Source organism: Amblyraja radiata, chromosome X, assembly GCF_010909765.2.
Source record: "Amblyraja radiata isolate CabotCenter1 chromosome X, sAmbRad1.1.pri, whole genome shotgun sequence".
Taxonomy (NCBI): Eukaryota; Metazoa; Chordata; class Chondrichthyes; order Rajiformes; family Rajidae; genus Amblyraja; species Amblyraja radiata.
In genome coordinates, this window is record NC_045999.1 from 13,908,924 (window position 1) to 14,485,639 (window position 576,716).

The 576,716-nt window shown below is 45.8% G+C and overlaps 2 protein-coding genes, 2 long non-coding RNA genes and 1 pseudogene across 9 annotated transcripts in view; 3 read left to right on the top strand and 2 right to left on the bottom strand.

Annotated features, from left to right (window-relative positions):
* The first annotated feature begins 35,513 nt into the window (after positions 1-35,513).
* On the top strand, positions 35,514-35,627 carry LOC116968369 (annotated as a pseudogene).
* A 53,681-nt stretch (positions 35,628-89,308) lies between these two features.
* vps13c (vacuolar protein sorting 13 homolog C) lies at positions 89,309-384,037 on the bottom strand. 3 transcript variants are annotated; one of them, XM_033014960.1, is made up of 85 exons: positions 383,896-384,037; positions 376,062-376,105; positions 371,093-371,135; positions 352,733-352,828; positions 350,740-350,841; positions 347,721-347,783; positions 343,967-344,026; positions 340,496-340,605; positions 340,260-340,319; positions 332,718-332,777; positions 330,721-330,801; positions 328,963-329,020; positions 327,967-328,094; positions 324,776-324,882; positions 323,491-323,662; positions 319,797-319,859; positions 318,952-319,081; positions 317,095-317,189; positions 314,176-314,318; positions 311,895-312,087; positions 310,203-310,317; positions 309,937-310,073; positions 305,666-305,795; positions 301,893-302,010; positions 298,265-298,400; positions 296,129-296,207; positions 293,299-293,450; positions 288,891-289,044; positions 287,462-287,532; positions 286,202-286,261; positions 276,718-276,883; positions 274,635-274,742; positions 272,461-272,564; positions 267,918-268,085; positions 263,111-263,415; positions 260,703-260,850; positions 259,980-260,091; positions 258,183-258,325; positions 254,737-254,893; positions 251,201-251,280; positions 250,728-250,787; positions 247,598-247,754; positions 244,591-244,704; positions 242,923-243,026; positions 240,859-241,026; positions 232,957-233,261; positions 231,023-231,170; positions 229,105-229,252; positions 216,681-216,814; positions 214,697-214,866; positions 213,965-214,197; positions 212,028-212,260; positions 210,340-210,432; positions 209,675-210,040; positions 205,662-205,751; positions 204,257-204,412; positions 199,970-200,234; positions 197,500-197,660; positions 196,526-196,647; positions 193,857-194,154; positions 190,182-190,565; positions 186,523-186,627; positions 183,114-183,278; positions 179,964-180,092; positions 168,169-168,302; positions 163,391-163,517; positions 159,040-159,275; positions 146,747-146,891; positions 144,857-144,991; positions 142,669-142,750; positions 142,369-142,438; positions 141,373-141,481; positions 138,942-139,055; positions 136,908-137,047; positions 125,415-125,496; positions 123,794-123,907; positions 123,631-123,706; positions 122,784-122,947; positions 118,293-118,338; positions 112,341-112,464; positions 109,366-109,480; positions 96,839-96,930; positions 92,769-92,889; positions 91,349-91,438; positions 89,309-89,703 (listed from the first exon to the last, which is right to left on the bottom strand). In XM_033014960.1, the coding sequence occupies exons 1-85, from the start codon at positions 383,993-383,995 to the stop codon at positions 89,614-89,616; spliced, it is 11,265 nt and encodes a 3,754-aa protein (XP_032870851.1). In that variant the 5' UTR covers positions 383,996-384,037; the 3' UTR covers positions 89,309-89,613. The 3 variants fall into 3 exon arrangements, with proteins under 3 accessions (XP_032870851.1, XP_032870852.1, XP_032870853.1); XM_033014961.1 differs by lacking the exons at positions 343,967-344,026; positions 347,721-347,783; XM_033014962.1 differs by lacking the exons at positions 89,309-89,703; positions 91,349-91,438; positions 92,769-92,889; positions 96,839-96,930 and adding an exon at positions 103,628-104,020.
* Positions 384,038-456,011: 71,974 nt separating this feature from the next.
* Positions 456,012-473,515, top strand: LOC116968244. The gene is made up of 3 exons (XR_004410430.1): positions 456,012-456,126; positions 461,597-461,599; positions 473,498-473,515. It is a non-coding gene; the product is annotated as an uncharacterized LOC116968244 (long non-coding RNA).
* Positions 473,516-479,308: 5,793 nt separating this feature from the next.
* tln2 (talin 2) overlaps positions 479,309-576,716 on the top strand; it is a 310,927-nt gene continuing 213,519 nt past the window's right edge. The window contains exons 1-2 of one of the 4 annotated variants that reach the window (XM_033014900.1): positions 479,309-479,431; positions 558,150-558,194. The gene's annotated coding sequence lies outside the window, so the exon portion shown is untranslated. Of the gene's footprint in view, positions 479,588-499,529; positions 499,806-558,149; positions 558,195-576,716 lie in introns of those variants that run through there. The other 3 variants (XM_033014898.1, XM_033014899.1, XM_033014901.1) reach the window with 3 other exon arrangements.
* Positions 567,883-576,716, bottom strand: part of LOC116968224 — a 10,610-nt gene continuing 1,776 nt past the window's right edge. The window contains exon 3 of the long non-coding RNA XR_004410426.1: positions 567,883-567,893. This is a non-coding gene — a long non-coding RNA (uncharacterized LOC116968224). The remainder of the gene's footprint in view (positions 567,894-576,716) is intronic.

Consider the following 576,716-nt stretch of genomic DNA (forward strand, 5'->3'; position numbering starts at 1 on the left):
TTCAGACCTTGCGGTCTGATCGAAATGTTGTTGCCTTGCAGTCCTACATATAGTAAAAATAAACACAAAAACACACAATAAACACAAATTAACATCCACCACAGTGAGTTGAATACTCCTCACTGTGATGGAAGGCAAAAGTCTTAAGTCTTTGTCTCTTCCCTTCTTAGACAATAGACAATAGGTGCAGGAGTAGGCCATTTGGTCCTTCGAGCCAGCACCGCCATTCAATGTGATCATGGCTGATCATCCCCAATCAGTACCCCGTTCCTGCCTTCTCCCCATATCCCCTGACTCCGCTATTTTTAAGAGCCCTATCTAGCTCTCTCTTGAGCCTTATTTTGGAGCAATTTTTGCATCAAAATTATGAACAATATTTCAGAAATAATTATGATTTAGTCAAGTAATGAGCGGTTGGAATGGGACGAATGGGGTCATTGTTGTATACAAATTTTTTAAATCAAGAATTGATGCTGTCCTTGGTTTAATAATCAGATTGTACTGTAAAATGTTAAGTAAAATGTTATAAAGGAGCATGCAAAGACTGCAAATAAAATACTGTAAGTATTTGAAGTAAATAAAACCTTTTTTTAGAAAATGTTTGGTGTGTTGATTTGATTGCCTGTTACTGTTCGACTGTGTTAGTTTGTGCACATTCAAAATATGATGCAAAATGAAAGTCGCTATTTTTCAGTATTGTTATCAAGGAAAATAAAGCAGTTCCAATTGTTTGATATTATTTATATGGAGGAGAAAATATAATTGCTCTAAAACCTACCTTAATTTTACAATCTCACTAAAGATAATCCCCCTTTCCCTCTCCCCCTCCTCCTTTCCCTTCCCTCTCCCTCCACCTCTCTCTCCCCATCCCTCTCTCCACCCCCCTTCCCCTCTCTCTCTCTCTCCCCTCCCCTCCCCTCCCTCTCTCTCCCCCTCTGACTCAACCCCCCCCCTTTCCCCCTCTCACATCCCCCCTCTCTCTCTCCCCCTCCCTCTCTCTCTTTCCCCCTCCCTCTCACCCTCCCCTCCCTCTTTCTTCCCCCTGTCTCAACCCCCCCTTTCCCCCTCTCTCATGCCCCCCCTCTCTCTCCCTCCCCCTCTCTCTCCCTCCCAGGCAGCGAGGCTCCGACTCCGTGCCCCAGACAATGCAGCCCCCTCCTGGCCCGGAGAAACGGGCACTCCCTACTTCTTCTTCTTCTATGTAGTTTTTTTTTGGCGGTTGGCAAACAACTTTTTAGTGCATTACCGCCACCAACTGGTATGGAGTGTGGATCAAATAACATTATAACTTATATACTAATAACCTATATCTTTCCAAACAAATTGGTTACCCTGAGAAAAAGCATTAGGATTTGATAGCACTTATATGAATTCTTTTGTAAAATATCTATTAAATCAAATTGTACTTTTTCTTTTCTGAATCGTTCACTCATTTGTCTTCTTTCTTCCTCATACCTCTCACAATGTATAATGACATGCTCTATTGTCTCTTCTTGCCCACAGTATTCACATCTGCCTGTATTATGCTTGCCTATTATAAAAAGTGTACTGTTCAGACCAGTGTGTCCAAATCTGATTCTTGACATTACTGTCTCCTCTTTTCTGTTTTTTCCTGCACATCTCATTTCTCCCACTTTCCTCTGGACTCTGTAGAACCACCGTCCTTTCCGCTCTTCCTCCCATTGCTTTTGCCATCTTTCCTTCAGTCTTTGCTGAACGACAGATGGCACAATAGGCTAAGTGTTCGGCTGGCAACCGGAAGGTAGCTGGTTCGAATCCCGCTTGGAGTGCATACTGTCGTTGTGTCCTTGGGCAAGACACTTCACCCACCTTTGCCTGTGTGTGTCCTTGGGCAAGACACTTCACCCACCTTTGCCTGTCTGTATGGAAGTAATTGTGTGAAGCACTTTGGGGTCAATGCAAGTTGACTAAAAATGTGCTATATAAATAAAGACATTATTATTATTATTATTATTTGCTTAATAATGTCTTTGATTTCAGTTTTACCTATGTTAATACTTAAATCAATCTTACTTCTTTTTGTTACCTCTTTTGCTAAACGGGCACTCCCGCAATCCAATATTCCACTACTTACCTGGAGTAGACACGAGGCATCGAGGTGATTGTGTGAAGTGCAAATGGAGATCTGAACCCGCCCGGGCCCACTGTGCACGCGCGGAGAGACAGCATCATTTTGCGTTGCTACTGCGTCACCGGCTTCCCCCAACTGCGCAGGCGCGTATGGTCGCAATTTTTTCCCCAAAACTTCCAGCAGGCCGGAACCAGAATTTCGGGTAATTTCCGTCAAAGTGGAATTGCTGATAGCGCTCCAATTTTTATTTCTCTGGATTTTTTTTACTCTGGGAAAAAAACTTCCACCTTGGCTGGAGGCCCCCTAGATTTTGAGGCCCTAGTCTTCAAGCTATGAAGCCCAGAGGTAAATCCGGCCCTGCAGAGGTCCCCCTGGATCTCGAGGCCCTAAGCTTAAGCTTGTGCAACTTATACGTAAATCCGGCCCTGGTGTGTGTGTGTGTGTGTGTGTGTGTTAGTGTGTGTGTGTGTGTGTGTGTTAGTGTGTGTGTGTGTTAGTGTGTGTGTGTGTGTGTGTGTGTGTGTGTGTGTGTGTGTGTGTGTGTGTGTGTGTGTGTGTGTGTGTGTGTGTGTGTGTGTGTGTGTGTGTGTGTATTGGTGTGTGTGAATGTGTGCCGGGGCCTTATGAGTATTGGGGTGTGTTTATGTGTTGATCGTGTGTTGTGTGTGTAACAACTGATCTCGTGAGCTTCCCTGTCCTGGCCAGCATCAGGCTGGTCTGTCCATGACGTGACGTTTCCGATATACGACTATCATGGGGTAGCAGCGAGATTTAACAGACTGGCTTGGGATGCAGTGTGGGCCAGGGTAAACGTTGGCTGCCCGGTGCTCATTAGTCACGTTTCATGTTACATGGAGACGCCTTGTAACCGGGTGCCATGGTGGCTCAGTGGTAGAGTTGCTGCCTCACAGCAACAGAGACCCAGGCTCGATCCTGACTACGGGTGCTGTCTGTATGGAGTTACACGTTCTCCCCTAGTTGACCTTCATGGGTTTTCCCCGAGATCTTCGATTTCCTCCCACACTCCAAAGATGTATAGGTTAGTAGGTTAATTAGCTTGGTATAATAGTAAACTGTCCCTAGTGTGTGCAGGATAATGTTAATATGCGGGGATCGCTGGTCGGCACAGACTCGCTGTGCTGAAAGGCCTGTATCTCTAAACAAAACTCAACTAAACTAAATTAAACTAAACTAAACTAAACTACATCTTAAACATCTGGCTTTACTGAAATCACATTGCCCTGATTATCGTTTTGTTCAGGATGCTGACCTGATATACATTCAGTCTAAGCTGAAGTTTACAACACTTGAAACTGAACCACTTCATCAGTTCATATATCATAGGAGCAGAATTAGGCCATTCGGCCCATCAAGTCTACTCTGCCATTCAATCATGGCTGATCTATCTCTCCCTACTAACCCCATTCTCTTGCCTTCTCCCCATAACCGCAGACACCCGTACTAATCAAGTATCTATCAACCTCCACCTCACAATACTTATTGACTTGGCCTCCATAGACGTCTGTGGCAATGAATTCCACAGATTCACCATCCTCTGACCAAACAAATTCCTCCTTTAAAGATACGTCCTTTTATTCTGAGGCTGTGCCCTCTGGTCCGAGACTCTCCTAGTGGAAACATCCTCACCATTTCCTCCTGCCTGCTCTGTTTGATAAGATCTTAAATAATCTTCCACCTCAGTATCATATTCCTGCACTAACCCCATGACTCATTTAGAATCATAGTCACAGAGTGATACAGCATGGAAACAGGCCCTTCGGCCCAACTTGCCCACACCGGCCAACATGTCCCAGCTACACTAGTGCCAACTGGTGTCCATATTCCTCTAAACCTGTCCTATCCATGTACCAGTCTGGCTTCTTAAACGTTGCGATAGTCCCTGCCTTAACTACCTCCTCTGGCAGCTTGTTCCATACACCCACCACCCTTTGTGTGAAAATGTTACCCCTCATAGTCCTATTAAATCTTTTCCCCTTCACCTAGAACCTATGTCCTCTGGTCCTCGATTCCCCAACTCTGGGCATGAGATTCAATTTCCAAAATTCTATTCATCTCTGCTCTGAATATCCTCAGCGATTGGGTTCCTCCTTAGTTCAAAGTTCCAAGCATTCCCGATTCGCCCCCCCCCCCCCCTCACCCTCACCCCCATACCCACCCCTCCCCCTTCTCTGCACATGGGTAAATAACCAGACAGATTCTGGAGTGGCGCTGACAGGAGAGACATGGTGAAAGATAACAATGAGACATTGAGAGATGTCGGGCGAAGCTCTCAGTCCCAGCAGCGTTGACCTCAAGGCAATCAATACACACTTCAAAGCTGCCCTGGAAATATTCCTGGTTGTAAGTGCCGCGATGATGGCTAATGAAATCCCAGTGATTCACGGAGCAAGTATGATCAAACTGTAAAGGAGTCAGGTAAACGGGTAAATGAGTCAAGGAGACCGCATTTAGAATATTGTGTTCAGTTCTGGGCACCACGTTATAGGGAAGATATTGTCAAGCTTGAAAGGGTTCGGAGAAGATTTACCAGGATTTTGCCAGGACTAGAGGTTCTGAACTATAAGGAAACATAGAAACATAGAAAATAGGTGCAGGAGTAGGCCATTCGGCCTTTCGAGCCTGCACCGCCATTCAATATGATCATGGCTGATCATCCAACTCAGTATCCTGTACCTGCCTTCTCTCCATACCCCCTGATCCCTTTAGCCACAAGGGCCACATCTAACTCCCTCTTAAATATAGCCCATGAACTGTGGCCTCAACTACCTTCTGTGGCAGATAGTTCCAGAGATTCACCACTCTCTGTGTGAAAAAAAAAGGGAGAGGTTGAGTAGGCTGGGTCTCTATTCCTTGGAGCGCAGGAGGATGAGGGGAGATCTTATAGAAGTGTATAAGATCATGAGAGGATGCACAGAATCTGTAGATGCACAGAATCTCTTGCCCAGAGGAGGGGAATCGAGGATCAGAGGACATAGGTTCAAGGTGAAGAGGAAAAGATTTAATAGGAATCTGAGGGGAAGTATATTCACACAAAGATTCAGATTCAGATTCAGATTCAACTTTATTGTCATTGTCAGTACAGAGACAACGAAATGCAGTTAGCATCTCCTTAGTAGAGCGACATAAATATGAGCAATAAATAAAACTATTTACGTGCATACAGTCATAGTATTTGTTTCCTTGTGGGCGGAGTGTCCGGGGAGGGGGGGGGGTGGTGATTGGCAATCACCGAGGTACATTGTTGAGTAGTGTAACTGCCGCAGGGAAGCAGCTGTTCCTGGACCTGCTGGTTCGGCAACGGAGAGACCTGTAGCGCCTCCCGGATGGTAGGAGGGTAAACAGTCCATGGTTGGGGTGAGAGCAGTCCTTGGCGATGCTGAGCGCCCTTCGCAGACAACGCTTGCTTTGGACAGACTCAAAGGAGGGGAGTGAGGAACCGGTGATGCGTTGGGCAATTTTCACCACCCTCTGCAGTGCTTTCCTGTCGGAGACAGAGCAGTTGCCATACCATACCTGTGATACAGTTGGTAAGGATGCTCTCGATGGTGCAGCGGTAGAAGTTCACCAGAATCTGAGGAGACAGATGGACCTTCTTCAGTCTCCTCAGGAAGAAGAGACGCTGGTGAGCCTTCTTGACCAGAGTTGAGGTATTGTGGGTCCAAGAGAGGTCATTGGAGATGTTGACCCCCAGGAACCTGAAGCTGGAAACACGTTCCACCTCCGTCCCGTTAATGTGGATGGGGGTGTGTGTGCCGCCCCTAGACTTCCTGAAGTCTACAATGAGCTCCTTGGTCTTCTTGGAGTTAAGGGCCAGGTTGTTGTCAGCGCACCATGCTGCTAAGTGCTGGACCTCCTCCCTGTAGGCCGACTCATCGTTGTTGCTGATGAGGCCAATCACCGTTGTATCATCTGCATACTTGATGATGGTGTTAGTACCATGTACAGGTGTGCAGTCGTAGGTGAAGAGGGAGTAGAGGAGGGGCTCAGCACACAGCCCTGTGGAACGCCGGTGTTCAGGGTGAGGGTTGAAGAGGTGTGCTTGTCTAACCTAACAGACTGGGTGGGGTCTGTTGGTTAGAAAGTCCAGTATCCAGTTGCAGAGGGAGGAGTCAATGCCCAGGTTACCGAGTTTGGTGATCAGTTTTGATGGTATAATGGTGTTGAATGCTGAGCTGTAATCGATGAACAGCATTCTTACATAAGTGCCTCTGTTGTCGAGGTGGGAGAGGGCGGAGTGAAGTGCCGTTGAGATGGCATCCTCTGTACTCCTGTTCTTGCGGTAGGCAAACTGATAGGGATCCAATGTGGGGGGTAGGCAGCCTTTGAGGTGTGCCAGGACCAGCCTCTCGAAGCACTTGGTGATGATGGGAGTAAGTGCAACTGGGCGGAAGTCGTTGAGGCTTGCCGCAGTGGAGTGTTTTGGCCCCGGCACGATGGAGGTGGTTTTAAGGCACGTGGGCACAACTGCTTGGGCAAGTGACAGGTTGAAGATGTCAGTCCTGATGTCTGTCAGCTGCGCAGCACAGGCCCTGAGCACGCGCCCGGGGATGCCGTCAGGGCCAGCAGCCTTACGTGCATTAATCCTACTCAGTGCCACGTACACGTCGTAGGGGGTGAGTGTGAGGGGTTGGTGATCAGCAGGGAGCACAGCCTTGATGGCCATCTCTAGATTGTCCCTGTCGAAGCGGCCATAGAAGTGGTTAAGCTCCTCAAGGAAGGAGGCGTCGCTGGATGTGGGGGTGGTGTTGGAGGGTCTGTAGTCCGTAATGGCCTGGATGCCTTGCCACATGCGTCGGGGGTCGTTGTTGTTGTTGAGGTGCTCCTCAATCATGAGCTTATGGCAGTGCTTGGCCTTCTTGATGCCCCTCTTCAGGTTAGCCCTGGATGGACTGTAGGCTCGAGCATCGCCTGACCTGAAAGCGGTGTCCCGTGCTTTCAGCAGTAGCCTGACCTCGCTGTTCATCCATGGCTTCTGATTCGGGAATATGGTCACCCGTTTGAGGGAGGTGACACTATTGATGGTGGAGTTTATAAAGTCCAGACAGAGGATGTATAGGAATCAATGTCCGTGTGGGAGTCAAGGGTGGCCTGGTGTATGGAACAAGCTGCCAGAGGAAGTAGTTGAGGCATGGACTATCCAAATGTTTAAGAAACAGTTAGACAAGTACATGGATAGGATAGGTTTGGAGAGGATATGGACCAAGCGCAGGTAGGTGGGACTAGTGTGGCTGGGAAATGTTGGCCGGTGCGGGCAAGTTGGGCCGAAGGGCCTGATTCCGCGCTGTTTCACTCTGTGACTATGAGTCCGCGGGCTGCCAAGACATCGGGGATTTTGCCAGCTCTGGGTATGTTGCCATGTTTCCACAAACCTGGCACAGCTTGACTGGGACTCCACGTACAACACTTCAAAGGACATGTGAAGGATATTGTGCTTGACGCTGCAAAGCAGTACGTAACTTAGAACGTTTGAAGAAAAGGAAACAGTGTTAGAAGTCATAGTTACACAGCTTGGAAACTAGCCCTTCCCTACAGCCCAACTTGTCCATGCCCCAGACATGCTGGAGTAACTCAGCGGGTCAGGCAGCATCTCTGGAGAGAAGGAATGGGTGACGTTTTGGGTCAAGACCCTTCTTCAGACAATCTAAGCTAATTCCATTTGCCTGTGGGTGGCCCATTTCCCTCCGGTCCCTTCCTATCCATGTACCTGCCAAATATCTTCTAAATGCTCAACGCAATGATTCAATGATACGTTATTGTCACCTGTACCTAGATACAGTGAAATGTTTTGTTTTTCATACAACCCGTAAGATCATACAGCAGACCTCATCTAGACCATCCGTACACAAGAGTCATGTCTTGGTGCCGACAAAGTTACAAAAGTTCACCAAACAGTCCTGTCTACTGCCCACCCCCATCGGACCCCCTTCCTCTAGGCACCATCCCCACCCCGTCAGGCCCCACTTCATTTTCAGCGGCCCCTCCTCGCTCTTTAGCTCTTCAGACCCTTCACGTCACTTATTCCTTCTCTCCAGAGATGCTATCTGTCCCGCTGAGTTACTCCAGCTTTTTGTGTCTATCTTCGGTTTAGACCAGCACCTGCAGTTCCTTCCTACATATTCCACCTATTACTTTCCAGGCTCTGTCCTGCCCCCTCCTTTCTTTCTCCCAGCTTTCTTTCCCTTACCCCCTACTCCCCAATGCACCCTCAACTATCAGTCTGAAGACAGGTCCCACCTATCCAAGTTCTCCAGAGATACTGCCTGACCCGCTGAGTTACTCCAGCATTTTGTGTCAACCTCTTCTTGTGTCTGGGTTGATGGTCCTTTCCCCAGCACACAGTTCATGAACAAGGCCATGGCCATCGACTCTGCAGAGGGTCATCGCCAACATACGACTCCTCCTGAGGATGTCTGAGGAAAGTTTTTTTGCTGCTCAGTTTTGGTTATAGAGATATGGCGCGGAAACAGACCCTTCGGCACACCGAGTCCGCAGCAACCAGCGATCCCCACTAAAGGGGCTGCCCCATTGCGGCGACCTAATTGGCGAGTTTAGAAGAGTTTAGGAGAGTTTGAACAAATGTCATGTAAACCTCCTTCGACCTCCCTTCGACTATGATGAAGACTATCTACGACTACCTTCGACTACCCTCGATTACCTCCGAATAACATGCCGACCTATTACGACCTACTTCGACTAAACCTACGAGTAAAAAAAGTATTAATTTTTTCCATGGCGACCTTTTTTTACTCGCGGGTATTTTTCAGCATGTTGAGACCTAGCTGGGGCCTCGAGTTCGCGGGGACTACTCTTGAGCATGAAGGAGAGTTACAAAGACCTGCTAGGACCTCGTGTCAACCATGCTGCGAGTATGAGTCGAGGGCAAAGTCTTCTGAACTGGTGGATTAGGTCCCCGCAGTGGGACAGCCCCTTAACTCTATCCTACACACACTAGGGACAATTTTACATTTATACAAAGCCAATTAATCTACAAACCTGTACCTCTTTGGAGAGTGGGTGAAAACTGGAGATCTCGGAGAAAACCCACGCGGTGACAAGGAGCTGGATTTTGAAATATTTTAAACTTATCGGCGACAGTTGACTTGATGCCAATGAGCGTAGCGTGACTTCTCCTGACGTTGGTGATGTCGTAGGTTGTCGCCAGGATGACGTAGGTTGTCGCCGGCACTGACTTCGGTGAATTCCATTGGCGACTACCTACGTCAACCGGCGACTGGTACCAGCGACTGAATTGTCGTACCTTGGCGTAGCTTGTCGCGGGTGGACATAGGTTGCCGTAGGTTGGCATAGGTGGACGTCCTAATGGTTGCTGGTTGTCGGTAGCTTGCCGTAGCTTGACGTCGACTAGGTGATAGTTGTTGTAGACATTGTTGTAGACATTGTCATGGGGGGGTCCAGTCACCGGTTTTTCGGCGACCTGCTATGACTGTGACAGTCGCCGGCAGTCGCCGAAAACATGGCCTAAGTGGGACAAGCCCATATGTAACATGAGCAGAGCTTGGCAGAGTGCTGGCAGTGATTACCTCTCGGGAAACTGCTGCTTGTTCCTCGGCTCCAGCCCAAGACCATCTAGGCATGTGAGATATCTTCACTCACTGGCCACCTGTGACTAATGTTGTACCGTTAGTTCAGAAGGGCAGCAAGAACAAGCCAGGGAAGTACAGGCCAGTCAGCCTGACATAAGTGGTGGGAATGTTGTGGGAGCGGGTTCATTGAGACAGCATCTACTCGCATTGTGTAGGCACGGACTGACTAAGAACACACAGAGCGGCTTTGTGTGAGGGAAATCATATCTCACAAATCTGATAGAGCCTTTTGAAGCGATCAGCAGGAGGAGTGATGAGGGCAGGGCAGTGGAGGTTGTCTATATGAACTGGATCAAGATCTTTGACAAGGTCTCGCATGGTAGGCTAGTCTGGAACGTTAGATTATATGGACCTCAAGGTAACCTAGACAGCTGTGTGGCTTGGTGGCCCAGCGGTAGAGTTGCTGCCTTCCAGAGACCCGGATTCGATCCTGACCATGGGTGCTGTCTGTATGGAGTTTGTACGTTTTCCCTGTGACCGCGTGGGTTTTCTCCGGGTGCTCTGGTTTCTTCCCACATTCCAAAGATGTGCAGGTTTGTAGGTTAATCGGGTTCTGTAAGTTGTAAAATTGTCCCAGGTGTGTAAGGATCGTGATAGTGATAGCTACTAGGCGTAGACTGGTGGGCCGAAGGGCCCTGTATCTCTAAACTAAAACTAGAAAACTAATTGAATTCAAAAGTGGTTTGGAGGCTGGAATGGAATGGAAGGGTAGTTGTGATGGTTGTTGCTCTGATTGAAGGCCAGGTGCACGTGGAGTGCCGCAGGGGTCAGTGCTGGGCCCACTGCTGGTGATTTGGATGACAATGCAGCTAACCTCGTTAGTAAATTTGCCAATGATACCCAGATCGGTGGTATCTAACTTCACAACAGGATCTGGATCAGTTGGGAAAATGGGCCAAGGAACGGCAAATGGAATTGTGATGCCAAAACAGTGAGGGGTGGCACTTTGGAATGTCAGAACAGAGCTGGATTTACACAGTGAATGGCAGAGCCCTAGAGAGTACTGCAGATTAGAAAAATTAGAGCACGTGGGCCAACCGGACTTTGGACTTTGAATAATGGCACCAAACATGGCAGCGCCCGCACGTGTAAATATGCAAAAAGAATTTCACCGTGCAGTTGCCTACATGACCAATACAATACGATACGATAGAACTTTTAATAAAGTTAAATAAAGTCTTCCAGGAGGGACATTGATCTGCCAACAGTCATAAAACACAAAATACATGAAAAATGAAATTAAAGTGACAAGTGGAAAGGATTGGGGATGTGTAAAGATTGTATGTGTGGGGGGAGGGGGGGGGGGGGGGAATAAAGCACCATTGAACCATTGGAGGTATAGGTACAATGAGTCAGATGGAGAAAGTGATGAAGAAGACAATTGAATGAATGAATGATAGTTTATAATCACATACGACATGTCACAATGATATTCTTTATTTTGCATTCACAAGTAAAGAGTCGTTCTTTCAAGAGAGAGCAAGACAGGGCTCTTGAAGATAGCAGAGTCGGGATATTGGGAGAAGGCATGAACGGGGTACTGATTGTGGATGATCAGCCATGATCACATTGAATGGCGGTGCTGGCTCGAAGGGCCGAATGGCCTACTCCTGCACCTATTGTTTATTGTCACATGAAGGGCCCTGACAAAGTTACAAAGTAATCCATTTGTGCCCAGTGGTCCCTCCTTGTTCTCTTGTTGCACCCCCCCCCCCCCACACCGGTTCCCCCTTAGTTCCCGGTGGGGGGTCCTTATCCAAACTTCGACTCCCTCCGCCGGCCTGTCCTCGATCTCCCGCCCGTCCTCGACTGCCACAGGGTCTTCTATTGGCGGCCCCTCGGAGCTCACTGGAAGCTTCCCAATGCGCCACCACCACGCTCACCGAGAACATTTGGCGCCTTTGCCTCGATTGGGAAAGGTATTGAGTACAAGACAGAGTTCAAGCCTCGATGGAGAGCAGAACATTGGCCTGGATAGAGTGGGTGTGGAGAGGATGTTTCCACTAGTGGGAGAGTCTGTGACGAGAGGTCATAGCCTCAGAATTAAAGGACGTTCTTTTAGGAAGTTGAGGGGTAATTTCTTTAGTCAGAGGCTGGTGAATCTGCGGAATTCTTTGCCACAGACGGCTATGGAGGCCAAGTCAGTGGATATATTTAAGGCAGAGATGGATAGTTTCTTGATTGGTACAGGTGTCAGAGGTTATGGGGAGAAGACAGGAGGATGGGGTTAGGAGGGAGAGATAGATCAGCCATGATTGAATGGCGGAGTAGACCTGATGGGCCGAATGGCCTAATTCTACTCCTATCACATGATCTTATGATCTTATGAAGTACTAACTTCAAGTAACCCTTGCTTTCCCCCTCTCTCCATCCCTCCCCCCTTCCCAGTTCTCCGACCAGTCTGACTGTCCCTGATCACATTTTATCTCAGTTTTCTTTGTTGTTACCTTCTCCTAGCTAACAATGATCTATTCTACAATTTCCTTGATCTCCACCCCCTTTGATGTCTCGTTCCCACACCTTGCACTTCCTTATCTCTGTATCTCCCCCTCCCTTGACTCTCAGTCTGGAGAAGGGTCTCGACCCAAAACGTCACCCATTCCTTCTCTCCAAAGATGCCGCTTGTCTCGCTGAGTAGACTTTTTTCTGTACAGCTTAGAAGGTTGCGAGGTGACCTTATTGTACAAGATCATGAGAAGCATGGATGAAGTGAATGTTCACAGGATCGAGGATTCTAACACTTGACAGCATACGTTTAAGAGGGGAGAGATTTAAGATTTACGTTTTGGAGTATGAAAAAAGTTTATTTTGAAATGTTGTATTGAGTTTTGGTCATCCCTGCTGCAGGAAATTTGCCATTAGGCTGTAAAGAGTGCAGAGGGGATTTGCGAGGATGTTGCCAGGACTCGGGAGAGGTGACACATAATGCCGGAGTAACTCAGCGGGACAGGCAGCATCTCTGGAGAGAAGGAATGGGCGACATTTCGAGTCGAGACCCTTGGTCAGACTCGGGGGGGGGGGGGGGTGGAGGTTGGGCAGGCTAGTGCAGGAGGAGGATGGGTGATCTTATACAGGTGTTTGAAATCATGAGGGGCTTACATAGGGTGGATGATAGGGGATTGGAGGTGAGAGGGGAAAGATTTAATAGGAACCCGAGGGGCAACTATTTCACACACAGGGTGGTGGGTAAATAGAATAGACAATAGACAATAGGTGCAGGAGTAGGCCATTAGACCCTTCGAGCCAGCACTCCGAGGGGGAGAATGAGCTGCCAGAGCAGATAGTTGAGGCAGGTACAATATTTAGAAGCCATTTGGACAGGTACATGTGTGGAATGGTTTAGAGGGATAGGAGCCAAACATCCACAGGTGGGACTAGCTTGGATGCAGTACCTTGGTTAACATGGACACGATGGGCTGAAGGGCCTGTATTCATGCTGTATGACTATGAGCAGAGCATTGATAGTACCCAAGTCTCTGGAATAATTGGACATATAATAAATTGACCACATAATTGATTGTTAATGATAATGTATCGTTTGGGAGTCGACATTAAAACCTGTTCAAGGACTAATGTCATTTAATTACTAATGGTACTCTGGACCGAGCTGGGTTCCATTTGTTTGTCCCTGCATATCTTCAATCACACAGTCCTAAACAGTGCCCATCTTACTTGTTCTACATGCCGATCTAGCAAGGGAATAGGTTGGAACAGAATGTTTCACATTGAAGGAGTTAGCATTTACATACAGCTGGAAGGAAAGGTATAGAGGAACGCACGCAACACTGGTCATGAGGAGCGGTGTGAGGTCAAGTCAACGTTATTTGTCACATACACATGCAAGATGTACAGTGAAATGAAAGTGGCAATGCCTGCAGGATTGTGAAAAAACAACAGAACAGAACAGAACCAGTATTTACGTTAAGAAAATAGAAGACGCAACAGTATTTACGCCCTGGTGAGATCAGAGTTTACAGTCCTGATGGCCTGTGGGAAGAAACTCCGTCTCAGCCTGTCTGTTATTGCTGTGTGACAGCAGAGGCGCTTGCCTGACCGCAGCAGGTGGCCAGCACATGGGCATTCACAGCAGTAGTGGCTCCCTCTGCTTCCCTCTCCACCATCTGCAATCAGGAGGAATGTCCAGGTATCCAGAAAAAGAGGGATGGGGGGGAGGGGGGAGGTGGGGGAGGGGGGAGGGGGGAAGGTGGGGGAGGGGGGAAGGTGGGGGAGGGGGGAAGGTGGGGGAGGGGGGAGGGGAGAAGAGGGAATATATTGAATGCTTTTGTAACTTTGTAGACTCCTTTTACATGGCGTTTTTTGCATAAGTACTGTATGCAAACAAAGAATCTCACTTTACCAAGTACACGTGACAATAAAAGGATCAATCAATCGATCGATCGATCAATCAATCAATCAATCGATCGATCAAATAAACACTTAGCTCTCTTCGGTCCAGAGCTATAGAGTATTGAGTGGACCTTTGGCCCATCATGTCCATACTGACCTTTTTTGCCCACCTAGATCCACATTCCTCTCCTTCTGTGTATTCTCCTGTTTATAAATGCCTTTCTAAATATTGTTTAAGTGTAGTGATGGTATCTATTGGATGGGGCCAAGGAAAGAGCGTTCACGTCGCGGCCCTGTTTCAACCAATCTTTCCACCACCACGCACAAGAAGCACAAGAAGCGCAAGACAGACACCATTGGACAGATGCCGAGAAGTGTGTTCAGCTCTGGCTGAAGAACTTCTAATCTTGTGTGTGGACTCGATAAGAAGAAGAAGATCTATTGGATAGGAAGGGTTTAGAGGAGTGCGAGGCAAGTGCTGGCAAATGGGCAGCATGGTCAGCATGGACAAGGTGGGCTGAAGGGCCTGCTTCCAGACAGTATAAGTCTATGACTCTACCTAATTCTACCACCTCCACTGCCAGTGAGTTCAGACCAGTCTCTTTTTGAAACAATTTCCCCTCAAATCCTCTTTAAAGCTTCTTTCCCTCACCTTAAACTGGAAACATAACATTTAAACTTGCTGGTTTTTTATGCCTCTTGCTTGGGATAAAGATTTGGACAGTCAATGCCTCTTAAACATTGACCTACCTGTCACCCCTCAGCCACCAGCACTTCAGGGAAAACAAGACCATGTATCCGATTTCTCCCCATAACTAAAGTCCTTCAATCCAGGCAACATCCTGGAGAAACTCCTCTTTAACGCAATCACATGGTTCCTACAGATTCTTCTTTTGTTCTTTATTCAGAAGGTGGTGTATCTGTGACATTCTTTGCCACAGATGACGGTGGAGGCCATCAATGGATATTTTTAAGGCAGATATAGATTGTACTTTGATTAGTACGGGTGTCAGGGGTTATGGGGAGAAGGCAGGAGAATGGGGTTAGGAGGGAGAGATAGATCAGCCATGATTGAATGGTGGAGTAGACTTGATGGGCCGAATGGCCTAATTCTGCTCCTGGAACTTATGAACCAGAGTGGGGAACCAGAACTGCTCTCAATACTGCAAGTGAGGCCAAACCAGTGCTTTATGAAGTTGCACAGATGATGTTGTCCCAACTTTTATATTCTGTGCAAAACACAAAGTGCTGGAGGAACTCAGCGGGTCAGGCAGCATGTGCGGAAGCAATGGGCCAGTAACGCTTCAGATGCTGGGTGAGGGCATGATGGTAAGACGGAGAGGTGGAGCTGAGACAAAGGAATTTAGTATAGTTTAGAGATACAGCGCGGAAACAGGGCCTTCAGCCCACCGAGTCCGAACAAACCAGCGAGTCACACACTAGGGACAATTGTTTACACATACACAAAGCCAATGAACCTACATACCTGTACGTCTTTGGAATATGCTGAGAGAATGGAGCAGCTGGGCTTGTGCACTCTGGAGTTTAGAAGGATGAGAGGATATCTCATTGAAACATATAAGATTGTTAAGGGCTTGGACACACTAGAGGCAGGAAACATGTTCCCGATGTTGGGGGGAGTCCAGAACTTGGGGCCACAGTCTAAGAATAAGGAGTAAGCCATTTAGAACGGAGACGAGGAAACACTTTTTCTCACAGAGAGTGGTGAGTTTGTGGAATTCTCTGCCTCAGAGGGCGGTGGAGGCAGGTTCTCTGGATGCTTTCACGAGAGAGCTAGATAGTGCTCTTAAAAATAGCGGAGTCAGGGGATATGGGGAGAAGGCAGGAACGGGGTACTGATTAGGGATGATCAGCGATGATCACATTGAATGGCGGTGCTGGCTCGAAGGGTCGAATGGCCTACTGCTGCACCTATTGCCTATTGTCTATTGTCTATTGAGTGTGGGAGGAAACCAAACATCTTGGAGAAAACCCACGCAGTCACGGGGAGAACGTGCAAACTCCGTACAGACAGCACCCGTAGTCGGGATCAAACCCAGGTCTCTGGTGTTGCGAGCGCTGTAAGGCAGCAACTCTACCGCTGTGCCACCGTGTCGCCCTGCGTTTTTCTGATTGGAAGTCTGTGACTAATCATAGAATCATCGAGTCAGAGTGATACAGTGTGGAAACAGGCCCTTTGGCCCAACTTGCCCACATAGTTATATTCTGTGTCCTGACCTACAAAGGCAGGTATGCCATAATACTTCTTCACCACACCAACAATTTCAGAGAACTATGGACTTGAGCGCTTAGTTCCACCGTTCATCTGCATTCATCAGTGATCTACCATTTAGTCTCTGTCCTACCCTTATTTGACATCCAAGAAAGCCTTGCCAGAATTAAATTCCATCTGCCCAACTTTCCCGTGACCTGCATCCTTTGACTTGTCACTTTAGCCAACCTTCCTCTCTATTTACAACACTACCAACATTTGTGTCATCTGAAAACTTATTCATCATTACCTCCACTTTCACATCCAGAGGAGTTAATAAATATCACCAACAACCAAGATCTCAGTATGGATTTGTGTTACACCAACATTTAAGAAGCAGCTAGACAGGCACATGGATAGGACAGGTTTGGAGGTATATGGACCAAATGCGGGCAGATGGTACTAGGATAAACACACAAAGCTGGAGTAACTCAGCAGTAACTCAGCGGGACAGGCAGCATCTCTGGAGAGAAGGAATGGGTGACATTTTATAAAAGTGGATAAGTCTCCAGGTCCTGACAGGATATTCCCTAGGACATTGAGGGAAGTTAGTGTAGAAATAGCAGGGGCTATGACAGAAATATTTCAAAAGTCATTAGAAACGGGAATAGTGCCCGAGGATTGGCGTACTGCGCATGTTGTTCCATTGTTTAAAAATGGTTCTAAGAGTAAACCTAGCAATTATAGACCTGTTAGTTTGACTTCAGTGGTGGGCAAATTAATGGAAAAGATACTTAGAGATAATATATATAAGCATCTGGATAAACAGGGTCTGATTAGGAACAGTCAACATGGATTTGTGCCTGGAAGGTCATGTTTGACTAATCTTCTTGAATTTTTTGAAGAGGTTACTAGGGAAATTGATGAGGGTAAAGCAGTGGATGTTGTCTATATGAACTTTAGTAAGGCCTTTGACAAGGTTCCTCATGGAAGGTTGGTTAAGAAGGTTCAATTGTTGGGTATAAATGCAGGAGTAGCAAGATGGATTCAACAGTGGCTGAATGGGAGACGTCAGAGAGTAATGGTGGATGGCTGTTTTTCAGGTTGGAGGCAGGTGACTAGTGGGGTGCCTCAGGGATCTGTGTTGGATCCACTGTTGTTTGTCATGTACATCTGGATGAAGGTGTGGTAAATTGGATTAGTAAGTATGCAGATGATACTAAGATAGGTGGTGTTGTGGATAATTAAATAGATTTCCAAAGTCTACAGAGAGATTTAGGCCATTTGGAAGAATGGGCTGAAAGATGGCAGATGGAGTTTAATGCTGATAAGTGTGAGGTGCTACATCTTGGCAGGACAAATCAAAATAGGACGTACATGGTAAATGGTAGCGAATTGAGGAATGCAGTTGAACAGAGGGATCTAGGAATAACTGTGCATAGTTCCCTGAAGGTGGAATCTCATGTAGATAGGGTGGTAAAGAAAGCTTTTGGTATGCTAGCCTTTATAAATCACAGCATTGAGTATAGAAGTTGGGATGCAATGTTAAAATTGTACAAGGCATTGGTGAGACCAATTCTGGAGTATGGTGTACAATTTTGGTTGCCCAATTATAGGAAGGATGTCAACAAAACAGAGAGAGTACAGAGGAGATTTACTAGAATGTTGCCAGGCTTTCAGGAACTAAGTTATAGAGAAAGGTTGAATAAGTTAGGTCTTTATTCTCTGGAGCGCAGAAGGTTAAGGGGGGACTTGATAGAGGTCTTTAAAATGATGAGAGGGATAGACAGAGTTGATGTGGACAAGCTTTTCCCATTGAGAGTAGGGAAGATTCAAACAAGAGGACATGACTTCAGAATTAAGGGACAGAAGTTTAGGGGTAACATGAGGGGGAACTTCTTTACTCAGAGAGTGGTAGCTGTGTGGAATGAGCTTCCAGTGGAAGTGGTGGAGGCAGGTTCGATTTTATCATTTAAAAATAAATTGGATAGGCATATGGATGGGAAAGGAATGGAGGGTTATGGTCTGAGTGCAGGTAGATGGGACTAGGGGAAAATAATTGTTCGTCACGGACTTGTAGGGCCGAAACGGCCTGTTTCCGTGCTGTAATTGTTATATGGTTATATGGTTATATATGGTTTTGAGTTGAGAACCTTCTCTGAAGAAGAGTTACTCCAGCTTTTTGTGTCTATCCTCGGTTTAAACCAGCATCTGCAGTTCCTTCCTACACAGGAGGGACTAGTGTAGCTGGGACATGTTGGCCAGTATGGGCAAGTTGGGCCGAAGGGTCTGTTTCCACACTGTATCAGTCTATGACTCTATGACTCGAGTCGCAGCATAACAGACCAGCACTCCTCCACCACTACCCTCTGCCTACGATCGCCAAGACAATTTTAGATCCAATTAGCCAGCTCACCTTGGTTCCCTTGTGCCTCGACCTTCTAGACCATCCTACCTTGCGGGACCTTGTCAAACGCCTTACTAAACCTGACTTAGGTGGGAGAAGCAGAGATGTCTTAAAATATAACAATCCCCAGGGCAGAATATCAGTCACTCTCCGAATTCCATCATTACTTTCATGTTTTTGTAATATTGGGTTTGGGGCCTCATTGAAAGGAAGATCTCCCCTTGTCCTTCAGTCATCTCATTTACATAAGTGAAAATCTGCTAATTAGTGTATCATAATTGGATAGCAAATTGGACTGTGGCAGCTCGTCGAAGAGGAAGAGAAATTCTGATGAATAACTGCAAATATTTCACGGTAGATGCCTGGTGAAGAGTCATGTTTAACACCTCTGTTTCACAGTGATAAATGATTCTGTGTTTATACTTTAATATTCATGTTGGTGAAATATCTCAGTGCAGCCAATTCTAGCAATGAACAACACCAAAGGGTGGCATGCTGGAGCAGCTGCCTCACGGCACCAGAGACCCAGGTTCCATCCTGACCTCGTGTGCTGTCTGTGTGGAGTTTGCACGTTCTCTCTGTGTCTGCGTGGGTTTGTAAAGATGTGCGGGTTTGTAGGATAATTGGCCTCTATTAATTGCCCCTTGTGTGCAGGGAGTGGATGTGAAAGTGTGGCAACATAGAACCAGTGTGAATGGGTGATCGATGGTCGGTGTGGACTCGGTGGGCTGAAGGGCCTGTATCCATGCTGTATCTCTAAACTAAATCAAACAGGATACATAAACACTTCCTGGCATACACTGAAACCTTCCCCCAGACACTTGTTTCCTTAGAAACCACAATGTTTGGTAATGTGCCGAAGATGCATAAAAACAGAGTGTTATTGTCATCCAAGTTCAAGTTCAAGTTCAAGTTCAAGTTAGTTTATTGTCATGTGTCCCTGTATAGGACAATGAAATTCTTGCTTTGCTTAAGCACACAGAAAATAGTAGGCATTTACTACAAAACAGATAAATGTGTCCATATACCATGATATAAATATATACACACATGAATAAATAAACTGATAGTGCAAATTACAGAAAGTGGTTGGTAATAATCAGAGTTTTGTCCGAGCCAGGTTTAATAGCCTGATGGCTGAGGGGAAGTAACTATTCCTGAACCTGGTTGTTGCAGTCTTCAGGCTCCTGTACCTTCTACCTGAAGGTAGCAGGGAGATGAGTGTGTGGCCAGGATGGTGTGGGTCTTTCATGATACTGCCAGCCTTTTTGAGGCAGCGACTGCGATAGATCCCCTCGATGGAAGGAAGGTCAGAGCCGATGATGGACTGGGCAGTGTTTACTACTTTTTGTAGTCTTTTCCTTTCCAGGGCGCTCAAATTGCCGAACCAAGCCACGATGCAACCGGTCAGCATGCTCTCGACTGTGCACCTGTAGAAGTTAGAGAGAGTCTTCCTTGACAATCCGACTCTCCGTAATCTTCTCAGGAAGTAGAGGCGCTGATGTGCTTTTTTGATGATTGCATTAGTGTTCTCGGACCAGGAAAGATCTTCAGAGATGTGCACGCCCAGGAATTTGAAGCTCTTGACCCTTTCAACCATCGACCCGTTGATATAAATGGGGCTGTGGGTCCCCCTCCTACTCCTTCCAAAGTCCACAATCAGTTCCTTGGTTTTGCTGGTGTTGAGGGCCAGGTTATTGCGCTGGCACCATATGGACAGTTGCTCGATCTCTCTTCTGTACTCTGACTCATCCCCATCAGTGATACGCCCCACAATAGTGGTGTCGTCAGCGAACTTGATGATGGAGTTCGCACTGTGGTTCGCTACGCAGTCATGGGTATAGAGTGAGTACAGCAGGGGGCTGAGCACGCAGCCTTGAGGTGCTCCCGTGCTGATTGTTATTGAGGCTGACACATTTCCACCAATACGAACAGACTGTGGTCTGTGGACGAGGAAGTCGAGGATCCAGTTGCAGAGGGATGCGCAGAGACCCAGTTCTGCGAGTTTGGTAACCAGTTTGGAGGGGATGATTGTGTTAAATGCCGAGCTGTAATCAATGAATAACAGCCTGACATATGAGTTTTTGTTGTCCAAGTGGTCCAGTGCGGAGTGGAGGGCCAGCGAGATCGCATCCACCGTTGATCTGTTGTGGCGGTACGCGAACTGCAGTGGGTCCAGGTTTTTGTCGATGTAGGAGTTGATTTGCTCCATGATCAACCTCTCAAAGCACTTCATCACCACCGGCGTTAGTGCCACTGGTCGATAGTCATTGAGGCATGTCACCTTACTCTTCTTGGGCACCGGTATAATTGATGCCCTTTTAAAGCAGGTGGGGACCTCAGAGCTCAGAAGTGAGAGGTTGAAAATGTCCGTAAAAACTCCCGCCAGTTGGTCCGCACAGGTTTTTAGAACACGACCGGGTATACCATCAGGACCAGGTGCTTTTCGGGGGTTCACCCCTCTGAAGGATTTCCTGACATCGGCCTCTGTGACTGAGACTGAAATGCCATCGCAGCGAATGGGGGATCGGGCAGGCACATCAGTATTCTCCCTGTCAAAGCGTGCGTAGTGTACATCCACAGTTCTGGTGTTAATACTTAGATTTTACAATGATTGTAAATATATTTATATTCACCATTTTCCAATGTTGTGCATGGAAGAGTCCTTACACTTTCTTGCACTGCATTACAGGATGCATCACAGCACGGTTTGGGAACAGCTCCATCCAAGACCGCAAGAAACTGCAGCAAATTGTGGACGCAGCCCAGACCATCACACAAACCAACCTCCCTTCCATTGACTCCATTTAAACCTCATGCTGCCTTGGCAAGGCCAGCAGCAAGATAGACCACTCCTTCTAAATGCAATGGGCTGACGTGTAGTATGCAACGAAACGGAACGTGGGCCTTTTTTTCATCCATTTCAGTAACCCGACCCGCCTCGCAGTGTAATCAACGTTGCGGGGGAACAGTTTGTGTTAATAAATTATAATTCTGAAAATGAGGAGAAGATTTTTACCAAAGAACTGTTATTTTTACGAGGATGTTTCCGTAACCGGCCTCCGTCTCCGCACTAGTATCTTTGCTCCGCTACGGGATCTTTGGTGCGGAGACGGAAGCCGGTTACGGAAATGGGGCCGAAAATTACCCACGAATCTGCCCATGACCGTACTACGTCTTTTTCGTCGAGTGGTCTATCTTGCTCGCTATAGGATCTTTGGCCAGCAGCATAATCAAGGACAAGTCGCACCCTGGCCACTCCCTCTTCTCCCCTCTCCCATCAGGCAAATAGTACAGAAGTGTGAAAACACACACCTCCAGATTCAGGGACATTCTTCCCAGCTGTTATCAGGCAACTGAATCATCAGTTCCTCCAGTAGTTTGCATTTTTCTCCAGATTTCAGCATCTGCATCTTTGCATCTGTGCGATACCAGTCTGTTTTCACATATGCAAGGACTTAGAATAGGTATGTTGCAAAGCGTACCTGAAGCATCGTTGAAAATCTGCCGCTGCGGGTGTGCGCGATTTTGGCGCCGTTTAGAGGGGGCGGGTTTAAAACGCGATTTTCTCTAGGCTGTTCAAATCGAAGATGTTCAGCCTAGTTAATTATTAACGAAAAATCGCTGAAAGACCCCGTCGCAAAAGCTATTATTAGTTTTAAAGGCCTCGTATAATAGTTATAGTAGTTTAAAAATCAATCTCTAAACCCGCGACCACCAGCAACCGCAGGGTCTCATAAAGCAAACCATAGAAGGTAAGTTGTATATTTTTACATTAAAAAGGGCTTCTAAAGATCCCTTTATACAAAGTTTAATATTGCGAGAAGCTCATTTTGGGCCCATTATATCCCGCAGTATTTTTCTCAGCATTTGGGGCACAAATCTAGCGCAATGTGAACGTTCTAAACCAGCGCGTTCCACAGGGACCCACTGGAAAGCTGATTTAAATGGGCATTTATTTACAGCAATTGAACACTAAATTCCTTCCATTTGGCCTATAAATTAATGTAAATGAGATTTAAAAATCATGTTTTATTGTGAATTATTTGTGAATATTATTTGGACATTTAGGCTATTTAAAAATGTTAATCATTTATTAAGAAATGGATAGATGTTTAGATCTAGTAATTGGTCTGAAATTAGCTACAATTAGGTAACTAACTAATTATATGCTTTAATTCCAGGTCATCCAAGTAAGATTATTTTATATTTGTTTCAGAATGCTTCAATCTATGATAACTGAAAATTTCATTCAGTTCTCTTAATTTTTAAGAAAGCTATGGGCTTTTGACTGTTCACGATCACAACTTTTTTGTTATGTCCATAGAAAATCAATAGGGAACAAGATGCTCATTTCCCAGTATGAAAATGGCCATAACTTTTTAAATACTTGAGATATGAAAGTGAATTAGGTGTCAAATTAAACTTATGTTTATGCTTTATCTGATGGGATAAATTGCAGACTTGATTTTTAAAATCTCAAAATTTTGTAACATTGCTACTTAGAAGTGCTGGAGTAACTCAACGGGACAGGCAGCATCTCTGGAGAGAAGGAATGGGTGGCGTTTCAGGTCGAGACCTTTCTTTGGCACAACAGAGCAACAAGAAGCCGCAATATCTTTTAAATATTTATTCCAGTGGATTAGTTTAGTGGCTTGTGTGCAGCTTTCTATTGCTGCCATTAAACGGACGCGCACTTGTCTGCTCACCGTGTGGTTACAAGTGTGCCTGGGGCGTGAATGAAATTAGTGTTTCCTTCTGTTGTCCCCAGTTATCGCCTCCACGGGCAACGGGATTGATGTTGTGTCAGCTTGTACAACCCTGAACATCATGAAACCCGTGCTCTGAAAGTCTCACGTGAAGAATTGCGTTTCTCCGCCCCGACACTTCCCTGTGAGAGTGAGGTTGAAATGCCCTTGTCAGGATCAGGACAATGTCTCCCCAGCCTGGCATGATATGAGATTGGCTATGAAAGCTACTTGTTAGCAGAAGCATTGTAAACATGTCTATGTTGGCATTGACCTACACAATTGGATTAACAATCTCTTTATAAAACTGTCAGGAAAAATGATTTCCTTCCCCCTAGTATCTCCTGATATATTCCACTCTTGCTGTTAAATGTTGTAGTTAGTTTAGTTTAAAGATGCAGCATCAAACATGCCCTATGTGTCGGAAAGAACTGCAGATGCTGGTTTAAATCGAAGAGAGACACAAAATGCCAGAGTAACTCAGCGGGACAGGCAGCATCTCTGGAAAGAAGAAATGGGTGATGTTTTGGTTCTTCAGACTTCAGACATACCCTTACATTAGTTTAGTTTAATTTATGATCACGTGTACCGTGTTTGAATGAGGTCCCCCCCTCATCCTTCTAAACTCCAGGGAGTCCAGGCCAAGCACCGTCAAACGCTCATCATACGTTAAGGCACGCTACCTTCCTTTACTTCAGCACCAGTTTGAATGCTTCAGCTGATGCAAGTATCACTTCTATTTGTGTTGAGATATATATTCCAGACAATTCAAGGCAGTTTAAACACCACACCGGGCATTAGAGCTTCACACATGGTTGTAGTATTCACACTGTGTTTTTGATTTTCTGTTTTTGGATTGAATTCTGTTTTTAATTTGTGTCATTGTGATGTCTTTAATTACTTGTTTTACTCCGATTATATGTTTTTATTCCGATTACTATGTAAGGTGTCCTTGAGATGTATGAAAGGCGCCCATTAAATAAAATTCATTATTATTATTATTAGTATGAGATTGATATTAATTAATACACATAAACTCATGGATTCTCAGAAACGTATGTTTAGATGGGTTTGACCTGACATCTTTCCACAGATATTGTTTAGTTTAAAGCGAAGATGGATACAAAAAGCTGGAGTAACTCATCGGGACAGGCAGCATCTCTGGAGAGAAGGAATGGGCAACATTTCGGGTTGAGACAGAAATAGGCCCTTCGGCCCACCGAGTCCTCACTGACCAGCGATCTCTTTCCGCACATTAACAATATCCTACACACACTAAGTAAGTAAGTAAGTAAGTTTATTGGCCAAGTATTCACATACAAGGAATTTGCCTTGGTGCTCCGCTCACAAGTAACAACATGACATACAGTGACAGTTACGAATGACTCAGAAAACACTAAACATTAATAATAATAAAACATTAATGATAAAACACCATTGATCAAGCATGTGAACCAACAAAATACCAGATCAAAGGGAGGCTACAGGTTTTTGGCTGTTGAGTAGAGCAACTACTCGTGGATAAAAACTGTTTTTATGTCTGGCTGTGGCAGCTTTGCCTTCCAGAGGGAAGTGATTCAAAGAGTTTGTGGCCAGGGTGAGAGGGGTCAGAGATGATCTTGCCCGCTCGCTTCCTGGCCCTTGCAGTGTACAGTTCGTCAATGGAGGGAAGGTTGCACTAGGGACAATTTACATTTATACCGAGCCAATTAACCTACAAACTGCGAAGAAGGGTCTCGGCCTGAAAAGTCACCCATTTCTTCTCTCCAGAGATGCTGCCTGTCCCACTGAGTCACTCCAGCTTTTTGTGTCTATCTTCAGTTTAAACCAGCATCTGCAGTTCCTTCCTACACAACTGACAAACCTGTACGTCTTTGGAGTGTGGGAGGAAACCGAAGATCTCGGAGAAAATCCACGCGGTCACGGGGAGAACGTACACACTCCGTACAGACAGCACCCCTGGTCGGGATCGAACCCGGATCTCTGGCGCTGCAAGCGCTGTAAGGCAGCAACTCTACCGCTGCGCCACCGTGCCGCCGTATACTTTCCCCTTACATTCTACCTCCCCAAGGACAACACCTCACAATTGCTCAGATTAAACTCATAGAAACATAGACTACAGATGCAGGAGTAGGCCATTCAGCCCTTCGAGCCAGCACCGCCATTCAATACGATCATGGCTGATCATCCAGAATCAGTACCCAGTTCCTGCTTTCACCTCATCTACCTTGATTCCGTTAGCCCTCAGAGCGATATCTAACTCTCTCTTGAAAACATCCAGTGAATTGGCCTCCACTGCCTTCTGTGGCAGAGAATTGCACAGATTCACAACTCTCTGGGTGAAAACGGTTTTTCTCATCTCAGTCCTAAATGCCCTACCCCTTTATACTCATCTGCCATATCTCCACCCGTTTCTGTAACTGATCTAAATCCTGTTGTACCCTTTGACAGACTTTCTCACTGTTCACAACTCCACCAATGTTGGTGCCATCTGCAAGACTTACTAACCAACCCATCCACATATATATATATGACCAAGTTCTTTACATATATAATCTCAAACAACAGCGGTGATGGGGGAAGGATAGAGTGGGATTCAGAGGTTCAATGGCCCCTTTATTATCACCTCTCTCAAGGTACAGTGAGATACGTTGTTTTGCATGCAGTTTATAGCCAAACATAATTACAATGTGAAAGAGCCCATTGAGTATATATGCAAGAGTCGCCATGTATTGGCGCCATTCACTGTGGCAACTGCAGTTGGCCAGAAAGGCCCGTAATGCCGTCTCACAAACCGCAGCAGCCTAAGTTGACCTTCGCTCGCAGGGTCTACCTGCGCCATGCAGTTCACCGGGACTTTGAACAGTCGGGATGGGGGTGGCTAGGGTGGAGTGGTTGTGTGGGCAGCAGAGAGCAGTTGGAGGGATTGCCCACTACTGTGATGTGATCAGGGTGAGCAGAGATTTGAGGGGGGGAGGGGGAAGGCAAGTTACTAAACAGCGATTGTACAAGTTGTACTGAGATGGGATATGCTCAGGCAAATTGGTGGGAAGGATTAAGGATTGATAATCAGATTCAGATTCAATTTTAATTGTCATTGTCAGTGTACAGTACAGAGACAACGAAATGCAATAGACAATAGACAATAGACCAAAGGTGCAGGAGTAGGCCATTCGGCCATTTGGCCATTCGAGCCATTTACTGTGATCATGGCTGATCATCCACAATCAGTACCCCGTTCCTGCCTTCTCCCCATATCCCCTGACTCCGCTATCTTTAAGAGTTCTATCTAACTCTCTCTTGAAAGCATCCAGAGAATTGGCCTCCACTGCATTCTGAGGCAGAGAATTCCACAGATTCACAACTCTGGGTGAAAAGGTTTTCCCTCATCTCTGTTGTAAATGATCAAGAAAGCAGGTTGCGGCTACATTGTCTTCCAGTCTTTAGACGAGGCTCTAGATTTCAGAGATATAGTGCAGAAACAGGTCCTTCGGCCCACCGAATCCGCACCAACCAGCCAACTGTGCCACTGTGCCGCACTTCACTCTAAATTCACTCTAAACTCCCTTCATTCCCTTGCTCTAATTTGTGGCCGGCTCTTTGCATCCGACTGACCATCTTCCACTCAACTAATAACCTTAATAATTTTCATTTGATAATTAAACTCGGTCAATTAACTTTTTTAACCAACTGCATAGAACATAGTTAAGGGGGTACTTGATAAATGTCTTTAAAATGATGAGAGGGATAGACAGAGTTGACATGGATAAGCTTTTTCCATTGAGAGTAGGGAAGATTCAAACAAGAGGACATTAAGGGACAAAAGTTTAGGGGCAACATGAGGGGGAACTGCTTTACTCAGAGAGTGGTAGCTGTGTGGAACGAGCTTCCAGTGGAAGTGGTGGAGGCAGGTTCGATTTTATCATTTAAAAATAAATTGGATAGGTATATGGATGGGTAAGGAATGAAGGTTATGGTCTGAGTGCAGGTAGATGGGACTAGGGGAGAGTCAGTGTTCGGCCAAATATGATTCCAAGTTAAACTGCTCTCCTCTGTCCCCACATCCCAATCAAAGGGAAAGCAGGAATGGGGATGGAGAAACAGAGAGGACCAGCCAGCAGATGTGGAGCCACCACTGTGGCCTGAGGAGTTCCTGTTGTACTGCAGCATACAATGTTACAGAAAGCCAGAATGAAGAACATGCAGTTTCTGTGGGAGAGGTTGGACAAGCTTCCATTGTTTTCTCTGGAACATCAGAGACTGAGGGAAGACCTGTATACAAGAAGCACACCCAGTCAAAGATTAGAAGGCATAGCTTTAAATTCATGTTCATATCTCGGAGCCGATTATGCCATTCGGCCCATCAAATCTACTCCGCCATTCAATCATGGCTGATCTATCTCTCCCTCAACTCCATTCTCCTGCCTTCTCCCCATAACCCCAGACACCCGTACTAATCAAGAATCTATCAATCTCTGCCATCAAAATACATATTGATGACCTCCACAGCCTTCTGTGGCAATGAATTCCACAGATTCACCACCCTCTGACTAAAGAAGTTCCACCTCATCTCCTTCCTAAAGGAACGTCCTTTTATTCTGAGATGCTGTGGCATCTGGTCCTTGACTCTCCCACTAGTGGAAACATCCTCTCCACATCCACTCTATCCAGGCCTTTATAAAGTGAAAGAGGCAAAGTTTAAATAGAATAGAATAGAATAGAATAGAATAGAATAGAATGCTATTTATTGTCATTCAAACCTGGGTTTGAACAAAATTCCATTTCTCCAGTTTTTTATATTACAAACACAATCCAAGACCCACACTTAACACAGTTTACATAAACATCCATCACAGTGAGTCTCCAACATCTCCTCACTGTGATGGAAGGCAAAGTCTTTATCTCTTCCCTTTGTTCCTTCTCCCGCGGTCCAACAGTCCAACTGCAGTGTCGAGGCGAACTGGGTCTCCGATGTTAAAGCCCCCGGCGGGCGATGGTAAGTCCTGAGGCCGTTTAAGCCACGCCGGGTGATGTTAGGCCCCGGCTCCATGTCCTTAAACCCGCGATTCCAGCGGGAGAAGTCGCCGTTGTGGAGCTCGGAAAAGCGGTCTCCCACCAGGGACCTGCGAGCTCCCGATGTTCCCGTCCACCAGGTCTGCGGCCGGTGCCTCCGAACTCCAAAAGTCGGGTCGCAGCCGCGCGCCACCACAGCTCTTCCCGCTCCGAAGTTGGCCAGCTCCGCGATGTCAGTTCCGCAGGCTCTGCAACTGGAGCCCCCAGGTTAGTCCCGGCCGGAGGTCACCGCCGGCTCCACGATGTTGGGCCCAACAACATCCGAGACCCGACAGGGAATAGTCGGGTCCCCGCACAGGGAAGAGATTAGCGGTTTCCCCCACAGCCCCCCCCCACCACCCCCCACATATACACAGCTAAAAAATAAAATAAAAACTGACTCAAAGATACATTTAACAAGACAAAAAATAAAAAAAGACAGACGTCTGTAGTCGAGCCGTTGCCGTTAGGCGCCGCCACTCCCATACGAGATATGTAGGGCAAGTGTTTTTACACAGAGGGTGGTGGGTGGTGGGTGGTGGGTGCCTGGAACGCCAGGGGTGATGGGGGAGGCAGATATGATAGTGGTGTTTTAGAGGCTTTTGGATGGGCCCATGGGTATGGAGCGAATGGAGGCATCTGGATCTTGTACAGGCAGAGGGGATCATTTCAGTACAGACATTGTGGGCCGAGGGGCCTGTTCTTTTCATTGTTCTGTGTAGTTGGTTATTTGACAATGTTTAATGATCAAGTGATTTAAATCTTATTAAAACACATCACTAATTCATCATAAAAGTGGAGTCTAATTTCACCACATTTTGTTTCTCATTTGAAAGTTTTGAATTATGTGCTGACAACTCCATGACATTCCCAAATAACCTAGAAATAGAGACTCTGAGTTCCATGACACCATTATTATTCTCAGAGGAGAAAGCCACAGGTTTTGGGATGATTAATGCCTAGTGAATGATAAAGGCGAAGCAGGAGAATGCAGTGGAGTGACTGAACATCAGGGCGTTCCCTACCAGATCCCCGATACAGAGCTCACTGTCTTCACAATCCAACTGCAGGCTGTCTACAATGAAATAAAAGGTCTACCTGCAGTTTCCTCCTGCATTCAAAACCAACGTGGGCTGAAGTGTTGGGATTTGGGATTTCTCCAATCTGGTTGAGATCATGCCTCAAGGGACGCCATTCCTATCACCAGCTGCCTCGGCAAGGCCAGCAGCATAATCAAGGATGAGTCGCACCCCGGTCACTCCCTCTTCCCCCCTCTCCCATCGGGCAAAAGAGGTACAGAAGTGTGAAAACGCACATCTCCACATACAGGGACTGTTTTTACCGAGCAGTGCTGAACTACTATTTATCTTATTGGAGACCCTCGGGCTATCTTTGATCGGACTTTACCGGCTTTATCTTGCACGAAATAATTTGTGTTGTGGGAAACAAGCCCTTTGGCCAACTGAGTCCACACCAACCAGCGATCCCCGCACACTAACGCTATCCTACACACACTAGGGACAATTTGCAATTGACAAAAGCCAATTAACCTACAAAGCTGAATGTCTTTGGAGTGTGGGAGGAAACCAGAGCACCAGATAAAACCCACGCAGGTCACGGGGGGAACGTACAAACTCTGTACGGACATCACCCGTGGTCAGGATCGAACCCTGGTCTCTGGCGCTGTGAGGCAGCAACTCTACCGCTGCGCCACCGTGCCGCCCAGGGCTGATGAGGCTGAGTCTACACTCTCCAGAGCATGATACATTAATGTCCCAAAACATCATCTGCCGACTCACATACATGGGAAACAATGAAGTGGACGAGTTCGAATCTGCTTCATTCCTGAACTTTCACCTCCAGTTTTGTTCATAGTTTGGATTGATGAATGATAGAAGCTTGTGAGAGACAACATCTCTAATGGTGATAGCTGCGACTGGAATGTCTCGTTTATTATTTCATCTTCACTTATTGCCCAGTCCATGATAAAATCCTCCTTTTCATGGAAAGAGTGATACAGCGTGAAAACAGGCCCTTCGGCCCAACATGTCCCAGCTACACTAGTCCCACCTGCCTGCATTTGGTCCATATCCCTCCAAACCTGTCCTATCCATGTACCTGTCTAACTGTTTCTTAAACATTGGGATTGTCCCAGCCTCAACCACTACCTCTGGCAGCTTGTTCCATACACACACCACCCTGGTTATCCATGTGTAAGGAAGAACTGCAGATGCGGGTTTAAATCGAAAATGGACACAAAGTACTGGAGTAACTCAGCGGGACAGGCAGCATCTCTGGAGAGAAGGAATGGGTGACGTTTGGGGACGAGACCGGGTCAGTCTGAAGAAGGGTCTCGACTTGAAACGTCACCCAATCCTTCTCTCCAGAGATGCTGCCTGTCCCGTTGAGTTACTCCAGCACTTTGTGTCTACCCTGGTAATCCATGTAGGTCAAACGCTGGCTAAATGCGGCTGTAAGCAGAAGGCAGTCAGCTTGCAGTGTGGGCCAGGCCACCATGGAGAGCAGTGGGCTGGGAGCACACGGACTCTGTGCTGTCCTCGGGCAGTGTGGAGTTGGCCAGGCCTCCCTTTGACCAGCACGGTCGGCCAGTTGGTCGTTGATCTCGGTTCCATCGCGATCCCGCGGGGGGGGCAGGGGAGGGTCGACCGTGCGTGGACAGGCCGAGTTAATGCCCAGTCACACCGCGCGCAACACGCCAGCTTCACAGTACAACTGCTCCAATTGTTACCTCTCGAAATAAAGACCAAGCCTGGCGGGAAGGAGGGAAACAAGGGAACAGAATTTGGAGCAAAACTCAGCCATTTAGTTGATTTATTGAGAGAGAGTCTGCAGCCAGTAATGTATCATTTTGTCCATAATTGTATGAGAAGGAAATAAACTGGTGATAATCATCCTGCAATCATGCAGTCGAGGGAACGCACAATGTATGAGCTTTTAATGTGCCACTGTCTGACTGGAAATTAATCTTGACAATAATCAGCCCATGTTGCTGGGGATGGAAGCTCTAACCTCAACAACACCCCGATCCAGCAGATGCTGCAGTGTATTCATGATGAAAGGATTGGCCTGGAGGAGGGTGAGGAAGGTGACCACCACCCCCCCAACACCTATCCCCTCTCCGCCATTTCCCCATACCCACCTCCCCGCTCCTGCATCCCCTACCATCCCCCCACACCCATTCCCCGACCCCCACCCACCCCCCCTCCCCCAACACCCATTCCTGCCTCCCACAACCCCCTATCACTCCACTCTCACCCCCCTCCCACTCACCCACCTCCCCCTCCAAATCACGCACCCATTCCCCTCTCCCGTCCACCACCCCCTCTCCCATCCATCACTCACCCACATCCACCACCCATCCCACCCCCCCATCCACCCATATCCTCCAGCCCCTGCAATCACCACCACCACCACCATCCCCCCAGCCTTCCCCTGAACCCCACCTCGCCACCCACCTCCCCCACCCACCCCCCATCACCCCACGCATCAGCCCCTCCCAAACCCCACACACGCCCCCCCCCCACCCACCACCCCGCCACTCTCTTCCCAAACACCGCACCCATTTCTCCTCCCCCCACCCATCAGCCTGCAACCCCATCCCAATCCCAGCACCACCTCCCACCACCCCATCACACCCCTCCTGCACCCTCTCCCCTCCCATTCCCCCACCCATCACCCCACTCCCAATCCAACACCCATTCCCACCTTCCCATCTGCCCCTGACTCTCAGTCTGAAGAAAGGTCTTAACCTGAAACGCCACCTATTCCTTAACTCGAGATACTGTGTGACCCAGCGAGTTACTCCATCTTTTTGTCTCTATCTTTGTTTAAAACCTGCATCTCCAGTTCCTTCCTGCGCTTCACACCTGACCCCCCCCCATCACCTCCAACACATCCTTCCTACCACCACCCCCTCCCATCACCCACTCCGATCACTCCCCTCCCTGTCCCTCACACCCATTCCCCCTCCCCATCAGCCCACCCCCAACACCCAAACCCTCATTCCCCCTTCCACCGCCCCTCATACCACCCACACCCACCACCCACGCCCTCCCTTCACCAGGCACCAAGCACCTCATGTTGAAGAAGGCACATTGAAGATGTCAAAGGTGGAAAGAGCAATTAACAGAGAAAATTAAAAAATATATGAGATTAATGAAAAAATAACAATACAAGTTGTAATGAAAACTCGGAGGTTTATCTAGCTTCCTAAGAAAGATACACTAATTACTAATGCTGCCACATCAGTGAAAATCTTAGCCTTAGAACAGCCTGGGAATCTCATTTTTTCCATTTTCAATTACTCCAAAGACGTACGGGTTTGTAGGTTAATTGGCTTGGTGTATGTGTAAATTGTCCCTAGTGTGTGTAGGATAGTGTTAATGTGCGGACTTGGTGTGAAGGGCCTGTATCTCTAAACTAAACTCAACTCAACTAATTGACCCAAATTTCAGCACCTTTCCAAGGAGAGCGTTTCAGATTCCCACGTCTTCCTTTGTTTGTGTTCAGCTTTGAACCCAAGATAACTCTGGCACTGTGTGGTTGGAGGAGATGGGAGTGATGCAATACAAGAGGACTGGCCACGTGCGTGGCACGATGGAGCAACGTTTATGTGAGAGGAACCCGGCGCACAAGGAGGAAACCCACAGGGAGAACATGCAAACTCCACACAGGCAGCATCCAAGGGCAGGATTGAACCCAGGTCTCTGGCACTATGAGGCGGCGGTTCTACCAGCCGCCCTGTCTCTGCAAGACGTTCCTCCCCACATTAGTCTGAGTTTCTCCGTTTGCAAAACTTGTGTGTTAGCTGCAGCTCAGAGGGTAGAGATTCTGAAGCACCAGGGTATGTTTCACTAAGGATAGCCAGTGTTTTACTGAGGAAGTGCTGCAAATGTCCAAGCGCTATCTCCGTTGAGATGTTAAATAGAAGCTGCTATGGTCCAGCTGAAGGTAAAAGCATCAGTTGGAAATAGAACATATGTTTTCCAAAGACAATAGTAGGCCATTCAACCCTTCAAGCCAACACCACCATTCAATATGATCATGGCTGATCATCCAGAATCAGTACCCCGTTCCTGCTTTCTCCCCATATCCCTTGATTCCATTAGCCCTAACAGCTAAATCTAACTCTCTTTTGAAAACATCCAAGGATTTGGCCTCCACTGTCTTCTGTGGCAGAGAATTCCACAGATTCACAACTCACTACTTGAAAACGTTTTTCCTCATCTCAGTCCTAAATGGCCTACCCCTTATTCTTAAACTGTGACCCCAAGTTCTGGACACCCCAACATCGGGAACATGTTTCCTGCATCTACCCTGTCCAATCCTTGAAGAATTTTACTTCGGATGCACGTGAGTGACTACGTGAAGAACCCGTCCAGCACGCATGCGCCACATTGCGTTCACGCAGATGCAACAGCGACGAACGGGAGTACAGGCGCTCCCGCTACAAGCCTGAAGGAACGGACCGTTAGGTAAGTACTTACCCACAGGTTCGAATTCACTACTTTGCTCCTCTTTGTTGCTCCAGGGAAACTGGAAACAGCAAAGCAGAACAGAGGGAAGCGGCCCCCGTTCGACTCCAGGGAAGGAGCGTTCCATCAGTGGAGAGGGGAGAGGCAGCACCAGGACCGCACACGTTGCGGTCCACAGTCAGGGTAATGAACCGATGCCCAGTCCACTAACAGCTGTCTGACCAACAGCAGCGGACTAGAGGGAAACTCTAAAACCGGCCGGTAACCCCTGCATACTCCCGACAAGGAGACTCACCGCCCGAGTACCGCAGAAATGCCGCCCGAAAATGGCAGGCAGCCTCTAGAGCAAAGTCAGCAACCAAACCTCGGGCTGGAGACAGACACGGAAGATGGAACCGGCACTTCAAACTACAGCCCGAGAGCAAGTAAGTGTCTGTTCTCCAAGCCTAGAGTAAGGTCATGGAGCTAAAAACTCCAGCAAGACTTGCCTCAGGAGCAGGGGCAAGTCCGCCAAGGGAGCTAACACTCCCACTCCAGTGCACTAACAGCACTGGCCATCTCCCTTGTCGAGGGATTGATGGGAACCAGGGCTGGGCTGGTCATGAAGAGGGGTCACTGGCTGAACAACATCGGGGGTATGCTTGAGGTACAGGATCAGGAAGAGCTGCTGGGTGTGGCTGCTATGTGGCTCCACCACTAGCGAGATGGCTTTTCAGTCTTAACTGACGGCCAGCTTACTACCTGTTCTTTTCAAGAAACCTCTCCAAGACAGGTAGTCATGAGGCGTTGGATTTCATCACGCCTCCCCTAAATTGCATTTACTCAAAGTGCCCACCATTATTGGGGGGTACAATGAGCATAGCTTTTTAAAACCCAAATATCTTAAATTGCATTTGATACCCCTGACGTCGGCTAACATTTTTGCATGCTCATTCCAGAGGGGCAGCGTAGTATGGCAAAACACCTGACCCTACTGTTCACAGTATGCTCCATAGCTTCTCGAAGGAAGTTATAAAACCTGCCCTCAACCTAAAAAATTCACAACCGACCTCACAACCACAGATCCTGCTATCTGGCTAAGTTACCAAACCAAGCCTAAGAAACTGTACGAAGTATCCAAAATATTCGGCATCAAGAGGGCAGGGCCTGGAATGAGCACCACACAAAACCAGACAGCAGTACCTCCAAGCGTCCACCAGTGGGCGTCTACTTAATAGTACTGGCGAAAGATCGGGGCCCGCATGCCAACCCCCGTAAGCCCTTTCAGGCCAGGGTCCAGAGCGGGCCCCATGGAAAATGCGCCACCCCCCAACAACACCATCCCTACAGACAAGGAACCAGAAACCGAAGAAATGAACACACCATTAAACAACAGTGAAGGCAGATGAGTATGGTTCCTACCATCACATAAAAGGTGAAGGGTTTGTACTAACAGGGGGGGGGAAATCACACCTGGGTTGGGAACATGAAGAACTATCACACTTGGTAGTTATATACCAAAAGTATTCAAGGATAAAAATTGAATTACGAAACCCATCACTTCTCGGCCTTTTGGCTAAGATCATGTGTAGTATCTGTTCTTATCAGGTTAATATCTGATACGTCCCTTATCTAGGGACCATATATTACCAGTTCAGCATGCACCCCAAAGGGGTCTACCCTCCCACTAAAAAAGAACACGAGGGACTAGCTAACTGGAGAAGATATACAAGGGGTCATAAAGAAGCCTAATATGAACCTTTGGTACCAACAAACCCAAGATGGTGAATGTCGCACCATCATTGATATACAAGGGGTCATAAGAAGCCTAATATGAACCTTTGGTACCAACAAACCCAAAGATGGTGAATGTCGCACCATCATTGACTTTACCACTTGAGTATTTTCACCAGGTTACACACTTATGGAAAACTGTAACTGCTAACCATGGATTTCCTAGGATACTTTATGGTAGACATCAACTTAAAAGATGCATACTATTCAGTACCCATTCATAAAATTTCGGAGATACCAATTTACCTGGATGGGGTAACTATGGCAGTATAAATTATTGACAATGGCTAATATGAGCCAAAACTGTTTCCAGATATTCAAACCAGCCCTGACACTATTAAGGAACATATCGTCATGGCATGTCTCTATGATACTAACGACAGACAAATCCATGGAAATAGCTAAATCAGCAGCATTAGCTACTATAACTTATTTATCCTGAGCCTGTCATACAATCCAGATACATCTACGTTGACACCATCCACAACTATGGACTATCTGGTATTCAATTAACGCTATCCACTTGTCTATAACATTGCCATAAGGAGAGTCAGCGTATGGCACAACCTGTAACAATTAATGGTAACAATCAACCAACCATTCAACAAGTGGCTAGAGTAATTGGGAGTTAGTAGCAGCATTACCAGCTACTTAACTTGAACCTTTCCATTAGAGCTAAGGTGCTAGTGTTTAAACTAAATACCCATACCCAGAACATGGTGGCAAATGGACTAATCTGGAGTCGTCATCACTATAGACACTGGGCATAAAACCTAGTTGGAAATATTGAGTACGTTCTATTGGTAAAAGCATATTGTTCAGTAGTGCACCATTTTGCATATTCGTTTATAAATTAACAACATCACAGTGGTGGCATACACCAACCACATGGGCAGAATAAATCGATATCATGTGACAATTTATTTAACAATTGTCGTCAAACATATTCGACCATCAGCAAACTTACCTACCAGGTGAGCTAAATACTGTAAACAGACATATTAAACCAAAGTATTTGCTGAAATTACAAAGCAATACGGAACCAGATATCGATTTCCTTGTATTTCAATTGAATCACCACGTACTGATGTATGTCGCATGGAACCAAACTTTGAGGCAGCGGCAATGAATACATTCCCGCTGAACTAGGGGGGGGGGGGGGGAATCTAATCTCTATGTTCTCCCCCCTTTTTTCCTACCTCATCAGTCAGGTACTATGGCCTCATCAGTCGGGTACTACGCAAACCCACAGTCATGGTTCCCAGTGGTCCTCGACATGGTCATCAAAACCCTAATGATTTCCCAATAGCCCAGACTTATCAACTCACCCAGTTTCAGGCATAAGCCACTCATGCCACGATAAATTAAACTACTGCGTTGCAGATTTGAAAAGACCATTACTGGGCCTGGGTTGCAGAATTGGGAAGACCACTGCTGGGCCTGGATTGTCAAATAGCACTATCGACACGATGACAGCATCCCATCGCATATCCACTAGGGAACATACTTGGCGAACATCAAGAAGTGGGAAGATACTATTCAAATACAGGAACTACATATTCAACTACAACAAAACCTGTACTGGTGATCAAATTCAGGAGAGGCATATTCAACTCTAATCCCCCAGACCTAGGTACACCCAAATCTGGGATGCCAGTGTGGTCCTGACGTACCTTAGGGGATTGTCACCAGCCAGGTCCCTCACCCTGGAACAGCCCACCCTGAAGACGGTCATGCTGATGGCCTTGTCTCTGCATAAAGAGTCCAGTTCCTCCATCTACTACGATTGGACAATATGGTTATAACACCAGACCGTGTCACATTTACAATTCAGGAGCAGGTCAAACAGAGCAGACCAGGAATATCAGGTCTAGTCATGGAATTCCGGGCATACCCACCTGAACCACGGTTATGTGTCATGACCCACTTGTTGAACTACATCGACACAATAAGTAATCCTCGAGGGAGAGAAAAAGCCTTATGGGTCAGCCACAAGAAACCTCCTGGTCGGGTGACAAGCCAAACTATCTCAAGTGGCTCAAGCAGGTACTGGGAGTTGCTGGAGTACGTACTAACGTGTATAAATCTTACTCCACCAGGGCAGCATCCACATCAGTGACTAAGAGGATGGACGTGCCTATGGACCACATCCTGGCTACAGCGGGGTGGTCTAGGGAGTATACGTTCCAAACTTTTATAACAAGCCGCTGGCAGAACCTATATTGTTTGCAGAAAAAGTATTAGAATCTGCAAAAAATATATAATTTAAGCCCGGGGGAGCATTTTGGTCTTGTTATTGTTAATAACACCATTATTGTTTTACAAACAGATTCATGGTTGATTACGATAACATACTTCCTCCCTCGAATTACTTTGGCAGCAAGTGAAGTATGAACTGTTACACGGTTTGAAATCACAGAGCTTTAAAATCTTCACGTAGTCACTCACGTGACTCCGAAGTAAAATAGTAAGATTAAACGAGAACTTACCAGTTTGAAGTTTGATCTGTATTTTATGAGGAGTTACGATGAGGGATTACGTACCCTCCGCTCCCACCCTCAATAATAGAGATCAAACTGGTATTTAAGCTCTCCTTTTCTTTACTATATTTATTTCAATTACTGTGTGTGTCTGTGATTCCACACCGCTGCTTTGAAGTATGTCGCGCATGCGTGCTGGACGGGTTCTTCACGTAATCCCTCATCGTAACTCCTCATAAAATACAGATCAAACTTCAAACTGGTAAGTTCTCATTTAATCTTACTATTTTATATGTTTCTTTAAGATACCCTCTCATCCTTTTAAATTCCAGTTAATATAAGCCTAGTTAACCCATTCTAACATCACATGTCAGTCCCGCCATCCCGGGAATTAACCTGGTGAACCTACACTGCACTCCCTCAATAGCAAGAATGTCCTTCCTCTAACTAGGAGACTAAAACTGCACACAATCCTCCAGGTGCGGTCTCACCATGCCCCTGTACAACTGCAGTAGGACCTCCTTACTCCAATAATCAAATCCTCTCGCTAAAGTATAAGGTATAAAGTATCCTTTATTGTCATTCAAACTTGTTAATTTGAATGGAATTACGTACCTTGAAGTCATGACAGAAAATAAAATAACAGAATGCACAATGAACACAGTTTAATATCCACCACAGTGAGTCTACCAGGCACCTCCTCACTGTGAGGGAAGGCTAAAGTCTTAAAGTCCTTGTCTCTTCCTTCCTTGTTCTCCCTCTGCGTTGAGGTGATCAAGGCTTCCGAAGTTGTGACCCCGCCGGGTGATGGTAAGTCCCGCGGCCGAATCCGAGCTCCGCGAACGGGCCGGTTCAAACTCCGCAGCCCGGGTCCGACGAAGCTTCCACCTTCCAGTCCAGCGGACGAAGCTGTTGCCGCGGGAGCTCCGGAGAATCGGTCACCAACCTGGGACCTAGAGCTCCCGATGTTGTCATCCACTGGGCCCGCGGCCGAAGCCTCCGAGGCCCTGAAGTCGGGCCGTCCCCGCAGCGCCACCACAGCCCCGAAGTCGGCCAGCCTCGCGATGGTGAGTCCTGGCTCTGCCTCCGGAGCCTCGAGGTCAGTCCCAGTTAGAGGCTGCCTGCTCCGCGATTAGGCCTCAGCGCAGACGGAGACGGACACGGCCAACATGCCAAATTGCCAAATACTGAACGCACGTCTACTCCACGGTGAGTCCCCTCGATGCCGCTGTGAAGTGACTGCTGCCCAATTGTTTGCCTCGCCTTTTTAAAAAGTTTGTATTCCCAGCATGAATTTTGGTTGTCGGGTGGCTGCTGCCCAATTGTTTGCCTCGCCTTTTTAAAAAGTTTGTGTTCACAAAATGAATTTTGGTTGTCAGGTGGCTGCTGCCCAATTGTTTGCCTCGCCTTTTTTAAAAAGGGTCCCAACGGGTCCCACTTAGTCTAGTAATTGAATAATTTTTTGATTAAAAAAACTCATGCCATTTGCTTTCTTCACTGCCTGCTGTACCTGCATGCTTACTTTCAGTGACGGATGTACTGATGTTTTCACAAGTGATCAAGGATATACTTTATCTTGAGACCTATTTCACCAAACTCGTTATCCTACTGCTGCTTATAAATGGGTTACAACACGCTTATTTGTTACTATTGGGCTATTTTGGGTTTATTTGGCATGCTTGACTTCCTTGGAAAAGGTATTGTGTACAAAGGTTGGGACATGATGCTGCTGCTGAGACAACACTACATAAGTTCATAAGTGATAGGAGCAGAATTAGGCCATTCGGCCCATCAGTCCACTTTGCCATTCAATCATGGCTGATCTACGAAAAGTAAATCATGTCTGACGAATCTTATAGAATTTTTCGAGGATGTAACTAGTAGCGTGGATAGGGGAGAACCAGTGGATGTGGTGTATCTAGACTTCCAGAAGGCTTTCGACAAGGTCCCACATAAGAGATTAGTATACAAACTTAAAGCACACGGCATTGGGGGTTCAGTATTGATGTGAATAGAGAACTGGCTGGCAAACAGGAAGCAAAGAGTAGGAGTAAACGGGTCCTTTTCACAATGGCGGGCAGTGACTAGTGGGGTACCGCAAGGCTCAGTGCTGGGACCCCACCTATTTACAATATATATTAATGACCTGGATGAGGGAATTGAAGGCAATATCTCCAAGTTTGCGGATGACACTAAACTGGGGGGCAGTGTTAGCTGTGAGGAGGATGCTAGGAGACTGCAAGGTGACTTGGATAGGCTGGGTGAGTGGGCAAATGTTTGGCAGATGCAGTATAATGTGGATAAATGTGAGGTTATCCATTTTGGTGGCAAAAACAGGAAAGCAGACTATAATCTAAATGGTGGCCGATTAGGAAAAGGGGAGATGCAGCGAGACCTGGGTGTCATGGTACACCAGTCATTGAAAGTAGGCATGCAGGTGCAGCAGGCAGTGAAGAATGTTAGCTTTCATAGCAAAAGGATTTGAGTATAGGAGCAGGGAGGTTCTACTGCAGTTGTACAGGGTCTTGGTGAGACCACACCTGGAGTATTGCGTACAGTTTTGGTCTCCAAATCTGAGGAAGGACATTATTGCCATAGAGGGAGTACAGAGAAGGTTCACCAGACTGATTCCTGGGATGTCAGGACTGTCTTATGAAGAAAAACTGGATAGACTTGGTTTATACTCTCTAGAATTTAGGAGATTGAGAGGGGATCTTATAGAAACTTACAAAATTCTTAAGGGGTTGGACAGGCTAGATGCAGGAAGATTGTTCCCGATGTTGGGGAAGTCCAGGACAAGGGGTCACAGCTTAAGGATAAGGGGTAAATCCTTTAAAACCGAGATGAGAAAAACTTTTTTCACACAGAGAGTGGTGAATCTCTGGAATTCTCTGCCAAAGAGGGTAGTTGAGGCCAGTTCATTGGCTATATTTAAGAGGGAGTTAGATGTGGCCCGTGTGGCTAAGGGGATCAGAGGGTATGGAGAGAAGGCAGGTACGGGATACTGAGTTGGATGATCAGCCATGATCATATTGAATGGCGGTGCTGGCTCGAAGGGCCGAATGGCCTACTCCTGCACCTAATTTCTATGTTTCTATGTTTCTATGTTTCTATCTGTCCCTCACAACCTAATTCTCCTGCCTTCTCCCCATAACCCCAGACACCGGTACTAATCATGAATCTGTCATTATCCACCTCCACACGGTGTCTTGGCCTCCACACCTGTCTGTGGCAATGAATTCCATAGATTCACCATCCTCTGAGTAAAGAAATTCCTCCTCATCTCCTTTCTACAGGTACGTCCTTTTATTCTGAGGCTGTGCCCTCTGGTCTGAGACTCTCCCACTAGTGGAAACATCCTCTCCATGTTCACTCGATCCAGGCCTTTCACTGTTTGCTACACTTGGAGTACTGTGTGTAGGTCTGCTTGCCCAGCCACAGGAAGGCCGGTTAAGTTGGAAAGGGTGTGGAAGAGATTCACCAGGATGTTTTGTGGGCTTGAGATACAGGGAGAGGTTGGATAGGCTGGGACTTTTCCTTTGGAGCATAGGAGTCTAAGGGGTGACTTTATGTGGAGTTTAGAGGCACAGCATAGAAACAGGCCCGTCAGCACCGAGCCAACAATCGATCATCTGCAGGCACTAATTCAATGTTATCCCACTTTCCTATCCACTCCCTGCACACTAGGGGCAATTTACAGAGGACCAATTAACCTATGTCGTTGGAGTGTGGGAGAAAACCAGAGCACCAGAAGGAAACCCATGCGGTCACAGGGAGAACGTGCAAACTCCACACAGACAGCACCCTTGGTCAGGATCAAATCTGGGTCTCTACCTGCACCACTGTGCTGCCTTATCAAGTTGTACATGAACAGGGTGTCTCACAGTCTTTTTCCCAGGGTTGAAGATCCTAAAAACAGCGTGCACAGGCTTAAGGTGAGAGGGGAGAGATTTTAGAGGGATCTCAAGGGTAACATTTTCACTCAGAGGGTAGTCTGTATCTGGAATGAGCTGCCAGAGGAAGCTGTAGAAGAGATTACCATTATGGCTTTAAAAGACATTTGGACAGATATATGGATCGAAAGGGTTTGGAAGGTTATGGACCCAAATGCAGACAAGTGGGACAGTCCAGTATGTCAACTAGATTAGAATGAATAAGAAGGGCCGAAGGGCCTGGTACCCTGTGGTATATGTCTGTGACACTATCTGCTCCATTGGCGGTAAAGCTGTGGATAATCCCAGAGGCAGGATAGTTGTCCAAGTAATGGCGCAGTTGCAGAGAAACATCCAACTGATCGTGATAGGGGAGCGTGGCCAAAAACGCTGTCTTTACCCGACCCAACTCATGGCTCGATAAGATGCCATACGATAGAGCTTTATTCATCCCCGGAGGGAAATTGGTCTGCTAACACAACATAACACACAACAAGGTACACGAAAACCTGAAGTTAAAATTAAATTAAAAGTGAAAAGAAAAAGCAAAAGACAAGCGACTGTTGTCTAGCTGCCGTGTGCACAGCACCTTCTCCAGAACCAACGAACAAACAAACAAAGGAACGCAGGCTTATCCCCTGGGAAAAGGATTCAAAACTAGAGTGTGTTCCCCTCTCCCACACCGGGTCCCCCTTTGTTCCCTGCTGCCGAGGCCCCACCACTGCTGAGGCTCCACCAGCGCCAAGGCCCCTCCACCACCGAGGCTCCACCACCACCGAGGCTCCACCAGCGCCAAGGCTCCACTTGCCCAGTACACGTGCCCCAATCAAACATTGTTCCCTCAGGGTTTAACACCCTTCCTGGCCTCCGCACCACAACTTCCTTGAACCAAGTTGGAGCAGCTGTAGAGTTGCTGCCTTACAGCGCCAGAGACCCGGGTTCGATCCTGACTACGGGTGCTGTCTGTACGGAGTTTACATGTTCTCCCCAAGATCGTGGGTTTTCTCCAAGATCTTCGATTTCCTCCCACACTCCAAAGACGTGCAGGTTTGTAGGTTAATTGGCTTGGTATAAATGTAAATTGTCCCTAATGTGTGTAGGATAGTGCTAGTGTGCGGGGATCGCTGGTCAGTTCCGAAGGGACCTGTTTCCACGCTGTATCTCTAAACTAAACTAAACACTCCCAGCCCTGTAGCCCATTCTGTCTATGCTCTGATTCGAGACTTGTGTCACTGGCCTGCTCCACTAATGTTACCAAGGCAACCGTCTCTCCATCTGTCTGCTATGCAACCTCTGGATTCTTCCCCTAACTCCATCAGCTTCTCCTCCACTGCATTTCCAGTTAAGTCCTTCTGATAGACCCAACTTTCAGTCAATGGCTTCTTGGTTCTGTTTTCATGTAGGTGGGTTACACACTCCCAAGCAATTGGGAATGGTGTCCATCTACCCGTTGGCACAGTACTGTGTCCAGCTGTGACATGGGCACTTAAAGGTACTTGAAGCTTAGGACGTTGTGCTTTGTGGTTAGTAAAATAGATATGAAATCCCTGCCGCACTCCCCTCCTGTGTGCTGGAGTGACGCTGGGCTCCAGCTTTGGGAGTTGGGTGAGAGATTGACGTACGGAGGAGAATCTCTGCACACATTACAGATTCTTCACAGCACGGACATTGACGGGACCCGCAAGCAACCGCTAAGAGCGAGGTGGGCCGTCGGAGAGCATTGGGGATAGTGGGGGGGCATCAGAGAGAGTGGTGGGCTGTTGGAGAGAGAGGGGGTCATCAGAGATTAAGGAGAACCGTCTACATGCAGCGGCAATCAGTAGATAGGACAGTTCAGTGAACCTTTTGTAACATTGTGGACACGCGTACTGCCTAGGTTAGGTCAGCTGTATGATTTTACCTGGTTGTATGTAAGACAAAGCATTTCACTGTACCTAGGCACAGGTGACCATAAAGTAACATTGTGGGCAAGTTGGGCATAAGGGCCTGTTCCCGTGCTTTATGACTCCAATATTGTCAAGCTTGAAAGGATTCAGAGATGATTTCTGAGGATGTTGCCAGGACTAGAGGGTGTGAGCTATAGGGAGAGGTTGAGTAGACTGGGTCTCTATTCCATGGAGCGCAGGAGGATGAGGGGAGATCTTAGAGAGGTGTACAAAATCATGAGCGGAATAGATCGGGTAGATGCACAGAGTCTCTTGCCCAGAGTAGAGGAATCGAGGACCAGAGAACACAGGTTCAAGGTTAAGGGGAAAAGATTTAATAGGAATCTGAGGGGTAACTTTTTCACACAAAGGGTGGTGGGTGTATGGAACAAGCTGCCAGAGGAGGTAGTTGAGGCAGGGACTATCCAAATATTTAAGAAACAGTTAGACAGGTAAATGGATAGGTAAGGTTTGGAGGGATATGGGCCAAGCGCAGGCAGGTGGGACATGTTGGCTGGTGTGGGCAAGTTGGGCCGAAGGGCCTGTTTCCACAGTGTATCACTATATGACTCTAAGTGTAGCTGTTGCATGCGGTGTGTCGAGGGTTAAGGTGTGTGAGGGGTATATTGAATGCAGCAGCTTGTGTTTCAGGTGAAGTTTCTCCCTGTGCTCTGTGCTGTGGGAGTGATGAATGTGGAACAGAGCGGATCGCACCAACACGCCAGGCCGGCCGCTTGGACCCTCCCAGCCGCCTGCCACTGACCGCAGCGCCACGCTCCAGGGCAGTGCCAGGCTGGCACGGGCACACTGACCACCAGGTGTACTATCCACCCACTGCCACCCCCTCCCTCCTGCCCACTGCGGCTGCCCCAGGCTGCTGGCGTGGAGCGGGGCGGAGAGGTCGGGGGGCAGATGGTGGGGGAGGGAGCGGGCAGCAGGCAAAGATGCCCACACCAGCAAGGGGCATGACTGTCAATGGCTTAATGCTTCAATGGTACTTCATTGTCACATTACATCAGTTCAATTAAATTCCTTTCTTGCATTCAGTTCAGTAAAAATCTGAAGAGTTCTGAAGAAGAGTTCCGACCTGAAACGTCACCTATCCTTATTAAAGTCATAGAATGATACAGCATGGAAACAGGCCCTTCGGCCCAACTTTCTCACACCGGCCAACATGTCCCATCTATACTAGTCCCACCTGCCTGCGTTTGCCCCATATCCCTCCAAACCTGTCCTATCCATGTACCTGTCCAACTGTTTCTTAAATGTCAGGATAGTCCCAGCCTCAACTACCTCCTCTGGCAGCTTGTTCCATACACCCACCACCCTTTGTGTGCAAAAGATTTTTTCCAGAGATGCTGCCTGGTTGGCTGGTTTACTCCAGCACATTGCACCTATCTTTGGTATAAACCGGCATCTGCAGTTCTTTTATTTCTAGTAAAACATCTGAGTATGCGTGAGGTGCAGTCACACTTGAGTATGAGTGTGGGAGAATTACACTGAATCAGTACACAAAAGTTGCCACGTTTCCACCGCCACTTGGTACCCCTCATTTATAAAGTTGCTAAAAATGTCGAGTCTTCACCTGCCGTTGTCCTGGTGGTGGCAGTGGGTGGAAGTTGCAGGGTCTGGTGAGGTCCTCCACTGCAGCTCCATGCTGCTGCAGTCCGCATCCCTGCCTACCGACCATCGCCTGGGAGGTCCCGATGCAACGTCCAGCATGGTCCTGCCTCTTGTCTGACTAGATTCACCCAGAGAGTTGTAAATAGACAATAGACAATAGGTGCAGGAGTAGGCCATTCGGCCCTTCCAGCCAGCACCACCATTCACTGTGGTCATAGCTGATCATCCACAATCAGTACCCCGTTCCTGACTTCTCACCATATCCCCTGACTCCGCTATTTTTAAGAGCCCTCTCTAACTCTTGAAACCATCCAGAGAATTGGCCTCCACTGCCTTCTGAGGCAGAGAATTCCACAGATTCACAACTCTCCGGGTTGTGTTTCCTCAAAATGTGTTTCCTCATCTCCGTTCTAAATGGCCTCCCCTTATTCTTAAACGGTGCCCCCTGGTTCTGGACTCCCCGAACATTGGGAACATGAACTAATCAAAAGGCCCTGTTTCCATGCTATATCACTCTATGACTATAACTATAATTCTATCCTCCCTCTCCTTGTAGCTGAAACCCTCTAACCCAGGCAGCAGCATTGTGGTAAACCTCTGCACCTTAGCCCAACTTGTCCGCACCGGCCAACATGTCCCATGGATTATTTTCTCCGAAACATTGGAGGTTGAGGGGAGACTAGATAGAAGTATATAAAATTAACGAGGCATGGGACAGTGAGAGAAGTCCAATTGCATCACATCTACTGATTCTCCCTTATCCATTTTACAAGTTAAAGAAACAGTTAGACAGGTACATGGATAGGACAGGTTTGGAGGGATATGGACCAAACGCAGGCAGGTGGGACTAATGTAGCTGGGACATGTTGGCCGGAGTGGGCAAGTTGGGCCGAAGGGCCTGTTTCCATGGTGTATGACTCTATTGAACATGGAACAGTACAGCAAGGAGCGGGCCTTTCGGTCCACAATGTTTGTGCCAAACATGATGCCAAGTTAAACTGGCCTCATCTGCCTGTACATGATCCATGTCCCTTAATTCCCTACATTTCCATGTGCTTATCGACAAGCCTCTTAAATGGCACTATTGTATCGGTCGCCATTATTATTTCAGGACCCCGTTACTCCTTATGTAAAAAACCTGCCGCCCTTATCTCCCTCAAATGTCCCCCCTCTCACTGTATAGTTACGCCCGCTAGTGTTGGATATTTCCACCCTGGGGAAAAGTTTCTGACGTTCGTGCGTTGTTCCATTCAATGTTCCATGTAAACTCGTAGAGTGGAGAAGTGAGAAGCAGTAAATGTGATGCAATCACACTTCTGTCTTACTGTATCTTAGCTTCGATCGCCCCGACTGTGGATGGTTCGACCGCCCCGACCATGGGAGAAAAAGAGGGAAGAAGTTAATAATAATAATAATAATGGATGGGATTTATATAGCGCCTTTCTAATACTCAAGGCGCTTTACATCGCATTATTCATTCACTCCTCAGTCACACTCGGTGGTGGTAAGCTACTTCTGTAGCCACAGCTGCCCTGGGGCAGACTGACGGAAGCGTGGCTGCCAATCTGCGCCTACGGCCCCTCCGACCACCACCAATCACTCACACACATTCACACACAGGCAAAGGTGGGTGAAGTGTCTTGCCCAAGGACACAACGACAGTATCTATCACGTTGCGCTGTGGAGGATGTTTATGTTGATTTTTATGTAGTCGTGTGTCTTGCTGCTTTTTTGGTATGACTGCATGGCAAATCAAATTGCTTGTATGTTTTTCCGTACTTGGCTAGTAAAATAATTACAATACAATACAATTATAATACAATAAAATCTGCACCTCTCGTGATTTTATATACTATCAAAGTCTCTCCTCGACCTCCAGCATTTCAGAGAAAACAATCCAAGTCTATCCAACATCTCTTTGGAGCTGAAACACTCTAACCCAGGCAGCATTCTGGTAAACCTCCTCTGCACCTTAAACAGTGTGGGTAGTCAGATTAGTGGATGGTCCATATTGTATTGGGTTAGGTCAGGTGGCAGTTTAGTTTATTGTCACGTGTACCGAAGTTTTGTTGCGTGCTATCCAGTTGGCAGAAAGACAATACATGATTACAAATTTCAGTGCATCGATACATGATAAGGGAATAACGTTTAGTGCAAGGTAAAGCTACCAAAGTCCAATCAAGTATAGTCCGAGGGTCACCAATGAGGTAGATAGTAGTTCAGCACTGCTCTCTGGTTGTGGTAGGATGATTCAGTTGCCTGATAACAGCTGGGAAGAAACTGTCCCTGAATCTGGAGGTGCGAGTTTTCACACTTCTATACCTTCTGCCTGATGGGAGAGGGGAGAAGAAGGAGTGTCCAGGGTGCAACTCATCCTTGATTATGCTGCTGGCCCTGCCGAGGCAACATATACGTTGAGTTAATGGAAGGGAGGTTGGTTTGTGTGATGGTCTAGGCTGCGTGCACAATTCGTGCAGTCTTGGATGGAGCCGTTCTGATGCAGAGTATAGAAGGGGGCTGAGAGTGCCTCCTTGTGGGGCACCAGTGATGGGGATTATAATGGAGGATATTATGTTGCCTCTCCTCATTGAGATATGTTGCAGTGTATGACTCAGGAAGTCAATGATCCAGTTCCAGGGGTTGGGAGCTGGTTTGGTTTGAATTATGGTGTTGAAAACAGAGCTGCAATCAATAAATAGGAGTCATAGTTATAGAGTCATTGAGCCTTACAACATGAGGCAGGCCCTTCAGCCCAACTTGTCCATGCTGGACATGAAGCCCCATCTACACTAGTCCCACCTGCTCACCTTTGGCCCATGTCTCTCTGAACCTTTCTTATCCATGTAGCTTTCCAAATGTATTTTAAATGTTATAGTACCAGCCTCAACTGCCTCCTCCGGAAGCTCGTTCCATACACCCACCTCAGATTCCAATTAAATCTTTCCCCCTTCACCTTAAACCCATGTCCCCCGGATTCTGATTCCCCTACTCTGAGCAAGAGACCGTGCATTCAACCTATCTATACATTATCATGTACACCTCTATAAGATCAACCAGCATCATCCTGCACTCCAAGGAATAAAGTCCTAGCCTGCCCAATCGCTCCCTATAGCTCAGGCCCTCAAGTCCTGGCAACATCCTTGTAAATCTTCTCTTCCAGCTGAGCAACATCCTTCCTATAGCAGGGTGACCAGAGGTAAAGTTACTACTCCAAATGCTGCCTCACACACGTCTTGTGCAACAGAAACATAACATCCCAACCTGTGTACTCAATAGACTGATGAATGCCGATGTCCCCAAAGCCTTGTTGACCACCCTATCTGCATGTGACATCACTTTCAGTGAGCTACATAAATGCTCTCCTAGATCCCTCTGCTCTACAACACTCCCCAGAGCCCTGACATTCACTGTGAAGGTCCTGTCCTGGTTTGACTATCCCAGGATCTCAACCCGAAACGTCACCCATTCCTTCTCTCCAGGGATGCTGACCGTCCCGCTGAGTTACTCCAGCATTTTGTGTCTAACTTTGGTGTCTTTTGAAACCAGCATCTGCAGTTCCTTCCAACACACCTCATACTTATCTGCATTAAACTCCATCGACCATTCCTCAGCCCACTTGCCCAACTGACCAGGATCATAGAAACATAGACAATAGGTGCAGGAAGAGGCCATTTAGCCCTTTGAGCCAGCATCGCCATTCATTGTGATCATGGCTGATCATCCCCAATCAGTAACCCGTGCCTGCCTTCTCCCCATACCCCTTGATTCCATAGGCCCTAGAGCTCTTGGCCTCCACTGCCTTCCTGTGGAAGAGAATTCCACAAATTCACAACTCTCTGGGTGAAAAGGTTTTATTTCATCTCAGTTTTAAATGGCCTCCCCTTTATTCTTAGACTGTGGCCACTGGTTCTGGACTCGCCCAACATTGGGAACATTTTTCCTGCATCTAGCTTGTCCAGTCCTTTTATAATGCTATGCTGCTGTCATTTTTGATGACCACTTTAACTATATATGATACCAACCACCTTAGTGCCATCAGCAAACTTACTAATCATGCCATCTATATTCTCATCCAAATCGTTGATGTAAACCACAAACAGTAATGGGCCCAGCACTGATCCCTGAGGCACACCACTAGTCACAGGCCTCCAGTCTGAGAAACAACCTTCCACCATCTTTGCTTCCTTCCATGAAGCCAATTCTCTATCCAGTCAGCTATCTCTCCCTGCATCCCATGTGATCTAACTTCCGGAACAGCCAACCATGTGGAACGTTATCAAAGCCTTGCTGAAGACCAGCATGCTGAGCACCAGGTAGTGCAGTGGTAGAGTTACTGCCTTACAGCACCAGTGACCAAGGTTCGATCCCGGCTACGGGTGCTGTATGTATGGAGTTTGTACGTTCTTCCCGTGACCTGTGTGGGGTTTCTCCGGGTGCTTTGGTTTCCTCCTGCACTACAAAGACATACAGGTTTGTAGGTCCACTGTCCGGTAAAATATATAAATTGTCCCTAGCTTGTGTAGGATGGTGTTAGTGTGCGGGGATCGCTGGTCGGCACGGACATATAGAGAACGTCTACAGCATTTTAACCCAGATGTTCCAGGGTGTGGTGTGGAGCCAGGGTGATGGTGTCTGCTGTGAACATTCTGCATTGCAATCCTATACTGTATGTTAACCTGCCCTCATTGCCCTGGCCCCGCTCCTTCTTCTGGCAATATTTCATCTTTACTTTTTGCATTTAATGCAAACTCTAATTTCCTTCATAAGCCACGGTTGAGTTCACTTTCCTGATTTAATTTCCTGCCAGATGGGTCTGAATAATAATTGGTGCTCATGAGCATAGTCTCATTTCAAGACTTTGTTCAATGTGATTTAAAATGAGGCTATGCAATAAGGAGCCATAATTATAGACGGGCCCTTCGGCCCACCATGTCCATGCTGTCCATACTAATCCCATTTATCTGCATCAGTAGAGTGTCCTTTCATGCCTTGCCTGTTTAAGTGTCCTGTCCTTTCTGGAGGAACAGCTAGCCAGCGCTTGCCAGCTGAATTATATTCCATTTTAGGGCAGCACGGTGGTGCAGCGGTAGAGTTGCTGTTTGCAGCGCTTACAGCGCCAGAGGCACGGGTTCGATCCTGGCTAATGGGTGCTTGTCTGTATGGAGTTTGTACGTTCTCCCCGTGACCTGCGTGGGTTTTCTCCGAGAACTTCAGTTTCCTCCCACACCCCAAAGACGTACAGGTGTGTAGGTTAATTGTTTAAGAAGGAACTGCAGATGCTGGAAAATCGAAGGTAGACAAAAATGCTGGAGAAACTCAGCAGGTGTAGGAGTCTGAAGAAGGGTTTCGGCCCGAAACGTTGCCTATTTCCTTTGCTCCATAGATGCTGCTGCACCCGCTGAGTTTCTCCAGCACTTTTGTCTACCTGTAGGTTAATTGTGTTGGCATAAATGTAAATTGTCCCTAGAGTGTAGTAGTGTTAATGTGCGGGGATCGTTGGTCTATGCGGACTCACTGGTCCTACTAATGTTGTCCTACTGCAGTTGTACAGGGCCCTGGTGTGACCACGCCTGGAGTATTATGTGCAGTATAGTATATTATATGGAGTATATATATAGTATGTCCCCTAATTTGAGGAAGGACATTCTTGCTATTGAGGGAGTGCAGCGTAGGTTCACCAGTTAATTCCCGGGATGGTGGGACTGACATATGATGAAAGAATGGATCGACTGGCCTTATATTCACTGGAATTTAGAAGGATGAGCGGGCATCTTATAGAAACATACACATTTCTTGAGCAATTGGACAAGCTAGATGCAGTGAAAACATTCCCGATGGTGGGGGAGTCCAGAACCAGGAGTCACAGTTTAACACTAAGGGGTAGGCCAGTTAGAACAGAGATGAGGAAAAACTTTTTCACCCAAGAGTTGTGAATCTGTGGAATTCTCTGCCACAGAAGGCCGTGGAGGCCGATTCACTAGATGTTTTCAAGAGAGAGTTAGATTTTGCTCTTCAGGCTAACGGAATCAAGGGATATGGGGAGAAAGGAGGAACGGGGTACTGATTCTGGATGATCAGCCATGATCATAGTAAATGGTGGTGCTGGCTGGAAGGGCCGAATGACCTACTCCTGTACCTATTTTCTGTGCTATGTTTCCACATCCTTCCTGTAATGGGGTGACCACACATTATTGAACAGGTTGCCACATGATTCACATGGTGCAGCTGTAAGAGAGGTTTAGCAGCAACTAATAACATTCACCTGACTAGTGGCATTGTAGCACCAAGCAAACTAAACTGGTGAGACTTTATGTGTAGGAAGGAACTGCAGATGCTGGTACAAACCACAGATCGACACAAAAAAACTGGAGTAACTCAGCGGGACAGGCAGCATCTCTTGAGAAAAGGAACAGGTGAAGTTTTGGGTCGAGACCCTTCTTGAGACTGAGAGTCAGGGGAGAGGGAAACGAGAGATATAGACGTTGATGTAGAGAGATATAGAACAGCATGGTGGCGCAGCGGTAGAGTTGCTGCCTTACAGAACTTGCAGCGCCGCGGACCCGGATCAATCCCGACTACGGGTGCTGTCTGTACGGAGTTTGTACGTTCTCCCCGTGACCTGCGTGGGTTTTCTTCGAGATCTTCGGTTTACTCCCACACTCCAAAGACGTACAGGCTTGTAGGCTAACTGGCTTGGTATAAATGTAAATTGTTCCATGTGGGAGGGAGCCGGAGCGTCGATAGGAAACTTGCGCAGTAACAGGGAGAACGTGCAAACTCCACACTTTGGCCCATATCCTTCTAAACCTGTCCTATCCATGTACCTGTCCAAATGCATTTCAAATGTTGTTTTAGTACCTGCCTCAACTATCTCCTCTCGCAACACGTTCCATACACACAACACCCTCTGTGGGGAAAAAGTTGCTCCTTAGCTGATCCTGAACTCTGATCAGCTGGTCTTTCACCTTTTAGACTTTAGAGATTTTAGAGACACAGCTCTGAAGCAGGCCCTTCGGCCCATCGACTCCACCCTGAGATTCTTGATCCCTTTCCTGCAGCTCCCTGTAGGTGTAATCGACCCCTCCTGCCCCTATACTCCAGCCAGTCTCACATGAATCACAACCCAGTTCTCCTACACATTCATCTTTCTAATCCTCATTATCCAACTTGCCAAGTTGAATGTGATATGTGTAAGAAAGAACTGCAGATGCTGGTTAAAATCGAAGGTAAACACAAAATGCTGGAGTAACTCACCGGGTAAGGCAGCATCTCTGGAGGGAAGGAATGGGCGACGTTTCGGGTCGAGTCTGAAGAAGGGTCTTGACCCGAAAAGTCACCTATTCCTTCTCTCCAGAGATGCTGCCTCACCCGCTGAGTTACTCCTGCATTTTGTGTCCACCTGGCTCAGGTAATAATTGTGATTCTGCTTTTCAATTTTGTCCTCAGCTCCTCATAATCCCTCAGCAGAAGCTCCTTCCTAGTGTGCCTGGGTCGTGGGCCGAGCATCGAAAAAGTGTCTAGAATTTAACGCTTGTGACCCATGTCTGGTATCTACTTGAAATCTGGCACAGATTTAGATAAAATATAACTAACTCGGCAGTGGCAAAAGTTGCACACTAATCAATTAAGATAATTAGAAAATGTATTAGAAAATAACACAGCCCTCTTGTGCTCAATAATAGTAAACTTAATATTACTCAATGGGGAGCTGGATTCCGTGTTGTGGGCTATTTCTGGCTCAGGGAGAGAGGGAAAGATGGGAAGAGGGGAAGAGGAAGGGAGAGGGAGGGAGAGGGAGAAGAGGGAGGGGGGAGAGGGAGGGGGGAGAGGGAGAGGGAGAGGAGAGAGGAGAGAGGAGAGAGGAGAGAGAGAGAGAGAGAGAGAGCAGCCAGCCTTCCACCAATAGCAACCCGCCAACCACCACCTCCACCGGTTGCGCCTGTGCCGAAGGACACCGTGGCTGGCGGGCGGAACGGCAGAAGGCGCTGAGGTGGCGGCCGGTTCTGTTGTCCGTTCCCGGCAGCCACTCGCAGCCACCCGAGCTACTTCCCTCCTCGGCCACAATGTGGTGGCTCCGCGCCCGGAGCGCGGCGGCAGCGGTGAGTGAGTGAGTTGCTGGCATGATCCCCGATCCCCTCCTTCTCAACGCTCCTGCCCTCCCCGTAACTTTACCCCTGGCGGCCCAGTCAAGTTTGCTACTTTGTGCAGCCAGACTCCCCACACGCTGTGGAAAGGAACTCTCCACCAACTCGTTGGAAAGTTTCTTCTGCATGTTGGTGAAGTACGACCAAAATGTGTTTTATTCTTTGATGTGGGATTGGCACGTTTCTTGATTGTCATCAACCAGAAATGCCCAGCAGATCGTTAAAAATTGAGTTAATAAAAAAAAAAATTTTACTTCTTGTTCCAGACTCAACAGCTAATGGAAGTTTATACACTCAGTAACACTTAATTTGATTTATTTGAATAAATGATCTAATAAAAAGCAAAAGTAGACTGTATATAATCATTTATTTTCCCAATCTTTTGGTTTAGATTTCATAAGTGGGTATGTCATAAATGGTTAGTTCACAAACAGAAACAGTGCGTTTTTATTTGTTTATATCAGTACATGCGATGTACGAAAGAAAACACGACAATCTCACAATAATAATCACGTCTTTGGAGTGTGAGAGGAAACCTGAACACCCGGAGAAGACTCACGCTTGGTGGAGTACAATTAGCAACAATGGTGCTGGTGGGAATAGTTGCGAACGTCCATGGTGTTAATATTGCCAAAAAATTGGAGAATATTGTTACTTCAGTACAGTTGGGTTTTACTCAAAGTTGAACCCTTTCAACTTTATGCATGCTCAGTAATCTGTAGTTCTTGCAAAAACTAGATGACAACTTTGCTGAAAGTTGACAGTAATTATCAATCATACTGTCATGGTTTATTAAGGTGTACGATAATCATATGAGGTTATTTGTGTAATTGTTTTGACAGGTAAAACTTGCACGAACCTTCCTCTCAGCCATGATCCCAGCGTGCTCGCTGCCTAGCTGGCCTGAAACAAAGCGCGTGATTGATCAATAGGCGTCCGACTCAAAACTCCGATGTCAAACGTGCTTTGATTGGACAATTACTACTCGGAAAATTTGAGGTTTTTTCCATATTTTAAAAATATGTTCAGGTTTTTTTCTTGACGAGTTTCAGATATGATGTCTGTAATATATTTACAGTGCCCAGGTGGACCACCACACCTGGACCCTCCCTCACCTGGGAAACATTTACAACTCTCTGCTGTTTCTTGTGGTCTTGGGCAGAGCTGTTCCCAAACCCAGCTGTGGTGCCATCCAACAGTAGTAGGAAGGAACTGCAGATGCTGGTTTACACCGAAGATAGACACAAAATGCAGGAGTAAATCAGCGGGCCAGACAGCATCTCTGGAGACAAGGAATAGGTGACATTTTGCTCTAGTTAGTGAGAGATTGAAGTAGGGGTTTTAAAAATATATATAACCGAATATAATTTATTCGCCTATTTACAATAATATGTACAATACTAAATTATTCAAAACAAACCCACCGCCACAATGCAAGCAAAACAAATATACTAAATAAACTGTTATACAACTATGTCACCATCTTTGTCAAGGCTACATTCCACCCCCCGTGGTGCCCAGCGGTCTCGGAAAAGAAGGAGAGGCATTGGTTGTCCTTCTTGGAATTCGCAACAATGTGATTGATCCACCAACAAATTTTTGGCAATATTAACGGCAAGGAAGTTCTCAACTATTCCCACTTCAGCACCTTTGTCGCTAATTGGGGCACGTGTTCCACCAAGCGTGGGTTTTCTCCGGGTGCTCCGGTTTTCTCCCACGCTCCAAAGACGTGCTGGTTTGTAAGTTAATTGACTTCTGTAAATTGTCCCCAGTGTTGAGATAGAACAGCTGCACGGGTGATTGTTGGTTGGTGTGGACTCGGTGGGCCGAGTGGCCTGTTTCCGCTGTATCTCTAAACTAAAGTAAGACTTCAGCAGAAAATCCAAATACATCACCCCCTCCCCTCCGTCCCCCCTCCCCCCTCCCCTCCCCCCCCTTCTCTATTCCTTCAGCCACATCCTCAAAGATCGGCAAGAGATAGGACAAATATAATTTTTTCTTCATAGCTCACAAATTGGCCGCACAGTGGCGCAGCGGTAGAGTTGCTGCCTTACAGCGCTTAAAGCGCCAGAGATCCGGGTTCGATCCTGACTACGGGTGCTGTCTGTACGGAGTTTGTACGTTCTCCCCGTGACTGAGTGTGTTTTCACTGAGAACTTGGTGTCCTCCCACACTCCAAAGACGTACAGGTTTGTAGGTTAACTGGCTTGGTATAAATGTAAAAATTGTCCCAAGTGTAGGTTAGTCTTTTTCTTCTTCTTTTGTTTGAGGCAGCAGGGTGATGCCATCTGGTTTAACATCCGTAGGTGCCCGCCCGAGCTGCGGCGCTGCGGCTGCCGCTGTTTGTTGTCGTTTGCCTGACTGAGGTCAGTTGCCAGGGCTCACCATGGGGAGGTCAACAACATGAGACCCTAGGTTAGTGTTAATGTGCGGGGATCGCTGGTCGGTGCGGACTCGGTGGGCCGAAGGGCCTGTTTCCGCGTGATATCTCTAAACAAAACTAAACTAAGATCCACCCTGACCCATCTCAGTTCCAGGACTCTTTCAAAGCCTCTCTGCTGTTGCACCCTTCATCATGGAGTCCTGCATTTCCCTCCAGGGACCATTCATTCAGACATCTATATGAACAATGTGTTCACGTTTGCCCTTCCCCAGCCACACGTCCATCCACAGCACACAGTCTGAATCTGCAGGACCATGGAACTGCCACCATGCATCATTACAGCATCCACTATCCCCCCCCCCCGCCCCCCCCTCCCCACACTGCCCTTTCTGTCCTGAGCCTCCTCCATTGTCAGAGTGAGGCCACACACAAACTGGAGGAACAGCACCTCATATTTCACCTGGGCAGCTTACAACTCATCGGTATGAATACTGATTTCTCCTTGCACCCCCTCTCTCTCTGTCCCTGCCCCACCCTAGTCGTTGTACTAGTTTCAATGTCGGCCTATGTTGGTTATATATGGCCTGGTGAGTTTCATTGTCTGTAACTGGTTATCAACTAGCCCACAGCTAGCAATGGCCTGTTTCATTCATTTGTTCCATATCTCTCTACATCACCGTCTTTATCTCTTGTTTCCCTTTCCCCTCAGTCTGAAGAAGAGTCTTGAGCTGAAATATCACCCATTCCTTTTTCCCAGAGATGCTGCCTGTCCCGTTGAGTTACTCCAGCTTTTTGTGTCTATCTTTGGTTTAAACCAGCATCTGCAGTTCCTTCCTACATATTTTGTCAACTATCTAAAGCCTGGTCTTTCAAACCCTGGGAAGTGGATCATCATCTGCTTGGGATAGACACAAAATACTAGAGTAGCTCAGCGGGACAGGCAGCATCTCTGGTGAGAAGGAATGGGTGACGTTTCGGGTCGAGACCATCGAGGGAAAAGCAAACATGAGATATAGACATATCTTCAGACTATTTATCCAACGATTGAATTTGCTCCAAGCTCACCAATTACTCCAGTGCTATTTTTCAAATAATGTTCAATTTGTTTGGAGAGTTTGGAGGAATATGGACCAAACGCGGGCAGGTGGGACTCGTGTAGATGGCAATATTGGCCAGTGTGGGCAAGTTGGGCCGAAATGTTTCACTCTATTACTCTAATCCCTTCAGTTCTTCGTTGTCATGGAACAATACTGCACAGGATGCTTTGGCCCACAATGTCCATGCCAGACATGATGCCAACTTAAACTGATCTCCAAGCTGCCTGCAACTGATCCATATTCCTACGCCTCACAGCTCCAGAGACCTGGGTTTGATCCTGACTACGGGTGCTGCCTGTACGTAGTTTGTCCGTTCACCCCGTGACCTGCGTGGGTTTTCTCTGGGAGCTCCGGTTTCCTCCCACACTCGAAAGACGTACAGGTTTGTAGGTTAATTGGCTTTGGCATAAATGTAAATTGTCCTTAGTGTGTAGAAACATAGAAACATAGAAAATAGGTGCAGGAGTAGGCCATTCGGCCCTTCGAGCCTGCACCGCCATTCAATATGATCATGGCTGATCATCCAACTCAGTATCCTGTACCTGCTTTCTCTCCATACCCTCTGATCCCTTTAGCCACAAGGACCACATCTACCTCCCTCTTAAATATAGCCAATGAACTGGCCTCAACGACATTCTGTGGCAGAGAATTCCACAGATTCACCACTCTCTGTGTAAAAAACGTTTTTCTCATCTTAGTCCTAAAAGATTTCCCCTTTATCCTTAAACTGTGACCCCTTGTTCTGGACTTCCCCAACATTGGGAACAATCTTCCTGCATCTAGCCTGTCCAACCCCTTAAGAATTTTGTAAGTTTCTATAAGATCCCCCCTCAATCTTCTAAATTCTAGCGAGTACAAGCTGAGTCTATCCAGTCTTTCTTCATATGAAAGTCCTGACATCCCAGGAATCAGTCTGGTGAACCTTCTCTGTACTCCCTCTATGGCAAGAATGTCCTTCCTCAGATTAGGAGACCAAAACTGTACGCAATACTCCAGGTGTGGTCTCACCAAGACCCTGTACAACTGCAGTAGAACCTCCCTGCTCCTATACTCAAATCCTTTTGCTATGAATGCTAACATACCATTCACTTTCTTCACTGCCTGCTGCACCTGCATGCCTACTTTCAATGACTGGTGTACCATGACACCCAGGTCTCGTTGCATCTCCCTTTTCCTAATCGGCCACCATTTAGATAATAGTCTACTTTCCTGTTTTTGCCACCAAAGTGGATAACCTCACATTTATCCACATTATACTGCATCTGCCATGCATTTGCCCACTCACCCAGCCTATCCAAGTCATCTTGCAGCATCCTAGCATCCTCCTCACAGCTAACACTGCCCCCCAGCTTCGTGTCATCCGCAAACTTGGAGATGTTGCATTCAATTCCCTTGTCCAAATCATGAATATATATTGTAAATAGCTGGGGTCCCAGCACTGAGCCTTGCAGTACCCCACTAGTCACTGCCTGCCATTCTGAAAAGGACCCGTTAACTCCTACTCTTTGTTTCCTGTCTGCCAGCCAGTTCTCTATCCACATCAATACTGAACCCCCAATACCGTGTGCCTTAAGTTTGTATACTAATCTCTAATGTGGGACCTTGTCGAAAGCCTTCTGAAAGTCCAGATATAACACATCCACTGGTTCTCCCTTATCCACTCCACTAGTTGCATCCTCGAAAAATTCTATAAGATTCGTCAGACATGATTTACCCTTCATAAATCCATGCTGACTTTGTCCAATGATTTCACCACTTTCCAAATGTGCTGCTATCCCATCTTTAATAACTGACTCTAGCAGTTTCCCCACTACCGATGTTAGACTAACTGGTCTGTAATTCCCCGTTTTCTCTCTCCCTCCCTTTTTAAAAAGTGGTGTTACATTAGCTACCCTCCAATCCTCAGGAACTACTCCAGAATCTAAAGAGTTTTGAAAAATTATCACTAATGCATCCACTATTTCTGGGGTTACTTCCTTAAGTACTCTGGGATGCAGCCTATCTGGCCCTGGGGATTTATTGGCCTTTAATCCATTCAATTTACCTAACACCACTTCCCGGCTAACCTGGATTTCACTCAGTTCCTCCATCTCATTTGACCCCCGGTCCCCTGCTATTTCTGGCAGATTAATTAAGTCTTCCTTAGTGAAGACAGAACAAAAGTAGTTACTCAATTGGTCTGCCATGTCCTTGTTCCCCATGATCAATTCACCTGTTTCTGACTGCAAGGGACCTACATTTGTTTTAATCAATCTTTTTCTCTTCACATATCTATAAAAACTTTTGCAGTCAGTTTTTATGTTCACTGCCAGTTTTCTTTCATAATCTATTTTCCCTTTCCTAATTAAGCCCTTTGTCCTCCTCTGCTGGACTCTGAATTTCTCCCTGTCCTCTGGTAGGCTGCTTTTTCTGGCTAATTTGTATGCTTCATCTTTTGTTTTGATACTATCCCTGATTTCCCTTGTTATCCACGGATGCACTACCTTCCCTGATTTATTCTTTTGCCGAACTGGGATGAATATTTGTTGTAGTTCATCCATGCAACCTTTAAATGCCTTCCATTGCATATCCACCGTCAACTCTTTAAGAATTAATTGCCAGTCTATCTTGGCCAATTCACGTCTCATACCCTCAAAGTTACCTTTCTTTAAGTTCAGAACGCTTGTTTCTGAATTAATTATGTCACTCTCCATCCTAATGAAGAACTCAACCATATTATGGTCACTCCCCAAGGGGCCAAGCACAACAAGACTGCTAACAAACCGTTCCTCATTACTCAATACCCAGTCTAGAATAGCCTGCTCTCTCGTTGGTTCCGCTACATGTTGGTTTAGAAAACTATCCCGCATACATTCCAAGAAATCCTCTTCCTCAGCACCCCTGCCAATTTGATTCACCCAATCTATATGTAGATTGAAGTCACCCATTATAACTGTTTTACCTTTGTTGCACGCATTTCTAATTTCCTGTTTGATGCCATCCCCAACTTCACTACTACTGTTAGGTGGCCTGTACACAACTACGACTAGCGTTTTCTGCCCCTTGGTGTTTCGCAGCTCTACCCATATTGATTCCACATCCTCCAAACTAATGTCCTTCCTTTCTATTGCATTAATCTCCTCTCTAACCAGCAACGCTACCCCACCTCCTTTTCCTTTCTATCTATCCCGTCTGAATATTGAATATCCCTGGATGTTCAGCTCCCAGCCTTGGTCACCCTGGAGCCATGTCTCCGTGATCCCAACTATATCATAGTCATTAATAGCTATCTGCACATTCAACTCATCCACCTTATAACGAATGCTCCTTGCATTGAGACACAAAGCCTTCAGGCTTGTTTTTACAACACTCTTACCCCTTATACAATTCTGTTGAAAAATGGCCCTTTTTGATTTTTGCCCTGGATTTGTCTGCCTGCCACTTTTACTTTTCACCTTGCTACCTATTGCTTCTACCCTCATTTTACACCCCTCTGTCTCTCTGCTCACACATTTAAGAAACCCACCACCTCTTATTCTCTATTTATTATCTTTTTCTTCTTTCCCCCCTACATGTTGGGTCTGAGTGCTTCCCTTCTCTGCCTCCTGCCTCACACACTGTCTACTAGCTTTCTCCATTTGAGTCCCTCCCCCCAACCGTTCTAGTTTAAAGTCTCCCCAGTAGCCTTTGCAAATCTCCCCGCCAGGATATTGGTCCCCCTCAAGTTCAAGTGCAACCCGTCCTTTCTGTACAGGTCACACCTTCCCCAAAAGAGGTCCCAATGATCCAGAAACTTGAATCCCTGCCCTCTCTACCAGTCCTTCAGCCACGCATTTATCCTCCACCTCGCCCCATTCCTACTCTCACTGTCGCGTGGCACAGGCAGTAATCCTGAGATTGTTACCTTTGCGGTCCTTTTCCTTAACTCTCTTCCTAACTCCCTAAATTCTCCTTTCAGGACCTCTTCTCTTTTTCTGCCTATGTCATTGGTACCTATATGTACCACGACCTCGGGCTCCTCTCCCTCCCATTTCAGGATATCTTGGACACGTTCCGACACATCCCAGACCCTGGCACCAGGGAGGCAAACTACCATCCGGGTCTCCTGACTGCATCCACAGAATCGCCTATCTGACCCCCTAACTATAGAGTCCCCTATTACTAATGCCCTCCTCTTCTTTTCCTTACCTTTCTGAGCAACAGGACCGGTCTCTGTACCGGAAGCCCGGCCACTGTTGCTACCCCCAGGTAGGCTGTCCCCCCCCAACAGTATTCATACAGGAGTACTTATTGCCAAGGTGTACAGCCACCGGGGTACTCTCTAGTCCCAGCCTCTGCCCCTTGCCCCTCCTAACCGTGACACACTTGTCTGTCTCCCGTGGTCTTGGAGTGACCACCTCTCTGTAACTCCTCTCTATGACCTCCTCACTCTCCCTGACCAGACAGAGGTCATCGAGCTGCTGCTCCAGGTTCCTGATACGGTCCCTTAGGAGCCCCATCTCGACGCACCTGGCGCAGATGTGGACGTCTGGAGGGCCATCCGACACCATGACTTCCCACATCTGACATCCAGAACAGTAAACGGCCCTGGCCCTCATATCCCCCCTTACCCAGGATACAATACAAAGTACAATACAATACAATACAAAGTGCTGGAAGAAATCAGCAGGGATCTGACTCCCAATCAGCTGCTTCCTCTAGTCCGCTTCCACCAATCAGCGGCTTCCTCAAGCCCACTTGTTTTGAACTGTGAAATTCGAGTGTAATGTTACAGATTTGGGTCCAACCGCAGCAACGGTTCCTGGGCCTCTGTGGAAACAAGCCCCGCGAACGAGTATTATACTCACTGCCCGGACACCGCTCCTCCCTCACCAATGGTTCCTGGGCCTGTAGTGTAAGTGTGCGGGGATCGCTGGTCGGTGAGGACTCGGTGATCTGAAGGGTCTGTTTCCATGCTATATCTCTAAACTAAACTAGATTAAACCAAACTAAAACCTCTTTTTTATTTATTTATTTATTTATTTATTTTTTATTAGAAGCAATTGTACACGGATAAATCGCTCGGCATCTACAACTATACAATTATTCTGACTAAAACTTCTGACTGCCCATGTACACCTTCCTTGCTAGTCCACACCCAGGTTTCTTCTAATCATCCTTCATCGGTTCCTGCTGTCTGCTCATATTCTCAGACCCACCACTATCTCATAACGTTTTAGGTCTCTTCACTTGATTTAGCATTAGCTTCAGCCACAGGTGAATTACATATCTCCTTCTGTATTTTTGTGCCACAAAGATGCAGCACAGTTTGGGAACAGCTCCATCCAGGACTGCAGGAAATTGCAACGAATTGTGGACGCAGCCCAGACCATCACACAAACTAACCTCCCTTTCATTGACTCCATCTACACCTCACGTTGCCTCGGCAAGGCCAGCAGCATAATCAAGTTCCAGTCTTACCCCCTCTTTTCCCCTCTCCCATCGGGCAAGAGGTACAGAAGTGTGAAAACACACAGATTCAGCGTCAGTTTCTTCCCAGCTGTTACCAGGCAACTGAACCGTCTGCTCACCAACTAGAGAGTGGTCCTGACCTCCCATCTATCTCATAGGAGACCTTTAGACCAGCTTTGATCCGACTTTATAGACAATAGACAATAGACAATAGGTGCAGGAGTAGGCCTTTCGGCCCTTCGAGCCAGCACTGCCATTCAATGTGATCATGGCTGATCATCCCCAATCAGTACCCTGTTCCTGCCTTCTCCCCATATCCCCTGACTCCGCTATCTTTAAGAGCCCTGTCTAGCTCTCTCTTGAAAGTATCCAGAGAACCGGCCTCCACTGAGGCAGAGAATTCCACAGACTCACAACTCTCTGTGAGAAAAAGTGTTTCCTCGTCTCCGTTCTAAATGACTTACCCCTTATTCTTAAACTGTGGCCCCTGGTTCTGGACTCCCCCAACATCGGCAACATGTTTCCTGCCTCTAGCGTGTCCAAGCCCTTAGTAATCTTATATGTTATCTTGCACTAAATATTGATGAATGATGAATGATCACGTGACAAGTCACAGTGATGCTCTTTGTTTTGCATAACCAAGGTATACAAAGAGTCGCCACATAAAGGTCGCTCACAATGTGTACAAAGTATTCCGTATTTTTTAAACATTCCATTCGTGTTCCCCCCAAGTTCTCGGCAGTTCCATCCCACGCTGGATCCTCCTATGTTCTCAGCGCTGAAACCAACCTCTGCCACCACGAGGCCCATCGTTTACCATCTGCGCCATCCTAGCCCTCATCGACCCGACCGCCAGCCCGACCCCCTCGACGATCACCACCGGTTCCACTCCTGACGCTTCCACGGTGCTGACACAGAGTCCGGCCGTTGGGATCCGCCGCCCGGCTTCACTGCGGTCTGCTTTATCTATGTCCTTTTATACAGAAACATAGAAAATAAGTGCAGGAATATGATCAAGGCAGATCATTCAAAATCAGTACCCCGTTCCTGCTTTTTCTCCATATCCCTTGATTCCGTTAGCCCGAAGAGCTAAATCTAACTCTCTCTTGAAAACATCCAGTGAATCGGCCTCCACTGCCTTCTGTGGCAGAGAATTCCACAGATTCACAACTCTCTGGGTAAAAAGGTTTTTCCTCACCTCAGTCCTAAATGGCCGACCCCTTATTCTTAAACTGTGACCCCTGGTTCTGGACTCCCCTAACATCGGGGACATCTTTCCTCTATTTTTTAATCTGTGTGTTGGTAGTTTGGTCCTAATCATATATATCTTTATAATCCTTATGTTGTAGGATGGAACTGTAGATGCTGGTTTAAACCGAAGATAGACACAAAATGCTGGAGTACCTCAGCGGGATAGGCAGCATCTCTGGAGAGAAGGAAAAGGTAGCGTTTCGCGTTGAGACCAAGGCTGCTAGGCAAGGAGATTATTAAACATGATCTAAAATACCCTTTTCCCTCACTGGTCTTCATTCTGAAGAAGGTTCTCAACCCAAAAGGTCATACATTCCTTCTCTCCAACGATGCTGCTTGGCCTGCTGAGTTACTCCAGCATTTTAGTCTATATAAAATCTTTAACTGGATAGCACGCAAACAAAAGCTTTTCACTGTACATCAGCACACACGACAATAATAAACCAAACTATTCTTCCAACATTAGCAAATTTGCAGATGACACAAAGCTGGGTGGCAGTGTGAACTGTGAGGAGGATGCTATGCGAATGCAGGGTGACTTGGACAGGTTGGGGGAGTGAGCAGATGCGTGGCAGATGAAGTTTAATGCGGATAAATGTGATGTTATCCACTTTGACAGCAAAGCCAGGAAGGCAGATTACTATCTAAATGCCGTCAAGTTGGGAAAAGGGGAAGTATAACGAGATCTGGCTGTCCTTATACATCAGTCTATGAAAGTGAGCATGCAGGTACAGCAGGCAGTGAAGAAAGCGAATGGCATGTTGGCCTTTATAACAAGAGGAATTGAATATAGGAGCAAATAGGTCCTTCTGCAGTTGTACAGGGCCCTAGTGAGACCACACCTGGAGTATTGTGTGCAGTTTTGGTCCCCTAATTTGAGGAAGGACATTCTTGCTATTGAGGGAGTGCAGCGTAGGTTTACAAGATTAATTCCCGGGATGGCAGGACTGTGATATGCTGAGAGAATGGAGCAGCTGGGCTTGTACACTCTGGAGTTTAGAAGGATGAGAGGGTATCTCATTGAAACTTATAAGATTGTTAAGGGCTTGGACACGCTAGAGGCAGGAAACATGTTCCTGATGTTGGGGGAGTCCAGAACCAGGGGCCACAGTTTAAGAATAAGGGGTAAGCCATTTAGAATGGAGACGAGGAAACACTTTTTCTCACAGAGATTAGATTAGATAGATTAGATATAATTTATTGCCACACAGCCAGGCTGGTGGAAATTTGGGTTGTCAGCAGCGATACAATAATAAAGAACACACAACCACAATAAAACTGTAACACAAACATCCACCACAGCATTCATCACTGTGGTGGAAGGCACAAAATTTGGCCAGTCCTCCTCCATTTCCCCCCCGTGGTCAGGACCAGAGTCCAGAGTCAGTCCAGGATCGGCTCTTCCTCACCGGAGACCGCGGCTTTAAGTTGTTGTAGGCCGCAGGCCGGCGGTCAAGATTTAAAGTCCCTGCCGCAGCCAGAAGCACCGTAGACTGCAGGGCCGGCGGTCGAAGCTCCCCTCCAGGGGTGATGGTAAGTCCATGCCGGACCCGCGGTAGAAGTCGGCCGCGGGCCGGCAGTGATGGCTTCTTCTTCCCCCGGGTAGACGCCGCACCAGCTGGAGCTCTGCAGACCGCGACTTCAGGCTGCGACTTCAGGCTGCCGGCTGCCCCGGGCCAGCGAAACGGAGCTCTCCCCTCCAGCGAGGGCTCACCCGCTCCACGCCGAGAGTCCACGCTGCGCCCGCCGCTGAAGCCCCGGGCGCGTCTCCGGGAAAGGCCGCGCCGATCCTTGATGTTAGGCCACGGGGGAGGCGACCTGGAAAAACTCGCCTCTCCGTGGAGGAGGCGACCGAAGCGGTTTCCCCCTTACCCCCCCACACCACCCCCCACATAAAACACACAAAGAAACATTAAATACACACTTTAAAACATACTAAAAAAATAAAGAAAGGTTGAAAAACTGACGAGCTGCTTGACATGGCTGCTGCCAGAGCAGCGCCCCCTACTGAGTGGTGAGTCTGTGGAATTCTCTGCCTCAGAGGGCGGTGGAGGCAGGTCCTCTGGATGCTTTCAAGAGAGAGTTAGATAGGGCTCTTAAAAATAGCGGAGTCAGGGGATACAGGGAGAAGGCAGGAACGGGGTACTGATTGGGGGTGATCAGCCATGATCACATTGAATGGCGGTGCTGGCTCGAAGGGCCAAATGGCCTACTCCTGCACCTATTGTCTATTGACTATTGTCTATTAACCTATGCTATATTTCTTTAAATGCTCTTTAAATTGCCCGTGTGCCTGTTCACTGCTTTAGTTTATTTAGTTTGGAGATACAGCGCGGAAACAGGCCCTTCGGCCCACCGGGTCCGTGCACAACCAGCGATCCCCGCATATTAACACTATCCTACACACACTAGGGATAATTTACACATACACCAAGCCAATTAACCTCCAAACCTGGAGGGTTTTGGAGTGTGGGAGGAAACCGAAGATCTCGGTGAAAACCCATGTGGTCACAGGGAGAAGGTACAAACTCCATACAGACTGCATCTGTAGTCGGGATCGACCCAGGGTCTCTGGCGCAGCAAGCGCTGTAAGGCAGCAACTCTACCACTGTGCCACCGTGTCGCCCAGGGAGTTTTCTCAATCAACTCCCCTCCCACACCTTCATAGTTGCTTTTGTTCAGGTCCAAGACCCCAGTTTTGTATTGAACTTTCAAACTCAGCGTAAACATTTATTATATTCTGATCACTTTCCCCAAACTGCTGCTTGACAAGGAGATTATCAATCAAACTCCATAATAATAACCTCTTCCCTCGATGGTCTGTCAACATATTGATCTAGAAATACATCTTGAACATATTCTCTCCATATATCTTCCACCTCTTTCACTGACCCACTTGATATGTAGGTCAGTGCCCCCATCATTCTTCAGGTTGCGGATGATGGGAATAGTGCCATTGACATCCCGATTCAGAATGAAGGGGCGGTGATCAGCAGATAATCACTGGCTGATTCGTCAAGCATCCTGTTGGAAAATCGTTAGAATTGGTTATTGAGGCAGTAATGACAGATAAGATAGACACAAAACGCTTGAGTAACTCAGCGGGACAGGCAGCGTCTTCAGAGGAAGGAATAGCATCTGCAGTTCCTTCCTCCACAGCAATGACAGCTAATTTGCTAACCACACAAGGATAATACTCGGAGTATTGAGTATAGAAGTTGGGAGGTCATGTTGCAGTTGTATAAAATGTTGGTCAGGCCGCATTTAGAGTATTGTGTTCAGTTCTCGGCAAGATGTTGTCGAGCTGGAGAGGGTACAGGACAGATTTACGAGGATGTTGCCAGGACTAGAGGGTTTGAGCTTTAGGGAGAGGATGAGTAGGCTGGGTCTCTATTCCTTGGAGCGCAGGTGAATGAGGGGTGTTGCCCAGAGTGGGGAAATCACACACTGGTGCAGAAACACACACACACACACTGGTGCAGACACACACACACACTGGTGCAGACACACACACACACACACACACACTGGTGCACAAACACACACACACACACACACACACACACACACACACACACACACACACACACACACTGGTGCACAAACACACACACACACACACACACACACACACACACACTGGTGCAGAGACACACACACCCACACTGGTGCAGACACACACACACACACACACACTGGTGCACAAACACACACACACACACACACTGGTGCAGAGACACACACACACACACTGGTGCACAAACACACACACACACACTGGTGCACAAACACACACACACACACACTGGTGCACGAACACACACACACACACACTGGTGCACGAACACACACACACACTGGTGCAGAGACACACACACACACACTGGTGCATGAACACACACACACACACACTGGTACACAAACACACACACACACACTGGTGCAGAGACACACACACTGGTGCAGACACACACACACACACACACACTGGTGCACAAACATACACACACACACTGGTGCACGAACACATACACTGGTGCACAGACACATTATACTGCATCTCCCATGCTTCTGCCCACTAACCCAACCTATCCAAGTCACCCCGCAGCCTCCTAGCTTCCACCTCGCAGCTCACACTGCCACCCAACTTAGAGATGTTACATTCAATTCCCATGTCTAAATCGTTAATATATATTGTAAACAACTGGAGTCCCAGCACCGAGCCTTGCGGCACCCCACTAGTCACTGCCTGCCATTTTGAAGCGGACCCGTTAATTCCTACTTTTTGCTTCCTGTCTTCCAACCAGTTCTCTATCCATGTAAATACCCTATCCACAATACCATGTGCTCTAATTGTGCCCACTAATCTCTTGCGTGGGACCTTGCCAAAAGGCTTTTTGAAAGTCCAGACACACCACATCCATGTACACCACATCCAGATACACCACATCCAGATACACCACATCAGATACACCACATCCATGTACACCACATCCATGTACACCACACCCAGATACACCACATCCAGATACACCACATCCAGATACACCACATCCAGATACACCACATCCTGATACACCACATCCATGTACACCGCATCCATGTACACCGCATCCATGTACACCACATCCAGGTACACCACATCCAGATACACCACATCCAGATACACCACATCCAGATACACCACATCCAGATACACCACATCCAGATACACCACATCCAGATACACCACATCCAGATACACCACATCCTGATACACCGCATCCATGTACACCGCATCCATGTACACCGCATCCATGTACACCACATCCAGATACACCACATCCAGATACACCACATCCAGACACACCACATCCAGACACACCACATCCAGGTACACCACATCCAGATACACCACATCCAGATACACCACATCCAGATACACCACATCCAGATACACCACATCCAGGTACACCACATCCAGGTACACCACATCCAGGTACACCACATCCAGATACACCACATCCAGATACACCACATCCAGATACACCACATCCAGATACACCACATCCAGGTACACCACATCCAGGTACACCACATCCAGGTACACCACATCCATGTACACCACATCCAGTTACACCACATCCAGATACACCACATCCAGATACATCACATCCAGATACACCACATCCAGATACACCACATCCAGGTCACCACATCCATGTACACCACATCCAGATACACCACATCCAGATACACCACATCCAGATACACCACATCCAGGTACACCACATCCAGGTACACCACATCCATGTACACCACATCCAGATACACCACATCCAGATACATCACATCCAGATACACCACATCCAGATTCACCACATCCAGATACACCACATCCATGTACACCACATCCAGATACACCACATCCAGATTCACCACATCCAGATACACCAAGATGTCAAGCATGATTTCCCATCATAAATCCAAACTGACTTTGACTAATCCCATCACTGCTATAACATCTTTAACAATTGACTCGAGCAGCTTCCCCACTACCGATGTAAGGCTAATTGGTCTATAATTCCCCAAGAGTTGGTCTTGGCATCATGTTCAGCACAGACATTGTGGGCCGAAGGGCCTGTTCCTGTGCTGCATTATTCTGTTCTAAAGGGGTCGGCACAGTGCCACAGCGGTATAATTCCTGCCTCACAGCACCAGAGGCCCAGGTTCAATCCTGACTATGGGTGCTGTCTGCACGGAACTTGTACGTTCTCACCATGAACACGTGGGTTTTCTCCGGGTGCTCCGGTTTCCTCCCGCACTATAAATACGTGCAGGTTTGTAGGTTGTGTAGGAAGGAACTGTAGATGCTGGTTTAAACTGAAGATCGACGTAACAGCTGGAGTAACTCAGGGGGACAGGCAGCATCTCTGGAGAAAAGGAATAGGTGACATTTCGGATCGAGACCTATCTTCAGTCTCTGAAGAAGGATCTCAACCTAAAACGTCACTATTCCTTCTCTCCAGAGATGCTGCCTGACCTGGTGAGTTACTCCAGCTTTTTGTGTCTATCGCTGGTTTGTAGGTTAATTGGCCTCTGTAAATTGTCCCTAGTGTGCAGGATAGAACTGGTGAGCTCTGGTTGGCTTGGGCTTGGTGGCCCCAAGGGCCTGTTTCCACACTGCATCTCTGGAGTCTAAAGTTGTGTGTACTTTGCCCAAGGCAGCAGCATTAAATCCTCCACTCCTGAACATCTCAAGGACATACTGCAGAAAGGACAAGATAATGAGGGGACAGTCACAGCGACGACAGACACTGTGGCTTCCCGTGAGCTGTGGTACCTCAGCTAAAGAGGCAACTGTAACCTGAACACAGGACTAATTACAAAGGGTGATGGGTGTATGGAACAAGCTGCCAGAGGTGGTAGTTGAGGCTGGGACTATCCCAACGTTTAAGAAACAGTTAGACAGGTATATGGATAGGACAGGTTTGGTGGGATATGGACCAAGCACAGGCTGGTGGGATAGGGGAGCTGGGGCATGTTGGCCGGTGTGGGCAAGTTGGGCCGAAGGGCCTGTTTCCACACAGTATCATTCTATGACTCTCTGGTCACAGTGTTCTTTGACACAAGAGCAGCAGGTAGAGTGATCTCATCGCCATGTGCCGCGGCCCATGGCCACACGCCGACCCTGACCTTCAACGCTTCCTCCCGCGCCCGAGTCACACCTTCACCTGTGTCCAGTGGTTGACGCACTGCTGCTGTCGCAGTGGAAACCAGGGCCCAAAACAAAAAACAGCAGCATTCTGGTACAGCGGGTAGAGCTGCTGCCTCACAGTGCCAGAGACCCGGGTTCCATCCTTGACCTTGGGCGTTGTCTGTGTGGAGTTTGCACGTTCTCCCTGTGACCGCATGTGTTCCTCTGGGTGCTCCGGTTTCCTCCCACATCCCAAGGGGAGTGGGTTTGTAGGTTAATAGTCCTCTGTAGATTTTCCCTAGTGTGTAGTGGATGTGAAAGTCGGATAACTTAGAACTAGTGTGAACGGGTGATTTATGGTCAGCATGGACTCGATGGGCCGAAGGGCCTGTTTCCTTGTTGTTTCTCTATACCAAACTAATTAATAAGCAGCATACCTTTAGACTTTAGAGATGCAGCGCGGAGACAGGCCCTTCGGTCCACGGGGTCCGTGCTAACCCCGTACACTAGCACTATCCTACACTCCAGGGACAATTTACCTGTCTTTACCAAAGGCAATTAATCTACAAACCTGAACGTCTTTGGAATGTGGGAGGAAACAGGAGCACCCGGGGAAAACCCACGCTGTCACAGGGAGAATGTGCAAACTCCGTACAGACAGCACCCATCGTCAGGATCGAACCTGGGTCTCTGGCGCTATGGGGCAGCAACTCTACCGCTGCGCCACCGTGCCACCCTAAATACATTTGTCCTAGCGTGTAGGGAGGGGATGTGAAAGTGGGATAACTGATTGATGGGCGGCATGGACCCAGTGGGCCGAAGGGCCTGTTTCCATGCTGTATCTCTAAGCTAAACAAATTAATAATAGCATACGGTCGGTCACGGTGGCACAGCGGTAGAGTTGCTGCATTACAGCCAATGCAGCGTCGGAGACCCGGGTTCGATCCCGACTACGGGTGCTGTCTGTACGGAGTTTGTACGTTCTCCCCGTGACCGCGTGGATTTTCTCCAAGATCTTCGGTTTCCTCCCACACTCCAAAGACGTACAGGTTTGTAGGTTAATTGGCTTGGTTAATGTAAAAATTGGCCCTAGTGAGTGTAGGATAGTGTTAATGTGCGGGGATCGCTGGTCGGTGAGGACCCGGTGGGCCGAAGGGCCTGTTTCCGTGCTGTATCTCTAAACTAAACTAAACTAAACATATCTCTTCCACTAATCTCCAGGTTGGGAGACTCTACACTTGACCGTCTGATATTTCCGTGCTGTGTTTATAATCTCTAAACTAAAAGGAACTTTGGTTTGTCTGGAAGACAGACACACAATGCTGGAGTAACTCAGCGGGACAGGGAGCATCTCTGGAGAGAAGAAATGGCTGTCATTTCGGGTGGAGACCCTTCTTCTGGTTTCTCCAGCACTCACCGAGTTCTCAGTAGCCTGTGTCTGATTGCCCCAGCCAGCCCTGTGCTCACCCTCTCTGCCCACCCCCCTCCTCCCCATCAGGGTAACAGACCCAATCCCACCTCCAGCAAATGCCCGGGTCAAACCCCCTGGTCTCCCCATCATCAGGCACCTGACCTTAGCCCCAACAACTACAGACAGGATTGCTGAGAGAGTTCAACGGGTCAGGCAGCCTCCTTTCATTGTTCTTTCATTCATTGTTCTTTATCTCTCCGCATCACCGTCTATATCTCTCATTTCCCTTATCCCTAAACAGTCTGAAGAAGGGTCTCAACCCAAAACGTCACCCATTCCTTCTCTCCAGAGATGCTGCCTGTCCCGCTGAGTTACTCCAGCATTTAGTGTCTATCAGCGGCACTTCTGGTCACACTGCGGCTGCTCCTGCCACTGATGCACTACAGGTCTGCAGCAGTCGTTGCATTCTTGTGCAGGTTCCGTTGTTGTGGTTTCTCGAGTGAACACCATTCCCTCAGCTGCTCTGCTTTGGACATCACAGTTCTGTCTGTTCTCCATCGAAGACAGACACAGAATGCTGGAGTAACTCAAGGGATCAGGCAACATCCCTGGAGACAAGGAATAGGAATAGGAAAAGGAATAGACCTGGAGTATTGTGTGCAGTTATGGTCCCCTAATTTGAGGAAGGACATCCTTGCTATTGAAGGAGTGCAGCGTAGGTTTACAAGGTTAATTCCTGGGATGGCGGGACTGTCATATGCTGAGAGAATGGAGCAGCTGGGCTTGTACACTCTGGAGTTTAGGATGAGAGGGAATCTCATTGAAACATATAAGATTGTTAAGGGCTTGGACACACTAGAGGCAGGAAACATGTTCCTGATGTTGGGGGAGTCCAGAACCAGGGGCCATAGTTTAAGAATAAGGAGTAAGCCATTTAGAACGGAGAAGAGGAAACACTTTTTCTCACAGAGTGGTGAGTCTATGGAATTCTCTGCCTCAGAGGGCGGTGGAGGCAGGTTCTCTGAATGCTTTCAAGAGAGAGCTAGATAGGGCTCTTAAAAATAGCGGAGTCAGGGGATATGGGGAAAATGCAGGAACAGGGTACTGATTGTGGATGATCAGCCATGATCACATTGAATGGCGGTGCTGGCTCGAAGGGCCGAATGTCCTACTCCTGCACCTTTTCTCTATTGTGACATTTTGGATTGAGACCATGAAAGGGAAGGGCAGTAGTTATGATATATGTGGACTCTAGTGTAAGACCTTTGACAGGGCCCCATACGGGAGACTGGTGAAGAAGGTTTAGGACCAGGGCAAGTTGGTAAATTGGGTCCAAATTTGGCTTGGGTGCCCTGGATTTAGAGGATGATGATAGAGGGGTGTTGTTGTTTAATTTAGTTTAGAGATACAGCACGGAAACAGGCCCTTCGGCCCACCGAGTCCGTACCGACCAGCGATCCCCACACACTAACACTATGCGACACACACAAGACACAATTTACACTTATACCAAGCCAAATAACCTACAAACGTGTACCTGGAGTGTTGGAGGAAACCTGGAGGTCTCAGAGAAAGCCCACGCAGGTCATGGGGAGAACGTACAAACACCATACAGACAGCACCCGTACTTGGAATAGAACCCGGGTCAGTGGTGCCGTGAGGCTGCAACTCTACCGCTGCGCCACCGTGCGCCCATCAGTGTTGTTCCACAGGGATTAGTGGTGGGTCCCTTGTCGCAGACGTGAATTACTTGGACATGGATGAAGGATCCACAGCAAGTACACGGTGACAGGAAGATCGGTGGATTGGTGCCGGATGTCCAATTAGTCCAGTTAGTCTAATGAGCAGTGTGGCTGCCCACAACGTATGTCCAATTAGGAGAGAGGTTGCGAGATATTGGTTTGGGTGAAATGGGCTGCGAAATGGCAGATAAATGTGATGTGATGATTGCCTTTCCAGAGAGTGAATCCAAGCCAAATAACTGGTCCCTGTGGAGCCCCTAGTAGTATCCTCAGCACCAGTGTAGATCAGCTGGCAGAGGATGGACACAATATAGATACAGCATGCTGGAGTAACTCAGCACGGCTCTGGGGAGAAAGGATGGGTGACGTTACAGGTCAGGACCCTTCTTCAGACAGACAGTAGGAGAGGGGGAGTGGGGAGGGGTTTATTGAAGAGCTGGAGGTGAGAAAAGATCAGGACCGCTGGCCACAAGAGGTATTCACAGATATCTTTGACCTCTCACTGCTCCACTGTGAGGGTCCCACCTGCTTCATTAAGACCACTATCATCCCAGTGCCACAGAGAAGTAAGACAGCATCTCTGAATGACGAGTGGCTCTGACGTCCACCATCGAGACGTGCGTTCAGCAGCTGGTGATGGTCCACATTAACTCCAGCCTCCCAGCCTGCTGTCACCCACTGCAAGTTGCCCACCACCACAACAGGTCCACAGCAGACACCATCTTCCTGGCCCTAAATGTATTCCTGAAACACCTAGTCCATAAAGTCTCCTTCATCAGAGTACAGACAGCACCTGTAGTCAGGATTGAGCCTGTGTCTCTGGCGCTGCAAGCACGGTAAGGCAGGAACTGAAGGCCGGCAGTCTGAAGCCGTGGTCTGCAGAACTCCAGCTGGTGCGGCATCTACAGCCCGGGATCTCACGTTGGGGACCCGGGGGAAGAAGCTTCCACCGCCAGCCCGTGGCCGTCTTCTACCGCGGGTGCGGCATGGACTTACCATCTCCCCTGGAGGGGAGCTTCGACCGCCGGCCCTGCAGACTGCGGTGCTTCCGGCTGCGGCACGGCAGGTACTTTAAAACTTTGACCGCCGGCCTGCGGCCTACACCAGCCTGAAGCCGCGGTCTCTGGTTGGGAACAGCCGATCCTGGACTCACCTTGACTTTGACTTTGTCCCTTACCATCTGGACGCCCGCAGCAACGGCTGTGGAGGGTGGTGGTCCCGACCACGGGGGAAAATGGAGGAGGACTGGCCAAGCTCTGTGCCTTCCACCACAGTGATGAATGCTGTGGTGGATGTTTGTGTAAATTTTTTATTGTGGTTGTGTTCTTTATTATTGTACCGCTGCTGGCATCCCAAATACCACCGACCTTGGTTGTGTGGCAATAAATTATTTCAAATTATTTCAACTCTACCGCTGATCCACGTGCCACCATATTTACAAACCTACCACAATAATGAATTCCAACGTTCCATTTGCTTTGTTCCTTTGCTCCACTATTGGCCTCTCTCACCCGACTGTCAATTCATCTCCTGTCCTTCCCTTTTCCCTGCATCCTAAGGTCATTGAGCTGAAACATTGACTCTGTTTCTCTCTCTACAGTTGCTGACTGACCAGCTGAGTGCTTCCAACATCTGGAGTTTGATTTGGCGATTATAAGATTATCTATATAACTGGAAGTCTACAATTCTTTTTGCTTCTTCACGGTTCCGTTTCTACCTTCTCCACTCTCAGTGTTGGAGACAAGGAGCCTTGTCCTTATCCAGTAGAGAGGTTGTGATCTCCAGATCCCTGCGTGATACTTCACGGCTCGGTGATTTATCATCCAGGACTTCATTGTCAGGTTTGCAGCCCAGGCGTGGCAGAGCTCCCTGTTCTGTGACTTATCACCTCAGCCATTAATCTCAGAGCGGAACTCTGTCAAATACTGTATTCTTCCTGTCACCTACAATCACAATACACAGTGCCGCAGCGGTATAGTTGCTGCCTTACAGTGCTTGAAGCTCCGGGGACCTGGGTTCGATCCCGACCACGGGTGCTGTCGGTACGGAGTTTGGACGTTCTCCCCGTGATCGCGTGGGCTTTCCCCGAGATCTTCCGTTTCCTCCCACACTCCAAAGCCATACAGGTACATGAGGTAATTGGCCTGGTATAAGTGTAAATTGTCCCTAGTGTGTGTAGGATAGTGTTAATGTGCGGGGATCGCTGGTCGGTGCGGACCCAGTGGACACAAGGGCCTGTTTCCGCGTGGTATCTCTAAACTAAACTAAATACTTCCCCACATGGAGAGTTAACTCAAGAGTGAACGCTACACACTCACAACTTGATGTGATCTCAGCCAGTTGTGAAGGTTTCCGTCATTTCAGCGTTTTAGAGGTTGTTGTGGATTAATCTAGAGTGCGTTTAGTTTAGTTTGTAGATACAGCATGGAAACAGGCCCACCCAGTCGACACCGCCCACCGATCACCCATTCACACTAGTTCTATGTTATCCCTAGTTTCCACTAGTGGGAGAGTCTAGGAAATTTACAGAAGCCAATTGTGGGAGAAAAACTCAATATCCTTCTTTTAATTGATTGGAATTGAACAAGGTAACGAAAGGGTGTTTTGGATGTGACAATTGGCAGCTCTCGCTTGACCAGGTGCATTTTAAAAATCAAGTCTGCAATTTATCCCATCAGATAAAGCATAAAAAGAAGTTTAATTTGACACCTAATTCACTTTCAAATCCTCAGTATTAATTAAGTTATGGCCATTTTTATATTGTGAAATTAACATCTTGTTCCCTCTTGCTTTTCAATTGACTTAACTCAAAAGCTGTGATCGAGGACAGTCAAATGGCCATAACTTTCTTAAAAATTAAGAGAACTGAATTAAATTTTCAGTTATTATAGATTGAAGCATTCTGAAACAAATATGAAACAATCTTACTTGGATGACCTGAAATTAAAGCATATAATTAGTTAGTTACATAATTGTAGCTAATTACAAAATTCAATTACTAGATCTAAACATCTATCCATTTCTTAAGAAAATGTTAACATTTTTAAATAGCCTAAGTGTCCAAATAACATTCACAAAGAATTCACAATATAACATGATTTTTAAATCTAATTGTCATGAATATATAGGTCAAATGGAAGGAATTTAATGTTTAATTCCCGTAAATTAATGGCCATTTTAATCATCTTGCGAGTGGGTTTTTGTGGAACGTGATCGATTGGAAAGTTGCGGTTGCAGTGAATTTGAACCCCATATCGGCAGCAAAAACACTGCCGGTTCGTATGGGGCCAAAATCACATTTTCGCCAATGAAATTTGGATTAAAGTCATTCTAAGAAGCAAGTTTATATGTAAAATAGGCGACTTACCTTATGTTTTGTCCCCTACGTGAGATTCGTCCCGTTGCAGGCGTTGACAGCGTTAGAGGTGGCTTTTTATTTTACTCCAGGGATTAAATTGTCCCGTGATTTAAAAAAACAACTTCCGAGAACGGAAGTCGGAACGATTTTTCTGCAGCAGCTGAACAGCCTGAGAAAGTTCGCCTCCGACAGGCAGGAGAAAACGGCATTTTATTCCCGCCACCCCCCTAAAAGGAGCTAAAGTCGCGCACACGGCCAGTGGCAGAACTGCAGCGCCGCTGAAGGTGAGTATTGTAACATCGCTAATTGAATGGCGGTGCTGGCTTGAAGGGCCGAATGGCCTACTCCTTCACCTATTTTCTATGTTTCTATGTAGGTGTCAGAGGTTATGGAGAGAAAGCAGGGAGGGATAGATCAGCCATGATTGAATGGTGTAACCTGATGGGCCGAATGGCCTAATTCTGCTCCTGTCATATGTTATGACCTTCCTTGTCCTTTTCCTTCTCTGATCTCACCTCTCTCCTTCCCCTTCCCTTCTTTCCCCTTCCTGTTATTTCCCTCACTCCTTTTCCCCTTTCCCTCTCCCTCTCTCCTAACTCCTCCCTCCTCTCTCCTCCCTCTCTCTCCCGTCTCGTTCCTCCTCTCTCCTCTCTTACTATCAGTGTCAGTGAGCTGATAATGTGAGCTGTGCAGAGTCCCCATGTCCTCACTAGTGCAGCAACACCGGAGTGACAATGGTTGGTGCCATTGATGAGTTACTGCAGGTGCTGCCTGTGTTCCTCCACAGTAAAGGGCAATGATTGCACTGTACATCCCGTGTGTAACCCACAGAGCTGTCAGCCTCCCCAGCGGCTCCCGTCAATGGTTAATTAATGCAGCGACTCCTGCATTCTGCTGCATTACCACACTACACCCGCGCTGGGCTTTATAACTCCGACAGGGAAATACGGGATCGATCAGTCCAACAGGTAATACAGGTAAATGGGAGGATGGGAGACAGGAGGAGGACAGGTCAGTATTGGGGGCTAGTATTCAAATGATGGATCGAATGGACTGATTCATGCAGGACAATGGTACAACAAGATACCACAGCAGCACCTCATATTTCACAACCCAGCGGTATGAATGTTGACCTCTCTAACTTCAATTAACCCTTGCATCACCTCTCTCTCCCTCTCTCCCCCATCCTAGTTCTCTGACGACTTACACTGTCCTCCTGATAACATTTTACTTATTGCATGCCTCACCCCCCCCCCCCCTCCCCGAACAATGATCCATTCTACACTATCGTTGAACTTTGTCCCCCTCTCACACCTCACCATTCCGTATCTCTATGTTTCTCACTCCCCTGGATCTCACTGTAGAAGGGTCTCAATCCGAAACGTCACCCATTCCTTCTCTCCAGAGACGCTGCCTGTTCCCGTTGAGTTACTCCAGCATTTTGTGTCTATCTTTGGTGTAAACCAACATCTGCAGTTCCTTCTACACACAACAGGTGGCTCCACCTTTTCTTGATCATTCTTGGTGCCCTTGATTTGTTATTTTAAACCTGTCATTCTTTTGTTCTTTGTACCTTTTTATATCTCTTTGTTTTCCTCCCCCCCCCCCGACTCTCAGTCTGAAGAAGGGTCACGACTCGAAATGTCACCCATTCCTTTTCTCCAGAGATGCTGCCTCACCCGCTGAGTTACTCCAGCATTTTGTGTCTATCTTTGGCAGTAACTTCGATTGTAACTTCGATTGGCTTTCAGACTGTGTTTAAACTGTAATCCTGTTCTCTTTACGAAGACTTTGGCCTCAGTTACAAACCACTCCGCACAGTCACACAGCACAGAAACAGGCCCTTCGGCCCATCTTGTCCATGCCGACCAAGATGCTCCAACTAAGCTAGCCTCATGTGCCTGTGTTTGGTACATATCCCTCTAAACATTTTCTATTCATGTACCTTTCAAAATGTATTTTAACTGTTGTTATTGAACCTGCCTCAACTATCTCCTCTGACAGCTTGTTCCGTACATCCACCAGCGTCTGTGTGGATGCTGTTCCTCAGGTTCCTATTAAATCATTCCCCTCTCAAAAACAACGTGAATATCGTAGTGTGGTCTTTAACTTTAGAATTTAGAGATGCCTTTGGCCCATGATGTCCGGCCGACCAGCGATCACCCGCACACTAGCACTATTCTACACACTAGGAACAATTTACAATGTTGCCAATTAACCTACAAACCTTTGGGATGTGGGAGGCAACCAGAGCACTCTGTGAAAAACCCACGTGGTCATGGGGAGAACGTACAAACTCCGCACAGGCAGCATCCGTAGTCAGGATCAAAAACGGGTCTCTGGCGCTGTAAGGCAGCAACTCTACCGCTGCGCCACCGTGCCAACCTAACCTCCCCAATATTGACTGGGACTTAGACGTGGCAGAATCTTTAAGAGGGCTTCCTGAATTTGCGATCGAGAAGGAGGTGGTGTCGGGGCTCTTGATGGGCATCAACGTGGACAGATCCCCAGGTCCTGGTGGGGTCCAGCCCATCCCAGGTTATCAAGAGAAGCAAGAGAGAAGATTGCCGACGAACTTTGCAACACCTCTATCCAGAGGCAAGGTCCTAGACGGCTGGAGAGTCGCTAATGTTCTTCCTTTGTGGTGATAATCCGGGGAATATTAGGCCAGTGAGCCACATGTCATTGGTAGGACAGATATTGGAAAGGATTTTGAAGGGAATGGGCTAATTAGGGATCATCAGCATGGGTTTGTACAGCATGATCGATGAGGGTAAGGTGGCGGATGTTGGCTTCATAGACTTTTATAACCATTTGATGAAGTCCCCCATGGTAGACTGATCCACAGGCTTAAAAGTGGCAAAAACAGGAAAGCAGACTATTATCTAAATGGTGGCCGACTAGGAAAAGGGGAGATGCAGCGAGACCTGGGTGTCATGGTACACCAGTCATTGAAAGTGGGCATGCAGGTGCAGCAGGCAGTGAAGAAAGCGAATGGTATGTTAGCTTTCATAGCAAAAGGATTTGAGTATAGGAGCAGGGATGTTCTCCTGCAGTTGTACAGGGTCTTGGTGAGACCACACCTGGAGTATTGCGTACAGTTTTGGTCTCCAAATCTGAGGAAGGACATTATTGCCATAGAGGGAGTGCAGAGAATGTTCACCAGACTGATTCCTGGGATGTCAGGACTGTCTTATGAAGAAAGACTGGATAGACTTGGTTTGTACTCTCTAGAATTTAGGAGATTGAGAGGGGATCTTATAGAAACTTACAAAATTCTTAAGGGGTTGGACAGGCTAGATGCAGGAAGATTGCTCCCGATGTTGGGGAAGTCCAGGACAAGGGGTCACAGCTTAAGGATAAGGGGGAAATCCTTTAAAACCGAGATGAGAAGAACTTTTTTCACACAGAGAGTGGTGAATCTCTGGAACTCCCTGCCACAGAGGGTAGTCGAGGCCAGTTCATTGGCTATATTTAAGAGGGAGTTAGATGTGGCCCTTGTGGCTAAGGGGATCAGAGGGTATGGAGAGAAGGCAGGTACGGGATACTGAGTTGGATGATCAGCCATGATCATATTGAATGGCGGTGCAGGCTCGAAGGGCCGAATGGCCTACTCCTGCACCTAATTTCTATGTTTCTATGTTTCTAAAATGCAAACGATTCATATTGAATTGCCCCTGGTCATTGAATTCTCAATTGTCCACTTACTGAATGACCAGGGGCCCAATCGCATGCCTTCGTCTTTTTTATTCTTTGTGTTTTTAGTTTGCTGTAAAATGTATGTTTTCGTTTTTTGTATTTGTGTGTGGGGGGGTGGGGGGGGGGGGTATGGGGGTGGTTGGGAGGTGGGGGGAGGGTGTGGGGGTGCAGGAAACTTTTTGTATCTCTTTCCTCGATAGAGATGCAACATTTTCCGTGTCGTATCTCCGCCCGCACTGCGGTCTAACATCGTGGAGTTGGCGGCTTCGTGTCTGGGACTTCTAGAGCTCCAAAACCGCGGAGCCTGCGGACTTTAACACCATGAAGCTCGCGGTCCCTAGTCAGGGACCGATTTTGGGAATTCCAAGCCACAGGAGCTTAGACCGCCCCAACGTAGGAGCTCGATCGCCAGCTGCGGGTGGTTCGACTCCCTCGACCGCGGGAGGAAAGGAGGAAAGAAGATAAGACTTTATTGCCTCCATCCCAGTGGGGAATGTGGAGCAGCCGCTGTGGTGGATGTTTATGTCAAATGTTTATGTAATTGTGTGTCTTGTTGCTTTTTTGGTATGACTGTATGGCAAATCAAATTCCTCGTAAATTGCAAAACGTACTTGGCTAATAAATTATGATTATGATAGAAGGCAGAGGTTTGTGGTAAAAGGGCATTATTTTGGCTGGAGTTTAGTTTAGTTTAGTTTAGAGATACAGCGTGGAAACAGGCCCTTCGGCCCACCGAGTTTGTGCCAACCAGCGATCCCAGTGCAATTGTCCTCCGCACACTTGGGTCAATTTACAATTATACCAAACCAATTAGCCGACAAACTTGGGGTGTGGAAGGAAACCAGAGATCCTGGAGAAAACACATGCCGAATGTACAAACTTTGTACGGACAGCACCTGTAGTCAGGATGGAACCCGGGTCTCTGGCGCTGTAAAGCAGCAACTCTACCGCTGCGCCACCGTGCTGCCCGAATTGTGTGGTGATCTATGCTGGAACCGTTACTGCTTGTGTAAGTGTCAATGGGTTAGATAGTAAGTTTGCAGACAAGACCAAGATTGCTAGAGACACATTTCCACCAATACAAACACTGTGGTCTGTGAATGAGGAAGTCGAGGATCCAATTGCAGAGGGATGAGCAGAGACCCAGTTCTGCGAGTTTGGTAACCAGCTTGGAGGGGATGATTGTGTTAAATTTGTGGCAAGATTGCTAGAGTCACGGACTGTGAGGAAGGCTGTTAAAGTATACAGCGGGATATGTATCAGCTGCAGAATTGGACAGAGAAATGGCAGCTGGAGCAAGTGTGAGGTGTTGCACTTTGGAAGGTGGAATGCAAGGGGCAATTACAGGGATGGTGGCAAGACTCTTAATATCATTGTTGTGCAGAGGAATCTTGGGGTTCAAATCCTGAAAGGGACACCACAATTAGATGGAAGGGTAAAGAAGGCATATGGTATTGATCGGCCCATTGTGTATAAGAGTCAGGAAGTCAAGATACAACTTCAAAACTCTTTGCTTAGGTCGTATCTGGAGTCTTATGGTCAGTTCTGGTCACTCCATTATAGGAAGGGTGAGGGTTTGGAGGTCTATCGGAATGACGACGATAGACACAAAATGCAGCATCTCTGGAGAGAAGGAATGGGTGACTTTTCTGGAGACTCTGAAGAAGGGTTTTGACCTGAAATGTCACCCATTCCATCTCTCTAGAGATGCTGTCTATCCCGCTGAGTTACTCCAGCATTTTGTGTCTATCTTCAGTGTGAACCAGCATCTGCAGTTCCTTCCTGCATCCACTGGATTAGAGACCATTAACTAAAAGGAGAGTTTAAGAAGGAACTGCAGATGCTGGAAAATCGAAGGTAGGGAAACCCTAAGGGTTTCGGCATGAAACGTTGCCTATTTCCTTCGCTCCATAGATGCTGCTGCACCCGCTGAGTTTCTCCAGCACTTTTGTCTAGCTAAAAGGAGAGACTGGACAAACATAAAAACATAGAAAATAGGTGCAGGAAGAGGCCATTCGGCCCTTCGAGCCAGCACCGCCATTCATTGTGATCATGACTGATCATCCCCTATCAATAACCCGTGCCTGCCTTCTCCCCATATACTTTGACTCCACTAGCCCCTAGAGCTCTATCTAACTCTCTCTTAAATCCATCCAGTGACTTGGCCTCCACTGCCCTCTGTGGCAGGGAATTCCATAAATTCACAACTCTCTGGGTGAAAAAGTTTTTTCTCACCTCAGTCTTAAATGACCTCCCCTCTAATCCAAGACTGTGGCCCCTGGTTCTGGACTCCCCCCACATTGGGAACATTTTTCCTGCATCAAGCTTGTCCAGTCCTTTTATAATTTTATATGTTTCTATAAGAAACCCCCTCATCCTTCTAAACGCCAGTGAATACAAGCCTAGTCTTTTCAATCTTTCCTCATATGACAGTCCCGCCATCCCAGGGATCAATCTCGTGAACCTACGCTGCACTGCCTCAATCACAAGGATGCTGAGGTGAGAAAAAACTTGGATAGTTTTCTCTGGAACACCAGAGGTTGATGGGTGACCTGATAGACGTTTATATCATCCAAAATCAGTACCCCTCTCTTGCATTCTCCCCATATCCCTTGTTTCCGTTAGCCCTTAGAGCTAAATCTAACACTTGGGCAGCCAGGAAACTATCGCAGTGGATATAATTCCGACTTCTATAAAGACATTTGGACAGATGTATCGATAGGAAGGGTGTCAGGGGGAATGGGGCAAAAGCAGGAGAATGGGGTTGAGAGGGAAAGATAGATCAGCCATGATTGAATGGTGGAGTAGACTTGATGGGCCGAATGGCCCAATTCAGCTCCTAGAATTTATGAATTTATGAATAGTTGAGAGGGATTGAAGGCAAATGCAGGCAAATGGGTCACAAATGCCCACTTGGTCAGCATGAACAGATTGGGCCGAAGGTCCTGTTTCCATGCTGTACAGCTTTTATTTAGTTTAGTTTAGAGATACAGCGTGGAAACGGCCCTTTCGGCCCACTGGGTCCAGGCCGACCAGCGATCCCCGCACACTAACACTATCCTATAGGGTATAAAAATAACCCACTAGGGACAATTTTTACATTTATACCAAGCCAATTAATCTACAAACTTGCACGTCTTTGGAGTGTGGGGGGGAAACCGAAGATGTCAAGAGAAAATCCACGTAGGTTACGGGGAGAACGTACAAACTGCGTACAGACAGCACCCGTAGTCGGGATCGAACCCGGGTCTCTGGCGCTGCATACGCTGTCAGGCAGCAACTCTACCGCTGCGCCACCGTGCCGCCCGCTCTATGAGTTTATAACTTCCTAGGAGTTTCGCTCTTTCAGAGGGAACTTGTTCAGTATCGTGTCCTCTGGCTTTGAGCCTATTGTAACACATAGGGCCGGAGTGCCCCCTCATGGTGGGCAGCGTTATTACAACTGCGGTGTTGGTGCTCGCCCCTGTACAATGGGAACCCTGCGATTGAGAAAAGCCAGGGTGTAGTGAGGGGGAACGGATCTGAACCCTGTCAGCTCACCCAGCACAACACAGACAAACTGAAGCAATGGACCAATTAATCCAAGACCCCATCACACGGTTTTTGAAGAAATTCAGCTCCACTTTCCAAAACGGCACAAATCTGTCAAACATTTCATCACATACAGCTTTTTGAAGGACAGAAATGAAACATTGTCGTTATATTCTTTCCTCTAAATCCCAGAATTATTGAATAATGTTACGAATAGTATCAATTCAATAAATAATTAGTCATATCATCATGCAGCATGGAAACAGGCCATTCGGCCCACGAGTCCCATACTGACCTACGATTTACATTAATCCCAGCCCATGACACAGGGTCTTCAATGTACTTGCCGATTGAAGTTCTCATCTACACAGTTCCTAAACTCTGTCCGTGACGATGGGTCGGCACAGTGGTGCAGCGGTAGAGTTGCTGCCTTACAGCGGCAGAGACCAGGGTTCGATCCTGACTACAGGTGCTGTCTGTACGGAGTTTGTACGTTCTCCCTGTGACCGCGTGGGTTTTCTCCGGCAGCTCCGGTTTTCTCCCATACGTGCAGGATAGACAATAGACAATAGGTGCAGGAGTAGGCCATTCGGCCCTTCGAGCCAGCACCGCCATTCAATGTGATCATGGCTGATCATCCCCAATCGATACCTTGCTCCTGCCTTCTCCTCATATCCCCTGACTCTGCGATCTTTAAGAGCCGTATCTAATGGGAGCTGAACGCCTCAACTCGGAAGGCCCGAACGCCGCCGGCTACGGGACTCAAGACCGTCGAGGCCCCCGACCAAGGAAGAACAATAAGGGAAGGACTTGACCTTTATTTTCACCTTCCATTACAGTGAGGAATGTGGAGGGGTCACTGTGATGGATGTTTATGTTCAAATGTGTTTTTTCAGTCTGATTCTTTTTATAATTGTATGACTGACCTGGCCAGTGAATTTCACTATACCAATTGATGTATGTGACAATAAATGAACCTTATGAACCTTAACTCTCTCTTGAAAGCATCCAGAGAATTGACTTCCACTGCCTTCTGAGGCAGAGAATTCCACAGATTCTCAACTCTCTGGGTGAAAACGTTTTTCCTCTTCTCTCTTCTAAATGGCCTACCCCTAATTCTTAAACTGTGGCCCCTGGTTCTGGACTCCCCCAACATCGGGAACATGTTTCCTGTGTCTAGCGTGTCCAAACCCTTAATAAACTTGACTTGATTTTATATGTTTCAATAAGATCCCCTCTCAACCTTCTAAATTCTAGAGTATATAAACTGAGCCACTCCATTCTCTCAGTCAATAGACAATAGACAATAGGTGCAGGAGTAGGCCATTCGGCCCTTCGCGCCAGCACCGCCATTCAATGCGATCATGGCTGATCATCCCCAATCAGTACCCCGTTTCTGCCATCCCGACTCCGCTATTTTTAAGAGCCCTATCTAGCTCTTTCTTGAAAGCATCCAGAGAACCTGCCTCCACAGAGAATTCCACAGACTCACCACTCTCTGTGAGAAAAGGTGTTTCCTCGTCTCCGTTCTAAATAGCTTACTCCTTATTCTTAGACTGGGGCCCCTGGTTCTGGCCTCCCCTAAGGGTCCCTGTAGTTGACCCTTTCTAATTCTATACACCTCCAGGGTGAATAGACCCAGCAAATGGAAATATTTAAAGACACTGAAATATGTGTCTTCTGCTGCTTTTAGTGTTGCCTTCAGCTGGATGGAGACTGACAACTAATCCCATTTCCCTGCTCTCTCCCTACAGTCCAGTAGCAATCCCAAACTAATCTTGATCAGCTGGGCAAGTGGGCTAAGGAATGGTTATAGTCTTAGTGATAGTGTGGAAACAGGCCCTTCGAAACCCAACTAACCCACGCCGACCAACATGCCCCATCTACACTAGTCCCACCTGCCAGCGTTTGGCCCATATCCATCTAAACCTGTCATATCCATGTACCTGTCTAAATGTTTCTTAAACTTTGTGATAGTCCCTGCCTCAACTACCTCCTCCAGCAGCGTGTTCTATGAACCCACTGAGGGGTAACTATGTAAATAGTTACCCCTCAGGCTCCTATTAAATCTTTCCCCCCCCTCACCTTAAACCTTAGGTTCTCAACTCACGAGGCAGTTGAGGCAGGTATTATAACAACATATAAGAGGCATTTGAACAGCTAATGGACAGGAAAGGTTCAGAGGGATGTGGGCCAAACACATGCAGATGGGGCATCTTGGTTGGCATGAGCAAGTTGGGCTGAGTGGCCTGTATCAGTGCTGTATGACTCTAATCCCATTGCACCACTCTGCCTCAAAGACCTTTTTCAGCTCCAACAATCCAAATGCCAGGATCTTTCCTATATTCCTGCATTATTCCCTTCCCAAACGTGTATCAATCTCCACTAAAGACAGACACAAAAAGCTGGAGTAACTCCATAGTCTACGCTAACTCCACAGCCAATTAGACAGGGCAAACTGATTATTCTCAATGATTTTCTCAATCCTAAATTAATCCGTGCATCACTCCCTCTTCAAAGCTCCTGGCAATCTAAAGGCAATGTTGGTGGACCCCACCATCAATGTTTGGGGGCTCACCAGAGACTAGAAACCTAGCTGGACTAACAGGTCAAGTGGCAATCCCAAAGTAGCCCCATTACCCTGCTCCTTGCACAGATGGGTGTATCCATCAGCTGACAGCTCCATCCGCCACCACGGCTGAACATAAGGGTGAAGCATTCACATCCTCCTTCAGACGGAGGTGCTGAGTCAATGAGCTGTCTTGGCTTCCTCTTGAGATCTTCATCACACAGAAGCCAGTCTGCAGTCAATTGAGATCACTCCTTAAGCCATCGGCAAATTGTGTCTATAAGTCCAGGTAACATCTCAGATGTATCGCAACGTTTAAGAAACATTTGGACAGGTTCATGTATAGCAGAGGTTTGGAAGGATATGGGCCAAACGCAGGCAGGTGGGACTAGTGTAGCTGGGTCATGTTGGCCGATGTAGGCAAGTTGGCCAAAGTTGTCCATGACTCTATTTACTCTGCAGAACAAGCTGCACTCTGGCCAGGCTTTTCCCTAGTTACAATCTGACGATCTGGGGAATTGCCCGGGTACATCCTGCTCATAAAGAGCGACTTTATGCAGCAACGTATTTTCATGATTGTTTTCCATTGGTTGAGTCCAGCAACAATCCCAGTGTTCAACATCACCCAGCACAACATAGCTCAACTTGACAGGTAGTCAACCTGAAGAAGGGTCTCAACCCGAAACGTCACCCATTCCTTCTCTCCAGAGATGCTGCCTGTCCCGCTGAGCTACTCCAGCTTTTCGTCTCTGTCTGGTTGAAACCCGCATCTGCAGTTCCTTCCTACTCAACATGATAGGTCTTCCATTAACTATCTGAAATAGTCATTGCTTCCAGCAATAGTCACCCCCCTACAGGCTGCAGCCAGCCACTGGGTCTCCTGGGCAAGTCCCTGCTCTGTGGCTTCACCTTGTGCAAATACCAGGAACCTGCGCAGTGCCTCCATGCCACGCACGCCCGGATTTGGTCCTTCCTCATCACCGAGTCTGAGCCCTGGACACCTCCCCTGGGGGCCATCTTCCCCAGGGTTGCAGCTGTCCAAGGCAGCACACCACCACCTTCTCATGGGCAATAAAGGCCCACCATGACAGCGTGGCTGAGATCCCCAACAAAATAAATCAGTTAAAAAAAAATGGTCCTGTTCTTTCCACAATGTGCATCATTGCTAAACCAACTGGACTGGCCAACCCGCTTGCTCTGGACTAAATGTTCAAGAAGGAACTGCAGATGCTGGCAAATCGAAGGTAGACAAAAATGCTGGAGAAACTCAGCGGGTGCGGCAGCATCTATGGAGCGAAGGAAATAGGCAACGTTTCGGGCCGAAACGTTGCCTATTTCCTTCGCTCCATAGATGCTGCCGCACCCGCTGAGTTTCTCCAGCATTTTTATCTACCTTTGCTCTCGACTAACCCCACCAGCAAGCTTCCACCCCAGATCCCAAACTAATTCCAAATTAGTTGGAAATTCAGATCTTGAAACTGGAAATATAGGTTAATTGGCTTGGTGTGAATGTAAATTGTCCCTAGTGTGTTTAGAATAGTGTTAATGTGCCGTGATGTGTTGTGTTGTTGCTCATGGGGTCCAATCACTGGAGTAGTTTAGTTTATTTTAGTTTAGAGATACAGCGCAGAAACAGGCCCTTTGGCCGACCGAGTCCGCGCCGACTAGAGATCCCCGCACACTAACACTATCCTACACACACCAGGGACAATTTTACCAAGCCAATTAGCCTACAAACCTGTACGTCTTTGGAGTGTGGGAGGAAAGCGGAGCACCCGGAGGTCACAGGGAGAAAGTGCAAACTCTGTACAGACAGCACCCATAGTCAGGATTGAACCCGGGTCTCTGGCGCTGTGAGGCAGCAACTCTACCGCTGTGCCACGGTAGAGATAGAGGTAGCTGATTGGTAGTTCAACAAGGCTACTCAATGAGTAATTAAGTCGAGCAAAGAAATGGGAATAGATATTGCTTCACACTGCAGATATAAGATGGTAAGGATTGGACAATAGACAATAGGTGCAGGAGTAGGCCATTCGGCCCTTCAAGCCAGCACCGCCATTCAATCTTTAATTGAGACAACCAATCTGAAGTGTCAAAAATCCAAGTGTTAAAAATGTTTGAAAAATTGTATATATTTCAAAGACATTGCAAGGATTCTCAGTAGCAATGGTCATGCAGTGTAGGTTTGACAGATATTTTTCATCCTATTTTGATTATGAGCTTGATCGGAATGGTTTCATTTTTTAACTAGAAGCTCAGTTAACGGCTAGTTTTTGTGCTACTTGAGTTAAAAAATAAGGACAGAATCCAGGAAACCAGGTTTATTTTGTTTGCAACATATTATTCAATTTCTTTTCCAACAGGTATACAGAATAATTTTGTTAGTGCAAAATTAGCATAACATTATTACCTCAGCTGAACAATTTGAGATACATAATACACATTGATTTTGATACTAACCCGTATTTCTGGGTATGGAATAGGCAGCACTCATACTTTAGACACATTGCATTTCATTCGAGTAAGAAAATATAATTGCAGTGCAAATGAGAATATCTTATAGAAGTACAGGGTGTTGTTTAGGTGCGAGGCGGAGGCAGTGTGGAAGGGGTCAGGGTTTGGAGAACCGCAGGGATTTCATCTTCACCAGCCTCTGCTGCCGGCTTGTGGTCCGAGCTTCCTCCAAGGCATCCAGCATCCTCTGAAAGAGAGCACACACATACTCACACTGCAGACTGGTCTGGACAGGCGAACCGCAGAAGCACAAGCATCAACTTCATAAAACTTACCGATTCACGCCAAGATCACTGAAGCTTAATGGTAATAAACCACATCGATATGAATGCTGGAGAAAGTCAGCCGGTGAGGCAGCATCTATGGAACGAAGGAATAGGTGACGTTTCGGGTCGAGACCCGGAAATATCTATGGAGCGAAGGAATAGGTGACGTTTCGGGTCGAGACCCTTCCGGGTCTTGACCCGAAACGTCACCTATTCCTTCGCTCCATAGATGCTGCCTCACCCGCTGAGTTTCTCCAGCATTTTTATCTACCTTCGATTTTTCCAGCATCTGCAGTTCCTCCTTAAACATCAATATAAATGCTCTGCACGTAAGCTGCTAACCTTGCAACATATATTTTCAGAAACATGAGGTTTCAAATTGTACACTTCCCAAACAAACTCCAGCTCCGCTGGTTCCCCCTGTAAATATTGTGACACATTTCGTCAGCTTTTCTGTTTGTTTGCCAAAGTTAACCATACTTTTCCATTTTGTATTCCACCCGCCATTTCTCACCCATTCACTCAGCTTGTCCATACTCCCTCAAGGCCTCTCTACACCCCTGCTCCAAACCTACAATCCCGCCTAGTTTAGCTTCATCGGCAAACGCAGATATATTTGTTCCCTTCAGCCAAAATGCTGATGTACACCATGACTAACCTGGCCCAAGACCAATCCTTGGACTACCCTGGTTGGCACCCTGACAATGGCACTTGCCCTCTCACTCCGTGTCTAAACGACCTTGAAGCCCCTTTTCATGTTTCTCACATCTCACAAACCTTTAGTCCTAGGGCGGTGAATCTGTGGAGTTCATTGCCACTGACGGCTGTGGAGGCCAAGTCAATTGGTATTTTTAAAGCAGAGATTGACATATTTTTGATTAGTACAGGTGTCAAGGGTTATAGGGAGAAGGCAGGAGAATGGGCGTGCGAGGGAGGGATAGATCAGGTATGATTGAATGCCAGAGTAGACTTGATGGGCCAAATGGGCTAATTCTGCTCCTCGAACTAATGAACCTATCTGGTTTTGCATAATTAACAGAAATATTACATTCACTTCCTCGATCTTGAACTTTCCTTATGACACTGGAAGAGGCCCGTCGGTCCATTGAGTTAATTGGCTGCGGTGAAATTGTAAATTGTCCCTAGTGCGTGTAGGATAGTGTTAGTGTGTGGGGATCGCTGGTCATCGTGGACTCGGTGGGTCAAAGGGCCTGTTTCTGCGCTGTATCTCTAAACTAAACTAAATTTTGACCATCAGCATAAACTATCACTTCAGCATAATCATATGACCCTTGTTCTCCCTGGGGTGATGGGTTAACCCACGCCCCCCTTCACTCCAGGGAAGCCAAGCCCAGCCTATTGAATCAGGATCGAACCCGGGTCTCAATATGACCCAATCTACGAAGGCAAGCATGACGTATACTTTATTCACCACCCTATCATCCTGTATACAAGTTGGAGACATTGAACATGACTGATGTCTACAATGACAAATTAAGAAAGAAATCTTCCAAGAGCAAGCTGCATGAGCTTCAACTGTTGACCCCGTTCAATGAGAACATTTACCTTTGCCACAACATCATTCTGGAGGGTCATTTTTTTCACTAAACCTTCAGTCTCACTTCTTGGGCTTGTAAAACCGATCAATGACTGATCCTGGAAAAGAACCAAACACATCGTTGCCATTGTTAAGAGTTGTTTCATTTTTGTACATTTCTCCTGACAAGCTAAGTAATATTCCCCATCCCATGTTTAAATTGTCTAACTACAAGACTGAGCTGAGGTAGTGGATGGACAGGCAATGTAGAGAAAGCTGGTCACTCCGCCCAGATTTAAAAATCATTTAAATGATGGTAAGTAACTATGGCGACACAGTGGCGCAGGTGTTAGAGCTGCTGCCTCACAGTGCCAGAGACCCGGGTTCAATCCTCACCTGTATGTGGAGTTTCCCTGTGACTGCCTGTTTCCTCCGGCTGCTCCAGTTTCCTTCCACATCCCAAAAATGTGCGGGTGTGTAGGGTAGTTGCCCTCTGTAATTGCCCCCACTGTGTAGTGAGTGAATGCAAAAGTAGGAAAACACAGAACTAGTGTGAACGGGTGATCGATGGTCAGCGTGGACTTGATGGGCCGAAGGGCCTGCTTCCATGCTGAATGACTCTATAACTGGAGCTTGAGTTCAGGGACCAACCACTGGGTCTCAGGAAGTGTTATGCACCTTTAGTTTCAGTTTTAGAGATACAGTACGGACACAGGCCCTTCGGCCCACCAGGCCCATGCCAACCAGCGATCTCCTTACAGTAACACTATCCTACGCACTAGGGACAATTTACAATTTTAACAAGCCAAATTAACGTACAAACTTGTATGTTTTTAGAGTGTTGGAGGAAACAGGAGCACTCGGGGTAAACCCACGCGGTCACAGGGAGAACGTACAAACTCCGTACGGACAGCACCCACAGTCAGGATTGAACCCGGGTGTCTGGCGCTGTTAGGCAGTAACTCTACCACGGTGCCACCCTTGTTAGGAGGTGCAAGGGAACAGGTGGGACCTTCACTAACCCCCAGCCTTCTCATGCTGGAAATGCACAGACCCTGCAGTTTTCCACAATCCCTACCGCACAAAGTTTAATGCTTCAGATTTGGTAATCAAAGTAGGGGAATGGAGGACCAGAGGACATAGGTTCATGGTGAAGGGGAAAAGATTTAATAGGAATCTGAGGGGTAACTTTTTCACACAAACGGTGGTGAGTGTATGGAACAAGTTGCCAGAGGAGGTAGTTGAGGCTGGGACTATCCCAACGTTTAAGAAACAGTTATACAGGTACATGGATAGGACAGGTTTGGAGGGATATGGGTGGGACTAGTGTAGCTGGGACATGTTGGCTGAAGTGGGCAAGTTTGGCAAAGGGCCTGTTTGCACACTGTATCACTCTATGACACTATTAAAGCCATGCCAGGTGCAGTTGCAGCATTCTACACAATGTACCTTGACATACAAGCTCAGCACACTCCCGTCCAACGTTGGAGGCCGGATAAATTCATCATACGAGTAATTCCAATCACTACACGGATTGCACAGGATCTCATCACATATGTAGATCACTCTCCTGAAAGAAAGCATTTCAAAACAAGAGAATGCAAGTCAATATTTGTATGGAAGTAAGTCAGTGAATGAAACAGGTTTCCATTCACACACACTGGACAACCATATAGTGTTAATCTGAAGTGTGGGATGTCGGGACTGTCATATGCTGAGGGAATGGAGCGGCTGGGCTTGTACACTCTGGAGTTTAGAAGGATGAGAGGGAATCTTATTAAAACATATAAGATTATTAAGGGTTTGGACATGCTAGAGGCAGGAAACATGTCCCCGATGTTGGGGGAGTCCAGAACCAGGGGCCACAGTTTAAGGGTTTAGGCCCGAAACGTTGCCTATTTCCTTTGCTCCATAGGTGCTGCCGCACCCGCTGAGTTTCTCCAGCATTTATGTCTAGCCACAGTTTAAGAATAAGGGGTAAGCCGTTTAGAACAGAGACGAGGAAACACCTTTTCACACAGAGAGTTGTGAGTCTGTGGCATTCTCTGCCTCGGTGGAGGCCCGTTCTCTGGATGCTTTCAAGACAGAGCTCTTAAAGATTGCTGAGTCAGGGGATACGAGGAGAAGGCAGGAACGGGGTACTGATTGGGGATGATCAGCCATGATCACACCGAATGGCCTACTCCTGCACCTATTGTCTATTGTGTTTTTTTTTTTTACAAAAATCTATTTATTCAATTAACAATAATATTTACAATGCAAAGTGAAAACATACCCACCACTAAATACAAAAATGACCAAATATTCTTCATACTAAATATCTATATTACAATGCTGATCCAGGATGCAGTCAACCCCCCCGCAGTACATGGAAATCCCCCCTGGTGCCCGTGGTCACTGTGTGATCCATTTCGAGGGACACCCTGGCACGGACATAACCCCGGATAATGGTGCCGGCAGTCTACTTGGGCAAAGACCCCTTCTGCCTGGTCCCGTTGTTGAACTGACCTACACACACCAAGGTCAAACTTTCACAACTCTGGAAGGATACAGCTATTTTTCTGATTTAAGAGAATCATACATTTTAAATAATAATCTAACTAAATATTTGAGGTTTAATTTAATTTAGGATTTAATCACAAATTTGGGGAAGGGGGGGAGGGGCGGTGATTTTCCAGCTAACACCACGCAGATTAAAATAAATCAACACCAGTACATATTTCCATATAAATAGATTAGATTAGATTTTTACTTTATTAATCCCCTTATTCAGGGGAAATTCTGATGTCCATGCAGCACACTAATAAAATACAACACAGTATTCAAAGAAATTCAACACCAAAACATCCCCCCACAGTGATTCCCACTGTGGGGGAAGGCACAAAGTCCAGTCCCCATCCCTTTGTCCACCCATAGTCGGGCCTATTGAGGCCTCCACAGTCGCCGCCACGGCGCCCGATGTTCTCGCCGGGTGATGGTACTCCGGCGTCGGGAGAACCCTCAGCAGCTTGGGGTGCCAGGAACGGCCGCCTTCCCACCGGAGCCTGCGGCTTCAAGCCAACAGACCACGCCAGACGGAGCTCCGCATAAGGTGGTGAAGGAAGCATCACCATCACTGGTCAGGCATTGAGTACAGGAGTTTAGACTTTCGAGATAGTGCGTGGAAACGGGCCCTTTGGCCCATCGTGTCCGCACCGACCAGCGATCAACTCGTACACTAGTTATATCCTACACATTTGGGACAATTTACAATTTGCAGAAGCCAAATAACTTGCGTCTTTGGAGTGTGGGAGGAAGCTGGAGCACCTTAAGAAAACCCACATGGTCACGGGTAGAACGTATAAAACTCCGTACAGACAGCACTCGTAGTCACGAATGAATCCGGGTCTCTGGCACTGTAAGGCAGCAACTCTACCGCTGTACCACTATTATAGATGAGATGCCACTAATTTCATCTGTTTGCAACGTGATCCATATCCCATTCAATGCATATCCTTGTGCCTATCTACGCAGCACCACTCCTAGCACCATGTTCCAGATGCCCACCACTCTCTGTGTAAAAATCTTGCCCCGTACATCTCTAGCAAACGTTGCCCCTCTCACCTTAAAGCTGGGGTCAAGGAAAGACCAATCACATTGCCGCCCTGTTTCCACCACTTTGCACAAGAAGCCGAGGAGTGTGTTCTGCTCTGGCTGAACTATTTCTAATCTTGTGATGTGGACTTGATAAGAAGACCTTAAAGCTATGGCCTCTGGTCTTTGACATTTCTGCCTTGGGGAAAAAAGATTCTGACTGTCCACCCCATCTATGCTGCACATAATTGTATATATTTCTATCAGGTCACCCTGCATACTCTGGTGCTCTAGAGAAAACAATTCAAGTTTGTTCAACCTCTCCTTGTAGCTAATCCCGGCAGCATTCTGGTAAACATCTCCAAAGCCTCCATATCCTTCCTTACAAAATTCTTAAGGGGTTGGACAGGCTAGATGCAGGAAGATTGATCCCGATGTTGGGGAAGTCCAGGACAAGGGGTCACAGCTTAAGGATAAGGGGGAAATCCTTTAAAACCGAGATGAGAAGAACTTTTTTCACACAGAGAGTGGTGAATCTCTGGAACTCTCTGCCACAGAGGGTAGTCGAGGCCAGTTAATTGGCTATATTTAAGAGGGAGTTAGATGTGGCCCTTGTGGCTAAGGGGATCAGAGGGTATGGAGAGAAGGCAGGTACGGGATACTGAGTTGGATGATCAGCCATGATCATATTGAATGGCGGTGCAGGCTCGAAGGGCCGAATGGCCTACTCCTGCACCTAATTTCTATGTTTCTATGTTTCCTGTAATAGGGCGACCAGAACTGCACACAACACTCTAAGTGACGTCTAAGATGTCATGAAGATGGGGTAGTTTGGTCGGCATTGACAAGTTGGGCTGAATGGCCCGTTTCAGTGCTGCACGACTCTGTGAAATCTTCCCTAGATTTGTAGCACACGCCTGTGAACCAGGATTGACAAGATTGAAGATGGACATAAATGAAGGAAGGGTGATGATCCAGAGAGGACAATGAACCTTAATGTCCAAAAGCTGCTTTTAGCCACAAAGATGAGTACCAATCTCCCTGGTTTCTTCACATTCGACAATCCTCCTTATCATCTTCACCATCACCTACTCCCAAATCATAAACCAGCCCTCATACTAGAAGCTTACGATTAGGTTAGTGAGTTCACAATCCCACATGAAGGTTGTAGATGAAGCCACAAGAAACCCCACTGTAATCTCAGAAAAACCTGGGAATAGCATAGACATAATGGGCCAGACAGCTTCCTGTAGGGTGGCATGGTGATGCAGTGGTAGAGTTGCTGCCTTACAGCCAGAGGTTCGATCCTGACTACAGGTGCTGTCTGGAGAGTTTCTCCCGGTGAGCGCGTAGGTTTTCCCCGGGTGCTCCGGTTTCCTCCCACACTCCAAATACGTACAGGTTTGTACATTAATTTGGCTTTGCTAAAGAAATGTGTAAATTGTCCCTAGTGTGTGTATGCGGTTCGCTGGTCATCGCGGACTCAGTGGGCCGAAGGGATCTGTTTCCGCTCTGTATCTCGAAAAGAAACTAAGTGAAAGAAAAAAAACCGATGAAGGAGATTTTTGAGCCCTTCAATATTGATCACAGCTGACCACCCAACTTAATAGTCCGTTCTTGCTTCTCCCAATAACCCTCCACTACTTGGGCATTCAGAGATAGAGTCATAGTCATACAGCGTGGAAACAGGCCCTTCACCCCAATTTGCCCACACTGGCCAACATGCCCCATCTACACTAGTCCCACCTACCTGCACTTGGCCCATATCCCTCTAAGCCTGTCCTATCCACGTGCCTAAATGTTTCTAAAACATCCACCTCCTTCATGAATATAGTTAATGACTTGCCCCCTAGTCTTGTAACTACAACTGTTTGTTTGAGATTCTCGGCATGTGACATATTGCATTATTGAACTGATTAAGCGTTGTCTCTTGGTGTCCAGCGTACCTGTTTGTGATGAGCAGATTCGTTTTTTTCTTCCCATACAATGGACAATGAAAACGATAGCGTTCCCCTTCATATTTTTGAATGTCCAACCTCTGTAACAAAGTTCAAGTAATTTTCTTCAGTGACAATGCAGAAAAGGCCAGAATTTAAATAGATTACACACATCTTAGTTTGTGACACGTGCAGGCCGCAGCTTCCGTTGGCATGGTTACTACCCAGCTTCAGCTGTTACGGGCAACTAGAGGAACATGCACGAGTTGAATGTTGGGACGGTGCGGTGTAACAAACCATCAAAGCCAAGTAACTGTGATGCAGGCTCCACCCCCACCAGTTCCCACGGCCACCAACATGAGGTTTAGTCAGGCAATGAGTGTAGAATGAGAAGAGATGTGGAAATAATGTCCATCAGAAGCATCACAAATTGGTTTTGTACAACATCTATTAACCAGCTCACAATGTAACAGCCAGACCTATGATGAATGCATGCAAATTAACTATTTGAACAAACACGTTTCTCTGTCACTCCAAGCCGTCCAAACCAATACAAGTTTCAAGGTGTTTCATTAACGGTTGGCCTCATCAAAGAATCAATTATTTTACGCAAACTTAAAAGTCGATGTAACTTTGAGGAAGAAATCATGCTGATAAAACCGTTGTAGTATTTTGTCAACCGCCATATATACACTGGGAGGAAACAACACTGAAAGAAACCCTTGGAAACATAGACTACAGATGCAGGACTAGGCCATTCGGTCCTTCGAGCCAGCACCGCCATTCAATATGATCATGGCTAATCATCCAAAATCAGTACCTCGTTCCTGCTTTCTTCCCATATCCCTTGATTCCGTTAGCCCTAAGAGCTAAACCTAGCTCTCTCTTGAAAACATTCAGTTTGGCCTCCACTGCCTTCTGTGGCAGAGAATTCCACAGATTCACAACTCTCTGGGTGAATTTTGTTTCCTCATCTCAGTCCTAAATGGCCTACCTCTTATTCTTAAACGGTGACCCCAGGTTCTGGACTCCCCCAGCATCGGGAACATTTTTCCTGCATTTAGCCTGTTCAATCCCTTAAGAATTTAGAAATCATGTAGCGCATTCCAAATATATTGAGCCCAAAGAATTATATTTGCAATGGGTCACTGTTGTAATGTGGAGATTGAACAACTAATTTACACACAGCAGTGTCTCACTCCTAGCTGAATTATCCAACATTTATTATAATTGCAGGTCCATCATCGATTTTCTGGCAGCCTTGGTTCCACAACATTATGTTATCTGGTCCTTCCATGTGCCAGGGCATTGTCTAATTCACCTCTATCCCAGTATGGAACTGTCACACTACAATGCTGACAACAATATTGTCTTCACTGCCAGGGTGAAGAGTCCTTCATTTCCCTCATTGCCAGGGGCATTGAGTGTAAGAGTAAGGATACAAAGGATACAAGGATATAAAGGATATTTATTATCACATACACCAATTGGTGAAGTGAAATTTGACTTGCCATTGCAGCACACGAATAAAGATTTTAACCATAAACATAAAAACATCCCCCCACAATGGTTCCCACTGTGAGGGAAGGCAGCAAAGTCATGAAGCAGCTTTATAAGACTTTGGTTAAGCCATATTTGGAGTATTGTGTGCAGTTCTGATCGCACCATTACAGGAAGCATGTTTGAGGCTTTGGAAAATGCAAAGAGGAGGTTTACCAGAATGATGCCTGGATTAGAGCTTCAGCTGCAAGGCAAAGTTGGACAAACTTGGATTGTTTTTTCTGGAACATCGGAGGTTAAGGGGAGACTTGAGTGGAGTATTTGAAATGATGGGAGGCATAGATAGGGTAGACAGTCAGAATCTTTTCCCCAGTATGGAAATGTCCAACACTAGGGGGCGTAGTTATAAGATGAGAGAGGGAAGGTTTACTGGAAATGTGCGGGGCAATTTTTTAAATACAAAGTGGTGGGGGCCTGGAACTCATTGTCAGGGGCGGTGGTGGAGGCAGATATGATAGTGGCGTTTAGAATGCTTTCAGATAGGTACAAGGGAGTGCGAGGGATATGGATCATGTACAGGCAGATGAGATCAGTTTAACCGCAACATGTTTGGCACAAACATTGTGGGCCGAAAGGCCTGTTCATGTGCTGTACTGCTTTATGTTTTATTTTCTACTATATTCTGCACTCTGAATCTTCCTAAGATAGACACAAAATGCTGGAGTAACTCGGCGGGACAGGCAGCATCTCAGGAGAGAAGGAATGGGTGATGTTTTGGGTCGAGACCCTTCTTCAGATTGATGTCAGGGAAGGGGCGGCGGGGGGGGGGGGGGGAGAGGAGATAGTGGTCTGTTTCTTCCTCTTTGGTTTGTCTACTTTATTTAGATTGTTTTATCTATGGTATTAACTGATCTGATTGAATAACGCAAAGCAAAGCTATCTCTTTATTATGATACACCCGACAATAATAAACCTCAACTTTTGTACATTCACCCTATCTATTCTCATAAATTTAGACACCTCTATAAGAACACCTCTTAACTTCCTACGCTCCAAGAAATAAAGTCTTAGCCCGCCAAACTTTTTCCCTATAGCTCTGCGCTCTTTCAAACTTGATAACGTTCTTCCTATAACATGGCGACCAAAGCTGAACACGGTACTCCAAATGTGGCCTCAACAATGTCTTGTCCAAAAACGCCGCAGCGAGACTCCTGACGGGCACCCGAAAAAGGGACCACATCTTCACCCCGATCCTGGCCTCTCTCCACTGGCTCCCTGTGCGGTTCCGTATACATTTCAAGACCCTCCTCTATGTCTACAAAGCCCTCAATGGGCTTGACCCCTCCTACATTAAAAGTCTTCTCACCCACCACTCCATGTCCTGGTCCCTCAGATCGGCCAACATGGGGCTGCTGAATATCCCGCGGTCTAGGCATAAGCTTAGGGGCGACCGCGCCTTTGTGGTTGCAGCTCCTAGACTGTGGAACAGCATCCCCCTTCCCATCAGAACTGCCCTCGACTCCTTTAAGTCAAGACTAAAATCTTATCTATACTCCCAAGCCTTTCCTGACGTCCACTGAGCGAGGGTTATATGTATATATGTATGTAGTTTGTTTGTTTATACTATTCTTATAACAAATGTAAAGCACTTTGGCCAACGAGAGTTGTTTTTTTAAATGTGCTATATAAATAAATGTGACTTGACTTGTACAACTGTAAAGTCCCAATGTCTATTCTCAATACCCTGACTATAGAGGGCCAATGTAAATAAAGCTGTCGTCCACACCCCATCTCCCTGTGGCGCTACTCCCAGAATAAAATGTCCCTGCATTCCAAGACACTTCCTACAGCCCAACTGTGAAGGTCCTGCCCTGGTTTGAATTCTCACTTTTCGTGTTTCTCAGAATCCTCTCCAGTAGCTCACCTACCACAGACTTCAGGCTCACTGGTCTATAGTTCCCAGATTTTTCTTTGCACCCCTTCTTAGAGGCAAAGCGACAGTCACTCGGTAAATTTCCGGCACCTCATCCGTGTCCAACGATGATTTACATATCTCAGGTAGGGCTCTCTAGCTTCCTACATCATCCTTAGATATATCTGATCGGGACCGGGAGATTTATACCAACTGTCCTAAAAACAATGAGATTAACCGTCCCAGGTTCCCAAGCCATTGTTTTTCTTCATGGTAAAAACAGAGGCAACATGCTCCTTGAGGACCTTGCCCATCTCCTTCCGCTCCATATGGATGACTGCTCTGGTTTTTGACATGCCCTATTCTCTCTCTAGTTACCCAAATTCCCTTAATTCCGAGAGTGGTGAGTCTGTTGAATTCTCTGCCTCAGAGAGCAGTGGAGGCAGGTTCTCTGGATGCTTTCAAGAGAGAGCTAGATAGGGCTCTTAAAGATAGCGGAGTCAAGGGATATGGGGAGAAGGCAGGAACGGGTACTGATTGGGGATGATCAGCCATGATCACATTGAATGGCAGTGCTGGCTCGAAGGGCCGAATGGCCTACTCCTACACCTATTGTCTATAATTACATAACATTTGGAGTTGATTCCTTAATTTTAATTGGATTCTCCTTAATTTTATCTCCGCCCCCTTTATGTTCTCCAGATTTCCTTCTTATGTATGCTCCTCAGTCTCCTAGATTCTTCCAGGGATACACTTGTTCCCATCTGCCCATATTTGGCTCTTGCTTCAGTATTCTTGACTAAGCCAGAATTCTCACATCATCCAGGCTTCCCACATGCCTTGCCCTTCACACTAGCAATGCCACTCAAACCTAGCATACGATTGCAAATCCAGTTTAGACTTTAGAGATACAGCGTAGAAACAGGCCTTTCGGCCCACTGAGTCCGTGCCGACCTGCGATCACCCCGTACACACTAACTTCCTACACACACTAGAGACAATATATAATTTTACCAAAATGAATTGACCTAGAAATCTGTATGTCTTTGGAGTGTGGGAGGAAACTGGAGCACCCGGGAAAACCCCCCGCGGTCACAGGGAGAACGTACAAACTCCGTACAGACAGCATCTGTCATCAGGATGGAACCTGGGTCTCTGGCGCTGTGAGGCAGCAACTCTACCGCTGCACCACCATGCTGCCCCTTACACTGCTCAATGTGCCATTGATTCACTCAGATGGACAAATTTAAATACAATTTACAACAATTTTAATGTTGTTTAAACATTTCTGAATATTCAGAATTTGTAATATAACCATGAGATTTGAAGAGATACGCAAGGGCAGACTGGCATACGTCTACATGGCCTTTAAGGCATTTGACAATGTCCAGCATAGTAGGCTAGTCTGGAATATTAGATTGCAAGGGATCCAGGGTGTGCTAGCCAAGTAAAAATAGAAACATAGAAAATAGGTGCAGGAGTAGGCCATTCAGCCCTTCGAGCCTGCACCGCCATTCAATATGATCATGGCTGATCATCCAAAATCAGTACACCATTCCTGCTTTCTCCCCATATCCCTTGATTCCATTAGTCCTAAGAGCTATATCTAACTCTCTCTTGAAAGCATCCAGTGAATTGGCTTCCACTGCCCTCTGTGGAAGAGAATTCCACAGATTCACAACTCTCTGATGAAAACGTTTTTCCTCATCTCAGCCCCTTATTCTTACACTATGACCACTGGTTCTGGACTCCCCCAACATCGGGAACATTTTTCCTGCATCTAGCCTGTCCAATCCCTTAAGAATTTTATATGTCTCTATAAGATCCTCTCTCATCCTTCTAAATTCCAGTGAATATAAGCCCAGTCGACCCATACGTTCATCATATGTCAGTCCTTCCATCCCTGGAATTAACCTGGTGAACCCACGCTGCACTCCCTCAATAGCAAGATTGTCCTTCCTCAAATTAGGAGACCAAAACTGCACACAGTACTCCAGGTGTGGTCTCACCAGGGCCCTGTACAGGACCTCCTTGCTCCTATACTCAACTCCTCTTGCAATGAAGGCCAACATGCCATTCGCTTTCTTCACTGCCTGCTGTACCTGCATGATTACTTTCAGTGACTGATGTACAAGGACCCCCAAGATACACAACTGGCTAGGTGGAAGGGATTAGAGGACGATATTGAAGACTGTTTTCCAGGTTGAAAGCGTGTGAGCGGCAGTGTTCCACATGTGTCGGTGCTGGGTCCACTGCTGCAGTTCAGTGTGCTGCTCTGGCCACCACACCATAGGGAAGATGTCATAGGTGAAATAATGTGGAAACAGGCCCTTCGGCCCAACGCCCACACGGACCAACATGTCCCAGCTACACGAGGCCCACCTGCCCACATTTGGCCCATGTCCCTCCAAACCTGTCCTATCCATGTAATGTATCGATGTGATGGTGCTGGAGTGGGTGCAGACGAGATTGACCAGGATGTGCCTGGGATGGAGTGTTTCAATTACCAGGAGACCAGGTCTGTTTGCCCTGGAGTGAAGTAGGTTCAGAGGGGACATCACTGAGGAGCATAAAATTAGGAGGGGTATAGGTAGGGTAAAGTGCAGGAAACTTTTCCCTTTGAAGTAAATAAACCCAGAGGACATAGATTAAGTGTCAAAGAAGGAGTATTTAGAAGGGATCTGAGGGGTTCTCCAGAAAGTAGTGATGATCTGAAACATATTTCTGGAGGGAGTGGTGGTGCAGAGTTACTGAGAGGATTTAAGAAGTGTTTAGACCAGCACTTGAACTGCCTTGGCATTGAAGTCAGACAAAAGTGCTGGAGAAACTCAGGGGGTGCAGCAGCATCTATGGAGCGAAGGAAATGGGCAACGTGTCGGGTCGAAACCCTTCTTCAAACTGATGCGGGGTGGAAGGGGGTGGAGGGGGGGGCGGGGAGAAGAAAGGAGAAAGGAAGAGGAGCCCGAGGGCTGAGGGAAAGCTGAGAAGGGGAGGAGACAGCAAGGGCTACCGGAAATTGGAGAAGTCAATGTTTATGCCGTTAGGGTGCAGACTGCCGAAGCAGCATACGAGGTGCTGCTCCTCCAATTTCCGGTGGTGCTCACATGGAGGAGGCCCAGGACGGAAAGGTGAATTGAAGTCTACAGGTCAAGAGGTGGAAGATAGGATTAACACGGATGCATGCCACTGGTCGATGTGGACATGGTGAACCAAGTAGCCTGCTTCCATGCTGTGCGATACTGTGGTTCAATTGGCTAACAATCATTGCAGGGTGTTCTGGTGACGCTATCGGCCCTTCTGCTTCAGTGCAAGGCAACAAAACAACGATATCCCACCACAAATCAAACTGAGATTGAATACAATAAACGGAAAATATAAAACCATAATTAAAATACAACCCATATTTATTTTAAATCTCGGTGGGGGTCATTATTCATACAATAGAAGAGGGAATAAATAATCACAGTAAATATAGAAAATGAAAAGCCAAGTGTCATGAGCAGAATTCTTGGTGTTTCAGGATATATTTCCTCATGGTCATGAAACATTCACAATCGGTATGTTTATTGATGAGACTACAGATTCATTTGTAATGTGGTTTATCCAAAGTACAGGATGATTCAAGATGGAATGTGGTACTGCAATGTAGCATGGGTCCAATAAATATATATATTACAAATCTCATTGTATTTACATTTGTTACTGAGACACAAAAATAAACAGGTTAAAAGAAAGAGTAAAGAGTCAGAACAGAATTTGAAATCTTAATCCACATCTTGCTGCATGTTTAAAGAGAGAAAGAAAAAAGTTAGAATATTGCCGTATTAATAAGCAACGAGTCAAATGCTTTTTCATTTAACGATTTTGGACATTACTAAAATAAACAAAAAATTTAAGCAGAAGAGAAAGCTGGACAAAATCACAGTTTGGGGAGGAGATGTAGTTTAGTAGAGGAGGCACAAAGAAACATTGACCATAACACATCAGCCTTCTATCTATTCTCAAGCTTGCTGGAGGCAGCATTTTAGCAATAGAACATTTAAGTATAAGTTTACTATTGTCACGTGTACCGAGGTGTTTCTCGAGTGTACGTGTTTGATGTGTCTTGTGTTTTATGACGGCTGGCAGACCAATTTCCCTCCTGGTAAATAAAGTTCTATCATATCGTATCATATACAGGCACTCCCCGACTTACATAAACTCACACTTATATAAACAATTCACAATAGGGGGTCCTGTTTCCACAATGACCTGTGTTATTGCCAGGGGAGGATGGCCAGGACTTCACGGATATAAAAACATTGCCCGGGCTCGCTGCTCCTGCAGTTTCAGCCACTGTTGGTGCAACACTGGGAAGGTGAGTGAGACCGAGGGAGGTGGTGTAGAGCAACTCCTGGCTGAGATGCCGACATCTCCCACAAGGGGCACCAGTGAGCCCTTCACGGCTGCTGTTGCGGCTCACGTTGTAGCCCCAGGGGGCAGCACTTTCTTCAGGGCGTCGCCACCAACCCCTCGGTCACCCTGGGGCTCCCTCCCCTCTCACCAGCTGCCACTTGCTCCACCGCTCACACCTCCACCACCATCTGATTCTCCCCGCAGTCGCCGACAGCATCCCACCTTGACTCCAGGGAGGAGCTTGTGGTGGAGGGGGAGCAGGGGCGGACAAAGAGACAGCTGACATGAACAAATGGCAGCTGGTGAGAGGAGAAGGAACCTCACATGGTGTCAGTGTCCTGAAGGAAGCAGGGGCTACAATGTGAGCCGCAACAAGAGTCGTGTCAACTGGATGATGTGGTAGCTGGTGAAGAAGGACACGTTTGTGTAGACCAGCACCATTGTGCCTAGTTTTAAGATGAAACAACACAAAGTGCTGGAGTAACTCAGCGGACTGAATCAGTCTGAAGAAGGGTCCCCACCCGAAAGCTCATCTACCTATGTTCTCCTGAGATGCTGCCTGACCTGCTCAGTTACTCCAGTACTTTGTGTCATTTGTGTTTTAATCAGCATCTGCAGTCTTTGTTTCCAACTAGTTTTGAGGTGATAGGCACAAAAAGCTGGAGTAACTCAGCGGGACAGGCAACATTTCTGGAGCGAAGGAATGGGTGACTTTTCGGGTGGAGACCAGTCCTGCTGAGTTACTCCAGCAGTTTGTGTCTTTCTTTGATTTAAACCAACATCTGCAGTTCTTTCCTGCTAGTTTTGAGGCGATTCAGACTTGTGTAAAATCTGACTTCTGTAAGGGTTTACAGAACATAGCCCTTACGTAAATCGGAGTGTCCATAGTGAAAATCTTTGCTTTGCATGCTAACCAAACAGATCAGATATACCATACATGTTTAAGAAGGAACTGCAGATGCTGGACAATCGAAGGTAGACAAAAATGCTGGAGAAACTCAGTGGATTTATCATACATGTGTGCTTGGAACAATGATAAACCACGGATGTGACATGGACATAAAATATAATTTGACAAGGTACAATGCAAAGGGACCCATAAAATGATGAAAACCGCGAGAGATGAAAGGCTGTAGGTTTGAATGCTCAAAGCTTGCCTCATAGAAATGAGAACGTCAAGTGACAATAGAGAGCAGTTTCCGTTTTACAGATGGCCACGTGAAAGTGTCCACAGAGAGATGAGGTGTGGGGAGAGTGCCACTTTGGGGACCGTGACTGTGGTAGCAACCCCAATTGATGAAAGGAGCAAAAGCCCACTGTAGAGAAGGAAGATTGGGAACCATACCAGGGGAAATCATACTGTGAAGATACGTGCACGGTGGTACCTGCATCTACTATAGCTTTACCAGGCATCATGCACTCCCTTCACATGTGGTGCAATAACAAGGCCACATCTACACGAATATACAAAACACAGTGGTGCATCACTCAACAAAACATAGTGCGGTGGTGTGGGCTCCCTTGGTGTGGTAGCTGCCTGAGACAATGCGACGTGGGCAGTACGTGTTAGTGAGCCTGTTTCTAAGGAGCGACAGTCATACTCCACACCACCGTAAAGCTCTCAAACACATGGACGTTGATAAACGTGCCACAAGGGCGTCATATACTGGAGAAAACCCCACAAGTGTTCTCCCAGTGGAGAGGAAGCACGTGGGTGTTAGGTGGCGAGAGAATGGGGTGAGATACAGGAAACTCTGTAGTAAGGCATCAGTTTGAAGAAGGGTCTCGACCCAAAACGTCACCCATTCCTTCTCTCCAGAGATGCAGCCTGTCCCGCTGAGTTACTCCAGCATTTTGTGTCCATCTTTGGTTTAAACAAGCATCTGCAGTTTCTTCACACATGTTCTTAATACCTCCCTTAGTAAACTATGTCGACAAACCACATCTCCCAGTCCCCAGCAGCATGTTTTTTCCCCCTTCTCCACCTGCTTTTCACCCACCACTCTCTTGCTCTGGGCCCTCATCCACCCCCCACCCCCTCCCTATATGCCATTCTACCCATTAACCCTCCCTCTGGTCTACATTTTACTCCCAACTTTCCTTCCCTATCAGATTCCAGCATTTACCTCCTGGTCCTCTCCACCTGCAGCCTTAGTTACCATCTGCCCCTTCTTTCCCCCCACCTGGCTCATCTGCCTATCACCCCCTCCTCCCCTGGTTCCATCTATCACACGCTCTTGATCTACCCCTTTCCGTCAAATCTTTCTTACAGCCTACCTCCGCTTCACTCCATCTGTCTGCAAAATATTGCTTTTCCATTTCATTCCTTGTTGCCCGACCCACTGAGTTCCTCTTTTTGTCCAAACTACACCTTCTGAAGGACATGGATGATAGTGAGATCAGGGATGGGTCTGATGATATGGAGGAGGAGGTGTTGGGTCTCTTGAAGAACTTGAAGGTAGACAGGTGCCCAGAGATCTACCCCAGGATATTGTGGCAGGAGAGTGTTGACAGAGATCTTTGTATTCTCCTTAGCCACAGAGGAGATCTCAAGAGAATAGCCAACATAGTTCCTCTGTATAAGAAGGGCAACAAAGACAAAACCAAGACATTATCGGCTAGTGAGCCCCACATCAGTGATCGGGGAATTATTGGAGAAGTTTCTTAGGAACATAATTTACTTGCACTTGGAAACGCATTGAATCAGCATGGCTTTGTGTGAGGAAGGCCATGCTTGACAAACTTAAGTTGAGTTTTCGAGGAGGTAACAAAGATGTTTGAGGAGGGCACGGCAGAGCACGTTGTCCATATGGACTTGAGTAAAGCATTTGACAAGGTCCTTCATGGTAGGCTGATCCAGGAGATTATGTCAAACGGGATCCAAGGTGAGCTGGTAAATTGGACACAAACTAGGCTTGATCATAGTAGACAGAGGGCAGCGGAGAAAGGGTGTGACTCTGAATGCAGGTCTGTGACCAGTAGTTTCCACAAGTGTTGGGACTTCTTGTTTACTTCTAAATGATTTCAATGAAAGCATCAGGAAGTTTGCGACCATGAGAAAGATTAGTAGTTTTGCAGATAGTACACAAAGTTGTAGACAGTAGAATAGCGATCAGTGGAAAATATGGGTGTAGAAATGGCAGATGGAATGTAATCCATCCAGCTGTTAATGTGGTGGATTTTGAGAAATCAAATGTAAGGGGAAAGTGGATGTATATATAGATTCTTAACAGCACTTATGAACAGAGGGATCTTGGGTGGAAGCCCATAACTCCCTATATGCAGCAGCACAAGTAGATCAAGCTTTGAAGAAGGCGTATGCAATGCCTGCCTTCATAGGTTGGGGTATTAAATATAAGAGTCAGAAGACATGTTGCAGCTTTATAGGATGTTGGTTAGGCCACATTTGGAATATTGTCTGCATTCTGGTTCCAATGACAGGAAGGGCGGAGGCTTTGGAGAGGGTGCAGAAGAGGTTTACCAGGAGGTTTCCTGCATTGGAGATTATTAGCTATAACTTTGATTGTGTTTGCTCAGGCTACTGAAGGGTAACTTGATAGAACTATGAAAAAATATATAAGAGGCCCTGGTTAGGATAGACAGTCAACTTATTTTTCTAATGATGGAACTGTCAGAAGGCATAGTTTTAAGGTGGGAGAGGAAAGTTTAAAGGAGATTTTCAAAGTAAGTTGTTTTTTCAAACAGCGGGTGCCTGGAATACGCTGCCATGTTAAGTGGCAGAAGCAGATATGACAGCAACATTTCAGCAGCATTTAGATACCCTTATGAACAGGCAGGGAATAAAGGGATATAAACCATGTACGAGCAGGCAGATGAGCAGCTTCACTTAGAATCATGGTTGGTGCAGTAGTGGTGGCTCAAAGGGTCTGCTCCCTGTTACGTTGCAATGACCACGATGGGAATGATAAGATTCAGAAGATAACATTAGACTGAGAGCACGTGATCAGCAAACAAAACTTATAAACACACGAGGACGACAGGGCTAACATGAATAACTGTGCAAGCAGAACATCAGAACCGGAACAGTATTTGAGTGAAAAGCTGTAGATAAATTGACTGAAAGTTGCGCTACAGCCTGTTTTGTAGAAATGCAACCCTGCTGTGGTGCGTGCGTGCGTGTGTATCTGTGCGTGTGTAGTGTGCAAGTGTGTGTGCGCGTGTGTTTGTGCGTGTGCATGCGTCCGCGTGTGTAGTGCGTGTGCGCGCGTGTGCATGCGTCCGCGTGTGTGGGCGTGTGTGTGTCAACCGGACAGCTGAACATAGGGTGATGCAGCTGAGGAAATGTGAGGTGCTGATTACTGGCGGTCCTTGTGAGGTGAGGGCCATGGCCACCCATTCCACAGCAACATGACAGCAGGAGGAACACAGGAAAGTCAGTCATTCAACCTCTCAGGCACAAATTGGCCCGCCTCGGGGCGGGGGGGGGGGGGGGGTCTGGGTCCGAGTCAGGGATGGATGGGGGGAGAGTGGGGTAGTGGGGGGGGGGATGGAAGGGAACAGGTACAGCTCGGAGTGGGAGGGTGCAGCTCAGAAAGGGGGGTGGCTGGGAACAAACAATATATTTAAAATCCTCGCTGACATTATGTTTCACCAACTCCATTCTAAAAGACTCGAGTGGATGTTGAAGTGTTTTGTTGTGAATTCAAGTGTCTGCTGTCATTTATCTATTTAATTTTTCTGGTTTTGATTGTTCAGCAGCATAACGTACCTCAAACAGGTGACATCCCTCCGACTCTCTTCGATTGTACGGTCTGATAATCCCATCGTCACGAATGCATCGCGGTGGCCTCAGTTTACTTACATCTTCAGTCGATTCTGCCACCCTGTTGAATTTAATTGAATGAAATCTAAAGAGACAGCACAAAAACAGCTCCTTCCACCCACCAAGTCCACACCGACCATCAATCACCTGTTCACACTAGTTCTACGTTATCCCACCTTCCTACACACCAAGGACAATTTATAGAAGCCAATTAATCTACAAACACGCACGTCTTTGGGATGTGGGAGGAAATCGGAGCATCCGGAGGAAACCCACGCGTCACAGGGAGAACATGCAAATTCCACACAGACAGCACCTGAGTTTAGGATTGAACCCGTGTCTCTGGCACTGAGGCAGCAGCTCTACCTGCTGCGCCACCGTGCTGCCCCACACACATTGAAATAATGCATCAAAATAAATGGGTACCTTTAACTACTTATCCAGCCTATGACATATTCACTGAACTTACGAGTCACTGCAGAGCAGGAGGAAGCAAATATATTTTCAAGACATCACGTCTGAGTATTTTCAGTAGATGGTTATTCATTAGAATTTAAAGCATCCTCTGTCCTACTTTAAATTGTACAGGAAGGAACTGCAGATGCTGGTTCACACGGAAGATAGACACAAAATGCTGGAGTAACTCAGCGGGACAGGCAGCATCTCTAGAGAGAAGGAATAGTCTGAAGAAGGGTCTCGACCTGAAACGTCACCCATTCCTTCTCTCCAGAGATGCTGCCTGTCCCACGGAGTTACTCCATAATTTAATTTGTGATCGGCGTGAATGCACATTGGGTGATAACAATCATGTTTTAATGGACAACAGGGTCATTGTAAAACAATGTTGTACTTAAAATAAATAATCTCATTAAAATGTCAAGGATTATATATTCTATTATGATCATCTTTAAAGATGGTCCCTGGAGAACATTAACAACAATTAAACATAAGGGATTTCCTTAAGGGAGAGTCAATGGGGAGCAGGAAACTACAGGCCAGTTGCCTTCACGTCTGTCATAATGAACATGAGAAAAGCTAGTAGAACATGCAAAATATGTGGACAAATTCAAAGAAAAAATCAACTTCAGCCAATTAATTTATTGGACCTCTTTTCATGTTTAGTTTAGAGATACAGCGCGGGAATAGGCCCTTAGGTGCATCGAGTCCTCACTGACCAGAGATTCCTGCACACTAACACTATCCTACACACACTAGGGACAAGTTACGCATACACAAAGCCAATTAACCTGCACGTCTTTGGAGTGTGGGAGGAAAATGAGGATCTCGGAGAAAACCCACGCAGATCACAGGGAGAATGTACAAACTCCATTCAGACAGCACTCGTCGTCAGGATCGAACCTGGGTCTCCGGCACTGTAAGGCAGCACCACCGTTCCACGCTGAAAATGTGCTGTGGTGAGGAGCAGACGGTGGTTGCTCTACATTGGATAATTGATATGGGGCTGCGTCAAAACTTGTGGAAAGTAAAAGCTCACAGTGCAGGAAGTTGCATATTGGCGTATGGTGAAGTTTAGCTTGCTAACAGGAAACATAGTAGGTGTAAACAGGGTAGACACAGAATGCTGGAGCAGCTCCGCTGGTGAGGCAGCATCTCTGGAGAGAAGGAATGGGTGACGTTTCAGGTCGAGACCCTTCTTCAGGCTGATGTCAGGGGAGGGGGCGGGACAAAGATAGAATGTAGGCAGAGACAGTAAGACAGGTGGGAGAAGTGGGAAGGGGGAGGGGATGGAGAGAGAAAGTAAGGGCTATCTGAACTTAGAAAAGTCAATGTTCATATTGATGGGGTGTAAACTAGCCAAGCAAAATATGAGGTGCTGTTCCTCCAATTTGCACTGGGCCTAACTCTGACAATGGAGGAGGCCCAGGGCAGAAAGGTCAGATTGGGAATGGGAGGGGAGTTGAAGTGCTGAGCCACCGGGAGATCAGGTAGGTTAAGTCACCCATGAATGGAAGATGTGCTTAAAGGTTACGATGATAAAGGAAACGGGCTGTTTGTTGGGTGAAAATGAGAAGCTGGTGCGACTTGGGTGGGGGAGGGATAGAGAGAGAGGGAATGCCAGGGCTACCTGAAGTTAGGACCTGAAGTGGGAACAGAGTTGGTCTCCTTACTTAAGGAGCCTTGAAAACACTTGAAAGAGGTTTACTGGACTAATACCGAGACTGTCTGAAGAAGGGTGTCGACCCGAAACCTCATCTATTCCCTTGCTCCACAGATGCTGTCTGACCCGCTGAATTATTCCAGGCTTTTGTGTCTATCTCGGTTTAAACCAACATCTGCAGTTCCTTCCTGCACACAATATGGAATATGGGGGGGGGGGGGGGGGGGTTGACTTATGATGAGAGGTGAACAAGCCAGGCTTGCAACCACTGGAGCTTGGATACAGAGAGGGGACTTGGTTGTAACACAAGGTCTTCAAGGGACTTGGCAGGTTGTACGTGGAGTGGATATTTCCCCTTGTGAAAGAATCGAGAACAAAGTAACGGGTGACTGATTGGACACAGAAATAATGCAGAAAATTCTCTCGGATGGTCACGGGTTTTCAGAACATTCTTCCCAAAAGGGCGGGAGAGGAGTGTCTTTGAATACTTTTAAGGCAGGGGTATGAAACATTCTTGATAATGGGGAAAAAGGATTTGGGGGCAGGCAGGAATGCTGTGCAAGGCTCGAGGGTGTAGGAAGGAACTGCAGGTGCTGGTTTATATTGATGATAGACAAAACGCTGGAGTAACTCAGCGGGACAGGCAGCATCTCTGGATAGAAGAAATGGTTGATGTTTCGGGTCGAGACCCTTCTTCAGACCTGTGGGAATGTTGGAGGGAATGACGTTAGGGGCCAGCCGGCCAAGTCCTGCTCAGAACACGTATAGTTTGGATAAATTGCGATGGAGCAGCAAGTCTTACTTTTTGATTCCCTGGAATGTGCTGCTTGCCATGTCAATGATGCCGCCGGTAGGCCTCGCCACCACTCCCACCAGACCTTTTCCCACGCCTTTAAAGAAACCAGCTGCACCTTCCTTCTTCGCACCTGTCGGGGAAATTGTAACACATTGATTGCTCACACACAAACGTCTTTTTTTTTTAACCAGATTATCGTGCTCTGCAGCTGAACTTTTATTACCAGATAATAAAAGCTGGTACGATGGCGCAGAGTGCAAAGATATCAATGTTATACACAGCCAAATACAGCCTGGATGGTTTCCAAACAGGAAACACATTATATCGAGCAAGGTTCACACATTCTCCACACTGATTGTGACCAGCATAAGGGGTGCTGCTGTTCACCACGTCAAGGAATGATGTTTAACCCCTCAAGGGGCTGTCTTTGGTGGTATGAACGCAATGTCCAGAAGGAAGAGGTAATAAGGACAAGTCCTCCATTGTGGACTTTACAACGAGACTGGCAAAACCGAATTTGCCGACTAGGCTTGTATTCACTGGAATTTAGAAGGATGAGAGGATATCTTATTGAACCTTATAAAATGATTAAGGGATGGGACAGGCTAGATGCAGGAAAAATGTTCCCGATGTTGGGGGAGACCAGAACCAGGGGACACAGTTTAAGAATAAGGGGTAGGCCATTTAGGACCGAGTTGAGGAAAAACTTTTTCACCCGGAGAGTTGTGAATCTGTGGAATTTCTTGCCACAGAAGGCCAATTCATTGGATGTTTTCAAGAGATATAGCTCTTAGGGCTAATGGAATCAAGGGATATGGGGAGAAAGCAGGAATGGGGTACTGATTCTGAATGATTAGCCATGATCATATTGACTGGCGGTGCTGGCTCGAAGGGCCGAATGGCCTACTCCTGCACCCATTTTCTATGTTTCCATGAATCAACAGCAATAGAGTGATGAACAGATTACTAGATTGCACTCACAACTATTGTTGAAGTCAGCATGCTGGGGTACCAATTATAAAATATGGCACTTTAGACCTGCTCTGTACAATGAGGGTCTTTGGGGAAGAGTGATCATAATATGATGAATTTTGTATATAAACATTGAAAATGATTTGTTTAATTACAAAACCAATGCCTTTAAAAAATTGCAAATGACCAAGTATGAGCCTTGGAAACTAGTTTGAGAACAAAGACATTGACACTGGAAAGAAATATACCCCAGTAACAAGAACTAACTGAAGAAGGATGTATAAATAGGTAAAAAGAAAAGATCAGCTAAGGTTAACAGGAGTACTTAACATTAACAGGAAGTAACTGCAGATGATGGTTTAAACCGAAGATAGACACAAAAATGTTGGAGTAACTCAGCGGGACAGGCAACATCTCTGGAGAGAAGGAATGGGTGACGTTTCGGGTCGAGACCCAACTTCAGACTGGGACTGACAGACAGGGAAAAGTACAGAAAGGAATAATGAAATGGTAGATTTTATTAACTGAAGAAACAAGAATACTTCCCAGAAATGGTGGTCAACAGGCCTACATTAAATAAGGATTTGAAAGAACTTAATTAGTAAAAAAGCAGCATTGGGAAAATTAATTGGATTGAAAGCTGATAAATCCACAGGCTCCATGACTTGCATCTACACTGAGTATGATAGCAAGTTATGATGCCAAATAATGTCTGAAGAAGCATCTCGACTCACAACGTCACTCTTCCATAAACTAACGGACATGAACATTGACCCCTGCATCTGTCACTGGATCTACAGCTTCCTTTGGAACAGACAACAGAGGGTGAAGATACATAACACCATATCTCACCCCCTGCACCTCAGCACAGGAGCCCCTCAGGGCTGCGTCTTGTCACCCTGGTTATTCTCACTCTACACAAACCAATTCACATCCCAGCATAGTTCAGTTGAAATTTATAAATACGCAGATGACACAACCATCATAGGTCTCATCTCGAACAATAATGAAACAGAATACCGCACTCAAACACACAAAGCAGTCACTTGGTGCACAGATAATAACCTCTTACTCAACACATCAAAAACACACAAACTCATAATTGATCTCAGACGTAAGGCACAACCCAAGACCCCCCTACTCATCTGAGGCGAACCCATATCCACCACTGACTCATTCAAATTTCTTGGCACTCACATAAGCAATAACCTCAAATGGAAAATCAATTCAAATCACATCTACAAAAAAGCCAACCAAAGACTCTTCTTCCTCCGCCAGCTCAAGAAGTTTAGAGTAAGGAAACACCTCCTAATCCGATTCTACACAGCCATCATCCAAAGCATGCTCACTTCATCAATTACAGTCTGGTTCAGCAGTTTAGACACTCACTCCCGTAATAAATTACAGCGCATAGTTAACAAAGCATCCAAAATCATCAGCACTCCCCTTCCATCAATAGAATCACTCCATCACAAACGGTCCGTGTCAAGGGTGAAGAAAATCATCTCTGATCCCTCCCACCCAGCTCACCACATCTTCCACCTGCTGCCATCAGGAAGGCGCTACAGCTCACTGCCCGCCAAGACATCTCGATTTAAAAACAGTTCTTACCCACACGCAATCCGAATTCTGAACACACTATGATAACAGCACATATCCTCCCCATGCATGTACTGTATATTGTATGATGTTGTGTTTTATGTTATGTTTGACGGGAATCAGCCTACCTTGTAACATCCTGTACTGAACCTGAATTCCACCAGCTTGACTGTGTGGTCATTAAATAATCTAATCTAATCTAATCTAATCTAATCTAATTCCATTTCTCCAGAGATACTGCCTGTCCCGCTGAGTTACTCCAGCTTTTTGTGTCAATCGCCAAGTTAACCTAAGCTCCTCCTGCTGCACGTGATCCACACTCTCCATTCCATGCACATGTTTAGATTAAAGCAGCATTGAATTAGGCCCTTCAGCCCATCAGGTCCATGCCAACTATCCTTTTTTATGAAGACAATGATAGAAAATTGGGTTGCTTTTAAATGGCAAGGTTTTGAAAGGTGTTGACAGACTAGAGGATCGCGACTGTCCGTACGTATGAAGCATTCCATGACAACAGGTAGAAATAAGGAAGGAAACAGAACCTTGTTGCAAAAGGATTTGAGTAAAGATATCTTCCTGCTATTACGAAAGACCTGGGTGAAACTGCACATGGAGTACAGTCACGTCTCCCCCCGGGAAGGTTTTACATGAAACAAAGGGAGTGCTGGGATCTATGGGATATGGGGAGAAGGCAGGCACGGGTTATTGATTGGGGACGATCAGTCATGATCACAATGAATGGCGGTGCTGGCTCGAAGGGCCGAATGGCCTCCTCCTGCACCTATTTTCTATGTTTCTATGTTTTCTATGTTTCTATGCTGCAAAGATGAACCAGATTCATTTCCAGCAGAATGAGAAGATACGCTCCAGAATTTAAAAGGGACGGGTCATTTAGGATTCAAATGAAAATAAATTTGGAGGGCAGCAAATCCTTGGAACTCCCCCCACAAGGGCTGGAAAGATTCAGTTGCTGAGTTCATTCATTCAGACATTTTGGGATATTAAGGGAATCAAGGAATCTGGGATTATTACAGGAAAGTAATGCTGATCTTAGACCAGCTGCGATCTCTACATGGCAGAGCAAATGTGATGTATTAATGGTCTCGTGCTCCCACCTCATTTCATATTGATCAGGGTGATTTAGAGTCATCGATCATGCAAGCAGTAAAGTAAGCTTCAGCACAACGTCCATGCCATCCATTAAGCAGCCATCTCTGTGGATCCCATTTGGACAGGGACATAGATAGAAAAGATTTAGAGGGATATGGGCCAAACGCGGGAAGGTGGGACTAGTGTAGATCGGGCATCTTGGTCGGCATGGGCAAGTTGTACCAAATGGGCTGTATCACGATGAGTTGAATTGTACTACGACCTCCCTCTTTTATATCTTATGAAAGGAAATAATCTGTACTCTTTTCCACCCTTCATCCAACTGATCTGCATTACGAATCTTTGGATTGTAACACCACGGTTCCACTGTCCCTCAATTCTCCGATGGACCAAACTATCCGTTATGTATGTTTTACCCTGAGATAGTCCTCTCAAAATGTGCACATAAAGATTAAAGTCCTATCTTCATTGCTCTACCCAATTTACCTACAGATCAAAATCACCCTCAGCCCAACACTTCAGACTTTAGAGATACAGTGTGGAAACAGGCCCTTCAGCCCATCGAGTCCAGGCCGACCAGCGATCACCCCGTACACCAGCATTATCTTACATACTAGAGACAACTTAAAATTTACAGAAGCCAATTAACCTACAAACCTGTACATCTTTGCAGTGTGGGAAGAAACTCGTGGTTACAGGGAGCACATACAAACTCCGTAGACAGCATCCAGAGTCAGGATTGAACCCGAGTCTCTGGCGCTAAAAGGTGGCGCAACTCTACCGCTGCGCCACCGTGCTGCCCCTAAGAAAAGACTACCCTCCATTCTACCAGCATCACCAATTCTCATATCATCTGCAAACTCGCTGATGGTATCACCTCCGTTCATATCCAATCTTTAATGTGTGTAAAAAGCACTCAGGGCACCAGCACTGCCCCCTGTGCCACATCACGAGTCAAGCGCTTCCTGTCCAACTGAAGTTCATGTAGTCTACATCAATTTCATTGTCTTCAGAAAGCATTATCACCTTTTCAAAAACAACATACAAATTGGTCAGACATGATCTCGCATCTTTGTGGATTAATCCTTACTTTTCCATATGGAAGGTCTGAGTGTTCCTCAGAATTTTCTCAAAATCCTGACAGATGATGGCAAGCATGCCTTCTCTACCACCCTTCTCTTGCCACTTTTCAGTGATCTGGGGATTGCACCCCACGATCTCCATGAAGATCATACTTTGATACTTTCCTCTTAGATTTGACCTCATAAAATGCAGCACCGCACACCAACGTGCAGTAAACTCCATGTACCATCTGCAAACTTACAAATCAGGCCACCAACATTTCCAGAAGAATCATTAACGCGTTACAAATAATACATACAGGAGAGAACCTGCCCCTTCAGTCCACATGCTTTGGGATTTCCTTAACATGGTTCACCAATGAAACTTGGTGTTCCCTCTTTTCCCTCTGTGGTTCTGGTTCAGATACCTCACTGGTACTCTGGTTCCGATACACCTTCACGGCCTTCCCAGTGGCAGTTTTCTTATCCTGCCCAACAGCGGAGGTTGGTATAAAGAATGACTAGGTAGTTGAGGCAAGTACTAAGATCATGTCATAGGAGTAGAATTAGGCCATTTGGCCCATCAAGTCTACTACGCCATTCAATCATGGCTGATCTATCTCTCCCTCCTAACCCCATTCTCCTGCCTTCTCCCCATAACCCCTGACACCCGTACAAATCTACATAACAATCAACTATAACAGCATTTAAAAGACATTTGGCCAGGTTATTGGATAGGAAACGTTTAGAGGGATATGGGCCAAATGCAGGCAAGTGGGACTAGTGTAGATGGGGGATCTGGGTTGGCATGGGCAAGTTGGGCCGAAGGGCCTGTTTCTGTGCTGTTTGACAATATTTTATATAATTTATTAAAACCTTGATATCCCATGTCATCCCAGGTTCCTTATGGGAACACATTGAGCCCAGAAATTATTTTCCCGTTGAATGCCTCCTTGGTGGGGTGTACAATGACCTATTGGTCTATTTTCGCCAGGTCATATACTACAATAAGACTTCTCCCAAGTCAGGCATTAGCATTAACTCTTTCAACAACCCCCCTGATACATGAAAGTTCTTTCCAGAGTAGCCGGCAGTAACCGTGGTCATGCTACTCAATATATTAAATAGTGAGGAGCTCTTTAACAAGAGTTAACAATTTATCATAATATTGTTCAAAATAATCTATTTGCCACAATTCCAATGGGAACAAACATACCTTCGAATGGCTTGGTGATGATTCCTGTAAATCCTCCCAATACACCCTGAAAGAAAAATATTCATAAATTATTGTTTGACGCGATTAAATCCGCCAATTGAGCCAGTACGGAACTGGGTCATTTTAGCTTCTTTGAGCATTGAGAAAAAAAGTATAAAGTGTCAATACAAGAGGGAAGACACTAGAAAAAAATCTGAGGGAGAGGATTAATGATCATTTGGAAAGGCAGGGACTAACCTGAGATGGCTTGACACAAAATGCTGGAGTAACTCAGCTGGTCAGGCAGCATCTCTGGAGAAAAGGAATGGATGGCATATCGGGTCGAGACTGTCTTCAGACTGCTTTGTCAAAGGCAGAGACTATCTGTTCAATTTGATTGAATTCTTTGAAGAGGTATTAGACAATAGACAATAGGTGCAGGAGTCGGCCATTCGGCCCTTCGAGCCAGCACCGCCATTCAATGTGATCATGGCTGATCAACCCCAATCAGTACCCCGTTTATGCCTTCTCCCATAACCCCTGACTCCGCTATTTTTAAGATCCCTATCTAGCTCTCTCTTGAAAGCATCCAGAGAACCTGCCTCCACCACCCTCTGAGGCAGAGAATTCCACACTCACCACTCTCTGTGAGAAAAAGTGTTTCCTCGTCTCCGTTCTAAATGGCTTACTCCTTATTCTTAAACTGTGGCCCCTGGTTCTGGACTCCCCCAACATCGGGAATATGTTTCCTGCCTCTAGCATGTCCAAGCCCTTAACAATCTATATTTTTCAATGAGATGCCCTCTCATCCTTCTAAACTCCAGAGTGTACAAGCCTAGCTGCTCCATTCTCTCAGCATATGACAGTCCCGCCATCCTGGGAATTAACCTTGTAAACCTACGCTGTACTCCCTCAATAGCAAGAATGTCCTTCCTCAAATTAGGGGACCAAAACTGCACACAATACTCCAGGTTTGGTCTCACTAGGGCTCTGTACAACTGCAGAAGGACCTCTTTGCTCCTATATTCGATTCCTCTTGTTATAAAGGGCAACATGCCATTCGCTTTCTTCACTGCCTGCTGTACCTGCATGCTTACTTTCATAGACTGATGTACAAGGACCCCCAGATCCTGTTGTACTGGCCCTTTTCCCAATTTGACGCCATTTAGATAGTAATCTGCCTTCCTGTTTTTGCTACCAAAGTGGATAACCTCACATTTATCCGCATTAAACTTTATCTGCCATGCATCTGCCCACTCCCCCAACCTGTCCAAGTCACCCTGCATTCTCATAGCATCCTCCTCACAGTTCACACTGCCACCCAGCTTTGTGTCATCTGCAAATTTGCTAATGTTACTTTGAATCCCTTCATCCAAATCATTGATGTATATTGTAAATAGCTGCGGTCCCAGCACCGAGCCTTTCGGTACCCCACTAGTCACCGCCTGCCATTCTGAAAGGGACCCATTAATCCCTACTCTTTGTTTCCTGTTTGCCAACCACTTCTCTATCCATGTCAGCACTCTACCCCCAATACCATGTGCCCTAATTTTGCCCACTAATCTCCTATGTGGGACCTTATCAAATGCTTTCTGAAAGTCCAGGTACACTACATTCACTGGCTCTCGCTTGTCCATTTTCCTAGTTACATCTTCAAAAAATTGGTGAGGGCAGGGCAGTTATGTGGACTTTAGTGAGGTCTTTGACAAAGTTCCACATGGAAGACTAGTTGAAAAGATTAGGCACAAGGGATCCAGGCAAGTTATTAAACTGGATCTAAAGCCGACTTGTCAATAGGAGTTAGAGGATAATTGGTCAGGCTGTTTTTGTGACTCGCTGTGTCCCACAAGGATCGTTGGTGGGACTCTTGCTCTGTGTAAAGTACGTGAATGACCTGTGTAGGAAGGAACTGCAGATGCTGGTTTAAACTGAAGATAGACATAAAGTGCAGGAGTAACTCAGGAGAGAAGGAATGGTTGATGTTTTGGGTCGCGACCGTTCTTCGGCAAAACCAAGGAATTGATTGTGGACTTTGGAAAGGTTAGGATGGGGACCCATAGTCCCATTTATATCAACGGGTCGATGGTGGAGAGGGTCAAGAGCTTCTAATTCCTGGGCGTGCATATCTCTGAAGATCTCTCCTGGTCCGAGAACACTGATGCAATTATAAAGAAAGTACATCAGCGCCTCTACTTCCTGAGAAGATTACGGAGAGTCGGTATGTCAAGGAGGACTCTCTCGAACTTCTACAGGTGCACAGTAGAGAGCATGCTGACCGGTTGCATCGTGGCTTGGTTCAGCAACTTGAGCACCCAGGAGCAGAAAAGACTGCAAAAAGTTGCAAACACTGCCCAGTCCATCATCGGCTCTGACCTCCCGACCATCGAGGGGATCTATCGCAGTCACTGCCTCAAAAAGGCTGCCTGCATCATCAAGGATCCACACCATCCTGGCCACTCGCTCATCTCCCCGTTGCCTTCAGGTAGAAGGTACAGGAGCCTGAAATCTGCAACATCCAGGTTCAGGAATAGCTCCTTCCCCACAGCCATCAGACTATTAAACTCCTCAAACAAAACTCTGAACATTAATAGCCCATTGCACTTTATCTGTTTATTTACGTGTGTATATATATATTCATTGGTATATGGTCACACTGATCTGTTCTGTATTTATTTATGCCTGCTATATTCTGTGGTGCTGATGCAAAGCAAGAATTTCATTGTCCTATCTGGGACACATGACAATAAACTCTCTTTACTCTTGAATTTAATGAAGCAATGCATCCTCTGCCGGGCAACTGTTATGTCCTTGCCACATTCTTTCTCTCCACTAGGCGGCGGCTGTAGATAGTCTCACTGGCAAATATCGTGTTTGTGATTGGTACTGTACAGGGTTTATTTGTGTACAGGGGGCCTTGCATTACATGGTGGGGCAGTTGGGACAAGCGGAGGGTCTTCCTACAAAAATGGCGATTATAATGATTTTCAATAATGTGAAGCTGCATCATCTATTAGTTTAATTTAGTTCAGAGAAGAAGCGTGGAAACAGGCTCTTCGGACCACCATGTCCGCACCGACCAGCGATCCCCGCACATTAACACTACCTTACATACACTAGGGACAATTTTACATTTATACCAAGGCAATTAACCTACAAACCTGCACGTCTTTGGAGTGTGGGAGAAAACCAAAGATCTTGAAGAAAACCCACTTAGGTCACGGGGAGAATGTACATACTACGTACTGACAGCACCTGTAGTCAGGATCGAACCTGGGTCTCTGGCGCTGTGAGGCAGTAACTCTACCACTGTGCCACCCTGCCCATTACATGAAGGCCCTGATTGAAGAATTGTATTTCCTAAATTGTATTTTTACACATATATTCTATGAGAGCAAATAGCAGATTCAGATGTGTGCACCTCCAGAGTGCAATGAAATTTCTTGTGCGTGTGAAGCTCATAGTGTAACAGTATGCATGATGATAGATACAATAAATGCACACCAGTGAGACTGGTCTGGTCAGTCATGAGTGTCACAATGGCCATCACTCTCTACACCTTGTCAGTTCAAAACAGCATTGCATGTCAGGGCACATACGGATTCATAGCAAGGACAAGCAACAAAAGCAATTACAATGATAGTCAGCAAGAAAGACTTCATAGTTTGGTTGATAGTGGTTACAATATCACTACAGTTTTGTAGATGCAGTAACCTTCCAGCACGGTGGCTCAGCGGTAGAGTTGCTGTATTACAGCACCAGAGACCCTGGTTCTGAAGAAGGGTTGAAGAAGGGTTTTGGCCCGAAACATTGTCTATTTCCTTGGCTACTTAGATGCTGCTGCACCCGCTGAGTTTCTCCAGCACTTCTGTCTACCTTTGATTTTCCAGCATCTGCAGTTCCTTCTTAAACACCCTGGTTCGATCCTGACTACAGGTGCTGTCTGTACGTACTATGTACATTCTCCCCATGACCACGATTCCCCGGGTGCTCTGGTTTCCTCCCACACTTCAAAGACGTACAGGTTTGTAGATTAATTGGCTTTGGTAAGGATTGTAAATTGTTCCTAGTGTGTAGCATATAGTTTTAGTGTGCGGGGATCGCTGGTCGGTGCAGACTCGGTGGGCAGAAGGGCCTGTTTCTGTGCTGCATCTCTAAACTAAAGTAAACTAAATTAATTAGAAATCAAAGGGTCTGGGTGGGATGCGATGGAGGTTTTTTAAATATGAGGTGAGGTGGCTGTGAAGTTGAGAACCAGCAGCCATGGTCTAAAGATGTAGACATTTCAATTTATGCTGCGTCGATTATTAACTGTAAACTGGAGAAGAATAGAAGTTGACCACAGTGTACTCGGGACAGGCAGGAGATGGTGCAAGGATTCAGAGTTTCCCCGAATGCCACAACTGGACCAAAGACCTAGACCATCTCCACTGCTGTTCCTAATGTTTGTAATTAACAGTCCATAAAGTTCCCCCCTTCAGGTAGTTTTCTTTTAATATTAGGAACTTGACTTACCCGTATCAGGCCTTTTCCCCCTTTGGCCAAACTGTCTCCAAAGTCCTTGGGTTGGCGGTTCATTTCTTCCCTCCGCTTCTGCTGATACTCTTTATCCATTGTGATAGCAGCCAAACCTTTGCCAACTGAGCCGGTGATTCTCGACACCACACCAGCTGCACCACCTGGAGATAAGATCATTGTTATTCTGCATCAGTGTTGGGGCTGTACACAAGTTTCAAATCCGTGAATGACCGATTCTGAAACTATCCGAAAAATATGGACTTTATAGTGTAGGAAGGAACTGCAGATGCTGGTTTACACCGAAGATAGACCCAAACTGCTGGAGTAACTCAGTGAGACAGACAGCATCTCTATGAGCTCTTTAATGAGAGCTAATAATTTAAAGACATAAAGTGCTGGAGTAACTCAGGAGAGAAGGAATGGGTGACGTTTCGGGTCAAGAACCTTCTTAAGACCAATTCCTTCTCTCCAGAGATGCTGCTTGTCCTGCTTGTGTGTCTATTTACATTAATGAGCTGGATGTAGATCAGAGATGCAAGATCAGTAACTGTGAACGACAAGATAGGCAGGGTTGTTAATTGTATGGAATATCATATGGAATATATGGAATTGTATGGAATATCGTCATTTTAGGCTGCAGGGATGCTGGAGTAACTCAGTGGGACAGGCAGCTTCTCTGGATAGAAGGAATGGGTGACATTTCGGGGCAAGACCCATATTCAGACTAAGTGTCAGGGGAGACACATAGAGATATGGAAGGGTAATGGTGTATAATGGACTTATAGTCATCAGCTTTGCAGTGCATCTAAACCAAAGACTGAGTCAATGGAAAGCTGGTACCTACCGACTGTGTGCCCCAGCAAGCTCCTCACTCCGATCACAAAACCCTCAGCAAATTCCTCTGGTCCCTGAACCGCTCCCTGGAATGAGCACAGTCGCCAATGTATCATGAGCATTAAAACATGGAGAAACTTTCAAAATGTTGGATAACAATTTCACTGCCTTACCTGGAAAGGTTCATAAAAGAATGCTTCAACTCCTTCAGAAAGACCTCTGATGAGGCCAAACGGGTTTCCAAGAACATCCAGCCCCAAAACAAGCACGTACATTTGCTTGAGAAACTGTGAGGAAGCGGGAGAGGGTTTGGTTAGTGATTGTTGCCCAGGCTTAAGGCCGGAGCACTGTGAGAGACAAGGCTGTTTCACACACAGCCCGACTGCCTCTCAATTCCAGTGACCCAGTCTAAATCCTGGCCTCTGGTGCTGTCTGTGTGGCATTTCTACCTTTAGTTTAGTTGACTTTTGAGATACAGCGAGGAAACAGGCCCTTCAGCCCACCGAGTCCGTGCTAGCCCGACCAGCAATCACCTAAACACTAGTTCTATGCTACACTAGGGAAAGAGCTCTACTGCCAGTCACGGACAGTTAGTATAATCTTGGTGCCATCTACCTTCACATGGATGGATTAGAGGAACCCACTGGTTAGTATGCGGTTTGACAGGAAGCGCAACAGTTTTCTCTCACACTTATACAATACAATACAATACAATACAATTCAATTTATTGTCATTTGGACCCCTTGAGGTCCAAACGAAATGCCGTTTCTGCAGCCATACATTACAAACAAATAGACACAAGACACAACATAATTTACATAAACATCCATCACATCGCTGTGATGGAAGGCCAAAAAAACTTCTCTCTCCACTGCACTCTCCCCCCCGATGTCAGAGTCAAAGTCAAAGCCCCCGGCGGGCGATGGCGAATTGTCCCGTGGCCATTAAAGCCACGCCGGGTGATGCAAGGTCGCGCACCGGGTCTTGATGTTAGAGCCCCCGGCGTGCGCTCGCAGAGACCCGCCGCCATTCCAAGCCGCGCGGGGCGGTGCTGTAAGGCCCCGCTCCAGGTGCTCTTCAACCCCGCAACTCGGGCGGGAGAAGTCGCCGCTGCGGAAGCCCCGAAAAGCGGTCTCCCCCCGGGGACCCGCGGGCTCCCGGTGTTACCGTCCGCCAAACCCGCAGTTGCAGCCACCGAATCTCCGGGGGTCGGGTCGCAGCAGCGTCCACCACAGCTCCACCCGCTCTGGACTCGGCCAGCTCCGCGACGGTGAGGTGAGTAGTCGGCACCACAGCCCCCGGTCTTCCTGTTGGAGGCCGCTCCTCGTTGCAGCCCCAACGACAACGGAGACCCGACAAAGAAAAGGTCGGGTCTCCCGTGCAGGGAGAGATTTAAAAGTTACCCCCAACCCCCCCACACCACCCCCACCCCCCCACACACATACCCCAACAAAAATAACAAAAACTACATAAAAACATAGACATAAAATAATAAAAACGCAGACGGACTGCAGAGGCCGCTGCTGACGAGAGTCGCGCCGCCTACCGGATATACTCAGAGAGTCATACAGCACGGAAACAGGCTCTTCGGCCCAACTCATCCATGATGTCCCATCAAAGCTAGTCCCATTTACTTGCGTTTGGCCTAACGTTAACCAAGAGCATTGACTCACAGCAGGCATGAGGGGAAAGCATCAGGAATGCCAGCATCTGTGGCCATTTATCCATCAGCTAAGTGATCATTCTCAGAGTTGAAGTAAACTGCAGGACAATTGGAGAGAGAAAGTACTTACTTGTTCTCCATAATGTCTCCCAGCTGCCAACATCAACTGGTCTCTCCTGTAGAATTGACATTTAGTTTCGAAGAAGGCAAGCCTGGAACCCAAGAAACTCACTTTCATTTCTTTGAAAATGGCAACAGCAAATGCTTAAGGATACTCATTCATGAATGTAGTACAGTTTTGTACTATGTTGGGTTTTTTATTCATTAGACATCTTTTTTGTTTGTTTATCATATTATCTATTGAGTACGGTGTCCTCTCTCCATCTAGAGTGTGGTCCTGATCTCCCATATATCTCAGTGGAGATCTTTTAACTATCTTTATTCAGACTTTATCTTGCACTAAATGCTGTACCCTTTATCACTGATCTGTACAATGTGGATGGCTTAATTGTAATCATGTATAATATTCTCTTTGACAGGATAATACGCAACAAAAGCTTTTCACTGTACCTTGACACACATGACAACAATAAACTAAACATGCAAGCCTGGCCACACTCTTGGCTACCATTGGGATGAAGGTACAAGAGTTTGAGACCTATTGCCTCCTGGCTCCAGAACAGCATCTTCTCATCAACAACCAGGCACTTGAATCTTAACTACAGCCCAACCACCGTCTCAGCCTCAACTGGCTCCTATTCTCCTCAAATCCTTATCCATGCCATTGGTTCCTTCAGATTTCAATACTCCAACATTCTCTGGTCCTTACTCTACATTTACAGAAGATAAAAAAGAAAGCAACTGCAGAAAAACTGAAATAAAAACAAAAACTTTACCAGACACCTAGCAGATTGGGTGACATTAATGGGAAGTCAATTCAGAAGTCCCTAATTGTGAATCTCACACTTATCTCACCCCAAGAAAGATAAATCAAAGATTTAGCTGAAACCTGAAAGCAATAGTCCATTTATTCCAGTGGTCCATGTGATTGAGCACTTTGGGCTCAATGATCAAAAAAAATAAATCACCTTTCATCCTTTAAATTGCAGTTTAAAACCCTTCATGGATGAGACCAGTCACTCTTATTACAGTGTGAGAAGGATCTGCAGATGCTGGTTTAAACCGAAGGTAGACACAAAATGTTGGAATAACTCAGCGGGACAGGCAGCATCTCTGGAGAGAAGGAATGGGTGACGTTTTGGGTCGAGATCCTTCTTTGAACTGGTTAGGGATAAGGGAAACGAGAGATATAGACGGTGATGTGGAGAGATATAGAATAGTGAATGAAAAATATGCAAAAAAGTAACGATGAGAAAGGAAACAGGCCATTGTTAGCTGTTTGTTGGCTGAAAACGAGAAGCTGGTGCGACTTGGGTGGGGGAGGGATGGAGAGAGAGGGAATGCCGGGGCTACCTGACGTAGGGAAATCAATATTCATACCACTGGGCTGTATGATGCCCAAGCGAAATATGAGATGCTGCTCCTCCAATTTGCGTTTAGCCTCACTCTGACAATGGAGGAGACCGAGGACAGAAAGGTCTGTGTGGGAATGGGAAGGAGAATTAAAGTGTCCAGCAACCGGGAGATCAGGTTGGTTCACGCGGTGTTCCGCGAAACGATAGCCCAGTCTTATACATCGTCCACATCTTTTTGTTTTTGTTTATTTTATTAGAAGTTAATACAGTACAAAACAGTACAGTGGAACCTAATTTTAGGTGCCAACTATGTCATACCGTAATCCATTCTATGTACAACCTCTACTTTTATGTTTTGAGAAGGAAGTAAGCAAGACAAGAAAAAGAAAACAATAGAAAGGGGAAAAAGAGGAAAAATAGATGGTAGAGAATAGAAAAACGTGAAGTGTGTATATAAAAAAAAGAAAAAGTAGAAAGTAGAAATAGGAGAGAAGGCCCCTTAAAAGAAAAAATTTCAAATCTTTATTCGGAGATGTAGATCTATCTGAACTGAAATCAGCAATCTTTACAGTACCGCTGCATCACATGATTCCAAAAAGTCAATGAAAGGAGACCAACTCCTTAAGAATTGGTCATATTTATCAATTAGTCGGAGTCTCATTTCTTCAAGGCGTGCTATGTCCATCATATTCCTAATCCACATTTTAACAGTTGGTATGGTTGTATTTTTCCAAAATTTAAGTATCAATTTCTTTCCAATTATTAACCCATAATTTAAAAAAATGTTTTGGTCTTTATTTAAATTGATATCTTCTACTATTATTCCAAATATAATCCATTCCGTTTTAGGTTCTATTGTGGACTTAAAAAGCTTTGTAAATATATCAAATATATCGCTCCAAAATTTATTCAACTTTGTACATCCTACAAATGAATGTGTTATATTAGCGTTTTGGAACAAACATTTATCGCATCTGGGAGAGACGTTTGGGTAAAATTTCTTCAACCTCGTTTTTGAATGTAATAATTTGAATTGAATTAAATTATGTCTTGCATTAATAGAACAATTATGTGTGTTCATCAGATACTTTTCCCATCTATCCTTCGAGATCTTTATCATTAGCTCATGTTCCCAATCTTCTCTTAGTGCTTCTGTTGAGGGTAATTCTCTATTTAATATATTATTATAAAAGTATGATATTAGTTTTTGTGAATCAGCCTTAATATTCATTGCTTCTTCTAAAGGGTCTAAAAATATAGTTTGAAATCTATGTATATATTTCTTCATAAAGTCACATATCTGTATATATTTAAAATATTGATTATCCTTCAGTTTAAATTTTAATTTTAACTGTTGAAATGATAAGTTTGCCCAATTCATACATATCCCCTACTTTCCTAATCCCCAGTCTATCCCATTGTTGATGTTTTGTGGATGAGAGATGGTTTGAATGCGGGATTGTTCACTAGTGGGGTTAGTACTGATAGATTATTTAATTTCAAGGATACTTTTATTTGTTTCCAAATTCTTATTGTATTGTGAATAATTGGGTTCTTCTTATATATTATACTATTCAATTTTATCGGTGAGAGCAGGATCGTTCCTATATCGTGCGGATAGCACTCCTCTTTCTCCATTCTTATCCACTCCAACTGCTGAGTGGAACTATCCAACCAGTACATTATGTTCTTAATATGCACTGCCCAGTAGTAATACATAAAGTTAGGTAATGATAAACCCCCAACTTCTTTAGGTTTACACAAATGCTTTCGTTGAATTCTGTGTGCTCTGTAATCCCATATAAAATTAGTGATAGTAGAATCTAGTTTTTTGAAAAAGTATTTTGGAATATATATTGGGATCGCTTGAAACAAATATATTAATTGTGGTAAGAAAGTCATTTTTATAGCGTTAATTCTACCTATCAATGAGAGCGGGAGCGTTTTCCAACATTTAATCATATCATTCAGTTTATTTAATAGTGGCATAAAATTGGCACTAAATAATGATTTGTGTCTTCTCGTAATTTGAATACCCAGATACTTGAATTTTTCTGTTGCAATTTTGAAAGGGAATTTTAGTAAGTGTCTCGAATCCTGTGATTTTAAAGACATAATTTCGCTTTCATTCCAATTTATTCTATATCCTGAAAAAGAGCCGAATTCCTCAATTAATGTTAATAATGTGGGTATACTCGTTTGTGTATTAGTAATATATAAAAGGATATCATCAGCGTATAATGAAATTTTATTCTTTGAGTCCTTAGTGTTATATCCGTGAATATTCAGGTGATTTCTAATCCTTTCGGCCAGCGGTTCTATCATAAGGGCAAATAGCAATGATGATAAGGCACAACCATGCCTATTACCCCTTGATAAGTAAAATTTTGGAGATAGCATATTGTTAGTTAATATTCTTGCCATAGGTCTATCGTAAAGTAGTTTAACCCATCTGATAAAATTCTCTCCCGTATTAAATTTTTGGAGTACCTTGTATAAATACTGCTATTCTACCTGATCAAATGCCTTCTCTGCATCCAGCGTAACAACTGAAATATCTTCATCGTCCTCATTGTGAGAGTACATTATATTGAAAAGCCTTCTCAAATTATTAAATGATTGTCTTTTGGGTATAAATCCCGTTTGATCCGTATTTATTAAATTGTTAATATAATTATTTAGTCTTCTAGCTAGAATCTTTGCTAAAATTTTCTGATCCGTATTTAGAAGTGAAATAGCTCTATAAGAACCCAGTTCATCTAATTCTTTATCTTTTTTTGGTATAAGCGTTATTGTTGCTTCTGCTAGGGTTTCTGGTAGTTTATTTTCGGTATAAGCCTGCATGTATAAATTGAATAATCTTGGTACAATTGACTCCTGAAATATTTTATAAAATTCATTACTAAAACCATCTGGTCCTGGGGTCTTCCCATTTTTCAGTGAGCTTATTATTTGTTTTATTTCTTCACTAATAATCCGTGCTCCTAATTGCTCTTGTTCTAAACTATCCAATTTTGGGAGGGAAATCAATATTCATACCGCTGGGCTGTATGATGCCCAAGCGAAATATGAGATGCTGCTCCTCCAATTTGCGTTTAGCCTCACTCTGACAATGGAGGAGACCGAGGACAGAAAGGTCTGTGTGGGAATGGGAAGGAGAATTAAAGTGTCCAGCAACCGGGAGATCTGGTTGGTTCACGCGGTGTTCCACGAAACGATAGCCCAGTCTTATACATCGCCCAGCCGATGTATAAGAGTCAATATCTTGAACAACAGATACAATAGAGCCGTTTTTTGCATATCTTTCATTCATTGTTCTTTATCTCTCCACATCACCGTCTATATCTCTCGTTTCCCTTATCCCTAACCAAACTGAAGAAGGGTCTTGACTCGAAACGTCAACCATTCCTTCTCTCCAGAGATGCTGCCTGTCCCGCTGAGTTACTCTTATTACTGTCTCTCCTTAAACTTCCACCTCTTTTGTTTAATATTTCTTGACTGATTTTTATTTCTATCCCTGAAGAAATGAAACGTGGTGCTCATTTTCTTTACTTCTGTATTATCCTGTTGACCATATTGCTGCTTTTATCTTGTACAACTCTTCCATTTGTTCTTCTACCTCGTTAAAATTCAAATGTGGCTGTTCACTCCTCCATAATTAGAAACATAGAAAATAGGTGCCATTCGGCCCTTCGAACCCGCACCACCATTCAATATGATCATGGTTGATCATCCAACTCAGTATCCTGTACCTGCCTTCTCTCCATACCCCCTGGTCCCTTTAGCCACATGGGCCACATCTAACTCCCTCTTAAATATAGCCAATGAACTGGCCTCAACTACTTTCTGTGGCAGAGAATTCCAGAGATTCACCACTCTCCGTGTGGATTTTTTTTCTCATCTCGGTCCTAAAAGACTTCCCCCTTATCCATAAACTGTGACCCCTTGTTCTGGACTTCTCCAACATCAGGAATAATCTTCTTGCGTCTAGCCTGTCCAACCCCTTAAGAATTTTGTAAGTTTTTATAAGATCCCCCCTCAATCTTCTAAATTCCAGCGAGTACAAGCCATGTCTATCCAGTCTTTCTTCATATGAAAGTCCTGCCATCCCAGGGATCAGTCTGGTGAACCTTCTCTGTACTCCCTCTATGGCAGGAATGTCTTTCCTCAGATTAGGAGACCAAAACTGTATGCAATACTCCAGGTGTGTTCTCACCAAAGCCCTGTACAAGTGCAATAGAACCTCCCTACTCCTATACTCAAATTATTTCGCTATGAATGCTAACATACCATTCGCTTTCTTCACGGCCTGCTGCACCTGCATGCCTACTTTATTTTTATTTTTTTTAAATATTTGATTTATTAGAAGTGAGTACAATGCATTGGTACAAAAACAATGTTAACATATTACATTCTCTGTACAACTTCCCTTTTTTTTTTTTTTATAGAGAGAAGTGAGAAAGGAGAGAAGAAAAAGAGGTTGTGAAAAGTGAAGAATAGATTAGTGAGTGTGGGTGAAAAACCAATAAAGAAAAAGTGAAAGAGAAGGAATAAGTGAAGAAGGAAAGCAGGAGGGAGATTATTCCATTGCCACAGTGAGATGTTTTTTTTAATATTCTAAATCATCTTTCACCCATACCTGAAACTGTTGGTTTTCATGATACTATGTCACCACATGAATCCAAGAAATCAATAAATGGGAGGTACACAAAAATGCTGGAGAAACTCAGCGGGTGCAGCAGCATCTATGGAGCGAAGGAAATAGGCGACGTTTCGGGCCGAAACCCTTCTTCAGACTGATGGGAGGTGGGGGGGAGAAGGAAGGAAAAAGGGAGGAGGAGGAACCCGAGGGCGGGGGGGATGGGAGGAGACAGCTCGAGGGTTAAGGAAGGGGAGGAGACAGCAAGGGCTAGCAAAACTGGGAGAATTCAACGTTCATGCCATCCGGACGCAAGCAACCCAGGCGGAATATGAGGTGCTGTTCCTCCAATTTCCGGTGTTGCTCACTCTGGCAATGGAGGCGACCCAGGACAGAGAGGTCGAATTGGGAATGGGAGGGTCAATAAATGGGGACCAACTCCTTAAGAATAGGTCTTGTTTGTCTATTAGGAGGAGTCTCATTTCTTCCAAATGTGCTGTGTCTAGCATATTACTGATCCACATTTTAAATGTTGGTATATTAAAATTTTTCCAAAATGTAAGTATAAGTTTTTTTTGCTGTTATTAACCCATAATTGAAAAATGAGTTTTGGTGTGTATTTAGTTTGTTCCCATCTCCACTTACTCCAAATATAATCATTTCAGTGTTAGGTTCCATTTTTGTCTTAAATAGCTTTGAGAATATATCAAATATATCACACCAAAATTTATAAAGTTTTGAACAAGAGACAAATGAGTGCGTAATATTGGCATTTTGAGAAAGACATTTATCACAAATGGGAGAAATATTTGGATAAAATGTATTCAACCTAGTTTTGGAATAATATAATCTATGTAATATTTTAAATTGAATTACGTTATGTCTAACATTGATCGAACATTTATGTATATGTATCAAATATTTTTCCCATGTTTCTTTTGAGATTTTTTATCATTAATTATTTTTCCCAGTCTTCTCCAATTGCCTCTGTTGATGGTAATTCTATATTTAAAATACTGTTATACAAATATGATATTAATTTTGTTGACTCTGCATTGATATTCATTACTTCTTCCAGTGGGTCTAAAATTATACTTTGGAATCTTGGTATATATTTCTTCATAAAGTCACATAACTGTAGGTATTTAAAATATTGATTGTTATCCAATTTAAATTTTGATTTTAGTTGTTGAAATGATAATAAATTTCCCAATTCATACAAATCACCTACCTTTTTAATTCCCACTTTTTCCCCATTGTTTATATGTTTTATCCATACCAGATGGTTTAAATACTGGGTTATTCACTATTGGTGTTAACGCTGATAAATTTCTTAATTTTAAAGTTAATTTTATTTGTTTCCAGATTCGTATTGTATTTTATATAATTGGATTCTTCTTATATAACATACTATTCAGCTTTATTGGAGAAAAAATGATCGCTCCTAGATCGTAGGGGGCCCAATCCTCTTTCTCCATTCTTATCCATTCCAACTGATGAGCAGAACTGTCCAACCAATAAATTATATATTTAATATGTACTGCCCAATAATAGTATAGAAAATTAGGTAGTGCAAACCCCCCCACCTCTTTGGGTTTGCACAAGTGATTTATTTTAATTCTATGTGCTTTATAATCCCAAATAAAATTAAAAATATTCGAGTCTAATTTAAAATAAAAGTGTTTTGGTATATATATCGGTATAGATTGGAATAAATATATTATTTGTGGTAGCGCTATCATTTTTATAGCGTTTATTTTGCCGATTAGTGACAGTGGGAGCGTTCTCCAAAATTTAATGAGTGAATCAAATGTATTTAATAATGGTATAAAATTAGCATTAAATAATGATTTATATCTTCTAGTAACTTGAATACCCAAATACTTAAATTTTTCCGTTGCGATTTTAAATGGAAATTTTAGTAGGTGATTCGCTTTCTAGAGTTTTAATGACATAGTTTCACTTTTATTCCAATTTATTCTATAACCGGAGAAAGAGCCAAATTTCTCTATTAGATTTAATAAATTCGGGATGCTCGTTTGGGAGTTTGTAATATATAAAAGTATATCATCTGCATATAGTGATATTTTATTAATAGTATCCTTAGTATTATATCCCTGAATATCCGGATGCCTTCTTATCCTTTCAGCAAGCGGCTCTATCATAAGTGCAAATAGCAGGGGTGATAAAACACAGCCCTGCCTATTGCCACTCGATAATTGAAATTTTGAAGATAATATATTATTAGTTAGTATTCTTGCCATTGGTTTATCATATAGTAATTTAACCCATCTGATAAAATTCTCTACCATATTAAATTTTTGGAGTACTTTGTATAAATACTGCCATTCTACCTGATCAAATACTTTCTCTGCATCCAGAGATATAACTGACAAGTCTTCCTTTTCCGTTTTGTATGAATACATTATATTAAAAAGGCGTCTCAAATTGTTAGATGATTGTCTTTTAGGTATAAACCCCGTTTGGTCCGGATTTATCAATTTATTAATATATTTACTCAATCTTCTTGCTAAAGTTCTTGCTAAAATTTTCTGATCTGTATTTAGGAGTGATATGGCTCTATATGAGCCCGGTTCTTCTAAGTCCTTATCTTTTTTAGGTATTAACGTAATTGTGGATTCGACTAACGTTTCTGGTAATTTATTTTCGGTAAAGGCATATTTATATAACTTAAATAACCGTGGTACCATTAACTCCTGGAAACCTTTATAGAATTCATTATTAAAACCATCTGGTCCTGGCGTTTTCCCATTTTTCAGCTCTTTTATTGTTTCACTTATTTCTTCCCTTGTGATCTGTGCTCCTAATTCTTCTTGTTCCAAAATATCCAATTTTGGCAGATTACAATTATCTAAAAAATCTACAATTATATTGTCTTCTATTTTAGTTTTAGACGTATACAAGTTTTGATAAAATTGGGCAAACCTTTTATTAATATCCTGGGGTAACATTAATAGTTCCTCATTCTCTGATTTGATTTTAGTAATCGTCTTTTCCTTCTCCTGTTTCTTCAATTGTCTAGCCAGAAGTTTATGTGGTTTATCACCAAATTCAAACTGTGCCTGTTTTGTGATCTGAAATAATCTTATTACTCTTGCCGATAATATTCGATTAAGTTTAAATTTCAATAATAATAGATAATAGTCTACTTTCCTGTTCTTGCCACCAAAGTGGATAACCTCACATTTATCCACATTATACTGCATCTGCCATGCATTTGCCCACTCACCTAACCTATCCAAGTCAACTTGCAGCCTCCTAGCATCCTCCTCACAGCTAACACTGCCCCCCAGCTTCGTGTCATCCGCAAACTTGGAGATGTTGCATTCAATTCCCTCGTCCAAATCATTAATATATATTGTAAATAGCTGGGGTCCCAGCACTGAGCCTTGCGGTACCCCACTAGTCACTGCCTGCCATTCTGAAAAGGACCCGTTTACTCCTACTCTTTGCTTCCTGTCTGCCAGCCAGTTCTCTATTCACATCAATACTGAACCCCCAATACCGTGTGCTTTACGTTTGCATACTAATCTCTTATGTGGGACCTTGTCGAAAGCCTTCTGAAAGTCCAGATGTAACACATCCACTGGTTCTCCCTTATCCACTCTACTAGTTACATCCTCGAAAAATTCTATAAGATTCGTCAGACATGATTTACCTTTCATAAATCCATGCTGACTTTGTCCAATGATTTCACCACTTTCCAAATGTGCTGCTATCCCATCTTTAATAACTGACTCTAGCATTTTCCCCACTACCGAAGTTAGACTAACTGGTCTGTAATTCCCCGTTTTCTCTCTCCCTCCCTTTTTAAAAAGTGGGGTTACATTAGCCACCCTCCAATCCTCAGGAACTACTCCAGAATCTAAAGAATTTTGAAAAATTATCACTAATGCATCAACTATTTCTGGAACACTCTGGGATGCAGCCTATCTGGCCCTGGGGATTTATCGGCCTTTAATCCATTCAATTTACCTAACACCACTTCCCGACTAACCTGGATTTCACTCAGTTCCTCCATCTCATTTGACCCCTGGTCCCCTGCTATTTCCGGCAGATTATTTATGTCTTCCTTAGTGAAGACAGAACCAAAGTCTGTCAATTGGTCTGCCATGTCCTTGTTCCCCATGATCAATTCACCAGTTTCTGACTGCAAGGGACCTACATTTGTTTTAACTAATCTTTTTTCTCTTCACATATCTATAAAAGCTTTGAAGTCAGTTTTTATGTTCCCTGCTAGTTTTCTTTCATAATCTATTTTCCCTTTCCTAATTAAGCCCTTTGTCCTCCTCTGCTGGACTCTGAATTTCTCCCAGTCCTCTGATAGGCTGCTTTTTCTGGCTAATTTGTATGCTTCATCTTTTGTTTTGATACTATCCCTGATTTCCCTTGTTATCCACGAATGCACTATCTTCCTTGATTTATTCTTTTGCCAAACTGGGATGAACAATTGTTGTAGTTCATCCATGCGATCATTAAATGCCTTCCATTGCATATCCACCGTCAACCCTTTAAGAGTCAATTGCCAGTCTATCTTGGCTAATTCACGTCTCATACCCTCAAAGTTACCTTTCTTTAAGTTCAGAACCCTTGTTTCTGAATTAATTATGTCACTCTCCATCCTAATGAAGAACTCAACCATATTATGGTCACTCTTGCCTAAGGGGGCACGTACAACAAGACTGCTAACTAACCCTTCCTCATTACTCAATACCCAGTCTAGAATAGCCTGCTCTCTCATTGGTTCCTCTACATGTTGATTTAGATAACTATCCCGCATACATTCCAAGAAATCCTCTTCCTCAGCACCCCTGCCAATTTGATTCACCCAATCTATATGTAGATTGAAGTCACCCATTATAACTGTTTTACCTTTGTTGCACGCATTTCTAATTTCCTGTTTGATGCCATCCCCAACTTCACTACTACTGTTAGGTGGCCTGTACACAACACCCACTAGCGTTTTCTGCCCCTTAGTGTTTCGCAGCTCTACCCATATCGATTCCACATCCTCCAAGCTAATGTCCTTCCTTTCTATTGCGTTAATCTCCTCTCTAACAAGCAATGCTACCCCACCTCCTTTTCCTTTCTGTCTATCCCTCCTGAATATTGAATATCCCTGGATGTTCAGCTCCCAGACTTGGTCACCCTGGAGCCATGTCTCCGTGATCCCAACTATATCATATTCATTAATAACTATCTGCACATTCAACTCATCCACCTAATTACGAATGCTCCTTGCATTGAGACACAAAGCCTTCAGGCTTGTTTTTACAACACTCTTACCCCTTATACAATTATGTTGAAAATTGCATGTTTACCGCAGAGAAATTAATTTCTCATCAGCACGTACATTTCTGCAATATTATAAAAGTATTAAAATAAATACAGTTAGGCTCATCAGACAGCTATCCACCCCCCAACTGCAGCACTGAAACATATTGTGGGACAAAATACCCCAAACGTTAAGACAGCTTGTGCTGCTTACTTAAAGATCAGGTCATCAACGTCTGTTAATGTTGCTCCAATGCTCGTGAGCAAAACATGGATCGTCTGGAGTCGCATTGCTTCCTGCTTTGTACCTCGTGACTCCTCGCCTCCCGAGTCCAAAGACAAGCTTAGATGCAACTGATAGAAAAGAACAGAATGACTACAATCAATTTGCGACAAATAGAATCCAGAATAGGAATATGCTTTTGATATGTAGAAAGGTGGAGGTGACATTTTTATGGAAACACAATACTTCTCAGATTCAAATGCAGAAACAAGGATAGACACAAAATGGTAGAGTAACCCTGTGTCCTTTTGTGTAAACCAGCATCTGCAGTTCCGTGTCTCTACTAGATTAATCAAGAGCCAGGGGATATAGGTTTCAGGCGAGAGGTGAAATATTTAATAGAAGTGGTGGGTACATGTAATGAGCTGCCAGAGCAAGTAGCTAAGGCAGGTACTATAACAACATTTAGTTTGGTTGGGTCCTGTACACTGGCGAGACCAAACATAGACTTGGCGACTGTTTCGCTGGACACTTGTGCTCAGTCTGCCTCCGGGATCTCCTGGTTGCCAACAATTTCAACCCCTTCCCATTCTGACCTTTCTGTCCTGGTTGCCAACAATTTCAACCCCTTCCCATTCTGACCTTTCTGTCCTGGTTGAGCCAGATTGAGGTCACACACAAATTGGTGGAACAGCACCTCATATTTCACTTGGATTGCTTATAACCCAGCAGCATGAACATTGAATTCTGCAATTTTAAGTAATGGCCACTCCCCTCCCCCCTCCCCCCACCCTAGTCATTTTACCAGTTCCACTGCTCTCCATATTGTATCCCTCTTGAGATCACACCTTGAGATCATACCTAGCCAACAATGGGCCTATCAGGGCACCACCTTGCCGGAGGTAATTTGTGTCCAGCTCTGGTTGGTCTTGGACTTTTCTCGCCTCCTTCTATTCACCCCCCCCCAGGAAGCGTCCCAACCCATAACATCACCCATCCTTTTTTTCCGGAGATGCTGCCTGACCAACTGAGTTACTCCAGCACTTTGTGTCTATCTTTGGTCTAATCCAGCATCTGCAGTTCCTTGTTTCTACAATTGGTTTAGTTTAGTTTATCCAAAAATACATTTGGATAGAAGCATGGATAGGAAAGGTTTACATGGATATAGGCCAAACACGGGCAGGTGGGGAATCTTGGCTGACATGGGCATGTTGGGTCATGCTATATAACTCTATTAATTTATTCAACAGCAATTTTCATTACACCAGTGACTGAGCTTTAGTTAGCAATGTGGAAATTGTACCCTGGCCAAGTATAACATTGCCTCCAATTTTCCTGTCTTTCGAAGTAATGAATAAAAAATCATCAGTGGCAACTGTTCAATTTTCTAATATTTAGGCAAAGCCTTCAGTGCTAGAGCAAACTTGGATAAAGAACAAAACTTCAGCTGAGAAATTTAATATTTATATGCAAGAGGGAAAACAAATCAAAGCTGTGTTATCACAATTAACACAGTTATGCAAAAAGAGAAACAAATATGAATGAGATTAATACTAGCATATTATTAATACAATCTATCTGAGAGGCACAGCGGCGCAGCAGTAGAGATACTGCCTTACAGCGCCAGAGACCCGGGTTTGATACCGACTACTGATGCTGTCTGTATGGAGTTTGTACCTTCTCCCCGTGACCTGCGTGGGTTTTCTCTGAGAGCTTCAGTTTCCTCCCACACTCTAAAGACGTACAAGTTTGCAGGTTAATTGGTTTGGTACAAATGAAAATTGTCCCTAGTGTGTGTAGGATTATATTGTGTAGGGATCGCTGGTCGGTGAGGACATGATGGGCTGAAGGGCCTGTTTCCACACTTCTTCTCTGAACTAACAGATGATGCAGTTTCACATTATTGGTCAATGCAGACACGGTGGGCCGAAGGGCCTGTTTCGGCGCTGTATCTCTAAACTAAACATAGATGCTGTAAACAAACTTTAATTCTGTATCAAATCGACAAAGAGTCAATCCCTTTACCTTGATTGGTGAGATGTGGAAATACTCAAAGAAACTCAGGCTCGAGGCATCAGTTATAGATGTTTCTATCAATTCCGCCTTTATCGATTCCATATCTTGGTCTATCAAACTAGTCTACAAAAGAAACCAGAAACAACAAAATAATCTTATCATTTCCTGGTGCAATACAATTATTGTGCAAGGAAGCAATTAAAATATTAAGCAATGGCCACACTACATTAGTGCTACTATAACTGTTTCATCCAAAGGATAGTTTTCACCTCTAAAGTGTCCTTCTCCTTTATTTCTCCTTCCCATTCCCACAGACCTTTCTGTCCTCAGTCTCCTCCATTGTCAAGAGTGAGGCTAAACGCAAATTTGAGGAACAGCATCTTATATTTCGCTTGGGCAGCTTACAGCCCAGTGGTATGAATATTGATTTCTCTCACTTCAGGTAGCCCCGGCATTCCCTCTCTCTCTATCCCTCCCCCTCCCAAGTCGCACCAGCTTCTCATTTTCACCCAACAAACAGCTTACATTGACCTGTTTCCTTTATCATCATTACTTTTGTATATCTTTCATTCATTGTTCTTTATCTCTCCACATCACCGTCTATATCTCTCGTTTCCCTTATCCCTAACCAGTCCGAAGAAGGGTCTCAAACCGAAACATAACCCATTCCTTCTCTCCAGAGATGCTGCCTGTCCCGCTGAGTTGAGATTTGAACGCTTTGGCTTGAAGAAGGGTCTCAGTCTGAAACAGGGTCTTGATCAGAAATGTCACCAATTCATGCTCTCCACATATGCTCCCTGACTTGCTGAGTTACTCCAGCACTTTGAGTCCCTTTGTGCATTAACCAGTATCTGCAGTTCTTTGTTTCTACATCCAAAATCCTCCATTATCTGCATAACCATCTGCATATCCACATGTCCCTTAAATGCCACTACTGTATCTCCCTCCACCACCACTCCTGGCAGCAAGTTCCTGGCACTCACCACCCGCTGTGTTGAAAAACTTGCCCAGAACATCTCCTTTAACCTTTTCCCCTCTCACCTTAAAGTTATAAAATATGTAACTGTCTGAGTTTCTATGGTATTGTACAGAGAATGCCAAGAATGCCAACACGTCCTTTGAGGGAGGGCTATATGTATGTATTTATGTATGTACTTAATCTATGAACCACTGTTGTATAATGTTAGTACCTCCACCAATGTAAAGCACTTTGGTCAATGAGAGTTGTTTATTAAATGTGCTATAGAAATAAAAGTGACTTGACTTGCCGAATGCCAAGGAATACTTAATTTGCATGTGAAATGAGTTTAAACGAGTATGGATATGTTTCAATGACAATACTCCTTCTTCTTCTGTCGTGTGTCTTTTAGACCTGCAGCTCCGTTGAGGCGAGCCAGGCCAACGTGTCATCGTCCAGGTCAATCAGACCTCGTTCACCATTCGGTGGCCGGTGTTTGGGGCAACTGGTGACGATGTGCTCCACTGTCTGTGTTGGGTCCCCACACTCACAGGAGGCGCTGTCCTCGAGGCCCCACCTCTTCATCGCTACTCCATAGCGTCTGATGCCTGTCCTCAAACGGTTGAGGGTTGTCCATTGCTTTTGGGGCAGGTCCTGGCCATGGACGTCCATGGGGTTATTGATGTACTGGTGTAGCCTAGATGGTTCCGCTGACTTCCACTGGTCTCTCCATCTCGTCTTGACCCAGGCGGCCTTAGAAGCGCCAGCCGGTGTTGTGCAGAGCAGCTCTTGGGCTTGCGTGGCAAAGCGGCGCCGTGACTCGAGGTGCACTCTTCGTGGTGTCTCTGTGACGATCAGATGGAGGAGGTATGATTCACAATATTCCCATTGATCCTAGATACAAAATCCTAGCATCTTGGCTCTCAAGTCAGGCTGGTATACAATGTTGGGATTCCTACAAAAATGTGGCTGCACACTGTACTCATTGCACTCTTAATGCCCTCGTAATAATGAACTAAATGTGTTTTGGTTCACATCTCACAACAACAACTGCTCGACGAACGCTGTCACAAACAACAAAGCACTCTCCTTTCCATGCAGACTTCACTCACCACCTAAAGGCTAAAGAATAGCCCTGAGACTCCTGTAATCCATCAAGTCCTGGCATGCATCTTGGTTAACCTACATTTCCCAAAAAGCTGGTCACGGCAATAATTTTCTTTACCCCTACTAACTAAAATAATGACCACATCAAGAGATTCAGGTGGAGTCAGTGAGCTTTAGGAAGCCAAATAAGTTGTGTTCATAGGTATTGGCAACACCTTTCACCCACTTAAGTTGCGCTAAATGATAGAACGGGCAATTTTAGCAAGAGGAAAACCCTAAAAATGAAACAGCTGTTTAATGCAGCAGTGCCGCGACGATTGTGAGTAAATGTGAACGCAGCAACGTTACCAAGAATAATCCTTGTGCTGAACTTACCTTCTGGGTTCCCACCAGGTCTGAAGCTGGAGTAAACAGTGTAATCAGTGCGTTGAGAAATCCCTGGTCAATCTTCACCGCCATTTCCTGAATCAAGACCATGAAGTATCTGAAAGGGAAATGAAGTCAACGATGTTGTGTAAAAAAAGCTTGGTAATAAAGATCCAGATACTTTGCAAAATGTCTACTTCAGGAATAGAATAAGTGCACATCACAATGTCTTGACTGTCCAACTTGTACGGGTTTTGTTTTAATTGAGATCTCAATGTGACACAAAGGTGTAATAGATGACCTTAAGTTTAGTTTTGAGATACAGCGCGGAAACAGGCCCTTCGGCCCACCGTGTCCGCACAGACCAGCGATCCCCACATTAACACTGCCCTACACACACTGGAGACAATTTTACATTTATACCAAGCCAATTAACCTACAAACCTGCACGTCTTTGGAGTGTGGGAGGAAACCGAAGATCTTGGTGAAAATCCACGCAGGTCACAGGGAGAACGTACAAACTCCGTACAGACAGCACCTGTAGTCAGGATCGAACCCGGGTCTCTGGCGCTGAGAGGCAGCAACTCTACCGCTGTGCCACCTCGCACTAAATGCTATTCCCTTATCATGTATCGACACACTGTAAATGGCTCGATTGTAATCATGTATTGTCTTTCTGCAACAAAAGCTTTTCACTGTACCTTGGTACACGTGACAATAAACTAAACTGGAACTAATCTGAACTGGAAAAGTGTTTGGGCGATCTGAAGGAAAGCGGGGATTGTGTAGCAAGTCTAAATTGAACTATGGGGCCTAATGACTTGCAGTAAAATTCAATAAGTCCCTGTGTAAAGTTACTTGGCCAGCTCTTCGTAGCGTCTGGCCCCATTAACAGTAAACAGGACAATCTGTATCCAGATCCCCAGACTACGTGGATTATTTAATGTTTAAAAACTGCATCAGTAGATTGAACAACTCCACCAGGAGTATAGACATTTTACTCACTTGAACTGTGTCACTTGACTGTGTTCATTAAATCTTGTGATGATACTTATGTCAACAAATGGTTTTGGTTCTAAAGAGAGCAAATATAAAATATAAAGATTTATAATGTTATTTATAGATAAACACACTGACTGACAATGCTGGAGTAATTCAGTGGGACAGGCAGCATCTCTGGAGAAAAGGAATGGGTTACGTTTCAGGTCGAGACTCTTCTTCTGACTGAGTTACTCCAGCATTTTGTGTCTATCTTTGATTTAAACCAGCATCTGCAGTTCTTTCCAACACACTGACTGAGCTCACCTGAATCCAATGCGATAGACTTAGGAGGGAGCACAGGATAGAATGCTGTTGGAAATATCGCTCCGGCCAGCTGATTATCAATCTGTCACAGAAAAACAAGTTAAATAGTCTGAAAGTAATTTATTCTGCCATTACAGAAATATAACGAGAATTCTGGGGGTAATCATGTCAAATTGTTCTGACGAAGGAGAAACATTTTCTCTTTCAAAGATGCTGTCTGACCTGCTTTTTCCAACATTTCTACTTCTGATTTCTAACATCTGCAGATTATTTTTATTTTTACCGATTGTTGAGAGTTTATTACTCATGGACTCTACATAAATATTTTAATATCTCAAAGATCAAAAATGGCATGACAACCTCAAACTGATGCATAACATTTCACCATTTTCAGGAAGTAATTAAAATATATTTACATTGCATTTTTAAAATGAACCGTGAACAATTTAAGTCTGAAGAAGAGTTCCATGGAAACATAGAAAATAGGTGCAGGAGTAGGCCATTCGGCCCTTCGAGCCTGCACCACAATTCAATATGATCATGGCTGATCATCCAACTCAGTATCCTGTACCTGCCTTCTCTCCATACCTCCTGATCCCTTTAGCCACAAGGGCCACATCTAACTCCCTCTTAAATATAGTCAATGAACTGGCCTTAACTGTCTTCTGTGGCAGAGAATTCCACAGATTCACCACTCTCTGTGTAAAAAATGTTTTTTCTCATCTCGGTCCTAAAAGACTTCCCTCTTATCCTTACTCTGTGACCCCTTGTTCTGGACTTCCCCAACATCGGGAATAATCTTCTTGCATCTAGCCTGCCCAACCCCTTAAGAATTTTGTAAGTTTCTGTAAGATCCCCCCTCAATCTTCTAAATTCTAGCGAGTACAAGCCGAGTCTATCCAGTCGTTCTTCATATGAAAGTCCTGCCATCCCAGGAATTAGTCTGGTGAACCTTCTCTGTACTCCCTCTATAGCAAGAATGTCTTTCCTCAGATTAGGAGACCAAAACTGTACGCAATACTCCAGGTGTGGTCTCACCAAGACCCTGTACAACTGTAGTAGAACCTCCCTGCTCTTATACTCAAATCCCTTCCGACCCAAATCGACACCCATCCTTTTTCTCCTGAGATGCTGCCTGACCCACTGAGTTACTCCAGCACTTTATGTCTATCTTTGGTATAAACCAGCACCTGCAGTTCCTTCCTACACACTTGGACAAAATAAAGAAGTTTATATTCATTTGAAGGAAAAGTACTGCCCATACTGTCACGTTGAATAGAGAATCTATTTTAATGATAATGACTAGGATACAGATTAGACAATATATATTACATTATGACTTAAAGCCACAACTTTTGTCAGGGAGGAAATTGTGCATCTTTGTGTTGGAATTACTGGGCAGTGAGAAAACAGCAGTAGATTGTAAAAATACTAATGTATTGTTTAAAAGAAAACCCACACAAAGTGTTGAAGTAATTCAGCAGGTCAGGCAGCATCTCTGGAAAACATGGATAGACGATGTTTCACATTGGGACCCTTCAGCAAACTCTCAGAAGGGTCCTGACCCGAAACGTCACCCGTTCCTTTTCTCCAGAGATGCTGCCTGATCCGTTGAGTTACTCCAGCACTGTGTGGCTTTTTTTGTAAACCAGCATTTGTGGTTCCTTGTTTCTACTAGTTGTCCAAAATGCCAGAGGACCTTACTTAGAGGAGAGTCAGCATGTGGAATACGGAGGTCCATTTTTCTTATCAGAATCTTGCGAAAAATACTGAATCAAATAATCAGTAACAAACTTGATTATCTGAACAAAATTCTCACCAAAAGAAATCTACATGACTTTAGACAAGGACCAATCTGGTAAAATATTCCATCTCCACCTTAGTTGTCAAGTGTCTTAACTCCTCAAACTGTAATTGACCAACTAGTGAGCTGCCCTAAATCCCAAAGGCAAACCAACCTTCACAAAGCAATAGTCCAACACAGAGACAGGCCCTTCAGCCAAACAGAGACAGGCCCTTCAGCCCAACTTGCCCATGCTGACCAAGATGCCCAATCTAAACTAGTCCCATTAGCCAATGTTTTCCCCATATCCCTCTAAATCTTTGCTATCCATGCACCTGTCCAAAACTCTGTAACACTGCCAGAAGGACTTGATGAATCACTGAACATACAAGCTCCCTCGTTTACCTGTAACCAGTATAATTGGGCACGCAGGCTCCTGTGGTGAGCAGACTGTTTGTATTCAATGTGAATTCCAGATAAAAAGTTACGTCGGATGCTCATTGGCTGCGGCAGCCGTGTCTCCATCCTGTGAAAATCAGCCTAAAGTGAAAAACAAACCACGGGATAATTTGTCATCATAGCAGAAATAGCAGCGCATTAGTAAACATACACCGTGAGAGATACATGGCTGTTAGTCAAATGTAAATGGGTCTACATGTAGTTCTGCTACAACAGTTATTGGATATAACAAGAGTGATGAATTTGGGAATACTATTTGCATTACATGGGTTGTTTTGGTTGGAATACGTTTTCGATCCGGAACTAGTGAACCACTTAATATTTCCTTTGGAGATTGCCACGCAGAAAAAATGGTGTCTTGGATTTAAATAGTACAGGTCCACCACCGATTTAGTGGCACCTCCTTTATCCCAGACAAAATTCCAAGAGTGCACTTGAATTCCCCCCCTGGATGTCCCAACAAAAATGGTGCACCTAGGCCGGGTGAGGTAGCTGATCGCGACCTCATTGGGACTTCCGCGACCGATCGGCGGGTCGAATTTGCCCCCTGCGGACGGGGCTCAGGAACTCCGGAATTCCAGCTTGGCTGAAGCCGACAGATCCGTTCCCATTGCCGTGTTGCACAGTCGATTTTGTGGGCCGCTATATTGGCTCCCCAAGGCAATGACCACTGTTGGTCCGGCAAAAAGGATAATCCAGCAATGATACACACAAAACGTTAGAGTAACTCAGCGGGGCAGGCAGCATCTCTGATGAGAAGGAAAGGATGACGTTTCAGGTCGAGACCCTTCTTCAGTTAGGGAAAAGGGAACCCTTCTTCAGTTAGGGAAAAGAGATATAGACGATGATATAAAGAGATAAAGAGCAAGGCTCTGGGACCAAGAGTGGCAGAAAATTGGCGGTGGACTTGTCTAGGGGAACAAATCTATTTCCATATAACTCCCTGCAGTGATCAGACCTTGGGTGGCCACTGAAATTGACAAGCGATCGCTTCCATTGACACTGGTGCAAGGATATTCTATTAAACATACGTAACATGCAGAATTAGGTAAAGCTATAATAGAAATACTATTGTTCATGATTACCAAGAAGAGAAGGTTGCAGCTGCATGACCAATTTATACTGTAGTTTTCTTTAAAATCTGCACACTAATATCTCAGAATTTGGACAAGTTGGAAGCAGAAAGTGAGGAAAAGAAAGACATTTATTTTCATTATCCAACTGAGCATATTTAGAAAGTCCATCAGGTGGTTCATTTAGCTTGTTTGCCAATTTATATAATCACTGTAAATTGTACTGATCTACAGTGAAAATGCACAACATAAATGATCAGAAAATGTCATGTTTTTTTCGGAAAAAGTTACTATAAAATAAGTAATCTTCCAAAAGCTGTTGACCTGTCAGATGAGGGTGGCTGAATCAATGGAGAAGAGGGGAAGCCTATTTTGTTTTATCACCTTTACTATTTTACATATCTTTCATTCACTTGTTCTATATCTCTCTACATCACTGTCTATATCTCTTGTTTCCCTTTCCCCTGACTCTCAGTCTGAAGAAGGTTCTCGACCCGAAACATCACCTATTCCTTTTCTCCAGACATGTTGTCTGACCTGCTGAGTTACTCCAGCTTTTTGTGTCTATCTTTGAGGGGAAGAGAACAATGTTTGACAAGGCTTATTAAATGAAAGCCCATAAAGGAAGAAGGAAATTCATGAGGCAACCTGTTAACGTTTGAAGATTGGAACAATTCCAGGAACAGAGTCAAGAACTTCTACTATTGTGAGCTGGCACATTCATTGGAGCCCAGCTTCAACAAGACAAGAACTCTTATGTTACCTCCAAGTTGCAGTCCAACTTTATCCAGTGATCGACGGTCTTTGTAGTCAGGTGTTTCTGGTAGGCCTGCTCCAAAAGGTTGATGTGCTTTTGACTAAAGGGCTTCCAGCGTTGCTTGCGTTTCATTTCCCAGACAACACCAGAGCTAAAGTTAGAATGAAAGGCTGATTAAAAAATAAAATATTGATAAAAAGTTACGGGCAGCACAGTGGCACAGCGGAATAGTTACAGCCTTACAGCACTTGCAGTGCCAGAGACCCTGGTTCCACATGACCGTGTGGGTTTTCTCCAAGATCTTCGGTTTCCTCCCACTCTCCAAAGATGTACAAGTTTGCAGGTTAATTGACTTAGTATAAATGTAAATTGTCCCTGGTGTGTGTAGGATAATATTAATGTGCGAGAAATCGCTGGTCGGTACAGACTCAGTAGGCCGAAAAGCCATGCCCGTACTGTATCTCGAAACTAAACTAAACTTAACTATTTGTCTAAAACAAGTGTTGAGAGATGTACTAAAAAAAGTCAGAAATAGTCTCTTTATTACCCCAATCCTACCTATACACTTTTCAATGTTTTAATTCTCTCTCTATCCAAACACAAGCTTTTCTTAGAACCATTTATAGAGGTCACTTCATTAAATTACCTCAACACGCTCATCTTCAGCAAGCACACTCAGCTTCACTTTTCATTTTTTTAATTTCCTAACATTTTTTACATTTGTATTCTGAATTAATTGAATGTTTAGTTTAGAGATACAGCACAGAAACAGGAGCTTCAGCCCACTGAGTCTGCGCAGAACAGCGATCCCCGTACAGTAACACTATCCTACGCACACAGTAGGGACAATTAACAACTTTACTGAAGCCAATTAACTTACAAACCTGTACGTCTTTGGAGTGTGGGAGAAAACGGAGCACCCGGAGGAAACCCATTCGGTCACAGGGAGAGCATACAAACACTGTAAAGACAGCCCCCGTACTCAAGATCGAACCTGGGTCTCTGGCGTTGTAAGGCAGCAACTCTACCGCTGTGCCACTGTGCCATACTGCTATGAAGAATTTTAGAAGTACATAGTTCTCTCAACTTTCTCAGAAGTTGTAACAAGCTTGCAAGGTTGAGAACTGCACTCAGGACAGCATTGCTGCTCACGGTTTCGGGGAACCATGCTGGATTGGGTACTGTCTGAAGAAGGGTTTCGGCCCGAAACGTTGCCTATTTCCTTCGCTCCATAGATGCTGCTGCACCCGCTGAGTTTCTCCAGTTTTTTTGTGTACCCTGGATTGGGTACTGTTGGAGTCTGCATATTAAATGATGGTATGCTCCAGATGCCTCCAATTTCCACAAGGTAAAATGACAACTATAAACTATTTTAGTGTAACATTGTGGCAAAAAGATTTAAAGGGGAAATAAATATGAATGAGTCAGTACTGGGGATGAGCAGACAGAGAGTACAACTAACCCACTATGATACAGCATGGGTCTGATGGTGTCAGTGTTGTGACGAGTATTAAATGCAGTAGGGATCTGATCAAGCCTGACAGCCTCAAGCATGTTCCTAGTTCTGTCCAGCATTGGAATCCACATTTATACCTAACCAACTTCTGGCTTTTAAAACAAACTGTCCCAGCTTGTGATTCCTCACTTGAATTGAGTTTAGTTTATTGTCATGTGTACCGAGGTACAGTGAAAATCTTTTGCTGCGTGCACTTGCTCTGAAGATAAAGCATTTATCAACCTCACCGTTCCTGCTCATCATTCACTTTCTTCCTTCAATTATTCACCAGCTAATTTTTTCAATAAAATGACTGGTTCTTTTTTTACAACAAAAGGAATGATTTTAAACACTTTCTGATTTTCAACCGCATGTTTCCACAAAAGTTTAGTTAAAATTTGCGTACCCATTTCCTTTAAAACCTGATTTGTCTGTTCAATCTTTTCATGATCATCCACTTGTATTAGTTTATTTTGAGGTGTTGTTTTATGCTGCGTGTTTTATGCTTTGCTCTTTTATAAAGAAGCTGAAGTCAATTGGGAGATAATGACCTGCTGCTTCATTAGCTGGTAGAAGCAGACCATGTTTTTTAGAGACGGATCATCGTTAGGTTATGTGTGTTGTGTACTGTTATCAGTGATTGTACTTGTTTTTTCACTGATCTTTTGAACCAACTTTTGCTTACCAATTTATTCAATCTTCCCACACACCAAATATTTTGTATGCTTTGAAAATTGTCAGTATATATTTTTAGTACGTCAGCTCCAACTACTTACTCTCGATTCTATCGCATTTTGTTTTTGATTTATTTCAACTCGTGTTTAACTCTGAGCTTAACAATGATGCTCACAGTGGCACAGCCAGTGGATCTGCTGCCTTGCAGCTCCAACCACCCAGGTTTCATTTGCACATTTTCCCTGTAACCACATTGGTTTCTTCAGGGTATCTGGCTTCTTGCCACGGCCTAAAGGCTCGAATGCTGGGAAGTTACTAGGTGACTGTAAATTGTCCCTAGTGGCAGGCAAATTATAGAATCGGCAGGAGTTGGTGAGAATGTGGGGAGGATTAAAAAGGGATTAGTGTAAAATTAGTTTAAATGATTAGTTGATTAATGGTGCAGACAGTAAACTGAAGTACCCATTTCCATGCTATGTCTCTCTAGTACTAATGTTCAGAAAAACAGCCCGCATAACAATCATGTCTAAGGAATGCTCTTTCTGCACACAAGATTAAGTTATAATCTTGCTTGTTATATCACACAGCTTCTGAAAGGTTTTACTAAACAGCTGGTATTCTGATCCCCTCAAAAATATTGCATGCTATTAAAACCAAACGCTTGATGAGGTTTCACCAGAATGCCGCCTGTCTTAGAGATATTAAAATTAAAGAGAGTTTAGCCAAACTTGGATTGTTTTCTCAGGACCATTAAAGTTAAGGGGAAACTCAAGTGAAGAATATAACATTATGAGAGGCAGATAGGGAAGACAGTCAGAACCTATTTCCCAGGGCGGAAATGTCAAAGAGCAGAGGGCATAAGCTTTAAGGTGGGGGGAACATAGTTTAAGGGAGATATGCAGGGCAATTGCCTTTTATATGCAGATAGTGGTGGATGCCTGGAACGCGCTGCCAGGGCTGTTGGTAGAAGATACAACAGCAACGTTAAAGAGGGTTTTAGATAGGCACATGAATATGCAGGGAATGGAGGGATTTGGATTTTGTACAGATAGATGAGATGGTCTTGGCATCATGTTCAGCATAGACATTGTGGGCTGAATGGCCTGTTCTTGTGCTGTACTGTTCCAAGTCCTATGTATGTAATTGTACAGCTCCGTTTTACCACCTGGTGGAGCAGTTTGACACAGTGCCTTCTGTGGAGAAAACATTCTCCATCACAGAGAGCACACAATTCAAACTACATATGGATCACGTGCAGGCAGAGCAGTTAGTTTATCCTGGTACCATGTTCAGCCAGACATTGGGGGCCAAGTGGGCCTGTCCCTGTGTTGCTCTTTGTTATAATTCAACAATAAAAAATATAAGCACAGGCAGCATCTCTGGAGAGAAGGAATGGGTGACATTTCGGGTCGAGTCTGTCTGAAGACATCTCAGTCTGAAGAAGGGACGCAGCCCGAAACGTCACCCATTTCTTCTATCCAGAGATGCTGCTTGTCCCGCTGAGTTACTCCAACATTTTGTGTCTGTCTTTGGTGTAAACTAGCATCCAGGATTCAGTAGGAAGGTAAGGCAAAGGCTCAGATCCAATCCAGACCGCAATGTATCTACTCAGAACATTATATACTTCCAGTCATAAAATCAAAACCTAGAATCACAATTCTCAACACTTGACACGAATTTCTCCATTCAAAAATTTATGTTATTCCTTTTTGCTAGTTATTATAGTTATCTGTCACTGAAATTGCTTCATTAAGTTCAGTTCAGTTACTAAACTTGAGTTATGGAGTGAAATTTTGTAAATCGAAGAGATTAGGGAAATGCACACTAAGTTTTTTTGTATTCATGGGGGGTGTGGAATCAATGATGATGTATAATTTTGATGCAATGTATCAATTGGGCAGATGGGTAGGCAGTCCATCTAGGAGAGGGAAAACTCTGATTTAAAACCTTCACTGCCTTGTGACCATATCCAGTCATGGAAAATGCTCCAGGAGTAAACCTCAAGAAAATCCAGTCGGAGCTCCTAAGGCAGTTCATCGTTGTCTACATCCTTGCTCTGGCAGCTCCTGTGACGGCGCTGGTGCCAAACTGTAACGGCCCTGCTGTTCCTTTGGATCAATCAGCGACGTGGAGAGGGGGGACGTGCTGCATGGGCAACAAGCCTGTCCTCTATATGACAATGCCCAGGCTTACAACCGCCCAGGATGCATCACCCATGGTCAGTCATGACGGAGAGGGGCCTACTATTAATGTGAAGTGCGCTATTCATTACTGTGAAGAATAGATTTAAGGGCCTGTCCCACGAGCATGCAACTCCATGCGGCAAGCATGACCTAAGCAACTCCATGCGGCAAGCGCGACCTAACCAGAAGCGGGGGCCGCGCTGAGGTCGAGTGAGTGACATGAAGTGCGAGCGAAGTCCACTGGAAGTTCGCGCGTGACGTACGGCGTCGAGGCGGCTGCGGAATTTTTGAACGGTCAGTTTTTCGGAGCCCCGCGCAATGTCGGGACCAGCTCCGCACAACTCCATACAGCACCGGCGATCGAAGTGGGACCGGCCCCGCGAGGCCGTATGGCTCTAGCGACCACGTTAGGTAGCGCTTGCCACATGGAGTCGCATGCTCGTGGGACAGGCCCTTAAGAAAGACAAGTATCCCAGAGAATTATGGGCAATGTAGCATAAATCTGTAAATTCAATGCTCCCAATAGAGAAATTATGACATTAAAATGGCTTCAATTAACATTTTAGACATAGTATTGTAAATTGTCAATGCCGCAAATCAACAACACTACAGTAATGTTGCAATACTATTTACAACTACGATAGGTGCAACTTCTCAATATCACATTGAGGTGATTAAAGGGGAAATGCCATACCAAACTGTGGAATGTTTACCAGCACAAGGGAAATAGAATTGATCCACATCTCCTTATTCTATATCTGATGGAGTGGTTTTCGACAAAGCATCTTATATGTATCTCAAATAATGCAATGATAGGTTTGCGATTCACTGTAAATCACAACTATGACTAATTGTAATCGTTCATTTAATAAACACCCACTAGATGGCGGATGTGCAGGAGTGGACGCCGTCTGTGTATGGCAGCCTGCCCGCAGTCCGTCTCTGCACCTTTTTTTTATTTTAAGTCCTGTTAAAAAATGTTAGTGGAGGTCTTTTATGTGGTGGGTGGGGGTGGGGAAAGGGGAAACTTTATTTCTTAGTCCCCTACCTGGTCGGAGAGGCAGCATCCCTCCGAGCTGCTTCTTCGCCTCGTCCTCGCAGCCTACCAACGAGAATGGAGCGGTGTTTCCTGTCGGGACCGGCCGGGACTACAGCTTCGGCGGCGGCGCAGCGCTGGGATACCAACACGGAGCGGGCGGTGCCTTACCGGGTCGCCGTGCGGTAAGCTCCGGAGCGCTGTGGCCGCCGACTCCCAACAGCTGTGGCTGCGGGCGTCCGGCCGCGGGCGGCGCTGGATTTGGAGGGCTGCGGAGCCTGGGATCGGGTTTGCCGGGGTCGGAACTCCGACCGGCGCGGCCTGAGGACTACGGGTGACCCGGTCTCCGGGGAGGAGGCAGCCGCTCCAGACTTTCCAAGCCGCTGAGGAATGTTTCACCCGACGCCCGAGTTCCATCTTCACGGCAAGAGGGCCCTGAAAATTATCGGACTGGCTGCAAGGCCACAAATGGGCCCCGACCTCGGGTGTTTCAGAGGAAGAGGACTTAACTTTCTGGTGCCTTTCCCCACAGTGGAAATTTTTGATTCTGCTGTGGGGGGACGTTTGTGTTGAACTCTATAATGTGTCCATTTTCTTTATTCTTTTAACCTTTTTCTATGGTTTGTATGGAAACTTATTATCTATTTTATGTAAAGCACTTTGGTGTCAATGCGAGTTGACTTAAAACGTGCTATATAAATAAAACTTACTTACTTACTTACTTACGTGTTGAAGTTAAAAAATAATTAAACATGTATCAAACAAATTAACAACCTTTTCTCCTCTCCAATGCAAGCTCATCTTGAATCAAAGATAAATGTTTGCATAGTTGTACAGTGGCGCAGCGGTAGAGTTGCTGCCTTACAGCGCCAGAGACCCGGTTCGATACTGTCTGTATGGAGTTTGCACATTTTCCCTGAGGCCTACGTGGGTTTACACCGGGATCTCCGGTTTCCTCCCACACTCCAAAGACGTACAATTTTGCAGGCTAATTGGCTTGGTATAATTGTAAATTGTCTCTAGTGCGTGTTAGTGTGCGTGGACTCGTTGGGCCGAAGGGCCTGTTTCCGCACTGTATCTCTAAACTAAGCATCATTACAACAGCAATAAGCAAATCTGTGAGGATTGTTCTATGTGATGCATTGGAACAGAGTCCCCTCATTCTCAAATCAGTGCCACGTTACAGATTCTATGAGCCAGAGCTCAGGGCTATGATTTTTCATCAAAACTGAGGATGTGAAAATGGTAGCTCAGCATCAAAGCCTTGGGCAGAGACCAGAGCAGAAGCATGGTATTGGTTTCCTGCTGTCATGAGTACCTAGGTATAGTGAAGAACTTTGTTCTGCATGCTGTCCAGCCAAGTCATAGCACACGCAAACACAATCCAGCCATACAGAATATAGTGTCACAGCAATAGGTCCACATCCCTCCCCATTGACAAACCTCCCCATGTCAAACTTGCTCTGAATGAACTGCAGTCCGCTATCACCAACCTCAAGCCAAAACACCCTGGAGCCTTGGCCATTGTAGCCAGGGACTTCAAACAAGCCAACCTCAAGGGTTTAGTTTAGTTTAGTTTAGTTTGGAGATACAGCACGGAAACAGGTCCTTCGGCCCACCGAGTCCACGCCGATCAGGGATCCCCGCCTTTAACACCATCCTACACACACTAAGGACAATTTTTACATTTACCAAGCCAATTTACCTACATACCTGTACGTCTTTGGAGTGTGGGAGGAAACTGAATATCTCGGAGAAACCCATGCGGTCACGGGGAGAATGTATGAACTCCGTACAGACAGCATCCGAAGTCGGGATCGAACCCGGGTCTCCAGCACTGCATGCGCTGTAAGGCAGCGACTCTACCGCTGCGCCACTGTGCCGCCCTAGGGTGTACTATCAAAGTACTAACAGTATGTCAACAAGTCAAGAATCCAGTTGCTGATCACCAGGTCCTGATGTTTGCAGAGTTTGAATAAAAACATAAAATAAATTTAAAATTGTGAATAATTTAGCTTAGTTTAGGGATACAGCATTGAAACAGGCCCTTCGGCCCACCGAGTCCGCACTGACTATTCAACACATATACAATAATTCTGTGTTTTTGCATCATATCCTACACACATGGGGTAATATATAGAAGATAATTAACCTACAAACCTGCACTTCTTTGGAAAGTGGGAGGAAACCGGAAAAATGCAGAGAAAATCAACGCAGTCACGGGGAGAACGTACAAACTCCACACAGACAGCACCCATAGTGAGGATCGAAGCTGGGTCGCTGGCACTGTGAGGTAGCAACTCTACCGCTGTGCCACCATGCCATCCCAATTTGTTTTACCAAATACAGTAATTCCTGAACTTTCAAACACATTTTAAAACCTGTCACCGCTCACTTAACAATTGCAGATTAGAAATCCATTACATGATGTGTTTTAGACACAAATTATACTTTGAATTGCACATTGGAAATATTGTACGAATGCCGTGACAATCTTTTCTTGTACAACTATGTAATTTTGCAGAATGATGGTATGTTGCTCACAGGCACTGAACTTCGGCATCATTTGCTTTATCAAATACTAGAGGGCACATAATTACAGTGAGAGGGGCAAAGTTTAAAGAAGATGTGTGGGACATAAAGAGTGGTGGGTGACTGGAACATGTTGCCTGCCTGCCTGCTGCTTGAGGCAGATACAATAGGGGTATTTAAGAGGCTTTTCGATAGGCATATGGATATGCAGGGGATGGACGGATATGGGTTATGCACAGGTAGATAAGAGGTCATGACCGGCACAGACATTGTGGGCTGAAGGGCCTGTTCTTGTGCTGTACTGTGCTACATCCTATGTATGCAATTGTGCAGCTCAGTATCTGCCACCTGGTGGAGCCGTTTAACACAGTGCCTTCTGTGGAGAAAAAATGCAAATTCTCAGAAACAATCCCAATTCTTCATCACAGGCTGCGCACAACCTGTACCTCAATTTATCCACATGCTTGTGAAAGCAGATGAATGTAGATCAGAGGCATTTTAAATGATTCCAAGCGATCTGAAGCTCTGCTGCGCAACAAGCACTCTATATTTCATTGCAGTGGTTGCCATGCAGAATTAAATGCTTTTTCTGGGAACAGCCCATACTATGCAGCAAATGATAACTGCATCAGTAACACAATCGATTCTCCATCTCAAGTATTCTGAGGCTTTGCTGACACAAACTCCAAGATTATAACTTCATTGTTTTAGAGTTTAGAAGACCAGCAGCAGAGACTCGGCCTCAGTCTACAATACTTTTTCAGAGGAATTGTAAGCTATTGCCGAGGTAGAAAAATATAAATATCCGTGAACAATGAAAAGGAACAGAAGAATAAAGTTGGTGGCCATTGACAAGCGGAGATGGGGCGGTGATACTAACATTCACCTTAAGCTTCTCAAACAGTGCACCCAAAATGCAGCAACATGCAGGTGACATACACCCTCATATAGGTAGACCCAAACGTTCTAGAGGACCACCTATAATTCTTAAGTTCATAAGTTCAAGGAGCAGAGTTAGGTAATTCGCCCCATCAAGTCTACTCTGCCATTCAATCATGGCTGATCTATCTTTCCCTCTCAACCCCATTCTCCTGCCTTCTCCCCATGACCCCCGACACCCGTACTAATCAAGAATCTGTCAAACTCCACCTTAAAATTTTTTATTGACTTGGCCTCCACAGCCGTCTTTGGCAATGAATTCCACAGATTCACCACCATGTGACTAAAGAAATCCCTCCTCATCTCTTTTCTAAATGTACATCCTTTAATTCTGAGGCTACGACCTCTGTACCTAGACTCTCCTACTAGTGGAAATCTCCTATCCACATTCACTCTATCCAGTTTTTCACTATTCGGTAAGTTTCAATGAGGTCCCCCCTTTCATATTGAATTCTCTCTACTAAAGCACTAAACGCAATATTGTTTGATGCACACTGCTACAATTTTCATCTATTCAGGTTCTGCTTCACTTTTACAAACCATGCATTTACTTTGAATCATCCCCATTGACTGCTCACTGAAACTTGACCGCTTGCTGGCTGTCTCAATGCCCTCCAGCAGGTTAGAAATTATCCTCTTTCAGTCCTAAGCAGAGATAAATGTTCACACAAGTGTGGATGATACACCCAAGCTATGAACGCATGCTGCAGTTGTAGGTCATTCATATGGCATTCCAACAAGGCTCGGCTTTTACCAAGAAACACTAACCTCCAGTCAGCGGGTTTCTCTTCTTCATTTAGTTCATCCATTCTTAATCTTTATGTGCCCAGATACAGTGGAAAGATTTCAAGTGAAAAAGGAAATGCATCTATTCACGATTCTGCGTCGCAATGAAAGGACATTTCTGCATGCAAGTCTCATCTTCTGACGGTGTTGCCATTGAGATATACACTAGCATTTGTAACTGTTAGTTCACAATCTGATGTAGTGTGAACTCATTCCCACATGCAACGACCTTGTCGGCCAGCTGTAGGTCGGCCAGAGCTACACTTTAATGCGGGCTGTATTTTCACATATTGTACTTTGATTATCATACAATTGGTGGAAGAGAAACAGTATTATAGGCACAAGAAGCTGGAGTAACTCAGCGGGACAGGCAGCATCTCTGGAGAGAAGGGATGGCTGACGTTTCCGGTCACCCATCCCTTCTCTCCAGAGATGCTGCCTGTCCCGCTGAGTTACTCCAGCTTTTTGTGCCTATCTTCGGTTTAAACCAGCATCTGCAGTTCCTTCCTACGCAGAGATAGTATTATCATTGTTTCGGCATTACTATAGAAGAATGACATGCACTTTAACAAGAGTATGCAACATTCAGAGTAAGGTCACAACCACCAGTCTTCAAGACATGAGTGTATTCACACAACTCCGATCCACCTTTGCCGCCCAGCGATCAGCTTTCCTGAGGCTTCAGAAAGCCGACTACCCATTGACAAACATGCAAAACACTCTCGGTCAGAACTGCCAATTTCTTTCAAATAACTTCCTAACCTGCTTCATAGAGTCAGGGAATCTTCTGGGATCAAGTTGGGTACCGGTCCTAGTCATCTCTATTAACCACAAAATCGTCAGATTAGAGTTTCAACGTTTAACTTCTGAACGGAACCCATCATGCCCATTTTGTCAGCTAAAACTGAGTTGATAGCACATGACAGGGTAACAAATGTGGGATGATAGAAAACACCAGGCAACATATTACAATGATGCCAGGATAGATGGGACATTGTGTGGGACTACTTCACTTCCAAATGTGCAAACTCAATAGAAGGTATGAAATATGTAAGATGCCAAAGTACAAGGGCCAGACAAACTGAATGTTGCGATTTAAATTACATGGTGGCCTAAATAATTGTGTTTGAAGGAACATGCAAATTGTGTGCACCAAAAACAGTGTTGAAAGCTGAAGGGGAAAGGGACTTTAGATTCAGAGTTGCCACCAAAGTTAAGATAGCCAAAGCCAAAATATACACAACCAGACTTTAAATGAAGGATGAGTAGCACAATGTGACTTGGTTTCAGCATCAAAAAGGCAAGTTTTTCACCCAGAGGGTTGTGAATCTGTGGAATTCTCTGCCACAGGTGGCCAATTCACGGGATATATTCAACACAGAGTTAGATATAGCTCTTACGGCTAACGGAGTCAAGGGACATGGGGAGAAAACAGGAACGGGGTACTGATTTTGGATGATCAGCCATGATCATATTGAATGGCGGTGCAGGCTCGAAGAACCGAATGGCCTACTCCTGCACCTTTTTTCTATGATTCTATGTTTAGGAGTGATAAAAATAAACTTTTGGAAGAGAGTTGTTAAAGAATATGGAATAATTTCAGAAACACAGATTACGCCTGACGTGCGCACTTATGAATGTAACGGGGAGCGGGTGATTTGGGTTTGCCAGCTGCTGTGGGACTGTAGACATTTTCTATGGTAGAGAGGAAGGACAGTGGGGGTAATGGGCAAATGAGAAGGCAGCGGCAGAGGTGGGGAGGGAAGAATGATCGGATCTGGGGAGGGTAACAGTGTCTGGGAGTATTGTGGGAAGAAGAATATGTATGACAGGACCAGGGTAGTCTGCTCAGGTGGTCTCCAATTTTCGGTAACTTTCACCCTGTTTCTTTCTCTTTCCTCTTATTTAGCCCGATCCTCTCACACACACACACAAACCTTTCTTCTGTCAATACTCCCTATCCTCCAGTACCCTGTTTTACTCCCCTCCTACTTTGGCTGCCCATCCCCTACCAAATGGAAGCAGAACCTTCAGACTACCATGTCCATGCTAACCACCAAGCACACACTGTTAAGGCAATCCTTCCCCAACTCATTGTATTTTCAATGCATTTTTTAAATTTATTCTCCACAGATTCTACCATTCCCCCAAATATTAGGCGCCATGTACAGTAACCTAGCAACCCACACATCTTTAAGATGCGGGAGGAAACTGGAGCACTAATGAGAATATACATGCAGTCACAGGGAGAACGAGCAAACTCCACACAGACAGCACCAGAGGTCAGGATTGAACCGTATCACTGGAGCATTGCCTGTTTCTCCACTAGCTGCACCAACAAGGTCAAGTGTTTCCAACATTTTCTGTTTTTATTCCTTCATTTAAAACCGATTAATTTGCCGTGCATTTTATAATTATTATATACAAAGTGACTTTTACTTAAAATACTAATTTCAAATGACTGGATGAGTTTAATCTTTCAAGCCGTGTCAATGGAGAGGTATTGATCAGGTGTCCTTGAGACCCTTGAAAGGCGCCCATAAATAAAATTTATTATTATTGATCACTCAAGATCATCCTTGCTGGCCATTTCTTTAAAATTCATGCAAGTAATTTGCTGAAACCATTCTTGTACAGAAAATGCAAAACTAACCTGGTGATTCCTATGTAAGCAATTTCCTGCTTGCTTTCGTTGTTAACAAGCGATAAGCCAAGGCTGTGAAGGGAAACAGTAACTCCCTTTTCAAACTGTTTCAAGTCCTCGGCCTGCCGCGCTTTGGAAACAATGGCCAGGTCTTCAGTGAAGAGCAGCACGCGTTGTCGCCCATCAAGGAAGGAAACCCAGTGAATCTGATTGTTCTGATTCCAGAGAAATTGCCCAAACTGATCCTGTAAAGTATCAACAATTCTATCAATGAACAGAGAATGTCCTTAAAGTTCAAGATTTTATATATTATGCTGAACAAAAGATACTGTATTTGCTATAGAGGCTCTATAATGTGCTGATAAAATGTATAGGGAAGAACTGCAGATGCTGGTTTAAATCGAAGGGAGACACAAAATGCTCAAGTTACTCTAACTCAGCGGGCCAGGCAGCATCTCAGGGGAGAAGAACTGGGTGACGTTTCGGGTCATTACTTCTATAAGGTGCTGGTCAGGCCGCATTTGGAATATTGTGAGCAATTTTGGGCACCATATTTGAGGAAGGATGTGCTGGCTCTGGAGAGGGTCCAGAGGAGGTTTACAAGAATGATCCCAGGAATGAGTGGGTTAACATATGATGAGCGTTTGTCGGCACTGGGCCTGTACTCGCTGGAGTTTAGAAGAGTGAGGGGGGACCTCATTGAAACATACAGAATAATTAAAGGCTTGGATAGAGTGGATGTGGAGAGGATGTTTCCACTAGTGGGAGGGTCCAGCATTAAAGGACGTTCTTTTAGGAAGGAGATGAGGAGGAATTTCTTTAGTCAGAGGGTGGTGAATACAGTGCATTCAGAAAGTATTCAGACCCCTTCACTTTTCCCACATTTTGTTACGTTACAGCCTTATTCTAAAATGGATTTAATTATTTTTTTTTTATCAGCAATCTACACACAATAGCCCACAATAAAAAAGTGAAAACAGGTGTTTAGAAAATTTTGCAAAATAATTAAAAATAAATAACTGAAATATCACATTTACGTAAGTATTCAGACCCTTTACTCAGTACTTTATTGAGGCACCTTTGGCAGTGATTACAACCTCATGTCTTCTTGGGTATCACGCTACAAGCTTGGCACACCTGTATTTGGGTAATTTATCCCATTCTTCTCTGCAGATCCTCTCAAGCTCTGTCAGGTTGGATGGGGAGTGTCGATGCACAGCTATTTTCAGATCCCTCCAGAGATGTTCGATCGGGTTCAAGTCCGGGCTCTGGCCGGGCCACTTACGGACATTCACAGACTTGTCACAAAGCCACTCTTGCGTTGTCTTGGACGTGAGCTTTAGGTCGTTGTCCTGTTGGAAGGTGAACGTCTGCCCCAGTCCGAGGTCCTGAACGCTCTGGAGCAGGTTTTCATCAAGGATCTCTCTATACTTTGGTCCGTTCATCTTTACCTCGATCCTGACTGGTCTCCCACCGCTGAAAAACATCCCTACAGCATGATGCTGCCACCACAATGTTTCACCGTAGATATGGTATTGGCCAGGTGATGAGCGGTGCCTGGTTTCCTCCAGACGTGACACTTGGCATTCTGGCCAAAGAGTTCAATCTTGGTTTCATCAGGCCAGGGAATCTTGTTTAGGTGCCTTTTGGCAAACTCCAAACGGGCTGTCATGTGCCTTTAACTGAGGAGTGGCTTCTGTCTGGCCACTCTACAATAAAGGCCTGATTGGTGGAGTGCTGCAGATATAGTTGTCCTTCTGGAAGTTTCTCCATCTCCACAGAGGAACTCTGGAGCTCTGTCAGAGTGACCATCGGATTCTTGGTCACCTCCCTGAATATGTTAGTAAGTCTCTATCCTAAGGCCCTTCTCCCCCGATTGCTCAGTTTGGCCAGGCTCTATGAAGAGTCCTAGTGGTTTCAAAGTTCTATTTAAGAATGACGGAGGCCACTGTGCTCTTCGAGACCTGCAATGCTCCAAAAAATGTTTTCCCCAGATCTGTGTCTCAACACAATCCTGTCTCGGAGTTCTCCAGACAATTCCTTCGTCTTCATGGCTTGATTTGTGCTCTGACATGCACTGTCAACTGTGGGACCTTATATAGACAGGTGTGTGCCTTTCCAAATCATGTACAATCAATTTAATTTACCACTTGTAGACTCCTATCAAGTTGTAGAAACATCTCAAGGATAATCAATGGAAACACGATGCACCAAAGCTCAATTTTGAGAGTCACAGCAAAGGGTCTGAATACTTACGTAAATGTGATATTTCAGTTATTTATTTTTAATTATTTTGCAATAATTACTAAACACCTGTATTCGCTTTTATATTATGAGGTATTGTGCGTAGATCGATGATAAAAAAAAATGACTGTAACCAATTTTAGAATAAGGCTGTAATGTAACAAAATGTGGAAAAGTGAAGGGGTCTGAATACTTTCTCAATGCACTGTATGTGGAATTATTTGCCACGGAAGGCTGTCGAAGAGGTCAAGCAGTGTATGTTTTTAAGGCAGAGATTTGTAGATTCTTAATGAGTACGGGTGTTAGAGGTTCTGAGGAGAAGGCAGGAGAATGGGGTTAGGAGGGAGAGGATAGATCAGCCATGATTGAATGACGGTAGATTTGCTGGGCCAAATGACCTAATTTTTCTCCTATCATTTATGACCCTGTGATATTTAAACTAAGAACAAAAGTTCTGTCAAAGATCTTTGACTTCAAAAAGTCTATTTGACTCAATACTCTATTTAGAAACAAGAAACTTATGACAAGTGACTTCCTTCCTGCTTTGTATCAGGTAGTATTTAGTAACAGAGCAAGGTAGATGTAGAGGTCAGAGAATTGTGGGATGTAGTTAATGGTTTGGTGCTATTTCAACCATGGTCTTTGAAAACAGGCAGAGCCCAAGCATCCGATGACAAGTATCTGATGATTCTCTCCAATTTCCAGGCATGATTGGAAAACCACTCAAGCTCTTGACAATCACTTAGTGCCAGAATCCTTACTCATTTATTCATTCTCAAAAGTGACAAGACTGGCAAGATTGACATTTGTTACTCATCTTTAGTTCCGCTGAAAGGAGGTGACAGACGACCTCTTGAACCACTCCTGTGCAATAGCTACTGGCCTGATGCAGGAGTATTACTTGGTAGGCTATTACAGAGGAGTCATGAGTTAACCTTGTTTGTGTGGGACTTGGGTCACAGACTGGCCAGGCTGGGGCATCAGGCTTCCCTTTCTAAGAATCTATGCACACCAGTTAGGTTATCAAATTACAAAATAATAGCTTTACGACTGATTTTATTTCACTTTCAGATGTGTCCTTTTTATGTTAAAGCATTTTAGGAACTGAAGCTCCAGCTGATAGTTAATCTGCACTTTATCTGTGTCTATGTTATGGGATTCATCATCTTCACAGGCTTCATGAAGATCAAGTGTGAAGGAAAGAACTGCAGATGCTTGATGTGAGTCAACTTGATCTGGATTAAAATAGACACAAAAAGCTAGTTACTCAGCAGGTCAGGTAATATCTCTAGAGAAAAAGTCTGAAGAAGGGTCTCGACCTGAAACGTCACCTATTCCTTTTCTCCAGAGATGCTGTCTGACCTGCTGAGTAACTCCAGCTTTTTGTATCTATTTTCATTAAGACCAAGTTGACTCACTTCAAGCAAGGCTATTGAAGGAGTGGGAAGTTGGTGCTAGCGAGCGAGTACAGGTGTATTCAGTTTTGTCCATTTTCATTAAGGGATGGTCAAATGTGCTCATTTGGCAAAATTAATCCAAGTCCCAATTGATGTTCTCTTAGCATGGCAGCAAGTGGGAATGCTCTCATCACTCTAAAATTCTGGTCACAAATGAACAGCTAGCCTTCACTAAAGGTGGCACAATAGTGAAGTTGGTATTGCTGCTGTCTCACAGCTCCCGAGACATGTTTTTGAACCTGACCTCACTTTCCCACCCTTTGTGGAGTTTGCATGTTCTCTCCATGACCACGTGGGTTTCCTTTGGGTGCTCCGGTTTCCTCCCACATTCCAAAGACGTGCGGGTTTGTAGGTTAGTTGGCCCTTGTAAACAACGCCTAGTGTGTAATGTGGATATAACAGAGCACTAGAGTCAATGAGTGCACTCGGTGGGCTGAATGGCCTATTGCTCGTTACGAAACACTGGTCATTTATATTGGTGGATGTCACATAAAGAAAGCTTTGGCCAGTGGGCTAATCCAGAGAACTAAGAGGCAGCTGAATATTTCAATCCAATCACAGAAAAAAAGCATCAATGCAATAATGTGGCGCAAATGTTAGTAGGTTTATCAACGGGGACTTTGGTCTGGTACTCATTGTTACACTTAATACCAACAGACCTTGAACAGGTCAAGTTCTCCGGTTTTCCATGCACAGCCCCAGTCAAGCTTCCTGATGCCAGCAGGGTCGCTCCATGCAAACAGCCGGGCTTCTCCTGGATCAAGTATTGTCTCTTCCTGTGCTTCACTGCGGAAGAGAAAGAATTCAATGGACCATTAGAATAATCATCATTTAAATGTCTAGTCAGCAGAAGGTAGAATAACATCTCGATTGCCTCAGGAGGCTGAGGAATTCAGCATATCTCCAATGACTCTTACAAACTTCTACAGATGCACCATAGAAAAAATACTGTTCGGTTACATCACAGCTTGGTTTGGGAACAGCTCTGCCCAAGACCACAAGGAATTGACCAGACTTCCTACTACTGACTCCAACTACACTTCACGTTTCCTCAGAAAAGTAGCCAACTTAATCAAAGATCTTCCCAACCCTGGTCATGCTTTCTTCTCCTTGCAGTCGATAACGAAGATTAAACGTATACACCACCAGACAAAAAAACAGCTTCTTCCCTTCTGTGTCAGGCTTCTGAATGGTCTTTCCATGACTTATGCTACTGTCCAATTCACCTCCGCACTACTGCAGACATTGCAGCAGTTGCACTACAAGGTACTCTGTATCTTAGACACAAAATGCTGGAGTAACTCAATGGGTCGGGCAGCATCTCTGGAGAGAAGGAATGGGTGACGTTTCGGGTCGAGATCCTTCTTCAGCCCACAAGTAAAAATTCTGCTTTGGGTCAAGGTCAACTTCAGAAGGTACATTAGACAGGAACTTGCTAAAATTGAATAGAAATGTGATGACAAGAGTTTAGGGCATGTATGTTCCTGTTGGAGTGAAGGGCAAGGCAAGTGGGTGTAAGAAAGCTAGGATGACGAGAGAAATTGAGGCTCTGGTCAGGGAAAAGAAGAAGGCATGAGATAGGTACAGGAGCTAGGATCGTGTATCCCTGCAGGGGTTTCTGGAACTGAGATGCATACTTAAGGTGGAAATCAGAAGGGCACAAATGGGGCAGGTAGCTCTGGCAGACAGTATCAATTTGCCCCTCGGCCACCAAAGCAGTGATCTCTGGCCTCCCCTTTATTCTAAGACTGTGACCCCTGGTTCTGGACTCGCCCAACATTGGGAAAAATGTTTCCTGCATCTAGCTTGTCCAGTCCTTTTTTAATTTTATATGTTTCTCTAAGATCCCCGCTCATCCTTCTAAACTCCAGTGAATACAAGCCTAGTCTTTTCAATCTTTCCTCATATGACAGTCCCGCCACCCCAGGGATCAATCTACGCTGCACTGCCTCAATCACAAGCATGTCCTTCCTCAAATTAGGAGACCAAAACTGTATACAATACTCCAGATGTGGTCTTACAACTGCAGAAGAACCTCTCTACTCTTATACTGAAATCCTCTTGTTATGAAGGCCAACATTCCATTAGCTTTCTTCACTGCCTGCTGTACCTGCACGCCAACATTCAGTGACCGGTGTACAAGGACACCCAGGTCTCGCTGTACCTCCCCCTTACCTAACCTAACCCCATTGAGATAATAATCTGCCCCCTTTATTGCCACCAAAGTGGATAACCTCACATTTATCTATATTATACTGCATCTGCCATGCATCTGCCCACTCACTCAACCTGTCCAGGTCACCCTGCAACCTCCTAACATCCTCTTCACAGTTCACACTGCCACACAGCTTTGTGTCATCCGCAAACTTACTAGTGTTGCTCCTAATTCCATCTTTCAAATCATTAATATATATGGTAAACAGTTGCGGCCCCAACACCGAGCCTTGCGGCACTCCACTCGCCACTGCCTGCCATTCTGAAAAGGATCCGTTCACTCCTACTCTTTGCTTCCTGTCTGCCAACCAATTTTCTATCCACGTCAACACCCTACTCCCAATACCATGTGCTCTAATTTTAGTCACCAGTCTTCCGTGCGGGACCTTATCAAAGGCTTTCTGAAAGTCTAGATACACTACATCCACTGGCACCCCTTCATCCATTTTACTTGTCACATCCTCAAAAAATTCCAGAAGATTAGTCAAGCATGATTTCCCTTTCATAAATCCATGCTGACTTGGACTAATCCTTTTACTGCTATCCAAATTCCCCATTATTACCTCTTTAATAATCGACACCAGCATCTTTCCCACCACTGAAGTCAGGCTAACTGGTCTGTAATTCCCCGTTTTCTCTCTCGCTCCTTTCATGAAAAGTGGAATAACATTAGCTATCCTCCAATCCACAGGAACTGATCCTGAATCTATTGAACATTGCAAAATGATCACCAATGCATCCACTATTTCTAGAGCCACCTCCCTGAGGACCCTGGGATGCAGCCCATCCGGCCCAGGGGATTTATCATCCTTCAGTCCCATTAGCCTACCCAATACTATTTCTCGCCTAATGAACATTTATTTCAGCTCCTCTACCCACTTAGATCCTCTGTCCTCCAGTACAATGGACCAGTGAGCCTAACATCTGTGGTAAGCAAGTTATTGGAGAGAATTCCGAGGGAAAAGATATATATGCATTTGGATGGTTGGGCTGATTAGGGAGAGTTAACATGGTTTTGCACATCGGAGATCGTGTCTTATTAAGTTGATTTGAGTTTTTTGAGGAAGTAACCACAAAGGTTGATGAGGCCAAAGCCCTCGAGATTGTCTATATGGACAGTTGAAAAACACCCGAAGGAGCTTGCCCATGCTGACCAATGGGCCCCATCTACACCAGTCCCACCTGCCCACGTTTGGCCCATATTCTTCTAAACCTTTTCTATCTGTGAAGGTGTACAAAGCCCCATGAGATGAGACTATCTGCCACATTTGCTATCCAAGTTAAATTCAGTCAATTTATAATTTGATCGCTTCGATGTGAGAACTATTTTGAACGTGAACATTAAATTTAAAATGGAATTAGGCAAACAGTTCAGCCATGGTGAGTGGTTCATTTACATAAAGTAATTTGTTTTTTTAAATTATAAAAGTTCATCCACTTCTCAATTACTGAGTGCAAGTTGTTGCTTGTTGAAGACTAAAATCTGTGTTAAATTATGATCTAATGAATGCGATACCAGAAGTGAAGCAAATATTCACTCTGTTCCTTTATGTCAATGGTAGTAATCAGAAGCATCTACTGTTTGGAGCAGAGCAGGTTCGTGAGAAAACTAGTTTGTGAGGAAAGAAAAATCCTGCGATGCAAAACTTAACAAACTGAGAAAGCTAAAGCCAACTTCAAGTAACCGTTGCTTTCCCTCTCTCTCCATCCCTCTTCCTTCCCAGTTCTCCGACCAGTCTTACTGTCTCTGACGTAGACAAAAATGCTGGAGAAACTCAGCGGTGAGACAGCATCTATGGAACGAAGGAAATAGGCAACGTTTCGAGCTGAAACCCTTCTTCAGACTGATGTGAAGGTGGCGGGGGGAAGGAAGAAGAAAGGAAGAGGTGGAGCCAGTGGGCTGAGGGAGAGCTGAGAAGGGGAGGAGATAGTAAGGACTACCTGAAATTAGAGAAGTCAATGTTCTGGGGTGCAAACTGCCTAAGCGAAATATGAGGTGCTGCTCCTCCAATTTACGGTGGTCCTCACTCTAGCCACGGAGGAGGCCCAGGACAGAAAGGTTGGATTCGGAATGGGCAGTTGAAGTGCTGAGCCACCGGGAGATCAGGTTGGTTATTGCAAACCGAGCGGAGGTGTTCGGCGAAGCGATCGCCAAGCCTACGCTTGGTCTCACCAATGTAGAGCAGCTGACATCTAGAGCAGCGGATGCAATAGATGAGGTTGGAGGAGGTGCAGGTGAACCTCTGCCGCAACTGCAAAGACTGCTTGGGTTCTTGAATGGAGTCGAGGGTGAAGGTAAAGCGACAAGTGTAGCATCTTTTGCGGTTGCAACGGAAAGTACCAGGGGAGGGGGTAGTACGGGTGGGAAGGGACGAATTGACCAGGGAGTTACGGAGGGAGCAGTCTCTGCAGAAAACAGACAGGGTAGGAGATGGGAAGATGTGGCAAGTGGTGGGGTCACGTTGGAGGAAGGATTATTTGTTGTACGTGATGGCTGGTAGGGTGGGAGGTGAGGACAAGGGGGACTCTGCCATTACGAGTGTGATAATTGTTATATGGTTATTATATGGTTATGTGAGGATGGGGAGAGAGAGCAGAGTCACAGGGTATAGAAGAGACCCTGGTGAGAGCCTCATCTATGGTAGAAGAGACCCTTTTTCAGAGGAGTGGGCGGGACAGAGATAAAATGTAGTTGGAGACAGTACGACTGGTTGGAGAACTGGGAAGGGGAGGGGATGGAGAGAGAGGGAAAGCAAGGGCTATTTGGAGAAGTCAACGTTCATACCGCTGGGGTGTAAGCTGCCCAAGCAAAATATGAGGTGCTGTTCCTCCAATTTGCACTAGGCCTCACTCTGACAATGGGGAGACCCAGGATAGAAAGGTCAGTGTGGGAATGGGAGGGGAGATTAAAGTGCTGAGCAACCGGGAGATCAGGTAGGTTTTGGTGGACTGAGCGGAGGTGTTCAGCGAAACGTTCGCCAAGCCTGCGCTTGGTCTCGCCAATATATATGAGTCCACACCTGGAACAGCAGAGACAGTAGATGAAGTTGGAGGAGGTGCAAGTGAACCTCTGCCTTACCTGGAAAGAGTTCTTGGACAGGGGGGAGGTATAGGGACAGGTGTTGCATCTCCTGTGGTTGCAGGGTAAAGTACCTGGGGAGGGGGTGGTTTGGGTGGGAAGGGACGACAAGGTTGGCAGAAGTGTTGTGCAGATTTTACAGACCTTTGCTTGAAGCGAAACTTCAGCGCTGCCGTATGATTAATGACGAGGGCGGGGGCCGATCCATCGTAGTAGTCTGTGAAGGTGATCACTGCGGCATGGTCTGCAACATTCACATCCACTATAACTCCACCGCACTGACAAAACAAAAGCTGCATCAGATCCACTGCAAGCACTGTCCTTTACTTCCAAAATAACTGCAAAACATCCGTCATAAATTTGTAGCAAGAAACTGCAGATGCTGGTTTAAACCGAAGATAGACACAAAAAGCTGGAGTAACTCAGCGGGTCAGGCAGCATCTCTGGAGAAAAAGAATCGGTGATCTTTGAGGTTGAGATCCTTCTCCAGACATAAATTTGTACCTAATCTGACCAGTCTCGACCCGAAACGTCACCCATTGCTTCTCTCCAGAGATGCTGCCTGAACCGCTGATTTACTCCAGTATTTTGTGTCTATCTTAAATTTGTACTTATTTTGTGATCAAAGTTAGTTACTGTATGTAGATTGGCATCACATCTGTGACTCCGTATGCTGATGTCTTGCGTTTCGTATACCCTCCCGAAGTCGGTCCCGCGTCACGTCCCCACTGCCGCCTATTGTTCCCACTGCGGTCTCCCTGCGGCATTTGGCGTTTAGCTCGCCTATCTCGTCACCCTCCCTGCCTGTCGGGCCGCTGGTCGTTTCCCCGTTTCCCTCCCCGGTTTCTTCTCCAATGAAAGGAGGTGAGGCGGACTCGTACCGCACACGAGCCGGAAGGGTTTGCAGGCCACCCGTTAGATATGGCGATTTTGTGTAATTCTGCAAATGTATTATTAACATCCCACCTATATTGCTTAGCCACCGCTGCTTCTTTTGTTTCTACAATGAAGGATATAGATTGGCTATTTCATACTAGCCAATTATAGTGTTTGTTAAGGGCCTGTCCTACTGTACGAGGTAATTTAAGAGTTCTCCCGAGTCTTCCCCTGATTCGAACTCGGAGAATGTCCGTAGCGGGTCTGTAGGAGTTTGTGGATGTCCCGTAGCTGCTCGTACGAGTAAAAAGCAACAATTTTTTTCATCACGAGTATTTATTTACTCGTGGACATTTTTCACAGTGTTGAAAAAACGTCACGAGTTTACCGGGACATCCACAAACTCCTACGGACCCGCTACAGACATTCTCCCAGTTCCAATCAGGGGAAAACTCGGGAGAACTCTTGATTTACCTCCTAGAGTGGGACAGCCCTTTAGTAGTGACTCCGCCTACTATGTACTTCATATTATCAAGAGCCTGCTTAAGCTACTTAGAATGAATAGCAGCTCGGAGATGTGATGACTGCAGATCCTTGCTGTGTTGTATCTTGATGTGTGTTCGAGTCGACGCATTACACTGTACATTAAATATTGATGGAAATCTAGTCGTATTTAAAATGATGAAAGTGATACTTTTAAAAATCTGTATCACACACAACAGAGAGGGAGAGTGAGAGGATTTTTTGTGGAAACATGGTATTTACATATTTTATTCCTATACCTGCACACTAAATTCAGTAAGAAAATCACAATTCAATTCAATTTCATTAATCCTGTTACGTGGGAGGCAGGATTCCCGTTTCTAAGCAATTCATTGGGATACATGTACCTTAATTTCTGCAGCTATACCACTAATCTGTGGAGATTATGTTTGGAGAATATGGTTACTCTTCGATTGTATGTTGAACATAATGACAATCACGATATCAAACTATAAAGAATACTAGACTAAGTGGGACCCGTTGGGTCCCAGCATCACACATGAGGGCTGGTCATCCAATGCAATATTCCACCTCTCCACCAATTCTAATATTGGTGGCCAGTTGGGGGGGGGGGGGGGGGGGGCTTTCTGGAGCGCTAGTATGGGTGTTGTGGGCTGAAGGGACTGGTTTCCAGAGGGCTAGTATGCAAATTGTGCGCCAAATGGATTCTTGGGCTGGCGTCTCAGTCAATCAAGCCTGTTTCACTCACTCACGGCTGGTGGGCTGGTAGTTGACTCACGGCTAATCCTTGAAATTCTATTTCAAGCAGGGTATAAGGCCACCAAATTCAAGTGCAGTTTCTTACCACTTCTAGCAGGGTGCAAGGCCACCAAATTCAAGTGCAGTTTCATACCATTTGAAGTAGGGTACAAAGCCACTAAAGACAGCGAGTCGTGACCTCTCCCTCCTCCATCTTGCAGAGACTGAGCCACACCCACATTTCCGGGTTTTATAACCCCACCCCCCCCACCGGAAAAGGTGTGGCTTTCATGGAGTGATCGACAGGAGAGAGATTCTCAACATTTAAAAAAAAACTAATAACACTTTTATTTTTCATTGATGGGAAGAATTCTCTGCACCTGCTCAGCGGAGGGGGACCGAGTAAGATGGCCAAAAATCACAGCCGTAAGTGGTAGCGTTTTATCTAAAATCAATATACAGTGCAAACAGGAAGTGCATTTACAGTAGTGCCTTTTAACTTCAAGCCAAAGCACCCAAGCCGCCATTTGCAGTAAGTAGTGCCTTTCAACGTCATGCCACCATTTGCAGTAAGTGGTGCCTTTTAACTTCAAGCCAATGCACCCAAGCCACCATTTGCAGTAAGTAATGCCTTTTAACTTCAAGCCATTGCATCCAAGCCACCATTTGCAGTAAGTAGTGGCTTTCAACTTCAAACCACACCCAAGCCACACCCAAGCCACCATTAGCAGTAAGAGGTGCCTTTCAACTTCAAGTCAAAGCTCCCAAGCCACCATTTGCAGTTAGTGCCTTTCAACTTCAAGCCAAAGCAACCAAGCCACCATTTGCAGTAATAGTGCCTTTCAACTTCAAACCAAAGCTCCCAAGCCACCACTTGTAGTAAGTAGTGCCTTTCAACTTCATGCCACCATTTGCAGTGCCTTTCAACTTAATGCCAAGGCACCCAAGCTACAATTTGCAGTAAGTAGTGCCTTTCAACTTAAAGCCAAAGCACCCAAGCCACCATTTGCAGTAAGTAGTGCCTTTCAACTTCATGCCACCATTTGCAGTAAGTGGTGCCTTTCAACATCAAGCCAATGCACCCACGCCCCCCATTTGCAGTAAGTAGTGCCTTTCGACTTCAAGCCACACCGCCATCATTTGCAGGAAGTAGTGCCTTTCAACTTCAAGTCAAAGCTCCCAAGCCACCATTTGCAGTAATAGTGCCTTTCAACTTCAAGTCAAAGCTCCCAAGCCACCATTTGCAGTAAGTAGTGCCTTTCAACTTCAAGCCAAAGCAACCAATCCACCATTTGCAGTAAGTAGTGCCTTTCAACTTCATGCCACCATTTGCAGTAAGTGGTGTCTTTCAACTTCAAGCCACACCCAAGCCACAACCAAGCCACCATTTGCAGTAAGTAGTGCCTTTCAACTTCAAGCCAAAGCTCCCAAGCCACCATTTGCAGTAAGTAGTGCCTTTCAACTTCATGCCACCATTTGCAGTAAGTGGTGTCTTTCAACTTCAAGCCACACCCAAGCCATCATTTGCAGTAAGTAGTGCCTTTCAACTTCAAGCCAAAGCAACCAAGCCACCATTTGCAGTAAGTAGTGCCTTTCAACCAAGCCAAAGCAACCAAGCCACCATTTGCAGTAAGTAGTCTTTCAACTTAAAGCAAAGCTCCCAAGCCACCATTTGCAGTAAGTAGTGCCTTTCAACTTCATGCCACCATTTGCAATAAGTAGTGCCTTTCAATTTCAAGACACACCCAAGCCAATCCAACCAGGGGGGGTGCGCTGCTTTCTGGAGCGCTAGTATGAACCATTTTAGAACCAATAGACATTTTTTTGCAAGCTTTAGAACCAATAGAGACACTTTTTGCAAGCTTTAGAACCAATAGACATTTTTTGCAAGCTTTAGAACCAATAGACATTTTTTTGCAAGCTTGAGAACCAATACATTTTTTTGCAAGCTTTAGAACCAATACATTTTTTTGCAAGCTTTAGAACCAATAGTCATTTTATTGCAAGCTTTAGAACCAATAGACATTTTTTGCAAGCTTTAGAACCAATAGACATTTTTTTGCAAGCTTTAGAACCAATAGACATTTTTTTTGCAAGCTTTAGAACCAATAGACATTGTTTTGCAAGCATTAGAACTAATAGACATTTTTTGCAAGCTTTAGAAGCAATAGACACTTTTTGAAAGCTTTAGAAGCAATAGAGACACTTTTTGCAAGCTTTAGAACCAATAGAGACACTTTTTGCAAGCTTTAGAACCAATAGACATTTTTTGCAAGCTTTAGAACCAATAGACATTTTTTTGCAAGCTTTAGAACCAATAGACATTTTTTTGCAATCTTTAGAACCATAGAAACATAGAAATTAGGTGCAGGAGTAGGCCATTCGGCCCTTCGAGCCTGCACCGCCATTCAATATGATCATGGCTGATCATCCAACTCAGTATCCCGTACCTGCCTTCTCTCCATACCCTCTGATCCCCTTAGCCACAAGGGCCACATCTAACTCCCTCTTAAATATAGCCAATGAACTGGCCTCGACTACCCTCTGTGGCAGGGAGTTCCAGAGATTCACCACTCTCTGTGTGAAAACATTTCTTCTCATCTCGGTTTTAAAGGATTTCCCCCTTATCCTTAAGCTGTGACCCCTTGTCCTGGACTTCCCCAACATCGGGAGGAATCTTCCTGCATCTAGCCTGTCCAACCCCTTAAGAATTTTGTAAGTTTCTATAAGATCCCCTCTCAATCTCCTAAATTCTAGAGAGTATAAACTAAGTCTATCCAGTCTTTCTTCATAAGACAGTCCTGACATCCCAGGAATCAGTCTGGTGAACCTTCTCTGCACTCCCTCTATGGCAATAATGTCCTTCCTCAGATTTGGAGACCAAAACTGTACGCAATACTCCAGGTGTGGTCTCACCAAGACCCTGTACAACTGCAGTAGAACCTCGCTGCTCCTATACTCAAATCCTTTTGCTATGAAAGCTAACATACCATTCGCTTTTTTCACTGCCTGCTGCACCTGCATGCCCACTTTCAATGACTGGTGTACCATGACACCCAGGTCTCGCTGCATCTCCCCTTTTCCTAGTCGGCCACCATTTAGATAATAGTCTGCTTTCCTGTTTTTGCCACCAAAATGGATAACCTCACATTTATCCACATTATACTGCATCTGCCAAACATTTGCCCACTCACCCAGCCTATCCAAGTCACCTTGCAGTCTCCTAGCATCCTCCTCACAGCTAACACTGCCCCCCAGCTTAGTGTCATCCGCAAACTTGGAGATATTGCCTTCAATTCCCTCATCCAGATCATTAATATATATTGTAAATAGCTGGGGTCCCAGCACTGAGCCTTGCGGTACCCCACTAGTCACTGCCTGCCATTGTGAAAAGGACCCGTTTACTCCTACTCTTTGCTTCCTGTTTGCCAGCCAGTTCTCTATCCACATCAATACTGAACCCCCAATGCCATGTGCTTTAAGTTTGTAAACTAATCTCTTATGTGGGACCTTGTCGAAAGCCTTCTGGAAGTCCAGATACACCACATCCACTGGTTCTCCCCTATCCACGCTACTAGTTACATCCTCGAAAAATTCTATAAGATTCGTCAGACATGATTTACCTTTTGTAAATCCATGCTGACTTTGTCCAATGATTTCACCACTTTCCAAATGTGCTGCTATCCCATCTTTAATAACTGACTCTAGCAGTTTCCCCACTACCGATGTTAGACTAACTGGTCTGTAATTCCCCGTTTTCTCTCTCCCTGCCTTCTTAAAAAGTGGGGTTACGTTTGTTACCCGCCAATCCTCAGGAACTACTCCAGAATCTAAAGAGTTTTGAAAGATTATTACTAATGCATCCACTATTTCTGGAGCTACTTCCTTAAGTACTCTGGGATGCAGCCTATCTGGCCCTGGGGATTTATCGGCCTTTAATCCATTTAATTTACCCAACACCACTTCCCGGCTAACCTGGATTTCACTCAATTCCTCCAACTCCTTTGACCCGCGGTCCCCTGCTATTTCCGGCAGATTATTTATGTCTTCCTTAGTGAAGACGGAACCAAAGTAGTTATTCAATTGGTCCGCCATATCCTTGTTCCCCATGATCAACTCACCTGTTTCTGACTGCAAGGGACCTACATTTGTTTTAACTAATCTCTTTCTTTTCACATATCTATAAAAACTTTTGCAGTCAGTTTTTATGTTCCCTGCCAGTTTTCTTTCATAATCTATTTTTCCTTTCCTAATTAAGCCCTTTGTCCTCCTCTGCTGGTCTCTGAATTTCTCCCAGTCCTCCGGTATGCTGCTTTTTCTGGCTAATTTGTACGCATCATCCTTCGCTTTGATACTATCCCTGATTTCCCTTGTTATCCACGGATGCATTCTTTTGCCAAACTGGGATGAACAATTTTTGTAGTTCATCCATGCAGTCTTTAAATGTCTTCCATTGCATATCTACCGTCAACCCTTTTAGAATTAATTGCCAGTCAATCTTGGCCAATTCACGTCTCATACTCTCAAAGTTACCTTTTTTTAAGTTCAGAACCATTGTTTCTGAATTAACAATGTCACTCTCCATCCTAATGAAGAATTCAACCATATTATGGTCACTCTTGCCCAAGGGGGCACGTACAACAAGACTGCTAACTAACCCTTCCTCATTACTCAATACCCAGTCTAAAATAGCCTGCTCTCTCGTTGGTTCCTCTACATGTTGATTTAGATAACTATCCCGCATACATTCCAAAAAATCCTCTTCCTCAGCACCCCTGCCAATTTGATTCACCCAATCTATATGTAGATTGAAGTCACCCATTATAACGGTTTTGCCTTTGTCGCACGCATTTCTAATTTCCTGTTTGATACCATCTCCAACTTCACTACTACTGTTAGGTGGCCTGTACACAACACCCACCAGCGTTTTCTGCCCCTTGGTGTTTCGCAGCTCTACCCATACCGATTCCACATCCTGCAAACTAATGTCCTTCCTTTCCATTGCGTTAATCTCCTCTCTAACCAGCAACGCTACCCCACCTCCTTTTCCTTTCTCTCTATCCCTCCTGAATATTGAATATCCCTGGATGTTCAGCTCCCAGCCTTGGTCACCCTGGAGCCATGTCTCCGTGATCCCAACTATATCATAGTCATTAATAGCTATCTGCACATTCAACTCATCCACCTTATTACGAATGCTCCTTGCATTGAGACACAAAGCCTTCAGGCTTGTTTTTACAACACTCTTACCCCTTATACAATTTTGTTGAAAAGTGGCCCTTTTTGATTTTTGCCCTGGATTTTCCGGCCTGCCACTTTTACTTTTCACCTTGCTACCTATTGCTTCTACCCTCATTTTACACCCCTCTGTCTCTACGCTCACACATTTAAGAAACTCTTTCCCTTTAACTCCATCCTCCACTAGCCCATTCGACACCCCACCCCCCTTATTCAGTTTAAAACCACCCGTGTAGCAGTGGCAAACCTGCCTGCCAGAATGACAGATGGCAAACCTGCCTGCCAGGGACGACAGATGGCACAATGGGCTAAGTGTTCGGCTGGCAACCGGAAGGTAGCTGGTTCGAATCCCGCTTGGAGTGCATACTGTCGTTGTGTCCTTGGGCAAGACACTTCACCCACCTTTGCCTGTGTGTGTCCTTGGGCAAGACACTTCACCCACCTTTGCCTGTGTGTGTGGATGTAATTATGTGAAGCACTTTGGGGTCAATGCAAGTTGACTAAAAATGTGCTAAATAAAGAAATTTAATTAAAAAAATTTTTTTAAATTTAAAATGCTGGTCCCACACCTGTTAAGATGCAATCCGTCCCTTTTGTACAGTTCCCCCTTACCCCAAAACAGATCCCAGTGATCTAAGAATCTAAATCCCTGCCCCGTGCAATAGACATTTTTTTGCAAGCTTTAGAACCAATAGACATTTTTTTGCAAGCTTTAGAACCAATAGACATTTTTTTGCAAGCTTTAGAACCAATAGACATTTTTTGCAAGCTTTAGAACCAATAGACATTTTTTGCAAGCTTTAGAACCAATAGACATTGTTTTGCAAGCTTTAGAACCAATAGAGACACTTTTTGCTAGCTTTAGAACCAATAAACATTTTTTGCAAGCTTTAGAACCAATGGACATTTTTTTGCAAGCTTTAGAACCAATAGACATTTTTTGCAAGCTTTAGAACCAATAGAGACACTTTTTGCAAGCTTTAGAACCAATAGACACATTCTGCAAGCATTTTAGAACCACTAAGGGCACTTACATTTGAGTTGACATGTGTTCAGTGTTATTCACAGCTCAGAGAAACGTGACCCTCTGCCTTCCTCCATCTTGAAGAGACTGTGTGGCACACCACTTACTGGTTTTATAGTCCCTCCCCTCTGCCGCCAGCGGGGGCAGCAGAGAGAATGGGGAACTTTGTAAAAAACATTAATATCTCTGTCATTTTTAATCAACGGGAAAAATCCTCGACACACATGCGGCGGAGGGGGGCTCTGAGCAAGCTGGCCAAAAATGACGGCCGTAGGTGGCGGCGTTCTCTCGGAAATCGCAGCACAGATGGCCAAAACCGGTCAAGAACAGACTTTTAGTAATATAGACAATACTGTGACATTGATATAAAGTAGCAAAAAGTGCCTCCAAGATCCTCTGCTTTTATTCCAATATTGTATGAAAGCAGAAGATTTTGGAGCCACCTTTTGCATTGTAAGTTTAGCTCTTGTAGTCTTGCCGCCATCAGGCTCTTAGGCTGGCAGAGTAGTGCAGCTAATGGAGCTCACAGCTCCAATTCAGGTGCAGTCCTGATCTCAGGTGGCGCCTGTGTGGACTTCACACATTCTCCCACTGAGTATAAAGGGCCTGTCCCACTTTCCCGAGTTACTCACGAATTCTCCCGAGTTTTTGCCTTGATTCAAACTCGGAGAATGTAGAAGGCCGTAGGAGTCCGTAGATATATCGTCCTTTCAACTCGGCAGAGGACTCGGGAAAGTGGGACAGGCCTTTTGTTTTCCCCAGTGCTCCACTTTCCTCCCACATCCCAAAGGATGTGTGGGTTGATCGTTACACTGGGAACGTTAAGATGCTCTTGGAGTGTAATGAGTGCACTAGTATTGGGGTTATCAATTGATTGAATAGTGTTTATTATGTATTATCCACATCCACGTGTGTGTATTGTGTTACTGGCCTGTTATGCTGCTGCGTAGGAATGCCATGGTTCCTTTGTCGGTACATAGGACAGTTAAACACTTCACTCTCTCTTTACCGTTGAGTGCTTGCAGTGGCGGTTTCACAAAAACTTCTTCTTGTAAAAGAACGTTGTCTGACTACATATATATGTCCCAATCATGCTCGTGGTCATGGTACAAAACTGTTCCATCCCATGGCCAAATGTCTGCGCCAGAATCCTCCAGCCAGCAACACGCCCCAGAATACGTATAAAATCCCACCCACATTAACACAGGCAGATAATAACTGAAGGTAACTAGACATGACCATAATAAACTTACTTAAGCTTAATGGCTCCAACAGTGCTGGAATCTGGGGATTAATAAAGCTGCACACACTGGAAATCTACAATGAAAATAGAAAACACTGGACTAACGAGATGCAGCCTGCTCTGCCCAGTATTCCAGTATTTTCTATGTTTATGATAGGACCTGGGAATTTGATGAGAATGAAATTGCATCAATGTAAGTGAAGGAGTCAAAGGGCTGTTTCCTGTGCTATGTGACCATGCGCTGTTACACATGGTAAGTCTATTCAATGCACAGTAACACTCCCACACTTTTTCATTTCACTATCCACAACCTCCAGCGTCCAGCAGGCACCTGCTGCTCTTCTGACTAGCCTGCCTTTCTGTAGCATCATCGTCATACAACACATGGCACTGGGCAGCACGGAAGCGCAGCGGTAGAGCTACTTCCTTACAGCGCCAGAGACCCAGGTTCGATCCTGACTACGGGTGCTGTTTGTACAGAGTTTGTTCGTTCTCCCCGTATCCTGAGTGGGTTTTCTCCGGAATCTTCGATTTCCTCCCACACTTCAAAGACGTACAGGTTTGTAGGTTAATTGGCTTGGTATAAATGTATAAAAATGTAAAAATTGTCCCAAGTGTGTGTAGGGTAGTGTTAATGTGCAATGATCGCTGGTCTAAGCAAACTCGGTGGGCCGAAGGGCCTACTTCTGCACTGTGTCTTTATACTAAACTAAACATGACCATCTATACTGATCTTTTGGTGCATTGTGCCCATCTTTCAGGACTGCAGGACCTGAGCTGTAGGGATAGGTTGGGCAGGCTAGAACTTTATTACTTGGCTGAGGAGTGACCTTATAGAGGTGTAAAAAAATTGTGAGGGGAACTGATAGGGTGAATGAACAGAGTTGATTCCATAGGGTAGGTGAATCAAGAACTGGAGGACCCAAGTTTAATAAAACATTTAAAAAAAAAATTAATAGGAACCAGGGGACAACTTTTTCCACACAGGCACGCAGCCACAGGTAGGCAAATGCAACAAGCTGCGAAAGGAAATAGTTGAAGCAGGTATAATAAATGTCATCAGGAGATTCATTCTAGATTGGTAGGGATGAGGTCATGTCTGTTTAATATTTGTTTTTTTGTTCATAGAAACATAGAAAATAGGTGCAGGAGGAGGCCATTCGGCCCTTTGAGCCAGCACTGCCATTCATTGTGATCATGGCTGATCGTCCCCTATCAATAACCTGTGCCTGCCTTCTCCCCATATCCCTTGACTCCACTAGCCCCTAGAGCTCTATCATCCATCCAGTGACTTGGCCTCCACTGCCCTCTGTGGCAGGGAATTCCATAAATTCACAACTCTCTGTGTGAAAAAGATTTTTCTCACCTCAGTTCACCAGAAGATGTTGTGTCCTTTTGAGCTTGAGGCTGAACTCAGTTACCAGTGCTGCCACTCAGCTCTATGTGATGATGAACATTAAAGTCCCTCATCCAGGCTGCTACAACCTGTAAGGGGCACAGTCTGGATGGGGGACTTCAAAATGGAGCGACTTTGCCTTGTTCTTGTCAGATAGTCTGTGAGGTATTAGTCCTTTTGTACTGTAACGCTGCAGTCATGGAACAACTGAGCCGTTTCAGAAGCATTTAAGAGTTAACCACGAAGAAACTGGATCTACATATAATCCAGATTGGGTAAAGATGGTAAATCTCTATTCCTGAGGGACATTAGTGAACTGGGGGACTTCACACAACAATCCACCACTTTCATGTACAGCATTACTGTGACTGTATTTTATTTTTTATTCCAAATCATTAACTGAATTTAATGTGTAGGAAAGAACCGCAGATGCTGGTTTAGACCGGAAACAAACACAAAAAGCTGGAGTAACTCAGCTGGTCCAACAGCATCTCGGGAGAAAAGGAATAGGTGATGTTGTGGGTCAAGACCCTTCTTCAGACCTTCTTCAGTCTGACCTGCTGAGTTACTCCAGCTTTTGGTGTCTATTTTCAAATGAATGTAAAGACTACACCCCGCGTGCACACCTCTGGACAGTTACCACTCTGGTAATTTTGACCAATACATATAACATATAACATATAACAATTACAGCACGGAAACAGGCCATCTCGACCCTTCTAGTCCGTGCCGAACACATAATCTCCCCTAGTCCCATATACCTGCGCTCAGACCATAACCCTCCATTCCTTTCCCATCCATATATACCAGCACTGTATCCACATTTTTACTTTTGGTTCCAAATGACCAAGCTCTAACTTCTGTCAACATCAACGAGACTATCAACATCAACATCAACCACATCCAATGCACAAACTTACCACATAGCCAAGCTTCAGCAATGTGCCATTGTCTTGCTTGTTGTAGAAGATCGATTTTGATGACAGTTCAGAGCCAACTACTCTGACATGAAGCTTGTTTGAAATGGCTTCAGGCCAGAAAGGAAGACACTGCAACAAAATGAAGGAAATGTTAGTGTTGGATTGGAAAGGACACTAAGCATCATGGACTGATTAGTATTAAATCTGCAATTTTAAAATATCAACTTCAAACAGGTATCATGTGGAACATAAATTACTCCATGTCAAACATAACTAAATATTATTTTTATTTATCATAAATAGCTAAAATATTAACTTAAACATTCAGGTCAATTCAATTAGAATATGAGGGTTTTTTCTTTTCTTTTTCTTTATTTCTTTTTTGTATGGCTTTGTAAATATTTGATTAGTGTATAAATAAGTATGTAGAGTGGGGGGGGGACAGCTGGATTTGGCCATGGGCACTAAATGCCACATGTCTGAGTTTGCTGATGATGGACACAAGAGGTGGAGCACTGGTGTGAAGGAGGATGTTTATTTACTGAAGGGAATGGTGCTGGAGGTCGGGCAATGTCACTCCATTGCTAAATAAATGGAATAAGGATAAGAACAAGATCACACCAGTCAGGGTAACCTCAGCAATGGAAGATAGATATTGGAATCCGAAACAAAAACACAAATGCTGGAAGAACTCAAACAGTCAAACAACTAAGAAATAAGTTAACGTTTCAAGGCAAAGATTATTTATCAGAACTCAGAAATAAAGCAAGTTGGACTCAGTTACAGAAGAGGTACAAGGTGAGGCTGGGAACAGTATCTCAGGAGAAGACTGGATGGAGATCTTAGATAAACATCTCAAATGGCGATGGTCTGAGCATGAGGATAGTGGGAGGTGTTGGTGGAAGACTGATAGGCCTGTGCCACTTAAGGGCCTGACCCACTAGGGCGTCATTTACGCGACATCATTCACGCGTCACGATGCAAGCATGGCGACGTAGGCAGTGATACGCGGCCCCCCAGGATTTTGGGATTCACAAAATGTTCGCGCGCCACATGCGTGACGTGCAAATGAAGCCCAAGTGAGATAGGCCCTTTAGGCGACTGTCAATAGAGAGAGAGAGAGCGAGAGAGAGAGACACACACACACACACACCTTCCTTCACCAGCCCGTTATGCAGGCAGAGGGACAGGACGAGCAGAACCTTCGACCTCCTGGCGACCCACCTATGGCACGAGAATTCTCGCTACTCTCCATGACGGCTTCATTCTGGTCGCCGCTAATTTTTCAACATGTTGAAAAATTTGCGACGACCTTAATGAGGCCGCGACTAGTTCGTAGAATGCAGGAACTCCTCACGACCATGAAGGCGACTGCCCGACAACCACCTGCGAACATGTGGCGACTGCATAGTCTCCTGCAGTTGCCTAGAGAGTCGCCTAAGTGGGACAGGCCCATGAGGATCAGAGGGGGAGAGAATTAAGAATTCCATGAGGGAAAGTTTTTAATGAACATAGCTTGCAGCTGGGATATTGAATTCACTGCCTACAGCTGCGATTGAGGCAGAGCCCACTGGGGCCTTCACGAGCAAGTGGCAAAACAAGACTGCAGAGGTGGGACTGCACCTTGGAACTAGCGATTATTCTGACAGAAAGCCTGCAGAGGCAACGGCCCAAGCAATTTCCTTCCCTGCTCTGACCATTCTGTGGTTCTACAAAAGAGGATTGAAGAAGATCTCAGAGCTATAGGGAGAGGTTGAGTAGGCTGGGACTCTATTCCTTGGAGCACAGGAGGATGAGGGGTGATCTTATGGAGGTGTACAAGATCATGAGAGGAATAGATCGGATAGAAGCACAGAATCTCTTGACCAGAGTAGAGGAATCGTGGACGAGAGGACATAGGTTTAAGGAGAAGGGGAAAAGATTCAATAGGAATCTGAGGGGTAACTTTTTCTCACAAAGGGTGCTTGATGTATAGAACAAACTGCCAGAGGAGGTTGTTGAGGCAGGGGCTATCCCTGATACAGACTCTGAAAATGCAACTAAAGAGTACCAACTTGTTGAAAACACAATACCTAACACAGAGAACTAAAGTATTGTTCTTAAGCTTCCAATTCATAGAAGGTGCCTGCATACCAAAGAATATACTGTCCACCCATGCACAACCCATCCCACGGGATTGAACAGTTACTGTGTTACAGACATTTATAAGACGAATTGGTCTTTGTCAGAGAGTACACAGACATAATTCAACATAACTATACCGCTACAGTATTGTAATGAATGGCATCAAAAGCACAAGCTTGACAGGAAAGATCAATTATTAAAAATGGTGAGAGAGAGAGAAGTAGTTGTGACATTCTTTGAAATATGGATGTACATCCATCAGGCGTTTGAGTTGAATAAGACGAGGGTGCTCGTTCATATAGCTGGGTATGCATGAGTTGGGTGATTTCAACCTGGGAACGGCGTGTCATGATTTGCTATTATGTATAATCCAGACATTTATAACGTATAGCAATGTAAAAGTTTGAACTGACATGAGAAATTTCCATTTTACTTCTTCATTTGGGACATATGAAGGCAGCTTGAAGCCAATTGCAACAAGTCTCCTACAGCTGGCATTTGGGTAAGTCCAGTTAGAATTGTATAATATTTATGCGATATCTAGGCTGGGCATTTGTAACCCAACCTGTACCTTAACCATCCTAACACCAACTAGAGAATGGTCCTGACCTACCATCTACCTCAATGGAGACCCTCTGACTATCTTTAATCAGACTATATTAGACTTTATCTTGCACTAAATGTTATTCCCTTTATCTTGTATCTGTACATGTGGACGGCTCAATTGTAATCATGTATAGTCTTTTCACTGACTGGATAGCATGTGACAATAAACTAAACTATACTGATCGAAATTAAATATCCCGTCAAAGTTAAATGCTTGGAAAATATGTCATAAAATAATTCTACACAGATATATATCAGCTATGATAAGACTAGGGAAAAGTATGGACAGATTGTCTTTGACCTGCTTTCCCACTACAATGTCCTGGATATCGCTTGCATTGGGATTTTGTTAATACAGGAGATGGCATTGTTAAAACTTCTGTCACAATCAGACTTGAAAACTGAAATCCCATACTGTACCTCAGCTGATGAAATATAAATCCATTTCCCACTTTTTGACAAGTTACTAGATTGCTCTTCTCCAACCTCCAGCTCGTAGGAAGATTTATTGACCAAAGTGTAGAATGGAGTCAAGGTGACAACTTTTGTCATGTTGAAACTGCTCACTTTAATGGCTACTCCAACCTGCGATTTAGAGAAAAAGTTAATACCGAGTCAAGTTTATATATCTTAAACTATCAAGTAGTGACTACGGAATGAATTACTCTTCCCAAACATGAAATCTAACTGGATAATTCAGATTTCCAAAATGTCAGAATTCTAGGATCTCATGTACGTTAAGGCCATGTACAGTATAATAATACAAAAGCCAAGTACTTCAAGTGTCACCAAGAAGCAGCAACACATTCAGGCTGAAAAGGGAAATATTTGCAGCATATTTCTTCACAGGGAACATGTAACTGGAAGTATTCTGTATTTGAAGAATCATGGAACTGCAGATGCAGGTTTATAATATTAATAGTGCTGGAATAACTCCACCGATTAGTGCTGGAGTAACTCAGTGGGTCAGGCAGCATCTCTGGAGAACATGGATAGGTGATGTTTCGGGTCCGGACTCCAAAACGTCACCTGTCCATGTCATCCAGAGATGCTGCCTAACCTGCTGTATCTTGTGGAGGTGTACAAAAACATGAGAGGAATAGATCAGGTAGATGCACAGAATCTCTTGCCCAAAGTTGGGGATTCGAGAAACAGAGGACACAGGTTTAAAGTGAGGGGGGAAAGATTTAATAGGAACCCGAGTGGTAACTTTTCCACACAAAGGTGGTGGGTGTACGGAACAAGATGCCGGAGGAGGTAGTTAAGGCAGGGACTATCGCAATGTTTAACAAATATTTAGACAGGAACATGGCTAGGACGAGGTTTAGATGGATATGTGCCAAATGCAGGCAGGTGGGACAAGTATAGATGGGACATGTTAGTCAGTGTGGGCAAGGGGCCGAAGGGCCTGTTTCTATGCTGTAAGTATAGAATGACACTGTGTCTTTTTCTGTACGAGTGGCTTGACCAAGGTCTTTGACAAGTTCCTTCATGGTAGTCTGGTCTAGAAGGTTAGATTACATAGGATCCAAAGCAAGTACACAATAAGATAAGCAATTAGCAGTGATTGGAGGTAGAGGGTGATGTTCAGGAATTGGATGCCTGTGACCACAGGAGTTGATTATCAACGATATTAGTTTACTGGATACAAAGGTAAATCTGTAAGTTTGTGGATGACATTGATGAAGAAGGTTGTCTAAAGTTACAACAGGATCAAAGTCAACTGTGAAACCAAACCAAGTTCAAAGTGAAGCTTTGTGGATCGTTGAACCAGGACACAACCTACAGTTGCCTTGGTAAGTGTTGTAGTACAGAGATGTTGAGGACGAGCAAGAGTGGTGAGGGTAGTGCATGGCACTGAGTAAAGGTGAGAGCACACCTGCAGTGTAAGTTGCCATGCTCGTGGAAAGTTGCGACTAAGCTGGAAAGGATGCACAAAGGATTTACACGGATGTTACTGGGACTGGATGTTCTGAGTTACAAAGAGAGACTGGGCCTGTTTTTCTTGGAGTGAAGGATGCTGATGGGTGAACTTAGAGATTTACAAAACCATGAGGGGCACAGAAGCTGAATGGTCAGTCGTTTTTACCCACAGGGCAATGTAGTCAACTAGAAAGCATCGAGTTGTGAGAGGGGGATAAATTTAAAGGGAATCTAAAAAAAAGAGGGTGGCGGGTATATGGAATGCCTTGCCAGTGTTCGAGGCAGGGATAATTACAGCATTTTAAAGACATTTGGACACGTACATGGGAGGGAGAGGTTTAGAAGGCAGGCAAATGGCACTAGTTTAGTTGATCCCCTTGGTCGGCATGAAGGGCTGGGCTGAAGGGCTTACATTTGTGCTGTACAAGTCTCTTGCTCCATGATGGAACTAAATAGAGCACGCAGTCTTTACAACAAATCAATCAAGCGAAAAATGGAGAAATACAAACTATAACTTATATAGAAATACAACTATAATATTTGTTAACTCCACAGATAACCAGTTTGGCTTTAAAGCTAAACATGGCACTGACTTATGCATATATGCCCTAAAGGAGATTGTAAACAAATATAGAGGCAAAAACTCTTCAATCCTTATGTGCTTTATTGATGCTTCCAAAGCCTTTGACCGTGTTAATCACAGAAAGATGTTTGGTAAAATGAGTCAAAGAGGGGTGCCTGAATACATTGTTAGAATTCTGGCCTACTGGTATGCCCATCAGACTATGCAAATAAAATGGGGCAATAGGGTCTCAGCCCCATTTAGGGTTAGCAATGGTGTTAGACAAGGGGGAATTTTGTCCCCAGTCCTTTTTAATCTATATATTGATGATCTGTCTAAACAATTGAAAGCCTGTAACACTGGGTGCATGATTGGTAATATTTTAGTGAACCATATTATGAATGCAGATGATCTTGTGGTCTTTAGTCCATCTAGCGCTGGTCTCCAGCAGCTCCTTACTATATGTTCTGTGTATGGTGTGGAACATGATATTAAATATAATGCTAGTAAGAGTGCTGTTATGATCCGTAGAACCAAAGAGGATAAATGTCTAAAATATCCTGATTTTAAATTGTCTGACAATAATCTTAGTGTCTGTAATAAGGTAAAATATCTAGGGCATATTATTACAGAACAAATGACAGATGAGGATATTTATAGGCAACGACGCATGCTGTATGTACAGGCGAATATTCTCTTGCGTAAATTTGGTGCGTGTGCAGATGTGGTGAAGATGTCGCTATTTAGAGCATACTGCACACCACTCTACATTGCGCACCTGTGGTCAAACTATGGAAAGACAAGTATGCAGAGACTAAAGGTGGCATATAACAATGCCATGAGAACACTGCTAAGGCAACCTAGATGGTGTAGTGCCAGTGATATGTTTGTGGTTGCAGGAGTCAGTACTTTAGAAGCTATCCTAAGACATCACATGTATAAATTCATTTGCAGGATAAATGACTCTAAAAATGTGCTTATTGTGGCCTTGTCAAACATAAGGGTTAGCACTACACGCTACGAATCCCAGCTGTGGAGACGCTGGTATCGTTGTCGGACATTGATCATCTTTTAATCTGGATTTTTAACTTATGTATTGTGTTTTTAAAAATATATAAATTATGATGTTTTTATGTGATATACCAAGATTTTATATGTATTTTATGATATTTAATATGCAATGCATTTTTAATGTAATGTTGCCCTTTGTCTGGACCTTGAGCGTAATAAAGTTTATTATTATAATAACTTGGTATTGACACTGCAAATCTATTTTAACCGTACACTCGTGCAGAACCGGCAATCTAAATGAATTCAAACTACAATGTGACTCTCAACACTCACCAGATATTCCTTATTCTTTGCAGGACACTTCACACATCCATAACTTCCCACAGTGTCTAATGAAAAACCATTAGACCAGCTACTGGTGGATACGCAGAGCTGAATCTGTTAGTGAAAAGAAAGATGCATTTTACCAACCCCTCAATAAATAACTCGGATGTATTTTCAGAATTGAACGGTTATTACATGGTCCAACTCCAAGGAAGTTTAATCCAAATTCTCACCAACCTCATATGCTTTATTTACTATCATTTACAATCTGATATGCAGCGCAGTAGATAATAGGGCACAATATTCTGACTGTAAATTAATATGTTCATGATTTCTGATGAACGAGATGGGGAAATAGGCGATACAAAATTGAAGAGAGTTTTGATCACTAATAAAAAAATAGTTGGTTTTTACATCACAGGGTAAAATATTGTGATTTTTGCTTGAAGGTATTTGATAAATTTTAATTAAAATATGTTGAAAACATCTATAATCTTCAATCTTTTAATTAATTTCTGGGATCAGGCATTGTTGGCAAAGCCACCTTTTATTGACAATCCTTAAATGCCTCTTTGAACATAGGTCAGCATGCTCAATTTGTTGTGGCTTAATATGTCAGTGTATTTCATATTTATCATTTGGCCATCAGTCCAGAAAAGACTTAATAGGAATCTGAGAGGTAACTGTTTTTACACAAAGGGTGGTGGGAAACAAGCTGCTTGAAGAGGTAGTTGAGGCTGGGACTATCCCAACGTTTAAGAAACAGTTAGACAGGTACATGGATATGACAGATTTGGAGGGATATGGACCAAATGCTGGCAGGAGGGACTAGTGTAAATGGGACATGTTGGCCTGTGTGGTCCAGTGGGGCCTGTTTTCACACTGTATCACTCCTATGACTAAGATGGGGAAAAGATGGCGAAAATAATTTATTTCCGTTCTCCCTTTTCATGCCTCATTGCTAATGTGCCCTGGTCCTCAGCGTCCACACTTGGTTCAGTGTGAGAGAACTTGCAAGGCATGACTATACAGATTCAGTACAAATCCTTCAACGCTGATCATATTTACCCCAGTATTTTGACATCAAGATGGGGAGTAAATCCACTACTAACTGGGGTCAAAAGATCTTTAACGTTCTGACGGCTAACATGGTTTAAGGACCTTCAGTGAAGCTTGGGTGCAAGTAGGGAAGGATGTCGTGAAGATTTGTTCCCAGAGAAGACAAGCAGAAATTTGATAGCAGCTTACAAGATTTTGGCTATCTTAACTAGACTCAAGGAAGAGGCGGTTGCCATTGATGGGTTGTTCAAGGAACAAGAGTGGTGGATTTCTAGGGGGAAATGCAATTCTAGGGGGAATTGTGAGGAAAATAACACATACCCGGAATGCAGTTGTGATCTGAAATTTCTTGTGCGTAGGGGCGAATGGAACAGAATGTGACAGGGCAATAGAATAAATGACAAGGCCTTTGGTGAATGTGAGCCATCACAATCCTTCAACAACTGTCTGATTCTATTCCAGCCTGGATTCACCCAGCCAGTCAGTCACTTGTGAGCTGATTCACAGGATCTCCTAATGCACAGTCAGAGTGAAATTGAAAGCAAAAGCAGAAACAGAATACAGAAAGCATGACAGAAGAAAGGTGTTGTACTTAGGAAAGTCAAAAACAAATGAAGAAGGGAAAGAGGAATGACACATCTGGTACATCCAGTGGAGCTGCTGCCTCACAGCATCAGTGACTACTAGGTGCATGGGTTTTCTCTGGGTGCTCCGGTTTCCTCCCGCACTCCAAAGACATACAGGTTTATAGGTTAATTGGCTTCGGTAAAATTGTAAATTGTCCCTTGTTTAAGAAGGATCTGCAGATGCTGGAAAATCGAAGGTAGACAAAAGTGCTGGAGAAACTCAAGGGGTGCAGCAGCTCCATAGATGCTGCTGCAACCGCTGAGTTTCTCCAGCACTTTTGTCTACTGTAAATTGTCCCTAGCGTGTGTAAAAAAAAAAATGTTAATGTGCGGGGATCGCTGGTCGGCGCAGACTCGGTGGGCCGAAGGGCCTGTATCTCTAAACTAAACTAAACTGGAGGCCAAGGTGTGTGGAGTTTGCATGTTCTCCACTGGGAACCTGGTTCCAGTTTCCTCCCACAGTCGAAGGACGTGCAGGTTGGTGTGTGCATTGGTTGCTAAAAATTGCCCTTAGTGTGAGTGGAGATCCTGGGCGGAGTTGATGAGAATGTGGGGAGACTAAAATAACTTTATACTAGTGTAGGATCCGTGTAAATGTGTGTTTGAGTGTGGACTTGGTGGGCCAAAGAGCCTGTTTCTGCTGTGTATCTCACTATGACTCCATAATTTAGAGAACAGAGGAACAGCTGGCTCACAGCCCATTAAAACCAATGTTCAACTGTGACCTTGGATGCTCTCGATATGGAGTTTGCATGTCCTCCCTATGAGCCCCAGTTTCCCCCCACAACTCCAAGGTGTGTGGGTAGGTAGGTTAGTTAGCCACTGTAAACTGCCCCAGTATGTTGGTGAGGGGATATCAAAGGATGGTTGGTGGGAATGTGTAAATGGGTGCTGGATGGTCAACGTGCGTTCAGTGGGCCATAATCTTATTTCCATGCTGTGAGACTTGACACTAGTCATGACTTCAATGGCTGCCCAATGCACACTTTGGGTGCAATGATGCACAGTTTCCTCAAACGTATGAATATATTCATGCTTTAGTCTTATAGTGTAACTTCCTGCATGTAAACGGTTGTCCAAAATCAGTAATTTCAGAAACCCATAACACATCATTCAATTACTGTGTCATTTTGCAGGATATCTTGCATGAACAGCAAGGGTGGGGTGGAAGATTGCAACCTTCACGTGGTCCACCCTGTTTCAACGAATGCAATCAACCTGGTGTGCACAATCAAATAAGATCAAATAGAACAAGTTGTCATACAACTTTAGGCTGTGCACGCCATACGCAAGAAGAAGAAGCAAGGGTATTTCTCGATCCTGACAGAGGTTTGTTACGAAGATAGACATTAAATGCTGGAGTACCTCTGCAGGACAAGTGGCATCTCTGGAGAGAAGGAATGGCTGACGTTTCGGGTTGAGACCCTTCTTCAGACTGAGAGTCAGGGGAGGGGGAGACACAGAGATAAGGAAATGTAAGGTGTGAGAACGAGACATCAAAAGGGGTGAAGCTCAAGGAAAATGTAGAATAGAACATTGTTAGCTCGGAGAAATTAACAACAAAGCAAACTGAGATAAAATGTTATCAGGGACAGTCGGACTGGTCGGAGAACTGAGAAGGGGGCAGGGATGGAGAGAGAGGGAAAGCAAGGGCTACATGAAGTTAGAGAAGTGAAATATTCAGACTACTGGGGTGTAAGCTGCCCAAGCGAACCTGCTGTCCTAATAACAAGTTCCTATTGCTGTTCTTTAAACCATCTTCCATTAACTATGTATGTGATAGGGAGAGTATTGTCAGACCTTGGTGGCTAATTCTGCATTTACACAAAATTGAGAAGACATGTAAAACAGTGAAGATGCTCCCTTAATAAAGCTCATGTTCAAATGCTTTTCTCCGTGCCTTTATACCGTTGCTTTTTAAGAAATGTCAAATTGAATATATTGTTTCCATGAAATTAACTGACCAACAGGAATTGTACATGCCTTATTTTTGCTGAAAATATTTTTTCGCTTGAAGGAAAACAGGATGACGTCGCTGAAGTCTGCAGGGTGCTTCACGTGTACGTCTTCTGCCCGATATTGCAGAACTCTTGAGGTCTTGTTAATGATCCAGTATGGGCTGTAAACAGACAGAACTAGCAGGCCACGAACTTTCCCGACGTGGATAAGCAAGTCGATGCTCATGCCAACTTCGGCAGTGAAGCAGACGGGGAAAAACTCGGGCAGTGCAGCTTCAATTTTAACCCGGCTGGTCCAGTTTCTGCCCTGATATTTAACGAGGCCCAGTTCCATGATTTCTCCTTGGATTCTGCAGCGTAGTACATCCGCTGAACAACCCTCGGCTAGTTGGTAGGATTCCGCTGTCCCCTGCAACGAGAAAAGATGGGTGAGTGGAAGTTCAAAACGCTTCAGAAAAAATGAAGGCAGTTGCCATTGCATCTTGGAAGAAAGCCAGGAGAATGTTTAAGGGGGTGTAAGAGTTTCATAACTGAGATGTGGATATTTTCAAGTATGGCAAAATTAATTAAAATGGATGTGGATTCCGTAGCATTATGAGCATGAGACAAGGAGCTCTGAAACAAATTAGTTCAGAAAAAAGACGTAGATCCTTCAAGCCTGTTATAATCATAACTGATTAACTATCTTCCGTGTCATATCAGAAACATTGAAATCACCAATGTCAAGTAATACATCCCTCCACTCACATTTTCCCCATCCCCATCTCAGACTTACTCCACCCATCTGCCACGTGCCCCTGAACCTCAGCAATAGTCACTTAACACGCGTCAGGCTTTGTCCCACTCCCACCCCTTTTCCAGCATTCTCTCCCCATGTCCATCAGTCCTTCAGGCTTGTCAGGGTCCCTGGACAGAGTCGATGGAGGAGGAATAGCGTCAGGTGTTGCATCTTCTGTGGTTGCAGGAGAATCCTCTGGAATTTTTTGAGAATGTAACTAGGAAAATGGACATGGGAGAGCCAGTAGATGTAGTGTACCTGGACTTTCAGAAAGCCTTTGATATGGTCCCACATAGGAGATTAGTGGGCAAAATTAGAGCACATGGTATTGGGGGTAGGGTGCTGACATGGATAGAAAATTGGTTGGCAGACAGGAAACAAAGTGTAGTGATTAACGGGTCCCTTTCAGGCAGGCAGTGACTAGTGGGGTACCGCAAGGCTCGATGCTGGGATCGCAGCTATTTACAATATACATTAATGATTTAGATGAAGAGATTAAAAGTAACATTAGCAAATTTGCAGATGACACATAGTTGGATGGCAGTGTGAACTGTGAGGAGGATGCTATGAGAATGCAGGGTGACTTGGACAGGTTGGAAGATGCAGTTTAATGTGGATAAATGTGAGGTTATCCACTTTGGTCGCAAGAACAGGAAGGCAGATTATTATCTGAATGGTGTCAAGTTAGGAAAAGGGGAAGTACAACAAGATCTGGGTGTCCTTGTTCATCAGTCACTGAAAGTAAGCATGCAGGTACAGCAGGTAGTGAAGAAAGCTAATGGCATGTTGGCCTTCATAACAAGAAGAGTTGAGTATCAGAGCAAAGAGATCCTTCTGCAGTTGTACAGGGCTCTAGTGAGAGCGCACCTGGAGTATTGTGTGCAGTTTTGGTCTCCAAATTTGAGGAAGGGAGTGCAGCTATTGAGGGAGTGCAGCGTAGGTTCACAAGGTTAATTCCCAGGATGGCGTGACTGTCAGGAATTTAGAAGAATGAGAGGATATCTTATTGAAACATATAAGATTATTAAGGGATTGGATACGTTAGAGGCAGGAAACATGTTCCCGATGTTGGGGGAGTCCAGAACCAGGGGCCACAATTTAAGAATAAGGGGTAGGCCATTTAGAATGGAGACAAGGAAAACCTTTTTCACCCAGCGAGTTGTGAATCTGTGGAATTCTCTGCAGTGGAGGCCAATTCTCTGGATGCTTTCAAGAGAGAGTTAGATAGAGCTCTTAAAGTTAGGGGAGTCAAGGGATATGGGGGAAGGCAGGAACGGGGTACTGATTGTGGATGATCATCCATGATCACCGTTAATGGCGGTGCTGGCTCAGAGGGCCGAATTGTCTATTGAAGGTACCTGAGGAGGGGGTGGTTTGGTTGCGAAGGGATGAGTTAACCAGGGAGTTGCGGAGGGAACGGTCTCTGTGGAAGGCGGAAAGGGGTGGAGATGGGAAAATGTGGCTAGTGGTGGGATCACGTTGGAGGTGGCAGAAATTTCGGAGGATTAAGTGTTGTATGTGATGGCTGAAGGGTGGAAGGTAAGGACCAGGGGGATTGTCTCTTCTGCGACTAGGGGGAGGGGGAGCAAGGGCGGAACTGTAGGGTACCGGGGATACACGAGTGAGGGCCTCATCTGTGATGGGAGAGGTGAACCCCTGTTCCCTAAAGAATGATGTTCTTGAATGGAACACCTCATCTTGGGCGCAGATGCGGCGTAGACGGAGGATGTGGGAGTAATGGATAGTTTTTGCAGGAAGTAGGGTGGGAAGAAGTGTAGTCGAGATAGTTGTGGGAACCTCATCTACTGTATCCGTTGTTGAAGATGTGGACTCTTATACATCGGCGAGACCAAATACAGACTAGCGGTCGTTTCGCCGAACACCTTCGCTCAGCCCGTGTGAACCAACCTGATCTCACGGTTGCTGGACACTAATTCTCCTTCCCATTCCTGCACAGACCATTCTGTCCTCAGTCTGCTCCATTGTCAGAGTGAGGCTAAACACCATTTGGAGGAACAGCATCTCATATATCCCATCGTTTAAGAGACAGTTAGACAGGTTTGGAGGATTATGGACCAAGCGCAGGCAGGTGGGACTAGTGTAGCTGGGACATTGTTGGCTGGTGTGGGCAAGATGGGCTGAAGGGCCTGTTTCCACACTGTGTCACTGTGTCACTCTATGACCTGAATTGTTTGCTCTGGAACATCGGAATGGCATAGATAGCCAAAATTGTGAGGGACATCAATGATACACAGTCAGAACCTTATTCCCCAGGGTGGAAATGTCCAACACCAGACGGCAGAGCTATAAGGTGAGATGAGAAAAGTTTAAAGGATATGTGCGGGGTAATTTTTTTTTTTTTGGCACTGGGGCCCTGGAACTCATTGGAACTGGAGGCTGATACAATAGTGGTGTTTAAGAGGCTTTTAGATAGACACATGGAAGTGCAGGGAATAGAGGGGATATGGATTATGTGCAGGCAGACAAGATCAGTTCAGCTGGGTATCATGTTCGGCACAAACATTGTGGGCTGAATGGCCTGTTCCTGTGCCTTGCTGTTCCACAATTCACAGTGAAATTATGTTAGTAAGAAGACAAATAACTGAAAGCTTTTACATTCCATGAAGTTTAGTTTAGTTTAGAGTAGCAGCACGGAAACAGGCCCTCCGGCCCACCAAATCCGTGCCAACCAGCAATCCCCACACACTAACACTATCGTACACACACTAGGGACAATTTACAATTAACTCACAAGCCTGTACGTATTTGGAGTATGGGAGGAAACTGGAGGACCGGGAGGATCCCACGCTGTCACAGGGAGAACGTACAAACTCCATACGGACAGCACCTGTAATCAGGATCAAACCCGGCTCTCTTGGGCTGTAAGGCAGCAACTCTACCGCTGCACCACCATGCACTAACCTCCAACATGTAGGTGAGACGATATGGTAGAAGGTTGCGAATGAGAACTGTGGGGCGGAGATGAATGATATAGGCTGGGTCCCACTCATCTTCACCAAGGTTACTGATGAAGTTCAGCTCATCTGGAATGGCAATGGTGTTTATTATGAGCGGTAAATAGCCCGTGTCAGTGGAAGAACATTGTAGGATACACTGAATCTCTGTGCTCCTGTGAATTTCTTCCTTCCATGTGATGTACGTTGTTGATGCTTTGTAGTTATTCTCCAGCTCTCCTGCTGGCTTTAAAAACAAGTGGTCTCTAAAACAGAAGACAACATTTAATACTTCATACAATGAACCAGAGGTTGTCAACCTTACACTTTATTCCTACATAAAGAGAAACAAATATTTCTACTTCCTTCTACCCAGAGTAGAGGATCCAAGAACCAAAGGGCATGGGTTTAAGGTGAGAGGGGAGAGATTTCATAGGAATCTGAGAGACAACCTTTTCACACAGAGGGTGGTGGGAATATGTAACGAGCTGCCAGAGGAGGTAGTTGAGGCAGGTACAATAACAACATTTAAAAGCCATTTGGACAGGTACGTGGATAGGAAAGGGTTACAGGGATAAGGACTGAAAGTGGGCAGGTGGGACTAGTGTTGATGGGGCATCTTGGTCGGCATGGGCAAGATGAGCCGAAGGGCCTGTTTTAGTGCTGACAGACTCTAAGACTAAACAAGCTACAGATCCTTTGCATTGCCTGGGTATTGGATATGAAAAAGTTATGCAATAAACGCAAACTAATCTCTCTCACTTTGCTGTTTGCTTGCAAGCTTGTTAAGCTACATAGCAAAGTCATTTGATTGCAAAGTTGCTTCTTCAGATGGGAAGAAAACACAGATACGCATGCATCAAGGAGCATTAAATCTTGGAAAATCAGGCAGGATGGAAAGCTAGCCATTAAAGAAAGCTACTTTTTTACCCTGTCCCTGCACCACAAATTACACTCATAGCGAGAAATCAGTTATATTCATGATTCTAACACAAAGTGCTGTGGGAACTCAAGCGGGTCAGGTAGCATCAATAGAATGAGTGGGCAATCAATGTTTTAGGCTGGGACCCTTCGTCGGATCTGTCCAGTCCCTCCACAGATGCTGCCTGACCCATTTAAGGTCCTCCAGCACCTGACGTTCTGCTCAAGATTCCTGCTTCTGTAATCGCTTGCATTTCCATGTTGCCGACTTTCCCAACACAAGGTTCGAACCCGACTACGGGGGCTGTCTGTACGGAGTTTGTACGTTCTCCCTGTGACTGGTGTGGGTTTTCTCCGAGATCTTCTGTTTCTCCCCACACTCCAAAGACGTACAGGTTTGTAGCTTAATTGGCTTGGTATATGTAAAAATTGTCCCTAGTGCGTGTAGGATAGTGTTAATAATCGTGTTAATATGCGGGGATCGCTGGTCGGCGCGGTCCCTGTGGGCCGTAGGGCCTGTTTCCACGCTGTATCTCTAAACTAAACTAAACTCATCCGTCTTCTCCACCTCGTGTAGGAGAGAAAGGGTCTCAACCCGAAACGTCACCCATTCCTTCTCTCCAGAGATCTTGCCTGTCCTGCTGACTTACTCATTTTGTTGTCCACCTCTTCTCCACCTTGTTCCCTGTCCCCCTCCCTTGTGCTCATCTAACTCCCACTGCCTCCCTCTCGCACCCATTCCTGTACCTTCCCTTTTTGTTCATCCCCCATCCCTCTTTACTGGAATACCCTATTTTCCTTTTCTCCCCCCTATTCACCTCCTCCCCCTCGCCCTCCACCCACTATCCTGTCCTGCTGCTTCACACCATTCCCCCTCTTTTTTCTTTATCTGGAACCTTTCTATCTCCATTTCATCCCAAGCCCTTGTTAATATCTGCATCCTTCTGCCACCTATCATCCACATTTCACTTGCTAGCTTTTGCCCCATCCGTTGCCCTGACCTATTTTTCTCAGCTTTCTCCCTTCTACTACATCAGTCTGAACAAGGTTCCCAACCCAAAGTGTAGTCTGTTTATTTCCCTCCACAAATGCTGCCTGACCCACCGAGTTCCTCCAACATTTTGTTTTTTTGCTCAGGATTGCAGCATCTGCAGTCTTGTGCTTCCATTAGCTACTGATCATTGACAAGTAACAGATCCAGATGATGGTCTCTCTCGGGAATGGCTACCCACCCAGCCTGGTGAACTTGCACTGATAAAATAATTTAGAAAATAAATCGAATGATGAAGTTGATTGTTGACACATATGCATAAAATTGAGTCAATCATGGATCCAACTGCGTTGATTGTGGTGATTCCAATGGAACCATCCCCTCTCCTGTCCTGATTGGTGCTCCTGCCTGATCAGTGTATGAAGGAACTGCAGATGCTGGTTTACACCGAAGATAGACAGAAAAATGCTGGAGCAACTCAGCTGGACAGGCAGCAGCCCTAGAGAGAAGGAATGGGTGATGTTTCTGGTCGAGACCCTTCTTCACACTATTCTCCAAATTTAGCCCGAAGAAAGGTCTCGATCCAAAACGTCACCCATTTCTTCTCTCCAGAGATGCTGCCTGTCCCGCTGAGTTACTACAGCACTTTCTGTCTCTCCCCTATCTGATACAGTTGGTTCACCTCCTTACTCCAACATATACAAATCCTTTAATAAATCCCTTACCTGTACGAGTCTAAAGGCACATGGAACTCCTCTTCCGGACTGGCCACACCAATCTGCTCCAGTGACTGCCTAGACGGAACTAATTTATAGACTATAAAGGAGATGGAGAAGTGGTTCTTTATCTATGATAAATAAAACAGAGCATTTCATTATTTACACCAGTCTCTGACTTGACTACATCTTTAAGCAAAGTGCTGGAGTAATTGAGTGGGTCAGACAGTTAAGCAGTATCTTTGGGAAGTTCCGTGAGCGGTACAGCTGAGTTGGGCCTGTTTCCATGCTGTCTCACTTTACAGATCAAGACAGCAAACATTTAGAATCGCCGACTCTTCCCTGGTCCCAGCTTCCTAAAATGCAACTGGTTCTCATGTTGCATCAAATTCACCTCACCGTGTGGACAGTAATCTCAAATAAACTAACTCACTGGTTAGTAAGGCATTGAAGACAATACTAGCAGTGTAATTGATATGGAGAGCTAAAGTGAACAACAATGAAGAAATGTGTAGGAAGGAACTGCAGATGCTGGTTTAAACTGAAGTTAGACACAAAATGTTGGAGTAACTCAACGGGTCAGGCAGCAGCTCTGGAGAAAAGGAATATGTGATGTTTTGGGTCGAAACCCAACTTCAGACTAGACACAAAATGTTGGAGTAACTCAACGGGTCAGGCAGCAGCTTTGGAGAAAAGGAATATGTGATGTTTTGGGTCGAAACCCAACTTCAGACTGAGAGTCAGGGAAAGGGGAAACGAGAGGTATGGACAGTACTAAGGACAAATGAATGGAAGATATGCAAAAAGTAACGATGATCAAATAAAGATGGAGCTATTGGTGGCTGTGGGGTCGATGATAACGAGTTATACAGACAGAACGAGACTGAAACTAGTAGGGTGACTAAGATGGGGGAGGGACGGAGAGAGAGGGGATGCAAGGGTTACTTGAAGTTAGAGAAATCAATGAAGAAAAGCTCTATTACCTGGAGAGGGGATCGGATGACAATTCTTTTATCACCTTCCACGGCATCTATCTGGACCACAAGTGATACTGAATGCTCACTGTTGGGACAATGTACATTGTACAGACGCCGCCCCGGCATCGCCATCGGGATGTCTGCCACTTCTGTGTAATTACATGGCACTGCGGAAATAAAGTTGAGTTTTTGTTTAGTTTATTGTCACGTGTGTACAGTGAGGTACAGTGAAAAGCTTTTGTTGCATGCTAACCAGTCAGCAGAAAGACAATACTTGATTACAATCGAGTCATATACAGCGTACAGATACATAAGGGAATAACGTTTAGTGCAAGGTAAGGCCAGCAAAGTCCAAACAAGGATAGTCCGAGGGTCACCAAAGCGGTAGATAGTAGTTCAGGACTGCTCTCTGGTTGTGGTAGGAAGATAAACCAAATACAATGGTAGCACTTTTCAGAAAAACATCTTGACATTTTACTTAGCATTTGCACAAGTTAATGCAGAATTATCATCAGTTCTTGGGTCTCCGGCGCTGCAATGCAGCAACTCTACCGCTGCGCCACCGTTAATTACAACAAATCTGGCAAACAGTACCAAATAGAAACATAGAAAATAGGTGCAGGTGTAGGCATTCGGCCCTTCAAGCCCACATCGCCATGGCTGATCATCCAAAATCAGTACCCCGTTCCTGCTTTCTCTCCATATCCCTTGATATATCTAACTCTCTCTTGAATACACCCAGTGAATTGGCCTCAACTGCCTTCTGTGGCAGAGAATTCCACAGATTCACAATTCTCAGGGTGGAAAATAGAATTAAATTAAATAGTATGAAATTCTCCATATTGGCAGGAAAGCAAGTACATTGTCTAAATGGGAGAGATTACAGAGCTGCGAGATGGAGGCATCTTGGCGTTCCATCACAGGGTGCAGGCCTGCAGTGTAGCACTCATTGGGAAATTCTAACAAAACATGACCGCTCATTGTGAGAAGAGTTGCATACTAATAAAGCAAGGTTATATTCAGTAAACGCCAATGATGAGATCACATCTGGAATACATTATTTGCCTCCATATTTAACGATGTTAATACACTGGAAGCAGTTAATGGACTGATTCTGGAATGGGCGGGTTATTTGTTGTAATCTTTACAGACTGTACTTGTATCCGCTGGGGTACAGAAGAGTGAGAAGTTGTGTAGGAAGGAGCTGCAGATGCTGGTTTACATTGAAGATTGACACAAAATGCTGGAGTAACTAAGCAAGACTGGCAGCACCTATGGATAGCAGCTATGGATGATGTTTCAGGTCAAGACCCTTCTTCAGACTGAGGGTGAGAAGTTCGGGATTTAAACGCAAGATTCTGGAGGGGTGCCGACAGGGTTGATGGAAATGATTCTTCTTCTGTTGGGAGAAACGAGTAGTTGACAACACTTGAAAACTATTTTTCAAATAAATGTTTGAAATTATAGAAAGTTCAAAAAGAATTGCTCAAAAACAAAGGCCTCCATTCTGCTCATCATAAACAGGCTGACCTTGGCGTTCATTTTCTTCTAGAAGCTATTTAGGAATGCTTTTCTGTAACGTATGACCATTCAGTGATATAATGCATTGGTGAGAACATGATTGATCTCATTAAATAAAGGATGTGCATGTTGGAATTAGTCACAAGAGGCTGGCTCCACCGCTACCTTGATTGGATGGGATATCAGGCAAGGAAAAGTTGGACAGATCAGGCCTGTATATCTTTTTTTTTAGTTTAGAGATACAACGCGGCAACAGGCCCTTCAGCCCACCGAGACCAAGCCGACCAGCGATCCCCGCACTGTTGGAGTTCCAAAGAATGAGAGCGGAACTTGATTGATCCCGAGGGATCTTAATCGACCAAATGTGAAGTAATTTCTCTTGTAGGAGGAGCAAGAACCTTTAAAACATTTTTAAATAACTATATTTTTTAATATATAAGAACTGTTTTTGTCTGGTTGAAAGGCACAGCTAGGAAACAGGCCCTTCGGCCCACCGAGTCCATGCCGACAATGCCAACCATTGATCACCTGCATTGTATCCCACTTTCGTGTCCACCACCAACATGCATCAAGGAATATGGGGAAAAAGCAGGAATGGGGTACTGATTTTGGATGATCAGCCATGATCATTTTGAATGGCTCGAAGGGCCGAATGGCCTACCCCTGCACCTATTTTCTATGTTTATATACCAGGGACAATTTACAGAAGCCCATCTACAAACCTGCACATCATTGGGATGTGGGAGTGAACCAGAGCACCCGGAGAAAACCAACGCGGTCAAAGGGAGAATGTGCAGACTGCACTTGAGGTCAGGATCAATCCCGGGTCTCTAGCGCGGTGAGGCAGCAGCTCTACCAGCCTGTGTCTTAAATGGTGTAAACGGTTTGAGAGGCCATACTGACCTTTACCAATCCCAATTTGAGTGCGTTTACGTACTCTCAATGTCCAACTTACCCACTGTCACAGTATACAGGTTGCTCTCCTGCTTCTGTAACACAGAAAGCTTCCCTTCAGCTTTGGGTTGCACCAATGCATAGTCCAGTTCCAGTACGTGCCCGACATCCAGACGATGCAGTTTCTGATCGGTGGTGGAACCAACAACATGTAGATTTGAGGAGTGATGCAAATCAAGAGCAATGCCCAGGGCATTTTTGAAGGTGTATGGAACCTGATCCTTCACTAGATAGTTAGACGTTGAATCTGTTCCTGCCGAAAATGCCTGCGGATAAGTCACAGATTTCATGCAAACATTTATCAAAGGCCAGAGAGAAATATTCTTTCCCAGCTTCATTCTCTGGGTTCCGTCCACGTTCTTGCCCCACAACAGATACTGACCAGATCACCAGAGATACATCTTATCCCCATGGTTTTACCTGAGCACAGATATTCCTCTTCCTCACCCTCTCTACAGCTTCACACATCTTTCTCTCTTTTTCGGTTCAGACCGAGAGTCTCCAACCTGAAACATTAACTCTGCTTCTCTTCCCACAGATGCCACCTGACCTACTGATCATTTCCAGCTTTATCTGTTCTTGCCCGCAGCAAGTTTACCACTGAACAATAAAATCAACATGTCCATAATGCTACACTGATTTCTGCTACTTAAACAGCAGCCAACAGATTGAACACATCTTTTAATTGCTGTTGTGCACTATAATAGCTGCAAAACACAACACAATCAAATACATGTGGAGGAAAGAACTGCAGAGGCTGGTTTAAATCGAAGGTAGACACAAAATGCCGGAGTAACTCAGCGGGTCAGGCAGCATCAAATAAATGCGGCTAAGGTGCTGTTGAAGCGTTAGAATCCGGGACGACTGCGGCATACTGTATTCTACATCTGACCCAGCACTGTCTCACAAAATAAGTTGAAATTTCAATTCAAAATCTATTCAAAATCTTTTGTCTATATATAAGTAAAATCTCATAGAAACATAAAAACTAGGTGCAGAAGTATGCCACTTGGCCCTTCGAGCCAGCACCATCATACAATATGATCATGGCTGATCATCCAAAATCAGTACCCCGTTCCGGCTTTCTTCCCATATCCCTTGATTCCGTTAGCCCTAAGAGCTATGTCTAACTCTGTCTTGAAAACATCCAGTGAATTGTCCTCCACTGCCTTCTGTGGCAGAGAATTCCACAGATTCACAACTCTCTGGGTGAAAAGGTTTTTCCTCATCTCAGTCCTACCCCTTATTATTAAACTGTGACCGCTGGTTCTGGACACCCCCAACACCGGGAACATTTTTCCTGCATCTACCCTGTCCAATCCTTTAAGAATTTTATATGTTTCTATAAGATCCTCTCTCATCATTCTAAATTCCAGTGAATACAAGCCCAGTCAACCCATTATTTCATCATATGTCAGTCCCGCCATCCCAGGAATTACCTGGTGAACCTAAGCTGCACTCCCTCAATAGCAATAATGTCTTTCCTCAAATTAGGAGACCAAAATTGCACACAATACTCCAAGTGTGGTTTCACCAGGGCTGTGTACAAGTTCAATAGGACCTCCTTGCTCCTAAACTCAAATCCTCTCGCAATGAAGGCCAACATGCCATTAGCTTTCTTCACTGCCTGCTGTATCTGCATGCTTACTTTCAGTGATCTATTTACAAGCACACCCAGGTCTCGTTGCACCTCCCCTTCCCCTAATCTGACGCCATTCAAATAATAATCTGCCTTCCTGTATTTACCACCAAAGTGGATAACTTCACATTTATCCACATTATACTGCATCTGCCAAGTTCTGCCCACTCACCCAACCAATCCAAGTCACCCTGCAGCCTCAATGCATCCTCCTCACAGCTCACACTGCCACCCAACTTTGTGTCATCTGCAAACTTAGAGATGTTATATTTAATTCCCTCGTCTAAATCGTTAATATATATTGTAAACAACTGTGATCCCAGCACCAAGCCGTGCGGCACCCCACTTGTCACTGCCTGCCATTCTGAAAAGGACCCTTTAATTCCTACTCTTTGCTTCCTGTCTACCCATGTCAATACCCTAACCCCAAAACCCTGTGCTCTTATTTTGCACACTAATCTCTTGTGTGGGACCTTGCCAAAAGGCTTTTTGAAATTCCAGATACACCACATCCACTGGCTCAAATTCCATCCTCAACATCTATCCTCAAAAAATTCCAAAAAAGATTAGTCAAGCATGATTTCCCCTTCATAAATCCATGCTGACTTTGACTGATCCCATCACTGCTTTCCAAATGCACTGCAAAAACATATAACATCTTTAATAATCAACTCAAGCATCTTCCCCACTACTGATGTAAGGCTAACTGGTCTATATTTCCCATTGTTTAAGAAACAATTAGACAGGTACATGGGTAGGACAGGTTTGGAGGGATATGAACCAAGCGCAGGCAAGTGGGACTAATGTAGCTGGGACATTGTTGGCCGGTGTGGGCGAGTTGGGCCGAAGGGTCTGTTTCCGCACTGCATCACTCTATGACTAACCAAATAACTCGTTTAACTGTTCTGCCATTTCATTGTTTCCCATTATAAATTATAATCATAGAGTCATATGGCATTGAAAAAGACCCTTCAACCCAACTTGCCCATGCTGACCAAGATGCCCGATCTACACAAGTCCCTCCTGCCTGGGTTTGGCCCCTATCTCTTTAAGCCTTTTCTATCCATGCACCTGTCATACAGTCATAGAGTGATACAGTGCGGAAACAGGGTCTTCGGCCCAACTCGCCCACACCGGCCAACAATGTCCCAGTTACACTAGTCCCACTTGCCTGCGCTTGGTCTATATCCTTCCAAACCTGTCCTATCCATGACCATGTCTAATTGTTTCTTAAACGATGGGATAGTCCCAGCCTCAACTACCTCCTCTGGCAGCTTGTTCCATACACCCACCTTTGCATGAAAAAGTTGCCCCTCAAATTCCTATTAAATCTTTTCCCCTTCACCTTGAACCTATGTCCTCTGGTCCTCGATTCCCCTACACTAGGCAAAAGACTGTGCATCTACCTGATCTATTCCTCTCATGATTTTGTATATAAGATCTCCCCTCATCCTCCTACGCTCCATGGAATAGAGACCCAGCCTATTGAACCTCTCCCTATAGCTCACACCCTCTAGTCCTGGCAACAACCTTGTAAATCATTTCTGAACCCTTTCAAGTTTGACAATATCTTTCTTATAACATGGTGCCTAGAGCTGAACACAATATTCTAAATACGGTCTCACCAAAGTCTTATACAACTGCAACATAACCTCCCATCTTCTATACTCAATACTGTGAGTGATGATGGCCAAAGTGCCAAAAACCTTTTTGACCACCTTATCTATCTGCGACTCAATCGACAATAGGTGCAGGAGTAGGCCATTCGGCCCTTCGAGCCAGCACCGCCATTCATGGCTAATCATCCTTGTTGACTCAATCTTCAAGGAACCATGCACCTGTACTCCTAGATCCGTCTGCTCTACAACACTGCCCAGAGGCCTACCGTTCACTGTGTAGGTCCTGCCCTTGTTCGACGTCTCAAAATGCAACACCCCACACTTTTCTCTATTAAATTCCATCAACCATTGCCCACCTGGCCAATCGATCCAGATCCTGCTGCAATCTTTCACAACCATCTTCACTATCTGCAAAACCACTAACTTTTGTATCATCAGCAAACTTGCTAATTTTGCCGTCGGTTCTCATCCAAATCATTGATGTAGTTGACAAACAGTAACGGGCCCTGCACCGAACCCTGAGGCACACCACTAGTCATAGGCCTCCAATCTGAGAAGCAACCTTCCACCATCACCCTCTGCTTCCTTCCATGGAGCCAATTTGCTATCCATTCAGCTATCTCTCCTTGGATCTCATGCAATCTAACCTTCCAGAACAGCCTACCACACAAAACCTTGTTGAACGCCTTATGAAGTTCATGTACACAACATCTACAGCTCTGCCCTCTTCAACCTTTTTAGTCACGTCTTCAAAAAAGTAAATCAGATTTGTGAGACACGACCTCCCACGTACAAAAGCATGCTGGCTATCCCTAATCAGCCCTTGACCATCCAAACGCAACTGCAGTTCCTTGTGTCTCTCTATATTGATATTGTGGATCATATTGTGAAGCGGGATACTTTTTTTAGACTCCACTATGTACAAACATTGAGAGATGCAAACTTTCTCGAGTTTGATTTGTTACAGCTAAACAGTGTTCCAATGCTAAAAAACACATATAATAGTTGTGTTTTAACCACATTATTTCACCTTGGCCAAGATGTTCATAACGTTCATGCTGCATTTGGACACTGTGATATTCAGCACGTCCTTTGAAGAAATGGTAATGGTAGTCTGTGGATCAGGGATGGGAAGGAAGTCGTCACCCGGAATGAGAGCTTTGTCTGCTCTCGTGTTGGTCTTCATCTAACCAGGAAACAGAAATAGACACAAATAATCCAATAAAATACATGAAGTTTGGAATTATACTTTAAGAAAAAGTCATCCCAAAGTTTACTTATAAAACCAGGAAGTAGGCATGGTGGCGCAGCGCTAGAGTTGCGGGTTCGATCCTGACGACGGATATTGTCTGTATGGTGTTGGTATGTTCTCCCCGTGGCCTGCGTAGGTTTTCCCCGTGAGCTTTATTTTACCTCCCACACTCCAAAGACGTACAGGTTTGTAGGTTAATTGGCTTGGTAAAATTGTAAATTGTCCCTTGTGTGTTAATGTGCGGGGATCGCTGGTCGGCGCATACTCGGTGGGCCGAAGGGGCCTGTTTCCGCGCTGTATCTCTAAACTAAACTAAAAATTTGAATCAATGCATCCTACAATGCATCAGCTGTCTCCCTCAGTAATAACTCAGCTCTGATTAATTTAAAATTAAATCCATTATAATCTAAACTTTGAGGTACCGAGATTCTTGGTTATAAACTGGCATAAAAACTTAAATCTGAAGGATCAGAGCAATAAATTCAATTTAAAAAATACCAGAAGAGAAAAAGGTAAGTCGATGTACTTGTGGGAGTTTCAATAAAACAAAACAGTGGTGCTTTTAAACAGGACAGAAATAGTATGAAATAAACATACTGGAAAAAATATACGGTAGACAAAAGTGCAGGAGAAACTCAACGGGTGCAGCAGCACCTATGGAGCGAAGGAAATAGGTAACATTTCGTGTCGAAACCCTTCTTCAGACTGATATACCACTGGATTAGGTTGTGCTGCCCACATTAATAAGATGTGCCCATAATAAAATGCCCCACAATGATCACGTACATTTCTGACTAACTTCAACGTCAGCACATCATAATTTAGGGTTTTTTAGGTTCTATTTCAAGCTTTCAAACTTTCTCAGCCTTTCAAACCTGTCTTGTTAAAATGACATACAAGGTACTGTGCATTAGGTTGACAAGATACTAGTTTGTGCAACAAAGCTTATCCTGATGAAATGGTATGGACATTATCGCCGCCATACAATCTAAAGATCCTCTGCCTGCGTTCGTTTGTTTGTTCATTTGTTCTGGTGAAGGTGCTGTGCTCACGGCAGCCAGACAACAGTCGCCTGTCTTTTTTTTTTCAGGTTTTCGTGTACCTTGTTGTGTGTTGTGTGTAATGTTGTGTTGGCAGACCACTTTCCCTCTGGGGTGAATAAAGTTCTATCGTATCGTATTACCTGCAGATTCAGACTCCATCTTTGCTCTCCTGGGACCACTTGCTCCAGGAGTGGCTCCCACACCGCATTCAGTTCATTATAATAAAGGACCTTTGGATGAAGCAGATTCATTTTATTTCAGAAGCGCACCAAATACACATCGTCTTTCCAGAAATACTCTCTGTACTAGATATATTCTAGATTAAAACAGTTCAAAACAAAAATGTGGTTATATGTATACCTCAATATGTCACTAAGAAGGCTTACAACCAAGGAAACATTTTGAAGAGTAGTTATGTTATAACACAGACAATTGAGCTGATGTATGTTGCCTGTTTTGGTATTGTTAACGATAAATACTGTCCTAAATAGGTGGGAAGAACCCTCCCCTTTTTAAATTTAAGGTTGTGAGATCATATATATTCACCTAAAAGGGCAGGTGTGACATCCTGCCAGTCTGGCACTAGAACCAAAATTGTGCTCAGGTCTTTCAAATGCTTGAGTTGACCCAGCTGACCTTGCAACATGCTCACAAACACCTGGGAAATGGTGTCTAGAGTAGGTGAACACTTCCTCAGAGAAATCTTGCAATAGATTGATAAGAATGATACACTCTATCAAACTCCTCCATCTTCTCTCAACAACTTCCAACAATGATGCCAGTCTCACTGGTCTGTAGTTTCCAGAATTATCCGTCACCCCTTTTGAATCAGGGAACAATATTAGTTGTCCGAGAAGCCAGTTTTCGGCCATTCAATTCACCGTATCAATTAACTGGGCACTTTAAATTGCCCTAATGAAACGTAGAAAATAGGTGCAGGAGGAGGCCATTCGGCCCTTCGAGCCAGCACTGCCATTGTGATGGTGAATGGTAGAATCTGGGGTATCTGGAGAGATGGGAATTTAGGAAGAATAAAATATGTTAGGGGCTGGATTAATATCAATGTGGGCCAATGGGCTTATTTTTGTGTTGCATTTCACAGGGACTTTCGATCCTTTTTCATATTTTTTGATGTTATTTCCAATGTCAACCCTCCACCTGCCCAAGTTATCTTAAATCTCAACACCGAAGCATTAGCAAACCTTCTACACTAGCTTAAGAGTCGGAGTAATGGGACGTTCAGCCCATCATGTCCATGCTCACCTTTATGCCCATCTACACTCATTGCTTTTGCCTGCACTCTGATCATATACTTCTCTGCTTTGCTTTTTTTTTTTAAACTTCCTGTATAAATGCCTTTTAAATGTAATAATGGTACCCAATTCCACCATCCCCTATGGCAGATGGAAAGAGCGTCCATACTTTCAAGAAACAAACAGCCCAATGAACGCAACGGGCCAGGCAGCATTTGGGGAGGGAAATGGACACGAGACATTTTGGGTCAGGGACCGTCTTCAGATTGATGGAGAGAACTGGTAGAGGGAGCTGAGGGGATGGGGTGGGGCAAGAACTGGGACATAGGTAGATCCAGGTGAGATGGGGCTGATTGGCAGACGACTCGGTTGGGGTTGAGAAGGGAGGAGATAATAACCAAGTATGGAGGTGAAAAGTGGAGAAGACAAAAGGGCGCAAATGGTGGAATCTGATGAGGAAGTCATGGAGTGAAACGTAGACCAACAGGAGAAGGGGAGATGGGTCAAGAAATGGGGGATGCAAGGTAGTAATGGGAGGGTGATGTGTGGGTGGAGGGGGTAGAAAAGGTGAAAGGAACTGGGTGACAGAGGCAGGGAGAGCAGAAAGAAAGATGTGCACAGGGGGTTGGGGGTGGGGGTGGTGGGGGAGGAGGGGGGGGGGGGGGGGAAGGATGGGTCGAGAGAAGGATTAGGTTATCTGAAATTGGAGAATTCAGTGATTGTGTTGAGTTGTAGTCCACACAACCAGAATACGAGATGGTATTTTTTCAGGGGTCTCACTCTGGCAGTGGAAGGTGCCGAGGACAAACATGTCAACATGGGAACAGGAAGGTGGCAAGCAACCAAGCTCTCCAGTTGGTACAGGCAAACAGAGTGCATGTGTTTGGGGAAACGGTCCCAGGTCTACACTGGTCTCACCAATGTAGAGGAAGCAACATCGACAGCACCAAATGAAATAGACAATTTTGCAAGAGCTGCATGTAAATCTCTTTCACATGGAAGTGCTGTTGGAGAGACACTAAAAGCTGGAGCAACTCAGCGGGACAGGCAGCATCTCTGAAGAAAAGGAATGGGTAATGTTTCGGGTCGAGACCCTTCTTCAGACTGGTTAAGGATAAGGGAAACGAGAGATATAGACGATGATGTAGAGAGATAAAGAACAATGAATGAAAGATATGCAAAAAAGTAATGAAGATAAAGGAAACAGGCCATTGTTAACTGTTGGAGATTCTTGAATGGGTGTGGCAGAGAAGGTGTAGGGACAGATGTTCACCTCCTGCTGTTGTGGGAGGTGGTGTCTGGGGAGAGGGAGGGGTGAGTGAACCAAGGAGTTACGGAGAAAGCAGAATCTGCAGCAACAGAAAGGGGTGAGGATGGGAAGATGTGACTGCTGGTGGGATCATATAGATGCTGGTGGAAACAATGGAGAATGATGTGGTGGATGCACAGGCTGGTGGGGTGAAGGATAAAGACCAGGGGAACTACATCCATGTTCTGTTTGGGAGGTCAGCTCAGATGTCTTAAATTCAAATCCTCTACCTGGAGAACAGGTGCAGCGGTGAGAGAAAACTAAGCAAGGGATGGCATCCTTGCAAGAGACAGGTTGGTAGGTGTAGTTAAGGTTGTTGTGGAAGTTACTGGGTTGGTGATAGCTTCTATCCTTCACGAGTTCCAATATTGGCCTTGAATATACTCAACAGAAGATTCCATTACAACCTTTGGCAGATAATTCCTTGATTCGTTACATTCTGGGTGAAAAAATACATTGCATCTTTGCATTGAAAGGCTGATCCTTAATATTCATGTCATAGGAGCAGAATTAGGCCATTTGGCCCATCAAGTCTACTCTGCCATTCAATCATGACTAATCTATCTTTCCTCTCAACTCCATTCTCCTGCCTTCTCCCCATAACCCTTGACACACTTATTAATCAAGAACCTATTAATCTCCGCCTTAAAAATACCCATTATGCTGGCCTCCACAGCTGTCTGTGGCAATGAATTCCACAGATTCACTACCATCTGACGGAAACAAATCTTCCTCATCTCCTTTCTAAAGGTTCGTCCTTTTATTCTGAGTCTGTGCTCTCTGGACCTGGACTCTATGTTGTGTTGTGTCAAGAGTTTATTTTGTGCCGTGACTCTATGTAATGTTGTGACTCTAATCCCTAGTTGCAACCATTCCAGACACAAAGAATCTTCCACCTATCTGCCAAGCACTCTATGTGTAATTGTAAAACATACGACTGGCTGGTTACACAGCCATGCAACAAGGGTGCTATTTCACGGCAGATGACAACGACTATACAGTCATCATTTTCTCATCTTCTAGCACTAGACATTAGTCTTGTCAGATGCAAGAAAAGACCGCTTTGAAAAATGCAAAAAGCATGGTCCTTCCTCATATTTATCCTTAACTAATATCACAGAACTAAACGATCAAATCATTTGCTAATTTTCATAAATTGGCTTCTTCATTTCCATCATTATGAAGATTACTACACGTTGGCTGCACATCGCATCACACTAAAGAAACTTTCTATAGGTTTCACTTTATTTGGATTAAAATATATATTGCAGTGCTAAGCACGATATCAAGTATCTAGTAAAGCTGGGCCAGTAAAAAAACATTAATAATATCAATACATTGTGTATCCCAATCAAAGATAAAACAAGTTACCTCAAGGATAGACACAAAATGCTGGAGTAACTCAGCGGGTCAGGCAGCGTATCTGGAGGAAAGGACTAGGTGACGTTTCGGGTCGTGACCCTTCTTCAGTCATCGTCAACAAATGTCATCTTTCCTCCAGAGATGCTGCCTGACCCGCTGAGTTACCCCAGCATTTTGTGTCTATCTTTGGTGTAAACCAGCATCTGTAGTTGCTTCCCACACAAGTTACCTCAAGGGTCATGTTTGAATCAATACTGATGAGTGATGTCCAGTTTTCGACTCGTCCTGAAAACGTTGACTCGGTCAAAAGCAAAGGGATGGTGCTGTGGCCGAGGCCACATTCGAGTGTTACTTTTATTAGTGGAACAATAATCTTGAACGACTCGCCGATCCTTTGATGATTTTCACCAAAGTAATTCTCTGTGGCTTCATCGGCGTCGTCAACTCCCAGGAACCAGTAGTTGCAGTTGTGGACGTCTTTCACAGCCCAGAGGTCCGTGTCCTTGCACACTGGCAGCACACCTTCATTCTCTTGCACTTTAGGCCTCATCACAGACATGATTGTCATAACAGTGTTTAGAATGATAGGAGATACCTTAAAATAAAATAAAATAAAATAAAACTCTCCAGTAATAACAATCATTCACTGGTTTAAGATTAGATGCAAGGCGATATATTAGAAAAAGTATAATTATACTGAAGATCAAAAATAACAGAGTTTAACTATCATATCGGGAGAAATTAAAGATACTGATACTGGCAGAATTCAGTTGTAGTACGAAAAGACAGCAATTTTGTACACTTACCCCATCCAAATATTATTACATTTATTTCTGAATTAGTGACAAAATAAAAGAACACAGCACAGTATGCAAAAGAAAGCAACCTTCTCACCTTTAAGTTTATCGGTTCTACTTTAAGACTGATATCTTGTGGCCCTGAAGTGGGCTCAACGAAGTCCAAGAACAAGGAACAAGGCTGCAACACCTGGAATGCACAACACCACACAGTCACAACACAGGAGCAAATGCTGAAACGTGATCAAAACACAAGGTGCTGGAGTAGCTCCAGCAACCTCGTCATCCCATCCTCGTCCTGAGCTATTATTGTGGTTAACCAAGTGTTGTCAACTATTTTGGGCGACACAGCGTTAGAATTGCTGCCTTACAGCGGCAGATACCCAGGTTCAATCCTGACTATGGGTGCTGTCTGTACGGAGTTTGTATGTTCTCTCTGTGTCCTGCGTGGGTTTTCTCCGGGATCTCCTGATTCCTCCCACACTCCAAAGATGTACAGGTTTGTAGACTAATTAGCTCCGATAAAAATGAAAATGGTTCCTAGTGTGTGCAGGATAGTGTTAGTAGAGGTGAAAGATTGCAACCTTCACGTGGTCCGACCTGTTTCGACGAATGCAATCAACCTGGCGTGCACAATCAAATAAGATCAAATAGAACAAGTTGTCCTACAACTTTAGGCTGTGCACGCCATACGCAAGAAGAAGAAGATAGTGTTAGTATGCGAGGATTGCTGTTTGGCACGGTATCGGTGGGCTGGGGGGCCTGCTTCCGTGTTGTATCTCTAATCTAAACTAAACTAAAGATCAGCTGGTCATACAACAAGAGGGGAGAGAATGGACAGACAGCTTTTTTTGTCAGGGCCCATCTTCAAACTGATATGAGTAAAGGAAAGAAAGCTGGAAAATAAAGATGGGCTGCGGCAACGCCTGGCAAGTGATAGATAGATAGATGGATACAGGCAAGGGGGCATTGATTGGCAGATGGGTGGAATAAAGTGACAAAGGCAAGAGATGAAGAACAGACAAAAGGATGTCGGATAAGGAAAGAAGAGGAGAAGCGAATTGTAAAGCCGGAGGGAGGAATGTGGGTGGAAGGGGACAGGGGAAGATAAAAAGAGGGACTCGGAGATGGGAGATGTGTATAAAGGAGGGGAAGGATGTGTTGTAATTCTACCCAACTCCATCACATCCTCTGGCAGCATGCCTGAGACAACAACCATGTCTGTGCAGAAAAACCTCCCATCAATTCTCCCTTCAAACCCTCTTCTCTTATCCTAAAGCCAGGACCTGAATCATGGGGAAAAGTTGTAGAGCAAGTACTCCACATAGTTTTGTGCAGCCTTTAAAGATCAGACCTCAGCCTCATTCACTCCAGGGAAAACAGCACTAGCCAAGCCTACCCAACCTTCCCCTTCAGTTCAGGCAATTCCTCCAAACTCTCACCAGTGCACACACATCCTTCTTACATTGGTGGCAAAGTGGTGCAGCCTGAAAGCACCGGGTTCGATCCTGACTATGGGCGCTGTTTATGTGGAGTTTGCACATTCTCCCTGTGACTACGTGGGCTTTCTCCGGGTTCCTTGCACACTCCAAACATGTGCATTTGTTGGTTAATTGCCCCGAGTATGTAGGATACAGAAGTGGGATAACATAGAACTAGCGTACGGCGTGGACTCGGTGTGGTGAAAGGACTGTTTCTGCGCTGTATCTCTAAACTCTCATTGTGGTGACCAGAATTGCTTACAGTACAAGTACAGTAATTACTTTACAAAAACCTTGTTTGTACCGTTGTTATATTTGTCCCTCTCTTCGCCTGGAGGAATGGACAGGCCAGAATCTTTAGGTCGCTGACCAATGCAATCATTCTTCGACATTGTTTTTCATGGATTAACGAGAAGTCACACAGGAGAGAAACAACAAGCGCAGGGGCGTCAGCTTTCGACAGGTTTGCCACAAACACAACCTCAGGGTTCATCATCATTGCTTTAATGTTCATCCTTCGATTTGGAGAGTCCACAGCTAGAACAAGATAATAAACGTTAAGGTGCATGGCATCAATGCAAGGTTCCCAAAAGATGAGCAAGACCTATGTGCAAATTCTTAGTGCAATAATATTATAATCTGAAGAAGGGTTCTGACCTGAAACATAACCTATTCCTTTTCCCCAGATGCTGCCTGACCTGCTGAATTGTTCCAGCACTTTGTGTCTACCTTCAATATTATACTTCAGTCTGTTGACTGAACTTTTATATTGCAAATTAAAAGATTCTATTTAGCTCTGTGTAACATACTCAATGAGCAATCAGGGACATATAAACCTATCCCATGTAAAAGATTTGTTACGGAACATAACAGAAAATTAAGTATCAAAATAGTTGTGCAACATTTACTCTAGTAACAGCATTCTGAAAAAGATAGATTTGGATGATAAATTAACCTGAAGTGATGGTGTTATTCTACTGCCTGAACAACAGAGGGTGGTGAATCTGTGGAATTCATTGCCACAGACGGCTGTGGAGGCCAAGTCAATGGATATTTTACCGTGGAGATTGATAGGTTCCTGATGAGTATGGGTGTCAGAGGTTATGGGGAGAAGGCGGGAGAATGGGGTTGAGAGGGAGAGATAGATCAGCCATGATTCAATACGGAGTAGACTTGATGGGCCGAATGGCTTAATTCTGCTCCTATCACATAAACAGAAGATTAATGCACAAGAACAGAATGATGTTACATCCTTCATTTAATTTAAGTATAATGTGAACAAGGAGTTAAATACTAAGTGAAGTTTGTTAAATGTGAAGTGGCTGTCCCAATAATATTTCTGAACTGCTCCAAGCTTCTAGCCCCACGTCATTCCTTTCAGTCGCTGTCTCACAGCATCAGAGAGGCAGTGGCGCTCCATGCTGGGATTCTGAAGAAAGTAATTAACCTTTATTAAATATTGAAAATAATTTCTATCAAAGGTTAATGATAAAATTAATTCCCCCAGAAGTTGAATTCCATTGATAGACACAAAATGCTGAAGTAATTCAGCGGGGAGACAGCATCTCTGGAGAGAAGGAATGGCTGACGTTTTGGGTCAAAACCCTTCTTCAGGCTGATCTCTTCAGAGGGTCTTGACCCAAAACATCACCCATTCCTTCTCTCCAGAGATGCTGCCTGTCCCGCTGAGTTACTCCAGCATTTTGTGTCTATCTTTGTTGTAATCCTAAACAGCTGAGTTACATAATAGGGTTATAGATATGGGTATCACTGTTCTCCTAACATATACACAAGAGAAACTGTCCAGCATGTTATGTCAAATGTGTAGGAAGGAACTGCAGATGCTGGTTTACATCGAAGATAGACTCAAAAGGCTGGAGTAACTCAGCGGGACAGGCAGCATCTCTGGAGAGAAGGAATGGGTGACGTTTCGGGTCGAGACTGCTCTTCACTCCGAGTGAAGATGGGTCTTAACCCGAAACGTTATCCATTCCTTCTGTCCAGAGATGCTGCTCGTTCCGCTGGAGCTGCCCGTTCCGCTGGAGCTGCCCGTTCCGCTGGAGCTGCCCGTTCCGCTGGAGCTGCCCGTTCCGCTGGAGCTGCCCGTTCCGCCGAGCTACTCCAGCAATTTGGTTCTGTTATGTCAAATGTGGTACAAGTTTACAGAGAACCATTTTTTGGAAATGTGTTCAGGGAAGGTAAAATGATTTGTACTTGGGACATGTAGAAAGTTATTCTCACCAGTGCTGGGATGAGACTTTCCCGTCTGCTTTGGATGCAACTGGACGGATTTATCATTTGTCTTTTCAGGAATAGCTTTGATGAAGAAATCTGCAACGTCCACGAGGAACTCCACGCTGGCACATATGTATAAATGCTCCAGTAGAGCCACGATCGAGGTCTCGTCCTCCAGCTGACTGTATTGCAACTCAATCATCACAGTTTCCCCAGAGCCTTGCTTTTTCTCAATCATTCTGTAGGGAAGTATGCCAATAATTTATACACAATCCACGTCACAGTAAAATATTATTAATGCTACACATAACTACTAGAGTTTAGTTTAGATATGCAGCATCGTAACAAGCCCGTCAGCCCACCGATTCGGCAACAACCACCCATCACCACACATGTTCCATGTTCTCTCATCCACTCTCTGCACACTAGGGGCAATTTACAGAGACCAATTCACCTACAGACCCGCATGTCTTTGGGATGTGGGAGGAAACCAGAGCACGCAGAGGAAACCCACACAGGCGCAGAGAGAATGGGCAAACTCCACACAGATAGCACCCTGTCACGATCGAACCGGAGTCTCAGGCAGCAGCTCCACCAGCTGCACCAGTCCACTACCCCTAAATCGTCTGAGGTTAGTGACCTCAGCAAATCGACCGTGAGTACTGATGCAGATAAGAGGGTGAGAGAGTGCCAAAAGTGAACCATGAGAAGAGAATAAAACACACAATTGATTCTGACCTCTGGGTAACCTTCTCAACCCCTCGTCTTAGATCATCCAGTGTACATGTAGTAAGCTTCATATCAAACATCAACGAGCCGTCGGAGATCATCTTCCCTGAGGCCGTGGTGAGATGCAACCTGAACTCGCCCAGGGGTGAACTTCCCTGGCGTTGCACCGATCCAGTGGCCTTCGTTGGGCAAAACAATAGTGACAAAGCCATTCAGTGCTCAGAATATCCAACTCAATTAAACAAACACATCACACCAAATCAGTAATAGTGTGCATAAATGGCAGAGTGCAAGTCTCAATCTACACAAAGGTGCTAGTTATACAAAAATGGCAGCCAGCTAGAGATATTGGAATCCCTTTATCATCGTTGCTTTTTTACATATCTTTCATTAATTTGTTCTATATCTCTCTACATCACCGTCTATATCTCTCGTTTCTCTTTCCCCTGATTCTCAGTCTAAAGAAGGGTCTCGACCCGAAACATCACCTATTCCTTTTTTCCAGAGATGTCGTCTGACCCGCTGAGTTACTCCAGCACTTTGTGTCTATCTTTGGAGTCCTCACTTTGTTATTCCGCCCAAGGACATCGTGGGTGAATGTGTCACTTGGAGGATAAGGGGGGTTGGAGGAATAAGGGTGGGCAGCAAGAAAGATGGGGGCAAAGGGGTGGCAGAGCTAGTCTGGGTATGGGCAAAGATGGCATTGGGGTGTTGGGGAAGACACAGATCAGGAGACAAAGAAAGGGAAGGCCTGGATAGAGTGGATATGGAGAGGATGTTTCCACTAGTGAGAGAGTCTAGGACCAGAGGTCATAACCTCAGAATAAAAGGATGTACCTTTAGAAAGGAGATGAGAAGGAATTTCTTTAGTCAGAGGGTGGTGAATCTGTGGAATTCCTTGCCACAGATGACAGTGGAGGCGGTCAATGGATATGTTTAAGGCAGAGATTGACAGATTTTTGATTAGTACGGGTGTCAGGGGTTAAGGGAAGGCAGGAGAATGGGATTGAGAGGGAAAGATAGATCAGCCATGATTGAATGGTTGAGTGGAGACTTCTTCGGTCGAAGGTCCTTATTCTGCTCCAAGAACATGAGATGCTGTTACGTTGTCTAAAGAAAATGTCACTGAAACAGTCTGATAAAGGAATCTGAAGAAGGGTCTTGACCCGTAACGTCACCTACTACTTTCTCCAGAGCTGCTGTCCGATCCGCTGTTACTCCAGCTTTTTGTCTCTATCTTAAAGGTAAGTGCAGTCTTTCTGAGCAGGAATCGGCTGATGCAAAGATGAGCTGACTAAACTAGCTCAGTAAAACATCACGCTATATAGTCTTCGCACAATTACAATGTTCAAAAGCATTTGGACAGGAATGGCATCGAAGATACGATTGAAGCAGGCAAATGGGATTATGTAGATACATCAGCATGGATGTTGGGTTGAAAGGGCTCAATTCTGTGATTCTCGGGACACATTCCTATGTAGGGGAAGGGGAAGGAGGCGACTTCTGTGAAAACCTAATGCCATGTGATATTGAAAGCTTGATAAAGACAATAAAGGAAGCCTAGAGATACTATACACACCAAAAACCCTATTGCAGGGAAGTCAATGCAAACATCACACATGCATTGCGATTGAGGCCCTTCAGGAGTATATACTGAAATTCTCTGCCACAGAAGGCAGTGGAGGCCAATTCACTGGATGTTTTCAAGAGAGAGTTAGAAATAGCTCTTAGGACTCAATGGAATCAAGGGATATGGGAAGAAAGCAGGAACGGGGTACTGATTTTGGATGATCAGCCATGATCATAATAAATGGCGGTGCTGGCTCGAAGGGCCGAATGGCCTACTCCTGCATCTTTTTTCTAGGTGTCTATACGGTGTAAAGGAAGTCTTCATTTACCCAGTTTCAAAACACCAATGCTTGCCCCCCAGAATTAGCTGTGTAGCTTTGAACAATTTGGGATGTAAAACAAAACCTTCAAAAATGGGTCCTACCTGTTTGAGATCTTCAGTGTACAGCATGATGGACAGGGATTCAAACTTGAAATCAAACTTCAAGGTTTCAAAGGGCTGAGGTTTAGCTGCTGATTCTGCACGGCACACCTCACCCCTGGTCCCGTGTGGGGGCTCTACAAACAACAGGGAAAACCATCATCACAATGCATTTGACAAATCTGCATCAAAATAAACTAAACTAAACTAACTTTGCAGTTTAGTTTAGTTTTGTTTAGAGATACAGTGTGGAAACAGGCCCTTCGGCCCACCGAGTCAGCGCTGACCAGCAATCCCCGCATATTAACATTAGTCGACACACCCCAGGGACAATTTTGATATTTACAAAGCCAATTTACCTACGTACTTGTACGTGGTATGAAAGCAACGATCTTGGAGAAAACCCACGCAGGTCACGGGAGAACATACATACTCCGTACAGACAGCACCCATAGATGGGATCAAACCTGGGTCTCTGGCCCTGCAAGCGCTGCAAGGCAGCAACTCTACCGCTATGCACCATTTAAGGTAAAAAACAATCCTCATTAAGGATAGCACAATTACCATTGCTCTTACACGTGATATTATTTTTTGATGATAATACAATAACACTTTCCGCAAAAAGTGGCCTAACACAGGTAGTTCTGCTATAAAACATGACTTCATGGTGCGAATAGGATATAACGCAATTAATGAAATAGTGATTTCTATTTGTTTTAAGCAAGCATAATTACTGGAGTAACTCAGCGGCTCGGACAGCATCTCTGCAGAGAAGGAATGGGTGATGTTTTGTGTCAAGACCCTTCTTCAGTCTCGACCCGATACATCACCCATTCCTTCTCTCCAGAGATGCTGCCTGCCCTGCTGAGTTACTCCAACATTTTGTGTCTACCTTCGATTTAAAATTTAAACCAGCATCTGCAGTTCTTTCCTACACAAGCATCTATATAATTAAAATTCTGATCTTGACCACTTCCTGTTTGCACTGCATATTGATTTTAGAAAACACGCTACCACTTACGGCTGTGATTTTGGCCATCTTACTCAGAGTCCCCCTCCGCTGAGCAGGACAAGAGGATTTTTCCCATCGATGAAAAATAAAAGACTTATTAATGTTTAAAAAATATTGAGATTCTCTCTCCTGTCAATCACGCCATGACGACTACGCCCCTTCTGGTGGGAGGGGGGAGGGACTATAAAACCCGGAAGTGTGGAGGTGCCTCAGTTCTCTGCAAGATGGGGTAGCGACAGGTCACGACTCTCAATCTGAGCTGTGAATAACACTGAACACATGTCTACTAAACTGTGAGTGGTTTTACTGACCTGCCAGTGCCCTTAATGTGGTTTGAAAACACAAAAGTGTTTTATGGTTTGAAAATGCAGGGACAGGCAACATCTCTGGAGAGAAGGAATGGATGACGTTTCGCATTGAGACCCTTCTTCAGACATTTTCTCCTGAAGGTGGTCATTGGAATTGACAAGAACCACTTCTACTGACAATTATACAATTTTACTTCGGAGTCACGTGAGTGATTCCGTGAAGAACCCGCTCAGCACGCATGCGCGGCATTACGTTCAGCAGAGCAACAGCGGCACAGCGGGAGTCAGGCGCTCCCGCTACGGATGTGAAAGAACGGACCGTCAGGTAAGCTGAGGTCAGGTTTTTCTTTCACAGGGAGCCTTCTGCTTTCCGGCAGAGAAGAAAGGCTCTAGAACAAACCTGTCCCCCGCTCGACTCCACGGAGGAGCGTTCCATCTAGGGGGGGGGCAGCAACAGAACAGACCTGTCCCCCGCTCGACTCCACGGAGGAGCATTCCATCTGGGGGTGGGCAGCAACAAGGCGGTAGGACCGCTTACCGGGCGGTCCGCTATCTCGGCACCGTGCCGAGCCCAGCCCGCTAGCGCCTGAGCAGCGGGCTGGAAGTAACGCCACAGAAGAGGCGTCCGGCCGGTGGCTCCGACTTGTCGGACGGGACGTCTTTCCACCCGCACGGGGGGAAAGACAGCCACCTGAACAGACCTGCCCCCGCTCGACTCCACGGAGTAGCGTTCCATCTGGCGGGGGCAGCAACAAGGCGGTAGGACCGCTTACCGGGCGGTCCGCTATACCCTGACACCGCGTCCGAGCCGAGCCCCGCTAGCGCCTGTGCAGCGGGCTGGATGTAAAGCCACAGAAGAGGCATCCGGCCGGTGGCTCCGACTTGTCGGACGGGGACGTCTCTCCACCCAGGCGGGGGAGAGACAGCCGCCTGAGTCGCATGGAGCGGCTCTTGGAGCAGGAGCTCCAGCGAGGTGCACCCCAGGAGGGGCGCTCTCGCAGAGGGAGGTCAGGCACTCCCTCCACAGTGCCTTGTGCACTGTCCATTGCTTCCTCCTTTCCAGAAGATAGCTTTGGTGACCAGGACTGAAGATCTCGGGAGTATGCAAGGGGTGCAGGAACAGGAAGAGCTGCTAGGTGTGGTGGACAGCTACGTGGCAACCCCACGTGCAGGAGGCCGTTAAAAGCCTGACGTCAGCCATCACATCGTTTTCCTCGTTCCGTGTACAAATACGGAGATGACCACAACCTTCGTAAACAAGTCATAAGACCTGCCATAAAAATCCTACATTTGCGGGGTTGTGCATACCCCAGCCACTGAGCCAGACCCACTGCTCTTTGGCAAAAACCTCATAAAGCATATGAAGGACATGAAAGAGGTTTTACAAAACTTTCGGCTCATGAGGGCAGGGCCGGGACGAGCAAACCAAAAACAGTAATTCCTACGCAGCAGCACCCCATCGCGTCCATCAGTCAACGTCTACCATATGGGACTGATGAAAGCTTGGGGTCCGCATTCTATCACCGAAAGTCTTCTTTAGACCAGGGCCCAGAGCGGACCCCATGGAAAATGTGCCACCCCCCCAACGTCACCGCCACGTCAGACAACGTGCAACACTCGTTGGACCGGCAGGATACAGAAGAATACCCATAACCATGGAGGTAGGTGGGTCTGGTTCCTACCAGTATATAGAGTAATACTAACACATGGGAGTCTATACAATACAATACAATACAATTCAATTTATTGTCATTTGGACCCCTTGAGGTCCAAACGAAATGCCGTTTCTGCAGCCATACATTACAAACAAATAGACCCAAGACACAACATAATTTACATAAACATCCATCACATTGCTGTGATGGAAGGCCAAAAAAACTTCTCTCTCCACTGCACTTTCCCCCCCGATGTCAGAGTCAAAGTCAAAGCCCCCGGCGGGCGATGGCGAATTGTCCCGTGGCCATTATTGCCACGCCGGGTGATGCAAGGTCGCACACCGGGTTCTAGATGTTAGAGCCCCCGGCGCGCGCTCGCAGAGACCCGCCGCCATTCCAAGCCGCGCGGGGCGGTGCTGTAAGGCCCCGCTCCAGGAGCTCTTCAACCCCGCAACTCGGGCGGGAGAAGCCGCCGCTGCGGAAGCCCCGAAAAGCGGTCTCCCCAGCAGGGACCCGCGGGCTCCCGGTGTTGCCGTCCGCCAGACCCGCAGTTGCAGCCTCCGAAACTCCGGGGGTCGGGTGGTAGCAGCGCTCCACCACAGCTCCACCCGCTCGGACTCGGCCAACTCCGCGACGGTGAGGTGAGTATTCGGCAGCTCCACAACTGGAGCCCCAGGTCATTCCTGTTGGAGGCCGCTCCACGTTGCAGCCCCAACGACAACGGAGACCCGACAAAGAAAAGGTCGGGTCTCCCGTGCAGGGGAAAGATTTTAAAGATACCCCCTCCCCCCCCCACACACATACCCCAACAAAAAAAATAACAAAAACTACATAAAAACGAGACCAAAAAAAAAAAAAAACACAGACGGACTACAGACAATAGTCGCGCCGCCCACCAGAACAGATACAAATACATTCATACTAGAAAAATTGCCACCAGGTCAACATTCACCCCAGTGGGTATTTTCCCCTCTCCGTTAAAGAAACGAGAGGGACAAGCTGAACTGGTGAGACTAATTACAAAGGGTATCATGGGAAAACCTGAACCCTTGCAATTCGTATTAAATATATTCGCTAAACCCAAAAAAGATGGTGGATGTCGCATCATCATTGACTTAACTTCACTAAATATGTTTGTTAAGTACATACATTTCAAAATGGAACCGGTTGTTACTGTCAAACAACTAAATTCCAAAGGATACTTCATGGTAAGCATTCATCTTAAGATGTTTACTATTTAGTACCATTCACAAGGATCATCGCAGATACCTGAAATTTACCTGGATGGGGCAGCTATAGCAGTCTAAAGCGTTACCCAATTGGATCACATCAGCCCAAGATTGTTCACGAAGACACTAAAACCAGCTCTGACAATATTCAGAAGGCAAAAACATATTGTCATGGCATATCTTGATGATATCTTAAATGGTAGGCAAGACCATGGAATTGACTATGTTAGCTGTATCAGCTACCAAACACTTATTCGAAACCCTGGGATTGTCTTACAACCAGATAAATCTATGTTGAAGCCATCCACTATCATGGACTACTTGGGCTTCACAATTAATTCAGTCTACGTGACTGTAACATTGCCAAGAGAACGTTTGGCATAGTTTCAGCCTATTATCATCACTAACCCTACGTCAGTTATCCAAACAGATGCCAGTGCTCAAGGCTGGGGAGCAACTAACTCTATATCCAGCACAAGTAGTAGATGGACTAACCCAGAGTCATCGTTACCACTTACACTGGGCATTAATTATCTAGAGATGTTGGGTGACTTTTATGGTTTAAAAGCATATGCATAAATATGCATCACTTGCATGTACGGTTACAAATAGATAATACTACGGTGGTGGCCTACATTAACCATATGGGCGGCATAAAATCGATATCATGCGACAAATTGGTCAACACAATTTGGCAAGGTGTGTCCAAAGACATATTTGGCTATCAGCAACTTACCTGCCAGGTAAGCTAAATACAGTGGCAGACACCAGGTCACGTAAATTTAATAACAACATCGAATGTATGTTAAAACCCAAAAAAAAAAAAAAAAAAAGTTATCAAGCAATATCTTCTTCTATGCATTTCCTCCCTTCTGCCTCATCAGTCGGGGACTACGCACAATTCAAATGGACTCTGCTTCAGGTATTTTGATAGTACCCGACTGGCCGACATGGTTCCCAATACTCCATGACATGGTTGTTGAAGCTCCGATGGTATTCCCCAGTGACCCAGAGTTATTAACACCCAATGTCGGGAGCAAGCCACCCGTCCCATGGAAAAAAAAAAAAAAAAAAAAATCAAACTCCTGGGTTGCAGATTCTGCACAAACCACTTCTGGGACTGGGATTATCATAACAAACCGTCGACACCATGTCAGCATCCCTCCGAACATCCACTAAAAAACAGCACTTGTCCAGCATCAAAAAATGGGAGAAGTACTGCTTGGATACAGGGACCACCTACTCAACCGCTACAGTTACCAACGTACTGGAATTCCTGGCGAACCTTCACCACGATGAAGGACTCAGCTACAGTGCCATCAACACAGCTAGAAGTGCCCTGTCTGTCTATTTAAAACAAGCTCCAGGACAACAGGCCATGGGGTCCCACCCGCTGGTGGTCAAACTAATGAAGGGTATTTACAACTCTAACCCCCCTAGACCAAGGTACACCCATACATGGGATGTCAGTATGGTCCTGACATACCTCAGAGGATGGCCACCAGCCAGATCCCTCAACCTGGAACAATCTATGCTCAAAAACACTCATGTTGATGGCACTTGTATCTGCACAGAGGGTCCAGTCACTACACCTATTGCGACTGGACAGCATGCTCACAGCTCCAGACCAGATCTCGTTATCCAGAGACTGATCAAACAGTGCAGACCAGGAACACCTAATCCAGTCGTGGAATTCCGGGCTTACCCGCCAGAACCACGGTTATGTGCCATGACCCACCTACATAGACACAACCAAAATATTCGAGGGAGATGAAAAGCCTTGTGGGTCAGTCATAAAAAACCTTATGGTGGGTGACGAGCCAAACCATTGCGAGATGGCTCAAGCAGGTGCTAAAAACTGCTGGGATAAACACTAACATGTACAAATTTTATTCCACCAGGGCAGCATCCACGTCGACGGCTAAAAGAAAGGACGTGCTTATAGACCACATCCTGGCTACAGCAGGACGGTGGGGGGAAATACCGTTCAGAAATTCTATAATAAGCCGTTGGCAAAACCTGTTTTGTTTGCAGAAAAGATTTTATAGACTGCAAATATTTAATTTAAGCCCAGGAGAGCAATTTAATTTCTTTATTGTTATTGTTAAAAAATACCATTGTGTTTTTCTACAAACAGATTCATTGGTTGATTACAATAACACACTTCCTCCCTCAAGGACTTCGGCAGTGCGTGAAATAATACCTGTTACACGGTTTGAAATCACAGAGCTTTGAAGTCTTCACGGAATCACTCACGTGACTCCGAAGTAAAATAGTAAGATTAAACGAGAACTTACCAGTTTGAAGTTTGATCTGTATTTTATGAGGAGTTACGATGAGGGATTACGTGCCCTCCGCTCCCACCCTCAATAATATGGGTCAAACTGATAAACTGATGTCTCCTTGTCTTTACTATGTTTACTTCAATAACTGTGTCTATCTGTGATTCCACACCGCTGCTTTGAAGTATGCCGCGCATGCGTGCTGAGCGGGTTCTTCACGTAATCCCTCATCGTAACTCCTCATAAAATACAGATCAAACTTCAAACTGGTAAGTTCTCGTTTAATCTTACTATTATACTCTATGTAACAATGTAACATGCAGCCTTTAGTATTTTTAGTTTGCAGTAGCAAAAATAAACACTGCTTTTGAAAAGACCATTTTTGAAAATCTTCTCGCAGATCACATTATTTTGAATCTGTGACTCTCTTGCACCTGTTCCTGTTTGTCATTGATACAATTGTTTTTACAACATGATTATCTATAACATGACGTTTCTCCCCCTGAACGCAAGGGTTTTCTCCGAGATCTTCGGTTTGTAGGTCAATTGGCTTGGTACAGGTGTAAATTGTCCTTCGTGGGTGTAGGATAGTGTCAATGTACGGGGATCGCTGGTTGGCATGGACTCAGTGGGCCGAAGGGCAGTATCTCTAAACTAAACAAAACGGAATCTATTATCCAGCTTAACATTTGGGCTGCTGAATGGGGAGTTTGTATAGTGGGGTCGAGGGTGACATAGGTTTCAGCAGTGACCTCACCGACACTTGCAGTAGGGTGAACTTGTGTGATGTGTTTTATTTACAGTGGTAAAGAAGTTCAGGACCACATGGTCCTCGCTGTCAGAGCACACGTGCGATAGCGCTGGCGATCGCAGACTTGTCCCGCAACTCAGTCTGGTTTTGAAAGAGGAGATGCGGCAATCGTAGGCGTCTCCCTATAGTTCACCCTTGCCTCGAGCAGGCGTTGGCAGTCTCAGGCTTATCCTGGCAGCTCAGCTTTGGGGTTTGAAGAGGCGACACTGGCGTTCTCTGGATTATCCTGTCGGCTCAGTCTTTGGGTGCAGTCCCTCATTGTCCGTGGGCAGGAGGAGGCACTGGTGCCTCAAGTTTGCCCTGGTCTTTCAGTCCTAACCTCAGAAGGGGAGCAGGCTGTCTAGGGCTTCTTCCCAGCAGCCCAGCCTTGGCAACACAGTGGTGCGGGTGGTCTCGTGTTTGTTCCAGTGGCTCAGTCTTCCCTGAACCTGTGACAGGGGAACATAACTAGCAGGGAGGCGCCACCTCTCTCTTCCTTCCTCTCTCTCTCAAGCATCTTCTCTCACTCCCTTTGTCTGGAATGCCTGGGTTTTATAGGGAGTAAGCGGACAGGTTCAGGTGGACAAACCAATATTGGCTAATTGGACCCAGCCATTACCAATGATGGTGGGGATTTTCCCAGCCTGTCAGCCAGTGAAAGGGATCAGAGTGGCATCCACAGGAGGGAGCTCTGTCACAGTATCAATATTCGAGTTACAAATTGAAGCCCAGTTGAACAAGTGAAGTCAGAGACACAACAAACTGCAGATGCTGGAACATGGAGCACAAAAGCCCAGATGAAGGGTCTTGACTCGAAATGTCGACTGTCCATTTCTCTCCACAGATGCTGATTAATCTCCTCCGCAATCTTGTTTTTTACGAGCCGGATCTTTGCATCTGCAGTTTCTTCTCTCTCCTGTCACTATTTGAATTTCAAATGGTTGTGTGAAAGTGCAATGATAGCAGAATAAAAGGCAACGCTTCCTGGACAACCGTTACAAGATAATTCTATTGACAGAGTGATAGACATTGAAGTACATTGTCTTGTTGATGTTTAGCTGCAACTACCTGATGTGCTATCACATAACCACCAACTAAAAGCAAAAACTACAACAAGACTACTCAGGAATATGATCCACAAATACTTTGCCTCGGGCAAGATTCTCAGTTCCAAAATTACTACTACGTGGAACTGAGGCTATAATAAAATACTGTTGGGGGAAATGTACTTTTCCCTTGGATACCAATTATCCCATCTGTTCGGCGTAGGACGGAACTGCAGATGCTGGTTTATACCGAAACAAAATGTTATGTGTTTTATTTGCAGTGGTAAAGAAGTCCAGGACCACATGGTCCTTGTTGTCACAAAATGCTGAAGTGGCTCAGCGGGTCAGGCAGCTGAGTCAAAGAAGGAAAAGAATAGGTATTGTTTCGGGTCGGAACAACTTCTTCAGACGTGAAACATTACCTATTCCTTTCGTCTAGAGATGCTGCTTGGTCCACTCCAGCATTTTGTGCCTACCTTTTTAATTCAGATCCCTGCTCAACTCAGTATTGCAATGAGCCTTAACAAGGCGCAAGAACCATCACTAATAGTTGTTGGCCTTAATCTCACAACTCAGTGCTTTTCCCAGTCAGATTTATGTTGCTTTCACCGTAGTTGAGGATATAAACATTCTACATAAAAGAAAGAGTGTATTCTAAAGACACTGTCCCACTTTCACGACCTAATTCATGACCTTTTTTACTCGTGGACATTTTTCATCAGGCTAGAAAAACGCCCCGACCTACTTGATGCCACGAGTACCTACGACTAGCATCGCGGCCTGCTATGACCTACCTACGACCTCGTGATGACCATGCTACGAGTATGAGTCAAGGGCAAACTCGGCAGAGGTCGTGAATTAGGTTGTGAAAGTGGGACAGGCCCTTTATGTACTTCGACATACAAATATAGGAAATTTACACATCCTTCAACAGAAATTGGTTAAATGTACTTTCTGTTTACATATTTCTTTTCATAGTGCATGTTTTTATTGGTAATTTGAGTTAAGCCAATAATTTGAACCTAATTATATAATTCATGGATTAATTATATATTTAAGTAAAATTTTATTTCATTTGCAAGGAGTGTCATAAAGTCCGATTAAACAAAAATAAAAGCAAACATGACGAGTGGCAGCATGTAATCTGAGCAGCACCATGTATTGCTGCAACAAATGCTTTGAGATTTTCCTTCATGTTTATCTGCCAGTGATATTTCAGCACTGATCCCTGAGACATCCCACTAGTCACAGGCCTCTAGTCTGAAATACACCCTTCCACCACCACCACCTGCTTCCTTCCATGAAGCCAGGGCTCTATTCAGTTAGCTATGTCTCCCGGGATCCCATGCGTTCTAACCTTCCAGAGCAGCCTACCATGCAGAACTGTAGGAAATGCCTTGCTGAAGTCCATATAGACATTGTCTGCGGCTTTGCCCGCATAAACCTTTTTGGTTAACACTTCAAAAAACTCAGAGGACGTGGTCTCCCAGATACATAAACACGCGAGGCTGGCCGTCTTCGAGCTGTGGCGGCGTTCGGGTGCTCCAGTGGCAGCGGCACGACTCGGTGCTCCGGTGAGGGCAGCCCGGCGCGGGGCTGGGACGGTGCTGGCTGAGGGCGGCCCGGCGCGGGGCTGAGACGCTCCAGTGGTAGCGGCACGACTCGAGGCTGGGACGGCGCTCCCGTGAGGGTGGCCCGGCGTTCCGGTAGCTGAGGCGGCCCGGCGCGGGGCTGGGACGGCGTTCCGGTAGCTGAGGCGGCCCGGCGCGGGGCTGGGACGGCACTCCGGTAGCTGAGGCGGCCCGGCGCGGGGCTGGGACGGCACTCCGGTAGCTGAGGCGGCCCGGCGCGGGGCTGGGACGGCGTTCCGGTAGCTGAGGCGGCCCGGCACTCCGGTAGCTGAGGCGGCCCGGCGCGGGGCTGGGACGGCGTTCCGGTAGCTGAGGCGGCCCGGCGCGGGGCTGGGACGGCGCTCCGGTAGCTGAGGCGCCATTCTGGCGGCGACGACCTGAATCCGGGGCTTGGCCGCGGGCCAGTAGGCGACATCGTCGGGAGCTCGCAGGTCACAGGCTGGTGCCTGTTTTCCGGAGCTCCCGCGGCAACAGCTGCGTCCGCTGGACTGGAGGGCGGCAGCTTCGACCACCCCGGGCCGCGGAGCTTGAACCGGCCCGTTCGCGGAGCTCGGTGAGCCACGGGACAGACTTACCATCGCCCGCTGGGGTATCGCCTCAGCGCAGAGGGAGAAGAGAAGAGACAGTAACCCTAAGATTTTTGCCTCCATCAGAGGCATTTGAGGAGGTGCCTGGTGAACTCACTGTGGTGGATGTTAATTTGTGTTTATTGTGTGTTTTGTTGTTTATTATTATATATATGGCTGCAGGCAACGACATTTCGTTCAGACCGAAAGGTCTGAATGACAAATAAAGGATCTAATCTAATCTAATACTGCATATCCCTTTTCAACCCCCTGCCTATCCAAATGTATATACATCTTAGAATTCTCTCTAATCGCACCAGGAGAAAACCCATGCAGTGACTGGGAGAACGTGCAAACTCTACACAGACAGCAGCTGAGGTTAGCATCGAACCCAGGTGTCTGGCGTTGTGACTCAGCAACTCTACCTGTTGCGCCACTGTGCCGTCCTCTCTCCATAATTGAAGTCTTCCAGTCCAGACAATATCCTCCTCACTCTCTCCAGCACAACAACTTTCTCCCTTCAAGTTTGCAGATGGTACAAAGCTGGGTGGCAGTGTGAGCTGCGAGGGGGATGCTATGAGGCAGCAAGGCGACTTGGATAGGTTAGGTGAGTGGGCAGATGCATAGCAGATGCAGTATAATGTGGATAAATGTGAGGTTATCCACTTTGTTGGCAAGAACAAGAAGGCAGATTATTACCTGAATGATGTGCTTGTACATCAGTCACTGAATGTAGGCATGGCAGGTACAACAGGCAGTGAAGAAAGCAAATGGCATGTTGGCCTTCATAATGAAAGGAGTTGAGTATAGGAGCAAAAAGGTCCTTCTGCATGTACAGGGGCCTGGTGAAACCACACCTGGAGTATTGTGTGCAGTTTTAGTCTCTTAATTTGAGGAAGGACATTCTTGCTATTGAGCGAGTGCAGCATAGTTTCTCCAAGTTAATTCCCGGGATGGCGGGACTGACATATGATGAAAGAACGGATCGAATGGGCTAATATTCACTGGAATTTAGTAGGTTGGGAGGGGATCTTATAGAAACATATAAAACACTTAATGGATGCAAGAAAAATGTTCCCCATGTTGGGGGAGTCCAAAACCAGGGGTCACAGCTTAAGATTAAGGGGTAGGCCAATTAGGACAGATGAGGAAAAACGTTTTCACCCAGAGAGTTGTGAATCTGTGGAATTCTCTGCCACAGAAGACAGTGGAGGCCAATTCACTGGATGTTTTCAAGAGAGAGTTAGATTTTGCTCTTAGGGCTAATGGAATCAAGGGATATGGGGAGAAATTAGGAATGGGGTACTGATTCTGGATGATCAGCCATGATCATATTGAATGTCGGTGCTGGCTCGAAGGGCCGAATGGCCTACTCCTGCAGCTATTTTCTATGTTTCTATGTTCTACAACACTGTCTGCGGCATCTTAAGACAACAAATGATGCACCGTGACGTATCTTGATGCAGGCACTGTCGCCGGTTGACGTATGATGACGCAGGTTGTCGCTAAAGGAATTAGCCGAGGTCATGAATTTGCGACATCGTACGTCACTGGGCGTCATCCTGACGACAACCTACGACAGCACCTTAGAAGACACGCAACATCAAGCCCAGTGTCGTGGAAACATTTTGAACATTTCAAAATCCAGCGGCAGCAAGAAAAATGTTGCGACACTTGAGGAGACACCGCGCGCCAATACAGGCGTCACCCCGCGACCATGTGGCGACAGCCTTTTTTCAGGCCGAAAATGTTGCCCAAGTGGGACAGGCCCTTAAGCATTTGTTCTGTTTGGGACAGCTGACAATAAAACACTCCTGACCCTTGAAATTAATTCAGATAGATAATACGATAACACGCATATAAAATAAAATTGATTTAAGGGAAAGAATCTTCAAAGTTATTAAATACCTTCACACAGGTTGGCTGGAGAGACTATTTTTCCCTCTGGTATTTTGTTCAAGCCTTCTTTTGCAGCACTCTGATCATTAGTGGCTTCACCAAGGTTTTCCAGTGGGATTCTCAGCAAGAGAGCCAAATCATCCTGACTCACTGTCATCTGCAGTAACAAAAATACATCTAAGAATCAACTGGTTCATCTTGACTTTCATTGTGTTTTGGGTTACTTAACATCACTTAACTATCAACTACAAAGTAGTCTCCAGCAAACGTCAGGGTAGTACAAGCTAACTGGAACACAACCATCCAAAGATAAGATGGTGGGAGGGGAGAGGAAGGGGAGGAGAAACAAAGGGAGGGGAATGTTTAGTTTAGCTTAGTTTAGTTTGGAGTTACAGCGCGGAAATAGGCCCTTCAGCCCACCGAGTCCGCACTGACCAGCGATCCCCGCACATTAACACTATCCTATGATGTTTCAAGTCGGGATCCATTCCTTCTCTCCAGAGATGCTGTCCGTCCAGCTGAGTTACTCCAGCATTTTGTGTCTACCTTCGATTTTAACCAGCATCTGCTGTTCTTTCCTACACAGGGACAATTTACACTTTTACAATTTATTTAGCCAATTAACCTACTAACCTGCACATCTTTGGAGTGTGGGAGGAAACTAAAGTTCTCTGAGAAAATCCAGGCAGTTCAGGGGGAGAACGTGCAGCTCCGTACAGACAAGCACCCATAGCCAGGATCAAATTTGGATCTCTGGCGCTGTAAGCGCAGTAGGGCAGCAACTGTACCGCCGTGCCACTCTGTTGCCCTGACCGTTGACACATGATGATCAGGATGTGCTGAGAAGCAGCAACATACATGGCCAGGAATCTGTAGTCCTGTATGAGCAATGTCTGGTGATAGCTCATGCTCGTCTGCACACTTTAAGTGCTGCCAGTCACTCTGCTTACATCACTCAGGCACGTGTCGCAGGCTGACGCCTGTCTGGTCGTGAGCAGTGGCCCAAAGAGTCGTACCTTTTTCTGGTCGCCACTGGATTTTCAACATTTTGAACATTTTCGGCAACCTACTGCGACTATGACGGGTGCCGGCAAGTCACTGAAGAAAATTGCATAGGTGGGACAGGCCCTTCAGATTCCCTCTAAATCTCTTACCCCTAACCCTAACCTACAACCTCCAGTTTTATCTAAATCTGACAATGGGAATATATTCCTATATCAACCCCACCAACTCCCCTCACGATTTTATATCTCTCTACAGGGGAATCAAGCAGAGTAGAGCTGAAGCCAAGATCAGATACTGTTGAACAGTGCAGTTGGCACAAGGGGCCACAGGAACTTGTCCTGCTCATCTCCTTGCACTCTTGAAATGCAAGTCATTATTGCTGATGACAAAATTAGAACCAACCAATCTTAGTTAACCTGCAGGGTGGCACGAGGGTGCAGCAGTAGAGTTGTTGCCTTAGAGCACAGTTCGATCATGACTATGTGTGCTGACTGCACAGAGTTTGTACGTTTCCCTGTGACCATGTGGGTTTTCTCCGGGTGCACCGGTTTCCTCCCACACCCCAAAGGCATACAGGTTTGTAGGTGAATTTGGTTCGGTAAAATTGTAAATTGTCCCTAGTGTGTGTAGGATAGTGCTAGTATACTACACCGCGTACACTGTATAGTGTGCTAAATTACTGGTCGGCATGGTCTCGGGTGGGCCAAAGGGCCTTTTTCAGCACCGTATCTCTCAAATCTAAAGTCTGCATTATATAGCTCTACTTACGCAGTTAATTTTATGCATCACACGCAGTTAATTATTCTCCTTGCATTCAACTATCCTTCAATATAAAAAGCCAGAAAACATCAGCATATCATTCTGTATTTAACAGGTACTGAACTTGTTTTTCTTATTTGAAGACTTGTAAAAAAATACTTACACTCATAGCTTTTAGATCTCCATGAATTTCTATGCCGGGGATTTGGTGATACCACGCGACAGCTAAGTTTCGTTTTATTGTCAAGAGCAAGTTCACTGGCTGCAGGATCTGAAAATCAGGCTGCACCAAGTCGTTCTGCAAAATAGTTCTGTCATTCAGGAACAAAACACAGGAATCAAAAAAGGAGAACACAATTGGTAAATCACTCATAAACTGTAATAAAGCACAGCAAAAACTAGCACAATCACAATTGAAAAAAACAAAGAGAATTTTAGTGCTTTTTTAATAACATTTTCAGAAAGAAATTGTGTCTTGTTTAGTCCACATCCAACTAAACCTTTGCTATCCATATACCTGCCCAAATGCCACTTCTGACTTACTCTCTACTGAATTATAGAACCACTCTACCATCATCCCAGGCTCTGCCCTCATCTACACCAAAAGAAACCAATAAAATCTCTAAATTCCAGTGAATACAACCTAACCTCCCGGTGACTCAGCACTTCAACTCCCCCTCCCATCCCGTATCTGACCTCTCTGTCCTGGGTCTCCTCCATGGCCAGAGTGAGCAACACTGGAATTTGGAGAAACAGCACATCATTGGGTAGTCTGTCCTAGTAACATAAACATTGAATTCTCCCAATTCCATTAGCCCTTGCTGTCTCCTCCCCTTTCGAGCTCTCCCTCAGCCCTCGGGCTCCTCCTCCTCCTTTTTCCTTTCTTCTCCCCGCCCCCCCTCCACCCACCATCAATCTGAAGAAGGGTTTCGCCCCGAAACTTTGCCTATTTCCTTCGCTCCATAGATGCTGCTGCACCCGCTGAGTTTCTCCAGCAATTTTGTCTACCTCCAATAAAATCAGCTACCCTTATCCATGATTTAGTAAGTGGTTTAATTCTTCTATCAAAATATTTTTCACTGCCCACCCTTACTGTCAGTGGGAACACCGTCGCTGAGAGCAGTAAAAGGGAAGACACAAGGTAGACAAAACTTGGCGTAGAAAATTATCCAACTGTGAACCACTTACTAACCTACCAACCTTACGGCGATCAACAGTGTATCGTGCCATTTAACAAAATCTATGGACGGGACTTTAGGATGCACCATATTTGTCTGACAAGGCTTGTTGCCCTTGTCCTTGAGGCAGTGGGGATGAGTTGCCTTCTTTGAGCACTGTGGTGCTTCTGCTGAAGATACTTGCACCATGTTATTGGGTGGAACGCTCCATGTGCTCAATCCACCTCCCAGAACCAACCGCCCCAAAAGGAATGCAACTAATCCCCCTCTATCCAAGGACTTGCTGAAGAAGGAAACAATGTCCCATTGCTGTGAAGAGGTCTGAAGACATTAGGCCGCAGCAAAATTCAAACTAGACTTAAGGAGGAGAAGCACATGATGGATGCATGACAGTTTACACCAATGAAAAATTGTTCTATGACAACTATAATGTTTAACTTTGTGCATGCATTGGGAAATTATTTTACTTGATGGCACTGCTGTCATGTTGATATGGCAGAGCACACCTTTAACTCCCTTTTTAACTCGTACGTTCATGTTCAGAAGTTATAGGAGCAGAATTTGGCCATCAAGTCTACTCCGCCATTCAATCATGGCTGATCTATCTCTCCCTCCTAACCCCATTCTCCCGCCTTCTCCCCATAACCTCCGACACTTATAGAAATTAAGAATCTGTCAATCTCCGCTTTATTGTCTTGGACTCTGCAGCCTTGTGTGGCAATGAATAAGTGCATCATCAGTGCCTGAAACTCTTTGTTGTGATATTTGGAGTAAACAGATTACACCGGGTTATGAAGGAAGGGTTAAATGTACAGGGCAGAAGCTGGCCATTTGACCCAGGCGGTCTTGAATGTACAAGGAGGAATGAGGCACGGTAAGAAGCAGGCCATAAAGTTAAACTATTGCAAACGTGTTGTACCTTGAGAGCTTGAGGTGCGTGAGCTGGATCTCCATGACGTCCACCACCGGTGGCAGTGTGCAATCTTCAACAGAAATCATGGTGAATTTATTCCGTATGGTAATCAAACCCAGATCTGCCACCACAGCGTTGAGAGACATGGAGGACTCGGGGATGATGATAACTGGGGCTTTCAGGTTAATGTCCATTGCCAGTCGGAAGCTCTTCTGAGCAAAGTCCTTCACGCTGCAGGCTGCTTTCTCAGCAGCTTGTGCCGTAGCCGCACTGAAGGCAACCTCTGCTGCTTGGAAGGCGTCAAAGAAGTTCTGTTGAACAAAACAGTTGGAAATAATAAGCATCACAGAAATCTCTTCGCTGGTAGATAATCAGATAAAAATGTAAATAAGAGGAAGATCATGCAATCACACATTGAATTCACATCAACTTTGTTTAGTTTAGTAATACGGCATGGAAACAGGCCTTTCGGCCCACCGTGTCCACGCTGACCTGTGGTCCCCACACGCTAACACTATCCTACTACACACACTAGGGACAATTTACAATTTTTCCAGTCCAATTATTCTATAGACCTGAACGTCTTAGGAACGGGTTGGAAACCAGAAATCCCGGAGAAAACCCACGCGGTCATGGGGAGAACGTACAAACACTACTGTTGTGCCACACTGTCATCGAGCCTGTCATCTTCCTTGGCCCACTACAGTTCACCTACTGCCACAACAGGTCCATGGACCATGCATCGCTCTAGCCCTACACTCATCCCTAGAACACATGGATAAGAGAGACACCTCCATCAACCGCCTATCACAGACTACAGCTCTGCCTTTAATACCATTATACCATCCAAGCTTATCACCAAACTCACGGGACTTGGTGTCAGCACTCATCTCCGCAACTAGGTCCTCCTTAAAGATACATAACTATATAACAAACAATTACAGCACGGAAACAGGCCATCTCGGCCCTACAAGTCCGCGCCGAACAATTTTTTTTCCCTTAGTCCCACCTGCCTGCACTCATACCATAACCCTCCATTCCCTTCTCATCCATATGCCTATCCAATTTATTCTTAAATGATACCAACGAACCTGCCGCCACCACTTCCACTGGAAGCTCATTCCACACCGCTACCACTCTCTGAGTAAAGAAGTTCCCCCTCATGTTACCCCTAAACTTCTGTCCCTTAATTCTGAAATCATGTCCTCTTGGTTGAATCTTCCCTATTCTCAAAGGGAAAAGCTTGATCACATCAACTCTGTCTATCCCTCTCATCATTTTAAAGACCTCTATCAAGTCCCCCCTTAACCTTCTGCGCTCCAGAGAATAAAGACCTAACTTATTCAACCTATCTCTGTAACTTAGTTGTTGAAACCCAGGCAACATTCTAGTAAATCTCCTCTGTACTCTCTCTATTTTGTTGACATCCTTCCTATAATTGGGCGACCAAAGTTGTACACCATACTCCAGATTTGGTCTCACCAATGCCTTGTACAATTTTAACATTACATCCCAGCTTCTATACTCAATGCTCTGATTTATAAAGGCTAGCATACCAAAAGCTTTCTTTACCACCCTATCTATATGAGATTCCACCTTCAAGGAACTATGCACGGTTATTCCCAGATCCCTCTGTTCAACTGTATTCTTCAATTCCCTACCATTTATCATGTACGTCCTATTTTGATTTGTCCTGCCAAGGTGTAACACCTCACATTTATCAGCATTAAACTCCATCTGCCATCTTTCAGCCCATTTTTCCAAATGGCCTAAATCACTCTGTAGACTTTGGAAATCCTCTTCATTATCCACAACACCCCCTATCTTGGTATCATCTGCATACTTACTAATCCAATTTACCACCCCTTCATCCAGATCATTGATGTACATGACAAACAACAAAGGACCCAACACAGATCCCTGAGGCACCCCACTAGTCACCTGCCTCCAACCCGACAAACAGCCATCCACCATTACCCTCTGGCTTCTCCCATTCAGCCACTGCTGAATCCATCTTGCTATTCCTGCATTTATACCCAACAGTTTAACCTTCTTAACCAACCTTCCATGAGGAACCTTGTCAAAGGCCTTACTAAAGTCCATATAGACAACATCCACTGCTTTACCCTCGTCAATTTCCCTAGTAACCTCTTCAAAAAATTCAAGAAGATTAGTCAAACATGACCTTCCAGGCACAAATCCATGTTGACTGTTCCTAATCAGACCCTGTTTATCCAGATGCTTATATATATATTATCTTTAAGTATCTTTTCCATTAATTTGCCCACCACTGAAGTCAAACTAACAGGTCTATAATTGCTAGGTTTACTCTTAGAACCCTTTTTAAACAATGGAACAACATGCGCAGTACGCCAATCCTCGGGGACTATTCCCGTTTCTAATGACATTTGAAATATTTCTGTTATAGCCCCGGCTATTTCTACACTAACTTCCCTCAATGTCCCAGGGAACATCCTGTCAGGACCTGGAGACTTATCCACTTTTATATTTTTCAAAAGTGTCAGTACTTCTTTTACTTTGAAACTCATAGTATCCATAACTACTCTACTCGTTTCCCTTACCTCACATAATTCAATATCCTTCTCTTTGGTGAATACCGAAGAAAAGAAATTGTTCAATATCTCCCCCATCTCTTTTGGCTCTGCAGATAGCTGCCCACTCTGTTTCTCCAATGGACCAATTTTATCCCTCGTTATCCTTTTGCTATTAATATAGCTGTAGAAACCCTTTGGATTTACTTTCACCTTACTTGCCAAAGCAACCTCATATCTTCTTTTAGCTTTTCTAATTTCTTTCTTAAGATTCTTTTTACATTCCTTATACTCCACACGCACCTCATTTACTTCATGTAATTCAAGTAATTGTGTGAAGCACTTTGGGGTCAATGCAAGTTGACTAAAAATGTGCTATATAAATAAAGACATTATTATTATTATAATTATTGTAGATCTCCCTCTTTTTCCGAACAAGATGTCCAATTTCCCTTGAAAACCAGGGCTCTTTCCAATTTTTACTGTTTCCTTTCAACCGAACAGGAACATAAAGATTCTGTACTCTTAAAATTTCCCCTTTAAATGTCCACCATTTCTCTTCTACATCTTTCCCATAAAACAAAATGTCCCAGTCCACTCCTTTTAAATCATCTCGCATCTCATCAAAGTTAGCCTTTCTCCAATCAAAAATCTCAACCCTAGGTCCAGTTCTGACCTTCTCCATAATTATATTGAAACTAATGGTATTGTGATCACTGGACCCGAAGTGCTCCCCAACGCATACCTCCGCCACCTGTCCCGTCTCATTTCCTAACAGGAGGTCCAGCACTGCCCCTCCTCTAGTAGGTACCTCTATGTATTGCTGCAAAAAACTATCCTGCACACATTTTACAAACTCCAAACCATCCAGCCCATTTACAGAATGTGTTTCCCAGTCTATGTGTGGAAAGTTGAAATCTCCCACAATCACTACCTTGTGCTTACTACTAATATCTGCTATCTCCTTACATATTTGCTCTTCCAATTCTCGTTCCCCATTTGGCGGTCTATAATACACCCCTATAAGTGTTGCTACACCTTTCCCACTTCTCAGTTCCACCCAAATAGCCTCCCTAGATGAGCCCTCCAATCTATCCTGCCAAAGCACTGCTGTAATATCTTCCCTGACTAGCAATGCAACACCACCACCTCTTGCCCCTCCAATTCTATCACACCTGAAGCAACGAAATCCTGGAATATTTAGTTTCCAATCACAGCCCTCCTGCAACCATGTTTCACTGATCGCCAAAACATCATACTTCCAGGTGTCTATCCAGACTCTAAGCTCATCCACCTTTCTTACAATGCCCCTAGCATTAAAATATGCACATTTAAGAAACCCCCCGTCTCTTCTTCTCTGTTTATTTCCTTTTTTTTCTTTCTCCTCTTGTGTCCGAGTGCTTCCCTTTTCTGCTTCCTGCCTCCCATTCTGTCTACTAGCTTTCTCTATTTGAGTCCCTCGCCCCAACCATTCTAGTTTAAAGTCTCCCCAGTGACCTTTGCAAATTTCCCCGCCAGGATGTTGGTCCCCCTCGGGTTCAAGTGCAACCCATCCTTTCTGTACAGGTCCCACCTTCCCCAAAAGAAGTCCCAATGATCCAGAAACTTGAATCCCTGCCCTCTGCACCAGTCTTTCAGCCACGCATTTATCCTCCACCTCGCTCCATTCCTACTCTCACTGTCGCGTGGTACAGGCAGTAATCCTGAGATTGTTACCTTTTTGGTCCTTTTCCTTAACTCTCCTCCCAACACCCTAAATCCTCCCTTCAAGACCTCTTCACTTTTTTTACCTATGTCATTTGTACCAATATGTACCACGACCTCAGGCTCCTCTCCCTCTGATTTCAGGATATCTTGGATGCGTTGAGACACGTCCGAGACCTTGGCACCAGGGAGGCAGACCACCATCCTGGTCTCCCGACTGCGTCCACAGAAACGCCTATCCGACCCCCTAACAATAGAGTCCCTAATTACTATTACATAAAACATAGAAAATAGGTGCAGGAGTAGGCCATTCGGGCCTTCGATACCGCTAGCCCTAAGAGCTCTATCTTAAGGTCCTGTCCCACTTAGGCGATTTTTTTCAGTGACTACAGGCACCTAGGCTGTCACCTCATGCTCGCGGGGTGACGCCAGTGTGGTCGTGAGTCGTCTCCTCAAGTCGCCTAAAGAGTCGTAACGTTTTTCTGGTCGCCTCTGGATTTTGAAATGTTCAAAACGTTTCGGCGACTGTGGGCTTGACGTAGCTTGTCTTCTCCTGTAGTAGGTACTGTCGTAGTTGTCGCCAGGTGACCTTGGTTGTTGCCAGTGCTGACCGGTGAATTCCATTGGCGACTACCTACGTCAACCTACGTCAACCGGCGACAGGTGCCGGTGACTGAATTGTCTTCAGTTGTCACCGACAAGGTCATTGCTTGTAGTAGCTTGTCGCGGGTGGACGTAGGTTGACTTTCGTTGTCGTCGGTTGTCGCCTGTGTGGTCGTAAGTTGTCGTGGATGTGGTCGTAGGTGGACGTCCTAATGGGTCGGCAGTTGTCGGTAGCTTGACGTCGACAAGGTGGTAGGTTGTCTTAGACGTTGTCGTAGGAGGGGTTTAGTCGCCGCTTTGTCGGCGACCTGCTACGACTGACATTCGCCGGTAGACGCCGAAAAAAATCGCCTAAGTGGGACAGGCCCTCAACTCTCTTTTGAATGCATCCAGTGAATTGGCCTCCACTGCCTTCTGAGGCAGAGAATTCCACAAATTCACAACTCTCTGGGTGAAAATGTTTTTCTCTTCTCAGTTCTAGATGGCCTACCCCTTATTATTAAACTGTGGCCCCTGGGTCTGTACTCCACCAACATTGGGATCATGTTTCCTGCATCTAGCGTGTACAATCCCTTAATAATTGTATCCAGTACATATCTATAAGATCCCCTCTCATCCTAAATTCCAGTGAATACAAGCCCAGTCGTTCCACTCTTTCATAGAAACATAGAAAATAGGTGCAGGAGTAGGCCATTCGGCCCTTCGAGCCTGCACCGCCATTCAATATGATCATGGCTGATCATCCAACTCAGTATCCTGTACCTGCCTTCTCTCCATACTCCCTGATCCCTTTAGCCACAAGGGCCACATCTAACTCCCTCTTAAATATAGCCAATGAACTGGCCTCAACTACCTTCTGTGGCAGAGAATTCCAGAGATTCACCTTTCAATGTCTTTCATTGATTTTTTCAAGTATTTTTAAATCAACAATGTACATTCATATAATACCACTAACTGTGTGTTCCTGTACCTTGCATGGTAATAGAGCCGAGAAAAACTTGACATCTGATCGAAAGCAATGGAATGTGTAGATTCCATTCCAAATGAACTGCAGATGCTGGTTTACACCGAAAAAAGACACAAAGTGCTAGAGTAACTCAGCGGGACAGGCAGCATCTCTGGAGAAAAGGAATTGGCGACCCTTCATCAGACAGTTGAAAGGGTCTCGGCTCGAAGCGTGACTGGAATGGAATGAGTGGCATTAAGGGGTTGTGTTGAAGCAAGTGAGGGAGACACACTTAGGGAAGTAGTTCCCGAGGGAAGGCACGGCTGCCAATGGTGGAAATTAATGAGATGAGGGAAGCAAATGTCGGAATTTGGAAAATACTTGGAGAGCTCCCAGCCAGAAGCAAGTCCCAGATAATGAGGGGCAAAGCAATTGGTGGCATTGGGAACATGAGAACAAAATATGGAAATTGGAAAAATGGCTGTATCAGACAACAATGCAGATAAGCTGGGACAAAGGTGATGAAGATAAAGGCAGCAGCATCTGGATATGCTCACATTGGGACTGAAGATGGAGAACGAGGAGCAACTCAAAAAGCATTTAAATTGTGAGGTTAGGAGGCAACAAGTAGGTTCTAGCTACAAATGTGCAGAGACCAGGGCAGAAATGGGTGATATTTTAGAAGTGTTTGAATGGAGAGTTGATGGGGACAATAGCTTGACTTAGGGTCAAAGAAGTCTCCCAGATTGTGAACAGTCGTGGGCAAGGAATAGGCATCTTAGTCAACAACAATTTTAAAGAAATTGTCACTCTTGGTAGACTGGAGGACAGACAATCAGTCAGAAAAAACAAAGGCTGCTGAAGGTAGAAACCGGTGGTCGTCAGGGTAGAGGTTGTTGTGGCTGGTATATAATCAATATACATTTTATTATATACAGAAGATAGACACAAAAAGCTGGAGTAACTCAGTGGGACAGGTAACAGCTCCTGAAAAGAAGGAATGGGTGACTTTTCGGGTCGAGACCATACGGAGAATTGGTGGATCAGAAGTTATCTAATGGCTGATATGGCAATCAACTTGAACTTGAACTTCTGGATTTTGGCACGGCAAATGAAAGCATGGAAATTGTAGCTGAGAAGATAATTGTTTTGCATAAACCACAAACAACATTTACAACTTTAGGAATCACTGGAACGAAGGAGCTGATCATGGACTTTAGGATGGCAACTAACGAAAAAACGAAGGAGCTGATCATGGACTTTAGGAGGGCACATCATCCGAGGACGTACACTCCATTGAGGATAAATGGGGATCCTGTGGATAGGGTGAACTGTTTTAAATATCTGGGAGTCCACATCGAGGATATGACATGGGCATCACACGCCTCAGCACTCGTGAGTAAGGCAAGGCAGCGCCTTTACCACCTCAGGCAATTGAGGAAATTTAGAGTGTCTCCGAGGATCCTCCAGTGCTTCTACGCAGCAGCGGTGGAAAGCATCTTGTCCGGGAACATTACCATCTGGTTTGGGAATTGCTCTGCCAAGGACAAGAAGGCTCTGCAGGGAGTAGTGCGTTCGGCCGAACGCACTATGGGAACTTCACTTGCCCCCCTGCAGGAACTATACATCAGGAGGTGCAACTCCAGAGCCAACAATATCATGAGAGACCCCTTCCACCCCTGCAACGGACTGTTCCAGCTGCTACGGTCAGGCAAACGCCTCCGTTGCCATGCGGTGAGAACGGAGAGGTTGAGAAGGAGTTTCTTCCCAGAGGCCATTCGGACTGTAAACGCCTATCTCACCAGGGACTAACTCTACTGAACGTTTTTCCTTCCATTATTTATTATGTAAAAGAATATGTGTGTTATGATTGTGTTTATAGTTTGTTTGGTTGTTTGGTTGTTTGTCTTTTGCACAAAAGTCCGCGAGCATTGCCACTTTCATTTCACTGCACATCTCGTATGTGTATGTGACAAATAAACTTGACTTGACTTGACTTGTAATGTATACTATCAATTTATTAATATACATAATCTTGAAATTTGCACTGAATCACAGTTCTCAAAATGATTCATATTAAATATGTGTAAACTTTACACTTACCATTAATGACATAAAGAACTTGTGCAGGTACACCATCTGGATGCAGCCCAATTGTAAAGCGATTTCACCGTCCACATTTAACATATCCAGATAAGCCTCTCCTTCTGTAGCATTACTGCACAAAGCCATCTTGAAGCTGAAGACTTCATCACCAATGATGGACACAATCTGAAAGTATGTGACGGACATTTTTTAATCTGCTTGAAATCATATTGGACTCTTTCAAAATAACAAATTATCCAGCCCCCCCCCCACCCCCACATCAGTCTGAAGAAGGGTCTCGACCCGAAGCGTCACCTATCCTTTTCAAACAATTAACAAGCTACTCAACAGTGTCACATGAACCTATCAATCCCAGTGTGCAGCTGTGTTAGCAGGCAATCTGTTGGATCAATGATCACTGAATCTAGCACATTTAATTTAGTTTTGTTTAGAGATACAGCACGGAAGCAGGTGCTTTGGCCCACAGAGTCAGCGCCCCGCACACCAGCACTGTCCAACATACGGAGGACAATTTACCATCTTTACCAAAACCAATTAACCTACAAAACTGTAGATTTTTATGGGAAGAATGGGAGTATGGGTGGAAGACAGAGCTCCCAGAGAAAACCCACACAGTCATGGGGAGAACGTACAAACACTGTACAGATAGTACCCGTAGTCAGGATCGAACCAGGGTCTCAGGCGGTGCAAGGCAGCAACTCTACCACTGTGCCACCGTGCCGCCCTTATATCCAGGCTCATGGCTGGCTCATATCCAGATGTGCTGGCCAACATCCCACACTCTCCTGGGCCTCCTGTGGAAGGACTGTATCTTGCACAAACTCTTCCAGGTGGGGCGCCCAGCAAAGTTCAGTATAGTATCAGATACTATGGGCTCATACAGCCTCATCTAAGGTCCAAACCCCTGCTAGTTATGACAGGAGGCAATACTGCAGAGGGAACTCCATTTCCCTGACAAAGCAGGGACTGCAGTTCAGAGATATTCAGAACAATTTACAGCAAATGTAATGGTTTATATAGAAATAGATTTTTTTAAAGTTGAAACACATCAAAACACAATCTGATAAAGTTGGAAAAAAAGATTACGTGAACTTTTCAAGTGAACCTTTGTAACTTTGTCAGCACCAAAATGTGGCGACTCTTGTATACTGCCTAGGTGGGGTCTGTTACATGATTTTACCGGGTTGTATGCAAAACAAAGTATTTTACTGTACCGGGACATGTTACAGTAAAGTGTCATTGAATTAACTGAATCACTGATTCTATCCTAGATCCTCACCATCGGACTCCTCAAGCGCCAGTGTGGCGTATGCACCACAACATGTACTGGCAGTAGTGGATTCACACAAGTTCCTGAATTACTTGTGTAAAAGCAGCGGAACATGATTGACCCAGCAGTTTGGCTCATTATCTACGAGGATAAACAGCTCAAACAGAGGCTTCACCCGTGCTATTTCACAGTAAAGCTGGGATTTCTTTAAAGTTGGCCTGAATGAAAACTTCAACTGGAGGCACAACTAAAACCGTGAGCTGCTTATTGCACAGATCAAAAAGGAGCATTTAGGTTTTAGTTTAGAACGAAGATAGATACAAAAAGCTGGAGTAACTCAACGGGTCACAATATCTCTGGAGAAAAGGAATAGGTGACGTTTCAGGCCGAGAACGTTCTTCAGACTTTTAGTTTAGTTTAGTTTAGAGATACAGCGTGGAAACAGGCCCTTCGACCACACCGACCCTGCAATCCCTGCACATTAACACTATCCTACACAGACTAGGGACAATATTACATTTACACAAAGCCAATTAACCTACAAACCAGCACGTCTTTGGAGAATGGGAGGAAACAGAAAAATGTACAAACTCCTTCCAGATGGCACATGTGGTCAGGATCAAACTCGGGTCTCTGGCTCTGTAAGGCAGGCAGTAGCTCTAACGCTACGCCATTGTGCCGCCAGGTCTGCGCATTATTCCTACTTGCATGAAGCCTGTAGCAAGCTAGAATGGAATAACAACGCCTAAACAACACTGAATGATTCTTGCAGATGATGAAGAACAACTCACCTTTTTATGCAGAGTCTTTGGGCCAACATCCGTCACGACAACGTCTTTCAGTCGGGCAAAAACTTCCATCCGTTGAGACTGCATGGTGATGGATGCATCCATACCTGCAACATTTTGTTAGAGAATCAGAGATAATCATTAATTTCATGAATTATGAAATGATGTGATAAACCTTTTGACCACCAAATCTGGCTCCACAATGAGCAATGAATTGCCCACCCTTGCCATCAAACTCCACCAGTTGTTCACTTGCCAGAAACTTCAGCAATCACTATCCATTCTGGACATTTGTTTGGTTCAAGCTCAGAACCTACAGAACCACTGTAAGGTAATCCTTTATCCAACGCGATTGCCCAAGAAGATCTCTCTTCCTCTGCACATTTTCTAAGTATAATGTCATTTATGCATTACCTCAGACAAGTTGATAAATCATCACTTCCACTTGTTTAATGTGTACGTCCTTTGCTGTTTTGGTCTGTGCAGTAATCTTTTTTTTTTTTAATCGATCATTTATCTCTGATACCACTGTTTGAAAATCCATTAATCTTTATAGTCTATACAAAATAGCAAATCGTTTTTTTTAAACCAAAGAATTTCTGAAATAACAATAATTCCCAGCAGAGCCACTGAAGGCTCCAACAGGTCAGAACAATTCTCTGAGATTCACAGTCCACTTTGGCTGAATGTTGTGCAAAAAGAGCAGTTTAAAGTTGCTGAGTCTAAATAGGACAGAAAGTTTGGGGGTGGGGGGTTGGTAATCAGTGGCTTTGACAAACAACAGGTCATGCTGTTTATTGTTCCATTATTCAACAATAGTATTTCAACTAGGGTGGTAGAGCATGGAAACAGGCCCTACTGCCCAACTTGTCCATGTGCACCAAGATACCTCACTCAAGCTAATCCCATTTGTCCCCGTTTGGACCACATTTCCTATACGGAGCTGAAAGTTCCTTGTTCTGCGAGCTCAATAAAATCATGGTCCTTGTTTCAGTATAGTAATTGATCTAATTATCAGCAGCATAAAATGTTTACAACTATCGGCTTTTACATCTTGCCTTTCGAGATATATGACAAATCATATCAAAAAAGCATTTGATGACATGGATATTTATGCATGTTTAGAGTATTTAGAGGAGGGTGCATGTGAGGTGGGTGGAAATGAATGCAGAAAAATTGTGTCTTTTGGAGGGACTGTGCACCGATGTTTGGAATAATTTTCCAGATCCCTACTTACTTAACGTCCCAAAATGTTACAATAAACATTTGATCAGTCTTCTGCCCTGGCCATACAGCAATAATGATGTGTGGATTTCAATGGCACCAAGAAGCCAATCCCTCATCATGTACCTATACGCTGTAAATGGCTTGATTGTAATCATTCTGCTGACTCAATAGCATGCAACAAAAGCTTTTCATAATACCTCGGGACACGTGACAATAAACTAAATATCTAATCTGCACATATAATGTCTCAGGGAAAAACAATATAAATCACCTTTCTTTATACAGTACTTGGCCTTGGAATCCAAAGCTTAACCTGGGTTTAAAAAAAAGACACAAAGTGCTGGAGTCACTCAGCAGGTCAGTAAGGCAGCATCCAGGGAGAAGGTGGATAGTGACGTTTCGGGTCAGGACCCTTCTTCAGACTTTTAACTTGGCTTTGTTTACCTTGTATTTTGACATCAGCAATGCTGGTCTTGTCATCACAGACAAATATGTTCAATGCCCCCAGCTCAGCAGAAAGTTTCAAGTCAAAGGTATCAAATGATGCATCTGTCGGCACTGGATTGAAAAGTACAGTTTGATTAATAATTTGACGGAACAATTAAGAACCATGGCTATAAATAACATTATAAACTTTGTTTGCATTAAATCAGACAGTTGGTTCCCACAACTACTTCTGTGACTGTACTTTGACAAAAATGCCAATGTTTGTGAGTGTGTGAAGATAAGACTTACAAGAATGCTTCCAAAAAGGAGGGTTCTTCATGCAACTGAAGACTACCTAACAAGCCACTGCCATGACGGTGGATGAAGCAGAGAAAACCAATCATTTAAAATAAATTGATTAGTAAGGGTGTCAGGGGTTATGGGAAGAAGGCAGGAGAATGCGGGTGAGAGAGAAAGATAGATCACCCATGATTGAATGGCTGATTAGACGATGGGCCCAAAGGCCCAATTCTGCTCCTAGAACTTATGAACTTATGAAAATAAACTTGTTTTGCCTGGCGCACTATAAAATTATGGTGACATCTATAAACTGTGCAGATCATCAACAGAAAAATGGCAAACCTTGAGTTCACCACCATGTGCAGCCCAGATAACTGAGGGAATTATTTATAAACAAGCAGGTTCTCTGCCAAATGTCAGCATGGTGGCACAGCGGTAGAGTTGCTGCCGCACAGCGCCAGAGACCCGGGTTTGATCCAACTATGGGTGCTGTCTGTACAGAGTTTGCATGTTCTCCCTGTGACCGCATGGGTTTTCTCCGGGTGCCCCGGTTTCCTCCCACACTCCACAGACGTGTGGTTTGTAGGTTAAGTGGCTTCTATGAATTGCCCTGCGGGTATAGGATGGGAAATTGAGATAACATAGAACAAGTGTATGGGTGATCATTATTTGGCACAGACTCAGAGTGCTGAAGGGCCCCTTTCCACGCTGTATTTCTCAAGTAGAAAAATAGGAGACACATGCTTATAGATCACATTGTCACAGCTCAGACAAACACACGGCCCTGGGAGCATGCCCCTTGCCTGCAGTGACTCGAGTTGCTAGTGATGAAAGGCGCCCGACAAATAAAAAAATATTTTCCTTCAAAACATTTATTTGAAAATATATAAAACCTCACGTAACTCAAGCTGTAATAATAAGTACAGCTTTGATCTCAATCTCGCCATAGTTGTTCATCAATTTATCAGTTGGATGCTGACAGAGGGGAAAATTCCCAGACATATTGTGCCTCCAGATGAAGCACATTAGATAAATATAATGTACATGTCGCTAATATTTTATCCTAATAGTAATTTATATGCTACATCTTAAAGGTAAGCACAGGAAATAATGAAATGGCAAGGAAGAGTGTTACTGCTTGTAGGATGGAATTTTGTACTATACCCGTACCCGATATCTGACTTTACTCAGAGAGGCACAGACACAAAATAAAACAGCTCATAGATCAGTGGTGAGTTATCGAACAAGTTGGCTTATTAAAGGCATTATCAATGTACATCGGAAAACAGTGTGAACAAGCCCAAACTGCTTCCGCAAGCTATGGTAACCACAGCATTTTATATCCTCATGACACAATGGTAACTTGTGGAGTTGAAATAAATCATTAGTCAACGTCTCTGTAACCTTCCATCTTTGTCTTTCCCCAAAGTTAAATTTAACCTTATGTTTCTTGGTGCTTTGAAAATCTCGCTCCTATATATCTATCAAATAGATACCATAAATGTCAATTCCCTGTAAGGAGAATTGATTCTACTCGTTAAATGTGGTCCCCTAGTTCGTTAAGCTTTGGGAGACTAAGCTGTGCCTATTAAACATAGTGACAAAGGGCAGCTGTAATCTCAACAGATAAGAACCTAGACAGAACTGCAAAGGACTATTCTCCCCCCTACGGATAACAAAGCCTGCTTTTTGACAGACTGTTTCATCTTTAGTTATTCTGACTACATTCTTGGTCAATATTCCCATCACGCTTCCCCAGTACGCAGGCACGGAAATCGCTATCAAAATATGGAGTGGACCGGGGGACACAATTTCTTGGCACTCACACACACACGCACGAGGCTTTGGAGGCTCAATCCAGCGCTAAATGCAGCTCAACTCTGCCTGTCTCGCCGGGTTAACCTACAGCCCTGCCTGGACTGACGGGACACCAGCGCTGCTTCTCCATGCTGACTGTAAACCTGGGATATATTTCCCGCAAGTCCAGGCAGGGCTGTAGGTTAACCTGGCGGGACAGGCAGAGTTGAGCTGGGTTTAGCGCTGCTTGTCTACGCTGGCAGTGGGCCTGGGGGCACAGCTCCCGTCTGACTCCCGACGTCTCTGGCCACCCCCGGGCGTGGGGGGGGGGCACTCGGGTGGGAACGGGACAGCGCCGGAGAGCCGGGATTGATCCTGCCTGCGGATGAGGCGCAGGTCTGTGCCGAGTGTTTTGGCACGTCTCCCTCCTCCAATCATCGCGCTGAATTATCATGTCCCGCCCCCATTGCCTGCTGACCGACGTATTTCTCGTCCAATCAGTGCCCTCGCTCAGTAGTCCCACCCCCACTGTCTCACGGAAAGCAGAGATTTCACCGATTTTTAAAATCCGGATTACACAAAATGGGGGGGGGGGGGGGGGACTGTCCCCCACCTCTCAAAATAGGGGGGGACGTGTCCCACCTGGCCCCCCGGGATTTCCGCCCCTGCCAGTACGTGAGCTCTAGGGTGAACCAAATTCTAATTCACCTATCTTCCTTATAATTCTCTAAATTCCCGACAACACTGCACACAGCACAATTCAACTCAAGGGAAGATCTGGGACATGTGTGATGAGCAAAACTGAAGAAATCTTCCTCTCAGCAATTCAAGATTTGCTTTTACCAATGCAAGAGATAAACTGGATCATTATTATCACAAACATCTTTCAATTGAGGCTGTAATTAGCTTTTCCTTCTTAGTAATCTACCTGCTTTTGTCGAAGTCTCCTTTGCATGACCTCCGGCACTGATCTTGGCTTCAGGATCTTTTTCAACACTTTTTGATGGGAACACAGCGGCCATGAAGTTCAAGGTTGAAAGCAAGGCTTGTGAATGCAGAATCAGGTCAAGAGAAGAGAAAGCAATCTAATGTCAAAACAAAAGGTTCATTGTTTTTGGATAATCCCACTCAACGCACGACGTTATTACGGTACATTTGAGGAATGAAATTAAGAAAGCACAGTTACTTATAAAAGAAAGTCAGGCTAACATAAGCAAAGTAAATGACACATATTTGCAATAAACATTCTCCATATTTAGCACGAGCTTACAAATGACCATGAGGCCAGGAAAATGAATGCTATGTGAAGTTTGTACGTTCTCCCCATGACTGCGTGGGTTTTCTTCGAGATCTTTGGTTTCCTCCCACACTCCAGACGCACAAGTTTGTAGGTTAATTGGCTTGGTGTAGGTGTAAATTGACCCTCGGCTGTGTAGGATAGTGTTAAAGTGCGGGGATCGCTGGTCGGTGGGGACACGGTGGGCCAAAGGGCCTGTTTCCATGCTGTCTCGCTAAACTAAACTAAATTAAACAGGCCCTTCAGCACACATTGCCCATGCCAACCAAGATACCTCATCTACACTAGTTCCACCTAGGCTTGTTTAGGCCAAACCCTCTGAACCTTTGCTATCCATGTGTCTGTCCAAAAGTCTTTTAAATTGTATCTGCCTCAATTACCTCCTCTGGCAGCTTGTTCCATACACCCACCACCCTCTTTTCCCTCTCATCTTAAACCTACAGTATGTTCCCTGGTTCTTCACCCCTACTCTAGGTAAAAGACTCTGTGCATTCGCTATATCTACCTCCTCATACTCTTGTGCTGCAAGGAATAAAGTCCTAGCTTACAACATTTCTCCCTTTAGCTCATACCCTCAAGTCCTGGCAACATCTTTGTCAATCTTTCCTGCACTCTTGCCCGCTTAACATTGTTCCTATAGCAAATATGCAGCCTCACTAACATCTTGTACAACTGACACATAGCACCCCAACTTCTACACTCAGCACCATGACTGATGAAGGTCAATGTACCGAGAGCCTTCTTGACCATGTATGTGTCTGTGTCTACATATACATCTATCTTCTATCTTCTATCTATCTATCTATCTATCTATCTATCTATCTATCTATCTATCTATCTATCTATCTATCTATCTATCTATCTATCTATCTATCTATCTATCTATCTATCTATCTATTATTATATAAAACTCTGTGGCTGTCACCTGCCGTCCGGCTGCCTTTCTGCCTTTCGATTCGTTCCATCGTGTGATGTCACAATGCCCAATACTCGCAGATGTCCAATCGGAATGGATCCATTTACATGTACGGCTGCCGGCTGCATTTCTTCCTTTGATTCCTTGCCACGCCGAATCCAGACGCACAATCGCCGAGATCTTTTCCATTTCGGTAGAGATTTCACTTTTCTTTCTAAGTATCCGCTCCTCATTACATTTCGTCGTCTTTAAGTACACCTTTTTAAATCAAATCCTTCTCCCCCCACCCCCCAATATTTCAAAAATAAACAGGCTTCTCACCCATAGAAGCAGCCATTTCGGTAGACATTTCACTTTTCATTCCAACTATCCACTCCTCATTAGATTTCGTTATGTTTATGTCCACATTTTTCATTAAATCCTTCTCCCCCCCCCCCCCCCCCACTCACTCATTTTGTCGCCCCCTGCTGGCCAGCGACCATAACGGCTGCTGGCGCCCGCATCTCGCCTCAAAGACGCCATTTAAAACCAGCCGCACTGCTCATTCCTGAGCCGCTTGAGTTGGAGGACCACGTCTCCCGTGGGGGCTACGGGTAGGGAACGGCTGCGTTGGGGGAGCAGACCCAACGGGTCTGCCCTTGGTCTAGTATATTTATATAAAAGAGGGTTGCGGTGGAAGGGTGTGATTCTGGCTGGAGGCCAGTGTTGTTTGCAGGGTTCTGTGCCGAGACCAGTTTTTGATAATATATATTAACCACTTGGACATAAATGTAGATGAGTTGGTTAGTAAATGTTCAGACAATACCAACATTGGTGGAGTTGGGTACAGTAAGGACTGTCAAAGTATATAGGCAGATATAGATCAGCTACAGAAATGGAAGAGAAATGGCAGATGTAGTTTTATCCAAATGTGAGGGGAAAACATACAGTTAGACTCTTAACAGCTTGTTATGCAGAGGAATCTTGAACTGCAAGTCCATAGCACCCCAAAAGTAGCAACACAATGAAATATAATGGTAACAAAGGCATATGATATGCTTGCCATCAATTAGAAGGGGCATTGAGCATTAGAGTTAGGGAGTAATGACGTAGCTTTATAAAATCTCTGGTTCAGCCATGTTTGGAGTGTTGTGTGCAGTTCTGGTCGTTCATTACAGGAAAGATACAGAGGCTTTGAAGAGTGGTTCACCAGAAATAAAGAAAAGACAGAGAGTGTGAATAAATATTATGGAGCCGTCTGTACAGTTGACATCAGTAAAGCATCCTGATAATGAGACATAGTCTAGGGTCTTAAAGGAACTGGTAACAGAGATAACGTTGTAATCTAGCAAAATCCCCTCAATTCCAAAGGTTCCAGAGGATGGAAAAAATGCAAATGTAAAACCACTCTTAATGAAAACAATAAGCAGGAATCCAGAGGCTTGTTAGCCGAACATTCTCCTCCAAAATGCTGGAATCCATTCCGGACCAGGCAATAACAGAACAATTGGGACTCAATTGTGACTCTCAAAACAAAATTGAGGATAGTATTAAATCCACAGAATGGGCATATAAAAGGATATACAAAAGGTCACACATAGGATACAGAAAACAGTGTGGTGTCCATGACAGCATGGAGATGAAGACGGTCTAGATAACTTTACTTTTGATACCAATAGTTAGCGAGAAAGAAGAGAAAGCGCTGGAATCACAAGATGCATAACACAGTAATATTTCAGAATTTGAAAATAAAAATGCTGGAAAAATCCAGTTTATCATCGAGTGTCGATGAAGACAAGAGTCACGATTGAGGTAAAGGGGTAAACATTTATTCCATTATGAATATACAGTGAGTATTTTACTTACTGTCATCTTTTGCTCAGTACTATCAAAAGTACTTTTGAAATGTGGTCCACTTCTATCCGCCTGCAATCAAAAAGATAATTGATCATAAAGTTATAATCTTAAAATAGAAATCTCAAGAATAAACAGTTAGAGCTGCAAATCGGTCCCACTCCCTTGTTTAGTTTAGTTTTAGCGTTGTTAACTGATACAGCATGGATAGAGGCTCTTTCGGCCCACCAAGTCTGTACAGACCAGCGATTACCTGTTCACTAGTTCTATCCTACATACTAGGGCAATTTTTACATTTACTAAGCCAATTAACTTACAAACCTGTACTTCTGTGTAGTGTGGGAGGAAACCGAAGATCTTGGAGAAAACCCACGCGTTCACGGGGAGAATGTACAAACTACGTACAGACAGCACCCATAGGCGGGATCGAACCCGGGTCTCCGGCGCTGCATGTATGAAAATGATTATAAAGCATAAAACCTTACCTTGATGTACTGCACTTTGAGAAGGTCTGCTCCAGGTTTGTCTGACGAACTGATCAACTTGAGTGGTTTATTATTTGAATCTGTAACAAAATCAATAGTAGCAGGCATTACTTTGAGAATATATGGCTACATTTCAAATGTGAATGCACTTTTAAATGACAAGAAAAGCAAATTTATTGAGTATCTCATAACATGGTTAAAAACATGACAAGGGAGGCACGGTGGCACAGCGGTAGAGTTGCTGCCTTACAGCGCTTGCTGCGCCGGAGACCCGGTTTCAATCCTGACTACGGGTGTTGTCTGTATGGAGTTTGTACGTTCTCCCCATGACCACTCCAAAGATGCACAGGTTTGTAAATTAATTGGCGTAGGTTTGTATACCAGGTATTAGTGTAAATTGTCCCTAATGTGTGTAGGCTTGTGTTAATGCGCGGTGATCGCTGGTCGGAGCGGACTCGGTGGGCCGAAGAGCCTGTTTCCGCACTGTATCTCTAAACAAAACTAAAAGCTCTTTTTTAATAGTCCAACATTTTTTAACAACTGCACATCAAAGGAGCATTGAAATTTCAATGCATAGGCAAGGCATTGAATGAGACAGACTTAACATTGGCAAGTGGGATTAGAGTAGCTAGACAAAAAGGTCGGCATGGACTTGGTGTACAATTTCATGACTATGGCTTATGGACCTAGGGGTCATCGACTAATGTTTCTTTATTTCTTCAGCAACAGTTAGTTAAGCTAGCTAAGACATCACATGCATAATACTATGTTCGCTGAGAATGAGAGATATAGCATGGAAACAGGTCATTCAGCCCAGGAGTTTGCACCAACCGGTGATCACCCCACACACTAGCACTATCGTACACACTAGAGACAAATTACAATTTACAGAAGCCAATTAACCTACAAATCTTTACGTCTTTGGAGTGTGGGTGAAAACCCAAGCACCTGGAGAAAACCCCGCGGTCACATGGAGAACGTGAAAACTCCATACAGACAGCACCCGTAGTCAGAATCAAACCTTGGTTTCTGGCACTGAAAGGCTGAGGCTCTACCGCTGCGCCACTGTACTGCCCTGGGGCAGCGTGTTAGAATGGAGAAGCTGGGGAGAATGGTGCAGCCAAACAAGGAGCCAGAGCTTCAACTACATCCAACAGGAAAAGATAAGAGAGTTTCCAGAATCCCGGCAGCCTGTCAACATAAGGAGTAGATGTGGCAAATTCCCAGCATTGCCCCCGACTCTCCGTGCCAGCCAGGACACAGCCTTGAGCCGCACAGCTCAGTGCCCAGCAGATACACAGCTTGGTCCAGCCAGGCCCACCAACATCAGCCCTCACAGGCACCCTCTCCACATCAACCTGGGGGAGGGTTTACTGCTGGGCAAGCACCAGACAACAGGGATAAGCACCAGGTTCATGGGACAACAGTGGGAAAGGCGGGGATTTGAGCCAGGACCTTAACACAGCAGCACATTACCCCGAGTACAAACCCTTTTCCCAAAGTACAAGGGACTGAACATCTGTCTGTGAGCAAGAGCACAATAATAGAAACATAGAACATAGGAGTAGGCCATTCGGCCCATCGAGCCAGCACCGCCATTAATATGATCATGGCTGATCATCCAGAATCAGTACCCCATTCCTGCTTTCTCCCCATATCCCTTGTTGCATTAGATAGGGTAAATGCACAAAGTCTCCTTTCCAGGGTTGTGGTAACCAAGAACTGTAAGCTCTAGGTTTACAGTGAGAGGGGAAATATTTAATGGGATTATGAGGGGGAAACTAGGGTGATACATATATGGGGCGAGCTGCCAGGGGAAGTAGTTGAGTCAGGCACAATAGCAACATATAAAAGACATTTGAACAGGTAACCATATAACATATAACAATTACAGCACGGAAACAGGCCATCTCGGTCCTCAAGTCCGTGCCGAACAACTTTTTTCCCTTAGTCCCACCTGCCTGCACTCATACCATAACCCTCCATTCCCTTCTCATCCATATGCCTATCCAATTTATTTTTAAATGATACTTGGACAAAATGGTTCAGAGGGATAAGGGTCAAACATGGATACGTGGGTGCACCATAGATTGGGAAACCAGTTGGGATGGATGAGTTCGGCAGAAGGGCGGTCACGGTGGCACAGCAGTAGAGTTGCTGCCTTACAGCGAATGCAGCGCCGGAGACCCGGGTTCAATCCCACTACGGGAGCCACCTGTACTCAACCTGGAAAGTTCACAGCTTCATATACAAAACAATTCCACACAAAATGTAATATTTATAATGAACCAAAAATTATGACACGTTGTTCAATTATGGCGCAAAGTAAACAGGCCTTTGAGCCAAGGTTTACAGTGGAGTTGGTTATTCCGCAGTCTAAAAAAATCATGTCAACTGGGCATCAGCACTACTGCAGGTTCAATTCAAAATGAGGATAATTGGATATACTTGTGCTAATGTACCTGAATTAATATGGGGTGGTGAACATAAACTGGTAGCAACATAAAATTGTATCACATTTAATACACGGTCGATTGAACTACAATACCAGTAAAATTAATTCACAGCCAGAAGATAATAGAAAGCAATAGATTTAATAGTCATGAATATCTTAGTGAATTCAGGGGTGGAAAAAATTGTTTGAGCGTGAATATGGAATGATTAAGATGAATATCACATGGATTTAAGAGTAAAGGAGAGAACTCTGGATATTAAAGGAATCCAGGCATATAGGGGTATTGGTGGAAAATGGCAGTGAGGAAGAGGATTAGACATTACCTTGACACAGTAGACTTTTGAGGCCGGCTGACCTACGCTTGCGTCAAAATCTCGTTTATGCTGATTATGCTAAAGGCTTTCAGAAAATATTACAGACTATAGGGAACTGTTATTAAAGAAAAGCCAATGAACCTCGTTTGATTATATAATGTAGCGGTGGGTGAAGCAAAGTTGCATGTATGCAAGCTGGGGAAATATTAACATCAGAAGCAACCTGCATACTGCTGACACTGGTGCAAGCTTAGAGCAAGGCCAATTGGTACTTGAAGAGGAATAAGGTTCATAAGATCACGTGATAGGAGCAGAATTATGCCATTCGGCCCATCAAGTCTACTTCGTCATTCAATCATCTTTCCCTCTCAACCCCATTCTCCTGCCTTCTCCCCATAACCCAACACCTGTCCTAATCAAGAATCTATCAATCTCTGCCTTAAAACTATCCTTTGACTTGGCCTCCACAGCCATCTGTGGTAATGAATTCCATAGATTCACCACCCCCTGACTAAAAAAAATCATCCTCATCTCCTTCCTAATTGTACGTCCTTTTATTGTGAGCCTACTGCCTCTGGTCCTGGACTCTCCCACTGGTGGAAACATCCTCTCCACATCCACTCTACCCAAGCCTTTCACTATTCGATATTGGTGATTCAAAATGGCCGAATGGTAAGATGCCAAGGTTAACATATCAAATCGTCTTGACTTATGCAAGACCAGTGCCCTTTTCTTTTTCTTTTGATCTTGTTAGAAATTTATCTTACCTAAAAATTCACAGCAGTTCAAACCAATTTTCTTCAAGTAAGCTGTTGCACTCAAATCATGGTTTCTCATTTTGGTTTCTGTTCCCAACTGAACCACATGAAACACGAGAAATGGATTCTTTGCCTTGTTCATTATTTTTCTTAATTCTACTGTGACCTGAAATAACAGCAGAATATAATTATTTGTCTCAACAGTAACAATCTTAATGTTTTAAATGACCTCCCCAACAACTCCCTCTAACATCTACAGATGCGGCATAGAAAGTATGTTATCAGGAAGCATAATGGGCCTGTCCCATTTAGGCGACTTTTTAGGCGACCGCAGGAGTCTATGCAGTCGCCACATGGTCGCCACATGTTCGCGGGTGGTTGCCGGGGAGCTGCCTTCATGGCCGTGAGGAGTCGGAACTAGTCGCGGCCTCATTATGGTTATTGCTAATTATTCAACATGTTGAAAAATTAGCGGCAACTAGAATGAAGCCGCCATGGAAAGTAGCGAGAATTCTTGTGCCATAGGTGGGTCGCCAGGAGGTCCTAGTGGGTCGCCTGGAGGTCGAAGGTTCTCGTGGGTTCTTGTTGGTTGTAGCCGGTGATGACCGGAGAATTTCATTGGCTCATTGGGAAAAAAAACGTAAGCAGTAGTTTTCAGAACCAAGGATAACCGTCCGGTAATGTTAAATGTCCGCCGAACTTCACAGCCTTGTATCTCTGACTTCTTAAAAGTTGTCTCCACTCCTTCTCCCCCCTCTTTTAAAGGACTTAACGTATACTGTGCTTTAGCTGTTTTAATTACAGCGCCAACCTTCCTGTTCATCACGGTGTGTATCTGTATCACGTTGGCTTTGCACTGTGTAAATTTCAGACAGCGCTCCCCCCCACTTGCCCTGTCCCCCGTGTGTGTGTCCGTGTGTGTGTGTGTGTGTGTGTGTGTGTGTGTGTGTGTGTGTGTGTGTGTGTGTGTGTGTGTGTGTGTGTGTGTGTGTGTGTGTGTGTGTATGTGTGTGTGTGTATGTGTGTGTTCCTCTTTGGCAGTCGCCATTCCAGTCGACTGAAAAATTGCCTAAGTGGGACAGGCCCATAACTGTACGGTTTGAGTCTGAAGAAGGGTCTCGGCCTGAAACGTCACCCATTCCTTTTCTCTAGAAATGCTGCCTGTCTTGCTGAGTTACTCCAGCATTTTGTGTCTACCTTTATTTTGATAACAGCTCCATCCAAGACCGCAAGAAATTGCAGAGAATTGTGGGTGCAGCCCAGACCATCACACACCTCCCTTCCACTGACTCCTTTTATTCCGCCTTGGCAAGGCCACCAGTGTAATCGAAGATGGGTCTTACCCCAGTCACTCCTTCTTCTCCACTCTCCCATGGGGCAAAATGTATAGAAGTGTGAAAAGGCACACCTCCAGATTCAGGGCCAGTTTCATCCCAGCTGTTATCAGGCAACTGAACCATTTTATCAGCAACTAGAGAACGGTTCTGAGCTACTATTAGTCATTGGAGACAATCGGACCATCTTTAATCGGACTTTACTGAACTTTATCTTGCACTAATAGTTATTCACTTTATTATGTAATCTGAACGCTGCGGATGGCTCGATTATAATCATGTATAGTCTTTCTCTGACTGGTTAGCACACAACTAAAGCTTTACACTGTACCTCAGTACACGTTACAATAAACTAAATTAAATCTATATTAACATTCTACAGTAGTGTTGTGTCTGATTAATAAGTGGAGTTAAATCAATAGTTGGTTCTAATTAGAAAATTACTCTTTATAGACCATGTTCTACTTTTCCCACTATGGGATTACACTGTGACAGTACCAATCAATGAAAAGTCTTGTTGGGTCGAGATATTACTGATAATGTCAATAAGGGCAGTAAATCACAACTAAATTATTTGTTTAAATGAGGTAAAAGGTTCAAAATGAAGCTTAATACATGTGTCTAACGTTATAAAATTGATGAGGAATGCTAATGTTTCACATGGAACCTTCACTGGATACTTAAATCCTGGACATCCTTTCACCAAGCTACCATGGCAACTGCCCATTGTAGTACATAGTTGTGCAACGTTGGGTTTCCACAGTGTGCAGTGTTGCTGAAGGTACAATCTTTATCCCAATGCCATGTTGTTTTGGATAGATGTTTTGTATAGTTTAGTTTAAAGATACAGCATGGAAACAGGCCCTTCGGCCCACTGAGTCTATGCCGACTAGTGATCCCAGTACACTATCACTACCCTACACACACTGGGGACAATTTACATTTTCACCAAGCCAGACACAAAATGCTGGAGTAACTCAGCGGGTCAGGCAGCATCTCTGGAGACAAGGATTGGGTGGAGACTGAAGAAGGGTCTCAACCCGAAACGTCACCCATTCCTTCCCTCCAGAGATGCTGCCTGACCCGCTGAGTTACTCCAGCATTTTGTGTGTACCTTCGATTTAAACCAGCATCTGCAGTTCTTTCCTACACATTTATACCAAGCCAATTCACCTACAAACCTTTGGATGTTCAAAGCCTGAGTGTAATTCCAAAGAAAAACAAATTTGCTTGATGTCTTGGTCAACGTCTCATCAAATAGACTCCTCAGGCAAGCATCTCAATACCTGCTTGTGCTATCTTGCTATGGTTGAATTTGCCTGCAGCTATAAGAGCTCACCATAAAATGACACAAGTGTTTTACAGTAAACAAAATTAATTTTGAAGTCTTGTCACTGTTGCAGGGAGTGACTTCAACAAATTTAACAGTGCTCCAAAAAGCTAATGAGATCATCTGTGCTACGGGTACTTGAGATTAAATAATGGCCAGGACATCATCAAACGTCTTCTCCTCTTCAACTGCCAAAATTCATCCAAGTGGGTTTACAGACCTCAACTTAAATGTCAGAGAAAAGATGGCCCCTGCAACAGTGCCACATCCATTGCCTACTGCATTGGGGAGTGGGTATAGTGTTCAATTCTCTGGAATGATTGCACACATGATCAAAGCTAACATCGGTAAACATTCTAATCAACACTTCCCACTCTCCCAGCAAGCTTGCTCCAAATCATATTGTTGTTTCTGCTATAGTTTCACCTATTGTGAATGTTGTCAAGATGATTCATATTTCCTCCCCACTATTCTCACTGCAGTATAGGAATGAAAATGTAATTAAGAATTTAGAACTACTGACTACACAAGCAATTTTATACAAATTACTCCACTAATTGTTGCTGTTGATCCTTTATAATTCGGCCACTGAGAGTTCTGCTTGACAATTATTTCCCCCAGTTGCTCTTGGCTCAAAATACACATCCGGCAAAATGCCCTCTCTTCCCCCAGCTCCAAGTAGAACAACTTCTCACTTTGAAAAACATTGGGCAGAGTTGCAGCGAATAGGCTCAACTTTGTGAAGCTTCTTTTAAAAGTTCTAACTTTAAAATTCAGAGACCACAACTCACCTCTTTGATTTCAAAGTTCAGTTGGACATTGATAACGTCTGCTGCACCTCCTTTTATTATTTCCTTGAGTTGATCCGCTGCGGAGCTCCCACTTCCCACAATCTTTTCCAATTTGGTTGTCTCATTGGCATCTTTGTCTTTTTCTGTTGAAGCACCAATGCACAATCCATAGCAATACCAATATTACAGTCCATCTTATGAATACAACAAAGATACAACAATGGAGGACACAAAGTGCTGGAGTAACTCAGTGGGTCAGGCAGCATTTCTGGAGAATACAAATAGGCGACTTTTCGGGTCAGACAGTCCCGATCGGAAAGTCACCTCTCCATGTTCTCCAGCACTTTGTGCAGTTCCTTGTTTCTACATCTAAATATACAACTATGGTTTATTCACCAACACAAATGTTCATCAAGTTTGTAATTAAAACGTTTGATTTCCTTGCTCAGATGTCCAAAGCCACAATTGTCTCTCACATCAACTGAGGTTGCCGATTAAGACTGACTTGGACAAATATATTTTCTGAAAGAAAGCAATGGAATCCTCCAAAAAACTATAACTGTTAAATTGTAAATTAGTTGCATAAAACGTGGAAATTAATTGAATATTTTTTTTAAATATAGATCCGTGCCTGTAATTTACTGGACTTTAGGGTTAAACAGAGCCAAAATAGTTCTGAATAAGCAATAGACAATAGGTGCAGGAGTAGGCCATTCGGCCCTTCGAGCCATTTAATGTGATCATGGCTGATCATCCCCAATCAGTACCCCGTTCCTGCATTCTCCTCGTATACCCTGACTCCGCTATTTTTAAGTGCCCTATCTAGTTCTCTCTTGAAAGCATCCAGAGAACCTGCCTCCACCGCCCTCTGAGGCAGAGAATTCCACAGACTCACCACTCTCTGTGAGAAAAACAGTTTCCTCGTCTCCGTTCTAAATGACTTACTCCTTATTCTTAAACTGTGGCCCCTGGTTCTGGACTCCCCCAACATCGGGAACATGTTTCCTGCCTCTAGCGTGTCCAAACCCTTAACAATCATATATGTTTCAATGAGATTCCCTCTCATCCTTCTAAACTCCAGAGTGTACAAGCCCAGCTGCTCCATTCTCTCAGCATATGACAGTCCCGCCATCCCTGGAATTAACCTTATAAACCTACACTGCACTCCCTCAATAGCAAGAATGTCCTTCCTCAAATTAGGGGACCAAAATTGCACACAATACTCCAGGTGTGGTCTCACTAGGGCTCTGTACAACTGCAGAAGGACCTCTTTGCTCCTATATTCGATTCCTCTTGTTACAAAGGCCAACTTGCCATTTGCTTTCTTCACTGCCTGCTGTACCTGCATGCTTACTTTCATAGACTGATGAACAAGGACTCCCAGATCCCGTTGTACTTCCCCTTTTCCCAACTTGATGCCATTTAGATAGTAATCTGCCTTCCTGTTTTTGCTACCAAAGGTGATAACCTCACATTTATCCGCATGAATTAGTTAAGTTACTAAGACGTACATAATTCTTCAATTAGGAATGGTTAAACTGTAAATATAATCTGCTTTGGACGTACATTGTTAAACAGGAAGGTACTGATTTTGGATGATCAGCCATGATCATATTGAATGGCAGTGCTGGCTCGAACAGCCTGATCAGGACACATCATACTGTTCAGGTGGAGCACTAAACAGATGTGGATCATTATTATTGTTTGTGCTTCACTGGTTTTAATTCAGATGGCAAAAGGTTCAGGGTTTCATAAGCAAGTGAATGCATAAACAATATTATGCTAATATTTGATTACGTTTTCCTTCATCCTTCAATGCTTTTGCTGAACTTGTATTTTTGCTGCCTTCTCCGAGGTTTTGCTCAACGACCTTCATCACAACAGTTAGATCTTCCTCACTGAGAACAACCTGAAAGAGAACAACAGCAAGTTGAACTACAGGCTTCCAAAGGAAAGGATGTTTCAGAAATCAAACAACTTGCTCAGAATGATTTGCAACAATAACTCCACTTGTGACGAATGCTCAGATTGTTTCATCTTTCTCTCCGCATACGGAAGGAAAAGTGTGATGGGGAGAACAGGTCCTCACTAAGCGGGTCTGATTTTACGATAAATTGTCATCCGTGAAATGATATCTCCAGATTGCGAGTCTGAAGAAGGGTCCCAACCCGATAGGTCGTCTGTCCATTTCCTTCCACAGATGCTGCCTGTTGAGTTCCCTCAGCTTGCTTGCTTGTTACCAAAGATCATAGAGCGGAGCATCAAAATGCCACATCATTAGCTTGCATTAACCTCGTCAGTGCCACCCCCGAGTATACTCGGGTTATGGCCATTAGTGAACAAACAACTTGGCAGTGAACAGGTTAACAAACGTTGCTATACACATCACAGGTACACTGAAATATCAAGACTGCCATTTGGAATGACACCATTCAAAGCACTGCTGCCTGTCTCCGACCTCACGCGGAAACCTTTGGGATGAAAATCATGAAAATATTCACAGAACATGCTGTCACTCACATTAATGGTCTTCAAATCGCCCTTGATTTCCACACTTGGGATGTTGTGATACCAGTCTGCTGCCAAATTCCTTTGTACAATGAGCTGCAGGTTGATGGGCTGCAGAATCTCAATGTCGGCCTGAGCTGGACTGGTCTGCAGCACGGTCCTGACACATAAATTCCCATCAATAACAAAGTTCTGTATGCAATTACGCCACTTTTAACAAGTTCATTGCCTTTCACATCATTAATAATATCTTAATTTAACGTCCAGAATGAATGATCTACCATGCGACAGGTTGAAGATGGCTGGTCCAGTGGTGTCATCGGGCAACCTGACATCTGCCCAGTCATCAGCCACGCCGGCCCCTCACTACACCAAGCTGCTGGGGCAGGGCAATCTACTGAGCTTTGTTAGCTATCTCCTGCAAGGGTGTAAGGGGTTATGCAGTAAGGGTGCCATGGATTATGGGACAAATGCAGGAGAATCGGGCTGAGAAGGCACGATAGATGAGCCATGATTGAATGGCGGAGTAGACTTGATGGGGTGAATGGCCCAATTCTGCTCCGACAACATGACTTTTGTCAGCAATCCAGACTCTGGCAAATTCCTTCGCAAACCTGTGTTGCCGTGTGGGGGAAGGCATCCAGACTTGGGTGTGGAGACTTCCAGCTGAGTGGAGCCTCTGCATCAGTCTTGGGCTTGGGCACTGGGGACAGGGTGGTTGATGCCAACTTGCACACTACAAATGGCAGAATAGCAGTCAAGTCAACATCGCCCCCCCTACTTAGCAGCAAACATCGGTGAAGAATGTTTCACAATAATATCCTCTAGTGTTATAGCCTTATATATCTTGGCTCAGACGATCAAAAACCCACACATACCATTTATCATACATTATTTCCAAATTATATTTTGGCACCGCTGTAGATTATTTACTAAATTTGCCTAATAATGTGCAGCATTCCCTTTCTAAAGAGTGCAGAGAAGATTTACAAGGATTTGCCAGGACCCGAGTGCTTGAGTTATAGGGAGAGGTTGAGCAGGGTAGGACTTTATTGCTAGGAGTGTAGGAAAGAACTGCAGATGCTGGTTTAAATCGAAGGTGGACATGAAATGCTGGAGTGACTCAGCGGGACAGGCAGCAACTCTGGAGAGAATGAATGGGTGACGTTTCGGGTCGAGACCCTTCTTCAGACCCAAAACGTTACCCATTCCTTCTCTCTAGAGATGCTGCCTGTCCCCGTTGACCCCTCTTTAAGTTATTGTTTACAGCTGCGGATCTGTGGTTATTTGGTCCTGATCATTGCAGACAATTGGTGATAGATCCATAGAAACATAGAAAATAGGTGCAGGAGGAGACCATTTGGCCCTTCGAGCATGCATCGCCATTCATTGTGATCATAGCTGATCATCCACAATCAGTAACCCGTGCATACCTTCTCTCCATATCCTTTGATTCTGTTAGCCCATAGAGCTCTATCTAACTCCCTTTTAAATTCATTAAAAGTTAAGTCATTCTAAGTTAGTCATTCCCCCACTACAAAGGGTGGCATGGTGGTGCAGCAGTACAGTTGCTGCCTTGCAGCGCCAGGGACCCGGGTTTGATTGTGACTATGGGTGCTATCTGGACGGAATTTGTACATTCTCCCAGTGACCGTTTGGGTTTGCTCAGTTTCCCCCCACACTCCAAAGACGTACAGCTTTGTCAGCTAATTAGTTTGGTGTAAATATAAATTGTCCTTAGTGTGTGTGGGATACTGTTAATGTGCGGGGATTGCTGGTCGGTGCGGACTCGGTGAGCCGAAGGGCCTGTTTCCACACTGTATCTCTAAACCAAACCACATTACAGCTGAACTGTGTACTGCTGCCGTGTAAGCTTACAGAGACTTGCTTACGATTGACAGCAAGAAACCCTGGATAATTATTTCTCTTGCCTTCGGCATGAGAGGCAGGAGAAAACCAACTGCTGGTATTTTATAGAACCCATATCCCTCTTCCCCACAGCTCTTCTGGTTGGAATGAATGTCCCAGCTCACCCTTCCCGAATAGGTCCGTCAAGAAGCAATTCACTGCTGTAAAATGCCTGCACTCTCAGCAAGAAAACTAATCACAAACAACTTGTGCTAACACTAACACGACCATCATCTGGCTGGTCTTTACAGTCTGACCACCCTTCTCGTGGATCATGATTCATTTGCAGCCAAACTCTAAAGTAGAGTGGCAAAAATTCTACATTCTGCAAAAATTCAACTGCATTTTATAAAATCAGCACCACACAACCATGCATATAAGAAAATACTTGTGTATAAACATGCCTAGCAACAGCAAGCCATTCCTATAGAGACTGAAATATATTTAAAGAAAACTTGACCTCAAACCATTTAAGACAATTTGAGGTGCAAGGTATAAATGTTAAAATTAACCTTGAGAGTTTCAGCTGCGTCAAATTTACATCCATGACGTCCAGGACAGGCGGTACAGAGAACTGTTCGCCTGGGATCAGCGTGAATCTATTCCGAACAGTAATCAATCCCAAATCTGCCACCAAGGCATTCATGGAGATGGAGGATTCAGGGATGATGATGACTGGGGCTTTCAGATTGATGTCCATTGCCAATCGAACACTCTTCTGGGCAAAATCCTTCACGCTGGAGGCTGCTTTCTCAGCTGCCTGCGCTGTGGCTGCACTTAGTGCTTCCTTCGCTGTTTGGAAGTTGTCAAAGAAGTTCTATGGTAAAGACATCAAAAGTTAGCATGTCCACATTCAAATCACTCCCTCATTTCCAGATGAACATTACAAAGATTTTTCATACAATTTGAGTTATGGCATTTTGAATCTTACATTAAGTAAGTAAGTAATTTTCAGGTCTGTGGATCCACAAAGTTCTGAAGAAGGGTTTAGACCAGAAACACTACCTATTTATTTTCTCCAGAGATGCTGTCTGACCCGCTGAGTTACTCCACCATTTTGTGTCTATCTTTAGTGTACTTTAGCTTATTTTTGTCACGTGTACCAAAGCACAGTGAAAATATTTTGTTTGCGTGCTATGCAGTCAAAGAGTTTGGGTTTGAGTTTGGTTTACTGTCACGTGTACCGAGGTACAGTGAAAAGTGTAGTCAATAGAAGGGAGGTTGGTTTGTGTGATGGTCTGATTACAATCACGTCATCTACAATGAACAGATACATTCTGCATGGACACTGAGGGCTGAAGGGCCTGTTCCTGTGCAACTCACCAGGCGCAATGGAACAGTGGATGAAATGGAGCAAATGGATGAAAAATGTCCATCTGTGTAGCGGATCAAAAGAAAATCCCAACTGAAAATGTAAACTTCCAATCGAACGAACATCAATTAATGCAATAAATTCGTGCAGAAATGTTTACATATTGTGTTTGAAAATTTCCACCTGAATACGATGAGCCCTTCTTTCCAATTTATTCAAATTGAATAATTATTATCTTGGCCTTAAAACTGGAAAAAGCCAGATCTAAGCACCCACAAAATAACATTGAAAAAAGCCAATAGCCTTCAATGTGTATTTATTTTATTTTTTATTTATTTTATTCTTTATTTCAAACAGAATAAAAGAATAAAAAGCAAGTGTGAAACAGCATACAAAAAACAAAACAAGAATATTTATAAAGTGTCATAAACAATATCTATAAATAAATGAAATTGTATGTGTCCGGAAAGGAGCAGGAAGAAGCCAACGCTTATTAATTCCCACCCCTTATTCAACTGCTTATAATTCTTATACAAATTTAGCAGCTATATGTACACCATATGTATACCAGCAGCTATATGTACACCAAATTATTTACATTTATACACTAATCAAATATTTACAAAGCCATACAAAAAAGAGAGAAAAAAATAATGTTGTTAACAACATCATTATTTATTGAGTGATGCAAAACAAAACTTCAACTTAGAAAACCATTTCAACCTTTAACTTATCGCTAGCAGAGACGGTTGTGATTTTTACAATAATAATTCCGGCAAATATTAAACCAGATTGATTACATTCGTTTTACAGACAACTTGTCAGATAATTAAAAAGCAAAAAAAAATGCAGCCATTTGACCACTCTACAGTCGGGCTGCGTCTGCAGAGAGAGAAACCAAATTAATATTCAAGGCCAGCGATCTCTCTTAAGAGTTAGGAGTTTCCGGAGTCCTGCTGAAAGGATGCAGACTCAAGACAGTGCTCTCTCTGTAGATGCACCAAATGTCAGTAAACCTGTCAGATTTTTCATATTTTTAAAAACAAAATATCAGAAGAATTCCCTTTGAATCAAAAATGACCCGAGGATCTTTCACATGAAACTCAATAAGCAGAAAAGCATTACTTTGCAGTTTGATCCAAAATGGGATCAGACAAAGCAGCGCAGTCAATGCACGAAGTGTCTTGAATACAGTCACAGTCTCAATTTCATGCTCCATTTCTGGAATGAGGCTAATACACAGCTGGCCCATTTGAATCACTTGAATTACCATTAGATCAATGTCATACCAAGCCATATAGACAATATAATCAGTACTTTTACAGATAATAAAGGTTGAACAAGTTGGGTTTTTATTCGTTGGAGCGCAGAAGGTTAAGGGGGGACTTGATAGAGGTCTTTAAAATTATGAGAGGGATAAACAGAGTTGACGTGGATAAGCTTTTTCCATTGAGATTCAAACAAGAGGACATGATTTGAGAATTAAGGGACAGAAGTGTAGGGGTAAAATGAGGGGGAACTTATTTGCTGGACTTTTATTATATGGACTTTAGTAAGGTCTTTGACAAGGTTCCTCATGGAAGGTTGGTTAAGAAGGTTCAATTGTTGGGTATAAATGCAGGAGTAGCAAGATGGATTCAACAGTGGCTGAATGGGAAATGCCAGAGTAATGGTGGATGGCTGTTTGTCAGGTTGGTGGCCGGTGACTAGTGGGGTGCCTCAGGGATCTGTGTTGGGTCCACTGTTGTTAGTCATGTACATCAATGATCTGGATGATGGTGTGGTAAATTGGATTAGTAAGTATGCAGATGATACTAAGATAGGTGGTGTTGTGGATAATAAAGTAGATTTCCAAAGTCTACAGAGAGATTTAGGCCATTTGGAAGAATGGGCTGAAAGATGGCAGATGGAGTTTAATGCTGATAAGTGTGAGGTGCTACATCTTGGCAGGACAAATCAAAATAGGACGTGCATGGTAAATGGTAGCGAATTGAGGAATGCAGTTGAACAGAGGGATATAGGAATAACTGTGCATAGTTCCCTGAAGGTGGAATCTCATGTAGATAGGGTGGTAAAGAAAGCTTTTGGTATGCTAGCCTTTATAAATCAGAGCATTGTGTATAGATGTTGGGATGTAATGTTAAAATTGTACAAGGCATTGGTGAAACCAATTCTGGAGTATGGTGTACAATTTTGGTCGCCCAATTATAGGAAGGATGTCAACAAAATAGAGAGAGTACAGAGGAGATTTACTAGAATGTTGCCTGGGTTTCAGCAACTAAGTTACAGGGAAAGGTTGAATAAGTTAGGTCTTTATTCTTTGGAGCGCAGAAGGTTAAGGGGGGGACTTGATAGAGGTCTTTAAAATGATGAGAGGGATAGACAGAGTTGACATGGACAAGCTTTTCCCATTGAGAGTAGGGAAGATTCAAACAAGAGGACATGACTTCAGAATTAAGGGACAGAAGTTTAGGGGTAACATGAGAGGGAACTTCTTTACTCAGAGAGTGGTAGCTGTGTGGAATGAGCTTCCAGTGGAAGTGGTGGAGGCAGGTTCGATTTTATCATTTAAAAATAAATTGGATAGGTATATGGATGGGAAAGGAATGGAGGGTTATGGTCTGAGTGCATGTAGATGGGACATGGGGAAAATAAGTGTTCGGCATGGACGTGTAGGGCCGAGATGGCCTGTTTCCGTGCTGTAATTGTTATATGGTTATAATGATCAATAGTGATCAAAGTCTATAGCATTAAAACTCTATTCATGCTTTTCCCTATTAAGCTTACAGCATCAAATTATCGATCCACTTGAATGCATGACCAAAGATTAGACTAGTATATATTTAAGGCTGTGGTAGACAAAAATGCTGGAGAAACTCAGCGGGTGCGGCAGCATCTATGGAGCGAAGGAAATAGGCAACGTTTTGGGCCGAAACCCTTCTTCAGACTGATGTGAGGGTGGGGGTGTTGGGAAGAAGAAAGGAAAAGGAGGAGCCAGGGGGCTAGAGAGAGAGCTGAGAAGGGGAGGAGTCAGTAAGGGCTACCTGAAATTAGAGAAATCAATGTTCATACCGCTGGGGTACAACTGCCCAAGCGAAATATGAGGTGCTGCTACTCCAATTTCCGGTGGTCCTCACTCTGGCCATGGAGGAGGCCCAGGACAGAAAGGTCGGATTCGGAATGGGGGGGGGGAGTTGAAGTGATGTGCCACCAGGAGATCAGGTTGGTTATTGCGAACCGAGCGGAGGTGTTCGGCGAAGCGATGGCCAAGCCTACGCTTGGTCTCACCGATGTAGATAAGCTGATATCTAGAGCAGCGGATGCAATAGATGAGGTTGGAGGAGGTGCAGGTGAACCTCTGTCGCACCTGGAAAGATTGCTTGGGTCCTTGAATGGATTCAAGGGGGGAGGTAAAGCGACAAGTGTAGCATTTCTGTAGCCTTAAAGGCTAATGGGGAATCAAAATTATCATTAAATAAAATTGAAGTAGTAAAAAAGGGATGTGTAGGAAGAAACTGCAGGTGGTGGTTTACAGGGCCTACAGACACAAAATGCAGGAATAACTCAGTGGGTCAGGCAGCATCTCTGAAGAAAAGCAATAGGTAACGTCACCTATTCCTTTCCTCCAGAGATGCTGCCTGACCCACTTAGGAAAAAAGGGATATTGGACATTCAGATTTTTTCTGTAGAAATATTGAAGAGACAGTAAAGTAAGTTGATGTGAGGAGAAAAATCATGTTCAATAAATTTTAAGTTTTTTTTTTTAAATGGAAGACATTTAATAAAATGTACCCACTAATTTTCAAGCAATCGGCAGTTTTAATCATAGGTTAGGGGTTCTCTGTACCTGAAAGATGTGGAGGCTCAGTCAGACTTACTTCAAAGCACAAATGAATAAGATTAAACGATATCAAGACAATCAGGAAATGTGCGAATCGGTGTTGAATGGAAGGTGACATGTATCACCTATTATTGCATCAATTTCTTTTAAAATAGATTAGACTTACCAGTAATGACATGAGGAACTTTTGTAGATAGATAATCTGAATGCAACCAACTCGTAAAGTGATTTTTCCATCCACTTTTGACATATCTGCATAGTTCCCATCATCAATCGCATTTGGATAGAGGGTTACATTGAAGCTGAACACTTCATTTCCAACAATGGAAACAGCCTGGAAATATCGGAGGTACAGCAGTTGATTAAAAACACTGGCAATCCAAATTAAATACTAAATAACAAATATGCATCACTCCCAAGACTGCAAGTTGCCTTGTCACCATCTCTGAACCAAGTGTGGGAGCAGTATATCTTGGGATGGAATGTCAAAATAGGACCAGATTGTTAGCACTATCAACCAGATCTTGCTTATTATGGCAGTAATGCAAATCCATTTCTTATTCCCGTTTACTTTAACCACCTGATTATCCAATTGTCATTTTTTCTTGGCCAATGCCACCCATATAAATTCTGCCCTCTCCTCCTATGCTTGCTTTAGCATAGACAACTTCAAGTGCAAGGATTTTCAGAATAGGCCACAACCAGAGAAAGAAGAAGGGTTTCGGCCCGAAACATCACCTATTCCTTCGCTCCACAGATGCTGCCTCACCCGCTGAGTTTCTCCTGCATTTTGTCTACCGTCCTCTATGCATTGTTACTCTGAGGAAGCCAAGTTTATAGTGATTGGATGGCCTGAGGGTGATCTTACCTATTATAACTTGGAAAACTAGAAGGTGTTGTTGAACACAGGGTGACAGCTAGTCGCCCTCATGGCGTTCATGTTCTTGTTGAGGTACCAGAAGTAGTCTTTCATTCGCCCAGCAAACACTTCACAGCTCATTAAGTGAAGTATGCTCCCTGATCAACTCTTTAGGATCTACAGCCATGACTTTACCACTGATATTTCTGTCTGATATACTTCCACTAATTCCTTCCCCTGCATTTCCACCATTGGAGTAACATCAGTATGAAGGAACATGGTGAATCATAGTATAGTGATTCATAGTGAGCGTAGAGGTTGGGAGAGCATGTTACAGTTTGAATCAAGGATCAGAGGACATAGGTTTAAGGTGAAGGGGAAAAGATTTAACAGCAATCTGAGGGGTAACTTTATCATGCAGAGGGTGGTGTGTGTATGGACCAAGGTGCAAGAGCAGGCAGTTGAGGCTGGGACTATCCCAACATTTAAGAAACGGTTAGACAGGTACATGGATAAGACAGGTTGGAGGGATATGGGCCAAGCGCAGGCAGGTGGGACTAGTGTAGATGGGACATGTTGGCCGGTGTGGGCAGGTTGGGCCGAAGATACTGTTTCCACTGTGACTCAAAGAAGTAAATGCTCTTTTCTCAGGGCAGTTTGCGGCAGCCAATTAAGGGAGTCTTCCAATGGCAACGAGATTCAGATAAAAACAATACTAAAGTAGGTGGTATTGTGGGTACTTAGATGGTGATTAAAAAATACACCTGAATCTTTGAGCTGAGTTTTAATGGAGTTTCATGCAGGGTTAGTGCAAGGTGTTGCAGTCTAGGAAGCAAACCAGGGCAGGACCTTCACAATAAATGGCAGGGCTCTGGACAGTGTTGCAGAGCAGAGGGATCTAGGAGTGCAGGGACATAGTTCACTGAAAGTGGCATCACAAATAGATAGGGTGGTCAAGAAGGCATCGGCACATCGGCCTTGATCAGACAGGGCATTGAGTGAGAACTCTTAAGTTGGGTATTGAGATGGAATTGTAACATAACAGTTGCAGTTACAATTGGTGAGGCCACTTTCAGAATATTGTGTTCAGTTTTAGTCACCCTGTTGTCGGAAAGATGCAGTTGGAAAGGATGCAGGAAGATTTACAAGGATGTTGCGAGGACTTTATGGTCTAAACTGTAGGGGGAGGGTTGAGCAGGCTAGGAATTTATGCTGTGGAGTGCAGGAAGATGAGGGGCGATCTTGTAGAGGTGTATAAGATCATGTGTGGAATATACAGGGTAGATGCACAGTCATTTACCCAGAGTAGGGAAAATCAAGAACCCGAGGACATAGATTTTAAGGTGCGATGGGAAAATTTTAATGGGAAACGGAGTGGCAACATTTTTACAGAGGCTGGTGGGTGTATGGAGCAAGCTGCCAGAGCAGGTAGCAGGACTTGGGTTCAATTCTGACCTCAGGTGCTGTTTGCATGGAGTGTGCACGTTCTCCCTATAACCACATAGGTTTCCTCTCTGTGCTCCGCTTAGACTATAAGGACATATGATGTCAGCGCAGAATTAGGCCATTCGGCCCATCAAGTCTGCTTTAGTTTAGAGATACAGCTCGGAAACAGGCCCTTCGGCCCACCGGGTCCGCGCCGACCAGCGATCCCCGCACAATCACACTTTCCCACTAGGGACAATTTTACATTTACTAAGCCAATTAACCTACAAAGCTGTATGTCTCTGGAGTGTGGGAGGAAACCGAAGGTCTTGGAAAAAACCCATGCAGGTCACGGGGAGAACGTACTAACTCCGTACAGACAGCACCCATAGTCGGAATCGATCCAAGGTCTCCGGCGCTGCATTCGCTGTAAGGCAGCAACTCTACCGCTGCGCCATCATGACTCAACTACCTCCTCGCTTGTTCCATACACCTACCACCCTTTGTGTGAAAAAGTTACCCCTCACATTACTGTTAAATCTTTTGCCCTTCACCTTAAACCTATGTCCTCTAGTCCTTGATTCAATCTGTAACATGCCCTCCCAACTTCTATACTATGAATCACTATGTTCCTTCATACTGATGTTACTCCAAGGGTGGAATTGCAGGGGAGAGAATTAGTGGAAGTATATCAGACAGAAATATCAGTGGTAAAGTAGTGGTTGTAGATCCTCAAGAGCTGATCAGGGAACATGTTTCACCCACCATTTGATCGTGAATGGTGATATATTTTTCCCTCTCAACCCCATACTTCAGCCTTCTCTCCAGAACCTTAGATGTCTTTACTAATCACTTTGAAAACACCCAATGACTTGGTCTCCACATCCATCTGCGGCAATGAATTCCACAGATTCACCCCCTCATCGCTATTCTAAATGTACATTCTTTTATCCTGTGCCCTCTGGTCCTAGATTCTCCCACTACTGGAGACATCCTCTCCACATCCACTCTATCTGGGTCTTTCATGATCAGTAGGTTTCAATGACATCCTCCCGCATTCCCTTCCACGTTCAAAAGACATGTTCAATGCAGGTGCAATCACATGCAGGTAATTAGCTACTGTAGATTACACCAAATGTGTAGGAGTGTGGTAGGATTTGGATGGAGTTGATGATGAAGTGGAAAGAGGAAAGCAAGTTGAATTGAAGTAGGATGAGCGTAAATGGGTGGCTGATAAGTGTTAATAGATTCAAGATTCAAGAGAGTTTATTGTCATGTGTCCAATGAAATTCTTGCTTTGCTTCAGCACAACAGAATATATTAGGCATAAATAAATACAGAACAGATCAGTGTGTCCATATAGAATTGAATATATATATACACACATAAATAATCAGATAAAGTGCAATGGGCTATTAATGTTCAGAGTTTTGTTTGAGTTGAGTTTAATAGCCTGATGGCTGTGGGAAAGTAGCTATTTCTGAACCTGGATGTTGCAGATTTCAGGCTCCTGTACCTTCTACCTGAAGGCAGCGGGGAGGTGAGTGAGTGGCCAGGATGGTGTGGATCCTTGATGATGCTGGCAGCCTTTTTGAGGCAGCGACTGCGATAGATCCCCTCGATGGTAGGGAGGTCAGAGCCGATGATGGACTGGGCAGTGTTTACAACTTTTTGTAGTCTTTTCAACTCCTGGGCGCTCAAGTTGCCGAACCAAGCCACGATGCAACTGGTCAGCATGCTCTCTACTGTGCACCTATAGAAGTTCGAGAGAGTTCTCCTTGACATACCGACTCCGTAATCTTCTCAGGAAGTAGAAGCGCTGATGTGCTTTCTTTATAATTGAATCAGTGTTTTCGGACCAGGAGAGATCTTCAGAGATATGCATGCCCAGGAATTTGAAGCTCTTGACCCTCTCCACCATTGACCCATTGATATAAACAGGACTATGGGTCCCCGTCCTACCCTTTCCGAAGTCCACAATAAATTCCTTGGTTTTGCTGGTGATGAGAGCCAGGTTATTGTGTTGGCACCATTTGGTCAAACAGTCGATCTCACTTCTATACTCTGACTCATCTCCATCAGTGATAGGTGGTCAGATATGATGAGCTGAAGGCCTGTTTGCCTGCTGTATTTCTCAATATCTCAATAACTTATTTGACACTTACCTCCATTGCCATCACTCCTCCTCAATAACTTTATGATAGTTACAATAAAATATCACTCAGTTTGTCACGTTATTGGGAGAGATTGTTAATCTGTGAACGGAACAGCTTCTACTCCTTCTGCCGTGCCATGCAAGTTAATAAACACTTCATGATGGCAAGTGCATTATACAAAATATATTCTTGATATATTCTTGACAGAGGTTGGAGCAGACCAAGACATGAATTCAGATACCCACAGGAAATGTCATCAATAAAATTACCTTTTTATGTCGAGTCTTTGAGTCGACATCTGTGACAATAATATCTCGAAGTCTGGCAAAGACTTGTGTCTCCTTTGAGCGCACTGAAATGGATGCATCCAAACCTGTAGAGTTACAGAAATAATTCAGTAATTACTATATTAACACACTTATAAGTGGCTGAATGGGAGACGCCAGAGAGTAATGGTGGATGGCTGTTTGTCAGGATGGAGGCAGGTGACTAGTGGGGTGCCTCAGGGATCTGTGTTGGGTCCACTGTTGTTTGTCATGTACATCAATGATCTGGATGAAGGTGTGGTAAATTGGATTAGTAAGTATGCAGATGATACTAAGATAGGTGGTGTTGTGGATAATTAAGTAGATTTCCAAAGTCTACAGAGAGGTTTAGGCCATTTGGAAGAATGGGCTGAAAGATGGCAGATGGAGTTTAATGCTGATAAGTGTGAGGTACTACATCTTGGCAGGACAAATCAAAATAGGACGTACATGGTAAATGGGAGCGAATTGAGGAATGCAGTTGAACAGAGGGATCTAGGAATAACTGTGCATAGTTCCCTGAAGGTGGAATCTCATGTAGATAGGGTGGTAAAGAAAGCTTTTGGTATGCTAGCCTTTATAAATCAGAGCATTGAGTATAGAAGTTGGGATGTAATGTTAAAATTGTACAAGGCATTGGTGAGACCAATACTGGAGTATGGTATACAATTTTGGTCGCCCAATTATAGGAAGGATGTCAACAAAATAGAGAGAGTACAGAGGAGATTTACTAGAATGTTGCCTGGGTTTCAGCAACTAAGTTACAGAGAAAGGTTGAATAAGTTAGGTCTTTATTCTCTGGAGCGCAGAAGGTTAAGGGGGGGACTTGATAGAGGTCTTTAAAATGATGAGAGGGATAGACAGAGTTGACGTGGACAAGCTTTTCCCATTGAGAGTAGGGAAGATTCAAACAAGAGGACATGACTTCAGAATTAAGGGACAGAAGTTTAGGGGTAACATGAGGGGGAACTTCTTTACTCAGAGAGTGGTAGCCGTGTGGAATGAGCTTCCAGTGGAAGTGGTGGAGGCAGGTTCGATTTTATTATTTAAAAATAAATTGGATAGGTATATGGATGGGAAAGGAATGGAGGGTTATGGTCTGAGTGCAGGTAGATGGGACTAGGGAAAAATAATTGTTCGGCACGGACTTGTAGGGCCGAGATGGCCTGTTTCCGTGCTGTAATTGTTATATGGTTATATGTTATATAAGCGAGATCGGTATTCCGACTGGGCATGCCTAGGTCATAGGTCACTAGCTATAAACAGTCTCGGAAATGGTGGTGCTGCGTTGTGTGCAGACTTGCGTTTTGTCCGTGGTCGGGGTTGACTCTCAGTCGCTGCGGGTGCTGTTGAGTTGCTGCTGGGCCATCCCTGTACCCTACCCGTCCCCTCTCCGGTGTCCCGTCCCTGTCCGGAGGTGTCCGGGGTGGCCCTCGGCTGGCGGGGCAGGGCGGCCCCAGACTTGCAGCCGCTGGCTCCAGCTCGGCACTGCCTGTCCCGCGGCCCAGTCTCGCGCCGGGCCGGAGGAGGCTGAGCCCAGGCTCGGGCGCAGGCGAGGCTGGGGCCCTCGCTCCTCCTCAGGGTTGTGGATGAAGTGGCAGCGGGTACCGAAGGGGCAGAAGCCGGTGGTGTGCAAGGTACGGCTTGTACTTGGGGTGGTGGCTGAAGGAAGGCTGCTCGGCCAGGCCGTGGTAGAACTGGCACTAGGCGCCGTGGCGCCCCATCTGTTCGTTCGTCTGGAGTTCATCTGGCGGGTTCGTCTGGAGCTGGAGCGGGTTTGGGCCGGAATTGGCACTTCTTCTCCACGCTGGCTGTGGACCTGGGGCCGCTGGTGTCGTTGGTCTGGGCTGTCGGTTGGCCCAGCGGGAGAGGCGGGGGTGAGCTGGAGTTGGCGCTTCTTCTCCGCGCTGGCTGTGGGCCAGGGGGCTGGTGTCCCGTCAGTCTGGACGTCTCCAGCCGTCCCCTGGCAGGATTGGGACGCTTGAGTGGGGGGGGGGGGGGATCTTCATAGGTGTTGCAGGCCCACAATATTTCTAGAATTTTGGTTTAAATTCATATTTTTCAAGAAACTAGAAAAAGTTGAGTACCAAAGAGATGGACAAATCACACAGCATGCTTCCTTTCAACAGGCATCTTACCTTGTACTCTGATGTCTGCAATATTGCGCCTCTCATCACACACAGCAATATTAAATGCATCCATCATGGCTAACAGCTTGAAATCAACTTCCTTTGAGCTTTTCAAAACTGATTAAAAAAAAAGAATTTAGGGTATACAGATGATTACAATATTCCGATGTTTTAATAGCTGCATCTAAAATATACAAGATCATAAAATATATTTCTTTTTGAAAGAAAAGAATTGTTCTATTGTTTACAGACATTTAACTCTAGATTCGGTAGTAGGCAAAATATAAAACCACACAGATAAAGGCATCAAAATAAGTATTCACTGAAGGGACCAATTATTGTTGGCTCCCTCGTAAATACGATATTCTACTGACGATTTTAATTTGCATCAAGACCATTTCGGGAGGGGAGGTACGATCACTCTGGTTGCCTGACAGGGTACGTTAGATCCCAAGACAGAAAGCATCTTGGACAGGAACAAGATTCCTGTGTGAACAAGGGTCTCGACCCCAAACATTGTTTATTCATGTTCTCCAGAGATGCTGCCTGACCCGCTGAGCACTGTGAGTCTTTCGCTCAAGATTCCTGATGTTTCTCCATGGATGTTTCTCCATGCAAACAAATAACTTTTGGGAAAATAAAAGGGTTGTGGAAGTATAATCCACAATAGATTCAGACACAAGCTCCTTTGTCCGAGAAGAGCTTTGGATGTAACTGGTAATTCTTTGAAGTAAGCATAATCAATTAATCAATCACAATAAGGGGTTGGACAGGCTAGATGCAGGAAGATTGCTCCCGATGTTGGGGAAGTCCAGGACAAGGGGTCACAGCTTAAGGATAAGGGGGAAATCCTTTAAAACCGAGATGAGAAGAACTTTTTTCACACAGAGAGTGGTGAATCTCTGGAACTCCCTGCCACAGAGGGTAGTCGAGGCCAGTTCATTGGCTATATTTAAGAGGGAGTTAGATGTGGCCCTTGTGGCTAAGGGGATCAGAGGGTATGGAGAGAAGGCAGGTACGGGATACTGAGTTGGATGATCAGCCATGATCATATTGAATGGCGGTGCAGGCTCGAAGGGCCGAATGGCCTACTCCTGCACCTAATTTCTATGTTTCTATGTTTAATAATACTTTATTAGCCAATTATGTTTTGCAACATACAAGGAATTTCATTTGCCAAGTCAGTCATACAAATAAAAAGCAACGGAACACACAAAATACATTTGAACATAAACATCCACCACAGTGACTCCTCCACATTCCTCACTGTGAAGGAAGGCGAAAAAAAGTTCAATTCTCTTTCCTTCTTTGCTCTCCCGCGGTCGGGGGCCTCGAGCCCTCCGTTGACGGGACAATCTTGACTCCCGTAGCCGGCGGCGTTTGGGCCCTCCGCATCAGGGCGATCAGCTCCTGCATCGGGGGGGGATGTCAGCTCCCCCGCACTGTCGATCGGACCCCGCGTCGGGGCTGGTTGACTTCTCTGTGTCATTGGAGCTCCCGACTAGCCTCTCCCGAGACTACGAGCTCCCGATGTAATGTCCCTGGCAAGGGATCAACTCCGATGTTAAGTCCACACCCCGCAGCGGGGTTCAAGTCAGTCCAAGGAGGCCTCCAGCTCCATCGATGGTAGGCCGCAGAGCGACCGGAGTTCCAATCCGGAAAATAATCGCATCTCCGGTAAGGTAAGCAACTGAAAAAAAGTTTCCCCCACCCCCCACATAAAACAAACCGGAGAACATTTACACAGACTTTTAACACACACTAAAAATAAATAAAAGACGAAAAAACTGACAAGCTGTGAGCGGAGCTGCCAATCGTTCGGTGCCCCTGGTGGTCATCAGACAGACTACTTTTAAAGAGAAGATTTATACAAAATTAGTTCATTCTTAATAATCTGTATATGGGTCTGCAACTTTATTTTCTAGGTTCAGCTCTTCACACAGATTGTTGGGCACCTCAGTTAGCTGAAGACCATACACAAAATGCTAACCACATAAACACATCTGCCCCTCAAAAAGACGCTAACATTAATCCTGATCAGTGGATGATCAATATCAATTCACGATTATCAGGCTCCGAAAATGCCCTGTACCTTTTTTTGCAGCATCTCCTTTTTCCAGCCCCTGATCCTGTAACTTTGTTTCATGGTCCTTCTCAGTAGAGGCTGTGCTTCCAGATGGAATAGCTGTTGTCAGGAAATTGATGGTGGAAAGCAAAGCTTTTGCATGCAACAGGAAATTCAGTGAAGAAACTGCAACCTGGAAATTAAAACAAAAATATGCTGTGTTGCCTCCTTTATCAAATTCCTTTTGTAATTCTTGAACTATTATTCTCGCACTTCAAATATATTCCAGACAATCATTCAAATGAAATTAAAACCATTCCAGTAGAGAATATCTGTTGGATTCTTCTGTTACATTCTTCAGCCTATGGTAAAGTTTATTTCAGTGATAGAGCATGGGAACAGGCCCTTCAGCCCACCAAATTCTCACTGACCATTGATCACCGGTTCATGCTAGTTTTATGTTATTCCACTTTCGCATTAGGGACAATTTGCAGAGGCCAATTAACCTACAAATTCACACACTTTAGTATGTGGGAAGAAACCGGAGTAGCTGGAGGAAACCAAATGGTCACAGGGAGAAAGTGCAAACTCCACAGACAGCACCCAAGGTCTCAATCAAACCCGAGTCTCTGGAGCTGTGAGGCAGCAGTTCTACCATCTGCGCCACCATGCCTTCCCTGTGCAGGAAATGGAATAGACACGATGAGAGATTACCTGAAGAAGGGCCGTCCGTCTGTGTGCGCGTCAATCTTCAAAGCAGCGGTGTAAAATCACAGATAAAAAAGAAGACATGAGAATAGTAAGATTGTGAAGAAACTAGAACTTCCATATGACCTTGATAATATGAGGGAGGGAGCGGTGGGCACGTAATCGCTCATCGTAACTCCTCATAAAATCAAGATCAACCTTCAAACTGGTAAGTTCTCGTTTAATCTTACTATTTTACTTCGGCGTCACGTGAGTTAATACGTGAAGATTTCAAAGCTCTGTGATTTCACGCCGGTTACGAATCCAGGCGTTACACACTGAATGGATTGACCATGGATGCGTGTAGTCCTTAAAGCATTCAGACATAACGTAGTTAAGTAATGACACTGATGCTTTAAAGTGAAAATATATATATTTTTAAATAGTAACCCCTCCCATCCTGGGGGGAAACTATGAAACAGAACTTTAAACGGTACGTGCAAACACCCCCGGTCCGGTTATAGGTTTGTTGTAAAACCGGTGGAACATTCGTTCATTTGCCCATCCTGCAGCCGCTAGGATGTCATCGAGGGGCACGTCCATAGCTCTTGCTGCCGACGTAGATGCAGCCCTGGTGGAGTGAGATTTAAAAATGTCAATGTTCACTCCCGCTTTCGCCATTACATCCTTTAACCATCTGGAGATGGTTTGAGTCGATACCTTATGGTGAGGTATTTTGTGACTGATCAGGACCGATTGCTCAGAGCCTCTGAGGTCCCTCGTGACTCTTAGGTAATGATGTAAGTGTGTTACCACACACAACCGTGGGTCCTCGGGATATGCCAAGAACTCTATCTTGATCCCTGGCACTCCTGTCCTGCTCTGTTTTATCAAGTCCTTGATGACAAAAGTTATATTGTTGACATTGGTGGTCATGTAGTCAAGTCGCAACTTGTGCAGAGTCTGGACTCTTTGTGCTGTTACCAGCGCCATCAGCATGACCACCTTCAGGGTGAGTTTTGATAAGGGTAAGGACATAGCTGGTGCCCATCGTCGAAGTAGAGTAAGCACCACGCTCACATCCCAGATGTCCGTGTACCTTATCCTTAGTGGTGTAGAATTGAATATACCCTTCATAAATCTGGTTATCTATCGACCCGTGCCCTGCCTCCAGCATTAAATAGGAGGATAGCGCGCTTATGGCACTATTTATTGCACTAGAGCCTAATTTATGATCATAGTACAGGGTGGATAGGAACTCTAGTATATCCGTGATCCGAGCTGTATCATATGAAATGTTGGCGGCCTTGCAGAACATTTCCCACTTCTTTATGTGAGAGACGTACTGTTTTTGAGTACTGTCCCTCCAGGCCGCTGTTATCACATCCACAGTCCGTTCGGACAGTCCGAGCCCCTGATATGGCCTTCTCAGAATCTGCAAACCAATAAATTGATTTGGTCATGTAGTGGATGGTTGCTCCCCGTCACTGGGTGCACTAGTAAGTCCCTGCTCTTGGGTACAGCCATTAATGGCTGGGTTATTATTCCCAAGATTCTCGGGAACCAGGCTTGTGTAGGCCAATCTGGCACTACCAATATGCCTGTGGCTTTGTCTTGCTTGATTTTTGGCAAGCATCGGCTGATGAGGCAAAATGGAGGAAATGCATACATGAAAATTCCTCCCCAATTGAGGGAGAAAGCATCTACTGCCACTGCCCCTGGGTCCGGCTCCCAGGACACATATTTGGGTAACTGATGGTTTAATCTGGATGCAAACAGATCAATATCTGGGATGCCATATCGTGTGGTTATTTCGTTAAAAACTGCACGATTCAACATCCATTCCGTGCTGTCATTAAATATCCGTGACCTGGCATCTGCCACCGTGTTGTATCTACCTGGTAGATAGACAGCTGTGACCCAAATATCCCTCTCGATACACCAGTGCCAGATAAGATTTGTCAATCTGTCACAAGATACAGATTTAACACCACCCATGTGATTGACATATGCCATCGCTGTAGTGTTATCCACCTGAAGTTGAACATGCACATGTTGCATGGTGCTGCAAAAAGCCTTGAGCCCATAGCGTGCCCCCAACAATTCTAGGTAATTGATCCCATGTTGTTGAAGAATTGCAGACTCCTGCTCATTCCATCTACCCCCGCAGCTGATGACTGTGTCAGTTGCTCCCCATCCTAAACCGCTTGCACCGGTTTGTAGGACCACCGATGGGGTAACCAGCAAGATTTCCCTTGAGTTATGACATATATTCGTCATCCACCATTGTAATTCAACAATGGCCTCAGCTGGCAATCGCATTGATGTGCCGTATTGACCAGCGTGGAATCTGAGTGCTCGTTCCTTTGCTCGTTGTAAATTTTGATAATGCAAAGGCCCGTAGCGTACTGCTGGAAATGCAGCCACTAATTTGCCAATCACACTCACTGTTTGCCTGATAGATGGCTTATATTTGACTATAAGGTTATTGCAGGCTTTTGTTAGATCTAGTTGTTTGCCCCTGGGCAAAGTCACTAACATGTGAACTGTGTTAATTGTGAACCCTAGATAATCAATAGCCTTGGTAGGTGTCAGTTTTGATTTAACTGGATGGATGAGGAAACCAAGTCTTTCAAACATGGTTTTTGTTGCTATAACTGATGATTCTGCCAATTCTTTGGTGACCCCAAATATGAAAATGTCTTCCAAATATGCCATGACTATGTGATTCTGGAATCGCAGTAAACCCAGAATAGGTTTCAGTAGTTTTGTGAATAGTCTGGGGGCTGAAGTCAGCCCATTTGGCAGTGCCTTGTATTGACAGTACTGACCCATCCAGTTAAATTTCAAATATCTCCTGTGCTCTTTGTGAATAGACACCAAATAGTATGCATCTTTAAGGTTGATGCATGCCATATAACCATTTTTGGAAACCAACTGCATTGCTGTTCCAAAGTTATCCAATTTGAAGTGTTTATATTGCACATGTGTATTGAGTTCCGTAAGATCTAGTATGATACGACACCCTCCATCTTTTTTCTCTTTTGAGAAAATATTGGATATAAATTGGTGAGGTTCTGGATGTGACTTCTCAATGACATTTTTGTCAGATAATGTTTGAATTTCTGCTTGTATATCCAAAGTTTCTTGTTGTGAGAAAACATATGTGCGATTTGGTGAATATTGTGTGGGTGGTAATGAATCCAAATTGAACTCAATTTTGAACCATTGTCTACCGTGCAGTATAAACGGATCCGTTGTGACCCAACACCATTCATTCAAGAAATATTTCAACCTTCCCCCCACTGGTACGTGAGGCCTACCTAAGGTGTTCCCCAAGGAACTAGGTTGACTTACCTCCGATGTTACTGGCGGTATGGCGCTGGTTTCCGCTCGTGAGGCTTGGAGGGTTGAGCTGGTGGTTGCCCTTTGCACATTCTCGCTGTGGGCCGGCTGGGGCCTACCCCTAAAAAAGACCTTGATGCCTCTTGTGTAGGTTTTCCACCAGTGCCGGGGCCCCTAGGCGTGTATCGCCTGGAGCTATAAGGGTGCATCCTTTGCGATTAACCTTTTTGTGTGGTCTGGCCTTTAGTTATAAGGTGGACGATCTTTGCCTCATCGTCCAGATCCCGTACCTGCCTTGGCAGATCTTCGCTAAATAGAAATTTGGCTGGCTGGACATTGCTGGCCTTACATAGCACAGCAAAGTTTGAATTAATTGCCGGTCTTATTGCGTTTTTACGCAGGCAATTAATTTCAAAATGGGCATTACAGAGTAATGCCATGATGTCTTGGTCTCTGTCGCTGAGTAGTCCTCCATCTACTCTTCTTGCGAATAACGTGATGCCAGAAGCCACTAATTTGAGGACTCTCTGGAGTTTCATCTCCTGTGTTCTGACTCCTGGTCCAATCTGTCCCCAGGTGGCGTGGTTCACAGCTTGAACGTTGAGGGAGGCACAGTTTGCAGGAGGGGGGTACCTGTTCATGGTTTCCTCCATGGCCAGTTCTTTCAACTGGTGAGCTGCCACGTAATTTATGTTACTGGCCAGGTCTTCGTCCAGGGGTGCACCCAATGGCGTCGTTATAGCAAACCTGGATGATTGTAGCGGTACTCCCGCTCCGCGTCCCTGGGAATGCTCCCCCGCTGTGCTCCCGTATTCAGAGTCAGGGTACTGTTGTCCATAATGTACTTCCACCTTCTCCGGGGAAGACATATTGCTGCCCCATGTATGAGGCTGCTGGCACGGCCTCCTGTGGAGACCCGTGCTGATACTGCTCCCTCCTACGGAGCAGATCATTGTGGAGCAACTTCTCCATGAGTTGCTCCATATGGGAAATTCGCCCACGGAGGCTTTCCGATGATGGAGGGTATCCCTCCTCCCCTGACTCATCTGAGTCAATGGGTCTGGCAGACTTGTGTGTGACCTTGCGTCCTGCCACGGTGCTTTGCTCATGCACCAGGTCTGCTCCTGCCGGCTCTGCTGCCGGCGGCAATGTCGGTGAAACAGACAGTCGCCCGCTACCCGGATTACCACCGTCTTCGGTAGCCGACTTCCCCGCAGACCGTCTCTTCACCTTCGACATGCTGGGTCCACTCCTGAAAATACAAATATTTTCTGAACCCGCAAAAGACCGCAGAGTAGTTTTAAAAACTTACCTGATGTTTTTTAAACCTAACCGCTGGGAGGACGCAGCGCCCCTGCCAGTCGGACGTTGCGCGTAGCTTTCAGACGTAATGATGCGCACGCAGACGGACGGCCCTTCTTCACGTAGTCACTCACGTGACTCCGAAGTAAAATGAAGTCTGGAGCCTTGCAAATCTGCCATGGTAACTATTATTACACCTTCCATCTGTAATAGTGGACTGGTGCCAACATTGTAGCTGCACTGTAACAGCTTTGTGAGAGCCACATCTAGCTTCAGAGCCTAAAGCTTCTGGCACTCAAGACAAATGTTGTCTGTGATCACACAGCTTCAGCATTATATGGTCGGCTCCACCAGTATTGAAAACAATACTGGAGCTGGTCTTGGAGCTTTCTACTACAGATAGCTGTTTAAATTTGCTATCACCATGCATGACATGAATATAACTGATCATTCGTTGTGAGTTTGCTGAGTTCAGTTAAAGTCCATACTAATCACAAACAAAGCTGTAAAAAAAAGTTTGGATTGTTGTAAAAACCTCTAGTTCACTGATATTCCTCACAGATGGAAGTCTCCCATCCTTCAGAAGCCAGTCTGGTTTCGATGTAGCTCCAGACCCACCACTTGTGCTAATTCCTCTGAAATGCTTACCAGTAGAACACGGTAGTTAAAAAAGGCCATATCCAAAAATTACAGCTGAAGGAATCTCCCCTCAAAAAATTGTAAAATCTTCAATCATTAATGCACAATCTATGTCATCCAAGTCTGGAAGGAGGTGCTGTAATTGGACATCTTCAAGAAAGGAGACAAGTCCTACTGTGGTGAGCACAGAGAGATCTTCCTGCTATCTGAAACAGGGCAACTAATCACGAGAATCCTCCTCATCTACCCCCTACTGGTGGATAAAGAGCTGATCTCCAACTGGGAGCATGGATTCCATCTATCAAGGCATATTGACCAGGACTTTCACAACCAGGACCTTTACAACATTATATCTCTAATAAAATATGCAAGAAGCAGCATCATCACAATACATCACCTTCTTTGACTTCACTGAAGGCTTTAACACCATTAATCACAACACTCTTCTCAATTTCAGCTTCCCACAGAAACTAGTCTCCATCTGCTCCATGACAGCACGCAGGCTGATACTGGGGAGTCTACAACAGAACCCGTCTCTGTGAAGAAGGGTCTCGACCCGAAACATCACCCATTCCTCTCCAGAGATACTGCCTGAGTTACTCCAGCGTTTTGTGTCTCTCTTCCGTGTAAACCAGCATCTGCAGTTCCTTCCTACACAGTCTCTGACCCAATGCGGGCCGACAGATGGCACAATGGGCTAAGTGTTTGGCTGGCAACCGGAAGGTAGCTGGTTCGAATCCCGCTTGGAGTGCATACTGTCGTTGTGTCCTTGGGCAAGACACTTCACCCACCTTTGGCCTGTGTGTGTCCTTGGGCAAGACACTTCACCCACCTTTGCCTGTGTGTGTGAATGTAATTATGTGAAGCACTTTGGGGTCAATGCAAGTTGACTAAAAATGTGCTATATAAATAAAGAAATTTAAATTTAATTTAATGCTTTTCTCAAACTTGCTGGCTGCAATGTTGCACTTCACCGCCAACTAAATCCACCATTCACAGGATGTTACCAGGACTGGAGGGCTTGAGTTATAAAGGGAGACATGGAGGAGACCATCTTGGTCAATGATGGGGCAACCAACTCCGTCTTCATAAGTGAGCCAACAAGTTTCTCTTCCCAACAGCATTTGACATAAAAAGCACTGATTCTCGAGCTGATGGAATGCAGGTAGTGCTCATCAAGAGATTTGCCTATTTATGATTTGTCACTATCCTACAGCCAACTTCTGATGGGTGACCAACATGATACAATGATTAATACGCTGCAGAACAACAGTAGGAAGTGTGCACAGCCTTTGAGACAGAGTGAGGACTTTGAAGATTACACACTATCACACCATCTTCCCCTTTGGCTGATTTTCCCTAATGGGGGAACTAAATAAAATAAGGGATCTTTGTGAATGAGTACCACTAGGCATGATTCTTTAACAACTGCTGTTTGTGAAACAACTTTTTCCTACTTTGGCTGAGGAAGTTCACCATGTCCCCAACAACTCTCACCAACTTCTATAGATGCGCCGTAGAATGCATTTTATCCGCATGCATCACAGCATGGTTTGGGAACAGCTGCATCCAAGACCGCAAGAAATTGCAGAAAATTGTGGACGCAGCCCAGACCATCAGCCAAACCAACCTCCTTTTCAATGACTCCATTTACACGTCATGCTGCCTCAGCAAGGCCAGCAGGGCCGGATTTACCTATAAACTAGACAAGCTTAAGCTTAGGGCCTCGAGGTCTAGGAGGGCCTCCGGCCAAGGCATGACACCTACCATTCAACTCTGGGCAGGCCCCCCTCTCTATCTCTCTCTCACCATCTCCCCCCCGCTATCCGTGTCCGGGCCGCCGGGCTCCGCTCGCTCCTCATCCGCCGGCACGGCAGGCCGCCCTGCGCATGCGCGTTGCTGCGGCCAGCACATCATCGGCCGCCCTGCGCATGCGCGTTGCTGCGGCCAGCACATCATCGGCCGCCCTGCGCATGCGCACTGCAACGGCAACTGGTCGGCGCTGGGCACTTTCTCCCTCGCTTTGAATTGTGGGAGATTTGACCGCCATGGCTGTCCAGTCGCTGCCTCGCCGCCAGCGCTGAAAACCAACGCGGAGCGGGCCTCACAAGTGGAACAGCTTAGGGCCTCTCTTCATCTAAATCCGGCCCTGAAGGCCAGCAGCATTATCAAGAACGAGTTGCACCCTGGCCACTCCCTCTTCTTCCCTCTCCAGTCCTAGCTTCTGCAGCTTATTCCACAAGAGCCTACATCCACAGCTGGTTTCATAGCATCCAGCAGTTACTCCAGCATTTTGTGTCTATCTTCTGTGTTAAGCAGCATCTGCCATTCCTTCCTACACATTCTCTTATGATGGGGGAAAGGGAGGGGTGGTCAGGAGAGAAAATCAAACGAAACACACCAGGCTGGAGCTCACTAAATATAAAGCAGGGGCTTTCAAAAACTGAGCTCATGCTACAAAGACACTCTACATACAAATTAATTAATTCCCTGTCCATTTATACTGTGCCAAGCAGCACACAATTACAAAACATGAAACTGAATTTTGAACAACTTAATTTACAAATTGAAACTAGTTGATTTTAGGAAATAGGGAACAAAAGGGCGCACCAAATGATAGCATTTAAAAAAAACAGTACAAAATTCTTAAATCATCTTTAATATATCCCATTGTCATACGATTCTTCAGTAGATTCAAAGGACATATATCATCAAAAAATTGTTTCATCCTGAATTCAGCATTGATGTACTTTTCTAACGGGTACTTTAGTTTTTAGTTTAGTTTAGAGATACAGTGCGGAAACAGGCCCTATGACTCACTGAGTCCGCACAGACCAGCGATCCCTGCAAATTAACACTATCCTACACACTCTAGGGACAATTTTTACATTTACCAAGCCAATTTACCTACAAACGTGTACATCTTTGGAGTGTGAGAGGAAGCCGAAGATCTCAGAGAAAGCCCACGCAGATCATGGAGTGAGCGTACAAACTCCGTACAGACAGCACCCATAGTCGGGATCAAACCCGGGTCCCCGGCGCTGCAAGCTCAGCAACTCTACCGCTGTACCACCGTGCCGCCTCTCATGTTCTTTTTTTTAGAAAACACAATAAAAACCTGCAACAACCAGGTTCAGGAATAGCTACTTCCCCACAGCCATCAGGCTATTAAACCTGACTTGGACAAAACTCTGATTATTAATAAACCATTTTCTGTTATTTGCACTTTATCAGTTTATTTATTCATGTGTGTATATATTTATATCATGGTATATGGACAGACTTATCTGTTTTGTAGTAAATGCCTACTATGTTCTGTGTGCTGAAGCAAAGCAAGAATTTCATTGTCCTATACAGGGACACATGACAATAAACTCACTTGAACTTGAACTTGAAAATTGCTTACCAATGCCAACTTAATGTTCTTCATTCAGCGACTGAAATATCTTCCAGATGCTTGCAAGTTAACTTCAAACTCTTTTGAAGTTACTTTGGAAACAGTTGAAAGTGTTGGCATGTGAAGATCATAAAGACTTACCGTGAGCGTCTGTTCAGTGGTGTCCTTATTCTTTTTAAAATGTGGGCTATTTTTATCAATCTGCAACAATACATTTTGATTATTTAGCTTTACTTCATGTCAGATATAAATTATCAGCAAATTCTGTTTAACGATATGATACAACTTTATTCATCCCGAGGGAGATTGGATTGCCAACAGTCCTAACACACAAGTACACGAAAACTTGAAATTAAAATTTAATTAAAAGTGAAAAAGTGAAAATGGAAAAAAAAGAAAAAGACTTTTGTCTGGCTGCCGTGTGCACAGCGCCTTAACCAGAACCAACGAACAAACAAACAAACGCAGGCTTATCCCCTGGGCAGAGGGTTCTAAAACTAGAGTGCCCCCCCCCACACCAGGTCCCCCTTCGTTCTCCCACCATCTCTCAAGGCAGTGCCCCTACTACAATGGTCCTCCATTGTTCATTACGGCAGCCCCCCCACGCCGGGTCCCAATTGTCTTCCCCTCCCTGCCTCCCCCCTCACCTCACACTCATCGACCGCTGATCGCGCGTTATTAACATTGCTAAGACCTGCAGTTATCGCCCAATCACCAACAAAAATGAACTTAATTACAATTACGTTATTTCAAAGAGAAGCAAAAGATCAGCTGTCTTGGTCTGGACAGTTACAAATGAACTTTAAGGCTGGTAAGTATGAGGTGGTATGAAGAACAAGTACTTTGTGAGAATATTAAAGGTAGGACACATGCAATGACACACAGCTGGACAAACTTGGATTGTTTTCTCTGGAATGCCAGAGGTTGAAGGGAGACCTGATAGAAGAATATAAAATTAGATAGTAGTCAGAACCTTTTTTTCCCCAGAGTGGAACTGTCAAAGACTATAAACTGTACCACATACAGTTCTGGTTGCCACATTATAGAAAGGATGTGTTTGCATGGAGGCGGACAGAGGAGATTCACCGCAATGTTGCCTGGGAGGGATAATTTCAGCTACGAGGAGATCAGACTAATATGGTTTGTATTCCTTGATGTGAAGGTGTCTAAGGAGAGACCTAACTGAAATGTAGGAAATTCCGAGTGGCAACAAACTGATCCCATGACAAAAGAGTCTGAAAAAGGAAGGATCTGTTTATCAGCTGTACGACTCCATAACTTCTGGTTTAGTGGCCAAAATCAACGTCGCTAATTGCTTCGACAATATCTAAAAATACTTGCAAGTGAATGAGACCTCTAATTTATCCCAAAGATACATTTAATGGAAGATTATTAACCAACCTTAATGTATTCCACTTTCAGAAGATCCGAACCAATGGGATCTACGCAACTGATCAAATGAAGCTTCTGATCTGAGGAACACAAACCCATCACGTACAACTTTAATGTGTCCTCCTTTAATAGACCACAATTTAAAATATTACAATAAGGTAAAGGCAATCGAGAAATCTCAACGCAAGATAATTCCACTGCGTCTTAGGTAAAATTAAAAATTACAGTAGTTCTTAATAAGCCAATTTTCAAAAAATTATTACAGATGCAACATGGAAACCGGCATTTCAGTCCATCAAGATCATGACCATAGATCAATCGTTCACACTAGTTTGATGTTATGCCATGTTCCCGTCCACTCCCTACACATCAGAGGCAATGTACAGAGGCAATTGACCGACAAACTTGCACGTCTTTGGGACGTGGGAAGAAACCAGGGCACCAAGGAGATGGTCACCAATCCCTCTCACTGCACTTGTGGCGTGACCACCTCACTAAATATACTATTTGCAACATATCCCACATCCTCACTGCTCCATAGCATATTCAGTCACAACTCCAACTGTTTTACAGTTTGCCCGGACATTTAGCGGGACAAGCTAAATCACCAAAGATATGGGCAGTGTAGTAAGGAACTACAGACGTTGGTCTAAACCGAAGATAGACACAAAAAGCTGGAGTAACTCAGTGGGTCCGGCAGCATCTCTGGAGAAAAGGAGTGGGTGACTTTTCGGGTTGAGACACTTCTTCAGACTGAGAGTCAGGGGAAAGGGAAACAAGAGATATAGACGGTGATGTAGAGAGATATAGAACAAATTAATGAAAGATATGCAAAAAAATAACAATAATAAAGGAAACAGGCCATTATTAGCTGTGGTCTAGGTGAGAACAAGTACAGACAAAGACTCAACAAGGTGACTTTGAAGCTGGTATGACTTGGATGGAGGAGGGATGGAGAGAGAGGGAATGGAAGTTGGAGAAATCAATATTCATACCACTGGGTGGTAATCTGGGTTGTAAGATATTGGATATATCCCTGATGTCGCACTTCCTGCATGAGCAACATACAACTACCATAGTCTTTATCCCACTCAAAGACAAAAAAAAAGAGGTAGAGAAAAGATAGAGCAAAGGGAAAACATGACACAGTCTTCAAAGGGCACTTTGTGAAATGGATGAACGCTTTCTTTATTCCTCAATGTTTTGTCCTCTGGCAGTGCAGTTCTGATGCACGAGTCAAAATAAAAAGAGGGCGATATGACAGTCAGAATTTCTTTCCCCTTGATCTTCAACATAAAGCCAGACCACAATCTTCATTTAGAACCAAACCTTGACAATCAATTAAGACAAAAATAGAAATCAGCAACGTGAATAATTGATACCTATGGTTAGTGCTAGCATGACCATTTACAAATATTTTAAGAGGCTAAGTACTTACCAGGAACTTCACAGTAATCACAATTGATTTTTTTCAGATATGATGTGGACGTTAAGTCAAATGTTCTCATGTTCACTTCTGTACCCAGCTGCGACACGCTGAAAACAAGCAGGGGCTTCTCCTGGTTGTCTTGCCGTGAAAGTTCAATGACAACCTAGCAACAAGATACCAAAGGAGTGCCCATTACTGAATGTCTGTAACACAAATCACTCACTCGCTAACTCAGGTGCACTCTTCTCAGAGTATCTTGAGCAACACATGGAGATCGCAAAGTTAAGTCATTTAAAATCAAAGAACCGCAAATGCTGGAGATCTGAAATAAAAGCAAAAAGCATTCAAGGTACTCAGCAGGTTCAGATAGCGTCTTATAACAGAAAGAGTTCACATTTCAGGACCATGACATTTCATCAGAGGTTGAAAAGCAAGAAAACAAACTGTGTCCTGCATCTCGGTGTTGAATTGATTCGAGTTATAAAAACAGCACGGAAACAAACCCTTCTGCCCACTGAGGCCACACCAACCAGCAATCACCCATTCACACCAGTTCGGTGTTATGTGCAACTTAAAGAGTCCAATTCATGAAATACATGAAACATGAAATTAAAGTGACGAGTGGAAAGGCTTGGGGGATGGGCAAAGATTGGGAAGGGGGAGGGGAGTCAGTCTCAGTCTCAGTCTACCCCACTACAGAAGTGGGGTGGGGAGATGTAAAGTTTGATAGCCACAGGGAACCCACATATTTTTGGATGTGGGAGCTAACTCACTGAGGAAACCCATGAGATAACATGTAAACTCCATGCAGACAGCACCCAAGGTCAGGATCGAACCCAGATCTCTAGAGCTGTGAGGCGGTAACTTTACCCACTGCACGGCCCTGCATGTTCCAGTGTGGCCTTTTGGTTTGATTTTTCCATCTTCTCTAACTGCACTGATTCACCTACCAACCTGCTGGCATTGAAATCTAGACAACCTCGTCCTTGTTCCTGCACAGACCCTCTGTCTTTGTTCCTCCAATACTCTCCCTCTCAGCAGCACATCTGTTTTCTCACTTTACATGTTCAGGTAAGGCTTTGCTGACCTGAAACATTAACTGCCTGACCTGCCAATTCTTATAATAATTTTATGTTTTAATTTGCAAAGTTATTGCCATAATTTTAGTTCAGTTTATTGTTACGTGTACAGAGGTACAGTGAAAAGGTTTCCGTGCTGTAATTGTTATATGGTTATATGGTTTTGTTGCGTGCTAACCAGTTCACAGAAAGCCTGTACATCAAATGGCCATGATTCTCACGCACAAGGCTATGGTCAGGTTCTTTCAATATTAGTACTTTTGTTACAACCTACAAGCCTGGCAGTCAACAACACAATAAGATAAGACTTAATGTAGAGAAATCAAACTGTCACTGATAAGATCCTAATATGGATTAGAGTGTTTCAAAACAGGGAGAGTTTTCATTTTAGTATTAGATATACAGTACAGAATATACATACCCTTTGGCCCACTGAGTCCACACCGACCAGCAATCCCGCACATTAGCACTATCCTATACACACAAGGGACAACTGACATTTATACCAATCCAATTAATCTACAAATGTGCAGGAAGGAACTGCAGATGCTGGTTATCACCAAAGATAGACACAAAATGCTGGAGTAACTCAGTGGGACGGGTAACATCTCTGGATAGAAGGAATGGGAGACGCTTCGGGTCGAGAACCTTCTTCAGATAGAATTAACCTCCAAATCTGTACGTCTTTAGAGTGTGGGAGGAAACTAAAGATCTCGGAGAAAAACCCCGCAGTCACGGGGAGAATGTACAAACTCCATACAAACAGCATCGGTAGTAGGGATTGAACCCAGGCCTCTGGCACTGTGAGGCAGCAACTCATTGTGTGCAGGTTTGGTCTCTTAATTTGAGGAAAGACATTCTTGCTATTGAGGGAGTGCAGCGTGGGTTCACCAGGTTAATTCCCGGGATGACGGGGCTGACATACGATGAACAAACAGATCGATTGGACTTGTATTTAGAAGGATGAGAGGGTATCTTATAGAAATATATAATATTATTAAGGGATTGGAGAGGCTAGATGCATGACAAATGTTCCCGATGTTGGGGGAGTCCAGAACCAAGGGTCACAGTTTAGGAATAAGGGGTAGGCCATTTCACCGTCAGAGTTGTCAATCTGTCGAATTCTCTGCCATAGAAGGCAGTGGAGAGCAATTCACTGGATATCTTCTGGAGAGAGTTAGATATAACTCTCAGGGCTAATGGAATCAAGGGATATGGAGAGAAAGCGGGAACGGGGTACTGATTTTGGATAATCAACCATGATCATATTGAATGGCGGTGCTGGCTCAAAGGGCCGAATGGCCTACTCCTGCACCTATTTTTGATGTTTCTATGTTTCTAACTCTACCGCTGCGCCACCGTGCGATATTGGATACATTTGGATAGTTTTCTCTGGAATGTCGGTGGCTGAGGGGAGACGATAAAAGTATGTAATATTAAGAGAGACAATGATAGGGTAAGAAAGCCAGAACCTTTTTCCCTGGGTGGAAATGTCTAATACTAGAGGGCATAGCAATAAAGTGAGAGGGGGAAAGTTTAATGGAGCTGTGTGGGGAAAGTTTTATTTACACAGAGAGTGGTGGGGGTCTGGAACACTTTGTCGGGGTGGTAGTTGAGGAAGATATGATAGTGGCATTTAAGAGCCTATTTAATAGGCACATGGAAGTACAGGGATATGGATCATATACAGGCAGATGAGATCAGTTTAACCAGGCATAATGCATGCCGCAAACATTGTGGGCTGAAGGGCCCCTTCCTCTGCTGTACTGTTCTAAAGATAGACACAAAAAGCTGGAGTAACTCAGCGTGACAGGCAGCATCTCTGGAGAGAAGGAATGGGTGACATTTCGGGTCAAGACCCTTCTTCAGACTGGTTAGGGTTAAGGGAAACGAGAGATATACTATAGACGGTGATATGGAGAAATATAGAACAATGAATGAAAGATATACAAAAAAGGAAACAGGCCATTGTAAGCTGTTTGCAGGGTGAAAATGAGAAGATGGTGCAACATGGGTGGGGGAGGGATAGAGAGAGTGCCAGAGCTACCTGAAGTGAGAGAAATCAATATTCATACCACTGGGCTGTAAGCTGCCCAAGCAAAATATGAGATGCTGTTCCTCCACTTTGCGTTTAGCCTCACTGTGACAATGGAGGAGACCGAGGACAGAAAGGTCAGTGTGGGAATAAGAAGGAGAATTAAAGTGTCCAGCAACTGGTCGCCCAGTCTGTGTTTGGTCGCGGAATTTCCGCCACCTCCAACGGGATCCCACCACTAGCCACATTTTCCCATCTCCACCCCTTTCAACTTTCCGCAGAGACCGTTCCCTCCGCAACTCCCTGGTTAACTCATCCCTTCCCACACAATCCACCCCCACCCCAGGTACCTTCCCCAGTAACCAGAAAAGATGCAACACCTGTCGCTACACCTCCTCCCTCGACTCTGTCCAGGGACCCCGACAGTCCTTTCAGGTTAGGCAGAGGTTCACTTGCACCTCCTCCAACCTCATCTACTGTATCCGGTGTTCAAGATGTGGACTCTTATACATCGGCGAGTCCAAATGCAGACTAGGCGGTCGTTTCGCAGAACACCTTCGCTCAGCCCGCGTGAACCAACCTGATCTCCCGGTTGCTGGACACTTTAATTCTCCTTCCTATTCCCACACAGACCTTTCTGTCCTCTGTCTCCCCCATTGTCAGTGAGGCTAAACGCAAATTGGAGGAACAGCATCTCATATTTTGCTTGGGCAGTTTACAGCCCAGTGGTATGAATATTGATTCCTCTCACTTCAGCCCATTCAGTCCAGCATTCCCTCTCTCTCTATCTCTCCCCCACCCAAGGTAAACTAGTTTCTCATTTTCACCCAACAAACAGCTTACAATGGCCTATTTCCTTCATCATCGTTACTTTTTTGCATATCTTTCATTCATTGTTCTTTATCTCTTCACATCAACGTCTATATCTCTCGTTTACCTTATCCCTAACCAGTCTGAAGAAGGGGCTCGACCCGAAACATCACCCATTCCTTCTCTCCAGAGATGCTGCCTGTCCCGCTGAGTTACTCCAGCTTTTTGTGTCTATCTTTGGTTTAAACCGGCATCTGTGGTTCCTTCTTACACAGTCTGTTCTATGTTCTATATGGGATTAGCATGGATGGACAAAAAGGCTGGCAATGTCAGGGTGGTCGAATGGCCTGTGGCTGTGCTGTACAAATCTAAGACTCAGACAAAACCAGTCCAAACTCTAAATCCATCATAATGAAAAAATACATGTTTTCCAAAAGGAGAATTATTGATAAAGAATACAAACCAATAGGGAACATATTAAAATTATTTCTACCTCCTTAACTTCAAACTTCAGCTGGAGATCTGTGAGCTCCTCGCTTGAAGTTTCGTTGTCTTCTTGCTGGGCTTCATCAGCCACTGCAGCTGGACTTGGCACGACAGCCCCTTCCCTTGCATCACTGAATTCCTCTTCAGATCCAAGTGAACCTAAGGAATACCAAGTCAACAGGATACTGCAAATGTATTGAACTGGCTTCCTTTCGTTGACATTATACAGCGTGTATTATTGATGCTGTCTCAAATTTGGCAAAATACAAAATACAAATACATGGCACATACAATTGCCTGCTGCAGGGATAGAACCGGCAAAGCACTCGCTGGATCTATTCCTGTACCCCAACCAATATTAAGTCAAGTCAATCGGCGGGCCAGGACCCTCCCAGCAAACCGGCCCAACTTGCCCACCACAGATCGATGATGGAGGAGGTTTCGTCTGCTGCAGAACGATAATGGAGGCCTGGTATGGGGAGAAGGCAGGAACGGGGGTACTGATTGGAGATGATCAGCCATGATCACATTGAATGGAGTTGCTGGCCCGAAGGGCTGAGTAGCCTACTCCTGCACCAATTGTCTATTGTCTATTGGTAGGCCAGGCTCAAACACCGCTCTCTAAATCAGCCCCAGAAACAGGAAAAGATCAGTGCCAGTGAGGGGGCTGGGATCTTCCACCGTGACTGCACCTCACACCCACTTCTCTACATTTCATCAAGGAGGCCAAGCTGAGGAACAGCAAGCCCACAGCTGAGCAGGGCTCCACCATGTGGGAAAACCCACGTGCTTTAATCATTTTGCTTTTAATTACACATTGTTGTTTGAGTAACATTGAATTGTATGCATTTTCATTCATTTTTTAAGTAATCTTTGAACAGTGTTTCTGTTAAGCAGGCACCCAAGCTCAGTTAAAGATTCCTCCGTAGCCTTTAACAGACAAGCTATCAAAGTTTGTCAGGGCAGTTGGGGAATGGGGTTCCAGCAAGTTATTTTATGAATTGTTCATCTCATGTTTGTCATTCTCGCAGGAAGAACAGAATATTAAAGTCCAGTCCAAGAGAACTTCCTCAATCTTTTATGCTCAGAGATGCAAATATGCATCACTGAAGGGCAAAGATTGCAAATACTTAGTGGAGTAATCAGCGGATAACTTAGTTGGACCAATGGGCCTGTTTCCACACTGTATGACTCTAATGAACATCGCACAGCAATATGTTAAAGAAGGAACTGCCGATGCTGGAAAATCGAAGGTAGACAAAAATGCTGGAGAAATTCAGCATGTGTGGCAGCATCTATGGACAGTCTGAAGAAAGGTTTCGACCCGAAACGTTGCCTATTTCCTTCGCTCCATAGATGCTGCCTCACCCGCTGAGTTTCTCCAGCATTTTTGTCTACCATTGCACAGCAATACTTTCTTTCATGCACCAATATGTGTTTGCTTCAATTTGACTGGAGCGATGTATAATACTCTTATCTTAACCCGAAAACACACAAAAAATCTAAATTTCCAATTTTCACAAGCTTTTCACTGTACCTTGGAAAGACTTTCACTGTACCTCTGTACATGTGACTATAACTAAACGTTAACAATCCTGTGCATAAGTGGAATTAAAAGTGATCTCCAGTCTGTACTGTAAAGCTTTGCGATATTCATGTAGTTCTAATTAATGCTGAGTGAAATAGCTTCTGCAGCTTGTGCCACAAGAGCCTAGATACACAGCTGGTTTCATAGCATTAGTCTGAAGAAGGGTCTCGACCCGAAACATCACCCATTCCTTCTATCCAGAGATGCTGCATGTCACACAGTGTTACTCCAGCATTTTGTGACTATCTTTGGTTTAAACTAACATCTGCAGTTCCTTCCTACAATACTTATCAGTGTCATAACTTTGCATTTAGATGTACAAGATCCTGTTTTACAACATTCTTCACCCTTGACAGTCACAGTAATGCAGCATAGAAACACTCTTTGGCCCAACTAGTCCATGCCCCATCTAACAAGTCACATTTACCCACATTTGCCTCATTTAGAGAAGGCAGGAATGGGGTACTGATTGGGGATGATCAGCCATGATCAAATTGAATGGTGGTGCTGGCCAAATGGGATTCCAGCAAGTTAGGGCCAAATGGCCTACTCCTGCACCTGTTGACTATTGTCTATTTCTCTCTGAACCTTTCCTATCCATGCACCAGTCTAACTGCCTCAATTACCTTCTCTGGCAAAATGTGCGGGAAGGAACTACAGATGCTGGTGAACACCGAACATAGACACAAAATGCCGGAGTAACTCGGCAGGTTAGGCATCATCTCTGGAGAAAAGGAATAGGTGAGTCAGACAGTCTAGGAAGAGGGAAAATAGAGGTATGGAAAGGTACAGTACAGATCAGAGCCCACAATGGTCCATTGTTGCCTGTGGGGGAGGTGATAACGAAGGGATAAATGCCGGTTGAGTCCGAACCGGGAGGTCTGGAACGGGATTTGGAATCGTCGAGGCAGAAGATGGAGCTGCAGGTAAGCCCCGAGAAAACAACACCTGGCTGTGGTAGCGTTTAAACGTGGCTGTAGGGCCGGACAGCAGGAGGAATCACAGAGAGGAGCTTGTTCCTCAGACCCACCACCGTCTCAGTACTCCTTTCCAGTTTTACCACCTAATAATGCAAGGTACTGTGAGAATCAAACTAATTTTACTGCTTTTGTGCTTCGATCAAGAAGGTACTTAAATCAAAAATTTAGATTTGAAGGATGCATTGCATTACTTAAAAAAACCAAAGCAAATTACATCGGTTATACAGTGATAAAGGGATATTGGGTCAAAACAGATGCGAGATACTTACTTGATTCTTCCAATGATGCTGATGAACCAATTACTACGAGACGTGGGTCAAACACCTCTACTGGTCTTACACGTACCATCTACCAGACAGAAAGAATATTGGATTTACTTCAACACTTTGTGTCTTTCTTAGGTATAAACCAGCATCTGCAGTTCCTTCCTATACAGCTTTTCACTGTACCTCAGTACACGTGACAATAAACTAAACTTCGCAGGTCAGGTGGCATCTCTCAAGGAGAGGTGACGTTTCTTTAGTCAGCCTGAAGAACCCGAAACGTCACCTATTCCTTTTCTCCAGAGATGCTGCCTACCCGCTGAGTTAGTCCAGTACTTCGTATCTATCTTCAGTAAAAAAAATGACGTTTGGATATGGGTATCGATTGAAATGCAGTTGCATCGATGACCACCTGCTGGCCAAATGCAACAAAGATCCAACATTCAATCCATTTCAGTTCCTATTAAATCACTCTCAATTCCTCATTGTTTGCCTTCATGGAGGCTGATTCCCTTATATCACTTCATTCATAGTGAATATCAACCAGTATTCATTAGATTTAAAGAACATTTTTAAAAAGTTGACTTTTTTTTTAATGCTCATCAATTCAGTGCATTGTCAAAATGCAAAGAATGCATAAATGGTAAAATGTGTTCAGAAATCAAGACACTGTAGAATTAAAACAGTAACAACTGAAGATACTCAGCAAGTCAGGCAGCATCCATGGAGATAGAAAAATAGTTACTATTAATGTAAAATGAATTATTTGAAGAGAATTATCTGAAATTTATTCTGAAAATTATCTGAAATAATGATTTTTAAGACAAATAGGAAATGCTATTAACCCAGAGTATCAAATTACACAAATGCCACTTTTAAGTTTTCAGTCGAACATGAATGCTATTGTATCAGTCTGTTTATCATGACATACATCTTAAGCGTATCATTAATGCAGGAGCTGGGGGGGGGAGGGGGGGGGGGGGGGGTGGGGCCTAGTTGAATAAGATCTCTGAGGTGCTTCATGATCAAGATGCAAGGGGCATAAACCACGCACCACATTGTGGTGCACGGAAACATTGAGTTAATCTTTAAAATGGAATGAATCAATTATTTTTCCTATCAGCAGTACTGTGGCAATGACAACATGCCAACACGTGGAATTTTGAAGCTTCAACGTTACTTGGTCTCAATTTAAGACAAGTCTTGACACCAGTCTAATGTCAGGTATTTCAAGTTCAAGTGAGTTTATTGTCATGTGTCCCTGTATAGGACAATGAAATTCTTGCTTTGCTTCAGCACACAGAACATAGTAGGCATTTACTACAAAACAGATAAGTGTGTCCATATACCATAATATAAATATATACACACATGAATAAATAAACTGATAAAGTGTAAATAACAGATAATGGGTTATTAATAATCAGAGTTTTGCCCGAGCCGAGTTTAATAGCCTGTTGGCTGTGGGGAAGTAGCTATTCCTGAACCAAACCAGTTCATGGTTCCCATACAAATTGCTCACATACTGAACATTTGCCCTGAGGGATCGTATCACAAGCATTTCCACTGGCTCACCCTGCGCCACTGATGGATTGTTAACAATGCCATACAAATATATATAAGTGCCTGCAACCTGAAACATTAGCTCTGCTTCTTTCTGCAAATGTGCCTGGACCTGGTGAGAATTGCCAGCACTTTCTGCTTTCAATGTAAAGGAGAAATATTTATCCTTGGTAACTATTGGGATTGCGCAATGAGCAAAACTGCGATCAGCGTGCCAATGGTGGAACGGTGGCACAGCAGTAGAGAAGTTGTCTTACAGCGTTTGAGACCCAGGTTCGATCCTGACTATGGGTGCTGTGCGTATGGAGCTTGTACGTTCTCTCTGTGACTATGTGGGTTTTCTCCAACATCAGGGATCACTGGTCGGTGCGGACTCGGTTGACCGAAGGACCTGTTTCTGCGTTGTATCTCTAAACTAAACTAAACTAAATTGCCAGCAGACAAGAAAAGCTTCCCTCAGCGATCTGCAGAACTCCATTGAAGAGTCATGCCATTTGAAGTGTACATTTTCCAACACCATAACATGGTGAGTATCAGAGAGAATGCAGTACATTGGATAGTATCAGGCATCACACTGACCTTCGGCCTGACAGGCGAGCTGGTGGATGACAACGTTGGAGGAAGGGGAATACTATCAGCAAGTTGACAAACACTTCGCAGTTTTTGATCAGACATTTTGATGTGGAGCAAAGGGAGTTCCCCCGATACTTTAAACCTGAAAAATAATCACTTCAGTGAAACAATCCGCGACATTCAAAATCACCATTACTATCATTGATTGGACATTCTGTAATATACAACAGTACAGCACAGGAACAGACCCTTCAGCCCACAACGTCTGTGCCGAACACGGCCACGATAATCTAATCTGCTCAACCTGCATATGATCAATATCCCTCCATTCCCTGCATATCCATGTGCCAACTAAAAGCCTCGTAAACTGCATACCACCCCGGTAGTGCATTCCAGCCACCCAGTAATTAACAACTTGCACCGCCACATATCTTTTGAACTTTGTCCCGCTCACCTTAAAGCTATGCCCTCTAGTCTTGACATTTTCACAGTGGGAATAAAGGTTCTGACCGTCTAACTTATCTATGCCTCTCATAACATCTGTATACCTCCTATAACACCAGAATTAAGAGCGGCACAATTGTGCAGTGGTAGGGTTGCTGCCTAACAGTGCCATATATCTGGGTTTGATCCTGACTATACAGAGTTCGTACGTTTTCCCTGCGACCAAGTGGGTTTTCTCCGGGTGCTCCAGTTTCCTTCTACACTCCAAAGACGTACAGGTCTGTAGGTTAAGGTTAATTTGGCTTCGGTAAAATTGTAAATTGTCCCTAGTATGTAGGATAGTGCTAGTGTACGGGGATCGCTGGTTGGCACTGACTGGGTAGGCCGAAGGGCCTGTTTCCACGCTGTATCTCTAAAGTCTAAATTATTTAATCAGCGGAATTCAAATTCCAGTGGAATTGGAACTCATTTTCAGAACAGTCACCCACACATCTGCCCTACTTCACCCTCCACCTCCAGCACTCCCTCGGCATTGCACCAGAGCTTCCGTCTACATTACACAGTGTAACTTAAACCCAGCGTGCCCCGCACACTAACACTATCCTACACACACTAGGGACAATTCACAATTATGCCAAGCCAATTAACCAACAAACCTGTACGTCTTTGGAGTTTGGGAGGAAACCTGAGCTCCCGGAGAAAACCCACATAGGTCACAGAGAGAACGTACAAACTCCATACAAACAAGCACCAATAATCAGGATTTAACCCGGGTCTCTGGCGCTGTAAGGCAGCAACTCTACCGCTGAGCCACCGTGCCGTCCTAGATTAGTGTTCTGAATTAGTGTTAGCGACTACTTATAGCGAATGCTCATTCCCTGACAATTGCAAATCAGTGTGATTATTCTTGCATAAATGAGATTTAAGTATTTTCATCTACCAAATATGATTTTATTTCATTTGTAAAATAATATTAAAGATACAAAGTAAGATCAGGTCAAATTTGGGCAGCTGCCATTTGGCATCATGGGCAATTGGCAATTTCACAAGAGGGCCCTGAAGCTGCTCCACATGTATGTTGGAGACACTGAAACAGAAACTATTAAACATGCAAGAATGTGGACCTTGCTTTGCTGAAATTCAATATTCGCCAAAAGGACATTAAAATCAGCTGTATAATCCTCCTGATGTACTAGTGGCCAGAGGATCAGGGGTGAGGAGGATCTGAAGAAAATCCACAGTAGGCAGGAAATGGTGTTGGGTAGACTGATGGGACTGAAGGCTGATAAATCCCCAGGGCCTGATGGTCTGCACCCCAGGGTAGTAAAGGAAGTATCTCTAGAAATCGTGGACGCATTGATGATCATTTTCCAATGTTCTTTAGATTCAGGATCAGTTCCTGTGGATTGGAGGGTAGCAAATGTTATCCCACTTTTTAAGAAAGGCGGGAAAACGGGGAATTATAGACCAGTTAGCCTGACATAGGTGGTACACAAAATTGCTGGGGAAACTCAGCGGGTGCAGCAGCATCTATGGAGCGAAGGAAATAGGCGACGTTTCGGGCCGAAACCCTTCTTCAGACAGCCTGACATAGGTGGTGGGGAAGTTGCTGGAGTCAATCATAAAAGATGAAAATCGGCATATTTGGTCAGCAGTAACCGGATCGGTCCGAATCAGCATGGATTTACGAAGGGGAAATCATGCTTGACTAATCTTCTGGAATTTTTTGAGAATGTAACTAGGCAAATGGACAAGGGAGAGCCAGTGGATGTAGTGTACCTGGACTTTCAGAAATCATTTGAGAAGGTCCCACATAGGAGATTAGTGGGCAAAATTATGGCACATGGTATTGGGAGTAGAGTGCTGACATGGATAGAAAATTGGTTGGCAGACAGGAAACAAAGAGAAGGGATTAACGGGTCCCTTTCAGAATGGCACGCAGTGACTAGTGGGGTGCCGCAAGGCTCGGTGCTGGGACCGCAACTATTTACAATATATATTAATGATTTAGATGAAGGGATTATGTAACATTAGCAAATTTGTAGATGACACAAAGCTGGTGGCAGTGTGAACTGTGAGGAGGATGCTATGAGAATGCAGGGTGGCTTGGACAGGTTGGGTGAGTGGGCAGATGCATGGCAGATGCAGTTTAATGCGGATAAACGTGAGGTTATCCACTTTAGTAGCAAAAACAGGAAGGAAGATTAGTATCTAAATGGTGTCAAGTTGGGAAAAGGGAAAGTACAACGGGATCTGTGGATCCTTGTTCATTGGTCAATGAAAGTAAGCATGTAGGTACAGCGGGCAGTGAAGAAAGCGAGTTGGCCTTCAAAACAAGAGGAGTTGAGTATAGGAGCAAAGAGGTCCTTCTGCAATTGTACAGGGCCCTAGTGAGACCACACCTGGAGTATTGTGTGCAGTTTTTGTCTCCAAATTTGAGGAAGGACATTTTTGTTATTGAGGGAGTGCAGCGTAAGTTCACAAGGTTAATTCCCGGGATGGCGGGACTGTCATATGCTGAGAGAATGGAGCAGCTGGGCTTGTATACTCTGGAATTTAGGATGAGAGGGGATCTTATTGAAACATATAAGATTATTAAGGGTTTGGGCACACTAGAGGCAGGAAACATGTTCCAGATGTTGGGGTAGTCTAGAACCAGGGGCCACAGTTTAAGAATAAGGGGTAAGCCATTTAGAACGGAGATGAGGAAACACTTTTTCATACAGAGAGTTGTGAGTCTGTGGAATTCTCTGCCTCAGAAGGCAGTGGAGGCCAGTTACCCGGATACTTTCAAGAGAGAGCTAGATAGGACTCTTAAAGATAGCATGGTCAGGGGATTTGGGGAGAAGGCAGGAACGGCGTACTGATTGGGGATGATCAACCATGATCAAATTGAATGGCGGTGCTGGCTCGAAGGGCCGAATGGCCTACTGCTGCACCTATTGTCTACTATCTATAACAAACATTAAATAGATACAAAGTGCTGGAGTTACTCAGCAGGCCAGGCAGCCTCTGGAGAAAAAAAGATGGGTGACGTTTTGGGCTGGTCTGAAGAAGGGTCGATCCAAAACATCACCCATTCTTTTTCTCCACAGATGCTGCCTGAGCCGTTGAATTACTCCAGCACTTTGTGTCCAACGGGTATAAACCAGCATCTGCTGTTCCTTTCTGCACTGTATAGCAAACATACTTGGGTATTCTGCTGTCTTTCTCCACGATGGCTCTGGAAAGCTGCATCTTGACATCCAGGGGTTGCAGTATGTGCTGAGAGGAGGAGTACTGCTTGCGGGCAGACTTCCAATCTTGACCTGAACAAGTTGAATTGATTTTTTTGTTAATACTAACATTTGAAATTACAATTGCTTTTGAAAATCCCATTAAATTCCCTCTAGCCACATTATCAATAAACTTTGATTGCCTATTTCTACATCAAAAGATGACATTTCAAAAGTACGTCACTGGTTGTCACAAGATCGAGGTTGCATCACGTGATCAACGTTGTGCAACCAGTTATTTTTATTTTCCAAATGAAAACACAAAGAGATCCAAATCTGATTGCTATGCATCACTGTGTAGCTTCTACAGCAACCAATTATCATAAAATCTATTCAAATCTTCAAATAAAAGCCATTCACTGCAGACTAGATTATGCCTGATTGATGTCCGCAGATTATTGATTAGCAGTATTGTGTGTCTTGTTCATTTAGCAGCCAGGTTTATGGCTATTTCCAGGGGTGATTGATCCTGGCACCAGTTACTGGTTCTGCCTCACAGCTCCAGCAACCCATGTTTAATTCAAGCCTCTGATGCAATCTGGGGAGTTTCCATATTCTCCATCTCCATAGATTCCTGCCAGGAGCTCCAGTTTCCTCCCACGTCTCAAAATCATGCAGACGGGTAAATGAATCGGCCACTATAAATGACCCCAAGCATAGCTGGATGGCAGGGGAGTTGGGGGCAATGTTGATGGGCAGTTAAGGGATGACATGGATGACAAAAGAGATGACAGGGAGATACGTGGTAGAGTGGAAAATAAGCTGTGAGAGCGGGAAAAGGCCATTGTCCTTGGACTCCGAAGGCGTAGAAGGATACAGTCATAAACTAAACGCCGTTTGCATCAAATTCCCGTTATTCCCGTTATCCTGTATTTATACACCATGGATGCCTCGAATGTAATCGTGTATTGTCTTTCCGCTGACTGGTTAGCACGCAACAAAAGCCTTTCACTGTACCTCGGCACATGTGACAATAAACTAAACTTAACTCATAATCAAGCAAATGGGTTCAGTGTAGGTGGGCAACATTGTCAGTGTCGACCTGGTGGGTTGAAGGGCCTGGATCTGTGCTGTTTAATTCTGACTGAATATCATATGAAAGTACCAAGATAATTCACACTAAGTATTGCCTCACTAATGGTCATGTTATCTAACCTCCCCTGCTAAATGAGAATTATTTCAAAATCTGATCACAAATTGGAGCAATAGATAGCTGGAAATAAGAGATTACACAGATTCCAAACTGTAACATATCTTAGGCCAGGGATAAATACAATCCAAATTCTCAATAAATAAATGTTTCATGCAATGATGATTATTGTGGTGTTTTCTTCGTAAAACATGCTGAGACTAAACTCTATTCTGGCACTATGCTGAAGAGTACAACAATTGAGAATATTATGCATTACAAATCTGAGTGGAAAAATCACTGCATATTGGCATCCAAATACCACACATCAGTGAACATTTTCCACATGATTGCGTTCATTTCTCCCAGTTGCTCTGGCTTCTTCCCAGATCCCAAGGCCATGCTGGTTGGTAGGTTAATCGGTCGTGTAAAGTTTGAGACCACGTAAGGCCCTGTTGTGACTAGCACAAAGAAAACACGTCCGACATCTTGTAAGTAAGATTTAATCTGAACAACCCACGGAAACTTCTCGAAGGTCACCTGACCTCAATCACGAGACACAGGCATTTATATTAAAGGGGCACTGACATTTATATTACATATACCCCCTTTACTATAATTACAATTCTCCCCCTTCCCTTAAATTACCTTACATCTCCCCCTTCAACGTTGGTCAAAACTAATAACTTGAACCTTTAATCAATTTAATGTGGATAAAGTACCACAAATAACACTCTTCATACTACAAAACTATAAAATAATTACACAACAATTTTACATAACAAGTCGAGTTGGGGGTTTTGACAATCGCCCACTTCTTCTGCTAGTGCATGTAGATGTGAGGTGGGATCTGGGAGGGAATGGGAAGGGGGAGTTGATGGGAATTTATGAGATGGCAGTGCAGGCTCCATGGGCCAAAGCGTGTATTTATGTGCTATACAACTCTGCATCCGAGGAAACAATTTCTGAATTTCAAAACAATTTAACTCCAAGAATGGACTCCAGGAAGTGGAATACTTATTTTTGACACTCAGTGCTACTGCTACAGCTCAACTTATTCTGCATTAAAATCCCTCATTCACTGCATGCCAGCACCTCTTGTCTTGCTTCAGGAAAGATAGGCCGAAGCAACCCATTCTGCACACTTTAAAATGCTGGGGTAGGAGTAACCAGTACTACAGGAACGGATGGATTGTACCTGAACTAGAGTTGCTGCCTTATAGTGCCAGAGACCCAAGTTTGATTCTGACTACGAGTATGTACGGAGTTTGCACGTTCTCCCTGTGACTGCATGGGTTTTCTCTGGGTGCTCAGGTTTCCTCCCACACTCCAGACATGCAGGTTTGTGGGTTAATTGGATAAAACTGCATTGATTTCAATGCAAGAGGCTTGATGGATAAGGCACATGAACTGAGGGCATGGATAAGTACATGGAACTGGGATATTATAACTATTGCAGAAATGTGGCTCACGAAGAGACAGGAAAGGCAGCTCAATGATCCAGGTTCATATGCTACAGGAGGGATGGGTGAAGTAAAGAGAGGCGAAGGAGTTGTCTTTTTGGTCAGGAAAAACATCATGGCGGTAATAATAATAATAATACATTTTATTTATGGGCGCTTTTCAAGAGTCTCAAGGACACCTAAGAGAAAGGATATTCGTGGGGATCGTCCAGAGAGGTTATATGAGTGGAACTGAGAAATAAGAATGGGGGTGATCACATTGATGTGATTATACTAAAGGCCCCCCAATCGTCAGAGTTAATTAGGGGAAATAGGAGATCAATAGTGTTGCAAAAGTGTAACGAGTTGCTGGTGGAATTAGTGAGGCAGATATAATTATAACATTTAAAAGACAATTGGACAGGTCCATGGATAGAAAACATTTGGAGGGATATGGGCCAGGCACAATCATGTGGGGCTAACTCATTGAAGGGCAACTTTATCGGCATGTATAAGTTCTGAACAACTCTTGACAAATCTCAGGAAAGCAATGTATTAATACAAATTATCAGCCTTTCTCCTGACTCCATGACTGTTAAAGACATGTTTATATCGTTCCTCTCACAGCACGAGGAAATCCCAAAATGCTTTACAACCAATAAAATACTTATTGAAGTGCAGTGATACAGGAAACACCACAGCTAAATTGTTACAGGACATTCTGCAACATAACAAGTATATTAGCTGAACAATAAATATTGCCTAGAACACAGGGGACAGCTCAAGCACTTCTCCCAAACAATATCTTGGGATCTTAAATATTCACTGAAATGCGGCTCCGTTGAACATCACATCGGAAGGACTCCCATTCTGCACTCTTCAGTGCTGCATGTGGACCTTCAACTGGGTTTAGTACTAACGTCTCTGGGAGATTTCAAACCATGAGCTTGTGACACAGAGGGCTGAATACGACCACTGTATCAGAGCTGTGCTATCTTTCAGCAGTCTCTGACCAGTTTAAACTACTTGACTATGCACAGACAGTGAAGGACTCAAAGTGGGGATATAAACTCTAAGGAAAGGCTCACCAATTTAAAATACAATTTAAAATATATACCTGGTTCACTGAACAAAAGTTGAACACTTCTGAGCTCCACGACAAACTCTTCATAGGCTCGTTGCAGGATTTCCTCCAAGGATAAGTTTGGAGATGTAGCTTTCAGATCATTGTGGTCAATACTGTTTAACTGACAAGATACATTTATTATTTGTACATGCTTTGTTATTCACATGCAACAAGATAGCTCAAAATTCCCAAAGATCACGGTCCAAGCTTTCAGTGCTAAGTACAAAACAGCAATGATAGACCCAAAGTACCAGAGTAATGGGCCTGTCCCACTTACGCAACATTTTCGGCGACTGCCGGCACCTGTCATAGGTCGTTGCAGGTCGCCGAAAATTTTCAATATGTTGAAAATCCAGCGGCGACCAGAACAAGGAACAACTCTTTGAGCGACTACTAACAACCATAGAGGCTTCACTCCGCGACATGTCACCAGGGTGTCGCCTGTATGGTCGTGAGTCATCTCCGCAGTCGCCCAAAGAGTCGTAGCGTCTTTCTGGTCACCGCTGGATTTTTAACATGTTGAACATTTTCGGTCTATGACCTATGACGGGTACCGACAGTAGTGGGACAGGCTCATTACTCAGCGACATCGGATCGTCTGAAGACGGATCACAACCCAAAACGTCACCTATCCTTTTTCTCCAGTATTGCTACCTGACCCGCTGAGTTTCTCTTGCACTTTTGTCTATCTTTCCTATAAACCTGCATTTCTTTGTTTGTACAAAACAGCTGATTGGAATTTCTGGTCAACAATTTGGCTCAAACTCAAACTTCTGAACAACACTTGCCAAACCTCAGAAAATAATTTCTGTAGACCATCAAGATCTGCCAATATTCCCCCCATTCTTGGCATATCCATGTACTTATTCAAAAGTTTCTTACTTGACACTATTATATCTGTCTCCACACCACCTCTGACACCGTGTTCCTTCTATGTAATAAACTTACCCCGCACGTCCCTTTAAACTTTGCCACTCTCATCTTAAAACTATGTCCTCTAGTATTTGATATTTCTATCCTGGGAAATAGATTCTGACTGTCTGCCTCATAATAATATGCCTCTCATAATTGTAAATACCTCTGTCACGTCTCCCCTCAACCTCCGACATTCTCGAGAAAACAATCCAAGTTCGCCCAACCTCTCCCTGTAGCTAATACAGGTAATCATTCTGGCAAACCTCCTCTGCGCCCTTTCCAAAGCCTCCATATCCTTCTAATAATGGGGAGCTGAGAAATGCATGCAATACTCCAAATGTCTTATACAGCTGCATCATGACTTCCTCACAAATAATGAAGGCAAGCATACCATATGTCTTCCCAATCTATCTACTTGTGTTGCCAAACCTCTGGTTTATGAAATACATAAACAAGTTAGCAAAAACATTCGTGGGTCGATTGGTAAGTTTGCAGATAACACAAAAATTGGTGGAGTTGTGGATAGTATGGAAGGTTATGAAAGGATTCAGCAGCATGGAGATTAATTGGGGATGTGGGCAGGACAATCTGATGGAGTCTAATCTGAACAAGTGTAAAGAGTTGAACTTTGGAAGGACAAATGCAAGGGGAAAACACACAGTTAATAGCAAGACCCTTGGAAGCTTTGAAGCAAGGATGGATCCTGGGGTACGTCAATAGACAATAGACATTGATTCCCGAGTGGCAATACAAGACGATGACACAAAGTGCTGGAGTAACTCAGTTGGTCAGGCAGCATCCTGGAGAACATGGGGAGGTGACGTTTCAGGTCGAGACTCTTCTTCAGATTTTAGTCTCAAATTAGATTACTTTTACTGACGGAGGACATCTGGTATGGTGGAATAATGGAGGAGCCACATATTTTTTATTCATGCAAGGTATGTGGGTTTCTCAGTATGAGCCAGCATTTAATTGCCTATCCCTAATTGTCCTTGAGGTGGTGGGGAAGCAGCCTTTATGAACCACTGCATTCCTTACACATGTGGCTACTCCCACAATGCTGTAATGGAGAGTTCCAGGATTTTGACCCAGTAATGGTGAAGAGGATAATTTCTATGTCAGGGTACTGTGTGACTTAAGCTTCCAGGAAATGGTGGTGTTCCCGTGCTTTTACCCTCCATGTCCTGGTTACGCTGGTAAGTTTGGAAAGTGCAATCTAGGGAATCTTGGCGAGTTCCAGCAGGGCATCTTCCATCTGATACAAACTGTTGCTACTGTGTGGCGGTGGAGTGAGTGAATGTCTATCAAATGGGTTGCTGTATATCAAGCTTCTTGAATGTTGTTGAAACTGCACTCATTCAGGGCGGCACAGTGAGCAACAATAGAGTTGCTGCATTACAGCGCCAGAGACCCGGGTTCCATCCTGACTACGGGTGCTATGTTGTACGTTCTCCCTGAGACCACATGTGTTTTCTCTGGGTGCTCCAGTTTCCTCTCACATTCCAGGTTTGTAGATTATTTGGCTTTGGTTAAAATTGTACATTGTTCTGTGTATAGGATAGTGCAAGTATATGGGGTGATCGATGGTTGGCACAGACTCTGTGGGCCAATGGGCCTGGTTCCATGCTGTATCTGTAAAGTCTAAAGGTGTGCAAAGAGTATTCCATCAAATTCCTAACTTGAGCCTTGTACAGGCTTTGGGGAGTTCCAACGCAAGTTACTTACTGCAGATTTCCTATCCTCTGATCTGCTCTTGCAGTCAGACTGTGCATAAGGCTACGCCAGATCAGTGTCTGGTCAATGATAATGCCCAGGATAGTGATAGCGTTCATTGATGGGGATGCCATTGAAGGTCACGGGGTAATAGCTGGATTTTCTTTTGTTGAATATCGTCATTGCCAGGAACTTTTGTGACCATTCCTTCTCTTAGAGATGCTGCCTGTCCCGCTGAGTTACTCCAGTTGCTCACCGTCTATCAGCCCAGCCATCTGTCCACATTTTGAAGTGGGCTGCTTCATGACCCGATGAGTTATATATGGTGCTGAGCATCTCTACTTCTGACCTTACAATTGAAGGAAGGTTATTGATGGAACAGACGTAAATGGTTGGGTCTTGGACAATACCCGGAATAACTCCAAAGGGATGTCCTGGGACTGAGATGATTGACCCAACCTCCATGACCATCTTCCTTTGTATTAGGTATGATTCTAACCAGCAAAGGATTTCCCTCCTGATTCCCCCTGACGTGTGTTTTTGGAACCAAACACTTGGAAACTGAGAATACCAGGCAGCAAGGCACATTGTACGTACAGAGTTAAACACAATCAAACAATAAGCCAGAGAAATTTGCCGCACACGAGGTAGTTTTTCAGCTCACTGTTTCCATGTTAGCTAAAGTACTCAGTCTTTAGCTCTGTCACTTAGTAGCTCTGTCTCTCTGTCTCTAGCCTTGTGGGGAATCGCACATTAAATGTAATGATAGTTTCTGCTCCACTCCTCTTCTGAACGGCATTTCCACTCTAGCTGATGCTACTACTTTAAAACTATATGGCCAATCACTGCCCCTTCCTGTTCACTTTTCAAGACATCTACTTTTATTTACTTCTCATATGTCTCACATCAATACCCCTTGTTTCAATAAAGATACCTTAACCTATCCAAGGTAGACTATCCAAGCTTTTATTGTGATCAACGGTCTATAGTATTGACGATAAACAATTCAATGTGCTAGTTTAGTTTAGTTTAGAGATACAGCACGGAAACAAGCCCTTTGGCGGACGGAGCCCACGCCGACCAGCGTTCCCCTCATATTAACACTATCCTACACACACTAGGGACAATTCTACATTTATACCAAGCCAATTAACCTACAAACCTGTACAACTTTGGAGTGTGGGAGGAATCCAAGGATCTCGGAGGAAACCAACACAGGGCACGGGGAGAACGCACAGAGTCTGTACCGACAAGTACCTGTAGTCATGAATGAACACGGGGCTCTGGAGCTGTAATGCCCCTGTCCCACGAAACCTGAACAGAAACCTCTGGAGACTTTGCGCCCCACCCAAGGTTTCCGTGCGGTTCCCGGAGGTTGCAGGTGGTTGCCAGAGGTTGCAGGTAGTGGAAGCAGGTAGGGAGACTGACAAAACCTCCGGGAACCGCACGGAAACCTTGGGTGGGGCGCAAATTCTCCAGAGGTTTCCGTTCAGGTTTCCTAAATGGGACAGGGGCATAAGGCAGCAGCTCTACCGCAACGCCACAATGCCACCCCAGTTCTAGGAACAGTTTCAAGGAGCCATATGACCTAATTCTACTCCAATGATTTATGGTTTTCCCTGCAATGAACTTACCTGTAAACTTCCAAAGTCCAAAATCAATAAGTTTGACGTTGGATTGTAGAAACCCGTCTGGGGAACCACAAGATAGGACGGTTTAAAATTGATTTGGATATCAAAAGTTTTGCGAGTTTCAATAATGTATGACAGGCCTAGGAAAATAATTTTCAGCAAACAGTAATTATTAAAACAGAGAATGGGTGCATTTTGTACTTAAAAATTCAATCACATTAGGGTGTGGTTTAATTTTGTTTATATGTAAATACATTTAGGCCATTTACCTGTTGCAGTCTTTTCTTTGAATTCTTCCAATTTTAGCAAAGTAGCTGAAGTTAGTTGTTCAAGATCGAGTCCTCTGTTCGTCTGAAAAAACTCCACCAAACTGTTTATTGTTCGCTGCAAAAAGTGATGAGATTAATCTCAGTAATGTATTAATCTTACATATTAATGTATTCATTTATTCATCTTAATGTACTAACCTAAATTGACGGGACTCGCATTGGGCAAAATAAACTAACAGGTTTAAGGTGGGAGAGAAACCTATAAATGGGATCAGAGGGGTGATTTTTTCACACAGCAGGTAGAGTGTATGTGGAACAAGCTGCCAGAGGAGGTACAATGACAACGTTTAAAAGATATTCCGTCAGGCAAGTGGACAGGAAATGTTTAAAGGAACATGGCAGGTTAATGAGATTAGCATTAATGGGCATCTTTGTGCTGTATAACTATAAATATATAAATCAATGAATTAAAAACTGAAGGATGAGAAAATGTCATTTGATCAATCGATGCTCACCAGCTGAACTCTGAGCATACTTACTCTTCAATTCTATTGTACTTTGTTATCTACAGGGTAAAATATTTATCCTTTAATCATACTTAATTTATTTTCACGTTTCTAAAGAGGCACACATTCGCTAACCTAACAAATTGTCAGGGTTCACCTTGCCTTTGGCATTTAACACTTTAACTTTGTGAAGTTCTCTCCTAATCCTTGCTGAAGGAACAATAGTTTGAAGCCAATCTAATATTGTTTCCAACTCATCTCTAATATCTGGGATCATTCCCGTTGCTGCTCTCCAGACATCTGTAATGTTGTGTCTTTCAAAATGTGATAATTAAAGTAAATATCTTTTCTGGGTATGATTTAGAAAACACCAGTGTAATGACGCGTACACTGTTCTGTTCATGTCTTGTAAAACGTTTTTATTTAAAAAGTTATTTTTCCAATTGGACATAATGTCTTTTTTACTGCCAGGTTTCTTCACACAAGTTATTGCGATGTGGTTAGCAACACAACCATAAACGCAATGGAATAGCAAAGGCATGGATAAAAGATTCTAACAGATTAGTTTTAGTTTTTAGTTTTAGTTTTAGAGAAAACTGGCCCTTCGGCCCACCGAGTCCGGGCCGACCAGCGATCCCCGCACATTAACACTATCCAACACACTAGGGACAATTTTACACTTATATTAATTAACCTACAAACCTACGTCTTTGGAGTGTGGGAGGAAATCGAAGATCTCGAGGAAACCCCACGCAGGTCATGGGGAGAACGTACAAACTTCGTACAGACAATACCCGTAGTCAGGGTCGAACTCAGGTCTCTGGCGCTGCAAGTGCTGTAAGGCAGCAACTCTACCACTGAGCCACGGTGCTGCCATATGAGTTGCAATCAAGTTGCAATCTATGTTGTTATCTCAGACTCAGGTAATGGGAGACTCTGGGGTGACGTTAGTATATTTCGGAACAGAATTAGTTATCAAGGATACTTGCTTTTTTTATTTATTACTGAACTGCAGAGGCACAAAAGGAAATTATTTGGCTCATGAGCTCACATCTGCTCTCCATTATTTTCCAACAAAGACAGCACTTCAGGCATGTCTAATTTCCTGAAACATTTTACATTGAATGTAAGAAAGACACTTCACCAGAAAAAATTACCCAAAACATGCGATAGGATCAACACTTACGGCATCATAAATAAGCTCCACAGGTTGAGACTGAACATTTAACAGCTGATCTGCATTGCTTCCTTCTGGGTTCATCTCAAAGCAGACATTGAGCAAAGAGGACTCTGTGCCACCAAGAGAAGCCAAGAGAGATGGAACTATACCCTGTTGTTTCAGGCCAGTGACATACCAGTGATGCAGTCTGGCCTCCACTCTGCAAACACAAAAAGGCAATGCAAAAGCTTTTTTTCTGTCAAGCTTGTAACAACCCGTTCACTCAGAAACTTTACAATTCCCAATTTTGCTACTCTTCATAAGTTCATAAGTTCTTGGAGCAGAGTCTGTTCTCACCTTCTCCATCATGGTCTGGTTTGGCTCAGCCACCAAGCACGACACCTGGAGGCTGCAGCGAATCGTCCGATCAGCAGAGAAGGTTATTGGCTGCAACCTTCCCTCCAATGATGAACTGGAAGGGCCAGGAAGTGAGCGGGCAAGATCATCTCTGACCCCTCTCACCCTGGCCACAAACTCTTTAAATCACTTCCCTCTGGAAGGCGACTCCGGATTGTCAAAGCTGCCACAGCCAGACATGAAAACTGTTTTTATCCACGAGTAGTTGCTTTACTCAACAGCCAGAAAACCTGTAGCCTCCCTTTGATCTGGTATTTTGTTGGTTCACATGCTTGATCAATGGTGTTTTATCATTAATGTTTCATTATTATTAATGTTTAGTGTTTTCTGATTCGTAACTGTCACTGTATGTCATGTTGTTACTTGTGGGCGGAGCACCAAGGCAAATTCCTTGTATGTGAATTCTTGGCCAATAAACCTACATACTTACTTACATTAGGCCATTCGGCCCATCAAATCTATTCTGCCATTTAATCATGGCTGATCTATCTTTCCCTCTCAGCCCCATTCTCCTGCCTTCTCCCCATAACCCCTGACACCCGTACTAATCAAGTATCTGTCAATATCCGCCTTAAAAATATCGATTGACGGCCTCCACAGCCATCTGTGGCAATTAATTCCACAGATTAACCAACCTTTAACTAAAGAAATTCCTCCTCATCTCCTTTCTAAAGGGGTGCCCTTTTATTCTGAGGCTGTGGCCTCTGGTCCTAGACTGGTCAGCAGTCTGACCAGTGCCTTATAAAGCCTCAGCATTACATCCCTCATTCTTCTGGCAACTAGCCAGGAGACTGCAGCAAAAGACCTTTTCTTGCCCTATTCTCAAAGCTTGCCCTCGGTCCTTGTCTCTTCAGTCGGGGGAAACAACCTCTCTGCATCGAGCTGATTAAGCCCTTTAAAGATTTTTTAAGATTCAATAAAGATTTTCACTCATATTAAATGCTGGAGAATACATTCTCGCTCTTTCTCCATGTGGCAAACCCACCAACCCTGGAACCAGTCTCGTGGACTGTGGCCGTTTCTCCTCTATGGCAAGTGCATTCCTTCTCAGGCAAGGAGGCAAAAATATTCCAGATACGGTCTCACCAAAGCCTGATACAATTGTAATAAGACTTCCTTACTGCTGTATTCAAGCTCTCTCGTTATAATGAACCATTTACCCTCCTAATCACCAGCCATACTTTCATATTGACCTTCAGTGACATGTATACAAGTACATCTAGGGACCTTATAACACTATCCAAATACTCACCATTCCCCCGCGCTGTACCATGTCCATATCTCCCTGAAGCATCATTATATCCTCCTCTGAACTCTCAATAAAATTACAGCTGAATCATGTGCCCAATTTGTGGTACTGATATTTCAGTAAAGTTGTTGGAAATCCAAATAACCTTCAATTGAAGTATGTCGTGACATCATTTCACCAGTTCAGGAAATAAGGATCCAAATCCTCAATGAAATAGCAAAGATCCACATTAACCAAACGCAGTTTGCTATTGCTACTTCAATAACCATGCAGGCCTGGATAAAGTGGATGTGGAGAAGATGTCAGTCTCGGACCAATAAAGGGCCTTTAGATTGGAGATGAGAAGGAATCCGAGGGTGGTGAATCTGTGGAATTAATTGCCACAGAAGGCTGTGGAGGCCAAGTCAATGGATATTTTTGCAGTGGATTTGATAGGTTCTTGATTAGTATGAATGATAGGGTCATGGGGAGAAGGCAGGAGAATGGGGTTGAGATGGAAAGATAGATTAGCCATGATTGAATGGCGGAATAGACTTGATGAGCCGGATGGCCTTATTCTGCTCCAATGACTTACGAACGAACATTCATGCTTAACTTTCTGTCTATTCCATCTAAAATGGGGGGAAAAAAACAAGCTCTTACTTGAGACCCTGGGCTCCAGGACGTTGGAATACACTCGTACTTAGATCAATGATTTGCACGTTGACTATTTCTGGCACATTTGGTTCCTCTCGGATGGTGATGGAGGTAGTGACCAACTTGAAACTCATTACATGTGCAACGTACTGCAAGATAGTCATGACAAGATGTAAGCACACTTCAAATTCAAAATCACTATTTCCACGAAGAGTAAAGCAATAAAGATCCATAACACAAAAGACAGAAAGCTATCTGACTAAAATACATGGACCAATTTCAAATAAAGGCTCTCTGCACAACTGTAGATCAAAATGGTGTCAATAAAGTAAACTCCCCATCCCCCCAGCACATCTACCACAAAATGGTCGTGTTTATACATTTTGCCCCTGTTACCAATAATTATTTGTTTTGTTTGTAGGTTAACATTTCTTATTTGTTGATGATAATTAACAGTTTGCAAACCATCGGGTTATCAGCAACACATTGAAGGGTCTTTAAAATGGGACTACTGTAGCATCCAGAAATTAGAAAAGATATTCAACATTAATCCTTGTATCTCTTTTCAATGATTCAATTCAATGATTCAACAAATGATACTTTTTTCAATGATTCAAAGATTATCTTTTAAAAAGATAAAAGCCACCAATCTCAGAATCCATTTAGGTTTAGCTCATTCACATTGTTAAATACAACACATCTCCAAATTTCCCAATAAATAAAACCCAAATATAATGTCAAAATTATTTATATCACAATTCTTCTCAGTGATGCTATTTGGGAAGATTACAGCGAGAAATCAAGAATGGGTTAAAAATGATTTGCCAGCTCTACCTGCAGAACTCTGACCCATATCGCCAAGTAGATAGAGTAGTAAAGAACTGGTATGCTTCATTGTGCAGGGCATTGATTATAAGAGTCAGAAAGTTATGTTGCAGGTTTATGGGACTTTGGTTAGGCCGCATTTGGAGTATTACATGCAGTTCTGGTCGCCCCATTGCAGGAATGTTATGGAGGCTTTGGAGAGGGTGCAAACGAGGTGTTCTAGAATGATGCCTGGATTCAAGGATATTAGCTGTAAGGAGAAATTGGACAAACTTGAATTGTTTTCTCTGGAGTGTCGGAGGCTGAGGGGAGACCTTTTAGTTTAGTTTAGTTTAGAGATAGAGACCCTTCGGCCCATTGGGTCCGCTCCGGCCAGCGATCCCCGCACATTTACACCATCCTACACCCACTAGGGACAATATTTACATTTAACCAAGCCAATTAACCTACAAACCTGTACCACTTTGGAGTGTGGGAAGAAACCGAAGATCTCGGAAAAACCCCCAATCTGGTCACGGGGAGAACATACAAACTCCGTACAGACAGAACCGGGGTCTCCGGCGCTGCATTCACAGTAAGGCAGCAGCTCTACCACTGCGCCACTGTGACCTGATAGAAGTATATAAAATTATGAGAAGCATAGATAGGGTGGACACTAAACTTGTCCGCAGGGTGGAAATATCTAACATTAGAGGGCATAACTATAAAGGAGAGAGAGGGAAAGTTTAATGGAAATGTGTGGAGCAAACCTTTTGGTTAAACATAAGGCCTGGGTTACACTGGGGGCCTGGTACGCATTGCTAGGGGTGGTGGTGGAAGCAGATACGATATTGGCATTTAGGGTTCCTGTGCTGTACTGTTTGTTCGATGCTCCATGTTCATGTTTTAGATTGTTTTTACGGGGAATTGGCTGCAAGTAAAATGTAAAACCCAATTCTTTCCTGTTTTTTAATTTTCTTTGTTCTTATTTATCATGAAGATGGAATGACTGTTTCTGGTATAGAATTTGCTGAAGAGCTGCTAAATATACTTAAGTAGATTAGAGAACTAGAGATGCCAGGATTCATTTGAATCAGTTCCACTTTCTACATGAAACAAGAGTCAACTTTGAAGATTCCCTAATGTGTTGCAGATAGCTCAATGAATTTTCAACTCTAAGAAACTTATTGTGAACATTATGGGAATTCAAGATATGAATCGATTTTATAAATGTCCTTTCTTTAACCAAAGGCCCATCAAAGTTTGTTAGCTTTCCAATGGCACCGAATGATTTAACTAATAGGAAACTATAGGAAACTGCACACACCAATTAAAAACAATAATTCTAGGAAATTCAATGAGGAAAAATGATATTCCCCACGACAGGAAACATAGGAAAATAAATTTGAAACATGGAACAAATTTAGTTGCAAAAATTCAAATTTCGTAGATTGGAAGTTGCAGGATTCAAAGTACTTTCATTCATCAATTATAAATAGTTTCAATTTTAAACACCACAATTTCACATCCCAAAGAGGGAAATACACTCACAGGGCTCAAGAGTCAGACTCCCTGCAGCCCCTTCTTCTTTCCTTGAAGTGTGAAATCAGGAACTGAGCTCTCTCTTACTCAAAGCTTCCTTGCATAAAATGTCCAGCCAACAGTGGCCTTTTATATGCTGAAGAGAAAACTGAAGGGGACTAGCCCCCAAAACAAGCATAAGCTAAAGATGGCTGCAATACAAGCCTGGCACAGCATCACCAGAGAAGACACCCAGCAACTGGCAATGTCCACGAATCACAGACTTCAAGCAGTCATTGCAAGCAAAGGATATACAACAAAATACTAAACATGACCATTTTCATTGACTTTCATGGACATTGCTGTGTCCAAAACATTATGGTGCCCTGAAATTGGGGGGCTATGTATAAACACAGCTGTAATTTCTACATGGTGAAACCAAAATGTGTAAAAATGGCCTTTATCCAATCTGACAATGTGCACTTTAACCACATGATTTTTTCTATTACAAATCTCAAATTGTGGAGTACAGAGACAAATAAATAATGATGGGTCTTTGTCCCAAACATTATGGAGGGAACTGTATGTCAAAAGACGCACCTCTTTGGGTAAGATCAAGTTGTGGGAACTCTCACTGTATCCAATGGCAGTGTACAGCTTGGTCTTTTCTTCAGTCGTCAAGAGATCATTAATACCTAGTTATGGTCAATCAACAACAGATATTAGCAAATACCAAGCCAATCTAACTATATTTATCAAAGTTCGAACAAAAAAAACATACAAAGTAAACACCTGCTTACAAGCAATGGAGTGTATAGTGGCCGTTTGGCTTGTTTTGTGTGTCAATGATTATGGCACGTGAGTTTAAATATTAGACTGCCCGTTATATTGTGGGTGGGATTTATGACGTATTTTAGGGCGTGTTTGGAGCTAAGTTTCTTGTGCAGAAGCTTAGTTTTTAGTTTAGTTTGGAACGAGCATGGGGAAGGTTTACCCTTTGACCTTGCGAAGTGTAACGGAGACACGAGGAGTTTTCTAATGTTTAATGCAATAAGCTGGTGTTCGATGAAGATTATAGTGTACGAGTCGGAAGAAGTTTGGATGTACCTTATTGTTTTTCATCAACAATAAAGAATTTATTAATCAAAGGACTGTGTTTTGAAGATTTATCTGTGAAGAAGCTCTGAAGGTCCCCGACGGAGAGCTTGCATGCGTACAAAGACATTCCCCTTAACCATGTAGTCCACTTAACGGCTAGAGGGAGTCATTGAACGATATAAACATCTGCCGCTACAGAGTGAAACCCATTATTTGGCCTGCAAGTGTACAGAATCGTCAGCGTATTGAAAGCAGGTAACATTGAGTATACAGCAACCTGCAGTTATAAAGTAACTACAAAGCAATCTCAAAGTTGCCCCTCAGAAAGAAGTCAGGCACTAATTGGAAGACACAAGGACACATGATATGAAGATAGATGTGAAAAGATTTACTTTGAGGATAGAAAGTTGGATAGGTAAGAACTTGAGCAAATTCCAGGGCTAGCCACAAGAGAGCAAAGGATATGGGGGGGAAACAAGCTAAATCTGAAGAATTATCCCTAAAACACAGTTGAGCCACTAAATGTTCTTTCACACATTTTTCTGGGTTGCACAGGACATGTTACCAGGAACAAAAGCACAAATGGAATCAGTGCTACAGGGGGTCGGTGTACTATGCAGCAGAGGTGTGGTACCTGGTCAGAATGCCATGCAGCAGAGAGGCAAATTATCTCGTCAGTATACCATGCAGCAGACAGGTGTGTTACCTGGTCCGTATATTACGCTGCAGAGAGGTGTGTTACCTGGTCAGTATACAATGCAGCAGAGGTGTGTGTTACTTGGTCAGTACACTACGCTACAGAGAGGTGTGTGTTATCAGGTCAGTATACTATGCTGCAGAGACGTGTGTGTTACCTGCTCAGTATATTACACTATAGAAAGGTGTGTTACGTGGTCAGTATACTACACGACAGAGAGGTGTGTTACCTGGTCAGTATATTACGCTACAGAGACGTGTGTGTTACCTGCTACTTGCAGAGCAGTTGCAATGTGGACCTTGCATGGAGCTTGCCTCTTAGCCAGATCATTCAATCTCTCTCGATCCATCCTATTACAAGCATTATGTGTGCTCTCTCCAAATCAAAATCTTTCATTATCCGATTTGTATTAGTTAGTCTAAATCACCTGAACTTTAGCTCCATCTCCACCGTTGCTACTGCTCATTAAAATACTAATTGGTGCACAAGAAATAGAACATTATGTCCATAAACACTTGTTTTCAGACTTTCTCGTACAATGTCACTGAGGAAGTTGAAACTTGTTTTCAATCTGCGCAGGCTTTACCATCTCTGAAAGGTCACAAAGATCACATTAGCTAGGTTCACAGTGAAGACAAACACAATGGTAGTGTTTCACTAACTTTCTGGTACAGATTTATCTTCATCTTCATCCTTCTTGGATTCTTTTTTTCCCCAGAGGCTACTGAACCAGCCTCCACTCTGCTTCTCTTTTCCCTTCTTGCCCAGCATCTTGTGTCCTGATCTGATCACCTGAGAGCAAAATAGCACGAATGAGTTAATGTTGACCTGGTACCTTGTTTAGCTAACAGGGTGCATTTCCAGGGAATAGGCTGCCAAAGCAAATTGTACTAAAAAGGAATGGGGTTAGGAGGGAGAGATAGATCAGCCATGATTGAATGGCGGAGTAGGCTTAATGGGCCGAATGGCCTAATTCGTCTCCTTTCACTTATGGAATAATTACAGATGCATTACTGACAATGTTTCTGTGCTGGTAGACTGGCTACTCCGGCCCTTCCTGTTGCCCATATTGTGTGTAAGTTGGGCAGAAGCTGTGTAACCAAACAAACAGAGAGCGAGACAGCAGCAGTAAAACAGATTGATGAAAAACTAGACTCTGGGCAGTCTATGACACACAGAGCCGGCTCTAGCAGTCTTCAACAACAGCCCAAACTCATCTAGCCACCAAGGGTGTGGCCGTGGGCATAATATCACAGGGTTGAACATCCAGTGCTCCACACATCCACCCACACAAAGAGCCTTCACCTAAGCTGCGGGCTGATTCAAAGATGGGGAAGCATCAGGTTTCTAGCGCAGAATCGGATGACTTTTAAAAGAACAGGGGATACCCACCTGTGGAACACCCAGCATGAAGGACCAAGTGCTACAATGAAACAGTCTATGGAATAGCACTATGATGGATACCAATGCACAGAGTAGTTTCATTAGGATTCATGTTCAGAATTACCTCAACATGTGCCTGTTGTCTTGCTAATGTTATGTTGAAAATGTCTAGAGACTTCTCCAGGACCTGAAAAAAATTCAACAAATTAATAACTTCTGGAAAGTAATTAAAAGAATGTCAACTTTTCCGAGACTCTTCCCCTGCACCCTACACCTTCCTTCCCATCCCCTTTACAGCTGTGCAGAAAATGCTCAACCCATTTGAAAATTCACTTTTAGTTGCCTTTTCTTTCGTTACATAGAATGATCGGGCATCAAAATGAGACAGACCCAGAACATGCAATATTTCTGGCTGTAATAGAATATTTAATGTTGAACTTGGATACCATTATGGAATAAAGGATTATTTTAATAATGCGATGAACTTTACTCAATAAACATCAACATATAGAAGAGTCATTTTATTGTCAACTTGTTTAAGGTAACATGCTATTGAATTTTCCTGACATCAAGATATTTAAACTGAAAAAGAGGGAGACAACTGAACAGACCTGGAGAGAATAAAACAGAGTCCAAACCGATTGTAGATGGGTTTAATCTATTAATTTACGGTGAGTGTTTAAATACGGTGCCAAAACACTGACAAATGGCTACCTTGATACTTTACAAAAACAAGATGGAACATGGCATGTGAGCCACAGTCCAGTCAACTTAAAGACCAGTCAAGGTCACAGAGTCATCGTCATTGAGTCATACAGCAAGGAAACAGGCCCATGCCGACCAAGATGCCCCATCTAAGCTAGTCCCATCTGCCCACGTTTGGCCCATATCCTTTATACTTTAGAGATACAGCACTCATAGTCAGGATCGAACCCAGGACCCTTGTGCTGTAAGGCAGCAACTCTACCATTTGGACACTGTGCCATCCCTAAACCTTTCCTATCGATGGACCTGTCCAAGCATCTTTTAAATGCTGTTATAGCACCTGCCTCAAATACCTCCTTTGTTTCATATACCCGGTGAAAATGTTGTCCCTCAGGTTCCTATTAAATCTTTCACTCATTTTAAACCTACGATTTCCAGTTTTTGATTCCTCAACCCTGGGAAAACGACTGTACATTCACCCTATTAATTCCCCTCATGATTTTATACACCTCTATAAGATCATCCCTCAACCTCCTGTCCTCCTAGGAATAAAGGTCCAGCCGGCCCAACCCCACTGACCACAACTGAACACAGTCCTCTAAACGTGGCCTCACCAACGACTTGTATAACTGTAATATAACGTCCCAACTGTCATGCTCAATACTTTTACTGATGAAGGCAAATGCACTAATAGCCTTCTTCACCACCCCATCTACCAGTGACACTGAAAGAGCTAATAGTCAAATCTAATAGTCAAATCTAAAATGGAGTCGTTCTTCTGCAAAAGCATGGACTAGTAGAACAAAAGAATGGCTCGGTGCCAAGTCTGAATGACTTTGTAAATTATATGAAACACAACATGGAGGACAGGTTGTCTTTTCAATAAAGACATTAAGATGGCAGCCTGCAGTAATAACATGTGCTTCTTCAAGGCCATAAAGAAGCCAAGATTGAAAAAAATAGCTGACGCCCCAGAGATAAGCAGTAACTTGTTATTGGATGAGCTCGATTTGGACCCAGCTTTCCTATATTGTGAAAGGCTACAGAATCTTTCAGTCATGCCATATTCAGACTTGGTAGGAGTGTTTTACTGATATCAAATGTATAATTGTGTTAACTGTCCTTTGTTCTGTGAGTGGGAGCACGAGAAGCACTGAGCAATGTTTGTGCTCATTGTAATCTCGCCACTTCCGTCTGACGAATCAATTCAAGATTTCCATGGTCTACCTTCAACGTTTGTTGCTATCTGCTTCTTAAGAAACAAACTTTCACAACACCACTATCAGGCTACTATGTACCTCCTCTCCTTCATTGGAAAAATACTACAATATCAACTGAAAAGAGCAGAAACTAAAACTGCAATCACCAACATGAAAGGGGAATTCTTGTTTGACCAATCTCACTAAATTCTTTAACTCTGAATGTATTTCAGCCGAATGGATAGCTGGTTAACTGCATCGGGAACTGTAAGTAAGACAGTTAAAATACAGTTAGACAGGTACATGGATAGGACAGGTTTGGTGGGATATGGACCAAGCGCAGGCAAGTGGGACTAGTGTAGCTGGAACATTTTGACTGGTGTGGACAAGTTAGGCTGAATGGCCTGTTTCCACACTGTATCACTGTACGAGTCCATGACACGTTGGCCAAAAAGGCCTTTTTTTGTGCTGTATGAATCAACAATCTCAGATTGCGATGAAGATGTCTTCAAGATCCTCCCTGTGCCAGGTTTGCCACCTTTTATCCCATTCAGTTGCTCCTGCTATCCACTCCTCCCCCTTCTCTGCAACATAAAACAGTCTGTATTTCTTGGTTCGGATGGGTTGTCATTAACCTGAAACAATAACTCTGTTTCTGCCTCCACAGACGCTGCCGGACTACTGAGTATTTCCATCATTTAATTTTTATATTCACTGCTGATCTTCTCGACAACATATGTGACAATGCTGTGCAATGTACGTAATGCCAGCCACAAAAAAATACATAAAGATACAAGGAACTGCAGATGTTGGTTTACGGACACTTACACAATGTGCTGGAACAACTCAGCTGGCCAGGCATGTTTTGAGAACATGGAAAGGAGACCAATTTTTGTCTGCAGAAGGGTCCCGACCCAAAACGTCACCAATCACTGTTTCAGTTTCAGTTTAGTTTATTGTTGCATGCACTGAGGTACAGTGAAAGGCTTTTATTGCGTGCTACCCAGTCAGCGAAAAGACAATACATAATTACAATTGAGCCATTTACAGTGTATAGATACATGATAAGGGAATAACGTTTAGTGCAAGGTCAAGCCAGTATGGTCCGATCAAAGATAGTCCGAGGATCACCAGTGAGATTGTAGTTCAGGACTGCTTTCTGGATGTGATAGGATGATTCAGTTGCCTGACAACAGCTGGGAAGAAATTATCCCTGAATCTGGAGGTGTGCGCTTTCACACTTCAATGCCTTTTGCCCAATGGGAGAGGGGAGAAGAGGGAGCGGTCATGGTGCGGCTCGTCCTTAATTATGCTGCTGGTCTTGCCGAGGCAGCGTGAGGTATAAATGGAGTCAGTTGGTTTGTTTAATGGTCTGCGCTGTGTCCACAATACGCTGTTCTCCAAAGATGATTCCTCCAGCACTGTGTGTGGTGTTTCACATAAAATACATGCTCAACCCAGTAGCAGATAAACTTACTATTTAGACATTCAACTTACAAATCATGAGCGATTTCCAATTAGTGTTGAACATTGAAACATTAGATTGTTAAGGGCTTGGACACACTAGAGGCAGGAAACATGTTCCGATGTTAGGGGAGTCCAGAACCAGGGGCCACAGTTTAAGAATAAGGATTAAGCCATTTAGAACAGGGATAAGGTGAGTCTTTTTCTCACAGAGAGTGTGAGTCTGTGGAATTCTCTGCCTCAGAGGGCGGTGGATGCAGGTTCTCTGGATGCTTTCAAGAGAAAGCTAGATAGGGCTCTTAAAAATAGCAGAGTCAGGGGTTATGGGGAGAAGGCAGGAACGGGGTGCACATTGAATGGCGGTGCTGGCTCGAAGGGCCAAATGGCCTGCTCCTGCACCTACTGTCTATTGTGTTTTATTACCTCCAACTATTTAAAAAATCACTTTACCTGAAGTTGTTTTAATAATTCCTCAGAAGGTTTAGTTTGTGTCAACTTATTCTTATAAGCCACTTTGTAAGCCTTCAGATTCTGCCTGTGACGTTTGATGTGGTCCCAGGACCACATACGGTATTTTCTCCGAAGATGAACTTCCAAAATTCCTGTGACCACATACTTCCACCTGAAGTAGAGAAAGTTAATTATTTTATGGCAAGAAAGGTTTCACAATGATGAAAGTAAAAGTCCAGGAAAAAAATCATTGACACACAACTGGTGGAATCCAAGGGAGTAGAGAGAGAGATACAAAGTGCTGGAGTAACTCTCCTGGATCAGGCAGCATCTCCGGAGAATATGGATAGGTGACGTTTCATGTTGGCACCCTTTTTCAGACTGATTGTGTGGGTGGGGGGGGGGGGGGGAGACTGGTAGAGAGGAGGGACAGGACAAAAAAGGACACAAAGTGGGGAGAGCAGGAAGAAAAAGTCTGAATGGTCTAAACCAGAAACATCAGCCATTCCTTTTCTCGAATGATACTGCTTGTCCCGCTGAGTTACTCCAGCAAACTCTCCATCCCCTCCCCAGTTCCCCACCAGTCTTACTGTCTCTGACTACATTCTATCTCTGTACTGCTCACTCCCCTGACATCAGTCTGAAAAAGGGTCTCGACCCGAGACGTTACTCATTCCTTCTCTCCAGAGATGCTGCCTGTCCCGCTGAGTTACTCCAGCATTTTGTGTCTACCAAAAGACACAAAGTCTTGGAGTTAACTCCACCATGCCATGTCCGGCATGGTGGCGCAGCGGTAGAGTTGCTGCTTTACAGTGCTTGCAGCACCGGAGACCCGGGTTCGATCCCGACCACGGGTGCTGTCTGTACGGAGTTTGTAAGTTCTCCTCGTGACCGTGTGGGTTTTCTTCGAGATCTTCGGTTAGCCCCCCACACTCCAAACACATACAGGTTTGTAGGTTAATTGGTTCAGTACAACTGTAAATTGTCCCTAGTGTAAGGTAATGTTAATGTATGGGGTTCACTGGTGGGCTGAAGGTCCTGTTTCTGAGCTGATCTCTAAACTAAAACTAAACTAAACTCAGTGGATCAGGTAGCATCTCTGGAGAGCATGGCTAGGTGACATTTTGGGTCAGGGCGCTTCTTTAGATTCCAGGACAAAGCCAGCAAGTGATAGGTGGATACAGGAGAGGGGGTCTGTGAAGAGCAGAAAAAACAAGCCAAAAGGAAGAAAAATGGCTGACAAACTAAAAAGCTTTCAGAAACCAACACAGTTCAAATGACTTACCATGTACCAGCATTAGTGTGAAGCGGTACGATTGGTTTGTATTTTCTATACGGGGCATTTCTGACCATGTAGTTCACGGATTCCAATAGATCAATAATACTCAGATACTGGAAACAAATACAATTGTTAGTTCACAAATCATCACTTCAATTGTTCACATACATGTCGAACTGCAGCACAAATTTTATTTTCCACACTTTAACTATTTTCCACACGCCACAAATCAATATTCAAATTGAACTTCCCGATCATTTCCAGATGAGCTGATTAAAAGAACGTTGGTTACTGATTGCTAGAAGGTTGTTAATAAATCCATTTCCATCACACACAAGGTAAACATCAGATAGGCAGGTCATTTAGACCAACAGTTCATGAAACTGTTTATGAGCCATATGGGAACATCCGCCTCCCACACTATCCATGAGAGGAATAGGTCAGGTAAATGCCTGAGGTTTTTTTAAATCTGGAATAGGGGAATCAAGAACCAGAGGACATAGGTTTAAGGTGAAGGTGGGAGGGGTGGGGGGAGATTTAATAGAAACACAATGGCCATTTTTTTACACAAAGGGCGTTCGGTATATGGAACGAGTTGCCAGATGAGGTAGTTAAGGCTGATACTATCAAAACGTTTAAAAAACATTTGGACAAGTGCGTGGATAGGATAGGTTTAGAAGGATATGGATCAAACGCAGGCAGGTGGGACTCGTGTAGATGGGGAATGTTGGTCGGTATGGGCAAGTTGAGCTGAAGGGCCTATTTTCATGCTATATGACTATGACAGCTCAACAATAACTAAATGATAAGTTCATCAAACATCACGGTTATCCAGAACAATCAGTAAACCATTTAAAACACTGACGTTAAAGGAAAGCATCAGGCAAAAATGGAATGAAGGAGGTTATCGGCTTAGAACCCCACACACATTGGGTTGAGCTGAGGGGTGTGGCAGTTGAACTATATCAGAGCAATTTCCTTTAAATGATACACACACGCCTGGACTCATGGATAGAGCTGCCAGCGATGGAGGTGGAGGCAGATGCAAGTGGCATTGAAGAAGCTTTTGCATAGGCACGTGGATATGCGGCGAATGGAGGAACATGAATCACGTGTAGGTTGAGGAGATTTGTTGGCATCAAGTTCGGCACAAATATTGTGGGTGAAGGGTTTGTTCCTGTGCTAAGTTGGCCACACTGCCCAATGTGCCAAGTCTATCTTTGTATGAACACTATGCAGCTAATAGTGGCATGTTCACAGGCATCCCCTGAACCAAAAGGACCACGTCCATGGATGTTAATGGACTGAAGCGATGCAAGGTGCCCAGGATACAGCACCATGCTCTAGCTGGAGTACCACTGGCAATTTACAACAACATCACTTGCACGAGATAAATCCCAAATATAAGACTGAGCAAAGGGAGAGCGGTCAGTGAGGAGGTTAGGCCGGCGGTCGAGGTCAAGTGAGAGGTCAGCGGGCAAGGTCGAGAGTGGCGCCAGTGGTCGAGGGCAGGCAACGTAGGTGCCGGAGGTCAGATGCGCCACTGTGAACAAAGAAGTCGCCCTTTATATGGCGACTCTTTGCATGGTTCGGGAATGCACGGTGACTTGGCCCTTTGTGACTATAAAGTATCATTCATTAATAAAGTATCATTCATTCATAGTCATTCATTCATTCATTCATTCATGAATGTGGTCGGCCAAAGAGCTCATTCCAGTGTTGTTCAACACTAAGGACTCTCTTTACTTCCCAACGGATATAGGATTGGAAGTGGGGATTAGCAATTGTGGGACAAAGAAAAGTCAATCCAAAATAACACAAATTTTAGGAGCCCACTCCCCATCCTGGATAAATAGACCGATGTTTGCAGCTTTAATAGTAGCAGTTGAAATTATTACATTCAATTTTTATCATAGTTCCTTGGTTTGTTTCATTTTGTATAAAAAAAAATGTTTTACCTTTTATCCGGAGTTCCGGAAACCGAAAAGCTCGAAAACCGGACATTTTTTCCAGGATGTCGTCTGCACACCAAAGCTCGCGTTTGGCGCCAAACTTGACCCGAAACGACCCACGGTCAACCCAGGTCTGTACTACTGTAGCGGCTGCCTCCTCCCCGGAGACCGGGGAGACACTTAAACATCTGTAAATCATTGCTTAAATGTTAGTCAGTTAGTTTGGAGGGCTTTTATGTGAGGGGGGGGGGGGGGTGAAGGGGGAAACTTTAATTCTTAGTCCCCTATCTGGTCGGAGAGGTGGGGAGCAGGCAATGCCTTACCGGGTCGCCGTGCAGTAAGCTCCGGAGCGCTGTGGCCGCCGACTCCCAACATCGCGGATCTGGGGCTGCGGGCGTCCGGCCGCGGGCGTCGCCGGTTGTAGCTCCGAACCCGGCAACTCTACCCCTGGCTGCGCGGCGCTCCAAATCCAGCGCGGCCCGCGGCCGGACGCCCGCAGCCCCAGCTCCGCGATGTTGGGAGTCGGCGGCCACAGCGCTCCAGAGCTTACTGCACGGCGACCCGGTAAGGCATTGCCCGCTCCCCGCTGGTATTCCAGCGCTGCGGCCGCCGACTCCCAACATCGCGGAGCGGGGGCTGTGGGCGTCCGGCCGCGGGCGGCGCTGGATTTGGAGCGCCGCGCAGCCAGGGGTAGAGTTCGCCGGGGTCGGAGCTCCAACCGGCGACGCCCGCGGCCGGACGCCCGCAGCCCCAGCTCCGCGATGTTGGGAGTCGGCGGCCACAGTGCTCCGGAGCGTACTGCACGGCGACCCGGTAAGGCATTGCCCGCTCCCCGCCTCTCCGACCAGGTAGGGGACTAAGAATTAAAGTTTCCCCCTTCACCCCCCCACCACATAAAATTCCTCCAAACTAACTGACTAACATTTAAGCAATGATTTACAATGATTCCCCGGTCTCCGGGGAGGAGGCAGCCGCTCCAGACTTTTCAAGCCTCCCGCGCTACCTACCTAATCTACGCTAAAAATCTTCCATACCGAAATCCGAAAAATTCCGAAATCCGAGAAATGTCTGGTCCCAAGGCTTTCGGATAAAAGGTTGTGTACCTGTACCAGAAAAACTACAATATCGAACATCCAACCTTAAATATAATTTTCACCAGTCTTTAAACATAAACTAGTAAATCTTTAATAAAGTTCTGGATGCTTTAATCATTAAGCAGAATGAGGACGTTGAATACGATCCTACCTGTGGCTTAGTCATCTCTATGTCTATGCTCTGCACTTCCATGTCCAGGTTTATTTTCGGCGAGTTCGATACAGCTTCAGCAGAAGGATTGATGCAAAGTTTGGCCGATGCTGATATTGGTCTGAAAACTGAATGGTGAATTACATTAAATATCCTGCATCATAAAGCTACACAGTCTATCTCCTGTGATGGAGACGGTGAGATCGACTGGAATTTAATCAAATGATGCGCAGTAGGCAGAGTGATGATGATGGTAGCTCATACGTTGCAAATGCTGAGGCTCTGGAGGGTACTGAGGAACAGAGAGAACTGTGGGCAAGCTCAATGAAGGTGGCAGCTTATGGTGGTTAAGACTGCACACGCTATCTGCCTTCATTAATTAGGGCACAGAATAAAATACAAAGAACGTTATAGATGAAATATTGATTCGGCCACAGTTAGAATATTGCGTGCAGCTCTGGTGATCACGCTACAAATAGGAGGTGATTGCATTGGAAAGGGTGCAGAGAGATTCACTGAGATATCACCTGGGATGAAGCATGGGACTGTTTCCCTTGTAGTGGAGGAGGCTGAAGGGGAACCTGTTCGAGGGTTGCAAAATTGAGGAGCATTAAGAGGATAGATCTTTGCATTGGAACATTCAATCATATGGAATCGGTTTTTAACCTATTTTGAGATGATATGTATGGCCCTCCCCTCAGTATTTCTGCTACTATTTTTCCCAGGTGCATGGACAGGTAACGTTTAGTGGAACAAGTGTCAAATGCGGGCAGAGTACTGGCTTAGATTGGGCACCTTGGTCAGCATGGACAAGTTGGGCCGAAGGATCTGTTTACATGCTATATGACTATGACTGGGATTTTCTATGAGTGGAAACAACAGTGGAAACAAACATTTTAAATAACAGACATCCAGTCTCAATAGAAAGAGTATCTCTTGGCATCTTTCATTACAAAAATAATAAAATCATTTGTCAGTAACAGTTTCAATACTTACTATATTGATGATTTTTGGGTTCATGAGCACCTGAAGCTATCCCCCCTTTCAGCTGCACCTGTCAAATTCAAGAGTGCAAACCATGAGACAAGGCAACAATACACTTCTTACAAACAATGTATTCTCCCAATAAACCCAGATTAACTGAGCTGGCTACGCCTTTAGATGTATTCTGGTAAAATGTCAGTGCTCTTGGACACTGGACCAGGCCTCCTTGTGTCAAATCCATGCGGTAACTGCAATGCTTCCTTATCCTGCATTGAATTAAATCACATACAAGCATCTTCCTATTGCAAAATGAAGTGCACAGCCTGCAACACAGGACAATCCAAAAGGCAATGGCCTTGAATATCACAAGGCAATTGTAGACAAAGAACTTGACACTAATGCCGTGTGGAGCATAATGGGTGGGAGGTGGGTGCTCATCGAGAACAAGGTGGAAGGTGAACAAGGTAGACACACTTCCATCTGGAAGGACAAACCAGAAGTACCCATCTTTATGGGGTTGCTTTGCTATCCAAATGAATAATCTGGCATATTGATGACTCTCCTTGTGAGCTTCAGAGCCTTCTAATAACATAGAACACAGCAGAGGAACATGCCCTTCATCCACAATGTCTGTTCTGAACATGATGCTAAGACCAACTCTTATCTGCCCGTATATAATGCATATCCCTCCATTCCCTGCATATCCATATGCCGACCCAAAAGTCTCTTAAATGCCCCATCTGCCCCATATCTGCCCCACCACCACCCCAGCAGCGGGTTCCAGGCACTCACCAAACTTTATGTGTAAAAAAAACCTGCCCCGCACATCTTCCTAAAACTTTGCCCCACTCACCTTCAAAGCCCTGCCCTCTAGTATTAATATTTCCATTTTGGGAAAAGGTTCTGACTGTCTACCCTATCTACAGTACCCTCCATAATGTTTGGGACAAAGACCCATCATTTATTTCTATCAGGTTTTCCCACAACATCTTGAGAAAACAAGCCAATTCTGTCCAATTCTTCCTGTAGCTGATCCAGGCATCATTCTGGTAAGTCTCCTCTATGCCCCCTACAAAGCCTCCTCATCCTTCCTGTAATGGGGCGACCAGAACTGCATGCAATACTCCAAATGCAGCTTAATCAAAGTCCTATTCAAAGCAATATTCTTGTTATTGAGGGAGTGCAGAGTAGGTTCACAAGGTTAATTCCTGGGATGGCGGGACGTGTCTTATGTTGATAGATTGGAGGGGCTGTGCTTGTATACTCTGGAATTTAGAAGGATGAGAGGGTATCTTATTGAAACATATAAGATTATTAAGGGTTTGGACACGCTAGAGGCAAGAAACGTGTTCCCAATGTTGGGGGAGTCCAGAACCAGGGGCTATAGTTTAAGAATAAGTGGTAAGCCAGTTAGAACGGAGATGAGGAAAAACTTTTTCACCCAGAGAGTTGTGAGTGTGTGGAATTCTCTGCCTCAGACGACGGTGGAGGCTGGTTCTCTGGATGCTTTCAAGAGAGAGTTAGATAGAGCTCTTAGAGATAGCGGAGTTAAGGGATATGGAGAGAAGGCAGGAATGGGGTAGATTGTGCTTGATCAGCCATGATCATATTGAATGGCGGTGCTGGCTCAAAGGGCCAAATGGCCTACTCCTGCACCTATTGTCTATTGTCTCTAATACCCCACCCCCAACCATCTATTCCACCATCTTCATCATTAACCATCTTCCACAACATTATAGGTACTGTATAAAGTTTTACAGAAAAACGTACCAAGATTTGTTCTCTTGAGTCTTGGCAACATAACAGACTGTTCACATTCCAGTAGGCAGAAAGGCAATCTAAGCGGACAAGCTGGAGGAAGGGGAAAAAACACCAGGAAAATGAGTTTTGAATTTATAATCTAAAGAACAAATTGACTATTTCACAAAATCGCTATTTCAAATATTTGAAACCACACAAAAAAACAAATAATCTGTATTCTGCCAATATCACTGACCTGACAAGTTAACTTAGTTCCTGTTGGTCTGCTGAATGTTTCCACACTTCTGGTTATATTTTTGATTTAGTCTTAGTGTGATAGGAGTGATACAGTGTGGAAACAGGCCCTTTAGTGCAACTTGCCCACACCAGCCAACATGTCCCAGCTCCACTACACATTTGGTCCATATCCCACCAAACCTGTATCAATGAACCCATCTAAATGTTTCTTAAACGTCGGGATAGTCCCAGCCTCAACTACCTTCTCTGGCAGCTCGTTCCATACACCCATCACCCTTTGAGTGAACAAGTTACTCCTCAAATTCCTATTAAATCTTTTCTTCTTCACCTTGAACTTATGTCCTCTGGTCCTCGATTCACCTACTCTAAGCAAAAGACTGTGAATCTACCTGATCTGTTCCTCTCATGATTTTATACACTGCTATAAGGTCACCCCTCATCCTCTTGTGCTCCAAGGAACAGAGCCCCAGCCTACTCAACCTCTCCCTAAGGCTACAAAAAGTTGTAAACACTGCCCAGTCCATCATCGGCTCTGACCTCCCTACCATGGAGGGGATCTATCGCAGGCGCTGCCTCAAAAAGGCTGCCAGGATCATCAAGAACCCAAACCATCCTGGCCACACACTCATCTCTCCATTGCCATCAGGTAGAAGGTACAGGAGCCTGAGATCCGCAACATTCAGGTTCAGGAATAGCTACTTCCCCACAGCCCTCAGACTATTAAACACAACTTCAAACAAACTATGAACTATAACAGCCTATTGCACTTTATCTATGTATTTATGTGTGTATATATATATTCTATGGCATATGGTCACACTGATCTGATCTGATCTGTATTTATGCCTAAAATATTCTGTCGTGCTGCAGCAAGCAAGAATTTCATTGTCCTATCTGGGACACATACATACAATACAATTCAATTTATTGTCATTTGGACCCCTTGAGGTCCAAACGAAATGCCGTTTCTGCAGCCATACATTACAAACAAATAGACCCAAGACACAACATAATTTACATAAACATCCATCACATTGCTGTGATGGAAGGCCAAAAAAACTTTTCTCTCCACTCTCCACAATAAACTCTCTTGACTCTTGACTTGACTATTATTTTTATACTATAAATTTTTGAATTAATGTGTGCATACATTTTGTGTGCATGTCCTGAAATGTTTCATTTGTATAGCAGTGACTATCATGAGTCAATGCTCGTCAGTAATTCACCCAACAATGGAAACATATTACTCTCACAACACCTTTGGCAATTTTGAGCTGTCTAAATACTCTATACCACGGAGAAAAATCAGACAACCTACTCAATAAAGTGTCACATCTTATGACGACACTCTAAGCAACTTTACGATGGTCTTTACTTAGCTTTTGCAATCTTTTTAAAAGTTGGCGGTAAGGTTAACAAACAACTTTGGACTAAAAATGAAACGCATGCACGTTCAGCATCATAGCCTTACATCTTATAGTATACAAACAAAAATCCCATTTGTGTGTTTTTTTTCCTCTTAAAAAAAACCCATCTCTACAGTCTACACAACAGTCTGAAAAAGGGTCTCGACCCGAAACGTCACCCAGCCCTTCTCTCCAGAGATGCTGCCTGTCCTGCTGAGTTACTTCAGCCTTTGTGTCTCTCTGGAGAACATGGACAGGTGGCGTTCCAGATCGGGACCCTTTCTTTTATGTTATACCTCAAGTGCACAGGAGTCCCAAAATTAGAGTGGAGCATCAGGCTTATGACTAATGATGATCAAGTACCTTATAGATGATTTTTGCATTGTCACTCAGTATGCATGGGGTCCAGCATTCATCTGCTGTCTGGAAACATAAACAGTTGATAAGTCAGATAATTATTTTTCAAAATGTCTATATCTTTGTCAAAAGTTATTTTTGAATTCACAGCATTTTATATGCAATTGAGCCTTAAGCATTAGGTAACATACTAATGTGGGACAACATATACATTAAGCATCAGGTTTCCATTCCAGTTACATTGTTAGTCTTGACCCAAGATCATGTTTTGAGGAAGGAAGATTTAATTTTGTGATTGTCTGAATATACACAAGTTTCAGATTCTAACATTTTCAAAGAAATATTTTATTTTATTTCTGAGGTAAATCCAGAGTATCTCAGCACAATTACAACTGAACATTGAAAAATTGATAAAGAAGCCAGATTCTTTCAACTATTTAGTTAATCAAAAAATGCTGACTATTGGACGGTCGAATTCCTGGAGTGTTACTTTAGCATCATGATATCATGGTACACAACACAAAGGCTAATATTTTGCCAGGATTCTGAATCCAGATTCTAATGAGTGAGCAAGAAAGCAAGACATGCTTGTACAAACTTGGCAATACATCCAAGTGGTACACCTCCATTTATATATGGACATTAAACGTGATGCATTAGTTTCGCTTAAATACCTGAGTTCAGGACACATCCTTCCTCAGGGAGTGCCACAGCACTTTATTTCAGTGTCATATCAAGTTCCAACACTTCTGTGTCATACTGCTACACTTCCTGAGCCATCATTACTTGCTTACTCTGGCCTCCAACACCACCCCAATCCAGTTACATTTGTGTCAACAGCCAACAAGCAATGCCCTTTGTATCGACAATTAAATGTGTACAGCTCTGCCTTTAATACTATTACACCATCCAAGCTTATCACCAAACTCGAGGGACTTGGTGTCAGCATTCAACTTTGCAACTGGATCCACAACTTCCTGATCAACAGACCCCAATCAGAGGATGGGGGACAAACCATCCTCCATAATAATCCTCAACACGGGTACTTGTCAATAATGTGTTTCACAGCCCCCTTCTTTACTCCTTGTACACCCATGACTGTGCAGCCACGTACAAATCTAACTCCATTTTCAAATTTGCCAACGACACCACCATTGTGGGCCGGATATCAAATAATGACGAGACGGAGTACAGGAAGGAGATCGAGAACCTCGTGTCCTTGTGTCGAGACAACAACTCAATGTCAGCAAGACAAAGGAGATAGTGATCGACTTCAGGAAGTGAAGTGGTTCTCACACCCCAGTTTGCATTGACGGTGCCGAAGTGGAGATGGTTGAAAGCTTCAAATTCCTTGGTGTCAATATCACCAACAATTTCTCTTGGATCACCCACATTGAAGCAAGGACTAATAAACCACACCAACACCTTGACTTCCTTTGAAGGCTTAGGAAGTTTTGCATGTCCCCTACAACTCTCACCATCTTCTACAGATGCACCATAGAAAGCATTTTACCCGGATGTGGTTTGGAGTCAGCTCCATCCGAGACTGCAAAAAATCACAGCGAATTGTGGACGCAGACCTTCACACAAAGAACCTCCCTTCCATTGACTCCATTTCTACCTCACGCTGCCTCGGCAAGGCCAGCAACATAATCAAGGATGAGTCGCACCCTGGTCACTCCCTCTTCTCCCCTCTCCCGTTAGGCAAAAAGGTATAGAAGTGTGAAAACGCACACCTCCAGATTCAAGGAATTTCCCAGCTGTTATCAGGCAACTGAATCATCCTACCACAACCAGCGAGCAGTGTTGAACTACTACCTATCTTTTGGTGACCCTCGGATTATCCTTGATCAGACTTTGTTGGCTTTACCTTGCACTGAATGTTATTCCTTTATCATGTATCTATACACTGTAAATGGATCGATTGAAACCATTGAGACCACACCTGGAGTATTGCGTACAGTTTTGGTCTCCTAATCTGAGGAAAGACATTCTTGCCATAGAGGGAGTACAGAGAAGGTTCACAAGACTGATTCCTGGGATGTCAGGACTTTCATATGAAGAAAGACTGGATAGACTCGGTTTGTACTCGCTAGAATTTAGAAGATTGAGGGGGGATCTTATAGAAACTTACAAAATTCTTAAGGGATTGGACAGGCTAGATGCAGGAAGATTGTTCCCGATGTTGGGGAAGTCCAGAACAAGGGGTCACAGTTTAAGGATAAGGGGGAAATCTTTTAGGACCGAGATGAGGAAAACTTTTTTCACACAGAGAGTGGTGAATCTCTGGAATTCTCTCCCGCAGAAGGTAGTTGAGGCCAGTTTATTGGCTATATTTAAGAGGGAGTTAATGTGGCCCTTGTGGCAAAAGGGATCAGGGGGTATGGAGAGAAGGCAGTTACAGGATACTGAGTTGGATGATCAGCCATGATCATATTGAATGGCGGTGCAGGCTCGAAGGGCCGAATGGCCTACCCCTGCACCTATTTTCTATGTTTCTATGTTGTCTTTCTGCTGACTGGTTAGCACGCAACAAAAGCTTTTCACTGTACTTCGGTACACGTGACAATAAACTAAACTAAACTGAAACCTCGTTATAACGGACCATGCCGGGGGGCAAACATTATGTTTGTTATTGCAGATTGTTCACTATAACTAAGCAAGGTTGTCTGTCCCCCCCCCATTGAGCACTGCCTGGGCACCGGGTCGGAATCCTGGAGCCCCGTTACTGAGACTTCAGTGGGATATCCCTCACCCTATGCATTGCAGTGGCCTCAGAAGGCTACCCACCACCACTTGTCCAGCGCAAGAGGGGGACAGCAATAACCGCTGCCCTTGCTGTTGATTCCTGCATTTAGAGATTGAGAGCAAAATGGGAAGTCTGGGTCATTGGCGAGGTGGCATGGTGGTGTGAGGAAACCCTGTTCCGCTCTAAATGAGAGACCAACCTCCCACACGGAGTTTAGGATGAAAGGACTGCGACCTTAAACGTTAACGCTTTCTCCTTCCAAAGACACTGCCTAACCTGCCGAGTGTACAAACTTATTTTTAACAGCAAAAAATGCATTTTGTTACTGCAAGCTAAAAATACTAAAGGCTATTTGTTACATTGTTTAATGGAGTTAATTGCCAATCGAAGCAATTGCTTGTCAATTTCAATGGGTGCCTCAGCGAACTAGCAGCCTGTGTTCTTAAAGAGATAGCAGTGTTTGAATTCTGACACTCCATTCACTGTAACCAAAATCTGTTATAAAGCGGTCTGTAATAAGAAGAGACTGTAATTCAAATTAATAGAAATGAAAATTTAAAATATAAAATTCAAGAACAATCACATCCTCTCAGCACCTTGCATTTCTATGAAGCATATTTTTCATGCTATTTGAAATAAAACCAAAAGGACAAACTAACCCAGAAACATGGTGAAATTCCCAATCCTCAAATAATGCACATCAACAAAGTTCACATTACCAATGTAACAAAATTAAATAACTCGCGTGCATGCATGCAGGCGCATCTGTTAACGGAGTATCATGTGTGTAAAAAACGTTGCCAGTGGCTTAGTTTCCACCAATTGTTCCATTTTTTTTTTTTTTAAAATAAGCTGGACAGGCTTAAGTCAGGTTTCAGTTCGCCATGAATGTTTGCATTTGAAGTCAACACAAAGACTACCCTTTGCACTTATATTCAAGAATACCCCACAGCTTGTTCTTTCCAAGGCGTACATCCTTCTAGTTTATACAAAGAATGGTTCATATTCATTTTCACCAACTGTTATGCGAGAATTCTTTACGCAACTCCAAAGTGAGCATGTCAGCATTGTACAGATTAGTGATACAAGGCATTAAGTCATCTGGAGGAGTGGGTCATTAGATATCACAGATTTATTCCTAACCAATAATCAAAATAAAGGGTGGGTCGAAAACGTTTGTTATATAATTCATGCCGACCAACAACGTAGAGACAGTTTTTTTGATGAGACACTAAACTGATCACCTAAATGGTATTTAAGGTCATAAGTAATAGGAGTAGAATTAGGCCCATCAAGTCTACTCCGCCATTCAATCATGGCTGATCTATCTCTCCCTCCTAACCCCATTCTCCTGCCATATCCCCAATAACTCCGACACCTGTACTAATCAAGACTCAATCTCTCTGCCTTAAATATGTCCACAGTCTTCTGTGGTAAAGAATTCCACAGATCCACCACCCTAAAGAAATTTCTCATCTCCTTGAAGAACGACCTTGAATTCTGAGGCTATGACCTCTAGTTCCAGACTCTCCCACCAGTGGAAACATCCTTTCCACATCCACTCTATCCAAGCGTTTCATTATTTGGTCCGGTTCAATTGAGTCATAGAATGATACAATGTGGAAACAGGCCCTTCGGCCCAACTCGCCCACAACAATGTCCCAGCTACACTCGTCCCACCTGCCTGCGCTTGGTCCATAACCCTCAAAACCTGTCCTTTCCATGTACCTGTCCAACTGTTTCTTAAACGATGGGATAGTCCCAGCCTCAATTACCTCCTCTGGCAGTTTGTTCCATACACCCACCTCCCTCTGTGTGAAAAAGTTACCCCTCGGATTCCTATTAAATCTTTTCCCCTTCACCTTGAACCTATGTCCTCTGGACCTCGATTCCCCTACTCTGGGTTAAAGACTCTGTGCATCTACCCGATCTATTCCTCTCGTGATTTTGTACATCTCCATAAGATCTCCCCTCATCCTCCTACGCTCCATGGAATAGAGACCCAGCCTACTCAACCTCTCCCTATAGCTCATACCCTCTAGTCCTGGCAACATCCTCGTAAATCTTTCTGAACTCTTTCAAGCTTGACAATATCTTTCCTATAACATGGTGCCCAGAACTGAACACAATATTCTAAATGCGGTCTCACCAATGTCTTATACAACTGCATAACTATGCAGTTGTATAAGACATTGGCATATACAACTGTTTAGAAGAATGAGGTCCCCCCTCATTCTTCTAAACTCCATCAAGTACAGGCCCAGTGCCGACAAACGCTCATCATAGGTTAACCTAGAGAATTTCAACATTTTATTTGTGCAATAAACAATAAATGAACATTTTCCATTCATTGACACACGATATGGTACGATGGAACTTTATTTATCCCAGGAGGGAAATTGATCTGCTAACAGTCATAAGACACAAGATACATGAAACATGACAACACAAGCACTAGATTTATTTTCTACTCTCCAAATCACATTCAAATCTTCAGAGGCATAAACTTCAATAAAGGATGACCTAATACAGAGCTTGACATTCTATTTCACGGCTGTGTCAGTGGTTATTTACCATGAGGTTCAGTCTGGAATAAAAGCTAAAGTTTTGAATTAATTTTGCTGGTTCATATGCAACGCACAATAAATAAGGAGCTGGAAGTTTTGCACATACCAATAAAATGGATTACAAATAAATGCAATTATGATTAAATGAGGATAAGACGGATTTTTCAAATAAGACCTTAAACAAAGGTGATTTCCTCCTGCCTTAAAACTGACTTAAAACAATTCTTTATGGCGCTTGTTACCAAAGTATACTTCTTCCTTCCTCCTATATTCCACCAATTTACAGCACAGAAGGATATGGTCCTAATGCAGGCAAATGGGGTTATAGATACACAAGAATATTGGCAAGAACATAATTAGCTGAAGGCCACGTTTCTGTTCTATCTGACTCCATGACTCCATTCTTCACACGACCTGCAGGGTCTTAATTATCAGGGTATGTTCTACTTTCCTTTATGCCCACACATCTAACAACACTCTGAAATAACATTCCTCTTCATTCTCCATTTCTTTGACATGGTCTGCCACACAAAGTTTTCATTCTACACTTTATCTGTCCTATTACATTTTAAATTGAACACGGCAACATCCAAATCTAGCTCTTCTGACTGTTGCTATTTCAATAATATATTCCAAATTGGGAGCACTATCATTTTTATCCATATGTAAATACTGATTATTTGAAACTTACAGCAGTGCATAATTATGTCAAGAAATTATTTTCATATAATTTTCCAGCACTATTCATTCCAGAGTGTTTCTGGATTATCTGCTTTTGAATGACAAACAGAGGCCATGGTCTCCGAGGAGTCCAATGGTACTTGAATGGTCCCCCTAGGCTACTGAAGGACCTCGAAAGTCAGCTATGGGAACTGATCTGCTGGCACCGGGCGCAGGGGGCAAATTCGATCTGCAAGGAAGTCCTGATGAGGTCAAGATCGCCCGCCTCACCGTCACATTTTCGGGGGGACTTCCGGGGGAATTTCAAGAGAACTCTCATTATTATGTCTGGATTAAAGGAGGTGGCGGACCATCAGATGCCGTAAAATCGATAATAGACCTGCATTTACTGTCGCCATTACATCATGAAACTTAAAACCTTTCATCCATTGAATTGTGTCATAGAGTGTTACAGTGTGGAAACAGGCCCGTCGGCCCTACTTGCCCACACCGGCCAATATGTCCCAGCTGCACTTGTCCCTCCTGCCAGCATTTGGTCCATATCCCTCAAAACCTGTCCTATCCATGTACCAGTCTAACACTTTCTTAAATGTTGGGATAGTCCCAGCCTCAACGACCTCCTCTGGCAGCTTGTTCCATACACCCACCACCCTTTGTGTAAAAAAGTTACCCCTCAGATTCCTATTAAATCTTTTCCCCTTCACCTTATAACTATGTCCTCTGGTCGTCCATTCACCTACGTTGGGCAAGAGCAGGTTATACGCAGGTGATAACTACAGGTGATTTTAAGCACCTCAATAAGATCACCCCTCCTGGAATACCCAGCCTGCTGAACCTCTCCCTATAGCTCACACCCTCTTGCACTGGTAGCATCCTTGTAAATCTTCTCTGTACCCTTTCCAACTTGACATCTTTCCTATAACACAGTGCCCATAACTGAACACAATAATCTAAATACCGCCTGACCAACGTCTTATACAACTGCGACATGACCTCCCAACTTCAATAATCTGACTGATGTGCCAAACGCCGTTTTGACCACCCTATGTACCTGCAAGGAAGGTGTCCTTACATTCGTCTCTGCTGTGAAGGGAAAATCTACATTCTTTACTCTTTTCGGCTTATTAAACATTCATGATTTTGACTATTCTGATCAAGAGTAAATAACAGCATCCTTTAGAAGTGGCTGGAAAGGGAGACTTCCATTCAAATGTATTTCCCCCACAGCCAATAGAGGTAATTCAAACTTCTCTATGGAGGATAGTACAACAATCTACCATAGCTACCGAAATGTCAGGAGAAATAGGTGAGTACATGTGCAAGCACACACGCATCCACACAATGAACAACAGATCTACATCAGCTAGCATGTCAGGAGAAATTGGTGTGTGTAGATGCGCACGCATGTGCACACGCAAACGCGCGCACACACACACATACACAACGTGGACAAAAGGAATAATTTCCCAAACACATACTGCTTTTACAATAATGTTTGCATGAACCAAGCTTAGCTTTAAAACGGAGAGAGCTTTGCGTATTTGGGATTACCTGTAAACTAAGTTCTGCCAATGTAACACCAACAGAAATAGGGCTCGAGGCATCTGTAATCTGAAAAATTAAGAACACACCAAAATCAACAACTTTCCCTTTCCCAATAAATGATTGGGCATTCAAGTAATAATGTAACAGATTACAAACCTAAAATTTGTATTTTCAATGTTTGAACGACAAACTAGTAAAATTCTAAAAGATAAACTTCCAAGCAAATATACATGTCTACTTACAGCATCTTCATATCTTATATGAATGCTCGTTATTTTGATTTGCAGGTTTTTAATAACCTGTGTTGCAAGTTTTTCTCCAAAGGTATCTTTTTTCTCTTCCTTTTCTTTGCCTTAGAAATAAATAAATAAAAATAAAGACACTCTTATTCAGAAATTCTACTTTTAGAGTCTCAGAATTTTTGAGTAAATTATTCAGGTGATGGGGATATCCTGAGACATTGCTTTAGATATTCACATTTTGTATATCAGGTAGCTGTCAAATCAGTGTGTTTGGCACTGTCACATCCCCATGTTGTGGGCAGAAATGGTACCTGTTTTACCAACTCAAATTCTAATGCATATGCCTGAAGTGCACCAACTCGCACCCCTCCCCGAAAAATGCGGGTGCATGCTGTGAGGGAAAGGAACAATGCAGATCTTGCACCTTATGTGCTTTGAGCACTGCGCAATACCCACCTCCAATGCAGAATGGAGCTGCTGCATTCTTTCGTGACCAATGGACCAGGCACCTCACCCAAGCAATTTCACTATACAGCCACTGAACCAACCCTGTTATACTCCTGCTATCATTCATCATTAGAAACAGGACCTGATAATAAAACTTGTTAAAATGTCTTCACTTTTATTACTGATTAAACTTAGTTTTAACTAAACCGTGTCTCTTTTTCATGGCTCTATGTTTGAGCCCACATCACCTTGAAAAGTGATGTAATTTGGCAGCAGATTCTTCAGTACGTTGATGTACCAATATAACATCAAAAACATGAAAGATTGTTTTGCTGTTGTACACTATCCAAATACCACATAATACTTCTGAAACGAAACACTTGCTATTACTAACATAAATAACGGAGAAGTCCATTGTATCTTTCAATCGTATTGAACTGGCTTTAATTGATCCTTAATTGACCTCAAACCTTTAGAATAAATTCAGTGCAAGGAACTCTCCTCGCGATTATTGGCAAACTTGTCCGTTCTTTTAAAGAGATAAACAATGCATAAATAAATGTAGGGCACGTAAAGCTAATTCCAAAGACCTGCAGGTTAATTGGCTTCTGTAAATTGTCCCTAGTGCGTCCCTAGAGAACAGGTGATCAGGTCGGCGCAGACTTGGTTGGCCGAAGGACCTGTTTCCACGCTGTATCTCTGAACTTTAAGGTGCTTAATAGAAATGCTTAATATCATATGCTACTTACTAAATGGAATTAAATTGAATTCACTTGAGAGTAGATCATCTTAATCAACTCAAAGCAGGTTAAAACTCTTTTTTTTTGTTTATTCGGGTCCTATTATTCAAGGTAATATTGCAATGGATATTCATTATTCAGGCCCAAAAGGCTTATTGCTGTCTGCAGTTTTCTAGTACAGCAGCAGAAATTGCCCATTGCTCAAAAAACTAATTGCTAATTAAGTTAGGTGTCTGAGCAGTACACTGTGCTTATCATCCTGACATCAAGAGAAACAATACTGATGATGATATCCTAAGAGGATGACCCGCTTGTTCCAAAAACTGATAAATGCGAATCATTGAGTCCACAGTAACCTTATCCAGATTGTGGTTGGACACACATTAACTTTGTTGAGACAGGCTATCCACTTGGCCTTAGCAATGTAGCACATGTAAATGATGTCAACTAGTAGAAAAAGCAGTATAAATGTTTGATGACAGTGAGGGAGGGGCAGCACTTACAGAGAAAAGATGCAGAATCCACTCCTCAGTCAGTGTGTTCTTGATTTGTTCACCTACTAGATTTTGCTACAATTTTCTAATATTGTAAGCATTGTACTTGTGTTTTGGAAATCCTTCGTAAAATATAACCTCTGTAGAAATTACTCTTGAGAATTAAATGTCCTTCATTGTTTAAATATAACTGTCTTTAAACTGCTTCGTAAGTCGGAAATATCTCCTCCTTTGTGGGAGAGGGGGACCCACCACTCAAAATAGTTATCATTGACAGCTAAACCCATTCAGAGAAGGAACTAAATAGAAATAAATTAATCTTTGAAAAATTGGTTGTTACAGCATAATCTCGCCAGAGTGAGGGAACTTACAAAGATAAGGCTTAAAGTTTAGTTTAGTTTAGAGATAAAGCGTGGAAACGCTTGTTCTATCCTACACCCCAGGGACTATTTGCAGAAGCCAATTAACCTACAAACCCGCACGTCTTTGAAATGTGGGAGGAAACCAGAGCTCCCATAGAAAACCAACGCAGTCATAGGGAGAACGTGCAAACTCCATACAGACAGCACCCACAGTCATGATCTCTGGCATTGTAAGGCAGCAACTGTACCACTGCGCCATCCTGTCACTGATGACTTGACTTAAGCTTTGGACTCTAGAAGGGAAACACTCAATATCGTCACATTAGGTCAAACAATCATGGCCCAAAATCAACAATCCTTTCACAGGAAAGCATTTGAAAGATTAAACACACAAAATTAAAACGGAAGGTTTAATATGGGCAGCAAAGTGGCGCAGTAGGGCTGCTGACATCCTGAAATGAGATCCTGGCATGTGGAAATTGCAATCATGACTTGGTGAACTAGATGCCAATCCAACGGATTTCTCAGTTGTCAGCCAGCAATTGAATTTACTGTAGAAAGTGACAATTTGGCAATGGGGATAAATATGTTTGACAATAATAAGTTCAATACTATGTGTACTCCTCTCTCCTTCCCTTCTGCAATCCAAGAAAACGGTCTGCAACAGAGACTGATCACATCTTCAACATGGTTACACTTTGACAAAGAAATCTCTGGAGTAAGGTATGTCACTCATTTCAATCACCAATCACTGAATTGTCCCTAAAATATCCACTGAAGTCATATTAGTCCCAACTTCAAGTGTGTCCTGGTTCACCCAAGGTTTCACAATTCTACTTCATTCACCCCATCTCTTCTCCAATAATTAGTCATTATCCAGTTCCCTTCTCTATTTCAAAAAAAATGTATTGTACTCATAAAACAACAAATATTTTTTCCTCCAGTTCTTCATTTAGTTCATTGACTCATTTAGTCCATGCCTACTCACAGAGTAACCCATTCAATCCAACTCCCCACTTATATCCCTGTAACCTATTCCTTCACACATACCCATTAACTCCCCCCAACTCCCCAGGTCTCCGACCATCCACTATACAGTAGATTAATTTTGTGGCCAAATAACCTATTAAACAGGTTTGGGAAGCGGAAGGAAACTAGAGGAAACCATCGCGATCAGAAGAGAATAAGCAAATTACACATAAAGGCCAGAATCGAACGCAGGTTGTCGGAGCTCAAAGTAGCAGCGCTACTTGCCGAGCCACTGACAACACTTGCCGTGCTACCATTCTCTTACAAAAAAAAGCAAACTACATTATATTTACTACACCTACCAAATATTACATAAATGACAGCACGCCAGCAATTCCCACTAAGAGCTAAATACAGCAAGCAGGATATTTAAGGAGCAACATTAAAATTCTCACATACCTTTGGAACGTCCTTTTGCTGATTTCTTAAAATACTTTTTGGACTTTTTATGTTTGCGTCCTTTTTAATGCAAGCAAGCAAAATGTATAGGAAAGAGGAGATAGAGATGTTAGTAAGAGCAGTGACCTGACCGTTGACACAGGAGTGTTAGAAAATACGCGCAAGCAAAATGTGATGTATTGAGAAAAGGCAAAAAAGTGCCAAAGTACACCCATTGAAACCCCATTCAATCACGGGGAGAACATACAAACTCCATACAGACAGCAAACGTAGTCAAGATCGAACCTGGGCCTCTGGCGCTGTATGGCAGCAACTCTACCGCTGTGCCACTATGCTGTCAGTTGATACGACAATTGCTTTACCTAAGACCACAAGAAACTACAGTGACAAACCATCAGGCAAACCAGCCTCCAACCCCCAAACCCTAACGACACTTCACACTGCCAAGAGAAAGCAGACAACTTAATCAAGGACCGATCACATCTCTATCTCCTCCCACACTCCCTCTTCTCCCCTGTCCCATCATACAGAAAATACAGACTCTTGTTATCAACCTCGTGAACGAACCTATCATTTGCTGAGGATGCATTAGCAATCCCCCATTCTAGCTCATTGCAGCCCTTCCACTTTATATCTTCACTTTCTCTGTATCTGTAACACTGTATTTTGCATTGTTTCATTCATCATTTTGCACTATTAATTGTACTTGTGGTTTAAATGTACCCGTGTCTGGTATGATTTGCCTGGGTAGTACAAAAATAATGTTTTTCCACAGTGTCTCAGTAATGTGTAAAACAAAAATGATACCAATAGAAGCTCGAAAACAAAGTATTGGAGAAAACGAGCATTGAGTGTAAATGCATTCTATTAGGAGAGTGGAAAGTAGAGTTGCACAAAACCAAGTGGCAATGAAAGCTAAAGTAGTCATTTAGGAATCTTAATACCTGCAGTTTGTCATACTTGGTTTGTCATAAAATATTAAATTAGAACTCAACCCATTTTCCACAACATTCAACAACATTGGATGGTCAAACATTTACAGCAGTTTAATTTCAAGCTTATTACTAAATTTTCAGGAAATCCATGACAATTATGAAGATCAGAGTACAAATGAATAATAATGTCTCCACATTTGTCAACTCGGGCCACTCGCCTACTGCTTGTGACAAGTTGCCATTATCTACTCGACCACACGTAGCCACAGCACTTCAGTAGTAACAGTAGTAGTGAAGTTGGAGATGGTATTAAACAGGAAATTAGAAATGTGTGCGACAAAGGCAAAACAGTTATAATGGGTGACTTCAATCTACATATAGATTGGGTGAATCAAATTGGCAGGGGTGCTGAGGAAGAGGATTTCTTGGAATGTATGCGGGATAGTTATCTAAATCAACATGTCAAGGAACCAACGAGAGAGCAGACTATTTTAGACTGGGTATTGAGTAATGAGGAAGGGTTAGTTAGCAGTCTTGTTGTACGTGCCCCCTTGGGCAAGAGTGACCATAATATGGTTGAGTTCTTCATCAGGATGGAGAATGACATTGTTAATTCAGAAACAATCGTACTGAACTTAAAGAAAGGTAACTTTGAGGGTATGAGACGTGAAATGGCCAAGATTGACTGGCAATTAGTTCAAATTGATTGATGGTGGATATGCAATGGAAGATATTTAAAGACTGCATGGATGAACTGCAAAAATTGTTCATCCCAGTTTGGCAAAAGAATAAATCAGGGAAGGTAGTGCATCCGTGGATAACAAGGGAAATCAGGGTAAGTATCAAAGCGAAGGATGATGCGTACAAATTAGCCAGAAAAAGCAGCATACCAGAGGACTGAGAGAAATTCAGAGACCAGCAGAGGAGAACAAAGGGCTTAATTAGGAAAGGAAAATAGATTATGAAAGAAAACTGGCAGGGAACATAAAAACTGACTGCAAAAGTTTTATAGATATGTGAAAAGAAAGAGATTAGTTAAAACAAATGTAGGTCCCTTGCAGTCAGAAACAGGTGAGTTGATCATGGGGAACAAGGATATGGCGGACCAATTGAATAACTACTTTGGTTCCGTCTTCACTAAGGAAGACATAAATAATCTGCCGGAAATAGCAGGGGACCGCGGGTCAAAGGAGTTGGAGGAATTGAGTGAAATCCAGGTTAGTCGGGAAGTGGTGTTGGGTAAATTGAATGGATTAAAGGCCGATAAATCCCCAGGGCCAGATAGGCTGCATCCCAGAGTACTTAAGGAAGTAGCTCCAGAAATAGTGGATGCATTAGTAATAATCTTTCAAAACTCTTTAGATTCTGGAGTAGTTCCTGAGGATTGGCGGGTAGAAAACATAACCCCACTTTTTAAGAAGGGAGGGAGAGAGAAAACGGGGAATTACAGACCAGTTAGTCTAACATCGGTAGTGGGGAAACTGCTAGAGTCAGTTATTAAAGATGGGATAGCAGCACATTTGGAAAGTGGTGAAATCATTGGACAAAGTCAGCATGGATTTACGAAAGGTAAATCATGTCTGACGAATCTTATAGAATTTTTCGAGGATGTAACTAGTAGCGTGGATTGGGGAGAACCAGTGGATGTGGTGTATCTGGACTTCCAGAAGGCTTTCGACAAGGTCCCACATAAGAGATTAGTATACAAACTTAAAGCACACGGCATTGGGCGTTCAGTATTGATGTGGATAGAGAACTGGCTGGCAAACAGGAAGCAAAGAGTAGGAGTAAACGGGTCCTTTTCACAATGGCGGGCAGTGACTAGTGGGGTACCGCAAGGCTCAATGCTGGGACCCCAGCTATTTACAATATATATTAATGATCTGGATGAGGGAATTGAAAGCAATATCTCCAAGTTTGCAGATGACACTAAGCTGGGGGGCAGTGTTAGCTGTGAGGAGGATGCTAGGAGACTGCAAGGTGACTTGGATAGGCTGGGTGAGTGGGCAAATTTTTGGCAGATGCAGTATAATGTGGATAAATGTGAGGTTATCCATTTTGGTGGCAAAAACAGGAAAGCAGACTATTATCTAAATGGTGGCCGATTAGGAAAAGGGGAGATGCAGCGAGACCTGGGTGTCATGGTACACCAGTCATTGAAAAGTAGGCATGCAGGTGCAGCAGGCAGTGAAGAAAGCGAATGGTATGTTAGCTTTCATAGCAAAAGGATTTGAGTATAGGAGCAGGGAGGTTCTACTGCAGTTTTACAGGGTCTTGGTGAGACCACACCTGGAGTATTGCGTACAGTTTTGGTCTCCAAATCTGAGGAAGGACATTATTGCCATAGAGAGAGTGCAGAGAAGGTTCACCAGACTGATTCCTGGGATGTCAGGACTGTCTTATGAAGAAAGACTGGATAGACTTGGTTTATACTCTCTAGAATTTAGGAGATTGAGAGGGGATCTTATAGAAACTTACAAAATTCTTAAGGGGTTGGACAGGCTAGATGCAGGAAGATTGTTCCCGATGTTGGGGAAGTCCAGGACAAGGGGTCACAGCTTCAGGACAAGGGGTCACAGCTTAAGGATAAGGGGGAAATCCCACATTTGGCTAATCAGTGTTTTATACAATTACCGAAATTAGCTTCTTTTTTAAATTAGGAATTAACCCTCAAAGGCTTCTCTTGACAAAAAAGTTAATAATAGAGCAAAGTTTTTGAATATTTGTTGATTATGCATTTGAAGAATTAAGAGCACACGGACTTGCAAATATGTATCCTTTTTTCTTGTTAGAACAAAGTAATGCACTGAAACACCTACCAGGTTTGGTATCCTTACAAACGTAGTTTTCCAGGGAAAACAAGAACTCTCCAGAAGCCGCACCTTCATCCAGGATGCAGCGATAACAATAAACAATAGGGAGACAGTATTTACAGTTGAGCACAATGTGAAGACATATTAACCAGATTTTCAAGTTTCGATAGTCAACATCGTTACACTTTGAAGCAGCATGCAGCTCCAATATTTAAAAACAACATTTTCAGGAGAGAAATCTTCCAGTGGTCTTGCTGCAAACTGTCATACAAACCAAAGATTGAATTAGTTTCTTGCTGATACCTCTATTTGACCTGTGGAGGGTTATATAGTTGGATCAGGGGTGGACCAACTTTGTTGATTCAGCACCGATGGCCAGGCAATCTGGATCACAGTCAGGATCACTGGTGACCATGACCTCGAACCAGTTGTAAGCAAAAGGAGGGCCAAGGAGAAACGGAAGAACATAATAGTGACACTGTGCAAGAGTAACATCTTGACAAGCCAGTGTACCTCCTCTATCAGAAACAGTTCATGATAATTAAGAACAAAGGAAATGTGAAAAAAAGTTTGTTTTCTATTACTTACAGTTATAAATTCCCTTTAAAAATAAAAAAAATGGTTAATAAATCATCTTGAAGTTAAGGTATTATATTAACCGTGCAAAGGGTAGCAATTCGGTATTATTCGATGACATTTCATGCTGCCATTAACCCCACCAAAATAACAAACCAAGAAGGGGCTTCTCTCCATCTTAGAACCATCCGCAAATCAATAACTGCTTTAAATTAAAGAGCAGGATTTATTCAAAGATCAAAAATTAGCCTAACCTACGAATACTTTATACTTCTGAATTCAAATTAATTGCACCCTTGGACAATTTGATTCGATGTTTACAGTGCCTCTGAGTTTACGGAGTAGCCTCTGAGCTACTCCGGCACTGTGTCTTCTTGCATTTTAAATAATTCTTTCATCATGTTTTTGGAATGCTAAGATTTTTTTTAGATACCGTAGCTCCGATTACTTAGATTTTGCTCAATAACAGTGCCGTAGGGATCTGGTCGGAGAATCCCAAAATGCTGGATTTGTTTGGAAATGCAGAAGTTGTGAACATAGTGCTTCCATTCTTTAATGACCAAGAGTTCATTCTTATCGAGGTGAACGGTCTTGCAGCAGAAGATGGAAACTGCAATGATGAGTTGGCTTGTTTATGGGTCAATGAGAAGGGACATCTCCTGCCATCAAGCCTCCTTGTTTTAGAGAATAAAGCATCAGGAGCTTGTTTAGACTCCAAAGCTTCTAATAGAATTACCACGGGAGACATTGCAAAAAGGCGTGAAATATGGAATCTAAGCAATTTTACATTAAAAGAGTAATTCATGATCACTGCAATATCCTTGCCAAACATTCAGCTTGTTATGTAGAAGGTCAGATCTATTTTATAATTTTGCAGTTATTACTGATTGTACAATATCACAGGTTTTTTGACTCATGTGATCAGTGTCAAGTGCCCACTCTCTCTTGAATGTTAATTCCCTCTGGTCCAGATGAGCAGGAGAGGAGGGTGAAAAGACACTGATGGCAGAAGGAATGGGAAGCGTGTGGAGAGGTAGCGCAGGCAGTCCCGGGTCAGGTCTCAGCAGATTGGGAAAAAATGGAAGTTGGGTGGAGTGCAGGTTTTGAGAAGTTCACCTGCCATGCCAGCAGTTGATGGAACTCTCTCCAAGTGATGTTTCAGGATTGTGGTTTTCACCCAAGCGATTGTGACAGAGACTGAACCAGCAACCATACCTCCAGGATATCCGTTCTACAGATGCAGGTCAGGCAGCATCACTAAATGACATAAATAGGCACATCTGAAGAAAGATTTCGACCTGAAAAGTCGCCAATTCCTTCTCTCCATAGATGTTGCCTCACCAGCTGAGTTTCTCCAGCATTTTGTGTCTACCTTCGATTTACCACATCTGCAGTACAACCCGAAACAATGCCTGTACATGTCCTATGAGATGATGTCTGACCCGCCGAGTTACTCCAGCACTTTATGACCGTTTTGTAAACTAGATTCTGCAGATCCCTTTGTCTCCGTCAGTATTACATGCTGCCCTACTCATTCCCTGACCGTCACGTGATGGCTGGTGACCAGGGAAGAACAGTACAGCTGGTTCTCAACTGAGACTGCGAGAAATATGGTGCAGAATGGTTTTTAAAAGTACAAACATTTAATGTGATTTCTCTCCCCCGAAACAAATGTGTGAAACATAGAAAATAGGTGCAGGAGGAGGGCATTTGGCCCTTTGAGAAAATAGAGCAAATTTGAGACATTAATAAAAATCAATACTCCTTCCTCGATTTTATCTTTTATTTTGCAATTCAGCCACAATTTGTAACCCCCATGATTTCTCAATTCAAGTAGGCCCTTAATGATGCATGTTTCTTGGCGAGCAGATATTAAATAAATTCTCACAGGAACAATGACTCCTCCATTCACAATCTTAACATCTAACTAGGTCAAATGAAAGTGTGGAAAAAGCGCTGCTCAAACCTATCCTCCAATTCAATGCACTGTTTGGTACACATGGCTCATCTCAATCCCCTTGGTTACAACATGGTGATTTATTTTCCTAATTACTGACATACAGTCTGAAAACACTGACTTGTCATGATTAGTTGGTTTTGAATTGCACGCTTAATAGAAGACAACCCCATTCTGCAGACAAAAGATGGACACAAAATGCTGCAGTAATTCAGCAGTTCAGGTAGCATCTCTGCAGAAAAGGAATAGGAGTTGTTTTGGGTCGAGACCCTTCTCCAGGTATGCTGCCTGACCCTCTGAGTTACTCCAGCATTTTATGTCTATATTCGGTGTGAACCAGTATCTGCAGTTTCTTCCTACACATGATTCAATTCCATCTCCTGCTGTTCTATCTGTCTGAATTAAAATCCAGAAGCTATAATAGAAGGGTCAAAATTACATTCATGTATGGAAAGAAAAATAGAAAAAACTGGAACATTTTGCCAAACACACCTTTTCGTGCTGCTTTTTCCAAGGCTTCTTCAATTCGCTGAAGCTCTTTCTGCTTATTTTCCTGCAATTGTTTTTCTTCCTTTTCTGCATCATATTGGATACCTTGAAGAACAAAAACAGAATGAGATTTCCAAGCATATGTTTCCTTCATCTTAATGGAAAAAAAGTAAAATTCAGTTACACAAAGTGCTGGAGTAACTCAGCGGGTCAGGCAGCATCTCTGGAGGACATGGATCGGCGATGTTTCTGGTCAGAATCCTACTTCAGACTGCAGTCAGATGAAGGGTCTCTATCCCAAATGTCGCCTATCCATGTCCTCCAGAGATCCTGTCTAACTCTGAGTTACTTCAGTACTGTTTTTTTTGTTGTAAATCAGTATCTGCAGTTCCTTGTGTCTCCAAGCCAAGTAATGTAAATACTAGTCTGAAATGGGGTCCCAACTCAAAACGTCACATATCCATCTGAACTAGAGATGTTAGACACAGTGCTGGAGTCAATCAGATGGTTACTCAGGGAAAAAGGATGGGAGATGTTTCCCTGGTAGGGGAGGGTCCCTTCTTCAGACTCCCAGAGATACAGAGCTGCTGAGGGGTGGGAGATTGCAACCTTCACGTGGTCCACCCTGTTTCGACTAATGCAATCAACCCGGTGTGCACAATCAAATAAGATCAAATAGAACAAGTTGTCCGACAACTTTAGGCTGTGCACGCCATACGCAAGAAGAAGAAGAGCTGCTGACTGATCCACAGAGTTACTTCAGCACTTTGTGTCTTGTGTTTTTGCACAGGTACAGTTACTATTTGCCAAATTCAAAAGCCCTAACCCCACTCTGTACCAGTAAAAACACAAAATGCTGGAACTTCTCTGGTCTGGCAATGTGTGGAGTGAGTGGGGAAGGGAGCATAAGAGCAAAGATGGTGGAGAAGATGGGGCATGTGCTCAAGGTGGAAAGAGTGTGAGAATTGGCAGTAAACAATCCGCCCACTCAATATACAAGTAATAATTTCTCAAACAAAATGGGAAGGGAAAAAATTGGCGCATTAAGTTTCACATATGAGTCTCGCATTGATGTAGGCTACATAACTGGTGTAGTAACTACTGGTTCAGTAAAAAATGTCAAATCTGACTATGGGTCTCCCTGCCATCGGCCACAAGGATAGTTATTCTCCACAACCAATGTTTCCCAGAGACTGAAGAACCTTTCCCCAATCACTGTAAATGAAACTCGAAAGAAAAAAAACACAGATGCTGAAAATCTAAAATAAATCAAAATGATAGAAACATTCGGCAGGTTGTAATAAAATGTATCAAACCCGAAACATTAACGGCCCTTCAGCCCACATCTGTGCCAAACATAATGGCAACTGCCTGCACATGATCCCTACGCATCCATTCCCAACGTATCCATGTGCCTCTAAAAGCTTCTGAAACACCACTATCATAATTAGTTTAGTTTAGAGATGGAAACAGACCCTTCAGTCCACAGTCCATGCTGACCATCGATCACCTGTCCACACCAGTTCTAATTTATCCCACATTCTCATCCACTCCCTGCACACTAGGGGCAATTTACAGAAGCCAATTAACTTATAAACCCTCACATATTTTAGATGTAGGAGGAAACCGATCATGCTTGAGGAAACCCATAGAGAACGTGCAAACTCCACACAGGCAGCATATGAGAACAGGATCAAACCCGGGTCTCTGACGCTGTGCAGCAGCGGTTCTACCAGCTGCACCCTGTGCCGCCCTTATTAACCCCGCTATCAGTGTGGATTCCATCTATCCAGAAGCACAGTCAATATGATCTTCAATGTGTGACAACACCAACACAAATTGCTGAGAAATATCCCACCCATTCAACCTCACCAAATGCTTTGACTCCATCGACACCTCCCTCAAATTAGGCTACCCACAGTTTGAATACTGTATATTACATAACCATTAACAACATTTCAACTCTATAAATAAAGGAACATTCAACGTTACTTACTTCCCTCTGGAACAGCCAGAAGGTGCAAACCATCCAACGTGGCCACCACAGCTTCACTGTACAGGTTCTTCCATGGAATCTTCAAAATAAGCTTGTCTGTAAGTGAAAAGAACAATAGTTACTCAGAGAGAGAAACAAAACTACACAAACAAAACAGTTGGCCTAGTCATTTACTAATTAAGGCTTCAAGTAATTATGGTAATCGTGCAATTAAAAGTAAGTACAAGTTCATCATAATTTTAAGTTTTCTCTCACACACATTCCTGTACACATCCTGCACAATAAACAGCATGTGTACAAAGGGGCTGCAGATGCTGGTTTATACCGAAGAAAGATACAAAGTGCTGGAGTAACTCAGCGGGTCAGGCAGCATCTCTGGAGGAAAAGGATGGATGATGTTTCAGGTCAGAAGATTATCAACCAAATGTGGATAAATGGGAGGTTATCCACTTTGGTGGCAAGAACGGATAGGCAGATTATTATCTGAATGTTAGAAAAAGGTTAGGAAAAGGGTAAGTACCACGAGACCTGGGTGTCCTTGTACATCGGTCACTGAAAATAAGCATGCAGGTACAGCAGGCAGTGAAGAAAGCTGAAGGCAAGTTGGCCTTAATAACGAGAGGAGTTGAGTATAAAAGCAAGGAGGTTCTTCTGCAGTTGTACAGGGCCCTGGTGAGACCACTCCTGGAGTATTGTGTGTAGTTTTGGTCTCCTAATTTGAGGAAGGACATTGAGGGAGTGCTGCGTAGGTTCATCAGGTTAATTCCGGGGATGGCGGGAATGACATATGAAGAAAGAATGGAGCATAGGTTCATGAGGTTAATTCACGAGGATAATTAATATGATGAAAGAATGAAGCGACTGGGCTTGTGTTCACTGGAATTTAGAAGGATGAGAAGGGATCTTATAGAAACATATACAATTATTAAGGGATTGGACACGCTAGATGCAGGAAACATGATCCCGATGTTGGGGGAGTCTAGGGGCGCAACAAAGTACATTGTTCCATGAAAGTGGCGACACAGGTAGGCAGGATGATGATTATGGTTTGGCATGCTCATGTTAATATAAATGTTGAATACAAGCTTTTCACTGTACACGTGATAATAAACTAAACTGAACTGAAGAGTTGGGACATCATGTTACAACTATACCAGATGTTGGTGAGACCACATTTGGAATACTGTGCACAGTTATAGAGTCATGAAGTCAGACAGTCATACAGCTAGAAACAGACCCTTCAACCGAATCTGCCCATGACGACCAACATGCTCCATCTACACTAGTCCCACCTTCCTGCATTTGGCTTATATCCTTCTAAACCTATCCTGTCCATGTACCTGTCCAAATATCTTTTAAACATTGTGATAGTACCTGCCTCAACTACCTCCTCTGGCAGCTCATTCCATACACCCATCATCCTTTGTGTAAACAATGTTTCACCTCAGGTTATGATTAAATCTTTCCCCCCTCACCTTAAACCCATGTCTTCTGGTTCTCAATAACTCCTATTTTAGGTAAATGATTGTGCATTATCCTATCTATTCCTCTCATACACATCTATAAGATCACCCCTCATCCTCTTGCTTTCCAAGGAATAAAGTCCTAGCCTGTCCAACCTCTCCCTATAGCTCAGGCCCTCTAGTCCTGACAGCATCACTTGTAAATCTTCTCTGCACCATTTCCAGCTTGACAACATTTTTCCTGTAACAGATTGACCAAAACTGAACACAATATTCCAAATGTGCCCTCACCAATGTCTTGTACAACTGTAATATATCCTCCCAACTTCTATACTTAATAGTCTGACAGATGTGCAAAAAGCCTTCTTGACCACCCTATCTACTTGTGACACCACTTTCAAGGAACTATGTACCTCCACTCATAGATCCCTCTGTTCTACAACACTCCCAAGAGCCCTGCCATTCACTGTGAAAATCCTGCCTTGGTTTAATTTCCCAAAATGCAACACCCTGCACTTATCTGTATTAAACTCCATTAACCATTCCTCAGGCCAACTGCCTAACTGATCAAGATGCTGCTGTAATTTTTGACAACCACTGTCTATGATACCTCCCACTTTCGTGTCATCTGTAAACGTCATTGCTATAAACCACAAACAGCAAAGGGGCCCAGCACCGATCCCTGAGGCACACCACTAGTCACAGGCCTCCAGTCTGAGAAACAACCTTCCACCAACACCTTCTGCTTCCTTCCATGAAGCCAATTCTCTACCCAGTAAGCTTGCTCTCCCTGGATTCCATGCAATATAACCTCCCAGAACAGCCTACCATGCAGAACCTTATCAAATGACTTGCTGAAGTATATGCACGTCTACAGACAACCTTTGCAGTTATCTCCCCATAAAACTCAATCAGATTCATGAGACAACCTCCCATGTACAAAGCCATGCCAACTCTCCCTAATCAGCCCGTCTATCCAAATGCGCATATATCTTATCCCTCAGAAAACTCACCAGTAACTTGCCTACCACAGATGTTAGGCTTATTGGTCTCTAGTTCCCAGGCTTTTCCTTCTAAAATAGAGGCTCAACATTAGCCACCCTCCAGTCTTCTGATTCTCTACCTTCCCACAGTGTCTTCAGATATATCGGATCCAGCCTGGGAGATTTATCCACCTTCACCTTTGCACATCCCCAATCCTGGACTTTCCACTTGTCCCTTTAATTTCAAGTTTCATGTATCTTGTTGTGTTTTATGACTGTTGGCAGACCAATTTCCCTCCTGGGATAAATAAAGTTCTATAAATAACGTATTGTATTGTATACGCTTTAAATCATTCATCGCCTCCTCTACTGTAACACTGACTGTCCTCAAGACATCTCCATTAACTGTCCCAAACTCCCCAGTCTTCACATCTTTTTCCACAGTAAACACAATGAAAAACTCCTTAAGGACCTTGCCATCTACTTCGTCATCACACAGAAATATCTGCTTTGGTTTCTAATTGGCCATATTCTTTCACGACTCACCCTCTTTCCCCTAACGTGTATAAAATCTCCTTGGACTTCCCTTAATATCATCTGCCAGAGCTAATTCTTGCCCACTTTTTGTCTTTCTGACTTTCTCCTTTAGCATCCTCCTCAGTTCCAGGAACTCCTCCAGGGAAACACTTGATCCCAGCTGCTTTTGCCTGACCAGAGCTTCACTTCCTCTCATCATCCAAGCCTCCTTACTCCCACCTGCATCGTCCTTCACTTTAACAGGAACATGCATGCCCTGAACTCGATACCACACTTTTAAAAATATCTCACTTACCGGATGTTCCTTTGCAGGGAAACAACTTGCTCTAATCAACGAGCAAGATCCTGTTTAACACCATCAAAGTTACATTTGCCCCAATTCAGAATTTTAATTTGTGAGCCTGCCCTGTCTTTATCCATAACCGTTTGAAAGCTAATAGAACAGTTCACTCACCATCATTTCAGTTACTTGCCCTTCCCAATTTCCTAAGAATAGATCTATTTTTCCTCTCTCCCATGTAGGGCCCTTCATTTGAGGAGTCTGAGGAATCGTTCCTGTACAAATTTCACAATTTCCACCCCACCCAAGCCTTTGGCATTATGACGGTCCCAGTGTATATTAGGGAAGGTTAAAATCCCCCACTATTACTACTAGGCCTTGCAGCTGCCTGCAATCTCCTGGCACATTTGCTCCTCCAATTCTCACTGACTATTTGGGGACACTCCCAAAAAGGTGACCGTGCCCTTTTTATTTCCCAGCTCTACCCATATAGCCTCACTGGGTGAACCATCAGTAATGTTATGTGTGACATTCTCCTTAATCAATTAGGCAATATCCCATCCTCTTTTACCCCCTCCTCTATCTCTCCTGTAACACATGTACCCAGGAACATTAAACACCCATCCTGCCCCTCTCTTAACCAGGTTTCCCATGGCTACAACATCCCAGTCGCACGTACATCCATGCCCCGGTCACCATATGTGATCCAGGATGTGATTCAGCTGGGGTGCAGAAGAAATTCATGAGGATGCTGCCAGAACTGGAGGGCTTGAGGGCTTAAGGAAAGATTGGATAAGCTAGGACTATTTTCACTGAAGCATAGGTGGCTTAGTACAATACGCGTAGAATTATATAAAGTGATGAGGGCATATAGAAGGAGAATGGGCTTGGTCTTTATGCCCAGGAAGGGATCTGAAACTAGATGGCATAGGTTTAAGGTGAGAGGGGCAAGATTTAACGGCGACCCGACAAGCTGTTTTTTTCTCCCACATGGGTATATGGAACGAGTTGTTACAAGAACTGTCACTGGTGGGTACAATTATAAAATACTAGACCAAGTGCTCCCCAACACACCCGTTCCCTACCCGTAACCCCCACAGGAGGTGTGGTCCTCCAACTCAAGCCGTTCCCGAACATAGGATTCCAGCACACCCCTGCCTCCCTCAGCAGAAGGCTTTAAAAAAAATTCAAATTGCACTTGCACTGCTTGTTGCAATAGCAATTCACCCTCCCCCTCCTGTGAGGTAAAAAGTTCAGAATGTTCCTGGGTCGCAACATTGTATCGCAGTGTGTTGGAAGCTGGCAGGAATGATTTTAACAGTAAAAATCTTGTGAAAGTTGGCATTTTTAAAGCTTTAATCGCAAATCGCAAAAAGTGTTTGTTTGGAGGTCTAATCTTTTTTATGTGGGGGTGGGGGGAAGGGGGAAACTCTTTTTCTCAGTCCCTCCCTGGTCAGAGATGCGACTTTTCTCCGACCCATATCTTCGCCCTTTCCTCGCAGCCTACCAACGGGACTGGAGCGGCGTTTCCTGGCGGGATCGGCCAGGACTTCAGCTTTAGCACAGTGCTGAAGCACCATCACGGAGCGGGCAATTCCTTACCCGGGTCGCCGTGCGGTGGGCTCCGGAGTCTGAGACCACCGACTCCAACATTGCAGAGCTGCGGTCTGTGGAGCGTCCAGCTGCGGGGCGGCGTTGTGTTTAAACACCGCGGAGCCTGGGATCTCTCGCCAAGATCGCCAGTGCTGCAGCTCCGACCAGCGCGGCCCGTGGATTTCGGGAGCCGCGGTCTCCGGGGAGGAAGCGGCCGTTCCAGACACTCCAAGCCGCTGAGATGATTCTGCCGATGCCGGAGTTCCATCAGCCAGCGAGAGGGCCTGAAGCATCAGGCTGCCGTAGTGGCGAGTGTGGCGGCCTCAAAAGGCCCGACCATGGGTGAACAGGGGATAGGACTGGACTTTGCTGCCTTTCTTCAAAGTGGGAACCATTATGGGGGAATGTTTTTATGTTTATTGTTAAATTCTTTAATGTTGTGTCTTATTTTTATTGGTGTGCTGCAAATGGCAAGTCAAATTTCACTACACCAATTGGTGTACGTGATAATAAATGTCCTTTGTATCCTTGTATCCTTTGAAATAACTTAAAATATAGGTTCAAATCAGTGAAGCTGATTACTGCTAGCCGAGTTGTGACGTCATCAGTTGAAGCTGGTCTATTTAAATACAAAGTCTTTTGACCTTTTTAAAGTTTAAACTTTAATCAGTAATAAGTCGAGAAATAAAGCATAAAATGTTCAGTGAAGGTGATCACTGCCAGCCGAGCCATTGTGACGTCATCAGTTGAAGCTGGTCGTTTAAATTCAAAGTCTTTTGACCTTTTTAAAGTTTAATCAATGTCGAGAAATAAAGCATGAAATAAAGCATAAAATGTTCAGTGAAGGTGGTCTCTGCCTAGAGGGGAAAAATGTCAATCAGAATATGTAAAAATGTAGTCGTTACCGCATCGTGTTTTTGCGAAGATGTAAAGACAACCACATATACACACACATACACAAGATCAGACTTTTAATAAGTATATGATATGATGATGATACCAGGCAAGTGGGTCATTTCAAGCAGGCAGCAACATGAATGAATAGAAGCAAGGAATTGCAGACGCAGGTTTACACAAAAGGACACAAAGTGCTGGAGTAACTCAGTAGGTCAGGCACCATCTCTGGTGCACATGGATAAGTGATGTTACGGGTGGAGACCCTTCTTCAGGCTGATTACAGGGTGAGGGAGAGGGGGGATGGAAACTGGAAGACTCTCTCTTCCAACTTTCTTCCCCCCCCCCCCCAATACAATCAGTCTGAAGAAGGGTCCTGACCTATCCATGTCTTTTTCTCCTTCAAGATGAACTAATTAAGTTCAAGGAATTGTTTCTATGCTGTACAACTCCAGTGCATTAACCATAAACCTTTTGCACTGTAACACCAGTAATTTAGCCTCCCAGCAATAGGGTGATTAATGGGTTGCTGAAACAAAATATCAAAGCTGGTGGAACTCACTACTGTTGCAGGTGGAACTCACTACTGTTGCAGGTGGAACTCACTACTGTAGCAGGTGGAACTCACCGCGGCTCGAGAGACTCGAGAGACTAACAGAGACTAACAGAGGCAAAGAGGTTTGCCACGCACTGCAAGGGAGCAGTGGACCAGACAGGAAGAGCGGAAGGAATTACCACTAGACAGCCAAACCAGTAGGTAATTTACGGCTGGGGTGAGTACTTTCCCATTTATAGGAGGTAGGATTATATAAATAAGGGGTGTATCAATACAGTAGGGGATTCTTAAATAGGACCAGTTAATTACTTATATAAGATGGGCGGTCAGGAGATGTGCCAATACTGCGAGATGTGGGAATTTGTCGACACCATTGATGTAGAAGATCCCTACAGCTGCAGTAAGTGTTTGAGGCTAGAGGAACTCCAGCTCCGCATTGATGAGCTGGAGACCCAATTTCATACGCTGCGGTACATCAGGGAGGGGGAGTATTACCTGGATGTTTTGTGCCAGGGGATGGTCACACCGACCAGTTTAACTAATTCAGTAGGCAGTGAGCAAGGAAAGGAAGGTGTGGCCATAAGCGAGGCAGGTAGGGGGAACCAGGAGGAGATGCGGCAGGAGCCACAGCCCTTGCCCCTGACGAGCATGACCGAGGCTCTTACTCAATGTAAGGACGGGATCAGGGCCTGTGGGAGGGATGAGCAACCTGGCTGCAGCACCGTGGATCAGGAGGCCATTCAAGAGGGGGGAGTTAGAAGAAATGCCGTAGTGATAGGGGATAGTATTATTCGGGGGGTAGATAAGGTTCTCTGCGGCCAGCAGAACATGTCCCGAAGGCTGTGTTGCCTACCCGGTGCTAGGGTTAAGGATATCTCTGCGATGCTGGAGAGAAATTTGCAGTGGGAGGGGGAGGATCCAGTGGTCGTGGTCCATGTGGGGACCAATGACATAGGAAGGACGAGGAAGGAGGATCTGCTGAAGGAGTTTGAGCAGTTAGGGAATAAATTAAAAAGCAGAACCTCGAGGGTACTGATCTCCGGATTGCTACCTGAGCCACGGGCCAAATCGGCGAGGGTACGTAAAATTAGAAAGCTAAATGCGTGGCTCAAAGACTGGTGTGGGAATAATGGGTTTGGTTTCTTGGGCCACTGGCACCAGTACTGGGACAGGGGGGATCTGTTCTGTAAGGACGGACTTCACCTGAACGGTGCTGGGACTGGGGTCCTGGCAAATCATATAACTAGGGCAGTAGAGAGGTCTTTAAACTAAGTAGCGGGGGGGAGGTATCAAGGGGGGTAATAACGGCAGGGGTAGAGGAAATAGAGCAGGGTATCAGTGGGGAAGCGGAAAGTCAAAATGTGACAGGAGACAGAATGTGTGAAGATAAAGCTCTAGATGTAAAAGGGGCAAAAATGGAAAGGAAGGGTAGTAAAAATCATCTGAAAGTGCTTTATCTAAATGCACGGAGTATTCGTAATAAGATAAATGAATTAACGGTGCAATTAAGTATATATAGTTATGATATCGTGGCCATTACGGAGACATGGCTGCAAGGGGATCAGGACTGGGAGTTAAATATAGAGGGGTACTCGACAATTAGGAAAGATAGACAGGAAAGAAAGGGAGGAGGGGTGGCCCTTTTAATAAGGGAGGGAATAACGGCAATAGAGAGGAAGGATATTGCGTTGAAGGATCAGGATAGTGAAACAGCTTGGGTACAGATAGAGAATAATAAGGGGAAAAAAACACTAGTGGGTGTAATTTATAGACCTCCAAATAGCTGTGACGCTGCTAGTCAGAACATAAATCTGCAAATAGTTGACGCATGTAAAAAGGGAACTGCTGTAATCATGGGGGACTTCAATTTTCATATTAATTGGGCAAACCAAACTGGGCAGGGTAGACTAGAGGAAGAGTTTATAGAATGTATTAGAGACGGGTTCCTAGAACAGTATGTCACAGAACCGACAAGGGGGGAGGCAATCTTGGATCTGGTCCTGTGTAATGAAGCAGGATTAATTAAAAATGTCATAGTTAGGGACTCGTTGGGAACAAGTGACCACAATATGGTCGAATTCCATATTCAAATAGAAGGGGAGCAGGTTGAAACTCAGGCTAGGGTGCTTAGTCTAAATAAGGGGGATTATGAAGGTATGAGGACTGAGCTGATCAAAGTTGACTGGGATAGCAGACTCAAGAATAAGACGGTACATGAGCAGTGGTGTACGTTTAAGGGTATACTGTATAACCTTCAAGAAAAATTTATTCCTATGAAGAAAAAAAGGGGTAAGGGTAAGAACAGTCAGCCATGGCTCAGTAAAACTATAAAGGATAGTATTCGGCTGAAGGCAAGGGCATATAAGGTAGCCAGAGATAGTGGGAGGGTAGAGGATTGGGAAGCATTTAAAGGTCAGCAAAAAATAACTAAGAGATTAATTAAGACGGGGAAAATAGACTATGAAAGGAATTTAGCGAACAACATAAAAACTAATAGTAAGAGTTTTTATAGCTATATAAAAAGAAAAAGGGTGGCTAAGGTGAACGTTAGTCCATTGGAGGGTGAGACTGGAGAGTTGTTGGTGGGGAACATGGAAATGGCAAAGGCATTAAACGAGTATTTTGTATCAGTCTTCACCATAGAAGACACAACAAATATTCCAACGCTGGATAAACAGGGGGCGGTAGGAATGGAGGAGCTAAATACTATTAAGATCACCAAGGAGGTGGTATTAGGGAAATTAATGAGACTGAAGGAGGATAAATCCCCTGGGCCTGATGGATTACATCCAAGGGTCTTGAGGGAGATAGCGGTGGGGATTGTGGATGCATTGGTGATAATTTTCCAAAACTCCCTGGAGGCAGGAACGGTCCCAGTGGATTGGAAAATGGCCAATGTAACACCTATATTTAAAAAAGGAAGTAAACAGAAGGCGGGTAACTATAGACCGGTTAGTCTAACATCGGTGGTGGGTAAAATGTTAGAGACAATTATTAAAGAAACACTAACGGGGCACTTGGATAAACATGACTTCATCGGACAGAACCAGCATGGTTTTGTGAAGGGGAAGTCCTGTTTAACGAATCTGCTCGAATTCTTTGAGGAAGTAACAACCCGGGTGGATAAAGGGGAACCGGTGGATGTGGTATACTTGGACTTCCAAAAGGCTTTTGACAAGGTGCCACATAAGAGACTATTGCTAAAAATAAAAAATTATGGGATTGGGGGTAATATATTAGCATGGGTAGAGGATTGGCTAACAAATAGGAAGCAGAGAGTGGGGATAAATGGTTCATACTCGGGATGGCAACCGGTAACTAGCGGGGTTCCGCAAGGGTCGGTGCTGGGACCCCAGTTGTTCACAATTTATATAAATGATTTGGAGGAGGGAACCAAGTGTAATATATCAAAATTTGCGGACGATACAAAAATGGGAGGAAAAGTAGGGGATGAGGAGGATAGGAAGAGTCTGCAAAAGGATATAGATAAGCTAGGTGAGTGGGCAACAACTTTGGGGAAAAAAATGATAGGGCAAGTTATTTTCTAAATGAGGAGGAGCTGCGTTGTAATGCAACGCAAAGGGATCTAGGGGTATTAGTACATGAATCACTAAAAGTTAGTATGCAGGTGCAGCAAGCAATCAGGAAGGCCAATGGAGTTTTGGCCTTTATTGCTAGGGGGATTGAGTATAAAAACACGGAGGTCTTGCTGCAGCTGTACACAGTATTAGTGAGACCACATTTGGAATACTGTGTACAGTTCTGGGGTCCATACTTAAGAAAGGATGTACTAGCCCTGGAGGCAGTGCAGCGAAGGTTTACAAGATTAATTCCTGCAATGAGGGGATTGACATATGAGGAAAGGTTAAGTAGGCTGGAACTCTACTCTTTGGAGTTTAGAAGAATGAGAGGCGATCTCATTGAAACATATAAGATCGTGAGGGGCCTTGATCGGGTGGATGCACCGAGGATGTTCCCAATGATCGGGGAAACTAGAACTAGGGGACATAGTTGCAGAATAAGGGGGGGCTCTTTTAAAACTGAGATGAGGAAGAACTTCTTCACCCAGAGGGTGGTTAATTTATGGAATTCACTGCCCCAGGGAGCAGTGGAAGCAGAAACTTTAAATATATTTAAGACTAAAATAGATGGTTTTTTAGCTGCCAAGGGGATAAGGGGCTACGGGGAGAGGGCAGGGATATGGACCTAGGTATGGTTAGTATAGTAAGACCTGAGTGATCTCCTGGACAAGTGTCGATCGCCTGGATTGGGGTCGGAGAGGAATTTCCCGGATTTTTTTCCCGAATTGGACCTGGGTTTTTATCCGGTTTTTTGCCTCCCCCAGGAGATCACGAGGTTCTTGGGGTGGAGAGGGGTGATAGCGGTATAAAGGGGAGGGTAGTGTCTTGTGTTCTGTGTCTCTTGTCTACTGTTTGTGGGTAAGTGGGTCTGTTTAGTGTTCAGCCATGAGCGAATGGCGGTGCGGGCTCGACGGACCTGGTGGTCTACTCTCGCACCTACTTTCTATGTTTCTATGTTTCTAGTAGCACTGATTAAAAGACAGTGACAATGTAATATTTTCATTTTTTTTAAATCAATGTGCGTAATGTAATTATTAATCCTCCCATTATATTTACTATACAACAAACCATTATCAATGGTAAAGTAGCATCAATGTGAATTTGAACAAGATGCAAATGTAATTATCGTTATCCAGGAGGTGGAACTTTAGAATTTCAAGCATTGATTGAGTTCACAATGGCAGTGATTCTGCACATTTGTCAGAAAAGCTAAAACTATTCCACCTTGCTTCATACTCTTTGAAAAAGTTCAACTATTTATCAAATGGAGATGTTGGGTGCAATGGGCAAATCGAAGAGAGAATTCTGAAAACAGGCAGGGAATGAAGAGGGAAGAGCACTTTCCCTTGAGGGAATGAAGAGGGAAAGTGCCCTCCCCGGGCACTTTCCCTTGCAACCGCAAGAGATGTTACACCTGTCCCTTTACCTCCCCCCTCGACTCCATTCAAGGACCCAAGCAGTCGTTCCAGGTGCAACAGAGGTTCACCTGCATCTCCTCCAACCTCATTTATTGCATCCGCTGCTCTAGATGTCAGCTGCTCTACATCGGTGAGACCAAGTGTAGGCTTGGCAATCGTTTCGCCGAACACCTCCGCTCAGTCCGCATTAACCAACCTGACCTCCGGGTGGCTCAGTACTTCAACTCCCCCTCCCATTCCGAATCCGACCTCTCTGTCCTGGGCCTCCTCCATGGCCAGAGTGAGCACCACCGGAAATTGGAGGAACAGCATCTCATATTCCGCTTGGGTAGTCTGCACCCTAGTGGCATGAACATTGAATTCTCCCATTTCTGGTAGCCCTTGCTGTCTCCTCCCCTTCTCAGCTTTCCCTCAGCCCTCGGGCTCCTCCACTTCCTTTTTCCTTTCTTCTCCCCGCCCCCCACACCCTCCAACAGTCTGAAGAAGGGTTTCGACCCGAAACGTTGCCTATTTCCTTCGCTCCATAGATGCTGCTGCACCCGCTGAGTTTCTGCAGCATTTCTGTCTTCCATGGAAGGTTGCTCCTCAGACTGGAGTCCTGTTACTAGTGGTGTGCCTCAGGGTTCAGTGCTGGGCCCGTTACTGTTTGTCATCTACATCAATGATTTGGATGAGAACATACAGGGCAAGATTAGCAAGTTTGCTGATGATACAAAAGTTAGTGGTTTTGCAGATAGTGAAGATGGTTGTGAACGATTGCAGCAGGATCTGGATCAATTGGCCAGATGGGCTAAGGAATGGTTGATCTAATTTAATACAGAAAAGTGTGAGGAGTGGCAATTTGGGACGTTGAACAAGGGCAGGACCTACACAGTAAATGATAGGCCTCTGGGTAGTGTTGTAGAGCAGAGGGATCTAGGAGTACAGGTGAATGGTTCTTTGAAGGTCGAGTCGCAGGTAGATAAGGTGGTCAAACAGGCTTTTGGCATTTTGGCCTTCATCAGTCAGAGTATTGAGTATAGAACTTGAAGTCATGTTGCAGTTGTATAAGACGTTGGTGAGACCGCATTTAGAATATTGTGTTCCGTTCTGGACACCATGTTTTAGGAAAGATATTGTCAAGTTTCGTGTTTGTTTTCTCGGTCTGCACAAAACTTGAGAGCCTTTAATTTACAACAGAATGACCTTAGACCAGTGGCTCTCACCTCCCTGGTCATGAAGGCCATGGAGAGGATCATCAAGGAGCACATCACCAAGGCAACTGGCTCGATGATGGATCCATTGCAGTTTGTTTACCAGGCTGGTAGGGGTGTTGATGACGCAAAAATATTCATCTTAAACACCATCCATAAGCATCTGGAAATCCTCAAGACCATAGCCAGACTTTCGTTTGCAGACTTCTCATCAGCATTCAACACCAGGCAGCCACATATTTTGGCTGAGAAGTTCATCACCCGCTTCCACCTCAACCACCAACTCACTCTGTGGATTATAGACTTCCTCACCAACAGATCACAGAGGGTGTTGGTGAACCACACCTTGTCCGACATCCTCTTCACCTTCACTGACTCTCCACAAGGCTGTGTCCTCTCCGCACTTCTCTTCATTCTCTACACTGATGACTGCAGATCCACCCAGCCAAACTGCCACTTTGTAAAATTTGCTGATGACATAGTCCTCCTGTCTCTGCTTCCCAGCCATACACAACATCACAGCTCAGCCCTGCAGGACTTTATAGTATGGTGTGAAAAGTCTTGTCTTGAGCTAAATATAAGCAAAACCAAGGACATCATTGTGACCTTTTCCCCCCAACAAAGACAGATGGCTGAGGCAGCCACCACTATCATCCAGCAGGAGCCAGTGGAGAAAGTGGAGGTATACAAATACCTGGGAACAGCCTTCGACAACCTGCTAAGGTTTTCCTCTAACACAGAGGAAATCCTTAAAAAGTGCCATCAGAGACAGTACCTACTCAGGAAGCTGAAGTCATTTGGGATTAACAAAGACATTCTCACCACATTCTACTACGCATTCATTGAAAATGTAATAACCTTCTCTTTCACTAGCTGGTTCCACTCCATCACCCTGCAAAACAGAAACCGCCTGTTGAATGTGGTCAAGGTCTGCTCAAATATCATTGAGCAGCCCGTCCGAACTCTCACTGCCCTAAGTGACCAACAGTCTGTAAAGTTAACACGCAGGATTCTTCAAGACCCCTCTCACATCCTGTTTCCTGAGTCTGTTACTTTTCACTTTATATGTTTGGTGGAAATAATAAAGGAGTAGAATATTTTCTAAATGGGAAGATGATTCTGAAATTGGAGGTGCAAAGAGACAGGGGAGTGCTGATTTAGGGTTCCCAAATGGGTAATTCAGTAGGAAGGAAGGCAAACGATGTTAGGAGTATGTGTAGGAAGGAACTGCAGATAGACACAAAATGCTGGAGTAACTCAGAGGGACAGGCAGCATCTCTGGAGAGAAGGAATGGGTGACGTTTCAGGTTGAGACCCTTCTTCAGACTGGGGCTGAAGACTAAACAGTATTTGGAATTTTATCATGTTCTGTTCATTACTACTTAGAGGCTTAGCTAAAAATCACTTATTAATTCCACCACATTGCATGCGACGGAACGAAAATAGCCTGAACACATGGCTTAAATAAGAACTCTAAAAACAAAAGAATGCAGATACCAGTATCAGAAAAACAAGTGCAGGATATATTCATCAATTCAGGCAGCAACAATGAAGAGAGAACCCCAACCGATGCTACAGGTCAATAATCTTTCAACAATTCCAGAGAAGGTATTGATGTTCCCATGATATTGTAACTAGAGTTCCCTTCAAGCACACAACAGAAGCAGAGAGGATGATAAATTGCTGTTACGATATCCGCCTGAACATCTGAATGCATTTGATGATGCAGAAATTGTAGATTGGGGAGCTAATCAAATCTGGTTCACTGTTGCCGTTGATCCAGGGGAGCGGAAAGTACTCCATTATCACATTGTCAAGTTTACAAGGGAATGAAGATTTGAAGACTGGGAAAAGAAACTTTGTAACTACAAAATATTTTCCTGCACTTATTTAGTGCCTGCTGTAAAACTGGTAAATTAGAGTGAAAGAGGAACAACAGAATACATACACACTGGTTAAGAGTCTCCGTATAATGTAATGACCAAGGCTAGATGATATCATAGTCATGTGGGTGTTGCATGTTGCATGAAAATACTGGATACAAAACAAACTGCCTCAAGGGCGAAGATCAGAATAGGAACAAGGAACAGGCCCTTCAGCCCACAATGTTTGTGTCGACCACGCCAATCTGACAAATCCCATTTGTCTACACATGGTCCATATCCCTCCATTCCCTGCCTGTTCCTCTGTTTCTCTAAACGTCTCTTAAACATTACTTTCAAACATACTTGCACCACTTCCCCAGACATTGCACGCCAGTCATCTACCATTCTGAGCAACAACAAAAAATGCCTTGTAAATCTCCTTTAAACTTTCCCTCTCTCACCTTAAAGCTTATGTCCATTTCCAATCTAGGTAAAAGACTGACTATCGACCTTATCTATGTCTCTCATAATTTTATATACTTCTATCAGGTCTCCCCTCAGCCTCCAATGCGGCACGGTGTCGCAACAGCAGCGTTGCTGCCTTACAGCGAATGCAGCGCCGGAGACCTGGGTTCGATCCCGACTACGGGTGCTATCTGTACAGAGTTAGCACGTTCTCCCCGTGACCAGCGTGGGTTTCCCCGAGATCTTTCATGTGGTCATCTAACTACTTAAATATGGTGAGTTTCTATCTTCACCACCCCGTGGCCACTACATTCCAAATTTCACCCACTCTGTGAGTGAAAACATCCTTTCTCAAGCATAGATCCACCACTGATTTTCCAACAACAGATGGTCCTTTAATCTGCCTCCTTTAATCCGGACAAAATCACAAGAGCACACTTGAAATCTCCCCGGAAGTCCCCCTGAAAATGCGGTGCCTGGGCTGGGTAAGGCGGCTAATGTTGACCTCATCGGACTTCTGCAGCCGATCAGCTGGTCGAATTTGCCTCCCGCGAACGGAGTTCTGAAACTCCCGCCCGACTGGAGCCGGCAGAACCGTTCTCATAGCCGACTTCCGAAGCTGACTCTGCGGACCTTGGCCGCCTAGGCGGACCATTCTGGTACCGTTGGGCTCCTGTCAGAGACTGTGACCTCTGTTGGTCCAGCAAAACGGATAATCTAGAACCAAGGATGCCGGAAAATCGGTGGTGGAGTAGTACCTTTACAATCTCGTACCCCTTATATTAAACCGCTCCATCTGCTTATGAGCACTCTCATATGGGGAAAAACTTCTCAACATCTACCTATCCATGCCCCTCAATTTACTGTCCTGTCCCATCTTATATTTGTCCTTTACTAAAACAATGATAATCTCTGACATAAAAGCCTAACTAGAGGTGCTTTCACATAAAAAAAAATTCTCGTCCTTTCATTAAAGCTAAATGCACAATTGCTAACTCTTCACCCCACTCACCCAGTTTGTTGGACTTGCAAAACACTGTCTAAGAATTTTCTGAGTGCACTCAAAGAATTGTGCTTTCATGCCGACTATATTCCAGTTGGTTGTCAAGGTAACTGAAATGTCTCCTCATTGCTCCCCCAGCACTTTTAATACCATTACACCATCCAAGCACATCACCAAACTCAGGGGAATTGGTGTCAGCACTCATCTCTGAAACTGGATCCTCGACTTCCTGACTGACTAACAGACTCTAATCAGTGAGGATAGGGGACAAACTATCCTCTACGATAATCCTCAACACTGGTGCTCCCTTCTTTACTCCTTGTACACCCACGACTGTGCAGCCATGTACAAATCTAATTCCATTTTCAAATTCACAGACGACACCACCATTGTGGGCCGGATATCAAATAATGATGAGACGGAGTACAGGAAGGAGATCGAGAACCTTGTGTCGAGACAACAACCTTTCTCTCAATGTCAGCAAGACAAAGGAGATAGTGATCGACTTCTGGAAGCGTAGTGGTACTCATACCCCAGTTTGCATTGACAGCGCCGAAGCAGAGATGGTTGAAAGCTTCAAGTTCCTAGGTGTCAATATCACCAACAACTTCTCCTGGATCACCCATATGGAAGCAACGACCAAGAAAGCACGCCAACGCCTCGACTTCCTTAGAAGGCTTCGGAGGTTCGGCATATCCCCTACACCTCTCACCAACTTCTACAAATGCATCATAGAAAGCATTTTGTCAGGATGCATCACAGCTTGGTTTGGGAACAGCTCCATCCAAGATTGCAAGAAATTACAGCGAATCGTGGACGCAGCCCAGACCATCACACAAACCATCCTCCTATTGACTCCATCTACACCTCACGCTGCCTCGGCAAGACCAGCAGCATAATCAAGGACAAGTCGCACCCTGGCTGCTCCCTCTTCTCCCCTCTCCCTTCGGGCAAATGGTATTGAAGTGTGAAAACGCACACCTCCAGTTTTAGGGACAGTTTCTTATCAGCTGTTATCAGGCAACTGAATCATCCTACCACAACCAGAGAGCAGTGCTGAACTTTGGTGATCCTCGGACTATCCTTGATCTAACTTTGCTGGCTTTACCTTCTACTAAATGTTATTCCCTTATCATGGATCTATGCACTGTAAATGGTTCGATTGTAATCATGTATTGTCGATACACGTGGCAATTACGTGACACGCTAAACTGAAACTGAAACTGTCAGAAATTTGCTGTTTCATTTGTAGTTACATGATTGTCACATGTAGTAGTTACATGACTGTCAATCCATAGAATCTCAGTTGATCATCCTTCCACAACATCATCCTTTCTCGTCACTGGTTATCTTTCTTAAACCAATATTGTGACCATACCCCATTGCCACACACCGCCCTTTCCATCCTGCATTTAAATACTTAAATCAGGAACCTTAACGTGGGGATTTCTCTCCAACAGAAAGTAGTTGAAGCCAAAATATTAAATATTTTCAAGAGATATTAATATATACTTAGGTCTCGAGGAATTAAGGAATATGGGAAGAAAGGTGGAACAGGATAATGAATTTGGATGAGTTATGATCATACTGAATCAGCAAAGATAGTTTGAAGCGCCAAATGGCTGACTCTTTTAATCCTATGTTCTATATTTTCATGTTAGTATACTTATAAAACACACGTGGATTTTCATTATCTTGCCTGCCAATGATATTTCATCTTTTGTAAGGCTTCTTATATTTTATGGTTTAACACAACAGATGGAGATTGCCCAGGTAGACACAAAAAGCTGGAGTAACTTAGCTGGTTAGGCAGAATCTCTGGAGAGAAGGAATGGGTGACGTTTTGGGTCAAGACCCTTCTTCAGACTGATGCTATCCCACAATAGTGATAAACAGTGAACATGCCAAACATGCACACTTTTAGTTTTAAGTATTTTCTATTTTAGTCTAAGAAAGCATTCCTTTTGATTGATTGATTGAAAGATGCAATATGGAAACAGGCCCTTCTGCCTACTGATTCCACGCTGAACAACGATCACCCATTCACACTAGCTGCATGTTATCTCACTTTTGCATCCATCACTACACATTAGGGGCAATTTATAGAGGTGAAAACCCTCCCTCTTTTGATACGAGAAGAAACCAGAGGAACTACACGATTTCACAGTGGGAACGTGCAAACTCCACATCGACAGCAACCAAGGTCAGTGTCAAACCCGGGTATCTGGCACCGCTACCAGCTGCACCACAGTGCCGCCCTCTAATTTTGTGCAGTTACATCAAAAACATAAGCTGCAATGCCATCCAGGTACAGTAAAATCAATCTGAAATTTATTTCACACACAACAAAGAAAGTTATACTGTGTTGACATTAGTTGAGCAAACATTGGGCAGTGGCCACTTATTCTCTGTATTCATATTCCACCCTTACTATGCAAAATACTAATAATGTGATTACCATTGCCAACTGAAAAGTCATGCTCAGAGGAATGCAAAACTGTACAATATATGAAACTGTACTTTACATACCTATTTGTCCTGCCTTGATTTTGAAAGGTACATCAAAATCACTCTGTTTGGGAAGAAAAAAGGAGGAAATAAAACAGTAATTTTAGTACAATTAAATGCACTATAGTTTAAAGTTACAATGCAGAAACAGGCCCTTCGGCCCACCAAGTCTGTGCTGACCAGTGATCCCGTACACTGGTACTATCCTACACACTAAGGACATGTTATAATTTCACTGAAGCTAATTAACCTACAAATCTGTATGCCTTTGTGGAGTCTATGGGGAAATCGGAGCACCAGGAGAAAACCCACGCAGGTCAAGAGGAGAACGTACAAACTCCATACAGAACGCACCCGTAGTCAGGATCGAATCTGGGTCTCTGGCGCAGTAAGGCAGCAACTCCACTGCTGCGCCATCGTGCATCAATAAAAATTTGAATCCAATGCATAAAAGTGGCTTAGAGAACATTCCAGAACCTGCAAAAGCCTCACCCTCCCTAACTTGAGCTATGCATACTCAATTATAAACCCTTTTTCTGAACAATAGAATAACTATAGTGCAGGAGGCAGCCATTCAGCTCATTGGCTGCAATGCTCCACCCCAGAGCAATTCACTCGTTTCAACATTTCCCCTTACTCTTTGCCTTGCAAGTTCTTTACGATATTATCATCCTATTTCTTGATTAGTACAGGTGTCAGAGGTTATGGGGAGGAGGCAGAAGAATGGGGTTAGGAGAGAGAGATAGATCAGCCATGATTGAATGGCGGTGTAGACTTGATGGGCCAAATGGCCTAATACTCCTAATCCTTATGACCTTAATTTCATCGAAGGACACACTGGAACCTGCCTCCAGCACATTTGTAAGACTTGCACTCCAGGTTCCGATAGTGGTGTGTGAAAAAGCTTATTCTCATATCACTTCTAATTCCCTTTCCCTTTATTTGAATCTGTGACCGCCAGTCCTTGACCCCTTCACCAAACTAGAAAACACTCAGTATAATGACATTTATTTAATATATTTCCTGACATACTCATATACCTTCATCCACATTTGTGTTGGTAATCTGTCTGGTTGTACACGCCTACATTTCTAGTGTCCATCCATGTTTCTCCAGCTTAGAAACATAGAAAATAGGTGGAGTAGGCCATTCGACCCCTCGAGCCAGCACTGCCATTCAATATGATCATGACTGATCATCCAAAATCAGTACCCCGTTCCAGCTTTTTCCCAATATTCCTTGGTCCCTTAGTCCTAAGAGCTAAATCTCTCTCTCTCAGCTTAAAGTCCTTTCACCCATTTGGTCCTGGAATCCACTCCCCAAGCCCCACCACTTCCCCTCAGAACTCTACTTTGACCAAGCTATTGATCTTCATATGCAACATATCCTGCAATAAAATTGGAACAATTTGCGGAGCCATTGATTCTACGTTACATCAGACAGCAGAGAAACAGGTGCTTTGGCACAACTCGCCCATGATCTCCACCCTCAGATCCCCTCTAAATCCTTCCCCTCTCACTTTAAACCTATCCCTCTGGTTTTAGACTCCCATTCCCTGAAAAAAGGATTGTGACAATCCATCTTATCTATCCCCTTCATGGTTTTAAAAACTAAAGATCACCTCACAACTTATTTTAGTCCAGTGAAAACAGTCCCAGTCTGTCCAGCTTCTCCTTATAGTTCAAGCCCTCCAGTCCCAGCAATATCCCTGTGAATCTTTTCTGCCTGCACTGGCTTAATCACACTTCCTATAGTGTGGCAACCAGACCTGCACACAACAGTCCATGTGCAGACCCACTGACGTCTTGTACAGCTGTAACATGGCTTCCAAACTAGAAAACAGATATTCCCCACAGATGTCTGAACAACCCTCCCACAAGCTAGCACGTAACCCTGACCTTTCAACCCATCTTGTTGCAAACATTGGACTATTACTCTCGAACTGCAAAGCTACAATGCTGCAAAACTGTATTCTGCGCTCTTTGCTTTGCTCAACCTGTTGTACTTTGTGGCTTCTGTAGTTGTATATAGAATGATCTGATTTTATTGGATAGCATGCAAACAAAAGCTTTTAATTGTGCCTTGGTGCCCATGACAATAATAAACCATTTGAGTTATGGCCTGAGTAAGCACGGCTTCAACTGATATAATTTAATAACATCTATTTATGGAGCACCTTGAATGAAGAAAGATGCTACCAAGCAATTCCAGGAACAGTGTGATCAAAGTGCACAAGAAAAAAATTGGTTTGATCATCAAAAGAGGCAGATCTTTGAAGGCATTTTAAAGACTGAAAAGAGGTCAATTAATATTAGTAGGGAACTGCCTAGGGCCATGGAAATCAATATGCTCATCGGAACACTTAACGCACAGCTATAAAATAGACCAGTCCTAGAAGTGCAAAGACAAAGGGTTATAGGGCCACATTGGATATCTGTGAATGGGTGGGATTAGAAAACAAACAGTGAGAAATGTAAACTCATGGCATTGCTTAACCAAGGGCCAATTGTCGTGCATTCAGGTGATGAAATGTGATCAGAGATAGACGAAAGGCAGAGTTTTGCAACCCTCAAGCTCACCCAGAAAAAAACAAGGATGTTCTGCCAGAAATGCATTGGTTTTGGACAAGGGCAGCATGGTGGCGGCGCAGTGATAGAGTTGCTGCCTACAGCGGGAGAGACCCGGGTTCGATCCTGACTAGGGATGCTTGTTTGTATGGAGTTTACATGTTCTCCCCGTGACCTGTGTGGGTTTTCCCTGGGGAGCGGATTCTTCCCATACTCCAAAGACGTGCAGGTTTGTACGTTAATTGGATTGGTAAAATTGTAAATAGTCCATAGTATGTGTGTGTGTGTGTGTCTGTAGGTTAATGTTAATGTGCAGGGATCGCTAGCTGACGTGGACTTGGTGGGCCGAAGGGCCTGTTTCCGTGCTGTATCTCTACACTAAACTAAATAACAGAAGTATGGGCTATCTGTGACAGAAGCAGGCAGGCGATGATAGAGACAAAAATTGTAGATAAAATTGACTGAAGGTCATCTCAGGGTCAGATATACCTAACCATCAGGAAGAGCAAAGAATATAACATTGACTTGGGTCTTTCTGATACAGTGCCCTCCATAATTTTTGGGACAAAGATCCATCATTTATTTATTTGCCTCTGTACATCACAATTTGAGATTTGTATTGGAAAAAAATCTGGTGGTTAAAGTGCACATTGTCAGATTTTATTAAAGGCCATTTTTATACCTATTGGTTTCACCATGTAGAAACCAATAGGTATACAGCTGTGTTTATACATGGTCCCTCCATTTCAGGGCACCATAATGTTTGGGACACATGGCTTCACAGGTGTCTGTAATTGCTCAGGTGTGTTTAATTGCCTCCTTAATGCAGGTATAAGAGAGCTCTCAGCACCTAGTCTTTCCTCCAGTCTTTCCATCACATTTGGAAACTTTTATTGCTGTTTATCAACATGAGGACCAAAGTTGTGCCAATGAAAGTCAAATAAGCCATTATGAGACTGAGAAACAAGAATAAAACTGTTAGAGACATCAGCCAAACCTTAGGCTTACCAAAATCAACTGTTTGGACCATTGTTAAGAAGAAAGAGAGCACTGGTGAGCTTACTAATCGCAAAGGGACTGGCAGGCCAAGGAAGACCTCCACAGCTGATGACAGAAGAATTCTCTCTATAATAAAGAAAAATCCCCAAACACCTGTCCGACACATCAGAAACACTCTTTAGGAGTCAGGAGTGGATTTGTCAATGACCACTGTCCGCAGAAGACTTCAAGAAATACAGAGGATACACTGCAAGATGCAAACCACTGGTTAGCCGCAAAAATAGGATGACCAGGTTAGTTTGCCAGGAAGTACTTAAAAGAACAACCACAGTTCTGGAAAAAAGTCTTGTGGACAGATGAGACGAAGATTAACTTATATCAGAGTGATGGCAAGAGCAAAGTATGGAGAAGATCCAACTGCCCAAGATCTAAAGCATACCACCTCATCTGTGAAACATGATGGTGGGGGTGTTATGGCCTGGACATGTATGGCTGCTGAAGGTACTGGCTCACTTATCTTCATTGATAATATAACTGCTGATGGTGGTAGCACAATGAATTCTGAAGTGTATAGACGCATCCTATCTGCTCAAGGTCAAACAAATGCCTCAAAACTCATTGGCCGGCGGTTCATTCTGCAGCAAGACAATGATCCCAAACATACTGCTAAAGCAACAAAGGAGTTTTTCAAAGCTAAAAAATGGTCAATTCTTGAGTGGCCAAGTCAATCACTCGATCTGAACCCAATTGAGCATGCCTTTTATATGCTGAAGAGAAAACTGAAGGGGACTGACCCCCAAAACAAGCATAAGCTAAAGATGGCTGCAATACAGGCCTGGCAGATCATCACCAGAGAAGACACCCAGCAACTGGTGATGTCCATGAATCGTAGACTTCAAGCAGTCATTGTATGCAAAGGATATGCAACAAAATACTAAATATGACTACTTTCAATTACATGACATTGATGTGGCCAAAACATTATGGTGCCCTGAAATGGGAAACCACTGCTGTAATTTCTATATGGTGAAACCAAAATGTGTAAAAATGGCTTTTAATAAAATCTGACAATGTGCACTTTAACCACATGTGATTTTTCTATTACAAATCTCAAATTGTGGAGTACAGAGACAAATAAATAAATAATAGGTCTTTGTCCTAAACATTATGGAGGACACTGCAATTGTCTATCATAGATAGATATGCATCAATTCACAAAGCAATATTTGAATTAAGGCTGAATTTAGGCATCTAACAACCCCTCTAAGAATGAACACAAGACAATGCGCACACTGACTATACATTCTGTACAATAAAAAATTTAAAGCAGCACAAACCCTCCTGATGAGGGAATCCCTCGACCTATTTGGGGGTTGAAGCAGAATCAAAATGATATAAAGGTTAATACTACATTCAACACTTACCAGTGCATTTTCTTTGATTCTCAGATTTTCAAGCACCACGTTTCCTGTAACCAAATCATTAGAAAGGTTTCACATACTGTACAATTGTATCAGCTAAATCAAGCAATTCTCTCCCTTATTTACAGAAATTAAGACAAATACATTGCGACAGGACAGATAATGTCCATGTTTAAAAGACCCTAGATGTGCTCGTGTACATATCACAGAAGACCAACATGCAGGTATAGCAAGCAATTTGTCTGAAGAAGCGTGTCGACCTAAAACGTCACCCATTCCTTCTCCAGAGATGCTGCCTGACCCGCTTAGTTACTCCACCTTTTTGTGTCTATCCGGTTTAAACCAGCATCTGCAGTTCCTTCCTACACAATTAGCAACACACATTCAGGTTGAAACTCTCCAGTTCGCCATCCTTGGGATCAGACCAGTGCCAGACCTCAAAAAAGCAGGAGCACAGAAATTGCCCTCAGTAATTTTCCTCTGAGCAGAGGAACCATTATTTTAAGGACAGACTACCCTTGGGCCTCGTAAGGGTTCTGTGAACTGTCTGTACCCAAAGGTTTTTTTAAGTTGTTAATACTGCAGGGCTGCCAACATTGGGTGAGAGTTGAGAGTGAGAAATTGCGAGGGAAGGTGTGGGAGGGGGTGCTCCCCCTCCCATAGTAGGCTCCGGAGGCGGCACTCACCCGGTCCGCTCCTGGCTCCGGGCCGGGGTTCAAACTCCATGAGGTCTGGACAGAGCGGTCGACAGACATAGAGCCGCCGGAGGTGAGGGTGGGAGGTGTGTGCCGTGCCTCAGGGAGAAAGGGGGAGGGGGGTTGGTGCTGGTAGTTTGATAGCCCTGCTTTAAACCAATCCCCTCTAGTGCTTGAATCACATATCCTGGGGAAAAGACTATGCATTCACCTGATATCCCCCTCATGGTTTTTACTCACCTCTAAAACAATTTTTGCTTTATTTTGAACTTTCAGCACCCGCAGATATTTGAGCCTGAGAAATTTTGTGATCAGCGTGAGAGCATGAGAATTTTGTGAAATGCGTGAGTCTCACGCTCAATGCGTGAGAGTTCGCAGTCCTGCTAATAATGCAAACATTTTTTGCAAGTTCCAATTGTTTGGACACAAATCACTTATTACTGCTTTATAACAGTTAAGTTACTTTAAGACCATTTCAGAAATGATGGCACTCAACAAACAATCAACTAACAAATTAAAGCAAACTAAAAAGAAATAACATGTTCCCTTTCCTGACTCGACCTCATAAGTACTTTAACGCTGTTAACAGAGCAAAGGGATATTAATCTCAAGAATCAAAATGGGGAAAGTGGGGGCAATTTTGCTTAAATGGTAATTCTAAGCCCATTCAGATCTTCATAGAGTCAGAGTTATACAACATGTACGTGGCTGGCCCAATTTGTCCATAATGATAAAGTTGGCATTCTGCGTGCCCAGGGACTGGCTGCCGTTCCCAGATCAGCTCTCGCGTCCCAGGGACTGGCTGCAGTTCTCAGGTCGGCTCGCCTGCCCCGACCCTGCGAAAACGAATTGAAAAAAAACGTGGTTTTTCGGGTTACGGGCCAGATTCAGCCCGTGTGCCGTAGGTTGCGGAACCCTGTCCTAGATGTTTGGCCTCATTGTGGTCCTCCCCATGTTTTACAACCGATTCACCTGGTTAGTTTTATCTCTGGCTGCTTCATGTTGTCGGCGGCTGCACATCCAACCAAGAAAGAAGAGAAGAGAAGAGATGCGACGTCACTCACAGCCGCCAACTGACACGCTTCCCCAGACTGCGCAGATCGTTGTGATATGGCGCAAAAAGACAAACTGTGCAGGGACTGAAGACAGCGTGAGAATTCTGTCACCAGCATGAGAATTGGCTAAAATGCGTGACTCTCACGCTCAAAGCGTGAGAGTTGGCAGCCCTGTCTAAGGCTAGGATGTGACAACAGACACCCAGGGAGACACATACACAAAGGAAGACACACACACACACAGGGAGACAGACACACACACACACAGGGAGACAGACACACACACACAGGGAGACAGACACACACACACACAGGGAGACACACACGCACACACACAGGGAGCCAGACACACATACACAGGGAGACACACACACACACACACACACAGGGAGACACACACACACACAGGGAGACAGACAGACACACACACACACACAGGGAGACACACACCTTTCCTTCCCCCCCCTCCATCCTCCCCCTCCCTCCCTCTTTCCTCCCCTTCCTCCCTCTTTCCTCCCCCCCATCCCTCCCTCTTTCCTCCCCCCCATCCCTCCCTTTCCTCCCCCCCATCCCTCCCTTTCCTCCCCTCCCTCTTTTTCCTCCCCTCCCTCTCTTTCCTCACCCTCCCTCTTTTTCCTCACGCTTCCTCTTTCTCCCCTTTCTCCTTCCCTTCCTTCAATCCCTTACTACATTCCCTCCCCCTGTCTCTCTTTGCCTCCATCCCTCCCTTTTTTTCTTTCTCTCTCTTTCTCCCCTCCCTCTCTTTCCCCGGCCGCCCAATGCGAGTCTGGCGGGCAGGGTGTAGCGTGGATTGGCGGCGCTGGCGCTGCCGTGTGAGTTGATGGGCAGGAGGGAGGGAGCGAGGTTGCCGCGGTAGCCGGAAGCGCAACGCTCACAGACGGCGCACAAAAGCGCTGACACCCGCTGCCTGGGACTGACGCACTTCCCCAATTCGTGTAGATCGCTGTCATGCGGCGCAAAGAGACAAACTGTGCAGCAAAGATCCTATAGCTCCGCTATAGGATCTTTGCTGTGCAGGGACTGAAGACAGCCTGTCAGCGTGAGAATTCTGTCTTCAGCGTGAGGGCGTGAGAATTGGCTGAAATGCGTGAGTGTCACGCTCAAAGCGTGAGAGTTGGCAGCCCTGATACTGTCAGCTGAGTTAGGAAAGTTGCACTGGTGAGTTATGTCTGAAACTAAGCCTTAGTGAGACCACACCTTGGACTTGGAGTTTGTGCACTTTAATTCTCTTTACAAAGAAACAATATTTGCACAGAGGGAATGCAGGAAAGGTTTAATTGATAAGGTTTAGGCGTGGCAAATTGGCAGTATAAACATTTGTGTAAACTAGGCTTGTATTCTCTTGAAGGTGGACACAAAATGCTGGAGTAACTCAGCGGGCGAGGCAGCATCTCTGGAGAGAAGGAATGGGCGACGTTTCGGCTCGAGACCCTTCTTCAGACTGTTCTGTTGACTTTAGTTGAGAGATCCAGCATGGAAACATGGCCTTCAGTACACAGAGTCCACACCAACCATCAACACTAGTTCTATGGTATCCCTTTTTTTTCCACCCACTCCCCACACACCTGGAACACTTTACAGCAGCAAATTAGAAGAATGCCAGAAGTGCTATGAAATATTAAAATTATTATGGGGCTAAACAGGCAAGACGAAAAGAGGGTGTTTTCCTTGAGTGCGGAGCATGGAAACGAGGTTCACAGTCTCACATCAGGACATGCACATTAGCGCAGCAGTAGAGCTGCTGCCGTACAGCGCCAGACATCTGTGCTTACTTACACCTGTGCAAAGTCTGCACTGTCTCCCTGTGACCACGTGGGTTTTCTCCATGTGTTCGTTTTCCACCCACATCCCAAAGGCGTGCAGGTTTGTACATTAAGTGGCCTCTGCAAAGTACCCTGAGTGTGTGGGATGCGAAAGTGGGATAACATAGAATTAGTGTACAGGTGATCGATGGTTTCTGTGGACTTGGTGTGCCGAAGGGCCTGTTTCCTAAACTATATTGCTAAACTAAACTGAGAGATGAGTAGAAATAAGCTTACAGAGAGGGTGGCACATTTGTGGAATTCTCCACCCAGGAGGCCTGAGAAGACCCAGTTCATTAAAAAAAAATGCCAACAGGGAATAAGAGTAGGAATCGGATTTGACTATTTGTGCCGCCATTTGGCTGATTCCGCCTCAGTGACATTGTCCTGCACGAACTACATACCCTTTGATTTCCTTTAGCTTTTGTTTAAACTTTAGAGATACAGCATGGAAACAGGCCCTTTGGCTCAATCCATCCTGATCATCGATCACTGTTCCTACTAGTTCTATGTTATCCCACTTTCTCATCCACTCCTTACACAAAAGTGGCAATTACAGACACCAATTAACTTACAAACCCCCACATCTTTGGGATGTGAGAAGAAACCGGAGAACACGGAAGAAACCCTCACGGTCACAGGGAAAAGAGGCAAACTCTACACCGACAGCAGGAGAGGCCAGGATCGAACCTGGATCTCTGGCGCTGTGAGGCAGCAACTAATACAAGCTGCGCCACTGTGCCACCCTTAATTTTAGGATATTAATAAAAGTTGGTGCAGGAAAATGGTACTGACAAATGGCAGTGCATTAGTTTAGCAGAAATAGAAATGGATTAGTGTGAGAGAGTGTTTAGCAGGGAATCAGTGGGCCAAAGGGCCTGGTTCCATCCTGTGTGACTCTATGAACATAAGAGCAGGAATGCGCTTCTGCCATTATACTGGGCCTGGATCATCGTGTGTTGTTATAATTTCTATTGTGGGGTACAGCATGCCACCGATCCATTCCTGGGATGGGAGTGTGGGGAGGAACTGCAGATGCTGTTTTTTAATGTACAAAAATGCTGGAGTAACTCAGCGGGTCAGGCAGCATCTCTGGAGGAAATTAATATGTGACGTTCTGCATCTTTTTCACACTATTCCTGTTCTCCAGAGATGCTGCCTTTGAGAAGGGTTGAAGGTCTAGATATTGAGGATATCCAGGAAGCGTGGCATCAGGATAAGTGGTCAGGCATCAGGATAAGTGGTCAGGCGTTTAAAACTGAAAGGAGGAGAAATGTCTTTACTCAGACGATTGCACATTTTGTATTTTATATCCCAGTCAAAGTTGGGATCAACAGACTTTTCAACACACTAAATGAATCAAGAAAGGGGGACTTAAAGTATCATTGAACATGGTGGAGGGTGGAGGTGATATCATGACTTTATTGAATACAAATCGGTGCGGGTTTGAAGGGACGATAACATTTGTATTATCTGTAGTTCAGAAGAGATCCTGTATATAGTGCACCATATTTAACCCATTTCCTGTATCATGTTTTAAAAATCTTCACTGCAATAAATTTCAGTAGAATATTCTCAATCAGACCATTTAATAGACGACTGTATGTGAATGTCAACAAGTAAATTTCACAATGGACCAACTGGTGTCTGAGATGTAAAATAAGCTTATAAACTGAAACACAGAATTTAACAGAAGTTATTCATTCCCCATTTCCGTTTGTATTTTTGTACCTCAAAGCTTCATCTCAACATCTTTAGGTTAATAGCTGCAGTTCTTAAACCACAATCTGCTTTGCATCATGTGCAAACCTCATACTCACCCCTCGCCCCACTCCCTCCCCAGCCCGAACTCTGCACCCGCCAACTTGACTCAGACCCACCCCCAACCCCAGCACCACTGCCCCAGCCTCCTTCCCCCCTACTCACCCCTTTCCTCCAACCCTCGCCACCCACCCCCCCCCCCCCCCCACTTCTCCTCCCTGCTGGCCCCTCCATGGCCCTATTACCCTTCCTCCTACCTCTCTACACCCTTCCTACCATTCATACCATCCTCTACCCTTCCAACATCCTTCCCCTTTCCTCTCCCACCTCAATCCCCTTCTCCTCCTACCTCCATCGCCCCTCCCACCACTCTCCCTTCCCCCATTCTACCTTCCTTCCTCCCCCACTCCTTCCCCTCCTCCTCGTCCTATCTGCCCCCCAGCACCCTACCTCCCCCCCTCCTACCATCCACCCCTCTCCCACCATTCTCCCTAAATCCTCCTACCACCCTCCTCCCCTCCCTATAATCCTCATCTCCACCACCCTTCCCTCTCCTACCACCCTCCACCTACCTCCCCACAACTCCTACCTACCTCTCCTCCAACCCCTCCCTCTTACCTCTCTCCTCTGCTCCCAGCCTCCCCCCTCCTGTCACCCCTCCCCCTTCCTGTCACCCCCTCGTGTACTGTCACTCTCCTGTCACCCCCTCCCCCCTCCTGTCACCTCCCTCCTGTCACCCTCCTGTCACCCCTCCCCCTCCTGTCACCCTCCCCCCCTCCTGTCACCCCCTCCCCCCTCCTGTCACCCTCCCCCCCTCCTGTCACCCCTCCCCCTCCTGTCACCCTCCCCCCCTCCTGTCACCCCCTCCCCCCTCCTGTCACCCTCCCCCCCTCCTGTCCCCCCCTCCCCCCTCCTGTCACCCTCCCCCCTCCTGTCACCCTCCCCCCCTCCTGTCACCCCCTCCCCCCTCCTGTCACCCCCTCCTCCTTCCTGTCACCCTCCCCCCCTCCTGTCACCCCTCCCCCTCCTGTCACCCTCCCCCCCTCCTGTCACCCTCTCCCCCCTCCTGTCCCCCTCCCCCCTCCTGTCACCCCTCCCTTCCCCTCCTTCACCCCCTCCTCCCTCCTTTCACCCTCCCCCCCTCCTGTCACAACCCCATCCTCCCTCCTTCACCCTCCCCCCCTCCTGTCACCCCTCCCCCTCCTGTCACCCTCCCCCCCTCCTGTCACCCTCCCCCCTCCTGTCACCCTCTCCCCCCTCCTGTCACCCCCTCCTCCCTCCTGTCACCCCTCCCCCCTCCTGTCACCTCCTCCCCCTCCTGTCACCCTCCCCCCTCCTGTCACCCTCCCCCCCCTCCTGTCACCTCCTCCCCCTCCTGTCACCCTCCCCCCCCTCCTGTCACCCTCCCCCTCCTGTCACCCTCCCCCCCTCCTGTTCACCTCTCCCCCCCTCCTGTCACCTCCCCCCCTCCTGTCACCCTCCTCCCCCCCTCCTTCCCCCTTCCCCCTCTCTGTCCCCCCTCCTCCCTCCTGTCACCCCTCCCCCTCCTGTCACCTCCTCCTCCCCCTCCCCCCCCCCCCCCCCCCCCCCTGTCACCCCCCCCCCCCCCCTCCCCCTCCCCCCCCTCCTGTCCCCCCTTCCCCCCCCCCTCCTGTCACCCTCTCCCCCCTCCTGTCACCCCCCCCCCTCCTGTCACCCTCTCCCCCCTCCCTGTCACCCTCCCCCCCTCCTGTCACCCTCCCCCCCTCCTGTCCCCCCCTTCCCTCCCCCCTCCTGTCCCCTCTCCCCCCCCCCCCGCCTTTCCACCCCCTCCCCCTCCTGTCCCCCCCTCCCCCTCCTTTCACCCCGCCCCCTCCCCCCTCCTTTCACCCCTCCCCCCCTCCTTTCACCCTCCCCCCTCCTTTCACCCTCTCCCCCCTCCTTTCACCCTCTCCCCCTCCTGTCCCCCCTCCCCCCCTCCTTTCACCCTCTCCCCCTTCCTTCCCTCCCCGGTCCTCCCCCTCCTTTCCCCCTCCCCCCCTCACTTTCACCCTCCCCCCTCCTTTCACCACCCCTCCCCCCCCCCTTTCACCCTCGCCCCCTCCCTTTCCCCTCCCCCACCTCCCTTTCATCCCTCCTCCCCTCCTTTCCACCCTCCCCACCCTCCTGTCACCCACTCTTCCCCACCCCCACCCCTCCTGTCACCCCTCCCCACCCCTGTCACCTCCCCCCCCCCCTGTCCCCTCCCCCCCTTCCTGTCACCCCCTCCCCCCCCCCTGTCACCCTCCCCCCCCCCTGTCACCCCTCCCCCCTAATGTCACCTCCCCCCCCCCTCCCCCATCTCTCACTACGCCGTTCGGCCCAGTCGGACAGTTGGAGCCGGGATGCCGGGGCCGGGGAGGAGGTGAGGCCGGGGGTTGGGTTGGGGGCAGAGTGAATGTGGGTGAGGAGGGTGGTGAGTGTGTGTGTGGGTGAGCTGGGGGCAGTGTGTGTGAGGAGGGGGTGGGGGGGGGCGCGGTGTTACCTCCCCAGATGCTGAGCTTGAGCTGCGACTTGTCCAGATTCTCCACATAATCCCCCAGGAAGCGGTTGAGCAGCTCGGCCACCAGCGACTCAAACACCATCGCTCCCGCCGCCTCTGCGCGCTCCCGTCACCGTGCGCGCTCCCGAGACCGCTCAGCGCTCACGACCCTGCGCGCGCCCCCGAGACCGCCCAGCGCTCACGTCGCTGTGCGCGCTCCCGTCACCGTGCGCGCTCCCGAGACCGCTCAGCGCTCACGACACTGCGCGCGCCCCCGAGCCAGTCCCGCGCTTCCAGGCGCGCCCCCGCTGCCTTGTCTACATTGCAAGCTGTCAAGGAAAGTGTCTGAGATTCAGCCCCCAGTAACAACTCTTACTGCCTCCAACTCTTATCAATTACCCAGGATTATAAAACAGCAGGGATGAAACATAGATTATAGAAGCAGGACTAGGCCATTCGGCCCTTCGAGCCAGCACCGCCATTCAATACGATCATGGCTGATCATCCAGAATCAGTACCTCGTTCCTGCTTTCTCCTAGACCTAAGAGCTATATCTAACTCTCTCTTGAAAACATCCAGTAAATTGGCCTCCACTGCCTTCTGTGGCAGAGAATTCCACAGATTCACAACTCTCTGGGTGAAAACGTTTTTCTTCATCTCCATCCTAAATGTCCTACCTCTAATAAGTGAATTCGGTATTCCAAAAAACGCAGGGAATCATGAGATTTGTCAACGGTCATCTCTATTCTACTAAAAGTCTTCCCTTTGTTCTCAACATCCTAAATGTCTGTGTGAGCCAGCTTTCTTTTAATCTCCTTAATTTATATCTTCTTCCAAACGCTAGGCCACAGCCTTCCCATTTTCACACATTTTACTCACATTTTTTCGCTTGACGGGACAGACAGCTTCCCGTCGCATTCCAACCTATATTTCCGAAGTTTCTTAAGTTTTACTCGTTTATTTCAAAGAATTAACTGCTTCTCAGTGGGAGACTCTTGCAGTGACATTGATGATGTCGCAGTGACATTGATGATGTCACAGTGCCATCTCACTGACATACAATCACAATGGATCTCATTTACAAATGACATCACAGTGGGACAGGGGTGGGAGATTGCAACCTTCACGTGATCCCACCAATGCAATCCCCCCTCTCTACTCCCCTCACCTCCCTCTTTACTCCCCTCCCCTCCCTCTCCCTCGCTACCCCCTCACCCTCCCTCTCTACCCCCTCCCTCTCCCTCTCTACTGTAATGTATTCATGCATATTCATGTATATTCTAATGAGTTGGTGTTGTATATAGGTAGGGAATGTTGGGTAATAAATAAGTTGGTTCAGGTCATATCTACAAGATAGGAACTATTTTGTTTCCATTGGCGACTTTGTATCAGAACCAACCAACGTGACGTGTGGAGTCCCGCAAGGTTCGATCTTAGGGCCCTCTTTATTCAACATCTACATGCTCCCACTAGGGCAAATCATGCGAAATAATAATATTGACCACCAGTGCTATGCCGATGACACTCAAATCTATGTAGCGCTATCACCAAATGACTATCGCCCCATAGATCTGCTGTGCCAGTGCATTGAGCAAGTCAAAGACTGGATGTGCCAAAATGTCCTCCAACTAAATAAGGACAAAACGGAGATAATTGTTTTTGGTGCTAAAAAAGAAAGGCTTAAAGTAAGCCAACACCTTCACTCTCTGTCCCTCAAAACTTCAAACAAAGCCAGAAATCTTGGGGTTATTATGGATTCAGATTTACATTTCGTCAGTCACATCAAATCAGTAACAATATCGGCCTACTATCACCTCAAAAATGTAGCAAGATTAATAATAATAATAATAAATTTTATTTGCGGGCGCCTTTCAAAGTCTCAAGGACACCTTACAGAAATTAACAAGAGAGAAAAAACATATAGTCGGAGTAAAATAAATAATAAGGACATCACCAATACACAAATTAAAGACAGAAATCGCTCCAAAGACAAAAAATCAAAAACACAGTGTGAAGAGAGAGGAGCGGCAGCTAAACCGGGCCAGCGTACACTCTCCCTTCCGACAGCCATCTTGGACACAGACTAACATATTCACTTACACACAAAAAATCATCCCCCCACAATGGTTACCACTCTGGGGGAAGGCACAATGTCCAGTCCCCATCCCCAGTTCTCCCAAAGCCAGGCCTATTGAGGCCTCCGCTATTGCCTCTATGGAGGCTCGATGTTCCTGGCCGTTCTGGCCGGGTGGTGTTGCCCCGGCGTCGGGAGAGTCCTCTCAGCGGCTGGGCCACCTGGAACGGCCGCTTCCTAACTGGGGACCGCGGCTTCCGAAGCCGACAAGGCCGCGCCAGTTTGGAGCTCCCAGGCTCCCGAAGTTAGAGTCGGCGCCGCCCGCTCCGCTCCGCAGACCCGCAGCCCGGAGGTGTTGATCTCGGCGGTCACAGCTCACCGGAGCTCCAGTGCGTCGATCCAGCGCGGCAACCCAGGCAAGGCATCGCCCGCTCCGCTCCGCGATAGCGCTCCAGCACTGTGCCGCCACCGAAGCCGAGGTGCTGGGCGGTCCCCGCCAGGAAACGGCGCTCCACGCCCGCTGGTAGGCCACGAGGACAGGTCAACGGGGCAGCCCAGAGAAAAAGCTGCCTCACCGACCAGGTATGGACCTAGAAATATTGTTACCCCCTACCCCCCACATTAAAAAGTCTATCTCTCCCACAAACAAGGCACAGGACTCACTAAAACTGCAAAAAAAAGTGAATTAAACGGACGGCTGCTGGTTAGCAGCCGTTCCCCAAGATGGCTCCTCCTCAAGAGGACTCATGTCAGCTCAAGACTTAGAAAAACTTGTACATGCATTTATTACTAGTAGGCTAGATTATTGTAACGGTCTCCTTGCAGGTCTTCCGGAAAAAACTGTCAGGCAGCTACAGCTTGTTCAGAACGCTGTTGCTAGAGTTCTAACAAAGACCAAAACATTTGAACACATTACACCAATTCTTAAATCCTTACATTGGCTCCCTGTATGTCAGAGAATTGATTTCAAAATCCTGCTGCTCACCTATAAATCACTACATGGTTTAGGGCCAAAGTATATCACTGACATGCTTCCACTATATAAGCCTTCTAAGATCTTCTGAGACCAATCTGTTAGTGATTCCCAGAGTAAATACAAAACATGGGAAAGCAGGATTTAGTTACTATGCAACAAATAGCTGGAATAAACTTACTGAAGATTTAAGACTTGCCTCAACTTTGACCACTTTTAAAACAAGACTGAAAACTTTTATGTTTACTTTAGCTTTCAGCTAAATCTTAACTACATTGCACTTTTAACTTAGGCACTTTTTATAATGCATTTTTAACTTTGCTTTTATTTTCTTTTAATTCTTCTATTTTATTTCATTTTATTATTTCAGTTTATTGTATGACATGTTTTTATGTGAAGCACTTTGAGTCTGCCTCGTGTATGAAATATACTATATAAATAAAGTTGCCTTACCTTGCCTAAATCTCTCTCGTGATCCAGGCAGCCTGCATGTAAGTTGTTATTCGTTCTGCTGTCCGGAATATAACAACATTGGCGACGAGGATGGGATAGAGTTTGTGAACTCATCCTTTAAATACATTGCAGGACTGTTTTGCAACACGCAGTATTGTTTAACAGTTTAAACAGTAAATACGGAGTTGTGTTATAGTTGTTTGTGAGCTGGACTCGAGAGGCCGCAGATCCTCCTATGCAGGGGACTGTAGTTTAAAACATCAGCTGTACAAGTCGGCGAGTTTGTCAGGCTATCTCTATGTTGTGTCTACGTGGCAAGATGTCGTCCGTCGGATTGTTACACATTTTAGACTGAGTTTTTTGTTGTTGAATTCTTTAAGCTGAATAGTCTTTGTACAGCTAAGTTTTAGGTGAATTGTTGCACCAGAACAGCCAGGAATTTGGGGTTTTTGAACGGACCTTTTATTTTTTTTAAAAGAGAACGACACGATGGCAGCTTCCACGGGATACATTGGAAACCTTGGCACTTTTGACAAGGGTAGAGAGCCGTTCAGCTCCTATATGGAGAGAGTGAACATGTTTTTTTCACGGCAAACAATATATTGGAGATTAGTGGTGAAGGAGAGATAGTGACTGAAACAAATAAGGCCGTTTGCGAACACATGAAAGCGATTCTGCTCACAGAGATCGGTCTTGAAGTGTACGGCACACTCGTGAATCTTCTTGCACCCATAAAGGCACAGACGTGCCATTCAATGACATTATAAAGAAGTCAACCCAAAGCCTCGGGAAATTGTAGAAAGCTATAAATTTGGCACTAGAAACCAGAAGCAGAATGGGACAATCAATGAGTACATTGTTGCCTTGAAAAACTGTGCACTGTAACTTTGGAACTATCTCGGACGAGCACTACGCAACAGATTTGTTTGTGGTCTAGTGGATGAACGAATTCAGTCCAAACTCATGAACACTCCAGATCTTACATTCGAGAAAGCATGCAAGATTGCTACCACAATGGAGATGGCATCAAAGAATGCTCACGAATTTCGCCCACCACGAACTGCAGTGGCCGTTTACAGTCACAAGGCAGTTCCTATGGCCAAACCAAGAGGCGCTAAACCAAAAAGTATGGTGGGGAGCCGAGTCCAGCCAGTTGTTATCGTTGCGACGGTAATTAATCACTCATCCCAGTTTTGTCAGTTCAAAATGGCCAAGTGCTATAACTGCCAGAAGAAATGCCAAATCGCCTCAGCATGTCGGGCCAAGCTTAAAACAGGAAACCAACAACCTGCGGGAAACAAGCGACAACACCAGAGAGGAGATCACAACTTGGAGGTGAACCCAGATGGAAATGAACTTGGGTTGTACACCATTTATGCAACCAACGTCGATAAGCCTACAATCAGCAAGGCACGGACTTTCAAACTAAACTATTGATAAATGAACAGCTAATCGATATGTGTATTAACACGGCAGCAGATTATTCGGTCATGAGCAGAGACCTGTACGAAACAAAGTTCCCACAGATACCATTGTTTGAGAGTAAGGTCAAGCTGAGAACATGTTTTGGAGATATGTGAACAAATGAACTGTAAAGTTCAGCATAATGGTCAGTCAGTAACATTGCCCATCATAGTAGCCAACTACAGAAATAAACCAACCCTCCTTGGAAAGGATTGGCTGAGTAGAATAGAATTAGACTGGAAGAACATTTTCAGCGTCAATTTGTCCAGATCACGTCTTGAAAACGTCATAAGCAAACATGCAAACATTTTTGCTGACAGTTACACGGGAATAACAGGGTACTCTGCACACATTCGACTTAAGCAAGATGTGAGGCCTATGTATTGTCGACCAAGACCTGTACCATATGCACTAAAGCAACAAGTGGAGGTAGAACTTGACAGATTAGAGCGTAATGGAGTACTCGTGAAGACAGACCAGAGTAACTGGGCAACGCCAGTTGTGGCCGTACCCAAGGCCGACAAAACTGTTCGACTATGTGGTGACTACAAAGTCACAATCAACCAAGCCGTTGATGACGAACAATATCCGTTACTAACCTCGCAAGATCTGTACGCAGAACTTGGCGGTGCAAGAGTCTTCACTAAACTGGATTTGTCTCGCGCTTATTCCCAACTCAATGTCGATAAGGATAGTCAGCAGTACTTGACTATCAACACATATAAGGGCTTGTATTAATATACAAAGCTGCCCTATGGTGTGAAATCCTCCCAGAAAATGTTCCAGTCTGTCATGGACAAAATGTTACAAGGCATTCCGCACTGTGTGTGCAGCCAGGATGACCTACCGATATTCACAGAGGTCATGGTAGAACATCTGGAAATCCTCGAGCAAGTTCTCACACGACCGAACTGCCACAATGTCAAACTGCGTCAAGGTAAATGTGCATTTGCGCAGTGAGAGGTGGTCTACCTTGGACTCAAAGTAGACGCCAACGGACTTCGCCATTTGAAGGCGATAGTTGAAGCAATAGTGAATGCTCCAAAACCCAACAATGTGTCAGAGCTACGATCATTCCTTGGGATGGTGCAGTTCTATACACGATTCCTTCCAGATTTAGCAACTGTGCTAAAGCCATTACACCATCTGATACAAAAAGATGTGAAATGGATGTGGGGAAAGGAACAGCAACATGCATATGACATCTGCAAGGAAAACTTGACAAGTGACAAACTTCTTGTTGACTACGATACGACACGCGAGATGAAACTTGCTTGTGATGCTTCAAGTTATGGTGTAGGTGCAGTGATCTCCCACGTAATGAATGACAGACAGGAAAAGCCTATTCCCTTTGCATCCTGCACCCTGTCACCGAGTGAACGCAACTATGCACAGATAGAAGCACTCAGCATCGTGTTCGGAATCAAGAAATTCCATCAGTTTCTTCTCGGCAGACCATTCACCCTAGTGACTGATCACAAGCCACTACTAGTGATACTTGGTCCCAAGTCAGCTATACCTTCCATGGCAACATCAAGGGTGCAGCGCTGGGCAATTTTGCAGTCCCAGTATGACTACAGGGTACATATAGAAGTTCCAATTGCAACGCAGTTGCAGATGTGTTGTCCTGGTTGCCCCATGAGAACTCTGACGTGGGAAGTGAGAACTCAATATACACACTGCAAGTTGTAGATGAAGACTTTCCAGTGACTGCAACAGAAATTGCAGCAGAAACAGAGAAAGACACTGTGCTGAAGTGGGTCTATGAACAGATATTGAACGGTTGGACTGAAATCGATAGTGGATTGAACAGTTCTGAACTCAGAGCTGAAGCCTTTCCATAATCGACGCCATGAATTATCATGTAAGCAGGGATGCATTAAGTTCATCCAATTTGCGCTGGGCCTCACTCTGACAATGGAGGTGGCCCAGGACAGAAAGGTCAGATTAGGAATGGGAGGGGGAGTTAAAGTGCTGGGCCACCAGGAGATCATGTAGGTTAAGGTGGACTGAGCGGAGGTGTTCAGCGAAATGATCGCCGAGCCTGCCGATGTAGCGCAGTTGACACCTGGAACAGCGGATTCAGTAGATGAGATTGGAGGAGGAGCAGGTGAACCTCTGCCTCACCTGGAAAGACTGTCCTTGTTACGAATAGGGGGAGGGGGAGTAATGCTGCGGATGTAGAGGAGACCCAAGTGAGAGCCTCATCTATAATGGAAGAGGGGAACCCCCGTTCCCTAAAGAATGAGTACATGTCCGATCGGCAGTATGAAACACCTCATCCTGGGTGCAGATGCGGTGTAGAAGGTGGAATTGGGAGTAGGGTGGGAAGAAGTGTAGTCATGATAGCTATTGGAGTCAATAGGTTTGTAGTGGATGTCGGTCAGTATCTACTACAAACTGACCAACATCTACCACAAACCCACTGACTCCCAGAAGAGAAGAGGTCCTTCTGCAGTTGTACAGGGCACTAGTGAGACCACATCTGGAGTATTGTGTGCAGTTTTGGTCTCCAAATTTGAGGAAGGACTTTCTTGCTATTGAGAGAGTGCAGCATAGGTTTACAAGCTTAATTCCCGGGATGGCTGGACTGTCATATGGTGAGAGAATGGAGCAGCTGGGCTTGTACACTCTGGAGTTTAGAAGGATGAGAGGGTTCTTATTGAAGCATAGAAGATTATTAAGGGATTGGACACGCTAGATGCAGGAAACATGTTCCCGATGTTGGGGGGGGTCCAGAACCAGGGGCCACAGTTTAAGAATAAGGGGTAAGCCATTTAGAACGGAGATGAGGAAAAACTTTTTCACACAGAGGGTTGTGAATCTGTGGAATTCTCTGCCTCAGAAGGCAATGGAGGCCAATTCTCTGTATGCTTTCAAGAGAGAGTTGGAAAGCTCTTAAAGATAGTGGGGGATATGGGGAATAGGCTGGAACGGGGTGTTGAGTGTGGATGATCGGCCATGATCACATGATCTACTCCTGCACCTATTATCTATTGTCTACTGTATCCGCTGTTCCATAGAAACATAGAAAATAGGTACAGGAGTAGGCCATTTGGCCCCTCGAGCCTGCACTGCCATTCAATATGATCATGGCTGATCATCCAACTCAGTATCTTCTCTCCATACCCCCTGATCCCTTTAGCCTCAAGGGCCACATCTAACTCCCTCTTAAATATAGCCAATGAACTGCCTCAACTACATTCTGTGGCAGAGAATTCCAGAGATTCACCACTCTCTGTGTAAAAAATGTTTTTCTCATCTAGGTCCTAAAAGACTTCCCCCTTATCCTTAAACTGTGACCCCTTGTTCTGGACTTCCCCAACATCGGGAATAATCTTCCTACATCTAGCCTGTCCAACCCTCTAAGAATTTTGTAAATTTCTATAAGATCCCCCCTCAATCTTCTAAATTCTAGCGACTACAAGCCGAGTCTATCCAGTATTTCTTCATATGAAAGTCCTGACATCCCAGGAATCAGTCTGGTGAACCTTCTCTGTACTCCCTCTATGGCAAGATTGTCTTTCGTCAGATTAGGAGACCAAAACTGTACGCAATACTCCAGGTGTGGTCTCACCAAGACCCTGTACAACTGCAGTAGAACCTCCCTGCTCCTATACTCAAATCCTTTTGCTATGAATGCTAACATACCATTCGCTTTTTTCACTGCCTGCTGCACCTGCATGCCCACTTTCAATGACTGGTGTACCATGACACCCAGGTCTCGTTGCATCTCCCCTTTTCCTAATCGGCCACCATTCAGGTAATAGTCTACTTTCCTGCCTACTATCCACTAAAGTGGATAACCTCACATTTATCCACATTATACTGCATCTGCCATGCATTTGCCCACTCACCCAGCCTATACAAGTCATCTTGCAGCCTCCTAGCATCCTCCTCACAGCTTACACTCCCCCCCAGCTTCGTGTCGTCCGCAAACTTAGAGATGTTGCATTCAATTCCCTCGTCCAAATCATTAATATATATTGTAAATAGCTGGGGTCCCAGCACTGAGCCTTGCGGTACCCCACTAGTCACTGCCTGCCATTCTGAAAAGGACCCGTTTACTCCTACTCTTGGCTTCCTGTCTGCCAGCCAGTTCTCTATCCACATCAATACTAAACCCCCAATACCGTGTGCTTTAAGTTTATATACTAATCACTTATGTGGGACCTTGTCGAAAGCCTTCTGAAAGTCCAGATATAACACATCCACTGCGTCTTCCTTATCCACTCTACTAGTTACATCCTCGTAAAATTCTATAAAATTCATCAGACATGATTTACCTTTCATAAATCCATGCTGACTTTGTCCAATGATTTCACCACTTTCCAAATGTGCTGCTTTCCCATCTTTAATAACTGACTCTTAGCAGTTTCTCCACTACCGATGTTAGACGAACTGGTCTGTAATTCCCCATTTTCTCTCTCCGTCCCTTTTTAAAAAGTGGGGTTACATTAGCTACCCTCCAATCCTCAGGAACTACTCCAGAATCTAAAGAGTTTTGAAAAATTATCACTAATGCATCCACTATTTCTGGGGCTACTTCCTTAAGTACTCTGGGATGCAGCCTATCTGGCCCTGGGGATTTATCGGCCTTTAATCCATTCAATTTACCTAACACCACTTCCCGGCTAACGTAGATTTCACTCAGTTCTTCCATCTCATTTGACCCCCGGTCCCCTGCTATTTCCGGCAGATTAATTAAGTCTTCCTTAGTGAAGACAGAACCAAAGTAGTTATTCAATTGGTCTGCCATGTCCTTGTTCCCCATGATCAATTCACCTGTTTCTGACTGCAAGGGACCTACATTTGTTTTAACTAATCTTTTTCTCTTCACATATCTATAACAACTTTTGCAGTCAGTTTTTATGTTCCCTGCCAGTTTTCTTTCATAATCTATTTTTCCTTTCCTAATTAAACCCTTTGTCCTCCTCTGCTGGACTCTGAATTTCTCCCTGTCCTCTGTTAGGCTGCTTTTTCTGGCTAATTTGTATGCTTCATCTTTTGTTTTGATACTATCCCTGATTTCCCTTGTTATCCACGGATGCACTACCTTCCCTGATTTATTATTTTGCCTAACTGGGATGAACAATTGTTGTAGTTCATCCATGCAGCCTTTAAATGCCTTCCATTGCATATCCACCGTCAACCCTTTAAGAATCAATTGCCAGTCTATCTTGGCCAATTCACATCTCATACCCTCAAAGTTACCTTTCTTTAAGTTCAGAACCCTTGTTTCTGAATTAAATATGTCACTCTCCATCCTAATGAAGAACTCAACCATATTATGGTCACTCTTGCCCAAGGGGCCACGCACAACAAGACTGCTAACTAACCCTTCCTCATTACTCAATACCCAGTCTAGAATATCCTGCTCGCTCGTTGGTTCCTCTACATGTTGGTTTAGAAAACTATCCCGCATACATTCTAAGATATCCTCTTCCTCAGCACCACTGCCAATTTGATTCACCCAATGTAGATTGAAGTCACCCATTATAACTGTTTTACCTTTGTTGCACGCATTTCTAATTTCCTGTTTGATGCCATCCCCAACTCCACTACTACTGTTAGGTGGCCTGTACACAACTCCCACTAGCGTTTTCTGCCCCTTAGTGTTTTGCAGCTCTACCCATATCGATTCCACATCCTCAAAGCTAATGTCCTTTCTTTCTATTGCGTTAATCTCCTCTCTAACCAGCGTTAATCTCCTCGCTACCCCACCTCCTTTTCCTTTCTGTCTATCCCTCCTGAATATTGAATATCCTTGGATGTTCAACTCCCAGCCTTGGTCACCCTGGAGCCATGTCTCCGTGATCCCAACTATATCATAGTCCAGGTGTCAACATCTCTACATCGGCGAGACCAAGTGCAGGCTCGGCGATTTTTCGCTGAACACCTCTGCTCAGTCCGTCTTACCTAGTTGATCTCCTGGTGCCCCAACACGTCAACTCCCCCTCCCATTCCCAATCCGACCTTTCTGTCCTGGGCCTCATATTTCGCTTGGGTAGTTTACACCCCAGCAGTATGAACATTGACTTCTGTAACTGCAGGTGGCCCTTGCTTTCTCTCTCCATCCCCTCCCCCTTCCCAGTTCTCCCACCAGCCTTACAGTCTCCGCCTACATTATTTATTTGTCCCGCCCCTGACATCAGTCTGAAGAAGGGTCTCATCCCGAAACATCACCTATTCCTTCCCTCCATAGTTGCTGCCTCACCTGCTTAGCATTTTGTGTCTACCTTTGATTTTATGCATCATCTGCAGTTCTTTCACTCTATCCAGGCCTTTCACTATTTTTTCAAAGTTAGTAAGTTTCAAGGAGGTCCCCCCTCATTCCTCTAAACTCCGGCAACTGCAGGCCCAGTGCCGTCAAACGCTGTTTATGTTAACACAATCATTCCTGAGATGATTCTTGTGAACCTCCTCTGGACCCTCTCCAGTGCCAGCTAATCCTTCCTCAGATATGGGACGCAAAACTGCTCACAATACTCCATACGAGGTCTGACCAGTGCCTTATAAAGCCTTGGCATTACATCCCTGTTTTTATATTCTAGTCCTCTCGAAATAAATGCTAGCTTTTTAAATAATGTTTTTTAAATAACAATGGTGTATCAAACAGAGAATAGGAGGATGATTAATAAATAGTTATGTCTGGTTTCTGATCTGATGCAACTTCTTAGGTAATATCAAAACCAAACTCCTTATCGCAGCTAACAGCAACATCAGCATGTCGTCTGATTACATGATGTTTGCACAATTATTTAACCCTCAACTGACTGAGCCAGAAATCCCTTTGTGTATTTTGGCAGCAAGGTGAATAAATAGTATGTAGTTTTAACTTTCCCAACATAGACTGGGAATGCCACAGTGCCAAAGGATTAGACAGGTTGGAATTTGTCAAATCTGTTCAGGCCAGTTTCCTCAGGCAATATGTAGAGGGCCCTACATGGGAGAGAATAAAACTTAATCTACTCTTACGAAATTGGGAAGGGCAAGTGACTGAAGTGTCCGTGTGTGATCCTTTTGGGATCAGCGACCATTGTTTTATTAGCTTTTAAATAGTTATGGATAAAGGCAGGGCGGGCCTGCAAGTTAAACACTGAATTGGGGCACGGTCAGGTTCAAGTTCAAGTTCAAGTGAGTTTATTGTCACGTGTCCCTGTATAGGACAATGAAATTCTTGCTTTGCTTAAGCACACAGAAAATAGTAGGCATTTACTACAAAACAGATAACTGTGTCCATATACCATGATATAAGTATATACACACATGAATAAATAAACTGGTAAAGTGCAAATAACAGAAAGTGGTTATTAATAATCAGAGTTTTGTCCGAGCCAGGTTTAATAGCCTGATGGCTGTGGGGAAGTAGCTATTCCTGAACCTGGTTGTTGCAGTCTTCAGGCTCCTGTACCTTCTACCTGAAGGTAGCAGGGAGATGAGTGTGTGGCCAGGATGGTGTGGGTCTTTGATGATGCTGCCAGCCTTTTTGAGGCAGCGACTGCGATAAATCCCCTCGATGGAAGGAAGGTCAGAGCCGATGATGGACTGGGCAGTGTTTACTACTTTTTGTAGTCTTTTCCTCTCCAGGGCGCTCAAATTGCCGAACCAAGCCACGATGCAACCGGTCAGCATGCTCTCGACTGTGCACCTGTAGAAGTTAGAGAGAGTCTTCCTTGACAATCCGACTCTCCGTAATCTTTTCAGGAAGTAGTGGCGCTGATGAGCTTTTTTGATAATTGCGTTAGTGTTCTCGGACCAGGAAAGATCTTCAGAGATGTGCACGCCCAGGAATTTGAAGTTCTTGACCCTTTCAACCATCGACCTGCTGATATAAATGGGGCTGTGGGTCCCCCTCCTACTCCTTCCAAAGTCCACAATCAGTTCCTTGGTTTTGCTTGTGTTAAGGGCCAGGTTATTGCGCTGGCACCATATGGACAGTTGCTCGATCTCTCTTCTGTATTCTGACTCATCCCCATCAGTGATATGCCCCACAATAGTGGTGTCATCAGCGAACTTGATGATGGAGTTCGCACTGTGGTTCGCTACGCAGTCATGGGTATAGAGTGAGTACAGCAGGGGGCTGAGCACGCAGCCTTGAGGTGCTCCCGTGCTGATTGTTATTGAGGCTGACACATTTCCACCAATACGAACAGACTGTGGTCTGTGGATGAGGAAGTCGAGGATCCAATTGCAGAGGGATGCGCAGAGACCCAGTTCTGCGAGTTTGGTAACCAGTTTGGAGGGGATGATTGTGTTAAATGCCGAGCTGTAATCAATGAATAACAGCCTGACATATGAGTTTTTGTTGTCCAAGTGGTCCAGTGCGGAGTGGAGGGCCAGCGAGATCGCATCCACCGTTGATCTGTTGTGGTGGTATGCGAACTGCAGTGGGTCCAGGTTTTTGTCGAGGTAGGAGTTGATTTGCTCCATGATCAACCTCTCAAAGCACTTCATCACCACCGGCGTTAGTGCCACAGGTCGATAGTCATTGAGGCAGGTCACCTTACTCTTCTTGGGCACCGGTATAATTGATGCCCTTTTAAAGCAGGTGGGGACCTCAGAACTCAGAAGTGAGAGGTTGAAAATGTCCGTAAAAACTCCCGCCAATTGGTCCGCACAGGTTTTTAGAACACGACCGGGTATACCATCAGGACCAGGTGCTTTTCGGGGGTTCACTCCTCTGAAGGATTTCCTGACATCGGCCTCTGTGACTGAGACTGAAATGCCATCACAGCGAATGGGGGATCGGGAAGGCACATCAGTATTCTCCCTGTCAAAGCGTGCGTAAAACGCATTGAGCTCATCAGGGAGTGATGTTACACCGGCATTCGAGCTGCCTCCTGGTTTTGCTTTGTAGGAGGTGATTGCATTCAGGTCCTGCCACAGCTGCCGAACATCTGTCTCGTCCTCCAGTTTGGAGCAGAAGTCCCTTTTGGCCTTTTTGATGGCCTTACCAAGGTCGTATCTGGTCTTCATGTAGGCCACTGTATCATTGGAGGTGAATGCCCTGTGTCTGGACTTCAGGAGAGTGCGGATCTCAAAGTTCATCCAAGGTTTCGGATTGGGAAACACTCGGAAGGTTTTTGTAGGGATGCAGTCCTCCACACATTTCTTTATGAAGTCTGTAACGACTGTGGCTTATTCGTTCAAGTCCGTTGCCGAGTCCTTGAACATTGCCCAGTCTACAGACTCCAAACAGTCCTGGAGTTGTTCTTCTGCCCCCCCCCCCCCCCCCCCCCCCCCCCCCCCCCCCGACCAGCTCTGTACTGTCCTCACTTCTGGGGGTGCGCTCTTTAATTGCTGCCTGAGGGCAGGAAGAAGCAGCACCGCGGTATGGTCGGATTTACCGAAGTGAGGGCGAGGGATAGAACGATAGGCATTCTTGATGGTGGTGTAGCAGTGGTCGAGGGTGTTAGGTCCTCTGGTGCAGCAGGAGACATGTTGGTGGAAGTTGGGGAGTGATTTCTTGAGGTTCGCCTTATTGAAGTCCCCAGCAATGGTGGTAAATGCCTCGGGGTAAGACGTCTGGTGTTTGTTGACCACGGCGTGCAGCTCCTCCAGTGCCAGATGGACGTCTGCCTGGGGTGGGATGTAGACCGCGGTCAGGATAACGGAGGTGAATTCTCTCAGGAGGTAGAAGGGACGGCACTTCACCGCCAGATGTTCAAGGTGTGGAGAGCAGGAGTTGGACAGGACTGCCATGTCGGAACACCACGCAGAGTTGATCATGAGGCAGACGCCCCCTCCTCTCCCTTTCCCAGATGCCAGGGTACGGTCCATGCGGTGGATGGAGAACCCTTCAGGCTGGACCGCTGAGTCTGGGGAGCTGGGGGTGAGCTATGTCTCTGTGAAACAGAACACAGAGCATTCCCTCAGCTCTCTTTGATAAAGCAGTCTTGCCCTTAAGTCCTCCACTTTGTTTTCAAGGGACTGTACATTAGCCAGTAGGATAGTAGGGAGAGGGGGCCGAAGGCCCCTGCGCTTCATTCTGACCTGAAGTCCTGCCCGACGGCCACGTTTCCGGACACAATGGAGGCTTCCCCTTTGTTTCCAGGTACTGTACTTGCTGTACCTGCTGTTTCTGCAGCAGGTATTTTGATGGTATTAGACAGGTAACTTGCTAAATGTTGTTTGCAGCCTAAGCCTGCTTTGTCCAGAAAGCAGGACTTATACAAGTTTGCTGAGGAGAGTTCAGGGCATGCTTGAGTGAAGGGCAAGGCAGGTGGGAGTAAGGAAGCCTGGAGGATGAGAGAAATTGAGGCACTGGTCAGGAAAAAGAAGGAGGCATGGGACAGAGATAGGCAGGTGGGATCAAGTGTGTATGTAGGAACTGTAAATGTTGGTTTAAACCAAAGATAGACACTAAATGCTGGAGTAACTCAGCAGGACAGGCAGCAACTCTGGTGAGAAGGAATGGGTAGATGTTTCAGGTCGAGACCCTTCTCCAGACTGATGTCAGGGGGGAGGGAGATAGATAAGGAAGTGTGAAGGTGTGAAACAGGGCAAAGGGAATGTAGATCAAGGAAAATGTAGAATAGATTATTGTTACCTGGGAGAAGGTAACAACAATACAATACAATACAATTCAATTTATTGTCATTTGGACCCCTTGAGGTCCAAACGAAATGTCGTTTCTGCAGCCATACATTACAAACAAATAGACCCAAGACACAACATAATTTACATAAACATCCATCACATTGCTGTGATGGAAGGCCAAAAAAACTTATCTCTCCACTGCACTCTCCCCCCCGATGTCAGAGTCAAAGTCAAAGCAAACAGAGATAAAGTGTAGGTGAAGCTTCAACCTTTCCCTATAGCTCACACCCGCTAGTCCTGGCAACATCCTCGTAAATCTTCTCTGAACCCTTTCAAGCTTGACAATATCTTTCCTATAACATGGTGCCCAGAACTGAACACAATATTCTAAATGCAGTCTCACCAATGTCTTATACAACTGCAACATGACCTCCCAACATCTATACTCAATACTCTGACTGATGAAGGCCAAAATGCCAAAAGCCTTTTTGACCACCTTACTTTTGTATCATCTAACTTTTGTATCATCAACAAACTTGCCAATCTTGCCCTGTATGTTCTCATCCAAATCATTGATGTCTATGAAAAACAGTAATGGGCCCAGCACCGAACCCTGAGGCACACCACTAGTCACAGGCCTCCAGCCTGAGAAGCAACCTTCCACCATCACCCTCTGCTTCTTTCCATGGAGCCAATTTTCTATCCATTCAGCTATCTCCCCATGGATCCCGTGCGATCTAACCTTCCAGAGCAGCCTACCATGCGGAACAACCTACAAACCTGTACGTCTTCGGAGGGTGGAAGGAAACCGAGGATCTCAGAGAAAATCCACGCGGTCATGGGGAGAACGTGCAAACACCGTACAGATAGCACCCGTAGTCAGGATCGAACCCAGGTCTCTAGCGCTGTAAAGCAGCAACTCTACCGCTGCGCCACCCTGCCGCCCACGTGGGATATTGTGTCTTACGATTCTGATTGAGTTTTTTGAAAAAGTAACCAAAACCAATGATGAGGGTAAAGCCGTAAACATTGTCTATAAGCAACGCCTTTGTCAAGGGTTCCGAATGGTAGGCGGCACTGGAAGGTTAGATTGCGTGGGATCTAGAGAGAGCCAGCCGGCTGGATTGAGAAATGGTTTTATGGAAGGAAGCAGAGGGTGATGGTGGAAGGTTGCTATTCGGGCTGGAGGTCTGTGACTAGTGTGCGTAGAGGTGTGCCTGGAGCTGGAGGTCTGTGACTAGTGTGCGTAGAGGTGTGCCTGGAGCTGGAGGTCTGTGACTAGTGTGCGTAGAGGTGTGCCTGGAGCTGGAGGTCTGTGACTAGTGTGCGTAGAGGTGTGCCTGGAGCTGGAGGTCTGTGACTAGTGTGCGTAGAGGTGTGCCTGGAGCTGGAGGTCTGTGACTAGTGTGCGTAGAGGTGTGCCTGGAGCTGGAGGTCTGTGACTAGTGTGCGTAGAGGTGTGCCTGGAGCTGGAGGTCTGTGACTAGTGTGCGTAGAGGTGTGCCTGGAGCTGGAGGTCTGTGACTAGTGTGCGTAGAGGTGTGCCTGGAGCTGGAGGTCTGTGACTAGTGTGCGTAGAGGTGTGCCTGGAGCTGGAGGTCTGTGACTAGTGTGCGTAGAGGTGTGCCTCAGGGATTGGTGCTGGGCCCATTGTTGTTTGTGGCTTATATCAATGATTTGGATGAGAAAAGGACAGGAGAGCGCAGGATAGGTTTGCTGGGATATGGGCCAAACGTGGGCAGGGGGGACTAGTCTAGCTGGGACATGTTGGCTGGTGTGGGCAAGTTGGGGTGAAGGGCATGTTTCAATGCTGTAACACTCTATGAATGTCGACGGCATGAGTAGTAAGTTTACATGTGATACTGAAGTGGGTGGTTCAATGGTTCTTTATTCTTTACCTAGGTACAGTGAAATATTGTTGCATACAGCTCAGTATATTATGACTATACATAAATACAATCCCCGATTAAGTGCAAAGCCCACTGAGACCATATACAAGAGTCGCCAGGTTATGATGCCATTTTGAAAGTCCAAGCTGCAGCTGACCATAAAGGCTCGTTGCAGTCGTCGCCTCGATCTGGATTGTCCATCTCCTCGCCCGGCCACCTTCAAACGGCGGGCCCTGGGTGTGACTCCTGCAGCCGAACTTGTGGGCGCAGAAGGTAAGACCCTGGTTCTTCTTACCGGCCCTTTGATCTTGTATATGCCATTGCCAATTCCCTCTCGGTCTTTGGGGATGAGCAGGGGCCGGGCTCAGTGGCTTCCCTCTTCTGGCAAGTTTCCTCATTCAGTGGTAAGAGAGACAGACCTGCTGGTATCCTAGAGAGCAAAGATGCTCATCAAAAATACAGCAGGATCTTCATCAGTTGGGCAAGTGGCTGATGGTTAATGGGGCTTAATGCAGATAAGTGCAAAAGGTGCTGCATTTTAGGAAGTCAACACAGGGCCTTCACGGTGAATGGCTGGGCTCTGGGGAGTATTGCAGAGCAGAGGGATCAAGTAGTGCAGGTATGTAGTTTCGTGCTGAATCTCTAAACTAAATGAGTCCCCACCCGAAACGTCGCTCATCCATTCCCTCCACAGATGCTGCCTGACCCGCTGAGTTCCTCCAGCACTTCATGTTTGGTTCAGCCACATTATTATGGTGGCGTCAAGAGAAGGTCAGAGATTGGGTATCCTACAGTGGGCAACTCATCTCCTGGCTTCACTAAATAATCCACACAGTGTAGTCAGGAGTGTAGGTGATGGAGTACTCTCAGCTGGCTGCGATGAGTGATGCTCCAAAAACAGGCAACAAACACAACACCATCTATGCTGAATCTCTCGGAGACTCCGTGACTGTGGCCATCAATGACAGAGCAGCCCGTTTCACGAACACCACCGCCCACCAACGGCTCACACCTGCTGCGGTGTGGACTATCTACAAGATATACTGCAGTTACTCACCCAGCCTAGACACATATAGCTGGAGTTACTCAGCGGGTCACCCAGCGGGATATTCACATAAAAGTTACTGGACTTGGACATGTGTGATGATATCACCAACTACAGATTCTGATTCAAGTCACGCACCATCCTGATCTGCAAACATCTCCTCAGTCCCTCATCGTCACTGGGCAAGTCCTGGCGCTCCTCCCCAGAACTAAATGACATAGACCCAGTGTGGACGGGTGCTCGAGGGTCAGCCTGGACTCAGTGAGCTGAAGATCCAGTTTCCATGCTGCATCTTTCAATCAATCATTCATAAATAGAGAATTATTTATTTCTCTATAAATAATTAATATTATTATTTATAGAGAAATAAATAATTGTCTATAAATAATAGAGAATATATATTATTTATAAACCTACTGACTCTCACAGCTATCTAGACTACACTTCTTCCCACCCTGATTCCTGCAAAGACTATCCCCTCATCTCAATTCCTTCGTCTACTCCACATCTGTGCCTAAGATGAGATGTTCCATACCAGGACATCCGAGATGTCCTCATTCTTTAGAGAGTCCATCAAAGGAGGCTCTCACCAGGGTCTCCTCGATACCCCACAACTCCGCTCTGGCACCCGCTCCCCCTAGACGCAAAGTCCCCCTAGTCCTCACCTTTCACCCCATTTGCCGTCGCATACAGCACATTATCCTCTGACATTTTCGCTACCTCCAACGGGTTCCCACCACTAGCCACATCTTCCCATCTCCACCCCTCCCCTCTGCAACTCCCTGCTTAACTTATCTCTTCCCACCCAAAAAACATCACCCATTCCTTCTACCCATAAATACTGCCTGTCCCGCTGAGTTACTCCACCATTTTGTGTCTGCCTTCAATGTAAACCAGAGATTTATGCCGTGAAGTCAAAAATTGCCTTATCTGAAAATTTCATGCGTTATTTCTTGAGTTATTCAAAATATTCAAGAGTCTGAAATAACCTTGAAATTAAAACCGAGCGACTCTGCCTGATGACGTCACAACGGCTCTGCGTGCTGCGTCTGCGCTGCGATGACGTCCCTCCCCGCGAGCTGCCCGCCCCACTCCCCCTCTCCTCCTCCTCTTCCCCTCCTCCTCTCTCCCCCTCATCCCTGCCCACCTCTCCCCCCTCCTCCTCTCCCCTCCCCCTCTCTCCCCCTTCCTCTCTCTCCCTCCCTCTCTGCCCCTCTCTCTCCCCCCTCTCTCCCCTCTCTCCCCCCTCCCTCTCCCCTCTCTCTCTCCCTCCCTCTCCGCCCCTCTCTCTCCCTCCCTCCCCTCTCTCCCCCCTCTTCCCTCCTACCCCAATCCCCTCCCCATTCTCCCCCTCCCCTCTCCCCCCCTTCACCTCTCTCCCCATCCACCCTTCATCCCCTCCCCCCCTCTCTCCCCTCTCTCCCTCCCTCCCCCTCCCCTCTCTCCCCCCCCTCTCCCCCCTCAACCACCCTCCCCCTCCCTTTCTCCCCTCCCTTCCCCCCCTCTCCCTTTCCCCTCTGTCTCCCCCTCCCTCCCTCTCCCCCCTCCCTTCCCCCTCTCTCTCCCCTCTCTCTGCCGCCCTCCCCCTCCCTTTCCCACCTTCCCCCCACTCCCCCCTCCCTCTCCCCCCCCCCCCCCCCCCCTTCCAAAGCTGAAAGTAAAATAAGGAAAGGCAGTAAATGATGGCTGTGGGAATGTGTTGTGGAAGTGGGCGAGGGGGTGTCCATTACTTGGAGGTCTGGGGCCTTGGTCCTCCTGCCAGCCCAGCCCTGGCCCCAGGTCCACAGCACTGACCTGCATTGGGCCGCCCCCTTGTGGAGGTACCAGTGTGTTGCTAGTGATGCTCAGCCCAGGTGGGCAGCAAGCCACTGTTGACTATGGTGCAGCTGGCTCTAGTTGGGAACAACTGGGTTGACTGTTCACATTTACTGTGCCATAGGGGCCATGCCAGGATAGGTTGCTCCAAAGAGGAGCTCCGAGCCATATCCAGAGCACTGGAACATGAGTGATGGGAGTCATTCAGCCTGACATTGACCATTGGGCCCATTGTGTCCACCATGTCCAACCCTCAGGAAGCCATCAACACTGTCAGAGTCTCGATCTGTAATGAGACTCAAGGACCTGAATCATTAACCATCAGCAGTTGGTTTGTTTTACTTGCGCAAGGGGGGATGTGTCTCAGTCAAAGACACCTCCAACGTTAGTTGCCACAACAGGATATTTATGCACAAAGACAACCATTGATGATGTTCAGTGCGTTAATCCTCAGGTCCGCAAGTAATACACAAAGAAGATGACTTTTGATGGCCTTGACGTAAGATGATGACGAGTAGATCAATGTGTTCATCACATTGCAGCGTTTGCATCAATCGCCCAGGTCCTACAATATTGTGTCAAGTATCCAATTACATTAAAGGGCCTGTCCCACTTGGTGAATTTTTCAGCAACTGCCGGCATCATTGAGTGATGTATCAGGTCACCGGAAACTTTGCGGTGTGATGCGGCGTGATGACGTATTGACGTGCGGTGTTTTTCCAAGTGTCGCAACATTTTTTTTGACGCCGCTGGATTTTGAAATGTTGAAAATCTTTTGGCGACACTGATATAACGCCGACAGTCGCCGAAAAAATCGCCAAGTGGGTGGGACAGGCACTTAAAGGTTTTACTTCTATAACCCTAATTTGAGGAAGGACATCCTTGTGATTGAGGCAGTGCAGCGTAGGTTCACGAGATTGGTCCCTGGGATGGCGGGACTGTCATATGAGGAAAGATTGAAAAGACTAGGCTTGTATTCACTGGAGTTTAGAAGGATGAGGGGGATCTTATAGAAACATATAAAATTATAAAAGGACTGGACAAGCTAGATGCAGGAAAAGAATCCCCTATGTGGGGCGAGTCCGGAACCAGGGGCCACTGTCTTGGAATAAAGAGGAGGTCATTTAAGACTGTGAGAAAAAACCTTTTTCACCCAGAGAGTTGTGAATTTATGGAATTCCCTGCCACAGAGGGCAGTGGAGGCCAAGTCACTGGATGGATTTAAGAGAGAATTAGATAGAGCTCTAGGGGCTAGTGGAGTCAAGGGATATGGGGAGAAGGCAGGCACGGGTTATTAATAGGGGATGATCAGCCATGATCATATTGAATGGCGGTGCAGGATCGAAGGGCCGAATGGCCTCCTCCTGCACCCATTTTCTATGTTTCTAACCCCAACCCCATTAACTACACTTGGTCCACAATCTTCTATCTCCGGCCAACTCAAGTGCACGTTTGGACACTTTTTAAATATTGTAAAATCACACACTCAGACAGTGTATCGCATTCTCTAAACACCCTCCGGGTGGAAAACTATTTTGTTCTATCCTCTCGAAACCTCTTACTCCTTATCGTAAGCCCATGCCCTCTGGTTACAGACACCTTTGCTGCAGGGGGAAGTCTACTTCTCACCACCTTACCTTTGCCTCTCATAATTGTGCCCATCTCTCTCAGTTCCCCCTTCAGTTTCCTTCGCCCCGAGGAAATCCCAGCCAATCTGGTCTCTCTTCATAGTCGAGACTCCCCATGCCACTGGTGAATCTCTGCACCCTCTCCAGAACAGTCTTGCTCTTTCTTTACCATGGTCACCAAGTTATAGCTGTGGCCTGATTAATGTCTTCTCAATTTGTACCGTTCCCCCCACCCCTGGTTTTATAGTATTTGCCCCAGTTAATTAAGGTAGATGTAGAAAAGAACTGCAGATGCTGGTTTATGCCGAAGACAGATACAAAGTGCTGGAGTAGCTCTGCGGGTCAGGCAGCATCTCTGCAGAAAAAGCATGAGTGACGTTTCAGGTCAGGACCTTTCTTCAGACTAAAAGTAGAGGAGGGGGAACTGGATGCAGGAAAAGACCAGTGTTCCATGTGCCTTGTTCACCCTCCCTGTCGAGTGTGCTGCTGCCTTCAAGATGTGCTCCAGAAGCATTGGCAAAATGACAGGCTGACAAGGGCCTTGACAGGGGTGGGCAGTGCAGTGAATATTGCAGCTGGCACATTTGGCAGCTGAGGTAGTGCCAATGTCAAACGTGGATAGTTTTCGGAGGCTGAGGGGAGACCGGATAGAATCATATAAAGTTACAAAAGATTAAAGGATATGCGTGGAACAAGTGTATTTGTAAACATAGGATGGTGGGTGCCTGGAACGCGCTGCCAGGAGTGGTGGTGGAGGTAGATATGACAGTAGCATTCAAGAGGGTTTTAGATGGGCAGATGTATATGGATGGATGTGGATCACTTGCAGTCAGAGGAGGAGATTAGTTTGTGTAGGAAGGAACTGCAGATGCTGGTTTAAACTGAAGATAGACACAAGAAGCTGGAATAACTCAGCGGGACAGGCAGCATCTCTGGAGTGAAGGAATGGGTGACGATTTGGATCGAGACCCTTCTTCAGACTGGACTCGTTTTCTTGGCATCATGTTCGGCACAGATGTTGTGGGCTGAAGGGCCTGTTGATGTGTTGTGCTGTTCCATGTTCTAATGATGGAGTGATTTAAGTATCACAACGTTTAGGAAACATTTAGACAGGTACATGGATTGGACAAGTTTAGAGGGATCTCGCCCAAACGCAGGCAGGTGGGACTAGTGTAGCTGGGACATGTTGGCCGGTGTGGGAAAGTTGGGCTGAAGGGCCTGTTTCCACACTGTATCACTCTATGACATGGGAGAAGCTGGCAGAAGAGATGCGTTTCAGGAGGTGGGTGGCACAGTTTGGATGAGCTTGCGGGTGGACTCGTGTTTCTGACACAGCTGCGTAACGCTGTTGAGGGGCTGTCCCACTGTGGGGACATAATGTGCGAGTTTAGAAGAGTTTAGAAGAGTTTAAAAAAGTGTCATGGTCGTGTTGTATCGCCGAAGTAGAACACCTCCTACCACCTCCTTCGACTATGTAGAGAACCTCCTACGACCATGTAGAAGACCTCCTTCGATGTCCTTCGACCTCTATCGGCTATGTTGAAGACGAGCTTCGACTAGCTTTGAGAAAATTGGACACCGAATAGTGGAGAGTGAAGACGACCTCCTTCGACTACCATTGATTACCCTTGATTACCTTCGATTACCTACGAATAACATGCCGACCTACGACGACCTACTTCGACTAAACCTACGAGTAAAAAAAATATCGATTTTTTCCATGGCGACCTTTTTTTACTCGCGGGCATTTTTCAACATGTTGAAAAATACGCCTTGACCAAACTGAGGCCTCGAGTATGCGGGGACTACTCTCGAGCATGAAGGAGAGTTACATAGACCTCCTAGGACCTCGTGTCGACCATGCTGCGAGTATGAGTCGAAGGCAAACTTCTGAACTTGCAGATTAGGTCCCTGCTATGGGACAGCCCCTTTACTCCCTATGTTTAAGCCTGAGTCCTCTCGCCACTCAGCCCAGTCCCCTGCATTGCAGCGCCACTGTGTGTCTGTCCACGGGATCGCGGGCCAGACACACGGAGAGATGGGCAACTGCACAGGGTTTCCATCCTGCACTCAAATTCACTTGGACCATCTCTAACATCTCCCTATCGTTTCTAGATCTCACCGTCTTCATCATGGGAGACAGACGTCTATTACAAACCCACTGACTCCCATGGTTATCTAGACTACAATTCTTCCCACCCAGCTTCCTGTAAAGACTCCATCCCCAACTCCCAATTCCTCCGCCTACGCCGCATCTGCGCCCTGGATGAGGTGTTCCATACCAGGTCATCGGAGACCTTTCTGTCCTGGGCCTCCTCCATTGTCAGAGTGAGGCCCAGCACAAATTGGAGGAACAGCACCTCATATTTTGCTTGGGCCGCTCACACCCCAGCGGTATGAACATTGACTTCTCTAACTTCAAATAGCCCTTGCTTTCCCTCTCTCTCCATCCCCTCCCCCTTCCCAGTTCTCCCACCTGTCTTACTGTCTCCAACTATATTGTATCTCTGTCCCACACACTCCCCTGACATCAGTCTGAAGAAGCGCCTCGACCCGAAACGTCACTCATTCCTTCTCTCCAGAGATGCTGCCTGTCCCGCTGAGTTACTCCAGCATTTTGTGTCTACCCCGAGGAGAAGGGCCATCAGGAACACCACAGAAGCAGCGGAGAAGGCCTCGAGATGGCTCTGGATCAGGAGAGGAGGTCCATGGGGAGGAGCGAATGCCACCTGAACACAAGTCGTGGTCTGATCAACCACGGCTGGGTCGCCTGGGTGAGGGTGTCTGATGTTGTAAGACCCGAAACACCCAATGACCCCAGGTTACATCACTGATGATGTGTTCAGGAGCATCTATCGATGTATTTGTATCAATACTTGAATACAAGTCAGACTCATTTACAATAGGCAAAGGGAAATATACAGAGTGCAGAATATAGTTCTCAGCATTATAATGCAACAGTTCCATAGACAATGTCCAATGTCCGCAATGGGGGAATCTGACAGTGCCCTAGCTTATGGAAGGACCGTTCAGAAACCTGATAACAAAGGGGAAGAGGCTATTCAATTTCACTCTGAGCAAGTCCTGCAATGCATTTGTGGCTTTCCTGCTCAGAAGAATGTGTCCTTTGGAGAACATGATGCCTCTCACAAAGGTTGGGTGTGGGAAGGGCAGAGGGATGGTTTGTGAACGGACTGAGGAAGGCAGAGATTAATGGAGAAACAAGTCATTCTCGATAACAAGGGAGTGAGAAGAAGATGGAAGCGTGGATCCAATATGTCCAAAGAGGACAGAGTTTATCACAAAGTAAACTCAAGTTCAAGTTCAGATCTATTGTCACATGTACCAATTGTAACATCTAGTGTTAAATTATACTCCCTCTTTAATTATTACAAGATATATTGCTCAGTTTGCAGAGACATTCCTTGAAGCACAGTCCCTGTCGATGGCAAACAGCACCTGCCACGAGCCATTCTGTTGAAAGGGTGGAGGTGACAGTGATATCTATCGAACATACAGGAGATGCTCCCAATCTACTCATCCAAGCTCCTGCTGAATACCTTTTGTCATTTGTCTTTCCACAATTGAACACTTTTCCCCTGAGGTCCACTCTTATCCTTATCCATAACTATCTGAAACCTCAGGGTGGCACTGATGCAGCTAGTACTCACAGCAGCAGAAACATGGGTTCCATCCTGATCTCCTGAAAGAAGGGGAGGGGGTGAAATGCTGGAAGCGAGAAAAAGAGCTGGATGGTATTTTCTCACCTCCAGCTCTTCACCTTCCCCCACACCCCTACTCTCAGTCTGAAGAAGAGTCCTGGCCTGAAACGTCACCCATCCTTTTTCTCCAGAGATGTTCCTGACCCGCTGAGTTATTCCAGCTCTTTGTGTCTATTTTCTGTACTGTTCTATGTTCGATAATAAGAATCTTTATGAGGGAGGGATATCTAGAACAGGAGGATGTAGATTTAAAATGAGCGGGGAGACAGTTATGGAGACTTGTTGGGTAAACGTTTCACATGAGTGATGGTTATTTGGATTGAGCTGCCACAGTTCAGTTCAGTTTCACTTTAGTTTATTGTCACGTGTACCGAGGTACAGTGAAAGGCTTTTGTTGCGTGCTAACCAGTCGGCAGAAAGACAATACATGATTACAATCGAGCCAGTATGTACATACATGATAAGGGAATAACGTTTAGTGCAAGGTAAAGCCAACAAAGTCCGATCAAAGATAGTCCAAGGGTCACCAAAGAGGTAGATGGTAGTTCAGCACTGCTCTCTGGTTGTGGTAGGATGATTCAGTGGCCTGATAACAGCTGGGAAGAAACTGTCCCTGAATCTGGAGGTGTGTGTTTTCACACTCCTGTATCTTTTCCCCGATGGGAGAGGGGAGAAGTGTGAGTGGATGCGGTGGAAGAAGATGTACTTAGAATGTTTGAATGACATCCTCTGCTTCCTTCCATCAAGCCAATTCTCTATCCAGTTGGCTATCTCTCCCTGGATCCCATACATCTAACCTTCCAGAGGACCCTACCATGTGGAACCTTATCAAAGGCCTTGCTGAAGTCCATAAAAAGACAATGTCTACGGCCTTGCCCTCATCAACCATTTTGATTACTTCTTCAGAATTGAGAGATACAATCCTCCACATATAAAGCTATACTCATTGTCCCTAATGTCAAACTACATGGGCTGGTTCCCCTTACAAACCAATCATATATATCAATTACATCAAAGTATTATTGACAGTTCCCCAACCCAATTACAAAGAGTCTCAAACAATGTTTCTACAGAAGCTTCTGGAAGGAAGTCAGCTTAACTAAATAATGCAGATTCTCGGCTAGTTTCATCGGTCACTGCACGTGAGTATGATGCAATCGCTATTTGTGATCATGCACCATTGAAACTATCAATCAAACTACCTGATTCCAAGTTTAGTGCAAAACAATGGCGATTTAATACTACTTTGCTTCAAGATTTAAATTTTGTTAATTTTATTAAAGATCAGATTGCTTCCTTCTTCTCAACAAACTCTACTGAATAAATATCCAGTAGTGTAGTCTGGGATGCTTTTAAGGCATATATTCGTGGACACATTATTTCATACTCCGCGGGATTAAAAATAAAATAAAAATGAAATACGTATATTGGCTGATGAGATTAAAGAAATTGGTAAAAAATATTCAAAAGCTCCTAGTCTAGAGCTCTATAAGAATAGAGTTGAACTTCAACTGAGACATGACTTGTTATTAGTATCACCTATTGAGAATCAGCTACTTAAAACCAAAAGTCAGTTTTATATAAATGTAATGGTGATAAATCTGGCAAATTACTGGCCAATCAGTTGAAAGTGGTGTCACCTAAACGTCAGATTATTAAAGTGAGTAAACGGGATGGTACATTGATAGTAGACCATGATGAAATTAATAAATCCTTCCAGGAATTTTATACCTCCATATACCAATCAGAATTTCCTACAGATCCCAAGATAATGCATGAGTTTTTAAAGAAATTGAACTTGCCAAATTTACCAAATGAGTCTCTGTTGTTAGATGAACCCATCACGGAGGAAGAAATACAGAAAGCAATCCTTCCGATGAATTCTGGTAAAGCTCCCGGTTTAGATGGGTTTACAATGAAATTTTAAAAGTATTTTTCAAGTTTAGTGTCTCCCTGGCTATGCAAGGTTTTTAAAGAAGCCTTTTTAATGAATATATCACCACAATCCTTTTATGAAGCATCTATTTCTTTAATTCTTAGAAAAGATAAAGACCCTACTGAAGTGACATCATATAGACCTATATCACTGTTTAATGTAGATTCAAAAATTCTTTCAAAAATATTAGCTATGAGATTGGAAAATATTTTACCGCAAATTATTTCTGAAGATCAGACAGGTTTTAATAAAAATTACTACTCATACTTTAATGTTAGGAGACTAATGAATATTGTACATACAGCGTCAAATAAAACTCCAGAATGTGTCATTCCGCTTGATGCTGAGAAGGCATTTGATAGAGTAGGATGGGAATACTTATTCAATACTTGAAAAATTTAAGATTGGTCCAAAATGTATCTCTTGGATCAAGCTGATATATCATATTCCTCAAGCTTCTGAATTTACCAATAATCAGAGATCCCCTTTTTTCAGGCTCTTTCGAGGTACTAGACAGGGCTGTCCTTTAAGTCCTTTATTGTTTGATATCGCTTTGGAACCTCTGGCTACCGCTATTAGGGAATCCCCTAATATTTTTGGTATTGTCCGTGAGAATAAGACACATAAGCTATCTCTCTATGCAGATGATCTGTTATTATTTATCTCTAACCTGGAAAAATCTATTCCTGCAATAATAGCACTACTTAATCAATGTAGTAGTTTTTCTGGTTATAAACTAAATCTTAGTAAGAGTGAGCTTTTTCCATTAAACAATCAAATTTCGAATTATGGACAGTTTCCATTTAGATTGACTACCGACTGTTCTACTTATTTAGGCATTAAGATTACCAAGAAACATAAGGATCTATTTAAAGCCAATTTTACGCCCCTAATTGACCACATCACACAACAGTTTACTAAATGGTCACCAATGTCCTTATCTCTAATCGGCCGAATCAATGCTATTAAAATGTTTATCCTACCTAAATGTTTGTATTTATTTCAGACGATACCAATTTTTATTGCAAATCTTTCTTTGATGTTATTGACTCAAAAATGTCTTCATATTTATGGCAGAATAAAAATCCCAGACTAAGTTAAAATTTTTTACAGAAATCAAAAAAAGATGGTGGTTTGGCACTGCCGAACCTTAGATTTGACTATTGGGCATTTAATGCTCGCTATTTATTGTTTTGGACAGAAGATTTAGAAGATACCCAATGCCCAGGATGGATAAATCTTGAACGTGATTCTATGCAAGGGCTATCATTGGCTTCTATTCTAGGGGCCTCGTTACCCTTTACAATTACGAGATTGAATAAATATACGATTAACCCAATAATAAGACATACATTCCGAATATGGTTTCAATTTCATACGTTTTTTAGATTGAATGATTTTATCTTATCGAGTCCTATCATATCTAATTTTTTCTTCCAACCATCTAGTACTGATCAAACCTTTCTGTTATGGAAGAGGAAGGGATTAGCAGCTTTTCGTGACTTGTTTTTGGATGGTTGTTTTATGTCTTTTGAACAACTCTCCAATAAATATAATTTACCTAATTCACATTTCTTTAGATATTTACAAATTAGACATTTTCTGAAGGCTACTCTACCCTCTTTTCCGTTACCATATCAAACCGAAATCTTGGAAAAAATTTACATTTGAACCCTTATCAGAAAGGTTTAATGACGACTATTTATGAGTTGATTTTGAAATTACAAATAGATACATTGGATAAAATTAAGAATGACTGGGAAAGAGAACTTCAAATTTCTCTACCTATAGAGAAATGGGAGAGGATTCTTCAATTAGTTAATACCTCTTCAATGTGTGCAAGACACACTTTGATACAATTCAAGGTGGTTCACAGAGCTCATATGTCAAAAGATAAGTTAGCTCATTTTTATGGTCATATAAATCCTATCTGTGACAGATGTAACACTTCAGTGGCCTCACTGACCCATATGTTTTGGTCTTGCCCAAATTTGGAAAAATATTGGAAAGAAATGTTTGACACTATTTCTGTAGCTTTAGGTATTGATTTACAACCTCATCCTATTACTGCAATTGTTGGGCTACCAATGTTAGATTTTACTTATTTGTCCCGTTCTGCCCATCTATTTTATTTAAATGGAAAGACTCTAATCCTCCTACCACACTTCATTGGTATTCTGAAACAATATCATTTTTTAATTTAGAAAAAATTAGGAGTGACATTGTCGAACCCTTGGTTAAACTTGATAGGACTTGGGGAAGCTTTATTCAACATTTTCACATGATATAAATTGTCCCCTCCCGAACCGTTTTAATAATTATTTTACCTTTATACGGTGGAACGGACTTGATGACGAACAGGGACTTAAATTGTTGAAATTCTTTGTAGCCCAGATTTTGTTTTGCTTTTTTTTAGTTTAGGGGGTTTTGTTTTTCTCTTTTTTTTCTTTTTATCTTTTTGTTTTTATATATATATACAAGTTCTCTTTTAAACACTTAACTATATTTACATAGCGACCAGGAGGTCTATACCCAATGTGTATTTTGACACTGGACTCGTACTTAGGTTAAGTCTAAGGATAAGGACCCCCAGATCCCGTTGTACTTCCCCTTTTCCCAAAATATCCAAATATCCGAATTATCCGAAATGTCCTCGTTGCCAATGTCACATCCTGGCCGCAGATGTGAACATTGTAGGTATGTTGCAAAGACTACCTGAAGCGTCGTTGAAAATCTGTCGCTGCGGGTGTGAGCGATTTTGGCGCCGTTTAGAGGGGGCGGGTTTAAAACGCGATTTTCTCTAAGCTGTTCCAATCGAAAATGTTCAGCCTAGTTAATTATTAACGAAAAATCGCTGAAAGACCCCGTCGCAAAAGCTATTATTAGGTTTAAAGGCCTTGAAAAATAGTTATAGTAGTTTAAAAATCAATCTCTAAACCCGCGACCGCCAGCAACCGCAGGGTCTCATAAAGCAAACCACAGAAGGTATGCTGTATATTTTTACATTAAAAAGGGCTTCTAAAGATCCCTTTATACAAAGTTTAATATTGCGAGTAGCTCATTTTGGGCCCATTATATCCCGCAGTATTTTTCTCGGCATTTGGGGGCACAAATCTACCGCAATGTGAACGTTCTAAACCAGCGCGTTCCACGGGGACCCACTGGAAAGCTGATTTAAATGGACATTTATTTACAGCAATTAAACACTAAATTCCTTCCATTTGGCCTATAAATTAATGTAAATGAGATTTAAAAATCATGTTTTATTGTGAATTATTTGTGAATATTATTTGGACATTTAGGCTATTTAAAAATGTTAATCATTTATTAAGAAATGGATAGATGTTTAGATCTAGTAATTTAAGTCTGAAATTAGTTACAATTAGGTAACTAACTAATTATATGCTTTAATTTCAGGTCATCCAAGTAAGATTATTTTATATTTGTTTCAGAATGCTTCAATCTATGATAACTGGAATTTTCATTCAGTTCTCTTAATTTTTAAGAAAGTTATGGGCTTTTGACTGTTCACGATCACAGCTTTTTTGTTATGTCCATAGAAAATCAATAGGGAACAAGATGCTCATTTCCCAGTATGAAAATGGTCATAACTTTTTAAATACTTGAGATATGAAAGTGAATTAGGTGTCAAATTAAACTTATTTTTATGCTTTATCTGATGGGATAAATTAGAGACTTGATTTTTAAAATCTCAAAATTTTGTAACATTGCTAAACATTGTTCCCCATGTTTATTAACTCACAGTCACAGCTTCCATCTTGGCTTACACAGCCCCACCCGATCTGATGTCCAACTCATCTGATACAGGGGTCATCTTATTTACATATCATCATCATGACATCGTCATGACAGGGATGTGACGGAAGGAGTTTGTGATGGAGGGTGGTTTGATGCTGGGGTGTGGGGGAGGGGAGAGGGAGGTTGGTATGATGCTTGGGGGGGGGGGGGGAGGCTGTGAGAGCAGACAGTGAGAGAGAGGTCTGTCCTCGTGTCCCTCCTGTCAAGGTCAGGCTCTCATCTTTGCCAGGGCAGCCTCCATCACCTCTTCCTGACCGACGTGTCCCATCAATCTCACCCTCTCTTCAATGTACTGTTCCTCCTCCCCTGAGCACAAGGAGGTGAGCATCATCACAACCCTGAACTCTGCCCCACCTCTCCTCTCACCCACTGTATATATCCCCCATTCCTGCCCCCCCCCCCCCCTCACCAGTTGCCCCTGCTCCTCTCTATTAATATGATACCATACGATAGAACTTTATTCTATCGACAATTAGGAAAGATAGACAGGAAAGAAAGGGAGGAGGGGTGGCCCTTTTAATAAGGGAGGGAATAACGGCAATAGAGAGGAAGGATATTGCGTTGAAGGATCAGGATAGTGAAACAGCTTGGGTACAGATAGAGAATAATAAGGGGAAAAAAACACTAGTGGGTGTAATTTATAGACCTCCAAATAGCTGTGACGCTGTTAGTCAGAACATAAATCTGCAAATAGTTGACGCATGTAAAAAGGGAACTGCTGTAATCATGGGGGACTTCAATTTTCATATTAATTGGGCAAACCAAACTGGGCAGGGTAGACTAGAGGAAGAGTTTATAGAATGTATTAGAGACGGGTTCCTAGAACAGTATGTCACAGAACCGACAAGGGGGGAGGCAATCTTGGATCTGGTCCTGTGTAATGAAGCAGGATTAATTAAAAATGTCATAGTTAGGGACTCGTTGGGAACAAGTGACCACAATATGGTCGAATTCCATATTCAAATAGAAGGGGAGCAGGTTGAAACTCAGGCTAGGGTGCTTAGTCTAAATAAGGGGGATTATGAAGGTATGAGGACTGAGCTGATCAAAGTTGACTGGGATAGCAGACTCAAGAATAAGACGGTACATGAGCAGTGGTGTACGTTTAAGGGTATACTGTATAACCTTCAAGAAAAATTTATTCCTATGAAGAAAAAAAGGGGTAAGGGTAAGAACAGTCAGCCATGGCTCAGTAAAACTATAAAGGATAGTATTCGGCTGAAGGCAAGGGCATATAAGGTAGCCAGAGATAGTGGGAGGGTAGAGGATTGGGAAGCATTTAAAGGTCAGCAAAAAATAACTAAGAGATTAATTAAGACGGGGAAAATAGACTATGAAAGGAATTTAGCGAACAACATAAAAACTAATAGTAAGAGTTTTTATAGCTATATAAAAAGAAAAAGGGTGGCTAAGGTGAACGTTGGTCCATTGGAGGGTGAGACTGGAGAGTTGTTGGTGGGGAACATGGAAATGGCAAAGGCATTAAACGAGTATTTTGTATCAGTCTTCACCATAGAAGACACAAAAAATATTCCAACGCTGGATAAACAGGGGGCGGTAGGAATGGAGGAGCTAAATACTATTAAGATCACCAAGGAGGTGGTATTAGGGAAATTAATGAGACTGAAGGAGGATAAATCCCCTGGGCCTGATGGATTACATCCAAGGGTCTTGAGGGAGATAGCGGTGGGGATTGTGGATGCATTGGTGATAATTTTCCAAAACTCCCTGGAGGCAGGAACGGTCCCAGTGGATTGGAAAATGGCCAATGTAACACCTATATTTAAAAAAGGAAGTAAACAGAAGGCGGGTAACTATAGACCGGTTAGTCTAACATCGGTGGTGGGTAAAATGTTAGAGACAATTATTAAAGAAACACTAACGGGGCACTTGGATAAACATGACTTCATCGGACAGAACCAGCATGGTTTTGTGAAGGGGAAGTCCTGTTTAACGAATCTGCTCGAATTCTTTGAGGAAGTAACAACCCGGGTGGATAAAGGGGAACCGGTGGATGTGGTATACTTGGACTTCCAAAAGGCTTTTGACAAGGTGCCACATAAGAGACTATTGCTAAAAATAAAAAATTATGGGATTGGGGGTAATATATTAGCATGGGTAGAGGATTGGCTAACAAATAGGAAGCAGAGAGTGGGGATAAATGGTTCATACTCGGGATGGCAACCGGTAACTAGCGGGGTTCCGCAAGGGTCGGTGCTGGGACCCCAGTTGTTCACAATTTATATAAATGATTTGGAGGAGGGAACCAAGTGTAATATATCAAAATTTGCGGACGATACAAAAATGGGAGGAAAAGTAGGGGATGAGGAGGATAGGAAGAGTCTGCAAAAGGATATAGATAAGCTAGGTGAGTGGGCAACAACTTGGCAGATGAAATTTAATACTAATAAATGTGAAGTCATTCACTTTGGGAAAAAAAATGATAGGGCAAGTTATTTTCTAAATGAGGAGGAGCTGCGTTGTAATGCAACGCAAAGGGATCTAGGGGTATTAGTACATGAATCACTAAAAGTTAGTATGCAGGTGCAGCAAGCAATCAGGAAGGCCAATGGAGTTTAGGCCTTTATTGCTAGGGGGATTGAGTATAAAAACACGGAGGTCTTGCTGCAGCTGTACACAGTATTAGTGAGACCACATTTGGAATACTGTGTACAGTTCTGGGGTCCATACTTAAGAAAGGATGTACTAGCCCTGGAGGCAGTGCAGCGAAGATTTACAAGATTAATTCCTGCAATGAGGGGATTGACATATGAGGAAAGGTTAAGTAGGCTGGAACTCTACTCTTTGGAGTTTAGAAGAATGAGAGGCGATCTCATTGAAACATATAAGATCGTGAGGGGCCTTGATCGGGTGGATGCACCGAGGATGTTCCCAATGATCGGGGAAACTAGAACTAGAGGACATAGTTGCAGAATAAGGGGGGGCTCTTTTAAAACGGAGATGAGGAAGAACTTCTTCACCCAGAGGGTGGTTAATTTATGGAATTCACTGCCCCAGGGAGCAGTGGAAGCAGAAACTTTAAATATATTTAAGACTAAAATAGATGGTTTTTTAGCTGCCAAGGGGATAAGGGGCTACGGGGAGAGGGCAGGGATATGGACCTAGGTATGGTTAGTATAGTAAGACCTGAGTGATCTCCTGGACAAGTGTCGATCGCCTGGATTGGGGTCGGAGAGGAATTTCCCGGATTTTTTCCCCGAATTGGACCTGGGTTTTTATCCGTTTTTTTGCCTCCCCCGGGAGATCACGAGGTTCTTGGGGTGGAGAGGGGTGATAGCGGTATAAAGGGGAGGGTAGTGTCTTGTGTTCTGTGTCTTGTGTCTACTGTTTGTGGGTAAGTGCGTCTGTTTAGTGTTCAGCCATGAGCGAATGGCGGTGCGGGCTCGACGGACCTGGTGGTCTACTCTCGCACCTACTTTCTATGTTTCTATGTTTCTATTCATCGCCGGAGGGAAGTTGGTCTGCCAACAGACACAACACACAAGGTTGTGTCGGGCCGAGCCACCTCGAACCATCGATTGTCGAGCTCGAGCGTGCGTGGACCTGGCATGATCTGGGAGGACCAATCAACGGCGACTGGGTGTTCAGCTGGCGGGTGTAACGGATGACGGAGCTCATCTTCACTTCACAGTTAACGCACACATCTTGCCCTATTGTACTAATTGGAGAGCTGTATCGTTTAAATATTAAACTGAGTGGTTACACAGCATGTGAACCACTTCAATGTACACGGAAACTTGAAATTAAAATTAAATTAAAAGTGAAAAAGAAAAAAGAAAAAGACTAACGACTGTTGTGTGGGTGCCGTGTTGACAAGCGCCGTCACCGGAACCAACGAACAAACAAATACACAAACGCAGGCTTATCCCTGGGCAGAGGGTTCTAAACTAGAGTGCCCCCCCCTCCCACTTTGTTCTCCCACCGTCCCTCATGCCGGGTCCCCATTTGTCTTCCCCACCCCCCCCCCCTCACGCTCATTGACCGCTGATCGCGGGTCGATCGTGAGGCCCCACCACCGTTGAGGCTCCCGCTGCAAAGTGAGGGGGCATAAACTCTCTCTCTCATAGCAAATGTAAGTGTGTGTGAGAGAGAGAGAGAGAGAGAGAGAGATGCAGAGGGGGTGAATGAAGCAGACAGAGAGTGATGCAGAATAACGAGTCAGAGAACCGAGAGGGGATAGGAAGAGCTTCTTCTTGAGTATTGCGTGCACAGCCTAAAGTTGTAAGACAACTAGTTTGATCTTCTGCTTGTGCACGCCAGGTTGATTGCATTCATCAAAACAAGGTGGACCACGTGAAGGTTGCAATCTCCCAGTGATTGAAAGGAACAGTGATAGAAAGGGGGAGATAGAGAAAGTGAGAGAGACTGACATAAAGGAGAGATAGAGAGAGAAAGAGAGAAAGAGAGAGAGAGAGAGAGAGACCTAAAGGGGAGAGAGTGAAAGAGTGGGCGTGTGTGAGAGAGAGTGAGAGAAAAGGGTGAGATAGGGAGACGGAGACTGACAGATAGAGAGAGAGACAGAGAGAGAGAGAGAGAGAGAGAGAGAGAGAGAGACCAGGAGCGAGAGATAGGAATAGATTTGTTTATAATCATTTTTAGTTAAAGGTGTCTTCTTTCTACCATTTTACCTCTCTCCCTCTCTGTTTGGGAGGTTGAATGGAAGGGGAAAGTACACATTATTCACAGCATTGATGTGCAGAGGCATCTCGGGGTCCAAGTCCACACCTCCCAGACATTGGCAACACAAGTAAGGGTGGTAAAGAAGGAATATGGTTTGCTTGCCTTCATTCTGAGGAGCATTGAATATAAGAGTCAGGAAGACATGATGCAGCTCTGTAAGACTTTGTTTCGGCTGAATTTGGAGTATTGTGTGCAGCTCTGGTCACCCCATTACAGGGAAGATGTGGATGATTTGGAACGGGTGCAGAGGAGGTTTACCAGGATGCGGCCTGGATCAGAGAGTTTCAGTTACAGGGAGAGGTTGGATAAACTTGGATTGTTTTCATAAAGTCTAGGAGTAGAATTAGGCCATTCGGCCTATCAAGTCTACTCTGACATTCAATCATGGCAGATCTATCTTTCCCTCTTAACCCCTTTCTCCTCCCTTCTCCCCATAGCCCTTGACATCCATAGACTAATTAAGAATCTATCTATGCCTTAAAAATATCCATTGACTTGGCCTCCACAAACGTCAGTGGCAATAAATTCCAGGAGGTCACCACGCTCTGACTAATGAAATTCCTGCTCATCTTCTTCCTGAAGGAACGTCCTTTAATTCTGAGGCTATGACCTCTGATCCTAGACTCTCCCACTAGTGGAAACATCCTCTCCACATCCACTCTATCCAAGCCTTTTATTATTCGGTAAGTTTCAATGAGGTACCCCCTCGTCCTTCTAAATTCCAGCGAGTAGAGGCCCAGTGCCGCCAAACGCTCATCATATGTTAACCCACTCATTCCTGGGATCGTTCTTGTAAATCTCCTCTGGACCCTCTCCATATGGGGCCCAAAAGTGCTCACAAAACTCCAAGTGCGGTCTGACCAGTGCCTTATCGAGCGTTAGCATTACATCCCTGTTTTTATATTCTAGTCCTCTTGAAATAAATGGTACCATTGTGTTTGCCTTCTTACTACCAATTCAACTTGCAGATTAACTTTTTGGAAATCCTGCACCAGCATTCCCAGGTCCCTTTGCACCTCTGGAACGTCAGTGATTGAGCTGAGACTTGATCGAAGGAAATAAAATGATGAAAGCCATAGACAGGGTGGACAGTCAGAACCTTTTTCGCAGGGTCAACATGTCCAACACTAGAGGGCATAGCTAGAAGGCACAGAGGAACAGTTAATGGAGATGTTCAGGCCAGATCTTTACACAGAGAGTAATGGGGGCTGGAACGCATGGCCAGCGCTGGTGATGGAGGCAGATACGATAGTGGCGTTTAAGAGGCTTTTAGATAGGTACATGGAAGTGCAGGGAATGGAGGGATATGGATCATGTACAGGCTGATGAGATCAGTTTAATATGGCATCATGTTCAGCACAGAATTGAACCTTCTGAACCTTCTGAATGTTATAGTCGGCAGGGCAGTACTCTGCATATCGCCGACTTGGACAATTTTACATTTTTTTATCAAGCCAATTAACCAAGCCAATTAACCTATAAACCTGCACGTCTTTGGAGTGTGGGAGGAAACCGGAGATCTCGGAGAAAACCCACGCAGGTCACAGGGAGAATGTACAAACTCCGTATAGACAGAACCCACAGTCAGGATTGAACCCGGGTCTCTGGCACTGGAAGGCATCAACTCTACCACTACACCCCTGGGCTGCCCACCATAGCATGCATATTTATCTCATTTGGCCCTTCTATAATGTTAGTTTTGGTTTTAGAGATATCGCGCGGAAACTGGCCCTACGACCCAACGAGCCCGTGCCGACCAGCGATCCCCGTACAGTCGCACTATCTTACACGGGGGACAATTTACAATTTTTACCGAAGGCAATTAGCCTTCAAACCTGTACGTCTTTGGAGTGTGGGAGGAAATCGGAGCACCCGGAGAAAACCCACGCAGGTCACGGGGAGAACATACAAATTCCGTACAGACATCACCCGTAGTCAGGATGGAACCCGGGTCTCTGGCGCTGTGAGGGACTTTGCCAGAACTGGTTATTAGTGAACTTTTACAAACTCTTGTCATGCTCCTGAAACAATAAGTCTATGTTGTCCCCACATATGTTGTCCTACAAAACATCAGGGGACCCTGAGATAGCAGAACATCTCATTGAATCACTATCTTCAGCTCGGCAAAGGAAATGGGAGGAGACAGTAGCAGAGCTAAACTTCACCCACTCTAGCAGAAAATGCTGGAGCCTCATCCGCCGCCTAGGAGCTGCACAGAAACCCCCTACCCAAAGCCGACCTTCTGTCACACCCAACCAGGTTGCATCCCACCTACTGAATATTGCAAAAGCACCCCAAGACAAGTCCACCAGAAGAGCTGTCGCAACAGAGCTAAGGACGCTTCGACGAACACCTGGAAAGGAAAGAAACCCTGAGCCCTTCGAGGTGGCTGAACTGGAGAAGGTCCTGCAGGGCCTGAAATGTGGAAAGGCAGCAGGTTATGATAACATCTCTCCAGAGTTCATGAAACACCTGGGCCCCCGAGCTCTAACCTGGCTGACCCAACTCTACACTAGGGCCATACAGACTAACTCCATCCCAAAGATATGGCGGACAGCAAAAGTCATTGCTATACCAAAACCTGGCAAAGACGAAAAACTACCAGCAAGCTACCGCCCAATCTCTCTACTCTGCGTCCCACTCAAAATCTTAGAACGCCTTATACTACAACGTATATCTCCAGGAGTAGAAGAGATCCTCAGTGTGGATCAGGCAGGTTTCCGCAAGGACCGCAGCACAGGAGAACAAGTTCTGGCCCTAACCACCTGCATTGAAAACGGCTTTGAGAACAAACTGAAGACCGGGGCAGTGTTCCTTGATCTCACCGCAGCCTATGACACTGTGTGGCACAAAGGCCTCCACCTAAAACTCACCAAAGCACTCCCTGCCTGGGCATCAGAAACCATCAAATCTCTGCTCTCCAACCGCAGGTTCAGAGTTCACCTTGGACAGAACAAGAGTGCATGGAGAATACAGAAGAATGGGCTCCCGCAAGGGTCAGTTTTAGCCCCAACCTTGTTCAACCTTTACACAAATGACCTACCCACCACCAAATCCCGCAAATTCATCTATGCAGATGACATCTGTTTGGCCTTCCAAGCACCAGATTTTGGTACATTGGAACAGGTGCTCAATGAAGACCTTGCTAAACTGGACGAGTACTGCAAAACCTGGCGCCTAAAACCAAGCCCAGCAAAAACGGTCTCCAGTGTGTTCCACCTCCATAATGCAGAAGGCACAAGAGAACCAAACATCTATCTGAGCAGGACCAAACTGAAGTATGCCCCCACTACAACCTACCTCGGAGTGACCCTTGACAGGACCCTATCCTTCAAGGAACATCTCAAAAGAACAGCAGCTAAGGTGAAGTCCAGAAACAATCTCCTCAGTAAGCTTGCTGGCTCAAAGTGGGGGGCAGCAGCCCCCACACTGCGCATTTCAGCACTAGCCCTTGCATTTTCTTCAGCCGAATATTGTGCCCCTGTTTGGTCCAGGTCATCCCACACACACCATGTGGATACCCAATTGAACTCAACAATGAGGATCATCACAGGAACAATCCGCTCAACACCACTCCCCTGGCTCCCTGTCCTATCCAACATAGCCCCTCCACACATCCGGCGAGTAGTCCTCACTCAAAGGATGCTCCAAAAGACCAAAAACTCCCCTCATCTGCCAATTCACATGGACATCTTCAACCCACCCACTGCTCGACTTCCATCTAGACGACCAATTTGGAAGAACCCACCACCAGCTGATTTCACCATCCAATCAGCTTGGAAAAGGGAATGGGAGTCCAAGGACGTCCCAAATAAACATCTGGTGTCAGACCCCACCCTACCGGTCCCTGGCACCAATCTCCCAAGGAAGCAGTGGACGACGCTGAATAGATTCAGGACTGGACATGGCCCCTGCTTGGCCAGCCTTCACAAATGGGGCAGCAGTCCAACCCCATGGTGTGCTTGTGGAGAGCAGCAAACAATGCAACACATCATTGAAGCATGCCCTCAACAAAGACTCAAAGGAGGACTTGTCACCCTTCATACAGCAGATCAAGAGGCAACTGCTTGGCTAAAGGTCTTTGCATTCGCTAAATAAATATGTTGTCTGGCCTGCTGGGTATTTCCAGCATCATTAGTTTCTGTAACATCTTGAACTTTTTGATTTGCCTCATAAAAATAAACAGAACCTTTTTAGGGAAATGTTTATTTCAGTATTGCCACGTATTGGGACCAAAGCCACCTTATCGAACTGGAAAAGTCACTCTGACCTTTGCGAATACATTCCACTTTAAACACCACAAGTCCGGGCTGAAGCCACACAGCAAGGCAGAGGCAACTCACCACCTCTGCTAGACAAAAGTGCTGGAGAAACTCAGCAGGGTGCGGCAGCATCTATGGAGCGAAGGAAATAGGCAACGTTTCGGGACGAAACCCAAAGGGTTTCGGGCCGAAACGTTGCCTATTTCCTTCGCTCCATAGATGCTGCTGCACCCGCTGAGTTTCTCCAGCACTTTTGTCTACCTTCGATTTTCCAGCATCTGCAGTTCCTTCTTAAACACTCACTACCTCTGCTTCCCTACAGTGTATTCCAGCTCGAAGCATTGCTTTTCCTGAATCAGTCTGTAAAAAGGTCCCATCCTTCACTTGTTCTTGATTAGTACGGGTGTCAGGGGTTATGGGGAGAAGCCAGCAGAATGGGGAAAGGTAGATCAGCCATGATTGAATGGTAGAGCAGACTTGAAGGGCTGAATGGCCTAATTCAGTTCCTATCACGTCTGACCTATTCCTTCCCTCCAGAGATGCTGCCCGGCCCGCTGAATTACGCCAGCATTTTGTGCCTATAATCATTTGAGTCGGTGGGTTTGAGAGAAGGTCTGAGCTTTCATGTAACGATGCTTAAAGGAGCAAGATCTCTCAGGCTGGCCCACAAGAAATCATTAGAGGCATTTATCTCTGCAGAAGGATCCGAGAGTCAAGAATGTTTGTTTGTCATATGTCCCAGATAGAACAATGACATTCTTGCAGCAGCACAACAGAATATGTAAACATAGTACTCTGTAAATAATTTAATAGAGAGAAAATAAAGTTAAATGCATATATATATATATATATATATATATATATACATACTCACAAATACACAAATATATATAGATCATATATATAGATATATAAATTAATAAATGGATATATATACACACATTAATAATAAAGAGTAAGCCATTTAGAACGGAGACGAGGAAACACTTTTTCTCCCAGAGAGCGGTGAGTCTGTGGAATTCTCTGGCTCAGAGGACGGTGGAGGCCAGTTCTCTGGATGCTTTCAAGAGAGAGCTAGACAGGGCTCTTAAAAATAGCGGAGTCAGGGGATATGGGGAGAAGGCAGGAACGGGGTACTGATTGTGGATGATCAGCCATGATCACATTGAATGGCCGTGCTAGCTCGAAGGGCCGAATGGCCTACTCCTGCACCTATTGTCTATTGTCTATTGTCACACAACAACCCGAAACCTATCCATGTCCTCCAGAGATGCTGCCTGACCTGCTGAATTACTCCAGCACTTTGTGTTACACACAAGGTTCCAGCATCTGCAGTTCCCTGAGTCTACAAAGAGAGGTTTATCGGGTTGTAGCCTTGTGTTGAATCATTGAAGCTGGAGGTGGACTGACTTCTTTACATTGGAGCAGTGAAATCCCACTGCATATCCCCCCAAAGGCCAGCAGAGGTCTCTGCTCGTGGAGGAAGGAACTACAGATGCTGGTTCAGACTGAAGAAGGGTCTCGAGCCGAAATGTCACCCATTCCTTCTCTCCAGAGATGCTGCCTGTCCCGCTGAGTTTCTCCAGCATTATGTGTCTACCAGAAGTCTCTTATCCATAAGTCCCACACTGCAGGGCAGTGCCAGCCCCGAACACCAGCTGACAGGGTCTGAACATATGAATTGCCCCAGGAGAGGAGGAAAGAACGAAACAAAGACTTCCTCAAAACCACTCCCATTTAAGGCACAATGAGCCAAAGGCCTTTCCAGCCATTTTTTAATTTAGTTTACAGATACAGCGCGGAGACAGGCCCTTCAGCCCACCGAGTCCGTGCCGACCGGTGATCCCTGCACACTAACACTATCCTACACACACTAGGGACAATTTACAATTTTACCAAGCCAATTAACATACAATACAATACAATACAATACAATACCATTTATTGTCATTTGAGCCTCAGTGAGGCTCAAACGAAATTCTGTTTCCACAGCCATACAAACAAAGACAATTCCCTACAGACATACACACAATTTAATTCACACAAACATCCATCACAGTGAACCCACTGTGATGGAAGGCAAAGTCTTTTCTCTCCCCTGTTCTCCATGTCTCTCCCGATATCCAAGCCCCAGGCGGGCGATGATAAGTCCCACGGCCATTTTAGGCCGTGCCGGGTGATTTACGGCCCCGCTCCCGGTCTAAAAGTCACAAAGTTGGAGCCCCCGGCGGGCGCTGTAATGTCCCACGGCCATGAAGCCGTGCCGGGCGATGTACAGCCCCACTCCGGGTCGTTCCAACCCCGCGACACGGGCTGGAGAAGTCGCGTTGCGGGAGCTCCGGGAAGCGGTCTCTCCCACCGGACCCGCGAGCTCCCGATGTCCCAGTCCACCGGACCTGTGGCTGCAGCTGGAGCCTCCGAGCCCCAGGAGTCGAGTCGCAGCAGCGAGTCACCACCGCTCCCCACGCTCCGAGGCCAGCCAGCCCCACGATGGTGAGTAGTCCGCAGCCCCGCAGTCTCCCGAGCCCCCGGGTCGTTCAGGTTGGAGGCCGCTCCACGGTGCTAGGCCCCAACGACAACGGAGACCCGACAGGGAAAAGGTCGGGTCTCCCGGACAGGGAAGAGATTTTAAACAGTTTCCCCCGTCCGCCCCCCACATATACACATTTAAAACCAGTATTAAAAAAACACCAACACTACATTTAACTAGACAAAAATTTTTTAAAAAGACAGACAGGCTGTGGGGGCCGCTGCAACGGGTGAGTCGCGCCGCCAACAGCGCACGTACAAACCTGCACGTCTTTGGAGTGTGGGAGGTAACCGGAGCACCCGGAGGAAACCCACACGGTCACGGGGAGAACGTGCAAACTCCGTACCGACAGCTCCGGTAGTCGGGATTGTACCCGGGTCTCTGGCGCTGTACGGCAGAAACCCTAGCGCTGTGCCACTGCGCTACTGTACCAGCGAGGTACAGTACATGGGAGATTTCATACAGGGATACAGCATGGAAACAGGGCCTTTAGGCAACTCCACCGACCCTTTCACGCTAGTTCTATGTTATCCCACTGTTGAATCCACTCCCTACACACTAGGAGACAATTTACAGAGGCCAGTCAACCTATAACTCTGCACGTCTTTGGGATGTGGGAGGAAACCGAGCATCACGGGGAGGGTATGCAAACTCCACACAGACAGCAGCGGAGGTGAGGATGGATCCCGGGACTCTGGCACTGTGAGGCAGCAGCTCTACCCACTGTTGAGATTCAGCAACTTATTTGGAGTGTCAGTCACTGCCAGGCAGTCAGTGGGAGATTTGTGTAAAGCCAGCTGGCTGGAATGCTGAATGAGTTTAGTTCTCAGGCAGGCAGGAGTTGCCAGACCAGAGTGTGCAGTAATACTGACAGCAGAACCCCTGCTTCCACGGGGGAGGAGATCTGAGCCAAAAGGATTAATAATAGCACTGAACATGAACGGTTCCATGTCCCAAGTGGGCACAATAGCTTGTTGACTGAAAATTAAACCTTGACTTTCACTCTCAACAACTCATTGCAGGAAGAGGCCTGGATCTGGCTGATTGGAATAGGGAGCCGTTCTGCCTTGGTTGAACAAAGGCGAGTGAGATTAGATCGCAATCTCCTCGAGTCAGCCAGCCCTGGCCTCCAGAGCTGTGACTGGCACTCCAAATAAGTTGCTGAATCTCCACAGAGCTGAGTCAAACTCAACGATGCAGGAATGAGGCAGAGGGCCATCACGAGGGGCGGGGAGAGGGTGGTAGAGAGGGGAGGTGCCCAGAATGAGGAAAGTGGAAAGAATGAAGATTCACTCACTTCATCAATATGAAGAACAGGTTCTCAATGAACCAGCTGTATTCAAGAACATAACAGAGTCAACACAAATTGTCATATATCCATTTAGAACGGAGATGAAGAAACACTTTTTCTCACAGAGAGTGATGAGTCTGTGGAATTCTCTGCCTCAGAGGGCGGTGGAGGCAGGTTCTCTGGATGCTTTCAAGAGAGAGCTAGATAGGGCTCTTAAAAATAGCGGAGTCAGGGGATATGGGGAGAAGGCAGGAACGGGGTACTGATTGGGGATGATCAGTCATGATCACATTGAATGGCGGTGCTGGCTCGAAGGGCCGAATGGCCTACTGCTGCACGTATTGTCTATATCCCAAACAGAACTGTGAAATTCTTACTTGAGGCAGCACAACAGATATGTAAATATAGTACACTGTAAACAATATAACAGATTAAAAAAAAGTTCAGTGTATATGTGTGTGTGAGTGTAGGAAGGAACTGCAGATGCTGGTTTAAACCGAAGATAGGCACAAATGCTGGAGTAACTCAGCGGGTCAGGTAGCATCTCTGGAGAGAAGGAATGGGTGATGTTTCGGGTCAAGTCCCTTCTTCAGACTGAAGTCAGGGGAGAGGGAGATACAGATATAAGGAAGTGAAAGGTGTGAAAACAAGACAAAGGGGATGAAGATCAAGGATAATGTAGAATAAATCTTTGTGTGCTTGGAGAAGGTAACAACGAAGCAAACAGAGATAAAATGTAAGCAAGGACAGTCAGACTAGTCTGAGAACTGGGAAGGGGGAGGGGATGGAGAAAGAAGGAAAGCAAGGGTTACTTAAATTTAGAGAAGTCAATGTTCATACCACTGGGGTGTAAGCTGCCCAAGCGAAATAGGTGAAGCAATTCCTCCAATTTGAGTTTGGTCTCACTCTGACAATGGAGGTGGCCTAAGGCAGAAAGGTCAGTGTGGGAATGGGACGGGGAGTTTAACTGCTGAGCAACCGGGAGATCAGATAGGTTTAGGTGGGGGTGGCGTGGGCCCAACGGGGGTCAGCGAGGGTGGCGTGGACCCAGCAGAGGTCAGCGGGGATGGCGTGGGCCCAGCGGGGGTGGCATGAGCCCAGCGAGGGTGGCATGAGCCCAGCGGGGGTGGCATGAGCCCTGTGGGGGTGGCGTGGGCCCAGTGGGGTTGGCATTAGCCCAGCGGGGGTGGCATGAGCCCAGCGGGGGTCAGCAGGGGTGGTGTGGGGGGAAGATGGCTTGGGCCCCCGTGGCGGGGGGAGACGAGGGGAGCGGGCTCCGCCGCAGCAGCGTCTGGTGTTGGGGTTACAGCCATTGGGTTCAGATTCAGCCACTCTTGCCCGGCGATGCGAGAACAGAGAACTGGCCGTATCCAAATTGGAAACGTCGATTTTTTTTGATTTTTTTTTTGGCGATTTGTTTCTTAGGGGGAAAAAAAGGGGGGTGCTGTCGCACCCAATGCACCCCCCCTTTGGACGGCCATGAGTAGATGAGGTTGGAGGAGGTGCAAGTGAACCTCAGTCTCACCTGGAAAGACTGTTTGGGTCCTTGGATGTAGTGGAGAGGGGAGGTAAAGGGACAGGTGTTGCATCTCCTGCAGTAGGGTGGTTTGGGTGGGAAGGGACGAGTCGACCAGGGAGTTGTGGAGGGAACGGTCTCTGCGGAAAGCAGAAAGGGGTGGAGATGGGAAGATGTGGCCAGTAGCGGGGATCCTGTTGGAGGTGGTGAAAATGTTGGAGGATTTTATGCTGAATGGGGTGGAATTTGGGGACAAGGGGGATTTTGTCAATGTTACGAATGGGGAGAGGGGGAGCAAGAGCGGAGTTGCGGGATATCGAGGAGACCCTAGTGAGAGCCTGATCTATAATGGAAGAGGGGAACCCCCGTTTCCTAAAGAATGAGGACATCTCCGATGACCTGGAATGGAAAACCTCATCCTGGGGACAGATGTGGAGTAGATGGAGGAATTGGGAGTATTGAATGTAGTCTTTACAGGAAGCAGGGTGGGAAGAGGTGGTCTAGATAGCTATGGGAGTCAGTGGGTTTGTAATAGATGCCGGTCTATAGTCTGTCTCCTGTGATGGAGACGGTGAGATCTAGAATGTCGGAGATGGTCCAAGTGAATTTGAGTGCAGGATGGAAATTAGTGGTGAAGTTGATGAAGTCAGTGAGTTCTGCACGGGTAGCACCAATGCAGTCAACAATGTAGCAGAGGTAGTGTTTGGGGATAGGGCCAGTGTATGCCTGGAACAGGGATTGTTCGACGTACCCTACAAAGAGACAGGCATAGCTGGGGCTCATGTGAGTGCCCATAGCTACGCCTTGGATTTGTAGGAAGTGGGAGAGGTCGAAGGAGAAGTTGTTGAGGGTAAGGACCAACTCTGCTAGGCGGAGGAGAGTATTGGCTCGTCGAGGAAGAAACGGAGGGTTTTAAGACCTTCCTGGTAGATGGAACAGAGAAATTGTAAGGGTAAAAAGACCCTCATGGGAGTTCCCTACAGGCCCCCAAACAGTAGCCACGGGGACCAACCACCCGACTTCTAAAGGGCCCCGGCCTCCTGGGAGAGACTGCCATCCTGGGAGCGTTTATAGAGTTTCTGTACGTATATATACTGAACTGTTCTTGTGTTTATTATATTGCTTACAGATTGCAATCATTTGTTTGGGAAATGGAGAGATTGTTTAACCTGTCACAAGGTTAAACATTATTCTGCCAAGGTTATCTCAGAGAACTTCAGTTTCCTCCCACACTCCAAAGAGGTACATATGTGTAGAAGGAACTGCAGATATATATATCGTGTTTCCCCGCGTCCAAGACGCTATTTTTTACTCTAAAATAAGGCCCGAAAATTTACCTGCGTCTTGGAGGCCGAAGATTAGGTTGTTAGCCAAGAAAGATAAACTTGGAGTGGAGTTGACCGAGCAATGCCACTCTCATAGCGACTGCTCTGTGGAACCTGATGACACGCCTTTGACCCTGGAACTGTGTGAAGTGGAAAGTGGCTGTAAAAGGACAGCGCCACTGGGGGGGGGAGGGGAGAGTTCCTTTCCACAGCGTGTGTGGAGTCTGGCCCGGGTCAGCACGGCCTGGGCAGCACAAAGCAGTAAACATGGCCGGGCCACCAGGGGTAAAGTTACGGGGAGGGCAGGAGTGTTGAGAAGGTGGGGGTCTGGGATCATGCCAGCAACTCACTCACTCACCGCTGCCGCGGCGCTCTGGGGGCGGAGCCACCGCATTGTGGCAGGGGAGGGAAGTAGCTCGGGTGGCTGCGAGCGATCGCCGGGACCGGACAGCGGAACCGGCCGCTACCTCAGGGCCTTCTGCCGGCCGGCACGCCAGCCAGCCATGGTGTCCTTCGGCACAGGCGCAACCGGTGGAGGTGGTGGTTGGCGGGTAGCTATTGGCGGAAAGCTGGCTGCGCTCTCTCTCTCTCTCTCTCTCTCTCCCTCCCCCTCTCTCTCTCTCTCTCTCTCTCCCCGTTACATGATCTCCCTGAGCCAGGAAGTCCCCGTCCCTCAGACCTGAACCACACAGTGCATTGCGGAACAGGCGAAGATGGAGGCTCCCCAGTCCCCATTGCCCCCTTGAAGGAGTTTCACATCTTCCTTTCCACTGACTAAACCAAACCCTTGATCCCGACAGCCGTTCTTCAAAATTTAGCAACTCAAAATGAGGGTGTGTCTTTGAAGCAGGTGTGTTTTCATTGCCGGGAAATACTGTAGTCTGTGTAGTTCAGAATGTGTAGGAAGGAACTGCTGATGCTGGTTTTAAACCGAATATCGACACAAAATGCTGGAGTAACTCAGTGGGACAGGCTGAAGAAGGGTCTTAAACCAAAACATCATCCATTCATTCTCCCCAGAGATGCTGCCTGTCCTGCTGAGTTACTCCAGCTTGTTGTGTCTATCTTAGGTAGACAAAAGTGCTGGAGAAACTCAGCGGGTGCAGCAGCATCTATGGAGCGAAGGAAATAGGCAACGTTTCAGGATGAAACGTTGCCTATTTCCTTCGCTCCATAGATGCTGCTGCACCCGCTGAGTTTCTCCAGCACTTTTGTCTACCTTCGATTTTCCAGCATCTGCAGTTCCTTCTTAAACACTGTGTCTATCTTATTTAGTTCATAGTATATTTGGCGGTTGTAGTGTTTAATAGCCTGATGGCTGTAGTGAAGAAGCTGTTCCTGAACCTGGACGTTACAGTTTTCAGGCTCCTGTACCTTTTTCCTGATGGCAGGAGTTAAATGATTACATGGCCAGGGTGGTGTAGGTCACTGATGATGTTGGCTGCCTTTTGGAGGCAACGACTCCTGTAGATCCCTTCGATGGTGGGGAGGTTGGTACCTGTGATGGACTGGGCAGTGTCACCACTTTTTGCAGTGTGGGAGGAAAGTGGAGACTCGGTGTTTGGACTTGGTGGGGGGAGCGCTGTGCCTTTAAACTAAACTATGCCCCCTAGTCTTTACAGAGGTGAACTGGTGGAGTTCACTTCTGAATGCACAAGTTTGATTGCTGTTTCTAATCCCCTCGTGAATGAAACCCTTTATCCCTGCTCACCACAAGGCATGGACAACACTCAGTCATTCATTATCAAGTAACATCTGCTTCATAAAAATACATGACTTTGATCATATTTAGTTTACTTATCTGTCAAGAACATAACAGAAGGTTCTTGACTGCCTCTCATCCAAGCAAGTAGGAAGTATTTCTCCATGTGTCTCTCCTCCTCTATCCATGGTATTTATTTAGCTGCCAGGTCTGCGCCACCACTTGACACAGCCCCCCATCCACCAATCTAAAGTTTAGCGTAGTTTAGAGATACAGCATGGAAGCAGGCCCTTCGGCCTACTGAGTCCGTGCCGACCATCGATCACCCATTCACGCTGGCTCTCAGTTATCCCACTTTCTCATCCACATCCTACATGCTGGAGGCAATTTACAGAGGGCCAATTGACCTACAAACCTGTATGTCTTTGGGATGTGGGAGGAAACCGGAGCAGCCGAAGGAAACCCACACGGTCACAGGGAGAACGTGCAAACTCCACATTACTTGCTCCACTCGGTGTAGTCCTTCATGGCGATGAGGACTTGCTTCCAGTCAGCTCTGTGGGCCGCAGGGCAAGCGATGAGGCCTAGTGGTGCCTGTAGATTCCACCTGTGGTTGGGCTGCTAATGCTTGGTTTGCTGAGCTGGGTTATTTGGTGGGTTATCCATCTGTACCTGCTGTTGGGATGTATTGTTGCTGGGTGCCCCTGCTCTGTTTTAAGGAGTTTAATTTAGTTTGAAACAGGCCCTTCGGCCCACCGAGCCCATCCACTAGTTCTATCCTACACAATTCACCAAAGCCAATTAACCTACAAACTGCATTTCTTCGGAATGTGGGAGGAAATCGGAGCACCTGGAGAAAACCCATGCATTCACAGGGAGAATGTACAAATTCTGTACAGACAGCAGCCGTAGTCAGGATCGAACCCGTGTCTCTGGCGCTGTGTGGCAGCAGCTCAGCCGCCCTGTTGTAATTGTGAATCAGAGACTCCCATGGGTTGATGGGGATGTTACATTTTTCTCAATGAGATTTTGAAAACATCCAGAAAGCATTTTTCTTTGTCTTCCAGATAACCCCGGGACATGTCGGAGCTTGGAGTATAGAGTGCCCACTATCTACGAAGTCTACCGCAGTTTCCTACCGAGGCACCAACACTCTGACACTTCCCCCCAAACCTGCCAGCTCCAGCAACAAGCAAGACTAGTGGGAGAGTCTAGGACCAGAGGGCACAGCCTCAGAATAAAAGAACTTACATTTAGAAAAGAGATGTGAAAGAATTTATTTAGTCAGAGGATGGTGAATCTGTGGAATTCATTGCCTGTGGAGGTCAAATCAATGGATATTTTTAAGGCAGAGCTTAACAAATTCTTGATTAGTACGGGTGTCAGGGGTTATGGGGAGAAGGCAGGAGAATGGGGTTGAGAGGGAAAGATAGATCAGCCATGAATGAATGGCGGAGTAGACTGGATGGGCTGAATGGCCTAATTCAGCTCCTAGAACAGATGAACCGGTCGACAGACGCGTGGATGCACCACCACCCGCTGGTTCCCCATCGAGTCACACATGTCTGCGTTTTGGAAATATGATGGGCCAGCCTTCACCTTCACTGGCCGTAACCCTGGAACTCACTGCCCTACAGTTCTAGGGGGCTCGACAGGGCCAAGAGCAGAAGCCTCTCCTCAAACACTGATGTCAAATGAATGTCAGCCTTGCCACCAACACCCACATCCACAGAAAGAAAGTCATAAATCGGACAAATGCATTGTTTCAATAATTTGGAAGCAGAAATAGTCAGGGACTGGATATGATTAATGGTGGGAAACTTACAACAACTGGTGTTATATTCACTGGCTTCAGGAAGGATGACGTTCAGCACTTTGATTGAATTATGAAAGAGACTGAGAGGGTAACTAATGACTGACCTATAATTTCCACTGGTTACTGAATCATTAATGAAGACAGGCAGACGTATATCGCCCATGAGGGAGTATTGAATTCTCTAAGTTTAGAGTATGGAATGCATTCAAAGAGCAGATAAACACAATCAGTCACAGTGCTTGAGTGGGAAAATAATTTGTGCAAGAAATATTTCAAAGGGTAGAGGAAAAGAACATGAACAACATCTATGATGAATATTATGCTCAGCATGGATATGGTGGGCCGAAGGGCCTGTTCCTGTGCTGTACTTTTGTATGTGTAGGAAGGAACTGCAGATGCTGCCTTATACTGAAGTGTAACACAGTGGGTCAGGCAGCATCCCTGGAGAAAAGGAGTAGATGACATTTCTGGTCATAGAAACATAGAAACATAGCAAGTAGGTGCAGGAGGAGATTCATTGTGATCATGGCTGATCGTCCCCTATCAATAATCCGTGCCTGCCTTCTCCCCATATCCCTTCTCCACATATCCCTTTGTCAGTGTGAAGAAGGGCCTCAACCCGAAACATAACCTCTTCCTTCTCTCCAGAGATGCTGCCTGACCCGCTGAGTTACTCCAGCTTTTGTGTCTGTACCTTTCTAAGTTCTAAATTAAGGGCTAAAAATGTGTGCTCGCTACTGAAGCAAAGCCAGTAGAAGAGATGGGCTGAATGGTCTCAGTGAAGAACTCCATCAGCCTAGAAGATCAGACAGCAACACATCCACTGCTCCACACAACAACTCTGCATTTCAGCCTGTTTTATTATCTATGATGTGTGGGAAGGAACTGCAGATCCTGGTATAAAACGGAGATAGACAAAAAAAAGCTGGAGTAACTCAGTGGGGCAGGCAGCACCTCTGGAGAGAAGGAATGGGTGATGTTTAGTTGTTGGGATAGTCCCTGCCTCAACTACCTCCTCTGGCAGCTCGTTCCATACACCCACCAACCTTTGTGTAAACAGATTAAGTCTTTCCCTCTCCACTTAAACCTGTGTTGTCTGGTTTTTGATTGGGCATTTACCCCATCTAATCTCCTAATGGCCTTATACAGCTCTGTAAGGTCACCCCCCCTCCTATCTTCCTGCATTCCAAAGAATAAAATCCTGGCCTGCTCATCCTCTCCCGATAAATAGTTCAGGCCCTCAAGTCCAAGCAACATCCTCGTAAATCTTCTCTGCACCTTTTCCATCTTGACAACATCTTTCTTATAACACAGTATGAGGCCTCACCAATATCCTGTACAACAGGAACATCACTCCCACCTTCAATGCTCCATACTCTGACTGATGAGTGACTCCAACACTCAAGTGTTGCTGAAGATTCCAGTATCTGCAGTTCCATGTGTCTCCAGCCCTCATATGCTCTTCAATTTAATTCAATTCCCCCACCAATTCCAGCAACTTCTTTAATCCAGCAGAATTATCAGCGCACTAGAAATTCCTCCTGGATGTCCCCCTAAAAATGTGGCGCCCAGACTGGGTGAGGCGGCCTATCTCGACCTCATCGGGACTTGCACGTCGATCGGGGGTCGAATTTGCTGACTGCGGCCGATGCTGTGGAACTCCGGCCCAGCCACAACCGGCAGATCCTTTCCCACAGACGACGTCCAAGGCTATTACTGCCCCTCGGCGGGCCAAAGCTGAATGTTCCAGTGCCGTTGCGCTGAAGAAGGGTCTCGACCCGAAACGTTGCCTATTTCCTTCGTTCCATAGATGCTGCCTCACCTGCTGAGTTTCTCCAGCATTTTTGTCTACCTTTGATTTTCAAGCATCTGCAGTTCCTTCTTAAATAGGCTGCTCTGGAAGGTTAGATCGCATGGGATCCAAGGAGAGATAGCTGAATGGATAGCAAATTGGCTCCATGGAAGGAAGCAGAGGGTGATGGCGGAAGGTTGCTTCTCAGACTGGATGCCTGTGACTAGTGGTGTGTCTCAGGGTTCAGTGCTGGGCCCGTTACTGTTTGTCATCTACATCAATGATTTGGATGAGAACATACAGGGCAAGATTAGCAAGTTTGCTGATGATACAAAAGTTAGTGGTTTTGCTGATAGTGAAGATGGTTGTGAACGATTGCAGCAGGATCTGGATCAATTGGCCAGGTGGGCGGAGGAATGGTTGATGGAATTTAATACAGAAAAGTGTGAGGAGTTGCATTTTGGGACATATAACATGGGCAGGACATCTACACAGTAGATAGTAGGCCTCTGGGGAGTGTTGTAGAGCAGAGGGATCAAGGAGTACAGGTGAATGGTTCCTTGAAGGTGGAGTAGCAGGTAGATAAGGTGGTCAAAAAGGCTTTTGCCATTTTTGCCTTCATCAGTCAGAGTATTGAGTATAGAAGTTGTGAGGTCATGTTGCAGTTGTATAAGACGTTGGTGAGATCGCATTTAGAATATTGTGTTCAGTTCTGGGCACCATGTTATCGGAAAGATATTGTCAAGCTTGAAAGGGTTCAGAAAGGATTTACGAGGATGTTGCCAGGACTAGCGGGTGTGAGCTATAGGGAGAGGTTGAGTAGACTGGGTCGCTATTCCTATTCGCAGGAGGATGAGGGGAGATCTTATATAGGTGTACAAAATCATGAGAGGAATAGATCGGGCAGATGCACAGAGTCTCTTGCCGAGAGTAGGGGAATCGAGGACCCGAGGACATAGGTTCAAGGTGAAGGGGAAATGATTGAATAGGAATCTGACGGGTAACTTTTTCACACAAACGTGGGTGTATGGAACAAGCTCTGTTTCCACACTGTATCACTCTGTGACTCTATGACTCTGGTTGCTTCCCTACAGCGCCAGAGACCCGGGTTCGATCCTAACCTCGGGTGCTGCTTGTACGAAGTTTACACATTCTCCTTGTGACTACATGGGAATGGCTCATTGAATGGCTCAAAGTGCCAAATGGCCTACTCCTGCACCTATTTTCTATGTTCCTATGTTTCTATGATTCTATGGTTCAGAAGTCTGACTAATTGTTTTTGCATGGGCACCTGTTGTGTTCAGCTGCCTGCTCTGGAGGACCAGTAATTAGTTGTTCTCCGTAAACCTGATCCACTTCCACCCAGCAAGCTTCTGCTGAACTTCAACCAAGTCGCTGCTATGGAATCACCATAGCAACCTGCCCTACTTCCCAATCCGGCCAGATGTTTCTGTGCAGTCATCTGTCTCACTCTCCGACAAGTCTCTGTCTCTAATGCAACATGACCAAAGTGCTAACACCCTTTTAAAATATTCTTGCATCAGTATTGGTGTAATGGTGTGTAAACCAACCGGCTGGGTTTTTTTGCAAACACCTGCTTCAAGAGGGCATCAAAAATACCGGTGCACAAGAAGAGTAGGGTGACGTGCCTCAAAACTATCATAGAAACATAGAAAATAGGTGCAGGAGGAGGCCTTTGAGGCCCTTCGAGCCAGCACCACCATTCATAGAAACATAGAAACATAGAAAATAGGTGCAGGAGTAGGCCATTCGGCCCTTCGAGCCTGCACCGCCATTCAATATGATCATGGCTGATCATCCAACTCAGTATCCTGTACCTGCCTTCTCTCCATACCCCCTGATCCATTTAGCCACAAGGGCCACATCTAACTCCCTCTTAAATATAGCCAATGAACTGGCCTCAACTACCTTCTGTGGCAGAGAATTCCAGAGATTCACCACTCTCTGTGTGAAAAATGTTTTCCTCATCTCAGTCCTAAAATATTTCCCCCTTATCCTTAAACTGTGACCCCTTGTTCTGGACTTCCCCAACATCGGGAACAATCTTCCTGCATGTAGCCTGTCCAACCCCTTAAGAATTTTGTAAGTTTCTATAAGATCCCCCCTCAATCTTCTAAATTCTAGCGAGTACAAGCCGAGTCTATCCAGTATATCCATTCGTTGTGATCATGGCTGATCGTCCCCAATCAATAACCCGTGCCTGCCTTCTCCCCATATCCCTTGATTCCACCAGCCCCTAGAGCTCTAACTAACTCTCTCTTAAATCCATCCAATGATTTAGCCTCCACTGCCCTCTGTGGCAGGGAATTCCACAAATTTACAACTCTCTGGGTGAAAACATTTTTTTTCTCCTCAGTCTTAAATGGCTTCCCCTTTATTCTAAGACTGTGGCCCCTGATTCTGGACTCGCCCAACATTGGGAACATTTTTCCTGCATCTAGCTTGTCCAGTCCTTTTATAATTTTATATGTTTCTATAAGATATCCCCTCATCCTTCTAAACTCCAGTGAATCCAAGCCTAGTCTTTTCAATCTTTCTTCATATGACAGTCCCGCCATCCCAGGGATCAATCTCGTGAACCTACGCTGCACTGCCTCAATCACAGTGACACTATCGACCATTGACACTAACGCCCATGGCGATGAAGTGCTTTAAGAGGTTGGTTATGGGGCATATCAACCCCTACCTCAACAAGAACCTCGAACCACTACAGTTCGCCTACCGTCACAACAGGTCAATGGAGGATGCAATCTCACTGGCTCTCAACAGGGACAATAAAACACTTACGTCAGGCTATTGTTTGTGGACTTTAATACCATCATCCCTTCCAATACCATTATCCCCTCCAAGCTGGTTACCAAGCTGGTTACAGAACTGAGTCTCTGTGCATCCCTCTGTAATTGGGTCATCGACTTCCTCATCCACAGACCACAGTCTGTTCAAATTGGCAGAAACACTTCTTGCTCATTAACAATCAATACGGGAGCTCCTCAAGGCTGCGTGCTCAGCCGCCTGCTGTACTCACTCTATACTCATGACTGTATAGCTGGGCTACGGGTGCTGTCTATACAGAGTTTGTACGTTATCCCCGTGACCTGTGTGGGTTTTCTCCGAGATCTTCAGTTTCCTCCCACATTCCAAAGACGTACAGGTTTGTAGGTTAATTGGCTTGGTAAATGTAAAAGTTGTCCCTAGTCGGTGTAGGACAGTGTTAATATGTGTGGGAATCGCTGGTCGGCACGGACCCGGTAGGCAGAAGGGTCTGTTTCTGCGCTGTATCTCTAAATGAAACCAAAACTAAACTAGAGTCATACAGCCCGTCAGCCCAGCTTGCCCAAGCCAAACAAGATGTCCCATCTATGCAAGTTCCACCTGTCCTTGTTAGGCCCATATCCCCCTAAACCTTTCCTATCTGTGTACCTGCCCAAACGTTTTTTAAATGTTGTGATGGAAGCCGCCTCAACTACTTTATCCGACAGCTCATTCTGAGCGGACAAGTTGTCCCTCAGGATCCTATTAAATCTTTCCCCTCTCACCTTAATGCTATGCCCTTTGCTTCTTGGTTCCCGGTGTCTGGGTGAAAGACTTGGTGCATTTGTGCTGTATGTGAAAGTGTGGGTGCACTATGCATTCCTTGGCTACCTGGTGGAGTTGGGAGAGTCAGTTCCTGTCAATGGTCTTTGTCCGACTGTGTTTCTCCACAGAGCCTGACACGGCCTCGCCGCCTGTAGGTACCTGTGGAAATCACATCATTGCATCTGTGTTGGAAGCACGTGGGCTCTGTGTGTGCGCCACAACCTCCCACCAGCGCAGTGTGGTAACGATGCTTCATCACTTTAGTTTAGTTTAGTTTAAAGATACAGCGCGGAAACAGGCCCTTCGGCCCACCGAGTCCGCACCGACCAGCGATCCAGGCACATTAACACTGTCCTACACACACTAGGGACAATTTACACTTACACCAAGCCAATTAACCTACAAACCTGTACGTCTTTGGAGTATGGGCAGAAACCGAAGATCTCTGAGAAAACCCACGCAGGTCATGGGGAGAACGTACATACTCCGTACAGACAGCACCCGTAGTCAGGATTGAACCTGGTTCTCTGGCGCTGTGAGGCAGCAACTCTACCGCTGCACATGATTCATGGGTTGGCAGTGGTCAGACCACTCTGTGTTTGGAGAAGCTGCCGTGGGCTTTTTCACATCCACCTGGGGGAGAGGGCAGGGCAGCAGCAGCTGAAAGACTGCACCTCTGGCAGTGTTGCAACATGTGTGTGCTGCACTGGAGGGGCAGCTAGACTGTGGAGTGGGTCTGCAACACGCAGCCTCTCCCAATGTAATTAGTGTTACCTACATTGCCAATACCCACCCTGAGAACAAACTGTGCTTACACAATGACTGGTGATCCCATTGTCACAGTGTCTACACAAGCCTAGGGCTTGAAATGCAAGTGGAAATAATACAATTAATGGCAAACCCATAACAGCATTGATGTACAGAGGGATCTTGAGTCCATAACTCCCTGAAAGGAGCATCACAAGTTATTAGAGTGGTAAAGTAGGCATATTGGTATGTCTGCCTTCATTGCTAGGGGCATGGAATATAATGACCCTGTCCCACTTAGGAAACCTGAACGGAAACCTCTGGAGACTTTGTGCCCCACCCAAGGTTTCCGTGCGGTTCCCGGAGGTTTTTGTCAGTCTCCCTACCTGCTTCCACTACCTGCAACCTCCGGCAACCACCTGCAACCTCCGGGAACCGCACGGAAACCTTGGGTGGGGCGCAAATTCTCCAGAGGTTTCCGTTCAGGTTTCCTAAGTGGGACAGGGGCATAAGAGTCAGGAAGTTATGATGCAGTTCTATAGGACTTTAGTTAGGCCATATTAGGAGTATTGTGTGCAGATCTGTTCACCCATTCCAGGAAGGGTGGGGAGGCTTTGGAAAGAGTGCAGAGGAGGATTACCAGAATGATGATGAAACAAGGAACTGCAATTGCTGGTTTACAAAGAAGGATGCAAAGTGCTGGATTAACTCTGCGGGTCAGGCAGCATCTCTGGAGCACCCATTTCTCCCACTGTCCCTCCCGACCTTTCCCATTCCCTCCGTTCTCTTCCAGCCATATCTATTCCTCTGGCCTCATTTCACTTCTCTTCCCTCCATATCTCACAGCTTGGGGTCTCTTCATCCCACCTATCGCCAATCAATCCGCTTCATCCCTATCCACCCCTATCCACCCCTATCCACCCCTATCCATGGTTGGCATTGTCCTGCCCCACCCCTCTTCCAGCTTTCTCCCCTCCATGACAATCAGTGTGAAGAAGGGTCCTGACCCTAAATGTTGCCTGTCCATGTTCTCCACAGGAGTCACCTGAACCCTGAGTCACTCCAGCACTTTGTATTTTTTCACACAAGATTCCAACATCTGCAGTTTCTTGTGTCTACTTTGAACAAGTACTTGTTCTAAGGTAGACAAAAGTGCTGGAGAAACTCAGAGGGTGCAGCAGCATCTATGGAGCGAAGGAAATAGGCAACGTTTCGGGCCGAAACCCTTTTGGGTTTCGGGCCGAAACGTTGCCTATTTCCTTTGCTCCATAGGTTTCGGGCCGAAACGTTGCCTATTTCCTTTGCTCCATAGGTTTCGGGCCGAAACGTTGTCTATTTCCTTCGCTCCATAGATGCTGCTGCACCCGCTGAGTTTCTCCAGCACTTTTGTCTACCTTCGATTTTCCAGCATCTGCAGTTCCTTCTTAAGCACTTGTCCAATTAATTGGTTTGCGAATTCTTTGGATTATTACACCCAGTGTTTAATGTTTACAGTGTTTAACTGTCTACAAGGATGAAGCAGACCAGATTAGGCTTCACCATCTCCACCTGCACTTGAATGTGCCAGGACAATATTCCTTTCCCTTGAATGGTTTCCCACTTGCAGGGCCTTCCTCCCATTCTTTGTGAAGCTCATTCCTCAGCTATCGTTCACGTCAGTGCAGTGGCGCAGCTGGTAGTGCTGCTGCCTCCCAGCGCCAGAGACCCAGGTTTGATCCTGACCATGGTGCTGTCTGTGTGGAGTTTGCAAGTTTCCCCTGTGACCACGTGGTGTTTCCTCCGGTTGCTTCCCACATCCCAAAGACGTGCGGGTTTGTAGATTAACTGGCCTCTGTAAATTGCCCCTAGTGTGTAGGGAGTAGATGAACTAGTGTGAAGAGGTGATCAATGGTCGGAGCGGACCCAGTGGGCCTGGGGCCTGTCCCATGCTGTAGCTCTAAACCACTTCCCACCTCGGCCTTGGATAGAGTGGATGTGGGGAGGATGTTTCCATCAGTGGGAGAGTCTAGGACTAGAGGTCATAACCTCAGAATTAAAGGACGTTATTTTAGGAAGGAGATGAGGAGGAATTTCAGAGGGTGGTGAATCTGTGGAATTCTTTGCCACAGAACGCTGTGGAGGTTGTCAATTTTTTAAGGCAGAGATAGATAGATTCCTGATTAGTACAGGGTGTCAGGGGTTCTGGGGAGTAGGCAGGAGAATGGGGTTAGGAGGGAGAGATAGATCAGCCATGATTGAATGGTGGAGTAAATCTGATGGGTCGAACGGCCTAATTCTGCTCCTATCACTTATGACCTCATGATCTCACTGCCACACCCACACCACAAGTGGTGATTAACCCCGGACCAGCCCCGTCATATACAACTGTATATGTAAACTAAGTACTCTGCAGCCAATGTCATAAACAAAAGAAGTTCAGTATATATACATACTCACACATACATAGATACACATAAAACAAACAATAACTGTGCAAAACGACAAAACCAATGCCCCAGGTCTATGTGTAGGAAGGAACTGCAGATGCTGGTTTAAATCGAAGATAGACACAAAATGCTGGAGTGACTCAGCGGGACAGGCAGCATCTCTGGAGAGAAGGAATGGGTGATGTTTCATGTCGCGTCTGAAGAAGGGTCTCAGCACGAAATGTCATCCATTCCTTCTCTCCAGAGATGCTGCCTGTCCCGCTGAGTTACTCCAGCATTTTTGTTTTTCCCCACAGGTCTATGTAGTTCAGAACCTATTTGAAGGTTGTGGTGTTTAATAGTCTGATGGCTGTAGAGAAGAAGCTGTTCTTGAGCCTGGACATTACAGTTTTCAGGCTCCTGTACCTTCTTCCTGACTGCAGGGGTGAAGTGAGTGTGTGGTCAGGGTGGTGTGGGTCTCCGATGTGGATCATAGAGTCCAGCTGAGTGCACTGAACATCAGTCACCCTCTGCCTTACAACTCAGTGAGATGTCGCTGGTACAAAGGCCAAGTCCTTGTCAGAAGAGAAATCATCCTCAACATTATACTCCTCGTGGCTTCTGTCCACCCATCCGGGAGCAGGGATGGAAGGTTGGCCTTTGGATGTGATTGGATAGATTAGGAACTCATTTCAGAATTCCAGTTGTCAGTGGTTAAGGCAGCAATTATTTTACATAGAACAGACCCTTCGACACACAATGTCCACCTGCTCATATCCCTCCATGCCCTGCATATCCATTTGTCCATACTAAAGTCTCCTAAATGACACTAACATATCTGCTTCAACCACCACCCCTGGAACCGTGTTCCAGACTCCCTGTGTAACAATCTTGCCCCACATACATCCTTGCCCCTCTCACCTTAAAGCTAAGCTTTCTCACATTTGATATTTCTATCCTGGGAAATGGTTAGAAACATAGACAATAGGTGCAGGAGTAGGCCATTCGGCCTTACAAGCCAGCACCGCCACTCAATATGAACATGGCTGATCATCCACAATCAGTACCCCGTTCCTGCTTTCTCCCCATACCCCTTGATTTTGTTAACCCTAACTCTCTCTTGAATACATCCAATGAATTGGCCTCCACTGCCTTCTGTGGCAGAGAATTCCACAGATTCACAACTCTCTGGCTGAAAAAGTCTTTCCTCATCTCAGTCTCAGGCCTACCCCTTATTCTTAAACTGTGGCCCCTGGTTCTAGACTATATATGCCTCACATAATTTTATAGACTTCTATCAGGTCTCCCCTCAACCTCCGGCGTCCCAGAGAAAATTGCTGTTGAAGGGATGATTGAAAACTAAGGGAGGTGTCCAAGCTGATCAAAACGAAGTGACAAATCCACACCTGTCCAACCTCCCCTTGTATCAAATACCCCTTAATCCAGGCAACATTCTTGTCATTTTATGAAAGAGTGAAGTATTTGAGTAGATTTAAAAAGTAAAATGTGGTTGGCAATAGTTTTTACATCACACTTGCTTTCATTGGAGTTGGGACATTATATTACAACGGTACAAGTCGTTGATGACACCACACTTGATGCAGTTTTAATCTCCCAGCTGTCATTAAACTGGACAATGTGTGGAGAAGAGGCATGAAGATATTATTGGGAGCGGAGGGCTTGAGTTACAAGAGAGTCTGGATAGACTGTGACTTTTAGCCCTAGGGCGTAAAAAACTGAGGAGTGACCTTACAGATATTTATAAAATTCTAAAAATGATTATAGATAAGGCATACAGTGACAGTAATTTCCCCATGGTAGTGGAGTCTAAAACTGGACAGCATGCAATGTTCCATATTCTAATTGGCGGTAGAGTTGCTGCCTCACAGCGCTTGCAGCACCAGAGACGCAGGTTCGATCCTGACTACGGGTGCTGTCTGTACGGAGTTTGTACCTTCTCCCCGTGACCCTGTGGGTTTTCTACGAGATCTTCAGTTTCCTCCAACACTCCAAAGACGTACAGGTTTGTAGGTTAATTGGCTTGGGTTTGTATACTTGGTATAAGTGTAAATTGTGCCCTGGTATGTGTAGGATAGTGTTAATGTGCAGGGATCGCTGGTCGACGTTGACTCAGGGCAGACGAAGGGGCCCGTTTCCGTGCTGTATCACTAAACTAAACTCAATTAAATCATAAGATTTAATGAGAACAGAAAATGCTGGAAATACTCCGCAGGTCAGGCAGCATCTGTGGAAGTTGCTGTTCCAGGTACAAGGCACTTCATCAGAGCCCATTATCTTCCTATACCTGCAGCAGGGTACATTTCAGGCTTACTACAATTCAATTAATACCACATGCAGTTGGAAGTTTCCGCATATCATTAATTTCCCTCTCAATTCATGCACACTGGGAATGATGATCCCAGCAAGGAATCAGTTCACAGGAATGAGCTCCCTTGCTCTGGATTATTCCCAATGGTCCCGGAAGATTGACTGGAAATGATCTGCCTCTGTGTGAAATACCAGAAGCTGGGAATGTCGTTCCCCGAGATTAAGTTCGCACGATGGTGGCACTATGGGAATGCGGCTCATCCTAGAATATCTGCCCACTGTTGACCTCCATAGTTTAGAATATAGAAACATAGGAAATAGGTGCAGGAGTAGGCCATTCGGCCCTTCGAGCCTGCACCGCCATTCAATATGATCATGGCTGATCATCCAACTCAGTATTCTGTACCTGCTTTCTCTCCATACCCCCTGATCCCTTTAGCCACAAGGGCCACATCTAACTCCCTCTTAAATATAACCAATGAACTGGCCTCAACTACCTTCTGTGGCAGAGAATTCCACAGATTCACCACTCTCTGTGTGAAAAATGTTTTTCTCATCTCGGTCCTAATATTGGGAAGTTGATAAGTTCATAGGTTCTAGAAGCAGAATTAGGCCATTCGGCCCATCAAGTCTACTCTGCCATTCAATCATGGCTAATCTATCTTTCTCTCTCAACCGCATTCTCCTGCCTTCTCCCCATAACCCCTGACATCCGCACTAATCAAGAATCTGTTAATCTCCACCTTAAAAATATCCACTGACTTGTGGCCTCCACAGCCGTCTGTGGCAATGAATCCCACAGATTCACCATCCTCTGACTAAAGAAATTCCTCATCATCTCCTTCCTAAAGGTACGCCCTTTTATTCTGAGGCCGTGTCCTCTGATCCTAGACTCTCACATTGAATCGTCCAAGATATGGATTATCTGTTCCTGGGAATATCATCCCTCAGATTGGGATACCAGTCCATGGGAATAGCCTCCCTTAAATTTGAATCATCCCTTTGGAATGCCATTCATGAGTCTGAGGGTGGTGGGTGTATGGAAGGAGCTGGCGGAGGAGGTAGTTGACGCAGGGACTGTAAAGGACACTTGTTCAGGTACATGATAGGAAACGTTTAGAGAGATATGAGCCAAACATAAACCAATTGGGTAAACTGAAATGGAGCATATTGGTCGGCATGGATGAGTTGGGCCGAACGGCCTTTTCGTCCTGTAGGACCCATTGAGTCTTTCCGTATCATTCCTGGGAACGATGTCCCTCAGTCTGGGATGCCTGACACACAGTGACACTCCCCCATCACAGATGCCACATTGCATGGGCTTCAGGTGATCTGCTGAAGGGGGTTGGAGCTGAAACATGAGCTGGGTTTCTCTCTCCACAGATGCTGCCTGGCCTGCTGAGTGTTTCCAGCATTCTCTGTTTCTGTGTCAGATCTTCAGCACCTGCGGTTTTTACTTTCAGTTTAGTTTAGAGATGCAGCGCAGAAGCAGGCCCTTCGGCCCACTGAGTCCATGCTGACCAGCGATCACCCACACTTTAGTTCTATGGTACACACGAGGGACAATTTACAGAAGTCAGCTAACCTAAAAGCTTGCACGTACTTGGAGCGTGGGAGGAAGCCAGAGCACCTGGTGAAACCCACACAGTCACAAGGAGAACATACAAACTCCGTACAGACAGCACCCATAGTCAGGATTGAACCTGGTTCTCTGGCGCTGTGAGGCAGCAACTCTACCGTACCGGCCTTTCATCTGTGACACGTCTCTGGGAAGGCTCCCTGGTGCGGGATGCTGCTCTGTGTGAATGTGGTTCCTCCGTCTTGGATAGGGCACGGTGGCACAGCGGTAGAGTTGCTGCCTACAGCGCTTACGGAGACCCGGGTTCAATCCTGACTGCGGGTGCTGTCTGTACGGAGTTTGTACGTTCTCCCGATGACCTGCGTGGGTTTTTCACACAGAGAGTGGTGAATCTCTGGAATTCTCTGCCACAGAAGGTAGTTGAGGCCAGTTCATTGGCTATATTTAAGAGGGAGTTAGATGTGGCCCTTGTGGCTAAAGGGATCAGGTTGTATGGAGAGAAGGCAGGTACAGGATACTGAGTTGGATGATCAGCCATGATCATATTGAATGGCGGTGCAGGCTCGAAGGGCCGAATGGCCTACTCCTGCACCTAATTTCTATGTTTCTATGTTTCCCCGAGATCATCGTTTTCCTCCCACACTCGAATGACGTACAGGCTTGTAGGTTAAATGGCTTGGTAAATTGTCCCTAGTGTGCGTAGGATAATGTTAATGTGCGGGGGTCACAGGTCAGTGCGGACTCGGTGGGCCGAAGGGCCTGTTTTCGTGCTGTATCTCTAATAGTAATATTAAAATAAAACAAGCAACCAATAACAACAGTGCAGGTAGACAAAACTGCTGGAGAAACTCAGCAGGTGAGGCAGCATCAATGGAGGGGAGGAATAGGTGACGTTTCGGGTCAAGACCCTTCTTCAGACTGAAGAAAGAAGGGACTCGAACCGAAACGTCACCTATTCCTTCGCTCCATAGATGCTGCCTCACCCGCTGAGTTTCTCCAGCATTTTTGTCTACCGTTGATTTTTCCAGCATCTGCAGTTCCTTCACAGTGCGGTTTCCACGGAGTGATCCCTGAACATCTGGGATACTCGTGCCTTGGACTGAGCTCCCGGTTTGGGGTGATGTTTATCTCGGGATAATCTGCCTCCGGAATACCGTTCTGGAAAGAACCTCATTCCGACTGGAATATTAGTCTGTGTTTGCCAGACCCTCCTTTCTCCAAGGATATGCAGTTGGTCTGGAGCTGATCCCAAGCTAATAGTCCCTGGCAACGGCCATCCAGTCTAAACCCAAGTGCTTTGACTACACAATATCATTAGATTTTTTGGGGGGAGTACAGATTCCACTTGCAATGATTATTTAGAGTCATTTATAATCCTGCGCTCTGAAGTGTCATATCCTGTTTCGTTGAGATGAGATTAGTCACGAATGTAAAGTGAGATTAGTAATCACTTTGTCATGTGTCATATTTATAAACAGCAAGAAATTCATCCTCTTACAGTCCGAAACAGCTGTGTGGCTCCATGGAATGGTATAACAACACAGCCCCTGTCCCAGCCCCCTCGGCAGTTAATAAGAGGCAGTTTGCAGGCAGGGGTGGGATGGGAAGCTGTGCCAACAGCAAAGAACATTCACCATAAAAGGATTCCATCAGTGGATCTGGCTTTGCTGTTTCCCATTAGAAAAGTGGATTGCCAATTCTCACAGAACCAAAATAAAACAGATTGTGGGATGCAAGGTTTGGACCTGAAATGTCAACCGTTCCTTCCTCCCCTCCGCACAGTCACAGCTTCCCCCGCTGAGTTCCTCCAGCAGCTTGTTTGTTACTCTGGGTCCCAGCATCTGCAACAGCAGAGTTTAGTTTAGTTTAGTTTAGAGATACAGCGCAGACAGAGACAATTCAGCCCACCCAGTCCCCACCAACCAGCAATCCCTGCACACACACACTCTTTTACAATTTCACATTTACAACCAAGCCAATTAACCTACAAACCTGTACGTCTTTGGAGTGTGGGAGGAAACCGAAGGTCACGGAGAAAACCCACGCAGGTCACGGGGTGATCGTACAAACTCCGTACAGACAGCACCCGTGGTCGGGATCAAACCCGTGTCTCTGGCGCTGTGAGGCAGCAACTCTACCGCTCAATCTTTAATGCTCCAGGGAAAATAATCCATGTTTGTCCAACCTCTTCTTGTAGATAATACAAGGCAGCATTCTCGATGAACTGGTCCTAATTCTGAATCATATCATAGAAGAGGTCTACCACACCAACGAACCCTTCATCCTGTAGTTTCTGTGCCAACCATGTTGTCAAGCTAAACTAGTCCCCTCTAGTTGCACATGATCCATATCCCTCCATTCCCTGCACACCCAACTACCCATCTAAAAGCCTCTTGAATGCTACCCTGGTATTTGCCTCCACCACCACCCCTGGCAGCACGGTCTACGTCCCCCCCCCCCCCCCCCTTGCTCAGATTAATCGCTATCTGCCATTTTCCACCCATATCTGTAACAAAACTATATCCAACCTCATCCTTTGACAACCTTCCTGATTCCCATCTACATCTGCATCCATGTTGCTTATAGACATCCCAAAATACTGTGCGTGTCTGGGGAAGTCCCACATCCTTGCCAATCCCTCAGCTTCCTGCGCTACAATTCATAGAGTCCCTGCCTACTCAACCTCTCCCTGTAGCTCAGGCCCTCCATGCCTGGCAACAGCATATACCACTGTAACATGATCTCCCAACTTCTATACTCAATCCTCTGGCTGATGAAGGGAAATGTGCCAAACGCCTTTTTGAACAACCTCTCCACCTATGATGCCACTGTCAACTAACTATGTACCTGTAATCCTAGATCCCTCTGATCTATGACAATGCTCACAGCCCTACAGTATATTTGCACTTGATTGAGAATGGGTTAGTTAGGGACAGAGAGCATGGCTTTGTACATGACAGGGCATCTTTAGGGAATGGGGTTCCACTCTTCCATCATAGATGAGGCCCTCACAAGGGTCTCCTCGATAACCATCCCCTCCCCAGGTACATTCCCCTGCAACACCTGTCCCCATACCTTCTCCCTCGACTCCGTCCAAAGACCCCAACAGTCTTTTCAGGTGAGGCAGAGTTTCACTTGCAGCTCCTCCAACCTCATCTACTGTAACCTCTGTTCCAGGTGTGGACTCCTGTATATCAGCAGGACCAAGCGTAGGCTTGGCCATCGTTTCCCCCAACATCTCCGCTCAGTTCGCATTAACCAACCTGATCTCCCGGTGGCTGAGCACTTCAACTCCCCCTCCCATTCCGAATCCGACCTTTCTGTCCTGGGCCTCCTCCATGGCCAGAGTGAGTCCCACCGCAAATTGGAGGAACAGCATCTCATATTCCGCTTGGGCAGTTTACACCACAAAGGTATGAACATTGACTTCTCCAATTTCAGGTAGTCCTTGCTTTCTCCCTCCTTCCTCTCCCCTTCCCAGCTCTCCCACAGCCCACTGTCTCCGCCTCTTCCTTTCTTCTTCCCACCCACCCCACCCTCACATCAGTCTGAAGAAGCGTCTCGATCCAAAACAGCACCTATTCCTTCGCTCCATAGATGCTGCCTCACCCACTGAGTTTCTCCAGCATTTTTGTTTACCTTCGATTTTTCCACCACCTGCAATTCCTTCTGAAATGTTTCACTCAACATCTTGGCTCAATCCACCAAAACCGACCTGATGGGTGTATGGAACGAGCTGCCAGACGAGGTTGTTGAGGCAGGGACTATCACAACATTTCAAAAGCATTTAGGCAGGTACATGGACAGAATATGTTAAGAGGGATATGGGTCAAATGCAGGCAAATGGGGCATGTTGGTCGGCGTGGGCAAGTTGGGCGGAAGGGCCTATTTCCATGCTGTATGACTCTATGACTCCACCTCTGACCCACCCCACTCCATCAACTCTCCAAACAACAAAAGTGTTGGAGAAACTCAGCAGGTCAGGCAGCATCTGCGGGGGGAACGGATAGGTGACGTTTCAGGTTGGAACTCTTCACACTGGTAGAGATATAGAAACATAGAAACATAGAAAATAGGTGCAGGAATAGGCCATTCAGCCCTTCGAGCCTACACCGCCATTCAATATGATCATGGCTGATCATCCAACTCAGTATCCCATACCTGCCTTCTCTCCATAACCCCTGATCCCTTTAGCCACAAGGGCCACATCTAACTCCCTCTTAAATATAGCCAATGAACTGGCCTCAACTACCTTCTGTGGCAGAGAATTCCACAGATTCACCACTCTCTGTGTAAAAAATGTTTTCCTCATCTCGGTCCTAAAAGACTTCCCTCTTATCCATAAACTGTGACCCCTTGTTCTGGACTTCCCCAACATCGGGAACAATCTTCCTGCATATAGCCTGTCCAACCCCTTAAGAATTTTGTAAGTTTCTATAAGGTCCCCCCTCAATCTTCTAAATTCTAGCGACTATAAGCCGAGTCTATCCAGTCTTTCTTCATATGAAAGTCCTGTCATCCCAGGAATCAGTCTGGTGAACCTTCTCTGTACTCCCTCTATGGCAAGATAGGGGGGAGAGAGCTGGAAAGGTGATGATGATGGGGCAAAGCCTGGCAAAGTGATAGATGGATAGAGGCGAGGGGGATGATTGGCATTCTGGGTGTTGTAGGTGACAAAGGCTAGAGGTCAAAAGGAGATAAAGGGTGTCAGATAAGAAGGGAAAAGCAGTAAGGCCAGAGGGGGTGGGATATGGGTGGAACAGGACATGGGGGAGGGGAAAGATGGATACAAAGGAAATATGGAACTCGGGATGGGAGATGAGTGTACAGAGGAGGGAAATGGAACAGGGTGACTGGGGAGGTGGCAGATACTGGGATAAATGAGCACGCACCATGGCTGGGAGGGGGGGCAGAGGAACGAGAGGAGTGGGGTGGAGTGGTATTTATTTAAATTGGAGAATTCAAAGTTGGTATATTGGGGTTAAAAGCTAGCAAAGCGGAATGTGAGGTGTTGTTTCAGGTCCCCTCCCATCACCCATGGGTTCTGCAACACCCTGTCTCCCACCGCACCCGTGTACCCTCATACTTTAATACCACAACCCCCAGTATCCTGGCCCCCAACTCATTGATCAGGGGAGTGACATGTTCACCTTCATTCAGCTGCCATCCTTTCCCCAACCAGCAGGAGGCATTCAATATCGGGGTCACCCCCACGGTGGTGCAGCGGTAGAGTTTAGTTTAGTTTAGTTTAGAGATACAGCGCGGAAACAGGCCCTTCGGCCGACCTAGTCCGCGCTGACCGGGGACCCCCGCACACTAACACTATCCTACACCCACTAGGGACAATTTTTACATTTACCAAACCAATTAACCTACAAACCTGTACGGCTTTGGAGTGTGGGAGGAAACCAAATATCTTGAAGAGAGCCCACGCAGATCACGGGGATAACATGCAAACTCTGTCGAGACAGCACCCATAGTCAGGATCGAACCTGGGACTCTGGCGCTACAGGCATTGTAAGGCAGCAACTCTACCGCTGCACCACAGTGCCGGGTGTTTGTAAACAGAGCACAATCTGGGGACTATTCTGATCATTGTCGTTGTCTTTATTTTGTCTTGCCTAGTATAATTTTGTTTATCTTGCTGTCTCACAGCACCAGAGACCCGGGTTCGATCCTGAATACGGGAGCTTGTCTGTACGGAGTTTGTACATTCACCCCATGACCACTTGGGTTTTCTCCGCGTGCTCCGGTTTCCTCCTACTCTCCAAAGACGTGCAGGTTTGCAGGTTAGCGGGGCTGTGTAAAATTGTAAATGGTCCCTCATTCCCATTCGGCCCTCTGGACAGTGCTCGTGCCCGGGGTGATCGATGGTTGGTGCAGACTCAGTGGGGGGCAGGGCCTGATTCAATGCTGTATCTCTGAAGGTTAAAGTCCTCTCCTTAGCCTGAATACTCAGGCAAGCTCTCTCTTGCTGTGAATTCCCCCAGTCCCAACCTCTGCCCTATTCTGTGCAGCCTGCTGCTGAGGATGACAGACGGCAGTGTGGCCGGCCCAGGATCAATAACCTATTACTGTACGTATATAGAGCTCATGTCCACCTGTGGCCCACTGCATCTTAAACTGAACTCTGTCCCACTGAATGCAACACTCTTCACATGATGATAGACAGCGTGTTTGCCTTGTTCCCAGGCAGCTTGGCAATACTTAGAATGTACTGAACATTTCACAGCTGATCCTTGCTATCCAGTCCAATAGTCCAATACGATACGATAGAAATGTATTTATCCAAGGAGCAAAATTAATCTGCCAACAAGTCATATAAAACACAACAAGATACATGAAACATGACATTTAAGTGATGTGGAAAGTCCAGGATTGGGGATGTGCAAAGAGTTTGGGGGGGGGGGGGGGGGGGGGGGGGGGAGTTAATCTAACCAACAACAGAAGGGGGAGGAGTTGTACAGTTTGATAGCCACAAGGAACAAGGATCTTCTGTGGTGATCTGTGCTGCATCTTGGTGGAAGCAGTCTGTTGCTGAAGGGAGAGAGGACCATCCCCTGTGTTGCTCACCACCATGTCCGAGACACAGTTCTGTAGCCTGACATACTGTGGTCATCCAGTCAGGTAGTTGGTGATCCAGGACACCAGTGGAGCATCCACCCGCATCTTCGTCAGTTTGCTCCCTCGCAGTGCAGGCCGGATGGTGTTAAAAGCTCTGGAGGTCAGAAAACATAACTCTCACAATGTTTCCCTGCTTATCCAGGTGAGCATAGGGACGATGGAGCAGGCGGATGATGGCATCCTCAACCCCCATCTTTGTTTGGTAAGTGAACTGCAGGGGGTCCAGGTAGGGTTTAACCAGGAGTCACAAGCCTCTCCAGGGGCTTCATTATGTGTGAAGTCACCACCACTGATCTGTAGTTAATTGGAGGAGCTGGGACGTGTCTTCTTTGGTACAGGAACCAAGCAAGATGTCTTCCACATCCGTTGAGGCGAGCCAGGCCAACGTGTCATCGTCCAGGTCAATCAGACCTCGTTCACCATTCGGAGGTACACAAAATTGCTGGGGAAACTCAGCGGGTGCAGCAGCATCTATGGAGCGAAGGAAATAGGCGACGTTTCCTTCGCTCCATAGATGCTGCTGCACCCGCTGAGTTTCCCCAGCAATTTTGTGTACCTTCGATATTCCAACATCTGCAGTTCCTTTTTGAACACTCGTTCACCATTCAGTGGCCGGTGTTTGGGGCAACTGGTGACGATGTGCTCCACTGTCTGTGTTGGGTCCCCACACTCACAGGAGGCGCTGTCCACGAGGCCCCACCTCTTCACCGCTACTCCATAGCATCCGATGCCTGTCCTCAAGCGGTTGAGGGTTGTCCACTGCTTTTGGGGCAGGTCCTGGCCAGGGACGTCCATTGGGTCATTGATGTATTGCTGTAGCCTAGATGGTTCATAGCCTAGTAGGCTCAGGTTGAAGATACTGAATGCTGGAGTACTCTGCACAACTGGCTGGCACACGGCTTGACTACCCTAGGGCTGACACCATCGGGACTCATGGCTTTGCCTGGGAGGGAATATGAGTTCAATAGATCCTTTCTGGAACAACATGCAGAGAATCGCCACCTTCTAGCACCATCCTGCAACTTACAAATCTCTGCAAGCTCCAACCTCAGCCCAAGGTGATATGTGATTTATCAGTTAGGGCAGCACAGTGCCGCAGTGAAGAACTGCTGCCTCACAACACTGGAGATCCAGCTTTGATCCCAACCTCGGCTGCTGTCTGTGTGGAATTTGCCCGTTCTCCCTGTGTTTCCTCCGGGTGCTCCGATTTCCTCCCTCATCCCAAAGTCGCACGGGTTTGTAGGTTGATCGGCCCTCAGTAAATTGCCCCCAATGTGTAGGGAGTGGATGAGAAAGTGGGATAACATCAAACTAGTGTGAATCAAGAGGCAGGAGTTATCATATATCATATATATATGATCATACATATGTTATTTACATATATTATCATATATATATGACCATAATATGTTATTTACATATATTAACATATATATTTGATCATACATATGTTATTTACATACATTATCATATATATACTGACAACAGAACAATGGAATTCTCACTTACAGCAGCAAACACAATATGTATGGACTATATTAAAAACAAGTATTTAATAAATTAATTACTCCAAAACCAGTGGCAGCATACCCTAAAGTCCATAGTGAGACCAAGCACAGTCTCCAGTTCATTGTTGAGGTTTGTGATGTGTCGTGTTCAAGAGCCTGATGATTCAGTTTAAGTTTATTGTCACATATACCATGGAACAGTGACAAGCTTGATTTTGCTTGCTTTCCAAACAAATCTGACAATACCATACAGAAATACAGTCAAGTCAAATTCAAGTACAATAGGTTGCTGGGAAGAAGTCGTTCTTAAACTGAAAGTCATGGTTTTCAGCTCCTGTACAATCTTCCTGATGGCAGGAGTGAAATGAGAGTGTGGTCAGGTTGGTGTGGGTCTCTGATGATGCTGCCTGCCTGTTTGAGGCAGCGTTTCTCGTAGATCCCTTTGATGGTGGGGGGGGGGGCAGTACCTGTGATGGACTGGGCAGTGTTCACCAGTGAACATGTGATGGATGGCCAGTGAGAACTCGATGTGCCGAAGGGCCTGTTTCCATGATGTATCGTTAAAAAATCAAATAAAAAGATTTCCTCTAATGTCCTGGCAGCAGTGGTTCGATGAATTAAACATCAAAGTTGGTGATAAGTCTGAAGTTTATTCGATGCCTAAATTATGGCCGATTTGAAACATATTGCATCAGTAAAGTAAATCCACAGTTCAAAAATAAAATTATTGCTTTCTTTGAGTTTCCAGAAACTGAATAATAATATAGACGCAAATCATACACTTATTGAATGTGTACAAGAGTGAGCGACGGCAGGGAATTCTATCTATGTACGTTTTCAAAGGATAAATAACTCCTGCTTTGAATCAGAGTTTTGAAAGCAGTAATACGGGTCCTTCGGCCCACCCAACCATCGATCAACGTTCACACTAGTTCTGTGTGATCCCACTTTCAGGAAACATTTTTTCAGGTCTTTCAGGAAACAGTTCTACCAGTTGTGCCACTAAGACATCCAAAAAGATAATATCAGCAAAGGCCTGGATAGTGTGGATGAGGAGAGGATGTTTCCACTAGTGGGAGAGTGTAGGGCCCGAGGCCATAGTCTCAGTATAAATAGACGTACCTTTACAAAGGTGAGGAGGAATTTCTTTAGTCAGGGTGGTGAATCTGTGGAATTCATTGCCACAGAAGGCTGTAGAGGCCAATTCAATGGGTATTTTTAAGGTGGAGATTGATAGATTCTTCATTAGTACGGTTGTCAGGGGTTATGGGGTGAAGGCAGGAAAATGGAATTGAGAGGGAAAGACAGATCAGCCATGATTGAATGGTGGAGTAAACTTGATGGGCCGAATGGATTAATTCTGCTCCTTTAACTTTCGAAAAGGGATTATAAATGAAACCGCTTTGGAGACCATTATTTAGCTACATTTAATGGCTCAATTTCCAATAAACTTCCAACTAAAACCAGTATTATTTTTTGTTTAACCTAACCTTCCAAGCAGTGGTTGAGGCAGGATCCTGTTCTGGGCTTCACACTCTGAGCCGAGGCATCGACATTAATAACCATGTGTTGCCTTCTTCCTTCGTGACTCCTTCTGCAGCAGTGACATTCACAAGGAACCCCCGGATCCAAGTAGGAGCGTCTAGAACTAGAGGTCACAGCCTCAGAATTAAAGGACGTTCTTTCAGGAAGGAGATAAGGAGTAATTTATTTCGTCAGAGGGTGGTGAATCTGTGGAATTCTTTGCCACAGAAGCTGTGGAGGCCAAGACAGTGGATAGGCAGAGACAGATATACAGATTCTTGATTAGTGCAGGTGTCAGAGGTTATGGGGAGAAGGCAGGAGAATGGAGATAGGAGGGAAAGATAGATCAGATGAAATATGATGAAACCATGATGGAATAGACTCGATGGGCCGAATGGGCTAATTCTACTCCTAATCCTTATGAACTTCCTGTTCCGTTGCCATTATCCATTACACTGGGACCATTTTGCTCCATATGACAAAAACTAAACACTTTGACAACTTTCTCAGTTCAGTGCAGTATGAATATATCGCTTTTCATCTGCTCCAGGTGCGAAACACACAACCTTTGACAGACTGAAAGGTCTTAGAGTCATACAGCTGGGAAACATATCGAGGGATATGGGGGAAAAAGCAAGGACGGGGTACTGATTTTAGATGATCAGCCATGATCTTATTGAATGGCGGTGCTGCTCGAAGGGCTAAATGGCCTAGTCCTGCACTTATTCTTCCATCTTTCTGTTTTCTTTAAGACCGGCTAAGATGTCCCATTGACTATTGTCCCACCAGCCTGCTTTTGGCCCATATCCCTCTAAACCTCTCCTGTCCACCTACCTGTCCAAATGCTTTTTAATTGTTTACGATAGTCCCAGCCTCAACTACCTCCTCTGGCAGCTCGTTCCATACACCCACCACCTCATCATCCTGTGCTACAAGGAATAAAGCCCTAGCCTGCCCAACTTCTCCCTGTAGCCCGGTGGCACTTCGATGGCAGCCTCGCCAACAGTCTGTCTGCCCCTTTCATCTTTTGTTAGTTATTTTAATGTATTTAAAAAGTTTGTGTGAATGTTCTCCAGTTTGTTTTATGTGGGGGTGGGGGGGTGGGGGAAACTTTTCAATCTCTTACCTTGCCGGAGATGTGATTGTTTTCTGGATCGTATCTCCGGTCGCTCTGCGGCCTAACATTATGGAGCTGGAGGCCTTGCTCGGGACTGACTTTGAGCTCCACCACGGGGTCGTGGACTTACCATCGGAGCCGATTCGGACTCGGAGCTGATGCAGCGGGACTCGGAGCTGATGCAGTGGTGGCCCAACTCGCTGAGGCAGCGGGACTCAGAGCTGAGGCAGCGGGACTTGGAGCTGATGCAGCAGGACTCGGAGCTGAGGCAGCAGGACTCGGAGCTGAGGCAGCGGGACTCAGAGCTGAGGCAGCGGGACTCGGAGCTGATGCAGCAGGACTCGGAGCTGAGGCAGCAGGACTCGGAGCTGAGGCAGCAGGACTCGGAGCTGAGGCAGCAGGACTCGGAGCTGAGGCAGCAGGACTCGGAGCTGAGGCAGCAGGACTCGGAGCTGAGGCAGCGGGACTTGGAGCTGAGGCAGCGGTGGCCCGACTCGCTGAGGCGGCGTTCCAGCTTTCGGCAGCGGTCTGACTCGGAGCTGAGGCTGTGGCGGGCCGTCTCGGAGCGGAGACGGCATTCCGGGTTTCGGCAGCGGTGACATCACCACGGAGGTCCGCTGGGCTGGAGGGCGACAACTTCGGCCTGGATCGCCTCAGCGCAGAGGGAGAACAAGGAGGGAAGAGACAGAGACTAAGACTTTTGCCTCCATCACAGGGAGGAGGTGCTTGGTGAACTCACTGTGGTGGATGTTAATTTGTGTTTATTGTATGTTTTGTTATTTATTGTTATTGTGTATGACTGCAGGCAACGAAATTTCGTTCAGACCTTTTGGTCTGAATGACAATAAAGGAATCAAATTCAAATTCAAATTCAAATTCCTTGCCTGGGATCGACGCTCCAACCACGACCTGCGGACTTTAATATTAAGGAACTTGCATCTCTGGTTGAGACCAATGTCGGGAAACTCCAAAAACGCACAACGTTCGTCTAGCCCCGACCACGGGGGAGCTGAGATCCCCCCCCCCCCCATGCAGGAGCTTGATCGCCCCGACGGGGTGGCCCGCCACCGGCTACGGAAGTGAGATCGTCCCGTCAACGGAAGGTTAGAGGCTGGAGGACATAGAAGGGAGCGATTGAACATTTTTCGCCTTCCATCACAGTGAGGAATGTGGAGGAGTCACTGTGATGGATGTTCATGTTAAAATGTATTTTGTGTGTTCTGTTGCATTTTATTGGTATGACTGTATTGGTTTGAGTATAGGAGCAGGGAGGCTCTACTGCAGTTGTACAGGGTCTTGGTGAGACCACACCTGGAGTATTGCGTACAGTTTTGGTCTCCTAATCTGAGGAAAGACATTGTTGCCATAGAGGGAGTACAGAGAAGGTTCAACAGACTGATTCCTGGGATGTCAGGACTTTCATATGAAGAAAGACTGGATAGACTCGGCTTGTACTCGCTAGAATTTAGAAGATTGAGGGGGGATCTTATAGAAACTTACAAAATTCTTAAGGGGTTGGACAGGCTAGATGCAGGAAGATTGTTCCCGATGTTGGGGAAGTCCAGAACAAGGGGTCACAGTTTAAGGATAAGGGGGAAATCTTTTAGGACCGAGATGAGAAAAACATTTTTCACACAGAGAGTGGTGAATCTCTGGAATTCTCTGGCACAGAAGGTAGTTGAGGCCAGTTCATTGGCTATATTTAAGAGGGAGTTAGATGTGGCCCTTGTGGCTAAAGGGATCAGGGGGTATGGAGAGAAGGCAGGTATGGGATACTGAGTTGGATGATCAGCCATGATCATATTGAATGGCGGTGCAGGCTCGAAGGGCCGAATGGCCTACTCCTGCATCTATTTTCTATATTTCTATGTTTCTATGGCAAATCAAACTCCTCGTATGTTGCAAAACATACTTGGCTAATAAAGTATGATTATGATTATACACCACTGTTGTGAGACGTATCACTGATGGGGACGAGTCAGAGTATAGAAGTGAGATCGACCGTTTGACCAAATGGTGCCAACACAATAACCTGGCTCTCAACACCAGCAAAACCAAGGAACTGGTTGTGAACTTTGGAAGGAGTAGGATGGGGACCCACAGTCCCGTTTATATCAACGGGTCGATGGTGGAGAGGGTCAAGAGCTTCAAATTCCTGGCCGTGCACATCTCTGAAGATCCTCCTGGTCCAAGAACACTGATGCAATTATAAAGAAAGCACATCAGCGTCTCTATTTCCTGAGAAGATTACAGAGAGTCGTTATGTCAAGGAGGACTCTCTCTCTCGAACATCTACAGGTGCACAGTAGAGAGCATGCTGACCGGTTGCATCGTGGCTTGGTTCGGCAACTTGAGCGCCCTGGAGCGGAAAAGGCTGCAAAATGTTGTCAACACTGTCCAGTCCATCATCGGCTCTGACCTTCCTACCATCGAGGGGATCTATCACAGTCGCTGCCTCAAAAAGGCTGCCAGCATCATCAAGGACCCACACCATCCTGGCCACTCACTCATCTCCACGCTGCCTTCAGGTAGAAGGTACAGGAGCCTGAAATCTGCAACAGATGCAAAAACAAGTCAGAGCGGAGAGAAAACACACCAGGGTCTGGCCAGAGGGAGCAGCCTCAGCACTGCAGGATTGCTTCCTGCACACTGGCTGGGATGTGTTCAGGGCAGCAGCATCCTATGATGACCTCATCAACATCGAGGAGTACGCAGAGACTGTCACCAGCTACATTGCTAAGTGCACCGAGGATGTCGCTGTCATTAAAACCTTCACTGCACGTGGAAATGAAAAGCCATGGATGACAGCAGAGGTGTGCTCGCTGCTGAGGGCCCGTGATGCAGCCTACAGAGCCGGTAACACAGCCGCCCTTCGATCTACCAGGACTGCGCTGGAAAAAGGAATCAGGGCAGCGAAACGTGCCTACGCAGGGAAAATCCAGGGACACCTCTGTGACACAGGAGACACCAGAAGGATATGGAAGGGAATCCAAACACTGACGGGGTACAAGGCAAGGCAGCAGGTAACTGACACGGACACTTCTCTCCCAGATAAACTGAACAACTTCTTTGCACGTTTTGATGCAGCAAACACCACACCCAAGGGGAGAGCCAGCCCCTGCTTACAAACCGACCAGCCAGTCCTGACCATAGACTCAATGGACACACGGAGAATCCTGTCTAAGGTCAACCCGTGGAAAGCAGTCGGACCCGACAACATCCCAGGACGTGTGCTCAAGGAATGAGCTGAGGAGTTAGCAGATGTGCTAACAGACATCTTCAACATCTCCCTTAGTCAAGCCATTGTCCCCACATGCCTCAAAACTTCCACAATAATCCCAATAGCAAAGAAACCAGTGGTTGCCTACCTAAATGACTACCGCCCTGTCGCCCTGACCCCAATAATAATGAAGTGTTTTGAACGCCTGGTGAAACCTCACATTACTGCCAGCCTCCCCTCATCGTTAGACCCCCTCCAGTTTGCCTATCGCCCCAACCGTTCTACAGAAGATGCCATCTCTACCACGCTGCACACAGTACTCACTCATCTGGAAAACAAAAACACCTACGCCAGAATCCTGTACATTGACTTCAGCTCAGCTTTTAATACCATCATCCCACAGAGACTTGTGGAGAAACTAACCCTGCTGGGCCTCAACACCACCCTGTGTCACTGGATCTTGGACTTTCTGACAGAGAGAACGCAGTCAGTCCGTGTTGGCAAGAACACTTCAGGCTCGATCACGCTGAGCACCGGCTCCCCTCAAGGCTGTGTGCTCAGCCCGCTGTTGTTCACATTGCTCACACATGACTGTGCTGCCAGATTCAGGGACAATAAGATCATAAAATTTGCGGATGACACAACAGTGGTGGGACTCATCAGTGGAGATGACGAATCAATGTACAGGGAGGAAGTAAAACAACTAGTGGACTGGTGCGGCAAAAATAATCTAGAATTAAATGTCGACAAAACAAAGGAGATGGTTGTCGACTTCAGGAGGGCGCAGCCAAAACACACACCCCTCAACATCAGTGGCACCACAGTGGAGAGAGTGGAGAGTATTAAGTTCCTCGGAGTGCAAATTACAGACAGTCTCACCTGGTCCAGGAACAACATTGGGATTGTCAAACGGGCCCATCAGCGACTGCACTTCCTGAGGAGACTCAAACAGGCCTCACTCCCCATCAACATCCTCAGGACTTTCTACAGGGGTACGGTGGAGTCTGTACTCACGTACTGCATACACACGTGGTACTCCACCTGCAACTGCTCGGACAGGAAGGCTCTGCAGAGGGTAGTGAGGGGAGCAGAGAGGATCATTGGCGTCTCCCTACCCTCGATACAAGAACTGTTCCAGAGCCGCTGTCTGAAAAAAGCTCTGAGAATAGCTAAGGACAAACTGCACCCCCTCCACATACACCTGGATCCCCTGCCATCAGGCAAGAGATATCGTAGCATCAAAGCCCGGACTACCAGACTGCTAAACAGCTTCCTGCCACAGGCTTTGAGGCTGCTAAACAGTCACTCTGTACTCACAGTCACCTGATTCTGCGGCTTTGCACTGACATTTTAATAACTCTGGCACTGGCCACTCAAATCAGCTGCCCTGGACATTTTAATGATTGGTTTACTGTATTTTAATGTTGCTGTTTTACCTGCTTTTAACCATTTATACTGTTTCATCAGGGACTGGATTGTTTTTTATTGTTATTATGTGTGAAATGTTTTAAGTTTCATGTGCGATGCTCCGGTATTCCCTGGGAAACGTCTTCTCATTTTGCACTGTACAACTGTTGCTTTGCAAGATGACAATAAAGGTTGATTTGATTTGATTAAACTCAACTCAAACAAAACTCTGAACATTAATAGCCCATTGCACTTTATCTGATTATTTATGTGTGTATATATATATTCAATGGTATATGGTCACACTGATCTGTTCTGTATTTATTTATGCCTAATATGTTCTGTTGTGTTGAAGCCAAGCAAGAATTTCATTGTCCTATCTGGGACACATGACAATAAACTCTCTTGAATCTTGATTGCTTGGACGACAAAATTGTAACAAGTTGGAATCCAACCAAAACAGCTGGAGAATTCAAATCAATGTAATTTAATAGATCTGGAATGGGAATATAATCATTTCTCAGCTATGACCATTGTGAAACTCCTGGGCTGTTGTTAAAAGAAACCCACCTGGTTCAACAATGTCCTTCAGGAGAGGAGATTGGCCATTCCTTCCAGATGTGGTCCACATGTGACACTGGACCCACCAATGTCGATGGTCAGGACATCTTTCTAAAAATCTCAGCGAGCCCTCGGTTTTGGGGCAATGGAGATGGGCAATAAATGCTGGACTTGACAACAAAGTCTTCCTGTATTTGTGAACAAATGAGAGAAACATACAAACCAGATGGATTAAGGCAGCCTGCTTAACTGCTGGGGTCACTTCCAAGCGTTCATTAATTTACAGCGCACATAATTTGGGTCCGGTCTGTGGAACTATGCAGGGGAGAAAGTACAAAATAAGACCTCAAATCAAAAGGCATGTGTTTGAGCATGAGATGAAGAGGCAGCGGCAATAAAAAGAGGACACCTGGAAATCCGGCACTAATTCTGTTGGGCCTGCATGGTGGAGCAGCGGTAGAGTTGCTGCCTCACAGCGCCAGAGACCTCAGTTCGATCCTGACTATGGGTGCTGTCTGTACGGAGTTTGTACGTTCTCCCTGTGACCGCATAGATTTTCTCCGGGTGCTCCGGTTTGCTTCCACATCCCAAAGAGTCAGAGTCATACAGTGTGGAAACAGGCCCTTCGGCCCAACGCCCACACCGGCCAACATGTCCTAGCTACACTAGTTAGGTATGTTGCAAAGCCTACCTGAAGCGTCGCTGAAAATCTGTCGCTGCGGGTGTGCGCGATTTTGGCGCCGTTTAGAGGGGGGCGGGTTTAAAACGCGATTTTCTCTAGGCTGTTCAAATCGAAGATGTTCAGCCTAGTTAATTATTAATGAAAAATCGCTGAAAGACCCCGTCGCAAAAGCTATTATTAGTTTTAAAGGCCTCGTATAATAGTTATAGTAGTTTAAAAATCAATCTCTAAATCCGCGACCACCAGCAACCGCAGGGTCTCATAAAGCAAATAATAGAAGGTAAGCTGTATATTTTTACATTAAAAAGGGCTTCTAAAGATCCCTTTATACAAAGTTTAATATTGCGAGTAGCTCATTTTGGGCCCATTATATCCCGCAGTATTTTTCTCGGCATTTGGGGCACAAATCTACCGCAATGTGAACGTTCTAAACCAGCGCGTTCACAGGAACCCACTGGAAAGCTGATTTAAATGGGCATTTATTTACAGCAATTGAACACTAAATTCCTTCCATTTGGTCTATAAATTAATGTAAATGAGATTTAAAAATCATGTTTTATTGTGAATTATTTGTGAATATTATTTGGACATTTAGGCTATTTAAAAATGTTAATCATTTATTAAGAAATGGATAGATGTTTAGATCTAGTAATTGAAGTCTGAAATTAGCTACAATTAGGTAACTAACTAATTATATGCTTTAATTTCAGGTCATCCAAGTAAGATTATTTTATATTTGTTTCAGAATGCTTCAATCTATGATAACTGAAAATTTCATTCAGTTCTCTTAATTTTTAAGAAAGTTATGGGCTTTTGACTGTTCACGATCACAGCTTTTTTGTTATGTCCATAGAAAATCAATAGGGAACAAGATGCTCATTTCCCAGTATGAAAATGGCCATAACTTTTTAAATACTTGAGATATGAAAGTGAATTAGGTGTCAAATTAAACTTATTTTTATGCTTTATCTGATGGGATAAATTGCAGACTTGATTTTTAAAATCTCAAAATTTTGTAACATTGCTACACTAGTCCCACCTGCCTGCGTTTGGCCCATATCCCTCCAAACCTGTCCTATCCATGTACCTGTCAAACTGTTTCTTAAACATTGGGATAATCCCAGCCTCAACTACCTCCTCTGGCAGCTTGTTCTATACACCCACCACCCTGTGTGAAAAAAAGGTTTGAAGGTTAATTAGCTTCAGTAAAAGTGTACAGGTCCCTAGAGGGCAGGGTAAGTGTTGGTTCGAGTGGACTCAGTGGGCCAAAGAGCTCATTTCCGCGCTGTATCACTAAAGCATAATATCTAATTCCTAAAATTGACAAACCACCCTCACTTTTATTTTGAAATGAGACACACCCAGTATTTTGAACTTGCGACTTTTATTCTTGATGTTGTCAGTGCCAGCCACCATGGGAAAGCCTTCCAGCTATCCCAGTCATGTGGGTTAATGAAATACTCTTCTTCATTCCTCTGGCTTCTCACCACAGAAATCACATCTTGTTAATTCCCCCCCATCCTTCCACCGCCCACAGGTCCTTGTACATTGAAAAGATACATTAATTATCTGGCTCCCTTTGATTTGATTTTTATGATTTATCTTCCGTTGCAAATGTCCTCTAATTAAACCTGCAAAAATAATCAAGCATTTTAAATTCAATTTCCACCATGTCAAAGTATTCCAAATAACAAAGTGAAATATATTATTTAATATCATTTTTTCAACATACATCTATTTATCCGTCTTTAATTGCTAATCAGGCCAATGTAGGCAGTAGGGATTAATTTAATTTGGCATCATGTTCGGCTCAGACATTGTGGGCCTGATCTTGTGTTCTGTTCTGTTGTATAAACAAGGAATTGCCAATGCTGGTTTTCAATACAAACACACAAAGTGCTGGAGTAACTTAGCAGGTCAGGCAGCATCTCTGCGGGCCATGGATAGGGGAAGGGTTCCAACTTGAAAGGTTTTCCGGAAGTGGCGGCGCTGTTGACAGCTGCGGCTCGCCTGCAGTCCGTCTGTTTTTACTTTTTGTTGTTGTTTTCTTTGTCCTGTTTTAGTTAAATGTTGGTTTATTAGGTTGTGTGTGGGTGGGGGGGGGGGGGTGAAACATGTTTTCTGTCTCTTCCTTCGGGGGAATGCAACTTTTTCTTGTCGTATCCCCCTTCTCTGCCTCCGTCTGCGCTGAGGCCTAATGGCGGAGCTGGCAGTCTCCAACTGCGACCGACCTCGAGGCTCCAGATGCAGAGCCAGCCAGGACTAGGCTGGCCGACTTTGGGGCTGAGGTGGCGGCGGCCCGACTCGGAGCTGAGGCTGCGGGACTCGGAGCTGAGGCAGCGGCGGCCCGACTCGACGAGGCAGCGTTCCAGCTTTCGGCAGCGGCCCGACTCGGAGCTGAAGCTGTGTTCCGGCGGCGGCCCGACTCGCTGAGGCGGCATTACAGCTTTCGGCAGCGGCCCGAATCAGAGCTGAGGCGGCGGGACTCGGAACTGAGGCGGCGGGACTCGGAGCTGAGGCGGTGGTGGCCCGACTCGGAGCTGAGGCGGTGGCGGCCCGACTCGCTGAGGCGGCATTCCAGCTTTCGGCAGCGGCCCGAATCGGAACTGAGGCGGCGGGACTCGGAACTGAGGCGGTGGCTGCCCGACTCGGAGCTGAGGCGGTGGCTGCCCGACTCGCTGAGGTGGGGATCCGGCTTTTGGCAGCGGCCCGAATCGGAGCTGAGGCGGCGGCGACATCACTTCGGAGGTTCGGCCGCGAGCCCAGTGGACGACCGGGAGCTCGCAGGTTACAGGTTGGTGACCTGTTTCCGGAGCTCCCGCAACTACAGCTGCGTCCGCTGGACTGGAGGGCGGCATCTTCGGCCTGGATCGCCTCAGCGCAGAGGGAGAACAAGGAGGGAAGAGACAGAGACTAAGACTTTTCCCTCCATCACAGTGAGGAGGTGCTTGGTGAACTCACTGTGGTGGATGTTAATTTGTGTTTATTGTATGTTTTGTTATTTATTATTACATGTATGACTGCAGGCAACGTAATTTCGTTCAGACCGAAAGGTCTGAATGACAATAAAGGAATCTAATCTAATCTAATCTTTTCAAGGATGCTGCCTGACCCACTGGGTTACTCCGGCACTTTGTGTCTGCGCTGTTCTATGTTCTAAGCCAGTGTATTCCCTCTCTCCACCAGAGTGCAGTGGCTTCAGTGAGCAGGATCTACAAATGACACTCCAACGGCAACTCTGAAAGTTCCGGGACCTCCAACAGTGGGTTCCCTATTGGGTCACACACTTCCTGAGTTGGAACTACATGGCCATTCTTTCATCTCTGCTGCGATCGACACCATCGAAGGGGTCTACAGGAGTCACTGTCTCAAAAAGCCAGCCAGTATCGTCAGAGGCCCACACCACCCTGGCCACACTCTCATTTCACTCCTACCATTGGGAAAAATGCATAAGAGCCTGAATACTGTAACATCCAGGTTCAGGAACAGCTTCTTCCCGACAACCATCAGGCTATTATCCATTGCAACCTCCAGATAGACTCCAAACTATATAGACTTGGGGGTAGACAAAAGTGCTGGAGAAACTCAGCGGGTGCAGCAGCATCTATGGAGCGAAGGAAATAGGCAACGTTTCGGGCCAAAACCCTTCTTCAGACTGACGTAGGGTGAGGGGCGAGGAGAAGAAAGGAGAAAGGAAGAGGAGGAGCCAGAGGGCTGAGGGAGAGCTGAGAAGGGGAAGAGACAGCAAGGGCTACCGGAAATTGGAGAAGTCAATGTTGATGCCGCTAGGGTGCAGACTGCCCAAGCGGAATATGAGGTGCTGCTCCTCCAGTTTACGGTGGTGCTCACTCTGGCCATGGAGGAGACCCAGGACAGAAAGGTCGGATTCGGAATGGGAGGGGGAGTTGTTTGGGGGCATTGTTTATTTCTTAATTTTTAATTTAGTTTAATTTAGAGATACAATGCGGAAACAGGTCCTTCGGCCCACTGAGTCCGCGCCGACCATCAATCCCCACACACGTACACTATCCTACACACACTAGGGACAAGTTGCATTTATACCAAGCCAATTAACCTACAAACCTGTTCGTCTTTGGAATGTGGGAGGAAGCAGGAGAGCCTGGAGAAAACCCACGCAGGTCACGGAGAGAACTTACAAACCCGGGTCTCTGGCGCTGTAAGGCAGCAACTGTACCGCTGCGCCACCGTGCCGACCTTGTAACGTTTTGATATATATGACAATAAAACACTCTTGACTCTTGTCTAAAAGCCCTGTACCATAGTACGAGTTCATTCCAAGAGCTCTCCCGAGTTAAAAAAAAATCAAACTCGTGGTAAGCCCGGAGAATGAACGTAGCGGGTACGTCGGAGCTCGGGGACGTCTCTTAGCGGCTCGTAACGCTAACGGCAGGTAGTCGGGAAGACTCGCTAACGGCAGGTAAGCACGGGAAGACTCATGAAGATTTTTCAACAAGATCAAAAATGTCCACGAGAGCCCCGAGTACCGACAAGTGGCCATTACCATAAATCTCCGAGTTCGAATCAGGGCAAACTCGGGAGAACTCTTGGAATGAACTCGTACCGTGGGACAGGGCTATTAAGCTGGAACTCCCTCCTTCACAGCACAGTGGGAACACCTTTTTGAAGACTAGGGCAAATCAAGACCATGGCTCACAGAAAGTCATCGGCAAAGTCACGGTGGCGCAGCGGTAGAGTTGCTGTCTTACAGCACTGGAGATCCGGGTTCGATCCCAACTATGGACGCTGTCTGTATGGAGTTTGTTCGTTCTCCCTGTGACCACGTGGGTTTTCTCCGAGATCTTCGGTTTCCTCCCACACTCCAAACACATACAGGTTTGTAGGTTAATTGACGATAGAAGTATAAATTGTCCCAAGTGTAGTGTTAATGTGCGGGGATCGCTGGTCGGTGCAGACTCGGTGGGCCGAAGGCCCTGTTTTTGTGCCGTATCTCTAAACTAAACTAAAAAACATGTCAGCAACACTGAGATCCCGGGAATGAATGAAGAGAGAATGTAGTGAAGAGAAGTTTCCTAAATATAACCTGAGTGGATAGATTAGCTGGAGGTACTCATTCTTACAAGCAAGGGTGGCACAGTGGCAGAGCCACTGCCTGACCCGTGTCAGAGACCCGGGTTCGATCCTGACCTCGGCAGCTGTCTCTATGGAGTTTGTAAGTTCCCCCTGTGACCGCGTGGACTGCCACATACTAAAAGGCATGCTGGTTTGTCAGGTATTTGGCCTCTGGGAATTGTCCCCAGTGTGCAGGGAGTGGATGATAAAGTGGGATAAGATAGAACTAGTGGGAATGGGTGGACTTGGTGTTTCCATGCTGTATTTCTACAAAGCGACAGGCTCCAGGGGAATTGGGCCAAGGAATGGCAGATGGAATTTAACAAGGTGGTGCATTCACAAAAGTAGATCAAGGCAAGACTTACACACTAAATGTTGTACTGTATAGTGTTATAGAACACAGAGACCATGGGACATGGGTACATTGTTCCCTGAAAGAAGTGACTGAGGTGGACATGGGGGGAAGAAGGCATAAGTCACACTTGCCTTCATCAATCAGGACACAATGTAGACATTACTCTAGACTTTAGAGATACAGTGGGCCCACCTTCGGCCCACTAAATCTGCACCGACCAGCGATCACCCCGTACAGTAGCACTATCCTACACACCAATGCCAATTTACAATTTTTAGCGAAGCCAAGTCTTTGGTGTGTGGGAGGAAACCGGAGCATCAGAAAACCCATGCAGTCACAGGGAGAACGTACACGCTCCATATAGCACCTGTAGTCAGGATCGATTCCGGGTCTCTGGCAGTGTAAGCCATCAGCTCTACTGCTGTGCCACCGTGCTACCCTCTAACTACAAGTACTGGAGTTGGGACATCATGTTACAACTTTATAAGTGGTCGGCGAGACCACGTGGACTACTGCGCAGTTCTGGTCATCCACTCATTAGAGCAATGTCATTAAGCTGGAAAGAGTGCAGGATAAATTCATGAGGACGTGACCAGCAATTGAAGAGTGAGGAGAGGCTGGGACATTTATCCCTGGAGCCTGGGTGACTGCTAGAGAGAGGTATACAATCATGAGGGGCATTGATAAGGTGGATGGCCAGTCTCTTTCCCATGGAAGGGAAGTCAATAATTAGAGTGTATAGTCTTAAAATGAGAGTAGGATGATTTATGTGGACCAGGTGGCAGCATTTTTACAGAAAAGGTGGAGGAGATATGGATAGAAACATAGAAATTAGGTGCAGTAGTAGGCCATTCGGCCCTTCGAGCCTGCACCGCCATTCAATATGATCATGGCTGATCATCCAACTCAGTATCCCGTACCTGCCTTTTCTCCATACCCTCTGATCCCCTTAGCCACAAGGGCCACATCTAACTCCCTCTTAAATATAGCCAATGAACTGGCCTTGACTACCCTCTGTGGCAGAGAGTTCCAGAGATTCACCACTCTCTGTGTGAAAAAAGTTCTTCTCATCTCGGTTTTAAAGAATTTCCCCCTTATCCTTAAGCTGTGACCCCTTGTCCTGGACTTCCCCAACATCGGGAGCAATCTTCCTGCATCTAGCCTGTCCAACCCCTTAAGAATTTTGTAAGTTTCTATAAGATCCCCTCTCAATCTCCTAAATTCTAGAGAGTATAAACCAAGTCTATCCAGTCTTTCTTCATAAGACAGTCCTGACATCCCAGGAATCAGTCTGGTGAACCTTCTCTGCACTCCCTCTATGGCAATAATGTCCTTCCTCAGATTTGGAGACCAAAACTGTACGCAATACTCCAGGTGTGGTCTCACCAAGACCCTGTACAACTGCTGTAGAACCTCCCTGCTCCTATACTCAAATCCTTTTGCTATGAAAGCAAACATACCATTCGCTTTCTTCACTGCCTGCTGCACCTGCATGCCCACTTTCAATGACTGGTGTACCATGACACCCAGGTCTCGCTGCATCTCCCCTTTTCCTAGTCGGCCACCATTTAGATAATAGTCTGCTTTCCTGTTTTTGCCACCAAAATGGATAACCTCACATTTATCCACATTATACTGCATCTGCCAAACATTTTCCCACTCACCCAGCCTATCCAAGTCACCTTGCAGTCTCCTAGCATCCTCCTCACAGCTAACACTGCCCCCCAGCTTAGTGTCATCCGCAAACTTGGAGATATTGCCTTCAATTCCCTCATCCAGATCATTAATATATATTGTAAATAGCTGGGGTCCCAGCACTGAGCCTTGCGGTACCCCACTAGTCACTGCCTGCCATTGTGAAAAGGACCCGTTTACTCCTACTCTTTGCTTCCTGTTTGCCAGCCAGTTCTCTATCCACATCAATACTGAACCCCCAATGCCGTGTGCTTTAGGGGTGAGCTGCTAGAGGATGTAGAGGCAGGTACAAATATAATGGCCTTTAGCTGGTGGGGTTTGGCTGTTGTGGTCAGGAAGAGTGTCTCTGGACTGGTCTTGAAGCCTCACTGTGTGGAAACCATTGCCACAGAGAGATGTGGAGGCCTTCGGTGGATATTTTTATGGCGGAGATAGACACATTCTGGATTAGAATGGATGTCAAAGGTTATGGGGAGAAGGCAGGAAAATGTGATTAGTATGCAGAGATCAGCAATGGCAGAGTGGACTCAATGGGCCGAATGGCCTAATTCTACTGCAACTTGTGAACTGTGTATGAGGTTGGACTGGTTGAGTGTATTTTCAATGGCAATGACCAGGATATTGATTGTGGTGACCTGAAATTGCAATGTCAAGACTCTAGACTCTGTCCCATTGGCATCAAACACTGTCTTACTCTTTGTTGTAGAGTAGAGCCCAGGATGTCCAGGAAGAAAGGGGACTGCAGAGAGTTGTGGACACTGCCTGGTCCCATCATGGGTGCTGGCCTCCCCACCAGGAAGGGTGTTATCTCAAAATGGCAGCCAATATCATCAATACTGCACCACCCTGGCCACGCTGCTTCCATCAGGAGCCTGAGAACTGTCACCTCCAGATGCAAGAACAGCTTCTCTCCAGCAACCATCAGGCTCTTCAACACTGCACAGCACAAACCTCTAACATTTAACTGTGATTGTCTATGGATTGTGTCTTTCATTGCACTACGGATGTTTGATTTTGTGTTATTATGGTTACCACGTATCACGGTTATCAGTTTAGTTAACTTTTTGGAGAAGCAGCAATGAACGAGGCCCTTTGGCCCACCAAGTCCACACCGACCATCGATCACCCATCTACACTAGTTCTGCATTATCACTTTCCCATCCACTACACACTGAAGATAATTTTACTGCGGCCAGTTAACCTTACACAACTTTGAGATGTGGGAGGAAACCGGAGCATCCGGAAGAAACCCACGTGGTCACAGGGAGAAAGTGCAAACTCCGGGCGACCACAGTGGCAGAGTTGCTGCCCTACAGCGCTTGCAGTGTCGAAGACTCGGGTTCGATCCCGGCCATGGGTGCTGTCTATAAGGAGTTTGTACGTTCTCCCCGTGACCGCGTTGATTTTCTCCGAGATCTTCGGTTATCTCCCACACTACAAAGACTTACAGGTTTGTAGGTTCATTGGCTTGGTGTATGTGTAAATTGTCCCTGGTGTGTGCAGGATGGTGTTAACGTGCGGGGATCGCTGGTCGGTGCGGACTCAGTGGGCCAAAGGTCCTGTTTCTGCACTGTATCTTTAAACTAAACTCCACATAGACAGCACCGAGGTCAGAATCGAACGTGGAGCAGCAACTCTACCTGATGCACCACCCTATAAGTATATATAACGTATGGCATCTCTGTGTGGTATCTCAGCTGCACGGAGGCGGAGAGGAGAGCTCTTCAGCGCGTCGTCCACAGAGCGCAGAGGATTATTGGGACACAGCTACCAGCCTTGGAGGGCATCTACCACACACGGTGCCTCAGGAAGGCTGTCAGCATCCATAAAGACTCATCACACCCCTGTAACGGACTGTTTGAACTACTTCCCTCCGGCAGACGTTACAAGGCCTTCTACGCCCGAACCTCCAGACTCAGAAACAGCTTTATTCCAGCTATAGCGGCTCTGAACCGGCCCTGCTAAGTGCCCCCCCCCCCCCCCCCCCCTGGACTGTCTCCCTCGGATGATCACGTCGCACAGCTTATTTATTTATTTTACTTTTCTTTTTCATCGGTTGGAGCTGCATACTAAATCTCGTTGCACTGACGTGCAATGACAATAAAAGATATTATTATTATTTTTATTATTATTATTATTGTATTATCGATTGTTATGTTTATGTGTGTGTTATTGTGTTCATGGGTCCATTCAGCTGTAGCAAGAGTTTCAGTTCTGTTATCAGTATATATGACTCTTGACTCATTGGTACTGAGAATGCTATTTGCCATTTATCCACCTCTGCCTTAATAATGTCTAGTTTTTGATGTGTGCAGGTCACCGCTTCTTTGCTGAGAACGCTATTGAACAATTGATATTGGTTTATTATTGCCACATGTACCTAGGTACAGAGGAAAGGTTTTGTTTGGATGCTATCAGGTCATACTATACAATGAAGTGCAACAGGTAGAAGAATTGACCGACACAAAACGCTGTAGTAGTGCAGCGGGACAGGCAGCGTCTGTGGGAGAAAGGTTTAATTTCATGTAACCCTTGCATCCCCTCTCCCCTTCCCTCGCCTACCCTATTCATCATTCTAGTTTCACTTTTGTCCTGTTGAGTATCACTGTCTGTATAACTTGTTATCACCTTGCCCACTGCCAACAATGGACCATTGTGGGCTCCACCTTTCCTTCATCACCGTCACTTTTTCCACATCTCTCTATATCACCGTCGATATCTCTCGTTTCACTTTCCATTAACTCTCAGTCTGAAGAAGGGTCTCAACCTGAAATGTCATCTGTTGCTTTTCTCCAGAGATGCTGTCTGATCTGCTGAGTTACTCCCCAGCTTTTCGTGTCTATGCTCGTTTTAAACCAGCATCGGTTTAGTTTAGGAAGGAACTGCAGATGCTGGTTTAAACCAGAGATGGACTGCTAGTCTGAAGGGTCTTTACCCGAAACATCACTCATTCCTTCTCTCCAGAGATGCTGCCTGTCCCGCTGAGTTACTCCAGTTTTTTGTGTCTATTATCTGTTTAGTTTAAAGATACAGCACGGAAACAAGCCCTTCGGCCCACCGAGTCCGCACCAACCAGCGATCCCCGCACATTAACGCTATCCTACACACACACTAGGAACACTTTACATTCATACCAAGCCAATTAACCTAGAAACCTGTACGTCTTTGGAGTGTGGGAGGAAAGTAAGTTTATTGGCCAAGTATTCACATACAAGGAATTTGCCTTGGTGCTCCGCCCACAAGTAACAACATGACATACAGTGACAGTTACGAATGACTCAGAAAACACTAAACATTAATAATAATAAAACATTAACGATAAAACACCATTGATCAAGCATGTGAACTAACAATATACCAGATCTTAGAGAACGTACAAACTCCGTAACGACAGCACCCGTAGACGGGTTCGAGCCCGGGTCTCTGGCGCAACAAGCGCTGTACGGCAGCAACTCTACCGCTGTGCCACCATGTCACCCTGTAGTATATACCAGCATCTGCAGTTTCCTCCTACACAGGCAGAGGAGTGGACAGTTGTGGATCCTTGTTTGGAGCCAGTACACCATGAGTCACCAAGCTCCATCAGCGAACATTCCCGCTTGACCGGATGGTGGAAGGAAGGTGATTGATGGTGCAGCTGATGGTGGCTGGCCCGAGGATACTGCTCTGAGGAAAGCTTGTCCGATAATGGTGTTCATCACATAATCCTCACTGCATTAGGTCAGTGCATCTTCATCTGCTCAGCTGTCAGTAGATGCATCGTGTGTAGAAAGGAACTGCAGATGCTGGTATATACCGATGATAGGTACAAAGTGCCGGAGTAACCCAGAAATTTAATGAGTGATGTTTCAGGTCGGGCCACTTCTTCGGAGGGAAAGGAACTGGAGGTAAGAAAAGTCCACAACAGAACCAAGGAAGGGTGGAGCCCACAATGGTTCATTGTTGGCAGGTGAAGACAAAGGAATACAAGGATGCAAACTGTGGAACTAGTAGGGTGGGGAGGGACATAGAGGGATTGCAATTAAAGAAATCAATATCATACCATTGGGTTGTAAGCTGCTCAATCTGTGCCTCAGGCCTTATTTCCTTGAAACACTCCAAGATCCCAGGCAAATGCTCCTCACCGTCCCAGACTCACAGGACATGAAATAAAACTCACAATGACTTGGCAATCTTCTTTCAAAACGATGTTTCCATTGAGTGCTGGTCCCAGAAGGGGATCTACTATCATATAATACAATTGGTCCACTCTTCTAACTGTTGTACTAAGTGTATGGTTTCATTGTACTCATGTATATTATGATCAGATAGCACATAAACTAAAGCTTTTCACCTTACCTTGGTACACATCACAACACAGTACAATGTGGCCATTGGATGAGTGGAGCCCAGTTACATTGTCTCTGGGAAGAAAATCTAATAGATAGATTCTCGATAAGTATGTGTCAGGGGTTATGGAGAGAAGGAAGGAGAATGAGGTTGAGAGGGAAAGATAGATCAGTCATGATTGAAACGTGGAAAATACCTGCCATTCGGCCCTTCGAGCCAGCACCGCCATTCAATATAATCATGGCTGATCATCCAGAATCAGGTTCCAGAGCCTACCCATCACCTATCCATTTTCTCCAGAGATGCTGCCTGACCCAGAGTTACTCCAGCACTTTGTGTCTATAGCTCCCTTCTCTCTCCGTCTGGTTGTGACTTCAAGTCCAACAAAGTCCAGATTATTATCTCACTTACCAGTCTAGTACTAACAGAGTTGAGTCAGAGGTTCCCTTTGTTAGAACAAGTGCTGGAGGAACTCAGTGTGTCAGGCAGCATCTGTGGAGGAAATGGACACATGACGTTCCGGGTGGGGACCCTTCTGCAGACTGATTCAGGGTCCACACCCGAAGCATTGTCTGTCCACTCCCTCCGTAGATGCTGCCTGAAGCATTGAGTTCCTCCAGCACACTGTGTTTTGTTGAAGATCCCAGCATCTGCAGTTGCTTGTGTCTCCCTCGGTTAGATGTAACATTAAACAGAGAGTTGCTGCTGGCGGGCGGGCTGGCAGGCGGCACCAGCTGGGGGAGTGCCGGAAGCTCCGGCTGATGCCCTGACCAATATCTCTCAGCCTCAACCAACACAGCTGATCATTATCTTCCTACAGTGCTACACTGTGACTTTGTTGTGGCTAAGTGTACACTTCCAATATGACAACAGCAACCACATATAAAACAAAATACTTCCTTGTCTGTCAGGGGTTTAGTATTTCCTGGGCTTGGGAAAGGCAGTGTTTAGATGTGCCTACGTAAATACATTGTTATTAGCTCCAAAGACGTACAGGTTTTTAGGCTAATTGGCTTGGTAAAATTGTAAATTGTCCCTGGTATGTGGATAGTGTTAGTGTGCATGGACTCGGTGGGCCGAAGGGCCTGTTTCTGTGCTGTACCTCTAAACATTATTGCTTGGTTACTATTAATTTTATCTGACATATTTGAGAGCATGTGATAGTGCTTTGGGTCTGATAAGTCTGCTGAAGATCAGACTGTATGCCCACTTAGTTTAAATTCGCCAATTCTGCAAGCATAAAAATGATGAGTGTGTAAAATAAATAACATACAACCCTTCAAAAATGTTCTATTATCAGTCAGCTATCAGGAAATATATATGGTGTTTTATATACTGGACATTTGAAGCATAGAAGAGTCTGACAGAGGGTCCACACCTGAAATGCTGTCTAGTCACGCCCTCCACAGATGGAGCCTGATCCGCTGAGTGATCGAGTCAGTGTGGAAACAGGCCCTTCGGCCCAACTTGCCCACACCGACCAACGTCTACACAAGTCCCAGCTGCCTGCTTGTGGCCCATATCCCTCCAAGCCTGTCTTATCCATATACCTATCCAATTAAACGTTGCGATACCACCTGCCTCAACTACCTCCTCCGGCAGCTTGTTCCATACACCCACCTCTGTGTGAAAATGTTACCCCTCAGATTCCTATTAAATCTTTCCCCCTTCACCATATGTCATCTGGATTTCGATTCCCTTACACTGGGCAAAGTGCATCTACCCAATTGAATCCTCCCATGATTTTATATACCTCCAGAAGATCATCTCTCATCCTCCTATGCTCCAAGGAATAAAGTCCTAGACTGCTCAACCTCTCCCTATAGTTCAGACCATGGAGTTGCATCTTTCTAGCTCTCTGTACCCTTTCCAGCCAGACAACATCTTTCCTATAATGGGGTGCAAAACATTGAACACAATACTCTAAATGTAGCCTCACCAACGTTTTATACAACTGCAACTTCTATACTCAGCATCGTTCCTCCATCACTTTGTGTTTTGTCCCAGGGTGAGTCTCCATGTGTAGCCCACTACCTCAGTGAAGACCACCCCTCACTGGCTCCTGGGGATAAAACACAGATAGACACTAAATCCTGGAGTAACTCGGCGGGACAGGCAGCATCGCTGGAGAGAAGGAATGGGTGACGTTTCGGGTCGAGACCCTGCTTCAGACTGTTGTCAGGGGAGAGGGAGATACATAGATAAGGGAGTGTAGGGTGTTAAAATAGGACAAAGGGAATGGAGATCAAGGAAAATGTAGAACCATACGATAGAACTATATTTATCCCAGGAGAGATATTGATCTGCCAACAGTCATAAAACACAAATTGCGTGAAACATGAAATTAAAGTGACAGTGGAAAGGATGGTGGATGTGCAAAGATTGAGGGGGGGGGGGGGGGGAAGGAAGAATGAGTCTCAGTCTACCCCACGACAGGAGGGGGAGGAGTTGTACAGTTTGACTGCCACAGAACATATAATTGTTAGCTGGGCGAAGGTGCCAATAAAAGCAAACAGAGATAAAATGTAGTGGAGACAGTAAGACTGGTCGTAGTCGGAGAACTAACTGGGAGAGGGAGGGGGAGAGGGAGAGGGAGAGGGAGAGGGAGAGGGAGAGGGAGAGGGAGAGGGAGAGGGAGAGGGAGAGGGAGAGAGAGAGAGAAAGCAAGGGTTACTTGAAGTTAGAGAAGTCAACGTTCATAAGCTGCCCAAGCGCAACACGAGTGGACAAAACGTCAGACTAATTTGGGTTGCAATAGGTAGATGTAGACACAACATAACTGAACATCAAATGCAGAATTACAGGATTTGTTTTAGTATTATGTCATATTGTAAGGTGATAATTAGTTCCACTACAACGTGTTAGGACCTTAATGTTGATTCCTACAGCAACAGCATCCACCGTCACACGATATTCGACCATAGTATGCAGGTTATTGACCTTGTCTTACGATTGTGCTGGAATCAGGGTCTCACACACCACACTGAGAGGGGGAGACCCGCACCCCAGGACAGACAGGACTGCGGCGGCCTCGGTCCCGGGTCCAGGCCAGGTGACCGAGAGCAGGGAGACCCCCGACCCCACTCATCACACACAGAGCCGGGCGGAACAGAACGGGAGCCCCGGGGAAGGGGGACAGAGCTGGGCCCCGGGGAAGGGGGGGGGGGGGGTAGAGCTGGGCCCCGGGGAAGGGGGACAGAGCTGGGCCCCGGGGAAGGGGGGGTAGAGCTGGGCCCCGGGGAAGGGGGACAGAGCTGGGCCCCGGGGAAGGGGGGTAGAGCTGGGCCCCGGGGAAGGGGGGCAGAGCTGGGCCCCGGGGAAGGGGGGCAGAGCTGGGCCCCGGGGAAGGGGGAGAGCTGGGCCCCGGGGAAGGGGGGACAGAGCTGGGCCCCGGGGAAGGGGGGCAGAGCTGGGCCCCGGGGAAGGGGGGCAGAGCTGGGCCCGGGGAAGGGGGGCAGAGCTGGGCCCCGGGGAAGGGGGAGAGCTGGGCCCCGGGGAAGGGGGGACAGAGCTGGGCCCCGGGGAAGGGGGGCAGAGCTGGGCCCCGGGGAAGGGGGGCAGAGCTGGGCCCCGGGGAAGGGGGGCAGAGCTGGGCCCCGGGGAAGGGGGACAGAGCTGGGCACCGGGGAAGGGGGGACTGAGCTGGGCCCCGGGGAAGGGGGGACAGAGCTGGGCCCCGGGGAAGGGGGGCAGAGCTGGGCCCCGGGGAAGGGGGGCAGAGCTGGGCCCCGGGGAAGGGGGACAGAGCTGGGCACCGGGGAAGGGGGGACTGAGCTGGGCCCCGGGGAAGGGGGGACAGAGCTGGGCCCCGGGGAAGGGGGGACAGAGCTGGGCCCCGGGGAAGGGGGGTAGAGCTGGGCCCCGGGGAAGGGGGGACAGAGCTGGGCCCCGGGGAAGGGGGGTAGAGCTGGGCCCCGGGGAAGGGGGGACAGAGCTGGGCCCCGGGGAAGGGGGGACAGAGCTGGGCCCCGGGGAAGGGGGGGGCAGAGCTGGGCCCCGGGGAAGGGGGGACAGAGCTGGGGCCCGGGCCGGGAGAGGGGACACGGAGCCGCTCGGTGCGGGAACAGGAGCGGGGAAGGCGTCCTCTCATCGCGGAGCCCCGGGGAGATGACGCTTTTCCGGCCGGAGTGGGGCTGGAGACAGCGGGGTGAAGCCCGGACCCTCGGCCGTGCCCGGGACTGGCCTATAGCTCAGCTCCGCCCGACCCGGCCCACGCCCCAACAACCCGGCCATCGACCGCCCTGGTCACCGCCCGCTCACCCGCCCCCACCGAGCGGGGACCGTCAGGCAGCACCGGCCCTGCCCACCCCCGCCTGACCGGCCCCACAGCCCGGCTCCTCCTCCCTCCCTCCCTCGCCCGGACCGCTCAGCTCAGCCTAGCCTAGCCCGGTCCCGCGTCTCTCTGCTCCCGGCCGGCAGCGCCGCCACCACCTCACGGATCCGTGGAGAAGCCGGAGCGGGATGTCATCGTGAAGGTGGGAGACTCACACTGCCTGTACCCCCCACACGCCCCATGTGTTGCTGCTCTCGGCGTGCTCTGCAGATGTGTGCATCGCCCTGCACTGGCCGCCTGCTGCCGTGTGAGTCCAGGTTACATCCACTCTCATACCAGGTTGCATTCTGTGTTACATGTGAGTGATACAATGTTACATTCCGTGTGAAGCAGCGTTGCGTTCTGGTGCATTCAGTTTGATACAAGGTTGCATTTTGTTGCATTCAGTGTTTGATACGGCGGCGGCGCCAGGGTTGCAATACGTGTTATATTGTGGGTCACATTCGGTTTGCTACAAGGTTGCAGTCAACCACACAGGTTGCATTCTGCCTTGCAGTCTGTGTGTGCTACAATGTGCCACATTTTGTGGGGCAGCGGAGACGGGTCTCCCGCGGGATTCAGCCCCGTTCTCAGCCTGGTCGGCTGTTTTCCTCGCGTGGTCTGTCTCCCTCTCTCTCTTTTTCCCTCCCCCTCTCTCTCCCCCTCCCCTCTCTCTCCCCCCTCTCGTTCTATCTCTCTCGCCCCCGTTCTCCCCCTCCCTCTCCCCCTCCCTCTCTCCCTCCCTCTCCCCCTCGTTCTCTGTCTCTCCTCCGTTGCCTCTGGCACGGGTTGAAGGAGATTTGGAGCCGCCATATTTCCCAGTGCATCTTTCCTGCCAATAATTGTCTCCCTTTCCCGGTCGGCTGAAGGAGAAAGTTTGTCAGGCTGGGTGTGTGTGTGAGTGAGTGCGGGAGGGAGGGAGAGGCGAGCCACGCTGCCCAGCCACCCGGGGAGGGAGGGGGTCGTGTTGGCAGGAGTGGGGATGCGCGGTGTCCCCGGGCCAGTGAGTGCCAGAACCTCACACAGCAACAGCTGGGCTACATTTGAGGCCGGCCAGTACTGGTCGGGTGGTGAGGCCAGGGCCATATAATGTGTTGTAAAACCTTATCCGGAACCACTGCGCCAAAACGCAAGCCCTCTCCCCAAACCTCTCCCCACTGCTGGCGTTTACAAGTCAGGTCGCCCGCCTGCTAATGAAGGGCAGATGTACCAGTGATCACAATCCCAGGAGTCACACAGATGGTGGGTGTGTGGAACGAGCTGCCAGAGGAGGGAGTTGAGGCAGTTACTACAACATCATTTCAGAGGCATTTGGACAGGTACATGGATAGGAAAGGCTTAGAGCCAAACACGGACAAATGGGCCTTGAGTAGATGGGCCATGTTGGTCTGCAGGGGGAATTTGGGCCGAAGGGCGAGTTTCCATGTTGTATGGCTCTCTGTGGCACTGGATCTATTTGCAATCCAGTGACCAGCGCAATGATGCCCATCACACTGATTATCATTAGCTAAGATGTGGTGCTGGGAGACTGGAGGGCAGCTCATCTTTAAGATGGGCTGCAAGGATAAGGCAGGGAGGTACAGATGTCATTGGTGGGAGAGTTACTGGAAGGGATCCTGATGAATTGCATCTACCTGTAATTGGAAAGTCAGGGTAGACAAAAGTGCTGGAGAAACTCAGCGGGTGAGGCAGCATCTCTGGAGCGAAGGAGACAGGCGACGTTTTGGATCAAAACCCTTCTTCAGACTGATGTGAGGAGTGGGGGTGGGGATAATGGAAGAGGCGGAGACACTGGGCTGAGGGAGAGCTGGGAAGGGGGGGGAGAAAGTAAGGACTATCTGAAATTAGAGAAGTCAATGTTCATACCGCTGGGGTGCAAACTGCCCAAGCGAAATATGAGGTGCTGCTCCTCCAATTTACGGTGGTCCTCACTCTGGCCATTGAGGAGGCCCAGGACAGTAAGGTCAGATTCGGAATGGGAGGGGGAGATGAAATGCTGAGCCACCGAGAGATCAGGTTGGTTAACCAAGCGGAGATGTTCGGTGAAGCGATCGGCAAGCCTACGCTTGGTCACATCGATGTAGATCAGCTGACACCTAGAGCAGCGGATGCAATAGATGAGGTTGGAGGAGGTGCAGGTGAACCTCTGCCGCATCTGGAACGACTGCTTGGGTCCTTGAATGGAGTCAAGGGGGGAGGTAAAGCGACAAGTGTAGCATTTCTTGCGGTTGCAAGGGAAAGTGTCCGGAGAGGGGGTGATTCGGGTGGGAAGGGATGAATTGACCAAGGAGTTACGGAGGGAGCAGTCTCTGCGGAAAGCAGATGGGAGGAGATGGGAAGATGTGGCCATTGGTGGGATTACATTGGAGGTGGCGAAAATGTTGGAGGATTATTTGTTGTATGTGACGGGTGGTAGGGTGGAAGATGAGGACAAGGGAGACTGCCCTTGTTATGAGTGGGGGGATGGGAGTGAGAGCAGAGTTACGGGGTATAGAAGAGACCCTGGTGAGAGCCTCATCTATAGTAGGGGAGGGGAACCCCCTGTTCCCTGAAGAATGAGGACATTTCCGATGCCCTGGTGTGGAACGCCTCATCCTGGAAGCAGTTGCGGCGTAGACGGATGAATTGGGAGTAAGGGATCGAGTCCTTACAGGAAGCAGGGTGGGAAGAATTGTAGTCCAGATAGCCATGGGAGTCAGTGGGTTTATAGTTGGTGTTGGTCAGTAGTCTATCACCTGCGATAGAGATAGTGAGGTCTAGAAATGGTAGGGAAGTGTTGGAAATGGTCCAGGTGTATTAAGTGCCGGATAGAAGTTAGTGGTGAAATGGATGAAGTCAGTGAGTTGTGTGTGGGTGCAGGAGGTAACACCAATGTAGTCGTCAGGAATGCAGTCGTCTTGGAAAATCAGGGATTGATTACGGATGCTGGTTTATACCGAAGATAGACACAAAGTGCCAGAGTTACTCAGAGGGTCAGGCAGCATCTCTGGAGAAAAAGAATGGGTGACATTTCGGGTCGGGGACACTTCTTCAGACTATTACGGATGGTCAGCGTGGCTTTGAACATTTTATAAATACATCTCACTAATTTCATTGATTCTGTTGAAGAGGTCTGATCAAATATTTAAGAAACATTCAGACAGGTACCTGGATAGGACTCGTTAAGAGGAACAAATGCAGGTAAGTGGGACTAAAGTATTTGGGACATGCTGGCTGGTGTGGGCCTGGTTCCTCAGTGTGTGTAGAACGGAGACGAGGAAACACTTTTTCTCACAGAGAGTGGTGAGACTGTGGAATTCTCTGCCTCAGGTGGAGGCAGGTTCTCTGGATGCTTTCAAGAGAGAGCTAGATAGGGGTCTTAAAAATAGCGGAGTCAGGGGATATGGGGAGAAGGCAGGAGCGGGGTACTGATTGGGGATGATCAGCCATGATCACATTGAATGGCAGTGCTGGCTCGAAGGCCAAATGGCCTCCTCCTGCACCTATTGTCTATTGACTCGATGATGATGAGGATTGATGATTGCAGGGAGGTAGAATGTGTCTACATGCACTTTAGCAAGGCCCATGACAAGATCCCACATGGTTAGCTGCTCCGTGAGGCTAGATCATGTGGGATTCAGGGTGAGCTGGATACACAATTGGCTTTGTGGTGGTGGTAGTAGTGAAGGGCTGCTTCTTGTGACCAGTGATGTGCCTAGGGGTTTGTGCTGTGCCCTCTGTTAAAAATCCCCATTAACAATTTAGATGAGAATGTAGTCGGCATGGTTATTAAATTTGCAGATGACACCAAAGGTTGTGGCATAGTAACAATGAAGGACGTTGTCTGAGATTCCCACAGGATCTGGATCAACCGGGAAAGTGGGCCAATAGATGGCAAATTAAATTTAAGTCGAATAGGATGGTGCTGTAAAATGAGAAATTATCTAGGGCAGGACTTGCTCAGTAAATTGTAAGGTCTTGGGATGTGTTGTGGAACAGTGAGAGCTCGGAGTACAAAACATATGGTGGTGCAGCTGTAGAGTTGCTGCCTTACAGCGCCAGGGACCCGGGCTCGATCTCGACAATCGGTGCTGTCTGTACAGAGTTTGTACATTCTCCATGAGACCATGTGGGTTTTCTCTGGGAGCTCCAGTTTCCTCGACACTACATAGAAACATAGAAAATAGGTGCAGGAGTAGGCCATTCGGCCCTTCGAGCCTGCACCGCCATTCAATATGATCATGGCTGATCATCCAACTCAGTATCCCATACCTGCCTTCTCTCCATACCCCCTGACCCCTTTAGCCACAAGGGCCACATCTAAATATAGCCAATGAACTGGCCTCAACTACCTTCTGTGGCAGAGAATTCCAGAGATTCACCACTCTCTGTGTGAAAAATGTTTTCCTCATCTCGGTCCTAAAAGATTTCCCCCTTATCCTTAAACTGTGACCCCTTGTTCTGGACTTCCCCAACATCGGGAACAATCTTCCTGCATCTAGCCTGTCCAACCCCTTAAGAATTTTGTAAGTTTCTATAAGATCCCCCCTCAATCTTCTAAATTCTAGCGAGTACAAGCCAAGTCTATCCAGTCTTTCTTCATATGAAAGTCCTGACATCCCAGGAATCAGTCTGGTGAACCTTCTCTGTACTCCCTCCATGGCAAGAATGTCTTTCCTCAGATTAGGAGACCAAAACTGCACGCAATACTCCAGGTGTGGTCTCACCAAGACCCTGTACAACTGCAGTAGAACCTCCCTGCTCCTATACTCAAATCCTTTTGCTATGAATGCTAACATACCATTCGCTTTCTTCACTGCCTGCTGCACCTGCATGCCTACTTTTAATGACTGGTGTACCATGACACCCAGGTCTCGTTGCATCTCCCCTTTTCCTAATCGGCCACCATTCAGATAATAGTCTACTTTCCTGTTTTTGCCACCAAAGTGGATAACCTCACATTTATCCACATTATACTGCATCTGCCATGCATTTTCCCACTCACCCAGCCTATCCAAGTCACCTTGCAGCCTCCTAGCATCCTCCTCACAGCTAACACTGCCCCCCAGCTTCATGTCATCCGCAAACTTGGAGATGTTGCATTCAATTCCCTCGTCCAAATCATTAATATATATTGTAAATAGCTGGGGTCCCAGCACTGAGCCTTGCGGTACCCCACTAGTCACTGCCTGCCATTTTGAAAAGGACCCGTTTACTCCTACTCTTTGCTTCCTTTCTGCCAGCCAGTTCTCTATCCACATCAATACTGAACCCCCAAAACCTACAAAGGCGTACAGGTTTGTAGGTTGTGTAGGAAGGAACTGCTGATTCAAGATTCAAGAGAGTTTATTGTCATGTGTCCCTGATAGGACAATGAAATTCTTGCTTTGCTTCAGCACAACAGAACATAGTAGGCATGAATACAGAACAGATCAGTGTGTCCATGTACCATTATATAAATATATACACACATGAATAAATAAACTGATAAAGTGCAAGTAAACAGATAATGGGCTATTAATGTTCAGAGTTTTGTCCGAGCCGAGTTTAATAGCCTGATGGCTGTGGGGAAGTAGCTATTCCTGAACCTGGTCACTGCAGTCTTCAGGCTCCTGTACCTTCTACCTGAAGGTAGCAGGGAGATGAGTGTGTGGCCAGGATGGTGTGGCCAGCTTAATGATGCTGCCAGCCTTTTTGAGGCAGCAACTGCGATAGATCCCCTCGATGGAAGGGAGGTCAGAGCCGATGATGGACTGGGCAGTGTTTACTACTGATGCTGGTTTACACTGAAGATAGACACAAAATGCTGGAGTATCTCTTCGGGACAGGCAGCATCTCTGGATGGAAGGAATGGATGATGTTTCGTGTTGAGACCCGTCTTCAGATTCAGGTTTGGCTTCATAAAAATTGTAAATTATCCCCAGTATGTAGGATAGTGCTAGTGTACGGGGTGATCGCTGGTCTGAGCAGTCTCAGTGGGCCGAAAGGTCTGTTTCCGTGTTGCATTTCTAAAATAACCTAAAATAAAGGAAGTTCCTGAAAGTTGAGACATGGTCTGAAAGCGGTGAAGAAGATGTTTGCCATCCTTTGCCTCCATCAGTCAGGGCGCTGAGTAGAGGCATCGGGATGACAAGTTACAAGTTGTTTCTGAGATGACACGGGCTGTGTCATGCGCAGTACGAGCTTCCCAGCTGCAGGTATAATGTCGTTAAGCTTGAAATTCATCCATAAAAGATTCACAAGGATGTTACCATGATTGGTTAGTTTAGTTTAGAGATACGGAGTGGAAACAGGCCCTTTGGCCCACCAAATCCATGCTGACCCATGATCCCCGCACACTAACGTTATCCTACACACTAGGGACAATTGTCAATTAGTTCGAGCCAATTAATCTCGAAAACCTGTATGTCCTCGGAGAATCGGGAGAAAACCCACGCGGTCACGGGGTGAACGTGCCAACTCTGTACGGACATGCACCCATAGTCAGGATCGAACCCGGGACTTTGGTTCTCTAAGGCTACTACTAAGTCACCGTGCTGCCCAAGTTAGATTGAACTGTACAGAGAGCCTGGAGATGCTGAGGCTATCTGTGGAGTATAGGAATTAAGAAGTGACCTAGTAGAGATTTAGAATATCGTGATGAGCATAGATCAGGCGAATGCTCAGTCTCTTCCCAGGGCAGGAGAGTCTAAAATTAGAGGCATAGATTGAAGGTGGGAAGGGAAAGCATTGTAAGGGACTCAAGAAGCATATTTTTCACAGGATGGTGGGTATAATGAATGTGCTGCCAGAGGACATGTGTAGGAAGCAACTGCAGATGCTGGTTTACACTGAAGATTGACACGAAATGTTGGAGCAACTCAGTAGGCCAGGCAGCATCTCTGGAGAGAAGGAATGGGTGATTTTTCAGGTCGAGACCTTCTGAAGAACATCACTAATTCCTTCGATCCAGAGATGCAAGTTGTCAGGAAGTGGTAGAAATGAGTACAATGCCCATTTACAAGACAGATACATGGATAGAAAAGGTTTAGAGGGATATCGACCGAATGCAGGCAAAATGGGCAAGCTCTGGTGGTGTGAGTAGGTGGGGCCAAGGGAACTGTTTCAGTGATTCAGACTCACTGACAATATAATCCTGGTTCTTGGTTAAATCAGGTTTACAGTGATACAGTTGGTGCAGCATGTTTAATTTTCACCTCATGGTTCTGCACTGATTATTGTGTAGGATGCAACTGCAGATGCTGGTTTATGCTGAAGATAACTGGTGTGGGCAAGCTGGGCATCACTCTATGACTATGACAAAGTGCTGGAGTTATTCAGCAGGACAGGCAACAACTCTGGGTAAAAATAATGGGTGATGTTTCTGGTTGAAACCCTTCACACTGAGAGTGTGATCAGTAATGTCGACACACACACACACAGTCGTCTTGTACCATCTCGCTTTTTTGTTTCTGGTTTAAAACATCCTCTTATTGAGCATCTTGAGAAGACGCCATCGGCTTGTTGTGCAAAGTGGGTGTTTGACCACCCAGTTAATCCACTGCATTCACCTGCACAATATGTAATTCAATTTTAAAACGTATTTCCACAGTTTTGATCACTGCTCATAATCCAGAGACTGCAGCCATTATCCCTCTGCTGTAGGGATTTCTTCATCCCCATGTGGGAGGCAAGGTGGCACAGTGGTAGAGTTGCTGCCTTACAATGCTTGCAGCTCCAGAGACCCGGGTTCGATCCCAACTACGTTCTCCCTGTGACCACATGGGTTTTATCTGAGATCTTTGGTTTCGTACAGGTTTATAGGTTAATTGGCTTGGTATTGGTGTAAATTGTCCTCAGTGTGTGTAGGATAGTGTTAATGTGCTGGGATCGCTGGTCGGCGCGGACTCGGTGGGCCGAAGGGCCTGTTTCCGCGCTGTATCTGAACAAAAATTAAATTGTGCACGTGACTTGATTGGTTTGTGGACTGGGAAATGTTATAGAAAGCTGGGGCTCCGAGTCATAGAGTGATACAGTGTGGAAACAGGCCCTTCGGCCCAACTCGCCCACACCGGTCAACAATGTACCACTTGCCTGCGCTTGGTCCATAACCCTCCAAACCTGTCCTATCCATGTACCTGTCTAACTGTTTCTTAAACGATGGGATAGTCCCAGCCTCAACTATCTCCTCTGGCAGATTGTTCCATACACCCACCACCCTTTGTGAAAAAGTTACCCCTCGGATTCCTATTAAATCTTATCCCCTTCACCTTGAACCTATGTTCTCTGGTCCTCAATTCCCCTACTCTTTGCATCTGCCCGATCTATTCCTCTCATGATTTTGTATACCTCTATAAGATCACCCCTCATCTTCCTGCGCTCCATGGAATAGAGACCCAGCCTACTCAACCTCTCCCTACAGCTCACACCCTCTAGTCCTGGCAACATCCTCATAAATCTTTACTGAACTCCTTTCCAGCTTGACAATATCCTTCCTATAACATGATGCCCAGAACTAAACACAATATTCCAAATGCGATCTCACCAACGTCTTATACAATTGCAACATGACCTCCCAACTTCTATACTCAATACTCTCACTGATAAAGGCCAAAGTGCCAAAAGCCTTTTTGACCACCTTGTCTACCTGCAACTCGACCTTCAAGGATTCCTGCACCTGTACTCTGAGATATCTCTGCTCTACAACACTACCCAGAGGCCTACCATTCACTGTGTAGGTCCTGCCCTTGTTCGACGTCCCAAAATGCAACACCTCATCTTCTCTGTATTAAATTCCATCAACCATTCCTCAGCCCACCTGGCCAATCGATCCAGATCCTGTTGCAATCTTTCACAACCATCTTCCCTATCTACAAAACCACCAACTTTTGTATCATCAGCAAACTTGCTAATTTTGCCCTGTATGTTCTCATCTAAATCATTGATGTAGATGACAAACAGTAACGGGCCCAGCACCGAACCCTGAGGCACACCACTAGTCACAGGCCTCCAGTCCGAGAAGCAACCTTCCACCATCACCCTCTGCTTCCTTCCATGGAGCCAATTTCCTTTGGCTATCTCTTCTTGAATCCCATGCGGTCTATCTAACCTTCCAGAGCAGCCAACTTTGCAGAACATTGTCAAACGCCTCACTGAAGTACATGTACACAACATCTATGGCTCTGGTTTTGGTCAAACAAATCAATCAGATTTGTGAGACACGACCTCCCACATACAAAACCATGCTGACTATCCCTAATCAGCCCTTGCCCATCCAAATGCCTGTATAACCTATCCCTCAGAATACTTACCAACTACAGATGTTAAGCTCACCAGCCTATAGTTCCCAGCATTTTCCCTGCAGCCCTTCTTGAAAACAGGCACAACATTTGCCACCCTCCAGTCTTCCGGCACCTCTCCTGTATTTAAGGACGACTCATAAATTTCAACCAGGGCTCCCGCAATTTCCTCTCTAGTTTCCCGCAATGCCCTCGGATATATCTGATCAGGCCCTGGAGATTTGTCTACCTTCAAACACGACAGTACCTTCTTTGACGGTAACACTGACTCCTGTCAAGACACTTCCAGTTACTGCTCCAATTTCCTCCGTCCTACTGTCTTTCTCCTCGGTTAATACAGAGGAGAAATATTCATTGAGGACCTTGCCCATCTCCTGTGGTTCCACACAGAGGTGACCGCTTTGATTCCTGAGAGGTCCCACTCTCTCTCTAGTTATCTTTTTTCCGCTTATGTATTTATAAAATCTTTTGTGATTGTCCCTAATGTTACCCGCCAGAGCTATCTCCTGGCCCCCTTTTTGCCCTTCTGATTTCCTTTTTCAATTTACTCCTTAGTTCCAGAATCTCCTCCAGGGTTGCACTTGATCCCAGCTGCCTATACATGTCCCATGCATCCTTCTTATTTTTGACCAACACCTCAATTTTCCTCATCAGCCAAGCTTCCTTACGTTTGCCTGCTTTGCCCTTCACTCTAACGGGGACGTACACATCCTGAGCTTTCTTTAGTACACTTTTAAAATCATCCCACTTGACCGATGTTCCTTTACCTCAAATAACCTGCTCCAGTCAACTTGAGCGAGACCTTCTCTCATAGCCTCAAAGTTGGCCTTGCCCCAGTTGAGCATTTTAACACGTGGACCCTCTCCGTCCCGATCCATAACTATCTTAAACCTAATCTAACTGTGGTCACTGGTCCTAAAAGGCTCTTCCACACACGCTTCATTAACTTGTCCTTCCCAATTTCCCAATACTACATCCAGCGTTGCCCTCTCATGTGTGGGGGCCTCCACATACTGTTTAAGAAAACTCTCCTGAACACTATTGAGGAATTGCACCCCATCTAAACCCTTCACACTATGATTTCCCCAGTCTATATTGGGAAAGTTAAAAACCCCTACTACAACAACCTTATTTGACCTGCAGCTGTCTGCAATCTCCCGGCACATTTGTTCTTCTAATTCCCGTTGACTATTCGGGGGTCTGTAGTGCACCCCCAACAAGGTGATCATCACTTTCTTTTTCCTCAGCTCCACCCATATAGCCTCACTAATGTCACCTCTGATCACAGCCGTGACAACAACAATGTCACGTCCTCTTTTTCCCTCATCACTGTCTCTCCTGAAGCTCCTATAATATTGAGCTGCCACTCCTGCCCATCCCTTAACCAGGTTTCAGTCATGGCTACAATGTCCCAGTCGTTTTGTTATTATGTGCAGTTCTGGTCCCCCATTACAGGAAGGATGTGGAGGTTTTGGAGAGGGTGCAGAGATGGTTTACCAGAATCCTGCCTGGATTAGGGGGCATTAGCTACAGGGGGATGTTAGACGGAATCATGGCGCAGCGGTAGATTTGCCACCTTACAGCACTACAGACCCGGGTTCCATCCTGACTACGGGTGCTGTTTGTACGGAATTTGTACCTTCTTCCTGTGACCTGCATGGCTTTTCTCCAGATGCTCTGGTGTCCTCCCACACTCCAAAAGCATTGAGGTTTGTAGGTTAATTGGTTTCGGTAAAAATGTAAATTGGTCTAGTGTGTGTAGGATAGTGTTAGTGTGCGGGGGTCGCTGGTCGGCGTGCACTTGGTGGGCCTCTCTAAACTAAACTAAACAAACTTGGATCATTTTTTCTGGAGTGTCGGAGGTTAAGGAAAGAGTTGATAGAAGTATATAAATTATGGGAGGCACAGATAGGGTAGACTGAGTGGAAGATTAGGGGGCATAGTTGTAAGGTGAGAGGGGCAAGGTTTACAGTAGATGTGCAGGGCCGGTTTATTGACACAGATTGTGGGGGGTGCCTGGATTGTGCTGCCAGGGATAGTGGTGGAGGCAGGCACGATGGTGGTGTTTGAGATGCCTTTAGATGAGCACATGAATATGCAGGGAATGGAGGGGCCTGGATCATGTGAGCCTGAGGAGATTAGTTTAACTTGGCATCATGTTGAACTTAGACATTGTGAGCTGAGAGGGTCTTTCCCTGGCCTGTACCCTTCTATTCTAGGTTAAAGTTTGAATAGGGTTTAGATAGCGGTAACTAGGAACTGCAGATGCTGGTTTACCAAAGAAAGATGCAAAATGCTGGAGTAACTGAGTGGGTCGGGCAGCATCACTGGAGAACATGGATATGTGCAGACTGAAGAAGGGTCCCAACCCAAAGCATCACAGATCCAAGCTCTCCAGAGATGCTGCCTGACCTGCTGTTACTCCAGCACTTTGTCTTTCAAGGGTTTTGCACTGGTTGTGAGGCAAATGTGACGTTGGTAATACTTTGTAATGTAAGGGGAACACGGGGGTTTTGGAGCCGTCTGGTTTGGGGAATGTTGAGGAGAAGCAAGTGGAGGGAACGGGAAAGGGAATGAGTGAGGAGCGGAGTGGAAGGGTATAGAGTGTGCTGGCTGAATGATGTTTAATGGTACTTTGTCACATGTACAGAGCTACAGTGAAATACAGTTTTGTATACAGGTCAGTACAAGTATCACTGTACATATTCACTTAAAGATACATCTTAGATAAATATCTCAGATACAGTACAAGTGTATAGCAGCAGGACACTGAGTATACAGAGTCGCCAGTTTGGCGCCATTTCCAAGTCCCAGTTGTTGTAAGTGCGGGGATCTTGACCTGACCATGAAGGCCCGTTGTCATGGCGACTTTGCAAGGTCGGCCTGGTCAAGCGTAGCCGCGGTGACCTCCGCCGCTGCTCCACCGCTGTAGGCCACGTCCGGTCCACGCGCCCGGTCCAACCCACTCCCCCATCGAGGCCGTGCTCTCCCTCCCGTGGCTGCTCTGCTCACCACACATCCGAAACCGAACACACTGTTGGTGGGTTGATGAAAGGGATCTGTTGCTGGAGAATGTTGGTATTGGAAGCATTGGAAGGTTTAAACATGAGAACTTTGGAATCACGCAGTTATCATTCTCTGATCAATGAACTCTTGTAAAAAAAACTGTGCAAGAGTTGTTCTGAAGGAAGGTTCGCTGACCAGGGATGTTAATATTTGTTTTTTGTTTTTGGCATTACTGCTTACTTTGGGGTTTTCTGTTTTCATTTGATTGCTACATGTAAATTTGGTGGATGGAGGATAACTGGGGGGGGGGGGGGGAGGAGATTTTAAAGGATGTTGGGCATGTGGCTTTGAGACAGTAGCAACATTTACCTGGGCACCAGTATGATGAGTGTTGGTAGATTGTACTCGATGTAGTCACCAACCATAAGCTGTGTTGTGGGCTGGATGGAGTGTGGAGATCGATAGTCACATTCCCTAACGTACACAGGATGATATTGGGAATGGAAGGAGACATTTCAGCTGCATTTAGTTTAGAGTTACACCGTGAAAACAGTCCCTTTGGCCCACCTAGTCCGCACTGGCCAACCATCACCCCGTACACTAATTCTATCCTACACCAGGGACTATATACAGAAGCCGATTAACCTACAAAGCTGTATATCCTTGGGGTGTGGGAGGAAACCGGAGCACCGGCTTAAAACACACGCAGTCACGGGGAGAACATACAAACTCCACACAGACAGCACCCAAAGTCAGGATTGAACCAGGAATCAACAATATTGCCTCACAGTGGGCATTTGGTTTTTGCTACTAAATGACCAGCTGTTTGTAATAAGTGAGTTTGGTGTTCCGAAAAACGCATGGAATCATGGGCTTTGTCAAAGGTCACTGGCGATAAACATTGTCGGCAGCTGGGCTGTTGCATGGATAGAGACCTGCGTTGCATCCGTAGTCAGGATCGAACCCGAGTCTCTGGAGATGCAAGCGCTGTTGAATTGCTGCTGGGCCCAGAGCCGTGTCAGCCCAGGCTTACAGCCAGCCCTGGAGAAGAAGTGCTAACTCCACTGCTCCGGGCCGGTGTCCCGTCAGTCCTGGGTCACCCAGGATATCCCTGGCAGCCCCCGGACAGGGAGGGGATGGAGATGGTCCAGTAGCAATTCATCAGCACTTGCAGCGCCGGAGACCCAGGTTCGACTATGGATGAAACGCAGGCTTGGTTCCATACAACAGCACAGCTGCCGAGAATGTTCATCGCGAGTGACCTATGACCTGGGCATGCGCAGTCGGAATACCAAACTTGCTTATTCCCTACAGATTCGATGCAGGGCATGACATTGGGAGCAGTGGGAATGTTTTGGGGAGTATGAGTTGAGCAGAGGAGAGGGGACTCTAACACTGAGGTCCGTCTTCTAACATTACACCACACAGGAGGAGGCCATTTGGCCCATCAGGCCCATGCCTACTGTCAGGGAAGCAATCCCACCAGTCCTATCCCCCGTCACCTGTTCACCTAGCATGCCCACAACTTCATCTCTCACCCATGTCTAGCATTGGTTCTTTTTGGCAGAAAGATTTGTGAACACAAATGTAGAACCGTTCAGAGACGGGGGAATGTGCAACAGGGAATCAAAGAAATAGAGGCTGATTTAATGGTGGATGTCTGGTACAAAGAACCTTCCACAACATTGACAACACCGCTTCCATGAGGGGGGTGTGGGGGGGGGGGGGGGGTGGTGACAAGGTGTATCCGGAACTATGGTGGCACAATGGTGCAGGTTGTAGAGAATCAGAGACCCGGGTTCAGTCATGACTTGGCTTCTGTCTGTGTGGAGTTTGTATGTTGTCCCTGTGACCCCATGGGTTTCCTCCCCCATTACAAAGACCTGAAGGTTAATTGTAAATTAATTTGTACATTGTCCCGTGTGTGTAGCGGGTGGATGAGAAAGTGGGTTAACATAGAACTGGTGGTGAAAGGGTGATCGATGGTCATTGGTGATCCAGTTAGTTGCAAGAAAGCAGGAGTAGGCCACTCGGCCCGTCAGGCCATGCCCACCATTCAATATAATCATGGCTGATATGCCCCAGGCCTCATTTCTTCTTCTGTGCCAACACCCCAGAGACCACAATTGCATTAAAAACATTAGTTCACTAAAGGGCCTGTCCCACTTGCATGCGATTGCGTGCGTTTGGCGCGACCAAACGGAAGCGTGACGTCATTTGCGTCATGCTTACCAATCAGCTGGGAAGGAGGCGGGCCGACTGAATTTGGGCGTCGCACGTCGTCGGGCGGTGACACCATCACACAGCGCCACGCCGGGCGGTGACGTCATCGCGCAACACCACGTGCTAGGCGTACGTAGTGAAGACGCTTCATACGCCGTGAAGACGCTGCGTACGACATCAATATGCTGCGTACAACCGCAATGCGCCTGCGTGCCGACAGGCCGTTGGCGTGCGAAGATTTCGGCCACTGCCCGAATTTCGGAGCCCCGCGCGATGTCGGGACCAACCCCGCACAACTCCGCGCTTCTAAGTGGGACCGGCCCCGTGCGGCCATACGGTGTCCGTACGCTTCAAGCGACCACGAGGTCACGTAATTTGCGAGCCAAGGTCGTGTAAGTGGGACAAGCGGTTAAGTCATAGGAGCAGAATTTGGCCCATCCAGTTTATTCTGCCATTCAATCATGGCTGATCTATCATGCCTTCTCCCCATAACCCCTGACACCCGTACTAAATTGGCCAAGTTCTCTCTTCCTCATTATCTGTGATTCCAAACACCTCCAGCATGATCCACAAGTCACACATTGACCTGTCCACATTCTGGGGGGACCAGTTCCTTCACATCTCCTGCGTCACTCAATGTTCTGCTGACAAAGATCAACAGCTAAACCAAATGGGCTGAAGGCAGTGACGTCCTCTAATCCTGGGTTCAATGCCGCTTGGAGCCACTTGATCTTGGTCAGCACAGAGACAGGATCATAAATGTGGATAGACACAAAAAGCTGGAGTAACTTAGCGGGTCAGGCAGCATCTATGGAGAAAAGGCATAGGTGACGTTTCAGGTCGAGAACCTTCTTCAGTCTTGGAGTCGGGGAAAGGGAAACAGGAGATATAGACGGTGATGCAGAGAGATACAGAGTAAATGAATGAAAGATATGCAAAATAGTAATGATGATCGAGGAAACAGTGCTTTGTTGGCTCTGGGTTGGGTGGTACAATGAAACTCCACAGGACGACAGTGAAACTAGTACAATGACTACCATAAGGGAGGGACGGAGAGAGAGGGTTACTTGAAGTTGTAGAAATCAATATTCATACCATTGGGTGAAATATGTGAAATATAAGGTGCTGTTCCTCCAATTTGCATGTGGACTCACTCTGCCAGTGGTTAAATGTGGAGCTCTTCAAAGGTTCAAAGGTTATTTTATTGGTCACATACACCTAGGTGTAGTGAAATGCTTCTTGCCATGCAGCACATAAAGAAAGAATACAGACATAACAGTAATAAAGAAATTTAAACATAAAAACATCCCCCCACAATGGTTCCCATTATGAGGGAAGGCACAAAGTCCAGTCCCATCCCCAGTTCACCCATAGTCAAGCCTATTGAGGCCTCCACAGTTGCCTCTACGGAGGCCCGATGTTCCAGGCCGTTCTCGCCGGGTGATGGTGCTCCGGCGTCGGGAGAATCCTCACAGCGGCTTGCGATACCTGGAACGGCCGCTTCCTTACTGGAGGCCGTGGCTTCCAAAGCCAACAAGGCCGCGCCGGATGGAGCTCCACAACTGGTGATCTCGCCGAGAGATCCCAGGCTCCCGATGTTAAAGTTCAGCGCCGCCGCCCGCGGCTGGCCGCTCCACAGTCCTACAGCTCCGCGATGTTTCATCGGCGGTCTCAGCTCACTGGAGCTCCAGCGCGGCGACACGGGCAAGGCAACGCCCGCTCCGCGATAGCGCTCCAGCGCTGTGCCGCCTCCGAAGCCGAGGTTCTGGGCGGTCCCCGACAGGAAACGCCGCTCCAGGCCCGCTGGTAGGCCGTGAGGACGGGTCGACGGTGCAGCCCGGAGAAAATCTGCCTCTCCGACCAGGTAGGGAACCCTAGAAAGCAGTTTCCCCCTTCCCCGCCCCCCACCCCCACATAAAAAAGGCTAGAACTCCAGAACAAAAAACTCAACTAACTAAAAATAAAAAAAAAGAGAGAAAAAACGGACAGCTGCAGGCTGGGCAGCCATACCACACTGGACGGCGCCCCCTCAAGACCCACCCACGTCTCCTCTCCACCTGCCACCGGCCCCCTCGAACAGCATTCCAGCATCTGCTCTGGGGCCACAATCAGGCTTCCTCGGTCACTGGCTGCTGCAGGCCAGGCCTGCTGTGAGCTTTTAATGCAGAAGATTACTTGTTCATGCCATCTGATGATGGGGCCCTGGCCAGTCTCTGGAAACCCAGGATCAGCAAACCTGTGGGAGGAAAAGATGGGACTTTAGAGATACAGCATGTAAATGGGCCGTTCGGCCCATCGAGTGCAAGCTGACCAGCAATCCCCGTACACTATCACTATCCTAATAATAATAATAATGGATGGGATTTATATAGACAATTTTACAATTTTTACCAAAGCCGACAAAAAGGTGGAAGGCCTGGATAGAGTGGATGTGGAGAGGATGTTTTCACTGGTGGAGGAACCGAGGACTAGAGGTCATATCCTCAGAATTAAAGGACATTCCTTAGGAAGGAGATGAGAAGGAATTTCTATAATCAGAGGGTGGTGATTTTGTGGAATTCTTTGCCACAGACGGCTGTGGAGGCCAAGTCAATGGATATTTTTAAAGCAGAGATGGATAGATTCTTGATTAGTACGGGTGTCAGAGGCTATGGGGAGAAGGTGAGAGAATGGGGTTAGGAGGGAGAGATAGATCAGCCATGATTGAATGGCAGAGCAGACTTGATGGGCCAAATGGCCCAATTCTACTCCTATCACTTATGACCTTATGAAACCGGAGCACCTGGAGAAAACCCACACGGTCACAGGGAGAATGTTCAAACTGCGTATAGAGAGCGCCTATAGTCAGGATCGAACCTGGGACTCTGGTGCTTTGAAGCAGCAACTCTACCGCTGCGCCACCGCGCTGCTCGAGATACCCCGGGTGGGGGCAGGCCTGCACACTGCGCCCTCACAGAAACAATCCAATGTCCAACCTCTCCTTGTAGCTAATACCTTCTATTGCAGACAGTGTTTTGGTAAACCTCTACTCCGCCCTCTCCAGAGCATCCACATCATCCTTCAATGGGGTTACCTCAACTACAAATAATAATTCAAATACAGTCTAAACCAAAATGTTATTAAGTTGCACGTAAATTCCTGACTGATCAGGGCGGCACGGTGGCGTAGCGGTAGAGTAGCTGTCTTGTAGCGCGGAGACCTGGGTTCAATTCCGACTATGGGTGCTGTCTGTATGGAGTTTGAACGTTCTCCCCGTGACCTGCGTGGGTTTTCTCCGAAATCTTCAGTTTCCTCCCACATTCCAAAGACGTACAGGTTTGTAGGTAAATTGGCTTGGTAAATGTGAAAATTATCCCCAGTGTGTGTAGGAAAGTGTTAATGTGCTGGGTTCGCTGGTCAGCATGGACCTGGTGGGCCGAAGGGCCTGTTTCTGCGCCGAATAACTAAACTGATACTCACATAATGCCCTGACTGATGAAGATAAGGACACCATATGTCTTGTTTACCATTATCTATTTGTAGTGACACCATCAGGGTGTTCGGGGCTTGGATCTAGGATCGCTCTCGTTTTGATGTTAGCTCCCTATTGTGCCCTTGTATTTGTTCTGTTGAACTACACTTGTTTGCATTAAACTCCATCTACCAATTCTCCACATATATCCATTACTGTTCTGCTTCCTGCTGTGTCCTTTGACAGTCTTTTTCACTGTCCGCAACTCTACCAATTTTTGGGTCACCTGCAAACTTACTAACCTACTTATCTACAGTTTTGCACAAGTTATTTATATATAACCCTCACAAACGACAGGTCCCAGGACTGATCCCTGTGGAACATCACAGCTCACAGAACTCCAGCGTTCATGCCTGCTACCCTTCCACCACTGAATTTGGTGGAAGGATGAACCATGTTTGTGTCTAGTCCAGTCCAACCCAACTTGGGAATGATGTTGGACCCTAGAGCAAAACATACAGTTGTGGAAAGCAAAATGCAGAATTCTTGTTTAGGACTGATGATCTTGCATCAGACCCTGGTCCCAGGGAAGACATTGGCCTGAAGGGTTAACTCTGTTTCTCTCTCCACAAATGCTACCTGACCGGCTGAGTGTTTCTACATTCTCTGCCGTGATTTCAGATTTCCTGTAGTTTTAGATTTTCAGTTACGCGCAGATATAGACTTTAGACATTACTTTTCTTTAGAGATACAGCGTGGAAACAAGCCTTTCGGTCCACTGAATCTACACAAACCAGCAGTAGTCATGCATACTATGTTCTGTTGTGCTGAAGTAAAGCAAGAATTTCATTGTCCTATCAGGGCCACATGACACTAAACTCTCTTGAATCTTGAATCTTGAGTGACACTATCCTACACACTAGGGACAATTTACAATTTTACCAAAACCTAGCAACTTGCAAAACTGCATGTCTTTGTAGTGTGGGTGGAAACCAGAGAACCTGGCGAAAACCCATGCAGGTCACAGGGAGTACGTGCAAACTCCGTACAGACAGCACCCATAGTCAGGATTGAACCCGGGTCTCTGGCGCTGTCAGGCAGCAACTCTACCGCTGCGTTACTGTGCCGTCCGAAGGCACCCCTCGTCTCAGTGCTGAGTGGAGATGCGACAGACGCTGCACCAGACCCACCAACGCAGGGCTCATGGTTGCACCTCTGCCTGCCACTCTGCAGTGACCTGGGCACCATGCCTGGCTGTCACTTTGACCTGTAGGCAGAGGGAGCTGCAAGGTTTGTCAAAGAACTGCCGACTGCCCGCCCTCACAGTTACTGCTTTCAATCTCGGGGGCCCCCGAACATTCAGACAAGTACATGGATAGGACAGGTTTAGAGGGATATAGACCAAACGCAGGCAGGTGGGACTAGTGTGGATGGGACATGTTGGTTGGTGGGCAAGTTGAGCCTGTTTCCACGCTGTATCACTCTATGACCAGTGTTTCAGATGGAAAGCATTTTGAGAACAGTGATCACAACAGCGGCACAGTAGCGCAGTGGTAGAGTTGCTGCCTTACAACACCCGAGATCCGGGTTCGTTCCTGACTACAGGTGCTGTCTGTACGGAGTTTGCATATTCTCCCTATAATGCGTGGGTTTTCTCCGAGTGCTCCGGTTCCTCCCACACTCCAAAGGCGTGCAGGTGTATAGGCTAATTGGATTTGGTAAAATTGTAAATTGTAAATTGTTCCCTAGTGGGTAGGATACGCTAGTGTACAGGGGTCGCTGGTCGGCATGGACTCGGTGGGTGAAGGGTCTGTTTCTGCACTGTATCTCTCAACTAAACTAAACTCCATAGGTTTTAAGAAAGTTATGAACAAAGATTAATTTAGTTTAGAGCTACAGCATGAACATATGTCCTTCAGCCCACCAGGTCCTTGCCAGCCATTGATCACCTCTTCATACTAGTTTGATGCAGAATCAAGGAACTGCATGGACTGGTTTAGTTCTGTAATCCCACTTTCTCATCCACTCCCTACCTACTAGGGGCAATTTACAGAGGCCAATTAACCTGCCTTGTAATCTGCCATGTCTCTGTGATCTCACCAGGTGCTTTGTTGGAGTGTGCAGCTTGTAAGTGAGCCTCGTGCATTGTAGCTGCTGTCACTGATCCCGGAGTGAACGGTCAGGTTGTGCCGGTTTGTGGTGCTGGTGCGGCTGTGCCGAGACAGCCTGGGGTGTTGTAGCAGCATTCCGGGCTCCCTGTCCAGGTGTCTCACCGTTCCGTGGGGAACCCAGGGTGCTCTTTGTGTCACATCGCTGCGGGGAACCAGACAGTCTGTCGATTGTGTTCTGCACGCTGATCAGAACGCACACTTTATCTCTATCCTTTGCTGGTTTGGCTTCATTAAAGTGAATCAGGAGGGAAAAGGCTTGTGCTGAGGCACTAATTCTGACCCGGACATCTCAGCGGCAGTGACCCGAGATCCCTCTGTATCTGAGAGAACCATGTACTCCACATATCCCAGCAGCACTCCTGCCAGTGTTTAATTGTCATTTGTACCGAGAACAGAAGAATGAAGTCCTGACTTGCGGCAGCATCACAGGTCTGTAAACACAGTATTCATGGACAATGTGGGATATAGGGAGAAGGCAGGAGAATGGGGTTGTGAGGGAAAGATGATTGAATGGCAGAATAGACTCAATACTATCAGCCAGGATTATATTGAATGGTGGAATAGACTTCAGTTCAGTTTAGTTTATTGTCATATGCACTGAGATACAGTGAAACACTTTTGTTGCATGCTAAACAGTCATCAGAAAGACAATCCATGATTATAAATCAAGTGTTTATACCACAGTGTATAAGATGCATGATAATGGAATAACGTTCTTCCCGTGACCTGCGTGGGTTTTCTCTGGGTGCTTTGGTTAACTCCCACAATACAAAGACGTGTGTTGGTTAATTGGTTTGGTATAAATGTAAATTGTCCGTGGTGTGTGTAGGATGGTGTTAGTGTGCGGGGATCGCTGGTCGGCGTGGACCCGGTGGACCCAAGAGCCTGTTTCAATGCTGTATCTCTAAACTAAACTAAAATGTTTTTAAAAAATTCAATGAATTATAAAAAAGACCATGAGTGCAAAACAAAAGGCCAAAGTCGCTGGTGCAGCATTTTACCAGCTTGAATCCATCCATGGATGTTGAGCAGACCAACCTGGTCGTGTGCACTCGTCTCTGGTCAGTGACCGGCAACTTCGAGTCACAGCTGCCATCTCCCAGTGGCTGTTAGTTCTCTTCAGTAACGGTGGAATTCCCTGCCACAGAGGGCAGTGGAGGCCAAATCACTGGATGGATTTAAGAGAGAGTTAGATAGAGCTCGAGAGGCTAGTGGAGTCAAGGTATATGGGGAGAAGGCAGGCACGGGTTATTGATTGGGGACGATGAGCCATGATCACAATGAATGCCGGTGCTGGCTCAAAGGGCCGAATGGCTTCCTCCTGCGCCTATTTTCTATGTTTCTGTGACAGAGTCCAGCGAGGCTGTCCCAACTTGATTATTGAATTGAATACCTTTATTGTCATTCAGACCTTACGGTCTGAACGAAATTTCGTGCCTGCAGTCATACATACAATAATAAACAACAATAAACACAAATTAACATCCACCACAGTGTATCCTCCAAGCACCTCCTCATTGTGGTGGAGGCAAAAATCTTAGGGCTACAGTCTCTTCCCTCCTCTTCTCCCTCTGCGCTGAGGCGATTCCCCACCGGGTGATGGTACAAACAGTCCCACGGCTCACCGAACACCGCAAACGGGCCGGCTCAAACACCGCGGCCCAGGGTGGTCGAAGCTGCCGCCCTCTAGTCCAGCGGACGCAGCCGCCGGCCCGCGGATCAACCCCGGACTCAGGTCACCGCCGCCAGAACGCCGTCCCAGCCACCGGAGCACCGCTCCAGCCCCTAGCCGGATAGCCCTCACGTGAGTGCCGCTCCTCCCTCGAGCTGGGCCACTCCAACGGGAGCGCCGTACCTCCCTCGAGCTGGGCCGCTCCGACGGAAGTGGCGGCACTGGGAACGGCTGCGGCTCGCCTGCAGTCCGTTTGTCTTTACTTTTTTGTGTTGTTTTTTTTAGTTTTGTGTAGTTACGTTTTTGGTTTTTAAGCTGTGTTTATGTGGGGGGGTGGGGGGTTGAAACGGGGCTTGCTGTCTCTCCCTTCGAGGGAATACGACTTTTTGTCATATCCCCCTTCTCTGCCTCCGTCTGTGCTGTGGCCTAATGGCGGAGCTGGCGACCTCGAGGCTCCGGAGGCAGAGCCTGTCAGGACTCGCCCTGGGCTCGCTCCCGTGAGGGCGGCCTGACGAGGGGCTGAGACTCTCTCGTGAGGGGCTGTGACGCTCCCGTCAGAGCGGCCCAGCCCGAGGTGGAACGGCACTCCCGTCGGAGTGGCCCAGCCTGAGGGTGGAACGGTGCTCCCGTCGGAGCGGCCCAGCTCGAGGGTGGGGTATTAGCTACAAGGAGAGGTTGGTAAGACTTGGATTATTTTCTCTGCAACGCCCTAGATTGAGGGGAGAATATGAAATTACGAGAGGCGTAGACAGGGCAGACAGTCAGAGTCTTTTCCCCGGCTGACATTTCAAAGACTGGAGGGCATAGCTTTCAGATGAGACGGGCAATGTGTAAAAGTGATGAGCGGGGCGTTTTATTTCCACAGAGGTTGGTGGGTGCCTGGAACGTGTTGCCAGGGGTGGTGGTTGCAGCAGATATGCTTGTGGCGTTTAGGAGGCTTTTGGATAGTCACATCGATGGGTCAGTGGTAGAGTTGCTGCCTCACAGTGCCACAGACCCAGGTTCGATCTTGGCTATGGATGCTGTCTGTACGGAGTTTATATGTTCTCCCCATGACGTGTGGGTTTTCTCTGGGTGCTCCGGTTTCCTCTCAACCTCCAAAGACGTACAGGTTTGTAGGTTAACTGGCTTTGGTAAGATTGTAATTGTCCCTAGTGGTTGTAGGATAGTGCTAGTGAGCGGAGATCGCTGGTCGGTGCGGACTTGGAGGACCAAAGGGCCAGTTTATCTCTAAACTAAACCAATATAGATATGCAGGGATCCGTGCAGGCAGAGGAGATTGGTGTGGAGGGGTCTGGTTTATATGCAGGAAGGTAAGAGTTGGTCTTGTCATCACATTCGGCACCGATATCGTGGGGTCCGAAGGGCTTTTGGTTGCTATGCTGTATGTTCTATGTTCGAACTGCTGGAGGCCTGGGTCGTGGGGAAAGAGTTGAAGGGCTGTAAAGTCACCTGTAACCTTGGGTGAATGGATACAAATCTCTGCATTTTTTATAGCAGCAGGCACATCCCTTTAGTGCTGAGGGGGTGCTGCATTCTCAAAATTTTCAGGTGTTATTGAAACCAAAGCCCCTAGTGGAGAAATTCATAGTAATGAATCACGGACACAGGCCCTTCGGCCCACCTCATTCACGCCATCCAAGGTGCCTTCCTTCCTGAGCTAGTGCCTCAGGGAGGGGTGATAATCCCAGTGCCTCGCTCATCCTTGCTGCTCTGGTGATAATGAGGATGCCGTGCACAGTCCAGCTGCCTGCATGTCCGTACTGACTGTCGATCAGATGGCTGTGACCTAATGTGGAATGTCAGGTGCAGTGAAAATGTAAATCCTCCATCGGCAGGAGCTGGCAAACGTCATCACGTGAATGCTCGATGGGCTGTGTGGGCAGTGGGCTGACGTGACATTTCTGGGGTGTCTCTCTATGATCACATGAACATTACTAAACCAAGTAGATACAAAAAGCAGAAGTAACTCAGTGGGTCAGGCAGCTTCTCTGGAGAGATAACTCGTTTTCACCTATCCCACAGCCAACAATGGACCATTGTGGGCTCCACCTTGCCTTGATTATTGTTATTCTTTGCATATCATTCATTCATTTGTTTTATTTATCTTTTTTATCCCTTTCCCCTGTCTCTCAGTCTGAAGAAGGGTCTCGACCCGAAACGTCACCCGTTCTTTCTCTCCAGAAATGCTACTTGACTTGCTGAGTTACTCCAGCATTTTGTGTCTATCTTCGGTTTAAACCGGCATCTGCAGTTGCTTCCTACACATGGTTACAGGTGGATTGTACATCTTGAAAAAAATTCACCGTTGATTCATGTTCAATCTTGTGTCATGGGGGAACAATTCTCCCCATTTTGTTGTAATCTTCTCCCAGCTAACAATGATCCATTCTACATTTTCCTTGATCTCCATTCCATTTGTTCTAATTTCACACCTTACACTTCCTTATCTATGTACAGTATCTCCCTCACCCCTGACATTAGTTTGAAGAAGGGCCTCGACCCGAAACGTCACCCATTCCTTCTCTCCAGAGATGCTGCCTGTCCCGCTGAGTTACTCCTGCATTTTGTGTCTATCCCCCATTTACTAAACCAGAAATCGATTGCTCGCTGGTGTGGGAGCTTGCTGAACACGAACTCCCCGCGGCAATTCCTTGTACATTCCCAAAGGCAAAGCCCCAGGAAGGACGAGCATGGCGCTCTGGAAAAGCACATCTCTCTGTGGTTGGATAATGTTCATCGTTTATCACAACTAAGCACATCATGGCAGCCCACTGAGTCCGCACTGCTGGTCGAACACTCATTCCACACTAATCCCACTTGTACTGCAACATTCCCAGCAGCTTCTCCCAGTTTCTCCCACTCACCCGCACACAGGGCCAATCAACGTATCGGGCTTCAGACGGAACCTGGAGCACTAAGGAGAAGCTCACATGGCCACTGGAATAGAACAGAGAGCAGTGCAGCACAGGAACAGGCCCTTTTGTCACACAAGACCACACGTAGACCGGACATGACCTGCAGCAGTGGAGGACACCATGGCCACACTTGGCCAGGCCGACCCTGCAACGCCGCCAGGACAACAGACCTTCATGGTCAGCTCAAAATCCCTGCACTTACAACAACTGGGACATGAAAATGCCGCCAAAAACTGGCGACTCTGTATACTGTCTCAGTGTACTGCTGCTATACACTTGTACTGTATCTCAGATACTTATCCAAGATGTATCTAAGCCCTAATATACAGCAATACTTTACTGAACTGTATACAAAATTTAATTTCACGGTACACGTGACAACGAAGTACCATTGACCAATGTTTGCGTCGAACTTGATGCCGTTAAACTGATCTGATCCACCTGTACATGATCCACCTGTCCATGATCCACCTGTCCATGATCCACCTGTACATGATTCACCTGTACATGATTCACCTGTACATGATTCACCTGTACATGATTCACCTGTACATGATCCACCTGTACATGATCCACCTGTACATGATCCACCTGTACATGATCCACCTGTACATGATCCACGTCCCTCTATCCCCTGCATTTCCATGCGCCTATCCTAAAGCCGCTATTGTATCTGCCTCCATCACCACCCCGGCAGTGTGTTTCAAGCCCCCACTCCTCTCTATTAATAAAAACTTACCCCGCTAGTTTGCCATTAAACTTGCCCCCTCAGAGCTACGATCGATGGTTCATTAATATCACACGTACAGTTGTACGGAGAAACTATTTTTGTTTTGCATACAGTTCAGTTAACTATTCCCGTATCTAAGCATAATCCCCAAATAGGACAAAGTGCATAGAAATAGTCCACTGAGACTGTGTGCAAGAGTCGCCACGTTTTGGCACCATTTTCAATGTCCAGTCCGGGGTCTCCTGGAGCTGTGTCCGATCCAGGCGAGACCCAGGCTGCTGCTGGGCCTCCAGCCATCGCCATCGGTCCACATTGTCCATCGAACCTTAGTCCCTCTCCTCGCCCACCTTCAGCCTTTGTGCCCCGGGGTCGCCTCCCGCAGCCGGCCTTGACGGTGCAGAAGGTGAGACCGCGGTTCCCTCTCTTGTGGCCCTTTGCTCCCGCGTCCACCGTCCCCGGCTCTCTCTGGTTCTATGGCCCTCGGGGAACGAGCAGGGGCCAGCTCAGTGGCTCCCTCTACAGGTCGCGCCACTCTGGTCCTTCTGTCCACCTAGAGTTGGACATTTCTACCTTGGGAAGAGGTTTGTAATGTGTGAAAATCAGAGACCAGGGCTTCTTCTTCTTCTTTCGTGTGGCGTGCGCACTAAAGTTGGTGGACAACTTGTTCTATTTGATCTTCCGTTTGTGCACGTCGAGTTGATTGCATTAGTCGAAACAGGGCGGGCCAAGTGAAGGTTGCAATCTTCCACCCCAGAGACCAGGGCTGAAAGGTTTCCACTGTACCCCAGTATGTGTGAATAAACCAAACTCAAACCGGGTTTGCTGGAGCTGTGTGAACTGTACCATTGGTATTGGTGTTCCTTTATCATTGCCACCTGTACTGAGATGCAGTTTGCTTGCATGTTATCCAGTCAAATTGTACCGTACATGAGTATAATCAAGGTAGTGCCAAGAGAGAAATACCAGAGTGCAGAATAGAAAGTTACAGCATTGCAGTTACAATGGAAAAGTCCAATTTAAAAAAAAATTGCAAGGGCTGCAATGAGGTAGGTTGGAAGATTGGGACTACATTCCATCATATGGAGGACTGACTCGTTGGATGATAACAGTGAGGTAGGAACTGTTCCTGAATCTGGGGGGTGCGTGTTTTCAGGCCTCGCACCTTCTGCCAGATGGGAGAGAGGAGTAGATAAATGGTCTCTGTGTCATTCAGGCACGGATTAGATCATCTGCTCTCATCCATGGGGCTGCAGTGGTTGCCTTGATGTCTTAGGGAAGATGCCTTAGAACAAAGGAGGACCTGGCGTGGAAACTTTGTTGCGCCCATTATGTGATATCTAAGGTCTGCAAAACAAAGAGTTTTACTAAGGGTGACAATAAAGCATTCATTCATTCAAGATGAAGATCTCGGTTTTAACGTCTCACTCCCTCAGCATTGGGGCAGGGCCTGAGCCCAGGTCCATGCATCTAATGAGGCAGCAGTGGTGTGAAGGCTGCAAGAGCTTTCGCACTGAGACCACCATGAGCAGCTGAGCCCCGTCACCTGCCAACCTTTGCTGCAGCCAGGCCTGCATGTTTGCTGCATGGCCCTGCATGTTTGCAGCCAGGCCTGCGTGTTTACTGCATGGCCCTGCGTGTTTGCTGCATGGCCCTGCGTGTTTGCTGCAGCCAGCCCTGCGTGTTTGCTGCAGCCAGCCCTGCGTGTTTGCTGCAGCCAGCCCTGCGTGTTTGCTGCCCGGCCCTGCGTGTTTGCTGCAGCCTGCCCTGCGTGTTTGCTGCACGGCCCTGCATGTTTGCTGCACGGCCCTGCATGTTTGCTGCAGCCAGCCCTGCATGTTTGCTGCAGCCAGCCCTGCGTGTTTGCTGCATGGCCCTGCGTGTTTGCTGCATGGCCCTGCGTGTTTGCTGCAGCCTGCCCTGCGTGTTTGCTGCACGGCCCTGCGTGTTTGCTGCTGCACGGCCCTGCATGTTTGCTGCAGCCAGCCCTGCGTGTTTGCTGCATGGCCCTGCGTGTTTGCTGCATGGCCCTGCGTGTTTGCTGCCCGGCCCTGCGTGTTTGCTGCACGGCCCTGCGTGTTTGCTGCATGGCCCTGCGTGTTTGCTGCAGCCAGCCCTGCGTGTTTGCTGCAGCCGGCCCTGCGTGTTTGCTGCACGGCCCTGCATGTTTGCTGCACGGCCCTGCGTGTTTGCTGCCCGGCCCTGCGTGTTTGCTGCACGGCCCTGCGTGTTTGCTGCATGGCCCTGCATGTTTGCTGCAGCCAGCCCTGCGTGTTTGCTGCATGGCCCTGCATGTTTGCTGCAGCTGTAACTACACATCAATCCACAGGATTGCCCTGTGATTGTGAACGGTTCTCCTGAAATCACATTCTCTCACTTTTGCACTCTGTGAATGACGGCTGTAATGGATTTAGATTTTCTCGAGAGACAGGATTGTCCCAGTTTATTTACCTGTCATAAAGTGGGTGGGAAAGTCAGTCCTTTCTATGTGGTCTGATTGATTGAACTCTCCAGAAGTAGTTTATTGTGAATATCATGCTGATCAGATGCTGATGAGCCTCTCGGTTCTACTGTTCCTGAGTGTATGTACGTGGCTGCAGTGTTAACCCACGTAAAGAAATGGCAGATGATGCATCAGACTTTGAGTTTAGTTTAGTATCGAGATACAGCACAGAAACAGGCCCTTTGGCTCCCCCTGTCCGCACCGACCAGCAATCCCGGTAAACTAACACTATCCTACACACACTAATGACAATTTACACATACACCAAGCCAATTAACCTTCATAACCTTCAAACCTGTATGTCTTTGGAGTATGGGACGATCTCCGGTTTCCTCCCACACTCCAAAGACGTACAGGTTTGTAGGCTAATTGGCTTTGGTAAAATTGGAAATTGTCCCTAGTGTGTAGGGTAATGTTAGTGTGCGGGGGTTGCAGGTCAGTGCAGTCTCGATGGGCAGGAGGGCCGGTTTCTGCGCTGTATTTCTAAACTAAGAAGAGTCAGGAGGCAGAAGTTAGTGGAGATGCTATTACTAAGGAGAAGGTGCTTGGGAGGCTGAAAGGTCTGAAGGTGGATGTTACGTGGACCACATGGACCCCAAGCTTCTAAAAGAGGTAGCTATAGAGATTGGGATCTTTCAACAAATCACTAGAGTCAGGGGTGGTCTCAGAGGATTGGAAAATTGCAAATGTTACTCCACTGTCCAAGAAGTGAGCAAAGAAAAAGAGGAAACTACAGGTTGGTTAGCCTGACTTCAGTAGCTGGTAAGATTATAGAGTCCACTATTAAGGATGACGTTTCTGAATACTTAGAAGCACATGATAAAATAGGCCAAAGTCAGCGTGGTTTTGCGAAGTGGAGAGCACTAGCCTGAAATCTATTGGAATTCTTTGACGACACTGGTGGTACCCGCTGGTGTTTAGAAGGATAAGGGGGGACCTCAATGAAACTTACCGAATAGTGAAAAGTCTGGATAGTGCGGATGTGGAGAGGGTGGAGTATTGGGCCACAGGCCAAAGCCTCAGAATAAAAGGATGTTCCTTTAGGAAGGAGATCAGAAAGAATTTCTTTAGTTAGAGTGTGTGGAATTCATTGCCACAGACGGCTGTGGAGGCCAAGTCATTGGGTATTTTTAAAGCGGAGATTGACAGGTTCTTGATTAGTAATGGTGTTAAAGGGAGAAGGCAGGAGAATGGAGTTGGGGGGGGGGGGGGGGGGAGAGATAGATCAGCTTTGATTGAATGGCGGAGTAAACTCGATGGGCCAAATGACCTAATTCTGCTCCTATGATTTATGATCATGAGCTCTCTCCAGCGGTTGCCAATGCTGATTTCAAAAGGCACAGTGGAGTTCTTCCTAGCACAGGAACAGGCCCTTCGGCCCACAATATCTGGTAAACATGATGCCAAGTTCATCTAATCTCCTCTGCCTGCACATGATCAATACCCCTCCATTCCCTGCATATCCATGTGCCTATCTAAATATCTCAAATACAGACATTCTCTCACTCGCATTAGGGTTAGGTTCCTAATCCCTTACGTAAATCAGATTCTATGCACGTCGGAATCACCTTAAAACTAGACACAAAGAACTGCAGATGCTGGTAATACACAAATCATCGCAAAATGCTGGAGTAACTCAGCGGGTCAGGCAGCTTCTCTGGAGATCATGGATAGGGGACATTGTGGGTCGGGACCATCATTCAGACTGATTCAGGCTGTTGCATCACTCCAGCTCTTTGGGTCGTTTCATCTTCAAACTAGGCGTTGATGGTGATCTGCACCAGTGAGCTCATTCTTCATCAGATGCTGCACTGGTTGACACGACTGGTTTGCGGTTCACGTTGTCGCCCCTGGGGACAGCGCTTTCTTTAGGCGACCGCCACCACCAACTGGGTCACTTGTCACCAGCTGTCACATTGCAACCCTCTCCACCCTTGCTCCGTCTCCTGCCGTACCATACGATACAACTTTATTCATCCCTGGAGGGAAATTGGTCTGTCAACAGTCACAACACACAACAAAGTACATGCAAACTTAAAATTTAAATTAAATTAAAAGTGAAAAGTGAAAATAAAAGCAAAAGACAAGCGACTGTTTGGCTGCCGTGTGCACAGCGCCTTAACTGGAACAAACAAACAAACAAACAAACGCAGGCTTATCCCCTGGGCAGAGGGTTCTAAACTAGAGTGCATTCCCCCCCCCCTCATTGCCGTCCCCTCCCCACCTCATGCTCATTGTCCGTGGATTGGGCCACCATCAGCCGTCGCACTGACCTGTCGGCAGCGTGTCCGTTTTTTTCAACTTTTTAATTTTTTTTTTAGTATGTTTAAAAGTCTGTTTTTAATGTTTCTTTGTGTGTTATGTGTGGGGGGTGGTGTGGGGGGGTAAGGGGGAAACCGTTTCGGCCGCCTCTTCCATGGAGAGGCGATTTTTTCAGGTCGCCTCCCCCGTGGCCTAACAGCAAGGATCGGCGCGGACTTTCCCGGAGACGCGCCCGGAGCTTCAGCAGCGGGCGCAGCGTGGACTCTCGGCGTGGAGTGGGTGAGACCTCGCTGGAGGGGAGCGCTCCGTTACGCTGGCCCGGCAGCCGGCAGCCTGAAGCACCGCAGAACTCCAGCTGGTGCGGCGTCTACAGCCCGGGATCCCTCGTGGAGGACCCGGGGGGAAGAAGAAGCTTCCACCGCCGTCCCGCGGCCGTCTTCTACCGCAGGTGCGGCATGGACTTACCATCTCCCCTGGAGGGGAGCTTCGACCGCCGGCCATGCAGTCTGCGGTGCTTCCGGCTGCGGCACGGCAGGTACTGTAAAACTTTGACCGCCGGCCTGCGGCCTACACCAGCCTGAAGCCGCGGTCTCTGGTTGGGAAGAGTCGATCCTGGACTCACCTTGACTTTGACTTTGTCCCTTACCATCTGGACGCCCGCAGCAACGGCTGTGGAGGGTGGTGGTCCCGACCACGGGGGAAAATGGAGGAGGACTGGCCAAGCTCTGTGCCTTCCACCACAGTGGTGAATGCTGTGGTGGATGTTTGTGTAAAATTTTTATTGTGGTTGTGTTCTTTATTACTGTACCGCTGCTGGCAACCCAAATACCACCGACCTTGGTTGTGTGGCAATTAAATTATATCTATCTATCCACAACGCCACCTTCACCCCCAAGTTGCCGACATCTTCTAAGGTGAAATATGTCAATGATGTTGGGGAAGAAGGGAGGGAGGGGGAAGCAGACAATGCAACAGTCAATGGGAACAAGTGGCAGCTGGTGAGAGGGGAGGGAGCCCCACGCTAACCGCGTGCGCCCTGAAGAAAGTGCTGCCCCCTGGAACTACAATGTGAGCTGCAACAGCAGCTGTGTCAACCAGACAGTGCAGCATCTGCTGATGAAGGGCTCACTGGTGCCCCTTGTGGGAGATGTCGGCATCTCAGCCAGGAGTTGCTCTACACCGCCACCCTCGGTCCCACTCACCTTCCCAGTGTCGCACCACCAGTGGCTGATACTGGAGGAGCAGCGAGCCCGGCCAATGCTTTTATATCCAGGAAGCCCTGGCCATCCTCCCCTGGCAATAACACCAGTCATTGTGGAAACGGGATGTTCTATAGACTGAGGATCAGTTCCTGTGGATTGGAGGGTAGCGAAATTTATCCCACTCTTTAAGAAAGGCAGCAGATGGAAAACAGGGAATTATAGACCAGTTAGCCTGACATCGGTGGTGGGGAAGATGCTGGAGTCAATTATAAAAGATGAAATCTTTTATAATTAGATAGCAGTAACAGGATCGGTCTGAGTCAGCATGGATTTACGAAGGGGAACTCACGCTTGACTAGTCTTCTGGATTTTTTTGAAGATGTAACAAGGAAAATGGATTGGGAGAGCCAGTGGATGTAGTGTACCTGGACTTTCAGTAAGCATTTGATAAGGTCCCACATCGGTGAGTAGTGGGCAAAATTAGGGCACATGGTATTGGGGTTTGGGTGCTGACATGGATAGAAAATTGGTTGACAGACAGGAAACAAAGGGCAGGGTCCCTTTCAGAATGGCAGGCAGTGACTAGTGGGGTACTGCAAGGATCGGTGCTGGGACCGCAGCTATTTACAATATATATTAATGATTTGCACAAAGGGATTAAAAGTAACATTAGCAAATTTGCAGATGACACAAAGCTGGATGGCAGTGTGAACAGTGAGGAGGATACTCTGAGGATGCAGGGTGACTTGGCCAGGCTGGGTGAGTGGGCAGATGCATGGCAGATGCAGTTTAATGCGGATAAGTGTGAGGTTATCCACTTTGGTGGAAAAAAACAGGAAGGCAGATTATTATCTAAATGTGGTCAAGTTGGAGAAAAGGGGAAGTACAACGGAATCTGGGGGTCCTTGTTCATCAGTCAATGAAAGTGAGCATGCAGGTACAGCAAGCAGTGAAGAAAGCAAATGGCATGTTGGCCTTCATAACAAGAGGAGTTGAGTAAGCAGCAAAGAGGTCCTTCTGCAGTTGTACGGGACCCTAGTGAGACCACACCTGGAGTATTGTGTGCAATTCTGGTCTCCAAATTTGCAGAAGGACATTCTTGCTATTGAGGGAATGCAGTGTAGGTTTACAAGGTTAATTCCCGGGATGGAGGGACTGTCATATGCTGAGAGAATGGAGCGGCTGGTCTTGTATACTCTGGAATTTAGACGGAGAGGATATCTTATTGAAACATATAAGATTATTAAGGTAGACAAAAATGCTGGAGAAACTCAGCGGGTGAGGCAGCATCTATGGAGCGAATGAAATAGGCAACATTTTGGGTCGAAACCCTTCTTCAGACTGGAGGGTTTGGATACCAGCCTGTCCAAACCTTTAAGATTATTAAGAGTTTGGACACGCTAAAGGCAAGAAACATGTTCCAGGTCCTGAACCAGGGGCCACAGTTTAAGAATAAGGGGTAAGCCATTCAGAACGGAGATGACAGAAATTTGTGAGTGTGGAATTCTCTGCCTCCATGGAGGCCGGTTCTCTGGATACTTTCAAGAGAGAGCTAGATAGGGCTCTTAAAAATAGCAGAGTCAGGGGATATGGGGAGAAGGCAGGAACGAGGTACTGATTGTGGATGATCAGCCATGATCACGTTGAATGGCGGTGCTGGCTCGAAGGGCTAAAGGCCTACTCCTGCACCTATTGTCTATTGACCCCATATGGTGAATTGACACAAAATGCTGGAGTAACTCGGCGGGACAGGCAGCATTGCTAGAGAGAAGGAATAGGTGACGTTTTGTATTGAGGGTCTGAAGAAAGGTCTCGACCCGAAATGTCACCCATTGCTTCTTTCCAGAGATGCTGCCTGTCCCGCTTTTTGTGTCTATCTTCGGTTTAAACCAACATCTGCAGTTTCTGCCTGCACTCCATTAAGAATAAGGGGTTGGCCATTTAGAACTGAGATGAGGAAAAACTTTTTCACCCAGAGAGTTGTGAATCTGTGGAATTCTTTGCCTCAGAAGGTAGTGGAGGCCAATTCTCTGGATGCTTTCAAGAGAGAGTTAGATGGAGTTCTTAAAGATAGCGGAGTCAAGGGATATGGGGAGAAGGCAGGAACGGTGTACTGATTGTGGATGATCAGCCATGATCATAGTGAATGGCAGTACTGGCTCGAAGGGCCGAATGGCCTACTCTTACACCTATTGTGAATTGTTTATATGTGTGAATTTATGTAACTCGTCTATATAACCATATAACAATTACAGCACGGAAACAGGCCATCTCGACCCTTCTAGTCCGCGCCGAACACTTATTCTCCCCTAGTCCCATATACCTGCGCTCAGACCATAACCCTCCATTCCTTTCCCGTCCATATAACTATCCAATTTATTTTTAAATGATAAAATCGAACCTGCCTCCACCACCTTCCCTGGAAGCTCATTCCACACAGCCACCACTCTCTGAGTAAAGAAGTTCCCCCTCATGTTACCCCTAAACTTCTGTCCCTTAATTCTCAAGTCATGTCCCCTTGTTTGAATCTTCCCTACTCTCAGTGGGAAAAGCTTATCCACGTCAACTCTGTCTATCCCTCTCATCATTTTAAAGACCTCTATCAAGTCCCCCCTTAACCTTCTGCGCTCCAAAGAATAAAGCCCTAACTTGTTCAACCTTTCTCTGTAACTTAGTTGCTGAAACCCAGGCAACATTCTAGTAAATCTCCTCTGTACTCTCTCTATTTTGTTGACATCCTTCCTATAATTAGGCGACCAAAATTGTACCCCATACTCCAGAATTGGCCTCACCAATGCCTTGTACAATTTTAACATTACATCCCAACTTCTATACTCAATGCTCTGATTTATAAAGGCCAGCACACCAAAAGCTTTCTTTACCACCCTATCTACATGAGATTCCACTTTCAGGGAACTGTGCACAGTTATTCCCAGATCCCTCTGTTCACCTACATTCTTCAATTCCCTACCATTTACCATGTACGTCCTATTTTGATTTGTCCTGCCAAGATGTAGCACCTCACACTTATCAGCATTAAACTCCATCTGCCATCTTTCAGTCCACTCTTCCAACTGGCATAAATCTCTCTGTAGACTTTGAAAATCTACTTCATTATCCACAACCCCACCTATCTTAGTATCATCTGCATACTTACTAATCCAATTTACCACACCATCATCCAGATCATTGATGTACATGACAAACAACAGTGGACCCAACACAGATCCCTGTGGCACCCCACTAGTCACTGGCCTCCAACCTGACAAACAACCATCCACCATTACTCTCTGGCATCTCCCATTCAGCCACTGTTGAATTCATCTTGCTACTCCACCATTAATACCCAACCATTGAACCTTCTTAACCAACCTTCCATGAGGAACCTTGTCAAAGGCCTTACTGAAGTCCATAGAGACAACATCCACTGCTTTACCCTCATCAATTTCCCGAGTAACCTCTTCAAAAAATTCAAGAAGATTAGTCAAACATGACCTTCCAGGCACAAATCCATGTTGAAACAAAGTCTATGTAGTTTGTTTGTTTATACTATTCTTATAACAAATGTAAAGCACTTTGGCCAACGAGAGTTGTTTTTTAAATGTGCTATATAAATAAATGTGACTTGACTTGACTATTAGTCTGTGAGTGAGTGTACCACTATCGTATCTGCCTCCACCACCACCCCTGCAGCCTGCTCCAAGCGTCCACCAACCTTTGTGTGTATTTTACAAAAAAAACATGCCCTGCATATCTCCTTTAAACTTTGCACCTCTCCCCTTGAAGCCGTGCCATCCAGTGACATCTCCACCCTGGGAGATAGGGTAGACAATCGGAACCTGTCCATTCCTCTCGTAGTTTTCTATACTATCAGGGCTCCCCCTAACCTCCGATATTGGAGAGAAACCAGTGCAAGTTTGCCCCAACTCTCTGTAGCTAATTAGGACCCACACCATCCTGGCCACACAATCTTCTCCCCGCTACCTTCAGGTAGAAGGTACAGGAGCCTGAAGACTGCAATGTCCAGGTTCAGAAACAGCTTCTTTCCCACAGCCATCAGGCTATTGAACTCAACTCAAACTAAACTCTGAACATTGATAGCCCGTTATCTGTTTATTTGCACTTTGTCTGCTTCATTTATTCATGTGTGTATATATTTATACAATGGTATATGGACACACTGATCTGTTCTGTATTCATGCCTTCTATAATTCTGAAGCAAAGCAAGAATTTCATTGGCCTATCTGGGACACATGACAATAAACTCTCTTGAATCTTGAATCCAGGCATCAGTCTGGTAAACCTCTACACCTTCTCCAAAGCCTCCGCATTCTTCCTGTAACGGGGCGATCAGACTCTACACAATACTCCAAATGTGGCCTAACCAAAGATCTATAAAACTGTGCCAAGACTTGCTGACTCTTATACTCAGTGCACTGACCAATGAAGGCAAGCATAACATCCTGATATTTCTTCTTTAACATCATCACTGCAGGATGATCTACTTGTTTAGTGGGATCTTGCTGTGTAACATGTGCCTGCAGCATTCCTTGCATTGCATCATGGCTGAGTCGCTCCTTGGCTCATCGTTCTGAGGTTCAGTCAGAGACTGTGGAAGCACCTCAGCGGCTCAGGCAGTATCTCTGGAAAATATGAATCGATGACGTTTCAGGTTGAGACCCTTCTTCAGATTGTGAAAGAAGGTCTCGACCCAAAAGGTCTCCTATTCCTTATCTCCAGAGATGCTGCCTGTCCTGCTGAGTTACTCCAGCATTTTGTGTCTAACTGCAGCTCCTTCCAACACTGGGGAAGCATTAGTCTATCTGTCTCTACTCCTCTCCCATTGGGGACATAAACCTGCAGGAGAGGGGTGGGAGGCAGTAGATGCATCTGGGGCCCTGGGGGCGGGGGGTGGCAGCCCAGGAATGCTGTGGACTGGGGTCCTGAGTTGGGAGTTGAATGGTTGGAGTGGTCTGGTCCAGTGGGTGAGGCTCCTGCACTTGATCCTGTGAGTGTGGGTCCGGTCATGGTTGGTGCTTCTGCTGTTAACAGCGTCTGATGGCATCGTGTGATACATATTCACAGACTGAATTCTTGGATCGATTGGCCAGGTGGGCTGAGGAATGGTTGATGGAATTTAATGCAGAGAAATGTGAGGTGTTGCAGTTTGGGAAGTCTAACAAGGGCAGGACCTACACAGTGAATGCTAGGCCCCTGGGTAGTGTTGTAGAGCAGAGGGATCTTGGAATACAGGTGAATGGTTCCTTGAAGGTGGAGTCGCAGGTAGATAAGGTGGTCAAAAAGGCTTTTGGCACATTGGCCTTCATCAGTCAGAGTATTGAGTATAGAAGTTGGGAAGTCATGTTGCAGTTGTATAAGACGTTGGTGAGACTGCATTTAGAATGTTGTGTTCAGCTCTGGGCACCGTCTTATAGGAAAGATATTGTCAAGCTTGAAAGGGATCAGAGAAGATTTACGAGGATGTTGCCAGGACTCAAGGGTCTGAGTTATATGTTGGCTGATGTGGGCAAGTTGGGCCGAGGTGTTGGGCCGACTGTTTCTACGCTGTATGACTCTGTGACTCTGCAACAACAGCTTTTCCCTCTACCTTGGTACACGTGACAATGAACTAAAGTCAGTCGCGTGTGTTTGGAATGCCTTTTGACAGTTCCAACTCCTTTCCTAACCAGCCAAAAGAAACAGCAGGCAACAAATGATGGAAATGTAAAGGAGTAATGCAAACCACTGGCAGAGGAAAGATGGGTCGGGGAGTGAAGCTGGAACTGAATCTCTGGTGCAGCTCCTCACTCTGCAGCGTGCTGCCTGACTCACCCAGTGCTTCCTGCATTGGGAGCTCGATCCACCAGTTTCTACTTTATTTCCACTGGCTCATTCATACATACATATATTCATACATTCATACATACATACATACATACATACACGGTGGCGCAGCGGTAGAGTTGCTGCCTTACAGCACTTGCAGCACCGGAGAACCGGGTTCGATCCCGACTACGGGTGCTGTCTGTACGGAGTTTATACGTTCTCCCTGTGACCGCGTGGGTTTTCTCAGAGAACTTCGGTTTCCTCCCACACTCCAAAGACGTACAGGTTAATTAGCTTATTGTATGTGTAAATTGTCCCTAGTGTGTGTAGGATAGTGTTAGTGTGTGGGGACTGCTGGTCAGTGCGGACTCGGTGGACTGAAGGGCCTGTTTCTACGCTGTATCTCTAAACTAAACATGCATACATCCCCAGCTCTCACGGGCTCGGCCGATGGCCCTTTAATTTAAATCATTCCTTTTCCTCTCTACTCCAGTGAAAAAATGAAGATTTTTTTTCCTGCTTCTTTCTCACATGTTCCACTGCAGTATGTCATCAGGCCAGGTCCCTGACATCGCATAGCTGACATGGAATGCTGTCTGGGTTTGGACACGGGCCAGCACTTGATGGAAAGGGTGCCAGCTGTGTGTGAACAGAAAGGGGAAGCTTCTTATTTGGTCTTCTCACGGCGCAGTCTAATTTAAATTATCTCCCGTGATCTTGCCGCTGACAGAAGGCCCTCGCAACTTGATGGGGCGGATTCGCCACATGTTGGCTGGGGATCGACTGGATCTCATGTGGGGATCTGGGAGCTGCTCGCTGCCAGGTCCCCAGTAGATCCCCACTCTGCTGCACATTAGCAGCCTGTTCTTCACATTGCTGCAGACTCCTGGAAAACAGAATCAGACATTTCTAGTGCTGCAACACACACTGCCTGAACTGAGTGTATCCCTGAAAGCTGCTGATGCTGTTGGTTTAAGTGGAACTGTGGCTATTGTTTAGTATAGAGATACAGATACAGTGCAGAAACAGGCCCTTTGGCCCACCGGGTCCGCACCGACCAGCGATCCCCGGACACTAACACTATCCTACAAACACTAGGGACAATTTAGAATTATACAAAACCCAATTAACCTACAAACCCGTACGTCTTTCGATTGTGGGAGGAAACCGGAGCACCCGGAGAAAACCCATGCAGGTCACAGGGAGAATGTACAAACTCCATACAGATAGCACCTGAGGTCAGGATCGAACCCAGGACTCTGACGCTGTAAGGCAGCAACTCTACCGCTGTGCTACCGGTGGGACATGTGGAATAGGGTGAGGTGAAGGCGGAAAGATTGAATATAAACCTGAGTGGTAGCTATTTTGCACAAAGGGTGGTGGGTGTATGGAACAAGCTGCCAGAGGAGGTAGTTGCGGCAGGGACTATCCCAACATTTAAGAAACATTTAGATGGGTACATAAATAGGGCAGGTTTAGAGGGATACGGGCCAAACGCAGGCAGGTGGGACTAGTGTAGATGGGACATGGTGGCTGTTGTGTGCAAGTTGAGCCAAAGGGACTGTTTCCATGATGTATCACTCTATCACACCATGTGCCATTAACAGGAAATGCCTGGGGTCATTTCTTTATTTATTCGTCAGACCAGCGTCCTGCAAAATAAATCTTGACCGGTCAAAAGAGAAATTCATTTTGTTGGAAGCAAACGTTGTGAGTAATGATTGTAGAGGATTGGATTGTACACGGTAGATCAGCAGGAGTTGCGTGGGAAGGGGCGGTGAGGGTGGGTGTGGGTGGAGGTAGAGTTTTGGGTGAGGGTCAGGGTGGATGTAGGAAGAGGAGGAGGGTGAGGGTGGGTGGAGGTAGAGGGGTGAATCTAGAGTAGAGTGGAGGGCCATTTTGAAGTCTAAAGAAGGAGGATCAGTTGGGAGATGCATCCAATTTCAGAGGATGAGATTGTGGTGATGGTGGTGCAGCGGTAGAGTTGCTGCCATACAGGGGTTATGAATTGGGCAGACAGCGGCAGAATTGTTTCAACAGCAACACGTGTAGACATTGATGTATTGTAGTCTGATTAAGGGACTTATGGAGATAAGCTTGTCATCTGTGTCTGTTGCACCATGGACAATGCAAACGTCTTAAAGCATATTGAAGCAAAGGCCATGGAAGCACACCAACGCCTCTACTTCCTTAGAAGGCTTAGGAAGTTCGGCATGTCCCCGACACTCACCAACTTCTGTAGATGCGCTGCAGAGAGCATTTTATTGGGCTGCATCACAGCTTGGTTCGGGAACTGCTCCATCCAAGACATTGTAGACAATTGTGAACACAGGTCAGACCATCACACACACCAACCTCCAAGGCAGCGTGAGGTATACATGGAGTCAATGGAAGGGAGGTTGGTTTGTGTGATGGTCTGGGCTACGTCCACAATTCGCAGCAATTTCTTGCAATCTTTGATGGAGCTGTTTCCAAACCAAGTTGTGATGCATCCCGATAAATGCTTGATAAAATGAGCCGATTTACACCTCACCCTACCTCGGCAAGGCCAGCAGCATAATCAAGGACAAGTTGCACCCCGGCCACTCCATCTTCTCCCCTCTCCCATCGGGCAAAAGGTATAGTGTGAAAACGCACACCTCCAGATTCAGGGACAGTTTCTTCCCAGCTGTTATCAGGCAACTGAATCATCTACCACAACCAGAGAGCAGTGTTGAACTACTATCTACCTCATTGATTACCCTCGGACTAATCCTTGATCTTGCACTAAACGTGATTGATATTATTCCCTATATCATGTATCTGTACACTGTAAATGGCTCGATTGTAATCATGTATAGTCTTTCCGCTGACTGGTTAGCACGCAACAAAAGCTTTTCACTGTACCTTGGAACATGTGACAATAAACTAAACTCAAACTCAAACGTCTTTGCGGCCCCACATGCAGGATGATGCGCTCCACCGAGTGTGTTGCTATGGCATCTCTTGCCCATCCTTATGATGAATCAGCAGGTTTGAAACAGTGCGGCTTTTCTCCAAGCTTTTTGTCAAGAGTTGATGTGGGAATCAGTTCATGGTCAAGTGAGTTTATTGTCATGTGTCCCTGATGGAACAATGACATTCTTGCTTTGCTTCAGCACACAGAACATAGTAGGCATGAATACAGAACAGATCAGTGTGTCCATATACCATTGTATAAATATATACACACATGAATAAATAGACTGATAAAGTGCAAATAACAGATAATGGGCTATTAATGTTTAGAGTTTTGTCCGAGCCGAGTTTAATAGCCTGATGGCTGTGGGGAAGTAGCTATTCCTGAACCTGGACGTTGCAATCTTCAGGCTCCTGTACCTTCTACCTGAAGGTAGCAGGGAGATGAGTGTGTGGCCAGGATGGTGTGGGTCTTTGATGATACTGCCAGCTTTTTTGAGGCAGCGACTGCGATAAATCCCCTCGATGGAAGGGAGGTCAGAGCCGATGATGGACTGGGCAGTGTTTACTACTTTTTGTAGTCTTTTCCTCGACAGGGTGCTCAAATTGCCGAACCAAGCCACGATGCAACCGGTCAGCATGCTCTCGACTGTGCACCTGTGGAAGTTAGAGAGAGTCCTCCTTGACAAACCGACTCTCCGTAATCTTCTCAGGAAGTAGAGGCACTGATGTGCTTTCTTGATAATTGCATTAGTGTTCTCGGACCAGGAAAGATCTTCAGAAATGTGCACGCCCAGGAATTTGAAGCTCTTGACCCTTTCAACCATCGACCCGTTGATATAAATGTGACTGTGGGTCCCCATCCTACTCCTTCCAAAGTCCACAATCAGTTCCTTTGTTTTGCTGGTGTTGAGGGCCAGGTTATTGTGCTGGCACCATATGGACAGTTGCTCGATCTCTCTTCTATACTCTGACTCATCAGTTGTCCCCACTCCTCCCTAGCCAATCTTGTCATGCCAGAGGCTGTGTCCCTACCCACCGCAGAGTCACTGAGAAGCATCACTCTGCCTCCCTTTTGGACTGGAGGCTGAAATTAGTGTGTAGGTCATCCTTGGCCTCATCGGAAGGGTTGGGCCACTAGTGGACGGCACGGTGGCGCAGCAGTAGAGTTGCTGCATTACAGTGTCAGAGACCCGGGTTCGATCCCGACTACGGGTGCTGTCTGTACGGAGTTTGCTCGTTCTCCCCGTGACCTGCGTGGGCTTTCCCCGAGATCTTCGGTTTCCTCCCACACTCCAAAGACGTGCAGGTTTGTAGTTAAATGGCTTGGGTTTGTACACTTGATATAAGTGTAAATTGTCCCTAGTGTGAGTACGCTTGTGTTAATGTGTGGGGATCACTGGTCGGTGCGGACTTGGTAGGCCGAAGGGCCTGTTTCCGCACTGTATCTCTAAACTAGTCTAGTAACCAGAGCAAGATGGTTCTATATGAGACTGAGCTGAAGGGCTTCAGTGTTCACTGATTCCGCGGTGGGAGTCAGTGAGGCGCTGGACTAACTCAAGTTTGATGGTAGATTTGATCAACTCACCACCAACCCTGTTACAGGAATGCAGAGGAGGTTTACCAGGATGCTGCATCCATTAGCGGGATGTCCACTGGTGTCCCCGCTATTGACAAGCTGCTGTACATCAAAGATGAAACTAAGTATATTGTGCAAATTACACCAAGATGGAAAGGTAAGACATGAGGAGAACATAGCAGTGTGGTTCAGTCAGATAGCGTGGAGACATTGGAATCAAGAGCAGGAAAAACAGAATATTGTTGAAACTGAGAAAGGATCTTATAAGTTGGTCTTCAGTCTGATCTGGTGGACGTTATCAGGCAGGGGCAAGGAGCTGCTGGTAATGGCAGTGGCCTTCATTGCAGAGGGTCCAGAACACAAAGGAAGGTGATGCCAGAATGCAGAACCTCCATGAATTGGTCAAAGGTGATACTGTGGCTTAGGTTGGAACATGTTAGTCATCTTGGGAATGCAGTCACCATGTATCTTGGTTCAGTGTGCTCATCAGTGATAGGAGCAGAATTAGGCTGTTCAGCCCATCAAGTCTACTCTGTCATTCAATCATGGCTGATCTATCTTTCTCTCTCAATCCCATTCTCCTGCCTTCTCCCCATAACCCCTGACGCCTGTACTAATCAGGAATCTATCTATCTCTGCCAAAAAAAAATCAATTGATGGTCTACAGAGGCTTCTATGGCAATTAATTCCACAGATTTACCACCCTTTGACTAAAGAGATTCCTCCTCATCTCCTTTCTAACGTTAAGCCCTTTTATTCTGAGGCTATGAACTCTAGTCCTGGACTCTCCCACTGGTGGAAGAATCCTCTCCACATCCATTCTATCCAGGCCTTTCACTATTCTGTAAGTTTCAATGAGGCCCCTCCTCATCCTTCTAAACTCCAGCGAGTACAGGCCCAGTGCCATCAAACACTCATCTTCTGAACCTTTTGAATTTTGTAGTCGGCAGGGCAGTACTCTGCATAGCGCCAACTTGGACAATTTTAAATTATTTTATCAAGCCAATTAACCTACAAACCTGCTCGTCTTTGGAATGTGGGAGGAAACCAAAGATCTCGGAGAAAACCCAAGCAGATCACAGTGAGAACGTACAAACTCCGTACAGGCAGCACCCATAGTCGGGATCGAACCCGGGTCTCAGGCGCTGCATTTTGCTGTAAGGGGGCAACTCTACCGCTGTGCCACTGTGACCGCCCTATGTCATCATATGTTAACCCACTCATTCCTGGGATCATTCTCGTAAACCTCCTCTGGACCCTCTCCAAAGCCAGCACATCCTTCCTCGGATACGGTGGCCAAAACTGCTCACTATATTCCAAGTGCGGTCTGACGGGTACCTTCTCGAGCCTCAGCATCGGTATCATTGGTATCAACTGGCAGTTTCGGTTCTGGGAAGGACATGTTCTAATTTATCTCGGTCCGTCTGTTACTGACAGACGCGAGGCTGCAATGCTGGCAGAGCAGTGCATACGGTGTTGCAGCATGCAGCTCCCTCGCAGTGTGCAATGTGAGTGCTGTGTTATCCTCTGATTTCCATCTGTCTGAAGCAAATGTCACTGGAAGTAACTGAGATCGCAGAAAACAATTCTTAAACCTATTCTTGCAACATTCATGGGACATCTTGACATGCCCCGGTATTAGAGACAAAAGGCTGGAGTAACTCAGCGGATTCTGGAGAGAAGGAATGGGTGACGTTTCGGGTCACTACAAACTAGGGACAATTTTACATTTATACCCAGCCAATTAACCTACAAACCTGTACGTCTGGATTGTGGGAGGAAACTGGAGATCTTGGAGAAAACCCACGCAGGTCACTGGGAGAACGTACAAACTCCGTACAGACAGCGCCCGTAGTCAGCATCGAACATGGGTCCCTGGAGCTGTAAGGCAGCAACTCTACCGCTGCACTACCCGATACAGATATGGAAAGGAGGGATGGGGATCACGTGCAGACAGAGGATATTAGTTAACTTGGCATTATGTTCAACACAACCATTGTGGGCTGAAGGGCTTGTACTTTCTTCTATAAATAATAACCTCAAAGGTTCAGAACATTGATTTTAATGTGGTTTATAGATATGGTTTCTTACAAAGCTTATTTCTTTATCCAGTGGTCACAGATGGACATTGGCAACTTAAAGAGCCAGTATATTTGACCAGTCTGAAGAAGGGTCTCGACCCAAAACATCACCCATTCCTTCTCTCCAGAGATGCTGCCTGTCCCGCTGAGTTGCTCCAGCTTTTTGTGTCTATCTTCGGTTTAAACCGGCATCTGCAGTTCCTTCCTCCACAGTATATTCCCAGAGCAGTCCACGTTGCCAAATAGATAAAGGGTGCCATATGAAGCCATATTTGTGCAAGGTGTGGGTGGACTGATAACTTCCAAATACAGTGCAGCGTATTGTTGGATAGGATATGGAGCAGCTACTGAAAGTGAGGGCGGTGTGTGTGGACTGTGCCCCTCACTGATACCGATCAGTGTGGGAAGCGTTTGAGATAGAGTCATAAATAAACATTTCTCCACAGACCTTGCCATGGCCATGTTTTCTAATGTTTAATGGGAAATCTCACTTAAACCAGCCAGTTTATACTTTCCCTTCATGATAGTTGCCGTCTGTGAAGTCTAATCTTTGGGACATGTTGGAGCTGAGAAAATCCAGCAGAGTGCCTGGTGGAGTCTTCAACGGATCTTATAGAAACTTATAAAATTATAAAAGGACTGGATAAGCTAGATGCAGGGAAAATTTTCCCAATGTTGGGCGAGTCCAGAACCAGGGGCCACAGTCTTAGAATAAAGGGGAGGTCATTTTGGACTGAGGTGAGAAAATACGTTTTCACCCAGAGAGTTGTGAATTTGTGGAATTCCCTGCCACAGAGGGCAGTGGAGGCCAAGTCACCGGATGGATTTAAGAGAGAGTTAGATAGAGCTCTAGGGGCTATTGGAGTCAAGGGATATGGGGAGAACGCAGGCATGGGTTATTGATTGGGGCGATCAGCCATGATCACAATGAATGGTGGTGCTGGCTCGAAGGGCCGAATGGCCTCCTCCTGCACCTATTTTCTATGTTTATTAAAGGCCCGTTGTCCTGGCGGCGGCGGCACTGGGTTGGAGTAGCAGAGGGCGGGCTGGTCTGGTGAAGGTTACACCTGTAGGAGGCATGACCGAGACGTTTCAAGGTGAACAAAAACTCATCATGAGGTCGAGTGAAGGAAAAGGCTTTGGGCTTGGAACGGGTTGGTCAGTCGGTGGAATAGTGCGAAGTGGAATTTAATTTGGAGAATTAGAAGATTCTAGAATGAGAAGTGTTTATAGAAGATACGGTTTAACGGGAACACAGCGTAACTGAGAGGTTGTTAGGAGGCGTGACCTTGAAGTTCCAGAAGTGACCATATAGCTCCTGATGTGGAATGAGAAAGAATGAAAAAGAGCAAATTTCTCCCGGACTCATTATGTCGGCAGGAGAGGTAAACGGAGTAGTTATGCCTCCTTCCACAGTGCGACCTCTGAGCAAAGTGTTCCCTTTGCACTATAACAACCCAGCTCGAGTGCTTGGAGTGAGACTAGAACCGATACCATCTGCATTGGAGGTGAAGATATGCTGTCATTTTGGAACAACTTTTCCCAGGGATATATATCAGCCTATTTGATTGTATTGTATGTGGCTTTGATGTCTTCTTATAAAGAGATGCAGTTAAGATTCATCAAACAGGTTGGGTAATGGGTTGGGTAAGTTTCACCCAAGTCTGTCGAGTTCAAAGATGAAGACCTCAGTCTGAAGAAGTGTCTCGACCCGAAACATCACCTATTCCTTTTCTCCAAAGATGGTGACTGACTCGCTGAGTTACTCCAGCACTTAGTGTCTCTCTTCAAAGAAGAAGAGGTCAGATTGAACCAGGTTGGTTGGTGAGACTGGGGTGAGGGGGTCAAAGTCTCGGCAGCCCCAGCAATCTAGGTTTCATCTACAAATTTGTTCACCAACCTGTCTACATTTACGTACAAGTCGTATATCACCATATGCAAAGGTCCCAGCACAGATGCTTGTAGAACTCCTCAGCTCCTTCTCAATGATGAGGAGAAATCTACTCTTCAATCGGGATTGAGGTAATTAGATTTCTGGCCATGAAGGGAATGGCGTGGTAATGAGATGCTCCACGTTGGATTGCAACCTTGACGTGGTCGGGGAGCTTGTGTGTCTCACTGACCCCTAGAGCTATGTCAGCGGGAGATTCGTCTCCTGTTAGGGTCTCCCATGCTGTTCAGGTCAAAGGGTAGAGGCGAGACGAAGGGCGATCCACTGGTCCTCCAGGTTGAGCACAGGGCTAACAACAGGGCTAACTTACAGAAACAGCAACTGAAGGAACCAACACTACTGGGCGTGATGGACTTCCAGGGCTACCTGACCTGGGGTAGTGTCCGGAAGCTAGCCCAGAACAGACAGGAGGATCTTTGTTGCTGCCCTACATGCCAGGAGGCATCATAGGCAGTAAGAGAAGAGTTATGAGATGCAGAAAACTATAGATGTAGACATTGTTCTTGGGTATTGAATGGCAGGGTAATTCAAGCTGCCTTCTGTGGTCCAGAGTAGAGTTTGATCATAGGGTCAGAGCCGGCAGATAGATCAGTGAGGGGGTGAGGGGGGTCGGGGGAGAGTGGGGAGAGGGGGATGGGGAGGGGGGGTCGGGGGGTTGGGGCGAGGGGGGTCAGGGAGAGGGTGGTCAGGGAGAGGGGGTGGGGGAGAGGTGGTGTGGGACTGCCTGCCCCTTTTCCGGGGTTACGTCCGTGCCTGGGTGTCCCTCGAGAGGGAAGGCAGTGTCCACGGGCACCATGGAGGGGATCCAGGACTGGTGAATGCATCTGGACCAGCATTGTGATATAGTTATTTAATATTTAGTATGTAGAATTGTTGTTGATTTTTGTATTTGGTGGCGGGTGTGTTGGTATTGTTTGCTTTGTAAGTATTATTCTTTGTAATTAATTGATTAAAGTTATTTTTGGAATAAAGGGAGAGGTTGCATTGGCAATGTCCCGGTTTAAAGAAGTTTGTGGAATTAATTGGAATTGATTCTTGAAACTGATTACGAGATATCACAATCCTTTCACAGTTTGTTTCCAAAGGTCACAGATAATTCACTGACAGTTTGCGGGCTGAGCAAGGCTGAAATAGTCTCAGGCGCTTGTGATTGTTGGTGACACCATGTACGTTCACACTCTCTCTCCCTATTGGGTTCAGTCAAGGGTTTAAACACCCAGACTCACACTTGGTAACTTCTCCCAATGATCTATTCTACATTTTCCTTGATCTTTGTCCCACTTCCACACCTCACACTTCCTTATCTATGTATCTCCCTCTCCCCCTGACATCAGTCTGAAGAAGGGTCTCGACCCAAAACCCATTCCTTCTCTTCAGAGAAGCTGCCTGTCTCGCAGAATTATTCCAGTAGTTTGTGTCTATCGCTGGAAATCATAAAGTGGTCTGTCTGCCTGATGAGGAAGCATTGCAGTGTTGAACACATGTGTACAGCTGTGCGCTTACTGTGTGTATACAGTGTGTACAGTGTGTGTGTGTGTACTTTGTCTGTACCTTGTGTTCTGTGTGTGTGTGTGTGTGTGCTGTGTGTGTACACTGTGCGTGTGTGTGTGTACACTGCGTGTGTGTGCTGTGTGTAGGATAACATTGTGTGAACGTGTGTACAGTTGTGTGTGTGTGTAGTGTGTACAGTGTAGTGTGTGTGTGTAGTGTGTACTGTGTACAGTGTAGTGTGTCCAGTGTAGTGTGTACAGTGTAGTGTGTGTGTAGTATGTACTGTGTACAGTGTAGTGTGTCCAGTGTAGTGTGTACAGTGTAGTGTGTGTGTAGTGTGTACAGTGTAGTGTGTACAGTGTAGTGTGTGTGTAGTGTGTGTGTAGTGTGTACAGTGTAGTGTGTACAGTGTAGTGTGTGTGTAGTGTACAGTGTAGTGTGTACAGTGTAATGTGTACAGTGTGTAGTATGTGTAGTGTGTCCAGTGTAGTGTGTACAGTGTAGTGTGTGTGTGTGTACAGTGTTGTGTGTCCAGTGTAGTGTGTGTACAGTGTAGTGTGTGTGTGTGTACAGTGTAGTGTGTCCAGTGTAGTGTGTAGTGTGTCCAGTGTGTGTGTGTACAGTGTAGTGTGTACAGTGTAGTGTGTGTAGTGTGTACAGTGTAGTGTGTGTGTAGTATGTAGTGTGTGTGTGTACAGTGTAGTGTGTACAGTGTAGTGTGTGTGTGTAGTGTGTGTGTGTAGTGCGTACAGTGTAGTGTGTGTGTAGTATGTAGTGTGTGTGTACAGTGTAGTGTGTACAGTGTAGTGTGTGTACAGTGTAGTGTGTACAGTATAGTGTGTACAGTGTAATGTGTGTGTAGTGTGTACGGTGTAGTGTGTACAGTGTAGTGTGTGTGTAGTATGTAGTGTGTACAGTGTAGTGTGTGTGTACAGTGTAGTGTGTGTGTGTGTAGTGTGTACAGTGTAGTGTGTGTGTACAGTGTAGTGTGTGTGTGTGTAGTGTGTACAGTGTAGTGTGTGTGTGTGTAGTGTGTACAGTGTAGTGTGTGTACAGTGTAGTGTGTACAATGTAGTGTGTGTAGTGTGCATACAGTGTTTGTACAGTGTGTGAATGTCTGGGTATAGTTGTGGGTGTACAATGTGAGTGTTTATGTAAAACCATGTCACACATTTACGCACACACAGTTTTTTATTTGTAAAAAAATTTGAAAACCATGCATAATTTTCCTTCCACTTCACAATTATGCACCACTTTGTGTTGGTCTATCATATAAAATCCCAATAAAATACATTTACGTTTGTGGTTGTAACGTGACAAAATGTGGAAAAGTTCAAGGGGTATGAAAACTTTTGCAAGCCGCTGTATACTAGTCCCACCTGCCTGAGTTTGGCCCATACCTGTCTAACTGTTTATTAAACATTGTGATGGTCCCTGCCTCAACTACCTCCTCTGCCAACTCATTCCATTCACCCACCACCTCTTGCATGAAGAAGTTACCCCTCAGATTCCTAAGGCAGACCAAAATGCTGGTGAAACTCAGCGGGTGAGGCAGCATCTATGGAACGAAGGAATAGGTGACGTTTTGGGTCGAGACCCTTCTTCAGAATGATGGGGGCGTGGGGGGGGGGCAGGAAAAAGAAAGGAAGTGACGCAGACAGTGGGCTGTGGGAGAGCTGGGAAGGGGAGGGAAAGGAGGGAGAAAGCAGGGACTACCTGAAATTGGAGAAGTCAATGTTCTTACCGCTGGGGTGTAAACTACCCAAGCGGAATATGAGGCGCTGCTCCTCCAATTTGTGATGGGACTCACTGTGGCCACGGAGGAGCCCCAGGACAGAAAGGTCCTGAAGTGCAGATGTGTCTGTGTGACGTGACCATCCGAGGGAGACAGTCCAGGGGGGGTGGGGAGGCACTCAGCAGGGCCAGTTCAGAGCCGCTATAGCTCTGGGAATGAAGCTGTTCCTGAGTCTGGAGGTGCGGGCGTAGAAGGCCTTGTAACGTCTGCCGGAGGGAAGTAGTTCGAACAGTCCGTTACAAGGGTGTGAGGAGTCTTTATGGATGCTGACGGCCTTCCTGAGGCACCGTGTGTGGTAGATGCCCTCCAAGGCTGGTGGCTGTGTCCCAATAAACTTCTGCGCTCTGTGGACGGCGCGCTGAAGAGCTCTCCTCTCCGCCTCCGTGCAGCTGAGATACCACACAGAGATGCCATACGGTAATATGCTCTCTGTGGTGCAGCGGTAGAACGTTGTGAGCAGCTGTTGGGGCAGACCAGTCTTTTTTAATGTCCTCAGGAAGAACAGTCATTGCTGTGCCTTCTTGACCAGCGCAGCGGTGTTGGTGGACCATGTGAGGTCCTCTGAAATGTGAGTGCCCAGAAACTTAAAGTTGGACACTGCCCCCGTAGATGGAGATTGGGGCGTATTCTCCATTATGTGACCTCCTGGTCAATAATCAGCTCTTTGGTCTTTACTGACAAGTTGTTACATGAGCACCAGTCCGCCAGGTTCTGCACCTCCACTCTGTATTTTGTTTCATCACCGTTGGTGATCAGCCCGATCACCGTTGTGTACCTGGACTTTCAGAAAACATTTGATAAGGTCCCACATAGGAGATTAGTGGGCAAAATTAGGGCACATGGTATTGGTGATAGAGTGCTGACATGGTTAGAAAATTGGTTGGCAGACAGGAAACAAAGAGCAGGGATTAACGGGTCCCTTTCAGAATGGCAGGCAGTGACTAGTGGGGTACTGCAAGGCTCGGTGCTGGGACCGCAGCTATTTACAATATACATCAATGATTTGGATGAAGGGATTCAAAGTAACATTAGCAAATTTGCAGATGACACAAAGCTGGGTGGCAGTGTGAACTGTGAGGAGGATGCTATGAGAATGCTGGATGACTTGGACAGGTTGGGTGAGAGGGCAGATGCATGGCAGATGAAGTTTAATGCGGATAAATGTGAGGTTATCCACTTTGGTAATAAAAACAAGAAGGCAGATTACCATCTAAATGGCATCAAGTTGGGAAAAGGGGAAGTAGAATGGGATCTGGGGGTCCTTGTTCATCAGTCTATGAAAGTAAGCATGCAGGTACAGCAGGCAGTGAAGAAAGCGAATGGCATGTTGGCCTTTATAACAAGAGTCGAGTATAGGAGCAAAGAGGTCCTTCTACAGTTGTACAGAGGCCCTGGTGAGACCTCACCTGGAGTATTGTGTGTAGTTTTGGTCCCCTAATTTGAGGAAGGACATTCTTGCTATTGAGGAAGTGCAGCATAGGTTTACAAGGTTAATTCCCGGGATGGCGGGACTGTCATATGCTGAGAGAATGGAGCAGCTGGGCTTGTACACTCTGGAGTTTAGAAGGATGAGAGGATATCTCATTGAAACATATAAGATTGTTAAGGGTTTGCACAGGCCAGAGGTAGGAAACATGTTCCCGATGTTGGGGGATTCCAGAACCAGGGGCCACAGTTTAAGAATAACGAATAAGCCATTTACAACGGAGATGAGGAAACACTTTTTCTCACAGAGAGTTGTGAGTCTGTGGAATTCTCTGCCAGAGGGCGGTAGAGGCCGGTTCTCTGGATGCTTTCAAGAGAGAGCTAGATAGGGCTCTTAAAGGAACGGGGTACTAATTGGGGATGATCAGCCATGATCACATTGAATGGCGGTGCTGGCTCGAAAGGCCGAATGGCCCACTCCTGCACCTATTGTCTATAAACCAGCATCTGCAGTTCCTTCCTACACATTAATCATAAGTGACAGGAGCAGAATTGGGCCATTTGGCCCATCAAGTCTACTCTGTCATTCAATCATGGCTGATCTATCTCTCCCTCCTAACCCCAATCTGAAATACCAGAAGCTGGGTATGTTGTTCCCTGGGATTGAGTTCCCAGCTCAGCAGCACCAACCCTTGGGAATGAGCCTGGAACATCAGTGCCCGCTGTTGAGCCCTGCAGATCTTGTCTGTCCCGCTGAGTTACTCCAGCATTTTGTGTCTATGATGTAAAGGAGCATCTGCAGTTCCTTCTCACACATCAAGTCAGTGGATATTTTTAAGGTGGAGATTGACATATTCTTGATTAGTACGGGTTTCAGGGCTTATGGGGAGAAGGCCAGAGAATGGGATTGAGAGGAAACGAAAGATCAGCCATGGTTGAATGGTGGAGTAGACTCAATGGGCCGAATGGCCTAGTTCATATGAGCTCATTACATCAGCACCCCCAGGTCTTCGTGTCTCAGACTTAAGTAGGGTAATAGATGGCACAGCTGAACGCCAGGCCTCGAGACTATTCTGACTGTCTTCAATATTTTATTGTGAAGAACCGTTTGCAGATGAGATTCAGTGAGGAGCACCAAGTGGATACTGCGTGTATCGGATTGTCCACGATATCACGATGGCAGCGTTACGGCCTGATGAGGGATGGCCTGAATAAATTAATCATCTTCATTGATTTTTATTATAAACGGAGTGTGGAATAGAGTAAACACTGTGCCCAGGACATACTCTTTCTGTTCTAGTGTAACCAAATAAGGTAGTCCAGTACTGGTTCTAAATATAAAACTTTGATGTACATGGATGTGTGTGATGTGGTGCACAGTGAAGCCAGCTGCACATTTACAGTAACAATAACAAACTGCTAATAATTAGCCCTTTCAGATCTTTCCCTGCACATTAATGTTTCAAATGTGCCGGGGAGGATTCCCAGATGTGGCTGGTTAGGTACTGTGAGTTGTCCTGGGAAATCTGGGCCCGGACTCAGCTCACCAGCCCACAATAGGGAATGTCGATTCCTTTTATAGACACCAGTTCAACCAAAAATAGTGTACAAATTGAGCAGTGTGCTGGAGTAGCTCAGCAGGGCAGCCTGCATCTCACCACATGGATAGGTGACCATTCAGGTCTGGGTCCTTCATCAGTGGTGTACAAGATTAGTTTAGAGACACAGCATGGAAACAGGCCCTTTGGCCCACTGAGTCTGCGCCGACCAATACACTGGGCCTATCCTACACAATAAGGGGCTGGACAGGCTAGATGCAGGAAGATTATTCCCAATGTTGGGGAAGTCCAGAACAAGGGGTCACAGTTTAAGGATAAGGGGGAAATCTTTTAGGACCGAGATGAGATCAACTTTTTCCACACAGAGAGTGGTGAATCTGTGGAATTCTCTGCCACAGAAGGTAGTTGAGGCCAGTTCATTGGCTATATTTAAGAGGGTTAGATGTGGCACTTGTGGCTAAAGGGATCAGGGGGTATGGAGAGAAGGCAGGTACAGGATACTGAGTTGGATGATCAGCCATGATCATATTGAATGGCGGTGCAGGCTCGAAGGGCCGAATGGCCTAATCCTGCACCTATTTTCTAGGTTTCTATGTTTACACGCCAAGGACAATTTACAGAGGCCAATTAACCTACAAACCTGCACGTCTTTGGAGTGTGGAATGAAGAAACCGGAGTATCTGGAGAAAATCCAGATGGTCACAGGGAGAACGTGCAAACAGCACTGGTAGTCCGAATCGAATCAGGGTCTCTGGCGCTGTAAGATAGCAAATCTACCGCTGTGCCACCGTGCCGCCCTTGAGGTTGACTGATTGTCAAAGGGCCCAACTGATGTCATAGTGTACTTTAGTTTTTATTTTGGCTTCAGTTTTACAGATACAGCATGGAAATGGGCCCTTTGGCCCACCGAGTCTGCGCCGACCAGCGTTCCCGCACATCAACGCCATCCTACACACACTAGGGACAAATTACACATACACCAAGCCAATTATCCTACAAACCTGCACGTCTTTGGAGTGTGGGAGGAAACCGAAGATATCGGAGAAAACCCACGCGGTCACGGGGAGAACGTGCAAACTCCGTATAGACAGCACCCGTAGTCGGGATCGAACATGGGACTTCGGCGCTGCAAGCTCTGTCAGGCAGTAACTCTACCGCTGCACCACCGTGGCTGCCCACAGTGGGTTTACTTGGTGGAGTCGGCCGATAGTTGACCTGTTGCACTGTAGACCCAATGTGGTGCAGTGACTCTGAGCTCAGGGCTGGGTCTAATGGATGCTGATGCCAATGGATGCTCGTCTGCAATTTGTTTAGATTCTGGTTTTAATTGTGCATTTTGTAAATGGACTGGAAAATCTGTGTTTTCTGGAAGGCTTTCACTGACAAACATTGCATTACATTTTGTTCCTTTTCACATTGTTCATTTATTGCACCCTTTCCTCATGATGAAGGTTCTGGGACCAAGACCTGATCTCTTCACCCAGATGACTTTTCATTTATCTACTCAGCACAGAAACAGGCCCTTCGGCCCAATTCATCCATTGTCCGTTGTCCCAAGTCGTTTCATCTTCTTGCTGTTCTTGAATGTGAGACCATGGATGTAGAGACCATGAACATGTGACGTCTAGGGGCAGGACCCTTCTTCAGATGACTGGTGCCTGACCTGCTGTGTTTCTCCAGCACATTGCGTTCCACGCAAGGTTCTTGGTGTGCCTTGGAACAAGGAACAAGAGGAACTCCTTGTGTCTCCCCTTCCCTCTCGTACCCTCCCTCCATTGAGAACTTCAGGGGTTCAGACCGGTTGTCTCAGGGCCCAGTTGACAAACCATGGGCAGCGTTGGAGACCCGGGTTCAATCCCCACTACGGGTGCTGTCTGTACGGACTTTGCATGTTCTCCCCGTGACCTGCGTGGGTTTTCTCCGAGATCTTCGGATTCCTCCTTCAAAGACATTCGGGTATGTAGATAAATTGGCTTTGTATAAGTGTAAACTGTCCCTAGTGCGTGTATGATAGTGATAGTGATAATATGCAGGCATCGCTGATCGGCCGAAGGGCCTGTTTCTGTGCGGTATCTGTAATTAAACTAAACTAAACTTTACCAAGTTTGTTCACAAAGCGGTTAATTCCTGCAACATTCTACCCCAGAAGCTGTGGATATTGGTCAGTTTTTATGACAGTAACTAGATTTTTAGTTTAGTTTAAAGATACAGCGTGAAAACAGGCCCTTTAGCGCACCGAGTCTGCACTGACCAGCGATCCCTGCACACTTACACTATCCTTCACACTAGGGACAATTTACAGTTTTTACCAAAGCCAATTAATCTACAAACCTGTACTTCTTTGGAGTGTGGGTGGAAACCGGAACTCCCAGAGAAAACCCACATGGCCACAGGGAGAACATATAAACTCTGTACGGACAGCGCCCGTAGTCAGGATTGAACCTGGGTCTCTGGCGCTGTAAGGCAGCAACTCTACCGCTGTGCCACCGTGCCGTCCCTTAGTGCAGCAGTGACTGGGGTATGAATTGACCAAAGTGGGTCGAGGTGTTGATGGCTGGAGTAGCACAGCGGGTCAGGCAGCATCTCTGGGGAAAAAGGATGGGTGACATCTCGGGTCGGGACCGTTTGTCTGTTGAGGGACACACAGGTCCCACTGAACCGAGCGTCGGAGTGGGGTTGGGTTATTCTGATCCACGTGGTCCCTTGGCCAGAGGTGGTGGATGCTATCTTTGTCGTCCAAACGTGTATTTTGGTTCCTTATAAATAGCTACTGAGGGTAATCGCCACATTTAAAACCTGTTAAAATAAAACTCCATCGATCTGCCATGATCGAGATGCGGCTGGTACCGAACTCTGGCCAATTGGATTAAATACATGTCACAGTCACAGTGAAATTCTTTGCTTGCGTACCCAAGGTATACAAATAGTGGCCACATAGAGGGCGCTTACAAAGGTACAAACTCTCCCTTCCTGCACCAGCCCCCCCGTTGTCCTTGCCCCCCCCCCCTCCCTCACAGCGGCCCCCCCGCCACACCGGGTCCTCCATTCCTCACTCCACGTGTCCGTCCTTCGACCGTCGCTCCGACCTCCCCACTATCGGTGCTGGGTCCTCTCCAGATGCCTCAGTGGCACTGACCCAGGCCCCAGCCACGGCTCCACAGATCATCCCGCGAGGCTCTGGCCTCAGCTTCTCAGCGGCACCTCCGGAAGTCGTCTGCCGCAGCCACCCTTACCCAGTATTATTACTAATACTGGGTATTAGTAATAATGTTACTAATACAGGTGCACAACCTTTTATCCGAAAGCCTTGGGACCAGACACTTTTCGTAATTCAGAACTTGTCGGTCTTCGGAATGGAAATTTTTTAGCGTAGATTTTAATGGCTGGCTCAGTGGTAGAGTGCTCGGCTCATATCCGCAAGGTCGCGAGTTTGCGCCTTGATCGCGGCAGTAAACTCGGTCGCGAGTTTGAGTCTTCAATGTAGTTTTTTCTTGCAGAATAAATGTTTGTATGAAATGCAGTGTAGGAGAGGTGTACTGACTGTGTGGGCAGAACTTTGGAAGTGATTGCCCACCAGTCTAAAAAGCCGCTGTGTCTCCCTGTCCCTGGGATAGCAGGGGGCGATCAAACAGCACAATAACCCCCTCCCCCTCCAACTCCAGAGGAATCCGCTCCCCAATGGGCCGCTACGGCGACAAGTGGCAGTTTGCCCACAGCCCGAGCTGCGCCCCCTCATCCGCCACCCCAAGAACAAGACGTACCTTGCACACCATCAGCTTCTGCCCCTACGTGTTCCTCTGGAGTTGGAGCGGGGCTGGGCTGGAGTTGCTGCTGGCTGTGGGATCTCAGTGCTCGCAGTGGGCCTGGGGGTCGGTGTCCCGTTGGTCCTGACGTCTCCGGCCACCCCCCTGGACTGGAGCTGAGACTGGAAACTGTACCGCCCTTGCCCCCTCCCTCTGCAACTGCAAACAACCCCACTCTCCTGCAAGGGCGGTACAGCTCCCGGAGGATGGCAGGTGGCCAGAGACGTCAGGACCAACAGGAACCCGCTCCCCGATGGGCCCCTACGACGCCCCGAGCTGCGCCCCGTCATCCGCAACCCAGGTTCCTCTGTAGTTGGAGCGGGGCTGGGCTGGGCTGCTGTTGGCTGTGGGTCTCTGGGATCTCCGTGCTTGCAGTGGGCCTGGGGGTCGGTGTCCCGTTGGTCCTGACGTCTCCGGTGACTGGCACTGCCCTGCTGCAATCACTGACGTGAAGACAGTGCAAAGCCCCCGTGCCGGTGCAATGGGCGGGGAGCTGGAGAGGGGAGGGAAGGGGTCACACACATGGCCGGGAAGCAGAGGGGTGTAGGTGGGGTGAAACTGAAGCGAGCGACAATCTGCTGCTGCTGCCTGCCCGCTGAGTTAAAAAGTTCCCACGCAAGACTCACGAAACACTGTGTATCGTGAGTCTACCGTGGGAACTTTTTAACTCAGCGGGCAGGCAGCAGCATATTGTCAATTATTAACCCTCCCGCGCAATATACCCTCACCTTCTCTTTTATGAATGGGGATTTAGTTCCCCTTTCTTCGAGGACCGACCGGAGGTTCCGCTGTCACCTCTGCGGGCCGCCCTCGGTGAACGTTTTCAAGGACCTTTCTTCAAGGACCGAAAAAATGGCCGCTATTCGGAGGTTTTCGTTATTTGGATCTTCGGATAAAAGGTTGTGCACCTGTACCCAAAAAAACATTGGATTCACTTTTATCTGAGAAGTTACACGAGAGTTGCAGTGTGACAGCTGAGTTGAAGGGGGGAGAGAGAAATGAATCCCTGTCAGTTTACAGAGAGAGTGGAAACATGCGACCTAGGCCCAGCTCAATGGAGAATCTTCAGCATAAGAACAGGCCGATTGATGCTTGTCCCATTTGCCTGCATTGGACCTTATCCCTGTGTGCACTTCCTATCCAAGTGTTTTTTAGTTTCGATTAGGGATACAGCAAGGAAACAGGCCCTTCGGCCCATTGAGTCCCCGCCGACCAGCGATCCCCCACACTAGCCATTTCCTATCAGAATTTGATTCCCAAAGTGGTAAACTGACACTTTGCTGGATTAAGTTTTGTTGAAGGAAATGTCAAGGCAGCGTAGGATTGCGCGGCAGTGTGTTTAGCAGGTTGTGGGATCGGGGCTCCACTGAATGTAAAGGCGTTGTGGTATTGGGCCTGAGTGAGTGGAACTGGAGCACGAGGTACATAACCAGGCGAGCCAGATGACAAACTATTCCCAAAAAATCACACAGTGGATTTCTGGAGTTGTGTTGTACTTTGATACTGTTTGTTTGTGTCATGTACGGGAATAAATTGATCTAAAGGAACGAGTGTTTACCGACTGATAGAACATCAGTCAATCTTATCCCAGCCAAGGGTTGGGGAGTTTAATGCAGACTTGTCAATGTTCCGTTCCCATGATTGCTGTAAGCTTCTCCATAACTGGCAGCACGGTGGCGCAGCGGTAGAGTTGCTGCCTTACAGTGCTTGCAGCACCCGAGATCCAGGTTCGATCCTGACTATGGATCCTGTCTGTAGGGAGGTTGTACATTCTCCCCGTGACCTGTATGGGTGTTCTCCGAGATCTACGGTTTCCTCCCACACTCCAAAGATGTACAGGTATGTAGGTTAATTAGCTTGGTGTATGTGTAAATTGTCCATAGCGTGTGTAGGACAACAGACAATAGACAACAGGTGCAGGAGTAGCCCATTCGGCCCTTCGAGCCAGCACCGCCATTCAATGTGTTCATGGCTGATCATCCCCAATCAGTACCCCGTTCCTGCCTTCTCCCCATATCCCCTGACTCTGCTATCTTTAAAAGCCCTATCTAGAGAATTCCACAGACTCACCACTCTCTGTGAGAAAAAGTGTTTCCTCGTCTCCGTTCTAAATGGCTTACTCCTTATTCTTAAACTGTGGCCCCTGGTTCTGGACTCCCCCAACATCGGGAACATGTTTCCTGCCTCTAGCGTGTCCAAGCCCTTAGCAATCTTATATGTTTCAATGAGATACCCTCTCATCCTTCTAAACTCCAGAATATACAAGGTGGGAGGGTTCAAAACCACAAGAGTTCTTTCAAACCAGTAATGACTTTAAACTTTTGACGGTAGAGATACCGTGCGGAAACATGCCCTCGGTCAGCCCAGTCTGCCCCACAGTTCACGTTCACATGTTATACCAGTAGAATTAGGCCATTCGGCCCATCTAGTCTAGGCCATTCAATCATGGCTGATCTCTGCCTCCTATTCCCATTTTCCTGCCTTCGTCCTAATCAATGATCACTTGCACTATCCCACACACGCTGAATAATTTACAATTTCACCAAGCCAACTAACCTACAAACCCGCATGTCTTTGGAGTGTGGGAGGAAACCGGAGCACCCGGAGAAAACCCAGACGGTTATAGGGGGAACGTACAAACTCTGTACAGACAGCACCTGTAGTCAGGGTGGAACCTGGGTCTCTGCCGCTGTAAGACAGCAACTCTACTGCTGTGCCACCGTGCCACCCCTAAGTGAAATGCTCTTCCTGGGAGCGTCCCTGATCAGTTTGTCACATGTGCCCTCTAATAATGGCCAATTACAAGGTTCACATTCTCCACCTTATCTCTACGATCTACCTTATCTACACCTCTGATAATCTCTCACTGTGCCACCCTTTGATCAGCGTTATAATTGATGTGAAGGAAGGTGGTGAATGTTTTTTCCGGGGTGGCCGAGGCACATCACAAAGCTTTCCTGACAGTTTGTGATGTTGGCCGTTGTTTGGCCTGCAGTGCCCTCCATCACTTTATCTTGTTCAGTTTATATTTCAGTACAGGAGCAAGATTGGGGTAAAGTACTGAGTGAGTCAGGAACTGTGACTGGGGTCAGGTGTAAATTGACACGTGCACTGATGCTCAGTGAAAAGCTTTGCTTGTGATGCTATCCAAACAGATCAGATATTCCATCCATAAATACAATGGTTAGACTCTGGCACAGTGGATAGAGTTCTCAGTATTGTAGTGCATCAGTTCCATAGACAGTCCAGTGTCTACAATGGGGTAGAGGTGAATTGGAAGTGTCCTAGTTTATGGAAGGACCGTTGAAAAGCCTGATGAAGATTAAAGAAGCTGGCCCTGAGCGGTGGCGTGCACTTTCAAGCTTGTGTACCTTTTGCCGGATGGGAGCAGGGGGAAGAAAGAATGTCTGGAATAGGAAATGTTGCTGCTTTTCCAAGGCAGCGTGAAGTGTACATGGAATCAATATTGGGAAGATAGATACAAAATGCTGGAGGACAGGGCCTGTCCCACTTACATGTTGAAAATCCAGCAGCGACTATGAAAAGGTACGACTCATTGGGTGACGACTCACGGCCCCGCGACATGTCCGGGGTGCCTGTACGTTCTCCCCGTAACCTGCGCGGGTTTTCTCTGAGATCATCGGTTTACTCCCACACTCCAAAGATGTACAGGTTTTGTAGGTTAATTGCCTTGGCTTTGTATACTTGGTATAAGTGTAAAATAAAAATTGTCCCTAGTGTGTATAAGCTTCTGTTAATGGGCGGGGATCGCTGGTCGGTGCAGACAAGGTGGGCCAAAGGGCCTGTTTCCACGCTGTATCTTTGCTTTTAGTTTAGTTTCGAGATACAGCACAGAAACAGGCCCTTCTCCACCGGGTCTGCGCCGACCAGCGATCCCTGCACATTAACACTATCCCACACACACCAGGGACAATTGTTACATTTACCAAGCCTACAAACCTGTGCGTCTTTGGAGTGCGGGAGGAAACCGAAGAACTCGGCGAAACCCAGCGCAGGTCACGGGGAGAACGTACAAACTCTGTACAGACAGCACCCGTAGTCGGGATCGAACCCGGGTCTCTGGCGCTGCAAGCGCTGTAAGGCAGCAACTCTACCGCTGCGCCACTGTATCTCTAAACCAAACTAAGCGCAGCATGTGCAGGGCGCACCCTGCTGAGCACACATGCAAGAGGCGCTATTTTGCTGCAGCTGACCACAAACCCCCCCTTGCAGCCATCGCCTCCATTCACTGCTTCAAGATCACGCTGCAAGATTCCTTCTCAATGTTTCCAGCATTTGTGTGATGTGTATATGGGAAAAATATCACATTCATTCACTGAGTCATCCTCAAGGGAGAGGAGAGGAAGAAAAGATGCTTAGCAACTGTGGAAAACTAAATAAACCTGTGGCCGCTGGGATCGGAAGTTAAAAACAGAAATACTGCTACAAACAGCGGTGGGAACGGAACCAGGAAACCCTTCACCACAGTCATCCCCTCTGTTCCCCTCTCCTGCCGGGAAGATGATACGATACGGTTTGATAGAACTTTATTAGATGTAGAACCTTGAAAGCACACACCACTTGTGACGATCCACTTCTTTCCTGCTGTTATCAAACTACTGGGCATTCCTCCCATAGGTTAGGATGCAGTCCCCAGTCACCCCATTGCCCCGTACCCTGCACTCCCGCATGCCCATCAGTCACTCCCCCCGTACCCACCACTCTCCCGATGCCCATGCCGCCCCCTCCCCCGTACCCCCACTTTCCCATATGCCCATTATTCACCCCCATTCCTCTGTACCCCTAAATGCCCATTATTCACCTCCATAGTGGCTGTTTGCTGGGTTGGAGAGTGAAAACTGAACACTGTATCAGTAGTGAAGATAGATACAAAATGCTGAAGAAGGGTCTCGACCCAAAACGTCACCCATTCCTTCTATCCAGAGATGCTGCCTGTCCCGCTGAGTTCCACCAGCATTTTGTGTCTATTTTGGTTTAAACCAGCATCTGTATTCCTTCGTAAACAAAAGTGTTCCCGAAACGTTGCCTATTTCCTTCGCTCCATAGATGCTGCTGCACCCGCTGAGTTTCTCCAGCAATTGTGTCTACCTTCGATTTTCCAGCATCTGCAGTTCCTTGTTAAACACATCTGCATTCCTTCCTACTGTATGAGCGTTGGTTAGTCAGATAAAGTTTGTTGCTTCTGCTCATCTGTCATCTCCCCTATGGGGACATCACTGGAAAAAAGATAATTTTAGGGAAGGAAAATATAATATCTTTTTGGATCCAAACTATATGTGGATTAAAATATCTGGCAGATGTGTTGTTAATGGACTCCACCCTTGGGCGGCAGAGAGCGGGAGGAAGGTGGAAGGTCAGTGTTGTACAGCGGCTGCCTTTGTGTGGACTGGGGCCGGTGCCACAAACAACAAGGCACACAGGGCCTGACAATGAGAACTACTGAAGATAGAACCAAAATGCTGGAGCTGATATGCGACAAAAAGATCTACTTTATCTACTCAGTCTGAAGAAGGGTCTTGCCCCGAAACGTCACCCATCCCTTCTCTCCAGAGATGCTGCCTGTCCCGCTGAGTTACTCCAGCATTCTGTGCCTATCCTCAGTTTAAACCCGCATCTGCAGTCCCTTCCTACACAGTTGAGAAATACCGCTGTCTTTTCTCTGGGATACTGATGGGGATCTTATAGAAACTTACAAAATTCATAAGGGGTTGGACAGGCTAGATGCAGGAAGATTGTTCCCGATGTTGGGGAAGTCCAGAACAAGGGGTCGCAGTTTGAGGATAAGGGGGAAGTCTTTTAGGACCGAGATGAGAATTTTTTTTTTCACACAGAGATTGGTGAACCTCTGGAACTCTCTGCCACAGAAGGTAGTTGAGGCCAGTTCATTGGCTATATTTAAGAGGGAGTTAGATGTGGCCCTTGTGGCTAAAGGGTATGGAGAGAAGGCAGGTACGGGATACTGAGTTGGATGATCAGCCATGATCATACCGAATGGCCTCTACTCCTGCACCTATTGTCTATGTTTCTATGTACGGGGGTGACTGGAGGATTTTGCATCTAACTCCAGGTTGGGATTTTCCCTCCGACTGAGGCAGCGGTGTGAAACTCTTAGATGAGGGTCAGTCGGGGGGGGGGAGGGGGGACTGCGCTCCCCTGCAAGGTGTGTGTGGGGGTGGGGGGGGGGGGGGTGGTGATGCCCATGGAAGATGTGGTACAGGGGCCTACAGTGGAGAAACGCTGTAAGGTCACATGGAGAAGCGGCAATGCATGGAGCTGCAGTAAGTGAGCGATGCAGTGAGGAGGGAACGTACCGGGTCCCGCAGTGGGAGAGTGTTGCAGGGAGCAGTACCGACGGGCGATGCAGTGTTGCAGGGACTTGCACTGAGGAGCAATGCAGGGACTCGTGGGGAGGGAGCAGTGCAGGGACTCGTGGGGAGGGAGCAGTGCAGGGACCCACTGCATTCTTGGTGAATCTATCATGTGTAGCTTTGTGTGTGTGAGGGGGGGGGGTTGATGCGGGGGCAGGAGTGGCGGCCATCAGGTTACGTTGGGATTCAGTGTTCTCAGTCCTTCTGCTGCCCACCATTTTAACCTGATGTGCGCAGCCCTTCTTGGTCGTGGAGTACAGCCCAGAAGCAGGCCATTTGGCCCATCGTCAAAGCTGGCTCTCAGGGCAATCCCATTAGTGCCGTTTCCCACGTACTTCCCATTGACTAATTCTCCCTTGGGTGTTCATGCACCCCCACCCACACCACTGCGCTCCTGCACCCATCCATGCACGGGGTGACTGCAGCTACGTAACTCACCAGTGTGTCTGTGGGATCATCATAAGTGATCGGAGTAGAATTAGGCCATTTGGCCCATCAAGTCAACTCCGCCATTCAATCATAGCTGATCTATCTCTCCTTGATGTGGATGGAAACTGGAGCAGGCAGATCCATGCAGTCGTGGGGAAGACATTTCTTGTGGTCAACCTCACGGGTTGAACTCTGACCCTTATCCACAGACCCCCACACTTTAACCACACCATCTACCATCCAAGATCCAAGATGGCACCCAACTAGGGTAGCCAACTGTCCCATATTAGCCGGGACATCACGGATTTTAGGCTGAATTGGGACCGCCCTTGTCCCATATTTGACTGCTACTACTCGGGTCGACGGGCCTGTCGGGTCGGAGCGCCGCGTCCGGCCCCGCCTCGCCCGTCCCGACGTAGTGCAGCCCATGGAGTGCAGCAGCAGTGCCTCGCCCGTGGCCCCAGCCGACCGACCTTCGGACCTTCGCTTACCGCCGACACCACCACCACCCCTCCTTCTCACGGCCGATCATCGGTTCATGAGTTGGACGGGGCGCCGGACTTTGTCGCGTGGCCCGGGCCAAAACTCCTCAGCTGGCCCGCCGGCTGGGCTTTGTGTGCAGTCCAGCACCCGGGCCAACTCATCATTCCCCCAGGCACGGCCAAGTCGGTCAACGGATTGTCGTCGGGTAATTATCCCGTATTTTGACCCTTTGTCCCTTATTTGGAGTGAGAAAATTGGCGACCCTACGCCCAGCCCAGGTGACTCCTCGTGTGCTGGTCACAGCAGGTTTACAATCGCTAACCTTACAGCAACATCTCTTATTCATCTTCTTCCTTTTATCATGTGTCGTACATTGTGGACGGTTCGATTGGAATGTCTTGTCTTTCCGTTGATGGGTTAATACACATCACAGGCGGCGTAGCGGGTAGTGCTGCTGCCTCACAGTGCCGGGGACCCGGGTTCGATCCTGACTATGGGTGCTGTCTGTATGGAGTTTGTACCTTCTCCCTGTGACCGCGTGGGTTTTCTCCGGGATCTCCGGTTTCCTTCCACACTCCAATGTAGGAGTGGTGTGCAGGTAAATTGGCTTGGTATAATTGTAAATTGTCCCTTGTGTGTGTAGGATAGTGTAAGTGTGCAGGGATCGCTGGTCGGCGTGGGCCGAAGGGCCTGTTTCTGCACTGTATCTCTAAACTGAAGATTTGTACATTGTTGCACAGTCAGCATTTATTGCCTTTCCCAATTTTCATCAATGGGAAATGGATTTTGAAAGTGAATCGAAGAGTGGACAAAGATAGACACAAAATGCTGGAGTAACTCAGCGGAACAGGCAGCATCTCTGGAGAGAAGGAATGGGTGACGATTTGGGTCGAGACCCTTCTTTAGAAGAGTGGCCCACTTTGGTCAGGCAGGGGTTACACACAGGCCAGCTAAAAGCCCTGAAGAATGTTAATGAACTGGGTGGATTTGTCCAGCCGACTCTGTCATCAATGGCTTGGCCACACATGGAGAGGATGCTGCTGAAGGTCATGTGTGTCTGTCTGTCTGTCTGTCACAGTCTACATCACTCGTACTACTGATCATTTATCATATTAGAGTTTATATTGATTTGTTGTATGGACGGGTCTGTGAAGCTGCAGCTGGTAGGAACGTCATTGTTCCCGGTACATGTGACAATTAAACACGTGGCCACTCTGTGACCCGGACACCGATCCTTGGCACCCTGTGGTCCTCAGCCACAGGCTCGTCACCCCCGCGGCTCTCTCGTTCAATTTTCTCTTCCTCTCATTTTCTGATCGATCTCGCTGGCTCTTGTGCTCTTTCTCCCTCTCTCTGTCTCTCGTTGCCTGTCTGTCTCTGCCTCTCTCCCTCTCTCTCTCTCTGTGTCTGTCTCTGTCTCTGTCTGTCTCTGCCTCTCTGTCATTCTCACTCTCTCTCTATGTCTCTTTCTCTCTGTCTGTCTGTCTCTCTGCCTGTCTGTCTTTCTTTCTCTCTCTCTGACTGTCTCTCTCTCTCTCTCTTTGTCTGTCCCTCTCTCCGTCTGTCTCTCACTCTCTCTCTGTCCCTCTGTCTCTGCCTCTGTCTCTGTGTCTCTCTCTCCCCCCTTCCCTTGTGCCTCTGCCCCCCTGTCCCTCTCCCTGTGTGCATGGTATAGCCCAGTGTAGGTGGGTGCTGGTGATCCCACTCTCTATCAGCACCAGCCTAGCACAGAGTTTCACACAGTGTGGCTAATCCTGATTTAGGCCCGTGCTGCTAATGTTTCCACCAGATCGCAGCTAGGGTCCTGTGAACTGCAGCTATTCTCTTGCCCAGCTGGTCATGGGCTTCCTACAGAGCAGGCAGCTGGCAGATTAGGTTTCACAGCAACTGGGGGAAGTTGTTGAGACAAATCCATCCACAGCAGTCGAATTAAACTGGATCCGAACCTCCTCACTGCCAGAGAGGAAGAGAATTAGTGGTAGTGGTTGATGGGTGGGATAGAGTGGGGGGGGGGGGGGGGCTGTTGAAGGATTGAATGGAATGGAACGGCAGAAGCTGGTTTAAACTGAAGATGGACACAAAATGCTGGAGTAACTCTGCGGGTCAGGCAGCATCATTCAGAAGAAGACCTGAAACGTCGCCCATTCCTTCTCTCCAGAGATGCTGCCTGATCTGCTGAGTTACTCCAGCATTTTGTGTCTATCTTTGATAGTGGGAGTTAGGTTGGAGGATGGGGTCATGATGGGACTTGGAAAGTGTGGACTCCGACTGCCTCAGTGAACACAGGCACTGGTGATGCTGCTTGCCGCTGCCTTCCATGTTTCACAACAGCCTTTCGGTTGATGGCCAAGATTACGTGTGTTCATAGATCAGCATCAGGATCGATCTGGCACGCCGGTCATGACATGCCCATTGGCGACCGCTCTCACCAGTCACGGTGTCCCCTATACAAACTGGGCTGCGTTGTACAGTTGTACAAGACATTGGTGAGGCCACATTTGCAGTATTTTGTGCAGTTGTGGTCACTCTGGAAGAATGCAGGGAACATTGACGAGAATGCATGCCAGGACTTGAGGGCCTGAGCTACAGAAAGAGGCCGGGCAGCCGAAGACTTTATTCCTTGGAGCGCAAGAGGCTGTGGGATGATTTGATGGAGGTGTATATAATCTGTATTCTTTATCTTCTGTATAAAACCATGATGGGTTAGGGTGAATGGACCCCCAGGATAGGAGAGTGGAGAACCAGTGGACAGATGATTAAGGTGAGAGAGCGGCAACGTTTAATAGGAACCTGAGGGGCAACCTGTCCACACAGATTGTGGCAGGTATAAGAGGAGGTCATTGAGGCAGGTACTATAACAACACTTGAAAGACGTGTGGACAGGTACATGGATAGGAAAGGTGCACAGGGATATGGGCCAAAAGCAGGCAAATTTAGATGGAGCATGTTGGACAAGTTGGGCTGAAGGGCCTGTTCCTGAGCTGTAAGGCTCTGTGTCACCTCCAGCATCTCCAGGTGCTGGAAACATATCAGCAATGTTGCCTCTGCAAAACCTTCTGAATTCACAGGGAGCATCAGCGAACGGGCATCTGCTCCCAGGTTGCAGAGGTCAGAGATTATGGGGAGAAGGCAGGAGGATGGGGTGAGATGAATGTGGAAGATACTAATATCCAAGGGTGAGATCGAGAAGGAGCCTCTTGAAGAACATTGTGGACGTCCCCAGGACCTGATGGGATCTATCCCAGGTTATGGAGAGAGGCGATTGCCAGGATCTTCCTTTCATCTCCAGCCACAGCGAGGTCCTGGATGACTGGGGAGGAGCCAATCTTGTTCTTTTTGTTTAATCTTAGTTCAGTTTTTAGATACGGCTCGGAAACAAGCCCTTAGGCCCACCGAGTCCGCACCGTCTATTGACTAGCAATCACCACGCACATTAACACTATCCTACACGCACTAGGGACAATTTACACTTATACCAAGCTAATTAACCTACAAATCTGTAAGTGTTTGGAGTGTGGGAGGAAACCGAAGATCTCGGAGAAAATCCACGCGGTCACAGGGAGAAGGTACAAACCCCGCACAGACAGCGCCCGTAGTCAGGATCGAACCCGGTCTCCAGCTAACGGAAGTACAGAAAACCCAGGAAGCTGTAGGCCAGTGAGCGTCACATCAGTGGTAGGATCATTATTGGAGAGAATTCTTTGAGATAGGATTTACTCACATTTGGAAGAGAATGGGTTAATTAGGGATGGCCAGGATGGCTTTGTACATGGCAGGCCTTGTTTTGCTCACTTGATTGGATTTTTAAAAATTTGACAAAGGAGATTGCTGAAGGTAAGGGGGGTGGATAATGTGGATTTTAGTAAGGCATTTGATAAAGTCATTGGTAGGCTGATCCAGATTAAGGTGCACAGGATTCACAGTGACTGGGTTGTATGGATTCGGAACTGTCTTATTGAACACAGAGGCTTGTGGTAGAAGGACAATATACAAGTTGGAGGTCTGTAATCAGTAGAGTTCGGCAGGGATCTGTGCTGGGACCACTGCTGTTTGTGATATATATATATATATATATCTATATATAATATTAAAACTGTGTGTGTGTGTGTGTTTCTGCCTGACTTGTGGGTGCCAGCCTTTGATTTATTGCTACGCCAACACCAGAAGCAGAAACGCCCAGATTTTTTCCATTTCGGTAGAGATTTCACTTTTCATTCTAAGTATCCACTCCTGATTAAATTTCGTCATGTTTATGTAGACATTTTTAATAAAATCCTTCTTCCCCCCCCCCCCCCCCCCAACTCACTCATTTTGTTGCCTCCTGCTGGCCAGCGACCATAATGGCTGCTGGCGCTCGCCTCTCGCCTCAAAGACGCCATTTGAAAACAGCCGCACTGCTGAGTGCTGGAATCTTATATTCGGGAACGGCTTGAGTTGGAGGACCACGTCTCCCGTGGGGGCTACGGGTAGGGAACGGCTGCGTTGGGGGAGCAGATCCAACGGGTCTGCACTTGGTCTAGTATATATATAAATGACTTGGATGTAAACGTAGACAGAACTGCAGATGCTGGTTTATACCGAAGATAGACACAAAGTGCTGGAGTAACTCAGCGGGTCAGGCAGCGTCTCTGGAGAACAAGATGGGTGATGTTTCGGGTTGGAAGACGGGTTGGTTAGTAAGTTTGCAGTTGTCACCAAGATTGCTGGGGTTGTGGACTGAGAGGAAGGCTGTCAAAGTATACATTGGGATATAGATAAGCGACAGAAATGGGCGGAGAAATGTCAGGTGGAGTTTAATCTGAGCAAGTGTGAGGTGTTGCACTTTGGGAGGGAATTTTAAGGGAAAATATTAAATTAAAGAGATGATCCCTAACAGCATTGATGTAGAGAGGGATCTTGGGAGCATAGCCATAGCTCCCTGAAAGTGGCAACACAAGCAGATTGTGATAATTATGTGGTAATTCCCACTATCAAAGTGATAACTTTGATAGGTCAAGGCATTGAGTATAAAGGGCCTGTCCCACTTACGTGTCCTTGGCATGCAAATTCCACGACCTCGTGGTCGCGTTGAGGTGAGACGGTCCCGCCAAGGTCGCTCGCGATTTCATGCGCCCGCACAGCCGCCTGGAGCGCGTGACGTCATTTGAAGATGGACACAAAATGCAGTAGTAACTCAGTGGGACAGGCAGCATCTCTGGAGAGAAGGGATGTGTGATGTTTCGTGTTGAGACTTCAGTCTGAAAGATGGGTCTTGACCCGAAACGTCACCCATTGCTTCTCTCCAGAGATGCTGCCGGTCCCGCTGAGTTACTCCAGCATTTTGTGTCCATCTTCAATTTTCTTGGCCCCGCTCTGGGAGTAGAAGTGGGGGCGGATCTGGACCGCAACGGCCATGAGCCCCAGGCCGAGTTCGGTGATCGTTTGCCTGCTTCTACTGCTGTTGGAGGTGAGACGTTGCGTCGCGCCAGGGTCTTTGGCCTGTCCCACTTTGGCCGTCAGTTCCGTGACAGGCCGTTGGCGCGCGAAGGTTTCGTTCGTTACAAAAATTTCAGAGCCCTGCGCGATGTCGCGCACAACTCCATACCCCTCCGCGCTTCTCAGTGGGACCGGCCCCGCGTGGGTGCCTGGAACGTGCTGCCAGGGGTGGTGGTGGAGGCAGATATGATAGTGGCGTGTAGGGGACTTGGATAGGTGTATGGACATGCACAAATATGGATTATGTGCAGGTAGATAAAGAGTTGGGCTTGGCATCATGTTTGGTACAGACCTTGTGGGCCGAAGGGCCTGTTCTTGTGCTGTACTGTTCTATGTTCTATGAGGGATTGCCTAGTTGGGGGGGGGGGGGGGATAAAGAGGAAGAGATTGGATTTGGAGGGAGGGGTGGGTCCATTTGCACTGACTCCACAGGGCTGTTCCAGCCACTGTTACGGACTTTGGGACAGTTCCTTTGGGACGGTACTTTTCTGAACCAGTCGGGCCAATCAATGTGAGGAGTTACTCCGGGATTTGCTGTGTTTCTCGGTCGGCTGAGACACTCTGGGATATTGCGAGCAGCTAGTAGATGTCAGGGATCTGCCAGAGTATAGTGCCTTGGTGGGAAGAAGGTCTGACCTAGTCACAGAGCCATCTGTTTCAACATTGACGCTGGAGACCTCGGCCCACCAACTAGGCCCAAGCCATGTCTGACTATATCTATGGAACTGTATAGCTGATAAGGTGAGTCAGTGAGGAGGGGGGGGGGACAGCTTTACACCAAGAGTTGCAGGGAGAAGTGCCAGTAGAAAATTACGTAGAAAATTATAAAAGGACTGGACAAGCTTGATGCAGGAAAAATGTTGGGAGAGTCCAGAACCAGGGGCCACAGTCTAAGAATAAAGGGGAGGCCATTTAAAACTTGATGAGAAAAAACTTTTTCACCCAGAGAGCTGTGAATTTGTGGAATTCTCTGCCATAGAAGGCAGTGGAGGCCAAATCACTGGATGAATTTAAAAGAGAGTTAGATAGAGCTCTCGGGGCTAGCAGGATCAAGGGATATGGGGAGAAGGCAGGCACGGGTTACTGATTTGGATAATAGAAACATAGAAACATAGAAAATAGGTGTAGGAGTAGGCCATTCGACCCTTCGAGCCTGCACCGCCATTCGATATGATCATGGCTGATCATCCAACTCAGTATCCCGTACCTGCCTTCTCTCCATACCCCCTGATCTCTTTAGCCACAAGGGCCACATCTAACTCCCTCTTAAATATAGCCAATGAACTGGCCCCAACTACCTTCTGTGGCAGAGAATTCCACAGATTCACCACTCTCTGTGAAAAAATGATCAGCCATGATCACAATGAATGGCGGTGCTGGCTCAAAGGGCTGAATGGCATCCTCCTGCACCTATTGTCTATGTTTCTATGTTTCTAGATAGGGAGGGATGAGTGGACCAGGTCTGTGTGGGAGGCTGAAAGGGAAGTAGAGGGCAGGATGTGAGTGGTGGTGGCATCATGTTGGAGCCGGCAGAAACATTTACATGCCGGGTTCCCCCATTGTTCTCGGCTGTCCACCTCCTTCTCCATCCCTCCTTGCCCGGCCTGCTTGCCCGGAGTGTCCCAGCATGTGGTTTGAGAGAGCGCAAACATTGGAAGGGCCTTTCGCCATGCAAGGTGCTGTGGGAATGGGACTATTGTCAACTCAGTGGCGTACTGTTGCGACAGACTGGATCATGGGCCCTAGTCCCTACAGTGGGGTGGGATGGACCACTGTGCTTCCCCCAAGCCTGAGCTGAGGTGTTCAGCTTGTTTTCATGAACCACAGTGAAAGCAAGAAGGAGCGCTCTCCTCATAGTCTGGACGATGCCCGTGTGCCCTCTGTCTGTGCCCTTAAACTGGGCACTTACCCTCTGCCCCTAAGGCAACATAGGAAGGAGACAAATGCCCTTGGGGGGGGGGGGGGGTGGGGGGTGGCACAAGGGGTTTAGTTAGTTTAGAGATACAGCACGGAAACAGGCCCTTCGGCCCACCGGGTCTGCGCGGACCAGCGATCCCCGCACATTAACACTATCCTACACACACACTAGGGACAATTGTTACATTTACCAAGCCAATTAACCTACAAACCTGCACGTCTTTGGAGCTTTGTGCCGAGGTTTACAGTTGAAGGCAAAATTGTATGTTTGCTGGATATGCGGCAATGTGCTTGAATTGTGGAAAGCAGTGATGTTGCGTGGTCCTGAGCCATGCATAGTAGACTGCTGTCTCCTGCACTGCAGATGTGACTACACTTGCAGAGTCATTTCATCCATGTGGAGCTCCAGAAATCCTGAGCACCTGAAGTATCCAGTCGGAATGCCATGGGCTTTTTGCCAAGAGGGTTGAGATAAATTCTCTACAACTGAGGGATAACATTGGGGGTGGCACGGTGGTGCAGCGTTAGTGTTGCTGCCTTACACAGCACCAGAGACCCGGGTTCAATACTATCTGTACGTAGATTGTACCATCTCCCCATGACCGAGTGGGTTTTCTCCAGGTGCTATGGTTTCCTCCCACACTCCAAAGATGTATTCTTTTGCAAGTTAATTGGCTGCGGTAAAGATTGCAAGTTGTCTCTAGTGTGTGTAGGATAGTGCTAGTGTGCAGGGATCGCTGGTCGGCACGGACTTGGTGCGGCGTTCTGTATCTCGTGCTGTATCTCTAAACTAAATATAGAACAGAACCGCACAGAATCTGGCCCTTCGGCCCATGATATCTGTGCTAAACACAATGAGCAGTCAGGCAGCATCTTTGGAGACCATGGCCGTGACATTTCTTCAAACACCAGACGGATAGGCTCTGGCTTTCGTCTCGGCCGTGTCGGAGGTTGAGTGGTGACTAAGATCATGAGGGGTTTGGATAAAGTGTCGCTGTCTTTTTCCTCGTGTAGAGGATTTTAAAACGGGAATGAATAGGTTTCAGCTGAGAGCGGAGAGATTTAAGCAAGGCCTCAGGCCAACGTTTTCACTCAAAGAGTAGCCTTTGTCTGGAATGAGATGTCAGAAGGAGCAATAGACATGAATTTAATTCCGACTTGTGAGGAATTTGCACAGATCTAGGACAGCTGAAGGACAGATATATGGAGAGGAAGTGTTCAGAGGTTTAGTTTAGAGATATATAGTGGAAACAGGCCCTTCGGCCCATCAAGTCCGCAGTGACCAGCGATCCTCGCACATTAACACTATCCTACACACACTAGGGACAATTTACATCCTTACCAAGCCAATTAAACTACAAACCGGTACGTCTTTGGAGTGTGGGAGGAAACCGACGATCTCAGAGATAACCCATACAGGTCACGGGGAGAACATACAAACTCCGTACAGACAGCACCCGTAGCAGGATCAAACCCGGGTCTCTGGTGCTGACAGGCAGCAACTCTATGCTGCGCCACCGTGCCGCCCAGTACTAGGTCTGGGGGCCAGATGTAGGCAAATGGGATTAGCCCAATATATTTACTTGGTCGGCAGGGACAGTGTGGGTTGAGGAGCCTTTATCCATCCTGTATAGCTCTTTGATTCTATGACTCAAGTGGCTTGTTGTCTCAATCAATTAAAGACAATCTCCCCATTAAATAGTCTGTGGTGTGACTGAGCCACATGTCTTATGAACATGAACTGTTTGTTCTGGACTAACTACAAAACACTCTGGCCAAGAAAGCACACCAAAGCCGCTACTTCCTCAGAAGGCGCATGAAATTCAGCATGTCGCCATGACTCTTGCCATTTTCTACAGATGCACCTTTGAAAGCATCCTATCAGTATGCATCACTGCCAGGTTTGCCAATCGCTCCACCCAAGACCACAGAAGTTGTCGAGTTCTAAACGCAGACCAGTCCATCAGACTAACTAACTTCCCTTTTGTGTATCTGTACATGATGGACGGCTCGATTGCAATCATGTATAGTCTCTCCGCTGACTGGTTAGCATGCAACAAAAGCTTTTCACTGTACCTCGGTACACGTGGCAATAAATTAAATTCAAACCTGCTGCTGGGTTTAATTGTGTGAGATTTAAATACATCTTTCCGTGACTGAATCTCATTCCATCAGCACGTCTACTTTTGGAAGCGGTTATAAAAAGAATGAAATCGCGGCAACAGTTAACATCAAGTTACCGCGACTCTCCCTGGAAGAACGGAAATCACCGGCATATATATATATATATGAACATATATATGAACATATAGGGTCGTGGGTTATAAGAGCAGAATTAGGCCATTCAGCCCATCAAATCTACTCAGCCATTCAATCATGGCTGATGTTTAAGAAAGAACTGCAGATGCTAGAGAAATCTACTCTGCCGTTCAATCATGGCTGATCTATCTTTCCTTCTCAACCCCATTCGCCTGCCTTCTCCCCATAAAATCTGACACCCATACTAATCAAGAATCTATCAAACTCTGCCTTAAAAATACCCATTGATTTGGCCTCCACAGCCGTCCGTGGCAATGAATCCCACAGATTCACCACCCTCTGACTACAGAAATCCATCCTCATCTCAATACAACAATACCATTTTATTGTCATTTGAGCCTCAGTGAGGCTCAAACGAAATTCTGTTTCCACAGCCATACAAACAAACAATTTCCTAGACATACACACAATTTAATTCACACAAACATCCATCACAGTGGACTCACTGTGATGGAAGGCAAAGTCTTTTCTCTAAAGGTATGTCCTTTAATTCTGAGGCGATGGCCTCTAGTCCTAGACTCTCCCACTAGTGGAAACATCCTCTCCACATCCAAATAGTTGCGATATTGACAAGGAGGAAGTTGAAGTTGTTGACCTGTCCACTTCAGCGCTGTAGATGCAGACGGGAGTGTGTTCACCATCACGCCTCCTGGTCAGTAACCAGCTCATTCCCGTTGTTGACATTGAGGGAGAGATTGTTGTTCTGATGCCATGTGTCTAAGCTCACGATCTCCTTCCTGTACTCCATCTTGTCACGGTTCTTGGTCTGGCCGGCCACAATTGTGTCATCTGCAAATCTGTAGATGGAGCCAGAACAGAATTTGGCCGCAGGAATAGTCTATAAATAGTACACACTGCAGCGCTGAAGTGGAGAGGGCAAGGGCTTCAAACTCCTCAGTGTAAATATCACAACTATTTGGATGTAGAGAGGATGTTTCAACTAGTGGGACAGTCTAGGACCAGACGCCATCGCCTCAGCATAAAAGGAAGGAGATGAGGAGGGATCCCTTTCTCTGAAGGCCCTTGTTATCTAGATGTTCCAGGGTTGGGTTTAGGGCCATGGAGAGAATGGAGCAGCTGGGCTTGTACACTCTGGAGTTTATAAGGATGAGAGGGATTCTCATTGAAACATATAAGATTGGTAAGGGCTTGGACACGCTAGAGGCAGGAAACATGTCCCCGATGTTGGGGGAGTCCAGAACCAGGGGACACAGTTTAAGAATAAGGGGTCGGTCATTTAAAACAGAGACGAGGAAACACTTTTTCTCACAGTGGTGAGTCTGTGGAATTCTCTATCTCAGAGGGTGGTGGAGGCAGGTTCTCTGGATGCTTTCAAGAGAGAGTCAGGGGATATGGGGAGAAGGCAGGAATGGCCGACTCCTGCACCTATTGTCTATTGTCTATTGAGACAGCTCCTGCCGTGGGCTGATATGGTGGTGGTGAAAGTTCAGTGGGTCAAGGCAGTCCAGGAAGCTGAAGATAACGTGTGCCCTGACCAGTCCATTGAAACACCTCGTGATGGTGGGTGTGACAGCCACTGGGTGGGGCTCATTAGGCATACCAGCTTACTTTAGTTTAGAGATACAGCGCAGAAACAGGCCCTATCGGCCCACCGGGTCCGCGCCGGAATGATGGTGGTCTTCTTAAAGCAGGAGGGAACCTCAATTTGGAGTAGGGAGAGATGAAAGAAATGCAAGAATACTTTATTTTTTTTAGTTTTAGAGATACAGCGTGGAAACAGGCCCTTCGGCCCACCGGGTCCGAGCCGGCCTGCGATCCCCGCATATTAACACTATTCTACACACGCTAAGGACAATTTTTACATTTGCCGAGCCAATTAACTTACGAACATTTGCGTCTTTGGAGTGTGGGAGGAATCCGAAGATCTCTGAGAAAACCCACGTGGTCATGGGGTGAACGTACAAGCTGTGCACAGACAGCACCCGTAGTCGGGATTGTACCCGGGTGTCTGGCGTTGTAAACACTGTAAGGCAGCAACTCTACCGCTGCGCCACCGTGCCACCTTCTTTCAGAGTAACCCAGTTGGGGGGGGGGGGGGGGGAGGTCGGCAAGATCTAAGAGGGACCCGGAGGTGGGGTTGAGAGTGACGTGTTCGTGTGGGGAGCCACCAAGCACAAGGACCATTTGGGAGGCCTCCTGTGGCCATGTGCGGTGTCAGGCCTACTTTGCTGCTGTGAGAAGAGAAAATTACTAAAAGCTTTTGAAACGTTGTCGGCCCCAGATACGTGGCGAGTCTTTGTGCGCTGCCTTGGTGCGGCGTGCTGTGTGATTTGACCGGGTTGTATGCAGGACAAAGCATATCGCTGAACCTGGTGACAGTATCATGGATCCATCATTAGTCTCTCGTGCAAGGACACCACAGTGACCACCGCTTTCCTCTGGGTTCACTCTCTGCAAGGCCAGCCTGGCATCGTCGACAGTGACCCTGGGCACAGGCTCACCCGAGCCCGGCCTCTGTTCAAACTTGTCGGGGATAGGGCCATTCTTGCCAGTCATGCTGGCTGACATTGCATTATACCATGTTTCAGCATTTCAAAACATTCTATTCCTTCCACATAGAGTCCAAGTCATAGAGTGATACAGTGTCGAAACAGGCCCTTCGGCCCAACATACCCACACTGGCCAACATGCCCCATCTACACTAGTCCCACCTGCCAGCATTTGTTCCATATCCCCCCAAACCTATCCTATCCATGTACCTGTCTAACTGTTTCTTAAATGTTGGGATAGTCCCAGCCTCATCTACCTCCTCTGGCAGCTCGTTGCATACACCCACCACTCTGTGTGGAAAAGTTACCCCTCATATTCCTATTAAATCTTTTCCCCTTCACCTTATACCTATGTCCTCTGGTCCTCCATTCATCTACTCTGGGCAAGAGACTCTGTGCATCTACCCCATCTATTCCTCTCATGATTTTATCCACCTTTAAAGGATCACCCTCTTATCCTCCTGCGCTCCAAGGAATAGAGACCCAGCCCACTGAACCCTATAGCTCACACCCTCCAGTCCTGGCAACATCCTTGTTTTGCTTCTCCTTATCCTTTTCAGCTTCACAACATTTTTCCTATAACATGGTGCTTTGAACGGAACACAATACTCTATATGTGGCCTCACCAGCATCTTATATAACTGCAATGTCTATACTGCTCTACTCATGGTTTTCCTGACTGCAGCCCTGACTTCTAGTGGTCAGATTACTGCTCCATGCCCAGTGAAGGACAAACACAAACATCTCCAGCTAAGTCCTTGGATAACCATCACAAACACGGGCCTCTCATCAGCATCCCATGCTTACACGGCACCGGAATGAAACTGTGCATGAGTTATTCATTCATTCATTATCTGGGATCTCTTGAGGCTACTACTCACAATCTCCAGTTATCATTTGAGAAGATGGTGACAGTGGTTTCTGAGCATTCTGTTTTAAAAGACTCATATACCATAGAACATAAAAACAGAATAGTACAGAAACAGGATCAATAGTTTTGTCTAGTTCAGTTTAGTTTATTGTCATGTGTCCGAGTTACAGTGAAAAGCATTTGTTGCGTGCTATCCAGTCAGCGGAAAGACAATACTCGATTACAATCGAGCCGTCCACAATGTACGGATCCATGATAAAGGAATACTGTTTAGTGCAAGGTAAAGCCAGTAAAGTCCGATCAAAGATAGTCCAAGGGTATCCAATGAGGTAGATAATAGCTCTGGTTGTGGTAGGATGATTCAGTTGCCTGATAACAGCTGGGAAGAAACTGTCCCTGAATCTGGAGGTGTGCGTTTTCACACTCCTGTACCTCTTGCCTGGTGGGAGAGGGCCCACAATGTCTTCTGAAAATGGCGCCAAGATGAGTTAATCTTCTCCGCCTGGATGTGATCCATAACCCTCCATTCTCTGAATGTCCATGTGACATTTCAAAGGTGAGGGGGAGCGGAAGTCTTGATGTCAGATCTTTACTGGGCATGAATGCTTTGCAAAATGTTGGTGTATCAATGGATTTCTGTTGAGGCTGTTGGGAATGTAAAATGTTGTATACTTTGTCAGTTATATTTCAATTGATGATATGTGTAAGAAAGAACTGCAGATGCTGTTTTAAATTGAATGCAGACACAAAATGCTGGAGTAACTCAGCGGGACAGGCAGCATCTCTGGAGAGAAGGAATGGGTGACGTTTCAGGTCGAGACCCTTTTTCAGTCTGAAGAAGGGTCTCAAGCCGAAACGTAATCCAGAGATGCCGCCTGTCCCGTGCAATTGATGATAAATCTTGTGCTGCTCGGCCACAGTCACACAGCAGGGAAATAGGACCTTCAGTTCAACTGCTGACCAAGGTGCCCATCCATCAGTCCTGTTGGCCTGTGTTTGTCCCTATCCTATCCATGGACCAGTCCAAATGTCTTATACATTTTATTATAATACCTGCCTCAACTACCTCCTCTGGCAGCTCATTCCAAATGCCCACCACCCTCTGTGTGGAAAAAGCTGCCCCTCAGGTTTCTATTAAGTCGTTTGCCTCTCACCTTAAGCCTATGTCGCATAGTTCTTGCACATGGATATTCAAAAGATATTTATTTATTGTCACAGATGCTATTGTACATTATGTAGTGAAAGTTACTGTGCATATAATGCTGGCGTCTCCATGGTTGCCGCCATTTCATCAAGCTCAATAAAGTTCATAAAGTTATTGATTCTGCAACCCAAGGGTAAAAGAGTGTGTACATTCACCTCATGATTTCTCATGTGTAAGAAGGGACTGCAGATGCTGAAGATAGACACAAAATGCAGGAGTAACTCAGCGGGTCAGACAGCTTCTCTGGGGAAAAGGAATAGGTGACGTTTCGGGGCGAGATATTTGATCACCCGTAAGCTTCCTGAGCAAGGGATGAAATCCTAGCCTGCCCAACCCCTCCCTAAAAGCTCAGGCCCTCTGGTCCTGGCCACATCTTGTACATCTTCTCTGCACCCTTTCCAGCTTTAGTCAACTCCTGGTGGCGCAGTGGTAGAGCTGCCACCTTACAGCGCTTTCAGCGCCAGAGACCCGGGTTCGATCCCGACTGCAGGTGCTTTCTGTACAGAGTTCGAACCTTCTCCCCGTGACCACGTGGGATTTGTTCGGGAACTCTGATTATCTCCCACACTCCAAAGACATACAGGTTTGGTATTAATTGGCTTGGTATCATTGTTAATTGTCCCTAGTGCGTGTGGGATAGTGTTAATGTGTGGGGATCGCTGATTGGCGCGGGCTAGGTGGGTTGATGTGTTTACACGTTCATCTCCAAAACTAAACTAAACTAAAATTACACATGTATACTTTAGGTGGAGCAAAGGGGAAATTATAGGGTGCAGAATATAGGTCAATGTCGTCTGGGCAAACACACAGTGACATTTTCTTTTGCATACAATCTAGTACAGTGTTGCCATACCTAAGCACTTCCTCATTTAGCAAGTGTAGAGAAATAGTCTGCTGAGTCCGCTTGCAAGAGGTGCATGTTCTGGCGCAGTTTTCAATGTCAGTCTGTGCTCTCGTTCTTGTGAGTGTGTTGTGTTCCAGGTGAGTCCCAGGCTGTTGCAGACCTCCAGCCATTGCCTTACCTTGGATGCTCTTCACCTGTCCCTCTCCTCGCCCGTCCCTCCCCTCGCCCATCCTCCTTGTAGCCCATCAATTCCACAGATGAAGTCCAATGGCCTCTATAGGGTAGGTGTGAATCGGACAGTACCCTAACTTAATGAAGCCTGATAACAGCGGGGATGAAGTTATTCCTGAGTCGAGTGATGCTCGCTGTCATGTTTCTGTATTTCTTCTGCCCAACTGTAGCAGGGAGAAACAGAAATGATCCTGGTGGGACAAGTCTTGGGTTATGTTGGATGTTTTTCCAAATACATGTACGTGTTTGTTGTTTGTTTATGATGTGTTTTACAGAGTACGATGTTTACATATCTGTAGTGTTGCTGCAAGGTTCAGGGACACATTACATAAAACACTCTTGACTTGACGCTTTGATTTTTTTCTTCCAGCTGCAATTGGACAAAAGAAGCCACAAGATCAACATCGTCGGTGAGGTGAGACTTGGTTCTTTCTCTCTGGGAAGATTCTGCCTGCAAGTCAGAGTCCCTGTGTGTTCACTGTGTGTGGGCCTAAGGGTGGGCTGACAAGGGGACTGAGCTAGAGTACAAGGGGCCAGCCCTTCTCTCTTGTGGGCAGTGGGTTCACTGGGTGGGGGAGGCCGGGTCATCGGAAGCTTTTGAAGTGGAGATGGATGAATATTTCAGAGATCGAGGGAGTGAGGGTGAAGGGGAACTTGCACGATAATGGTACCATACGACACGATAGTACTTTATTTATCCCAGGAGGGAAATTGAGAGTTGAGACTACAGTGGCTCAGCGGACGAGTTGCTGCCTTACAGCGCCAGAGACCCAAGTTTGATTCGGACTACGGGTGCTGTCAGTACGGAGTTTGTACGTTCTCCCTGTGGCCTGCGTGTGTTTTCTCCAAGATCTTCGGTTTCCTCCCACACTCCAAAGACGTACAGGTTTGTAGGTTAATTGGCTTGGTGTAAGTGTAAATTATCCCTAGTGGGTATAGGATAGTGTTAATGTGTGGGGATTGCTGGCCAGCATGGACTCGGTGGGCCGAAGGGCCTGTTTCCACGCTTTATATCTAAATTAAATTAAACTAAACTAAAGATGCATAGATGAGCTATGCCGGTGCTGAATGTTTAGCCCGCTGCCTGGATTAGAGGGTTTCAGCTGCAGGGAAAGGTTGCACAAATTTGGATTGTTTTCTCTGGAATGTTTAAGTTTGAGTGCAGACTTGATAGAAGTATATAACATTAGGAGACATAGATAGATAGACAGTCACAACCTTTTTCCCAGGGTGGATTTTTCCAACACTAGAGGGCACAGCTATGAGGTGTGGGGGGAAAGTTTAATGTAGATAGATGTGCGGGGCAAGATTATTTCCACAGAGGGTGGTGGGGGCCTGGAACATACTGATGGGGGGGGGGGGGGGGCTGGGGGGGGGACGACATGCCATGTGAAATAATCATTTAAAGTCCAGTGGTGAGTTTGGATTCAGTTTACTGTCACGTGTACCGAGGTACAGTGAAAAGCTTTTGATGCGTGCTAACCAGTCAGCGGAAAGATTACATGATTACAATCGAACCATTTACAGTGTATAGATACATGATGAAGGGAATAATGTGACTAATGTGCGTGATGTCGCGGGTGGAGCAGCTGACGTTAATGCATCTTTGGTCCAAGATCTTGCCCCAAATGATCAGTACCGTGCTATGGATAATGCATCAATCTGGTTCAATCAATGTTCTATATGGTGGAATTATTGCATGTGCTGCGTCTGGAAGCTCGCTCTGTCCACGTACCCTGCTGTGGCAGGGCTGCCGTGACTGCTCAGGATCACCCCCAGGCTGTGCAGTGTGCTGTGTGAATACCACAGTGTTCTTCCATACAGTGAGTGAGGTGCTGTGGGCAGTGTGTGTATGTCTACAACGCTCTCAACACCATACATCCCCACGTCAGCTGAGCTGAAGATTGGGCAGCTTACAAGCCAGCGGTATCAATATCGACTTCTCTATCTTCAATAACCCTTGCCTTCCCTCTCTCTCTCTCATCCCCTCCCCCATCCCAGTTCTCCAACCAGTCTCACTGTCCTCTTCATTACATTGTTATATTTGTATGCTTCCTTGTCAGCCTCCCCTAGCTAACTAATGATCTATTCTATATTTTCCTTGAGCTTTGTCCCCTTTGATGCCTTATTTTTACACCTTATCCTTCCATATCTCTGTGTCTCCCTCTCCCCTGACTCTCCATCAGAAGAAGGGTCTCGACCCGAAACGTCACCCATTCCTTCTATCCAGAGATTCTCCCATGTCCCGCTGGATTATTCCAGCATTTTGTGTCTATCTTTGGTGTAAACCAGCATCTGTAGTTCCTGCCTCCCCATTTAGCCTGCCATGTGTTTCTTGGCTGGGTGAGTGTCAGGGGTAGAACCAGTTGCTGTAGCCTCCTCTCTCCACAGAGTGTATTGTTCCATCCCGGTCCTGTGGTGTAGATACAGCGTGAAAACAGGCCCTTCGGCCCACCGAGTCCGTGCCGACCAGCGATCCCCGCACATACCACCCTACACTTGGGGCAATTTTATACCAAGCCAATTAACCTAAAAACCTGTACGTGTTTGGAGTGTGGGGGGAAACTGAGAAAACCCACGCAGGTCACGGGGAGAACGTACAAACTCCGTACAGACAGCACCCATAGCCAGGATCGAACCCGGGTCTCTGGCACTGTATATGCTGTAAGGCAGCAACTCTACCGCTGTACCACCGTGCCACCCTGTGTAAAGCTGTCGCTGTTGGTGTCCAGTGACTGCTGTTACACTGTGACTACCCGCTGGCTTCTGAAAGCTGCACTTGAATCTGCACAGGACTATTGTGGAGGAGGTTGTTCCCAATTGGCTGGGCCTCCTCTCTCTGTGATGGCACTGAACTGCTACACGCCAGGCTGGTCAAAATAACAAGTATTTTTAGCAACTCTGATGCAAGCAATGTCAAGTTGTTGAGCTGGGCATACATTTGTGTTAATTAGCACCTGGCCGGTCTGAGGCAGCTTTCAACCCAGCAGTATGAATATTGACTTCTCTAATTTCAAGTAACCCTTGCTTTCCCTCCCTCTCTCTCTGAACCTTCCCCCACTCTAGTTCTCCGACTAGTTTCACTCTCCTCCTGATTAATTTTACTGTTTTGTATGCCTCGTTGTCACCTTCCCCTCAGCGGGTGAGGCAGCATCTATGAAGCGAAGGAATAGGTGACCTTTCTGGTCGAGACCCTTCTTCAGCTCCATAGATGCTGCCTCACCCGCTGAGTTTCTCCAGCATTTTTGTCTACCTTCGATTTTTCCAGCATCTGCAGTTCTTTCTTAAGCATTATACATTTTCTTGATCATCGTCTGATTTGAACTATCCTTTTCACACCTTACATTCTCATTTTACCCTTCCATATCTCCAGTTTGCCATGATACTCAGCCTGAAGAGGGGCCACCCATTCCTTCTCTCCAGAGATGTTGCCTGACCCATCGAGTTACTCCAGCATTTTGTGTCTATCTGCGGTGACCTTGTGTGCATCACCGGCAGACATCAAACAACCTTTCACAGTCATCTCCACAGCGACCTAGTCCCACCCACAGAGGCCTGGTGTTTCTGTCACAGTCTCTGGTTGTCGTGAAGTCCATCACAGTCACTGATGGTTCAAATGGTGATAAATGTGATGCTTAGAAAACTCACACAAATGGCAAAACAGAAAGGGATTTTTTTCTATCACTGAACCTGAGTGTCAAACAATGATTGGTCGAGTCCTAGAGTTGTGCTGAGTGGAAACTGGCCATTCGGCCCTACGTCCATGCTGGCCTTTTGCCCAATAACACGAATCCCATTTGTGCACGTACGACCCATGTCCTTTCCCTATTTAATCCTCTGACTAAATGGCTCTAAAGGGCCTGTCCCACGAGCATGCGCCTGCATGCGGCAAGCGCGACCAAACCGGAAGCGGGGGCCGCGCAGAAGTCGAGTGATCCCCGTACAGGGCCGGTCCCACCAGCATGCGACCTGCATGCGGCAAGCGCGACCAAACCGGAAGCGGGGGCCGTGCGGAGGTCGAGTGAGTGACGTGAAGTTCGAGCGAAGTCCACGGGAAGTTCGTGCTGGGCGTACGCCGTCAAGACGCTGCGTACGGCATCGAGACGCTGCGTACACCCGTCGAGGCGGTGCGTACGGCCTCAATGCGCCTGCGGGCTGGAAGGCCGTTGCCGCGCGGAATTTTTAAACATGGTCAGTTTTTCGGAGCCTCACTCAATGTCGGGTCCAGCCCCGCAAAGCTCCATATGGCTCCGGCGATCGAAGTGGGACCGGCCCCGCGAGGCCGTACGGCTCAAGCGACCACGTTAGGTCTCACTTGCCGCATGGAGTCGCATGCTCGTGGGACAGGCCCTTTAGTCCTTGCTGTGCGGGGGCAGCCACAGTGGTACTGCGGTAGAGTTGCTGCCTTACAGCGCTTACAGCACCAGAGACCCAGGTTCAATCCTGGCCACAGGTGCTGTCTGTACGGAGTTTGTACATTCTCCCTGTGATTGCATGTGGTTTCTCCGGGATTTCTGGTTTCCTCCCACACTCCAAAGACGTGTACGTTTGTAGGTTAATTGGCTTGGTATAAATGTAAGTTATCCCCAGTGTGTGTAGGATAGTGTTAGTGTGCGGGGATCGCTGGTCGGCGCGGACTCGGTATTTACGCGTTGTATCTCTAAACTAAACTAAATCTACCCCTCTCATAATCTTACGTACGTCAGGTCACTCCTAATAGAACAAGCCCGGCCTATCCAATCGTTCCATTACTGGCCCAACCCTTCCCAACATGGGAATGTCTACAGACGTTGGCTGGAGAAGATGGCATTTGTCATTCAGTATCTCCTGCTTATCACCAGGTTCAGGAACAGCTACTTTCCTGCAACCATCAGGTTGTTGAATTAACCCGCGCAACCCTAACCCCACCTCAGCAAAGGAGCACCACAGGCCATCTGTGTAGGATGGAACTGCAGATGCTGGTTTACACCGAAGATCGACACAAAATGCGGGAGTAACTCACCAGGTCAGGTAACATCTCTGGAAAAGGGGTCTCGACCCGAAAGGTCACCTGTTCCTTTTCTCCAGAGTTGTTGTCAGACCCGTATTTTGCCTGACCAGCATGTTTTGTCTAATTCCTACCATCTCTTGCACTAACATGGACGTTTCTTATTGTGCGTTTTCCACAAATCAGAATCAGAATCAGAATCAGATTTTATTCGCCAAGTATGTTTTGCAGCATAAGAGGAATTTCATTGGCCAGGTCAGTCATACAATTAAAAGCAACAGATCACTCAAAAACACATTTTAACATGAACATCCACCACAGTGACTCCTACACATTCCTCACTGTGATAGAAGGCGAAATAAAGTTCAAGTCCTTCCTTTTGTTCTTCCTCGGTCGGGGGCCTCGAGCCTCCGTTGACGGGATGATCTTGACTCCCGTAGCCGGTGGCGTTCGGGCCCTCCGTGTCGAGACGTTCAGCTCCTGCATCGAGGGTTTGTCAGCTCCTCCATGCCGGGCGATCGAACCTCGCTTCGGGGCTGGTCGAACCTTCTGCGGCGTTGGAGCTCCCGACTCAGCCTCTCCCGAGACTGCGAGCCCTTGATGGTAAGTCCGCAGGCCACGGTGGGAGCGATCCCAGGCAAGGGATCCGCTCCGATGTTAAGTCCGCACCCCGCGGTGGGGCTCACGACAGTCCGAGGCAGCCTCCAGCTCCAGCGATGGTAAGCCGCAGAGCCCGGAAAATGTGATCCAAAACTTGATCACATCTCCGGGAAGGTAAGAACCTGAAAAAAAAGTTCCCCCCAAACCCCTCCCCCCCCCCCCCCAACCACATAAAACAACAAACTTTTAACAAACACTAAAAATAACAAAAAGATGAAATAAAACAAACAGACTGCCAAATGTTAATGTTTATAAATGATAGGAGCAGAATTAGGCCATTCGGCCCATCAAGTCTACTCTGCCATTCAATCATGGCTGATCTATCTTTTCCTCTCACCCCCATTCTCCTGTCTTCACCCCATAACCCCTGACACCTGTACTAGTCAAGAATCTATCGATCTCTCGTACTGTTGATTTTTGGAACAGATTTCACCATCTTGTAATAGTTGTGTGTGATTTATAGTTTGTTTTGTGTGTGTGTTTATGTGCCTGTGTTGCTGCTGCAAGTATTTGACCTGTACCTCTCCGTACTTGTGCATGCGGTGATCGACTTGACTCGCCCCATAACGAAAATCCTCCACTCCAGACAACACCTTTGTGAATAGCCTCTGCAAGCCCCATCGTTGCTGCAGAACTGCGGTGACCAGAACTGCGCACGGCACTCCCAAGAGTTTTGGGACTCACCAGTGTTTTGTCAAGGTAGACAAAAGTGCTGGAGAAACTCAGCGGGTGCAGCAGCATCTATGGAGCGAAGGAAATAGGCAACGTTTCGTCCCGAAACGTTGCCTATTTCCTTCGCTCCATAGATGCTGCTGCACCCGCTGAGTTTCTCCAGCAATTTTGTCTACCTTCGATTTTCCAGCATCTGCAGTTCCTTCTTAAAGGCTGGTGTCAAGCCTGCTGATAGATGCCACCCCTACACTGCAGCAGCTCCATGGCCCACAGTGGAGGCAGCAGAGGAGTCACTTGCCCCCAGCTGCTCCCCCTTCTCCCCCCCATGTCCATCGTGGTCTCGTGTCCAGGCTCCGATTCTGAGCTGAGAGCGTTCACCTCTGGGCCGATGGTGATGTGTGTTCTCCCAAGTGGATGACCATGAGAAGATGAAATCAGACAGGGCTTCAAGCAATACTAAGCAAGTAGGAAAGGTCCCAGATAGACACAAAAATGTGGAGTAACTCAGCAGGACAGGCAGCATCTCTGGAGAAAAGTAATTGGTGACGTTTCGGGTCGAGACCCTTCTTCAGACTGAGAGTCAGGGGAAAAGGAAACAAGATATAGAAGGCGACAGAGAGAGATATAGAACAAATGTATGAAAGACATGCAAAAAAGTAACAATGATAAAAGAAACAGGCCATTGTTAGCTGTGGGCTTGGTGAAAACAAGTTACAGACAATTAGACTTTGAAACCAGTAACGACTTGGGTGGGGGAGGGCTGGAGACAGGGGTTGCAGGGGTTACTTGAAGTTAGAGAAATTAATATTCATACCGCTGGGTTATAAGCTGCCCAAACTTACTGCCCAATACTGTTCCTCCACTTAGCGTTTGGCCTCACTCAGACAATGGAGGAGGCCTAGGACAGAAAGGTCAGTGTGGGAATGGGAATGTGGCAGCTGGGAGATCAGGGAGGTTAAGACGGACTGAGCGAAGGTGTTCAGTGAAACGATCGCCCAGTTTACATTTGGACTTGCCGATGTATACAAGTCCACACCTTGATCAATGGATACAGTAGGTGAGGTTGGAGGAGGTGCAAGTGAATCTCTGCCTCACCTGAAAAGATTATCGGGATCCTTAGACAGTCGAGGGAGGCGGTAAAGGGACAGGTGTTGCATCGTGGTTGCAGGGGAAGGTACCTGGGGACGGAGTGGTTTGGGTGGGATGTGATGATCTCAAGTGGGCCAATACAAGGGCCAACAGGGGCCATGAAATGGCTTTGGCTAGTCAGATTAGTGAAAGTCCCAAGGCTTTTCATATGTATATTAAAACAAGAGAGAAGAGCTGTTCAAGGAAAAAGGATGGAATTTAGCAAAAACAAAAAGGCGTTGATTTAAGGCAATTATCTTAATTGTTGACAACATTAGCGACACAGTGGTGCTGGTTGCCGACGGGAACGGTGACGGACGCACCACACATCTCTGTCCAGTTCCTGCGGACTTCTGCCGCTGGAAGTATAGGATGTTGGTGTGTGTGTGTGTGCTTTATCATCATTCCTTACAATGCCGTGTACGACAGTGATAATGATAATAATAATGATAATGTCTTTATTTATATAGCACATTTTTAGTCAACTTGCATTGACCCCAAAGTGCTTCACACAATTACTTCCATACAGACAGGCAAAGGTGGGTGAAGTGTCTTGCCCAAGGACACAATGACAGTATGCACTCCAAGCGGGATTCGAACCAGCTACCTTCCGGTTGCCAGCCGAACACTTAGCCCATTGTGCCATCTGATCGCAACTTCTACTGAAGTGTGGATGGCCGTTGGCTCGCTAGAAGCTCATCCGCCCTTGATAGGTCTTGTTTTTGGTCCTGCTGGGGGTCCACAACCCCCTCCTCACCTGGCAAACCAGGTGGGGGAGACGGTTTAGTCGCCGACTATCTGACCATGGAGCAGGACTACATGGTACCTGGGGCGGGGGTGAGCAAGAGGAAGGAATTTTAAAGCATTTAAAAAGTCACGGATAAAGGAACAAAAGCAACTGATGGTAACGCCCAGACCAGGGGTGGACCCTCTCCAATGGCAGCCCATCCTTAAATCTGAGGGCAAAACATGCTCACAATATTCCAAATGTGGCCTGACCAGCACCTTATACAATGCCTCAGTATAGCCTTACTTTCTCATCCACTCTTTCCAAACTAGCAGCTATTTAGACAGGGCCAATTGACCGACAAACCTGCCCATTTTTGGGATGTGGGAGGAGATATATATTGGCTGAGGCAGAGTGGTCAGAATCTTTTTCCCAGGATGGAAAAATCAAATACTAGAGGGTAGACACAAAATGCTGGAGTAACTCAGCGGGACAGGCAGCATCTCTGGAGAGAAGGAATGGGTGACGTTTCGGGTCGAGACCCTTCTTCAGGTGAGTGGGGCAAAGTGTAAAGGAGATGATCGGGGCAGCTTTTTATACCGAGGGTTGTGAGTGCCCGGAATGTGTTGGCATGGGCGAGGGTTACGGTAGATATGATAGTGGATATGCAGGGAATGGAGGGATATGGGTTATGGGCAAGTAGTTGTGATGGTCTTGACATCATGTTCAGCACAGACATTGTGGGCCGAAGGGCCTGTTCTGTGAAATTGGAGCATCCGGATAAAGCCCACGTGGTCACAGGGAGAACGTGCAAACTCCACACAGTTAGTAGCAGAGGTGAGGAATGGACCGTGTGTCTGGCGCTGTGAAGTAGCGGCTCTACCACTCAGACCCAGGCAGACTGCATGTGTTGGGGTCGAGGACTGGTGCTCTAGTCCCATGGACACTGACTATGGTCTAGTCCAGGATGCTGGGTTACTGCTCGGTGTTTCCTCATCTTGGAGGTGGCAATGGGTCAGTGTGTGGTTTAAACTGTATACAGACGGCAGGGAATCAGCCAGCCAGGACTGTGTGTGTTCAAAATTGTAACACTGCCATTTGGGATGATATATTATCTGCTCCCCGCCACTCGATAATTTTGCCTGCTGGTTGGGCCAGAGAGAGTGAGAGGGAGTGAGGGAGAGAGAGAGAGTGTGTGAGGGAGAGAGTGAGGGAGAGAGAGAGAGAGAGAGAGTGAAGGAGAGAGAGGGAGAGAGTGATGGAGCGAGAGAGAGAGAGAGAGAGAGAGAGATAGAGGGTGAGGGAGAGGGAGGGTTAGAGAGAGAGAGCGAGGGGGAGAGTGAGGGAGAGTTAGGGAGAGTGAGAGTGAGAGGGTGGGAGGGAGAGAGAGACCGAGAAAGAGACAGAGAGAGAGACAGACAGACAGACAGACAGACAGACAGACAGACAGACAGACAGACAGACAGACAGACAGACAGACAGACAGACAGACAGACAGACAGACAGAGACAGAGACAGATAATGGGTTCACAAGAGGACCTAATTGCCCATCATATATAGAACATACTGTAGAACAGTACAGTACAGGAACAGGCCATCAGGCCCACAATGTCCACACTGACCAGGATGCCATGCTAAACTAATCTGATGTGCCTGCACACTGTCCATATCGCTCCATTCCCTGCATATCCACGTGATTATCTAAAAGCCACTCAGATGCCTGCATTGTATCAGCATACACCACTGCCTATAGCAGCACATTCCCCAGGCTGCTGCCCCTCTGTGTAAAACAACATTTCCCCCGCACATCTCCTTTAAACGTTGCCCCTCTCACCTTAAAGCAATGCCCTCCAGTCCTTGACATATCCCTAGCGTGAAAAGTTCTGACTGAAACCTCTGGTCATTAATTAATCCCATTCGCCTCATGGTTCCCCAACACTCTGCAACAATTTATTTTTTAAATGTTCATATGATAATAATAATAATAATATTTTATTGTCATTGCACAGAGGTACAATGAGATTTGGTATGCAGCTTCCATCTGATGTAATAACTTAATTAACTAAAAATGTGGACACCCAGAGTAACAAGGTTTAAAAAAAACAGTAAAACAGTCTAAAGTGCAAACATGTCTGTGCCGGGTCGATGTGCGATGTGACCAACCGAGGGAGACAGTCCGTGGGGATGGGGGGCACTCAGCAGGGCCAGTTCAGGGCAGCTATAGCTCTGGGGATGAAGCTGTTCCTGAGTCTGGAGGTTCGGGCGTAGAAGGCCTTGTAATGTCTGCCGGAGGGAAGTAGTTCGAACAGTCCATTACAAGGGTGTGAGGAGTCTTTGTGAATGCTGAGGGCCTTCCTGAGGCACCGTGCATTGTAGATGCCCTCCAAGGCTGGTAGCTGTGTCCCGATAATCTTCTGCACTCTGTGGACGACGCGCTGAAGAGCTCTCCTCTCCGCCTCCGTGCAGCTGAGTTACCACACAGAGATGCCACACAGTATGCTCTCTGTGGTGCAGCAGTAGAACGTTGTCAGCAGCTGTTGGGCAGACCAGTCTTTTTCAATGTTCTCAGGAAGAACAGTCGTTGCTGTGCCTTCTTGACCAGCGCAGCGGTGTTGGTGGACCATGTGAGGTCCTCTGAGATGTGAGTGCCCAGAAACGTAAAGCTGGACACTCTCTCCACATTGTTCCCGTAGATAGAGATTGGAGCGTATTTTCCATTATGTGTCCTTCCGAAGTTGATAATCAGCTCCTTGGTCTTAGAGGTGTTTAGGGACAGGTTGTTATCTGAGCACCAGTCCGCCTGGTTCTGCACCTCCGCTCTGTAGTGTGTTGCTACCTTACAGCACCAGAGACCTGGGTTTGATCCTGACTACGGGTGCTGTCTGTACGGAGTTTGTACGCTCTCCCTGTGACCGCATGGGTTTTCCCCGGGTGCTCCGGTTTCCTCCTGCACTCCAAAGTCGTGCAGGTTTGTAGGTTAATTGACTTGGTATAATTGTAAATTGTCTTTAGTGTGTGTAGGATGGTGCTAGTGTGCGGGGATCGCTGGTCGGCATGGACTCGGTGATTCCACGCTGTATCTCTAAACTAAACGGAACTAACAATATCTATTTCCAAGCCCCTTTTCAATCGTTCCCTGTTCTTTCAGTGTTGTTTGTGTAAAATGAAGCTACGATGTCTTTATCTCCCACGCCTCCCCCCCAGCCTGATTGTATTTTAACCCAGTTACCTTGCTTGCTGCAGTGCCAGATGTCCACACAGCTGTTGTGTGCGGTTTGAGTTAGTCCACGCTGCATCTGGTGTGTGTGTGATGATGGATCTTTCCCACCAGTGTGCTGCTGCCCTTTGTTCTGGCTGCACTTCAGCAAGATTTGGTTTCAGGCCAGTGCGTTTGCAGCCAAGCCCAAGGGGTTTGTTCAACATCAGCCCAGCAGCTCAGCTGCTGATGGCCAGATCTCCTCTCCTGCTGATGCCTACACCTCGGGCAAGGGACCAAGGACCAAGGGCATCTTCTGCCCTTGAAGGGTTCCGACCAAAACAACACCTATTCCTTTTCTCCAGAGATGATGCCTGACCTCCTGAGTTTCCACACAGAGAGTTGTGAATCTGTGGAATTCTCTGCCTCAGAGGGCGGTGGAGGCGGGTTCTCTGGATACTTTCAAGAGAGAGCTAAATAGGGCTCTTAAAGATAGCGGAGTCAGGGGATATGGGGAGAAGGCAGGAACGGGGTACTGATTGGGGATGATCAGCCATGATCACATTGAATGGCGGTGCTGGCTTGAAGGGCCGATTGGCCTACTCCTGCACCTATTGTCTATTGTTACTCCAGTATTTGCTGTCTATCTTCAAAAATGAAGGGTGACATTTCAGGTCGTAACCCTTCTTCAGACTCCGGAACTACTTTTAGTCCAAAGAGGCCCCCCCCCCCACCTTTACTGTCAGTCTGAAGAAGGGTCCCCACCCGAAACATCACCCACCAGTTTTCTTCAGAGATGCTGCCTGACCCACTGAGTTACCCAGTGGTACTTTCTGTATCTGCAATATAAACCAGCATCTGCTGCTCCCTCCTACACATCAAGGGCAACTTTCTTTGGATTTATGCATTGGAGTCTTGGACCTTGGGCCTTCCCATCTACACGACATGCCCCACAACACTGTCTCTCTCCCCTGCTACTCCATCAAAGTCAGCCTGGATTCACTCTGGTGAAGTTAGGACTAAAATCATCACCTTATTTGGGTAGGAAGGAATGCAGATGCTGGTTTACACTGAAGATAGACACAAAACGCTGGAGTAACTCAGAGAATCAGGCAGCGTCCCTGGATAAAAGGAATGGGTGACACCAGATTGAGACCCTTCTTCATAAGGTCATAATTAATAGGAGCAGAATTAGGCCATTCAGCCCATCAAGCCTACTCCGCCATTCAATCATGGCTGATCTACCTCTCCCTCCGAACCCTATTCTCCTGCCTTCTCTCCATAAACACAGACACCCGTACTAATCAAAAATCTATCTATCTCTGCCGGAAAAATATCCATTCACACTCTCCATGGCCATCTGTGGCAAAGAATTCCACAGATTCACCACCCTCTCACTTAAGATATTCCTTCTCATTTTCCTCAAGGAAGGTTCTTTAATTCTGAGGCTGTGACTTCTAGTCCTAGAACTCACCCACTAGTGGAAACATCTCCACATCCACTCTATCCAAGCCTTTCACTATTCTGTACGTTTCAATGAGGTCGCCCCTCATTCTTCTAAACTCCAGCAAATACATGCCCAGATCCGTCAAATGCTCATCATAAATTAACCCACTCACTCCTGGGATCATTCTTGTAAACCTTCCCTGGGCCCTCTCCAGGTCCAGCAAATCCTTCCTCAGATATGGTGCCCACAATTACTGACTATACTCTAAATGTGGCTTGACCAGCGCCTTATTGAGCCTCTTCTGATAAATTTGGGCTTCTTCGGGCAAATCTACGTCTGATGACATAAAACATTTCAGTCTGAAGAAGGGTTGTGACCGAAACATCATCTATTCATTTTCTCCAGAGATGCTGCCTGACCTGCTGAGTTATTCCAGTATTTGGTATCTATCTTCAATACTGTGCTGTACTGTACTGTACTATGTTCTTGAGATCAGTAAGGGATCAGTTCTACAGTGGGTGAGTAGAGAGGGATCCAGGGATAGCTATCCAACTGGATGGAGGAATGGCTTCATGGAAGGCGATGGTGGAAGGTTGCTCTTTGGACTGGAGGCTGTGACTAGTGGTGTTGGTGCTGGGCCCATTGCTGTTTGTGGTTTATATCAATGATTTAGAGGAGGATGTGGAAGGTATGATGAGCAAGTTTGCTGATGACATTACAGTGGGAGGAGGTATCATAGACAGCAAAGATGGTGATCAAAAATTACCAGGGTCTTATTCAGTTGGGCAACTGGGATGAGGAATGGTTAATGGGACTTAATATAGATAAAATGGGGTGTTGCATTTTTGGAAGTCAAACCAGGGCAGGGCCTTCACAGTGAATGGCGGGGCTCTGTGGAGTGTTGTAGGCCTGTGTCTAGGATGCAGGCACAGAGTTTCTTTAAAAGTGGCGACACAGGTTGATGGTGGCAAGAAGGCTTTCAGCACATTGGCTATCGGTCAGGATATTGAGTATAAGAAGTTGGGAGGCTATGTTACAGTTGAACAAGACGTTCGTGAGGCTGCACTTGGAGTATTATGATCAGTTTTGGTCACTCTGCAATAGGAAAAATGTCATTATAAAGAAATAAAATGCAGAGAGGATGTTGACAGGACGGGAGCCTGAGTTCCAGGCAGTGGATGAGTAGATTAACTATTGATTCATTGGAGTGCAGGAGGATGAAGGGTGATCTTATAGAGGTGTATAAGGGGCATTGATACGGTAGATGCCCAGTCTTTTACCTAGAGGGGAATCAATAACCGGATGATATAGGTTTAAGGTGAGGGGGGAAAGATTTAATAGGAACCTGAGAGGCAACTTTTTCACACGCAGGGTGGTAGGTATATGGAGCGAGCTGCCAGAGAGGTAGTTGAGGCTGGTACTAGAGCAACATTTAAAAGACATTTGGACAGGTATATAACTTATAACTCAAGCCCTCCTGTCCACGAGGTAGCATCTCGTGAACCCTACCTGTATCATTTCCAACCACAATATCCTTCCTATAGCAGGACATCCAAAATATACAACCAGAAATAACACCAAGTGTAGATTCACCAACCACTTGTATAGGTGGAACATCACATCCTAACTCCCTATCTCAACGCCCTGACTATTGAAGCCAAGAATGCCTTTGCCACTTTCAAGGAACTATACACCAGCAACCCTATGTCTCTCTGTTCTACAACACTCTCCAGGGCTCTACTATTTGCTGTGTAGGTCCCGGTGAACCTTACCAAAGTGTAACAGCTTGAGCCTGTCCAAGTTAGATTCCGTCTGCCATTCCCTGGCCCACTTCTCCAGTTGATCAAGATCCCTCTGTAATCTGAGATAAACCTTTTCACTGTTCACTATACCATCAATCGTGCAGTCATCTGAAGATTTATCAGCTGTGTTAACATCGTTGTCAAAGAGTCGTACAGCACAGAACCAGGCCCTTCGGCCCAACTCATGCATGCTGACCAAGATACGCCATGTCAGCTAAAGATGGACTCCAAATGCTGGAGTAACTAGTTGGGTGAGCTAGTTGCATTTGCCTGCACCTAACCCATATCCCTCTGAACCTCTGAGGGGTGGGGGGTTGTGTGTGTGTGGGTGTGTGTATATTATATATGCACACCCACATATATACACACACACATATTTATACGCACACACACGCATACACATACTGACAATAACTGCAAAAATACAAAACCAATGCGCCCAAGTCTATGTAGTTCAGAACATTATTTGAATGTGTAGTGTTTAATGGGCCTGATGGCTGGAAGGAAGAAGCTGTTCCTGAACCTGGACATTATGGTTTTCAGGCTCCTGTACCTTCTTCCCGATGGCAGTGGTGAAATGAGAGTGTGGCCAGGGTGGTGTGGGTCTCTGATGATGCTGGCTGCCTTTTTGAGGCAGCGACTCCTATAGATCCCTTCGATGGTGGGGAGGTTGGTACCCGTGTTGGACTGGGCAGTGTTTTTTTTTACTAAAAAATAATGTATTAAATTATTTCAATAATATGTGCTGTACGAAAGAAATTAAAGCAAAACCCACCACTAATACAAAATCACCCAATTATCTAAACTAATATTCTTAAATGTTACACTCTTCAACAACTATGTCACCATCCTTGTCAAGGATACATTCCACCCCCTGTGATGCCCAGCGGTCCCGGAATTCCCCCAGGGTGCCCGTGGACAGCGTGTAGTCCCTCTAACACCACCCAGGCATGGACGTAACCCCGGAAAAGGGGCAGGCAGCCGGCTCGGGCAGAGCCCTCTTCCGCCTGGCGCCGTGGCTCGCGGATGGCCAGCTTGGCCAGGCTCAGGAGCAACCCGACCAGGACATCCTCGGCCCTACCCTCTCCCCTACGCACAAGGGGTGTCTGAAGATGAGGATAGTGGGTGTGAGGTGCAGTCAGAAGGCAAGTAGCGGCCCCTTTAGATATAGGAACAGGGACTGGGCTGTGTGTGGTGGGGAGGTCAGTAACATAGAAACATAGAAGATAGGTGCAGGAGGAGGGCATTCGGCTCTTTGAGCCAGCACCGCCATTCATTGTGATCATGGCTGATCATCCCCAATCAATAACCTGTGCCTGCCTTCTCCCCATATCCCTTGTTTCCACTAGAGTATCTAACTCTCTCTTAAATCCATCCAGTGATTTGGCCTCCACTGCTCTCCGTGGCAGGGGATTCCACAAATTCACAACTCTCTGGGTGAAAACGTTTTTTCTCACCTCAGTCTTAAATGGCCTCCCCTTTATGCTAAGACTGTGGCCCCTGGTTGTGGACTCGCCCAACATTGGGAACATTTTTCCTGCATCTAGCTTGACCAGTCCTTTTATAATTTTATATGTTTCTATAAGATGCCCCCTCATCCTTCTAAACTCCATTGAATACTGTGATGGTGCGGGCAGTGTGGGGTGGGGAGGTCAGTACCCGTATCAGTACAGGCCAGCGTTACACAGTGTTAGACGCAGCTCTCTTCCCTCGGGCATGTCTCCTGGACTTATCCATCTCACAAATCCGATGGGGTTTGTTTGATTAAAACAAATCTCTGATGTGACGACGGTGTAATGGAACTTATTGGTAGTCATTCTTTTCATTTTGAGAACACTCATGGTGTGAGGCCTTGGGCACAGTCTGCTTGCACCTTATATAGAGCTGTTTGTGAACTCATTGTCAGTCAAGCATTTAATGAGGGAGGGAGCTAGTCAGTGGAACAGATGCTGAGGTCAATTGGCTGCAGAATCAGGCCTTCGAGCCAGAACCTCCCAATAGCAACCGCACACTATTTTTACTAAATAATAATCCTGCACTATAATCCTGATCTTTTGGTTCAGTCTGAAGAAGTGTCTCGACCCGAAACGTCATCTAGTCCTTCTCTCCAGAGATGCTGCCTGACCCGCTGAGTTACTCCAGCATTTAGTGTCTATCTTTGCTTCTCATTGTTTCTGCTGCAGCCAATTGCCCCTGTCCCACTTAGGTTCCCGGAGGTTGCAGGTGGTTGCCGGAGGTTACTGGTAGTGGAAGCAGGTAGGGAGACTGACAAAAACCTCCGGGAACCGCATGGAAACCTTGGGTGGGGCGCAAAGTCTCCTAAGTGGGACAGGGGCATCTGTATCCAATAGGTGACCACGGCCTTCTGGCCCCAACCCTGTGCTGACTCATGCTCTGTGGGCGGCAGCACGTCACATTTCAGCGGGTAGTGCAGATACCACAGAAACATAGACAATAGGTGCAGGAGTCGGCCATTCGACACTTCGAACAAGCACCGCCATTCAACATGATCATGGCTGATCATCCAGAATCAGTACCCCGTTCCTGCTTTCTCCTCATATCCATTGATTCCGTTAGCCCCAAGAGCTATATCTAACTCTCTCTTGAAAACATCCGGTGAATTGTCCTCCACTGCCTTCTGTGGCAGAGAATTCCACAGATTCACAACTCTCTAGGTGAAAACGTTTTTCCTCATCTCAGTCCTAAATGACTGCAGGACTTTGGCAGGGCTGCAGTTACCAGGGCCGTGGGCTGCAGTTGCCATGGGGCTGAGCCAATGCTGACGATGCTACCAGCTGGATGGAAAAGATCTCAAGCCAATTTTCCAAAAGTTTGGTTGCTTTCCAGGTTGCTCATCTCAATGAGGATGATTAGGAGAAGGATTGGCCTTTCATGTGAGGGGCTTTGCAGTGTATAAACAGGCAGGTGGGACTCGCGAAGCTGGGACATGTTGGCCCGCGTGGGAAAGTTGGGCCGAAGGGCCAGTTTCCACACAGTATCACTATGATTGTAGTGTTTCTCTGTAATGCATGAGGCCAATCCCCTAGTCTATAATCAGGGCTTGATGTGTTTATTTATCGACCATCCTCATTGACTGTGAGAAGGTGCTGCATTAATCTGATGCAGGTGCTTTGGTGAAGGTGCCACCACAATGTTGTAGATGGAGGTGCAGCAGCGGAGATGATGAAGAGCCAGTGATACAATAAACCCTTGTTTTAACCAATGCATATTTAACACATTTTGTTTGTAGCGGCCCTACTGACGGCCCTACTCCACCACCCCGCCACGTAGCACTGACTGCCCCCGCCCGGCATGTGCAGCTTTCAGGCCAAACCTGGTGCCACGCTGGCTCCCTCAGGTGCCAGGCACGGCTGTGTCCCACCTCACACGGGTGCTGTCTAGTACGGAGTTTGTACATTCTCCCTGTGGCCTGCGTGGGTTTTCTCCGGGTGCTCCGGTTTCCTCCAACAGGACTCCAGGCTCAGTTCTAGACCAAAGGTCTCGACCCCAAACATCTCTTATCCATGTTCTCCAGAAGTGCTGCCTGACGTGTTGAGTTACTCCAGAACTTTGTGTCCTTTTGTGTGTTCACCAGCGACTACCGTTCTTTGTTTCTTCTACTTACACAATGATAATTCCTTACTCAGTTAGAGTGGACAATCGGCAATAACCCATGGAACCCCGCCCATGGTCCGAATAACAAAGGTTTACTGGATGTCGAAGTCAGGGCGTTGTGTGACCTGTAGAGGAATGTGTAGGTGGGGAAACACAGGGAATTGTTACAGGAGCAACACACAATCCACCGGAGGAACTCAGCATGCCGAGCAGCATCTGTGGGGAGGAAAGTTTCTCGTCGAAGCCCACACTGTCCACAATTCCTGTCGGGCTTGGCAGAGTAAAGCAGGGTAGAGGGGTCAGAGTAAGGGGGTGGTCATTTAGCACTGAGATGGGTGGTGTTTGCCTCACCCCAAGTGAATCTTCAGAAACTGTGCTCCAGAGGGCAATGAAACCTTCATCCATTCAATATGTGTTGTGAGGCAAATGAAAAATTCTAGTTTACTTCAACTTTTTTTAAGCTTTAAGCAACTCATTTCTGTAATACATAACTTCAAAGCACCAGGGAAATATCGCTGATTCCGCAGGCCTCGCTGGCCCGAAGCCCCGCACATGCGCACACATGGAGAGGCAGCATTTAGTTTTTATGCACCACATATCTGGAACAAACTCCCAGAAAACTGCAGGTCTGCTGCAAATCTCAGCTCTTTTAAATCTAGACTGAAGACTTTTCTGTTTGCCGCTGCCTTTCAGTAAACAATAC

Excerpts from the sequence above, each read along its gene's own strand:
- vps13c (XM_033014960.1), bottom strand. The coding sequence starts at position 383,995 with ATGGTGTTTGAGTCGCTGGTGGCCGAGCTGCTCAACCGCTTCCTGGGG. Across the intron at positions 287,533-288,890 it reads TGATTACTGTGAAGTTCCTG|ATCAGAAGCTTCATTTGATC; the intron begins GTAAGTACTTAG and ends TGTGTTCCTCAG. Across the intron at positions 276,884-286,201 it reads CCACTGAACAGACGCTCACG|GTTGCAGTTTCTTCACTGAA; the intron begins GTAAGTCTTTAT and ends TTTAATTTCCAG.